General features: G+C 44.2%; 1 protein-coding gene across 2 annotated transcripts; it reads left to right on the forward strand.

Annotated features, from left to right (window-relative positions):
• The first annotated feature begins 18,292 nt into the window (after positions 1-18,292).
• On the forward strand, positions 18,293-456,209 carry CPNE3 (copine 3). 2 transcript variants are annotated; one of them, XM_069220439.1, is made up of 16 exons: positions 18,293-18,487; positions 164,791-164,933; positions 198,272-198,451; positions 202,608-202,682; positions 202,996-203,067; positions 252,175-252,258; positions 289,666-289,755; positions 313,695-313,793; positions 346,203-346,289; positions 353,981-354,040; positions 365,930-366,063; positions 376,515-376,569; positions 399,115-399,166; positions 401,483-401,616; positions 424,677-424,913; positions 455,731-456,209. In XM_069220439.1, exons 2-16 carry the CDS (start codon positions 164,799-164,801, stop codon positions 455,839-455,841), a joined length of 1,605 nt encoding a protein of 534 aa, XP_069076540.1. In that variant the 5' UTR covers positions 18,293-18,487; positions 164,791-164,798; the 3' UTR covers positions 455,842-456,209. The 2 variants fall into 2 exon arrangements, with proteins under 2 accessions (XP_069076540.1, XP_069076541.1); XM_069220440.1 differs by lacking the exon at positions 18,293-18,487 and adding an exon at positions 114,664-114,686.
• The last annotated feature ends 8,821 nt before the right edge of the window (positions 456,210-465,030 follow it).

Genomic DNA, 465,030 nt, shown 5'->3' on the forward strand with positions numbered 1-465,030 from the left:
GCCTCACCCCCAGGGCTGAACATGCAATAAAATAAATATATATAGCCTGAGAGAGTAGGCTCAAATGCCAGGAGAGCCGATCCCCCCCAGAAAAAATCATTGATATCTAGTGGTCGATGCTCGTGGATCCCGGTAAACCTACAACCCACAAGGAGGAAGAAGTTTGAGAAAGGTGTCACTAGAAAGGGGAGACTATCCAGCGATGTCTCCATCACACCTGGGTCCTAAAACCTCCACTGGAGCATAAGAGAGCACTCACCTACTTCTTCCGCGCTGCTACGGTGGGGATTTGTGATGTCTGTGTGCCTTGCGATACCATGACCTCACAGGTAGGTGTGTGGAGGGGTGGGATTCTGCTTCAGCTTCACCCTTGGGCCAGCTAAAGGAATCTTCAGGTGCAAAGAAGACTCCTTAACAACTCTGCCCAGCATCGGCACCGATGCCTGCACTAAAAGGGTTAACTGACATATAAGGCCCGAGTATGTGGCAGAAAAGGTACCCATGGCCTTTAATGTAAATGTTACTAGTGCCACTTCAGTGCCTGTTGTGTCATCTACCACAGTGAATGTGTGAAACATAGCATTAGGCCTACAAATGTAGCATGACTGTGGCAGTTTTAACACTGCAATTCGATCTGTTAAAATGAACCAACTTGGCAAATTAAAACCTCCTTTTTAAAATTGTTAGTCACCCCTATCTTGGGCTTGGAGTTAAAAAAGCAGAGTGCATGGTATTTAAAAGTAGGACATTAAAATATTTAGGCACTCATTATGAACTCTGCGGGAAAACCCGCCGAGTTTGGCGCTGGCGGTCTACAAAAGACCGCCAGCACTTTGAAAACCTCGTCGGCCACATTACTCACATTCCGCTGGGCCGGCGGGTGGAAACAGGGTTTCTACCAGCTGGTACAGTGGAATGCAGGGCCTGTTCATTGACACCGGCTCCACAGGGAGCCGGCGGCAATGTAGCATTGCGGCAGGTGCAGCAGCACCCGTCGGGCATATGACTGCCCGTAAATCGGGCAGTGACATGCACGACAGGGCTGTGCATGGGTGCCCCTGCACTACCCATGCCAAGTGCATAGGCAGTGCAGGGGCCCCCAGGGGGGCTCCGAGGCACGCATTCTGCTAGCCTGTCCCTGGCAGGGTAAACCGCCAGAGAAAGGCTGGGGGGAAAAAAGGTACATTAAACCGGCGAGTAGCGCTGCTTGTAGCGCTACCCTGTTGGATATGTAACTCCACCATCGCCAGGCTGCCTGGCGGCGGTAGCCTGGCAGTTGCGGAGTTACGCCTGTGGCTTTTCAGTCATGAACATAATATGGCGGTCCAAACTGCCATGTTCATAATGACCACCTTAATCTTATCGTGTCCATAAAGTGACTAGCACGTTACAAGTTTTTTTTACTGTGGCAGGCCTAGCTCAGGGATGTGGAATTCCAGTTGCCTGAAAAGCCTTCATTATTAGGATGCGCACTGTAAGTAAACTTTTTAGGGTCACATTGCACTACTGCCAGTGGTTCCAGTAAAACAAAAAAAGTGTATACACGTTTGAAACATTTACCAATAGGAGGCTAAGTATAATGCTCCCAGAATGCTCTCTGATTAGATGCAAATGATTGCAGAAGCTTGTAAGCAAGAGTTGCTTTCAAAATAAAATGTACAGAAAAAAATGCAAGTAGGAAAAAAAGGTTTTGATATTATGAAATTGTAGGTGCTATTTCTTTGAAGCGTCATTTAGTAAAATGTGTTGATGCATGCCAGTATTTCCAAAAAATATTCCTAATGGAAAATCAGTGTAACCATTTTTAACAAGATTATGGGAAGCATGAAAATAAACAAGCACTGGCACTGAGTCTTTTGGTTTCCTTGATGCGTCTCTTGATTTGACATGGCTTTTGTAACACTTTTTTGTTGTGGGAGCTGCAAGGCCCTTGCTAGTGTAAAACACACTGGCAAAAAGAAAACATGTTTTAGTCTTAAACAGCACACATTGCCACCAGTGATGTAACAAAGTCCTTGCAGCCCCCCTCTAGTGGACCCCCTCAGCACAGCACCTGCCCTGAGTGAGTCTGGAGGTGGGGGCTTCCATGTTCTGTGAATGGAGCCACCTCCAGTTTCGTTACGCCACTGATTGCCACAGTAGTTCCTGGCACTGCACATAACTACTTTGTGTGCCAATATGCTCCTTGTGGAAAAGCAGAATGTGATTACTCACAGTAAAGCCAGCCGATAGATAGAGAGAGAAATAGAAGTTTAATAAAAACAAACTGTCTTTGTAAACGCCAGACCTAATTAGGGACCCAATTCTTAAAGAAAGTCACAAAAGTGCACCCATGGTAAAAGTCTTTGAATTAGTGTCTTTGATGAATTCACAAGAGCTTACAACAGAAGCCCAGGAAATTGTATTCCTAGAAAATATTTTTGAACTGTATTTTAGCACAACAAGAAATGCATGTGTAGATTTGCTCATGTGAAAATCTATTGAACGTTTACAAGTTCACTTTCCTTCCAACCAGTTTTTTCCCAACCCTGGAAGAACTTCTACTACTGCCATTGTCAAGAGTAGATTTCTAACCCTTCTCATTATGGGAAAAGATTAGAGACGAGCTGGTGAAAATCCTTAGAGCATGTAAGTTAGTAGGTTTGCAGAGTAAAAGGCATTCAAGCCCTGGAACTACTGCTTACTGCTTCCTCCAGCTCCAGTATGTAAATCTGCGGAAAGATAGCAAAATAAGGAAATTGCTGTAGTAGGGATTGACATTGTAAGTATTCAAGCCCTACTATAGTAGTAGTCCTGGCATAATCAGAGAGGCTATTATCAGAGCTCTTACATAATGAGATTGCTGCAATAATTTGTTGCTGCACTACATGACACCAAATGAACAAGTAGATTTTTTTCACAGGACAAATAGATTTAAGTAGCAACCTGTTCCAGGGACAAGTGGATACTTTATTAAATTCCACACCCCTGCCTTGCTGTCCTATTTAGAAAACCAGGTTACAGAGTACAAATCCTAATACTGTGTCCTGGGAATGGGACTAGCTAAAAGAAATCAACATTTAATTTAATAGCTATTAAAGATACAGTGGCCAATGGCACGGTCGGATTTTTTATATATATTAAGGAAAGTAACTTTTAGAAAGTTCTAGTTCCTGGAGGCAAAATTTTCATTTGCTCTTCCACTTCTGCCAGACAATAATTACCATTTGAATAGATATGAAAAAGGTCTGAAATCAATCAATCAATTAATCAAGTATTTATAGAGCGCACTAATCACCCGTTAGGGTCTCAAGGCGCTGGGGGGGAGCTACTGGTCGTAGAACCATGTCTTGAGGTGTTTCCTGAATGTCAAGAGGTCTTGGGTCTGGCGAAGGTGGAGCGGTAGGGAGTTCCAGGTCTTGGTGGCTAGGTGAGAGAAGGATCTTCCTCCTGCGGTGGTGCGGCGGATGCGGGGGATGGAGGCGAGGCTGGCGGAGCAAAGATTGCGGTTGGGGGTGTGGAAGGTGAGTCTGTCTTTGAGGTAGGCTGGACCTGTGTCGTGGAGGGCCTTATGTGGATGGATGAGGAGTTTGAAGGTGATCCTCTTTGATACTGGTAGCCAGTGAAGGTCTCTGAGGTGGGGGGAAATGTGGTTGCGGCGTGGGATGTCCAGAATGAGGCAGGCGGATGTGTTCTGGATTCTTTGCAGCTTTATTAGGAGTTTGGTTGTTATTCCTGCATATAGGGCGTTTCCGTAGTCCAATCGGCTGCTGACCAGGGGGTGGGTGACAGTTTTCCTGGTTTCTACGGGAATCCACTTGAAGATTTTGTGGAGCATGCGGAGAATGTTGTAGCAGGAAGAGGAGATGGCATTGACATGCTGAGTCATGAGTGTGGAGTCCAAGATGAAGCCTAGGTTGCGTGCGTGGGTGGTGGGTGAGGGCGGGGTTCCTAGGGAGGTGGGCCACCAGGAGTCATTCCAAGTTGAGGGGTTGGTGCCAAAGATGAGGATTTCTGTCTTGTCTGTGTTTAACTTGAGGTGGCTTGATTCCATCCAGCTGGCGATGGCGTGAAGTCCGTTGTGGAGGTTGTTCTTTGCAGTTTTAGGGTCTTTCGTGAGGGAGAGGATAAGCTGAGTGTCGTCTGCGTAGGAAACTATGTTGATGTGGTGGGTTTGTGCGATGTTGGCGAGGGGGGCCATGTAAACGTTGAAGAGCATGGGGCTGAGCGAAGATCCTTGGGGAACGCCACAGATGATTCTGGAGGCTTCTGACAGGAACGGTGGGAGGCGGACTCTCTGGGTTGTGCCTGAGAGAAATTACGAGATCCAGTCGAGTGCCTTGTTGCGGATTCCAGCGTTGTGGAGGCGTGTGCGGAGAGTGTGATGACATACCGTGTCGAAAGCTGCGGAGAGGTCCAGGTGGATGAGTGCTGCTGTTCCTCCTTCGTCGAGCATGGTCCTAATGTCGTCTGTGGCAGCAATGAGTGCTGTCTTGGTGCTGTGGTTTCTGCGGAATCCGGATTGGGAGGTGTCGAGTACCTTGCTGTCTTCCAGGAACCGGGATAGTTGGCTGTTTACGATTTTTTCGATGACCTTGGCTGGGAAGGGGAGGAGGGAGATCGACCGGTAGTTCTTGGGGTCATCTGGGTCTGCCTTTGGTTTCTTCAGCAGGGCGTTGATTTCTGCGTGCTTCCATCTTTCTGGTAAGGTGACTGACTCGAAATGCACCTGACAGAATATGCAGGGTGGGCCGTGAGATTCCTTTTTGAGATTACAGTGGAACATCCTGCTTGAATGTCAAATCTTGCTTGACTGGTCTGCTAGGTTTTACATATAACATAAGGTAAGGTTACACTTGAATGGAAGGAAAACAGGATGCCAAAACAAATCTTATGCATTCACTGTGTGTTTTCTGGAAAATATTACTTTTGTTCTACCAGCCTTGTGTCTCTGGGTTTTACATATAACACTGGGAGTGCACTTGAAAAGAAGAAAAACATGATGCCAAATGATTCTTATGTATCCACGGTCTGGTTGCTAGAAAACCCTACTTTTCTTCTACAAGATTTCTGTCTCTGAGTTCATTGTAGATACAGTGACTGTCCCAAGCTGGATTTTACTGTTAGATGGGAGAGGACACTAGGATTATCGTAGTATTACCCCCCCCCCCACACACACACACACACACACACCCAGCCATAACAGCCCAGGTTTAGCATGGCGCAACATTTTTGCCATCTTTAAAATGCCCAAAGTGGGTAGGGTTGGCTCATGGAACTTTTACCCTGTTGGTTAGGCCGTGAACAGAAGTCATTCCCACCCCCTAGCTTGTAGCAGGCACAAATGTGGCATCTACAGGCACAAAACTTAAAACACTGCTGGACCTGTAGAAGATAAGATGAGGCCTAAGCTTGCTGTCTGAGACCTGAGAATAACCTGAAAGGACTAGACCTGCTCTCCTCCTTGTAACCAGGACAGTGACGTAGACGCCAAGGGTTATATGGCTGACCGTCTTTTCAAGCTACAAAGATACAATCTAAAGAGGCCTTTCCTGCAACTGCCCAGCTGAAGAAGGTCACTGGATTTAGACTGGACCCCACTTTTGACATCTGACTGACACCCTGCAAGTTTCTAAGTGCCTCCCCTGAGGTCCTGGGGTGCTTGTGGAAATGGAAGTGTACTCCTGTGGTGGATTGCGATTTAAAGGTCTAAAGTCAGAAGGTAAACTCTTTGACCAGGATGAACTTGATTGGTGTATCTGCCCCACACTCCATTGTGGTCATCATCAAATTGTGCTTTTGTCCTAGTCTACAGCGACCATGGTCTTTCATTGCCATTTTGTGCTTTCGGTACTGTTCCTACTGAAAAAAAAATTAAAATCATATCTTCAGTTACCCTTATTGGGTTTTTATCACTTTGGCATCATTTTGTTTATTACATTTTATTCTACTTCTCTAATTCCAATTTGGATTTTTATTGTGTTGCATTTTAACTTTATTATTGTTCTGGTACAGTACAAATACTTTACATATTGCCCTAAGTTAAGCCTGCCTGTTCTGTGCCATAGCTACCAGGGGTTGAACTCAGGTTAATTAAGTGACTTTGAGGGTTTGCCCTGACAAGGGTTGACAAGAGTTCTTTGAGGTGGATATTCACCCGTTCCAAACAATAATCCAATTCCTTACATATATTTTACATATATCAATGTAAATTAAGTAATATATGTTAAAATAATATAATATATAATTTAAAGTATAAGGAGTCAAAAGTAATACTTACCTGCGAAGTAAAGGACTGCAAAAGCATGCAATGTAAATATTCTCCTGATTCAATGACATGTGATGTAATGGCACACCCAATGTAAAAACCACAGTGTAATGACTCACAATGTAATGGTCTCCAATTTAACAATTGACATATGTGTTGGATTGTGGTGCCTCCAAAGGAGTATTTTGAAGGTGGTCAGTTGGTTTGTTGTGTAGAGTTCTTGACATAAAGTCCATAATGCCGGACTCCATTTTGAGGAGGCCAAGGCTCAATTTTCTCTATATTTGCAGAATTATTGACATGTCTGCTGTTGACGTAGATGCTATCTGTCATTATCTTTCCAAGAATCTGTGAAAGTGTCAAGTCACTCAGACAATGACATTGATAAGAACGCCTGATGCAACATCAGTCTGGGACAAGAGCCTTGTTATTTCTATTTCAAGATCAGGCAAGAACAATAACATAAACAGTGTAGTCTAATTGACATGTTTTTACCTTATTTGTTTATAAGAATGTGTCTGAGACTAGCATCTTGCTGCGCATAGGTTATGTCAGAGATTCCTAAGGTTATGTCAGAAATTCCCATCTCAGATAAGATACAATATAAAAGGGTTGCCACTGGCCCACTTGCCAGGAGAGGTCCTTCACATTAGATTATCGTGCAAGATACTGCCAATGAAGATCTTGACAGGCTAGAGATGCTGACCCATCGTGCTTTATGCTAATACCATGGCAAGTCTGTGAGGAGAGGACCTGGTGCATCAAGTGTTTTCCTTTCACAGGGAACACTGCTTCCCCCTAATTTCTAACTGCAGCATTTTGCTGTAAACAGATATTCTGTGTGTTGATTCTCCCTAAGAAGCTCTAGATGCAAGTTATGCTACTCCATGCTCTCCTTGTGTAGCGCATAAAAGTAGTTTAGGGTGTTAAGCTGTTAGCTGACACTTAACTATGGTAGAAATGTTCATTATATTCTCCCTCGCAACATGCATTTATGCTGTTTTAATGATATTCTGTGTGGTTATTTTAAATGTGCTAAGCAATAGGATGAGGCAGTTGAAATAAATGTTATTTAGTTAAAGAGTCTTTTTAGTGTAGTTTGTGTGTGTGATATTGTAAAGAACAAAATAGTTTTTTTTTCAAATTACCATGGTGTTTCTGGATCCCTGCTTAGGACTGTCAGTAACTCAAAAGCATTGACACCATTCAGCTATGTACTGGGTGGGGTTCTGCGGGGCTACAGTAACCTGGCTTTCACATTTAATTGTTGGTGCATTGAACTAATATCACTCATGTCATCTATAGGTGTGAAAACAAACCTTATAGAGGTAAGCCAGAGCCTTAGTTTACACAACAGTTTGGCAACTATGTGTGAACACTTTGCTGAGTGGATGTGATTTATCTTGAATATGTGGTCTGAAAAAGGGCTGAGTTGAGTAAGTGGGTGCAGACAGGAAGTGAAGGCATGTTACATGGTAGCAAGTGCACAGTGACACATTGTGTCTAGAGAACATTGTAACTGTAGCGTATTCTCAGTTGTGAAGCAATTGTGTGAGTTATTTATGCTGGTCATCTATTGTGTGAGGTGTATAACGGCTGAGAATATTAAGGTTGGTGGGATGGACCATGTTGTATATCATTGGCTTTCGAGGCTCTCGGCTGTTATGAGTAGTAGAAAGAGCTCATATCAAGAGCATAGCATAGTCAGTGATATTTGGTGTGAATGTCAAATTTCCCAACTAAAAACGCAGTGAGTCGCAGGGTGAATTGGTGAGATGACCAAGGTTTGAGATAGACTGTTCCCATGAGGAACAGCGTAGGTACTGATTTGCATTAGGTGGGTCTCTGGGGATAATTGAGAGTTTGAAGGAGAGCTACTCTGATGCAACAGCAACAGAGTACCTTGTTCGCTCCACTCAAGGCCTACCTGCCAGATTTTGAGTTAGGTGGACTGCAAGTTATATGCCAATAGAATACAATATACTCCATTGTGTAAAACGTCTTCGATGGACTAGCGGGCCATTAGAACGACTCCCCTATTTAGAGTGTACAGTCAGATGGCTTTTTTTTTACCATCCATCACCACCAGGTGTATCCTGGCAGTGAGGTACAGTAAAAACAGATCAAGCATTAGCAAAGCCAATCAGTTTTGGCAATGCGAGAGCTTTTGGCTTTGTCAATGTGTTTCATCATTGTATGGCCAGATGGTAAGTGTTCCCCAGGCAGATGCAGCACCCAAGCGCCCACAGCTGTTGCCCCGTTCCTCCTCTGTGTAACCACAGGCATACATGAGTAAGGCATCCCAAATTAAATTTACCATTTGATAGAGAACAAAACGCAATATCAAATGTGTCAAGTCCCTTTAATGAGTGCTGCCAAAATTAGCTAGTAAAAGCATGATAACTTATCGACTGGCTAGCACAGCAATTATCAAAATGCAGAGATCATTGCAATGGAGACCATGGAGGGGACTGCTGATGTACTGTTTATTGTAACAAAATGCTTACTGTACAGGTGCATTCCAGCACCTATGAGTTCACTTGGTGGCATGTGGTGCTTTACAATGACCATCCATTGAATTGAAACAAGCCCTTCCCACAAGCCTACTTTATTAGTAACCGGTGTGCCTGTTATGATGTGTTGCTGTTTTTGTAACTATCTCAGAGGTGGGGAGGGGGGTGAGAATGAGTGAGTGAAGTGCAGCTGAAACGACTCGGTCACGTGACTTGCAAGGCAATTGAGACCAGGAGAGGATTGCTGACTTTCTCGCTCTCTCCCGGGAATGCTCTTCTTCACGATTATAGAAACAAACACACTCCTTTTTATGCTGAAAAGCAAAGTGCCTGCAGGTTGCAAATATTCAGTATGCGTGCAGAGAATCCGATTCATAAAGTGCCAAGTTACATTCAGAAATCTAATTTGGTTTGGTTATTATTTATGTTTGGAGTAGCTCTCCCACTTTGGAGAAGGTGTGAATCAATTATTTTTGAAAAGTTTCATTTCTGCACACTTTTCAATGGGGTATAAAGTCAACAGCACACTAGAATAGTCTAAATAAGGCGCTTCTGTTCTTTTAAAAGGGGTTGGCTTCAAGGTGACTCAAAATACCTAACCTGTTTTTTGTTAAACCCGAAACAGACATTGGTGCAATATTTGTGGTTGTCCTGCACTTAAAATTTGGACTACTTGGCATAGACAAGGACACAGGTAGTTTAGCTACCACTTCAATCGACTTTAGCCACCAGTTCATTTGGATAAAAGGAAATGCGAGTGGCATATGGTCACACTTTCGGATGCAAGTTAAATCGTATATGGAAAGTCATGGGTTTTGATTTTCTGCTTCAAGGATTTCTATTTCTTCCTAGGTAAATAAAAAGGCCTGCTACCTAATTTCATTGATAAGATAATTAGCCTGCTCCAATTTCCATTTTGTAGCCTCTCTCTCGTGTTAGTTATATTGCCATGTGCATCAACAGAGATGTTTATGTCGCACAATCTGTCCATGCGTTGCTACTCCATCTTTCTTTATCTTGGCCTACTTGTGTAGAATACATTTCTGTTGGTAAAGTGACCTTGCAGCTTTTCTGGATCCAGCAAGTTCCACCCAGCTCTACATATTCCGTTGAAGCTGAGTTTAACGCTGTTAAGCAACAAGAGGCCACATTCATTAACTTCTCACAAGTTCACGTTTCCATCATTCTGTGGATCAGAGGAGTGGCAGGAACAGCTTGCGCCCCCGCCAAGGCTTCAGCAAGCTCTGACGCCTAGCCAGGCTCCTCTTTGCCCAGTTCACATTTGTTATATCTAGTCTGAGCACTTTCAGAAGCTCAGCACCGACCCTTCTCGCTCAGTTCCGCCGTCCCATGGTTCAATTACGATGCTGAAACTGATGCACCTCTGTTTGTTTGTTCTCTTAAGATGTACCTGCGCTGTAGATTTAAACTTATGTAGGGAGGGGCGCAACTCTTCTTACGAGGCACCAGGCTTATGATTCGGCCAGGAGCATGTCAAGTCACAAGACTTCACCAAAAAGTTACTTATTTTGCATAAACAGAAACAGCAAAAATAAACAGGATGAGGAGTGGGCTGACAATAACAAGAGAGCGGTGGAGAGCAAATGCATCCTGGGTCTGGCATCTGAGAGTTGGGGCAGGGCGCTGTTATACATTTGTTTTTAGCAGACTCTTGCAAAGAAAATAATAAAGTTATTTTTCTGGTTTTATCAAAAGATTCATGCTGCACCAATTATGGAAGTGAAATAACAAGGCTCACACAGTCAAAAGACCTTACATTTAAAAATAGTGTATATAATGAGGCACAGCCGGGTTCGCCCATTATACTTTGACCTTTGACCATGATATAAATGAGATACAATGTGTGAGCTACTCTTCACCCAAAAATAATAGTAACTAATCATGTCGCGAGGCCCATCACAAACACATTCTAAATCAAAAAGGCCATCATTCTTTTATTTTGACAGGGAGTGTAATCATCCTTAGCTATAACATTAGCGCTCAGTTCTGTTTTAACCATTGTTAAGCAAGCTGGCTGCACTGCCACCTTCTCTCTCAGCACCGAGTGGGTCCGTAGTCACGCAGCTGCAGGCTGGTTTCTAAACTGAGCACACAGTTCATGTACTGCAGGACTGGCAGTGTTGATGGCACATTCACAGACATGCCCAGACTCTGCTTTCTACCGCCCCCTGCAGCCGGAGTAAACCTACTTTTGGTATTTCATCTGGTAAAGTTCTCCGAACATGGACTCCGCTGATTTCACTCTAGTTTGAGCAAAGAAAGCCTGTACTCACAAACAAACAATGAGCAAAAGGGAGAGTGTGAGGGCTTGTAAACCAAGTAAAAAATACGACGCTTAGTGAATGAAAACACCAGCTCTCCTGAGGAGGGCTCATAAACCAAGAAAAAGTCCCTAAAATGGTCACGAAATGAGGGGTAGTGGAGCGATTGTGTACTTAGTCCCTGCTGTCTGGGAGGGGTAAACACAGAAGAGACATGACAAATTCATGCCATGGACAAATGAGGAGAAAGAATGGCAGACCAATGATGGAGCCAGCAAATGGGAAGCCTGTGGGCGGGCGAAGCCCACAAAGTATACATCATGTCTCTTCCAGACAGTGCGTGTGCTGTCTATAGCCGAGACCTAAAATTGACCTCAACAGGGAGACAAATCACTTAGTGCGGGGGTCATTAGTTATTATTCTTTTTTTTTTTAATGTCCCAATTTGGATGTCTGTTTTTGGAAAATTTTAATTAAAATTAGAAAAGTTTGACAGCCAGCCATCATGTTTAACAGAGCATATTTCCCATATTGAACTGTCACTATGACAGTCCCTACAAATGTATAAGAATGCCAGCAGGGCTGGTGGACATCTCTAAATAAGACAGGCAGAGTAAAGGAAGGGCGTGAACACAGAATCCTTTGCCACCTTTTCTGCATTTAATCTGTCTGCTAAAACCTAAATCTGTCCCTTCTTATAGATGGATGGAATACTTGAATTATTCTTAGCAACTGGCAATCGCACAGGTCGCATCCCATTCATTTGTTTTTTGCCCACTATGCCACCTCAGTTTAGACCTAGCAATATGCAAATCAGCCCTGCCGCAGCTCTGCATGTGAACAGTACAGCCCGAACTTCCAAGCCAAGTCCTCCCTGAGTGCAGGTAGGGTGACCACCCATCTATAATTTTTGATGGACTGCCCATAATTTCACCATAATATCCCTGATAAAAGGTTTAACGGATGACATTTATCCACAATTTTGCCTTTCAGCTAAAGGACAAAATAAATGAGAATTCCCCAGATGAAGTGGAAAGGAGGGAGTCTCCTTTTCTGTGCCACAGAGGAAAGGGCAGATACATAAACAAGAAACAAGCTTTCTTCGCAGGGGGCCTGCTTCCCAGAAAGAAATGCAAATGTGTGCATTTGGTTAAATCTTCATTTGTAAAACGTGCTCTGGAGCCAGGATAGGCCTTCACTGATGGAATCACATTAAGCTTCCTGTGACAAAGATATTTTCTTTTTGACAAGTACTGTAAGGGTGATACAAACTGAGCTGCGGAGTGCATACTTTTAACAGACAGCTATAAAAAAAAGTTTGCAGCAGGTATAATCTGTACATGACTGAAATTTATACTTTGGAAGCTCTTTTTATCTTAACAAATTTATATGCACATTTTGTGGCAGACGATATTATACTGTGTGTAATGCATGTTAAAAAATGATGACTTACACATTCAGAGTTCTTTCAGGGACCTCATAACTCTAAAAATACATGACACTTTTGCCTGCTGTGCCAAACAGGATTTAATTATATAGGCCTCGGTTACACACATAGGCATCTGTGGTGATTGCATTAACCAGTAGAGGTTTCATGAAATAAAATACTGCATTTCCACTAAATAGTTTAACTTTAATTTAATTATCATTTAAGGTGTGTGTTACTTTATATGTAGTTACTTTACAGTGAAAGATCAACAAAATATTTACAGAATTAACGCTTTTGGTTCAGCCTCTGCGTTCTTGATCCCGTCCCCATTGAAGTATTCATATTTTTAATGCAGTTTGACTGCTGCTTTGAATAGTTATGTAGGCCCAGATTTTTTTTTTCATGCAACACAGCAAAACAACTTGCTGCGCTGTGTGAAGGGAAAGGGCAGGAATATGCTGTATCAGCCTAGAGCCCAACACAGGTACCTTTGTGCAATGGTGCAAGAGTGCCTGTGTTACAAGCAGGATTATTTTGTGCAGGACAGGACAACTTCCTGCATGAAAACAATACTTAGAGGCATTTTCCTCTTTCTGAGTATGCAGCAGGATGCAACGCACTCAGAAGGAGGAAACAACAAGGAGAAATAGAGCTATTTCTCCTTGTTGCGCCTCCCATTGGAAGGTGGAAAACTCTAATGGATTCCCAGTTCGACCAGTATTGGTAAATCTGGGACTCCTTAGAGTACATGGATGGATGTGTGTAAACATCCAAGCTCCACCCATGTACCGTATTCCTGGCGTAATGTAACACACCGCAACGACTTGTGCTGCCTTGCGTTATAACAGATTTACCAAGCCAGGCATGGTGCCTCTGTGTGGCATGAGAAATCTCATTCTAGGTTTAACATTACCCTGGATGGCAAAAGGGAACTGCAAAACCTTGCTAAACCAAGAGAGCAAGACCTTGGTCCAACTTACGATAGTCGAAGGAAGTAGATCCTTCCAGTGTAGTTTAATATCGCCTTTTGCTAAAAGAGCCAGTTCAGGGAATTTTGTGGAGGGTTTCTTGAACTGAGGGTGGGGAATACGCCAATAGAACCATTCCCATTTGTTAGTACACACCCCATCATGGTTCAAAGCACCTCGAGAACTCTCTGACAGTATGAAAGAGTGTGGGGCAAGACCAAAGCATATGAAGCAAATTGTTGTCCAATTGCATACAGCAAGGACAAATGCAGCTGCGACTCCTTGGTATATTTTGGTAATTCAAGCAGTTGTAAGTGTTTTGCTTCTACTTCAGACTGAGAGGAAACACAAATAAAAGGAATTCCAACAGTACAGAGCTCTTAGTCTGAGTAATACATTTATTAAAGCACTTTTTAAGGTTTGAATAGGGGAAACATGCACAGCAGTAGAATAATAGTGATCATAGAAACAAACAATGAAAATGCACGACTTTAATCATGGATTATATATCTGCATATAGACTGATTATATATTCATTCACAAGGCAAAGCTAAAAATAAAAATAAAAAATGCATCACCATGGGACAAGGTATGGACATCATCTCTTTGCAAACTTTAAGCCGAGAACCCAGGCGACTGCAGAAAGAGAGAAAACGACCCTCAATGGGACGTGGGCAAAGGCGCCCCTCCTCTGGAATGAGTTCTGTCTCTAACCCCAGATTTCCCTCTTATACCTTAAACAAGCTAGAGAGGAGAATTCTAGAAACCCTCCCCTCCCATATTGTGAATTGTTGTTGAAATGCTGGCTGTACCAGTCTGTGTTGAAAGAGCACATTAGAGATTTGGCCACATCCCAAGGTGCACTCCCAAGACCAAACTGTTCCCTGCTGTACCACAAGCATTCTTCTGGTACATCCTTATCTTTCCCTCACTCCCCCATGTTATGTCCCTGCCTTGGTAAGGAGAGAGCACGAGGAGTGAAAACATAAGTGAAAAACATGTTGCATAAGTTGTGCGCAGAAAAAATACCTGCACCACCAAAGTGACAGTGTTTGAAGCTAAGTTAAGCACAAAATGGAGTCAGTAGTCAAGATGGAGCAGTGGTCAAATACAGATACCATTACACTAAGGTAGGCTCAGTTCAGAATATTAAATGTAATATGCTTAAAACAGAAGCTGTGGGATACTTTATGGAGATATGCCAATATTTTAGCCCAGTCCGCATTGTGCAGATATTTATCCAGGTTAATCTCCCAGTTATTAATGTTTCCCAAACTGTATGCCATAGGCTTTAAAATGTTTAGAAACATAATCAAAATGTTGCTCTTGCTTTCTCTCAAAGAAAGATGGGGGAAATTTCGATCAGGCGGATGCCCTGGACGCAATGGCATAACAAAGGCCTCTGCAGTGCGGTGGGACCCCAGAGCTCCAAGGGGGCCCTCAGCACAGTACCCTGGCCTAAGAGCTCCTGTGTGAGTTTGAAGGGGGGCCCTCCATGTATTTTGCAGGGGGCCCTCTCAAGTTGTGTTACACTATTGCTTTGACACCGAGCTCAATTAATTTACTATTGAACAAGGACATAATGTGCCCCTTGAATGTAGCATTCCTAGAGGCAATCACATAAATATCATAGTGAATAAATGGGGTTGTGTAGACAATAGTGAATAATGAACTGATAAAGTAGTCTCATGTGGCCTCTCTTTTGATATGTCGATACAATTGACTTTTCTCCTGAATTTGACCCTTTGTCCTAAATTTGTTTACTGAAGTTTGATCCTATTGGGAAACTGCCACTCTGTTGCAGTACCCTCCCACTTTTTGCCTGGTCTTTGGATGCAGCTTGGACTAGGGGGCCCTGGGATTCTGCTAACCAGGTCCCCAGTGCCAGTGTTCTTTCCCTAAAATTGCAAAAATATTGATATAATTGGCAACACCTTTACCTGCCACTATAAGTTCCTAATAAATGGTACTTAGGTACCCAGGGCATGCGGTACTAGGGGTCTGCCCCTGAGGGCAGCAGCACAGATTGTGCCACTCTCAGGGACCATGCATCCAAGTGTACCCAGCACTGCCATTGCAGGCTGTGTCCTGGTGCAATTCTAAAATGTAAAACTGACATGGCACACAGCCTGGGTGCCCTGACCACTACACACTGCATGCAATATAAGTAAGTTACCCCTTTGGCAAGACTTCCAGCCCTAAGGCAGGGTGCAATATATTGCATGTGTGGGCATAGATGGTTGACCAATAAGCACCCTCCTCTGTCCATGCCAAACCTGGGGCTTAGTAAGTGTACAGAGCAGCCATTTTACATGCATGTGCTGGACACTGGTCAGTACGGGTTTCACAGCTACATGAATGCCATTCTGCACCCTGGGTTGTTTGGTACCACACAACTCAGAATGATAAATCAAAACTGGTACCAATATTGGATTTATTGCAAAATGTACCCAGATCACCTTAGAGGTGTTCTCCCCCCCACCTGCAAAAGCTAACTACCCTGGCATGGCTCCTGGACAGTCACAACCAGCCTGCCACCACCAGACAAGATTCTGGAAACCTAGGGAGAGAGCCATTGCTCTCTGAATCCAAAAAACAAAGCCCTTCCTGGGCAGAGGTGTTACACCTTCACCCCCACGAATGTGCACAGCTCTGCCTATGAGCTTCAAAGGACTTACCACCCTTGAAATTCGACCCTCAGCCCTGCTGCTTGCAGTAGATGGTCACCCCAGTTGCAAACCCCCACTTTTAGCAGGAGCAACAACTGGAAAATGCACAAAGGACAGGAGGAGTGACCACCCCGAGCTTGTACCATCCCTAAGGAGTTGCATGCGAAGTGACCGCTCCATATCATTTTCCTCCATTTTGCATGGTAGGAAAATAGCCTACAGGGGTAGGGAAGTAACCTCTGCCCACAGGAAGTGGTCACATAGTTGGTGTAGCCACCCTAAGGTAGATATGCCATTGGTCACTACTAGGTACTCCCTTAAACGCCCGCTAAATGCATTATTTAGTAGGCACTCTTAGACCTGCAGATCAGATTCTAAGGACACAAGATGGCTGCAGCAAAGAGACCCTAGGCTTGAGAACTGCATTCCTGCTCCCCAAAGAAAAAGGAGCCAAACCCTGCCTGCTGCATCCAGCACTCTATAATCATTGCTGAGGGGTTGCACGGACATTGGACGGACTCTACAAAACTCCAGAGGACTTCCACTCTTCTGAAAATCACCAAAGATCTTCCTCCAGAGTGAAGACATCACTCCCTGCAACCAGGAAGCAAAAGACCAGGAAAGTCCAGTTTACTGATCTGCCGCTGACCAAGGAACCGGACAAACAGCCAGACCAAATTTCACCCAACGGACTCAGAGGACAAACACTCCAAGTGTGCCATGTTCGGTGGCACTGCGTACTCCTGTGGCTGACCTGTGCAATAGACTGGGTTACTGGAAATCCAATGTTTAACACCCAGAAGAAAAATCCACTCCGGACTCCAAAAGGAAAAGGAGCAAGCCCCAGTCGAGGGACCTCAGAATAAGTAAGAACCACCCCCCAGAGCGGCCCTACTGACCTGAAATCTACCCTTAAAGTGACCTGTGCCCTGCTTCCAAGGGCACCTTTGTGCACAGCTCTTGGCTTACCTATCTGCTCTGCACCCAGCCTCCCTGGGCCCTACACTGGAGAACCAGATGTGCTTTCCCACACCTTGCGATCTCTACACTCCAAGGGGTCCCAAATGAGTCACCTTGTAGTTTATCTGTGCATTGCTTTCCAAGTGGTTCTCTGCAGTTGTCCTGCACCAGCTCCAAGAACTCTTCAGCAGCTGCTGCCACCAAAACAGGGAACCGCCAGAACTTCCCTGGCTGATCCACAGGACCCCTGAGGACCTCGACCTAAAAACAAAAGGAGACACTGGTAAACACATTGACTGATTTTATATGCATTTTTAAAGTTTTCTTCCATTGATTTCTATGGTGCGTATTTACACACAGACATTTTCTAAACTTTGAAAAATCATAACTTAAAAAGTACCTACCCGATTGTGATGATCTTGGTCTTAAAACTTTTATAAAAAATCGGAAGTAGTTTTGTAAATTGATTTTGAGTTATTTATTTGAGTGTGTGTCTTCATTTATTGATACTGTGGGTACAACAAATACTTTGCACTTCTCCAAGATTGGCCTAACTGCGAAACCAAGCTACCATAAAACTTAGAGCATTAGTTGCTCTAGTTTTTGGCTCTGTAAAACAACGAGTAGTTGCCCCGATCCTCTGCACAGTGTACACTGGTTTTGCACACTACATAAGCAGCCAGCCTCCTACATCCTTTGTCCTGAATTGTTTACAGTCCTGTCCAAAATTTGCCTCCATACCAGGTGGTCACCCTAGGTACTGGCAGGATGTGTGAAGGAAGAAAGTTTATGGGAACGAAGACACAGCAAGAATTACTTTTCAATGTAGGATAGGTAGAATGTATGTCTAAAGAGGAAGAGGGCGGAGCAGGCCCCAACCCGGGCCATTGCATTTTTGACATAGAGCAGTCATTGCGTTTTCCGCATATTTAAGGATTTCCCGCATAATGAGGTCGTTTCCGCTTATGCCACATAATCCACCAGCTGCTGTATCATTCGCAGGCTTTTCCAACTGCTCCTCTGACAGCATGCTACTTGTGCCACTCCAAGTGCCACTATCTTCTGTTATTTGTCTAACTCAACATCTCGACTCCCACAGCTCCCAGATCCACAACAACACTGCACGGTAAAGTAGGCGCTCGCCAGATGCGCATAGGCAGACCGGAAAGAAGGCGGTGCTCCGCTCGCTGCTTCTTTAGGACGAACACGCCCGCTTTCCTCATCCGCGCCTGCTCAGATACTCCGGCCCTCCCCGCCAGGGTCCTTCTGGCCGAGCAACGGCTTCACAGCCCCAGGAGGAGCCAGCGACGCCTACACCGTGCCAGAGATTTGTGACTTCGAGCACTCTTTCACCCCAGGGAGAGGTGCTGTCCTGCAGCGCGTTGAAGAATTCCAACTTCACCAGCAGAGACTCGGAGCGGTGAGTACCTTACAGTGTCCCTGTTGTAGGGCCTGGAGGGGAGGCTCTGCTTGCCCTGAGACAGGGAGGGCAGGGCTGGGCGACGTCCACTGTGCTCGGTATACACCGGATTCTGCTCGTGCAACGGTTGTACTTAATCGTATAATGAGATCCCGTGACTCACTTGAACCTGGCTAGGACCCTAAGCTGAAGCCAGACGCTAGATATTTACGAGGCCACGGACTTTATTCAGATTTCATACTTCGCTATGCGAACGACAGTGTCGCAACCTTTGTTTTTGAGGAGAGGTGTCTAACCTTTTGACAAAAAATCACCGTGTCGTGCGATCAGAAAAGCTGGAAGTAAAACATGTCTCAGAATTGTGACAAAGTAGGTTTTGCGGGGCACATAAAGCGCTTCACAACGTGGATTAAAATTTTTTACAGTCTAACAACATTCCCCTTTAACTGCTGAGTGTTGGGATGTATTGAAATGTAACGTAATTATGTTTTTTTTTTTTGTATGGTTCTTCCAATACAGACTGTTAGACTAATCCATTTATATTTCATTTTTTTGTTTGCTGTTGCATTATTATTTGTAAACACATTGTATGTTGTGCTCTAGTTGGTAGCTATATGTTCACTTGCAAGAGATTTTGTATACAAGGGATTGCAGCCTGCCCATTGCTTAATATTTGTAGGCTTCGTTGTTAGTTTTATTTGCTGCCTTATTGGCCCACGTTTGCTGGCTTCACTTCCTCTTCTTTCGGCTGGAGCATGGACCAATTACTGATTGCTTCAGCTTGATTGCTGTCCTGCTGATTGTGATGTGTTTGAGGTACTGCTTTTATTTTTTTTTCTCTTCCCTGTCCTCCTTATTGAAACTCCTGCCATTTGTAGCTACTTTAAAGAAGCCATTTTCCCCTTTGAAATGGATTTTTATTGTGACAATAGAAGTTATCTGCTTCCAAAAGTATTTCCACTGAGATATGGAGGCAGTTGCTTTCTTTATATTATAGGATTGTTTGCAAAAAGTCGTATGATCTTTCATTTTCACGCATGGGGAGATGAACTGGTTTGCTCCAGAATTACAGGGGTGTTGTTCAGAGACCTAACAAGGCGTGGCAAAACCAATAGGGTTCGCCTTTGAGACTGTTTACTCTGCCATTGTTTTCTTAGCTCATGCTGTAGAGCTTATGTATTGCTGACTCTGCCAGTGATTTGTAGCCATGCTGTTTAGCAGCCTGTCTGCTGTGCAGCAATAAAGAACTGATGCATGGAGTTTACTCCTTCTAAAGAGTCCTCACCTTCTTGTTCTCTAAATCTTTTAGAACTCTCCATGGGTGAGGGGGCCCAGATCTCGACTTAGACCTAGAATCATTGCTTGAAGAAGACTATTCTTGATGCCTAGACTTCTTATGATACTTTCCCAAAACTTCATAGTTGCACAGCAATATAGGAAAATGTGGCACAGAATACTATCTTGGAATTTAAGTCTGTAAAAATTATCCATAAACCACCTACTTGCTTCCAGCATGCTCTTAAATTCACAAGATGCCATGCAGGAAAGTCAAAGCAGGAGCATGTGCTCCAATGACCCTTTATTTTGTGCATGGTCTGCTTACGGACACTGTTCCCAGTGTCTGTGGCCATGGCAGAGGTTTCATGGTCTGAATAACCAAAAAAAAAAGCTACTGGTCACACTTCCTTATCTTTGACTGGTACCCTTTGCCTGCAGACATTTGCCAACACTCCTGCCCTCGTTCTGCAGGTAGGAAGAGTTGTAATACCAAAAAATGTCTTTCCATCTCCACCAATCCCGGGGGAATATAAGATTTATTTGAACAAACAACCACAAGGAACCCAATTTACCTTCTGTGTGTGACAGACAAACTCAAGATTACATCATGTTCACTCCTAATTCTGGTCCTGTGGATGAGGTGGGATCACGCCACGGCCCCTCTTTGGTTCTGAAGGATTTTTTTGAAAGTTGTTTATTAGCTTGATCCTAACTCAGGGACATTAGAGCACTTTACAACAGAACCAGACTATGTTGCACATGTCTGTAGGCACCGGGAGAAGAAGTGGTTTGTCCAGAGTTGCAGGATGTTGAGCCAAGGCCAGGATTTGAACTTACTTCCTACTGTTCCGAAGCCAACACCTCCAGCCACTAGGCCACATCTTTCCTCAGGGCTCTTGATGTTTCTTCTGCAAGGCCTATTGAGCTTCACAAATCCCAATGCATTTTTGTGTGCTGTGAATTTGGACTTTATAGTTGCGTATGCAAAGTCTTTTTTGCATAAAGATGTATGGAATTGTATAGGCATACCCTAGGACTTCTGCCAGCACAGTGTGGTTACACCAATCCTGTGGTGTATAAGGGCACATAAAAGCCCAAGAAATACAATTGTGGACAAACTAAGGACACTGACGAATGGAAGCGTTTTGATATAAACGAAATGGTATTAATGGGAGACCAAAGTTTGGCAAGCATTTGCAATGCAATAGGTCTCGCATTTGTCTGAGTAGGAGCTATTAGCATAACTGGACTTTTCTTGCTAGATAAGTTGGTCAACCTTGCCGCATAATTTGGCCCTCTCTGCCACATAACTCCAGTGGCCCGGCATCATAACTAGCAATAAGGCGCATAACAGTGAAGCCTCTCGCTATAGCTCTTTGAAACTGGTATAAAACACCACATGAAAATATAAAAAATAATGGTAATTAATAGTAAAAATAATTATTGCCATTGTTGTTTTTAGTAAAGTGTTCGTTTTATGAACTTTTTTGTTGATGCTCTGTTGTCCATGTCGCATTTGAGAGAATAAGGTGACCTAACAATAAGTACACAATAAACTGAAGCCAAAACACACCCATTTCATGCGTAGGATTCTACACTCTGGACATGATGTCCATGCTGCCAGTCTTATTAAATAGGTTTCATCAGTTAGATAATCGGTGTCATGAAAGTCATTGAATTTGCACGGTTTTTACTCGTACATTTAGCAAATCTATCAAAAACGTTGTATTACTTGCTGTACTTATAACAATTTACACATGCGTTTTTACCTGTTGGCGAATTTTCAATTTAATGCATGAATTATGCATGTATCATGAAAAGCATACATTTCTAAATTAGAAGCTCACTTTCGTTTCACCCGCAGCTTCCTCTAGATTGGGTCATCAGGGGCGTAAGATAAGCAGCTAATACACTATTTCATGTGCCAGTGAATACAAGCCTGGGCCCTGGCTTCATTTACTCTGGTCACTTAATATGCCTCATTTGTGGAGAGCTCTGATGGAAGCTGTGAGTTTTGGCTGCCTGCACCAGCGACAGGCCGCAGTGTTCCTGAGCAAATCAGAACACATTTCAAGGTTAAGGTGCCTGTGCACACCTCATCTTTTAAATGAAAGGCACGGCGTCAAACAAATCAGAGATTCTATCAAGACATGCTTGTGCAATGCGGGACACCATTAGGAGTTAAGTGAAAAGCTTTTTATTGACTAGTGGGCATAAGGCGAATGTTTGATGGAAATAAATTCATATTTTTTTAAAAAAAAGAAAAAAAACAGGGACTTTCTTTCGACTCAAAACCCTTACATTCTCCAAAGCAGTGCTGCTCCGGCTACATCCCTGCTAATCAAAAGTGTTAGACATCACCTGTGTGAACCCTGTACATTTTCCTAATATGAATACCTACATGTTGACTTTGGATGGAGAACCGTGACGTTTGATCTTTTTGTATAATTCACCCACCCCCTTCTCGGAATTAGATAAATAAAACAAAGGAATCCAAACCAGTCAGTTTTTTGACACCTTGCTGTAGCAAAATAAAACTGTAAAAGAGGAAAAACCGTTAGTGAAGTCGATCTGTCTCACTTTGCCAATACTGTGCAGCAGTCGAAAAGCAAGGGTAAATAAGATATGCTTTATAGGCGGGGCCAACACAGAAATGGTTGGAAAGCCACCAAAAAAGAGCAGGAAAGTGAGGTAGACAAGAAAGTCATCCTATCATACGCAGGGGGCTGCGCAAAGCCCACTCTTCGTAGTATTGCATACAGTGGCTTCTGTTGCAGGCAGCTAAAGGTGTCTGTAGAGAGACTGCAAAAAAGAAGGCAGACTTTCTCCTGTCAAGTAGAATGAACTCAAGTTGTTTGTACCTCCTTTTTTGATTGGTTATATGTTTTTATAATGTACAAGAAGGTTTGAGGTCCCTGAGTGTAATTTACTTAAATAGAAAATGTTTGGTTTTATTTTTTGTACAAAATGGTATCTGAGACTTGCAATGATTCAATAGTCCACATGTGTGTACACGAGTTGACAAGCTCTGTTTATTTCTATGTTACTCTAGATAGCGCGCCTTGTCCTTAGTAGGTAAACTTACAAGGGTACATGTGTAGGTCGATGAATCTTTTGGATCGCATAGGGTATCCTAGTCAAGTATAGCAAATAAAAGAAAGCTTTAATAAATCAGTCCATTCAACTTAAAATACCATGAACTAATCTAATCAGAAAAACCACCATCACTCATATGAAAGTTAGTTCTGCTTATTCCCTATTAGGTACAACTCTAATCGTAAACCTTTTATTCAACAATATCATGATTTCCAATTTTTATTAGCAACATGAGCAATGAATTCTCAGCACTTTATTAATATACAACCAACGTTAAACAAAGCATAGCAATTCATGAGCAATCGAATAATTCAGCAATATGTCAGTCAGCCTAAGTCACCCTGAGTCACCCTTGTCAGCCTACCTATCTCCAAATTAGCATCAGCATGTGGGTCTTCATGCGAAAACAATTTAGTCAAAATCATTAATTTCGAAAAATCTATCCAGAAGAGAAAAACATTTTAAAACAGCACAGTTGGTACCTAGAAAGAAAAAGCATTCATTAGTCAGTCAGGTTATAGCTACCTATCCAAGATAGATCAGCAACGAGTCAGTCTTCATCTCCAGGCCATCAGTCATTAATAAGACTTGGGCTCACAGGAAGCAACCCAAGTTTCAGCACTTCGGACAGCTTCCCCTGACGTCATCAACTTTCGCCTCTCCGTTCTGATTTTCCCCCTTATGTCATGACTTTTTATGAGGGTCTCTCAGTCCGTCCCACAATTTGCCCATTGGTCAACCTTATCAGGGGTTATGACTCTAACCTACAATTTTAATTTACCACTTGTCTACGTTATTTTGAGAGTCAAGTTCCATTAACATGATTGATCCTCTTGTCGATGAGTACATCATCTGGTTCTTCGGGTAACAAAATTGTTTCTCCCAACTCTTAGTCTGTAGCTCTATTGTTCAAGTCCTGGGAAAGTACATTTAGCCTACTCTACACATAATTGTACCAGTTTGTTCTGATCGTCTCCTGTCCGCTGGTGAGTTTTCAGATTTGTCTAGCAGTGTTTCATGGTGAACTCTGTTCAGTTCAAGGTCTCTTTTCTTCAGTTCCAGTCTGCGGCAACTCATCGCGTCTCTACATTTAAGCAAGCAAGGACCAGTGCCGACTAGGGCACTGGTATAGCTAATTTAAGGATATGAAGCATCACAACATAAATTTATATCTCTCATTATAACACATTAGTACGATTATTAAACATTCACATTATTTAGTACTGTTATCACAGATGGTGACCACTCCCCGTGGGCACATTTTGCACACTGCACATTATTGTTAATCAAATGTCAAATTTTCTCATTAGTCATTATACGCAACTCATTAGCATATTCTCATATTAGCATATCTGCTGCAACACTCTGAACAATTTAACGTAAACCAGCTTGAAGTATATTGTAGCATCTGAGTCCTGGTTTCACCAGCAAATCCAGTCGAACTCTTAATACTGTGACAGTCGAACATACAGCTCTTTGCCACCCGATTGAAAAAGATCTGTCCACGGTGTCTGGTTGTGGGTGATTTTAATGCACTATGAAACGGAAAATGCCAACCTTATACTAGCAATATTTTCCACCATGTAAAGCACCAGTGGAGCAGATCAAAGAATGCCCCACAAATATTAGACTTGCATCTCAAGTGCTATGGGAGCTAATGTAGCAAGAAGCCTGTCTCCTAAGGATAGGCTCTTGTTTCTTTTAATTACTTCTACTATAACTTGTGCATTCTCTATGTACTACTTATATCCCTTTATATCAATTCATCTTGTAAAAGAATAGTATTTGCAATAGTGTTTATGACATGGCAAATCACATCTTTTGTCAGAACACAGTGCATCGTACAGTGGCGAGCCATAATTAACATCGTGAGAGAATACATTATGTTGAATACATTGTGTATGGGAGTGTGCGAGTTAAAATAATTTGAAGATGTTGTGGAAATTATAAAATAAAGGTACGTTTCCAATTTTACAGTTTTGTGTAGTGTGTTTGGTTAGTATTTATATGATAAATAAAGTCTTATTGTAAATGTTGCATGTATTAATGCTAGAGTTACCACAGATTTCCATTGTGTCATTTTGTGTGAAACAAGATCCTCATCTTCACTACCTTACATTGGCCCAACCTCCTGGCCATTGTTAGGTGTCACTTACAGACTGTCTTAGCTGTCTGTAGTCAAAACAAAAGACCAGTTGTGGACAATGTCTATATTTACAGTAGGCTTGGGATTAGTCTGTTGCTTTTATTTGGTTGGTTTTCTTGTAATTCTCATTTGCTTGTTTCTTATCTGATGGCTTTCCATCCTTTTTGTGGTTGTCCCTCCACTGAAGCGTAGCTTCTTTACCATCCTTTTGTTTTGAACTACTTTTATATTCTGATATTAGCAATCAGTGCACATGTTTTCTTGATCTTGCCCCCCTCCCCTTTATGCTGCTCCCCTTTTAAACCACTGCCCCCACTATCCCACCCAAGCTTCCTGTTACTTCCCAACCCCCCCCCCACTTTGCTTTTCTTTTAAATTACCCCTTTAACTCACTGATCACCTACACATTTACTTGATTCCTCCAGCCCTTCCCTGCCCCATTTTGTTGGTAATGTAATTTAAAGATAAAACTACAATTTGCTACTGGGTCGCTCTCTTCTGAAAATGCACATATTTATGTATTTTTTTAATTTACTCTTCGAATATGAGCGTCAGCAGTACATTAAAAAAAAGTCACAAAACAGCGGCTCTGTCATGATGTGTGCACATCCATGGTTATGAATGTGTACAAATACATCATCATGGGCTCATCAAAGTGGCATGACACATGCAGGCGTATACATTATTTGCAATAGCCGTTCTTTTTTATTTTGCTGATGATAAAGAGCATTGTCAAAAAGCATTGTCAAATCTGAATAGGTCTGCATTGGCAAAGCCAAAAGTGGCACCTATTTACTTTGCAGTGCTTGTTGATGAATGTTAGGTTTTTTAGAATGTGAATGACTCATATTTGTCTTAATGGAAATAAAGACCAACTTTATTTATTACTCAGGCACTCCAGGCTACTCTTGTTTAAAAAAATGGTAACTTCTTGCATTTATGTAAACGGAGTACGAGTAATGCGTATTTCCTAAAGCACATTGAGGCAAGAGATGTGCAGTTTGAAGCGTTGTTTTTTTAAAGTTATTATTTTTGTTATAATTAGTCATTAATACTTTAGATTGTACATGACTATTGATTTAAACAATGCATTCGGATATTTTATTAAATGTTCTCTGTAGCTAGGCCCATAGACATTTAAGTGATTTAGAAAATAAGCAGAAACAATAGAATAGGCACAACATAAAAACCAGGATCTTGTGCAGGAAGATATTACCAACTGCTAGCGCGCCTGGTCCTTAGCAACTAAACTTACGAAGGAACGCGTATAGGTCGATCAACCTTTTGGATCGCATGGAGTATCTTAATCATGTAGTGATCACTAGCATCAATATTTAACATAACCAATCATTAATTAATATCTAATCAGAAAAACTTATAAAACCATCAATTCATGGACACCCACAACTCGGTAAGAATTAAACAATTTTTATTTCTCTATTAGTTACAATACTAATCTTCATGTTAGACCAAACTTTATTCAGTCAGCTCAGTATCAGTTTATTAAGGAAACGTCAATAACGTAATTTAATCAAAACTTAAGAAAACATATACTTGAATACTCCTACCTAAGCCAATAAAAGATTTCACAACATTTATAAATAGGTTCAGCAGATAGTTTGTCAGTCATATGTCATCTGTCAACGTCCCCCCTAGGAAGCCTACCCAACCAAGATTAAGGTTAGCATGTGGGGCTTCATGCGAAACAATTTAGTAAAACATGCATTTGGAAAACATCTTTCTAAGTGAAAATCTATAAAACAGTGCAGTTGGTACTTAGGAGAAAAGGCACAAGTTAGTCAGTCAAATTTTCATAGCTGCTTATCCACAGAATGGATCAGCAACAAAATCAGTCTTCGTCTTCAGGTCATCAATAGATCAGCTACACATCAGGCTCTCAAGAGTATGAGCCCAACGACAGAATCTCGAACAGCATCTCCTGACGTCATCAATTCTCCCCCTGCATCTCCTAAATTCTGACTTCTTAGCCCCTTGGCATGACTTTTTATTAGAGTCTCCCGGTCCATCCCCCTAGTTCCCAATTGGTCGGTCAGTCAGCAGATATGACTTTACCCTATAATATTGGTGTACCAAATCTATAAATTTTAATGTTATTTCTTTCACATCACACAGATTGGTCCGCTATACGATGTCCTCATCATCCGGCTCTTCGGGTATCAAAAATGTTGCATGTCCCTCTTCAGTTAGTGCTTCCATTGTTCAAGTCCTGGAAAAGTACATTTAGCCTACTCTACACATAATTGTATCAAATTGTCTTCATCATCTCCTGTCCGTAGGTACACTGCAGAAAAATCTAGCTAAGCAACTTTGACATTGGGTAGTTCGGGGTCAAACAATGCATTTGCTTCTCTACAGCGCGTTAGTAATTGGGCCCTTCTTGTGAGGCCTGAAAAAAGGATAGGCCTTATTCACGGCTAAGTTAACTCTACAAATCAATATAAAACATAGGTTATACATTTCAATATGACATATTATTACATTATTCTTATATAGTCTAATTAATTCACACAATTTCAGTTATATTAGTACAATCTCGTATAAGTGGCTGTCATGCCCCGTGGGCACATTGTCAAACGTGCACATTATTTTCTCTACAATTAAATTCTTTATTAGCTTTTCATTGATTAAACACATAAACATCAATATGAGTGACTGCAGTTTGATCTTTTGCAAGGTGGACATTTGCTCACAATGTAGTTCCATTTAGTGCCAGTGGTAGTAGGAAACATTTGAAGTGATCACAGGGCACATTCTTGCTTTATCACTTCTGTCTCCTTCCAATGCTGTTGTAAATTGGTTTTGAAGTGGACTGCTGCTATTTCACAGTATGCCGTACTGTGCCCCTGAGCTCGGTTTCACCAATGGCCCTTTATTAAACTTTGCCCAGTATGAATACCAAACTTGATTGTGTTTAATTTGCAGCATGCTTGTAACAGTGGTAATGGTGTAATTTGGGTTTTAGTATCCAATATTTTATACTGTGAACCCTTATTCCTTCCTTCTTTCCATTTTCTTTCTTTCTGTTTTTCATATCTTCTTTACTTTTTACTTACTTACCTTCTTTCTTTTTTGCCTACCTTTTTCCTTTATTTTTTGCCGCCTTTGCTTTCGTTCTTTCTTCCTTGGCTTTTTTTTCTTTCCTATCCTTTCATCTTGTTCTTTTTTGCCGGGTTTCCTTATTTCTTTTTCCTCCTTTCTTTTTTGGCTTTCTTTTTTATTTCCTTTTTAGATCGAGCCTGGCAAGATGTGTTGTATTCAATATGGGCTTTTAGACACGCCCACTTTTGCCATTTGTTCTTTGTTGTGCTTGTCTTGAATGCTTTCTTTCCATTGGTCCATTTTCCTAAATGTCCCTCCCTTTGTTGGATTTGTTCCCTCCCAGGCAATGTCACTAAGAGGACATTTTTGTTGGCCATGAAACTACATCACGCTTCCTACTGTTACAGCATCCAATGGCCCTGCCTCCTTCCTCCCGCCTGGTTTCGGTTTTGCCTTTCATCCCAGCCGTGATCCTTTCTCCTCGCGGCAACACAAGTCAAGCAGATTGTGCGGAAACAGACTTCCCAGAAAGGAGTTACATTTTTTTTATTGCCTTTTCTGTGGAACATTTTTTTTTTCCCCCTTCACAACACAGAGCAGAATATCACCGCCCCTTTCAAATCCTACGTTTGCTGTTCCTCAGACTCCAGGAAATCTGCACGTTTTGATCCTTAAAATAGAGACTTTCTGTCTCTTGAAGTTTATTCTTGAAAAGTATTGCTCTTTAAGCGCTGGTCTGAGGTATATATGTAGAGAGAGAATGTTTCCTTCATCATGATAAACTTGTTTCACATTCAAGGCCCGCACTGTTTTTCCTGCCCTGGGGAGCAGCCTTCTGTCACTTTATTTACTTCTGGTCTCTGGTTTGCTGTCAGGTTGCCTAGGTTTGCCGGTGATGTAAATGCTTTGGGGCGAGAGAGATTGCTCCTTATTTGCTGCTACAAGGAACTACCGTGGGATGTGCATACAGTGCCTAACAATACTTAACGTGATTGTCCTCTTCTAGGGCAGTCAGAAGACAGGACTACGACATTTGTCACAACTAGCCTTTTTTTTATTTATGAAAGGGGTGGCAAGTTGGAAACCATAATTGCTGAGAAGCTACTGGTCACACATAGCCAGGCCTGGCCTGGCCTGTTTTTTTAAACCCTACAGCAGATTACATTATGTAAGCTGTTGTTCAGTTTTTTTTTTAGTTTTCTTTTTTTACATAAAGCAGAAAAACAATGGCTATTGGTATTTTTGCATTGAAGTATGCATGGGAGATATTATAAATAATTCCTACAGTTTAAATTATTTTAGTGGGTGAATGGCTCAGTGCTTTGGGTCTGAGATGAACAGGCCTTTTTAGTCACTAAATCTTCCATTCTGTCACCTGTAGTTTTTATTTTTTTCACATTGGTCCTTTGGGTTTATAATACCCAGCGTGAAAAACGCTGTTGACTAATTCCATAACTCGCTGAAATTATTACACCTGGCATGAGGCCACGTGGCAGCCAATAGAGTGATGGATATAGATGTTTCTGGTAACCTAAATGTAGACTTAAGGCTGGAGAAGAGACTAGGGACAGTCTGCTGAAACACGCGCTGTCCAGATGTTAGTGAAATGAGGAGATTTCCATTTATGCCTATAGTGTTGGTTGCTTTTACAATGCCTACTGTTGGGGAACGTCTCTGCCGTTGAGGGTTATTAACCTATCAACCCATCTGATAGAATTTTGAGCGAGGGTGCTGGCGGTGCAGAGTTCCCACTTCTGAAGAGGTAGTCTAGGATGAAAGGCACATCTCTGCTGGAATGTTTGTTTTGTGTGAAGGAAGCTGGTTGCATTCGCTGAGAGAGTATAATCACAATAACAAATTGAATAAATAGGCGAGTTTTATTACTGTGGGAGATGAGTTTCTTCCTAGGACCACTTGGTTGCCTTTTCAAACACGATGGAGAAAACGTTGCTTGCCTCAGCCCCTCCTGCATGTTAAACATAGGAGCCTGACATTTAAATGGACACATTTCTAGGACTACCTGATTAGGATGCCGTCTCCCGGCTTCTTTATCGGGCAGCAAGGCCCGCTCCCCTCTATAACACATCTGTGTGTGGCACTGACAGCATGTGGTTGCTAGCGCGCCTGGTCCTTAGTAAGTAAACTTACAAGGGGACTCGTATAGGTCGATGAACCTTTTGAATCGCATGGAGTATCCTAGTCATGCAGTCACTACTGGAACGGTAGCTAACGTCAATAATCAAGAAGCATTCTATGAAAAACAACTATAAACCGTATTAATCATGACTAATCACTACGCAGGAAAGCGTTACCAATTTTTATTTCCCTATTACTTACAATTCTAAATCAGCCGTTAGATCAAGCTTTATTCAAATCAACTCTTTTTTCATTAGTTAAACGACAATATTTCATAAAGAACTATGATACAACAATGCAATATCATAAGCTATAAATATCAGCATTAATAATGTAATTCAGCAATTAGCTTTGCCAGTCATTGTCAACGTAACCCCTAGCAGCCTACCTAACCAAGATTAGCATTAGCATTTGGGTCTTCATGCGAAAACAATTTAGAAAAACATTAATTTGGAAAAATCTCCCTAAGTGAGAACCTCTATAAACAGTGCAGTTGGTACCTAGAAGGAAAGGCATAAAATTGTCAGTCACATTTTCATAGCTACCTATCCAGGATGGATCAGCAACAAGTCAGTCGTCGTCTTCAGGTCATCAATCAGTCAGCTATGGATCAGGCTCACAGAATATGAACCCAATATCGGCACCTCAGACAGCTTCTCCTGACGTCCTCGATTTATCTCCCCGCAATTCTCCTAAATTCTGAATTCTTAGCCCCTTGTCATGACTTTTTATTAGGATCTCCCAGTCAATCCCCCTAATTTGTAATTGGTCAGTCAGTCAGCAGATATGACTTTAACCTATAGTTTTTGTTTACTGAATCTACTAATTTTCATAAAATTCAAGTTACACGAAACGGATTGGTTCTTCTTCGATGCCCTCATCATCCGGCCCTTCAGGTATCAAAATTGATGCATATGGCTCTCCAGTCAGTGCCTCTTTTGTTCAAGTCCTGGGAAAGTACATTTAGCCTGCTCTACACATAATTGTATCAAATTGTCTTCATCATCTCCTGTTGGCTGGTACATTGCAGAAAATTCTAGCTAAGTAACTTGAACATCGGGTGAGTCAAGGACGAGTCGTAGCAGCTTCTTGCAAACGCGGTTATTGTTTCTGCTCTCTGTGTGCGAGGCCTAGGAAGATTAGGCCTTAAATTCAGCTAAGTTAACACTACAAATTGAAGTAGACATAGGTTATACATTTCAATTTGACATATTACTACGTTTTTCTCATATATTTTCATTATTTTTCACGTTTTCAGTCCTTTTAGTACACATGGTGACCATACCCTGAGGGCACATTTTTCAAACCTACACATTATTTTTCTATGTTTAATTTCTCTATGCATTTCCTCATTAGTAACACACATACATCATCATTAATATTCTTAATTAGATATCTGCTTCAACATGGTCATAATCACATGATATTTGTGGAGCTGCAGGCCTTCGCCAGTAGCACGTGCCCTGTAGGCATTCCCTCTGTGAGAAAGAAGGGGCTGACTCCTACGACCTGAACTTAGGTTGGAGGTGCCAGTTGCGAACTGACGTGGTGGTAGTCATTCACTCCTCTTCAAACGTGGTTGCGGCAAAACAAGCAAATGAATCAGTCTGGGTTTTTAAATCAATCAGGAGAAATGTTCGCTGAGCTTTAAAGCAAAATACAGCATTAAATATATTCGCAGGCTTTTGAAAGACCAACCAAAAAGTACCATGTGTTTTCTTTTTTTCTAGTTCGACTGATTAATTTAGATGCTTGTAAGAAACAGTTTTCATTCAGTCGTTACTAGATGTGTTAAGAAGGTGAACCAGTGAAAGAGCCGACAAAGACCCACATAATGTACTGTTTTTAATTATCCGGGGTACTCCTGGTTCTCTGATTATCTAACAAAATGCTGACCCTGATTTCTTGAGAACAGAGGCCTCTGAGTGCATCAGTGTAGGAAAGTACCATCTTGCCTGGCATGTTACCCCCATTTTTCACTGTATATATGTTGTTTTAGTTGTATGTGTCACTGGGACCCTGTTTTCCAGGGCCCCAGTGCTCATAAGTGTGCCTGAATGTGTTACCTGTGTAGTGACTAACTGTCTCACTGAGGCTCTGCTAATCAGAACCTCAGTGGTTATGCTCTCTCATTTCTTTCAAATTGTCACTAACAGGCTAGTGACCAATTTTACCAATTTACATTGGCTTACTGGAACACCCTTATAATTCCCTAGTATATGGTACTAAGGTACCCAGGGTATTGGGGTTCCAGGAGATCCATATGGGCTGCAGCATTTCTTTTGCCACCCATAGGGAGCTCTGACAATTCTTATACAGGCCTGCCACTGCAGCCTGAGTGAAATAACGTCCACGTTATTTCACAGCCATTTTACACTGCACTTAAGTAACTTATAAGTCACCTATATGTCTAACCTTTACCTGGTAAAGGTTAGGTGCAAAGTTACTTAGTGTGAGGGCACCCTGGCACTAGCCAAGGTGCCCCCACATTGTTCAGGGCCAATTCCCCGGACTTTGTGAGTGCGGGGACACCATTACACGCGTGCACTACATATAGGTCACTACCTATATGTAGCTTCACAATGGTAACTCCGAATGTGGCCATGTAACATGTCTATGATCATGGAATTGCCCCCTCTATGCCATCCTGGCATTGTTGGCACAATTCCATGATCCCAGTGGTCTGTAGCACAGACCCTGGTACTGCCAAACTGCCTTTTCTGGGGTTTCACTGCAGCTGCTGCCAACCCCTCAGACAGGTTTCTGCCCCCCTGGGGTCAAGCCAGGCTTGTCCCAGGATGGCAGAACAAAGGACTTCCTCTGAGAGAGGGTGTTACACCCTCTCCCTTTGGAAAATGGTGTGAAGGCAGGGGAGGGGTAGCCTCCCCCAGCCTCTGGAAATGCTTTCTTGGGCACAGATGTGCCCAATTTTGCATAAGCCAGTCTACACCGGTTCAGGGGACCCCTTAGCCCTGCTCTGGCGCGAAACTGGACAAAGGAAAGGGGAGTGACCACTCCCCTGACCTGCACCTCCCCTGGGAGGTGTCCAGAGCTCCTCCAGTGTGCTCCAGACCTCTGCCATCTTGGAAACAGAGGTGCTGCTGGCACACTGGACTGCTCTGAGTGGCCAGTGCCACCAGGTGACGTCAGAGACTCCTTCTGATAGGCTCCTTCAGGTGTTAGTAGCCTATCCTCTCTCTTAGGTAGCCAAACCCTCTTTTCTGGCTATTTAGGGTCTCTGTCTCTGGGGAAACTTTAGATAACGAATGCAAGAGCTCATCAGAGTTCCTCTGCATCTCTCTCTTCACCTTCTGCCAAGGAATCGACTGCTGACCGCGCTGGAAGCCTGCAAAACTGCAACATAGTAGCAAAGACGACTACTGCAACTCTGTAACGCTGATCCTACCGCCTTCTCGACTGTTTTCCTGGTGGTGCATGCTGTGGGGGTAGTCTGCCTCCTCTCTGCACTAGAAGCTCCGAAGAAATCTCCTGTGGGTCGACGGAATCTTCCCCCTGCAACCGCAGGCACCAAAAAGCTGCATTACCGGTCCCTTGGGTCTCCTCTCAGCACGACGAGCGAGGTCCCTCGAATCCAGCAACTGTGTCCAAGTGACCCCCACAGTCCAGTGACTCTTCAGTCCAAGTTTGGTGGAGGTAAGTCCTTGCCTCCCCACGCCAGACTGCATTGCTGGGAACCGCGACTTTTGCAGCTACTCCGGCCCCTGTGCACTTCCGGCGGAAATCCTTTGTGCACAGCCAAGCCTGGGTCCACGGCACTCTAACCTGCATTGCACGACTTTCTAAGTTGGTCTCCGGCGACGTGGGACTCCTTTGTGTAACTTCGGGTGAGCACCGTTTCACGCATCCTCGTAGTGCCTGTTTCTGGCACTTCTCCGGGTGCTACCTGCTGCTAAGAGGGCTCATTGTCTTGCTCGACGTCCCCTCTACCTCCTGGTCCAATTTGCGACCTCCTGGTCCCTCCTGGGCCACAGCAGCGTCCAAAAACGCTAACCGCACGATTTGCAGCTAGCAAGGCTTGTTGGCGTTCTTTCGGCAGGGAAACACTTCTGCATGACTCTCCACGGCGAGAGGGATCCGTCCACCAAAGGGGAAGTCTCTAGCCCTTTTCGTTCCTGCAGAAACCTCAGCTTCTTCTGTCCAGTAGAAGCTTCTTTGCACCCACAGCTGGCATTTTCTGGGCATATGCCCATCTCCGACTTGCTTGTGACTTTTGGACTTGGTCCCCTTGTTCCACAGGCACCCTAGATTGGAAATCCATCGTTGTTGCATTGTTGGTTTGTGTCTTTCCTGCCTTATTCCTCTATCACAACTTCTTTGTCTTTTGGGGAACTTCAGTGCACTTTGCACTCACTTTTCAGGGTCTTGGGGAGGGCTATTTTTCTAACTCTCACTATTTTCTAATAGTCCCAGCGACCCTCTACAAGGTCACATAGGTTTGGGGTCCATTCGTGGTTCGCATTCCACTTATGGAGTATATGGTTTGTGTTGCCCCTATCCCTATGTGTCCCCATTGCATCCTATTGTAACTATACATTGTTTGCACTGTTTTCTAAGACTATACTGCATATTTTTGGTATTGTGTACATATATCTTGTGTATATTTCCTATCCTCTCACTGAGGGTACACTCTAAGATACTTTGGCATATTGTCATAAAAATAAAGTACCTTTATTTATAGTATAACTGTGTATGGTGTTTTCTTATGATATTGTGCAAGTGACACTTGTGGTACTGTAGTAGATTCACACGTCTCCTAGTTCAGCCTAAGCTGCTCTGCTAAGCTACCATTATCTATCAGCCTAAGCTGCTAGACACCCTATACACTAATACGGGATAACTGGGCCTGGTGCAAGGTGCAAGTACCCCTTGGTACTCACTACAAGCCAGTCCAGCCTCCTACATTGGTTGTGCAGCGGTGGGATAAGTGCTTTGAGACTACTTACCACTCTTGTCATTGTACTTTTCATAAGAGAAAAATATACAAAACAAGTTCAGTGTGTGTACACATAGCTAAAAAGTTTTGCATTTCCTCTTTTCACTCTTTTCTAAAGTGCTGAAAAGTACTTCTAAACTTTCAAAAAGTTCTTAAAAGTTTAAAAAGTTTTTTTTCTGTCTTTCTATCACTTTAACTCTCTCTAAAAATTTCTGGCACAGGCCAAAATGTTGATCTGTCCACAATTGCATATGATCACCTTAGCTGGAAAGGAGCAAGGAGTCTCTGCATAGAGAGAGGTTTGAGTGTAGGGAAGAATCCTTCCTTGGAATTCTTGCTTAATATGCTTAGAGAACAAGATAAGGCCAAAGGGGCCACATCTGTTGAAAAAGTAGCAAATGGTTCCCAATCTGATCCAGGGACTCCCCCAGGAAAAGATTCAGGAAAGAAAATTCCTAGCCTGCCCATTACTAGACAGTCTAGCATAGATGGTAATGATGAAGAGCCACACCATACAAATAGTGTTGTCTCACATCATAGCAAGAGCATTCATTCTCACCACAGTGGAAGTGATGTTTCTGTTAACCAAGCTGTTAGGGTGGCCTCTGTAAGGGACAGGTCTCCTTCTGTCCATTCACATCATTCTTCAGTGTCTAAGAATGTCCCTCCCACCAACCCTGATGACAGAATGTTAGAAAGGGAACTCAACAAGTTGAGAGTGGAACAAACCAGACTGAAGCTTAAAAAGCAACAGCTGGATTTGGATAGACAGTCTTTTGAACTAGAGAAGGAAAGACAGAAGTTGGGTTTAGAAACCCATGGTGGCAGCAGCAGTATTCCCCATAGTCATCCTGTAAAAGAGCATGATTCCAGGAATCTGCACAAGATAGTTCCCCTTATAAGGAGGGGGATGACCTTAACAAGTGGTTTGCTGCACTTGAGAGGGCCTGTGTTGTACAGGATGTCCCTCAAAGGCAGTGGGCTGCTATCCTATGGCTATCATTTAGTGGAAAAGGTAGGGATAGGCTCCTTACTGTGAAAGAAAGTGATGCCAATAATTTTACAGTTCTTAAGAATGCACTCCTGGATGGTTATGGCTTAACCACTGAACAATACAGGATAAAGTTCAGAGAGACCAAAAAGGAGTCTTCACAAGACTGGGTTGATATCATTGACCATTCAGTGAAGGCCTTGGAGGGGTGGTTACAAGGCAGTAAAGTTACTGATTTTGAAAGCCTGTATAACTTGATCCTGAGAGAGCATATTCTTAATAATTGTGTGTCTGATTTGTTGCACCAGTACTTGGTGGACTCTGATCTGACCTCTCCCCAAGAATTGGGAAAGAAGGCAGACAAATGGGTCAGAACAAGGGTGAACAGAAAAGTTCATACAGGGGGTGACAAAGATGGCAACAAAAAGAAGGATGGTAAGTCTTCTGACAAGGGTGGGGACAAATCTAAAAATGAGTCTTCATCAGGCCCACAAAAACACTCTGGTGGGGGTGGTGGGCCCAAATCCTCTTTTAATCAAAACAAAGAAAAGAAACCATGGTGCTATTTATGTAAAGTAAAAGGCCATTGGACAACAGATCCCAGTTGTCCAAAGAAAAGCACCAAGCCTCCTACCACTACAACCCCTACTGCTACCCCTAGTGTCCCTACTAATAGCAGTGGTGGTGGGAGCAAACCTACTAATAGCCAATCCAAGGGAGTAGCTGGGCTCACTTTTGGTAACTTAGTTGGGGTTGGTCTTGTTAGGGAGACCACAGAGGCTGTGTTAGTCTCTGAGGGGGCTATTGATTTAGCCACCTTAGTTGCTTGTCCCCTTAATATGGATAAGTACAAGCAGCTACCCCTAATAAATGGTTTTGAGGTTCAGGCCTACAGGGACACTGGTGCCAGTGTGACTATGGTCATAGAGAAACTGGTCCACCCTGAACAACACCTACTTGGTCACCAGTACCAAGTAACCGATGCTCACAACAACACTCTTAGCCACCCCATGGCTGTTGTAAATCTCAACTGGAGGGGGGTTACTGGTCCAAAGAAAGTTGTGGTAGCCACAGATTTACCTGTAGACTGTCTACTAGGAAATGATTTGGAGACATCAGCTTGGTCAGATGTGGAGTTGGAGGCCCATGCAGCAATGCTGGGCATCCCAGGGCATATTTTTGCTTTAACCAGGGCTCAGGCCAAAAAGCAAAAAGGACAGGGAAGCTTGGATCCTGGAACAATGGACCAAGTGCTCCCTAAAGCTAGGGCTAGTAGAAGCAAACCACTTCCTACTATCCCTCCCTCTACTGTGGATTCAACTTCTGAGGAAGAAGAATTCCCTCCCTGTACAGAACCTACACCAGAGTAGCTTGAAGCAGACACTGCTGAGCTTTTGGGTGAAGGGGGGCCTGCCAGGGAGGAGCTGAGTGTGGCACAGCAAACCTGTCCCACATTAGAGGGTCTAAGACAGCAAGCTGTCAAACAGGCTAATGGGGATGTCAGTGACTCTCACAGAGTTTACTGGGAGGACAATCTCTTGTATACTGAGGCAAGGGATCCTAAACCTGGAGCTGCCAGGAGATTAGTGATCCCTCAGGAGTACAGAAAGTTCCTCCTAACTCTTGCTCACGACATTCCCCTAGCAGGACATCTGGGACAAATGAAAACTTGGGACAGGCTTGTTCCCTTGTTTCATTGGCCTAGGATGTCTGAGGACACAAAAGAGTTTTGTAAGTCCTGTGAAACCTGTCAAGCCAGTGGCAAGACAGGTGGCACCCCAAAGGCACCCCTTATTCCACTACCTGTGGTTGGGCTTCCCTTTGAAAGGGTAGGGGTTGACATAGTTGGCCCCCTTGGCCCTCCTACTGCTTCAGGCAATAGATTCATCTTGGTGGTAGTGGACCATGCCACAAGATACCCTGAAGCTATTCCTTTAAGGACCACTACAGCTCCTGCAGTGGCAAAGGCCCTCCTGGGAATATTTTCCAGGGTGGGCTTCCCAAAGGAAGTAGTATCAGACAGGGGAAGCAATTTCATGTCTGCATACTTAAAGGCCATGTGGAAGGAGTGTGGTGTAACTTACAAATTCACCACACCCTATCATCCACAAACAAATGGACTGGTGGAGAGATTTAACAAAACTCTCTCAAAGGCATGATTATGGGTCTCCCTGAAAAACTCCGCAGGAGATGGGATATCCTGTTACCATGCCTCTTTTTTGCCTACAGGAGTTACCCCAGAAAGGAGTAGGCTTTAGCCCCTTTGAACTTCTTTTTGGACACCGTGTTAGGGGTCCACTCACACTTGTCAAGGAGGGTTGGGAACAACCTTTAAAAGCTCCAAAACAAGATATTGTGGATTATGTACTTGGCCTCAGATCAAGGATGGCTGAGTATATGAAAAAGGCCAGCAAAAACCTTCAGGCCAGCCAAGAGCTCCAGAAGCAATGGCATGATCAGAAGGCTGTTTTGGTTCAGTACAAACCAGGGCAGAAAGTGTGGGTCTTGGAGCCTGTGGCCCCAAGAGCACTCCAAGATAAATGGAGTGGACCCCACACAATTGTTGAGAAAAAGGGAGAAGTCACCTATTTAGTTGACTTAGGCACTGCCAGGAGTCCCCTTAGGGTGCTCCATGTCAGCCGCCTGAAACCCTACTATGACAGGGCTGATCTCACCCTGCTCATGGCAACTGATGAGGGACAGGAAGAAGACCGTGATCCTCTACCTGATCTCTTCTCTTCCACAGAACAAGATGCTCTGGTGGAAGGTGTAGTTTTGGCTGATTGTCTTACTGCTGAGCAGAAAGACCATTGCATAAATCTCCTAGATCAATTCTCTGAACTCTTCTCTACTGTGCCAGGTACCACTTCTTGGTGTGAGCACACTATAGATACTGGAGACAGCTTGCCTGTCAAAGTAAGATCTATAGGCAGCCTGACCATGTCGGGGGCTGCATAAAGCAAGAAGTGCAGAAAATGTTAGAACTAGGAGTAGTTGAGCACTCTGAAAGTCCATGGGCTTCTCCTGTGGTACTTGTACCAAAACCCCATTCCAAAGATGGAAAGAAGGAAATGCGGTTTGTGTAGACTATAGAGGTCTCAACCTGGTAACCAAAACTGATGCTCACCCTATACCCAGGGCAGATGAGCTCATAGATACACTGGCATCTGCCAAGTATCTAAGCACTTTTGATTTGATTGCAGGGTATTGGCAGATCAAATTATCAGAAGATGCTAAACCTAAAACTGCATTTTCAACCATTGGAGGCCATTACCAGTTCACAGTAATGCCTTTTGGATTGAAAAATGCACCTGCCACTTTTCAGAGGTTGGTGAACACAGTCCTGCAAGGGCTGGAAGCTTTCAGTGCAGCATATTTGGACGATATAGCTTTCTTTAGCTCCAGCTGGGATGATCACCTGGTCCACCTATGGAAAGTTTTGGAGGCCCTGCAAAAGGCAGGCCTCACTATCAAGGCTTCAAAGTGCCAGATAGGGCAGGGTAAGTTGGTTTATCTGGGACACCTTGTTGGTGGGGAACAGATTGCACCACTACAGGGGAAAATCCAAACAATTATTGATTGGGTTCCCCCTACTACACAGACTCAGGTGAGAGCCTTCCTAGGCCTCACTGGGTATTACAGGAGGTTCATTAAGAACTATGGCTCCATTGCAGCCCCTCTTAATGACCTCACTTCCAAGAAGATGCCTAAAAAGGTATTATGGACAGCAAACTGTCAGAAAGCTTTTGAGGAGCTGAAGCAGGCCATGTGCTCTGCACCTGTCCTGAAAAGCCCTTGTTACTCTAAAAAATTATATGTCCAGACTGATGCATCTGAATTAGGAGTAGGGGCAGTCCTATCACAACTTAATTCTGAGGGCCAGGATCAACCTATTGCTTTTATTAGTAGGAGGTTGACCCCTAGAGAAAAGCGTTGGTCTGCCATTTAGAGGGAGGCCTTTGCTGTGGCCTGGGCACTGACGAAGTTGAGGCCATACCTGTTTGGCACTCACTTCATTGTTCAGACAGACCACAAACCTCTACTTTGGCTAAAACAAATGAAAGGTGAAAATTCTAAATTGTTGAGGTGGTCCATATCCCTACAGGGAATGGACTATACAGTGGAACATAGACCTGGGAGTAGCCACTCCAATGCAGATGGACTCTCCAGATATTTCCACTTAGACAATGAAGACCCATCAGGGAATGACTAGTCTTATTGTCCTTCGTTTGGGGGGGGGTTGTGTAGGAAAGTACCATCTTGCCTGGCATGTTACCCCCATTTTTCACTGTATATATGTTGTTTTAGTTGTATGTGTCACTGGGACCCTGTTCTCCAGGGCCCAGTGCTCATAAGTGTGCCTGAATGTGTTACCTGTGTAGTGACTAACTGTCTCACTGAGGCTCTGCTAATCAGAACCTCAGTGGTTATGCTCTCTCATTTCTTTCAAATTGTCACTAACAGGCTAGTGACCAATTTTACCAATTTACATTGGCTTACTGGAACACCCTTATAATTCCCTAGTATATGGTACTAAGGTACCCAGGGTATTGGGGTTCCAGGAGATCCATATGGGCTGCAGCATTTCTTTTGCCACCCATAGGGAGCTCAGACAATTCTTAAACAGGCCTGCCACTGCAGCCTGAGTGAAATAACGTCCACGTTATTTCACAGCCATTTTACACTGCACTTAAGTAACTTATAAGTCACCTATATGTCTAACCTTTACCTGGTAAAGGTTAGGTGCAAAGTTACTTAGTGTGAGGGCACCCTGGCACTAGCCAAGGTGCCCCCACATTGTTCAGGGCCAATTCCCCGGACTTTGTGAGTGCGGGGACACCATTACACGCGTGCACTACATATAGGTCACTACCTATATGTAGCTTCACAATGGTAACTCCGAATATGGCCATGTAACATGTCTAAGATCATGGAATTGCCCCCTCTATGCCATCCTGGCATTGTTGGCACAATTCCATGATCCCAGTGGTCTGTAGCACAGACCCTGGTACTGCCAAACTGCCTTTTCTGGGGTTTCACTGCAGCTGCTGCTGCCGCCAACCCCTCAGACAGGTTTCTGCCCCCCTGGGGTCAAGCCAGGCTTGTCCCAGGATGGCAGAACAAAGGACTTCCTCTGAGAGAGGGTGTTACACCCTCTCCCTTTGGAAAATGGTGTGAAGGCAGGGGAGGGGTAGCCTCCCCCAGCCTCTGGAAATGCTTTCTTGGGCACAGATGTGCCCAATTCTGCATAAGCCAGTCTACACCGGTTCAGGGGACCCCTTAGCCCTGCTCTGGCGCGAAACTGGACAAAGGAAAGGGGAGTGACCACTCCCCTGACCTGCACCTCCCCTGGGAGGTGTCCAGAGCTCCTCCAGTGTGCTCCAGACCTCTGCCATCTTGGAAACAGAGGTGCTGCTGGCACACTGGACTGCTCTGAGTGGCCAGTGCCACCAGGTGACGTCAGAGACTCCTTCTGATAGGCTCCTTCAGGTGTTAGTAGCCTATCCTCTCTCCTAGGTAGCCAAACCCTCTTTTCTGGCTATTTTGGGTCTCTGTCTCTGGGGAAACTTTAGATAACGAATGCAAGAGCTCATCAGAGTTCCTCTGCATCTCTCTCTTCACCTTCTGCCAAGGAATCGACTGCTGACCGCGCTGGAAGCCTGCAAAACTGCAACATAGTAGCAAAGACGACTACTGCAACTCTGTAACGCTGATCCTACCGCCTTCTCGACTGTTTTCCTGGTGGTGCATGCTGTGGGGGTAGTCTGCCTCCTCTCTGCACTAGAAGCTCCGAAGAAATCTCCCGTGGGTCGACGGAATCTTCCCCCTGCAACCGCAGGCACCAAAAAGCTGCATTACCGGTCCCTTGGGTCTCCTCTCAGCACGACGAGCGAAGTCCCTCGAATCCAGCAACTGTGTCCAAGTGACCCCCACAGTCCAGTGACTCTTCAGTCCAAGTTTGGTGGAGGTAAGTCCTTGCCTCCCCACGCCAGACTGCATTGCTGGGAACCGCGACTTTTGCAGCTACTCCGGCCCCTGTGCACTTCCGGCGGAAATCCTTTGTGCACAGCCAAGCCTGGGTCCACGGCACTCTAACCTGCATTGCACGACTTTCTAAGTTGGTCTCCGGCGACGTGGGACTCCTTTGTGTAACTTCAGATGAGCACCGTTTCACGCATCCTCGTAGTGCCTGTTTCTGGCACTTCTCCGGGTGCTACCTGCTGCTAAGAGGGCTCCTTGTCTTGCTCGACGTCCCCTCTACCTCCTGGTCCAATTTGCGACCTCCTGGTCCCTCCTGGGCCACAGCAGCGTCCAAAAACGCTAACCGCACGATTTGCAGCTAGCAAGGCTTGTTGGCGTTCTTTCGGCGGGAAAACACTTCTGCACGACTCTCCACGGCGAGAGGGATCCGTCCACCAAAGGGGAAGTCTCTAGCCCTTTTCGTTCCTGCAGAAACCTCAGCTTCTTCTGTCCAGTAGAAGCTTCTTTGCACCCACAGCTGGCATTTCCTGGGCATATGCCCATCTCCGATTTGCTTGTGACTTTTGGACTTGGTCCCCTTGTTCCACAGGTACCCTAGATTGGAAATCCATCGTTGTTGCATTGTTGGTTTGTGTCTTTCCTGCCTTATTCCTCTATCACGACTTCTTTGTCTTTTGGGGAACTTCAGTGCACTTTGCACTCCCTTTTCAGGGTCTTGGGGAGGGCTATTTTTCTAACTCTCACTATTTTCTAATAGTCCCAGCGACCCTCTACAAGGTCACATAGGTTTGGGTTCCATTCGTGGTTCGCATTCCACTTTTGGAGTATATGGTTTGTGTTGCCCCTATCCCTATGTGTCCCCATTGCATCCTATTGTAACTATACATTGTTTGCACTGTTTTCTAAGGCTATACTGCATATTTTTGGTATTGTGTACATATATCTTGTGTATATTTCCTATCCTCTCACTTAGGGTACACTCTAAGATACTTTGGCATATTGTCATAAAAATAAAGTACCTTTATTTTTAGTATAACTGTGTATGGTGTTTTCTTATGATATTGTGCAAGTGACACTTGTGGTACTGTAGTAGCTTCACACGTCTCCTCGTTCAGCCTAAGCTGCTCTGCTAAGCTACCATTATCTATCAGCCTAAGCTGCTAGACACCCTATACACTAATAAGGGATAACTGGGCCTGGTGCAAGGTGCAAGTACCCCTTGGTACTCACTACAAGCCAGTCCAGCCTCCTACAATCCGGGATCTGGTCCTGCCACACTCTACAGACATCAAAACCAAAGGCTTCTATGGACTGTCACCATGCCACACCAGACGTGGCTAGCGGCTACTGTGTATTTCAGACGCAGTACCCACCGGTGGAAACCAAACTGGCAGCAGTGTGGAGTGTCTTATTAAAAGCCTTATCCAATGCAGATGGTCACTTAGCTGACCGTGTTGTTTTCTTTTGTAGTCTGTGTATTATGGTTATCTGGCCTGTCCGTATACAGTTGGCCATGAGGTACACCTGCCTTGACAGTGGTCAATCAATCAGGGGATCTGTATAGCGCAGCTAATCACCTGTGAGGGTCTCAAGGCGCTGGTCCGCCATGAGAGGATGCCAGCTGGTGTGGCTTAGCCAGCCTTGGGGTCACTCAGGGCAGAGAATGCAGCAATGGGTATTTCTGATCGTAACGATCCCTGGACATTGTCCACTCTCGGTCAGTGTTGTGCAGTGATCAGGACTGTTACTTGATGTTTCGATCAATGGTGGTTGTCTTGAGCCTTTATCAAGAGGCAAATGTAGGTGCGGCTAAAACCGGAATTCTGTTACCGGCATTTGTGTAGCACATTTCCGCCTTTCCCTTAGCTTCATATCACTCTGGCTTTGGAAAGAACCATTTCCAAACAGCCTCGGGGTGAGGAGCACAATGTGTGTTTGTGTGCGAGGTGTGCTGGACTTTGATATTGACCAGGTAGGAGGGGTGTGTATTGTGTCTGCAGTTGCATCCACATTCTGGCAGTTTCGGGGCTCTTTGAAAACAGTTTTACTGCAACACAGCTAAATCGTTTATATCAACCACATACGGATGAAACATTAGGTCATCTATGTAGGCATTGTAGCCACGTCACATACATCTTGTCTTTCGACTCCCTTGCCCTTCCACTCTCGTTCTCTCTCTCTCTCTCCATCTGCCTCCATATCGCTCCTCCTTTTCCCTTAAGGTACACGTTTTTTCCGCCTAAAGTTTCAGATAACTTTTCTCACTGTCTGCCGCTGCTTTTCTTCAACTGATCCCCCGAAACCCCCTGAATATACCTAGGCTCTCAAGTCCTCAGATCTTTGGACAGCTTGCTTTGACACTACCTACCAGCCGCCTGTGAATCCTGCATGTATGTCATGAGACCTTCCTGTTGCAAATTATGGGGGGGGGGGAGAACAAAACCAGTTGCATTCATCTGTTTTTACTTGACCAGTTATTCAAAGGCTCTTGGTTAACTTAACATTTTGTTTTGAGTTTAGGTTTGAGAGTTTGTGCTAAAACAAACAAACAGCATTTTGCCCATAACTTACCGAATGAAGTTCTCTTTCTGTCAAGGTAACCTCTGGGTCCCCACACTAGGTTAGGGGGGCGGCAAAATAATATTACATTATCTTGTTGCCTTCTTCCTTTCCATACTTCTTCATTTGTCTTTTCTTTACTTTCTTTTTACCATCTTTTCTTTCTTTTGTGCCTTTTTCCCTTCTTTCTTTGTTTCCTTCTTTCTGTTTTGCCTTTCTTCTTTCTTTCCTTAAATATTTCTTTGTTCCTTGTTTATTTTTTACCTTTTTTCTTTTCCTTCTTCCTTTCTTTTTGCCATCTTTCTTCCTTATGCCGTTCCTTCTTTTTTTGCCTTTTTTCTTTCATCCTTTGTTCTTTTTGCCTTCCTTTCCTTTTTGCTTTCCTTCCCCTTTTGCCTTCCTCCCTTTCTTCCTGATCTGTTCTTTCCCCTTTATCGCTACGCCTAACTCTCTTACAGTTCCCTTATTATTCTTCCCTCCTTTGTTTTTCCCCCCTACCTATTATACTTTCTTTCTATGTATGTCCACGGACGTTCCTCTTTCCATGTTACAGAAAAGACTACTTGATCCTTTTATCGTTGTTTACCTTTTTATTCTCAATCCTTCCTTTTTTTTTTTTTTTTTTATCAATGCACATTAGTTTCATTTTCCCAGAGCCAAAGCTTTGGCACATTTTGGGGATTTTTTTTCAATCCGTTTACTGGATTCCATGCAGATAGGTTATGATTTTTGTTTTTGTTTTTGGGGGTGAGGTGCAGCAGAAGGGCAGGTGGGAGGGCCATTTTTCTTACCTTTGGATAATAGGGAAATTGAACTGTTGACAGAGGCTCTAGGATCCCCGCTGTACCTGTCTGATGTGGCCAAGTATTCATAAACCAGCCTGGGGTTGAGTTTCTGTTTAGAGGGAAGTGACATAGCAGTTTGGACTACAATATTCCTATTGAGGCGCGACCAAGGCTGGTGTGTGTATGGTTGGTTCCTAACCTGTGAGTAAAAAAAAAAATAAAAAAAAAAAATTCAAACGGCCCAAGCTCATTTTTAATAATTGTTGAGATTGATTCGAACTTTCCACCCAGCACTTTTTTCTGTTTTCCTCTGCATTCACTACTTAACTCGTAATTATCAGAGTAGATTTAGGGTGATCACTGCTATGAACAGCCAGATGAAGCATTTCGCACAGTTTTATTAAAACACTTGGTTGCCAGTGCTGCGGTGAGACACTAAAGTTCATCTCGGTCACTTTGCAGAAAATAAAAAAAGACTTTCACCAGGGGTATTAGATCACTAAGTTATTGTTTTCATTTTAATGTCTGTGAGAAATCGGGCAACTCTCCCCTGCGACCTACTGTACTTAGACGCATATATGTGACATCTGCAGAAAATAGGCACCCCAAGCTCAGCATACCTCACGGCAGGGGCCGGACCCAGCATTCTTAGGGAGATGTAATTCTGTCCCTGTTAAGACAAAGGGACTGCTTTTTGCATTGACCGAAGATCTGTGATTCGTGCCATTGTGACATGCAGGTATGCTACCTGTGGGCTTTCTCAAGCCGCCCTTGTAAGCTTGAAGCTGATGCAAGAAAAAACATGTTTAAAACCCTTCACAGTGACTACAAGTTCCTGTTATTCTACATTCTGCTGTTTTCTGACTTGCCTTTTCTCGTGTTAATGTGTAAAGCGACCGATCACCCTGCGTTTTCTGTTTTATGAAGCAGGTTGGTTCAAGAGCTGAAGAAAAAAACTCCAAGCTTTAAGTTTCCAATATTAGACGTAAGGTATGCGCTTCTTGGAGTGTTGCCAAAGCATTAAATATATAGTAGTGTATAGTAGCTATAGTAAAAACAACTTATCTACAGCTTCACACTAGAAACTCGGCCACAAGCTCCCTAAGGACAGTAGTGGGAATATCTAGCAGAAGTGCCCGAAAAGCAGACCAGGATCAGCAATCAAAAGAATTCTGTCATTCATCAGGGTTAAACTATGATCCTCAGACCTGTGTAATGTAGCTAGCAAAAGTTGAACTTAGTTGAGTTCAGTTAAATTCTCCTCTCCCACTCCAACTGTGCCGATGACTGAAAAGATCCGAACCTATCATGCATAGTGTTACCATCCTGTGTGTGGTGTTTCCAGCCTGTGCCCAACCACAACACAGTGGGTACTGTAGTTCGTGATTTGGATAAAATCTTGGTTTGAATCCTGCATAGGGAATATGATCATATATCGGATAAATGCCAGACTTTGGAAGTTTCTAAGAATTCCTAAGTATTCTGTGCGGTCTACGAACACCTTTACTGGCACACCATAAACTACTACCGCTTTTTGAAAAGTTTACATTGTTTGTTACGCAAGTGACTCTAGTCAAGAAAAATCACAGAGCATATCATTATCATTAATACATGGATTGGAATGCTGTGAGCTGGCAGCCAATCGCATTCCTCTAAACAAAGCCAATAAGTAGTGTTTTGATATATTTCCGACCACACTGTTCATTAAAAACACTGGCTTGGCCAAATTAAGTACATTTCGAAAATACCCAAACGTCTATTACAGGTGTTAGGGAACGAGGCTGTAACTTTCCTATGTTTTGGTTGTGACAGCCAGTTTTGGAAACCAACGAATACCTCTTAGGGTAAGCTTTTTCTAACAGTAAAACACAGATGTTCCCAATCACCCACGGACGTCCGGTATCGGCATTGTGACCCTGCTCTGAGTACCAGTGAGATGCACTGGATGGTCCGAGGATCAAGATACAGTAATACATGAATTGCTATTTCCAAGGGGAGTGGTCATGGTCCATAAACTAAAGCTCGATTGTATGGCTTTGTAAAATAGCTCATTGCCTTAAAGTTGGCGACCTCTTTACTCTCCCCTTTTAATAGCTCAAGGAAGTGGAGGAGCTCAATCTTTCCTGACTTGGTTAAAACATGCATAGGCATAGACAAAAGGTCTGGCGTTGGCTGCCAGCCTTTTGGCTTTGTCAATGTTTATTTTGTGATGGTTTTTGGAAGATTTATTGCTGCGCCCTCGATAAAATTAAAAAATATTGGCTAAAAGCAAAAATGTTTTTTTGTTTTCAAAAAACTCTCATCGCCATAGGAATGCCTGGCTTTGAAAGGAACTACTTTGTGTAGATTTGCTTCTAGTGAAAAAGCAGGATGCCATCATCCATAGTGAAGTTAGCCAATGCTGAACTGAACCTTTGCTCCACGTTGTACCCTGTGGTGGTCGGGAAATAAAATGTGAATGACACAGTTACAGAACAATGAATGAAGAGGGCTGGCTAGCTGAAATATTCTATAAGTAAAGTATCCAGTGCTTTAAATGGGCCGGTACTCGCCGGTACTGAGTACCAGCACTTTCTTATTTTCTCCCCTTGGGTATCGGAACTTTTCCTCTGAGAAGGAGAGTACCGGTACTCCGGGGCGTCCTGGCTTTGGCGTAAGTGATGCTGCTCATGAATTCCTGCCTCAGTTTCAGATGCCTTTCAAAGGTTGGAAGTCTGGGTTGAGATGGTGTAAGAGCGCCAGAGCAGCTGCTCTTGTTTGTAGGACTCGGTGATATGCCTGAGCTACCGTGGAAGTTACCAGGAGAGGTAGGGGTGTGGCTGCTGGGCGCTATCTTTAGCTTACAAAGTGAGGGTAAAAAATGATTGTCAAACCTAATGGGCAGGGGTGTGTGAAGCATTGTTCAGTGCAGTGCAGCGTGTTTAGTAAACCTGTTGTTTAAAATGCCTGCACATTTTCAACCATCAGCGTTTTTAAGTGAAGGCATTTGCGTGAAAGAAGCTCCCTGCCCTCTCCACCATCTTTCCCGATTAACTTCAAAGAAAGACTACATAAAAGGCAAAATAAACTATTCTTTTAGTGTTCTACGTGTGGCAACCTCTTGCGTTAGAGGGAAAACCAGATCGAAACCAATTGTTACAGAATGCCCGAGGGAAGATGTGACATTTTCATACAGTTTTGAGTTTGAGGGCAAACCTTTGCATGCTGGGGTTTGTATTTTCCTTTTTTTCATTCTACGCAAGAGATTAAAAACATCTCAGTATATAGAGCATGTATTCTAAAAAATCAGGGATGGATTTAAAATGTTACATATCAAGCCAGTTGGGACTACCAGTCCCTGCTCACATATTTTGTGGGAGTCCACACACATTATGCATAGAACAAACATCGACAATGACCATTTTTTGGTATTTTTTTATGCTGAATACTGAATCCTTCAGGGCACTGCTTCTAGTGCAGGCTCTACAACATTTTTGAGAGATGCCACTGTCTGGCAGTGCAAGTGTAAGATAACATGTGAGCAGTGCTTAATTTGAGCCGGTGGTTTCTTCTCTGGTGCGGGGGTACCAGGATTTATTTTTGAGGGCTGCCACTTATTTTTCTGCCTCAAGCATTTACTGCGAGCAAAAGACACATTGGAAAGACAGAGGAAGAGAAAAACGAAAATGCTTCACAATGGGAGAAAGCAGAAAGCTGCAGGAGTGAGTTGAAGGGGTAGGGAGTGGCTGTAAATGGATTAAAGAGGCACAAGATGGCTTCAGAATTCTGCTGCCTCAGTATTCCGTGCACGCACATTTAACTGCAGCAGCCACATGTTTCAGAAATGAACTTTGGACACCGGCACGTTTTTATTTACAAATTAAGCACTGCATGTGAGAGATGGAAATTAAAAGCCAAAAGTGTGCGAGTTTGACAGCACAGTTATTCCTGTGAGAATGAAATGTGGAACTTGGGTTTGTGTGAAACTGAAGGTGATTCAGAGTATGAAATGGATGTTTAAGTCAGGGACATCTTATGGTTTTCGGGGCCCTGGGACAAATGTATTTAGGGGGCCCCTGTTTGGAACAGCTTTGAATTTATGATCCAGTTTCAGCTCTTTTGTGCCCTCTTTGGCAAGGTCACTGACAGTGCACAGACACACTAGGCCAAATTCTAGATGTGTTTACATCTAATATTCTGGGAAAGTGACTTGTTTTTAAGTCTGTAACACAGCATCAGCTCAACTATAAATTATCTCTGTGACACCCTCCCTTTTCTCATATGTGAGGTACTGTTTTGATGTACAAAACTTTTTTATGGAGGTTGCACTAAACATAAACACAACATTTGCCTGTAAAATGCCAAACATCACCCATGTAAAAAATATATTAAAAGAAAACACTATTTAAAACAATCTGGAAGGCTGGATCAACATGCCTGATCACAGATTTCTTTATGTAAGTAGCTCAGTTGGCTATTGTTTTTGCTGCAGAGATCCTTTGTGTTACCTGTGGTAAACATCCTTGGGATATAGCTTAATAAATCATGAACCTGCATCAAGGAAATATATGAAAACAGCAAGGCATACATTTGTAACATTGCTGTTTTTTAATCTCAATACGTTGTTATTCTAAGATTGCTAAAGAAGCATTATTTTGGTTAGTAATCAGCGCTTCTTATATGCGTACTTTATAAATGGCTATTAGTGTAACAACTCATAGATAGCTACATCATTCATTCTTAGAGTGCATGCAGATGTCTGGCATGCAAAAATTAGAATGTCCAAAAACTTAGCCCCACCCCTTAACCCCGCCCTTAACACCACCCTTCTTTCCGCCCCAAACTCCACCCCAGTCTACTACTCTTTTTGGTGATTACCTGCACTTATTGTTTTCCATTTTAAAGCACCGAAGTATACATATGCTTTTAATAAAATTAAAAGGTCTTGGCTAACGCCAGACCCAAATCTGTACTGGACTCTTTGGGATGGTCATTCCTGTCCAAAGAATTAGTAAACGTTTCTGCTATAATGGACTAGATTTCACACGATGATTCCACTGGCATGTCTGAGAGAGTAACACCTAGTTGAAGGTTGATGAGAAAAGACATATTTCTCTTAAGTTACAGCATTCCGATAACTTAATTCCCTTTTCTCCTCGAATTGCCCCAATTCTCCAACTTTCCTGAACACAATTGCGAAGTGGCCTCAAAGGTTACACTTATTTGGTAATTAAGAAAGGTAGAACACCCTTAACTCGTGCAGCATTTATTGGAGAGTGTACTGTAATTGCCTTGACATAGTGCTACATTCCCCTCACCATATGCCAAAGCACATTAGTGGATGAGTAGAGCGTAACATCACTAGGGAATGCTTGGTTGTAAGACTGTTGGGTTGCAGTGTGGCTGTTGGAAATGGCCCTTTTTTGTAGGGTCATCCCCAGTCTTTTAGCCTCCTTCCTCCTATGTTTTCTGACCTGTTTTTGTTGGCTTTAGGACTCTGGGCACTTTACCACTGCTAACCATTGCTAAAGTGCATATGCTGTCTGTGTAAAGTGTAATGTTGATTGGTTTATCCATGATTGGCATATTTGATTTACTGGTAAGTCCCTAGTAAAGTGCACTAGAGGTGCCCAGGGCCTGTAAATCAAACGTTACTAGTGGGCCTGCAGCACTGGTTGTGCCACCCACATTAGTAGCCCTGTAAACATGTCTCAGACCTGCCACTGCAGTGTCTGGGTGTGCAGCTTTAAACTGCCAATTCGACTTGGCAAGTGAACTCAGGATATTAATAAGTGGATGAGACAGAACTGGCTGAAGCTAAATACAAACAAGACTGAGATTGTTTTGTATGGTTGTAGTAAGGAGCTGTGGAGCTCGCGCTGGTGGCCTGGTGAATGTGGAAAGCCACCTGTCCCCTGCGTGGCTACCAGAAATTTGGGAGTGATCTTTGATGACTCATTAAGTTTTAAGCCACAGGTTAGTGCTATTGTCAAATCTAGTTACTGGACACTGAAACTCCTGAGAAAAATTCTACCGTTTCTGAAGCAGGAGGAAAGAGTCGCTGTTATTCTAGCGCTGATTATGTCCAGATTGGATTATTGTTACTCCATGTAGTTGGATATTGATGTGGGGTCCTTGAGGAAACTGCAGTTAATTCAGAACAATGCAGCTCGTATGATTTTGGACCTTCCACGTTTAGCCTCGGCTTCTCTTAGCCTGAAATATCTTCATTGGCTTCCGGTTGGCAAGAGGATTATTTTTAAAGCTCTTTGCCTAACCTTTAAAGCGCTCTATGGGGGCGGTGCTGAACACCTGGCTGGGAGACTCAGGTGGTGTCGCCCAGGGCGCGTCCTAAGATCGAACAATTCCTACTTGATTCAAGTCTGTCAAACTCGCAGAGTCAGGTGGGGAGATAAAGCATTTACAGTGGCGGCTGCCAGACATTGGAATGCTTTACCGTTGGGAATTAGGAAAGAACATAATTTCCTGACATTTAGGAAGCGAGTGAAAATGTGGCTGTTTCCACAGTAATGTTGCTTGGCCTTGGCCTCTCCATTTATGTCCTCGAGCGATTTGATGCTAAGGCCGGAACGCGCTATATAAATATCCATATACATACATACATACATAAATACCCACTTGCCAGGCCTAAACCTTCTCTTTTACTACATGTAAGGCTCCCCTAAGGTAGGCCCTAGGTAGCCCCACGGGCAGGGTGCAGTGTATGTTTAAGGTAGGACATATACTAGTGTGTTTTATATGTCCTAACAGTAAAATACTGCCAAATTCGGTTTTCACTGTGCAAGGCCTATCTCTCTCATAGGTTAACATAGGGGCTGCCTTTAAATAACCGTAAAGCGCAGATTCTCTTTGAGAGCAGATAAAAATATTAAGTTTAGGGTCTCTGAGCTCACAATTTAAACATACATCTTTTAGTGAAGTTGTTTTTTAGATTGTTAGTTTGAAAATGCCACTTTTAGAAAGTAGGCATTTTCTTGCTTAATCCATTTTGTGAGTCTGCCTGTTTGTGGATTCCCCGTCTGGGTCAGTTTGACAGTTGGGCTGTTCACACCTCTCCTCTAGACAGTGACACAAAGGGGGCTGGGGTGTAGCCTGCGTATCTTGATTAGCCATCTGTGCTAGAGGGAAGGGGAGGAGTGGTCACTCACACCTGAAAGGACTGTGCCTGACCTCACACAATGCCGTCTCCGACCCCCTGGTGAGTGAGCCTGGCTTGGACAAGGAAGGATCTTGCAAACACTAGAGACTTTGCTTTGAAGTTTGCCAACTTCAAAGGCAGAACTTGGGTATAAGAAGAAGACCCAAAACCCCAGACTTTTAGAATCTTTCTGGAATCAAGAGGAACCTCTGCAAGGAGAAGAGCTAAAGAGCTGGAGGAGGAGTACTGTCCCTTTGCTGTGTTGCTTTGCTGGACTGGCCTGCAGTTGCTGCTTCTGCCTGAAAAGAGTGCAGAGGGTGAACTTTGCTGTGTGTCCTGCTTGAGAAAATTCTCCAAGGGCTTGGAGTAGAGCTTGCCTCCTGTTGGAAGTCTCAGGGACACAAAAGACTTCAGTTTCCTCGACCTGCAGCACTGGGAACTGTGTTTTGTGCTGTTCAAGAGGAGAAACCACTGCGACGCCGCAAACAACGCCACTGGCCTGCACCATGTCCTGCTGACGCCACACGGAGTCGCATTGCCCGGCTTCGCACCGTGACCCTGGTCTCTCCGATGCCGTCATCGGACGACTTCACCGAGCCGTTGCTCGCACCGTGACCTGTGGGATCCGCACTCCGGCATCGCCTGCTCACACCGCAGCCTGGGCATCCCTGACGCCGCCGCTCATGCTGACACCGGCGGCGCTACCTGCACCATGGCCTGTGGGCACCACTCTTGAGGTACACAAAGCACCGTCCCGTCCTGCACTGCAGCCCCGGTCTACCGACTCCAGCACCATCGACTCCTGTGTCGTCACCAGGCATCCTGCCTGCACCGTGGCTTGTGGACACTGCTCGTGAGGGTCACGAAGCACTGTCCCGTCCTGCACAGCTGGCTTGGGCCTAACGACAATGCCACTGCCTGCACCGTGACCTGTGGATACCGTACGCCGCACCGCCCCGCTTCATACCCCAGCCCTGGTCTCACTGACGCTGCTGGACGCCATCACCAAGCCTCTGCCTGCACCGTGACCTGTGGGCACCGCACATCGCATCGTCCCGCTTCGCAACGCAGCTCCGATGCCATTGACACCGGCACACCCGACTTCATCAGCCTGGAGTTCGATCCGCAACGTGTGTGACCTAAAGGGCCCGATGACTCCTGCAACGACTTTGGAACCGACACTGCAACGTCAGCGACACCACTCTCCGGAGCTCATCATGAGGATCCCGATGCCCTGCAAATCCAAGGTACTGTTTGTGGGTCTTCCCGACACCGTAGCTGGCATGCAACTCCGCGGCCGGCCTGAACTGTTGGTTTTGTTGATCCCGACGCTGTAATAGCCCCAGATGGAGATATCGACTTCAAGGAACTGTATTTTTGAGTACATCTTGCAGAGTTCATATTTTTATCACTTTATGTTGGATGTTTATTGTATGTGGTCTTGTTTTATATAGATAAATATTGGCTATTTTTCTAAAACTGGTGTGGTGTCCATTGGTGGTGTTTTTACTTATTACTGTGTGTTATGTGCAGAATGCTTTACACATTGCTTCTGAGTTAGGCTAGCTGCTCGTGCCAAGCTACCAAGAGGGTGAGCATGGGTTATCTAGGACGTGTAGCTCCCTTATCCTGACTAGCGTGAGGGTCCCTACTTGGACAGGGTGCAAACCGACTGCCAACTAGAGACCCCATTTCTAACATTGGTTGTCAGCGGTGAGGATAGGACTTGCGTTTGCACTTGACCCACAGTGATTGGTGTACACTGCTACCATATTGCAGACCACCACGTACCACATGCTGTGTTTTCCTTTTCCTGGTTTTTCGTTGTGAGGCCTTTGCAGAATGGAAGTCAACTTCTGGCACCTGGAGTACTACACATTGAGGGAGCTAAAGGTTTCCTCAAGGAAAGGGGGCTGGCTGTGAAGAGAAGGTCCCCGAGGTGGGTCTTTGAGACAGCCCTGTTTCAGTATGAGATGAAATGCTGGAAAGCAGCCATACCAGATCGTTCCGAGGAGGAGGACTACTCTGATGAAGAAAGGGAACCAGAGAGAGAGGAATGGCTCCTAGCTCCGGAGCAGTGGATGAGAGAGCTGGACGAATAGCTCGAGAGAGCTGAGGCTAAGAGAGCCTTAGCCAAGAAAAAAGAAATGTCCGCAGCTCAAAGTGATGAGCTGTGAAGAGCTGAAGCTGGAAGCCATGAGGGCTGAGTCCCGTTCAGATGGTGGCAGCGAAAATCTTGTATCCAGTGCGGATGAAGAAGTGCACGTGCCCAGAGACTGGGTGCCCTTCTTGAAGGAGGGGGTTAACACACACCAAGAGGTTCAGGGGTATGAGGTAGCTCCAGTGATGCACAGGGTCCCTGAGGTGGATTGGGGAACTGGCATGGGGAGTCATATTCCTAGTGATGGGAGGGACACTGTACTGGCTCTAGGACAGAGTGACAGGGAGAGGGGTTCCTCCCAGGTAGAAGTCCTGGTTATGGAGCGAGGAGACATCCCAGAAGAGTGTGGGTTGAGTGTCAGGGACAGTCGGGTATTGTCTCACCAGTCTCAGAAGGGTGATATGGAGTACTTTTTTAAGGCTGAGTCACTGGATGGTTGGATGAAGGGTAGTTTGGTTAATTAATGCGAGGGGCTGAGTGATGCAATTGCTGGAAAGCATATGTCTAGTCCTTATTTTCTAGAGCTACGCCAACACCAGATGGAGTGTGAGTTCTCTGAACCCAGGGAACGTACACTGGAGGCAAACCTCTGGGGGAGTACCATGGAGTCTGAAGAGGCATTTGGGGGTGCTCCTGAGGGGAGTGGTCTAGGTATTTCCCAACCAGGTGAGGTGGGAAAGGATTATAGTGCCCCAGGTAGGACCCAGTGTAGTGGGATGGGTGAGGGATCCCATGTCCAGTCGCTGAGGAGAGGGAATGGGGTTGGGCTGAGGCCCAGGGTGCCTGAGATTGAGTCCCAGGTCCTGGAGGGTTCTATGAGGGGAGCATAGTCTGTTCCATAGGGCCATCTGCTGAGGGAGACCCCACAGTGTCAGGAGAATTTGGGGGGGGGTGGCGGCTGTAGCCAGCGTCCCACCAGTTCTGGTGTCTGGCAGTACCACTCCTAGTGAGGGGGTGCAGAAGTCCAGACAGAGGGTTGAAAGGGGGTGATGGACCCCAGTGGAGAACCTGGAGGGTCAGGGGTTAGCACTAAGGTCAGAGCACCCCAGGAATGACCTCAGTGAGACCATTTCTTGGTCAGGGGGGAATCCAGACTCTGCGAAATGGGCTACCAAGGGGGTGAGCAGGGGGTATCTTGGACGTGTAACTCCCTCGCACTGACTAGTGTGAGGGTCCCTACTTGGACAGGGTAAAAACCGACTACAAACTAGAGACGCCATTTCGAACAGTGCCCTATACGGGAAGTGTTTAGTTATATTCCATTAATAAACAAAGAATGCAGGGAAGTCCTAGGTCACACCACCTCTAGGTATGAAATGACAGAAAGAAACAGGACCTATGCAGTTTACCTGAATTTACTGCTGTGGTTTTTTGATGGGTCTCTGTGGTTAACCCTGGGGCAGTAAAAGAGCAGGCTTTGCCATGCCCTTAATAAAAGCACACGTGGCAGGTGTAGTTCTGCCGGAGCAACCAGTGAGTAACCCGACCAGGCGTGCACTGTACACCGTAGCCATCATGAGTGATTTCAGTATTAGACTTCCGCCGGAAGCTATAACCCACAGGCCTGCGTATGATACGAGAGACGCAGCTAAAGTATCTACCCTAGTCGCTTCCTGGGTGACCGAGGAGTGACACTCAGGAATAATAAGATATTGAAGATTTTTCTCAGCTAAACAAAGTGCTGCCGAATGTGATTACATTGAAGAACGAGCAGAATTTTGTGCTGTCATGTTATATTGAAGTGCTCGTGGGGATGTAAAACAGGCTCGTGGAGTTTCGGAGGGGTTTAATCACACAAGCTGCAGGAGAGACGTGTCTCCTTGTGCTGGGCACCATCTTGCCCTTGGGGTGTTGATTTCCCAGCGACCAGAGGTAATTTATAGTCGTGGAGACGTAGCCGCCAAGTTGATCACAGGATGGTGAACGGAAGTCACCAGGATGCGGAATTGGCGATGGAGAATCCGTCTCTGTCCCCTTGTGCTGAGTGTCAAGGCGGTGACCGGGGTCTGGCTGACGTAAAGGGAGCGCCCCGGTTGGAGTACGAGGTCTTTTGCATGCGTGTTCGAGCACTAGTAGGGGTGGGTACAGAGCAGCGGTACGGCCTTGAGAGATTCTTCACCTTAAGCAGCGATCGCTGGGTGAAGGGGCCCTAGTTGGGGGGACTTTCCACTTGAAGGCAGGCTACATTCTCTCTTTGCCTCCCTACAGTGACAGGCAGCTGGTTACTGCTGTGACTTTGGGGACCTCCCAAGGTCGGAGACGCAGAGGGTACTGGCCTTTAACCCTTGGAGGAGTCAGGAAGATGCCTCACAAGAGTGGCTTTTCGAATGAGGATTCGTTGACGAGGAGGCTGCACGCGATGGTTCCACTGAAGGACTATTTATTTGCACCGTGTGTCGCACGCAGATATGTACTTATTGGATACGGATGCTGGTATGTTCGTGTCATGTACAGGATGGATGGATGGGGAATGTTCAGTCCTATGTGTTTCGATGTGTTTGAGTGATGTCTTGTAGTGAGTGGCAAGTGCATTAAGTAGTGACGTGATATCATTCTACATGTCTTATCTTGGGTGAAATGGACTGTCTCTAATGCGCTGTCAAGCTTTTAGTGCGGCGATACTATGTTTGCATTTCTATGGCATAATGTGGTAATTTTGGGTATTGTGACGTGTGGCCGACCAACAGGAGTTATTGCTATGCTTTGTTGTATGTATGAGACGTTGGTGTGTTAGTGTGTGACTTGCTGTCGAGGGCTGATTGGGGCGCCATGATAGCCAATATTTTGCAATAGTGCTGTATTAAATGCGTGTGATATGCTCTGTCAAATGTTTTTTTTTTTTTTTTTGCAGGTTGTAAGATACGTAGCTGAAATGGCCATCATGTGCAAATGACAATCACGGATAAAAAGCACTGACTGATAAACAGTTATTACAATACCCATCTTTTCACAGAAAGAAAAAAGCATCAAGTAGATGTTTAGCTTTGCAATGCACTGTATGCAAAGTCCTACATTTGGTTTGCTTATTACACCATACATAACACGTTATATGTTGCTGTCTAACACGACTACACATTTTAAGTGACATGTTGCAATGTATTATTTGGAACTGTTGTACATTTACAGATAGTGACTTCATAATACATGAGGAACTGCAATGTATGAAATCCCGTCTCTTATTTCCTTAATACAGTCGCGATGTGACGTCTCTAGTCGCCATGGTAACATGCACATTTTTTGGGCCCTGTGATCACAGGAGAGCTCGAATCACTGATGACAAGTTGCTCTGTACAAGTTGAGTGATTGATTGATTGAATCCCTCTTTCTATCTCGCATGTCTCTAGTACATATTCTGAACCACAGCTTTTGTTTCAACCTGATTTACATTAAACTGATTATATCTTTTTTGCAACAAATTATGAACTGCTTTTTTGTGTGTTTTTGTTTTGCATTACAGATTCCACTTGTGTTTTTCATATCTGCAAACATCTGCTCTATTTCACATGAAAGAACAACCCATCAATGACTTAAGAGGTTTAAGGGAAGCATGATGGTGTGATCAAGTATTATGAGGAATAAATTAAACCCAACCATACATTATAATGATATTACAAGTCACCTCAGAGTTCCATGACCTATCACAGGGGTCGGGGTGAGGGACGAAGGGAATGCCATGGTTTGATGCTTTATGATTGCAGTATTCCAGTGCTGCAAAGTTATGTTTGTTGTCCAGTTCAGAGTGGCCAAAGAACAGCGGGCGCAGCGGGACAGCCACAGCCACCGGTGAAGGGGTGACTTTGACTGTTCTTGTTCCATCAATCACCAGGGGCATCTAAGGAACACCAAGCCAAGGCTGTAACCAGTTGTATGGCCAGTATATTGTAATTGTAATCGTATTTATATAGCGCTTACTACCCCTGACGAGGCGTCGAAGCGCTTTTCGATGAGTAGCACGCTACTCCGGTACCCAACAAGAATTAGTGATGGATTAGTATAATTTAATAAGGAGTACAGTTTTAGTATTATTATGAGTTAATTTGAGTTGCGGATATGAGAGTTTGTTAGTTAGATTGACTGGAGTAATGGAGGGGTGGAGGAGGAAAGAAATCCAGAAGTGTTAATTGGGAGTTTATCCTTCATTTACTCAATCCAAAGGCTTGAGATGAATAAAAGGGGGGCGGAGGGGAAAGAGGATGTGGAAGGGTTAGGGAGAGCATAGTAGCAGGGTGAGATGAATGCAGGAGAATTTAGTAGGGTTGTGTGGGAGGTCACAGAGGTAGAGTGAGGTTTGGTGAGTTAGATGTGGGGGTGGAGGGATGAGCTTAGGCAGAGATATTTAGGAGATGAAAGTGGTCGAAGGGATTTGGGATGAGTCCGAGTGAGAATGGAGGATAGTTTGATAGAGACATGACATAAGAGCGATGAGTAGATAAGTGTGATAAAAAGAGAGCAGAAATTCATAGAAACATGCCAGGCACAGAAACAACATATACACATACATACACATATATATATATATATTTATACACACACACACATGACTATACACACACATCTGCACATACAATACATAATTAGAATCATGGGTAAAAAATACTTAGTCGTCCATCCATCATCCTGGTAAAAAGGCGGGAACTCCGCCACCTACCTCGAGGGTGGACGGGTCGTGGCCCAGCGGGCGGAGCCCACAGGTGCTCCACAAAGGGAGAAACCCTCCACTCTGTGTCTCCAGCAGAGGAAGACAGAAACCGCGCGTCCCAGTCAGACACAGACCACGCTCCAGCACATCATCAGCTCACCTCCAGGAAGGATTCCAGATCCCCTCCGCCATGGGATCTCTGAGCGCACAGCCCCGCCCCGCCCCATCCCTGCTAAGCCCAAGAGCCAGGGTGGGCCGTCCTTTCCAGAAGGTGAGCTTCAACCGCGGCATCTGCCGCGTCCACATTGTACACTAGGGTACGTGATGGGCCACGGGGGCAAAACGTCTTCAGCAACCTTGTGTGCCCCCGGCAATGTCATTGCCACTAGTGCGTCCCCGCGGAGATGTCCTCGCGCCCCTGCGCATCAACAACGCACCACGCGAGTCGGCGGCAAACGCAGTGGGGTCGCCTTGGAAAGCTGTCCATCATCCTGGCAAGAGGCGGGAATTCCCCTACCTACTTCGAGGGTGGACGGGGCGTGGCTCAGTGGGCGGAGCTTACAGGTGCTTCATAAAGGGAGAACCTTCTACTCTGTGTCTCCAGGAGAGGAAGATAGAACCCGCGCGTCACAGTCAGATACAGATTACGCTCCAGTACATCATCAGTTCACCTCCAGGAAGGATTCTGGATCTTTTTCTGCTATGGGATCTCTGAGCGCACAGCCTTGCTTTATCTTTGCCAAGCCCGAGAGTTAGGGTGGCTTGTCCTTTCCAGAAGCTGAGCTTCGACTGCGGCACCTGCTACGTTTATATTGGTAAGTGCTTCCTTTGAGGTTTAGTTTCTGTAAAATGAGCATCGTGGCCTACACAACCGGAGTATTTTCTACGAGTATGTCCGTAAGCGTTACCTAGCATGTTTTATATACCCTGTTTATATTGTACACTAGGGGTACGTGATGGGCCACGGGGTAAACGTCTCCAGCAACCTTGTGTGCCTTTGGCAATGTTATTGTTACTAGTGCGTCTTTGTGGAGATGTCCTCGTGCTTCTGCGCATCAACAACACACCACCGGAATCGGCGGTAAACGCAGTGGGGTCGTTTTGGAAAGCTGTCCATCATCCTGGCAAGAGGCGGGAATTCCCCTACCTACTTCGAGGGTGGACGGGGCGTGGCTCAGCGGGCGGAGCTTACAGGTGCTTCATAAAGGGAGAACCTTCTACTCTGTGTCTCCAGGAGAGGAAGATAGAACCCGCACGTCACAGTCAGACACAGACCACGCTCCAGCACACCATCAGTTCACCTCCAGGAAGGACTCCAGATCTTCCTCTGCTATGGGATCTCTGAGCGCACAGCCGTGCTTCATCCTTGCCAAGCCCAAGAGCCAGGGTGGCTTGTCCTTTCCAGAAGCTGAGCTTCGACTGCGGCACCTGCTACGTTTATATTGGTAAGTGCTTCCTGTTGAGGTTTAGTTTCTGTAAAATGAGCATCGTGGCCTACACAACCGGAGTATTTTCTACGAGTATGTCAGTAAGCGTTACCTAGCATGTTTTATACACCCTGTTTATATTGTACACTAGGGGTACGTGATGGGCCACGGGGTAAACGTCTCCAGCAACCTTGTGTGCCTTTGGCAATGTTATTGTTACTAGTGCGTCTTTGTGGAGATGTCCTCGTGCTTCTGCGCATCAACAACGCACCACCGGAATCGGCGGTAAACGCAGTGGGGTCGTTTTGGAAAGCTGTCCATCATCCTGGTAAGAGGCGGGAATTCCTTTACCTACTTCGAGGGTGGACGGGCGTGGCTCAGCGGGCGGAGCTTACAGGTGCTTTATAAAGGGAGATCCTTCTACTCTGTGTCTCCAGGAGAGGAAGATAGAACCCGCGCGTCACAGTCAGACACAGACCACGCTCCAGCACACCATCAGTTCACCTCCAGGAAGGACTCCAGATCTTCCTCTGCTATGGGATCTCTGAGCGCACAGCCGTGCTTCATCCTTGCCAAGCCCAAGAGCCAGGGTGGCTTGTCCTTTCCAGAAGCTGAGCTTCGACTGCGGCACCTGCTACCTGCTATATAGCGTTCAGTGTCGGGAGCCTCCAGCCCCACCTCAGCGGGGTTTCTAATCAGAATAACTTTGCTATCTGCTGTAACATTTTGTTCCATATGACGTCCTAAAACCTTGTGTGCACCATTTTTAACACAGTTGGAGAGGGACCTTTAGTAGTAGGAATCCGAATAGGTAGAGGATGTTGGAAAGAAAGTTCATTTTGAAACAATTGATTATCAGACCCATGAAATTTCAAATCTCCCCCATAATTATAAGCCTTGCAGCATGTCAAAAAGAGGCAGGGGATTGCTGTTGTATACTTTGCTAGTGGTGGTGGAAAAGTTATTGCCAGATATTGTCATTTACATTTTTCTTATGCAACCCTATAGTATACAGCATGGGGTAATGGATCAGCCCACTTCAGTCCTTGGCTAACTTTTGCACATTACACAAAAATTAGTTTCCTACCATGCCACGGACTACTATGACAATGTGCGCTTTCAGAGTCTAAAAAACATGTTTTGCTTTTAGACACTTTTTTTTTTTAAAATTTAGATCGACGAGGGACCAGCAGCTTTCCCAACAATACAGTTTTGCAAAAACCATGGAAAAAAACAAAACATTGACACAGCCCAAAAGGATGGCTGCCCACTGTCGATCTGGCTTTTCCGTTGCTTGCTGTATCAGTGTTTGGCAATGTGCCTGTGGCAGTCAGAGTCACGGCCGTTTAAACAACATAAAATATAGAAATGGATTTTCTGATAATGGTGTTTACTATCCTTTATCTGTAGGTGCTCTTTTGACTGCTGTTTCCGTTAAGGTATCTGTCAACCTTTTAAACCACGTTGTTTTGAGGGCCCGTTTTTGACAAAAGCAGACTGGTTATTTTCAACTGTCCAACAGCATTTGTGCCTTGTCTATTACACATTATTTTCACCTTGTGCATTCCTTATAGTTGGATGCAGCTGACTCATAGATTGAAAGTTAATCCCTAACGTATAGAATAGATAGCATGATGGGTTGATAAGGTAAAAAAAAAAATCACCTCTGACACTTAGGTGATCTGAAGGTTACATGTTTGAAGCATGGCAAGATCATCCTTCTGAGGTTGTAAACTGAACAGCATTAAAGTTGGAAAATGTGACACTAGTTATTTCTCCTGTATTGCATTTTTCATACATTCACATCCTTGAATCTTTCCTTGCTGTCTAGGTGGGAGTCCCATGATAGTTATAACCAGCAGTAAAATCAACAATGCTAGACAGCAAAGTCCATCCCAATGAGATTATATAGCTATCTGCCTCATTTTAATTAGAACCAATAAACTAATCTTCAACCAATCATAGCATAGCTCTTACCTCATTCCTCTCCTCCAGAACGCCACACCTCAGATTTCTAAATGCGTGTGGGTAAAAGTGAGTCTTCCTGAGCTCTGCTCAGTGTTTTGCAGAAAAAATTAACTATCACATCTGTGTCCTTCAGTTGAACTTTTCCTACTTCCACATAGGAATATTAACCTGCGTGTGCCAAATCCTGACATAATTTCACCATGTCAGATAGATCCAAAAGGGTTTATTTAGACCCTATAAGGCCTATGTTGAGATGACACTATTTTCTGAGGATCCCCACGCGGAGTGTCTATATTGTTTATACCTTGGTCATAAGCCTAAAGACGGCTAATACTGCAGAACATGTTTTTCCAAGACATTGAAAGACAGAGAAGCAAGGCTTCTACTATGTCTTCAAAAGAAGAAAACAACAGAAGCTCCATTCTTTGAAGATGAAGATTCCACATCTCATCTAAGAATGACCATAAACAGAGAGAAACATGGTAAGGAGGGGAGTGGGGAACCATCTAAGAAAATACCTAGAGTGATAGAGAAAAAGAAGCCAGATCAGGAAAAATTTAGTCATTCAGCACTCAACTCATTTAGCAAGAAATCGAGGTTAGAACCTGTAGTGGCATTAGCCTATGCAGACATAAAAAAGTCTACCTCCGGTCCTTCTCTCAAAACATGTATGTCAATGACAAACTCGCTGACGCAATTGTTGACTGCTCCCTTGACGGTTAAGATGTCTACATCCACGATCACTACTTCTACAATGCCAACTGTGTTGTCTACAGCACGGCTAATCTCAATGATTACTTTGTAGTTGGCAAGACCGTCCATGACCACATCATCATCGACACTGAAGACAGACATTCAGTCGTCGGCAGATGACCCTTTGGCATCCTTGTCGATGGTGGTACCTGCAACTGCACTGTTGATGGTTACACGGATGACGACCAATGGTTCATCCTCAAAGACGGCTATATGGACGGGTCTGTTGACGGTTATCCCTGAACCATTATTAAAACCAGAGCTAACCTCACCAAGCAAAGTTTTACCTCTGCCACCAGTGCACCTTTTAGATGTAGGAGCTTCAAAAGATGGTGATGATGATGGACCTTTTGGTACTGCAAGTAGCCCATCACAACTGTGGGTAAAATGACAGGAAAGAGATGAGGAGTTTGATCAGGATGAGCCATGCTATTAACCAGGGGCTTTCTCCTCTAGGGAAAGGCAACATGACAGAACACAATCATACGAAGTGTTCCATGAGACTTACTCTTATGAGGAAACTTTTGAGGAATAGCCCCTTCAGTAAACATTGATGCAGGTTCCTATAGCTCTTGTTTCAGACCTCCATATGATGCTTCAAGGCTACTATAGGATATTTCCTGAAAAGGAATGTACACTGCAAAGACAGCTACAAACAACAATGTCTCAGCAGGGCTCGAAACATCCACTCACCTTTCATACTTACTTTTCCCTTCCAGCGATTTGACACTGATGTCAGTTTCCTAACTTCTCCAGCAGCTAGTTCTCCACCAGATGATATGATATTGGGTGATTCCATGCTCTCCTAGAAAGGGCTGCCAAGAGGTTCAATCTGCCAGTATCTGTTCAGCAGACTGTTTCTTGTATGACTTCAATGAGGAGGTCTGTAAGATCTATACCTATTGTAGAACATATTTGGATGGAAGGCCTTAAGGTCATGAAAAACCCTGCTACAGTGGCAGCAGTAACAACCAGACTTGGAAAAAATACAAGGCCCCAAAAAAAGTCCCCAGCTTGTCTGATAGGACACCTGAAACCAGATTAGAATGTGATGCAGGCAGCAAGGCGGTCAAAAAACCGAACACCACCATGTTCAGTGCCTCTTGATAAGGAAGGTAGGAGATAATATTGGAAAGCATTTTTCTTCTAAGACAGCCAGGGTGGTTAAAAGCGACATGGTTTAGACCTGAGGTACAATAAATATGCCATACAATAGAGAGGTTCTTTTTGGGGAGCACATAGATGATGCACTAGAATCCATAAAGGCTGATACGGACACAGCAGGATCGTTTGGAGCGTTTTAACATAGAAGGTTCCAGTCATTTTGTGGTGCTAGGGCTAGAAGCCACCACTCATTCAGAGGAAACTCTCATTCTACCAGGTATCGGCCTTCTATCCATCAACAACAGGGATATTGACAGCAATTTTCCTCAGCAATACCAACCTCCACCCGCAGCAGCCTTTTCTAGGTAACTGAATAGGAGAAAATCAGCTGGTACAGGAAGGGGACATGAGTCCTCTAGGAGGAGGACAAAGTTATGACACTGATCGCCTCTTTTCAGTTACTTTCCTTGAACATAAGTCACACTCTCCACAACATTTACAAAAATCGGAAGACTATCTCTTTGGACAGTTGGGTGTTGGGTATCATGCAGCACAGACACACTCTAGAATGTATTCAGAAATCTCCTCAAAATCCACCTCGCATCAATATCTTTGGCTGTTAAAAGAGGAAATAAAGTCACATATGCTGAATGAAGCAAAAGAAGAGGTCTCAAAGGCTTGCAGGAACACAAGTTTCTACTCCAATTTCTTCCTTTTAAGTGTGGAAAATGGTGACGGATGTGGGATCGGAGACAGCCCAACAAGTACCTCAAAAAGAAATTTAAAGTACTACCTTTTGGATTAAAATCTGGCTCAAGACTCTCCACCAAAATCATGGCCCCGGTAGCCGCGTACCTGAGGAGAAATCAATATTCCCATATCTAGATGATTGTCTCATAAAAGCAACTTCTTACCATGCTTCTATGAGTTCCATTAAAGCTTGCCTTCACATTTTCTAGAATCTAGGTCTCAAAGTAAACAGGGGAAAATCATGCCTGGTTCCACACACAAGCATCGTATTCCTTGGGGCGATTCTGGACACATCAGTTTGTAAGGCATTCCCTACAACAGAGAGACTTACCAAGTTAAGAAGATTATTGTCTACCCTTTCAAGCTAAAAGTCCAAATCAGTCAGACAGTACAAATTGTTCCCAGGAATTATTTAATTGTGCATTCTGCTGATTCCACTTTCGCTTGTTCATGAGACCACTGCAGGAACAAGTGAACAATAAGTGGACACAGGAGACGGGGGCATTCAATGACATCCTCAAGATAACGCCTGAAATGGTAAAAGCTATGAAATGGTGGGTGACATAGGACATCATTTCGATGGGTCTAACTTTTCTCAACAAACCACCAATCAGTGGCATGACAAAAGTGATGCGTCCATGGAGAGATGAGGAGCACATCCACAAGATTTGGAAGTGAGTGGCAAATGATCAGCCACAGAGAAAAAGAAGAACATAAATATCCTAGAGCGGAGAGCTGTGGCTCTAGGGCTTCTTGCTTTCTTGTCAAGAATAAAGAGATTGGAGGTATTGGTTCGAACATGCAACACAACAACATTGTTTTACTTAAACAAGCAAGGAAGAACAAAATCACTTCTACTGTCCAAAGAATCACAAGACATTTGGAACTGGTGTTTCCACCACAAAGTTTTCATGAGAGTGGAGCATGTACAAGGCATGGTCAGATGATCTAAGCAGATCGTTAAGAGAATACCATGAATGGTAAATGTCACAAACTTGGCTGTACGGGATATTCAGCAAATAGCGAAAACCGACGCTGGTAATGTTCAATACCCCTATAAACCGGCAATGCCAACATTATGCAAGGAGATTTCCACACAAGGGATCCTGCAGGAATGTGCTCCAGATCTCATGGATGGGTATTTTCGTGTATGCAGATCAGCCACATGGACAAACATGCATACATTTACCATGTATGCCTGGCTGAATGCAACTACCAGTCATAATGTGGCAGTGACTCAAGCAGTTTTTCATAACTTATTTCCATGAGGTGAGCTTGTGGTATAAATTGTAACATGGACTTGGCTATTATTGACTGAAATATATCGCCAGAGGGTAGTTATAGTTAGGACCTAGTTTCCATGGAAATATTTTTTTGACTAGGTTATATCTGTGGCACCATTTGATAAATCCTCATGAAATTTGCCAGACAATGTGTCTTCGTGGGTCTTAATGTGCATGAAACGTTTCAGGGTAATCCATCAAGCAGTGGCTGCCAAAAAGGGGGTCAAAAAGGTGCGTTTCCCCTGTTAATTCCCATAGAGATTTTAGACACCACTACAGCCCGAACAGCTGGATGGAATTACACCAGATTTGGCAGAAAGGTAGTTCTTGGTCCAGAAGGCAGCCTTTGTAGGTTGAGCATAGCACCTCGCAAGTGCTGCTTTTCCGACCTGTTGTAATGTATGTGTCGGGTTAAACCACGCCCATCACTTTCATTTGTTCCTGGGCTTGCCTTGCAAAACTCCCTTGATGCCATTGGTAAATGCTTTACATTTGTACTGCCTTGAAGTTGTTTTGTTTCGCATTGCAGTCTGACCCTTTTACATAGATAACTGAACTATAGCCAGTATGCTTTAGTGTGAGCGAACGTTTTTTTTTTGTCTTTCCCATTCACGCTCCATGGGGTTTTAAAGTTTGATACAGCACAAATTTGATTGGCGGTATTGGAGCGCATTGCATGAGCACCAGTTACGTCGTATTGTTCCTTTCGTCTCTCCTCTTCACGCTTCATGGTGGCGGAGAGCAGAAATGCTTCAGCTTGTTTTTAATGCACTTCTACCACTGGCTGTAGCCAATTTCTGATGTTTAATACCATTGGGCTGACAGCGTGTTTTTTTGCTGCACCAAGTTTGCTTGACTCCCTGCCACTGTGATTGCCGTCTTGTTTCTACAGCAGTAAATGTTCTTTAGTTATTCTGACTTTATTAACCGCATACTGCAAGTCCATGGCCCCACCGTACCTCCTTCCAGAGAGATTTATTTAGTTACATATTTCTACACGTTTGCCTGTGCTATCTGCTGTGCGATGTGAGGTTAAGTTTGATACAGTGTGAACTCGATCGACGATATTGGAACGTTTTGCATGAGCACCAGTTACGTCATATTGTTTCCTTTGTCTCGCCCCTTCATGCTCCATGGCGGCTTGAGAGCAGAAATACTTTGGCTTGTTTTTAATGCACTTCGACCACTGGCTGTAGCTCATTTCTGATCTTTACTATCATTGGGCTGGCAGTGTGTTGTTTGGTACGCTGAGTTTGCTTGATTCTCTGATCCTGTGATTGCCATCCTGTTTCTACAGTAGCTGTCTTTTAGTTATTTTGACTTCATTAACCGCATACTACAAGTCCACGGCCCCGCAGGGCTTCCTTCCGAAGAGATTTGTTTTGTTACATATTTCTACATGTTTGCATGTACAGGCCTCTAAAAATCATAAACATTTTACTAGACCTGCAGGTCTAGTGACGTAAATAATCTACCTGACCTAACTGTAATGCTCTTGACCCATAATCTGGTTTCAGATTATGTAATCTGGGCAAATATTTTAATTAAACGGAGCTGCTATTTTCTTCATTATTACATATGATAGCACTTTTAAATATGTTAGCGCAGCTTGTCTGCTGTACAAAACTCCTGTATAATAGGTTAAATGTTTGTTCCACATACAATACAAATGTAGCTGCATATAGGGTATACATGACCCTTGACTTGCCTCTTAGTCAGGGCCACTAAAATTATGCGATTGTGTGGCCACGGTGTTTTTTGCATAGTTATACATTTGCTGCATAATCCATTATCTGCTGCCTAATCTACAGATTTTATCAGAAATAAATGTTGTTTCTAGTTCAAACAGTTCAAACATTACTAATGATGTGACAGCACATTTTTCTGTGCAGTTAAAGGCCCTTTGAAAACTGGACTGTCATCCTTCTGTTGCTTATCGCTATATTTGGGTGTTAAATAGGTACAAATGAAGTGCACCCAATGCCCAGTTGTGTTACCAAGTTAAAAAAATGACACAATAGTGAAGTAATATTATTGCACAATGTGCTGCATTATGCCACATCATTTGCCTTTTCTTGCCACATAATTTACTTACCCCTGCCACATAATTTAGACCTCTACTACTGAATATTTCCAATTGTCCCGCTCTTAGTTCATTAACAGCATTGTCATTGGGGTGAGGCAAGACTGTTTCTCCAATCATGGTTCAAAACTACCACTTTTAATGAATATGTAAGCATGAAGTGGTAGAGTACTGTCATTTCCAGTCAGCACAATTTACATTGAAATAGCCACAAAATTTCAAAGTGACGTGGTTCTACTGATATTCATATATGTAGTGTCCAAACAGTATGTTTGAAAATCGACTTTTTGCAAATATTTGTCAATCGAACATCACCAAGTAAAGTGTTCTGATTTGTTTTGCTGCTGTTGAAATCTTTGTATCACACTGCTGAGTTACAAAAAGGACATTTGTCATTCCTGATGTACAGGGAGTGCAGAATTATTAGGCAAGTTGTATTTTTGAGGATTAATTTTATTATTGAACAACAACCATGTTCTCAATGAACCCAAAAAACTCATTAATATCAAAGCTGAATATTTTTGGAAGTAGTTTTCAGTTTGTTTTTAGTTTTAGCTATGTTAGGGGGATATCTGTGTGTGCAGGTGACTATTACTGTGCATAATTATTAGGCAACTTAACAAAAAAAAAAATATACCCATTTCAATTATTTATTATTACCAGTGAAACCAATATAACATCTCAACATTCACAAATATACATTTCTGACATTCAAAAACAAAACAAATCAGTGACCAATATAGCCACCTTTCTTTGCAAGGACACTCAAAAGCCTGCCATCCATGGATTCTGTCAGTGTTTTGATCTGTTCACCATCAACATTGCGTGCAGCAGCAACCACAGCCTCCCAGACACTGTTCAGAGAGGTGTACTGTTTTCCCTCCTTGTAAATCTCACATTTGATGATGGACCACAGGTTCTCAATGGGGTTCAGATCAGGTGAACAAGGAGGCCATGTCATTAGATTTCCTTCTTTTATACCCTTTCTTGCCAGCCACGCTGTGGAGTACTTGGACGCGTGTGATGGAGCATTGTCCTGCATGAAAATCATCTTTTTCTTGAAGGATGCAGACTTCTTCCTGTACCACTGCTTGAAGAAGGTGTCTTCCAGGAACTGGCAGTAGGACTGGGAGTTGAGCTTGACTCCATCCTCAACCCGAAAAGGCCCCACAAGCTCATCTTTGATGATACCAGCCCAAACCAGTACTCCACCTCCACCTTGCTGGCGTCTGAGTCGGACTGGAGCTCTCTGCCCTTTACCAATCCAGCCACGGGCCCATCCATCTGGCCCATCAAGACTCACTCTCATTTCATCAGTCCATAAAACCTTAGAAAAATCAGTCTTGAGATATTTCTTGGCCCAGTCTTGACGTTTCAGCTTGTGTGTCTTGTTCAGTGGTGGTCGTCTTTCAGCCTTTCTTACCTTGGCCATGTCTCTGAGTATTGCACACCTTGTGCTTTTGGGCACTCCAGTGATGTTGCAGCTCTGAAATATGGCCAAACTGGTGGCAAGTGGCATCGTGGCAGCTGCACGCTTGACTTTTCTCAGTTCATGGGCAGTTATTTTGCGCCTTGGTTTTTCCACACGCTTCTTGCGACCCTGTTGACTATTTTGAATGAAACGCTTGATTGTTCGATGATCACGCTTCAGAAGCTTTGCAATTTTAAGAGTGCTGCATCCCTCTGCAAGATATCTCGCTATTTTTGACTTTTCTGAGCCTGTCAAGACCTTCTTTTGACCCATTTTGCCAAAGGAAAGGAAGTTGCCTAATAATTATGCACACCTAATATGGGGTGTTGATGTCATTAGACCACACCCCTTCTCATTACAGAGATGCACATCACCTAATATGCTTAATTGGTAGTAGGCTTTTGAGCCTATACAGCTTGGAGTAAGACAACATGCATAAAGAGGATGATGTGGTCAAAATACTAATTTGCCTAATAATTCTGCACTCCCTGTATATTCTGAAATATGTGCACTATTTATTTACAAGCTATTTAAATATTGTGTGTTATAAAAAAACTGACACCATAAATCCTTTTGTTTTAGAATGATTGTCAGAAAGCTCACTTTACAAAATTATCTAACTGTAGTAAGAGAAAAAGTAAACACCATTACTCAGGATAAGACAAGCAGCACTTAGTAAAAAGACAAACTGACATTTGACCTCTTTCCTTGAACAGACAAGAAATGTGTCAGGATAAAACAAGATTTAAAGGCATATTTATTACTCATTCATTTCTGAATGGACAGAACACGTGTTCCTTTGCAGCTCAATTTCACTGCCAGAAAGGACCAGTAGCTCGACCTGATAAAATCTCATAGCGAGTGGTCTGATGTAGTATCTGCTGTATGATGTGAGGTTTGCCTCCTTTCAACTTTCCCTCTGCATTCAACTTTAAAACATATGCAGGAGTCAAAAACAATCTTAATTGCGTTTTGTGATATGGACTATTGCTTTTTTCCTCCTATACTCAATAAAACAGAATTAATAAAAAACAATTATATCGCATCACAGGCATTGACTGGCATGTATAGTTTGAGTCATGTGATCTCCTCAGACTTAGTATGAACATTCTAGCACATTCATATTGTCATGCATTTCCAAAGAAAAAAATGCATTTGAGGTACAGGCCAGCCGTTTTCGTAACCCAAAAAACATAACCCATAGCTAAATCTGACCATTGAGTTACAGTATTTCGTTGTGATAATTGTGGAAACCCTTTCCTTAGACCTAGAAGCTAAGTAGGCAAGGCAGATGAAGAAGTCATGTAGGACTTCAGATTAACTATGGCAAGGAGATGTTATGGGTCTTTTGGATTATATTGTGAGTTGTGTTCCTTGTAAGAAAAATGTAAAACATTGTAATCAATGTGACTCCCTTGTTATTAAGGATGATATATTTAAGGCATCCAGTTTTATATTGCTATTTATTTTGGACTTCCCTACAGACCGAAAACATTTGTTTTTCTGTATTTCTTTCTTTCCATATATGGAATAAAGAAGGAAATATGTCTTAATTTGAGTGATTCTCAGTGCATTCAGTCATGACTGACAGGCTAGTAGTTGAGCAGGTCGATAGGTGTGGTTATTTAAATCTCATCATCCTTATTACACAATGACTGTTTGAACACTCTTGATATGTTTAGGTGTCCCTCCTAGTTTATTTCTCTCGTTACTCCTCCGTAGCTCTCTTGTGTCTTTTTTTGTGAATTGTGTTTGCCAGCCAGCAACTCTCATAGTTGGGTGGTGAAAGTGGTATTCTATTGGAATTAGCATGGCAGATTTAAATTAGTCTGCTAAATAACAACATTTTCATTTTTTGCTGCAGATAGAGGAAGAAGGTAATTGGAAGTGGTCTAGTTACATGCAGAGCCACTGAAATTATATGGCAGCAAAAGACCAAATTATGAGGTGGGGTAGACCAATTTATAAGGCAAGGAAAATCACCTTGGAACACACCACAATTCCTAAAATTAGAATGGCACCATCATTAAATGATTTATATTGTAAGCAACATTTATTATTACGTCCTCCTTTTTGTGTCCCTCAAAACCTGCCATTCACTACAATGCATTTCAGTGGGGTGCTACCATGTATATTGGTCCCAAGATGGATGCCATAATTTTCTGGCTGAAGTGCTGACAGTCAATCAGATCTCACCATGAGTCTGTGCTTAGGCTCCGCCCAGATATACTAATTTATTTTTCCTTTAATTTCTCAAAAACTACTGAACAGATTTACACCAAATACACATTTGCAATGCAGCAGGTCTCACATTTGCTTTAGTTAGAGGTATTGGAGTTTTAAATTGATAACTGGATTTTATCCTACTGGGATTTCATGAATCATTTTTGTGAGAAAACTGTTTTCTCATGATTTCCCTATAGAGGTTATGGAATGTGCTTCAGAAGCTAAAATGAGAGCATGTTTTCTGTAAATTCACGCTATCTTTTCTCAGCTATATGAGAATGAAGTCTGAAAACTACTTCCAACAGGAGCAGCCTGTCAGTTGGTTCCCTTGTGTTCACTGCAGCCTCCCAGAGTGTCCTAAAGAACAACTAGAGCTCTAACAGTCTTATTTATGACAAAAGTGTGGCACACCTGAAGCCATCTTGATTGAATCAACTGATAAAACCTAAAATATTTAATTTAGAAAGGACCAAAATGAGGGGTTTCATTTTGTCATAGAAATTGTTAGTGCTGTTGAAAGAAAAAATAGGATACGTTTTAAGTGAGCTCTCAAATATCGTCCTCTTCTGTTTCATTAAAACATTCTGACATGTAGACGGAAGCATGCACTTTCACCACCAGCAGCAGACTGTTAGTTAACTCCCTGGTGATCAGCAGTTTACTACAGTGTTCTAATGAGTAACTAAAGTGCTAACATTCTCAATTTATGCCATACGTGTGACACGCCTGACCACCATCTTGATGGAATCGAAGCGGAAAACTGAAAGCATTTTCTACTGAGAATACTGCAGTAAATGAGGAGATTAGGGAGCTTCAAAGAAATGAGTCTCCCACGATGGCCACCAGAGAAGAAAGAGCCCAAATGTAGCCCAAGTATAGCCCAATGACAGAAGTGTGCAAACCACTTAATCTTTTTGTTTTTTTGCAGTTTCATATAGCACAGACTTGACCTGAAGGTATTGGAGAGCTTTACATGAGCATCAATTACATTATACAAGGGCACATTCCTTTTTGGCTTTAGGTATGGGGAGATTAAGTGATTTGACCAGAATCACTGGATGTCGAGTTGAAGCCGAAACTCAAACTAGGTTCCCCAGTTGAAAAGTCTGCCACTCTGGCCGTAACACCATGTCCTCTAAAAGAAACATAATCAAGTGATCAGCTGGGTAAAAAAAAATATAAAGATAGCAAAGAATTTAAAAGTGCTTTGTCACTATTTGAGAACATTATGTCCTCATTTTAGTTATTTAGGGAACTAACTATCATTTCTATGGAAATAAGACCCTCCTCATCTTTATAATTTTTAAAGGAAATGCTTTAAGTATTACAGTTTTGATTACATCAAAATGACATCGGGTGTCCCACACTTTTGTAATAAATATAGAAAGTTATCAATCTAGTTATTCATTAAAATACTGTGGGGAGACAGAGGTCAGGGTCATGGACTCGGATAATTGAGGGCATGCAAGAGGTTGCAGAGGCAACAAGCTGACTACTCTGGGCAGGCGTGAGGGGCAGTGGTGGCACAGTGGACCATGGAGAGCCGGGGTAAGAGGGGCAAGGGCAACAAATCAACCATGCATTATATGCAGGGGAGGCTGTGACAATATAACAGACCATCAAGGGCAGAAAGAAGAGGTAGTGGCTATACAACCATACATGCCAACAGACCTGATTCAGGCAGGATACTCCTGATGTTTTTAAGCCCCAAAAACTTTGTTTTACCTGTCTCCTGCCTAAAATCTCCTCTTTTTCATTGTAAGTCACTGGGCAAAAGCTGTTTTCCAAAGTCTCCCTCTTACGAAGTTCAAAATGTTTGCAGATATGGTAAATTGGATCATGTAGGGCACAATGAATGGGGTAGGGTCATGGACTAGGATAACTAAGGGCAGGAGGGACATGGGCAGGGGCACCAAACTGACCTTACAGGGCAGGCGTTGGGCATTGCAGCAGCACAATACACCACACAGTGCAAGCGGGACGGAGGACCATGGCAAGCAATAGGAAAGGGACAGGGCTATGCACTTAGACATCAGAGAACAAAGGGGAATGAAGTAAGGGCAGCAAGCTAATCATACTGGACAGACAGGAGGGACAGTTGCAGCATATCAGACCATGAAAGGCAGGAGGGAGGGGGCAGGGGCATTGCCAACGAACCAGCCAAAGTAGTAGGGAGGATATAGGGGCCTGCACATGGAAAACAGATGGCAGGGGGCGAAGGGACAGGAGCAGCAAGCTGACTGTGGAGAGCAGGCAGTTTTAGCACTGGAAGCACAACACACCTTGGAGAGCAACAGTGAGACTATAATGGCAAACACACAGGCAACCAGGGAAAGTGGGGGGCAGGAAGTTGACCACAGAAGGCAGGTGGGAGGGGCCGTGGCAGGCACAGAAGACCATGCATGGCAAGTGGGCGGGATAGTGGCAGCACAACAACCATGGTGGGCACAAGAGGGTGTGGGCAGGGGCATGCACAAAGTACTGTAGAGGACAGAAGGGAAGGGAAAGGATTGGGCTGGACCCAAATACGAGATGGCAGGGGAAGGGACTTCACAATAGACCATGCAGGGCAGGCTGGAGGAGCAGTTACGGCACAGCAGAGCATGGTGGCCAGAAGGGAGTGGTAGCAAAATGGACCATGGAGGACAGGAGGGAGGGGATAGGGGCATGGATCCTTGACAGGCAGGGTAGAGATGGCAGGGACAGGAGGCAGCCATCTGTTCATGCTAGGCAAGGGGCAGTGGCAGCTCAACAGACCCTCTGAGTAGATAGGATGGGCAGTGGCAGGTCCATGGAACATGGTAGGAAAAAAAGAGGGAGCAGGGCCATGTACACAGACATTGGAGGCCAAGGGCAGGATGGTAGAGGCTAAGCAGGAGGGCATTCGTGGAGCATACAGTTAGGCAACGAAGGGCAGGAGGAGTTGGCAGGTACATCAAGCTAAATGGAGGGCAGTGGCAGCACATCGGACCAGGCAGGGTAGGAGGGGGAGGGGGCTTGTGCATGGACTCACACAACCGAGAGTAGGGAGTTGGTGGATGGGCAGAAGTGACTGTACAAGGCAGGTGCAAAGGGCAGTGGCAGAACAACAGCCACACAGGGCTCTAATGAGGGAGCAGAGGCATAAACTTGGACAAATGATGGCAAGGAGGAGCGGGAGCAACAAGCTTGGGTGGGGGCAGCACAGTGCCCTCCTCCACCATATATTGCAATGGGCATCTTACTTAACGTTAAAACTAGAAATTCACTGAAAAAACAAAGGTTACAGGGATGTTATAGTATACATAATACAAAAAAAAACTTATTTGAAGTGACTATAACTTGTGCCTTAAGGTAACTATAATGACATTTTTTACGACAACATTGTTAATATCACTGTAACATTTGCAGTAAAATTATTGATGAGAAAACTGTGCATGGTGGGGGCGTTATTTGAAATAACTAACTATAACAGCTGAATTTCTATGGTTTTGTGTGTGTAAATGCAGAACATAACTGTAATGTTCCAGTAACCTTTGTGTTTTTTTCTTTGAATTTCTAAGATTTTTTTAAAGGTTTTTTAAATGCTAATTATTAGCTGTAACGTCCCTGTAACCTTTTTTGTTCAGTGACTGTCTTAATGATTATTGTTAACTATAACAACAGTGAGTGTCTCAGTGAGTCTGAGTGGGTGTGTAAGCCTCTGGGTGGGTCTGTGAATGAGTGCATGAGTGTCTGAGATGGCCTGTGAGTGGGTACCTGAGTCTGAGTGGACCTGTGAGTGAGGGCGTGAGTCTCTTGAGTGGGTGTGTGAGTGGCTGTAAGAGTGTGAGTGGGTATCTGAGTGGGTGCGCGAGTATCTGTGTGGGTCTCTGTGTGGGTGCATTAGTGTCTGAGTGAGTGGGTCTGTGAGTCTCTGAGTTGGTATGCAAGTGGATGCATGAGTACCTGAGTGTCTGAGAGTGGGTGTCTAAGAAGGTTTGTGAGTGGGTGCATGAGTGCCTGAGTGGGTCTGTGACTGCATGAGCCTGAAGGGGTCTGTGAGTAAGCATAATTGTGTGAATGCATCTGAGTGAGTGCATTAGTGTCTGAGTGAATGTGTAAAATATTTTTGTTGCTTTTTTCGCCAATATTCATGAATGGGTTGCAACATTACACGAGGGGTCTCGCAGAACTTCGCAAGGGATTCATGAATATCGCATGTGGAAAAAAAATACGTTTTGATGTGTTGTACACATAAGGTGTCCCACAAACTCCCCTATAGTCCACCCATTGGTTCAGGGTACTGCTACACTGACATCTTATACCACTTTTGATATTTAGTTTCAGCTCCGGGGACTGTCCCATTACTTAAAATGGTGGCTGCAGGTTTCTGCTGAGTTTGCGGCCAGCCAATCACAGTTTGGGCTGGACTGTTCTCATGGGAAGCACGGCCAAGTCTGATTTGAATTTGGATAGGTCAAAACTGGAATGGCGTGGTGTGCAAAAAAATGATGGCCAGGTCAGATCTCTGTACTGGGGGTGAATGTTTGACATTGTTCAGCATTCCGTCCATCAGTTGTTCTTTTTGCAGTTGTCGCCCTGAGTGGTACATGTATGCCCAGAAGTGGGTCCCATGCTCACCAGGCCACTGGAGTCAAGATAGCCTAAATGATGAGGGGTGATACCCCAAAACCCGACCCAGGATGCTTGTTTCTGGTCCAGGGAGGACTTGGCGTGGCAGTTAGGGCTGGACTGTTCTCATGAGGCGTTAGGGCCAATACTGATTTGCATATGCCTGAGTCCATTCTTGAATGGCATGGTGCAGAAAGAAATAATGGATTTAGGCCCAGATGTCTGTACTGGGGGTGAATGTTTGACATTGTTCAGGATTCCATCCACCAGTTGTTCTTTTTGCATCAGCCAATCATGACATTCCTGTTGGCACGTGCATTCGTAATTTACAACAAAGTACTCGTGAAGTATTTACGTACCTAGATATACAAATTTGTTTTTCATTTTATATCTCAAAAACTACTGATATGATTTACACCAAATAAAAAAAAACGCTCTCGAGACCAAGAGCTACCTTTCTGCCAGTTTGGTGTAATTCTGTCCAGCGATATGGGCTGTAGTCATGTCTAAAATCTCTATGAGAATTAAAATGGGAAATGCATTTTTTTACCTCCCCTTTTTCTTGTCCTCTGCTTGACGGATCACCCCGAAACATTCCATGCACAACAAGCTCTTACTTGACACTTCCTTTGGAACATTTCAGAAAGATTTGTCAAAGATATAGCCAAGTCAAAAACGGCTTTTCCGATCCGATGTAGGTCCTTACTTATAAGTACTTACTGGTGACTGCCACTAGGTAATATTAAAATGAGATATATATATATATATATATATATATATATATATATATAGAGAGAGAGAGAGAGTTAAATAGAGGCAGAAGATTATGCAGCATTGAGAATGAATACATGAGGATTGAGCAGGAAATGTGTGAGAGATTTGAACAGCGAGGATGACTGTCTGTAGGCAGCAAAGGAAAGAGCACGAAAAATAAAGAGGGAAGAGGCTTTGTTTACGGAGACCAGAAAGGCTCAGGCAGGATTACAGTATAGGTTTATTACAACATATAACACAAAAGTGTTACTAAGAAAAGCTATGACAAAACATTGGCATCTGATAAAAAGGGACCCTGTGATAGGTGATTTGACGCATAGGAGACCGAGAGTAAGTTTTAGAAGAGCGGTATCCATAAGGGACCATCTAGTCAGGAGTGAAGTGTGACAAACCAAACTGAAGGTGGATCGGCTAAAACGGAGGAAAGTTGTTTATGAAGTGTACAAAATGTAACGCCTGTACATATGGCTATAATAGAACAGAATATGACACAAAATTTGGGAAAGGGGTTGCCATCAGAGAAAACAAAACTTGTTAGACACCATTTGTTGTGTATATATATTAGAATGTTTTTGCCCGAAGGTTTATGTTGGTAGCACCACACTACCACTTCACAAAAGGATCTTACGGCATTTTAAGGCTATTAAGAATGAAGATGTATCTTATGCGTTGGACAGACATTTTCTCAAAGAATATCAGAAGGATCTGTTAAAGTTGTGGTATAGTGGTTCAATCCACGTACCTAAAAATTGGAGAGGGGGTAATAGAGCGTAACAGTTGAGGAGACAGGAGGCCACCCTTATATTGGAAACTAACACTAAAGAACCATTAGGTTTAAATGCAGATGAAGAGTTACATAGCTTTTTGTGAAGAAATGGATATATGGAGTGTGATGTGTGGAAATAGTATTTTGTTTCGTTTTTATTGGATATGTGAGAATATAAGACATACTATTCTGTAATTACTCCACTGAACAGGAATGTTATGAAGACATGGGAGGCCTCGAAAATTCTACTCACCTATTCGCTGTGGTGAGTCATATTTTATCAGGTCTAGCTACTTTTACATAGAACAGGTGTCCTGCTCAGTCATAAAGTGAAGGAGGCCTTTAAATCTTGTTATTGTCACATTTGCTGTGAGTTCAGAGACCAAGGTCAAAAGTCAGTTTAGCTTACAATTAATTTTCCTTCTGACTGATGAGTTCCAGGATTTTGTCAGTTTTTTCTTAACAGACAACATTTAAATAGCTAAGTCATCTGTACAAACATTTCAAAATATATTACAGTAGTTATGAAAACCTATTGTTTGTACTTCTGTGTGATGAAAAAAGTATTTTAATAGGATGAAAACAGATCAAGGCACTTTACTTAGTGATGTGCAAAGAATAAATATGTTTTCTGAAACCAGATTTTCACAGATGTGGTAATACATTATATAGTTTTATCAGTAAAGGTGGAAGTTAGTTGGAAGAATTTTGGAAATTTTTTGGAAATCTTCTGTCTGTAAATGACAGTGTGTGACCACATCATTCTTTAGTGATATATTTATTAAAAGTGAGTCTTTAAACACCTGCCCTGGTAGTGATGCTATAAGTAAACTAAGAGGCAAGTAATGGCTCATGTGTCCCTGTATGTGGGCTATAGTCTTTTTATACATTGTGCAAGCGTTAAGTCTATTTAATGAAACACAGATGTTTTTTGTAAAGCAGAAATGCTGCGCAAAAAGGCGACTCTGTAAACTAAAATATTTGCCTTGGATCACACAATTTGAGACCTGTTTACGTGTCATCTACATAAAAGTTATGGTCTAGTAGATTATTTAAATTATTCGACCAGCAGGTCTAGTAACATTTTTAATCAATCTTTGAGGCCTGCATGGTGAAGACTTAACCGGGTTCCTTTTGGGAAACAAAAATGTGCTTTAAAGTAAAAGGATAGTTATAATTTTTCATTCCCCTGGATTTTTGGTTAAAATGTTATTTTTTTTATTGTTTGTATTGTTTCTTTAGAGGTCAGTGGCCATCAGCAGGCAGACAGCCTTCCCACTTGGGGGATAGGAAGAGACTGGCAAATCTACCACAGGAACTATATTAGTGGGACATTTATGTATGATGTATTGATTTGCCCATTTGGGTAACCATTTGAGTGCTATATAATACTCATAATTTGCATGTAGACCAATGTTTTGTAAAATATATACAAATATTTGTATTTGTATATTAGTTATACTAACTGTATGATTTGCTGCCAAGGTTATGTATGCTAACAAGATGGCAACAGCTTTCAGAGTAAAGTGATATTGAATTGTTTGGGGAAATGACATGTTTAAAATGGCAGAAGAATGTACAGGTAGGTGTATTATGATACTGTGAACAAGGCTCTGTGGAGCCGAAACGTGTTTGAGTCTTTGATGCCTAAGTGCTGGATGTATAAATGATGGTGAAACGCTGCTGGGATGCCAATCTTCGTTCTTAAAAAGGAAGGAGGAGATGGGTTATATATATCTTACCTACTGGCAGTCGCTAGTAGGTAGTTATAGTTAGGACCTTTTTTCCATAGACGGAGCGTTTTTGTTTTGCCAATAACTTTGGCGCCGCATGACGAATCTTCATGAAATTTTCAAAACTTTTACTTTAGTCGGTTCAGCTGCTGTGTTGAAAGTTTCAGGGTGCAATATCAAGCGGGGGCCAAGAAAAAGGAGCGGTCCCTAAACACCTCTCCCCATTCTATTTCAATGGGATTTTTCTAATTTTTGTACACTACTACAGCCTGAGCCGCTGGACAGAATTACACCAAATTTGGAAAAAAGCTAGCTCTTGGTCCAGAAAGATTGCTTTTGTGATTTTTAAATACCTCTAGAAGGTTTGGAGATATTAAAGCTAAACAAATATATTGCTAGCTATGGAAGCGGATCCTCTGCAGGGCTAACTGTCCCAGTGCCGATATCTGATTAGCTGCCAACACTTCGACAAGGAATTGTTTGCAGCCATCTTGGGAGTCTGCTTCGGCTGAGTCCATGGAAAAAAGGGTCCATGGTAGAGTCAATACCTAACCTTGGTTGAGGAACCCCTAACTGACCCCACCAGGGCTAAAAAGCATTTTTTTTTTTTTTTTAAACTCAGCAAATTCTGCAGATTTTTCCAAGATTATTATTATTATTATTATTTTTTTAAAGGGCTGTTTCCCTCCCTTTTCTTTGACCCCTGGGAGGGCCAGGTCCTGAAGGCACTGAGAAAGGAAGGGGTGTATGGATGCCCTCCTCGGACTTATGTTATCCCCGGGGACCACCACCTTCACAGGGCTAATACACAGATGTATGCGGGGGCCACACATCCCCCCCCCTGCTCCCCAGGGACCACCACCTCCCTGGTGCAAAATGTTTATTCCTTATGGGGCAGGCAAGTACAGACTCTCCCAAGCCCTGGGGGCTGCCACCTCCATGAGGCTAAAAAAACAAGTTTGTGCACCCCTCCCTCCTCAGCAACCCAGGGGACGTTACGTCCTCTGGGCAAATTCAACGTTGGAAGGGTGACACGCGCCCCCCCCTCCTCATTGAGCCACAGATGGCCCTGGGGACTGCCGGCGCCTGCTATGTCCTGGGGTGCCCACCCCCAAGACATAGCTGTTTGCTCTGACTTGGCGGGAGCTGTCAAAGCTCCCGTTAAGTCAGAGCAAACACTCTGGTTCCAACATCTTGCTGGAAGCAGAGGCTTCCTCTGTTTCTCTGCCCACATACATGCAGACAGGGAACAGAGGAAACAATTGCTTTTGCAGACAGGGAGCTGCATCTTTAGTAGCTCCCTGTGTGCAAAAGCAATGCCGGCTCCCGCAGGAAGTGGGTAGCCTGCTGGGACCACAGGGGTTTTGAGGCCTTCTCCTGCTGTCCCTTTGCTCACTGGGTACCTGCGGGGCACCCAGGACAGATGGCCAGACCCTGGGGGCCCACCTCTCCCAAACATTTTTTTAATATAATCTTTTAGGCCATGCCCAGGGAATGGGGTCCTCTGGGCCGAAATCGGCCAGGTGGCCACGCAGTATATTAAGGCTGGGCCTCAGTGGATAGGATCCAAAGGGCTGAAATCGGCCAGGAGAGTGGACCACCCAAAATAAAACATACTAGGGTCGGGTCCCAGGGGATGAGGTGTCCGGGCTGCAATCAGCCGGGGGAGGGGGCCTGTGCGGCCCCCGTCCAATTCCCCAAAAATAAATATATTAAGGCCGGGGCCAGGAGATGGGATCCCTGGGGATGAAATTGGGCAGGGAAGAGGGACCACCCAGCACCCCCTCCGACATTTAGTGAAGGCTGGGACCCGGGGAATGGGGTCCCTAGGGCTGAGCTCAGCTGTGTGAGAGCCCCCCCCCCACACACACACAGGCCATTAACCCAATGAGGTAGCACGTATTAACAAATCATTACAAAGTGGTCAAATTAGATAGACATTGTGCGCATACTGTGGACTCTTGTTGAATAAATTAGCAGGTGAGCTTCCATTCTGGCCGTGATGCTCATTTCACAGAATTTAAACCTCAACAGGAAGCCCTTACCAATTTAAACGTAGCAGGCCTCCCAGTTGAATCTCCACTTCTGGAAAGGACATATAATCCTAACTCCTGGGCTTGGCAAAGCAAGTGTGTTTTCTCTGCAGTTCTATATTGAAAAACAATCTGAAATCCTTTGTGGAGGTGAATGGATCTTTCACCTATTGGAGCACTGTAGGAAGTTGGCTTTGTCTGTACTATTTCTAAGTAAGAAATAGCATGCACAGAGTCCAGGGGTTCCCCTTAGAGGTAAGATAGTGGCAAAAAGAGATAATTCTAATGCTCTATTTTGTGGTAGTGTGGTCGAGCAGTAGGCTTATCAGAGGGTAGTGTTAAGCATTTGTTGTACATACACAGGCAATAAATGAGGAACACACACTCAAAGACAATTCCAGGCCTATAGCTTTTTGTATAGAAAAATATATTTTCTTAGTTTATTTTAAGAACCACAGGTTCAATATTTACACACAATACTTTAAATGAAAGGTATTTCACTCAGGTATCTTAGGAACTTTGAATCAACAAAATAGCATGTACAGTTTTGGCAAAAATGGCAATAAGCTATTTTAAAACTAGACTGCAAAATTCAACAGTTCCTGGGGGACGTAAGTATTTGTTAGTTGTTCAGGTAAGTAAAGCACTTACAGGGTTCAAAGTTGGGTCCAAGGTAGCCCACTGTTGGGGGTTCAGGGCAACCCCAAAGTTACCACACAAGCAGCTCAGGGCCGGTCAGGTGTAGAGGTCAAAGTGGTGCCCAAAACGCATAGGCTTCAATGGAGAAGGGGGTGCCCCGGTTCCAGTCTGCCAGCAGGTAGGTACCCGTGACTTCTGAGGGCAGACCAGGAGGGCACCGGGGGGGGACACACAAGTCAGCACAAAAAGTACACCCTCAGCGGCACAGGGGCGGCCGGGTGCAGGGTGCAAACAGGCGTCAGGTTTGCAATTGGTTTCAATGGGAGACCCAGGGGTCTCTTCAGCGAAGCAGGCAGGCAAGGGGGAGGGGGCTCCTCGGGGTAGCCACCACCTGGGCAAGGGAGAGGGCCACCTGGGGGTCGCTCCTGCACTGGAGGTCGGATCCTTCAGGTCCTGGGGGATGTGGGTGCAGTGTCTTTCTCAGGCGTCGGGGTCTTTGAAGCAGGCAGTCGCGATCAGGGGGAGCCTCTGGATTCCCTCTGCAGGTGTCGCTGTGGGGGCTCAGGGGGGTCAACTCTGGCTACTCACGGGCTCGCAGTCGCCGGGGAGTCCTCCCTGTAGTGTTTTCTCCGCAGGTCGAGCCGGGGGCGTCGGGTGCAGAGTGGAAAGTCTCACGCTTCCGGCGGGAAACGTGCAGTCCTTTAAAAGTTGTTTCTTTGTTGCAAGTTTCAGTCTTTGTGGAACAGGGCTCGCTGTCCTCTGGAGTTCTTGGTCCTTTTAGATGCAGGGTAGTCCTCTGAGACTTCAGAGGTCGCTGGACCCTGGGGAATGCGTCGCTGTTGCAGTTTTTCTTGAAGTAGGGAGACAGGCCGGTAGGGCTGGGGCCAAAGCAGTTGGTGTCTCCGTCTTCTCTGCAGGGCTTCAGGTCAGCAGTCCTTCTTCGTCTTAGGTTGCAGGAATCTATCTTCCTAGGTTCTGGGGACCCCTAAATACTCAATTTAGGGGTGTGTTTAGGTCTGGGAGGTTAGTAGCCAATGGCTACTAGCCCTGAGGGTGGCTACACCCTCTTTGTGCCTCCTCCCTGATGGGAGGGGGGCACATCCCTAATCCTATTGGGGGAATCCTCCATCTGCAAGATGGAGGATTTCTAAAAGTCAGAGTCACCTCAGCTGAGGACACCTTAGGGGTTGTCCTGACTGGCCAGTGACTCCTCCTTGTTTTTCTCATTATCTCCTCCAGCCTTGCCGCCAAAAGTGGGGCCGTGGCCGGAGGGGGCGGGCATCTCCACTAGCTGGGATGCTCTGTGGCGCAGTAGCAAAGGGGGTGAGCTTTTGAGGCTCACCGCCAGGTGTTACAGTTCCTGCAGGGGGAGGTGAGAAGCACCTCCACCCAGTACAGGCTTTGTTACTAGCCACAGAGTGACAAAGGCACTCTCCCCATGTGGCCAGCGACATGTCTGGTGTGTGGCAGGCTGGCAAAACTAGTTAGCCCACACTGGAAGTCGGGTATGTTTTCAGGGGGCATCTCTAAGATGCCCTCTGGGTGTATTTTACAATAAAATGTACACTGGCATCAGTGTGCATTAATTGTGCTGAGAAGTTTTATACCAAACTTCCCAGTTTTCAGTGTAGCCATTATGGTGCTATGGAGTTCGTGTATGACAGACTCCCAGACCATATACTCTTATGGCTACCCTGCACTTACAATGTCTAAGGTTTTGCTTTGACACTGTAGGGGCATAGTGCTCCTGCACCTATGCCCTCCCCTATGGTATAGTGCACCCTGCCTTAGGGCTGTAAGGCCTGCTAGAGGGGTGACTTATCTATGCCATAGGCAGTGTGAGGTTGGCATGGCACCCTGAGGGGAGTGCCATGTCGACTTAGTCATTTTCTCCCCACCAGCACACACAAGCTGGCAAGCAGTGTGTCTGCTGAGTGAGGGGTCCCTAGGGTGGCATAAGACATGCTGCAGCCCTTAGAGACCTTCCCTGGCATCAGGGGCCTTTGTACCAGGGGTACCAGTTACAAGGGACTTTTCCTGGATGCCAGGCTGTGCCAATTGTGGAGACAAAGGTGCAGGTTAGGGAAAGAACACTGGTGCTGGGGCCTGGTTAGCAGGCCTCAGCAAACTTTCAAATCATAACTTGGCATCAGCAAAGGCAAAAAGTCAGGGGGTAACCATGCCAAGGAGGCATTTCCTTACAAGCACAATCAGACACTCTCACTCCCACTCTCACACAGACCCTCTCACACCCATTCCTCACACTCAGACATTCTCACACCCTCTCACACATACTCTCACATCTAGATAGACAGGCCCTGCGACCAACTCCGACTGCACATGGCCAAAGGCTATGCACAGCGTTTGAGTTGGATGGTTCGGGGGGATTGGCCGCAGGGACTGGCTGCACGCTAGGCTCCGCGACTTACCCCCATGGAGAACGGCCAAAGGCCGTACGCGGCGCTGGATTGTTATAGGGGGTTGGCCACAGGGCCCGGCACCAGGAACATTATAGTTAGGTTCTGAATTTACTCACACAAAACCAGAGGAATTCAGCAATTACAGTCAGTTATTTCAGGTAACTATAACTCGGGGCCTAAGGTAACAATAACTCTCGCAATGCACTGCTAATTACACCAGATAATACAGCACTCGTGACAACTTTTATAACGTCAATAAAAATATCAATGAAACATTAGAAGTTAATTTATTGAAGGAAAAACTGTGCATGGCGGGGCGCGAGTTATAGTTTCCTTAGGCTGCGTACACTATCTTGTTATTCCCATAGTAGGTCTGTGGTCAAAGAACTCGCATTCCTCGCACAACAATAGAGTGAAATATCATGCACAAACTACAACTGAGGCACTTGTCATCACCCTTGTTCTTTTCTTCACCACGGCTCACATCAACTTCTACCTAATTGGGATACCCCATTGAGACTGCTCACTGAAAGTTCTGACTGCTTACCTATTTTTATACCAGCGCCTGGACTCCATTTCTTTAACTGTATTGTTTTCTGGTTGGTTGGTAAACAACCCCTTCCTTACGCATCATATCTGAAATTGTACCTTGCCACTCGGGAAAAGCTGCCAAAGATCAGCCAACCATACCCTTGGAGGGAATGAGGACAATATAACCTTATATTTGTAGGTCTTTTCTATTTGGGCAGCTTTGGAGTTCAGTGGCAGTTCTCATCAGAGCTATGACCTCTCTGCCATAGCTTGCCTTTTGGATACCGTACAGCAACGAAGCAGGATCTCATGGTCCACAGTGTAAAAGTCCTTACTGTAATCTTGCATAATGGGAAGGCTGGCTTGGCTCCTGTACTGCTCTGGGTACATAGTCCCTAGTATGTAATCTTACTGTATTCGCTTGTTGATTCTTGGTTATCATGTTACTTGTGGGTATTGTGTTAAGCAACAGCTTTTTGTCTCCAGAATCTTGGATATGGTGCTAAAATTTGCCATTGACCGATAGTTGCTAAAGTTCTCTAGGCTAAAGCCTACTTTCTTTGAAAAGGGGTGTGCGGTAATTTAGATAGCTTTTTGATGCATATTAATCATGCTTTTGCATTGTTCTACTGCTGGTGGTATGCGGATCCGTGGTACTAGTCTGTAATCTTGCGATTTATTAATCTTACAGAGAATAGGTTTTTACTTGTTGCAAACCTAGGCATTAATACATAATGGTGGTTACTGCTTCCACTAACTACATGTATTTGAAACCGGGCAGCCTTTGCAAGCTGTGAATCAGTATGCTTAAGATGCTACTTATTTGAGTCGGATGGTCATATAAATTGGATTTTCATATTCAAAATTCTAACATCAGTGCTTAATTTTAGCTGGTGGTTTCCGGTGCTGGACACTGGCACTTAATTGTCAACACTGGTGCTTAAGACAGTCTGCTACATGGTTGCACTGTTTGCCTAATATAGAGATAAGCACATCAACAGTTGTTATTAATTCAATGTATATTACAAGTGACTAGAACTTGCCACCCAAGCCACTCTTATAGCTTTGACGGCTTGGAATAGTCTAAACGGTCTCACTTGTAGGAGTGTGATGCTTAGTAGTTGTATTGATACTGTCGTAGGCAGCACAGAGAGGGGCAATGGGTGGTGCAAGCTACAGTGGCCTCCTGACAAGGGCCCTGGCACTTTTTTCTTTTACAAATAAAGCACTAGTCCACTAGCTTTGACTAAGGACCATTTATCTTCCATAGTCGAGCCTTGACCAAGAGGAGAAGGTTGAGAATGAGTTTTATGCGTGATGCGGTGGTTTGTTAACTAAAAGCAAATTAAGATTATAGATATGAATTAGCTAATTATGGCTTAGTCAGTGTAGAAGTAATAAATATTTTGTGCTGTTACAGATGCCTTAGGCTGTTTTTCGGTTACTGTAACACACATAGGAATCAACATTGCAGGTTAAGCATGTTCTCTCTTGGGATGTGTCAACTGATGTCTAGTAAACAGTAAAGTGGTGCTAGCTTTTCGTGGATATTGTCAGCACATCTGCATCGTTCCGTTTATCCTTCCATTTATTCTGCTGAAGCAGCAAGAAGATGATCTTTAACAGTTTTTCATGTGTTCTTGTGACCATGGAGGCTTATTATCAACTACTTGGACATATGTACTTCAGAGAAGGTCAAACAATAAGGAGGAGTTTCCAGATTCGCATGCCCTCATATTTATGATTAATGCTTATGTACTGGTTAGGATGTTATTGTTCGAGACCAGTATGTTGTGCCTCTATATGTCAAAATATAAAGCAGTTGCTGTTCCTTTTCAAAGTGGAATGCAGTAAATCAAGCAAGTTAGCGGTACTGGTGCACACACTCATGAGTAAAAAGCCAGCCAGATGATCACATTTTTTTTTAATATCCATCATAGATATGCATTTCCCGTCTTTTCCCTTTATTCTGCCGTTCTGAAAAAAACCGAACATTGACTGATGTGATGTATGTTTGGAGTATGCTTCTCCGTGAAAAAAGGAAGAGAGTCAGTTTCTTAGTAGTGTGGCACCCCAGGTTCCAATGTAAAGCTCTGTGTTAATCGCTTTGTTTCCCGAATCCGCCAAAGCAGGAGCAGGTTGCAGAGTACATCTCTAGGCTGCCCAGACAAGCTTTCTTGGAAGTATTGGTCACCTGGTCCCATGATGTTCATTGGAATTCAGCTGAAAAAAAGCCTTGCATTTGCTGTGCTGGAGTGGTGTGTGAGCTGCGCCTGTGGTTCCCGGTATTTGGTGGCTGGTAGTTGCATGGTTCGTGGGTGTAGGTGACTTGCTCGTTTGGTTTTTGGCTTCTGATGTGCTACTGGTGTTACACACTCACCCCCATTACTGTGGGGTAGGTCATCTTATCCAACAGTTCTTACCTGTCTTGCAGGTGTTTCTTCTTCCCACCCACTTCACATGTTTACAGCTAGGCGCAAACATATCCACCAATTGCACCACTGACTCTGTTGCAGAATAGCAAGATGCCCCTTTCACAGCACACACTGTCCAGTACTGTTACCTTCATGTATTGTGCTACACAGGCACACACACATTCAGCACACACATTCATTCTGTGCACTGCTCAGTATTGCAGCCTTTCTGTATTGTGCTGTGGTGTTCCTCTTGCAAGCACATACGCTACTAGCACACACATTCTCTATGCTCGCCCTGCTCAACACTTCATCCTTCATGTATTGTACTGCTTGAAAGTACACATGCATTCACTGCGCACGCAGTGCACAGCACTACTTCTCTCATGTATTGTATTCTTCGCAGATACACATACACTCAGTGCATACATTCACCATGCATGGACTACACAGCAGTGCTCTAACTGTGTGCTGCACCCTTCCCAGGAACACATACGTCCAGCACACAGCAGCAGGACCTTTAAAAAGGTGAGTAAGCAGGTAGGCCTCACTCCAGTGATGCAGGTTAAAAAGTACCTGTTCTTTCCTACGGATCACTACATAGTAGACTGCCACCACCACACTTGTGCTGCTTAATTCCTGGTGAAGGTGGTAGCTTTCTACCACTACGAGGGTAGCTCTTTGGGCACCACTTCCTGTCCAGCAAGACCGCAATCAATGAGACAGGCCTATGTCATGGCACACACACATGATCTGTGTTTGCCTATGACAACAAAAATTAGCATTAGGGATCCAGACAACAGTGCAATTGGGAACTCCAGGCAGGAGTACACGTCCATCATAAATAATATTGTGGTGGGTATTTTATTTTCCATGGTAGAAGCCCATTTTGAAGCTGTAAATTAGAAAAACATAAAAATGCACCAAAGCATTTTTTAAAGGTGCAGCCCAACAGCTACATTTAAAGTAATGGCAGAGAAGTTGGAGTGGGAGGAGACGGGGTTCCGCTGAAGCAATAGCTTTCGGGGGAGGATGAGGGTTAAATAAAAAATAGTTGGGTGAGGGGAGCAATATACCATCAGGGGAGGTGGGGCAACATATAGAGCATAAGGGGTGATAGATGGAACAAAAAAACTGAAATAAAAAAGTGGTTCTATGAATTTAAATAGTAGAAGGATATAAGTCATTCATTCAAAAGGATAGCAAAGAGGAAGGGACAAACACAAAAAGGGAAAGTTATGACATTGAATAAGAAGCAGGCAAATGAAAATGACAAGAAAACCAACTAGCAGTAATCAATGGGCCGGCTCAAAGCCCACTTTAACTATTGATATTGTTCAAAATAGTTATTAGCCTACAGACCGCTATGGGCTGTCTGTAGGCAAGGCCTACAATTGATGATCCCTTCTGCAAGCAGTTCTGGACTGGTTGTTTACATATTCAATTCCCCATCATGATGACAGTCTAATTGTCCGAGTTCTGACCCTTCTTTCTGTTAATTTTTTTCTTAGTCTGTACACATCCAGCATCCTCTGGTGTTCGAAAAACGTTGTTTCTCAAGTTACAGTACAGTGTGTTTGGGGGTGCTACTTCATTGCCTTAGACACTCACCAGAGGCAAGTTAGTGAATCTTTGAAAATGTGTTCCTGAATACTACACTGAGACAAGAATACAGGAACAGGTGAACAGGGGCATGTGTACACTACAACGGGGAGTTACATGCATTGAGATGGGCAATACATGTATACTGAAACGGTGGCTATTCGGACACAGATGCAGAAGCACATGGAGATTTGGAGAGGTAATAAGATTACTGGCGGATAACACTGTCAGGGACTACATTGGCACAGGTACTGAATGAGATAACAATGGAATAAGGAGACATGGACTCTAGGTCAGTAATCATGTTTTCGCTCTTTGGGACAGACAAATGCACAGTGAAAAACTGCTCAGTGCTGTCACATTGACACAATGGAATATTAAAACACTGACTCAAGGGCAGGAAAACTTGGATACTAGACCAAAGATACACAAACGCATTCACCGGAGGAAGGAGGCACTAAATTACACACTGGTAAAAGCCAACATACTAAAACAGGACTTCTATAAGCTTGGTGGATTGTTACAAGACAAGGTACCAGCACCCCACGAAGCCACTGCCATTGGGAACATCCACAACCGGTAGTGCTAAAGGCACCAAGAACCCATGGAAATGGCATACACTTCTCAATACAAAAAAAGATGTTCTGAATGAAACATATTGAATTTCCATGGCTTGCCCCTCCCTCCTACTCTCTTTGGGTCTTAGCAGGAACATTTGGTCTGCTGCTGTGTACAGTGTGGATATTATTTTTAACTAGGTACGTAAGCATCATATGTGCAAATGAAAAATAGGTCCTCTTTTCTATGCCTTTCTTAGTTACAGGGATATGTCCTCTCGCCCTTCTTTACGATGGGGCAGTTGTTTTTGCCATTTGTTCCCTTTGGGGTCCCTGACTCACTAAGATGGATGATTGATGGACAGTCACTTGGCTGAACTAGAGTGCCTTTGTTGATAAACTGTTATGTGTATTGGAGCTCCTCATAGTAGTAAACCTGTTTTAGTGCAACTAAGTCAAGTTGCAGTGCCCATGTGGTTAAAGCATAGAACACAATAGGAAGCTATCTCTGGTTCGATCTCTGTGCAAGTTATTCACAACAGAGGGTGAGCTAGGCTTACAGTATATGAAGAGGAGACTACTGCCAATTTAAGGCCTAGCTTAAAAACTGTTGCCATGCTTTATGAGGTCAATAGAAAAAGAGATTTCTGTAGTGCTACTATAGACAGGCTTAGGCTTTACGCAGGTGTTGGTTGACTTGAAATACAGCACTTGATTAGGCAGAAGTTGTGTGCTTCCACTGAAGAAGACTGCTGGTATTGCACTTTTTGCCTTGTGGGAAAGTTTATGCTTAAAATAGCAGGACGGTATTGGTTGCAGTAGCAATCTCAAAATCAAGGCAATAGGACTGATCTGTTTTTTTTTACATAAAGTTACAATAAAAGCAGTAGGTCTCATACTTTTATTGTGAAAATCATATGTTAATGTCTGTAGGCATTTAAGGGTGGATTGTTATTTTGTTTACATTTGTAATTTTATGACTGTATGCCTGATGGTTCCTTTGTGGGAAAACATATGCTCAATACAGTAGACCTTAGTTGTTTACAGTGACAAGCCAGTGATGCACACTACAAGCCTGGTTGGTTCACTTATGTCCAGTGCCATATGTTTTGTTATGAGGATTTCTATAGCAGGCTTATCACCTTAGGAATATTCAGGCGCTGGAGTAGATGAGTAGCCTGATCGGGCTCCTAGTTTAATAGTCAGGTCTTCAGTTTCTTGCAGATCGAGTAGGGATGTGGAGGTACTGATGTGGTGTGAAAGGTTGTTCCAGGATTTGGTTCTGAGGATGCGGGTTATTTGTGGGAAGTGGAGCGTGGCTGAGTCAGTTGCCTGGCGTGTTGGTGGAAGTTGATGCCGGGGTTGAGGTAGGCAGGTCTAACGTTGTGGAGGGCTTTGTATATGTGGGTGAGCAGTTTGAATTGGCATCACTTCTGGGCTAGTAATCAGTGTAGCTATCTGAGGTGTTGCGGGGGTTTTTGAGAATGAGTCTGGTGGCGTCATTCTGGGTGGTCTGGAGTCTTAATGTGAGTTAAGTCGTAGTCCAGGCATAGAGTGTGTTAGCGTAGTCTAGTCTGCTGGTGATGAGGGCTTGGATGACCTTGCGTCAGTGGAGAGCCATTGGAATATTTTGCAGATCATACATAAGATGAAGAAGCAGGAGGAGATGACGGCGTTCACTTGTTTGGCCATTGTGAGTCTGTCGTCGATGAAAATGCTGAGGTTTTAGACCTGGTCAGTGGTGGTGGGCCCCAGGTCTGTTGGCCACCAGAGGGAGTCCCATGGAGAGGTCTTGTTCCCGAAGATTAGTACTTTAGTTTTGTCTGTGTTGGGTTTTAGGCAGTTCTTTTACATCTAGTTTGCTCTGTTCAACATATAGATGGGTAGGTTGGTCCTAGTGGTGTGGTTGTTGTATGGGAGGAAGAGGATGAGCTAGATGTTTTCTGCATAGGAGACAATGTTCATTCCATGGGATTTTATGGGCAGGTGGCGCCATGTAGACTTTGCAATGATCGGTAGATCTGATCTGTTTAGCATAGAATGTTATGACAAACACAGTAGGCCTGGGTATTTACTGCGAAAAGCATTTGTTACACGCAGAAGAGTAGGCCTTTAACAGGATACTGTTATGTCACTGGATTACAGATCGTATACCTTTATTTTGTTACATGAAATCTGACATATTAACATAGTAGGCAAGGGTGTTGGTGGTGTTCCACCCCTCTCACAAACCCTGGGGATAGAATATTGTACTCCGTGATAATCTTTGTTAGGCCTTTTGAGATGCTTTGTATATTGTCTTCCAACCTCTAAGTTTGTGCATATTTCGTATTTTATAACTGTATTCTTGGTTATTAGCTTAGGTAAACTTCAGTAAACTTCAGTAAACCCATGTTAGTTATAGTGTCAAGCTAATGGTAAAGGCAGGTTAATTGGGAGAAGTTATGTCGAATTCTATAGGTTTGATCTGTATAGTATGGAAATTTAGGACAGTCTATAGGCATGACACTGTGCTGAAAGACCAATAGGCAGATATTTTGTTATATGGACTCTCACAGATTACCGGAGTAGGCAAGGGTTTTGGTGTTGATTACTTACTTGTAGAAAACACAGGGGTAGGAGATGTGTGCTATAATATTCCTTGTTAGGGCCTCTGAGGGGGGATTTTGTATTGTTTTAACATCAGTAGTTTCGTACATATTTGCTGTATTATGGTATACCTGATGGGTGTCTTGTGTTAAACTCAATATTGCAGGTCTCAGTTGGTTATGGTGGCAAGCTGATGATGAAGGCTATACGTCTGATTGGCTAATTGGGAAAATGTATTTCAGACGGTATATGTCGGTTCGGTTTATTGTGAAAAGTTGTGACAAAGGCTAATATTTAATATGAAATGCTTATGTGAAAACCAGTAGGCCTGTAAGGGTTGGTGTGGAATGGGATTGGGTTGCTTATCTGACTGTTGTTGTCAGGACAACGTTGCATGGGAACAGCAGTCACGTAAAGACCCGAAAGAGAAAGCCAAAATAAGTTAGAGAAAACAGGAAGCAATGTAAATACCAGGCAAAGGAGAGAAGAGAGAGAGAATAAAGACAAAGGGCAGAAAGAGAAGAAGAAAGGCAAAGGAGAGAAAGACAGAGAAAAATGACTATGCTGCTGGTCTTAGCAGGGGAGGAATGTGGGGAGAGAGAGAGAGAGAGAGAGAGAAAAAAAAAAAGATATGACAATGCCAGGTGAAGAAAGATGCTGAGGGAGGAGGAGGAACAGGACTCAGAAACTGCTCAGATAACCTCGCCGGCCAAAGGCAGAGTCTGTGTACATGGCAGAGATCCCTAGACCCATCCTGGGAGGCAGACTGTCCCCTCCGAGACTTGGGTGAGAGATTTGGGAAAGGGAACAAGCCTGGAATTGTGTGCAGCCCAGAATTGAACACAGGTTCACTTACTTTAAAAATAAAAAAAACAAGGAAGCCATCCTCCATAAATGGCAGCACAAAGAAAAGTGTTTGGTGATGAAAAAACACATAATTACATAGAAAAGCGTAAGTGATTTACTGGAAGAAAGTCAAGTTGGGCACCATGGAGAACCCTATGCTCTCTGTCTCTGTGAACAGGGCACCATCCTATATTTGTTTTGTAAATCAAAATACTGAACTTTTGCTCAGCGAAAAGATAATTATAAAGGGTAAAGTAGCAGGATTAAGAAAAATGTCAGCGTAACATAAGAGAAACAGGAATTTAGAAGGCAAGCAAAGAAGTGACTAAAAGAAAAAAAGAGAGTATAGGAACAGAAAGAGGACAAACCTGAGGAAGTTCACTTATTTGAGATTTTGTCTTCTCTCCCAAGGGAGGTAGCTTGCCAGGATGGAGCCCAGGGTGAAGGCATGGGTGAATAGAATACCTGAAGAAGATAGGATAAATGAAGAGTATGTACGATTCATGGAGGATTGTATGCCACACACGGAGTCAGAGTGAAACTATTTCCTCATTACAAGACGTGTCCTTGATTTTGAAGGGAAAATCAAAGATTAACTATATCATGTGACCTTTGGAGATGGTGTATCAGCAAGACGAACTGGCAACATATGGTGTCAGATGTGGGGTCCTGAACAGATCCTGTGAGCTATGGATCCAGCTATGAAACCAGTGGAAAGGTAAAAGAAAATTGAATGAGCACTGTAACCGCATATCGTCACCCCACAACAAGATCATGACAGCCTTCAACAAACTGTCGGGAAACAAGGTGAACAATTACAACCATTCCAGTCCCAACAGCCTAATATGTTGAATCAACTAAGTGCTGTCCTTACCCAGAATAAAAGACGAGTGATTCAAAACCTCTCTGTAGTATTGCTGACATTTATTCTGTGAGAAGAGATCCTGATTAGTTTGTTTTTGTTAGTTTCGAAAGAATCGGTCAAGCTGCCAACTGTCTGCAGGAAAGGTGGGGACCATTATTTTGGCCCTTATTTAATTGAAGATAGGAGCATTTCAGTTGGCTAATTCAACAGATACCACACTTCACCTAGCAATTAAAATGGAACGACTAGGTATTGACAAAGAAACTTATGGCCAGATGTACGACCATTTCATTTTGTGAGTCTCTAATAGCAATTCATTGTGAATCGAAATTGGAGGCTCGCAAAATGAAATGTACAAATGTGTCTTAGACACATTTAGCGAGTCCCAATGGGGTCGCAAATGACTTGCCTCATTAATATTCATCAGGTAGGTTGCAATTTGTGACCCCATTGGAAATAGCTGTACTCACAGGGATGGGTGGCCTGCAATCCCTGGAAGCCTTGCCCTGCCATTAAAAGATGGCTGTGTTAACACAATGACTTAACTACACTTTAAACCATTGATGGTGGCAACTGCATGTTGAAGACCCCCTGGGCCTCGTTCAGTATTGGAAGAACAGAGAAAATATTGAGGTTCTCCAGTAGACGTTTAAAACCAAGTTGCTTCCCAAAAAGGGGAAGGTTTAGCTCAGCCTAATGTCAATAAAAATCCTGTGATTCCCCCAGAAACAGCAGTGCTTTGATTGTGGCAGCTGAAGACATATTGCACAATGCCGTCGTCAAAAGAAAGAAGAAGATATGGCGATTGGATGGGCTCGGAAACCCATATATTAGGCTCAGAGTCCTGAAACTTTCTGTTATCGCCTCACTATAGTGAATGGGTGAGAAGTAAATGCTTTGCTTCTGTGCAGAACTACAGCACATCCTTACAGGAAAAGGGTCAATATACAGTGTGTACACAGGGATCAAAATAGCAATTCAGTGGCCATAGTTAAACTTAAGACACCCTTACTAGTAGGGGTTCCGTTGGAGATAAGTGTGTTAGATTACCTACCTGAGGCTTTTATTGTAGTCAAAGATACAGAAGGCTTAACAATATTATTAGAGGGGGGTCTTGTACGAAAATACCAAATGGTTATAAAGGTACCTTTTCATGACATTGAGATACCCAGAGTAGAGACAAGGAAAATATATAAGTTTAGGAGGGAAAAATGGAGGATAAGAAAAGGGAAGGGTTTTACCAACTGCTTTCTCTCCCAGTATAGTTGGAAAGGAGACTGCAACTTTCATACAGCGCTATTTCTCCTTTGGTCCCCTTTCATTTATTTACTCCTCTTCCTTTTATTGTCATTTTAGGGCAAACTACAGCTATTCAGATGGTGCTAATGAGGTGTTTGCTTCCTGCTCCTATAATCTGCAGTGTGCCGCTAAACCATGTAGTCATCATAGAATGTCATTGTCTCTAGCATCGAATTTTACCATTCTCGGATGGACAACGTGTCGGCTAAATTTGGTGGCCATGCTGTTATTTAAAAACAATGATACACTAGTTCTCATAGCAATGCAACACCGCCACTCTCTGATGTGTTCAATTTGTTTTGTTATTGCCAGCAAATACCTGCCATGTTTAGGTGGCAGCATATATTCTTTTTCTACTTCTATTTTATTAATTCATCGTACAAATGTTTTCTTGAGTTTGTGTGTGTGTGGTTTTATTTTGGGACGTGTTCGACTCCGTATGTGCTGTTGATAGTGTGTTTTGTCCTTAATAACCATATTATTTTGCGATATGAGATAATAAAGAGTGCCAGATTTTCTAGTTTGTTTTAGGGTAATCTTAACTAACCTACTATCCCTAACCTACTACCATACCGATCCTAGAATATCCAACCTGTCATACCTACTTACCATACATACATACATGCATCCCAATTGCATCATTCCATGCCTTCCTACCATATCTAACCTACCGCCATTATCTAACCAACTCTCCATAACAGATCTACTTAATTTCCCTACCTATGTACCTAGCATATCTGCTTACTTACAGCATACTTACCTGACATACCTGTCATAACTACCGTACATATGCACCTGCCATGTATATTATAACTTACCTGTACTACCATAACTAAACCTTGCACCGCTACAGTGTGCGCATCTTCCATGATCCCTGGGGTGGGAGGGTTGTGAAAAGGGCAACTTAAGCCTTTTGGACTCTGGTCCCATAACTGTCTGAAGTACTGCAGCCTGCAGTGGAAAGTGCCTGCGCCTAAAGCGAGAGAACTCTAGTATGCAAGCTGTGCACCTTCTGTTCTAAGGTTAATAGTTGTGAATGCATGGAACTGTGGGTGCCATTGTTCTTTATTAACAGTGAAGAACCGGGAAAGGCAGGCTCACCTCTCCCAGCGGTGGAGGGGACACCCTAGGCCTTCAGGGTCTCTTACCAGCAAAGAACACAACAGGCGGAGTCACGACTGATGAGGAAGAGAAAAGTTTTATTAGTAAAACAGATAATAGCTCGAGCTGAGCACAGTGTCCCAGGACAGTCTGAATGACTTTCCTACGGAGGCTGGCTGCTTCATTCTGCAGCGTACAATCTTATATAGTTAAGCTGCCCCCCTTCAACCAGGAAGCCACCCCTCCATATCTGGCGAACACAAAAGCTTCAAACAGTTCTCCTTTTAACCCGAGAGCATCCTGCTGACGTACATACATTTGATTAGTCTTTCCTGCTTGTACTCCCACTGTCTCGGGAGTATCCTGCTAATACACGGCAAAGTGACAGTTCATTTGTCAAATGTCAGTCTTATCACAGTTGGTTTGATAATTTACGAGGATATCCCTTGCAGGAGGCCCCTGGAATGCGGTGGGAAGAGGTACAGTTCTGTTCGTGCACAATGATAAGAAGGATACAGCTGTGGCTCGGTATCCTGAAAGTCAGCTTGGTTAGATAAGTGGAGAAGCCCAGAGAAGGAAATGGTTTTACACAAAAACTGAGTTCACAGGGAAGTCAACTTACACAGTTTAAATGAAGAGTCAGCTTTGTCGAGCACACTGCAATATTAATGGAATACGCAGAAATAAAGTCTGAGGCAAACACATCTCGGATTATTATTTAACAATCCCTCCTTTTGCCATTGCGAGGCAAATTTCTGTTCAGTTCACTTCTATCTTTAGAAGCTCATCAATTTGTTGTTGAAGCATTAGTCGCTCAGTATTCTCTTTGATATTGGTGGGTTTGGGTGTTAACATCGAAGCACAGACCCCACACAATGCAGGACCACATTGTACGCATAGACAGCATGTGAAGAATGTGGCAGCTATGATAGCCAGGAATATCAAAACCTTCCAACCCCAGGAGACCAACACCTGCCACAGACCTGAAGTCCAAGACCAAGGCGTACCGTTGTCCTCATGTATAACCGATGCTATTTTATGTAATCTTGAAATGGCTGCAAATACTGAGGGTGAATTATCTGGTATGTAAACGCAGCAGCTGGCCCCTATGATGCGACAAGCTCCACCCCTATCTGCTAGTATGACGTCAAGCACCATTCTGTTCTGAAGAGCTACCATCCTGGTAACTTGGAGTTCTGCGGTGTTATTGGCAAGTGCTCCAGCTGTTTCATTTATCGTAGCCTCCAAGACTCGCGTTAGTCGTCGTATTTGCAGACTGTTCACCGAGGGCCCCCAAAAGGGTAGCAGTCCTTTTGTTATATCCATGAACAGCTGTGCGGAAGTGTCTGTTTGGTCTACAGTATCTCTTCTTTGTCGATGATACGTAGGTGGCTTGTTGAACGTTGGTGGGAGAAGGAAGGCAATATAGCAAATGCCGCTCCAACCAGGTGGCAGCCAGGTGTAGGCCTTACTCCCACATACAAAGTATAGTCCTGTAGGTGCATTGAGGTAAGGGGTGGAGGTGTTGTACGTGATGGTCGCATTACAGACACTGACTCCGACAGGTATGCGTCCTTGTCCGCAGATACAGAGTGGGGCCTGCCGAGGTCTGATAGATATTGTTTTTGGTTTCATGGAGACCGGACCAAATGTATATTCCATGAGTGGATAGCGGGGCAAGGTCATGATCCTACGCATTGTTGGAGAATCCGTACAATTGCACGCGATGTGTATCTTGGCTTGAAACTGAAGGATAAAGTCTTCAAAGAGTGTGTTGTTCGTTATGATACCAGGTCGTCTCACAGGCCTAGAACCGGGTAGGGGGGTCTGTATTGAAACATTGGACATTAAGGAACAAGTGTAGGCAGCCGTTACAGGAAAGACTGGAAACTGAAATGCATGAGCAGCCGTATGAGGAAAATGACCACAAACCCAACAGTCTGTCAAGTTTGTAACAAGTTGATGTTGATGTAGCATCTGGATGAACGTATTATTGTCATATTCTTGTCTCCTGGCATGTATCTCAGGTGGTAGAGATACATGTGTATGCATGGGCGCAGACGTTGGTGTAGGAGGCTGTCTTTTCTCTGTAGCAGTGTGGATGGTCCAGCCAATGCACGCTAATATGACAAGAAGCACTACAATTATCGCCAGACACGTTGTACGTGGACCAAACAATTTTTTTAAATGTTTAATTTTTCTCAGTTTCTGTCTCTGTACGTTCTTCTCGTAATCTGAATACATAGTCCTTTTCCTTTCTCAAGTCTGCTCTTCTCACTGGCAGTGATCAATATCAAATTTAGTTATTCAGTACCTGCGTGCCACCCAGCCTCCCCTAGGTGCTGCCCGTGACTGGTGGTTGCTCCACCGGTGGGTGATTCCAGCAGTCCTATTGACACTCTGGTCCGCCACACCGGACAAAATCACGGCCCTGCAGCGAATGTTTGGCTGGATGCAACAGGTAAACGATGAATCATCTATTCAATGTTGGTGACGTTTGCGGAGGTCATATCTCGCAGAACCAGGCTCAGTCTGATCCGGAAACAAGGGAACAACTGGAACACCTTCAGGTGTTGCTCCCCGAAGGACCGAATCACTCTCCTCCTGGGTGGCTGTCCACTCTATCTGCGCGTCACTGAAAGGAACAAAAGTGGGTACTTTCTCGCATTCGTCGTCACCTTGACCCTCTTTCACCCACTGATCGTATGGTAAGGGCAAAGGTACCCTTTTGCAGTGTGAAGCGTGGATCCAATTCTTTGCTCCCTCGACTTTCACAGCAGTCCTGGTAGCAAGGAGTACTTGGCGAGGGCCTTTCCACCGGGGCTCGGGACTCTTTTTGCGCTGGAAATTCTTGGTGAGGACCCAGTCACCAGGCTCGATACAGTGGCCTGGAGTAAGAGGTAATGGTGGCAGAAAATCCTTCACCTGCTGATGAATGAGACGTAAAGAGTTAGTGAGTTCATTGAGGTAATCCATCAATACAGGGTATGGTAAATCTGAGTATTTCTTTGGCCTTGGAACTCCCCACACATTAGCCGGTCTCCCCATGACCACTTCATATAGCGAGAGACCTGACTTGGAATGTGGTGTAGCCCGAAGTGACAACAGGGCCAGGGGGAGAGCATCAGGCCACGATATGCCTTTGTCAGCACATATTTTGGACAACTTCAATTTGAGTGAACCATTATATTTCTCAACTAGTCCTGCAGCTTGTGGATGGTTGGCAGCATGGAATTTCTGTCTAATTCCCAATCCTTCACACACCTTTTTCATCACCTGACCTGTAAAATGGCTGCCATTGTCTGACCATGCAATTCGAGGCATTCCAAACCGGGGAAAGAACTCTTTCAAGAGTACCTTAGCAGTTGTGAGGGCTGTGTTGTCCCTTGTAGGATAGGCTTCTACCCATTTGCTAAACATGCAGACGACCACCAATACATACTTCAAATTGTTACATCTTTCCATTTCGATGTAATCCATCTGTATAGCTTCAAATGGATAATCAGGGGGCGCGAAATGGCCGGGAGGTACTTTAATGCCCTTGCCAGGATTGTGTTGCATGCAAATCATACAGTGTTTAACCAACTTCTCAGCTGCCTTTGGAATATTTTTGTTGTACCAGACAGGGGCAAGAAGTTTGCATATCCCTGCTGGACTGATGTGTGCTGGACCATGAGCCATTGTCACTACAGGAAGGACATACCCATCAGGAAGCATCCATCTCTGGGCTTCTGACAAGTCTGTCCAACACCCTGTTTCTTCATTAAACCTCGCGTGTGTCTCCTTCCATGATGCCAATTCAACTTCCGTCGCTTCTGCCTGTATGCTTTTCACACTCTCTACCGTGTCCTCAAACATCCCGTTATCTGGGACCCATCTGGCCGGTCCCGCTACATACATCTGGTTTTTCGTCTGACGTGCTGTTTCCTTCGCTACCTGATCTGCAAAGGCGTTCCCTTTCCCTACGTGATCAGTGATCTTTCTGTGTGCGCTGCATTTCACAATGGCCATGGTCCGTGGCAGGGCTAGAACGGAGAGCAGTCTGTGTATTAACCCCCCATGTTGTATGTGGGTGCCATGTGATGTGAGAAAGCCTCTTTCCGCCCACAATCTGCCAAAATTGTGTGCCACTCCAAACGCCTATTGACTGTCAGTGTAGATATTGACATCTAAATCTGTGCTTATTTCACAGGCTCTAATCAGTGCCACTAACTCAGCCGCTTGTGCTGAATTATGTGGTATCCGACGTGCTTCAACTACTGCCGTTAGTGTTGTGATAGCATATGCAGCTGATGTGGTGCCATCAGGTAATTTGAGACATGAACCATCAATGTACAAGGTGCCTTGGGGGTTACTTAGAGGCGTGTCTTGCAGATCCACCCTTCCTTTCGTTTCCTCCTCTGTCCTGATAATGCAGTCATGTATATCAGTATGTGTATCTTCAGAGCTTTCAGTCAGGGGTAATAACGTTGCGGGATTCAAGGTAGTGCATCTTTTTATGGTGATGTGACTAGCAAGAAGTGTTAACTCATAACTGGTCAGGCGGGCATTTGTAAGGTGTTGTGTCTTAGTTTTGTTAAGTAGGGCATCAACGGCATGTGGGACCAACAATAATAATGAAGTATCCATAACTATTCCAGCTGATTGGCGCACTGCTACTGCGGCTGCAGCTACAGCCCGTAGGCAGCTTGGAAGAGCCCTGGCAACAGGATCCAGAAGGGCTGAAAAATAAGCACATGGTCGCTGTTTGCCACCATGTTCTTGTGTCAGGACTGAGAGAGAGCAACCGTTATGTTCACTTACAAACAATGTAAAGGGCTTATGATAGTCAGGCGTGCCTAACACAGGGGCTGAACAGAGAGCGTCCTTCAAATCTTCAAAGCTGGACTGGCATTCAGTATTCCAGACAACGGTGTCCGGGCAGTCTTTGTGGGTGAGTGCTAAGAAAGGCTTGATAAGGAGAGAAAAATTAGGTATCCATTGGCGGCAAAAAGATGTGATGCCAATGAATCCCCTGACCTCCCTCTGTGTTGTGGGGACAGGTATATTGCGTATGGCTTGTACCCGGGCCGGGGTAAGTGTACGTCCCTCCTTCGACAGCAGGTGACCAAGATAGGTAACCTGCTGTTGACAATACTGTAATTTAGTGAGGGATACTTTGTGATGGTGTTGGGATAGATAAGTGAGAAGTGCAACTGTGTCTTTTTTGCAATTTTCTTGGGAGTCAGAAGCAATAAGGAGATCATCAACATATTGTACCAGGGCGGAACCAGCGGGGAATTGAAAGGAATCCAGCTGTCCCTTGAGCACCTGGCTAAAAACACTGGGTGATTCCGTGTACCCCTGAGGTGCGCGACAGAACCGAAAACTGCGACCGCCCAGGGAGAATCCAAAAATGTGTCTGCTGTCCGGGTGAATGGGTATGCTAAAGAATGCATTCTTGAGATCAATTACAGAGAACCAGGTAGCAGTGGAGGGTATCATTGTTAGGAGGGTGGTAATGTCGGGAACAACAGGGAATTGAGGCTCCACTACTTTATTAACTGCTCGAAGGTCAAGCACAAAGCGTAGGCCGGGCTGATGGGAAGAATCAGCGGACTTTTTGAGTACTGGGAGTATGGGGCTGTTACATGTATTACCTCTGGTCTCTTCAACAACCCCTTTATCAATCAGCTGCAATATAATGTCCTTGAGGGCCTGTTCAGTGTGATGTGGTAACTTGTACTGTGGCAGACGGGGAAGTAGTGCATGCTCTTTTAACTTGATGGAGAACGGGGGAATATCAAGGCAGCCCACATCTTCATTGTTTGAAGCCCAAAGTGTAGCGGGGAGCATCTCTAGCTCAGGCGGGAGTGGTAACGCTATGAACTGGGTGAGTGTCACGTGAGGACCCATGGTGACGTACACGCCATCAGGGGAACAATATATAGTGGCGTGTAATCTTTTCAGTAAATCGAGACCTAGCAAATTTTCACTACAACCAGAGGTAAGTATTAGAGGAGAATCAACAGTGTAGGGACCAATTGTGAGTTCCAGTGGCTTGGATACGGGGTTAATCACTGGGACGCCTGAGAATCCTACAGACACGTTAGTATTGCTGGACAAAGGGACCCCAGGGACCGCATCCTTCATAACAGAACTCTTAGTGGCTCCAGTGTCAATTAAAAAATTCTTAGAAGTACCATCTAGTTGTACTTCTACATGTGGGCCATTCTGTTTAACTGGGATTGGGACGGGTCCTATCCTCCCTTGTCCTAAGCTGTCCTAGCAGGAATAGAAGCCCTGACCTTCTTCCGGATCATAATTATCATTATAATACTGGCGTTGGGCAGAACTATTGTCAAAGTAATTTTCAGCGGCTGCTATATTTTGCTGTTGATGGGCTCTATTAGGTCCCTGCTGTGGGGGACCTCCCCGTCCTCTACCTCGGGGTGCTCCACGGGGCGCTCCTCTACCTCTTGTCTGGGGCGCAAACCCGTTTTTATTTGGGCAATCATTTTTCCAATGACCTTCCTCTTTACAATAGGCACACTGATTGTAGCTCAGGGAATAGCGGGGCTGATAACTGTTGGGACCATTATTTTGGTACTGAGGTCCACGGGGAATTGACCTATTCTGGGGGTACGCCTGCTGTACTAGAATTTTAGTTTTTAACTCTTTTGTTTGTTTGTCTTTTCTGTCCTTCTCTTCATGAACCCTATTCTCGTAATATTGGGCCATATTAAGTATCTCAATGGGAGTGCTTGTCGACCAGGTACTCTCAGTCAACCGAATTTTTGAGGCCACCTCAGGTGATATGCAATTTACAAATTTATCTACAAACAGCCGCATACCACCTTCGGTAGAGGTGTCTTGTCCACTAAAGTCAGTGTATGCCCTTTCAAACCGAGAGAAAAAGTCAGCAATGTGTTCGTCTTTCTTTTGTTTACATGTATCTATTCTATCCCAGTCTACTAATCGCGGGGGCAAGGACTTCTGTATAAGCGTAAGAAGTCTGTCAGGGAGAGCTACTATTAGGGCTCCCGGCTTGTCACCAGGCTTCCTGTCTTTGTCCTCGTGGTCCAGTTGATCCCAGGTACCGCCTAGCTCAACAGGATAGTCTTTCTGTATGATAGTCTTCCAGATATCCTGTGGTACAAGGGTACCAAACAACATTTTAATGTCCATGAGAGTCAATATTTGTGGACTTATTATTTGGGAAAATTCTTTATAGAAGCCGGCAGGATTCTTGCGTGGGTCAGGCAAGTGGGCTTTTAGCGCTAGGACCTCTGTTCTATCCCATTGCTGGTACACAAATTGTTGTTTCCAGTGAGCGGGCACTACCGCGGCACCCTCTCCTGTGGCTGGAACGTAGCTGGGTGGGACTTCCCTTAAGGGGTGCTGTGTTGTGTGAGTGGAAGGAATACGTGAAGGACTGGGTGAACCTGTTTCTTTATCCCTCTTGTGGTGGTATTTCTTCCTATAACTTAACAGCTGACGGAGGTAGTCCTTAAGGTCCTTTCCCTGATGATAGCCTGTGGCTACCTCCTGTTTTATTCTGAGTACTTGCAAGGGGGGATTGCTATCTAAATTTTCGTCCCATTTTTCCATTAGTATCTCACACATACGTTGTATCATGTCTGCCTGTTGTACTGCTTGAAACTGAGCAAAATTCTGCCAAATAGTCTCCAGACTTGGCTGTGTTAAGATATATTTATGCAACATTGTGTTAATTTTCCTTTCTTCTGTCAGTTTATTGCGTCGTGGACGTCCTGGGGGAGGTGATATTGTGAGGCCATCATCGTCTGAGCTCTCGTCTTTTATTTGTAGCAAGGGGGCTGAAGCGCTTGGGGAGTCTGACCTGGGGGTCACTGGAGCTGATGCTGGGGGTCTCTGGTGTTCAGATTGTGGTGGTAGGGCAAATGTTACTGCATTCACTGGTGAACCTAATGGCTGGGGCATCTGAGCAATTGGGGGTAAAGCTGGATATATTGTTGGGGTATAAACAGGGGGGCAGTCAAGGACATCTTGCATGAGAGGATCCTTTTCGGGGTCTCTTTTCTTTTTTTCAGGTGTTTGTTGAACCACATATATCCTGTCTGTATCTAACTGGTGTCTTCTATCTATCTGGGCCCATCCCTGCTCTGCATTCTGCCGGTCATATTCTTGGGCTTTCTCAGCATCTGATTTTGCATTATGTCTCTTAGCATCCTTTGCTGCTTTAATTCGTTTTTGTCTACCCTCTTTCTGCCATAATCTGAGTGAATCAAACATACCAGGCCTACTTTTGGTTGCAAATAATCTTTCTTCTAAAAAATCAATTTTCAGTTCATCAAAAGTCCCATGCAGTGGCCACTGTAATTCAGCACTATGCCTAGTCTTTTTACGCCATATGTCAGTCCATATTATACTTCCCACCCCGTGTTTTACATACATTTCATGGCAAGGAGTTCCAATTGGAGGAGCCGGACAAGACTCCAAGCGGGAGTCCACTTGACAACAAAAACAGCACCATTTCCTTAATTTACTGAATGCCGGCATTATTTTAAACAGACAGTTGTAACTTAGTATCAGTGGATGGAAAACAGAAACAACGGAAGCAAATATGCAATCTATATATTATGACAGTTAATTATTTTACAAAACATCCACTGACTTCGGTCTTTGCAAAGATCGAATGACACCTACCAGACAGACACAGAAAAGACAGGGGTTAACCCTGTCCTTACCTTACTCTTGTCTTCCTCCTCAGTCAGGACTCCGAACTCAGGGCCAGCTATGTCAGGAACTCCAGTCAGGGCAGAGCCGCCGGCGCCCGTTGAGACAAAGAGGGGGGAGCACCGCTGGAGTACCGCAGGTCCACGAGGAAAAAGATACTTCCCAAATCAGTTGTGGGGCGCCCCCTTTGGTAGTCCTGCAGTGAACCTCCTCCTCCTTCCGAGCAGACGGCGGGTGCCACTGATGGAGTCCCTGTTCGGGCGCCAACTGAAGAACCGGGAAAGGCAGGCTCACCTCTCCCAGCGGTGGAGGGGACACCCTAGGCCTTCAGGGTCTCTTACCAGCAAAGAACACAACAGGCGGAGTCACGACTGATGAGGAAGAGAAAAGTTTTATTAGTAAAACAGATAATAGCTCGAGCTGAGCACAGTGTCCCAGGACAGTCTGAATGACTTTCCTACGGAGGCTGGCTGCTTCATTCTGCAGCGTACAATCTTATATAGTTAAGCTGCCCCCCTTCAACCAGGAAGCCACCCCTCCATATCTGGCGAACACAAAAGCTTCAAACAGTTCTCCTTTTAACCCGAGAGCATCCTGCTGACGTACATACATTTGATTAGTCTTTCCTGCTTGTACTCCCACTGTCTCGGGAGTATCCTGCTAATACACGGCAAAGTGACAGTTCATTTGTCAAATGTCAGTCTTATCACAGTTGGTTTGATAATTTACGAGGATATCCCTTGCAGGAGGCCCCTGGAATGCGGTGGGAAGAGGTACAGTTCTGTTCGTGCACAATGATAAGAAGGATACAGCTGTGGCTCGGTATCCTGAAAGTCAGCTTGGTTAGATAAGTGGAGAGGCCCAGAGAAGGAAATGGTTTTACACAAAAACTGAGTTCACAGGGAAGTCAACTTACACAGTTTAAATGAAGAGTCAGCTTTGTCGAGCACATGGCAATATTAATGGAATACGCAGAAATAAAGTCTGAGGCAAACACATCTCGGATTATTATTTAACAACAGCGAGACCTAGTGCCTTTCCCAGTGCTTGCTTCGAGTCAGACCTAGCACTGAACAGTCTGTCCAACTGTTATTGCAATATTGCAAAATCAGTTAAATTTTTTATTTTTTGTTCCATCAACAATTCAGCTGCTCTCCGTTAGTGAAGTAACACTGCCACCGACTGATTTCACACTGTTATTAAGCTAATACTAGCCTTGCGAGGCACTGTACTACTGTGTTCTGTTTAAAACCTGTGTACCGACTACAAACACAGTTTCGATTGCATACATTAATTAAATGCATTCACTTACCGTTTAGTGTTCACAAAGGTTAGGTGACTAGACGTGACATCAGTGACTGCTATAATGTCTGTAATTTTAAAACACCTTTGCTTCGTGGTGCGCTTTTTGATGACGATGAGTGTGCCCTGTCCTTCTTCAATGCTGATCAGTCTTTCTTTTTTTTTTTTTAAACAAAAACAAATGAAAAACTGTTTCTGGAGATACATCTCCGTATCATAGGTTATACAGAAGCCTGTGAGACTGGTTTTTGAGTTTGGCTAACAGGTTGCCCATGGCACCATGCAAGTCCTAGAAAAACTGGTGGGGAGACCAATTTACATGTGCAGTATCCAGTGATGTCACTGGCAATGACGACCCACCTGTTCTTAATCCTCACTTTAATTTGTATTTAGTAATCATTTGTGTAGAAATAACATATTCATAGGTGCTACGCATTTTATTATAAATTTAAGAAATATGCAGTCGTAAGCTGGTATAATCTGCTGCAAATTTACGGAGCTGATGTCAGGGTTCAAAGATGAAGTTAAATAATTGTGATACTTGCATGAGTTTTGTAAACATATGGTGCATAAGTTTTGTGAACATTTTATGTTTTTTTTGTTCAGTGGTGGAGTACATTTGTGCTGCTCTCTGCATATGTTGAGATCCATTTTATCAGGACTCCAAAGTGTCTCGTGTGACTACATGAGCCAAAATCCAGTAGTTCACATTTAATTCTTATTTGTAAATCACATTGAAGCATCCATTGTATACAGCATTGTAAACAGCAGAAGTGTGGTAGAAAACACTATTCTTCTGTATGTTTTCTGCATCCAAAGAAGATAACCGTGCTTAGAAATGGCCCCAACGTGACATAATGTTCAAAGAAAACTGTAGTACTTTTTGCAGACATGTGAAAACTGCCGTTTTCGCTGAGCAAATAAAGGTATTGCTAAACCGGGAGGCGCAGTCGACTCTTGAGGGACAACAGCTAACCTCGCCCCCCCCTCCCCCCCCCCCCCCAAATGGGCTACAGACAATGGGCCCAGCAGCCTCGGGCGTGAAAGCCCGCTAAGGACTAGTTTGGTTTAAATGCCCCAATCAAATGACCGTGGTGTGGCGGTTAGCATGGACAAAAGGCAACCGGAACAAGGGTCTCTAACATTATCGCCTCTGTAAAATCGCAGTCATGTACCGTAAGAGTTTGGAATGCTTCAGGAGGGCAACGGGGAGAATGCGACAACCTGCACCAGTGGTAAAGTTAAGGAATTCAGACTTGGAACACAGCAAGTCCAGAGCTTGGGTACAATCACCCATGAGTGTCCTAACATATCACCCTGAAGCTGTACAGTAGGGTGAACACACACATTTTACTGCTGTATAGCAATAAAAGGTTGGCTGTAGTACAACCAAAGACTCGCAACACCAGACTGCCAATTAATTTTGTGACGCTGAGTGTGTTCCTAAGCGCCCTACCGGTAATATGCAGGTCCGGAAAGGAGAGACCGTTGTTAAGAGCGGCATTGTCCATAGCATTCTGTGGCACCATTGCTAGCGCGCCTTGTCCTTAGTAAGTAAACTCACAAGGGAACGCGTATAGGTCGATGAATCTTTTGGATCGCATAGGGTATCCTAGTCTAAAAAACATGTTAATGGTTGATGCCATGGTGATATGCTATGAACCAGTCTAAAGAATGTGAATGAACTGCGACCGTTCAAATACCACAAGAGGCTTTGATGTCCTTAATTGATGGGAATAAGTTGAATGGTGGGAGGGCCCAGAGAATGTTTGTACAGCTGAAGGGGGGGGGGGGTAGTACTGAGTTAAAGAAAGCACAAAGTGCCTCTCTTGATCTATAAGACATGCACTACCTGTTAAGGCTGAAGTTGTAAAATGTGGGTATCTCTGTTCCCTCTACAGCTGGGAGCAGTAAAGCTGTCCCTCTGCTGGACCAATCTAAGCGCTAAAGAGGATGTTGCCTGCTGGATAAAAAAGAAATCCTGAGGCCACATTGTAGGTGTGTGCTCGACCATATACTGACTATGCTTGAACTGCCTTAGTTTAAGGAGAGGACGGACATCCTCTCTCTAGGAAAAATGAAGGAATGCCGTCTGCTTCCATTCACTTCTCTGTCCCCCTTATTAACCTCCACCCTTCCACCAGAATGTCATGTATGGCATATTGAGGTTGCCTTGGTTTTTAGCATGCAGCAGTTTTTAATACTGTTTTAGCATATATTTAAAATACTAAAAGTGAAACGCCAAGTCCATCATTTATTTGTTTTATTTATTTTACGATTTTCCATAGTGACGCACCACTGACTATTATCAGCTTGTTTTTCATAGACCATTGAGCACTATACAATAGGCAACACAAAGCTTCGTTAAGACACATGAAAAGCGTAAGACTCGTCCGAGATATGAATTAAAGTCAAAGATATGTTTTAAATGACTTTCTTAAAGGTGGAAGATGAATTTGAATTTGCCTTTGGGCAGGCAATGAGTTCCAGAGGTTTCCTGAACCTCTTGTGAAACTACTTTTGAGGTTTTTAAACTCATTGTTTGAAGGTGGAGAGTGTTCTTAGTTACAAGTTCTAGTTGTCCGTCTAAATTTGTTTGGAAGTTGATGAGGTGTGCTGATTTGATTAGGTTCATATTTGAGGAAGTAGATTTTGACCTTCATCCTCATTGCAATAGCAAACCAATTCATATCTCTCATTATTGGAGTGATATGACTGAATATTCTTTTGGAGAAAATGGGTTTTACCGTGCACAGGAGCACAGCTTTGAAAGAGGCAAGGGGAGCTTGAGGGACAACTACAAGAATGGTGCTGAAAAAATCCAAACAAGAAATTATTAGGATGTGGGTTGATGTTTTCATTTGGGCAGGAGTTCTTAGATGTTGATATTCTTAATCAAGTAAAGATGTAAATTTGCATATTGAGATAATCTGTTAATTTAAGGGCTGAAGGACGGACTAGTGTCAACTGTAAAGTCCTACTGTTGACGCTAATGAAGGAAAGCATCCTTCTTTCCCAATTTCATCAATGGACGATGGATGGAACTTTCTTTTGTGTTTCGGGTGATAAGGCTGAACTCAGTCTTTTTGGAATTCAGCATCGAGGTTGTGTGACATCCATTGTTGGAGTTTTGAGAGCCATGTGGGAAGATGGAGGATGTCATATTAGAAACCAAATGGTTAACAAATAAGTGCAAATTGTCTACATATTAATCTTTCTAACACAATATATGTGGCAGAGGACCGTTAAAGCATGTTTCACCACCATCGCAGAGGTAAAACATCTAGCGGACCAAAAAGAAGGAAAACAGGGAGGATACACTAAGAAGAACCGCTGTAAGGCCCAGCACAAATTTTGTTCATGAGATAGTGTTGAGGGATTTCTCTGTTTGCATGTATTGAGTGGAATTGTGGTCATATGACAACAGTGTATTGCATTTGTTAAAATAAATAATCATTGATAACTTTTATTTGCACTGCACATATTTGACCTCTAAAACACATAAGCGGATTATTGCTGTTAATGAATGTATTCAAAATATTCGCTAGATATAAGATTGAAGCTATTTGTAATAAGGAAGGAAATTTGGTTAAAGTTCCGGGCGATATTATACAAGTATTTCAGCGTTATTATCATGCTCCTTTTGAGGAGGACCTGCAGCCCATTCAGGATAACGTTAAGTGCTATTTGTCTGATCTTATTACCTTCGGCCACTCAAAGTGACTAAGAGATGCTGAAAAGACTGTCACAGAATTAAAAGATCAAGTGTTAGCCTCACGCATGCGAAGACTGTGGGCCTAGACAACATCCCTCTAGAATTTTACCATGTTCTCCACCCAACTGTTCTAAGTGTATTACTCGCTTTGATGAGGGATGGTCAAAAGGGCCTACATGCTCCACAATTATGGACACAAACAAATATTATACACTTATTAAAGAAAGATACAGACCCAACTGGTCGTAGGTCATATCAACCCACATAACTAATAAATAGCGACTCCAAAATATACACTACCAGTATGGCCTGCTGACTTAGCTGAATCATTGTTATGGTTGTGTCACTCTGGCATTAATGTTTTGTTTCAGGGCAAGTTACAACCGATCATAATAGGGCGATTGATGTAGTTGATGCAGCAAACTGCAACAGCTCCACCTTGGCAGTGATCTTTCTAGATGCAATAAAGGCCTTTTGTTTATGTCATATTTTTATATGGCGATGGAGATTAGAGCAACAATTTATCAAATCAATAAAAGTGTTAACTAAGGACCCAATAGCCAAATTACAGATTATGGGGGATCAATCAGAATACATACAAGTATCATAGGGGACCAAACAAAGCTGCTCCTGCCCACCACTATTATTAACTATATTTCTATATCATTTTCTTACAAACTATTAGATAATCAATGGATTCCAGCAGTGCTGAGTAATGAATGGACTTTCCACTAAAATCTTGACATATGTAGATGACATTGGTATAACAACAATTTCTTCAAGTAAGTCAGTTGAAACCACTGGAATTGAGGTAAACAAATATGGGTCTATATCAGGTTATCTTATGAATAAAAAAAAAATCAGATCATGGCCAATCACTACATCAAACTACAAGATTACCTCAAGGTTAATAATGCTGCATACCTGCGGGTCATCCTGATAATGAATGTTAATAAGATTATAACTGTAAATTGTGAACCATTGTTACACAAGATCATAACTGACTTAAACTGATGAAGTAATTTCTTTCATATGTTAATTGGTTGCTGTAACAGCGTTAAGGTGATAATTATAACTAAAGTACTATGTCTTTTTACTGCCCTGCCTCAGGACGTGCATACCATATGTACTAGTTTTACATGGGAGTACAGACGACCCTATAGAGCTACAAAATACCCATGACTTCCTTTTACTAGAAGGGATAAAGCACTCCCTAACTTCAGGTCTTATTTTTTTCAGCCATGATTTATCATGTAATTACTTTTAATTATGGGTTATACACTCGCTATGCAGAGGTCAGGTAATTTACCCTTAATGTATGAATTGAGTTTGGGAACTATTGCTAAGAGTTTAACCATTTTACAGAACAAAATTATTTCTAGAAAGTATTATTTGAAGGGGTTAGAAATGCTATCAAATTATGGAACCTATGGAGTAATGCATTGAATATCACATCATGTTATTATCGTACTCCGTTGTGGTGCACTTGGGCTGTATTCCTAATATTTCAAAATAGTCACACCAAATTTTGGCAAAATGCTTGAATCGAATGGTGGTGGGAAATCTGCCAGGAAACCATATTATATTAATTTTCTCAGCTACAAGAGAAATCTGAATAACAGAAAGATAGCTATATACCGTCAATTTGGAAATTTTATACAAAAATCATGGTAATAACTTTATTATATCTGAGTATTTACTACTCTCTAATGTGATTACTCCCTGAAAGCGCAAAATCCCAATTATTCTTGGAAATTAATAATTGAGGGTTTAAAAATCCAAGCAGTGTACTCTAGTAATGCACTGGGAACTAAAATATCTACCAGTCTGTGTGAGACTATAAAGATGAGAAATGTTCTATTGCTTTTTGCCAACTTGAAAATTCAATGCTATAAGACATTATTTGATCTTTATCATACTCCTGTCAAACTTTTTAACTGGGGTAGCTGAGTCTGTGACTGTTGTCCTAGGGGTTCAAGACCTGGCTCCGAAATAGCACATATGTTTGCTGGTTGTGCTAATCTGCAAATATTCTGGGACACACGTTTTTAGCTTTTGTGGGATATTAGTTAAAAAAAACAGATTCTTGATTTTCCAAAGTTCATATGCTTTGTGTAGATAATATTGGGAATAATATATCTGTGTGTTATGAAATGGTATTTGTGGCTATCGTAATTGCTCGCATTTGTATAGCTTCCAGATAGCTAAACCTAGAGCCAGCACATTCTTTCAACCAAGAGCCTGATTTCTTGTTCTTTTCATGTAGAAAATGCCCGGTCGTGGAGTAAGAGGCAAGTGTTGCGTAAGAGAGGTGAAAATGGATGGCGACCTTTAGCAAAGTATATTTGTTAAATAGTAACCTAATATTTGATTGTTATAGTCTATTTAATTGTATCTTTCATTGATCTTTGTATCTTTATCACAGCATATAATGTGAATGAAATTTTGATTTGATATTTCTTAAATAAACAGAGTAAATTCGAAAGGTTACCAGAGATGAATATACATACCTGTGAAAATGAATTAAACTGTATTCACTAACCTCCTCAAAGGTAGTGTTGGTACATTTCATCCAATGCATTCTGTTTTCAGTATGTGATAAGAGTAAGGAAATATTTAAGAACTAATTTACTGTAAGGCTTTTTTCCTTCATTGAGTTGTGGAGTGGGTGCCAGTGAGGACTATGGAAATGCAACGGAGTATAAGAGGAAGGGAGTCTGTCCCAATTCTCAAGCACGTATTTAAAGACAAATGTCACAACGAACTGTGCAGCTAGTTTCCCCACCAAACATTAGCAAAGTTCCTATTTTGGGGTTACCTGTAACAGATTGCGAACGTTTATTTAACTGTAAAATGTCGTTAAAAGTTGGAGCTCTGCACACGGGGCAGATACCCCCCCCCCCCCCCCCCCTCTTTCCCTACGACTTCCTGTTCTTTTTTCCCAGAGTCAGCCGGAAGGAATGCACTTAGAGATGTGGCTGGGGAGCACCTAGACGGTTACTCCGAGCTTCTGGACATCTAGCTGGTCCTGGTAGGACAGACTTCTCTCTGAGGGTGGTACACATGACCCAACTTTATTGTCTGAATCGTTGAAACTGCAGGGATACAAACAACTGGACTGTGATTGGTTGCGGGCATCCGGCTTTGGCAATATGAGTTGAAGCTGCAAGGCAGCCTGGTGAACATTGTTTAGATTCATGACGCTTGAGGCCCGTTTTGCAGAACTGCACTCCCGAGTGTGCGGCTAGTGTGCTGATCTCTTGTTGGGGGACTAAACCCATGGCACTGCTGAAGCTGTCTTTCTGGCCCTGCAGCTGCCATTGCCATGTGCTGAGTCCCCCCAGTCCCGAGCTGCTTCTCGGAGGGCAGAGGCGGACAGTTCACCGTCACTGACGTCAGGGGTCACAGACCTCCGCTGAGTCCCTCGTGCTCCTCACCGGTGACAGACAGGACGCTGGAGGGAGTGACTTCCGCAACAGGTGAGGCGGTGTTTACTACTTTACGAGCACACCCCTTCTGCCCCAGTGTGTTTTTTTTTGTTGCCCTGTATTTGCTTCCACTTGATGTGGCAGAGGGCAGCAGTCCAGCGTGCAGCCACCAGCCAGCTAGCTGCATCCACTGAACCGCTCCAAGGCTGCAGTTCTGGTGTCTCACCGCCCCATCCTAGGCCGATGTACCTCGGCAGTGTTCAGCCAACACCCGCAAACTCCGAGACACTCCCCTTCCTTTGCAGGTAATCTGGCCATTGTAGTTGCCATCGCGTTTTGCTATGTTTTGATTTGTTCTGGGTGTTTTTAAAACTCCAGGGCCAGGAACAATAACAGTTACAATATATATACTGAGCAGTCTGTTTTGAGAGATTATTGTAATCCTTTTTAAGTGTAGCCTTCTTGCAGGTTTTGCCAACAGAAGCTGCCTGTGGATCTTGTATTTGTGTCCATGCGCTGACTTGCACTGGTGCTTTATTTTTTATGTTCTAAGTGGGTTTCGTGCTTTGTAATTGTTGAAGGTTTGTGAACGAGAATAACCTGGTGTGGGTAGCCAGGAGCCTTGGTTTGAATACTGTGTTGTGCCCAGTATCTACTTTAACTGCTAGTCGTTACCGCACACAAGATTACCATTCTTACTTGGTGATTTCCTGCCTATCGCACCAGCATGTGTGATACATCGGTGTCCTGTTTTGTGGTTTCCATTGCTTTTGAGCTGTTTAGATTGTAACTATACTTAAGATGTGAGATATTATTAAAAGTATTATAAACACAGAATCCTGGCCGGGCATCTGTAAGTTGTTAGCTTGATGATCGTGTTGTGCAGACCCCAGATCCATGCTCTGGGAGAGTCCAGCCTGACACTCTCCCTATTCTTAGTTTTACTAAACCTCGTTGTGTGTCGCGTGCTAACACAGACCTCAAAACTCTGATAAAGAGCTGAACCGGGGGCTCGTTCTTCGGCTTTTTTTGTGGAGACTTGCTTTGAGGATAGATAAAGCAAGCCTGGTCGTTCCCCTTCAACATAAACAGCAGAGAGGTATTCTGTCTACTTCGTGTGCTGCTAAATCTGTTTGTTTTTAGGGCGTCAGACCAGTCCTCTTTCAACAGCTCGTTAACAAATAACTGATCTGTTTACCCTGGAGCCAGCCAGAAAATCCTCTATATTTCCTTGTGTACATTTTGCGATGTATACTATGTGCATGACTTCTGCCACGCCTCGAGTGCCACTTCCTCCGTTTTGTGAGCAGTTACTTCTCATGAGAGCAAGGGAGCAGAGCCCCATAAATAGTTGAAGGGCTGAATACCAGAACCACAATAGGCTTCTCGTGGTGAACCCACGTGTTCACAAAAACATACTCTACCAATACGGAAAGAGTAGAGGAGTGCCGAAGAAGATGTTCACTGAAAAAACAACCCAGCAGAGGAGTGTACCCTCCAGGGCCTCTTCTTGTCCTTACATGATGTTTGTGTTTCCTGTTTACAGTTGGCTACAGGCTCAGTGCTCCTCCTGCTTAACGATACGTCTTTACAGCCCGATGCTTCTCCAACTAATGTCACTTCTGCCATTCGCTTTGGTCCTCTGCGGAGTATATATTGACTCCTACTAGATGGAATCCCATCAGGATCCTCTTCCAACCAATACTCTGGCTCCCAACAGGACGTAAGGTACTGAATTGTCACTCTCAGGCCAGAAAAGAATGTTTAGTAGCTTTCATTTATGTAGGAGCCATGACAAAATGCTGTCGGTGCATACATTTGTCCGCAGGGCTCCCATACTTGCCCTGGTGCTAGAAGGAAGCTGAAGACACTTGCTTTATCTCCCCAAATCTGTATGCGTGCAGCATTCAAAGAGCTCCTTTTTTGGCCACCAATGGTGATGCCACTGAGGCAGGACTTAGTGTAATAAACTACATTTGTGCATGCAAAACATTTTAATAGCATTTGTCACATTAATGCGTGACCTATTGCCTTTTCAAAAGCCTGTTTGGCTATTTCACTTCTTCATCTCCATTCAAATGAAGGCATCATGATGAATAGCAGATACCGACTCTTCAAAGTTTGATCATAGTTTGCGTGACGAAATTAGAAGTGGGTGAGCCACTTAAGGCTCAAACCAGGCTGGAGTCAGAGGCTTGGCCCTGGCTCAGCTCGAGGCCCTCTTGGACCCTCGAGCCCAAAACAAGCCAAGCCTAAATGTGGTTTCTGCCTGCCACCCAGACTCAACCATCGCACGAGGAATTAAAAACAAAGCATACACTTTGGTATTAAAACACAGAGAAAGAGGTAGCCATCTAAGAAGCTCCATTGCATAATGGACCCGGAAACCCTTGCTCCCACATTGGCTCCCACATTGGCTTTTCCACTTTACCAAATTGTGTGTGATCCTGGCCAAATATTTTATAGCTCGTTTGTCTTCGTTAACCGATATGAGAGCAAGTTTTAATAGCTGAATTCAGAGAGTATTTATGAAAATAATTTGATGTACTAAGGTGGAATGCTTCTTCCTGTTAAAGAAAACCCTTTTTAATTTTAACCTCTTGGCTGCTAAGCCTTTTCCTTCTAGAATGCTAAGCCCTTTTTTATTTTTGGCTATTTGGGGTAGTTTGCCCTTAGGCCTCCATAACTTTTTTCCCCACTTATGGTATCCACGTCAAATTTGCATCTTTTTTTTCAACAGTCTGGGAATTCCAACTTATGTATGTCAAGTTTCAGAAAATGCCTGGGTTTTGTAGATTTTCCTGGACCAAAAACTGCAGCTACCCTTTTTGTTGATGTTTCCACATTGCGTCTTATACCCTGCCCTTTTGCTCTTGTCCAACACTGGAAGGTGAAGTACCCTTTTTTTCAGGAGACCTGTAGGAACTGTAGGTGGCAGGAAATTTGCAGCTCCCAAGAGATTCCAGTACTTTCAGTCACAGACATATGTAGAAAAGATGTGTTTTAGCTTATGATGGAGGATTGCAAGGGCTGTTGGGTAAGAAAACCTTGTGGGATCTGTGCAGAACACAACGCCCTGGAGTCCCCCAATGTCTAGTTTATGATAATATCTGGGGTTGGTAGATTTTTGATACAGACAATTTACATTTTTATTAACAAAAGATTTCCCAAAAATGAAAACATAGAAATTACTATTAATAAGATAATTACAATTTCAGAATACTTAAGCAGTGACTCACAACTTGTGAGCTGTAACGCCACAACAATGCAACAAACGCTTTATAGTCCATCCATGCACCTTTCTTGTGTTACACACACAAAAAACCATTTACACTTTCATCCTCAGGCCCAGCACTTTGCAACACTCGCATCAACAAATGGCTCAATTCAAGGCCTCATCACTTTCATACAGCCACAGGACCGACACAGCAATGCCACTGTCTGGCAGCTAGTGGAGTGTGTTGACTGGCAGTTGGCTTCAGGGTGCGTGTAGCGACCAGTAGCAACATATATACCGCCAGCCAAAAGCCAACACACTCACACCACCAGCCAGATGCCAGTTCAGACACAACAGTCACACCGCCTGGAGGCGGACGGAATGTGGGGTTTCGGTGATTGTGTGGTATGATGTGAGTTGCAGCTGGTTACAAGACACCCTCCGCCGCTACCACCACATTACACACACAAATTACAGACAAATAATAAAACATCCAACTAAAACAGCATTTTTTATTCAAATAGAATCAACCTAATGGTTGAAGATGAAATACCAACTGACTACATACACAACAGGGGTAACTAAGCATATCACGCTACTTCCAACCAGGTATCTAAACTGAAAATAATATAGCATTACATACCACAGTCTGTTCCTTTCACTCTCATGGTTACTTCTGATACATGAGTTGAGTATGGTACAATTTAAAACATGGGCACACACAGGCCAGGATTAGAAGGACACTCCTGGCAGTACATATGACTCTCCTTTTATACTTCTATACTTCTATTCGGACACAGACTCTACATACCTGACAAGGGAAGTCTTTTTTTTTTTGGGGGGGTGTTGGAGGAATGTATTCAGGAAAGTGACATTCTTTCAATCTAGTGATATCCTCCACCACTCTGACGCTAGGAACACGTGCCTGCTCAACTGCAACAAGGCTGCATATTGCAGACTGCTGAAACTGTACAAAACTCACCTTTGAATTTGGGGAACAGTCAACTACTTGCACCAGATGTGTGACTTTCAAGCAGCATTGTAAGGCTTCGCCCTGTGATCAGCTCTATCTACACCTCCCTTGTGCTTGTAGTCTAAAATGCACAAAGGTTTGCGCACTTCTGCTGCCTGACCCCAAACAGTCACAGGTGAAGGGCCTTCATCATGAATAATTGTGAGCATGGAGATATCTCTTCTGTCTGAAATTTTCAAAGCAAGACGTTCATTACTGTGCAAGGCACTACTCTGCCCCCTTTGAAGTGTTTTGGCGCACAAGCTCTTTTGGGTGGCCGTTACAATTAGAGTAGATTGTGCCAAATGCCACAGTGCCCACCTTAAATGATTCTTTAATCACTACCAATGCAGCTACCACTCAAAAATCTTCTTCCAGTCACTTCCCTGTTTCTTCATTCTTGAGTGGCAATCTGCACAGACTGCAATGACATTCCTCGCACAAGGAATATATTCCAAATGGTATTGAAATTGTAAAAGCCTATAGTGCCATTTAGCAATGCAAGGTGTAGCTTTGCTCGTCCCCATTGTGGTAAAAACACCAACCAAAGGCTTATGGTGTATCGGGATGACAAACTCTCTTCCCAATGGATAATTTCTGAAATGGTCCAAAGCCCACTGGCATGCCAGATCCTCAAGTTCAATTACAAAGTATCTGGATCCAGTACCACACAAGACCCAAGAAGCCAGTGCTATCATTTCTTCTCTACCAGCTCTTTTTTATGCAATAGAACCACCCCTTAACCATGCTAACATCTGCCACTACTGTAGATAAATCACGAGTGTCAAAAGGTTAAATGGGGATGGCATTCGCTGGCTCAATTTCTTAATAGCTTTAACTTCCTGATTCTGCTCTAGAGCCCCCACAAACTGTTGATTCTTCTTCATGAGAGATCTCACGTGATAGGTTTTCCATCTGCAGTTGGGAATAAAACATGCATAGAACTTCAACATTCGAAAACATTATAGTTGCTGATCCTTGATTTTGTGGTACTGGAAAATCCCCAATTGCTCTTACTAAACTCTCCTTCGGTCCCACCCCTTGGGCAGACAATTTGTAACCCAGGTAATACATTGAATCCACAGCAAACCTACATTTTCCTGCCTTCAGAGTAATGCCTCGCTCGGTCAAGATGGACAGAACTGTCCCTAGTGTGTTGCCATGACTTTCTATATCCTTTCCATGCACCAAGATGTCATCCTGGAAACACCTCATGTTGGTGAACCCTATAAACAAAGCTTCCACTAACCTTTGAAAAACTGCCAAGGCTGACACCAAGCCAAAAGACATCCTCTTAAATCTAAAGGCACCACATGGGATAGCAAACAGTGTCAAATGGTGGCTTTGCTTCTGCAAGGTGATTAATCTCTGGTAGGCTTTAAAGATCTATTCCCGTTGTGAATATCACAACCGGCAGAGCAGGCTGCAATCGGCAACTGTCTTTACCTTTTGAATCACAACTCTCTGCATTCTACCACACATAATAGAAGATATGATGGCACAATGCAGCAGGTTCTGATTTCAGATCGCAACACAAGTCATGTCACTGTTTTTCTTTCTTTAAGCCATATTGCGCAGTAGCCCATCAGCAGCCCATACTGTTGTGCAATATGGTTAAAAACAGCACAGTAACAATCAACAAGAGGGTGCAGGGACGGAGGGGATGGGAAATAATGCACAGACAGCTGGAGGAGGGCGGGGAAACAAATCATAGTCCGTGGGTGGGGTGGGAAATAAAACATGGCCAGGAGGGCGGGGAATGGAAAAGCAAGCACGGTCAGCTCTAGAAGGGAGGGCGTGGGAAAGCAATAATTTATTCATAATAAATAGGCAGGAAGTTATCAAAAGTCATAATGGCTCCTCTTGATGTCCCATATAAGTCTTAATTAATGTGCATTACAATAGTCACTAGAAATGATGCTAAATGAATGGGAAGTTTCCAGGACCTCTGATGATCCCCTGGATGAGTCCCTGATCCAGGTGTCCTGAATTCAAGGCATCTGACCTGGCATCAGCAAACAGGACACTTTTGCCACTGCCTCTGTGCGCTCATGCAGTTATTGTGATGGAACAAAGACACACATTACAATTCGCTAATGTGCAATAGTGACATGTTATCGATAATGCTTGACTTGGTATTTAGCACTATAGGACACAAGTTATTATTAATATAGTAATCTAATGAGGATGTCATGTTGCAACTTAAAAATTAGCATTTTCTTCTGAATTATCCTTGCGCAATTTGTCCCTATTCATCCCGTTCTAGCATTTTATACAGAGACTTGGAAATACAAACTGAAAACCAAAAGTTGTACTTTTTAGGTGACCTGTCATTTCCTAGACTGAAATCGAAAAGAAACCAGCTTTGCTATAAGCAGCGATGAGCAGCACCTACTTGAGACCGCAGCCGGCTTTTAAAACAAGGATACAAATTAAAATAAGGCATACAGGACGTCTGACAGCAGTTAATTATTAGTAAAATTAATTCTGATACAATGATACCCAGAAAACTATTTCATTACGAGTCGTGCATGGCAGCACTTTTGAATAATCAAAACGCAAGGTGCCGTAGGGCCTTTATTCAGTGCGATTCAACGTTAAAAGGTGAACAAAAGCTAATATTACATAAAACGCGGCCTGCTGTTAGCTGAACATCAGAGAAGATTAACCACAAAGTCCCGCATTCCTGTGGAATAGAATAGAAAAACCCACTACCATTAAAACCACACATAGGATGTTCTAATTTAATAATTTGTTCAGTTCGTTTTTACAAGCATTTTAGCGCTTTCCACAATATTGAATGCATGTTTTCATTACGCCTTTATTGTTTAATCATCAATGTACGTGGTTGACACTGAGTTAAGCCTAACTTCTCGCACCAGAATTTAAGGAGGTTTAGATTGGTTTCTCCTTCCTTTGTTGTATTTGCTGCTGTTTCTCCACCTACCACAAAAATTCATGCAAATGGTAGTCTGCTGATTCTAATTTAAATGCATGTTCCTTACATACGAACAAGTGGGCTTTGGTGGGAGGTGATGGCTTAGAGAGTGACACAGCTTAGAAACTGTAGAAGCATGGTACAAAGCACTAAATAAAGCAAGTTAGTCCCTTCCTCTCAGTTCTTGTATCGGAGCTCCATATTCTGGGCTTACTTCCATTACTTTATAGAGCCCAGGTGTAAGCTTGAAGCCAGGATCTGACTAACAAGCTCTACTTGCTGTAATTGATTTGAGGTCAACACAAAGTGGCTGGAGGAGGGAGGTTTAGGCAAGGCCACAGACGGCGGTAGGTGGGGGTGTGTGTGAAAAAGTACAGACCGCGGGGAGAGGCAGATAGGCTGCAGAGATGTACAATCTTAGAGAGTGCATGTCTAATAGTGGGAAAACAAAGTACCCCGGGAAGCAAGCGGGCTGTGAAAGGACACTGGCAGCAGACAAGAAACTATAGTTGGTCCATACTCCACTGCAGGGACAGAAACCCAAATTCCGGAAGGAAGCAGGAAACCACTGACTAATAAGAAGCAAGCAAACAAGAGTGACGTGCAAGCTGACCAATAGTAAGTAAGGGGTTTCTAAGCCCCTTTAAACCTTCATTTTTTTAATTTATTTTTTAACAAGAGTTTTTGCAAGGACAGTATAGAGGTGGAAGTGAATAAAGAAAGGTATGGGAATAGTGATCGAGTGTACCATGAGGCCCGGGCCACCGAGTGTGGGGCCAGCATCAGAGACATAGCTAAAAAGCACAGAATATTCTGCAGCATTTTTGTGGGTCTTTTACCCATAGGTAACTACATATAAAATATACAGCACACACCTTACCCGAAAAATAAATTCAACTTAAATGTATCTGTGGGAAATGCTTCATCTGGCAGGAAAGCTTGGGTGGTTAATGTGATCACTTCAGATGTTTGTGGGTGTAACCTGCCAGTCAGTGATTTGAATCCTGGTTGGTACACTGCAGAAATAGTAAAGTGTATTTATAGTGCTAAAAGATCCAAAACTGTGAGAAAACACTGAATATGTAAGCAATTTAAAAAAAACATTTATTACACACAATATATGTTGCACACAGTATAAATATGTTATCATAAAAAGTGCAAAATGATTGCGTGTAAATGTTAACAGTGCTTTCAAAAGTTATGTTTTTAGTAATACGGTGTTTTTACTGTGTGAAATTATTTTGTATAGGTTTCTATTAAAATTCCAAATTCTATCATTTGATGCCTATACTTGCCTTCCGATCAGCCTTAAGATTTGCCACATAACCAAAAGCACAGATTTACATTTATTTCAAGTTGCTGGCAACCTGGGGGAAACTTGTTTATATCTTAGCTGCTTCATTCCTCTCACTCTTCTCCCCTTTCATTCTGCAGCAACTCAACCATTCAGGAGCGGTTGTTTTTTTAATTCAAATTCATAAAGCTTGAGGGGAGAGGGGGGAAGTTTTATTTTATTTTAATACAACAATAAACAGGGTGTATGGTGTACACTGATATCGTCCGGTTCCTTACAGCCAAGCTTAAACATCATTATACAAAGGATCAGCAAGAGTCTTTGGCACATTTGAGTGAATGAGGTGTCATAAATAAACCTACAGCATTTAATAATGTGTTTTTCCACTGTGCGTGGCTGCAAGGTCTGTAGCATAGATAACTGTACGGCAGAAGAAAGTGTAACTGTGGAAAACAAACAAGGGAGGGAGGGGAGGCTGTGCAGCTGTGGAACACACTCATAGTATCGTGTGTTGTGGTGGACATCAGGTGGCACTGGCTATGATGTAATGGTGGGTAAGGGGCGAAAAGCAAGGAAGGGGGAGGGACCAACAGACCACTTGTCCTGTCGTGAAATGGGAATGTAAAATTTCCATCAGGGGCACCTATCGGCGCCCAGAGGCCAGTCCCGTGTCTGGAGGAGGGAGGAAAACGTGGAGGCAGCACTACCTCATGGTGACATGTTTTCATCGCTTGTGCTCTGCTGGAAGTGAATGAGTATTGTCGCCCAATGGGAAGCTATGGGGAGTCGGTTGAGCCCCCTTCTCCTCGCATAGGATAGCCTCTTCCGCCACCCACCATTTGCATACGGCCCCCCCTCCATGCCTCCACCGGAGGGGGACCTGAGGACCGTCATTGTTGGGTTATCGCACGGATCGCTAATAGGAGTGATGCATCGCGAAGCGAGATCTCAAATTTTTGTGTTTTGTTGCGTTTGAAAATGCCAGGAGCGCAGGCCTCCCACATGAAGAGGTCAGGGAGTTTTACCACATCCTTCAGGGTATCGTGGACCGTTAACCAATATTGGTGTAATGCTGGACAAGACCATAACATATATGAAAATATCACACATAGGCATCAGACTTGGCAGCAATGTATGACCTCTCCCAGTAAGTTCCTAGTCTTTGTGAGGAATTCTGCACAGCATAAAAGTAGGCACAACAGAAATGGAGCCTCCTGCGGCAATGCCCTACTCTCACAGTAAATCTGGGGGTCATCCGAGAAAGGGGAGTTACTGCAACTCTTGGCTGGAATATCTTTTTGACCATTTCCAAGGTGGGAAGAGGCCGTATTGGAATTTGGGAATCCTGTGCATGTTTGTGTGCGTTCCCAAACTTGGATTACAAGCCGCACCTGGGAACATCCACTGTCCATCCATTAAGGATTTACAGTTGAGGATTTTTCCACATTCGTTGCTAAAAAGCCATAATAGTAAATGCCTTTGTGCCTTGCTAGAAATCGAGTTGTGATTTTTTTGGCGGGCATTAATGGAGGCATATTTACTATACGTGTATGGAAGGGCGCTGGTTTAACACGAATACCTCTGGCGGTGAGTGAACTGGCGGAGAAGGCCCTGGACATTGCTTTAAACTCACACCTCATATCTTAGCCTTGATAGCGAAGGTAGGCCAATGACTTAAAAAATGCACCACTTGCTGTACTTGTAGCTTTACAAATGGGTTCTGATGTGAATATATAAATCCCACTTAAACTGTGCCCTGCATGACAGGCATCCGTTCCTTGGTTTATTTTGTCCGAAAAAAAGTACAATCTAAAACCGATTTTTACAGTAATAATCATAAAGGTAGAATCAAATTACAAGCCACAGATTGCAAAGTGCGATATGCTAAAAAGGCAAAGCTGCTTGAAAAGGGCTTTTAACTTCGGACTCTTGGCAACAACAAACACGTCTCGGTAATTGTGTATGAGTGGAGAATTGGGGCTTCACGTTGTCTATAATGTCTTGGATTCCAGTACTTGTGGTTTTTGCTTAGCCCATTTTCAGTCCTCCACTAAAGCACCAAGAGGTCAATTCAGTAACATGATTGCACAAGCTACTTCCACGTGGCACGAGACAACCGTCTTACTAATGAAGTAATACACTTGGGTAAGGGCACTGAATTTAATCTCGTGTGCCGCACTTGCAGCAAGAGGGCGGCACCTGTTTTATACGCACAACTTTAACTACTACAGTTATTCGACAAGGGCGGTTTGCATTAGAGACCCACATACCTGCTTTTGAAGCACAATGAAGTGGTTTCGCTGCCTGCGTTCGAGTCACCTACCCCGTAGGCATGAAATGAAAGGGTTCTCCAACCTCCTGCATTGTTCGTCTCAAGGAGGTGGTGGTAGGGAAGGTGCTCTGTGCACACCCCGTATTCATGACTATTTTCATTTATGTAAACCAGATACTTAGCTTACCCCGCTGACAAGCACAACCCCTGGAACTGTGAAGCTTCTCAATTCCAGTGGCTAATCAGTTCAGTTTTCATCTTTGCACTGAGAGACTTGTCGTCCTTTTTCTCTTTTTTTAGTTGTACTCGTGTTTCTCTTTGTGTACAATTAATACAGTACATTACGATACAATACACATCAGTTCCTCTCCTTTGTGAAAAGGAAAAGGCGTCGTTGAAAGGCAGACGTCTGGGCGGGCGCATGCTCTGAAAACCTCGTGTTCACAAAGAAAAGGTGCGTGAGCCACAGGCGCATTCCACTCTTGCTGCGTCAGACGCATCCCACTTCTGCTGCAGGTGTGGCCACCGGAAGAGTGGGGCTGCAAGGGCTCTTATCAGCGTGCCCAAGTTCAAGGGGACTCTCGTGTTGTGCAATAAGGACCGCTAGCAAGCGACATTGTTCCTGTTAAGAGTAAATGTTTGACCATTATCATTTCGAAGCGCACATCTGTGTTCGAAAGGCCTTTCCTGCATCCTCGTTCTACATCGAAGTTTCTGCACATAGTTGCACTTTACCTACTGCTCAAAATGAAAAGAAAAAGAGCTGTCCTGAATAAGCTGCTTTTTCATGGTTGTTTCGTAGCGCCTTTGGCTGGTGGAAAGGCCGGTGTTGTAACCATTTAAGCTGTCCTACACCTGCAGCCTTTCTGCTTTGTAAACTGTCCTTATCAGACTTTCAGCTTGCAGATAGGTTGTTGCCAGAGGTGAAACAGACACAGTGGTTCTACCCACTTACCAGATTTACTTGACTCATTCAGTGCCAGCAATAGGTGGTGAAGCGGCAAGTTGGGCAGCCCCTCATGGGGGGAGTGATCAAACCTGGCTTTCTTAAGCAGTGCAGTGCCTCAGGCCAGCCGTAGAAATGTCTCTTTCTTCAGGGTTATCCCCAACATTTTTGCCTTACTCCTCCTATTTTTCTGACCCACTTTTTGTTGGCTTTAGGACTCTGGACACTTTATCACTGCTAATCAGTCCTGAAGTGCATGTGCTGTCTCCCCTAAAACTTGGTATACTTGGCTTACACCTGTTTGGCATATTTAATTTACCTGTAAGTTCCTTGTAAAGTGGTATACCATGTAAATCGGCCTGTACATTAAATGCTACTAGTGGGCCTGCAGTGCTGGTTGCGCCACCCATAGAAGTAGCCTTTCAAACCTGTCTCAGGCCTGCATGCACAGTTTATTGCCACATTTACTTGGCAAGTCAAACTACTTGCCAAAGCCTAAACTCCCTTTCCACTACTCCTAGGTCACCCCTAAGATAGGCCCTCAATAGTCCTATAGGAAGGGTGCTGTGTATGTAAAAGGTAGGAAATATATTTGTATGTTTTACATGGCCTAGTAGTGACACACAGCCTATTTAGTTTTGTTTACTACTGTGAGTTCTGCTCCTCTCATAGGTTTGCATTGGAAATTCCCTTATATATTTTTAAGTGGTAATTTCTGATCTGTGATGAGTAATGTGGGCATGTTTGGTATGTTTGAATTGGTAGAAATCCTGCTTACTGGTATAGTTAGAGTTTACATTACTATTTTAGAAATTACACTCTTAGAAAGTGGGCATTTCTCCGTGCTTATAACTAGTGCTTTGCAGCCTGATTCCAGTCCACATCTGGGGCTAAATGACCATTTCACTTGGTTCATACTTTCCAGACAGCCATAACACAAGAAGGGCTTGGTGTGATTGGAAAGGCACCTGTGTACTGATAGTCATCCTGAGCTTGCACGAGGGAGGGGCGTTCACACCATACATGTGAGTATCCTGTGCCCTGCCCTCACACAATGGGCTAATTACCCCCTACCGATGTCTGGAGACAGGGCTGGGTTGAAAGGGTATTGTGCTTCACTTGAAAGGGTTCCTTCAAAGTTACTCCCTGAACAGATGCATTTTTGGAGGGTCTCTGACCCCATGATTTTAAGAGTGCTTTTGGACCTGGGACCGTATCTCTGCTAAAGGAACTGCTGTACTGAGGGACTCACCTGGACTGCTCTTCTGTTGTTGCCCTGCTGCCTGAAGTACTGGGTGGCCTAAAAGACTCACTGAAGTGCTTTTCTGTTTGTTACCCTTCTGCCAGCTGCTCCCTGATTCTGGTCTAATTGGACAAGGCTGTGGGACTGCCAGGAGGAACCGCAATTGTTTGCCCTGTTGTGCTGGCCTGCTTGTCCCTGTTGTGCTCCGCTTTAGTGCCCGCAAAGGAGTCCAGCACACAGAGAGTGCTGTTTTTCTACTCCTTGGTCTTTTCTCACAACTAGCACATGGTAAGCGTTGTATAGTGTAACTCTACTGGTGCCATTATAGCGCTTGGGGAGAGCTTTGCTTTGGGACAGTATCAGCGTGTAGGGAGCTCTGTTTATGGCGCCTTGCCTTCACTGCTAGCTGATGGTGAGCATTTTGTTTTTACCTCTTATGTGACACAAGCCCATGGTGAGCGTTCTATCAGTTCCCCTCATCCTTTCAAATCCAGTGCACGTGGAGTGTTCATTGCAGGAGTATGTGCAGATTCCTTGTGTGCCTTTGTTCTGAGGGAATCTGAAGCTGCATTGATGTGCACGCTGCTTCCGATGCCCACGGACACTTCGGCAGCAGGCTTCCACCCAACCCAGCGCTCACAGAGGACTAGGGACCAACACAGTGCCAGTGGAAGCCTCTGCTTCGCCGGAGGGTCGTCCGACAATAAGAGAGCGCCGCAGATGGCCACACGGCCTGACTCCGCCCCCAAAGTCTCCTGCAAGAGTCTCCTGCTCCATGTGGAGCTGCCATGCCGCGATGATAGCACTTTGGAAGGTTCCGGCTGCAGCGTGCCCTCGTTAATGCACCTGTTCCCACAGCCCCCCATGCTCCCTCGCCCACCAGTCAGTGGGAGAAGGACGCCGCTTGAGACCAAAGGAAGCTCCCCTCTGCTGCCGGACGAGTCCCGTGAGTACTGCAACTGCCTGGTGCACTCATGGGAAGCTGCACTTTATCAAACTCCTCATGCAGGGAGGACCCAGCAAGGTCTCCCCGCGGATGCTGGAGCTACCTTCTTTATTGGTGCACCAGACCTGGGGAGCCAAAGGTTCATTTCTTGCATTTGGGGTTGGTCCTTGATGGTTCCATGCTTCTCAGACCCCTGCATTCCAAAAGTTACGATATCTTATGTAGATGACATGCAGGTGCCTTTATAACAACCAGAGGTTGGGACATCATTATGACGATACAGTGGCTACTAGAATAACCGGTGTGCTGTGTCCTAGGATTTGCTGGTGAATGATGTATTTTTGACCACACTTGCATGAGTTGTGTTTTCCCGTCAGATAGAAGACTCTCTACAAAAACTATGTTCTCTGGGAAGGTATCTATGTGTCACCTGCCTATAAAGTAATCTGTATCTATTACTTACTCTCTATAACGACAGTGTTCGTCTAATCCTGCATAATTTGTGCAGTATTTGTGGGTGTATGTTAAACTCACCTGGCAGTGGCCTGGAAGACATGGGTTATTTCAGTGTTTGCATATTATACACAATAGTTCGCACCAATGTCACTTTGGCTTAAGTTTATACACAATACTTATGATGTATGTCATTGATGGTCTGTGATCTAATTACAATACATGAAACCTATTTTAATACAAACCTGTGTGGCATATCTTTTGTGGTGTATTTATTGTGTCACTGGTGTGAGTGGGTGTACAAGCCTGTCTGCTCTGTGCCAAGCTACCAGGGGGTGAGCACAGGTTATCCTTGGTGTGTAATTTGCTCTCCCTGACTAGAATGCTGGGTTCTGCCTGGCTGAGGTGCATACCCTATCCAACCAGAAACCTAATTTCTAACAAAGCCCCATTAGTTTTTTTGGAGTAGGAAAAACAGATTTCTGTGAGGCCTGCACGTGTAAGAGAAAACAACCTTATGCCTACACATCCTTAGTGTTCTACTTGTTTTCTTAGATGTCTGAAATAAGCTCCAGGACAAGAGTAGGCAGAGTCGACCCCTGAGCAGTGGTCACCAGAAAGGAGAAACTTGATTTTCTCTGTGTGTGTTAAACCATGTCTGGGCATTCTTTGCCCAGTCAACGATGACCAACTGGCCAGTTTCTTATAGTGATTTTCCCTGCTTACCGCTATGCTACGTATTGGGTTATTGCTTGCTTAAATATGACCAAGCACAGGGCAATAGTTTACAGGGAGAGAAGTCCTACAAGTATTAGTCAGACCTTTGAGGCTAATGAACCTAGTAGTGCCCCACAATCAGTATTACTTGGAGTGGTATTAAATATTCCTATTTCCACCACTTGTTTTACGTGTAACATAAAAGTGACAAATATTAGCATAACGGAGGCACTTGTTGCAGTATCTGTTAGTGACTAGGTATGTCATGATCTATGGTAACAAGGGTCTCTGATAGCACCCTATATCCTCTGCAAACAGAATGCTGTCCCTAGGCTTGAGAAGGCGTACCATATCTTTAACTTGTGGAGGAGAAAATCTCGATTGTGCAGGCACAGTCATTTATGTATGTCCAGATAGTCCTGGAGCTAGCAAACAACACTTATCTCCAGAATCTAGAATTGGAGTGGGGGAAGATACTATTAGACAGCTTCACTGAATCCTAAGGTTTGTTTTGTGGTGGTTAGAGTAGACCTTTTATTGAAACCCCTTCCTGTTGGGAACCAGAAATGGGGCTAATAGTGCAGCACAGGCCTGAATATCCTGAGCATGGATGCGAACAACACACAATGTTGTGCTTTTAATGACTGAGAAATTATGCTTTATTGGTTGTCCTTTAATAGGATTGAGAGAAGATAAAACCTCACAGGTGGTGGGTTACCCGTGGTTTCCTTCGTGTGGGGTGACCTACACCGTCAATGCATTAGAAATGGGCTTTTGTTAGGTGCTGCTTTAGCCAAGACATTTTGATTTTACTAAAATATATGTATAATATAATTACTTATCAGGACTTTTGCCAGCCCTGTTCATTGAATCGGTGGTATGTTTTTGTGTTACTAACATTTTTCTTCCAGCCACTACAACATAAAGCATACAACAGTGGGTCAAGCCATTGCAATCATTGGCTGACTTCACTCTGAGTGACTGTATTATTTTCTTTCACAAAGAGAATAGCCACACGCAAAGTAGTTAAAGTAGTTCCCTTCAGTGTCAGGACAGCTATGTGTGCTTTCTGAGACCAACATTTCTTCTTTTTTTTTTTTTTACATTTAGCCTTTTTATTTTTTAGATTAACAAGGGCTCGACTACTTCCCAAACAAAACTTTGCAAAAACATGATAAAGCAAGCATTGAGAAAGCCAAACGACTGGCAGCCAACGCAGGCCTATTGCCTTTGCCAATGCTTGTTTTAGTAATTGGTGTAGGTCCAGCTTGTAAAATATGTTTTTGGTGCATGGCCTAACTCTGTATTTGCATTTGTTGAGCAATGCAGAAACAAGTCGACTTAAAACTCCAAGTCCAGTGAAACACAAGACAGTAGCAGTATGGGTGGTTAGATAAAGACTAAGGCAATGTATACTGAATGTGCGGGGTGGCACAAAAAGTGCAGAACATATAAAAGGCAGATATTACTTTATTTTGTATTTTTACTTTAGATGTGGGCAGTTACATTATTACAGTATACTCAATAGTTACTTGCACTTGTTATAATTTGTTTATTGTGAAGTTGATTGAGGTGGGAGGCGGAGCATCTAGTATTACCTGCATTTTGGTGTTGGAAGAGGTGGGGTACGACTCATCATGGAAGGATGAAGACGCACACAGATCACAAGTGAGGTTATAGCAGGGGTGGGGGCTGAATAGGTAGACAGTGAGAGGGGGAATATGGAGTTTTACTGATATCTAGGAAGTGATGTTGGCTGAACTCAGTGCCTGAGGTGGAGAGTAGGGTATGGTAGAGTCAGTAAGGTGGGGTGGCAGACAAGGTAGGGGAGGAGAGAAAAACATAGGATAGCTGTAGAGAAGAGTATGTATTTCTAATGATTGCGTGGCTGATGGGAAAAGTGGACGAGAAGATGAGAAGGATGAGGATAGAACATAAGGGAATGAGGTGTAAAGAGGCGATGCCGTCCAGGCAGTGAGTACCCCCGAGTGTAGAGCACAAGATCAGAGGATCAGTAATGCTGTGTGAAAAAATGTAGAATGATTACAACAGGTCACCAAGAACTAGTGGTATAAAAGGGTAAGATCTACTTCAAAAGGTGGTGCACTGCGAACTGTGTAAGAGACAGTATACAGAAGGACAAACCAGTATGATAATGTAAATCAACAAAATTAACTATTTAATATTTTGTTAACAGTCCAAGATGTTAATTTTACACAACCCAGTGGGCAGTGTAAGTTTTGACCACAGATTGTACAGAACAAAAGCTTTTTATCCTTGTAATTGCTGTAATTCATGGGCAAGTGATATGTTCACAATGAATAGCGATGGATAGCCAATGCGTTTCGCCCGACATAGGGCTTCTTCAGGGCCTGAATGGTATCCAGTCAGTTATAATAACGACAAAAATAAGTATGTCAAATACCACTAGGAGATCATTCAAAGAAGTTACTCCCAAAAAGTGATCCAAAAGATCATAAAAAATCACATATGGCCAGCCCAGTGTAACATAGAAAATGTGAAAATACGGCTTTTTGACATTTTACGCGTCGCGGCCGGCTAGTTTACTCCAGGCTGGCCACACGTACTCTCTGGCGGTCGTGCTGACCGCGTTTTTGAACTCTATTCGGAGCTTTCTGACACTGCTCTTCTCGTAAGAACAGTGTATTTTCACATTTTCTGTGTTACACTGGGCTGGCCCTATGTGATTTTTTACGATCTTTTGGATCGCTTATTGGGAGTAACTTCTTTGAATGATCTCCTAGTGGTATTTGACATACTTATTTTTGTCGTTATTATAAGTGACTGGATACCATTCAGGCCCTGAAGAAGCCCTATGTCGGGCGAAACGCATTGGCTATCCATCGCTATTCATTGTGAACATATCACTTGCCCATGAATTACAGCAATTACAAGGATAAAAAGCTTTTGTTCTGTACAATCTGTGGTCACAACTTACACTGCCCACTGGGTTGTGTAAAATTAACATCTTGGACTGTTAACAAAATATTAAATAGTTAATTTTGTTGATTTACATTATCATACTGGTTTGTCCTTCTGTATACTGTCTCTTACACAGTTCGCAGTGCACCACCTTTTGAAGTATTTCTTAGTGGAGCTGTTCTCAGCCCCGTCGAGTTCTTTATTGCATTTGGAACTATGGTGTAGTTGCACGCTTTTTTGTAACTTAATAATAGCGTTCGTGTTCTCTACTTATATTCCTGTACTAGGGGGTATCAATAGGGATAGTGCGTTATTGATGAGCTTACTGCATATAAATGGGTAAGATCTATTGGGAACGAAGTTTTAATATCTTTTTTTTTAATTTTACACTAATAGTTCCCACACTTCTTGTTTCTTGGCATCCATATTCGCTGGCCCCACCCCACTGCACTCATAGTAGTTTCCATACCTTTTTTATGCACTTTAACCTCTTCCAAGAACTGATGGCTTGGAAACTCAGGTTCTGCAGGACGACCCCATGGGGCTAAATTTATTTCACTGGTACCTTCTCTGTAGTTCCGGTGCTCCCTTATCTTCCTCTCCATTAATGTTAAGTACACTGTAATTACACAGATGACTAAACAGTGACGTGTTTTCCTCGAGCAGATATATTTAGCTAGCTGGAATAGTAAACCCTTCCTGACCCCTTCCCACCCGTACCTCACCCGCCACAGGCGAGGACATCAAAGGGTATTTTGTGAGACTCTTGTTAACGCTGTTGTAAAGCATCTTACTCATGGTGGAGGGGTGACGGGAGATTGCAACACCAATAAACATCCAGGGAAGGTCACCTATTCAATTAAGTAGGGAAAACAAATTACTAGAGATGTTTGAAGAAAGTTTATTGTTGGAAAAAGGTCAAAGGTGCCCTAAACATTGATTAGTCACAACTGTTGAGTAACTTCCTCTTTTTCAATCAAAATGCAAACAGGCCCGTTTTAAGTAGCACAGATGCAAATACGGTGACTCTGGCGTACCGTACAGGGAGCAAGGACCTTATGTTCTCCCTCTGTATATGCCTTACGTAAATTACTATACGTACTTAAAACTTAAACATGCTTCTCACAAGGGAATGCGCATCAACATTTACCTTTGGAACGTAAGCTTTGAAATGCACCTTGTTACCAGGTCTGCATGTTGTAGGGCAAAATGTGCAGATCACCGATGGGGCTTATATTACATAATGCTTATTGATTTAGTATTGAAGGATTGTACTGAGAATACTTTTTTCTTCGGTGAATTTGTATGCAGTTTTGGAGTGGATTACTACGCTGTACTGCGCTTCCCAAGGGGACTGGCTGTAGCACAGTGTTGCCTCATGAGGCTTGTAGCACAGTATAGGTTGGCAAGGTGATAACAGAGTTTGCCTGACGGGCTGTGTACTGCACAGCACTGACTAATGGGACTGCTCACTAGGCAGATACTTTATATAGTCGTACTTTAGCCATTACTGATGGGATGTAGGCATCTAAAAATAGTAGTTTCTGTCTGCTGCAATGCCCTTAAAATTATTTTAGGAGACGTCTATTGTGTGTCCTTCTGTTCAAGTACTTTAAGCCCTTAAGAACCACATTACCCGTCAGCAGTGTTGCACAAGGGGTTCCGAGATAGAGGTGTAGAGGAGCTCGTCTGCCTCATAAGTGGGTCGTTTTTGGAATGGAAGTGCATTAAATTGGTCAGTTACAGCATCTTGCATTATTCCAAGACATATATCTAATTATCTGTGTTAGCTTTTGATATAACATAAATTTGCGGTCCAGTGTTACTGGCAGAGTAGGGTACCTAATACTATGAGATGTTTCCCCATTAGTTCTGTGTAGAATTTCCGAGCCAGAAAATATATTGTAGATAGTGAATGAGGAAGCTGAGGCAAACCAATGAGTTTGTCATATAGATTGTTCTTGCTTGCTTGTGCTTTATCTTAGCTCTAGGCCAGCTGCGCACAGTAGTTCAAACAATACAGTGTGATTTCAGCTGTGCCTTCTTAAGCCTGCAAGATGGAGATTAAAGGGCCTATGTTTACTGCATTAACAGCAGTGTGTCACGCCGCATGAAACGCAGTGCTGCCACCCTGAAACAGAATATGTTATCTTGATTTTCTTTTAAAGACCTATGGTGCGAAACATGAATTTCCCAATCATGCTGGTAATTGGCCTTGACAAACTGACTTGTCATATAGTGAAAGAAGCACACAGGTGAGACTGGTCCTCAACTCAAGAATCCAGTTCACACTTTCACCCGAATTACCGTGAAACTCAATTTTTAGAATGGAGTCTGCGAGTGCATGCGTCTCGCCTGCAAGACTCTGCTGTGTTCAGTAAAGGAGCCCACCTGTCGCTCACCATTTGTTGGTTTGCGTGGCACTGTTTACAGCCACGTCGTAATTCATCAAGTCCTGCCTGGCATAATTTCCGTTCCTCTGTGTGGAGCAGGGATCAAGCACTAATTGATTTCAACTTAATGCTCCCGCTGTGATCGAGATACTGTTTTGTTCTTTTTAACTTCCAGTGCCCCACAAAGAGAAGGCTTGTGACTGGCAAAAACGTGCCCAGCAGGACAAACAAAATAAAAAAGTTATATTTTTTAAAGCAAACTTTCTTTTATTTTGTTAAGTCGTCTTTTCTCAGTGTCCACTCATGTTTTCTTTTCTTTTGTTTTTGCTCAAGGGCACTGTTGTCAAAATATGACAGTTAACTTGTTCGAAATATGTAAGACCTATTGCATTGCAAAGGCTTGTTTTAAATGGCTGTACATATTTTATTTTTACTTGGTTTTATTGGACTACTGAGAAATGCATCAAATGCAGCAGTGTTGTTGTAAATCGTACTTAATACTAAGGGATGTATATCTACAAAAATGTGAGCAATAGTGTCTAAGGGTCTAGTTTAGAGGACAGTAGTATTGGGGAATCTATAAAAAGGTGAATTCTTCTGCATCTACACTAATATTACCATGCTATATAGAAAGCACTAGATGGCTGATATCTGTTCGGTGGAGACTTCGCTGCCTCTTCCATTGGATCTGTCATTTTTCAGGTGAAGTTTTGCATAAATAATGAAAGGTCAGCCTTCAGACGTGGAGCAGCAGATTGGCTCTGACATAGAAACCACTCCCATCTTCGCAGATTTTCCACCGTCAGGCGGTAAATCCACTAGTGTATCGGATGGGGGAGGATCTCCACCAAACCTGTAATAAATGTCCAAACTGCACTTTGTCAGTGTATGGAGTTATACCATCCAAGTATGCCCAGTTAAAATTCTTCTTGCATCTATTAGGCCTTAATTTATTAGAATTTAATCGCTCTCTATCCATGGGGATATTGGCCTGTCAACCAGTTCTCCAAAACTACTAAAGCACTTAGGGCCATATGTACGAACACATTTTCCCATAGACACAGAATGGGTAAAACCGTTTGCTACATCTGGCCCTTAATACTTAGCCACTTTTTCACATTGACCAAGTGCGACCAGTGGGGCTCTGTCTCTGTTCTTGAACTATAGGTTATCTTGAAAAAAACACTAGGATCCAGTGCTGTTTGCCGTAGACTGTATCGGATTGTGCTAGCCTCATCTGACAGCCTAACAAAGGCCTACATTAATTCGTGTAAGAATTCACTACAAAGTCCTTAGACCATTGGATAGTTCAGAGTGCCTCAGTCTGCCTTTTCAAGGCCCAGATCCTGTTGGAACTCAAACAACTAGAGATGTATGTAGGTCCTTGTCTCAGCTGTACTTACTCTGTATGCAGTCCTATCCTCCTTCGGACTCCATTGTAAAGCATAAAAGCAAAGCAGGCCAGTTGGTCAAGGCGCAAATAGGCTATGATCCGCAGCGCAGCTCTTTAGGTCGAGCATAGCAGTGCGCAAGCGCTGCTTTTCCAACGTGTTGGTATTTATCTGGGCTTTTAACCACGCTCACCTCACGGCCATCACTGTCACTTGTTCATGGGCTTGCCTGTCAACAATCCTTTGTTTTCGTTGGTAACTGCTTTACATTTGTCCCTCCTTAGGGCTTGTTACCGCCTTGTCCATCGACCCCGTTACATGGATAACTGCACTTTTGCCAATTACTTTGACTGCGAGTGAACTTTTTTTTCCTTTTGTCTCTCTCTTCGCGCTCACGGCAGCGCTTTGAATCATCTCTCTTATATCAACTGTTTTACTTTTTATTTCCAGTTTGTGTGGCAAGAAAAGTCCAGTTAAGAATTTACAACGCTAATAGCTCTACCTTGAGCAAACGCAAGACCCATTGCATAGCAAATGCTTGTTTCTTTTCCATAGACCAAACCCATAGTCAGTGGACGTTTAGCAGTCAAGTGAGTAGTGACTCAGCTTTGCTGTCGTCTTCATCCTTTACATAGCATTCCTCTTCTTGCCTTCAAAGAGAAACAGCCTGGCATCAGAAGTCTGCTTTTTCAGCATTTTAAAATCACTGCAAGGTACCAACACAATGTGATACCCTCACTAATCTGTCATTTCATTCCTCAAATTTAAGTGTTGTAGGACAGACAGCGCCTTTTCTTTTTCTCTCTGACACCACGTGGTCGGTTTTGGCAAGCTGCACATAGAGATACCACATTGCATTCTTCTGACACCTGCTGCTTCTCTTCACTTGAGGTTTGTGCGAGGTTCAAGACTGTCTTCCCCCATGGTTGGACTGGGAGAAAAAATGGACCTGGCCATCAAAGTAAAAGCATCCCTCAGAAGCGAGCCAGATAGCTAAAAAAAGGGGCCCACATTCCCAAATCAGGTCGGTTTTGAACACCCTGTATGGGAGACTGCATGCATTTATGCTTGCTACTGGCAAAGCATGTGGTAATATCCAAGAAATCAACGTTAAAGCTGGCCCACCAGACAATAAAACAGGCCCACGAAGAGCCAACAAAAAACAGGCCCACAACCTGACGTGTCAGAGCAGCCCATCGGGTACTGCCTGATTGCCCTATAGGTCAGTCCCACCCTGGTCTCCCCTACATCGTTTCTGCTAGCAACCCAGAATGCTGGTATACCATGGTGCCTTCTGTCTGTTGTATGTGGATAATTCAATCACTGGATGACATGCAGTCTGTTCCATCCATCGCATGATTGGATTAGACACTGCACCTGTGTTCCTTTTAGAAGTGGGCGAAATATTCGGTTCTGCCTGTAGAATTGGTGGTGGTTACTCTTATAATGCAGTGTTCCAGTCAAATTCCACCAATCGGCGGAAGGCAGATTTTTATTTTCCTTGCGTGCGCATGAAAACGATAAGTAAGCAAGCAAGAGCGAGATTTGGCATCCCTAGCACAATTTGTTCGGTCGCTAGGAGGACATATGATTTTTTTCCAACACAGTTGGTTGCAGGCGGTCAAAAAATCATCTGGAGTAGCTGCTCCTTCTGGCGTGGTCATATTGCACTGATTTTTCAATGCAGAAGGCTCTCCTGGTGGTAATTCACAGCACGAGCAGTGCAATGTGCCTATTTCTGCTGTTGGAACTGGGTCTTTTTCCTGGATCATCCCCAAACTTTTTGCCTTCCTCCTCCTGTTTTATGACCTCTTTTTGTTGGCTGTAGGACTCTGGGCACTTTTACTGCTGATCAGTGCTAAAGTGCATGTGCTCTCCCTTCTAAATCTGGTATGATTGGCTTACACCTGATTGGCTTATTTAATTTACCTGCAAGGCCCTTGTATAATAGTATACCATGTACCCAGGGCCTGTAAATTAAATGCTATTAGTGGGCCTGCAGCGCAGATTGCACTAACCACAGAAGTAGCCTTTCAAACATGTCTCAGGCCTGACAATGCAGTGCCTGCGTGCACAGTTCACTGCCACACTGACTTGGCAAGTCAAACTATTTGCCAAGGCCTGAACTCCCTTTTTACTACACCTAAGTCACCCCTAGGGTAGGCCCTAGATAGCTCAATGGGCAGGGTTCTGTGTATGTAAAAGGTAGGACATATATCTTTGTGTTACATATCCTAGTAGTGACAAACAGCCAATTTAGTTGCTCACTACTGTGAGTGCTGCTCCTCTCATAGGATCGCATTGGAAATGCCCTGACATATGTCTAAGTGGTATCTTCTGATCTATAAGTAGTAGCGTGGGCATGTTTAGTATGTTTGGAATAATAGTGAGAAATCCTGCTTATTGATGTAGGTGGATGTTTTATTACCATTGGAGAAATGCCACTTTTGAAAGTGAGCATCTCTCTGTGCTTAAGACTTTTGCTTTGCAGCCTGACTCCATTCCACTTCTGAGGCAGAGGGACAGCTCCACTTGATGTACACTTTCCAGGCAACCATCACACAGGAAGGGCTGGGTGTGACAGAAGAGACATCTGCATATTTATAGTCTTCCTGGGCTGGGGAGAGGGAGGGTCGTTCATACCTTACATGTGAATAGGCTGTGTCCTCCCCTCAGACAAAGGGCTGATTACCCCCTTCTCATATCTGAGACTGGGCTGGGTTGAAAGGGTGTTGTGCTTTACTTGAAAAGGCTTTTTTTGTAGTTACCTCCCAAACAAAGACATTTCTGGGTATAAGAAAAGGGGCGGTAGCCCCCTGATTGTTGGAGCACTTTTGGGACCGAAACTCTGCCAGAGGGACTGCTGGACTGCACAAAGTACTCATCTGGACTGCTCTTCTTTTTTTACCCTGCTGCCGGGTTTCTACTGCGTGGCCCAATGGACTCACCTGGATTGCTTTTATGATTGTTGCCCTGCTGCCAGTCTGTTCCCTGACTTGGTCCGATTTGAGGCATGAGGAGACACTGATGGACGCTGTAGGGACTGGACACTGGATGCTGCTGGAATTACTCGCCAGGAACCGCCCTGGGACTGCCCTGCTGTTGTGCTGACCTGTGACCTTCCTGTCACTGGAGGGATTGGCACTGCTTCCACTGGGACCTTTGTGCTGGCCTACTTGTCTGGGTCCTGCAGCCTTGTGCCCCTTTATCTGTCTGCAGGGGTTGGGTGGTGTGCCCCTTCCTCCCCTGCATTTATATGTCCCTAGTGCTTCACTTTTGGCCTAAAACAGCACGTGAAAAGGGCTCTATTTTTGATCTCAGACAGCGTGTGAAGACCGCTTCCTTGTCTGTCTGGGTGCAGGGAGTGCCCGATGGACACCATGGTTGTGGCCTCCGACCCTCTGGACACAGGAAAAGTGGAGAGGAAGCCGGCAGCCTCTCCTCAAGCACGAACAGAGCGCACATCAGTGGTGCCCCCGGAGCACAAGCAGGCACCTGCATTGGTGCTTTCACTTTCGAAGCCAAGGAGATTGAACTGCCTGGAGAGGGAAGAGCTGCTGCTGGAGCCCGCAGAGGCCAGGATAAAGTCTTGTTGGGTCACACAAGACTGCATGGCGTCCAGCCCCAAGGCACCATAGAGAGCATCTGCGTATTAAGTTGAGTACTTGAGCATGGGGACCAACCAAGGTCTCCTGCAAGAAGGGGGGCTTGTCTTTCCTGAGTTGGCAGCAGGTCGAGAGGGAGCCCTCGTCAGGGGTCCCTGCCCTGCCAGGATCTGGAGCAGAGAAGTCAGCCGCCGCACCGCAAGGATGCAGATGGCTGTTGGTTGCTTTCCCATCTGTGGGAAGGGAACCCGGCGAGGTCCCTCCACAGCGACAGGGGGAGTGTAGATTGTAGAGTGTAGAGTGTAGAGTGTGTTCCTCAGTGGTTTCTCTGAGGAGTCCTTGTTAGTGCAATATGTTAAGGCTCACATATATTCTTGTGTATGCTGGTCTTTTTACATTTTTCTAGAATGCGTGGGTTATCAGAACATACTTTTAATTGTATCAAACATAATTTTCATTGTATCGATCACAGGTGAGGTTATACCCATGTTCTTACCATTTTTGTATCCCTTTTTCTTACAGTGGTCTTTTCACTAATTCTTTTTCTTAATGAGGGTGTTCTTCCTCAGAGGTATTTTTTGAGTAAATAGTCCATTTCTCCAGTACTACATCAATTTTTTTTCTGGATAAAAGACTTTCACTGTGGTTAAGTTGCTTATGACACAAAATTGACATGCTAACGTGGATGAGCTTGTTTCTATGCTCTCCTGTTTTATGGTGTAAATTACCTGTGGTTTCTTCCATAGGTTGAGATGTCATACAATATATTATTATTCTCCCTCATGGTTTCTCTTCACTGGTCTTTTAACTCTTGTTCTCGACCAGTTTATCAAAACTTAGAGACTTTAAAGTGTCTGTTTGCAGTTCCTCCTCTGTAATTGTTATGCTTTGGTATCAAATTCTAAGTTAAGGAATCTGTGGCTAGATGTCTTTATCAGATGAATAAGTTACTTACCTTCGGTAACGATGTATCTGGTAGAGACAGGATCTAGCCGCAGATTCCTTAACGACCCCCCCCATCCTCCCCACTCTGTCAACTGAGTTTCTCTGTTATCTCAAAATATCTACAATCAAAGGTTATTATTGACACAAATATGCCTTTTGTTTGAGCACACTGTTTTCATTGTACTTTCTATATGTGGCTCCACATTTTGAGCGGGGAAAATAGTCACAGAAGAAACTGATGTCGGTGTGGGGGGGTGTTATATGGACTCTGTTGACGTCACATCCGGCGGACGACGTCATTATGGAGTCGTGCGATGCCCTCTACTAACATGTGGACTTACTATGGGAACAAGTTTCCAGATCTAGGCTGGCGCCAGTGGAAGATTCTAAGTTAAGGAATCTGCTGCTAGATCCTGTCTCTACTAGATGCATGATTACCGAAGGTAAGTAACTTGTTCTTTTGAAGGATTCAGATTTCCATATGAAGTGTAGCAGTGTGTTATTTTGACATGCCTCTTGGATCCTCACTCATCACAATGGGCAGTTTGTATTTTACTTGCATATATTACATTGCTGCATTACTGTGTCGCTGCATTTTTGAGCTCTCAAGGAATTATTAGACTCTTCCACAACCCTCTTGTCTCATCCTTCATTTTTAATGGGAAAGACTGGCAGTTATGCATGCTTTTTAAATACAGTATACTTCTTCATCACATCATCTCATGCACCTGATGTCCTGCTGATGACCCAGAAAGTCACATTGTCAGAACTCATGGACAATTACCAGCCACTGTTGTCCGTTTTTGGGCAGCATTATGACATAAGGGGATTGTGGCACGTTTAGAGTGTGGGACAGCTAGCACTGACACGTTAGATGTGGCATATATTGTACTTGTATGTTCATATCACTGTGAGGCACTCCTTTGGGGGGGGGGCTGTGTGTGTGTGTAGGTGATGACAACTGCCAGTCTTCCTTGTGTGGTGAGTGTTAACCTTTCTGGGTATTGCTTACAGTTCCCATAAACTCAGAAAATGTATTAGGTTCCATTGCTGTTATTCCAGCAGTCTGGAAGGTTTTCTCTGAAACAGGCAAGTTTTCAGTTACTTTCTGAACTGTAGGTGTTCTTATATATTTACAAGTTTTGCTGACAATCCGTTCTTGATTCTAGTTACCTGGACTGAGAAGGCAGATCTCCAAATCGACATCTTTTTGGATAAAGCAATCCTTGGTGCTAAACTTTAGAGCAGTGTCCTGTTTTGCGAGTGTAATTTCAATCACAGTTTGAGGCATTGTGGACATTTTCTAGGGTCACTCATGAACGATGCTGAGTGCATTTAATATTGATCATGGGGGCTATGGGCAATCAGTGCAGTACTTCCAAGACTAGCTTCACGAGCTCTCTTGGACGTAGACTTGCAGCGTTTCTCTGAGTTCGTTATAGCTTTATCGTGTTAGCACATTCACTTTTCCGATTGCATGTTGCGTAAAGATTGTTGCACAAACCAGTAAATTCCTTCAGTTTGATTTCATACATATTTCAGCATTGTGAATCAGCTTATTATGTGTTAGGGTTCACATTCCCACCATATAATTTACGCAAATGTTCTCCCCACAATTTACTCATGTATATACTTGTTGATGAAAATGCCATGTCGATGTGAGTAAAGCTTGGAGAGTATGCTCTAGACTTCTTGCTGTGCAACATTAAGCATCTTGCTTATGTAATGGCATGCAGAAGTAAAGTAAGGCTAGTTTTGCCTGCTTTATATGCACACCACTTCTACAAATTGATCAGCGTTAAGGACTAAGAAAAACTTGTAATTTGAGTAAAGTTAGGTGTTTACTTCTCTGTTGAATTGTGACTGGTCTGTTTCTTAGACCAGTCAGCCCTTGGCATAATTTTCCCCTGTCTTTTGGCTTCTGACCTCCTATTTTTGATCCTGGGCTCTATTTTGTTTTTGCTAGCTTTAGTACTCTGGGCACTCTACCACTGCTGACCAGTGCTAAAGTGCAAGTGCTCGCTGTATAAATGGTATTGGTGATTGGTTTATCCATGATTGGCATGTTTGATTTACCAGTAAGTCCCTAATATAGTGGAGCAAGTGTGCCCAGGGTCTGTAAATTAAATGATACAAGTGGGCATACAGCAGTGATTGTGCCACCCACATGAGTAGCCCTGCAAACATGCCTCAGTCTGTCATTGCTTTGTCTGTGTGTGCAGTTTTAAACTGCCTTTTTGGCCTGGCAAGTCAACCCACTTGCCAGGACTAAACTTTCCCTTTTACTACATGTAAGTCACCCCTAAGGTAGGCCCAAGGCAGCCTCATGGGCAGGGTGCAGTGCATTTAAAAAGAAGAGCGTGTACTGGTGTGTTTGACATGTCCTGGTAGTGAAATACTGCTAAATTTGGTTTTCGCTATTGCAAGGACTAGCTCTCCCAGAGGGAAACATGGTTATTGTCTTTGAATATCTTTTAAGTGTATCTTCCCATTGGGGGCAGATAGAGATATGGAGTTTGGGTTCTCTTAACTCACAATTTAAAAATACATCTTTTGGTGAAGTTTGTTTTTAAATTGTAAGTTTGAAAATGTCACTTTTAGAAAGTGGACATTTTCTTGTTTTACCATTCTGTGCCTCTGCCTGGCTGTGGACTACAGGTCTGGGTCAGGATGACAGTTGGGCTGTTTTTGAATTCACTCTAGACAGCCACAAAGGGAGCAGCGGTGTGCCCTGCATATCCTGGTGGGTCTTCCTGAGCTAGAGTGGTGGGAGAAGCTGACACTTTCACCTGAATAGGGCTGTACCTGTCCTTACACAAAGCATTCTTCAACCCCCCTGGAGTGTGTCTGGTGCCAGAGTGGGAAAGGCAGGGTTATGTTCACTAGAAAATAATTTTTGTTGAACTTTGCCTAATTCAGAGGTAGAAATGGGTATAAGTACCAGACCCCTGACCTCACAAAGTTAGAATCCTTCTGGGCTGAGGACATTTTGCCAGGACGAAGAGCTGGATGCTGTAGGGGGGACTGCCACTCTGCCAATTGCTTTTCTTGTACTGGCCTGCTGCTTGCTGCTTCTGTCCTGGGAGTGAAAGCACTGAACTTTGCTTTCTACATCCTGCTTCCAATGGTTCTCCAAGGGCTCGGACTGAGCTTGCCTCATGTTAAGAAGCCTCAGGGACATCAAAGACTTAATCTCCCAGCACCTTGGCTCTCTTGCTCAGAGTCCTAACTTGCCAAGTGGTGCCAAAACCAGTTCCTGGGCCCTTGGGAGTGAGCTCTGATGTAGCCAAGAAGAAACAAGTATATCAACGCAAGAGCGACTTTGGAACTGGCGCTGCTGTCTGATTCTGCATCACTGCCTGCACTGGAGCCATGGTCCCTGCTGAGTGCAAAGACCACAACCGATGCCACAAGCCCAATGCCACCACAGTGCTTCCGAAATACACATTGCCTCTGAGATAAGCCTAACTGCTCGTGCCAAGGTACCAAGGGGGTGAGCAGAGGTTACGTTAGCTGTGTGACTCCCTTACCCTGCCTAGAGTGAGGGTCCCTGTTTGGACAGGGTGCAAACCACCTCCAACTAGAGACCCCATTTCTAACACTGTTCCTTATTCTGTGAAGGCTGATGTTCCTTGGGAGTGTATTCCACCACTTGCATGTCAGTAATGAGAAGGCACCTGTGTCATATCCTTTTTTTTTTTTTTATAAGAGGGGATTGCATCATGTAGAAGCATGCAGATGAAAAAGGCAAACCAACACATAGAAGTATGCAGATGAAAAAGGCAATACTTTACAGAAGCATGCAGATGCAGAACGTGCACTGAAACAAATGTGTTCATGATGCAGAGAGATGTAACTTTGGGATTTGTATATATCACACAGGAAGGAACTACTGGAGGGCAACCTAGTTTGTGCAGTCTCTGCAATACGTGCACAGATGTCCTTTTGGCAGTCCCTGCCGCTGTCAGTGGCAGGATGTGTGGCCCTGACTAAAATCGTGGTTCTGCTTTGGCTACTCTACTACTTTGCCAATCTTCCCCTTTTTACACACTGGCCCTTTTCTCGATTCCTGGAATGCATGATAGGTAACCTTATCTGGCATAACATATGTCGTAGGATTGCACTGTTTAAACTTTACCTTCTGATGGTTAGTGGTGGACTTAACGTCCCCAATTTCGAACACTGTTATCTGGCCTTGCAAATCCAACGGGTATTCCAGGCATGAATCTTGCTAACACTGCCACACTCTTTCCATCTTGGGATCAGGGGTGTGTATTACATTTATTCCATCCACTCATTAAGGCTCCAACACCAACCATTCCCCTTCTCAACATTGCCCACAGACGCTATCGCAGAGCACTATTCCTTACCCAGTCAATCACGCCATATGCGCCAGCATTGCCTCTTCTTTCCGTGCGGCCAAACACATACTACCCTTCTGGAACTGACATCATGGCATGTGGTGGGCTTGCACAGCTTAGGCTATGTAGCGATGGCTCTCTTCTGTCTATAGACAACCTGGCGGCTAGTACCAAACTCCCGTCAGGCCAGTTTCTGCTACACGTCTCCATCATAGATATTCTGACCTGAACATGGGGCGACGCACAGCAGGAAGCCCAGCAAAACTAATCTTGCAACACTTGCATGTATTGGACACAGGCAGACACCAGACTCAGTGGATCGCTGTGACATTACCCCTTGCTACACTGCTCCGTCACTAAGAGACTGACTTTGGACATGCCTGTATAGGCAGCGACTGGCAGGTGATAACTGTCATATCCTTCCCTGGTCTCTCACAATGCACTCTTCTAATTGATCTAACTTTATATCCTACATTGCGCGTACTTGACCCCTAGCAAGAGCGATATTTTCACCATACTGACACCGCCTGCCCCGTTGTATGGCTCTAGATGTAGGTATACTACATATGCTCTTTCTTTGCCGAATATTGGCAGGCGAACAGGACGCCTAATCCATTGCACTGGCTCTGTCCTCACATACACCTGGGAGGTCTGTCCTCTAAGGCAGTGGTTCCCAACCTTTTGACTTCTGTGGACCCCCACTTTATCATTACTGGAACCCGCGGACCCCCACTGAATCATTATTGTAATGTGTGGACCACCCACTGTGTCATTACTGAAAGCTGGGGACCTAATCTGTTAATATTATTTAATTTTATGATATTTCGCGGACCCCCTGAGGAGGCTTCGTGGATCCCCGGGGTCCCCAGACCACAGGCTGGGAACCACTGCTCTAAGGCTTTACCGACGCAGTAAAAAGCGCAGGGCAGTGGCGCGATTTGCCGACCTGACCCCCCTCCTGGCATAAAGCATGATTACGCAGGAATGGAAGGCAGTGACTCCCCTGAAGCTTCTGCATGGGCCCTTTCCATCGCGTCTTCGGCAGAGAGCGCACTACTGCATAGGGAGAGGTACAGCGACTCTGCAGTACCCCATTATCAGAGACGTTTCTCTCTTTTGGAGAAAATCCGAGAGGACTCGGATCACAACGTCCACCTCTTATTATGGTCCCTTCTTCCTTCCGTTATGCTCCAGCCCTTTTCCTTCCTCCCCCCTCGGTCGGTTCCTCACGGATTTCAAGACACTTGTGTTGTACCACCTTCAATGCCTAACCAGAGTGTTCATTGTTTCTTGTTCAGAATTGTTCCCCCTCACTGGCGTTCGTCAATAGTGCTCTGACCTCTAGGTTTGCGATGTGCAATTATAAGAATGTACTGCTCCTCGATTACTGTATTCGCTACACGTACACGGGGCTTGCATGTTTGGAATGCAACATTACTTGTCGAACTTCCGATTTACAGTGAGGTCATAAGGAAACACGATCTATGTCCAGACTGTACCACATTGTATCCATTATTCTGCACTAATTGGATAGGTTTTTCATTTCTAAAAGAGGAATTGAAGTAAATGTCAATAAAAATGATTTAGAATAGGAAGTCGTTGACCACTGGAAAATATACATATAATCGTATATTGTTGGATTTATGAGTCAGCAAGAACCAGTGAATAGAGGCTCTGCGATGGGAAAAGGGAACCGGTCTAACGAGAGCGCTTCAATAGCGTTGAGCAAATATTGAGATGGCAAGGTTTCACATCTTGAGCCTTTGCTTCTCATGCCCTCCCACAAGGTGTGACGAGTGAGATGACGGCCCGGGACTAGCAGCTGCTCACTCCATCATGCGCAAGTAGTCATGTAATTGTAGGCACAAGGAGTGTGACAATACACACTGTAATAACGGTAGACATAAGTATGTTAGAACGGGTTATAGAAAGACGAATGTGTGACATTTATTATAAAAACAGAAGAATGATGTCTTTAGCCCCTCGTAAGCTGTTTAAAAAAAAAAAAAAAAAAAAAAGTAGACCATAAATGTTACGTAACGCTCCATACTCACTCACTTTTAGGCGGGGAATCCGGGTATCGAGATGCAAGATGTCTATGAGTTACACCCGGGCTACATCTGTATAGGGAGATTGATTTTTGTGCTGGTTAAAGAAAGAATAGCTGAAATACATCCTGTGACTCTGCGGTATCTGAACATTTCGGAACCTTCGGCCTTGTTGCAATGTAGCAGTCATGTGTGTATCGCCAAGTGGTGTATCAATGGACGGCTAAACGCATCTGTTAAATGCCGAACCTCGGACAAAGATCACAATCGAGAGTTAAGACTTTCACCTGAGACGGGGATACACAAGGCTTTGGAGAACATGACTGAAGATTATCTCACAAATAAAGGTTCTGAATGGTCCTGGCTAGAACTGTATGAACTGTTGAATTCTGTCAGTATCCTGAGTGTTCAGAGTTATAGGCGTGGGGAGCGGGAAGTCATGTCTAGAGCTATTGAGAGTATAGCTATAAAAATATCAAAGTTTGTGGCGCTTAGGGTTTGTAAAAGGACATGCTCTGAGTAACATGTGTAGTGGGTGTTGTACTATGTATACGATTGTAAAAAGACCACAGCGGTCCAGCGTTATGACATCTATAAGCTATGTAGCACAAAATGTTTTTCATGTTTAATAAAATGACCTTACACAAAACAGGTGTCTTTCATTTCGTGGTGTTGGTGGGAGACAACATGACGGATGCGGATTTAAGGAAGCTTTATTACGATAAACATGGGGTTGGAAGTTTCGGAGGCTCCGAAGCTCTATTTAGAAGGGCTCGCGCTGAAAATGAATCTGTAAAACGTGCCAGTGTGAAGACTCGGTTAGCTGGAGAAGAGGCTTATTCGCTGCACAAACCTGCCAGGAGACGCTTTAAGAGGAGGGCCACCGTTGTTAACGCACAGCTCGATTATCAGTGGCAGGCCGACATAATCAGTCTTCAAGATCTAGCAAAACATAACGATGGTGCCATGTATATATTAACAGTCAACGATAAAAGTGGTACCAGCGTTACATCTGCTTTTAAAAGACATCTTCGCTAGCGGGCGTGTGCCCCAGAAACTACAAACAGACGCCGGAAAGGAATTTTTAAACAAACATTTCCAAAAATTATTAGACCAGCACGCTGTTCAACATTTTGTAACGCACACAGAGGTAAAGGCTGCTGTTATAGAGCGTTTTAACCGTACTTTAAAGTCGAAGATGTGGCGATATTTCACCGCCAACAACACCTACAGATACGTGGATGTTCTAAAGGCTTTTATAGATGTTTATAACGCCACCTACCACAGGACAATCAAAATGGCCCCTGTTAAGGTAACAAGGGATAATTCGTTAACGGTGTGGAGAACGGTGTACGGTGGGCGTCTCACGCCGAAGGTCAAGAAACCGAATTTAAAAGAAGGGGATCATGTCAGGGTTTCAAAGTTGAAGGGGGTCTTCACCAAAGGCTACCAGCAAACATTCAGCGATGAGATATTCATAGTGGAAAGTGTGCAGCTTAAAGAAGGGATATATATTTACAGGTTAAAAGACTACGCTGGGGAAGAGGTATCGGGTGTCTTTTACACCGGAGAGTTGCAAAAGGTGCCCTACGATCCGAACAGGGTGTACAGGGTTGAAAGGGTTCTGAAAAGGAAAGGGAGCGGTGCCCGGAGACAGGCGCTGGTCAAATGGCGTGGGTGGCCCGAGAAATTTAACAGTTGGGTCCTGGCCAGCTCATTGCACGGTGTGTGAGGTCAAGCTGTAAGCGCCATGATGGAGAACTCCCCTTTTTATATCACGCTGCCATCCAATGCTTCGAAGGACCTGTTCCCAGACAATCAGATTTCGAGTTATACGGTGAAACTTGCAAAACCAGTAGATTTGAAAGGCCCGTGGGAGGTGGCACTAACGGAAATACAGTACCCTAGAACTTGAAATACCTTTACAAAGGCCGATGTTAAATTTCATATAAAGCTCCCTCAGTACCCTGACCTATCACCTGTCTTTCCCACACGGCTATTACCCCACCGTAGCGACGGTAGTCGAGGCCATCAACAAATCTATAGGCAGCATCGAGACTTATGCGAATATATATCTGGTATTGGATTACGTTAGAAGAAAAGTGTTTCTTAAAGCCCCAGAGCTCAGTACCGTGTTTAAATGTAGTGGTAAATTACAACGGGTTTTAGGGACCGTACAACATCAGCAAAGGCAGGTGGATCCAGACCCTACATGTCCCGATATTAACGGCGGATTTTATACACTCTACGTTTATAGCGATATTGTAGAGCCGCAGAGGGTCGGGGACAGTTATTCACCTTTGTTGAGGTGGGTCCCTGTGCAGGGCGAAAATAACACGATGGTTAATATACAACATCACAAACTCGACTATGTTGCAATTTCTAAAAACCATTTTGACACTATAACCATCATGGTGTACAACGATCAGTCGGAGCCGGTTGCCTTTAAATACGGGAAAGTTATTGTCAAGCTTCATTTAAGGCCACGGCGCGAAGGTGACTATTAGACAGCTGCAATGGTCATCATGAAAACCTACGGGGATCCCTCTATGTACAGGGACTATTATAGAGTTCAGGCGGGGTATGGAGGCCCCCAGCCCTACTTTCAAGGTGCTCCGGTTATGTATGGGGCGGGATTGGGTGGTTTCTTCCGGAGCATGTTTAGGAGAGCCATGCCCTTTTTGAGAAGAGGGTTCGAAATTGCAAAACCTCATGTTAAAGCGGCTGCTACAAACATCGCCCAGGATGTCGTGGGTAGTGTAACGTCTGCGGTAGCCGAACGCATGAATAGACAGCCCCAAGAAGGAGCGGGGTTGCAGTATAAAGCGCATGGTGGTGTTAAAAGGAAGCGCAGGGCTTCGAGGCGTAGGGGTCCACCAAGGCCCTATAAGAAGCGCCGGACTACTTCAAAAGGCCCTCACAAAAGGAGAGCCGTAAGACGGAAGAGATCGACCAGGAAGAAGAGAACTCGTTCTAGTGCGAATATTTTTTAAAACATCGATCATGGCCTTCGTACACTGTTCATCGGGTTTTCTCTCAAACCCACACAGACCAGCATTGAAAACAGTTTTTTCATGGAAGTGTCGCCGATGGCCGCTCTGACACCCCTTGCACCGATAGAGTTTTATGTGTCGGGGTCCACGGATATGTACCTTGATCTCAACAACACTCTCCTACACCTCGTCTGTAAAATAACCAAAGCGAACGGTGACAACATCGAGGATGATGCTAGAGTGGCCCCGATAGCCTACCCCATCGCAACAATGTTTAATCAAGTGGACATTAATCTAGGCGATCGCCTCGTCACACAGTGATAACATGTATGCCTACAGGGCCTACATAGAGAGTATTCTAAATTATAGTCACGATGCGCTGGACACACATCTTTCAGCGGGGCTCTTCTACCGAGATACCGAAGCACATTTGGAGAACACGGCTTTGGACGGGGACAATGAGGGATTTAAAAAAGAGCCCGCTTCGTCGCCGGCAGTAGACATTTTGACCTCCTAGGGCGCGTACATTAAGACCTTTTCTTCCGAGACAAACTGTTAGTCAACGGTATCGATCTTAAGATCAAACTCAATCGTAACAAAGACGCTTTCTGTCTCATCAGCGGTGATGCAGAGCAGTATAAACTGGTTATATTGTCAGCGAGCCTGTTTGTAAAGAGAGTGAAAGTGTCCCCAAGTGTCAGACTGGCCCATGCTGAAGCTTTACAATTATCGAACGCCAAGTATGCCATTGAAAGAGTTGCTCTGAAGATATTCAGCATCCCCGCCGGAACCCGATTAACGCAGCAGCAGAATCTATTTCTGGGGCAATTACCGAAACTCATCATCATAGGGTTTGTGGACAATACCGCTTTTAGTGGCGTCTACAACTCAAACCCTTTCAACTTCAAACACTATGATATCAACTATGCTGCTCTGGTTCACGAGGGCGCCGTGATCCCCGCAAAACCTTTCACGCCGAATTTTGGAACATCAAATTTTGTCCGGGAATATCTAGGACTGGTCTCGATAACGGGGAAACAGCTGAGGGACTCTGGAGTAGTTGTTTCAAGAGAGGGGAATGCTGCCGGCTACACTCTGTTTGCGTTCGACCTGACGCCGGACATGGAAGACGGCGACCATTACAACCTGATCAAAAACGGAAATCTAAAAGCGGAAATACGTTTTACACAGGCGCTGGCGGCCAATGTGAACATGGTTGTGTTCTCGGTATTCGATAGCGTTATCCAGGTCAACCACGCCCGTCAGCTTATGTTTGACTACCATTGAAAGAGTGTAAAATAAAAAAATTAAATTTTTAATTTTTAAAAAAAATATATAAAATGGACACTACGGAGATACGAGACTTCTTAAGTAGACATAAACATGCTAAGAAATACTTTCTAGGGGTATACCCTAGCGATGGACTACCTGAAAAGATAGGTCCAGAAAGGCCCGCACCCTCGTCTTTAACACCGATCCCCATTACAGGGGTGGTGCACATTGGGCGGCTCTGTTTCTGGATGTGGACAAGGTTATAGTGTTTGATAGTTTAGCCGAATTCCCTGAGCATAGTATTTATACAAAGCCGATATTCAAATATGTAAAAAAAGCATCACCCACTGTTGTGTATAATAAACTTCGGGTACAGGACCCTATGGCCATCACATGTGGGGAACATTGTATATACTTTATTAGTAAAATGTCTGAAGGTATAACGTTTAGAATTTTTTAAAATCTGTACTCAGACGATCTAGTAAACAACGACGGTGTTGTTATGAAATATGTGAATGAAAACTCCAGGACAATGTCGCACGTTGTTAAAGCAGAATATGGTCTTTGTCAAAAGTGTAAGGTACTGTAAAGCTGTTATTTGTACTTGTGTGCCTAAAATAAAAAACATCTTAAACATGCTTTCATCCTTGGCATTTTTTTTTAATTGACACTGCGCACATTTTCAAACCATTTATAAACAAAAAGATGGCAGACTACTGATGAAAATGTAAAAGTGTTTATTACAAGCATGTTTCAACACTAACATTTACAAGGTTAAACATATAAAATGAAGCACAATTTTTCGAACCGTAAAAACTTTTAACAAAAACTGTACAGGTGTGCAAAATTAGAGCGGTAGCCAGGTGTTCATTTTGAATAGTCTCTTTTTAGGCTCCATAGGAAGAGCAGCACTGTTCCGAACGGGTGTTAGTTGTGGAAAGAAAGGTGATGTCGATATAGCGGGGCTCCTTGTAAAAACAGCTGGGGCCGGATCTTTTAATCTTTCAAGCTTACGGCGATTCTCTGCATTACCGATAATCGTGGAGGGAATGTTGAGTTCCGCAGCTGCATTTAGGAACTGCTCCCAGCCTCTAGGAGCGTCTTGTGTCGATAGGGTTTTACTGTGTGGGAGACCCCGGACCAGATCATACATATGGGAACCAGCAACCAGCTGCCCTTTGTAAACGAATTCACCCCGGTCATTCCAGGTGGTCAAATCTTTAGTAGTAGTCATTTTACTGAGCAACATTTGAGCAGCCCCTCTATATTTCTGACTGATATTTTTTAAAAGGTCTAAGACAAAGGCATCCGTTGTGGGTGTGGGGCCTATGTCTTGAGATGCCGTAGAGGGTCCTGGCTGCTGTTCAGCATCTGGGGTATACAGCGTCAGTTTGTTTTTTTCAGAGGTTAGCTGCTTGTAGTATTGTAGAAAGTTTTGAAGGGCTCCTGAGTAAAGCCCTGCTTTGTCGTGGGGTTTTAAATCAGTTCGGTTCAAAATGGCTTTGATTTCAGCATCGAGACGCTGCGTTTCGTTTTTGCATATGTCCCAGACATCCGTGTTAGAAGGGCCAAGATGTTCCAGCTGTTGCCTTGGTACGAGGTACATTTTGTGGGCGTGCTCCATCAGGACCTCGACAGTAACCCTGTGATTAGGGGTATAGCTATACCTAACAGCGACCCTATAAAGCCTCCTGACTGTTTGAACAGTTTTCTTTTGGAAAGGAGCGATGCCCTCTTATTGCTGAGCTTCTTAATAATGTGGCGCTTCTTCAGAACACGGAACTGGCTCGTTGATATCGGGACATTACCTTTTAGGGTGTTTAGGGCTATTTCTGAAATGGCGGCCACTAAGTCGTCCGAGGCAGCGCAAAGGATTGCTTTTCTTTTAGAGGGGCTGGCTGTGATCAACATTTTTAGAAGGCCTAAATTACGCCGCAACCTCGCAGACATTGTGGGGTCCTTATATTACAAGGTTTAGAGTGTAAATGTTATAAACATCTTTTTACTTGTTCTTTTTATAGGTTTTGGGCATTGTTTTAGGCGTGTAGGCGACAGGGAAGTCAGGTAGTAGTATGCCGGCTCGTAGTCTGTAGTCTTCAAGAGTGTTGGGTTTCAAATCCACCAGTAAGTAACCATGGGGTTTTGCTGTAGCATCGTTAAAGGCCTCCATGAAAAACGGGGTGTTTCCGGGGTACATTTGTTTAGCTATAATTGAGATCTGAAGTTTGTCTCTGGGGTTTTTAAATAAGACCAGGTATGAGGCGTTGAGAGTTATGGACCGGCTGCTCTTGCCCTTGTAAAACAGGTTCTGCACTATATAGCATATGCTCAGATTACGGTGGTGTGAATATTGCGTAAAAGCCCGCTCAATCTCGGGGTGGTCCCCACCTTCACGCATGAGGTCATCCACCACGACCATGTTTACAAGTTGTTTTGGTAGCAAATCATCGTTGTTGAGATTATCGGGGATACCCTCTATAAACCGAATGTGGGGGAACTTTAGGGTGAGCTCCGTGTAAAGATCCTGCCAGCATGAATAAAGCCACACAATGTTGTTAGGGGTCTGAGATAAAACACCGGGAGCGTTTTCTAGCAGTTTCTTTATAAAAAAAACTTTTACCGCTATTGGAGGGACCTGCTAAAACGCAGGAGAATGGGTGTTGTAGTCTAGTGTCCATATCTGGGTGGAGTTCGAGCCTCTAATGTCTTTTAGTAACCATAAGGCAGTGTTTTGTAGTCCGATGTGAGGACCCGCTTGTCAAACACTACTCTTAAGGTTTTATACATAGGTTGGGTTGTAATTTCCCATTTTTTCTTGGACCTGACAATGCTCGGGTGGTTTACAACAATGGCTTTGCTATTTTTGTGATCGCTCGAGGCGGAGTATTCGTGCACCAGACCCTTCAGACTGTCAAAGTTTATTTTAATCGTATTGTTGACGTTTAAAGTGATACCTTTGACTTCATGCAAACCTTGTTGTTTGAGGTCTTATAACTGTACGTCTTAGGGCCTGATGAGGTAAATTCCTGTATATACTCCCCCTTTTCGAGCTCGCTGGTCAAATCCCCTAGATAATCACCCAGCGGAGGATCTTCATCACCCTCTTTACTCACAAAGATAACCGAGTCAGTGTCATGGTACAAACACCGTTCCTGAAGCTTGTCCAGCAACCTGTAAAGCTCTAGCCTGGCGTGAGCGGTTGTGAAGCAGGCTATAAAGATGTTTATATTGTTACACGTTGTGGGGTACTCTTTGGCGTATTTCCAGCATAGAACGGCCGTCTCGTCGTCAATAAATTCACAACTGGATATGTCATAAACCGGTGTGAATATATACTTAAAAAGCTCATCTGGATCTGTGACGATGGATGTGTTTGACAAATTGGTACGCTGTGCGAACTTTCCCCACAAGGAATTGAGACAGAGCTTAGCTAGCTGACGGCGGGCGGGGTTAACCTTAATGAACGCAGGTCTCAGTTTAATACCCTCGCGAGCTTTGTAATCAGCGATATACTTTTTCTTTGAGGGCTCATCAACACACCATTCTGGATACCCCGAGGCCTCCTGCTTGTCTCTGAGAAACAAGTTCATGTACTCAGAAAAGAGCTGGGTTGTTGTGTTTGGAAAGTGCCAGACTTCCAGGATTTTACCTAGGCGATACCCTTTCTCTAGGGCTGTCTGCACCTCGATGGTACACCATGTCCCTTCCAGCACCCTCTGCTCATCACTATGCAGACATTTGCTAAGCTGTTTACTTTCAGCGCAGGTACGGCATAGGGGGAACATTAGCTTACCCTCGACTCTCTAAGGGAGCACCGGAAAGTAAAGTTTCCGCGGTGGGTGAATCTGGCACTTAATGATTCCAAAGTACTCTTTGAGAGGTTTAAAGTTCCGGTATATGATTGTAGGATGGCCCATAGGGTACAACTTCACCTTGTTCACAAACGGATACAGACTTGTGAAGTCGTAATTATGTATTTTCTCACCAGGGCCAGCTACACGGTACAATTGAATGGCGTTTGTACGACCACCGAATAAGGCATCACGGGGTTCCAGCGGTGAAGGTAACTGCTGGCTCTTAATAAAAGTGCTCAGTTCACCATCTTTCGATAGCTCAGTTACCCAATCATGTTCCCAGAGAGTTCTCAAAACAAACCCACAACTCTCAATATACTGCGCCTTCGCCATAGTCCTGCGGTGCAGATGTTCAAACGTGGTTCCCTGCAGTCTATTAAACTCATGGGGCTTGTAACACTGAGGGCATCCATGGTAAAAACACCCGTTGAACTCAAAGGCCGTTGGTACACCGTTAATTAATGCATACCTGTCTAGATAGTAGCGACCCAGCCGGTATTCACCGCCCTGCAAAGCGTGCTGAATGAAGATGCTCTCATTCGCAGAGACGTACATGAGCCACTGAATAGAGGGGGTGGAGTAATGTTTCTGCTTGCCGTTATAGAGGTCAGGTGGTACTAAGGCGATAGTTCCAGGCAATAAAAACATGTGTTTATAAATAGACATGCACATTGAAGCCAGAGTAATGTTTTGAAATGGGTCCAGGTATACAGTTATTTTTTCTTTACTCTTGAGTGATTCGGTTTCAACAAACAGGGCCCGCTTTGTCATCGCCACCACAATATCTCTGAAAAGGTTGCATGCTTTTCGCAATATCATAACATCCGCTTGACAGTATGCTTTCAATTCAGTTTGAAAATGAAACAATTTTTCACGGTTTTCATCGTACCACTGTAGAAAACTCTCTTTTTCAGAGGGCATCATGTACTCGCAACCATAACTGTCGGGCTGAGGCATAGGTCCGCTGTAATTCTGATTAGCCCAGGTGTTAAAAAAGTGAGGGAAATAATCTTTACAGCCTTCAAACCCAAAGGCTTTTGGCAGTTTGCTCAACTTCATGGGCAGAAAATTCAAGGTGTCTATGAACCTAATGTCAAAAGGTACAACCTTAAGCAGCATTAGTTTGGAACCTTGGGTTATGAGACTAAATGGCAGCTTTTCATGTATCGGGTCACGGATAATGAAGAATGAGTCATATGCTTTGGAGTTGTGAGCCAGAAATGTATAATCCTGGTATCGAGGTTGCATGAACGTGATGAGGAAATCATTCACGCATGGCCGTCCTTCAAACTCCCAGCTCTCATCACCTGTTAGATGGTGGGCGTAAATATAGTTTGGCTGGTGCACACCCGTCTCTTGCGTACACTCTATATCAAATACGATATAGTCTTCTGTTTTTTTCTGGTAGTGACTTCTGAGCATGTAACACTCATGTGTTTTTCCGGCTATAAAAGCCTCGGTACACCTAGGGCATTCCATGCCTTTACATTTGTGGTCGACAGGTTTATAGCGACCGCATGTCCCACAGTCGGCTTTAAGAACACATTGTGCTAGGCCGATGTGCGTGATTAAGCAGTCTTGCGACCGACAAAACAGCTTACACTTTGTACAGTTCACTTTCTGAGCATTGTCATTGACACAACCGTCCCTCTGACACATTTTACAGTGAAATTCACACTGGTGTTTGGTCCGATTGTTGTATATATGATCGCAATGCTCGCACACATACTTGGCCCCTAGAAAACCCTTCAGGTTCAAGACACCGTAAAAGTGTTTTTCATGATGCAGCACATACACGGTCTTGTTTTTCACACCTTCATTGGTAGTGAAGTACTTCCAAGAACCGGCATGGTATAGAACTTTAACCGTCACGGCAAAGTGATTCTCAAAAAGGCCCAGATCCCCAAAACCTACCATTTTGTCAGACGGTATCTGAAGTGCCTCATGTGCCGCTACAGCCATCGACATAATGACGGCGTCTGGGGAAGAGCGGTCCATCAATAAGCCCGCAATGCTTGCGGCCAGACACATGTTGGTAGCTCCGGTATTAAAATCGAGCAACCACCGAGATTTCTTGCCAATGATTTTACTGTACATAACGCTCTTTAAGGCTCTGGAAGCACCACCCTCGCGACCCCTAACAACGAGGGTGATGATTCTAAAGGACCCGTACGGCAATAATTCAGCCTTGCTCTGTAAAAGTTTAGATAGGTTTTCTAAAAACGTTACAGCGTCAAACACATCCCGAGATGACCGTCTGGTGAACAGGGGACTATTGAGACCCTGTCCCTGAAAACGCATCTGAAAGAAATCATTAGGACCCACATCGTGTAACAATCGTTCGATTAGCGCTTGCACAGCCTGATGTATAGCTATAATGCCATGATCTGAGGAGTGTAGGCGATCTAGGTTAACAAACCTAAACTCCTCATAGTGCTCTGTAGCGTTAAACCGCTCTACAACTCGACTATACTGTCTCACACTTTCCATAAATACTGGTTCTGAAGCCTCAGTTTGAGAATTACTGGTTGTTGGAGAGCTCACAGGGGTATGGTTAGATGTAGATGTGTTTTTAGACCTTCTGGTAACGCGGAGTCTGGCTTTCTTTAACTTTTTTATTACAACCTTGCGTTTTCTAGAGCTACCAAGCCACTTTGGCATCTTATGGGCCCATCTGGTTTTTGGTAACTGTCCCCCGCCGATCTGAACTATATATGTGTTGTTTACAAATGGTGACACTGACCCTACACCTACTTCGGATGGGGCTCCTTCAGACTGCTTAAGGCTGAGACGGCTCGGACCGTCACCCCCAGAGGGTCTGTAAAGACCATCAGCACCTCCTAACACTATATTTTGAGGTCTTATGGGTGTTGGTTTTGGGGGTTGACATGACCTCTGACTATTGAGCGCTCGTAAAACTCTTAGAGCTCTACTAAGCAGGTGCTGTGGCTTCTTTTCATATTTAGACCTACGGCCCATTGTACTGGTAAATGTAGCTCTAACATTCCCCGTGTATGTACGCGCGCCTAGTCATGATGGTATGTTACCCATGGCTATAACTGTTGAAGCACAAGTTTGGGCCATTGTGTTTCTACACCGAGCCATCAGCTGTTTTAAAGCCTTTATGCTAGCTCTGGATGCCCCTATATTACCGTCGTTCTTACACAGTTTTAAAGTTTTTAGACGGAGCTGGTATTTTAATTGTCTGAACGACTGGTGGATTTCTTTAATGTAGCTGTCTAGAACTTTAGTACGGTTTGAAAGGTTGGTTTCAAGGCCCGTACTTATGACATTAGAGGTATGATTGCCAACTCCCTGAGCCACCCCGGTTATAGGACAATGGCTGGCGTTATCACCACCACTCACTGTTGATGGACCAGAGCGGGACGTAAAAACAGGGTTCCAGTGTGAACACCCAGGAGATTGAGAGTCCTGATCATCGCTCGAGGGTGTTCCAAAACTCTGATTTTGCGTTCCGCTACACCCTATACTGCTGTTTGGGTATATTGATGAGGAGGGTGAAGACCACTGCGCACAGGCACTTGGCGAAGGACTGGTGGGGTCGTATGCCCCCGGGGGTGTATCAGGGGACATCAGAAATGGGGAGGTTAAATGTTTATCGCCATAACGGGTGGCCGCTGATGTAGAGGCAGTGTTGTGGCTGGGTGCTACTGATTGAGACCCTACTGATTGTAACCCTGAGGGGATCATCTTAGAAGTATCACATGGGGATGCCGGGGCTTCAGAACTTTGGGTAGTACCAGCTAGAGCCTTAAGAAGTTCTGTACAGTGGGAGTAGGGATCCTCTGCAGGGTGATCATTTTCCAAGGAAGGGTCATATAACACGGAGGGGATAGTTGTACACCCTGTAGGGGTTAGGGTGTGGCCAGACACCCCGGTATTAGAACTCTGGGCCCTAGGTGGAGCCGGCTGTACCTTAACAGAATTTTTAAAAGACAGGTCTAAAGGCCCAGATTGCAGCTCAGGGGTCTGGAACTTCTTCCTACGACTCTTTAAGGACAACCGATTTATTTTAGGACTGCTGCACTGTTTTGGGGACCCTCCAGAGACCTCACACGGTACAAACAGTTGGGCGTTTGGTGTTGTACGATCGATAATGTCCGTTTGTCCATGCCCCATCCCCGGGATAGTTGTTGCAGAAGTGTTCGCCGTACTAGGTATTCCCTTTATGACGGATGGTGTGGTGCCGTTAAGAGTTGTACCTGGACCATGATCGGTGGCTGCAGGGCGGGTGTTGATGTTCGGGTTGGTTCACGTGTACCGATGACGCAGTGGGGTTTTGAGCAGTCCCAGTGCAGACCTTTAAAGACGACATCCGCTGCTTAGGCTGAGGGCCAGCGTCTCCGGAGCTCTGGGGTGATGATTCTAGGATGTAAAGATAGCAAAATACATATTAGGGTTGGTTATAGCTGCTATACCGGTGGGTGTGAAAGACGTTTAGACACACTAAGGACAGTATACATCAGACTCTACATTTTCTAAAAATCACCTTGGGTTTTTCGGCTTGAGGGGCCCTTCTTAATAGGCGGGCCGTCCTTAGAACCAGGGGACTTCCTTTTGCGGGGATGGCTTTTAAGCTTTGCATCCAAATTCCGGATCGCTTCATCCATAGGGACCCCTCGGGATAAAAAACATAAAAATAATGTTACACATACAAGATAATACATAGACTATACGAACTCACTAAGATGACCAAATATAGGTCTGATTGTAGGGCTTGTTAGGTTTTCAGAGGGGTTACAAAAAAGAACCCTAATATTTACCTGCAGAAACGTTATCCTGTGACAAGGTGTTTGACCCATCTTGAACATGAAGGATTTGTTGGAGAGAGGCAATCGCACACCTGAGTTCGGCATCATAACCTATGCAAACACATGGGTTCCCATTAGCAGTAAAATAAAAAATAACATTCCTGACAACGTAGTTCAGAACGACCTATGGCCTGTACCTCACCTTGCTGCACGGTCTCCATTTCCACATGGGATTCCCCAGACTCTTGACAGTCCTGTGTACAAGAGAGACAGATTTACCTTTAAGCACCCCACAATTCATCTTCTAGGTCAGAACCCTTCATAAAAGCACACCGAGTGTTGAATTTTTTTTTTTTTTTTGTTTAAAAAATTTGAGGAGAAAAAAAAAAAAAAGTAATTAAAAAAAAATATATATACATATATATATATATATATATCAAGATTCAAATTGTTGAATCCCTATGTTCTGTAAGTATAAATACATATTGACAACTGTAAAACTTTTCTCAAAAACTATACACGGTTTAATAAACAAATTCCACATGGTGTTTTTTTATTTTTTTTATTTATGTGATTTTTCTATTTTTAAAATGTTCTAGACTTCAGGGTCTCCTAAACCCCTGGTCACACTTGCCACATATATATATATATATATATATATATATATATTTTTTTTTTTTTAAAAGCATGCCCCATGGAGACCTGGGGTCTCTGAGCCTGGTGCTCAGGGCCCTCATGGCCACCCAAACTTTATTTGTATTTTTTTAAAAAATGCTGCCCTAAGGGGCCCTAGGGCCCTAGCGCTCGTGGTCAGGGCCCCACAGACCATGGCCACGAGCCATTACTCCTTCTTCCTTTTTTTAATTTTTTTTTAATTTTTTTTTTTTAAAACAAACAAACAAACAAATGCATTTAAAAATGCTTAGTAATGGAGCCCAAGGGCCATTACTAAACATTTTTAAACTATTGCCGCACTTTGGCGGCTAGCGATTGGCTCTCAGAGACCCCAAGGAACACCCCGAGGTCTCTGTGAGCCGGTCAGAAGGTTTAATTAGAGAGAATGCCGCGCTGAAACACGCACGGCATTCTCTCTAATTAAACTTTCACCGTGGCTCCCAGAAGCCGCTGGGGTGTTCCCCAGCGGCTTCTGAGAGCCGCGGTGTTAATACTGCCAATAGAGGTCTCCGAGGCTGTAAGCGCTCGGAGAGCTCGTTATCAAGTTAGCAGATCTCTTCTCGGAGGCAGCGCGACCTCCGAGAAGAGATCTCCTAACATGATAACGCTGTCTCCGGGCGTTTACAGCCTCTGGGGACCCGCGTTATTAACTTAACCAAAGCTGCTTTCAGAGACCTCGAGGTCTCTGGGAGCAGCTTTGCTAGGTTAATAACGCGTGTCCCCAGAGCCCAGGCGGCTTTGGGGACCTGTGTTATTAACTTAACAAAGCTGCTTTCAGAGACCTCGAGGTCTCTGTGAGCAGTTTTGCTAAGTTAATAACGCGTGTCCCCAGAGCCCAGGACGGCTTTAGGGACCCGCGTTATTAACTTAACAAAGCTGCTTTCAGAGACCTCGAGGTCTCTGGGAGCAGTTTTGCTAAGTTAATAACGCGGGTCCCCAGAGTGCAGTATGGCTCTGGAGCCCTCGTGATTAACTTAACAAAGCAGCTTTCAGAGACCTAGCGGCCTCTGAGAGCAGTTTTGCTAAGTTAATCACGAGGGCCCCAGAGCTCAGGCTGGCTCTGGGGACCCTTGCTATGAACATTTCGGCGCGGCTCTCAAGAGGCCTTGCGGTCTCTTGAGAGCCGCGCCGAAAAGTTCATAGCATGGGCCCCCCAGAGCTATGGTTGACTCCTTGGAGCATAGTTATTAATTTTAGAGCTCTGCACCCCGGAACTCATGGCGCTGAGCTCTAAAATTAATAACTATGCCACCCCCAAAAGCTCACCACTTAAACTCTCTACTGCGGCCATTAGTTGTGGGAGCATATAATACTGGCCCATACAATAAAATGCACATAAAAAAATACCTAAAGAGACCCATAACATTCCTGTACAAATTAAATACAGCCCCACCACTAATACCATTAGCTACACAACCCCTGAACCATGATGTACACAATAAGCCCACCATACAGCCATCAAAATAAGTGCAACCCCACAAAAATACCGGCCCAGACATAGCACAAGACCCCACAAGTACATTTTAAACCATGGCACCACCCCACAAAACAAGTGCAGCCCTTCAAAACTACATACAAATGCATAACCCCAGAACCCTTAAGTACAAAATAAGCATGCCCATCAGCCCCCAAAATAAGTGCATACCCTCAAAAATACATGTCCATACATAGCCCCAGAACTACCATGTACATATTAAGCAGTCCCAATACACCCCACATCGCAAGTGCGCTCGCGCTGAAATACATGCCTATACATAGCACATTACCCCCACAAGTACCAATTAAACAACCCCGACCCATAAAACAAGTGCAGACTTTAAAAAATACCTACAGATACACAACCCCAGAACCAGCATGTACAAATCAAGCAGTACCAACACAATCCCCAAAATAAGTGCGCCCCCGTAAAAATACCTACAAATACATAGCACAACCCCCTACAAGTACCAATTAAACAAAACCATCCCATAAAGTAATTTCAGTATCTCAAAAATACACTAATAGCTTTTAAATTATATTTGTTTTTATTTATTTTTTAAAAGCAGGCATTTTACATATCTATGTATAGTTAAACAGGTTGGGGCTAATGTCATTGTTAAACTTTAGTAAAACACATACACACACCACACTGTTACAGACCTTAAGTAGAAGATGTTCAGCATCACCAGTCTGAGCTCTGCCCTTCATGTTTCCAGCCATGATGTCCTGATACAGCCCTGCTTGCCACAAATGTCAGTATGTAGTTCAGAAAAAAGAGGTCTGTGAAGGTGGGGGTTCTTATACCATGCTCACCGTGGTAATTATGCCTGTGCTCTATGATTGGTGGGACCTGGAAATAGACATCTGTTATAGGTTAGCAATACTTGGCCTTTGTTGTGTTTCAACTTTTAATTACAGGGTCAGTTTCTAATTTAGCCCCCTCTGTGTCCCTGGAAAGAATGTAGGCCCACCTCTGTTTTAGGTTAGCCATGCCCCTCATCCTCTGTTGTGTTTCAACTTTTAATTACTGGGCCAGTTTCTAATTTAATCCCCTCTGTGTCCCCTGGAAAGAATGTAGGCACACATCTGTTTTAGATTAGCCATGCCACAACAACCTCTGTTGTGTTTCAAACTTTTAATTACTGGGCCAGTTTCTAATTTAGCCCCCTCTGTGTCCCTGGAAAGAATGTAGGCCCACCTCTGTTTTAGATTAGCCATGCCCCTCATCCTCTGTTGTGTTTCAAACTTTTAATTATTGGGCCAGTTTCTAATTTAGCCCCCTCTGTGTCCCTGGGAAAGGCTGTAGGCACACATCTGTTTTAGATTTGCTATGCCCCTCATCCTCTGTTGTGTTTCAAACGTTTAATTACTGGGCCAGTTTCTAATTTAGCCTCCACTGTGTCCCAGGGAAACCCTATAGGCACACAGCTGTTTTAGATTTACCCCTCTAAATTGATAGGCTGGCTCTAACAAAAGCAGCATTTGACCATTCCCACTTTTTTTTGGATTAGCCAACAGTGTGGAGGTTTGACCAGACCGCCCACTTTGCAGCCCTATGCAGAGGCACCCTAACAGCCACTTGGGCATGAATGTCTGACATGTCCAGACCTGTCCCTCTCAAGCTCTGAAACCACGTGCACATCACTAAGTCATACTTTTTACACATCTCATAGGCCAAAACCCAGGGGCTAGGACCCAGACACAGGGCTAACACGTGACACCATGAGGGCACATCCCACTTGACACCCCCATGCACACACGTCACTTCCGGGGAGGGCTTTCAGGGACACCGGAAGTCCCAGCCACCGGAAATGACGTCATTTCCGGGGGCGGGATAACTGTCACTTTTAATATGTTGATTAAAGGTATCCCTTCCTACTACTTCTATACACTGGCCCAGAGGTGTTTTTCTGGCTACATGAGCAAGTTTTTCTCAGAAGAAATAGGATGACTCCAGTTTAATTTCTATTTTTCCTTCGACTACAGGTTTTCTTTCTAGTGTCCTAAATTAAAGAAGCCAGCTTGGCAGAGGGAGACCCCCGTCCCCTTCTTTGAGTCCACTAGGAAAAAAAGTCACTTTATTACAATCTGCTATAGAAACTGGTCAAAAACATTTCTTTTTAGAAGGACAGCATTAATGTGCAGCATGTCATAGAGTATACACCTAGTAATTACTAGCCTCTAGTAAATCTTCTGCTAGCACTGATAAAGATATCAGTCTTAGATCGGCCACTAAACTCTTGTTTGAAGAACTGACATATACTTCTAATCTTTAAAACGTTGGTTGGATAGGCAAAGAGAGAAGCAGCAGAATGAACAGGACAGATGTTCTAAGTTCACTGTGCAGCCTCCTCTTGCAAAGGAACAGATATCTCACTGGTTGTGGGATTGTTGCTACGTGCATTCACTTTCTTGTAGTTAATTTTCCATCCTGGAGACTGCTTTTTATGCACTCGCTTGATACGAGATAATCAAACAAAATTTAAGTGACTTTCAATTTCTTAATCTTTGTGTATTCCACCCATACCAACCAGTGTTTTATGCATGTCTGGTAAACTATGTTTACTCTCTAATACAGCTGTACCGTGCTATGGTATTACAAAATCGATGACATTTGTTATTTTTCTTTATTGATTGCAGGGTAGAAGATGGCAGCACAGCAGTGTGTGACAAAGGTGGAGCTTAGTGTCTCCTGTACCAACCTCTTGGACCGCGATGTAAGCTCAAAATCAGATCCGCTGTGTGTGCTGCTCATGAATTCAACTGGACATAATTGGTTTGAGGTACTGTATCACCGCTATCTTGCTTATTGACAGTAACACCATTTAAATCTCCATAAGACATATAAGCATTATAGTGTAAACATTTTTTATTTCAAGATATCTTGTTAGAATTGGCAATGCTTAGTAGCATATTTTTCTTTTCATGTTTTTGTTGGAGAAATACATATGAGCCGGTTTACTCACGTTCTCTCATCATGGATGGCTGTATACTACCTATCCCTCCAAGTCCTAAACCTCTCTCTTTAGGGATTATATAGAATATTTGTCATGGCTGCTGTGTCTCGCACATACCGTGGGTTGTTCTGCTGTCACATTGAATGAGTCCAGTAGAAATAATTGACAGCACTCGATTTGATGTAAAGTGCGCTTACTGACTCTATCACTCATATTCCCCACTACTGCACAAATAAGAGCTGTGACGTAAAAGAGGATGGGAGCACCATTTTGGTCTCTCATGCATAACACACGTTCAGCACCCTTCCAACCATGCACTTCCTCATTGTGTACCCTGCAACCCATTCTCTAGTGAACTTAGCTGCCTGAAACAGGGTTAAACTGATATACCAATGCAATTGCAGATAGAATATTTTCAGGGAACCACAACCCAGTTATGTTTAACATCAATGAAAATTGAAACTTTTTGCTTCTGATATTTTTAGGTCTGACGTAAGCCAAAGCCTATTGCAGTTTATATACTTTTTGAGTGGGCTTTGGATCAGCCCTCTTCCACCCCTGGCATATTTTGGTCAGCTCCCTTTAGCCATTGCTTTCATAGGTTGTCCATAACGTTTTGGATCAGCTCATGACATTTTGTGAATGTTTACATTTGTACTTTGGTAAAAACACAGTTCATCATTTTATACTGTTGACGATTTGCCTCAACCACTTTGCCACTTGCACATGTCATCCCTGTTTGCTGCTAATAAACTCTCTAGTGCGATCCTGCTCTAAGGCACCTGTAAGATCCTAAGCTGACCATACAAATGCTGCCTTTCCATAATACAGAAAGTAGCAAATGCAAATAGGAAGTGGATGGTGGCATTTCCCTCTGACCAACCCTAACTATCCATATGTTTGATTGCACAGCACACAGATTGCAAGCGAGCGCTTTGGACATTACTACAAAGAGGATATTTCCCCCATGCACCGTGCAGCTCCCCCTTCGCTTCAGGTGCATCGTAGACATGTCTCCCTCTTTGACTTGTCCGCTTGGACATATGCAGTAGCAGTATAGCATGGAGCAGTCTAAAGGGTCAGAAGATGCTACACACTCGAGAGGAACACAGAGAAAGTGTAAAAACCCATTTAAGAGAGCCATGGAGCACACACGGGTTACTGAACCCAACCGTGGTAGTTAAGGCCTTTAACTCCTGATGTTGTTGAGCCCAAATACCCCTTCTGCACTTGACCCCTTGTGGTATCTGTGGTTGAGTGGTCAAAACTCAGTTGGAGGGGATACAGATAGAGATCAAAGAACATGACTCCCAACTCAAAGTACAAACAATAAAATAATGGCAAACCAAATACTTGCCTTTACAAGAAAAGTAGTATTTAATTTCTAACTCTATAATGCAGCAAAGTATGACATTCAGAAACAACAACACAATCCCTCTTGAGGTCTGAGCTCTAGTAGTTGTCAGACGAATCCCAGTCTGACCCTCCTTTGTGTAACATGTTTGTGGTTATTCCCCTTTCACTGGTGGCTGGTTTGGGGAAGGTGAAGTATTAGGCAGTACTTAGGAGTTGTCGCTTTGACTCATTAGGACTTTAGTCGATAGTCTCTGTGGTGCTGCAGCACCATTAACAGAAAGTCGCTTGGCCCCAATTGGCCAGTTCACTTCTTACCCGCTCTTGCAGCATGGAAGAGTTCAGTAATAGAGCGGGAGCCTTTGTGTCCTGCTCAGTTCAGAGAAGTAAGACTGCTTGTGGCCCGCACAACAGCACGCAGCAACACAGGCTCTCTATCCTGAGCGCCGCTGCTCTAGCTTTCTCAAATGTCAGAGCACCTCCCTGATTGCGAAGATGCAGTAGGTTGACTCTGCTCAACAGGGGGAAAGAGAATCCTTTCTCCAGCTCCTGACTGGCGTCAGCAAGAGTGCAATGTCATCCACAGCGTCTCATGCAACCCTCAGGAGTGAGCCGGAAGCAGTTCCCTCTCAGTGTGCGTCCAATCCACGGATCGTAGCTTCAGTGTCTCCTTCGGGCAGTGGCCCCAATCCTTTGGCAACAAAGGTACTGACAGCCCCTCCTGGCATATGAGGTTCCTGTGGTACACGTTTATATGGGTGCAGGCCTTCCCAGCACGAGCAGCACCCGAGCCCAGACGGTCACTAATTCTGGCACTCCTCAAAGTGGTAACATTATCCATGGCTGTTTGGGCATAGCAGACCTGCATGTCTCTCAGCACTTGACTAAGTCTGTGGCGGACCTCTTCTGGCATATAGGGGTCACCGAAAACAATCCTGCACACGAGTGACAGCCCGATTGGTGCACAGCCAAATCCTCACACTTCGCACAAGGAGTCCTCAGGGTATGGAACCCTTACTGGACCTTGGTCCCTCCAACACTCTCCTGTTCCTCACAGGGCACACTGGTGTTGGCAGGCACTGTTACTCCAGGGCAGGTGGTATTGGTTTCTTTGGGTGATGTCCCCTCTCTCAGCAGGGAGACTAGCACGCCTTCGCTCCAAGTCCTGGACACAGGCAGACGTTTTACACAGCTTCCCCTTCTCACACAGCCTGTCTGGCTACTTGGTAGATTACAAGTCTTTGGAGACTCAACATCTTCTCCTTATAGTCCTGTTCCAGACACCAAATGGGATTTAGGGTCTGGATCTTTCAAGTTTTATGTTGGGGTCCTGTTTCTTTTGAAGTGGGCACTTCTCCTTTTCTTTGTTCTTCATGAAAGATGCCTATCACAGTGTTGTGTAGCCATTTTAGCTATAGCTCCATGCACGTTATTTTAACACACTAGGCCAAGCCATTGTGCACTCTAACCTAGATATATTTTATTCGGCTTCATTATAATATTGTTAAAATAGCCACTTTTACGGTCTTGTTTTATTTTCTGTTTATCTAACTGTGTTTGCCTTGGCCAGCACTCTGTTCTCAAAAAAGACATTCTTGCTCACTCTGTGCTTCTTCCAAGGCTACAGCAAGGCACATTGCCGGTGAACGTGGTATAAGTTTAGTCTCCGACATTCGTAGAAAACACACATCCTTACATAGGGACATTTTCTCAGAATATCATCTGTGTTATTATAAAAACACTTCCATGTCCCTTACATGTTAGAGGGAGATTCTAGCCAGAGAACCACGTCTGTATGCTGATTGCTGAATGCTTCGCTGCAGCTGTTTTGCAGACCGCAGGCATCTGCTCCGATATGGGGGATGATGTCTTCCCAGGGGAACCTGAAGGGCAGAATTAGAGCTTAACAAGCTGTGCTCTATTATAGCCTAGGTAGGAGTTAGTCTACTGACTGTAGTGAAAATATGGTAGCGTTATTCTTATGCTTCGCTCTCCTTGTCACAATTTTAATACTGTCATGCTGTGTCATCCTGGTCGTTGCAGCTCACGTGTTGCTATCGAAGATGCAATTGCTTCATTAAAAATATTATTGAAACATATACAGCCTCTGGTTGTCATTGTATATATGAGACTAATGTAATTGAGAGAAACTGATGAGACCTGAGTGACCACGGCTTCCCTGAGAAACCAATTATGTCATGCGCTCGGCTGCCCAGTCATCCCTGCCCTCGGGTGGAGATGAGCCACTGCTAGTTGGCCAGAGCAAAACCCGGATTGGAGCGACAGGTGTCACCTGCAGTGGGTCAGGCTCAGTCTCCCCACACCGCGGGCGATTCTGCCGCTCAAAATCCAGTAGTCTCGTTAGAATAATGAGAGCCTACGCGACATGGCACTGCCAATGTTTGGTCAGGCTCTAATTTTCAGGTCCTCCTGAGTATCTCTATCGCATTATATACAACGATACCTCAATACTATAGGCGGAGACGTCCGTGGTACTGAGGATTTCCACCCTAGCTATGTAGGTTATCCCATCTGGTGCTGGAGGTTGTTCAAGCTTGAACTCTAAAAGGAAAACCCTATTTGGTGTGCCTTCTCTGAACATATTTTCTATCTAGCATGGCGAATCTGCAACAGGTAGCAATAGCAGTCAATATGAGACAACCTCTGACTACACATTTATTAGCAAATGGCCTAACGGTCCAGGGGGCTCCAGTCATATTTGTGATGGACGCCCATCCAGCTTATAGAACAGAACTTTTCTATTCTTGGGTCACATTTCCAGCAGTTGATGGGAACACTAAAACATTTCATCACTATACACTTGCAAACCTACCTGGACAATACAGGGCATATTTAGAAATACCTTTATCTTATCAAGAACATAATAATTGGCTTGATTGCGCCCTACCCCCCACAATATTACCAGTAAGGTTAGGTCCTCTAAGTAATGATTGTCCTACCTGGCCTTTATTGGCCACCTATACACCGCACCCTGCAGTAGCGACTTTAGCAGTAGCTGAGGTTCGTCGCTTATATACTGAACTAACAGCGACATATAGACGATTAGTACAGTTTGTGATGCAAACATTAAATACAAACCCAGTACGTGCTGCTCCAGCACAACCACATGCAGTCATGCCGGGTATAAACCCTACGACTGTACATTCGATCATGGGTAAAGTACCCGCCAAACGAGAGGAAACTCAGTTTTGGTTAGCACAAAAAAGAAATGCGCTGGAAGCAGTATTTCCCCATACGGGACCTCAGGATAAACATAGAATTCTAACAATGTGCTTGCCATTTGGGGTGGTCCCTACAGTGAATAACTGTAATACCTGGGGCACGGTATTTGCTGCGCTCTATACAGCAGCACACGGTACACTGACATTTGCCAATTTACCGGAAGTGTTGAAGCAAATTCAAGATGAATGCCCCGGCCCTGCACTTGGGGATGCAATTGATGGGTAATTTTGCCACGGTATCCTCAATTATTTTAACTAATCTTAAAGGGGAAGCAGTCGCACTGGCAGTGTGCATGCGGCTCCGTGATGTTCCTCAACAGGATCAGGAACGTGAGCTGCCTAAGATTATCACAGAGACCTATTCTAGCATTGATCGAGATAGTCTAGGGGCCAGACCAACTAAACCACAATTTCAGGGCAAATCTAATAAAGATTTTTCCAAGCAAGCACCTGAGGGTAATAAGAAACGCTGGGATAAAATAACAGACTCCTAAAAAAGAGAGGGGAGAATCTCCACGTACAGAGACCCCACAGAATAAATATAATCTCAGAAATAGAGATGATATAAAAACGCCTGATAGGTATCAATATACTGATACATGCCAATCTCGTTCCTTTCAAGACTCATTGGAAAAACGAAGTGAGAGAGGTGGGCGATCAGAGCGAAGAACAGAGTACGTGAAACCGAGACAGGAATCACAACGCTCATCTGAGGTTTCGATTAAAATGGAAGAGAAACCTCCCCAACAGAAACCCCAATTTAAAAAGAAAAAGGTGGCAGCAGTCGCAGTACGACATGCCACTCAAGAAGAGGGTCCTCTTGAAGAACAGGAAGTGGGTACTAGCACTGCTAGAAAGCGCAGCAGAGGTCACAATAGTTCGCCGAAGTCTTCTAGAGAATCTGGAGGTGAAAGCAACTGATGACTTTCTACAAGTAGAAACTGCTGACATGCAGGTCTCCACACCTGAAAGGGTATATGAAGTAACACTGCATTGAACGCATAATAGACGCAATCTTTTGGGATCGCGAGGTGAATATATATGATGCCTTGTTGGCCGAACAAGATTGGCCATCTGAATTTGTCCGTACCTGACCATATGGAGAAGATGTTATTAAACCTTCTTTCTCCCCCCTTGGTCCAGAGGAACTCGCTGAATCCTATGCCATTGATTGGGTTTTGGCACAGGCACCAGGGTTAAATCGCAATCACGTAGGATGTGATAAAGAATCCCCCTACCATGTAATTCCCATTAAAAATGAACCTCAACCCCAACCTCAGTACCCAATAAAACATGAAGCAAAAGCACCTGTGAGAGAAATACTCACACAACTAGTGTATCAGGGCGTAATTGTACCCTGTGTCTCCCCAATGAATAATCCTTTATTCCCAGTAGCCAAACCGGACCATTCATACAGTATAGTCTTAGACTACAGACACTTAAACAGTCATACACGCACATATGCTATAGAAAACTCAGATAGCACAGCACGGATGAACAACATAGTGCGTAAAAAATACAAAACAACACTGGATATTTCAAAAAAATTTTCTGCCAGAATAAAGCGCCTGAGAGTAGACACTTAACAATTTTCAGTGCACTAGGCTCCCAGAAAAAATTCTGTTGTTTACCTCAGGGGTATAAGAACAGCCCAGGGCTGTTCGCAGCTCGTGTCACTGCAATTCTGCACGAGATTGACCCTGAAGCATTGTCCTGTGTAGATGATATTCATCTTACGGATGATGAATTATTACAACATTGAAGACGGGTAGCCTGCATTGTTGTCGGATTTGCTGAATTTGGTTACAAATTCAACTTCAGAAAAAATAAAAATTGCCTTCCTTAGCGTCCTGTTCCTGGGATATGAGCTATCAAGTGAAGGAAAGAGCCTAGCGCCACAATTCTTGAAAAAATGTGCACAACTACAACCTTCAAACACGATTAAAAAAAAACTCCAACCTCGTATTGGGTTTTCTAAATTTTGGCAGAATTTACATTCCAGATTATGGTTCACACATAAAACCTTTATATGACTTAATACGTCCTGACTTTTTAAGTAAATTTTGGACAGTCGAACACACACGAATACTTAGGGAACTGCAGACAGACAAGCTTGCAGCACAACACCTACACAGGAGGAACAACAAAACACACTTGGTCATCAGAGTAATTGCTGGAGCCATTGGTTTCACTTATGTAACTTTTAATGAAGGTGAGACCGTCCCGATAGCTTACAAATCACATTTGTACTCTGTAGCAGAACAACGCTTTGCTCCCACTGAGAACATTCTCACTGCTGTTCAGATGGCTGTCATTAAAGAAAGACCTCTAGCCCAGGGCAAACACATTATTGTCGTTTCTCCAATTCCAGCCCTTGAGGCTGTCCCGAACGCTAAAGCATTACATCCACGTTGGATACAATGGGCCATGTCTTGACAGCCACTGCTGTCGACTACATCTTTGACGTAAAATTACAAACTCAAGAATTTGTGCAATACGAACTAGAATACCCAGTTCCAGCAGACACATTGCCTATCAAACAATATCACAGAGTCATGTACACCAGTGGGTCAGTGCAACCTGCAAAGCATCAATACTCTGCTGCTTGCACAGTCGTAAATGGCTATATGGAGGACAATACATTTTGTCCACTCCATGCATATATGCAAGCCCTAGGGGATTGGACAGCACAATTAGCAGAACTCAAAGCTCTGGTGATGGCACTGGAGCATATGGATCCAGCACAGTATACACTGATTGTTTGTGATTTGTACTATTGTGCCCAGTCCTTCAATGAATACCTGCATTACTGGCGCCAGAATGGGTTCAGAGATTCTAAAGGCAACACCATTAAACACAGACTTCTGTGGGGAAAAGTAGCGGATCTGAAGGAAATGCTACCAAATGTCCATGTTGTACACACACTTGGACACCAGCGCTTTGGAATACACGTTGCTGGGAATACATGGGCTGATGAAGCCGCAAAGTCAGCAGTGGCTGTGGCTGCTGTTGCTGCAGTAACTCGTTTGAGTTAGAAACCGGACGCTGACATGTGGACTGCCGTGAAAGCTACGGCTGATGGTACGCCCTATCCAACAGCATTTCCTGACAAATATTACTACTGAATGGGAGGCTCACTGAACGCTGAAGTTAAGATACCAGGTGTAGGGGTGCAAGATATTCCCAACAGATATCTAAAACCACAATTGATTAAAGCAGCACACTAAGGGGTAGCATCTGCCCATGCTGGTGTGGCGGCTACAATATCAATCTTACAAGCCCGCTATTGTTGGCCAGGCCTCTACAAGGAAACCAATCAGTATGTCCTTTGTTGTGACATCTGCCAACAAATTAAAGTTTCAACTGCCAAACGCCCACCGCAGACACCCCTATTGATTTCAAATAAACCTTTTCAATGTGTGTACTTGGACCATTGTGGTCCCCTAACACTGGACAGTGCATACAAGTATATTCTAGTCGCTGTTGATTCTTGCTTCAGATTTCTGTGGCTGTGGCCACAACGCTCGGCTGACGCTCGGACTGTTATTAAAGATTTGCAAGTCTTTATCAGTACATATGCAGTTGTGCCTTTCCACTCGGACCAGGGCCCTGCTTTCGCCTCAAGGGCATTCAGAGACGCCATGGCTTTGTTGGGGGTCTAACTCGTCTCCATTTCATCCCGAAGGAAATAGTGTTGTGGAGCAATTAAACTGTGATTTAAAGCAATCCTTAACAGCCAGAGTCCTAGGTACGGGTTGTAGTTGGCTTAATCACCTGTATGGAGTCCAGAGAGCACTTAACAATCTGCCTAAAAGGTCCCTGGGGGGTCGTACTTCATATGAGTGCCTTTTTTGGAACTCAAATATATGTTCCAGATCTTGATGGTCCTGGCATGGAGGCGGCAGAAACACCTTTTGACATAAATGAACTTGTCACTGTCTTACAGGATTTACAACGGTTCCGTGATGACAATTCTTCCCTCGGTGCTGCCTCCACAAGAATCAAGGATGTACCTGTAACATCTACCGGCTGGATTCCTAGAGTCAGGGATCTATTACGTGAAAAGGTTGCTGTGAAAAAGGAATTTGGTCCTGGTTATCGAGCACCAGTCCCAGTCTTGGGGATACACAGTACCAGAACTGTAATTTTACCGCCGTTGGCAGGTGCTAAAGAAAATCGTTTTGCCTCCATCGACAATGTCAAACTACACCATGTGGCCAATCCTGCACAGCAGACCAATGGGAACAACCAGTAGTTTCCGAATCCCTCTCACTACTGGTCAAGAAGTTCCTCTACAAGTTGTGAGCAACAACACCGACACCACTCTGAGCTTGGGGAGGGTGGAAAATGATCTTGCATTGGTTCCACTAACATCAAATAATACAGAAATAGTTGATCGATTCGATACAGCTTCAACACAACTGGATGGTGCGATTTATTCAGTGCCACCGCGAGAAACACCAACACCTCCAACTAACACAGCTCCAGTTTTTGCACTAACTGCTTCTGGATATTTTGCTGACCTCAACGACGACATCTCAGACTCATTCACCTCTTCAACACCTGAACTGTCAAAAGCACGTAAGCTAATGAACTGGCTTAAAATAACATACTTTGTTCTTCCATGGAACTATCTATGGCTTTCCTTGACTATAATAGCTTTCCTCCTTTGGATTGGTTTTGTCATAACCTTCTTGTTGTTAATACATGGCCATTTTCTTCCTGAAAAATCAACAGTTGAACTGGTGGATGAGGTCTTAAAACCACATTTTTCATCACACAAAGTCCGAAGAGACTTGTCTTTTGTGAACATTTCCGCAATATCAATTCCTGATGGGATTGTTTGGGATAAAGTAACTTTTGATATATACGGCCCTACGGAGGTCATTCAAATACCTTATGTGTTCAAACTTTCCATGAATGGTATAATAATATCAGGCATTGTTTCTGATGATTGGGATGTGAAAACAGTTGATTCTATGTTGTCTGAATTGCAGTATTATACTGTATTTGAAAACGAAGATGTTTATCAATCTAAAGAAAATTATGGTGACATGTTTTGCTATAATTATTATGGGCATCATTTCATACACAGAGCAAGCAGCCCCAAAACTGTTTTTAATTATACACAGTGGGAACATTGTCCGACTCCACCACAAGGGAGTTCCAAAATATATTCTGAAAAGTGTACATATTTTTCTGGGCATGATGTAAAAAATGCTGAGTCGTATTATTTTAAATAGCCACCTACTGAAAACATACGCGTATTATTGACAAATACGAAATTTATATATTCAGATTCCTTTGTTTCCCGGTTGACTATAGAAGGCTATGAATATTGGCTGAAGTCTATTAACTTAAAAAGTGTGTGGGGAACTAGACATTGGCAAATAAGGGGGAAGGAAGCTTTATTTTGGGCATGCCTGATACCTGTACAAATGATATTTTTAAATGAAACAGTACAACAAACAAGTTGTCTAGGCTTAGCAAAGATCAAAGAATTAAACACGTATACCTTCCCCTGCAAAATTTTTCAAATGGCAAAAATATACAAATGCAACTGAAGATCAGCTCGACGAATGGGTCCAGAATGATACATTTAATGTTTCACTGACACGTCCTGGAGGGTGGTTATTGTAACCAGTAGATACCAATGAGTGTCACCAACGTTTTATTAACTACTCAGGGGGTTTGAGAACGAATAGGCCGGACCCTCGCTATATATCATCCGAACATGTGGGTATAGTTCCAACATACAGTGTAGGGAAACTATGCCAGCAATGGTTAAGAACCTCCTCACTAGATGCGGTTAGAGAACACCTTAGTCTCCTGTCTAATAATACTGACTTACAGGATTTCCTGTTAGGCCCCAGAAAATACAGCAGAAAGCGTTTCTTATATGAAGTATATAATGAAATCTGGAAGCTTTCACAACAAGAAGCTGCTGCCCGGTCAAGGCAAATAGACCAGGAAAATCTAAGAAAGGCATTAGCTGTTGTGGATAATGGGATTAATACCCTGTCCGACCGGATATACACCTTAAATAACATCGTCTCTTCTGCTATAGACATTCTACAAACAGACATGTCTTCCTTACACCATGGGCAGAGTCAGCTTAGGTCCATTATGCAGTTGGGTTGGACACTTCAAACACTGAAGGCAGGTCGTGTTCCCTGGCAACATGTCAGCGCGAGGGAAATATTTTCTTCCTTTAATTTAACGCAACAACAACTACTAATGGATAAGAAAGAAGCGACTTATGTCATGCTAAACATCGAGAAATTATAAAAGTTGCCTTTTACTGTGGCTGAAATACCATCTGCTGAGTGGCTAATACATGGGGTCATTAATCTGCCTATTTCTACACTTAAATTCACCTCCGGTTTAAAACGCATTCCAGTAAGCAGATATGAAAGGCTGGGAAATAGTTACATCCATGAGGTGTGGGCGCTACCCTTCTCGTACAAATGTCTCAGTGGCATGAAAGAAGTCTTTCTTGGTGGTAGTGAATGTAAGACTTCAGTCAGCCATTCGATGGTTTGTAAACGGCTGTCCTTGCATGGGGCATGTAACGCGTCTGCAGCAAATCTAGCTTGGTATCTGAAGGAAGTTCCAGTCCCCTTGATTAGACCTACGTTCCAGGTGCCTTCAAACGGCAACTATGTTATCCTCAATGGTGAAGACTGTTGTGGGATGCGAGCCGGAATAGTTAGTTGTTTCGGTCTCTAAGATCGTTAGATGCTGCGGGAACGTACTTTTTCCCCCTACTAAGATAAGAGGTAGCTGACATTTGCCCTCACATTGCTACTTCTAATGTGAATTTTGACAAGTTGAGCAGACTCCAGGCTTCATTATTTCAAAAGCATGTGACCCTTACGTCTGCACGTGAGACCTACGCACCTCAGGTGGCAAGGTCGTCAGCAGAGATACAGTCCCTTTTAAGTACAAACTTTCCAAGACACTTTGGAGGACTCGTGGGATGGATGTTTAATGCGTCCAGTACAACTGGAATCACAAACTTTTTTAAGGCTGTTCGTTCTGGTTTCATTCACACCTTTTCCTCCATATTCGGTTTAATACCATCGGCCATCCACTCATTTTTTTCTAGTATTCTTTTTGGATTTCCAATAACTTTGGCTTTATTAGCTGCCATTTTGCTGTTGCTATCTTTTATGCGCAATGGCTGTCCCGCCCCAACAAGGAGGAATGAAAGCGTTCCCATCAGCGCAGCTGTGTCGTGAATGCATGATGCAGTATTTTGGAGCAACACTCCTGGAGCAATTGGAGTGTGAATGGTCTCTGTCATTCAGACCGGTTTTGCATTGTGTGCAGCCCATGTTTCGGTGCCTCTGGTGCTCTTTTGAACACGCACTGGAATTTTGTCTTTCTACGCAGTGCTTGCTTTCATTGGACGCTGATCTGTTGATGTTCTCGTTGAGGGCTCATTACCAGACATGCGCGTTGAGGTTGCGTTTGCTACGGGAAGCTACTTATGAGTTGCCCTTCCTGGAGGATGTGGCTCTTAACTCATCATTTGGCACACCACGGGATGCCACCTTGGCAGATGCTGAGGCGATGGAACATGACTGCTCCTTGATCCTACTTGGCAATGCCTTTCCAACGTTAATACCTGCAAAGTGGAAGATTTCTTGTCCTCTATGGTCCCAGAATCGATTGGAACTTTTCAAAAATAATTTTTGCCACATGTTCACATTTTAAATTGTCCTTTTATATGCTCACGTGTCCCTTCTACTTGACATAATTGACATTCATTTTTACGTGTATATGTTAGGTTGAGCTTTTTAGTAGCAATTTTATATGTAATTCGGCTTTGAACCACCTTCAACCGACAAGGGGAGGGTGTTGTGTAGCCATTTTAGCTATAGCTCCATGCATGTTATTTTAACACACTAGACCAAGCCGCTGTGCACTCTAACCTAGATATATTTTATTTGGCTTCATTTTATTATTGTTACAATAGCCACTTTTACGATCTTGTTTTATTTTCTGTTTATCTAACTGTTTTTGCCTAGCTTCTTCCAAGGCTACAGCAAGGCACATTGCCGGTGAACGTGGTATAAGTTTAGTCTCCGACATTCGTAGAGAACACACATCCTTACGTAGGGACATTTTCTCAGAATATCATCTTTGTTATTATAAAAACACTTCCCTGTCTCTTACACGTTAGAGGGGGATTCCAGCCAGAGATCCACGTCTGTATGCTGATTGCCGAATGCTTGGCTACAGCTGTTTTGCAGACTGCAGGCCTTTGCTCAGGTATGGGGGATTATGTCTTCCCAGGGGAACCTGAAGGGCAGAATTAGAGCTTAACACGCTGTGCTCTATTATAGCTTTGGTAGGAGTTAGTCTACTGACTGTAGCGAGAGTATGGTAGCGTTATTCTTATGCTTCACTCTCCTTGTCACAATTTTAATACTGTCATGCTGTGTCATCCTGGTTATTGCAGCTCACGCTTTGCTATCTAAGCTGCAGTTTCTTCATTAAAAACATTATTGAAACCTATACTGCCTCTGTTTGTCATTGTATATATGAGACTAATGTAACTGAGAGAAACGGATGAGTCCTGCGTGACCACGGCTTCCCTGAGAAACCAATTATGTCATGCGCTCGGCTGCCCAGTCATCCTTGCCCTCGGGTAGAGATGAAGCACTGCTAGTTGGCCAGAGCAAAACCGGGATTGGAGTGACAGGTGTCACCTGCAGTGAGTCAGGCTCAGTCTCCCCACACCGCGGGCGATTCTGCCGCTCAAAATCCAGTAGTCTCGTTAGAATAATGAGAGCCTACGCGACATGGCACTGCCAACGTTTGGTCAGGCTCTAATTTTCAGGTCCTCCTGAGTATCTCTATCTCATTATATACAACAATACCTCAATACTATAGGCGGAGACGTCCGTGGTAAAATCCAGTAGTCCCGTTAGAATAATGAGAGCATACGCGACAACAGAAGGGACGACTTCAAAGCTGATTTCCTCATCACAATTCATGGGAGTGACCAGAGTTCACACCTTAAAGTCAGCCACAGCGATATGTGAATTAAAAGGCTGATACCCAACCCTCAGCCCTAATCCTTATGATTCCCATATCAGCCCCATCCCCCTTCTTGAGATGTGTCCAGACCCCTTCTTTGTACTATCATTGAATCAAAGAGCATTCTTTTGAAGTGTAAAAGGAGTCTCTTTTTTTTTTTCCTCCAGTTTGTCCCAACCTAGCTTACAGGAACACAGTGATGCACAAATCTTTTAAGGGGATTGCTCCTCCCCAGGCCTGGGTTTCTCATAATGGAACCTAGGGTCCCCCATGTAATGCACCATTGTAGACACACTTAGTGCACATCTACAGCACACTCTGTTTAACACTGTTCCTCCATATACTGTACACTTAAATCTACACATGAATTGAGCACACATACTCTGCGCGCACTGTTCGGCACTGAAGCTTTTCCATATTTACCTATGTGTGCTCTTTACAGACACACACACACACACACAAACTGACTATGTGGATGCTGCACAAAACTTCACCCTTCATGAATTGTACTTCATGCAAGCACACATACACCCAACACATGCTTTCCCTGTGCTCGCACCGCACTACATTTTTCACGTAATGTATTCCTCTCCGTCATATACACACACAGCATATACACTAACCACACATGCACTGCATAATACTACTGCATCCTTATAGTGTACCCTTCCCAGGCGCACATACAACCAGTGCACAGTCACTACTCCTGCACTGAGCAACGCTTCACATCTGAACTGATGTAGGCCAGGGGTGAGTTAAGCCCACAGCAGTGGAATGTTTTTCAAATGTGAGTGGGTCTGTAGGCCTCACTCCAGTGACACAAGGTAAAAAGGTCTTGATCACTACTGCTGATCACTACACAATGTGCTGTCACCACCACACCTCTGCTGTTTAACTCCTGGTGAAGGCAGCCTTCCACCACTATGAGGATAGTGCTTTGGGTGCCCCTCCCTGTCCAGCAAGACCGCAATCCATGAGACAGGCCTATGTCATGGCACACGTGTGATCCATATTCACCTATGACAAAAAATTCAGCATTAGGGATCCAGACAACAGTACAGCTGGGCACTTGGGGCAGGGGTGCATGTTGTTACTAAGCAGAGGACTTTTGTGTCCAAGCAAAAAAGGGCTCATTTTAGCCATCTGGTCTTGCTTGCTATTTGTTCCCAAAGTGCAGGACTAGTTAGGGGTCCTGGCTATGGGAAGACTGTAGGGCCAGATGACTAAAGTGAGGTCTCGGGCAGACATTTCAGAGGCTGTAGGTTTTTCATTTGGCTGGAAGTCCCAGTGGCAATACTCAGATCTTACTACCTGTGCCATAAGTGCCAGTGAGGAGGTTATAGGCTGACAACTGCTGCAACAAAACTTCTGAGGAGTTTGCAACAGTGGCTGCTAGTGGTCTTTGAAAGTGGAGAGCATATTACTTGCCAGAAGTTCATCCTATTTTTTTCTCAAAATGCATTGCAAGTGTCCCCCTTATGTTAAGAATTACCTACAGTGTGGCAATGCCAGCATTTTGTCTTGGGGACTAAGATTATGCTAAAAACTACGTAAATATGTCAGTACCAGAATTCTGCTTACTTTCAAACCATACTCCAGCATTTTCTCATTGTGTACTTCACCCTTCCTCTCAGCCCCAATATGTCATGGTTGTGCCCCCTGGGGGCAAGATATACCTCAATTATACCAACACCAGCATTTTGCCATAGGTGTCCCCATATGCCCAGTATTAGTTCAAGTATTTTACGATCTTCGTTTGGCCATGGATGCCCTCCCTTATGACAGGGATTACCTCTAATATGATAGTGGGAACTTGGAGCCTGGGGAGCCCCCGTAAGCCCAGAATTATATCAAGTATGCCATGGCCTAACTCAGATTCACAAGCATAAAACCTAAAACTCACAAAAAGCACATTCCTATTCACTCACTCATACTCCCTTTCTGTCCAATTCAATCTTTCCCACACCCACTCTATACTAACACTTACTCTTTCTCACTTATACTCACTCCATTTCACTTTCAGTCACACAAAAAATGCTCACACCCAATGGTTTTCACTCTCACGTACAAACTCACACACTCACCCTTTCACACTTGCTCATTATGCATCAATAATTAGGTTTTAGTAGGCCCCTCAGACCTCTGGGCCCTGGTGCAAGTGCACCTGCTGCACCATTGATAGCCACGTCCCTGACACACTGCCGCTCCCTCTCACAAGCTCACCTCACTCACTCCCATCTCACTCACACTTCTTCACTCACTCCCTTGCACTCACTTTCACTTCTTCATGCCTGCACTCTCTCACTGATACTCCTTCTCATTGACACTCTCAAACACACTCTCACTCCCAATCACTCATGCATGCAAAGAGAAACAGCATTATGTATACCTACCCTGCTTCCTTTACTGATTTCTCTGCGTCCTCGTGACAGGAGCAAGCAGGAATCCAGTACTGGACATTGGAACCAGCAAGGTATGATTCCCAAGAAGGAGCCACACAGAGCGGCAGAGCCAGGTTGGCTAGGGGATGACTCACATCAACCCCTCTCCCAGCATCTTGATAGGACTGGAAGCACAGCGTATAGGAAGCAGGGACAGTACTGCTGATCCTGGCATTACTGCCCTCTGTGGGTTGTCATTAGCCTTACGGATGCATTGATTTTTGTCCTGACAACCCCATTTACAACATGTACTGTTATACCTGATGAATGTGCAGTTTCTGCTAAATAAAATGGATTGTTCCTATGTAGTGTATTTGATTACAGACTACAAACAGTGCCTCACTAAACATTAAGCAAACCGGGCGAAATTGCTCCTTCTCCCCTTAAACAAACCCTTAAACATTATCATGTACAGACGCCCAACTATCTTTGCTCAAAATCTGCATACATCAGTAAATAATCTACCAAGGTGTATTTAAAAAATTTCTTTTAATCTCCTAACTCTCAACTCTCCTCCCTCAGCCTTCCTACCGCCCGTGCTGATAGGCCGGAGGAGTAACATACTCAACCTTCCTTAAAGGCCTGCAAAACTCTCCAAAAGTACCACCAGAAAAATCCTCCAAGAGGAGTTTTTCTGCGGCACTAAAACGCTTCCACAGCCTCTCATCGAGCACATTTGCTAGAGCAGCCCTTACTTGCACCAAGGACAGCTTAGTGCCCCCCACCAACAAATGTATACCTGCATCCCAGTAGTATAGCTTTTCTTCAGAACGTATGTCCAGGTGTGCAATCCCACTCATGCCCTCATCTGTACTAAATGTTCTCAACTCCCTGTCACATTCCAGTGTGCTTTATCTATTGCTGTAGGCATCTTTGCACCCTCCCATTATCTGCTAGGGATATGTTCTGTCCAGAGCATTGTCGTCCCTGACCAGAACCTTCTTATTGCCAACATGTCACTTTTTATGATCTTTAAACTAGCCAGTCCCGTAAATTGTACAAGATTGTTTTCTCTGAGGTGAATTAACAGATCATTAGGATACATTATTCTGCAGGCTAAACTGTTTATTGTTGGCAACAGTTGATTCAACCACATTCCTCTTTACCCCAAACCATTTTACTTGCACGGTGGTACTTTCAAAACCTAGTTATCTTCCAAAGCGCCATCTCCGCACATGTCATGCTGCCTTTTTTTCTTTCTTTTTTTTTAGAAAAAATTGACCACAGATCAAAATTTCAGTGTACCCACTTGGTGGTCTCGAGACACAACCTGCAAAACAATCAGCAATAAAAACAATTGGAAAATATTACTCCAAAGACCAAATGGGCCTTATTTAGTACTTGTAGCTCTCTGATTTCCATCTCCCCATATCCTTTTCTCATCCCCAGAACAATCCTTCATCTCAGTTTCAATGGCTGCACGTATGCAAAAATAAATGCTTTCAAAATCTGCTGCCAGCAAACATAACAATTGCAGAACCTTACGCAAACCTACAAGCAATTGAAAAAGGTGAAAGCATTGAGACTGAGACCATTACTCTTGTAATTTCTCCACCAGGTTACCAGACAAGCCCTCAAGTCCTGGTAGAGTCTGAAATCTATGCACTTTCCAGTCCCCTTCTGGTCATTGTTTTCTACTATGACAACCAACCACGTCCTTTTGTTCTACTTAGTCTGATGAATGCAAACCATTCTTGTTCTCTGTCCCCAATATTTATGGTAAAAGAACAAGCAAACTGTTGTCAAAGAGAACCACTGTGCCTCTGTGTTGTCCCTGCACACATCCGGAACCACAGCCAAAACCTTACTCAAAATCTGTAGTGTCATAGGTATCTTCACCTTGTTACTAAACCCTTTCTTCTGTACCCAAATCTTCAATATTCTTCTCTCCTGCTGACATATCATACCCCCATAAAAGCTTTTCGTAAAAAGCCAGCCCAGCCAGCTTACCCTCAGTAGTCTCTGACGAAAGACCATTGTCATAATGAACATTATTACATCATGTTTGTCTCTCCATACTACCTTCCAAAGATCTCCTCTTTTCACCTGTTGCCAAACCCCATCCATTCCTTCCTGGTTGACTCAGTCAATGACCCTTCACCTAACTTGATCATTCTGAAACATTCGGTACTCCACAGCTTCTGGCATTGTTGTCTTCACTTCGTCTACCCCCAGCACTAGCCCTCAGAATCTCCTCCACAGTGAAAGAGACAACACATTCCCAGTTTCATTGTTCACACCCAGATTGTGTTTGGCTCTAAACACAATGTTGTAATGGAAATAACCCAAAACAAAGACTCTCTGCCACTGCAAAGCTCTTGCATCACATGCTGACAGCGTGTTCACCATAATGACAATGATCATGTTATCCACATTAAACAACTCTGTTACTGAGGGTTTTAATTTACAATGACAACAACCTTTACAAAGAAAAAAAATAACAGACCTCCATCCAGATTTGGAAGCTGTTATGCCAACCATGACAAATCAACAACTGCCACCCGACTGAGCAGGGTTTGTTCACAGGTGTTATAGAAAAGTCAAACCCCAAGACACCAAAGTAACAAAACTGAGGAGATGAGGAAGGTAGAACGGATAAGAAGGCAAAAGTAAAAAGAATATGAGCAGATGTAAAAACAATTCAAATAAAGTTTGAAGGAGAGCAAGGTATTCAGAAGAGTTAAAAACAAGAAATCACCTTAAATATCAGACTGCTAAATTTCATGCATGCCCGGAAGAAAGAAAAACAATGAAGTGGAGTATTGCAGTAGACACTGAAAAACCACAGGTAGGGAGGTTTCACATCCATGGATAATGGTAAATAATTCTATGGTTTAATGTCTGCATAAGACTACACCTCAGCAGGAACACATGGAGTGGCACATTAAACAGCTCACAGCACCAATGCCACCACCAATTGGAAAAACTCTAAAAAGGCAATCTTGCATCGTTTCCTCATCCAATCATCAGGCTATGTTTCAGCACACCACCTTCTTTGGCAAAATATGTCAAAACCTGCACCTTCTGCAGCATCAGAGAATGTCTCACCAAGGATATCCCATTAAAATCAGACCAGGTATGTTTTCCACATTTTCAAGTCAGTTTTCATACCTGCTGAAAACCGAACTCAGTGATGAGGCAGAGTATTCCCAGAAAGGGTCACATGCAATATCCAGCAGGAATTCTTCCCTGCCTTCACTGCTCTGCACACAAAGTTCAAATGACCTAGCAGCACCTATATGTCTCAAATTCCTGCTATTTGGTTCAATAATATAGCCTCCAACAATTCTAGCAACTTCACTTTCTTATCATGAGGCATCCTAACTTCAGTGGCAACTGAATCAAGTTCAACATCCAAATAAAGTCAGTACCACACGAGGTGCTGCAGTCTTGCCCGGTTCTAAAGGCGCACACCCATGCCCTGCATCAACCTTTGACATGTCAAGCATCTCTCCACAACCACTGGACGAGGTCAGACCCACAAAGAAAGTCATCCAAGTAGTGTGTAATTGAACGAACTCTAGTATTAAAAGTAAAGTAAAGCAAAGCCTTGTAAACAAAAAAAAACTTCCAAATGCATGCCCAGCAATTCATAATCTTCAGAGTGGACCGACAAAATGCAAATTACTGATTTAAAATCGTGTTTTGCAATTAAACACCCAATTCCTACCCTCTTCGTTAACTAAATGGCGTCATCCATTGTACCATCCTTTAAACAGCTCAACTCATCGGGTATAAAGTCACTACCTGACTGCTCCTCAGGCCAGAATAAATCTTGAATTGGGCTAAACTCCCCCCCCCCCCCCCCTTTCATTTCTTTAGAGCAATGCCTAGGAGGTAAATAATCCAAGTTTCCAGTGCGTCCAGCCACTGTCCCCTCCTACCTTTTCTTCATCAGTTTGTGCCAAACTACCTCTGGATGCTTCCTCACACAGCATACATTTTCTGACCACTCCCACATTCTCAGGCTTTCCTAACTGAACTTGAACACAAAATGAAAACCATTCAACAACACATAACATCCTAATCCTACTCCTTATCCTACAAATGCAGCGACTACTGCTAACGATTCAGTTTAACTAGTGTATGAGACTTCCTAATCAGTTTTAATTCCCCTCCCTTGCTCAGGCTCCACCATTGTCCTCCCTGCACTGCTCCCAGGTGCATGCCACACTGCATGGCTGGGTGTAATCCGTTACATTTAGCCAGTACTCCCTGTTGCAGACACCCTTGTTGAATGCCCAGCACTCCCACACCTGACCAGCCTGTCCCGTCTAAAACTGAGGACTCCCACTAAAACTCACATATAAAGTGTTGATGTATTTTGCAGACTCCTGTTGAAATGTGTAGTCTTTTCCATTTCTTCAACATATCACAAAACATATAAAAGATTTAAAAATTCTGTTAACGTCTCTAAATGTTCAAAAGCTGATTCCTAGACCATGGGCTTAAGTTGCACAACTCTAGTACAAGTCCCCAGCAAAACGTAAAGTTCAAACTGGAATTTATCTATTGTAGCAGCAACCTGCTTACTCCACGGGATCGTTGTGCTTTTCAGATATATAGGACACCAGTTCAACTGGGATGGGCAAATGAAATATCCAGTTGAAGCTAGTCTTTTGGTTGTCTATTATGCAGGTCACAGCTTCCTCTGTTACAATGACTTCTGCCTTTTCCAAACACAGAAGACAAATTCCATAGCATCAAAAAGGTTTTATTAGCAAATCATCGACCCATTTATCAGTGGAGGTCAGGGAGAAGCTTGAAGTGGTGCTATGTTCTGGCCCAAGGGGCCCATGACAGAGCTTGAAACAGCCTCACCACAGTACTCTATAAGGCAGGCTGTTCAGCTCAGATTTGGAAACCATAACAAAGTTGCTTGACAGATAACGAGTCAACTGGTTATATCTTATGTGACCGTAGGTAGTAATGCGGAGACTCTAGGATACATGTCTGTGACTAACTGGATCAGATGAGCTAAGGGGCATTAAAACATCCGCATGGATGAGCACAAGAAAGAGTTCATCTCAGATGCACGTTTGAGGTGATATGAAGACAAAAAAGGCAAGCAGTTCAGTTCAGAAACAAAGCATTCTTTTCTTCTTCTCTTACAGACAGCTCTCTTCTAAGAGTGTCACCAGTGTCTATTTCCCAGTAATGTTTTATTAATTTTCAACAAAGAAAAATACTCTCACATGAAACCACCTGGAGACTGAAGTCTAATCCAAAGTATAACCATAAACAAAATAATTACCATTTACTGGTCCATCTCCTGGAGGACCACTCCCAGTTCTTCACACCTCAATAATTAAAAGATTAACGCCATCACTACAGAATGCCTTAGGCTTGTGCCTCAGCGTTACATAAAGCAACAATTCATCCCTCTAGTAACGAATACTGCAAAATCTATCCTCGGATCAGACTTCCCAATAGATCCCAGTGTCTTTAAAGTTGTCATGCTATGCAGCTTGGTGGAATCATTTGCAAGAAAGTTAATTATTTTAGACTAAAATGAATTTGTCATACATCGCATTACAAATATGGGTCAGGAATTCCAGCATCAGAATGCCCCAATTTCTTTTCTTCACACAGGCACTCATAGTTGATAGTCTGTTAGCTTTCTGTGATACAGAATCTCCAGTTTCCTCCAGTTGCATATGCGGCTGCAAAATGCTGTCTGTATTAGATGCCCCCTTCTGCACCTCATCCTTGAGACCAAGAATCAAAAGATCTATTTTTCAGTAACAGGTGAGCTAGAACCTTCTTGATATAATCCAATATTTCCTTCTGGAAATGTTTCACTTTTGGCAAGACTACCACATGTGATATCCTCCCACCTCCTGTCTTTATTCTCCTCAGCATTTGACTCCAATATGCATACATAACATGCTTACTTTTCTTAGGGTAATATACAAATTGGTCATAAGCTTATGAAACCTGCACTTTGGTTAAAACGGGGTGATGCTCTGGATCAGTCTTTCCACAATTGTTGTTGTGTGGATTGATTCAACTTCATGGTCGAATAACACAATAGTCCAGTGTTTTATTTAGGAAAGAGATGTGGCCACTCAATGGAATTGCATATCTTAAAGAGATTTTCATGCTACACAATTGATTCAAACTTGCAGCTTTAATTTCTGCATTCATGACTAATTTTCTATTTATAGATAATTCGACCGTTGTCTTTCATTCAAGTAAAAACATTTAACAAGTTTCGAGGGACTTGTGGAGTCACCTGGATTAGAGGAAAATGAGTTTTGTCACAAATTTGTGCTGCTTCTGCTCCATCATGCTCAGGGTCTGCTAACCGCATCGAGGTGAGAAGAGAGTTACTAAGCATGTAAGCTTAAGGGTGTGAATATGCCTGCAGGTCATGCCAGTCTTGAATCGAGCACCTCACATCTGCTTTTAGCCCTTATGAGCAGATTTTAATGCATGGAATATCTTTGAGTGCAAACCCAACTTCTTCACGTGTAAGCCAAACTTAGCTTTGAGAATCAGGTCAATAACATTTTCACTCTATTAAGACCTTTCAGAGTTCATTGAACTGAAAAATGTAAACTAGTCCAGTAATTTACAGCTGCTAATACATTGAGATTCCTTATACATACCCTCCTATATAACCTTGTCCTTAAGATATCATAAAGGCAACTTCTAACAGACTGTTCCTCAAGCATTTCATAGATAACATGCTCTGTGTGCTCTGGCAATCCCTATAGGAACATGGCCCTCTTTCTTTAGAAAGCCTCTAAATAATTCAACAGCATATTTTAGAGGTCACCATCATCTAGATTTTCTTTTACATTATTCAGGTAAGTGTCCCACCTGGCATGGTCGTTCAGGTCATCATGCTTCTTGCTGTGTTCCTCGTGCACACATCACATTGCCTTTTTCCATTGCAGCGGTTTCCTCATGCCTTTCGAATCACCGGGAGGAAAATAAATGTTAACTTCATTGTTGCTCATTCTGTTCTGTATGTGTTGAATTTCTTTTGTCATCCGCAAACAATTTGTCATATCTTCCTTGACACCTTTGGTTTCAGATGTGTTAATCTGTAGGCTATTGATGCAGCCCCTGGTGTCTTCTTTAAATCTGTGGTATGGGTTAGTGCTTCTTCATTACCATTTTGTGTATCTCCACAAATTTTGGCACCTTCCTCTACCATTATTTTTTTCCAAATAGAACTTGGTGTCTGTTTAAGCCTTTCCTGTGACACACTTCATGAAAGATGGACTTGTCATAGTTCCATGTATCATATGAGAAAGCAAGAAATAATATAGCACCAAGGGCAACCGAAAGTTCTGCCTGCCAGTCTGGGGTACAGCAGGATCTAGGTTCATGGCCTTTGTCTCATGGAAACCTCAGTATCTCACACCAGTGATGTTGATAGCACCGAAGCACAGTCCAGGCCAGCCTAGCACGTCAGATGTTCTGTCACTCTATGTGCCTCCGTTGGCCACCCAGGATGCACTTGACACCCATTGCAGATCTAACCACATTCATGAATTATCAGATGGAGCCATGTTAATGGCTAACTTCAGAGATCCTCCACCACCATGAGGCTTCAATGGATGAAGAAGGCCCCAGAGGCAGGTTCGTTCCCCCATCCCTTCATGGCGTGCACTGCAGTTGCGTCACTGAAAAATGGGGGACGAGGTGGTGCAACCCCAACTGTGTTTATCTGCTCACTACATATGTCTCTGTCATCCTGCACAGCACTACAGACGTTCTGGTCTGTCTGTATCCCACCCTCTATATACAGGCATAAACCATTAGCACCTAACCCACTGTGATTTTCAACTCTTGCACGGACCCAGTTACAACTAGTATGAGAACTTAGGTGACACCAGTGGTCTGGACACCTCACCAGACATTGGCCTCCTCTCTCCTCCCACAATGTTTACAGAGAAAGGGGCTTCCTTTGCAAAGGTGGTTCGGAGGGTGGTTGAGGTCAGCTGGGGGTATCCTCATCAGAGTACTTACTGCCCTTTGACGAAGCCCTCTGTGATCTCCTGCCCAGGACCTGAGCACAGGATTGTACTCGCCGTCATCACTCTGCTCCCGGGGACCCAACCTTCCTCTTTCATCTCCCCCTGAGAGTCTGGTAGTCCAGGCCTCAACTTCCAGAATAAATCCTGCCACATTCAGTATCACACCACCAGATAGGGAATCCAAGAGGCTGTATACATTTGAAAAGGGTATTTCTGTTTTCCCGCCACACTGCGATTCGTGAACACTGTGTGCTTATTGGGCCGTTATTCCCGTACTGTGTGGAATACAGTTGCGCACTCACTGTCTGTGTTCCTGGATGAGGACCGGGCCATACTTTCCCAAGCTATTGCTAACTCGCGAGATGAAGCAAAGTTCACAATCCGATGCAAGTTGAATACAACTGACTCACTGGGCAGAGCCATTACTTCCTTGGTGGCGCTTCAACTTCACACCTGGTTGAGGAATGATGGCTTTTTGGGCAAAGGCCAAGCCTTGCTCATGGACATGCCCTTCCATTGGACCCGTCTTTTTGGATTCAAAGTAGATTTGCCTTGGAGAGAATCAAGAGCAGTAGGGTCACTGCCAGGTCTTCTGGGCTCTCTGTGGCCCCATGACAGCCGCATTGCGCCTTATGCCTCTTCTGTGGCAGTGGCAGGGGTTGTAATCCATGTCCTTTCCCCTGTAGCCACTGCAGGCAGCTCAGTCCTTTCATGGACGCAACTCCAAAGAGCCTCATGGGTCCCAAAGCCAGAGGTCTGGCCCAATATCACCAACCCCTCATCTCCCAATAGCCACAGAGTCAAAACCTTTTTAGATTGCCCTCAATCCAGCATGGGCATCCGATTGACAGCAGAATTCAACACCATCGCACCAATGGAGGGAGATTACAACAGACAAATGGGTGCTCTAGATTGGGTTACACCCTCCTTTTCCAACAAACCTAATCGCCACTCCCTCAGTCACCAGATCAGCTGACAAAGTACCACCTTGTGCTCTTGCGACAGTTGTATTGGCCCTTCTGTTCAAAGGAGCCATTGAGAGGGTGCAGCATCAGAAGTAGGTTGTGGTTGCAATTCCCACTACTTTCTGATGTCAAGGTTGAAGGCCTCTGTCCTATATTAGATATGCACCCTCTTGATTGCTTCTTGAAAAATTCAAGACGCTCATCCTGACTCAGATTTTATCTGCTCTCGACACTGGAGACTGAATGGTAGTGTTGGACTTGCAGGAAGCCTATTTCCACACTCCTGTCCTGCCTGCCAACAGATGCTACTTGTGGTTCACGGTGGGCAGGGAGCATTATCAGTTTACTGTGCTACCCTCTGGCCTTACCACTGCCCCTTGGGTGATGGTGCTGGTTGCAGGACATCTATGGAGGTCAGGGGTTCTAGTCGTCCCATACCTCGATGATTAGTTCTTGAAGGCAAGCTTGCCCCACACAGTCTCTCCCACCTCCCAACTTAGTGGACCTCCTGCAGTCGCTGGGGGTCACTATCAATGTGCTTCTCTCAGACTCTGCCATTCATTGGAGCTGTTCTGAATACAGTGCAGTTTCGACTTATCCTTCGAAACAGTGAGTCCAGGATATTCAGGCTATGTAACAATGTTTCAGCCTCTATCCTGGATTTCGGTGAGACTGACTGAGGCTGCTGGGTCTCTTCGCCTCTTGCATGCTTTTTGGAAAACATGCCTGTTGGCTTATGCGGTCTCTGCAGTGGGAATTGAAGGCCCAGCGAACACAGCATCATGGAAATCTCTCGGACCTGGTCCAGATATCAGAAGGAACTGCAAAAGACCTGCAGTGGTGGCTCATGGACCTAAATTGGGTCAATGGTAGACCTCTCTCTGTTCTCTGCCTAGAGGTCACAGTGCTGAAAGGTGCACCACTGCTGTGGTGGGGCGGCCATCTAGAAGTGGGGATCAGAGGACTCTGGTATCTGGTGGACTAAGGGCTTCACAACAACCTGATTGAGCTCCGGACGTTGCGGTTGGCATTGAAAGCCCTTCTTCCTTCAATCAAGGGAAGGCTAGTGTAGGTGTTCATGGCAACACCTCCGCCATGTGGTAGTGCAACAAACAAGACGAGGTGGGGTTGTGGACCCTATGTGAAGAGGCACTGTGCCTTTCATGGCATTTTCCTTGTCATTTAACATCTTACAGGTTCTATGAACGCCTCCGCAGAAGAACTCAGCTGTCGATGCCTACCGGCTCAAAAATGGCATCTTCATCCGTAAGTGATGCAGAGTCTTTTCCTAGATTGGGGAGAGCTTTGGTTAGATCTATTTGCCACTGCTGCGAACACACAATGTCATCACTTTTGCTCGCTGGAGTTTCCACTGTGGCTCTTGCTCTGAGAAGCTTTTTGTCTCGAGTGAAGCTCAGTACTCCTGTTAGCTTTTCTGCCAATACCACTCCTGTTCAGGTTTCTCGAGAAGATCAAGAGTGACTGGGCCTAAGTCATTTTAGCAGCTCTGGACCAAGTAAGGAAGGTGTGGCATCCCAAACTCCTGAGCATGAGCATCTGTCCTCCAGTCACATTTCTTGTTCAGGAGTATCTCCTGTCACAGCAACCCGAACCTGTCCGCTCTCCATCTTCATGCGTAAGGATTGAGCGGTGAAAGTTGAGGGTGTTTGGTCTCCTTCCTGAAGTATGTGATGTAATTCTGGCAGTCAGGAATTCTTCTACAAAAGCCATCTACGCCTTCCGATAGGTCAAGTTTGTGACTTGGTCGATCCTCTGTCTGCACCTTTGTTTGAAGTTCTCCTTTTTTCTTTCTCTGGCCTGCCAAGGCTTTGCTTTGGTGCACAGTAATAGTCTATCTGTCCAACATTTCAGCTTTCTGTCGCTTGCCAGATCAACCTTCCCCGTTTAGGTCATCTGTAGTGTCTAGATCCTTGAAAGATTTACAACAAGTTTCCTCCTACACCATTCATTATGCCCCAATGGCACCTAAATCTAGTACTCACCTTTTTTATATGTTTGCCTTTTGAGCCAATCCACAGTTCCCCTGTATGGCTCTTAATCAAAACTGTTTCATTGTGGCCATAACATCTGCCGGGGGTTCGTGAATTTCAGGCTCTTTCTGTTAACCCTTGTTCTTTGAACCAAGGCTTCCTTTTTGCCAAAGGTGGTCACAACCTTTCATATTGGGGAAAGCATCACTCTGCCTACCTTTTTTCCTCCACCTCATTCTTCTACAAAAGAGAAAAGACTCCACCGTCAGGATCGAAAAAGAGCTTTATTATTATTCTATATTGATTGTACCAAAGAATTCCAGGTGGAAGATCAATCTTTTTTGGATTTGTGGGGCTAAAGAAATGAAGGCAATCGATGGCTACTCTGTTGCACTAAGATCTACCACGCAATGGCCAAGAAACAGCCCCCTGAGGGCTTAAGAGCTCACTCCACCAGAGCTACTGCTGCAAACAATACGTTAGCTTGAGGAGTCCCAGTCCTGGACATCTGCCAAGCAGCTACGTGGGTATCACTGCACTTGTTTGTTCAACACTATTGACTCGATAAACGAGTTCAGCGAGATGGGATCCTTGCCTGTTCGGTCCTCCAGGGCTCATTAGTCTAAGATGGGTCTTCAGACCCACCTCGGGGGAGAGATTGCTTTGGTATCTTAAAGTAAGAACTCTGCGGCTATAAGTCTCTGTCAGATGAAGAAGTTAATTAACTTACGTAATGCTTTATCTGGTAGTAACTCTGTCTAGCCGAAAATTGCTTACTGGTGCCCCACCTCCAATCCTCCCCATTCTGAGATCTATCTTCTCTTCATTAAGAGATCCTTTCGGCCCTCACAGACACACTAGTCACTATTCCTTAGCCTGGCTCTGTGTTTTTGGTGTGGAGAAAAAACAGTCAAGAACTGAGGTCCGCGCACTTTGGTGACGTCTATATAGGCACTGTGCATGTAATTTCGGGTATGGACACCACCAGCAATGCCACAAAGGGCCGAATTACACCACCTACTGGCACACCTGGAGGATTTCTCAAACATTTCTGGATCCATTCTGACACCCGGATGTATTGTAAGGTAAGGTATCTGCAGCTAGATAGTCCCTACCAGATAAAGCATTACTTTAAGGTAAAAAGCTTGTTCATATAAGCAAAGCTGGTATGTAGAAACTTTCTCCACAATCCTGTTTCTTTGAATCTTTTCAGATAAACGACATGCCCACAATGTTGAATGCGGCTTTTCCAATGACCTATGCCCTTTCACCACTGTCTATACTCTTACCCTACAGCCTCTCCCTCTACCTATGCCCATGTACCGCAACAATTTCCTTTAGTACATTCACCCCTACTTGTGTACCTCTGCTCCCATCCTAGCGTATCTGACCCTGCCTTTACCCTAGCACTTCTACCTATGCCCTAGATTTTCTATGCCTGCTTATTTATACCCTAGTACTTTGACGCTGACCAGTGCTCTTGTCTGCACTCTTTTACCACTACCTTTAATCAATACCCAAAACCTCTACCCATACCTTACTTTTAGCATACTATTTTACCACTGCTCAGTTTGCCTGCCCTGATTATGCCCCTGGATGTCTCGCCTCCCGTAAATCAGTCTCCCTCCAATCCTTTCTAGACCTTTACAACTGCCTTATACCTTCACCCCTTCTTATAACTGTGTTCTCTTAGTCCTGCCAAACCCTTTGTGAATCAGAACCTAAATCCTAATTTCATTTTACTGCCTGTCCTCTTGTTCGTCTACACATATCTGTACTACAGTCCCTGTGCATCTATCTAGAGCCTAGTAGATATACTCCTACCTACGTACATAGTACTTTGAAGCCTACCTGGCCCTAGTATCTCTCTCCGTTTTACATTCATTTAATCCTGGCGATTTTTTTTTCATTTCCTTATTTCTTGTGCTATTTTCTCTTTTGCCTCTTTGGTGAGTTATTTGTTGGGTTTCTTCATTTTTATGAAGGAAAAGTGTTTCCTCGTTGTTGAAATCACATGGGGTTATCAAGTTGGTACTCTTCATTTTTTGTTTTTTTTTCTAAAATAAGCTATATCAGGTTTGGATAGCATTTTCCCCAGAAGTTACCAAGTAACAATTAAATTAATTTGATCTACATTTTGTTCATTTATTCATTTTCACTTAAACCAATTTTAGATATCAAGGCTCGCATGGAAAAGCTTTTTGTCTTCCCCTGTAAGCCACCTAGCTTCTCTGTGTAGAACTATGCAAAATCGTCGTGTACAGTGTGTTGATGTACCAAAGTGACCGGTATATATCCCTAAATTTGGGAACTTCCCAGAGTTCTCCTTTGTTTTTTGCATAATTTGTGTCACTCTAACCCTGAAAGGGCTTTGGTTTGATTGAGATATAACTGCAGGAAAATCCTCACTGCCTGGGACACATCCTGTTCCTATGATGATACATGTTTTACGATTCTGTGGTTAAGATTAAATGTTCGCCCCTGCAAGGGAGGTGGGAAAAATTAAGAATGAGGGTAGTAAATTATCATTTTGTTGAGATTTGGCCTAAAAAAACTAGACTCTCAAAGGATATGATGATATGAAGAATCAATTGAGGGACAAAGATCTTACCTAAGAAGCTATTGATAAGGCAGCCTCGGATTGGGTCGAGAAACAAACCCTTTGGTATGAAGTACGATATAAGGCGATTGTGAGGATGGTGATGAAGCTGGATACATACTGATCACCTAATGGCTTTTTGCGACCATTTATCAGTTAGTATTTTGTAGTTAGTTGAGCAATACTAAGTAGCTGGGAGCAGCAATAGAGTGCCATGTAATTCATTGTTTTGGTGGTTTGTATTGAAAGTATATTTCAGGTGGAGACGTGTGTTGTTTTTTTTTATATCTTAGATTACATGCTCAGAAGCAGCTTGAGAGGCTGAGTGGGACACTTAGACACCATGCAGTCTGCCGCTCCCTAAGTGAGCTGTGAACTGCAGGTGGATGTGACAAAGTAGCTGGTGTATAGGTATTATTTTTTATTTCTTTCTGTATTATTAGGAATGATCATTTCAGATTTTGTGTTTTTGAATCGTTGAGGGTGTCTGAGATTGTGAGTACTATCTTTGGGAGATAATGAGATTTGTTGAAAACCGTATGCTACAGGGAGCCGTTCAGGAGTATTGAAGCAATGTATTACAAACAAGTATTGTGTCCTAATTATTGCTTGCATAGATATCCTCAGATTATGTAGCTTTTCTATTAGTAACTCGAGTGGTACAATATTTTGGTAAACAATATTTAGGACACGGTAAGCCTTTGTGAGTAAACGGTGGGATGGTGCAAATCCTTCTGCCTAATGCCTCCTTGGGCTTCCGCCTCCCACAACCAGTCCGTGCTGCCTTCCATGCACAGCCTTCATTTTAAGGCCTGACAGGTAAGTGACTTAGTGAATGTTTGGGTGTGTTCGAGAGATTATGTGTAAATGCACGTGTGAGTATTACCCCGAATTTGCTTGTGAAGGGAAGATAGAGAGCCTGTGCATGTTTGTGAATTGGTGGGTGTGAGTACGTGTGTGTGCTTGTGAGAATGGGCACGTCTCTGCTTGTGGATGAGTTGGCATGAGTGTGTGTATGCTTGTGAATGGGTGGGTGCGAGTATGTGAGTATGCTTCTGTGCGTGGTGTTGTAGGAACCAAGGCCCACACTTGAAGATATCCAGCTACTACTAGCCCACACAGTAGTCCTATTTCAGATGTTATATTACAGTTTGTTCAGTGCACATAAAATTCACCTATTGCAGCCACGAGGTACTGTTCCATACGCAGCGGGGTACCTGGGGTGGCCCTCGCAGGGATTATGATACAGGATTTATGTATATATCAAGATTGTACATTTCAAATTAGGAAATCATGTTTCAGTGGCATAATGTGGTGATGATCGCCGTCATCACACCCAAGCTTGACAGACTAGGTAAAATGTCATGCATCATTATCAATGGGGCATGCAACTTTGATTAAAACAGTAGTGTTGGCCAAGCTCGTGTTTTACCTTAACAAATAACCCATATTATGTGGGGAAAACCTATTTCTTGAATTTGTGACATTGTAGTTTACAAAGGCAGGTGTAGGATAAAATGGGAAGTCTTGTAGAGGAGTTTTGTTAGACGAGGCCTTTCTGTCCCCAACATGATGCATTACTATTAGGCTTGTTTTATCTGCAACCTATGCACAGTTGGTTGAAAAATGAAGCAGGAACTATGAGCACAGGCTCCAAATATGGATTTCCAAATGCTCGTTCGCCTTGTACCCATAAATTCTGCACCATGCTAGAACAATATTTCTAGAAGCACGGTGGATCCCAGTCACAGATGTCCCCTTCTCAGGCATATGTGAATGCAAAAATGGTATATGCCTTGCTTAGCTGTGGGCTGAAGTCTGTATCTGACTTCTTTGCTCATCAGCAGTTGATGGCATGGAGGAGTTTATGAAGTGTTGGGCATCAAATAGGTATCTTAGCATACAAACGCAGAAATGTTGTGGTCGCTACCCTACCTGAATTCAGGAATCACTGGAAAGCATGAAACCAGTGGTGAATATGTGGCAGCACAGGAAGCCCTTAACCAAGTGCTATGGTGAAACAGTCGCATATGCCTCAGATATGAGATAAGATTAAGCTTCAGTGAAATAAATATGGGTTGTGACCCGATGACGCTGTAGTTTGAGTTAAAAATTAACCAAACGGGTCAAGATCAACACAGAACACAAACTAATAAAATGTCAGAGTCTTTTATCATGCGCCAGCAGCCCTCATGAAGTTCAGTAGTGATTATACCGGATACTGTATCAGATGCAATGCACCGCAGGTTTATGCGGAAAGGCCTATGGCAAGAATAACATTTTTACAGAAGAGGACCTGGTGTCGCCAATAAGTAATTTCATACCTGCACTGATGCATCAAGAGTAAAGGATCCCAATTTTGGATCTTTATCCTGTAATACTGTGCCAGAGAGAAATGGGAGTAATCTGGTCGTGGTAGAAGGCAGTCTTATATTTATAAGCTAACGCCACCCTTTTCTCCAAGTCGTACTGGCTATTTAGATGTTGTTAACGCCTAAATCTTTTTAATGATTCTCTACCAGTGCAAACATGATGGTATGTTTCATGCTCCAGGGCTGTATTTTGTGAGTTGTGGTATTGTCCTGCTACTGATACAGGGCTTCATTTTGACATTTAGCCCACTTCTAAGGACACCTATAATATCCGAGGCATAGAGAATTTCGAAGTAATTTGGCCAGGATGATGCAGTGTAATACAGACCTAAAGAAGGGATTATAGCTCAGTCCAAAGAGTCCACCATGGTGTGGAAAGGATGGGTCAAAACTCACGCTTTAAATACCCTTTTAACGAAGTGATAGAAGTTACAGTAGCTGTAAAATAGGAAATTAATTTATCAATGATTGCTTGAAACACAAATCAAAAACCACCACCTTCCACCGCAGCTTCAGTGTAAATTGTATTTAATAATGTGACAATGTAAGGTATGGCCTCTTCAACAGTTGGAGCACAATCTTCAGAAAGACAAGTTTCTGTTGAGCACAATATGTTGATATTAAAGCCATCTGCAATGTCCTTTATTTTTCGAGTGTGTTTTACTGTTGATGCTATGTTTTCCTTCTATGTTTTTCTGGCGTGCTCGTAATCAAAATATTGTTTTGTAATCATGTTATGTGAGTCTGAGCTAGAATTTGACTTCCGTAACACCAGGTTATACAGTATACTTCTGTATAAACTGAGGAATGGGTAAATTAATTTCACTCGTATGTTTTTCTTTAAAAGGACCAGTAATTGTATTCCAGACACTGGTCAATTTATATGCTACTTTGTAGCCTTCCGGCATGCAAGCTTTACTTTAAATACAGAATTGTTTTAACAAACATTAATCTAAATTAATTAGGAAACTACACTGCTTACTTGCAATGGGGATCATAAATCAGTAAGTAAGAAATGGACATGTTTTTTCCTCCTTACATAATTTGCTAACATATGCTTCATCGCACCATCGGAATACGTGATCAAAATGTAATTTTCTTATTTGAAAAGCAAAGCAATTGATCCAGGAGTGTTTTGTCCTCTATATTTTGTTTCTTATAGGTTGATCGCACTGAAAGAATTAAGAATTGCCTGGCCCCCAAATTCTGTAAGCGATTTAAGGTTGATTACCATTTCGAGATGGTGCAGAAGCTGAAGTTTGGTATATATGACATCGACAACCAAACCGTCGGCCTGGATGATGATGATTTCTTGGGGCAATTTGAATGCACTCTCGGACAAGTAAGTTCAAGTGTAATACGGAAGTGACTTTTATTTATCCTTTATTATGGTCATCAAATTTCAAAATGATTTACATAGAATGCTTTTAGAGAATTAAGTGGATGTTTGCAAATCCCAGCATTTTTATTTGGACGTGATATTGTGTTGGAACAAGCATGTGAAAGGGTTGGCTTCTCACTGCATACATTGTCACAGGCAACCCTGATGCTAAACTCATTTTAGGAGTTAGGGTTTCTGTTTTATTCCTAACTTTTTTTCTGGATTTTATTACATCAAATGGAAAATGCAGCATTGTCATTACTGCTCTTTGGATTTAGCTGGTATTCTTTTCACGTTTCCTTGTACATTAGGTCAAAATTTAAGCTCTCTTCAATTTGTAACCCAATTATTATTAACATTAAGTAAAATCCAAAAAATGTTAAAGGCAGTGGTTGAAGTCTTCACCACTGACCACACCAAAAGCGAGATCATCAGTGATTTCTTAGAGAGAGTTCACCAAAGCTTAAATTGTAAGTGGCTATTGTGATCTATGATAACATTATCACATGTCATTGTGAATAATATTATCTCTTGTATTCTAGTTAACCATCCTGAGTAATACATTCTGTAAAGTTCCATAAACACCTGTCTCTCCTATGAGTTCAATGGGTAATTACTGGGGCACATATAGGTCATGGAAGTGAGGCCAAAAGTCACAACTGTGTTGACTTCCATCACTTGTGCACCCCACTCCATGTAGGTAACCGTGCAGAGATCATTTATGATTTTTTTTAGCTTCTGAGTAAACCTGTTGTCCCTCCAAGCACTAACATTTTACACATTTTTCTCAAGTATTGAATCGTGTCGGTAGGGTCGTACAGTTGCATTGGAATTAAAAGAAAAAGAGCCCCCTAGGTAGTGTGGGAATTCACAGCTCTGCCTTCAGGAAAAGAGATCTGTGCAGAACTCATTTCTGCAAATACGGTTCCCTGATCGTTCATGCCGATTGATGTTTGAGAATTAGCAATTGCAGCCCCAGTATGTTTGGCTCCAAAGCATTTCTCCCTTTGTAACAATTTTCACCAGTGTCCAGTAAAAAGGGGTGGTTGCTGCCAGCCTCTACAGCTGCTCACGTCATATTGTTAAAGCCAGACCAAGAGCATTCGTGTGGCTGTTGTTTTCCTGGTCTCCCCCATGCCCTTACAACGAATGATACTTACCTTCTCCTCTGTCTGTCCTCATCTGTTCAGTGCTATTCATCTTTACCCTTGCTCTTGTCTCTTTGTTCTTGTATGCTGGTGCTTTAGTTTCTTCTAGTTCTCTGCAGCTATACTGCTATCTCTTGTCACACTGCTCCCATGGCCCTCCCTGGTGCTACTTACTCCTCTCCCTGGGTTGCAGCTTCCTTCTCCCGTTTTCCTACAGTGAGACTGGAAGTGCTGGTCCCCTTCTCAGCTTTTAAAACCCCTCTAAAGCACACTGCTCCCAGCACCTTCCTTTATGCACCCCCTCCCCCGTGCTATTGCCTGTGCTCTAATTTTGCTCCTTCACATTCCCCACCATTGCTTCCTTGGAACTCCCATCCACTACAGAGTGCAGCTGCTTCAGCTCTGGCCTCCTGTTCAGGGAGCTGCACTTGCTGGTTCACCTGTTTAGATCGGTTACGATCTGCTTGCCTCGCTACTGATCCATCCAGGCGTGGGGAGCACGCTGTGTGTTGTAGACTTGACTTGTTTCACTCACTGCCTTTGAGACTAATTTAGCCAATTTTAAGAATTCTGTAATTTTTGTTTGCTTGTTTTTTGTGTAATTAAAAATTCGTATTTCTAGGGTTAAAATAGCCCCTCGTTTATTTCTACATTGGTCTTTATTTTGGGTCAGAGTCTGAACAAGTAGGGCAGTGAGAGGCACTAATAAGGTACCCACACAATATTACAAAATCAAAATACATAAACTTTATACCATAATATTGAACAAAGAAAAATCCACAAAACATCAAGTTGTTTCAATTGTCCATTGGTATCAAGCTATTAAAAAACGTAACTGATTAACCCAGAAATTCTAATGTGATTGACTTAGAAACTTAGAAGATATATAAAAAAGATAATCAATTGATCAAAACACATCATTAAAATGAACATATTAATCAAGTAATCAAAAATAACATCACAAACAAAATCTACCAATACTCCATTTGTTAAAACAAGGTCCTGATGGCAGAACAAAGATCTTTAACAAACAGGAGAAAATATATCCAAGCATTCCTTCGGGGAGCCAAGCCACCATGGATAATAAAAACGCTGATGCACTTTTTGGTGGAAAACCTCCAATTATGCGTACACCTTCACGATGACCCAAAGTAGCTAAACATCATAGACAATCATTCCCTTAATTAGGAATCACTGGGGTGAGTACGAGAGGTCTAACACAGCAAGGCCTGAGGAAGTACTCTTAAACGAGGTGCGAGGTGGCAAGGAAACACGATTCTAGATGATTCTGCGAGACACAGTTTAAGTGACAAAAAAAAAACCGCATGGATATGTAGATTCAAGTTGCAAAAATAATCTGACTAGTTTTGCTTGTAAAGTGTACTGACACCTTGCTTTGGTTGAGTCGCTCTACATAGAAATGTGAAATAAAGTTCTCACACAACTGCTGCTCAGATCCTTGAGTGCTTCGGACAGAGTGGTTTGAGGGTGTAGTGGTAAGACGCAGGGCAAAGTGGCAGTTGATGTTAGTTTTGCTTGCATGTTGGTGGGGCACACTGAGTAGGTAAAGTGTTTAGTCCGCGTCCTGCGGGGCACTTCTGCAGGCATTGTGGTTTGCTTTCAGGAACATGTTTGGGTGACCTAGGGCAGGGTAGTGTGGTTCAGGACAAGGACAAAGAACAGGGTTCGAGGATAATAATTGAAAAGACCAAAATCAGTGGAAGTTACGGTTCTTTACTCAGATGAGAAAAACACTTTGTGACAAAAAAGAATACAAATGACCCTCAAGATTGTTTTACTGTAAGGAGTGTTGTGATTACGATCCAAAACCCAACAACCACTGAAATTCGCAATTTATAATGAGCGAAGCAACCAGAAATCCCTCCCAGTGCGGTGCTCATGATGTTACGGGTAATGTGGGGAGAGGTGTGTGCCTGGCGCCCCAATCTTTTTCTGGGCTGAGCAATTAAGCAGAGTAATCATTCTTCTTCATTGTATTTTTCCCAGATCTTTTCAGGTATTTCCACACGTCATGGAAAAAGACTGACAATGACTTTAAAAAATGAATTTAATAAGTGCTGATATCAGGATTCAATCACGGATACGACCTGTGAAGTTAGAGTCTTGCATCCTGCATGCCGGTGTTGGAAGGCACACTCCCGTTAAAAACATTTCACTATTCCTAGGAAGGATTTTGCCTTCTATAAATAGTGCTACATATGGCAGTGATGCTGGGTCCGCATGCCTGGTCCACCTGTGTTGCGCTTACTCAGGCATGTCTCATAGTCACCTTGCCTCACTCCTCACTCGCGACTGCTGATTCTACAGAAACATATCTGCTGACGGAGAATGAAACCTCAGGCTTAATACTTCCGCAAATGGCTATCGATTTCACAGTATGCTATCCAGGGAGAGAAACGATCTAAATTGCTTTTTAAAAATTATTTCTGAACTAAAAATAGCATAGTGAATTATTCATAATCTCGTTAGACAAAATGTACAAGATACGCACGTCGGTCCCGATTGACCATTTTTTTAAAAGAGTTAGTGTGTTACATAGAGAAATTAAGGAGTAAGCTGGGTTTATGCTGCGAATAAAACAACTACTGCAGGTAACTACTTTGTAAATCGATCCTGTAAGTTGTCTAGTAATAACGCAAAGTATTGTCCTATATTTTTAAAAATTTGTTCCGTCAGGTCGATCAAAAAAGAGAGTGGCAGGTCATCCTCAGTGCCAACAAACCCGCCTATTGCATCATACTTGGCGGCAAGCAAATGAGCAGTATACTAGAGTGGTCTACCAAAATCAGTCTTTGCCAAATATTGATCTGTCATTTAATGAAAACGTGAATGCATGAGGTCTTCCATTTTGGGACTTCTGAAGGATAGAAGTCTTTAATAATAAGTAAAGCATGAGCATCGTTTTTTAGTATTCATGTTTTTTAATGCATTCAGTTTTATTCCAACAGATCGTGTCCAGTAGGACGATAACAAGACCTTTGGTGCTGAAGAATGGCAAGCCAGCTGGGAAAGGAACCATCACGGTATGAGGTTTACTCCATGGTGTTATTTTGTTTATTTTCTCTCTTTTTGACAGTGCAGATTGTTATTGTTTCATTCACGAATGCACTCCTCCAGAAACTCAGTGCTTTCTTACATAGAATTTGATTGGATTGTTTGAGAAGTGTGCCACTTTTCCAGGGTCTACAATTCTAAGTTCTGCTGTTTCAAAACTAATAACCTTAAAGTCCATTCAATCTATTATTTTCGCCCTTTGCTAATCTAGCTTTTATACGACATTGGATGCTAAGAGGATATTCTGATCAATAATTTTACTGTCAATTTTTAATTCTGTAGATTGAAGCAGAAGAAATAAAAGATAACAGAGCTGTCCTTTTCGAGGTAGAAGCAAGAAAACTAGACAACAAGGTATGTATCTGTTTGCTCCATGAGAAAGCAACAGTAATTTCACTGTAGCTTCAACAATTAGGGCCTTATGTACAAAGCCACTCTGCGACTACACAGTCTGCGTTTTGCTAAATCACAGAGTTTGCGACCAAGGAATTGCTTTTTTTTATGTACTAAAGCTATGTTCGATATAATGCATCTCAAAATTGGTTTGGAAGCGGATAACAAATCGCTCTTTGGAAGAAGCATGTTTAAGAGTGTCTCTTCCAAATAACAATTTGTAATGGTAAGTTGTCAATGTTTTGCGACCGATATCCTGTTGTAAACATTGACATTTTACTAACACCTCAAAGGAGGTGTTAGCTCATTCGAAAATGGGAAGGGGTCCTTTAGGACCCCTTGTCCTTTCTTGAAAGTTCAAAAAAAGTTTACTGGAGAGTAGGAAGTAGTCCACAGGACCACTGCCAATTCTGAAACAAGGAAGTAAAAAACCCTTGTCTTTTTAAATGCAGCCCCATTTCCTTTAAGGAAAACATGCTGCAGTTTAAAAAAAGAAATTTTGACTGTATATGACATGCTGTCACAGACATGGTGGTCTGCTTCCCACCATACAGGTGACGGCATCTAATCATAATGAGTTTCAATTTACGACTTACCTCATAAATATTGATGAGGTAGGTGAGATTGCGACTAAGTACAATTTAGGGTTTTTTGAACCGACCTTTAGTGCATAGGTCGTTTGCAAAATTCCTTTCCATTCTCAGAAAGTTGGTGTGCAATTTGTGACCACTGTTTGTGACTGAAATTTTGTATACCGGTCCCTAAATTGTCTGTTCTCTTAACCTTGGTTAAATAAAAAACACACAGTGTTATGAAGTGTTTTAGAAGATTTGCCTTAGACTCCAGTCTTAATTGCATGTTTTTAGTTTTGATCGTTAGCCGGTTTACTGGCAATTATGTGAGTAATATCTTCTTGATTGCCCATTCATGTACTGTATTTATGTAGTGCTATATTGTCATCCTTATCCCCATATATAACTTTTGAGGTGTTTTTAACTGGAAGGATTTAGTTCTGCAAAGACTGTAAATTTGTATTTGTAAATTTGTATTTCAGATTGTGCTCAAAACTCAATATGATTATATAACAATATAAATAATATTTTGCTTACACAATAATACACCACAGTCTTAGTGTACTATTAGCAGATTTTATTTTCATACTAAATCATATTATGTTTATTAAATCTATCTCAGTATTTGCAGTTTTCTAAATTAATGTTCAGGCCAGTGTTTTTGGTCACTTCTTTTATATTACATGTTTACATACTAAAACGATGTCCCTATTTCAAAGGTAGTTGCCTACATTTGTAAAACAAATATGTAAGTATGTAATATTTTCTTGCAAATCTCCCTTTGTTTTACCCAATACCCTGCCCTCTTGACAAAAGTTTAATGTTTCAGCCAATTAAATGCACCTCGATTTTTTTGTAAATCTGAAAGCTCTCATAAAATGTGATACTTCTTCTGAATCTATGTGTTCCTCAACCACAACACCTACACAACTCTTTAGAGTTGTTTACAGGCTTCACTCCAACATTAAAAAGTGCTTGCCCAGAGTATGCAGTACCTTCTTCACTGGTGTTTTCCCAGAGGGCCTGGCAGGCGCAGCGAAGGGCTTTTGTTATGTAAAACACCAACTCCAAAAATACAGGCACCACCTGTTAAAAGTAGTTTACCTTAATTTAACTTAAATTTATTTAGTGCACACCACATAATTGATTGTTCCTAGCTACCATTGCAGTTAAAAAATAAGTTCAGTATTCTTATAGCGCCATTTTCAGTGTATCCTCAAGACCCAAACTCACAGACAGGATGAAGGTTTTCAATTATTTTCTGAAGCTCACCATGGTAGGTGTTATCTGATGAGGAATTTCATGTCTTTTGCCAGTCGCTGCAAATCAGTGGTCAGCCTCAGGCACCATCCTTGGGATCGTTAAGAGTGGTTGACTGCTTGACATCAGCGAATGTATGCCTGATGCCAGGATAGTGTTTTCACATAGATGTACTGCAGAAGGATCTTTCAAACAACACAGTGCCATGTATATGGTTTTAAACGAGACTTTTTAGGTACTGGTAACAACTGAAGAGAAATAACAGCATTCTTAATTCTGTCAAATTTACTCAGTCACAGAATCAGCCAGGCTGCTATGTTTTGAACAAATTCCAGTGAGGCAACCTGCTTTTAAGTAATCCCTCAATTATGGCGTTAACAAAATTACGTTTGGAATTAGAATTAAAAAGCATATCTACAATGCCTTTATGATGTTTTGCATCCGGACAACCTAGGGTTAATTTCAATTGCCACAGCCAAAAAGGGTTGAGTTGACAAAGGTACCTATGTGGGGTATCAAAGTTTAGGCTGGCATCCCTAACTACACTTACCTTTTGTGGTTTTGGCAGAGCAGGAAGGTATTGAAGAGTATTGAATGGTTGGGAAGAATACTTGTTTTCTTCCACTAATGTTCTGAACCCATAGGAAGGACCTCGGGTGTGTCTGTTTAGTTTTATCACTGTTGGGCATCCAATTCTTTACATTGTCTAACCCATTTAGTAATATGCCAAAACTATCATTGGGTTCATCGATACATCGGTAGAGTTGTACATCATCTTCAAAAGAGTGGTGATGCCGAACCTTGGCCCTGATAATAAGACAGAGGTCCTCTGCTTCACTTTCTTTCTGACCTGCTGCATATTTTCCTCCATTGAACTTGGCTGTCTCCTATCTTGGTGGGTATGTCCCCTCTTTAATAAGAGGTACACACAGCTGAACCCACCTCTGCTGAAACAAGATACTCAAAGTGTACCTCTGTCCATTATAAATGGTTAAAGCTAGCACTATATAATGGGTCAGGGACACATACCCTTTCACATGTGGCTACTGTGGGTAATGTGGCCTGTTGGGACACCCCTGTAAAGGTTTGATAAGTCCCTTCTCAATGAGGTTCTTACCTTTCTTTCAATGTGAAATGTCTGTGTGTGTGTGCATGTATACTACATGCAGATCATATGTAGTAAAAGGGGGTGTCGAGAGAAAAGACCATAGGTTGTGTTAAGGCTGCCATGTTTTTAGAGCTACCCAACCCACTCTGATACTGTAGTTACCCAGTTAAGAATCGCCATTCCTTCAGTTTACCATAATAGGTTTCCCTTAAGCAAAATGAGACCTGCACATCCCCACATCCTGTGTTGCTAGCTGTTGACTGACATTTATTGCTCTGTAGCTTGATCCCTCTGGTTCCAATATTCAGAATCGTCTTGACCATTTCTCACTGGATTGGCCTGTGACTAACTGCCTCTAAGAAGGCTGCACTTCTACAAAGCTGGAAAAAGAATTTGAACTTTTATTGAAACATTACTTTGGTCTACTCAGCCTTCCCACCTGTACTCCCATAGTACGATAATTCCTGGCCCCTCAAGTCTGTATCCTGTATTTGTTGTACCTTGAGGAGACATTTCACTCCAGTGCTAATACATTTGCTATTGGTAGAATTTTTCTGGATGCTGCTCTACTTAATGCAGGGATTAAGCCTTGGACTTGATCATATTCCTGTTACCTGAACAGAAATGGAAGAGCTGGCCTTCCAAGTGAGAAAGAACTGAACCCCAATTGCTTGAAGATGTGCACAAGCTCAGTCTCGATGAAGATGTGCATGGAAGCCACCTTAACAGCAAAGCTACCTACTACCAAGTTGATCAGGAACTGCGCAGGCCCTGTGGCCAAACTAAGCAGTGGAGAATACTGAAGGGAAAGCATCGCCTGAAGTTGAGTAGTGGCATCTACGCTTCCCACATTGACCTCTATAGTGAGCTATCCCCAAAGTGAGTCACCTGTTTTTCCTCTCCAGCCCTGTGATTGGGATTGTTGTTATGGTGTTTATGGTTGATCATCAATAATTTATACCTCAGAGTTCTAGAGATATCCTCTTTTATAGCAGCTGCGGTTGTATCTTAACCCTAAATCCCAGCTAACCTTGGGAACTGGTCAAGCCTTTTGGCTCCCTGGCTGACCAATCAGTTTCATATTCAGTCTGCAGAGGTTAGTACCCAAGGGGTCCTCCAAAGTATATGTAGACACACTACTGCTTTTGTAACATTTAAAATGTCTCAATAGTTGTGAAGCCAGTTGGGATTTTAACTGGTCTAATTTTGAACTAGAATATCAAACCCTTTGTAGCTCCAGTTATCTGACAGAGACATCCAACTGCTAATGCCTTACCTTAGAATATTCCTCAGGCGTCAGACGGGATCCTGAAACTTTTGATGAGCAGTACCCCTGCACACTGGTAAGTAGCTTGGTTTGGCTTCGCGTGGTAACGTCTGTGCCAGAAATTATGTGCGGGGTGCCTATAAAGATGCCACCCCTGTGAGCTGACTTCACTTCTTTTCTTACTGTGTCATTTAGTGCAGATCCAGAGAAAGCTACCTCAAGTCACTTTGTGACTGACCTTTCGTCAGATAGTCTTTTGAGACTTTGTATCCTGGTATGCAGATGTTGGCCAAAAAGGCAGGTTTTAAACCATGCTGTGTCTGTCACCACCATATGTCGGTGACGGACCCGCATTTGTTTTGCCTTTGGTGTTTGGAGCATGGTCACAATGTTAAGATGTGCGTGGATTGACATGCCATGCATCCAAAGGCGCTGAGGGAGTGATCCCTCAAGCTCCTTGCTGCCTGATTCCGACCCGCGAGGGTACAGATCTCTATTGTGAGGAAAGTTCTGAGATTGTTCACAGAGCCCCACTCAATGATTGTCGTCCCGCTCCAAGTCATCTGGAAATTCAAAGTCCCACAAGGAAAATAAGAAGCTGAAGAGGTCCTTGACTACCCCACTCAAGTCTTCAGATTACTCGTGGGGCCATAGGCACTTGAGTGCTAGCTCTATAGTGGAGCCTTCTCCTTGGCTGCCTTCGCGCTTCCCTGAGTTCTGAGAGCCGGAGCAAACCTCACCCAGCTAAAATAATTTTATGAGGCCATACAACTCATCTTTGGGTAGCCTGACCACTTTGGTGCACCCTTGGACCCCATGGGTTCCGTAGGGGCCCCTGCTAGTTTTATGCCAGCGGGCTTTCCCTTGGAGCCACTCAGGACTGAGGGATCCAGTGACAGATTCGGAGTGGCACCAGTCGAGTGACCCCCGGCGCCTGCTAAAGTGCAGACGTTCCTGGCATCATCGATGCCCAGTGGTGGCGCTGCCCCTATCTTCATTCCAGACACCGACACAGAGCCAGATAGGTGTCATCTGGGGGCAAACTACCCCTGTTTGAGCCAGTGCCTTATTCTTATGATAGGCCTGGATTGGGTTGACGATTGGGAGGGGTCTGTGGACCTTACGGTTACCAGAGCTGAGGACACCTGGTAAGAGGATCTGGTGGATGCCAGTGGCCTGGACAGCTCTCCAGACACTTGCTTGCTCTCTCCTTCTACTGTTGCTATGAAGGAGGGTAGCTAAGGTCTTTGACCTTCAGTTGCCATTGGTGGCAGTCAAGACGAATGTCTTGAGGGAGGTGCTTCATCTGGGAGTTACCCCATCTGAACCACTTCTGCCTTTCAGTGAAGCTCTCACTGACGTCCTGCTAGGGGCCTGGTCCAAGCCCTGCACATGGGCTCCTACGCACAGGGCAATTGCTTGCCTCTATTGCCCCCAACCCCAACCTTGGATAGCTTGGTGGTCCAGGCTCTCCCTCCAAAATCCACTACGTGCATTCGCTAACACGCCACAAGATAAGCAATCCAAGAGGCTGGATGTCTTTGGGAAGAGGATGTTCTCTTCTGCCAATCTATTGCAGCAGTTGGTGAACACTGCATGCATTGTGGGCTGATACTCCCATATGATCTGGGGCTCAGTTGAGTAAATGCTGCCTATGGTTTCGGAGGAGGCTGGTGCCATACTCCTTTAATCAATTACTGACGGGAGAAATACAGCCAAGTTTGCCATACAATGTGTGTTGGACACCACAGACTCCCTGCAGAGTGATTTCTTCATTGGTGGTCCTTAGGCATTGCGCCTGGTTGAGAACCATTGGCTTTTCAGGGGATGTCGAGGCCTTGTTTATGGACATTCCCTGTGATGGCTCTCGCCTGTTTGGAGAGAAGGCGGACACAGCACTGGAGCACTTTAAGCAGGGCTATGGGCCAGGTCCTTGGGCCTTTTCATGGCCCCATGCCAACTCCAGTCCACCTCCCGCCCCCTTTGTGGCTGCAGAAGGGGCTTTCAACCACATCTCTACCCTCCCAGCCACCATGTCCAGCAAATTTCCCAATCTTTTTGTGGCCAAAGATGCGTTTCCCACAGACCACATAAAACAGGTAGACAGAAGGCGAGCCTGTCCACACTTAGCCCCTCTCTGTTGGCCCCCTCACTTACGACAGGCTGAGTGAGGACCGCTTCCCCTTGCTCCATCAGGAAGTGCTGGCTGTCTTGGCCAAGGGAGTCGTAAATAGGGTGCCGGTATAAGAAGTAGGTCATGGTTGCTATTCCCGCTACTTTCTGGTGCCCAAGAAGGACAGAGGTTCACATCCTATCCTAGACCTGCGCTTTGTTAGCCTCTTTGCTGTAAAAGAAGAAATTCAGAATGCTCACCCTCGTGCAGGTCCTGTCTGCCCTGGACCCAGAAGACTGGATGGTAGTGTTGGACTTGCAGGACACATCACCATCCTGTGTACCCACAGACGTTACCTGTAGTTGACAGTGGGCAAAGAGCACTTTTTGTTGCTGTGCTATCCTGCGGCTTTACCAGCACCCCTCGGATGTTCACGAAAGTGATGATCGTGGTTGCAGCTCATCTGCAGAGGTCAGGGGTTCCAGTCTTGCCCTATCTGGACAATTGGGTTTTGAAGACTGGCTTGCCCCAGGCAGTCTTTTCCCATCTCCAGACTATGGCAAATCTCCTGCACTTGCTGGGTTTCACTATCAATGTGCCAAAATCACACCTGGCTCCCTCTCGGACGCTCCCCTTTATTGGAGCTGTTCTGGCCTCAGTGCAGTTTTGAGCCTATCCCCCCCCCGAGCGGCGAGTCCATGATAGTCCGGTCTCCTGCTTGTTACTCATGCCCATTGGCACATACGGGCTGTGCAGTGGGAACTGAAGGCCCTGTGGGCACAGCTTCAGGGGAATCTGTTCAACGTAGTCCATATCTCTGAGGGCACTGAAAACGATTGGCAGTGGTGGCTGGCAGACAGTGACTGGATGAGAGGCAGACCCCTCTCCCTTCCCAATCTGGAGCTAACAGTAGTGGCAAATGGGTCACTCCTAAGCTGGAGCGGCCACCTGGGAGAGGTGGAGATCTGAGGACTCTGCCCTCTAGCAGAATCCGGGCTCCACATCAACCTGTTGTAGTTTCGGGCGATCCGTTTGCCATTGAAAGCCTTTCTTCTTATAATCAGGGGAAGGCTGGTACAAAGTTTACACAGACAACACCACCTCTGTGTTTGCAACAAACAGGGCAGGTGGGGTTGTGGACTCTTTGTCAAGAGGCACTGCACCTCTGGAAGTGGCTCGAACACCAGAGCATATTCCTTATTGTTCAACACCTGGCGTGCTCTCTGAACATCAGGGCGGACAAACTCAGCTGTCGACACCTAGCAGATTACAAATCGCATCTCCATCTGGATGTGGCGCAAAGCCTCTTTCTAGAGTGGGAGAGCCTTGGTTAGATCTGTTTGCCACTGCTGGGAATGCTCAATGTCATCAATTTTGTGCATTGAGGTTTATAAGGCAGTTCTCGCTCTGAGACACTTTACCACTCCTGCCCAAAGTTCTCAAAAAGATCAGGAATGTGCCCAAGTCATTCTTGTGGCTCCGGATCAGGCACAGAGAGTCTGGTATCCCGACGGACCACCTCTTTGGGAGAATCTTCTGTCACAGCAACAGGGCAGCGTTGTGCACCCAAAAGCACTTCTTCATGCATAGAGATTGAGCAGCAACAGTTGACAGCTTTTAACCTTCCGCCTGAAGACTGCAATGTTATTTTGACATTTAGGCGTCCCTGCACTAGGATGGTATAAACTTGTTGTTTGGGCAAGTTTTTTTGCATGGTGTACAGACCAACACGTTGATCCTCTCTCTGCACCCCTTTCCCAAGTTCTCCTGTTCATTCTTTCCTTAGCCCAGCATGGCTCTCCTTTGGGCAAGTTGAAAGGTTATCTTTCTGCCATGTCAGCATTTGTGCGGTTGGCAGACCAGCCGTCCTTTTTTAAATTCCCTATTGTATATAGGTTTTTGAAAGGTCTCCAATGTGTGTTTCCACCAGCACCTTTTATTATGCCCCAGTGAAACTTGAATTTAGCTCTTATGTTTCTGATATGAACTACCTTTGAGCCACTCTACAACTATGCACTCAGACCGCTACCCATCAAAACAGCCTTTCTAGTGGCAATAACATTTGCCTGGAGGGTCAGTGAGTTACAGGCACTTTCTGCAAATTCTCCATACCTTACCATCCATCCAGACAAGCTGGTCCTTCGGACTCGAGCATCCCTTTTATCGAAGGTGGTAACTCCTTTCCACATAGCCCAGTCTATCACTCTGCCTACCTTCTACACTCCGCATCATCCCTCTAAAAAGAAGAGAGGCTTCACTTGCTGGACCCAAACGTTCTCACTTGACCGAACAAAAGTTCCGGGTGGACAATCAACTCTTCAAGAGAAATGCCTGAGCCAAGAAAGGGAAGGCGGTGCAGAAACAGATAGTCTTGCAATGGATAGTGCTGTGCATAAAAATCATTGTCCAAAAAGCAACCTCATGAGGAATTAAATGCTCACTCTACCAGAGTCAAGGATGTGTGACCTGTGTGCTAGCTTGCAGAGTTGCTGTTCTGGATATTGGTCAGGCAGCAATGTGGGCTTCTTTGCATAGGTTTATGAGGCCCTAATGCATAGACTGTCAGGTCTGGCGTGACAGTCACTCTTCCCATCCGGTCCTTCAGGATTTTTCAGTCTAATCCATATCGCAGCCCAACCTCGTAGGACGTATTGCTTGGGTATCTATTTCAAGGTAAGGAATCCGCAGCTAGAAGTCTCTGTCAGATGAACAAGTTACTTACCTTTGGTACTGCCTTAAATGGTAGATACTCTGTCTAGTTGCAGATCCCTTACTGACCCTCTCATCTTCCCCACTCTGTGAATGGATTATAGTGTAAAGCGTTCACCCCTTCTAAGGGTCCTAGCTTTGCACACCAGTGGTCAGTGTTTCTTGTGGCTTCATCCTTCTGGCGTGAAAAATTCTGAAAAGAAACTAATGTCAGCTTACTGGTGCGGCACCTATATAGGTTCTGTGCATGTCCTTTCTGGCCTGAACTCTGCTGCTAGTGCCACACGGAACCAAATGATGCTACCAGTGGCACATAGGGGTACTGCTCACCAAAGGTTTTCGAATCCAGTCTGACGCCTCAGCAGCAGTGACTCATATGAACTAAGGTCTCCAGCCTTTATCCCAGATCCACAAGAGGAGAGAACAGATGGGTCACATTCAAACTGGATATGTAGTATCTTTTTTTTCTGGTACCGTCACCCATACACTGGGAACAACTAAAGATTTAAAAGATCATTTAAATACTCCTCTCTAGATATCAAAAGCCATATGTCTTAAGCTTGTTTGAAAATCTAGCCTGACATTGTAAGTTATATGACTATTATTTGGGTCATATTATAATCCCCTGATCATATTACAGATGTCCATATCTTATTTCTTAAGCATGCCCCTTTTTTAATTTTAAGAAGGAGCAATGCATGAATTATAACACTCATAATGTGCATGCCATCTGACGGTCGCTTGTCAACTCTCTTAAGTCACATCGCTCAATAGACACAGTTAATATTTTTTTTAATTACAGTGTCGTGCCGTATCAGGGTTTATAACTCATACCAACTTTAAGAGTAAACTTTAAGTGCTCAACTTTACTAGCCCTATAGGGTGAAGTGCCAAAAGGTGATTATTTAGTTATCCATTTGTTTTATGGTTAGCCATAGGACTTCATTAGTAAACAGTAGTACCCATTTAGGAAGCTGCCCTGTAACCACTGATAATCCAGGACCTCAAGAAAATACCTCATACTGTTTCTGAATATGACAAGCACAGCATAAAATATCTGCCTTTGGCAGTCATAATGTCTTAAATTATAGTGACCAGATAGAACAAATTCTGGATTCTTGAATGTTTCCATGCAAAAAGTCATCAATTAAAAGAGGGATGCCTCCATACCATATGGGGATGGCCTTTGGTATCTTCTAGCCCCAAATCAGAAAGTAAACCTTACTGTATAAATGTTGTTCTCATCTCAAAAATTACCTAAAGGTCTCCAGTTCAGGAGGCCCACCATACCGCTGTCAGGCGTTCGTTTCGCCAACTCATCAATTTAACCCTCAGGCATCCATCCTCCCCAGGTTTTCCCTAATTTTTTCCCACCCCATTGCAAGACGGCGGGTATGGTCTGACAATAGTAATGCTAGGTATTAGCTAGTTTCAGTTCTGCCCCAGTTTTAGCTGTCCTCAAAACAGGAGTACGTGGAGACTCCTTGGATCGAGGTGTGGTAACAGCAGGCTAATATTCTTAGTATTGATTTCTCAATCCCTTTTGTCCTTTGGCCACAATTATGGTTTCACTGGTTAAGTGGTTAATTGTGTGTTACATTAATTGTACCATGGCAATATCACAAAATAAAATGATGGACGGAGTGTTGAAACTTTTCAAACACTCACCCCCAGTCACAGATCTGGGTTTAATCCATCATTATTTTGCTTGCCACTTCAGCCCAGTTCGGACCCCTCTATATGCAAATCAGTCTTGACCCTCCCAATGGGAGCAGTCCAGCTCAAACACCTTGACTCACAACATTGCCAATTTTCACTTTGCTGCGACAGGCATCTTCTACACCGTGATATGATTTTGTCAACAAATTATTTTTTGGTTTGACTGTCTTGTGTTACTAATATGACTAGCTTTTAACATATGAATTATGGGGAGCTTAAGTGCATGTTATTGTATTTGGATATGAAATTTACACACTGGAACCAGCCATGCTTACATCACAATATTTAGAGGTTTGGATTGTAATAATGGAAGTATGTATATCACGGTTGTGATGTCACATTGCTCTTAATTAGATCAACATACACTTCAGTGCTGTGAGGTTACGAGGGATATGAGGCAATATGAATCAGGTGTCATAGGTGGACTACACCTAGCACTTTAAGATGCGTGTACCTTTTTTAATAGTATGCACAATGGGTGAGGTATTGAACACTTAATGGTTGGTGGTTACTAGCGGGGCGCACAAGTTTGTGCAGTGGTTACTATAAAAAAAATTGCTTTATTGGTGATTTGCACGTACTGTGCTTTTCGTATTGTAGACCTAGATAATCATTGGAACTGTCTTACATATAAATATAAAAATATATATAAATGACGATTTGGGATACTTTGATTATTATTTCTTACTTTTCTAAGGTGTGTTTAATTTATCTTTACGAGACATGTATCATTATAGAAATAGAACATACACTTACCCTGGTGACCTACTGCCAAATATAGTGCCTCATGATAATCTCTTTAACATGCACCATGGACCTACGTGAATATCAGTATGCAAAGATAACTACATTGCATGAGTGTTGTAGAGCTTTTGTGAACAGAAGATAAATATCAATACACTCAAAACATTTAATTTGTATTATAATAACACTTTATTAGATTTTGGTTAACTATGCAAAAGGAGAACACACATTGCTGGGCCTCAAGGGTGGCCATTAAAATTTGTCCAGCGAAATCCCTAAACAGTGTCATTTCCTTCTGCCCCACCTGAAATCATGCTTCTCTCCAATCCATACTACAACCACCCGTTCCACCATATCTTGGAGTGTTTTTTAGGGCAACGACATGCTATGTAGATAGGTTCCTGCAGCTTTGCAGATCGGTTCATGCCAGCTGTCCAGTCTCTATTTGAGGAGTCATTCGGCTTTTTTCCAGTATTTGGCTAGGTCTCTCTTCGAGAATAGTGTACCATATCCACCAAGGCTCTCTCTTGTTGGGCCTCCCAAGTCATCCAGAATCCAGAGCAAGGCAATGTAGGGGGAGGCCACGATTTGGTATCTAAGTATGCCTAAGAGTGTTTTGCAGGTAAGAAACCAGTATTCTTTAATAATGGTGGTGATGATTATCAGAATTTGTATAGCGTGCAAGTACTCCAAGGAGTGTCCCGGTGCTGAGTTATGGGTAGAAGGAATTAGCTTTGAGAAAAGAGCCAGGTTTTCCACCTATTTGTGAACCTCTGTTTGGATTCAATTAGACGAACATCAAGGGGAAAATTGTTCCAGGCCAAAGGTCCTAGGTAAGAGAGAGATCGTCTGCCTGGCTTGGAATGGTGGATCCTGGTTAGTATTGCAAGAGCACCGTTAGAGGAACACAACTTCCTATTTGGGAGAAATATATGTAGCATGGCCAAAAGTTAAGTAGGGCCGGTAAGGTGCAAAACTCTTTAGGTAAGTACCAGAGTTTTAAACTCTGTGTTTTCCATTGTAAGGAGTTGAGATGAGAAGAAATCTGAGCTTTGAGCGGAAGCTTGAGAAGCATCTAAGCAGCTGCATTTTGTACAACCTTGAACATGTTTACTCAATCCTGAGGGAGGCCATGATATAGTGCATTTGTATAGTCTAGTCTGGACGTAATGAGTGCTAGAATGACTATTTTCCTGACTGAAGAGGAGGTTCAGGAAATGTTTTATAGTGCGTAGCAGGCCAAAGGAGCTCCCAGTCACAGCATTAACTTGATGTTTAATTGACAACTGGTTGTCAAACTTCAGTATTAGGTTTTTGGCCACCTCAGATTGCAGGCCTAGTGTGGGTGGGTGCGGAGGGGTGGCCTGATGGTCTGCCAGTTCACTGAAGAACTGTGGACGAAGCAGAGAACCTCAGTCTTATATGCATTGTTCTTCAGTTGATTAATGCCCGTCCAGTGGAAGACAGCAGCTAGACATGTTTTTATTGAATCTGATGTAATATCTTCTCCTTTTATAAAGGAGAAGAAGAGCTGTGTGTCATCCTTACAAGAAAATATTTTGTAAACCAAAGGATTCCACTAGAAATACCAACAGGGTAAGGTACATGTTAAACAGTGTGGGAGTCGGAGCCGAGCCTTGAGGGACAAACCTGTAAGATCTTTGGCGCCAGAAGAGAAAGAGGGGGGCACACCTCTTGCCCTCTATCCTCCAAGAAAGACTTCAACCATTCCAGTGCAAGACCATCAATTCCAGTACTCTGAAGGTGTGGGAGGAACCTAGAATGAGGAACTGTATCAAAGTCGGCTGATAGGTCTAATAATATCCGAACAGCCTTACCTCTTGCATCTAGATCATGGGTACTCGCAAACATTTTCCCAGGGGCCAAAAAGTTTGGTCTGTGATGTACCTGGGGGCCGCACTGATGCCAGGGCGGTGGCGGTCAGGTGGGGTGACTAGGGGGATTGGTGGCAAAGTAGGTGTAGGGGAAACAAAGGATATACATCTAGTGGCTGAAATAAACAATGGGAAACCAGAAAACCTGGAATTAATCCCAGCTTACCCACTTTTCCAAATTGTGTGATCCTAGGCAATTGTTTAGTGTCACTTTCCCTCCTTTTTCTGCATTATCACATTTAAGATGACCTCGAAATACATGGTTCGGTGGCATGTGTAGCTGCAGATACACATGCTGTGCATAGTCCGCCGTCTGGTGTTGGGTCAGAGTGTTACAAGTTGTTTTTCTTCGAAGAAGTCTTTTCGAGTCACGAGACCGAGGGACTCCTCCTACTTTGGTTCCATTGCGCATGGGCGTCGACTCCATGTTAGATTGTTTTTTTTCCGCCATCGGGTTCGGACGTGTTCCTTTTTGCTCTTTGTTTCGGGTCGGAAAGTTAGTCAGAATCAACGGAAAATTCATCAGTATTGTTTCGTTCGGTATCGGGTTAGATTAGAATCGACACAGAATCTTGAAGAGCTCCGGTAGCCCTTCGGGGTAATTTCGATCCCCCGTCAGGGCCTGGTCGGCCCGACCGCGTGCAAGATTGAGACTGATGGAACGGACCCCGTTCCGATTCTGTCCTAAATGCCACGGTAAATATCCCTATACAGACCAACATTTGGTCTGTAACTTGTGCCTGTCACCCGAGCACAAAGAAGAAACGTGTGAGGCCTGTCGAGCGTTTCGGTCCAGAAAAACGCTCCGAGACCGAAGAGCCAGAAGGTTGCAGATGGCGTCCACGCCGACAGGACAACGACGGTTCGAGGAAGAGGGAGATGAAGAAACATTCTCCATCCACGAATCGGATTCCGAAGAATTCGACGTCGAAGAAACCGTGAGTAAGACGTCTAAACAAGCATCACACAGAAAAACAGACAAGGCCCAGGGGACGCCACTGCGGACAGGCCATGGCTCAACCCATAAAGTAGGTGACCGTCCATCGGCACCGAAAAAAGGCAAGCTGGTGCCGAGATCGTCCGACTCAGATCGAGACACAGGCACGCAGCAATCTCGGGACCGAGAAACTGCCGCAGAAAAGGGTCGACACCGAGGCAGCGGCGCCGAGGCTGCTCGGCACAGAGATAGCGGCACCGAAGATGGTCGACGCCAAGAAGGTTCGACACCGAAAAAGAGGAAAATCTCTTCGGAGCCGAAAACAACAAAAGACACGGTTTCGGTGCCAAAACGCCCTGCAACCGAACCGAAAGCCAGTTCCTACTCAGAGGAACACTCACTGTCCTCCCAACTTCAAAAACACAGATTTGAGGAGGAATTACAAACAACAGCTGTAGATCACACGCAAAAGCGGATCTTTATACAAAGTGGTACAGGGAAGATCAGCACCCTTCCCCCAATCAGAAGAAAAAGGAAACTAGATTTCCAACAACAAGAAAAAACACCACAAGCAAAAGTGGTGAAGAAGGTAACTCCACCACCCTCTCCACCACCGGCAACTCATATATCACCGGCACAGACTCCGTCACAATCACCAGCTCATACCACCATGAGCCAAGATGACCAGGACGCATGGGGTCTTTATGACGCCTCAGTATCGGACAATAGCCCTGAGTCGTACCCCACTAAGCCCTCACCACCTGAGGACAGTACAGCGTATGCTCAGGTGGTAGCTAGGGCAGCAGAGTTTCATAACGTATCGCTACATTCAGAGCCTATCGAGGATGACTTCCTTTTTAACACCCTGTCCTCCACCCATAGCAATTATCAAAGCCTTCCTATGCTCCCGGGAATGCTAAGGCACGCTAAACAAATCTTTAAGGAGCCAGTTAAAAGCAGAGCGATAACCCCAAGGGTGGAGAAGAAATACCAGGCACCACCCACAGACCCTGCTTTTATTACATCGCAACTGACACCAGATTCAGTTGTCGTAGGAGCAGCTCGTAAAAGAGCCAACTCGCACACATCAGGCGACGCACCACCTCCTGACAAGGAGAGCCGAAAGTTTGATGCAGCCGGGAAAAGATTTGCAGTGCAAGCTGCAAATCAGTGGCGCATCGCCAACTCGCAGGCACTCCTAGCGCGATATGACAGAGCCCATTGGGACGAGATGCAGCATCTCATCGAGCACCTCCCCAAAGAATTCCAACAACGGGCAAAACAAGTGGTTGAAGAGGGACAAAACATATCCAACAACCAAATCCGTTCTTCCATGGATGCAGCAGATACAGCTGCAAGAACTATAACTACTGCTGTAACGATAAGAAGGCACGCATGGCTGCGCACATCCGGCTTCAAACCTGAGATACAACAGGCAGTGCTCAATATGCCGTTCAATGAACAACAATTGTTTGGACCAGAAGTGGACACTGCAATTGAAAAATTTAAGAAAGACACTGACACAGCTAAAGCCATGGGCGCACTCTATTCCCCGCAGGGCAGAGGCACATTTGGCACATTTCGCAAAACTACTTTCAGAGGAGGGTTTCGAGGTCAAGCCACACAAGCCAGCACCTCACAAACAACACCGTCTACCTACCAGGGACAGTATCAAAGGGGAGGCTTTCGGGGCCAATACAGAGGGGGCCAATTCCCACGAAACCGGGGAAAATTTCAAGGGCCCAAAACCCCTCAAAACAAGCAGTGACTCACAAGTCACTCAACCCCTTCACACAACACCAGTGGGGGGAAGACTAAGCCATTTCTACAATTCTTGGGAGGAGATAACAACAGACACTTGGGTCTTAGCAATTATCCAACATGGTTATTGCATAGAATTTCTCCAACTCCCTCCAAACGTCCCACCGAAATCACACAAAATGTCCAAACAGCATATAGACCTTCTAGGACTAGAAGTTCAAGCATTACTGCAAAAAGACGCAATAGAATTAGTACCAAAAACACAAAAGAACACAGGAGTTTACTCACTGTACTTTCTAATACCGAAAAAGGACAAAAGTCTGAGACCAATATTGGATCTCAGAACACTAAACACCTACATCAAATCAGACCACTTTCACATGGTCACGTTACAAGACGTAATACCACTACTGAAACAGCAAGACTACATGACAACGTTAGATCTAAAAGACGCGTATTTCCATATACCAATACATCCCTCGCACAGGAAATACCTAAGGTTCGTATTCGAAGGAATACATTACCAATTCAAAGTGTTGCCATTCGGAATAACAACAGCACCAAGAGTCTTTACAAAATGTCTAGCAGTAGTAGCTGCACATATCAGGAGGCAGCAAATACACGTGTTCCCGTACCTAGACGATTGGTTAATCAAAACCGACTCGCTAACAAAGTGTTTACACCACACAGATTATGTTATACAAACCCTTTACAAACTGGGTTTCTCCATCAACTATGCAAAATCACACCTTTTGCCGTGTCAAACACAGCAATACTTAGGAGCGACAATCAACACAACAAAAGAGATAGCCACTCCAAGTCCACAAAGGGTTCAACATTTTCACAAGGTGATACAAGCTATGTATCCAACACAAAAGATACACGCAAAGATGGTCTTAAAACTCCTAGGCATGATGGCCTCATGCATAGCCATTGTCCCAAACGCAAGATTGCACATGCGGCCCTTACAACAGTGCCTAGCATCACAATGGTCACATGCACAGGGTCACCTTCTAGATCTGGTGTTGATAGACCGCCAAACATACATCTCGCTTCTATGGTGGAACAGTACAAATTTAAACAAAGGGCGGCCTTTCCAAGACCCAGTGCCACAATACGTGATAACAACAGATGCTTCCATGACAGGGTGGGGAGCACACCTCAATCAACACAGCCGAGTCGAGCAAACAGCTGCCCAGTGCTCCTATTGCCCCAGCGGCCGCATGAGGCCCGCGGGCCGTACTTTGAGTATCCCTGATCTAGAGTGTCTCTAATAAGCTAGGTAGCATTAAGCAGGGCAGTTTCAGTGCTAAAATTGGGCTTGAAGAGTGATTGTTAGGGGATGTAGGAGGTCGTTGATCTCTAAATAGCGTGAACTTAGAGAGTTGATAGATTCCTCTAGAACATCGGTTCCCAACCTGTCGACTCCTGAAGACTCCCACTCAATCACTACTGGAAGTCAGGGACCCCTCATCAATTTTTACGATTTTAAATTTCAAACATTAAAACAGTAATTAACAAAAAATACACAAACAACTACACACCAAACAAATACTTGAATAACTAAAGATATAATTATTTTATATTAAAAAAATATGCAAACATTGAAAAATGCTAATGGGAAGGTTGGCTCAGCATCTCAGCAACTAACTTTTCAATGTTTGGTTTTATTTAGGAAAGCTGAATCCTCGAGTTAGCTTCTACATTTCCCGAGCGATTTCTGTTTTTATTTTCTAGGTGCATAAGATCTGAGAAAATGTTTTCATAGAAATATGTGGCGGGAAAAGGAAGTAAAACCATAAGGACCTCATCTCTCCATAGCCTTTCTGTCACATATGTTTAATTGGTTTTTATATCACCTTTTATACCAGTTTACATCAGACTACAAGATGTAGTAATCACATGCCATCCACACTTGTAAGCATTTTCTAAGTGTGCTTGGTCTGGAGAAGCACAAACTCAGGATTCAGAACATAACACAGTGGTGAGCATTGACTTTAATAATAAGGAGGTATTTCTACCCAAGCAAATCTTTTTTTAGCAGCATAAGAATAATGAAAGACTAGGAAAAACATAACTTTCTAATTTGTGCCATGCTTTTTGCATGCAGCTCTTTGACAGTTCATAGCTCACTGTGCTAGATTACGTAAATTGTAATTTATACACTGTGCAGTAACAAAAGAATCTCTGTGACAAAAGCAGTAACCCACTGTTCTATGCACATGCAATACTGTTCTTTGCATGACACATGTTCTTTGCAGACAGGCATACCAACCATCTGTGCTACCTTAGATGAGTCAAAACTACCACAAGACAAAACTCCTGTCGCTCTCCAGCAGGTACATCAATCACCAGAGTTATCTTGACGTTTTTATTTTTATCTGAAAGCAGCTGAATGTAGAGTAACTTTTCATTACTTTAAGGCTCCTGCAGAAATGAAGTAATAAATGTGAAAACACGCATATTTCTGGTCAAGAGGCAGTAGCAGCTCTAGTGCCTTCCTGCAAGCCCAGGCCAGAGGACCCCCTGGGATTGTGTCACAGACCCCTGGGGGTCTTCGGACCACAGGTTGGGAACTACTGCTCTAGAAGCTTAGACAGCTCAGGCAGCAGAGAGATAGGCTTATAGTTAGCCGGTGAGTTGGGATCTGCAGACGGCATTTTTCATAAAGGGAGGATTTTTGCCTGCTTCCACTGATCGAACCACTGCGGTGGAAAGAGAGTCATTCATCACTTTAACCGTAGGGTTGATCTTTGTCCACCACCCCCTTCTCCCCCAAGGTTGGGGGGACATGGGTCTGAAAGTAATCCGTACTGAAGCCTAAGAATTGCCAATATAGTGTCCTCCATGGAAGTGAGGTTGAAGGAAAATAGGGAGCCTTCTTTAGCTGCTCCTGTAGAGCTATTAAGGGTTGGGTTATGGAACAGTGTTAGGTTCAGGCTGGCTTAAATCCTGAATTTTGCACTGGGCAACCCCAAACTACAGGGATGCAGAATTATTAGGCAAATTAGTATTTTGACCACATCATCCTCTTTATGCATGTTGTCTTACTCCAAGCTGTATAGGCTCGAAAGCCTACTACCAATTAAGCATATTAGGTGATGTGCATCTCTGTAATGAGAAGGGGTGTGGTCTAATGACATCAACACCCTATATCAGGTGTGCATAATTATTAGGCAACTTCCTTTCCTTTGGCAAAATGGGTCAAAAGAAGGACTTGACAGGCTCCGAAAAGTCAAAAATAGTGAGATATCTTGCAGAGGGATGCAGCACTCTTAAAATTGCAAAGCTTCTGAAGCGTGATCATCGAACAATCAAGCGTTTCATTCAAAATAGTCAACAGGGTCGCAAGAAGCGTGTGGAAAAACCAAGGCGCAAAATAACTGCCCATGAACTGAGAAAAGTCAAGCGTGCAGCTGCCACGATGCCACTTGCCACCAGTTTGGCCATATTTCAGAGCTGCAACATCACTGGAGTGCCCAAAAGCACAAGGTGTGCAATACTCAGAGACATGGCCAAAGTAAGAAAGGCTGAAAGACGACCACCACTGAACAAGACACATGAGCTGAAACGTCAAGACTGGGCCAAGAAATATCTCAAGACTGATTTTTCTAAGGTTTTATGGACTGATGAAATGAGAGTGAGTCTTGATGGGCCAGATGGATGGGCCCGTGGCTGGATTGGTAAAGGGCAGAGAGCTCCAGTCCGACTCAGACGCCAGCAAGGTGGAGGTGGAGTACTGGTTTGGGCTGGTATCATCAAAGATGAGCTTGTGAGGCCTTTTCGGGTTGAGGATGGAGTCAAGCTCAACTCCCAGTCCTACTGCCAGTTCCTGGAAGACACCTTCTTCAAGCAGTGGTACAGGAAGAAGTCTGCATCCTTCAAGAAAAACATGATTTTCATGCAGGACAATGCTCCATCACACGCGTCCAAGTACTCCACAGCGTGGCTGGCAAGAAAGGGTATAAAAGAAGGAAATCTAATGACATGGCCTCCTTGTTCACCTGATCTGAACCCCATTGAGAACCTGTGGTCCATCATCAAATGTGAGATTTACAAGGAGGGAAAACAGTACACCTCTCTGAACAGTGTCTGGGAGGCTGTGGTTGCTGCTGCACGCAATGTTGATGGTGAACAGATCAAAACACTGACAGAATCCATGGATGGCAGGCTTTTGAGTGTCCTTGCAAAGAAAGGTGGCTATATTGGTCACTGATTTGTTTTTGTTTTGTTTTTGAATGTCAGAAATGTATATTTGTGAATGTTGAGATGTTATATTGGTTTCACTGGTAATAATAAATAATTGAAATGGGTATATATATTTTTTTGTTAAGTTGCCTAATAATTATGCACAGTAATAGTCACCTGCACACACAGATATCCCCCTAACATAGCTAAAACTAAAAACAAACTAAAAACTACTTCCAAAAATATTCAGCTTTGATATTAATGAGTTTTTTGGGTTAATTGAGAACATGGTTGTTGTTCAATAATAAAATTAATCCTCAAAAATACAACTTGCCTAATAATTCTGCACTCCCTGTATGTGTAAAAAAGCTCCCATGTTGTCCTGACATCTAGTGCAATTGGGCTCTAAGCTAACCATCCTGAGTGCAATGTGTATAATATTGCAATGTAGGTATGGCAAATTGAATAAGGCGCGGCCGGGATTATATTGCTAAGGTAGGTGACGCCATGCATGCCTTCCCCTATTCCTCTTCCTCCGGAGGGCCCGGCTATCCCTCCCATCATGTCTTTAGGTTCAAGAGGTTGCAGGGTGAATTTATTACCAGCGACCTGGATACTTGTGATATACATCCTTTAAATAGCAGGCCCTGTCATGCCTCTAGGGGGTTACAGTCTGGTGATTCAGAAAGTGCCTACTGATAGCTTGATAGGGCATGTTTGAGCTGGAGGTAACAATAGAATGGGGACCTGTGTAAGGGAAAATTCTGCCTGGAGAGTGAGAAAGGATTTTATGTGGTTGCCCTCCCACACATCCCCTGACCTCATTACACATATTCTATCCCATCCATAAAGCCCGGTGCAGGCACCCTCCAGAGAGATGTCTCTAAAGTCAATCGGTGATCCCTTCCTGTCCATCTGAACACCACCCTCCAGGTATGAACAACTATCCTGGTCTGTTCCGTGAGAGACTTGGGTATCAGCATCCCATAGAGCATGCCAATAAGGTTGTCCATCCCAACCTGTGCCATTTTCTGTATAAAGACAGGGTTTGCCTATTCACCATGCCCCCCTTCATTCACTACCAGGGTATGAGCAGCCCAGTAATAAAGACAGATATCCACCATTGCCATTCCTCCATCAAATGTCAAATGTACGCATTTATCAGAGGAGATTTTGAAGGGTTTATTGGCTCAAATTAATTTATGGGCTTCTGCAGTAATGGCATCGTACCAGTGATTCGGAATGGTGAATGGGAAGTTTTGCAGGGCATACAGTTAGTGTGGTAGAATCATCATTTTATATTACGCCACTCTCCCCAACAGATTGAGCATCATTTTGGTCTGGTCTATCTATTTCGATCCCCCTTCACCACACAGGAAAGAGGCCCGAGATTGAGAGTCCATGCCAGGTACAGGTCCCATGTCATATGGATCACTATATATTGAAAACTAAGGCATTGTATGAGGAGATCAGGGTACTAGGTTTCATCACCTTCATCCCCTCGCATGGGCCCAGGGGTGACTTGGACCAGTTCACTAAGGTGTCTAAAATGGAGAGTAGGATTGGTCCAAGTTTCTGTTGGGCAGGCCATAAACAGGAGTATGTCATCAGCATACAAGATTATCCTGTCGTCCAAGGCTATTCCCCAGTCAAACCCCAAAACCTGGGTACTGCACCATATCCAGGTCTACAAGATGAAAAGAAGTGGGGACAGAATACAGCCCTGCCTCGTACCTTGTCTAACCAGGAACCTTGGTGAGACTGCTCCATTTACCTGTGTCTGTGTATGTGTCTGAGGTCTGGCATGTAAGACTTGGGTGAGTGATTGGACCAGGACTTCGTGTAGGAAGGCCCAGTCCAGGGCCTTTTTGGAATCAAGAAACATATGTGCTGAAGCATTTGAAAGCAGGCCAGTGCCATGTCAACTCTCTGGATACAGTGCCTGGTACTATTATGAGGGAATGAATCTGCACTGGTCTGGATGGACCGGGTTAAGCCACCTTGCTCGGGTTTTCATGAACAATTTTACTTCAGCGTTTAGACGGGAGATGGCACAATAAGTAGTTCACCTGTTGGGCGGTCTACCAAGTTTAAGCAAGACGACGATGGTGGCCAGGCCAATTTTCGTAGGGAAGTAACCCCCGTCAGTGGCTTCAAGGTACATGTTCAGGGGGGCGGAGCTAGCCTGCCAGCAAGATGGCCGGCACCTAGTGAGGCTCTGCTTGGCCTGGGGCCCTGATTCTGCATTTCTCCTGACAGGGTGGTGATATTTTAGTTTTTTGGGCCGGGCGGCACTGCGGAGACGCAGGTGCTGCCGGCCGTGGCGGTGAAGATTTGGCCTCGGCCTCCGTCGTGAAGAACCGGCGGCGGGGTGAAGGGCCTGGCCGGGTGGGATCGAGTGACACGCGGCTCTCGGCGGCGGACCGGGGCGGTGGGAGGCGCTGCCTTCGGTGGCGATACGCCGGCTGGCGGCTAATTGCGGGGTCCAGATCGGCGGTAAAATCGTACTGCGGCCCCCACGATCCTTTGTGGCCTGCAGCCGAGTGGCTCCTGGGGCCGTGGCTGGCCGTCTGCAGCGTTGGGGGGGGCTGGAGGGCCCTGCCCTGGTAGCGGACCTTATGCGGCCTTCTGGACTTGGCTGCCCTTCGCGGGCGTTGTCCGATTGGACCCCTGCGGTGCGCTGGTGCAGCAGCACTTCTGAGGCAGCTGCGGGGGGGAGGGGCCCGTTGTGCACTGCGGGGCTGGTGAACCCTGCGGGGGGCTGCTGGTCGTTTTACTGCTCATTTGGCCAATGCTGGAGGAGACCCTGGCGGACTTGTTGCGCTGGACTGCGCCAGCTGGGTCGGGCCTGGAGGCCCCCTGGTGGCGATCTCTGGGAGCCGGCTGTGGAGGTTGCTGGCCTGGCTGGGCTGGTCTGGGGAGATCTGTGTCATCGCTGGGCCCGGCCTTTCCCGCCTCTGGGACTGGCGTCTTGGCCCGGATCGGTGCTGGGCTGGAGGCGGGTTAGTGTCGGGCCTGGGGTGGAGGAGCCCCGCTGGCTGGAGGAGGCCGGCACCTGAGTAGACATTACTGGCCGACCTTGGAGTTTTGATTGCGGCCTTGATCGCATCAAGACCAGGGTAGACGACCATGACTCCATACTGGATCGGTTGGAGGCGCGTACTTCTGATATGGAGGATCAACGTCCGGGCAAGCGAGCACAATTGCTGCAAATGGAGAAGGTGTTAGAGGTAATACGTAATAAAAATTAAGATTTGGAAGCTTGCTCGCACCGCAACAATGTTAGACTGCTTGGCCTTCCTTAATCCACTGACATGGGCAGAATGGAAGATTTTATTGAAAGCATGCACTCTGAGCTCTTTCCTGGTCAGCTTTCCTGTTTGCTGGGGGTGGAGAGGGCGCACCGGTCTCTGGGCCCTCGGCCTCCGCCTGGTACCCCCCCCTCGCTCCATCATTATCCGGCTATTGAATTATCGTGATAGGGATTCGGTCCTCCGGCTGGCTTGGGAGCGGCGCCCGGTTCTCTACAAAAATATTGAGCTGCACTTCTTTCCGGACTATACCCCGGGAATACAGGCCGCGCGCAGGGCCTTTCTGCCGATCAAACGCTTCCTCGGACAGACGGACGCCAGGTTTTCCCTTACCTACCCGGCAAAATTGAAAGTGCAGCATGGAGGGAAACTACCCTTTTTTACTGATCCGAAGCTGGCGGCAACTTTTGTTAAGGCTCTCCCTCGATGATCTGAAGCTGTGGACTCGGGTGGCCCGGATGCGGAGCGAGAGACTCTCAGCGATGATGACTGAATGGTCCTGTTGCTGGTGCATAAACTGACCGTATGGTTACAGCGATATAGAACTGTTTGCCGTCCTAAAGCTCATTCACTTTTTGGCCCTACGCCTCCCCTTCCCGGTCCATTGTTGGGTTTGGGTTGGGTGGTTAGCTGTTCGCCCCTTGGATGAGTCTCGTTAAAATGCTATGGTGTACTGCTTTTGTTTTTTGGGTTAAGGGGAGGGGGGTTATTTGCTTCAACCTGATTTGGGGGTCTGTGTGGTAGGAGGGCAAGTTTATGTACTTCTCTGTTGGTTCTTGTATATCTGATGTTTTCTTCTTCCTCTTTATGTCTGTGTTTGCTCGGCTGGCTGGTGGGGGTGGCGGCGTGTTCTGGTAGGAGTGTTCTGATGAACCAGGACAGGGTGACATTGGTTCGTTGCCTTACTTGGAATGTGCGTGGACTGAATGGTGGACGCAAGGTGCGGCTCATGTCTGCGTATGTTAGGCGGCAGAATGTAGATATCTGTATGTTGCAAGAAACTCACTTGGTGGTGGACACGATGCATCGCTTGAAGGCTGGATGGATTGGGGAATGTCATGGGGTGGTATATTCGAGGTATGCCAGAGGAGTGGCAATTCTGCTGCGCAAGGGACTGCAATAGCGCACTCAGCGAACTATAGTTGATCCTAACGGACGCTATGTGCTGATGAGCGGTGTGTTGCTGGACAGGCCCTGAAGACTTGTGGCAGTCTATGGTCCTTACACGGACGACCCGGATTTCTTTGGTGAGGTCTGGCGGCTGGTTGAGTCATTGGGAGGAGGTGCTGTGATTTGGGGGGCTAACGTAATCCTAGATCAGGCACCGGACAGGGAGAGTTTGACCAGAATGCAGCATGTGGAAGTGGCTGCATTCTGGTTAATGGATTACAGTTTCCCACATCACGTCAAGGTAATGTTAGTAGATTTTTGTATATTTTCTAGCCCTGGGGAGATCTAGGTGATGAGGCAGAAATAAACACATGTTGGCTAAAAGTCATAGGACTCATGAGTCCAGGGTCCAATTATTCCACAATGCCAGGCTTCAGATGACTCACAGCTTCACTTGGTGAAGCACAGGTTCTATCCTCTTCTAAAGTCAGTGATGACTGATCTGCCACATTAGTCTGAAATGGACAATCTTCAGATTAAAGTTCTGGCTTTGATTCAAAGTTCTTCAGATGAACAAAATATCAGTCAGTGAAAATTTCATATCAGTTAATAAAACTGATTACAATATTTACAAAAGATCAGTATTGAATAAAGTCAGAAACACTTTTTACAGGAATTGCTGGCCCCCAGCTTAAAACAATACTTATTAATCGCAACTAGTTTATCCAGTACACATACATTATTCCTAAAATAAACACACAATACTCACTTAGGGCCTGATTTAGAGTTTGGCAGATGGGTACACCATCACAAACATGGTACATTTCCCCTCCAACTTATAACAAATGCATTATATAAAATGGCAATATAATATGGTGGACTGTGTATCATTCACCATACATGCCACTAGAACCTGTTCTGGCATGAGACTCCTATTTTTGAAGCAAAAGAATGATTTATTCAGGCTTTCTCCCACTTCAAATTGCCTCTCCTAAAATAGAAGTCAGTGGAGAAATACATTTTCCCGATACTTTTTTTTTTGTGCAAATCTCCCACTACACTCTTCTAAAATTTTGGCAAATGTGCAGGCACGTTGTGACAAAGTATTCCATCCGCCAAGCTCTAAATCAGACCCTAGGTGTTAAATATAAAAAAATCATCCCAAAAGTGAAAACTTGAACTATTGTTTATAACTCATTCATTGTAAATACACTAAGGCCCTCATTACAACCTGGCGGTCGGTGTTAAAGCGGTGGTAATACCGCCAACAGGCCGGCAGTAAAAAAAATGGGATCATGACCACGGCAGAAACCGCCAACAAAGACAGCCACTTTAACACTCCGACCGACACGGCGATAGCAACAAACACCGCGGCGGTCACCGCCAACAGACAGGCGGAAGACAATGTACCGCCCACCACATCACAACCCGCCTATCCGCTAGCTTTTCTGGGGCAGTACCAACGCCATCAAACACACGGCGGAAACAGGACTTGGAAGGGAAACCACTCACCTCTCAACACTCAACGAAGAACCAGGACGCCATGGAGCCCGAGCTACAGGTCCTGCCCATGCTGGTCAACCTCCTCATCTACCAGGAATACGAAAGGCGGCGACAATGACCACGGTGAGTGCTGCACCTAGCACATAGGGGAGGGGGGAGGAAAAAGAGAGTGACACACACATGCAACACCCCCACCCCCAACACCATACACACAAACACATGCATCAACATTACATTTGCACCCCGTAACCCCCTGGAAGTACGCAAGGACAAAAGAAATTGAGTTAAATCATTGATATTTTAGAAATAGGCAGATATACGTAAGAATTTGTTAAACAGTATTTACCAAAATATATACAAGGGCGTACATTGTCAATGCAAAATGTCTGTGGGCTACTGAACCAAAAATCATGGGCCAAGCCCACACTTGAATCCTGCCTCGATACGGAGAGAACACTGCGGGGCATCACGTCGTAAACACACAGCCACCTCAGGGGGACGGGGAAGGGGGTGGGGCGACCTCAGCCAGAAGATGGAATTACGCCACTGCTCCTCGAGGGGGCTCCATGCCCACAGCAATGTCCTGGGGAGTGCAAAGCCTCAGTCTCTCAAGTAGGTGGTTTGCCCACTGCTTGGTCCTGGGGAGTGCAAAGTCACAGTCTCTCAAGTGGGTGGTTTTCCCACTTCTTGGTCCTGGGGAGTGCAAAGCCACAGTCTCCTAAGTGGGTGGTTTGCCCACTGCTTGGTCCTGGGGAGTGCAAGGCCACAGTCTCTCTAGTGTGGGTTTGCCCACTGCTTGGTCCTGGGGAGTGCAAAGCCACAGTCTCACAAGTCTCTCTAGTGGGTGCTCTGCCCACTGCTTGGTCCTGGGCAGTGCAAGGCCACAGTCTCTCTAGTGGATGCCTTCTCCACTGGTTCTGGAGGGGGCCTTGTGCCCAGTGTGCTTCATCCTGCCAAGGATAGGGTGAGTGGATGCCTTTCTCCACCGGTTCTAGAGGGGGGCTTGTGCCCAGGGTGCTTCATCCTGCCAAGGACAGGGTAAGTGGATGTCTTTCTCCACTGATTCTAGTTGGGGTCTTGTGCCCAGTGTGCTTTATCCTGCCAAGGATAGGGTGAGTGGATGCCTTTCTCCACTGGTTCTGGAGGGGGCCTTGTGACCAGTGTGCTTCATCCTGCCAAGGATAGGGTGAGTGGATGCATATCTCCACTAGTTCTGGAGGGGGCCTTGTGCCCAGTGAAGCAACACTTGGGGTGTGGCAGTTCACATTCCGTCAGAGGCACGAGATTTGCAGGGAACAGGTTGCATGATAGTTCATGGAGGCAGGGCTAAACTCCATCCTGCGGCAGCTAAGGCTGCAAACTGGTGGTAGTGCCGGTGCTGGTGGGGGCTCTGCCAGTGGTGGTGGAGGCTCCAGCACTTCTCCTGCAGCCTCGGATGGCGCTAGCGGCGGAACTGCTGGCGATGCTGACTGCGTTGCAGGTGGCAGGGCTTGCGGTTGGGCTGGTAGCCACCAGACCTTCACCTGCGGCCTCCTACGGCTGAAGTGCCTTGACTGGTGTTTTCTGCCCCTTTCTCACCTTGGCCGATGATGGTTTGACCTTGGGTCTGGCAGCTGGAGTTTTTGAGGAGGCCTTGCGTTGTGGTTCGTGCTCCTTGCCCTTTCTGCTTGCTGTCCCCTTCTTCACCTTGGCAGGTGGCGGAATGGTTTTATCCTTTGCAGGGGTTAGTGGCACACTCGCTGGGCTGACGGGTGCCCCCTTTGAGCCTCTGTGAGTTGCAGGTACCACAGCAGATGGCAACTTGGTGGCTGAGGTGTTTGCCTGGGTTCTGGTTACCCTGGCCTGAGGGGAAGGACTGGGGGGGAGGGGGAGGGAAGAGGTCAGTGTTTTGCCAGGAAAAGCTTCTTCAAGACACTGGGGCAGGAAGAGGGAGAGGGTTTGGGAGTGGAGGAAGGGGGAGTGGTTGTAGTAGGTGTCTGTCTGGTGAGTTTGGGTGCAGGTGCATGGGCTCGATTCTGTTGTGAGTTGGATGGCTGTTGGGTTGGTGGGTGGGTGCTTGTTTGTGTACTTTGGGAGGAGGGGTCATAGACACACTGGGAGAGGACACAGGGGACGTGTGCATGGACGTGTGCATGGATGTGGGGGTGGTGACTGCTCGTGAGGGGTGTGTTATGATGGGCGTGCTGGTGATGGAGGTAGTGGATGAGGATGTAGTGCATGCAGGTGTGAGTGGAGATGCTACTGGGAGGGAGGTGGACGAAGAGGAGGAGGGGGACACAGTGGAGTCAGTGGATGTTGGTGTGTCTGCATGGGGATGGTGCTTGAGTGAATGCCTGTGAGATGAAGTGTGGTTCTTGTGTTTGCCTGAGCCACTTCTGGGTGTTGATGTGGGTGAATGCTGGTCTGAAGGTGTGCTTTGGATAGGTCGGTTTTGAGGGGATTGGGTCTGGGTAGAGGAAGTTGGAGGGGGGAGGCTAGAGAGAGGGACAAGGGCTGCCATCAGTGTTGAGGCCAGAGCCTGAAATGCTCTCTGTTGGGCCACCACGCCAGAGTGAATGCCCTCCAGGTATGCATTTGCTTGTTGCAAATGCCTCTTGACACCCTGGATGGCATTCAGTATGGTTGACTGCTCAACATTGAGGGATTTCAGGAGGTCAATAGCCTCCTCACTGAGGGCAGCAGGGCTGACAGGGGTAGGGCCTGAGGTGCCTTGGATGAAGGAGATGCCCACCCTCCTGGGTGAGCGGGCACAGGAAACATGCTGAGGGGCTGCTGGGAGGGTGGTGCTGGTAGGGGGCTGTACCTGGTGTTAAGGTGGGCAAAGAGGTGTCCGCAACCGCCAGGGAGCTTCCATCGGAGGAGGAGTCGCTGTCTGTGGTCTCCCCTCCTGTCCCTGTCATGGTGCTTCCCTCGTCCTCCGTCCCACTGGTGCCCTCACCCTCGGTGGATTCGGCCTCCAGGCCCATGTGGGATGCAGCTCCCTATGTTGCCGGTGCCTCTGCTCCTCTGCCAGATGATGCTAATGCACACAAGGACAGTGTGACAAAGCAAAAAGGGGGGGAGAGATAGAGGTTACACTTGGTCAATGCCAGCAACACCACCACCGTTGGCGTACACAACACACAATGAGCAGCCCTATAAACTAGGCCATGCACTACCAGTTACTAAGATAGGCACCAGCCCATGGGGTACAATGCCTCCCGCCATTAGCTGGACACCTGAAACCCACAGGACCCTGCCCAATAGTAGATGCCCACTAACACTATTAGGGTAAGAGTGCTTCCGAGCCTGCCCAATAAGGGACCTACCCTGCCATCTTCGCCCTGGCCTATGGGCACCCATAGCCCACATCCCTCAGCCAGGTAACTCTTAAGGCACGCAAAGTCTGGATTCAGAATCAGTACTCACCCCCTTGTGGCTGCTGTGATGCCTTCAAGCGCCCATCCAACTCCGGATAGGCTACCGCCAGGATGCGGAAACATCAGGGGGGTCATGTTGTGACGGGCACACCTTCCTCGTTGGGAGGCTACCCACAGCTGGGCCTCCGCCATCTTCTTTGCACAGCGGCGCAGGTCCTCCCACCTTTTGCGGCAGTGGGTGCTCTGACTGTCAAAGACCCCCAGGGTCTGCAACTCCATGGCGATGGGACGCCAAACACCCTTTTTCTGGTGGGCACTGACCTGCATGGAAAAGACAGTAGAAAAGTGAATTAGTCAACCGTCCGAACCGTCACACTCATGGCCCACCAGATCTCTCCCATCCCCTGACACACATACATTGACCACCTTACATGCAGCACTCTGGCCAGGACGCCTCTACCCCCCCCCCCCCCCACACACACACACATGTGGCTTACACACACACAGCACTCCATACATTCCTGGCCCAAGCATCATGCTCATTGTCTACTCACCTGTTTGTATGGAGGACTGTACAGTAATGTGTACTGGGGTAGGACCCCATCCACCAGTTTCTCCAACTCCTCCGCAGTGAAGGCATGGGTCCTTTCCCCAGACAAATGAGCCATTGTCGCTTCCAGACACAGGTCACAGCAGCACTTGCAGTGTAGGTCCTCTCCTGTTGAAGGTCAGGTAGCAAGTGAGTGAACAGATAGAAAATGGCGGTCACGTCCGCGGCCGTGCATACCGTCACCGGCGGCCTACAATGCATTGGCTCCCAGAACCCATAGGGCCCAATGATAACCAGTGCGAAGTTGCGCTGCAGTCTTTGACCGCTTACCGCAACGGCACACAACGCCAGCGGAATTACCTCATTTCCACTTGTACCTCCTCACAGGTCAGGCATCTGCTATTTCAGGAGGGCACAGGCCATGGCACCTAACTGCATCACAGCAGCCATTGGCACAGCAACTGATTGTCGGATTCACATACTGGTTCTGTAAAGGAAAAAATTCATCATTAGTGCAATAAATGTGTGAATAGGACCCTGTGCTCACCGTTTTCTTCCGTAGGCTTGAACCGCTGATGCTGAATTTGAGATGGTGACATCCTCCGATGTACAAACCCCTGGTTGGACCTTGCGATAATGGAGGACAGACACATTATCATAACCTATAGACTTGATCGTGCTACAATCCAAGAACTGTGTGCCCAATTGGAGCCAGACCTGATATCAGCTATCCGGCAGCCCACAGGCATCCCCCCTCTAGTGCAGGTCCTGTCATTTCTCCATTTCCTGGCAAGTGGTTCCTTCCAAAAAACAGTGGCCATGGCATCAGGGATGTTTTAGCCAATGTTCTCAAACCTGTTGACCAGAGTGTTGTCAACACATGCGCAGCTACATCGTATTCCCCCAGGTGGAGGATTTGGCCACATTGAAAGCTGACTTTTATGCCCTGGGACATATCCCCAAAATCATTGGTGCCATTGATGGTACACATGTGGGATTGTTTCCCCCCTGAAGAAACTAACAAGTGTTCAGGAATAGAAAAAGCTATCACTCTATGAATGTGCAGACGGTGTGTTTGACGGACCAGTACATCTCCCATGTGAATGCCAAATACCCTGGCTCTGTGCATGACGCCTTTACCTTGAGGAATAGCAGCATCCCATATGTGATGGAACAACTCCAGAGGCACCAGGTGTGGCTAATAGGTGAGCCCAAGGTCCCCACACAGTATAAGTTGGTGTGTGGTATGGGGTTCTCCCTAAGAGTTAGTGTGTGTCTAACAGTTGTCCCTCAATATTTGCAGGTGACTCTTGTTACCCCAACCTCGCGAGGACAGAACCTGGGTGACAGTGAGCACATACTAGATGAGTGGTTGTCCAGATGAATGGGTGAGCCAGAAGTCTGAGTGAATTAAATTGTTCTCTGAGAGTGGGACAGATGTTGTGGGGAGGCTAGCGCAGCAATGAAGCTGCCTTGTAGTTAGTTGCCTTGCACTTCAGGTTGCTTTGGGGATTGGCCTTATAAACAGGCCTGGATCCTAGACATGAGAGAAATTATCGACCTATCTTTCTCCTACCAGCCATAGATATGTTATAGAAAAATATCTTGCACAAAAGGCCTCTCTATCCATTTAGAAAAATACAAGTTGCTGGATTAAATTGAAATGGGGCTCAACACAGGCATGAGCACAATGCCTTAGCTACAGTTCTAGATGACTTCAGGATGAGGCAGACCTCTGGTTATTAGACTGGCCTCATTGTGCTGGATTTCTTTGCTACTTTTGATACAGTTAAACATTGTATTTTACTTGACAGATTAATATTGCTTGGGCTTCTCAGTGCCACACACGCCTGTTTTTCTTATTTTCCATTGGGATGCAAAAAGTCGCTCATTCTCTTCACTTTCGATCCAGCCTCATTTTAATGTCACTAGGTCCCTTAGGTGTTCTCCCTGTCTGCTAATTGATTTAATATTTAGGTGAGATCCATGATTAGAATCATCAGATCATTCGGTTGTGACTGTGTATCTTATGCCGCTGATGTCCAGCTCCTTTTCTGATTTGGCTGTGCTCCAGATAATTTGCAATACAATCTTCAATCCTGGCTCCTACATATGCAAACCTACCTAAGCACTAATATGCTGAAATTGAATGCAGACAAAAGAAACATTTTGATTTGTGTCAGTGACTGCTTATGGAGTGCTCATATTGGCATCTCGTCCTGTTGTCATGGTTGAGAATCTTGGCTTTTGATTTGACAAGGACTCCACCCTGGATAGCCAAGTAAATCAGTTGCCTTGTCTTTCTTCTTTCAACTGCAACAGAAATGTCTCCCCCCCCAACCCCCCCTTCACCCCATAGCAGGCTAAAGCCCTGGTGGTTAGTGCTGTAGTTTTGTCTAGATGTGACTGCACTAACACATGTTATCTAGGACTCCCCTTCAGGACTTCAGCCAAATTACTTCTGATTCCAGAATATGACTGTCGGATTGTGTTGGGACGGAAATGTCCCCTGAATGGTGTACAGTTGTGTTCCCTTGTCCTGATTGCCCAACAGAGTTTACCTGGGATCCTGGTTTTTGATTCAGACAACAGCCTCACACTAATCTACCAGATGTGTGCAGTCCTTGGCCTAGTCATTGACATAAGGCAGGACCTGGACCTATCCTGCTCTTGGAGGGGCATAGAGACCATTCTGTCATTTGCTAGACACTGCTAATGTCCCTGACACAGGTTTAACATATAGAGTGATGGAGGTAGACTGCAGTGATTTGGGAATTAGTATTTGTGACCAGGCATTTTTATTGGTGTTGCTGGAGTGGAAATCTACTGGTCCACTTGTGTAAAATTCCACTTCTGCGCACAAAGTTGGATCTTAATGCTAACATCCCAGTGAATGTTATGCATGTTTTGATCTATGTAGGCTGTGTGGTGCATGTATGTTGTGTACGGGTGAACCAGAGTAATGGCGGCTTTTGGGTTCTATTTTAAAAGCTCCAGGTCTGCGTGTGCACAAGAAGGAGGTGAGGGTGTTCTCTTAGACAGTGAAGTGTATTACTGACATTCCTGGAACTACAGGAAGGAGACCTAGACACTGAGGTACAGAAAGACGAGGCAGGGCTTCTTTAGAAATGTAATTACATCTTTTTGCTGAGTGGGGCTTATGATTAGTCTCCTTAGTACTGCTATTTGGTAGATGGGGTGGGGTGAGGGGTGGGACTCTAATTTCCATTGTTCTGACTGTGAAGGATCCTTTAGGTGAGGCCAGTCTTGTTTTTCCGTACTTCATCACTGTTAAGTATTTCTGTTGCGAGCCAGGTGCAGAATGCTCACACCTCTTAGTACCTTTCATGTGGGTGTTCTAACCTAAGATGACCATGCTGTTAGGAGCATCACTTCACACAAATGAGGGGTCTAGAAGATAGCCTAAGAGTGAAGACAGAGAATAAGTTTCCCCTGTCTGCTTTCATTGTATTAAAGTGTGAACAGCCCAAACCTTTTGTGGTTCCATTTCCAAGTTCCCTTTGACCAGGAACAGGGTGCTCTGCAGAGTGCCCAGGGGTCTTCTGTGCATTCAGAGCTAGTGTCTGCTGAGAGGCAGATTCACAGAAATAAGGAGACATCACCAGTAGTGTTGCATGCAGAGCTTGATGCTCCTTCTTATTATCTCCCTGAGAAGCCTATGTCTAGTCGCCATCGCTACCACTGTGAGTCAAAAGCGGTAGGGATGGTACTTGTCCCAGCTTGCAGATCCATATTAGGACGGACCCTAGGGCATCAGTCCCCGTAAGCCATTGTTTTCCCCTTTCCCTCCTGAATGGGGTTTGGCAGACATGCTTTTGGATCTGAGGCATGTTGCAGACTGCACTGACTTCCATTGGAATGGGGAATTGAATGTAAAGCCTTGTTCCTAGTCCATCAAGCCATACATTGGACTAGTGTCCCCGCCATCCAACCTCTTATCTTACGATATACTCCCTCAGGTTCTCTATAGATATCTTGCCTTCTGGTGCTCATTTCAGACTGGCTTGTATGAGAGGCAGAGCTTTTTCTGTGGCCCCAAAGTTGTGGAACCAGTTGCTGTTACCATTGTGTCACATTCAGAGTTATTTCTTCTTGCAAATCACTAAAAATCCATCTCCTTTATTAGTCTTATGGACATGTGTCTAAATCTTTTTTACCGATTCTGGTATTACCAGTCCTTGTCTCACGATTCTTAGTGTCAAGATGCCTCTGGGTGAACGTAAGCTGCCAAGCTCAAATTTAATTTATTATATTTAATTCATGCTCGTATGACAACCTGAATAATCTAGGCTGTGCTCTATTGCACTGAGTCAACTCCCTTGAGTATATGTAGAGCCAGTACGGATGATATAAATGTTATTCTTTGTCTGTTTGTATGATTGGTTTATTAGATGGTGGCCCGTATCACCCATTAAAAATCTTGTGTCATTGTGCCTGCTCTCCAGTAGCTTAAGAGCAGTTCAGTCTCTACCCTTTTCACGTAATATCCCTGTAAATGAGTTTGACACAGAGTCCTTATGTCTGTGCTTTTTTTGGGAGAGTGTAGGGTAGTTCCTGAACTGTCGCAAAACCAAAGTGAGGCACTGTTGTAGGGTATGGTTTATTGTAGTAGATGCTTGATATAGGGTTCCCTGAATTACAATGACCCATACTTAAGTCCGATAGGACCTTTCATGCATTCCCCACATTATTTGGCCTGTCTTAAAGGAAACTATTCTTTGCCCTGCCATGTGTTTATACCTCCAGACAGTGGGGGTAAATGTTAAATGAGGCACGATTCCTGGAACAATCATTTTAGACAAAACACAGATTAGTTCCTTGTACATTTAGCGTTGCCAAATAACTGCTGGTGCAACCCTAAAGAAGGGAGGAGTTTGAAAGTCTTGATTCTTAAAATGGAAATTATTATCTGAATCTAAAGCATGACTAGGTTTGGCTACAAGCTATGATATTCTGTTCTCAAATGAATTGACATATTTTCTCATTCCACATTTAGCCACATTCCAAGATATATGAATGATTTTCCCTTTACTTGTTTAAAAAGGCCTGGTTTCTTGTTTTAGTGAAAGAAACTACGGCATTTACCGCACAGCAGTCTTTCCCACAGCTCCCCCTCGTGACATATGGAGTTGCGATCAGCTATCCCACAAGGCTTTGGCCCTTACTGCACAGCAGTGTTTCCAACGGCAGCCCCTGGTGTCATATGGGGTCACATCCTCACTGCTGTGTACAGCTGCGACCCGATCAGTGCAGCATGACACACAGCTAATTTCTCTCTTGGAAACGAGGGTCTCCTACTCTGTCCTACACACAGGCAACAACCAGATCGGTGTAGCAGCCGTTTACTCACATCTCGCACAGGGAGTATACTCACTGGACCTTGCTCCCTCCAGCGCTCTCCTCTTCCTCATAGGGAACAATGGTGTTGGCAAGCATGCAGGTGCTTGTGCTCCTTAGAAGGTGGTCATGGATTCGATGTGTGTAGTCCCCTCACTAAGCAGGGAGAATAGCAAGCCTGGACTCCCAGTCCTGGTCACAAACAGAAGTCTTTCAGAGATTCCCCTCTTCTGGCTGCTTGGCAGCTGACAACTTTTGGGGTTTCTAACTCCCCTTTTTATATTCCATTTCAAGACACCAAATGTGTTTTAGGGTCTGAGTATTTGAAGTTGTATGTTGGGATTCTGCTTCTTTTGAAGTGTTCACTCTTCTTCCCCTTCTTCCTCTTGAATAGCAGTCTGTCACAGCTAGAATATCTCCAAAGTCTCACAACACAGGCCCTGTGAGTGACTAGCACTCACACCTGGATATCAGCCATGGTGATATTGCATTAAGAGGTTAGCACAGGGCCCCCAGCCCTAATCATTTTGATTCACTTATCAGCCCATTCTCTTTCGTGATATGTGCCTTTTCATGTGACCTCTCACTGCATCAAAGGGCACCCTTTGAAGTGTACAGAAATAGCCTGATCTTCCCCTTTCAGTGTGTGTTCCACCCAGCTTACAGGAATGCAGCAGTTCACTAATATGTCTGTGTGAATCTCTCTACTTCTTCTCCATGTTTCACCATGCAGGTCAGGGTCTCCCAGAATGGAACCTAGGGCCCTCAATGAATTGTACCATTCACAGACACATTCATCTAGTGCATGTGTACAACACAATACCACACTGCATACTACGGTTTCCTCCATGTACTGCACCACCCAGAGGCACTTGTACATCCAGCATATGCATTTAACATGCACACACTGCCCAGCACTGTATCTTTTATGTACTGTGCCACTCACAGGCAAACATACATCAAGCACATACATTTACCATGAATGCATGCACTGCACCTTTTGTGTATTGCACACGTACACTCAGCACATGCATTTAATCTGCACACACTGCACAGCACCATATCCTGCATGTTGGGTACAAATAAACACTAAACCTTCATTTAACCTGCACAGCACTGCATCATCCCTGTATTGTATCCTTCCCGGGCACACGTACACCCAGTGCAGACAAACCATCTCTGCACTGCCCAACACTTCATACCAAACCAAAGTACACCAAGGGAGAGTTAAGCACACAGCAGCGGAATTTTGAAAGTGACTGAGCCTGTATGCCTCACACCAGTGATACAGGTTAAAAAGGACCTGTTCGCTGTTTACTACATGGTATACTGCCACCACTGAACTCATGCTGATTAACTTCTTATGCAGGCAATAACCTTCTTCCACTATGAGGATAGCTCTTTGGGCCCTCCCTTCTGGTCCAGGAAGACCTCAACCTTTGAGACAGGTCTATGTCATGGCACACACGCACAGCGCCTATGACAGCAAAAATCTGCATTGGTGATCCAGACATCAGTACAGTTGGGCACTCAGGGCAGGGGTGCACGTCTTTTACAATGCAGAGAGCCTTTCTGTCCCAACATGGATTTCATTCACCTTCTGGATGTCTGCCAATTCAGTTTCATGTCAGAGTGTTTAAATAAATCTTAGCAAACTATCTGTGACTTTTTTCTCTGAAACTATTTATGCTTACCTTGTCATTTGTTTGCGAGCATCTCTAATCGATTGCACACTGGAGTCTGAGACTAGGGATCGGTTTTATACTTTCTTGAAGATTTGGGGAACAGTGTGTATCAGAGTGTTTTTCTGTGAGTAAATATTTTGGGCCTGATTTAGATCTTGGTGGTAACGATCCCGCTGATGACTTTTCGACTGAAAACCCGTCTGCCACGGCAATGGTCTGCCACCCGTATTTAGGTGTTGGCGCTCCCACAGACGAAAGCCTACATTAGAACCACCATCCCCGCCAAGAAACACCACCCACGTCAACGGCGGGAGAGGGAAAAGTGGCTGACAGCGGGACCCAAGATCTTCCCACCATGCAGATTTGAATGTGACTTACCGTGAAGAAACAAATAGTGGTCCGACCTTCACTTCTGAGTTGGCAGATTGGAGGAAAAGTGGGGAAAACGCATCTTTTTCCAAAATTCCACCTCCGGCTTTGACTGGACACAACTGAACAACACCTGCCGTCACTGCTGCCATTGACCTACGAAGAGTACATGACCCCCGCAAAGCACCCCTAAACCTCCACCCCAGTCGCCTGACTCGAAGGTAGGGACACCGCATTGCCAGGGTATGTTGGGTGGGCACTGCATGGGAGGTTGGTATCAGTGCAGGCATATACAAGTCACAGTAAGTTTTTAAACTGTGACATGCATATGTTGGGTTCACAATAGTGTCACACATGGCTGGGGACACACTGGCACAACACTTATATCGCACCCATACACAACTGTCATTGTGGTGTCATCATTCATTGCAAATTTAATGCTAGCACCACAATGATGGTACACTCACCCTGGATAACAGTGTCTGTGTGTTCACATTGTAGGGGGACCTGTACAGGTAGGTTTGTGCTATCTGTTGTGTGTGTGTGTGTATCAGGAGTGGCTGTTTGAGGTGGAGGGTGCTGGAGTGGGTGGTGTGGTTGTGTCTGTATGTGTGTCACTGGCACGTGAGACCTATGTTTTATTGCTGTGTGACACATTCAGGTGAATGTTGTGTGACGGACGTTGTCATGATATGTGTGTTTGTGTAGCTGAGTATGTAGTTGTTTCGTATGTGGGTGCAGTGTCAATAGTGTGTGTATGTTGTGGCATGGTTGTATGTCAGTGTGTGTTTTCATCATGTACTGACAGTGTTGTGTTGAAATGGCAATTGCTTATTGTGTGAATGTGGTGTGTTGTGTATTTCAGGGGGACACATATGGCTAAGGGATAGTGTGCGTTTGCCACTTACCTCTCTTCCAGAACCCCTGCCAGTGTACGAAGTCCATTGGGTCCGGTCCCTATCTCCCTCCATCAGCAATCCTTCACCAGTCAATCCGCTTGGAGAACTGTAACATCTAAATGCAGCGGGTGGACCACTGTTGACTTAATGGCCTTTTCGGGTCTGCCATCAACGTGGCTTGGCGGTAATACCGCCAAGATCTAAATCAGGCCCTTTGTGTTTGTGTCAGCCTCATAGGATCCATCTACATCACCCATTCATGTAATATCGGTATACCACAACTCCTGAATGTGATTAGTTTTCTGTATCGAGCCTATCACAGTACTTTTACTTGAATGTTATTGGCCAATTAAATCTAGTATGTTTCATTATCCAACTGTAACATCCAGTCATGGATTCAGTTCTGCTGGCCTCACTTCTGTGGTGAAGAGGACTAGATACTTGAGCATTTTCTCCCTTTACCACTCCTGTCACCAGTTTCAGCATGACATTCTAAGACTGGGTCGATGTCTTATAATTGCACCAATCAAAATAAACCTTTCATTGATGTCCGTCACTAGAAGGCAACTAGTGTTTGGGCTTGTTGTCACTTATAGAGTGGACTGTTAATAGTCCTCCTCAATGCTGCCAAAAAAAGTTCTTAGACACTTACAGATATGCCAGAATAAGTTGTCAAATTTAATCCTTGGTCTATAAAAAAAAAACTATTTTCACTCACTTAATTTTTTAGCAATTCCCTTTTCCGGAGTATTTTCACTGGTTAATTTTACATTTTTTTAAATTTATTTTTGGCCGATTTTTAAATAGTTCTTTGGATTTTTCCATGCAAATTGCTTATTGTGCTGCCATCACTACAGTTGCTAATGAATCTGATAAATTCTAAGTTCAGAGACAGTTGTGGCAGGGTAAGTTTGGGAGGGAGGGGTGGCTAGCTGTACTGTGCAGATTTTGGAGGTCCCCGTTAGCTGCGCCAGACTAGTGTTAGGAATAGCACAGTCATTGCCCCTCTACTGTGAGCCTAATGTCTGTGAAGTGGCCGAGAAGTGAATTTGTGCACCTTGTATGTATACAGCTAACAGAGGCACCCTACAACAAAACACTTTTTCACCAAGACCCCCAAGATAGTGTACAAGTGGTGGCCCTGCCTGAGCTGCTCTGCTCCTGTTCATTCAGTCCCTCAGGGCACTTGTGCTGTGGCTCTGGTCTAAAGAGAATCCTTTAGTAAATTAGCAATGCACAGGGTGCAATTGAGAACTGGTGCACATGCAGAAAAAAGAGTGGTTCTGACCTAGATTTCTGCCACATTTTGGTATTTTCAGTACCTACTGGAAACCTACTGAGGGTCTGAGGCTGTGGAGCACTTGGGGTCACTGGAGAACAATGTGAGCCAGGTGAGAGGCAGCAAAAAAAGAGGTCTTTTATTGAGGTACAGAACACAGCACAGGAACAACACTCTCTTTCTCCGCTTCCCCCAAGCCTCCACCCAATGTTCAAACACTGCATAAAATGCAGACAACAAGATCGGACACCACAGGCTTATACTGACAATGAAAAGGAGATTAAAACAGACAAGTATCGATATTGAATGATTGTGATCCTTGAAGTATAGGGTGTATAGGGCGGAGGACTCTGAAGGCCACTCTAGACATTCTTATGTGTGGGTTGTGGGCCTACCAAAGGGTCTAAAGAGACTGCCATGGCACGATACTTAGAACATTGAATATCACATATTGTGGTGCCAAAAGGGTAATCCATGTCTTACACCACTAAGTAAGGTCTGGACTGCCTGCACAGAGACCACTATCTGGCTCTTTCTCAAAACCAATGGTGGCAAGAATATTCACCTGCCGAGAACAGGAATTGATTCTGTAGAAGATAAGAAGACTCAGATACTACATAGTGATAAAAGGTTAATGAACATCCTGGACTGCCGATCATCTAGGTAGCATCATTGTTCCTCCTTTTTGACTGTAAAAAACAAATGTTGTATCCCAGCAAAATTAAAAGTTATAATGGAGACCAGGACCTTAATCAATGAGTCTGGGTAAGCCTTGGACTGGACAGAAAACAAGCAGTGAGGGGAAGTATGGGGCTACGATGACTTTGTGACATGCAAAACGCCACAACAACTGCCATCCCCATTCTTGAAACCTAAAGAAAAAACACCCAACATCAGGCTTTCACAGAGAGAATGATTATAGGGGATAGATGGCTGAATTCCTTATTGATCATTGCACCCAGAAGACGTCTGCACTGATCACACCAGCACCTTAATAGTCCTTGAAGGGAGAAAATGAAGAACAGCCAACAATTACATTACAAACTGCTTTATGAGTTGATGTGAGGGAACTGTACTTGTGTTCCTGGAGTGCCCATCTCGATAGGAATACTATGTGACACAATGTTGATCTAGGCCACTAATCTTGTGAGTACTGGGTTGTCGTTATACATTATTTACTCTGGCTGTCGTAAATTGGTGTGGCCAGTGGGGAGGCTGCAAAGGAGCAATCTTGTCTCACTTCCAATCCTATCCTCTAAATTTACTTAATTTCTCTAGGAAGGAACTAGGGGTGCTGTAATGTTCTATGGACAGTTTATTGGACCAATTGCCATTTCTTCTCTGTCCTTCAGTGGGGGTGCTAGGTACTGCTTTTTGTGGGTCAAAGGTTGTCCACTAGGTTGTCCACATTAACTATAGAGATAATACTGACAGGTTTCGTCCCTTGAGGCATGATGGAGGGAGGTGTTATATGGCCTTTTGGTGTTGCACAAATCACATAATTGTTTTGCATTTCCCTATGTTTATATGAAATCGATACACATTCCTCATAGGGAATTTTCAGTGCATGAGCACAGTTATTAATTGACTTAAGATACACTTATATCTCAAGAGAAGAGGGACTCCTATAATTTGATCTCATGATGACTAAGGATGCTAAACTGAAAGAAATTAAGACACTAGAGTTTTGTATCAAGTTTTTCATTTTATGCCAGGATGGGGTTCCCTTTACTGCCAACCATGTTTATCCTGACAAAGATCTTTATTGTAGTGGCAGTGGGTAAACTGAACAGCATTAACTTGCACCTAATATGGATAACGCATATTTTTATTGTTCTCTGTTGCATTGGTTTTCACAGTGGGCACACCTTGTGATTTTGGTTGGGGGATTTTATTACATCGTAGACGTAGACCGCTCCTGTCACTGCTGGGCTCCCAAGTGGAGGGAATTGCCTGAATGTTAACCAGTTGGGTGGTAAATCGGGGACTTGTGGATTCTTAGTGTCAGAGGCACCCTAAGGCTAAAGATAATTCATTTTATTACCAGCTACATGGCCAGACTCTCCAACTAGATTACATATTATCTTCAACCTCGCTGCAGAGTTCAGGCATGTACTCAAAATAAGTAGGACAATATCTGATCACAATCCTTGCTAGGCATAAAATGAGGGAGGCCACTCATAACACTGCTTACTCAAAGGCTACAGATTGCCATTTTGGAAGGCTCCACTTTCAGAACCACAATCTTCCAAGAAAATAAAAGTACTGTTTCCAATTCACTCTTGGAATGGGAGGCCATTAGAGTAGTCATTAGAAAGAATTGCATCACAAATGGTAGTGGCTCTATGCAAAACATTAAAACAAAAACTAAATGCACTGGATAAACTCGTATGGAATCTGGAGCGTGAAGTGACGTAAGACCCCACACACTAAACTCCACAAAAGAAAGGCCCTCATGCCACAGTGAAAGATTATGGTGTCTGCATCACAATGAATACATAGCAGGTGCTACGCCAAGAAGATTGTTGGTATGGTTGGCCACGGCTGAGTTAATGGGCTCACCCATACTGAACATTTCAAATGGGCAAGGTGCAGACAGAAGACATCACTGGTGTGCTCCAGGACTGTTAGGATGCTTTATATGTGCAGCACAGTATTCCCCCTTTTGAGATAAAGCCCGGCTTGTATTGCATGAGCCATGGCTGGATAGATTGGTGATAATACTAGACATTATGGGAACATTGGAGCAGATGGCATTGGGAAAGACAAAGGATTTTGAGAGGCTTCCTGCAGAATTTTTAATCTCGCTTTTGTTGGCCATGTGGTGCCACAACTGACTGCAGTGTACATGGCTGCTCCAGAACAAGAATACCTTCCAAAAACGACCATGGAAGCTTTGATAACTCCCCTCCCTAAGCCCCCTTGAGATACTATGGATGGATACTCCTGTACCTCTCCTACCATGTTCACTAAGGATCATAGAATGATGAAAACGATCTTGGTGAAAGTGTTACTCCTCCTTGTGCCACTAACAGTTGATCCTGCCCAAAATGAATTAATTCCTAAATGTAGTAAAACCAGGTATATCGGTCATCTTTTCCAAGCGCACAAACAATTGCAAAGTGCACTCTTCCAGCATGCAGTTATGGTAATTGACTAAGGAAAAGATTTCAATATGCTTAGTTGGAAGTACCTGCTTACAGAGCTCCAGATCTCTGTATTGGTGGGACTGTGTTCCAGAGAATATCCCTTTTATACTGTAAGCCTACAGAAAAAGGTCTGAAAGGGCAATATAATCTTTGCTTCTTATGAGATAAGCCAGGGGACGTGGGAGGGATCGTGTTTGCTCAGTTGATGGAATTCCTTGCTAGTGTGTTGAGGACTGAGGGAAGAGGTTAGGGCATTTTGTGTCCATGCTGTTTCCATGCAGCCTCATTATATGCAGAAGACATGCAGCTGTTCATGTGTGATGCCCACTCTGAGATTACAGATGCAGTTTGGAACCTGTAGAACTTAGCCATGTGTGTTCCCAATTAGATTTTTGGAGGATGGTAACGTACCCACGACACCTGGCCTCACCGTCTCTTGGAAACTGTGAATCTTTCGATATTTAGGGATGTGAACATGTCATTGGTTGACATGACAGCTGGAAATCTGTGGTCTGTACTTGCTGTTGTTAGAGGCAAAATGGTCATGGTACTGTTATTGGTCATGGGCTGGAAAACAATGGCTAAACTGATCATGCTCCTGCTTTTATTATACTAATTCACTAACCTGGCTCTACTGGTACCACCAGTAGTCCTTTAAGGTCTAAATTCACTATTATCAGACCTATTTTGAGACTCTGAGACTGAGTTACACCAACATTCATTGGTTGAGAGCGTTTGACATACATTTGACTTGAACCTTATTTGCTCAGTTTCCCACCTGCTGTGGGCTGTGTGATAGTTAAGCGAGGAACACTAGGAGCAGTTAGGAAAGAATAAAAATTAATATGATGTGGTAAATTATAAAATAACGATAAAATCACTTTGTGGCTTTATTGTGTGGTACAGGTTTTGTTTGGAGGCCAGCTCACCCTTGAGGCCCTATAGCTTCTAGTTCCCCACTGTGGATACTTTCCATGGTTTCTGTGATATGTTGTTCGGTGAAGCAGGTGTGCTATGGGAATGTATCTAGGGCAAATAGTAATCAGTTACAAGTGTGTTGGGGTAGTTCCCAAATGGGGATATAGCCCTTTTTGCAATCATACTAGAATCCATAGTGGGATTAACAACCCCATTGTGGTCATAATGGGAGGAGGAAATTAATTGTCCTTTGACGATTCTGCAGTGGTAGAGATTTAAACAACTCTGTCACTCTTTCCAGAGACTGAGATTACATAGTCACTGTCCCACAAGGGCAACTGGGAATCACTCATAAACATAAAAAAGGAACAAATAAAAATGGCCTTACATGGGGCATTTATGATGGAATACCTAAGGAAGAATGCGCCTCCCAAGAGTTTGATTGTCAACGACTAACCCCCTACTTTTCTGAACAGCAAAGAGTTCTGGAAAAATTGGTCATTCATAGCATGGAAGTGCACAAGGGACTGACTGGGACAGAATATTGCTACAGCAAAGAAGATGGCAGATCGTCTGCTGATTGAGATACAGACCAGCTAAAACAAACTCAAGTCATTTGTGTACATTTCAATATATAAGAAAAAAGTGGAAGATTTTAATTCAGATCAGCCACAAAACAAAGATTTCCTTACCCAGTCAAAATTAACAAAATTGAGGAAAGATTTACAAAAATTTAGCCATGAAAGAGAAAGTATTCACATACATAACTGACAAACACTATGAAAAACCACACAACACTACCCAGGTCCACAAATGCCAACCAAAATGTAGGGCCACACCTCCGTTTTGGACCGTCAGGAGATGAGAGGAGCAGTATTACTAGTGATAAAGACAACGTTAGTGGTAACCCTAGACCTGCTTTCCATCAAACTGGGTCTTTGGAGAGTGTGAGGATGTCCCATCCTGAAAAGCAGCCCATCTTAGATTCAAATTAGAATAAAAATGGCTCCTTCTGCCAAATATATCAAGGATGACTGCTAATGGAACTGCCAGGCAGTATGGGTGGTGTGATCTCCACTGTGCATCTGAGGGCTGAACCTATTCTACTTTCCAGCCTGATGTAGCTTTGCCTCTTGAATATTTAACCCCTTTTTGTTGATGGTGTCCTTCTCAGTGTTCTCTATCTTTACAAAAGGCTATTCAGGAGCCTTGCGTAAAAATCTTGCTTTTATTGTTAAGATTAGTATCTAAGTACTATTAACTAGTTCATTTAAAATCTGTTTCCAAGAGAAAATATTTTATACATTTGAACTAAGGCACAAATATTTTGTATGTATTACAAGGCTGTAATTCTATTGGTCAACATAATAGAAGCAGCTTTCATTGTAAACATAAGTGTTAATATAGCTCTGTTTCCTTTGTCTGTCAAACAAGAAACAGTTTATAATAATAATAGCATAATAGAACTAATAAGTAAGCAATGGCTTGCACTGTGAAAACAAAATATATAATTAACAAGCAAGTATTGCTTTTCTGATGGATGCTACTAACCGCACATTCCTCACCAGGCACCATATTGGATCTGGAAAGCTCCCAATAATGATGCTTACATGAGCCACTAGGTTGTACGGTGCAGCTCCACGCTGACTGCGTACCACCCTGAAAGTGACAGAATGGAGTCACATAGAAGCATCTGTGGGAGAATGTCAGTTCCTTTCTTTCTGCACCTTCTGCCATGAATTCAGAGCTCCACTCACAATTTCGTTGTCCTTCAGAGAACTCCTAAAACAAGGAAAAATCCAATGTGCTAGGGAACGTCACCCACTCTTAAGACTACAGTTTTGAAACCATGCTGCATCTGTAGAAATCAAATGTTGTTCATAGGCAGATCAAGGTGTCTGTCTCGTGTTTGCACTGGAGGCACAACTCAGTCATGTGACAAGCATGCTGTCATGCACACAAAAGCAATCCGGCACTGTGAAGCTGTATGTTGCCAAACACAACAAGAAGTTGTGGGCTGCACGTACTTCCTGTTCTGAGTCAAGAGATTGGGCTCCTGTGAGGTCAACTTCAAAGCCTTTACATAAGTCCAAGTTCAAATGTAAACACATGAAATAAAAGTGGAACTCAACCCCATCCCTCCACTCTATTTAAGAGAAGACATGAGGGCCTCACAAAGTCTGTCTACCTCCAGATCTCCAGCTGTGGTGATTATACCTCATTTGGTCCCGGTACCTCCTGAATTTCATGGGCCATCATTGACACTGCAGCTCCTCGAAGCCTGTATGAGAGGCCATGTTGCAGATATTGTGCATTCATCTGGCTGCCCTTTGGCATACCCTTGGGTCTTAAAGATCAGCATGGGACCTCAGTTGGGTTACCACCTGTAGATTTGTCCTCACTGCCATCTCACCCCCTTGAACCTGGTACAGGTTCCATACAGGCTCTGGTACAGACTTCCACCTGGTTCCACAGCCTGTGTTGGTCCTTTTTTGGTCGACGTTGGGGCAGCCCCGCTGGAGGAGGATCCGCGCTGGGTCCGATGTCTGACCCGAACTGACTTTGCATGATCCTGACCAATGTCACTCTAGGAAGTTACTTAAGGCCAGTCATCATACAGCCTGGTTCTTATCCTAAGCCCCTGCTAGGGCGGATGTGCCATCGGAGGTTTCATTGTCTTTTTGGCTCTGATTACTGAGAGGATGTTGTTAGGTATGGGGAATAGTTTACACTCTCAGCATGATAACAATTTTTACAAGGACTTACAAGACTCCAGTGGACTTGATTCTTCCCCTGATACCGGGTTGAACTCTCCATTTGGACCGCCAAAGGGCCTATGAGAGAGTAATCATTTCCAGCAGTACTTTGACAAGCAGCTGAGATTTAAGCCATCCAACAGTACACTATTTACATATGTCCTTATATAATTCTTACAGCCTGGGCCAGCTACATCAAAGCCCCTGCTCCCTTTCAATGAAACCCTCATTGACATATTTAAAGGCACTTGGTTAAAGCCCTGTTCATGACCATTGGTGAATAGGCAGGTGGCCAGACGGACCAGGCACCTTGCGACCCTGACTTCCTCACTAAACATTCTACTCCAGAGTCTGGTTGCTCAACTTTCAACCAGCACCCAAATTCGTTATCTATAACTCCCCTGGATAGGGAGTAAAGATTGAGGAATTCAGAATTTGAATGTTCTCTTCAGTTAGCCTAACAATGAGGTTAATAAATGCAGTTTGTTTATTGCTTACCCTCTGGGGCTTGGCCAGCGAGATCTTGCTAGTGGTCCCAGAAGACCATAGGTCCTCAGTAGCTCATACCATTCAGAATGGTCAAGATGTGGCCAAATACTTCATTCTTGCAGGCCTTAAAACTACTGATTGCCTGGGAAGGGCACTTGGCACAGTTGTGCTCTGCCGCCATCTTTGTATGCGCACCACAGGATTCTCTGTAGACGTATAGGCCTCTGTCATGGATATCACTTTAGATGGCTCACGCTTGTTTGGGGGAAAAGATGATTTTTGCCTTGGAACATTTCAGAGTGAGTAGGGTCAAGGTATCCTCCTTGGGTGTTTGACCCCTGCCAAATAGTTTTCTCCCCAGTTTAGGAAATTCTGAGGCTACTCTAGGGGGCTGGGTATAGGCAACTTCCATCTCCCCAGGCTCTGCTATAATCATCCCAGTACTTTTGAGCCCAGTAATTTGGATCTGGCAGGCAGTGTGCAAGCAACGAAGAGCACCACTCATCCCAGTCCTCTTCCTCAGTGGCAACGGTCACTAAGCCGCTTTAGCTTGCCATTAGTGTCTAACAGCCACTGTGTGGGAGGCAAGATCCAGCACATACTCTACCGGGTGGCGATCCATGACGTCCGACAGATAGGTCCTTCAAATCGTTCAGCATGCCCTACCCTTTCTTTCTACTCCACTGAATCTCCCCCTCCCCACATCAGAGCAAAACTCAGGAGCACCTGTCCATTCTGTTTCCAAAAGAACCTTCCAGAGGGTTTGAACTCAGAAACTGGGAAGGTTGCTGTTCTTGCTTTTCCCTTGTGCCAAAGACAGATAGGGGCCCTTGGCCCATCTTAGATCTTTTCCCTTGGAACGCCTTAATCCAGAAAGGCATATTCATAATGATCAGACTGGCTCAGATTCTATCTGTCCTGGACTTGAGCAACTGTGTAGTGTACTTGGACATGCAGGATGCACATTTTGATATACCTATCCTTCAGTCCCACAGACGTTGACCTGTGGTTCAAGGTAGGCTTTGAGCATTTTCAGTTCGCCATGCTCTGCTTTGCCCTCACCAGCCTAACATGCTGGAGAGCACTTTCTGTGTGCATGTTAACTACCAAAACAACAATCTGTATTATCTTCACATTATAGCATTTCCAGAAACCTGCTGGACCTGAATTTTCACGAGTGGGCAGAGTTCAGAAACATGCCCAGGGCCATGACACGATGTCCCTTTTTTTTATAATAGGTGCCAGGATAGTGAACCTTTGTCATCTCTGCAGTTACCATAAAATAATGCTCACACATATGAAACCTCAGTTAGTTGCAGAGATTCTACAAACCTAAGGAGTTGTGTGCAATTTCATGACAGTTTGCCTCATTGTTGTATCTGCATATAGTTAGGATTTTCAGGGAACCCCAAAGTTTAGAGCATGTGCCTTAGATTCAAATGTGTTATGGCCATTAACAGGTCCCTTTCCTGAATTCAGAAAAGCTGATCTGATATGATACAATGGTGAAAGATTACAAATGTATTGGAAATTTACGTTCTCACTTCATCTAGAGTGGTAGTAAAGAAATGCCTCTGTGCTCCACCAGCTGATGTCTTGAATTCAATACATGAATGCAAATGTGCTTCTAGAGCTTGTTCTAGCAGTTTCCAAGGGTAAAAGGTGTTAGAACCTATCTGCTAATTTCCTAGACCACGTCACTGTAAATGTTATTCCTAATCCATAAATATTCTCTAATTGCTCTTAACAATGTGAAACATTTCACTTTTACCATTTGAATCAACCAACCATTTAATATAATTTAGAATTCAGTAGAACCATTATTCAGTCACTTATTCTTAATGCTTCTTGATCCCTTTTGCCTCTGCGTGTATCTGCAACAGAGAGACAATGTGGTTAGAGCTCCCATCTGCACAGTTGTTTTTCAACAAATGTAGCTCAATTGTAAATGTACATCTCTTATGTGAATCATCCCTGAAAATGACCAATCCATACGCATGGTAACGGGAAAATATATGTTACTTGTAAGCTATTTTGAAATCTCTCATTATTATTTGCAGGATTTATTCTCAAAGTCAGACCCCTACTTGGAGTTTTACAGGCAGACACCGGATGGAAGGTGGCAGCTCGCTCACCGAACAGAGGTAAGACTGTTTTTGTTTCAGAATAAGCTCTGTTCATCGTTGAACAGTCCCTCCTACTGGGGTAAATGTTGCACCATATCTGCAATAGATTGCTTGTCCACTGTGTCAAACAAAGCGATTTGTTACCAGATGTGTAAAGTTCTTCTTAGATATGGAGCAGTGTATTTATTTTGGCAATAGCTGTTTTTTTAATCTCTTAATGCATATCATGAAGATTGGAGGAATTTACAATCTTGCGAAGTACCAGTATTAAAGCCTAGAAACAGTAGGGTCACAGTTAATTACATAATATTCAAAGTCAGGGGGAAAAGGCAATATCTTTTAGTTTTATCAGACTTCACCTTTGAGGCAAAATGTAATTGTTGGCTAAATGCGAGAACATTGCTATAGTGTGTACATTTATATGTAGTAACGTTCGAAGCAAGAGTAGTATATTATGAGAAACCATGTATGTTAATTGGCTCCTTGAAGCAGAATAGGAAGAAACAGTAGTGAGATCCTAGATTCTCAGTGTAGTTCAAAATAGTAGGTTTACGGGCTGCCACATGTTTCACAGTATAAATTACTAAGCTTTATCAATGAGTTGCTAAAATAAGGCACAAAGCAGTTGGAAACTGTCATGTCTCAAAAAATGATACGCATGGTTGGAGGTTCATATTAACAAAACGGATGGTCATTGTATGTGACCCAAAATAATAAAGGACAATATTACTCTTAAAGGGCATGAGGGCGGAGGCCATGTTCATGGGCAGTAGGGGGAAACTAAACAAAGCAGTATGTTCCCTTAGTGTTGGATTCAGTTTCCTACTTGTAACCGTACTTCTTAACCTAAGTCCTAGAATTGCTGCAAACAGCCACGCGAAGAAATGCTTCTGGTATACCTGTGTATGCTGGAAATAAAAAAACACACCATATTAATCGAAAGATGTCAAGTGGGCGACTACAATAGGTGTAATATTGCATGTGCAGGTATACTAGCATGTATGACATAAGTGTTGGAAATATGATTCTAAAATGTCAGCTTAAAACAAACACCATGTTATGTAAGACACCAGTAAATATAAAACATATTGTATTTTGGGCCATAACTAGAATGTTCAATTATCATCCCATTTTGGGAGGAAAAAAAAACAAATAGGAGATGCAGAATAGTAGAATGAAAAGAATAAATAACCCTATGAAATATATTTTTTCAGGGGTGTGACTGGTTTGTACATTAAAAAGCTGGCTGTCACGGGAGAATATATACAGAAATTCATAGTAAGACCAGATCATGAGTATGATATTATTGGAATTAAATGTGGTGTAAAAATAGTTTGGTAGAGGTAAGTATAGAAAATGAAATCTGTTATTTAGAATACCGTGCGTCGTCATCATTCAGATTGTACTATAGCAGTAATGTGTATACAGCATAATGAACTGGACATATGGTGAAATACTATGTAATAAATGTATTTCGATATAGCTGACGAGAATTTATACCACTAATAGGCCGAATATTAAGGAGAAATTAAGCACCCTATGTAATTTAACACAGGCATGTGGTTTAAAATAAAATAGGCAGCATCAACCAGTTACAGGCAGTGCACATTACTCTGAATACCATTAAAAAAATAATATGTAATTAGTGCCCCATATCCTGTTTCTAACGTTTTTCTTTAGTGCTTTAGAACTACCCATATAGATCAGTTTGAATTGGCAAATTGTAACATAAACAGCATATTAATATTCCCATTTATCAAATCACAAATTGCATAAATTATGATGATATCGTACATAAAATATTTGCATTTGTGTATTGCAAACTAGCATATATTGTGGTTGCCCAACTTGTGAAAACCCTTGGGTGGAGAAGATTACCATATTTTATTTGTTAACTCTTGTTTTAAGTAGCTTGTACACAGTATGTATGTAATGGTCTTACCATATTTATATTTAAACAGGGGATTCATGATATTATTCTTTTTAAGTGTTTTGGAAAATTTTGTAAATTTCTTCCCTGGCAGTACCTAAAAGCGCAGCCATTGCCATCTTGTAATGGAATTTCCATTTCTGTTTGCTTTTAGTGTATAGTGACTGTATATTGTTTAGTTGGCTTTATCCCTTCTTTATCTGACAACATGCTGTGGATAGCCTCATCTCTTCCATCTAGGTTTTGTAACCTTGTTTGGAGGTCCTTGTTCATAGTATAGTTACATTTGAGTTGTGGCATCTCATTTCAAGGGATGCCATGGACCCGAGTTTTAGTATGTGCACTATTAGCACATGGGAGAGAACTGCAAGCTGTAGGTGTACGATACCTTGAAAAATGTAATGCTGTGTTCAGTTTAGGAATTTGACATTATATTGAGTCTAATCATCATCATCCGAAGTTTTATTTCGGACACAGAAGTGACCATAAAAGTACACATTAAAAAGAGCTAAAATAAACAACAAAACATTCTCCGTAGTTACAAAAACATGCATAGAATTAAAAAGCACAGTTAAAAAGTGTCAAACTATTTATTACAATGCATGACCAGTTGAATCATGCGAAGTGCAGAACATTTTTCCAAAGATGCAATTAAAAATTCAGTATAAAACTTGTAGTAGGTTAATCTATCAATTAAAACATTAAATGATTTTTCTGGCAATTGCACATTTGAGGAAAGAACATATACTGACACAGTTAGATGGGGAATCAAGCTTTTGCAAATACATTAGGGCTAATCTCGAAGATATAAGCCCCTGCTTCTGTAGAATGAGGATTAAAAACCTCTTGCTAAGGTCATTTTAGAACTTACAGAAAAGAACAAAATGCAGCAAACTTTGCGGTGAAGACTCATCACAGGGGCATATCAGGACTTTTGAGGACTCAAATTGGCCAAGAGGAATATCAAGATGCCATCTTACAAAGCCTAAATTGAACCTGGTGAGTAATAACCTGTCACAGGATCCATCAATCAACTCCAGATATGGTTCCAAAAATGGGGAAGTTTGACTCTCCACATACTCTTTTTTGGACATTATTTTTAAGTTCTATATCCTCTCTAAGGGCTTGTCAACCTTTCCTTAAATGCAGATTTTATCCAGAGTATATCTGCTTTACAAATTGACAAGGGATTAGTGAAAAGTGCCTGCCTACCCAACTTTGTAAGTACTGGATTAATATAATCAGGCCACAGGATATTCATGCCTTTCTCAAACTTAAGGCAATTGAGGATGATCTCTCTATTTAGCGAGGCACGAGGATTCGCCAAGATGGAGCACCACAAAGTCAATGGGTCAAGTTTAATGATGTCTTTGGTGAAATCCATCCCTAGCTCCTGATGAAAAATATAAGTGGAGCTTGAAGGAGGGACATCCAGAAGTCACCTAAACACCCTTTTTTGTTTCACCTGAAGTGAGCTTATGTTGGAATAGCCCCAGATCCCTGCACCATAAGTAACAGACAGGAGACATTTTCTCTTATAAATTTCCCAAAGGGGCGCAACCACTTTTTCTCCCGATACGCTTAGCCTGGTTAAAAATAAAACTCAACGTCCCTCGAAATTTCTGCCTCACTTTGGCTAAACAGGAGCCCCAATTTCCCGTAGCATCCATAACAGCGCCCAGATATGAAAAGTCCTCAGTCTGGGCAACCGTCTGACCATACAAACAGATTCTCTGCATCTTACAATTTGTAGGCTAACATACTGTAAGGGACGTCTTAGCTTGATTTGTGACCAGCCCCAGGGTCCCCACAAAAGACACAAGTTCTTGGAACAGCACGTTGAGGCCGTTACTGTATCACCTGCGTAAAGCTTTTTCTTACTAATGAGCGGAGCATCAAGAAGGGCTGCGCTAAGGCCATTAATGCACAGAAGGAAAAAAATAGGGGCCAAAACACAGCCTTGCCATAATCCTCCTCCCATGCTTAAAACTCGCTGTGCGTTCACCAGACGGACCAAATCTCACAGATGCTGACAAATTATAATGGAGGGCCTTCAAAAACTGCACTAGGTCAGCCTCAACTCCAAGGTCAGTTAAGATCTCCCATAATTGTGACCTGACAAGATTGTGGAAGGCGTAAGAGAGGTTCGAGATGGCCAGGCAGACAGTGCCCTGCCTTGTAACTGTACATTCACTGATCAACAGATGAGGATTTAGGCATTGTTCCATTGTGCCAAGGACCTCACGGAACCCATATTGCACCTCCGACAGCTTGTCCAACTCCTTAATCCAGGTGAGGAGGCGCACAAGTACAGCTCTGCCCACCACCTGAAGATGTAGCTATTGTTCTATCATGCCAAGGCCCTCGTGGAACCCATATTGCACCTCCGAAAGCTCGTCAGACTCCTTAATCCAGGTGAAGAGCCTCATTAAGCACTTTCATTTAGCTTGTCTTCATCTCCGAGCTTGTCCAACGTATTAGTAAGACATTAATCTTACTTCCCCAATACAGTATGCTATTAGTATATGGTTTGTGCAATGGCCCTAGACATACGTTCTCTCAAAACACCTTTTGACAGCGTTTGCATAAGAGGGAGCAAACCTGGAGCACATGGAAACCAGAACGATTTGTGTAAAAATATTGTTGTTCAAATTGTGAACTGTCCAGTCCCTGTCCATTTGAGTATGCCTAAAGAAAGTAAGCTTTTGTAGTTTACGTAATGTTTTATGTCCCTAAGATCACATTCTGTGGGAATTGATTTGCAATAGAGAAGAAATGTTAAGAGTGACTAACAAGCTTTGTTCCCAACTTACATACAAAATGCAATGTTCTGTTCAAATCCATTCAAAATCTTTCACATCTTTAGAGTGGAACACATATTCTCTGGTAACAGACAATGAGATGCAGATTGTCATTTTCATATAAATTGTAGTGTAGACAGCAACCACAAATAGACCATTCAAACACTAAGGGCCTCATTGCGAGTTCGGTGGACGGTTTAGACCTCCCGCCGAACTTCCAACAGGGAGGTTGCCGCCATAGTGGATACCTCCATGCTGGCCCCATCACGAGTATCCCACTAGGTCAGTGGGTGGAAACCTTGGTTTCCACCCGCTGACATAGCAGGAAACAGCCTACAGCATTGTCGTCCGCTCGTAATTGAACTGGCAGCAATGCTGTAGGATGCAGGGTGCTGGCCGGGGAGGCCCTGCACTGCCCATGCCAAGTGCAGTGCCCATGACAAGTGCATGGGCAGTGCAGGGCCCGCCTGGGGCCCCCTGCACCTGTTCTCTGCTAGCCTTTTCATGGCGTGGCTACTGCCATGAAATAGCTGGCAGAAAACAAGGTCCTAATTCCATCCTGATGAATTAGGACTGCCACCTACCTGCCAGACCACCGGAATCCCTGATCCTGACGGTCCCACCGCAGCCCAACCGCCATGGTTAACAAATGGCACTTGGACCGCAGCATCTGCAAGTCTGGCGGTCTAGTGACCGTCAGACTCTTAATGGGGCCCTAAGTGTTCCTCGTGCACAAACAGTTACATACAGTTAGCATTGACCACAATAGCGCGTATAAATTGGTATCCAGATATGTCAGTTCAGGATCATAAGGAGTCCACCTTCAAATGAATAACCAAGGCTAAACAAATGTTAACGTTTTGATCCCCTAAATGCTTCAGATTGTGCCTTCATCAAGGCAGAGGATAGGTAGCAACCTGACTGATTAATTTAAAGCAAAAGGATTGTGCATCATCACGGTCACTGAATGTATTTGAACCTTGATACTGATGTAACAATTATGCAGGGCTCTCCAGCACGTCTTCAGTTCCATCAGAGCACTTCTGCAGCTCAACTTGAAGCTGTGTGGTTTTTAACAGTTCTTTAACATTGTATTGCTGTTGAAGGTTTTTAAGCAGCAGATTTAAGAACATCCCTACATATTCTGCGTATCTCTATGTATTCTGAGAGCTTTTCCGTGGGTAAACAAATACTTGAAATGAGAATGTGTATGGCTCTTTGGGAGAGCATAAACATGGTTTCTTATGGAATTGCATCCATAAATATCTCTATTCTAAAATTGATATCAGTCAGTCCATCTTCATTTCTTCAAGCCAGGGCAGTAACTATGTCTCATTTAATCCGTTTATACTTGGGATGGCTTCATTTCTAGTAGTGTCAAATAATTGATATCTGTGTTCTTCGTAATCATACTAATCTGCTTGACAGCTCTTTTGCCACTGACCTGTTTTGAATTCCCTCTTTTCTTGGAGCCTGCTGTTGTCTTCTATACCAGTCTGACCTTTTTATGTTGTTGTGTTTTATTTGTATTGTTTTTTATGTCAATATAAAAATGTTGTACCACTTCTTAAAAAATTGAGCTTTGTGCTTTTCTATTTGTTGAGACATCCTATTTATCTCAGTACGTGTACAGATCTGGTCCACTACTGAAGTGAGACAATACTGGAACCTTAGTTGTATTGTTTTTTTTTTTTTTTTAAATAAACAATTTTATTGAGTTTTTAAGGAGCAGGAGGAGAGTTGTAACCATGTTGACACACAACACACAAGCATATGATACTATTCCTGCAACTCAGTGCGGTGCACGTGGTCAAAGTGATTTCACCCATCATAATTATGACATATGAAAACGATCCCATTAGGGACCCCATATTTTCCTGTGCTTCCTCAGGCCTCCTCTTGCCTAATATATTGATTACTCTACTCAAGAATATTTGTTCATTCCTCTATACCACTGTTTGATTGGGGGTTACAATTTGATCCCTGTTGCCTAACAGGAACTTCACCCCACTTAATCTTCGAAATCTCCCCTTTAGGAGTCAGATCTACAGGCTGCCACAGTATTACTGAGTGTGTGCGCTATGTATTGCCAGTATCTTTGCATCACTTTGCAGGTCAAGATAACTTATAAGATGTCTCCTGCCCTTGATTGGTATACCTAAGAGACATAGGAGAGGAGGATTTACCCATCTTTTGCTGGTTGTCTGGTGTATATTATATTTCATGGAAGTATTTGAATTGAATTACTTGGGGTTACATTGATATGGTTAGGTCTTCTAGTGCCATCTTCTACTCTCTACATTCATAGTCTCCCAGGGTCTGTTCCCATCAAAATTGCAATTCAGCAAGGCAATTATGAGTGTCAGCCACTAGGACACAGTAGGTGTAATATTTAAAAAAAAACAACTGGGAGGTATGAAGTTTAATCCTAGGCTCAATTGTGTTAACAACTTAATGTGGCCCTTTGTCTTGTAGATATGCAGGTTTTGAAATCCATATTTGGTCACAGGTAGTGAAGCCAGCTAGGCCAGTTAAGTGTTTTAACCATGTTTTGTACCATAATGGTGATTGAAGAATCAATCTACCTGTCCACCTTAGCAGGGCAAAGCATTATGTTATCAGCCTGTTAATGGCAGGAAGCCATTCATTAATAGTGAAATAAAGAAGTTAATGCAGGTTGTAATTATTAAGTAAGTCAGGCTCTAACTGAATACCAAGGTCCTCTGCACCCAAATAAATATTCTTTTACTCCCTCCACCAAGTAGTAAACGTGCATGTCTGCCATGCTACTCCACTACTGTTGACTGTTTGAATGCGTTTATCAGAGGTTACATGCAGCACTTTAATCCCACACAGGATTCTATGGGATATGTTGCGAATGGAGTTGATGAATTTTACAGGAATATCGTATGGGTAATTTTAGAAGGCCTAGAGTAATGGTTCTTAACCTTTTGACTTCTGTGGATCCCAAAATGATCATTACTGGAATCCGAGGACCCCCCTGAATCAACATTGGAATCTTGGCACCCCGACTCAGTAACTACTGGAATCCGGTGCCCCAGCCTAAGCACTATCAATAATTTGTACTATAAAACAAAACATAAAAATACAGAAATAAACATTAGTGAAACAAATATACAAATGATAAAATACGTTTTTTAAGTCACAAATATAAACAATATAAATTTGAATGGGAAGCTTGGAGCTTTTCTAAATTCAAGTTAGGGCATTATTCGTCCATAATATTAATATTTAGTTGCAGATTAAAATTTCTTCACATTTACATACTGTTTTACAGTTTTCAGTTGCACATTTTGCTTCTTTATTTATGTACACTTTATTTTTTTGTTAATATTATTTAATTTTTAAGCAGTTTAGGATCCCCTGTTTAGGCTTTGATGACATCCAGCGATGTCAGGACAACCGGTTAAGAACCACTGGGGTAGATAATTTGTTGGACTGCACCCATTTTAAATAGAGCTACTCTGCAGAAGATATTGATGGACAGGGCATTCCATCTCTGTAGGTATCTAAATAACCTCTTTAACAGATGTACCCTGGTGAGTCTACAACACAGAGCAGAATCAACAGAGGCTTGTACATGCAAATAGTTAAAGCTGTTTGATTGAACGCATAACCTAAATTGCCATACATTCGTGGAATTCTCGTCCCAGACTGGAACACTGTTGGATTTGTTCAAGTTGGCTAGCAAGCCTGCTGATTCTCCAAAGATCTCAACTACGTCCTCAGTCTTTGTCCCATCCATCTAAGATGGTGAACAGATAGAAAGATGTTGTTTTCATAAAGAGATACCCAGCCTTTGATGTCATTTTCTACTGAAATCCTTGCACTAAATCATTGTGTTTGATGCACACTGATACTGCTATGCGAGTCGTCCATCTTCAGTATAGCAGTCTTTAATTCTGCAGCTAGGTAGCTCTCTTTTAGGGATTTGTTAAACTTATGTATCCTGTGTGAGATCATGGTAGACAAGCCTCTTAAACATTTCTACAGTGAGGTTATTAGGACCAGGTATCTCCCTCAACTGCATGTCAGAAATAGCCTTTGAGAGCACATTCAGGACCATTGGGAGCTCTAGCATATTAGACTAGTGATAGTTGGTATTGGTAGGTATTAAATCTTTAGGGTTGCAACCTCACCGTTTGCTATTAGGTGGCATAAATATCTTTGTAAAAACTACTCTGGATGCCATATCTTAGTATGTTTACCAATGAACGGTCCATGGATTGGCTCCTGTATTGTAGACATGCTGCTGTTGTGGCAGCCAAGCCTAATGAGCCATGTCCAATGTTTGTTGTCTCAAAGCCAGTCTGAATGAATCTAGTTGGCGCAGTATGGAGGGGTATTTAGTACTGAGGTACATCTTTAGCACAGCTTGCAGATCCAGTGTCTTAGACTTCCTCTTCATTCTTTTATCAAGGCATGCCGTTGCCCTACATTTGAAGGATTTCCACACCATCCTGGCAGAGAAAATTGATCCTATGTTTAGAATGCTTCTCACAGGTAGGCAGAAAAGTCATCATCAGCCAAGCATTCTAGCTATCCTAAAGTCAGTGGAACATCAGCTTGACTGGTGAGTCATGGGACATCCCCTCTAGGGGGGATAGTTGAGCCAGACACCGGGACAGATCTGTGGCAGGAGGAAGTCCACACTGGAAGGCAATTGATGCAATTCTGAGAAATGTGTGCTCCCTCTCTCCCATACGCCAACAACTCCATATGTCACCCAGCCCAGGGAACTCATCCTTTCATACAGAGAAGTGTGTCTGTGTGGAGTTGTTGCATGTATGTCATAGGTGTCAGATCCCTGTCTATAATAGTGTTGAGATCTCCCCCTCTGACTGATGCCCCAAAGATGCCTTAGCCAACAGTTTGCTTACATCATATAAGATGCCCGAGCCAAAAAGGAAGGTCCTCAAACACTAATGTCCAAGGGTGTCCCTCCAGCATTACTTAAACATACTTCCCCTGTTTCAGTTTTAGTCTGGGTGACATCAGCTTGATTGACTTTTGTAGTGGAATAGCTAGTCCCTTACAGCCTCTGGTCAAATCAGAATAGTTAACTCTATATCCATGCCGCTCAAGAAAGCCAGTTTGTGCCCAACAGGTAGGTCTCTTGAAGCAGATGTGGTGAGTAACTAGTTGTCAACTGTTGTTCTGCCCCCTCTTTTGATCCTATTATGCAGATCAATTGTGTTCCAAGATAAGGTGCTGTATCTGTCTTATCTTTTTGGGTGTAGCGTGTTGGCCATATGTATGTTTGCCTATCTTTATAAGCAGTCCTTGATTAATTAAAGGCAGTTCTAGTTTAGTTGCACCCATCCAAGACCACTTGTGATGGCCAGAAGACTGAAAATGTGGTTTTCATTGAACTGTGGTGTGCTACGTAGAATTAGCAACTTGGTAACCATGATATTTGTAATTGGGTGTCTTCAGCAAAGCTTCCGGTTGAGGTTTCTGGGTCAGGGTGCAGTGGCCTTTTTCAGTGATAAACATGAGGAGAGTTTTTTTTGGCTATTACTAGAGCATGCAACCAATCCTTTAGGGAGTTTTTGGGATGGATACACTACCCTCTCAGGGAATCCAATGAAGTGGGTGGTTTTGCTCTTGGTTCATCTATTAGTGTATTCCACTTTCTCCTCCAATACCTTGCCAGCTGCTGAGAAGCATATAGCTGGATACTGAAGGTCCTTCATGGAATCTTCCTGTTCTGATATTCAACCCTCTGGCGGCTTTATACACTGTGCTGTCCCTGAATACATTCCTTTCCTGGAAGAATTTACAGAAGATTCCCAAATTCTTCTTCTTATGTTACTGGTGTGCACTAGATCCTGTCTAACTTTGATGGGCTGTTTAGTACCAAGTTCTTTTCGCTGCTTCTTAAATTGTTTTCTTTTGAGTTTTTTTCCCTTGGCTTTTCCTCTGAAAGTGACCATTTATAGGAGACATTGTTCTGTCAAATGTTTTAATCTGTCGAAAGACAAAATATATTTCCACTTATTCTGACGGCTGTAGTGAGTTGTACAATCTTTAGGGAAGCAACTTGTCGACATTTGGCACATACCTGTCATGCAGTACTTGGCAATGTCTGTTAGTAGCTTGGTACATCTCTTGTCAACATGTCTAATAAGCATATCAATTTCACCTTAAGAGGCATTATGATGATGGGTTTCCCATTCTAGTAAGAGATCTTTGACAAGATATTTAAACAATGGAAAGGTCAAATTATGATGTCCTTTGAATACTTTTTTTTTTCTTTCTTTTTTTGTTGGATGGTAATAGACTCCCACCAATCTCAATGCTCTAGTTTTTTTTAGATTTGTTTGTCCAATGCCTTCATTTTTAATACATGGTGCATTTCAGTTTTTGCCTTTACTGTTTCAGCTGTTACCAAACATTTGTCTGCAAATTTGTCACCATCATTCTTGTATGTGTCCATAGTTTCTTTGGGGGATAATTGTAGTTTTTATTTTCCAAATGTCTTGCTTCTGTTGGATTTTATTGAGAAACTCAGTTTAGAAACGACCAATCTGTCCCCCATGCTAATACAAATGTGTGGTACCCTGTGGCATAATGGGGGGTCATGAGGTAGGTCATCAGTGGGACATACAAGGTAACCTTAACCTACTTATAATATCTGAATTCTTTCCTCAACTACCCTTCATGTGTGCACCTCCTGCTTGTTATTCTGTGGGAGGTAAGTGTGATTGCCCACCCATGTTTTCAAGGTTAACAGTTGGTTATGAGTCTAATTGTTTTGCTGCGATTTATACCACATGTCTACACAGCAGCAACTGAATCATGGTAGCACAGCAGTAGTAATTAAGCATGTAATCTATCAAACAACTCAATTACGATCAGTTTACATAGAAATTAAATTGCTTGTAACAATCACCAGGGAAGGGTAGAATTCTCTTATTACAGAAACTTAATGCCAAGTGGATTGTTCTGGATTGTTATGTCTGTGCAAAAAGAAAAAGTGATGGACGGAATGCTGAACTATGTCAAACATTCACCCCGTACAGAGATCTGGGCCTAAATCCATTGTTTTTTGCCACCCATGCCATTCCAATTTGGACCCAGCCATATGCAAATCAGTCTTGATATGGGGATGTGGGGGCGACTCCCCTATAAGAGGGTGCCCAGGAGATAGAGACGGGCACTAGAACCCACAAAACATGTTCCTCCATGTGGAATCGCGAGCTGAGAGACAAAAACTACCACGTGTGCATATGCAATGTCTGCTGACCCCTTGAGAGCCAAGCCTTGTCTACGGAATGTCGAAGACCTACCTGTTGCTGTGGTCAATTCCACAGCTGCTGTGATTAGATGTGGAGACCGCTCCCTGGAGCACTGTGCACTAGTGATGGGGAAATTTAAGACAAAACAGACAGTGCCACAGTGGGGGTACTGGTGCGGGAACGGACCAAGCAGGGAGACACTGGAGGCCCTGGGGACTCAACCCTATCCTTGCAGCTACTGTTCGATCAGATATTAGCTGTAGTTGCTGATACAAAGGCCACCCTACCGCTGGACATCAAAGCTGTCTCATGTGGCTGGGCCTCCTACGGACAGAACACCATAAACTGGCGGACAGAGTAAAAGCGGTGGAGAGAGGGGAATGGGTGAGGTGCATCAGGTGCAGTCGGAGCTGACCAAACAAGTAACAGCTCTAAGGGACAGAGTGCGAACTTTAGAATACAGGGCTGAGTATGCAGACGGACGCTATCAGTGCAGTAATATCTGCGTGGTAGGTTTACCGGAGGTTACGTAAGGCACTGATATGGTGGCCTATCTCGAGCATTGGTTACAGACAGATGTGGCCCGACCCTTCTGACCCGGTTTGTTGCACTAGAGCGGACTCACAGGGTCCCTGCTCAACTGCCGCCCCTGGTCGTCCGCCCCGCCCACTGGTAGCAAAACTCTTCCATTTTCAGGATAGCGACACTCTTCTTCGGAAGGCGCATGAGGATGGTCCCTACAAAATTGGCAACACCACTGTCACACTGTACACAAACTACACAGACATGGTCCAGCCCAGCGAAGCTTAATATTCAGAAGTCAAAAGAGAGCTCAGGGAAGAGGAAATCTAGTATTCTCTGATGTTTCCTGCAGAATTGAGGATCATTCTTGATGACACAACCCACTTTTACGATGACCCTAAAGAAGCTTGGGAATGCTCATTCAATACGGAAGAGGACCTGTACCCAGGGGGCCGGTAGAGCTACTAAGAAACCACCCAGATCAGAGGCAAAAAAAGAACAAGCAGCTGCTCTGCAGGCAGTAGTGGAACTTGCGGCACAGGCTGGAATGGAATCGAATTGAAGCTTACACTCTTACAGAAGATCCACGGCGTCTGAGTCCAAAGAGTCTACCCTGGCACAAAGACATGCCGACAGTGACCCCACAAATCGGTGGAGGACCTGATATAACAGCTGATGGACTAAATGCTTGGGAGCTGTGCAACTGACCAACATAACTATTTAATGAATCTCTGTACCCTCAATTATATGGGGGTTCTGCCACCCCTCTGGTGCTGGGGCTCGGGGTGGGAAGGATGTTTAAAGAGAGTAGGGGGAGAGCGGACTCTGCGGTGCAGCTTACATTGCAACTCAGCTGGAAGGGGGGTATGGATTAGCCCCTGATAACCTGTATATCCGTAGGCTGACCAGAGCTCACAGATTTTCATTTATCCCCCCTCACTATACCGCCACTTGCCCCCCTTTGAGGGTTAAGTTGAAGCCGATCTCTGCTTTATTACCTTGCTTGCTACAGTATAGTTTGGGTGGCTGGCCATTGCTAAGTGGCTCTGGGAAAGGCGAGTTTATGGTTGGGATTTGTTTTCTTTTTGGTCTCTGGGGTACTGCTATGAGCAAGGTATGTCCTGGTCAGCTGGAGGGTGGGGGACACAGTTACAGTATATTATCCCATGACCACAGCAGTTACAGGCTTGAAGTGTTTGTCTTGGAACGTGAGAGGTATGGGGTCTGCAGCTAAGGGGCATAATATTAACACATATTTGAGATGTAGGGGGTACAGATTGCTATGCTCCAAGAGACTCAGTTAGCAGGGGTTGAGGTGGATCGCCTGCGCTGTAGATGGTGGGGGCAATTGTTTGGTACTTCATACTCCACCTTTGCATAAGGAGCGTTAATTTGGGTAAGAGCTGGAACACCCTTTGAGCCTCTGTGGACCCTTGTGGATGCGGAAGGGAGGTATGAGCAATTACCTTTCCTCCTTACACTATCTGCCTTATTGGGTCAATTGATGACTGGTGACGTGATTGCTAGTTGTGACTAGAATTGTGTCTTCGACGTGACACTGGATCGATCCAGGGACTCAGGCCTGCAAGACAGCAGATGGCTTTCGGGTTTGGCTCCACCACTGGGAACTTACAGATGTTTGGAGCACACAACATGCTAGGTAACCAGACTACTCATTTTACTCTCATATCTCTGCCCTGCACACTAGACTGGATATGTTTCTGTGCTCCGAGAAACTCTGTCAATAAGTTATCACTACGGAATATCTGGGCCGAACTTTCTCGGACCACAGTCCATTGCTGATGGGATTTCGGCTGGTAGAGAGCAGGCCGGCGATCCCAGTGTGGCACCTCCAGCCGGCGAAACTTGGGGACCCGAGTTATGGAGATACTTTGCAGATGGCCATTGTAGAATCTTTTTAATAAAAACCAGGGCACAGCTTCATCCACCCTCCTGGAGTGGGAGGCCTTTAAAGTAGTCACGACGGGCTTTTGCATGGGGCAGTCTGCAGGAGTTCATGAAACTGGGGTAAATAGAGGCCACATTACATAGACTAGATAATGCCCAGGGAATAGATCGTACTACTCACCAGCTATTGCTGGGCACCAAAGAGCGGTGCTGTAGTGTGCTGGAGAAATTGTGGTGTCACGACTATAAAACATACATAGAAAAAGCCCATGATGAAGAAGGCAAATCAAGAAGACTGCTGGCTTGGCTAATCTGAACTAAGGCAAGGGGGGCGCCCATAATGCATTTGACATGAGACGTGGGATCACACCTCTATTCCCCTGGGGACATAAACGAGAAATTCCGGCGGTACTGAGAGTCTTTATATGATGACCCAGCACCTATCCCAGATGGCTTACTTGATGAGTTTTTGGAGCGCCTCCCACTCCCGACACTGACCTGTGAGGCCCAGGATAGGCTGGGGGACCAAGTGACTGTGCAAGAGATTAAACAAGCAATCTGAGAAAGGCCACAGACCAGACTCCCAGCCCTGATGGCCTACCAGTTTAATTCTACACGACATATGGGGATATATTGCCTCCCAGCTGGAAATGGTGTATGCTGAGGCACTGAGGGTAGGCGACCTCCCGGAGACAACACGGAGTGCGACTGTGATCCCACTCCCCAAGACTGACTTCTCTGGAGCACCCTTCATGGATTCCGTCCATTATCAATGCTCAGCCTGGACTTGAGGATCCTGAGTAAGATACTTGCTACCAGGTTGCTCCCCCATGTTGTGGAACTGGTCCAGAAGATCAAAATGGCTTTGTCCCCCACAGCAGCGCAGCACATCACCTCCCTTAATTTGAGGCAATTGTATCACCTCCTGTACCACCGTTGGGTCGGGAACCTCCTGGGGGCTTTACTTATCTCAGTGGACTTTGCAAAGGTCTTTAACCTCAGTGCAATGGGGCTACTTGATCGAGGTGATGCACCGGCTGGGCATGGACGAGTCAAGACTGGCACAACCATTTCTGCCTCATGCTGGTTGCCGAGGTACCAGACAGGGCTGCCTGTTGTCGCACCTACTCTTTGCGTTAGCCATTGAAACCGTACCTGAATGCTTTTGACCGGGGGGGGGGTAAAGTGATAGACGGGCTTGTTATATACCTTTACACGGATGATCTTCTATTGTATTTGTCAGGGGCTCAGTGGGTGTGGATGCCGAGATTCGGCGCTTGGATAGCTTTGTGGAGATTTTGGGACTGCGGGTTAATAGACTGAAAGCTTTTATGTTCCCTTGCAACCCACACTTCCCACAGCCCACTAACTTCCCAACTGGGCTCACCTGGTCTCTGGTAACATTTAGATACCTGGGTATCCAAGTGTACCATCAATTGGATGACATGAGAGAGGGGAACTTGGATAAAGCAGTTTGATCATTGGGATCCAGTGTGGCTTTCTGCAAGTCTCTGCGTCTGTCGTTGATGGCCCGAGTGTCTGTCTCTAGATGGTAATGCTCCTGTGCTTACTCTTCTTCTTTGTTAACCTTCCCTGGCTCCCTCGGACATGGTTTAGACAGCTGGAAGGACTATTTAGGGAGCTGATATGGGACAGGGGTAGACGCAGAGTCTCCCTTGGGGTGCTGAAGTGCCCATCAGATCAGGGGTCCTAGGTTCCCCAGACTTTGAATTATACTATATAGCAGCGCAGCTGCAGTGGGTGGCTAGATGACTCCCACGGGTGTCCACTGGCCACATTTGGACTGGCCCCACATGGGAGTCTCCTGCTTGCCAAATTGCTGAAATCCGACATCCGCATAGTCAACCAGATGTGCTCTTACAGATGGCGTTGCATTCTTGGAGCCAAAGTTTAGTGAAGACAGGAAGGGCCCCACTGTATGCGCCAGCCCATACCGCTGGTCAGAATATCTCAAGGGACGCCGATTGGATACTTTACAGCAGACCGGCTCCAAGCCTGGACCTCGGCTGGTGTCACCAGAGTTGGGGACTGTTATGAAACGAATACCCTTCTGTCAAGGGTGGAGATGTAGGGGTGATTTGATTTGCCCAGTGGTCAATTTCTCGATTACGAGGAGCAGCTGTGCACGTATGAGGAGCTCTGGGGTGGGAGTGATGAAGAGCCACCTCACCACTCAGTTCTGCAGATTATGCCAGCTCTTGGCTTTGCTGGGCAGCAAGTGACATGGGTATACAAGACTCCACAGGGTATGGCACAGGGTCAGCTGGGGACCCTCAGAGACAGATGGTCAGCTATCTTAAACTGTGAAATAACAGTCCAGGAATGGGACAGGATGTTGGCCTACCCCAAAGTAGTTTCACGCAACTCCTGGTTAAAATACATACGGTTCATTCTCCTCCACATGACATATTTCACCCTGCTTAGATTGCGACTTGTATTCGGAAGGGAGGACTGGAGGTGCCTGAAGTGCCGACTCCTGGACGTGGATTTTTGCCACATGCTGGGGGGCTGCCTAGTGTTGCAGAGCTTCTGGACTGCAGTCCTTGCGAGGCTTGGCGTAACCATTGTCCGAACCCTCTCGAACAAGGTGGGTGTCTGCTTACTGGGGGGCTTCTCCAGATCTGGGGCCCATAAAGTGGGAACCAGATTTTTAGATTTGGCCCTGGCTTTGGCCTGGTGTAGAATCGCACTGATGTGGAAATCACAGACAGGCCCAACTATTGAGGTATGGGAGCGGGATGTTAATACCTGGGCTACAGCAGGGGAAACCATACTAAGTGGGGAAGATGCCAGGGGCATCCAGAGGTGCCCCGTGGCTCAACTGTGGATGGAGGTGCTGGAGCGCTGGGAGTACCCGGACTGAGACTCGGACTGGGATTTGACAGAAGTGGACAAAGGGGATGGAGATGGGGATGGGATGACTTGAGAACCGTAGACGTGGTTGAAGGGACCCCTGTGCACTGATGACTACCTACGGAGACAGACGCTTACACATGTACACTGAGCACGGCACACCAGCCCCAGCTGAAGGGTGCCTTGACACTGGGATTTGACTCCTTCCCCCACCATAGATACCTGTTATGTATGGAAGCCTGCTGACACTGAAGTAGCTAGACCTCCCTTCAGGAGACGAGACAACCTATATGGACCTTACCCCAGAGACCCTTATGTTGCTTGAATTTTCTTTTGTTTATTATTCATATCTTATGGTACCTTTTCTGGGGATGGACTCGATGATTGATACGCAACCTGTATAATCTGCATATGCCATACATTCTAACTCAGCCGCGATCTTTTGATACTTTAGTCACACACATATATGCCCACCCATTCCATAGGCCCCTCTCACCTTAGACCATGCATCCTAGGTAACTGCAATTGTAGTAAGGGAGTACCTTGTGGATAGGGCTATTATGTATAACTAAGTACATTATACAGAGAATTGGCATAGAATTAATACAAGACATGCATGCAGTATGTAAATGAGGTGTGATCCTTCAACAATGTTTACTACCTGTTATGAAAAAAACCAATAAAGATGTGTTTTAAAAAAACAATTAACTTTAATCTGATTAATAAAATCTTGTCATTGATTACTCTTTTTCCTGCATTTATGGTACAGCACTTGCCAAATGACCTACAAGATAGTTATTTTAAAAATATGGGGTCTTTCTGGAAAAGATATTGGTCCAATTAAAGGAGTTGAACCAGTCAAAGTTACAGTTAAACCTAATGCAGTTTCCCCGCAAACACCCCAATATCACCTGGCACCAGATGTAATTGAAGGTGTTACTCCTGTAATTGCAGATTTTGATGAGCAAGGGGGTTTGAGCGAAGTGCTGAGCATCCCAGGCATTTCACCTATTATATTTTGCAAAAACCTAGTGGGAAATTCTGCGTAGTTCAGGATTTGAGAAAAATCAATGATATAGTGGTCAAATTTTATCCAGTAGTACCTAATCCAGCATCGATTCTGTTCCAAATTCCATGTGAAGCAGAATGGTTCACAGTAGTGGACTTGTCACAAGCATTTTTCTCAGTGCCTCTACTTGAGGAGAGACAATTTCTCCTCTGTTTTAAATTCTGCAATCATGTGTATTCCTGGTGTAGGATTCCTCAGGGCTTTTCATAATCCCCATCAATATTCAATCAAGTGTTGAAAAATAATTTAGAATCATTGGAAATGCCTTTCCAATCTACATTAGTTCAGTATATTGATGATTTGATGGTTCCTGCAAAGACACAAGAAGCATGCAGGCAAGATATACGATTGCCTTATTCAATCATCTGGGTGAAAAAGGGATATAACATGTCTCCAGCAAAATTACAGTATTGTCAGAAAGAGATGAAGGACTTGGGACATCAAATAGAGAAAGGTGCAAGGAAAGTGTCCAGAGAAAGGGTTACAACTGTATTGCAAGTGAACCCTCCTGTTACTCAAAGAGATGTCAGAATGTTGTTGAGAATGGTGAGTTACTGTTGTCAGTGGATTCCCAATTTTTCTGTAATTTCAAAGCCTTTACAGAGGTAGACCGACAAAGGCGTTACTGACCAATTCCCTTTTGATGAAGCTTGTATGAAAGCTTTTACTGGGGTGAGAGAGTTTGTGCAGGGCACCAGCTCTGGGAATGCCTGACTACACGAAACCATTTGAACTGTTTTGTCATGAAAGAGATTGTTGTGCTCTTTCTGTCCTAACAGGTACATGGAGGCATGAATCGTCCTGAAACATATTTGTCAGCTACATTGGATCTGGTTGCTGCCACCTTACCAGGTTGTCTGAAGCAGGTAGCCACGGTTGGTGCAAGCCTTGCCCAAAGTGAGAGCATCGTGATGGTACATACTTTAACTGTTCTCGTCCCTCACTCAGTTGAGGTCATGCTTACCAAGGCCAAAACTCCATACCTGATAAATGCTTGGTTGACTTGCAATGAGTTACTGAGTTTAGGTTTCCCGAATGTTACCCTCAAAAGATGTGGGGTACTTAACCCAGCTAGTTTACCTATAGACATTTCTGAATATGAAAATGTAAATGAAGTGGAACTTGACTGCCTGGGTGTTACTGAACTGTGCACCAAACCCAGAGCTGATATACCATTAGAGTAAAATGATCAAATAATTTTTGTTAATAGTTCTTGTTACAGATACAATGCGTTAACATTGAGATCTGGTTATGCCTCTGTGCAACATTTCTGGTATACTCGAAACTTCATGGCTTCAAGGAGTATCTTCTGCACAAGTAGCTGAACTGGTGGCTCTTACTAGAGCATGCTGCATTTCATCACAGCTTAAAATACGATTTTTACAGACAGCCAATATGGATTTGGTGTTGCGCACAACTTCGGGCAGTCGTGGTTCCAATGAGGTTTCATGACCTCTTCTAGCTCTCCTATAAGAAACAGTGGCAGAATTCATGATTTGCTAGAAGCTTTACAATTGCCTGAAAAAGTTGCAGTTGTGAAGTGTGCTGCACATTGAAAAACAAATGATTTTATCTCTGAGTAATGCATATTGTGATTAGATTGCTAGATTTTGTGCACTTAATTGTACCACCTTCAATGAAGAATTGAAAAATGTAACAAACACTGATAAGAGAAGTCAAAGCTTTTTGTTGCCAATGGTTTACACTTGGGAAGAGATTAAAGGCCAGATGTATCGAACATTTTTGCATTTGCAAACGGTGCATATCGCAAAATTCGTCTGTTTGCGAATGCAAAAATGCCTTTCAAGATGTATGAAAGGCGTTCGCAATGCAATTTCAGGTAATCGCTAAAATAGCGATTCCCTTAAATTGCGATTCCATTTAGAGAATCGCAAATTGTGATTCTCTAAATAGGAAATCGCAAATAGGGAATTCCTATTTGCAATTTCCAAAGCACATGTATCATGCATTTCCTAAATGCGAATTGGGCATTTAGCAAATGCAATTACCACCAAATCCAAGTTGGTGGTAAGCATGTGCAATTTAAAAAAATGCATTATAAATGCATTTTAAAAAATGACATGTTGCGCACACATGCCCCTAGGGATGAATGGAGTCACATTCCCTAAATGCCATTCGGTAATAGCGATTGCGAATTTTAAGAAATCGCTATTACCGACTCGCTATTGTTATACATCCCATTTTGCATCTCTTAAATAGCGATTTCTTAAAATTCCCTATTTAAGAAATGCAAACGAGGAGCTTGGTACATCTGGCCCTTAAAGATTACAAGATAAGGTTCGAGAAGATGAAAAAAAGAAGCTGGATATAATTGGGTTGTAACCAAAGAGAAATTGATGAACATTGGGTTTCAAATGAAGGGCAGGTAGTCTTGCCAAATTGTCTACTGAAGCAAATGGCTAGATACTGTCATGGTCAAAATCACATTGGGGGAGTTGCAAGGATTTGATCATTTACGTAATCTTGGTTCAATCCAACATTCAGACAGCTTGCAGAAGCAATTTGTCACAGGTGCATTACATGCCAGCAAATGCATGTGGGAAAGAGAACTGTTGTCAATTTGAGTCACATTGTAAGATCAGGTGGTCCATAACAGAATGCAAGTGCATTTCATTGAGATTCCTGTGTGTGATGGTTTGAGATACATGTTAATGATTTTCTGTATATTTAGTCATTGGATTGAAGCCTACCCTTCACGTAGAAATGATAGCCTCGCAGTAACAAAGGGAGTTGATACCAAGATTTGGTTTTCCAGTCTCTTTAGAATCAGATAGACAAAATCACTTCAATAACAAGGTGATAAAAATGCTATGTTCAGCCTTAAGCATTGAGCAGAATCTGCATTGTAGTTACCATCCTGAAGTTTCTGGATTAGTGGAACAAATGAATGGCACTTTGAAAGCTCGACTGGCAAAAGTGTGTGCATCTACAAATCTGAAATGGCCTGATGCTTTACCTTTGGTTCTGATGAGCATGCAAAGTACACCTGACAGAAAAACTGGTCTCTCGCCACATGACGTATTGATGAGCAAAGCAGTGAGATTGCCAACTATTCTTGCAAATGTGATTGTAAGCAGAACAGATGACTTGGTGCTGCATTACTGTAAGGGTCAAGCTGATGTGGTTCGCTCTTTGTCTCACCAGGTGGAAGCTACAGCCGTGCCACCATCCCAAGACCAGTGTCACAGTCTTCGGGCTGGTGATTGGGTGGTGATCAAGAAGCACGTGCGGAAGACTTGCTTGGAACCTAAGTGGAAGGGACCTTTCCAAATCATTCTGTTAACACCAACTGCTGTGAATTGTGCAGGAACTCCAAACTGTATTCATGCGATCCACACTCATAATGTGCCATATCCATTGGATGATGAAGATCCAGTGTTTCTGAGAGCACCAGCAAAAACTGTACGGTCTCAAGAGGATCAAGTGACAAAGACCGCAAACTGGCGAAGATCCTGATCTAGGTACTCCTATGAGTGATGAAACTGAAGACAGTCCTGATATTCCCTTATCAGCAGAAGTAGAAGTGGACATAGCAGGAGAGTCAGGTCTAAAAAGGACTCTTTCAGAAGCAGATGATTGGGAAAAAGAGATAAAGCAAATCTTGTTTCCTGAAGTAGCCAAAAGTGGGATTGAGTTGAATCAAAGTCATGCATATTTGATTCCTCTTGATGGTGAAACAAGTCAAAGTCAAAGAAGAGCTTGTCCAATTCCTGCTAAATCAAGAAGAATCGTAAGTCCAGTTGTGTCATCACTGTTTAGAGAACTGTGAAAGGAGATGAATGGCTTTCTTTGCATGCAACTGAAAAAGTTCCTTATGTGTTGTCAAGCATAAATGAGGAAGCAGAAACATCAGAAGGAACAGATCTGAGTGAAGAAGAAATAAGTATGAGTTGAAACTTAAACAGAATTGCAGGTCCTGAATGGGCACACCTTGCAGATGATGAGCGGGAACACGGGTTTATGTCCTTTGGTTTTGACCATGAGAATCCATTTCTACATTTTGGAAATGTAAGTCTTAATCAAGCTGAGTTTTGAAATTACATTTTCAACTGACCAAGAAATACATTATACACTAGAAGTAATAGTTAGTGATCAGCAGACTCTGATCTACTAAAGAGACATTTGAAACTGATTTTGACAAAGCTGCTAAACTGATTTTTGACGAGTTTTGGAGAGCCTGAAAGCTGCTATGTATAATCGCAAAGAAAGCTGAAGATTATTTTTTATTTTGTTGTGTCTGCATAGTTAAGTTTATAATTTTCTTCCTTCCACTTTTTGATTCTTTACAGGCCATGAATACCAATTGCAATAGAAACACTGGATGAAAGTATATCTAAGTTGGATTGGCAGCTGTATGTGTGTTGATAAGTTTGTTATTGATCATAAGCATGAATGTTTTTGATAAAGCTGTAACTGTTTATACATTTTCTTCAGTACAACAGACTAGTACACTTTCTGCGTTAGATAAGTTCTGTAAAGATGAATTACTTACACTTAGACAGTTCACAAGGAGATCTTTCTACTAATGTTTTCTATTTGTTGCTGAATGAATACGTTGAGACTATGGATGTGAAAGGATATTGTGTGTGTGCACAAACTCCTTCCTAAGTACAAGGGATTACATATCATAGCTTACCATTAACATATGGGGTTAGTTGTTGTCTTTTATTAACAAGGCTTTATGATCAAGAATACATACAGTATTTTATTCAACTTTTGATTTAGTATTTTCTTTTGTTCCAGTTATCGAACACTTGAGTAGTATTGTTAAAGCTAAAAATATAGGCTTTGTAAGAGGTTTCTTTGAGCCTACAGTGACATTTGGTACGGCCTGTGCACATCGAAATAACTTAACATGTATACTTTCACCAATTGAGAGGTTTTCTGAATCAGGCTGATAATAGAAAGGCAATGAAGGAGAAAATAGAGAAGCATTTAGTAAACGAAGTTACAGGAATTACCATGCATATAGTGTGACTAACATACAAGGAAAGCTTGCTTTAGATTTCCAACTTGTGGTAAAGCTTTGTATATACAGGCATCAATCCAGAACTGATACTAAGTTTGTGGGAACAAGTGAATGCAGAGATGTATTTCTATTTAAGAATACATGGGACTTTATGCTAAATTGACAAGATCCTGCGGTTTCAGGTGTATACTATATTTGTGGTAAAAAATAGTCTCCCACTATTAACAGGGATCAGCTGTGAAGGGTGAAGATTTTACTTCTATCTATTCGTAACCCTTCACAATTGATCCCAGTTGATCACTATCAACTAGGAACAATTTTGAAGATTAGATAGTAAAACTAAAACATCAGCTGTTCATGCCTGATCAAGATTGAGAGTCACTTGTAACATACTATGAGAACTGGTAGAGGAAACTGAAATGGAGACTCAAAAAAGGTTTCTGCAAAAGGAGACATGAGAGTGCAATTAATGGAATATTTAAAAATGACAGCTACACTATCTCTTCTTTTGTAATCAATCAATGCGATGGATCCCATTGTGGTCTGGAAACATAGCATCGAGTGTAGGTTCTTGAAAGCGAATACACCACATGCTGTGGTAAGAAGAATGTATAAAACAATACATCTTAGAGATCAGTAACCTTATTGCTGAATGAGTACTGCACAACATACTAAAAAAATTGAAGACCTGGTTGGGGATATGTGAACCAATGAAGATAGAAATAGTGGGTAGCGCTTTTAGTTTTGTCTGTGTTATGAAGACATTTTCCCTTTTACACAGGAACAGGGATTTCAGCACGCTCTGGTTTGCTGGTAAAAGTGTCGAAATTCAACAACTGAAAACAATTTATGTACCCTGAAAATGTGTTTATTTTTATATGTAACAGTCCTGAGTTTTTCATACAAAAAGTATTGCATATTACGTCTTTTTATATGATATTGTTAATTTTTTGATACATTCATTTTACTATATGTCATGAAACATCCATGTATTTCATCGAAACATTACTTTTCCGAAGATCCAAGCTAAAATTGCTCTCTTGATAGATGCCGGGTTTTGACATACTCCACACGTGGTGCAACCATACATCACATATAACTGACAACTTTGACCTTTTGTTTCTGCGTCATGTGCGATTATATGCAACATAGTTATCCCATATTGGAGACCAGTGCTGTCATACACTGCCTATCCATTTCAAACAAACTACTGGCCGCTGTCACAGTAACTTACAAAGATCTTACGATGGTCTGCTGCAAATAGTATACCCCATACCTGAAATCAGCTTTCCAACAATCTGTCTCACTTTATATTTCCTTACAAATCGCAATTTTGGTTTGGTCCTTTAGAATATGATTTATTAAAGACACGCCTGTCAGCTGTTTCATAATAAGGTGTGTATATATAGTTAGATATATCAATAACTGTCATCTATAAGTCTGTTTTATGAGCGTAACACTTTCTTGTATGAAAAACTCGGGACTGCTATGTAAAAACAAATTAATATCCAAGAGCATAAATTGTTTCCAATTGTTGAATGTTGACAGATGTACTAATAAATTCGGGAGTGCTGCCATGAAATCCCCGTTAGGTATTCGATCAGTTCGGTTCTCCCACACAGGTAGCTGCCCAACAGGTAGCTCCCACCGCACAATATGTAAGTGTCTGGCACCTATCACGTTCCACAGTCCCTAAAGGGTGAAATGCCTTGACAGATATAAATGAGAGTGCATCATGGCCAGCAGACCCACAATATGGTTATGGGTGCCGGGATTAGACTTTGATTGATTACATAGTGGAATCTGCGCTACAACATTTCTTCCTTATTCCTAATCCAATAAATAAATAAATAAATACCATTGTCCATGTGGCCTCTTGAAGTCTTTGAGTATGTCAGAAACCACAAAAACACTATAGGCAGTGACCATAAAATAATCAAATGGGGTGGGACAGTAGGTGAGGGCAAAAGTGGTGCTTTTTTGCAACCTTATTGCATTGTTCCTAGCCCATTACACTGTCTTTAAAGTAGTGTTAAGACAAAACACAATTTAATCGGACAATGGTACAGATGTTTTCATATGGTGAGTTTATTAGGAGTAAATAAGTTGTGTCCATGCTCTTGTCGCTCTTGGGCACTGGTAGGGTTGTAAAAAATATTTATTTCCTCAGCCACCTCTGTGCAGACATTATCAAACCCTCTGGCAGACCCAAAACTAGTGCCACTGGTCAGATGTTGGTGGTGGCCTTCTGTTAGTTAGAATTGGGTAGGCATAGAGCAGAGGTCCATCAATGGGAAGCACATTGGTAAACCGACAAGGGGCGTATTCCAAACACAGTATCACACTATTTTGGGATGACCAACTGGGTTTTAATTTTTCAACATGGCACTCCGAATGCCCCGTGTGTTTGTTCCCTCTGCAGCTATAAAGTGTTAGGACTACTTTTTGCAAAGGCCTTTAACTGTTTTAAGCACAATGTAAACATTTTGTTCATCAACCTGTTAATAGCAATTAGAGTTAATTCATTTCTTTGCCATTGAATCGATCATAATTGTTTTCTTAATAAAAAATGTCCACTTGCTTTCCAAACTCCGATCCCTAGAGAGGACAAAGGTTAAATGCAATTTCTGATTTGTAATTTCTATGTGACTCTGGATAGCGCTTGCACATGTGATAATTGCTCAATTATTTACAAGATGTCAGATGTGGGAAATTGCATAAGGCTTCTTGCAAAGTGCATATAACACACAGCAGTTACAGCTGAAATTGCCTCCGTAACAGAAGACTTTACTACTTGCAACATACTTGCCTTGCAAGTTTGAGGTCGGTAAAGTGTGTGTCTGTAAAGGTTTTGCTTTCTGCTGTTGGAGCTCATTCAAGGGGCCTGTGCTTCTTGTAGGTACAACAGCCAGACATATTGGAGGGACAAATATTCCTGCCATGTTTGAAAAGGCTTGATTCTACGTGGCATGCGTTAGCACAGCTAGGAGAGTCTCACATGTTATTGTGTAGAGTTTGATGGACATTAAACACCTGGGCAAGCTCATCGGATTTTTCTGCGTGGACCGCAGGGCAGGAGTCACTCATTCTACTCAGTTTCCCAAATAAGAAATAAGGTGATTACAAGCATTTTGTCCTCTGAAACCGGTACTATTGCATGGACCCACGAATATGGGGTCCAATTCTTGGTGGTTTACCCCATTCTGGGGAAAATAATATGTCAAAATCTGCATCTATTTACCATCTGCTTGAACATGTGGTAAATGACTGTTCGGGCTTTGCTTCAGGTTGTGGTACGAGCAGAGCTGGTGTGGGGAGTGACAAAGAGCATTTGCAACTCCCATCATTATATAGGACTGGAGGGAGCTGGCACACCAGCTGCTCTTAACCCCTGCGGTACCTTACTCATGCAGGACTGGGCTCTGTGTTTCCAAGCCTGGAAATATCAAAGTCCTCTGTTTTCCAATCCGGTCATCTCAGGACCGCAACTGCTGGTGACTCAGTATGGTCTGGAGCAGTATCCCCTTGGGGTTACTGCTCCAGGCAACTGGAGATAAGGGCCCAGGAATTTCCAGCTGACCCAAAATCACACACTCTTGAGACCAGCACTGAGGCTGGAATTCGAACCTGGGTCCCCAGGTTCCAAATTTAGCAGCTCTGGCCACTAAGCAACATCTCCGCCTAAAGTACTTATATAAATGAGGGTGAAACTTCCAAAAGACAGACAACCTCGTTCCTTTTTTTTTTTAGTGGGAGATTTCTGCCTTTTCGCCTCACATGGGCATAAGATAGCCCAACTTTCATCCTCAAATTCTACCTTTGCCAGCATTGGACGGTAGCCCTATAAAGACTGGTCACAAAATTGAGATTATTGTATGCTTTAGGTGGGGTATGGCTGCAGGATTCCGATTATTCTTGCTGTATCAGACTTATATAGGGAGTACAACATGTCTCAAGTATACGGATTCTTCCTCAAAACGCCTCACATCCCAGCAACCATCCCATCAATTCAAAGCCAAAGTGAAACATGGGGAGCAGCCCTTGCACTGTTTTATAGCAGCTTTCCTCTTGGGTCTGGGACCTTAAAGCTGGACATCCAAAAACAGTCAGCTGCCTATTAATGCAGAAATGGTGTCATGTTCGAAGGACAGGAGTATCTTGGTCATCCTGGCATGTAATGCCACCTCATTGTCTCTGTAGTGAGGTGTGGTGGATCCAGGCTCAGTGCATCAGGTGATTCCTAACGGCATGCACTAACTACAGAATCACTCTTTGGATTCCAAACTCCCAGTTGGCAATCTGACTGAACTCCCTCCAAAAAGGAAATGATAGAAAGTGTTGTACATCCCCTCTATGGTTTTTTGAAGCTGGATCCAGGGGACAGATCTTGGCTTCTGCTTTGCTCACCAAGTTCACCCATGTCTGGTAGATGATGAGACGAATATGGGAGAAGAAGGTATAGGTAGCTAGCATTGGAAATTATATTCTGTGACAGACCATAGTGACTGGAGCATTCATGGCTACTCCAGGTCACTGAGGGCTTATCAAATATAACTAGACCCCCTATAGGTTTCTCCCTTTAGATGGGACTTAAAGGGACTTTTTCTTGGTGATTGTTTTGATGCAAATGTAGCATTTCCAAAATACATAGAAATAGTAAGACTTTATCGCTTGGAGGGGTTTGTTGTGTATCCTAGTGTGGTCAATGTGGACTCCAAATTGGCCAATATGTCAGCTCACTCTTCTGTGCCTGTAGAGTTTGCCACACCTAATGACACCGATAAAGGAATTGCATTAAAAAAGTAGCATTTTGCAGCAAACTCCATTGTGCAATCTGGCCTTTGTGAAGTCTTCTCTCTGAAGTCTCTTTTGACAGATCTGCTGAAGTTATATTCTTCTTTCCTCACTATAAAAGATTGCTTTTCTATTTTAGCAGCTGCTAAGGAATTGAATGACCAGTTCTTATTGGGTATTTAATTTGATACTCTAAGAGCAACAGTTTCAATATCTAGGGTTGATGTACTTGCCTCAGATATGGATGGCGCCAGGGAAACTGTTTAACACGCAGGAATTTCTCCAGTTGCGCATGTGTGATTTTGGAGGTTCTAGGGGACTGCTTTGGCTCCTAATTTAACAACTTGGTAATAAAGCTATAGGAGAATTAAAAAGAACTTGGTCCTGTTTTAAAGCATTGATACTCATAATTTCTATCATTGTCTTCATTCAGTGATACGAAAATCTTAATTAAACATCAAGGAGTTTAGGGTGTACTAGTTCTGATCCTTTTCAGTGTCTTAGTGGCTGCTCCTCATCCCACGGTTTCTCCCTGCAGAATTGTAAGTTTTGCCAGGCAGACTGTAAAGGTGGTCACCATTCCCACTTACTGCCTTCATGGGAAATTCATTTTGTAGCCACTAGGTGGAGGAACTATTGAGAAAAGGGTTTGATCTGGAATGATATCCTTTGTCCACCCAGAAAAGGATAATTCCAAGGCCATTGTAATGAATCACTGTAATAAGGACAGTAATTCACTTACGAATCCAATATTTAACTCACAAAGGAACTATCAAGAGGATCAATGAGCAGAAGAAATTAGCTCCATTGCTTCATATTCCTTATACTAAAAAACCTAAATGGCACATTTTACATTTTTCTGGACTGTTGCACCGGCGTAATTTATAGTTTTCCTGGATGTACAAGATACAATTTTTTTATATTACAGTGAAGCTGATGTATCAACAAATGCCTAGATTTATTATAGTTTATCTAAATTACTAGTTTCAGGTGCTCACATTTTGGACAAAATCCACCTCAAGAGTTTACACACATATCCTGGCTCCACTGCTGGTAAGTGTTCTTATTTAAAAGACTCACACCCTAAGTCGATGGCCGGCTACTGTGCGCATGGGCAGTTCATCAAACAGAAACATACTGTCAGTGAAACTTCCAGGTCCTGCAAGACCATGAACTTCCAACCTCCAGAATTTCTCATCCCATTAAAAAAGGCTGTAGTTCATCTCTGTGTTATTCTGGCTGGATCTTCTGCCAAGTGAGTGAGGCATGGAGCTGTGTATACAAATGTCAGCCCTTCTTCAGAAATAACAGGTGCCACTCATAGATGCCTGCAGGCTTAGATGGGTATAGGCTCTTTCACAGTAGTGGTACCATTGTGCAACCTTCATCTGAAATCATTTGTAATAAATCAGTTGTATCATTACTTTGAATTTGTAGTAGTAATCTCTACGAAGATCCATGGGAATATGACGTGCTGGTTTGGACTGAAAGTTTTTCGTTTGATAGGTTTCTCTTGCTCAGGTGATACCTCTGGTAGTAACAGTTGCTAACTTGAAGCTCAGAAGACGTGGTTCCCACAGATGCTGATCACGCTCTCAGTTGGAGGTAGTGGCAAGCAGTATGGAAGACTCTACTGGTATTCTTCCATCTTTTGAAGAAGAGTGCAGTCACCATTTAGACACAACGTGTAGCACATAACTTGACAGAAAGACACAAGGGTGCTGCAAATTTGAGGCTTAGCGCAGGTGATTTGTTTGTGTGCAGAATAATATGTCCTCTCTGATAGCAGTGTAGTGATAGTGAATAAACTGACAGTAAATTGCCCAAGCACCTTTGCACCAATCTAATTAATTAAGCTAATATCATGATTGACCCTGACTGTATTTTCTGCTTTATTTGTAGTCCAGACCGGATAGCTCCTACCCATGCATGCATCATTGATAGTTCATCCAAATGTGATTCAAGAGGAAGCTCATCCCTCATCTCTAAGCCCCAAGGCTAGGCTTTCAATGTCAGGGTTGCTTTTCAAAAGCAGCTCAGGAATTACAGAAATCATTGCATGCTTTTAGAAAGTTTTCCAGAATGGACAGTTCATACAGCATTGCATCATAGATCCTTTGACCCACTTCTTTCACCCACCTTTTAAGAGCTAGAGTGTTCACACTTGAATGCCCCCTGCATCTTAGATGGATGTGCATCCCTACCCTGAGTGACCCAACTGCCAGTGAATCTGGTTTCCTGACTTGCGTTTGCCCAACTTCCATGAAATCCTCTGTGTCCTCCTGATTAGGCCAAAACCTGACCATGAGACCCATAACTTTGCTCTGAATGTAAATGGGGAACACCAGAAGTTAACCCCTTAACTTACACAAGAGTACAATCTGTGTTTCTGGGACATGTACAGTCAGCAGCGGTGGCTGCTAACTGTTTTTGAATCCACAGTAGTTGGACACACCTTTTACACTGTTCCAAGAAATAGCACCATTCCTACCAGCCTGCTGTGTAACGTTCTGATTTGGTGTCATACCCAGACGTTTCAAAGGCATCCCTGTGTGTATGTTAAGTGTGTTGTGTCTACAGTACCTGTTTGCAGAACTTCATGTTCTTGACCAGCATGTGTATGTTGTAGCCAGTGGGATCCATTCTAGATTGCCCCTTTTTTTGACCTTTTAAAAGACGGAGGAATCAATTAAATACAATTTTCTAGAGCACGGCAAATCACAGGTGACTGTCTTGAGGCTCTGAAGTTGTATGCTGCTGCGTGGAGGAATATTCATTTGAACATCCAGGTCTTTAGTTCTTTTCTGAATTGCTGGGGTGATGGTGGTGTCCTGAGGTGCAGGGGAGTTTGTTCCAGGCCTTGGCTTCCAGGTGCGAAAAGGAGCGTCCTCTGCTGTTGGCTCAACGGATCTGTGGGGTGTCTGCGAGGGAGAGGGAAGCTAATCGGAGGTGTCTGTTCGGTTGGTGGAAGCTCAGACGTTTGTTGATGTATGCTGGTCCTTTGTTGTGCAGGACCTGGTAGGTGTGGGTCAGCATCTTGAACTGGCATCTCTTCTGAATCGGGAGCCAGTGTAGTTTTTTGAGATGGGGTGTGATGTGGGTACTTCTGGGGCGGTCGAGTACGAGTCTTGCCACTGAGTTCTGTATTGTATGGAGTCTCTTCAAGAGTCGTGCTGTGATTCCTACGTAGAGTGTATTTCCGTAGTCTAGTCTGCTGGTGATGAGGGCCTAGGTGATGGTCCTTTTGTAGTCTCCTGGGAGCCACCTGAAGTTCTTACAGAGCATGCAAAGGGTGTCGAAGCAGACGGATGAGACTGCGTTGACTTGTTTCTTCATGGATAGCTTGCTATCCAGGATGATGCCAAGGTTTCAGGTGTGCTCTGTTGGGAGGTTGACGAGCTCTACGGCCACACCATGTGGCGGTCCATGGTGCGTTGTTGTTCCCAAGGATGAGTATGTCCTTTTTTTCGGTGTTGAGTTTGAGACAATTGTCCTTCATCCAGTCCGCTATGTTCATCATGCATCTTTGGAAGTGGTGGAGGGATCTTTGGACAGTGAGAGGATGAGCTGTGTGTTGTCAGCTTAAGAGATGATGTTGAGTCCGTGTGATCAGACTGTGATGGTCAGAGGGGTCATGAAGGTGTTGAAGTGGGCCGGGCTAAGCCTTGGGGGACTCCACAGAAGATCTTCTTGGGCTCTGAGGTGAACGGTGGGAGACTGATCCTTGGGTTCTACCCGTGAGGTATAAGGAGATTCATTTGAGAGTGTTTCCTTGAATCCCGATGTGGTGGAGTCTGAGGATCAGGATGTGGTCGGAGACGGTGTCAGATGCGGCGGACAGGTCCAGGAAGATGAGGGCTGCTGTCCCCATGGCATAAAAGGGCGCTGATGTCATCTGTGGCTGCAATCATGGTTGTCTCAGTGCTGTGATGTGCCCGAAATCCAGATTGTGTGGGTCTAGGAGGCTGTGGTTTTCTAGGTGTTGGGTGAGTTTTTGGTTGATCGCTTTCTCTAGGACTTTTTTTGAATACGGGAGCAGAGAGATAGTCCAGTAGTTCTTCAATTCAGCTGTGTCGGCAAATGTTTTTTTCAGGAGGGGCCAGCGTGTTTCGAGACCTCTGCCGTGGTGATGCAGTTATTCAGGACCTTCCTGAGCACATTGCAGATTGTGTTGCTTCCGCGGTTAAAGATGTGGTGGCGGGGCAAGAGTCCATGGGTGCTCCAAAGTGAACGGAGTTCATGATGGCGATAGTGTCTTGCGTGGTGAGGAGTTACCACTGGGTGAGAAGGTGTTTGGGGTTTGTGCTTGTGCATGTGAGCTAGTTGATGCGGTCTGCAGCAGAGGGTTGGTGTTCGAAGTTTTCGTGGAAATCCGAGATCTTGTTGTAGAAGAAGTTCAAGGTTGTCGCACAGTTCCTGGGAGAGAGTGGTATAGTTATCGGTGGCTACGGGATTGGTGAACTCCTTCACTATGGCAAAGAGTTCCTTGCTGTGGTTTATACTGGCTTTGATGCAGTCTGCTAGTGTTTTCTTGGTTTCTTTCAGGAGGCTGGTGGTCCTGAAGGTGGTGGTGTCTTCTGTTTTTTGCTGATGCACCACTTCCTTTCATGCTGTTGACAGTTGCATTTGGAGGAGTGCAGTTCTTCGGTGAACGAATCTGCTCTTTTACTTTGTTCCTTGGTGCATTCTGTGATCCACTGGGTGAATCTCAATGCTGCTTGTTCAGGGTTGTGTGTTGAGTGTGGTAGGTTGGTGTGGAGAATGTCCTTCCACTGGTCTTCTGATACCTTTTTCCAGTTTCTTTGCGTGGATCAGGGTGGGCACGGTGTCTGGGTGTGTTGGTCCGGAGAAGGTGAAGTGTATGCTATAGTGGTCGGACTAGGTGAGTGATGTGGTGTGTATGTACCTGACTCTATCGGAGGAGGAGGAAAAGATGAGCTAGAGTGTGTGCCTTGCGATGTGGTTAGATTCAGTGGTGAGCTGCTTGAGGCCGATGTTGCTCAAGCTTTCCAGGAGGATGGTGGAGTTGGCGTTGTTGGGGTCATTGACTTTGTAGCTGAGGTCCCCTAGTAAAATGTAGTGCTCAGAATCAATTGCTTGCAGGGCAGTAAGTTCTGGGATCAGTTGCAGAAGCTGGGGCTTGGTCCTTGTAGTCTGTAGGCAAGGGTGCCTTTGATGGTGCTTTTTCCATCTGTGTGGAGTTGGAAGTTGAGTTGTTCTGTTACCCGTGTCGGGTCATCAGGGGATGTTGTGCAGCGGATGCAGTGCTGTAGATGATGGCGATTCAGCCTCTGGGCTTGTTGGTTCTTTCACAGTGTGTTATCTTGTACCCTTTGGGGATGGCGGTCGCGATGTCTGGTGCAGATGTGGGGTTGAGCCAGGTTTCTGTGAGATGACATCCATGGGGAGGGAGGAGATCATGTCCCAGACCTCAGTGGTGTGTAACAAGTGATCATGCGTTGAGTAGGATGTGCTGGAGTTGTGACGCAGTGGTCTTGGTGGATGTGTTGAGTGCGTTGGTTGCTTCGTGCTGAAGGTAAGGGGGTACTATCTGCAGGAAAACAGTCCTCTAGTGATATTTGAGGATGAGCAGCACCAGTGGTTGTTGGTGTGTCCAGGGTTTGGAGGTCAGAGGCGGTGGATCTTTGTGGGGTGGAAGAGGCAGGGATCCTGGTGCTAGGCACGGACGAGCGCAGATGGGCTTGCCGTTAATGCACCTTTGGCGCACCAGTGTTTGCCGCTGTGCGCATCCATTGCGTGGCTGCACCATGGAGAAGTGTGGCTCAATGGTTAGAGCGGCAGACCCTGAAGCAGAGATCTGGCTCAAGACCAGGGTTCAAGTCCCGCTTCGGCAGGTCTTGGGCTCAATTCCCCTTGACCAGATAATTCTCGCCTCGGTGCCTAATCTAATTCATGGGTCCCACTCTGCAACTCTGGGCAATAGCTTGCTTAATCTCCACAACGGCCCCAACAGCGCTTGGATGCCTGGTTTCACCCTGGGGGTGCTCAGGAGTGGGTGCGTCACAGGGAAAAGCCAGGAGGGGTTCCATAGCGGTATGAGTACAGCGCCTTGAGACCCTAACGGGTGAGTAGTGCGCTATACAAGTGCTAATTTACATTTACATGGTCTCCATAAAAAATTCCTGGGAGGAGCAAAGACGCTGGGAGGCGGTTGGGGGGGCTAGGCAGGAGGCGGGAATGGGTAAAAAATAAACATTGAAAGGAGGCAAAAAAGCAGGAAAGTACTGAGAAAAACAGGGTATAAAGCCAGGAGAAAACAGTGAAAACGAGGCAGCAGACAGGAGAAAGCACTCAGAAAAACAGCAGGAAAAGAGGGAGAAAGTAGTGAAAACAAGGCAGAAAGCAGGAGAAAGCACTCAAAAAAATGGGGGTAACTGAGGGAGAAAGCAGTGAAAATACCGAAAGTAGGGGAAAGCACTCAGAAAAAGAGGAGGAGAGGAGGAGAAGGTAGTGAGAACGAGGCAGCAGACAGGAGAGAGCGCTGCAGCAGCACTGGAGAGCTGGTCTGGGACCTGCTCCTGCTGTGATACAGCCTCCTCAGACCATTGAAGTGTATGTTTTTTGCATTTCTGAGCTATAGTAAGGGAAAGGGAAAGGAGACAGGGCTGCCTATAGAAACTTCATGTGACATATTTAATAGGGAATTGCTTATAAGTTCTTTCTGAACATCTCCATTTGTGTGATGTTAGTGGAATGGCAGTGATTAAGCACATTTAGGTTTTAGAGGGAGGGACAATTCTAGGCAGGGCATGGAATTTTTGTCTTACTTTGAGTGGCCCATCCAGAAAGGCTGATGCCAGGTGCAGAGCTTCACACATATTGTGCTTATGTTATGGGTACCTCTCCTTTGAGCCAGCATAATTTCTGTCTGCTATGGAAGCCATCACCTTACACAAAAATTGTTTACCTTGCAGAGTGAGATAACGTTATGAAATGGAACCACCCCATGCTGGTTCCGCAGCTGGATCAACATCCCCTATCTGGAAACCCTATTTAAAGGTGGCCCCCAAACCTTCCAAGTTTGTTCTAGTTCTAAGCTGGTTCACGGACCAAGGATTGGGGCTACTCCACAGAGTATTGGAACAGCAACTGTGGTCCGGGGGTTATCACTGAAAGTCAGTCTCTCAGATGCGAGGAAACATTACTTGAAATCTGCACATTTTGCTGGAGAAGCTATAGGTCTGCCTGAGACCTCAGAACATGCCTTTCTGCTGCGAGGGGAGAAGAGAGCACCTTGGCCTGCAGGAGCTGTCTGTCTGAGGAGAAGCCCAGCTGCCGAGTCCAGTGGGAGAGGCTGCTCAGATGAAGCAGTCGCCCAAGTGAGAGTGTCCCGAGCTGAGGGTCACCATACCTCCCAGCCCAACCAAGAAACCAAGTTTGTAAGTAGCGATCCACCAGAGTCTGCCACAGCAACCACCAAGAGGAAGAGAGAGCATTTGTGATGACTGCTGTTGCCAAACCTTCGGACTTCACTTCAGCACCATGGATTGAAGGGAAAGCTTTCACATCGCATTTGTTTGAATCACTCTCTGATGTGTATTCAAGCAGCTGCTACAGTCTTTACTTGCTCATGTGGAACGGTGACGGCTGCTCAAACAAGCGCAGGTGACCGCACCATGACTGTCCGCTTTGTGCAAAATGCATCTGAGCTTCTGCACTTGGAAGTTAAGAGTGTACACCACAATCCGATAAATAAACACGTGACAGGCATTGACTTTTAATTGCCTAAAAAGACTTTGAAAGATGACTGTAACCTGCATACACAAACTGCCTAGCCCTTTCCAGATTGTTATGGAGTGATTTCAGTTTTTCTCTTTTGTTAGAAGAAAAGCACAGGGCTGCTTATTTCACCTGTTGCTTGATTACTTGAGCTCTAAGTCTCTCCCCACACTTCCTCTCTGAGATGCCAGGGACTGCTCGCGCTCGCTTCCCTAAGAGTGAAGTGTGGTAGGGGATGAATGAATTTTGGTCATATTTGCAGCACCATAGCAGGAAGGCCCCAGGACACTAGTGATAAACTGCTTCAACCACCAGTGTTGAAGCCTGGTAACCCCTGCGTTGCCCAGCCCCCCCAATAGCTTTTGATTAAATTGGATCTGTCAAATGTGCAAGGTTCAAGTGCTGCCATTTGAACATTCAGAGGGGTATGGCAAGGTATATGGAACATTGAGCCCACAGTCTTTAGTAATGTTTGTGAGCCACTGCTCTCACATGATTGAACTACCAGTATTCCATCATTGAATGTCTGCAGAGGTGTGTTTATTTATGTGGTGAGAGTGGTGTGTTTTAGGACAGTGGTTCCCAACCTGTGGTCCGGTGCCTCCTAGGGGTTTGTGAAGCCTCTTCAGAAAATTAAATAATTTTAACAGATTAATAAAGTGTAAATAAATAAAGTGGCTAAATGTACAATTGAAAATCTTTAAACATAGTGCAAATGTAAAGAAATTTGGAATTGGATGCTAAAAATTAAATTAGTATCCTCATTTTGATTCATGGGAGTAGTGCAGGTGCATTAAACAGAAAATAGTGTGGACAATGTGTAATTTCAAATACATTTAAATAAGCTCCAACCTTCTTATTAAAATTACATTTTTTTATTTATATTTGTTTGCAAATGAGATAAAACGTGTTATCAATTGTGTATGTGTTTGATGAATGCTTGTTATGATACAGTGGTGGTCCCCGGGTTAAAGTAAGGATAAAGTGGGTGTCCACATAAGTCAAAAGGTTGGGAACCACTATTTTAGGGTATGAGTTCTAAATTTTGTTAAGTTGTGTAAGGGGATGAAACATGCATTTCCCACTGAGAAGAGGCAGATGTGTGATAATCACTGCTCATATGAGTTAAGTTGCATCCTTGCTAATCATTTGTCTTCCTTCATTAAAGAAGTATATGAAATGCAATAGAAGGGCATCTTCAGTAGATATTTGGACAACTGATGCACATTCATTCAAGAGAAATAGACTGCATGGCATATGATTTTTGCTTTTCTCCTGCGATGGAACCTTCTGCAGTCAGTAAAAGACAGCATTTGATGCCTCCTGTTAAGAACAACAGTTTGTTATAAACTTTAAAGAGTACTTCATTATCTCCTGATTCCAGGGAAACTTCATAAAATGAATGAATGCCTTTCATGTCACTGCTCAAATATGCAAAATGATAGAATTGTGATAGCACTCATGGTAGCAAGGGCTAAGAATAAAGAAAATAGTCATTCGTCCATTTGTTAATTTAATGTGTGTTTATTTTGCAGGTTATTAAAAACAATTTGAACCCAGTTTGGAGGCCCTTTAAAATACCCCTTCAGTCACTGTGTGGTGGAGACTTTGACAAACCAATCAAGGTAAATTCTAGTACACATATATTTATATTCATGAAGAATTGCCCTCTGGAGTGTGTGACAGTTAACAGAGAAGGTCTAAAAATTGTTTTAATAAAACGTATTTCTGTTTTTTCTTCAACAACATAATGTGAAATTCAAACATCTTGTTTATTTTCTTAAAATAATATAGTCCAATGTTGTTATCTATTGAATATTTTAAATTTTAGAATTAAAAATAAATGGCTGGGCTCAATGAGGGGGGCTAGCAATACTTGCAAGAGGGAGCTGCAGGCAAATTTACCTTTGTTGTATAATCCTATAAATGTTACTTGAAACTATTGCTATTGAAGGTATGTGTGGTTGTAGATACACATGCTGTGCATACTCCTGCCATTTAGAGTTGGGCACGGATGTGTGCAAGTTGTTTTTCTTAGAAGCCTTTCGAGTCACAAGGTAGAGTGGCATTTTCTCTAAGTGATAATGTGCATGGACTTCTACTCCATTGTTAGATTGTTTTCTTTCCGCTGTTGGGTTCGGACGTGTGCTCCTGTGCTCCGGTTTGACACCACCGCAATGTTCTTTTCGGCTCACAGGGTACCTTCCCTCGTCGGTATTGTACTTTGATCGGCAGGAGCCTCTGAGCTATAAAACACTCCAAGAAAGCAAGCAAATGGTTCTGAGATTTCCGCTGGATGCAGTCTGAATTTCCCCTGTCTCCACTCGGATAGTCGAAATGGCACTAATAGCCTCCTGTAGGAGCTGCTGCGCAGCCAGTCTGCCTTATACCTACATTTATAGTGCAGCGCATCAGACGCACTAGGACGTATTCTGTCTGGGAGGTGAAATGGGTATTCAACTCACATTTGGCGTGCTGTAGTCGACGCAGGAGATCCAGAGAGGAGCTCTCTGTGTAAGCATCCGATAGGGACCAAATGGTGCCTTCCAACCTGGCCTCCTCTTCCCGAACTACCCACTTGGGAAGTGCCGGATCTCTCATCAAAGCCTCTCTCACAGTGGCCTTGCCAGGGGCGATAAATGTCTTGTGTAGGAGGGCAATGTCAGGAGAGCATGTCACTACAGAAGTTAGTTTTTTTTGTGCTCAATGAAGAGGGTAAGGTCATTCCCATTAAGAGATGAAATATTCAGACACTTGGGTCTCAAAGGCGTGGTCGTGAGAGGCACCTGTGATGGTGCGGACATGTGCAACCAAACATGGAGCGTAGATACAACCAAAGGAAAACCACCAGCAGGAAGGAAGGTGGAAGCAGCCCAAGACGGGGGTATGGATGTAATCAGTGATGCAGCACCCACCAGTAAGGCATCAATCCCCAGAGGCCCAGAAAGAGTATGTACAGAGCCAGTAAACAGACACAAAGGTGAGAACAAATAACAAAACAAAAACTTTAAACAGGCGAGCCTACCTCTCAGTCCCTTGCCCACCAGATAGTTCCAATTAACAGAAAGAACAAAGAGCAGGTTCAGGCTTACGGAAGTGAACTGCTGCCACATAGACTCCGCATCACACACTGACATCCAGCCCGATAACTGCATCTTAGCACAGCACTGCCAAAGAAGAACGAAGGAGGGCAAACAAGTGCTCATACACGACAAGTCTTCCAAAATGCAGGGGTCCCAGGATGCCCAAAGCAGAATTCCCCTGACATTGCCCTAGAAACGACCCGTAGGAGGGCAGCAAGGAGAATGTCTGATCTCTCCAATGAAACTGGTGTGTTTTAACGGGGGTCTTAACTCCCCACAGTCTGCCAAAGAGGCTAAATGATCACGGATTAATCGGTGAGCGCAACTTGTCCATGCCCATGCCAGATTCTTCCTCACCGACCTTAGGTGCCCTGCTTTCCCATTGTTAGAGTACAAAGGCCAATCTCATTCTATAAGAGGAGATGAGGTCAAATCCCTCTGGAGGGTAGCAGACAAAGGTGGGTTGCTCCCGGAAGGCTGTCTGGGTCCCCCAGGTGTGGCATCCATGTCCATATCTGAGAATTGAGCAAGCCATCTCTAATGTTCATTTTACGCAGCAGTGGCCAATGAACCAAGAACTTTATGTGGTGCACCCCTATGTCATGCAGGAAGTCTGCATCACAAAGATCTTGGCATCGTCATGAATAAAAGGGCCATTCTGCTGCTTGGCTGCAGCAATGATCTGTTGTGCCTACTGGTGGTGGAGGAAGCACGCAGTAATTGTCTGGGGGCCATGCAGCATGTGTCACCCTGGAGATGTATCTAGTACGCCCTTTGGAATTCCACTGGTGGAGTGAGGTCTGAAACAAAAGATCATAGTGACCTTGAGGCCTGTGAGCTACTTCATGATGGTCTCCACAGTGATGTCTGCCATGGCCTCCGAAGGATGGTGCAGCTTGCCTGCCACCATGTCAGTGAATAAGACCTGCTGGGTGGTCTTCCCTCTGGGCATCAGGGCATAGCAGCTCGGAACGTGCACTGATGGCAGAGGTCCAACATGCAGAAAACAGTCAAAGACACGTCCAGTAGAAGTTGGGCCGGGGGCCCCAGCAGACCCCAATGACCCAAGTACAAATCCAGTCTGGGCCAGGCTGAGTGGATGCTTGGAGAATCAGAGGTCAGGTCAGCAGTCAAGTGGTAGCGCATCCCCTTCACTGTACTGGCTCCCACACCACAGAAAAAGAGCCAGAGCAGGCTGAGATCCATCTTGGAGTGGCAGAGTGTCAGGTGGCTGGGGAGCTCTAATGAAGCCATCCCTCTTCCTTCGCAGACAGGCTCTGCTTACCGATATTGATCCCTCCATGTAGTGAAGATGTTACTTATTATTTTTAGACACATTATACAGTTTTATATATATATATATATATGTTCGATGGCATGTGTAGCTGCAGATACACATGCTATGCACAGGTCCTGCCATCTAGTGTTGGGCTCGGAGTGTTATAAGTTGTTTTTCTTCGAAGAAGTCTTTTTGAGTCATGGGACCGAGTGACTCCTCCTTTTCGGCTCCATTGCGCATGGGCATCGACTCCATCTTAGATTGTTTTCTTTCCGCCATCGGGTTCGGACGTGTTCCTCTTCACTCCGGTTGTTCGAGTCGTAAAATCTTATAAACCATCTAAAATCGTCAGTATTGTTTTCGATCGCGTCTCATCCAGCATCGACACCTCGGTACCGGCGGATACACATCTTTCATTGCCCTTTGGGGCACCCGCGCCCAACTTGGGCCTGGTCGGCCCAACCAAAAGTACAGGGAGTGCAGAATTATTAGGCAAATGAGTATTTTGACCACATCATCCTCTTTATGCATGTTGTCTTACTCCAAGCTGTATAGGCTCGAAAGCCTACTACCAATTAAGCATATTAGGTGATGTGCATCTCTGTAATGAGAAGGGGTGTGGTCTAATGACATCAACACCCTATATCAGGTGTGCATAATTATTAGGCAACTTCCTTTCCTTTGGCAAAATGGGTCAAAAGAAGGACTTGACAGGCTCAGAAAAGTCAAAAATAGTGAGATATCTTGCAGAGGGATGCAGCACTCTTAAAATTGCAAAGCTTCTGAAGCGTGATCATCGAACAATCAAGCGTTTCATTCAAAATAGTCAACAGGGTCGCAAGAAGCGTGTGGAAAAACCAAGGCGCAAAATAACTGCCCATGAACTGAGAAAAGTCAAGCGTGCAGCTGCCACGATGCCACTTGCCACCAGTTTGGCCATATTTCAGAGCTGCAACATCACTGGAGTGCCCAAAAGCACAAGGTGTGCAATACTCAGAGACATGGCCAAGGTAAGAAAGGCTGAAAGACGACCACCACTGAACAAGACACACAAGCTGAAACGTCAAGACTGGGCCAAGAAATATCTCAAGACTGATTTTTCTAAGGTTTTATGGGCTGATGAAATGAGAGTGAGTCTTGATGGGCCAGATGGATGGGCCCGTGGCTGGATTGGTAAAGGGCAGAGAGCTCCAGTCCGACTCAGACGCCAGCAAGGTGGAGGTGGAGTACTGGTTTGGGCTGGTATCATCAAAGATGAGCTTGTGGGGCCTTTTCGGGTTGAGGATGGAGTCAAGCTCAACTCCCAGTCCTACTGCCAGTTCCTGGAAGACACCTTCTTCAAGCAGTGGTACAGGAAGAAGCCTGCATCCTTCAAGAAAAACATGATTTTCATGCAGGGCAATGCTCCATCACACGCGTCCAAGTACTCCACAGCGTGGCTGGCAAGAAAGGGTATAAAAGAAGGAAATCTAATGACATGGCCTCCTTGTTCACCTGATCTGAACCCCATTGAGAACCTGTGGTCCATCATCAAATGTGAGATTTACAAGGAGGGAAAACAGTACACCTCTCTGAACAGTGTCTGGGAGGCTGTGGTTGCTGCTGCACGCAATGTTGATGGTGAACAGATCAAAACACTGACAGAATCCATGGATGGCAGGCTTTTGAGTGTCCTTGCAAAGAAAGGTGGCTATATTGGTCACTGATTTGTTTTTGTTTTGTTTTTGAATGTCAGAAATGTATATTTGTGAATGTTGAGATGTTATATTGGTTTCACTGGTAATAATAAATAATTGAAATGGGTATATATTTGTTTTTTGTTAAGTTGCCTAATAATTATGCACAGTAATAGTCACCTGCACACACAGATATCCCCCTAAGATAGCTAAAACTAAAAACAAACTAAAAACTACTTCCAAAAATATTCAGCTTTGATATTAATGAGTTTTTTGGGTTCATTGAGAACATGGTTGTTGTTCAATAATAAAATTAATCCTCAAAAATACAACTTGCCTAATAATTCTGCACTCCCTGTATTGTCGAAGCCTCATGGACCGGACCCCGTTTAGATTCTGCCCTCGGTGCCACGCCAAGTATCCCTACACAGATCAACATCTGGTTTGTAACCTGTGTTTATCTCCGGATCATCGAGAGGATACTTGTGAAGCCTGTAAATCCTTCCGTTTGAAAAATACTTTAAGACTCAGGAGCGCGAATGTTAGAGATGGCGTCCAGAAGCACCGAACGCCTCGACGCAGAAGAGGAGATGATTCACACCGCCGTCTCAGTTCGGGGATCCGATTCCGAACAAGAGTCGGACGTCGACCCACCACTAACAGCAGGCCAGCATGTGAGTACGCTTGCCCCGACCCAAACCAAGCCCAAACACAAGGCCTCGGGGACGCCACTGCCGGAAGGCCATGGCTCTACCCGTAAAAAAGCGACCGGTGACCAAATAACATCTTCGGCACCGAAAAAGGCCATGTCCGTAACGAAGCCTTCGGACTCGAGCTGAGGCACAGGCTCCGAAATAATATGACACCGACCCATCGAGTTGAGCCCCCGAAAGTCACTTTCGGAACCGAGGCCAACAACTACTCCAGGCCCTTTGGTGGCGAAAAAAATGGCTTCGGAGCCGAAAAAACATTCCTATACAGAGGAGCATGGACTTTCGAAACAATTAAAAGAAAGCATAGATTTGAGGAGGAATTACAACAAATGTAGGATTTCGATGAACAACAGGCCAGGATACAGATCCACAAGGACACTGGCAAGATCCTCACAGCACCTCCTCTCAAAACAAAAAGAAAACTGGCCTTCCACGGACGTTTGGACACTGATCAGCCAACTGCTAAAGTGCCAAGAGAGAAATCTCCGCCTCCCCAGTTTTCTCCTCACCAGTCTCCTCCTAACTCCCCTCAACTGACTGTTTCCCCGCCTGCTACACCCACTGCACAGTCTCCATCACACACTATGCAGTCACAACAGGACACTGATCCATGGGATCTCTATGACGACCCAGTCCCAGTCAATAGTCCAGAGTGCTACCCATCTAAGCCATCGCCACCTGAGGATAGAATCACATATACACAGGTTCTAGCTAGGGCAGTAGCTTTTCACAACGTGACCATGCACACAGAACCTCTAGAGGACGACTTCTTGTTCAATACATTGTCCTCAACTCATGCCACATACCAAAGCCTACCCGTGCTTCCCGGTATGCCCAAACATGCGCAGCAAATATTCCAAGAACCGGTTAAAGGAAGGGCTATAACCCCAAGGGTAGAGAAAAAGTACAAGCCACCACCCTCAGATCTCATTTTTATCACACAACAGCTGCCCCCAGATTCAGTAGTGGTCAGCGCAGCGAGGAAAAGGGCTAACTCACAGTCCTCTGGAGATGCACCCCCTCCAGATAAAGAAAGCAAAAAATGTGATTATGCAGGGAAAAGGGTGGCGTCACAGGCAGCTAATCAGTGGCGCATAGCTAATTCGCTGGCCCTTCTAGCTAGATATGATAGGGCTCATTGGGATGAGATGAAGGACATTATTCAGCATCTCCCCAAGGACCAACAGAAGAGAGCCCAGCAGGTAGTAGAGGAGGGACAGGCAATTACGACCAATCAAATAAGATCGGTGCTGGACTCGGCAGATACAGCAGCAAGGACTATAAATACGTCTGTCACCATTAGGCGACATGCATGGCTCAGGTCATCAGGTTTTAAACCTGAAATCCAACAGGCCATCCTCAACATGCTTTTTAATCAGCAACAATTATTCGGCACATAGGTGGACACAGCAATAGACAAGATTTTTTTTTTAAAAGACGCCGACACTGCCAAAGCGATGGGAGCGCTTTATTCTTCCCAATACAGAGGCTCATTTCGGAAGCCTCAATATAGGGGAGGCTTCAGGCCACAACCTTCCGAGCCATCTACCTCACAAGCCAAGCCCTCCTACCAGACACTATACCAAAGAGGGGGATTTCGGGGATCCTACAGAGGACAATTCCCCAAATCTAGAGGAAAATACCAATCCTCAAAACAAGCCACTAAATAACAAACAGTGACTTTACCATCACCTTCCCTCAACACACTTCCCCTGTGGGAGGAAGACTGAAAATGTTCCACGACCAATGGTTAAACATCACAACAGACACATGGGTACTATCCATTATCCAACATGGTTACTGCATAGAGTTCACACAATTTCCTCCAGACATTCCCACAAAAGCGCACAAACTTTCATCGCATCATCTTGCAATGTTGCAAACAGAAGTACAGGCACTATAACTCAAACAAGCCATAGAACTTGTGCCGCATAATCAAAAAGGAACAGGGGTTTACTCCCTGTACCTTCTTATTCCCAAGAAGGACAAAACATTAAGACCAGTATTAGATCTCAGGACTCTCAACCTCTACATCCGATCGGAACACTTTCACATGGTAACGCTACAAGATGTAGTCCCACTGCTACAACAGGAAGAATTTAGGACAACACTGGATCTAAAAGATGAGAATTTTCACATTCCCATCCATCCAGCTCACAGAAAATACCTCAGGTTTGTTATACATAGAAAACATTACCAATTCAAAGTATTACCCTTCGGGATAACAACAGCCCCCAGAGTCTTTACAAAATGCCTTGCCGTAGTCCCAGCATACATAAGGAGACAACATATGCATGTATTCCCATATCTCGACGATTGGCTAATAAAAGGCAACACTCAAAAACAGTGTCAACATCACACAAGTAATGTAATAAACACCCTACACACAATAGGGTTATGAATAAATTACCAAAAATCACACCTGCAACCATCACAAATTCAGCAGTACTTAGGGGCTACACTAAACACTCAAAAGGCGCTTGCAAGTCCAAGCCCACAAAGAGTGCAATCGTTCCACACCATGTTGCCAAAAATTCAGCCAAACCAACACTACACTGTCCGTTTTGTCATGAAACTGCTAGGTATGATGGCATCATGCATCGCCATTGTCCCAAAGGCAAGGTTACACATGCCGTCCTTACAACAGTGCCTCGCAAAACAATGGTCGCAGGCACATGGTCATCTCCAAGATCTAGTGTTGATAGACCGCCAAACACACATTTCGCTTCAGTGGTGGAATCCCCCAAATTTAAACAAAGGGGGCAATTTCAAGACCCTGTGCCTCACGCCATTCTCACAACAGATGCATCAATGATTGGATGGGGAGCACACCTCAACAATCACATCACAATATTCAGGGACAATGGGACAACAAACAGAAACAGTTTCACATAAATCACTTCGAACTGCTAGCAGTGTCCCTAGCACTAAGAGCCTTTTTAACCTCTTCTTGCTCACAAACACATTCTTGTCAGAACAGACAATATGACAAAAATGTACTACTTAAACAAACAGGGAGGAACCCACTCATCACAACTTTGCCTTCTAGCACAATAAATTTGGCATTGGACAATTCACAACAACATACACCTGGTAGCTCAATACATTCCAGGGATTCACAATCAGTTAGCAGACGACCTCAGTCGAGATCACCAACAAACTCACGAGTGGGAAATTCACCCCCAAGTACTTCACAAATTCTTTAGTCAGTGGGGGACACCAGACATAGATCTGTTTGCCACCAACCACAACGCAAAATGCCTAAACTTCGCGTCCAGGTACCCACACACTCTATCCAAGGGGAATGCTCTATGGATCAACTGGTCAGGGATATTTGCTTACGCTTTTCCCCCTCTCCCGCTCATTCCATTTTTGGCCAACAAACTGCGTCAAAACAAACTCAAACTCACACTTATAGCACCAATGTGGGCACGCCAACCATGGTACACCACACTGCTAGACCTGTCAATAGTACCACACGTCAAACTCCCAAACAGACCAGAACTGCTGACACAAAACAAACAGCGGATCAGACACCCCAATCCAGCGATGCCCAATCTGGCTCCTGAAATCTTGAGTTTGGGTATCTAAATCTTCCACCAGAATGTATGGAAGTCATTAAACCGGCAAGAAAACCTACTACCAGGCAGTGTTATGTTAACAAATGGAAAAGATTTGTTTTCTACTGTCAAGCAAAACACATAACACCCTTAGACGTGACCATACAAGACATCGTAAGTTATTTACTCCACCTACACAAATCAAATTTAGCTTTTTCATCCATCAAAATACATGTCACAGCAATTTCTGCTTATTTGCTAAATAAACAGACCAAATCTCTATTTAGAGTGCCAGTCATCAAAGCTTCCATGGAGGGTCTAAAACTAATCATACCTCCAAGAACGCCACCAGTACCCTCATGGAATCTTAACATTGTACTTACACGACTCATGGGTCCACCCTTTGAACCCATGCACTCCTATCAGATTCAATTCCTAACTTGGAAAGTAGCATTTCTAGTGGCAATCACTTCATTACGAAGAGTTAGTGAAATACAAGCATTCACTATTGAACCACCATTTATACACAGCATAAGGTTGTACTTCGCACAAACCCTAAATTTCTACCTAAAGTCATCTGACCGTTTCATTTAAACCAAACAGTGGAACTTCCAGTCTTCTTCCCACAGCCAGACTCAGTGGCAGAAAGAGCACTACATACATTAGATATTAAGAGAGCTTTAATGTATTACATCGACAGAACAAAATCATTTCGAAAAACTAAACAATTGTTTGTCGCATTCCAAAAACCCCATACTGGTAATCCTATATCAAAACAAGGCATAGCCAGGTGGATAGTGAAATGTATCTAAACTTGTTACCTAAAGGCTAAAAGACAACTGCTAATTACGCCAAAGGCACATTCCACTAGGAAAAAAGGAGCAACAATGGCATTTCTAGGAAACATACCAATGACAGAAATTTGTAAAGCAGCCACTTGGTCGACACCTCATACATTTACCAAGCATTACTGTGTAGATGTGTTAGCAACACAACAGGCCACAGTAGGACAGGCTGTACTAAGAACATTATTTCAAACAACTTCAACTCCTACAGGCTGACCACCGCTTAGGGGAGGAATACTGCTTTGTAGTCTATGCAAAGCATGTGTATCTGCAGCTACACATGCCATTGAACGGAAAATGTCACTTACCCACTGTACATCTGTTTGTGGCATGTTCCCCTGCAGATTCACATGCGCCCTCCCCGGGAGCCTGTAGCCGTTTGTTACATTTAAAATTTGTACATATGTATATACATCTCTGTTCCATTGCATGGACATCTCTTTCTTTACACTCTATCACTCCTACTTTACCCTCTGCGGGAAAACAATCTAAGATGGAGTCGATGCCCATGCGTAATGGAGCCGAAAAGGAGGAGTCACTCGGTCCAGTGACTCGAAAAGACTACTTAGAAGAAAAACAACTTGTGACACTCCGAGCCCAACACTAGATGGCAGGACCTGTACATAGCATGTGAATATGAAGCGGAACATGCCACAAACAGATGTACACTGGGTAAGTGACCATATATATATATATATATATATATATATATATATAGAGAGAGAGAGAGAGAGAGAGAGAGAGAGAGAGAGAGAGAGAGAGAGAGAGAGAGAGAGAGAGAGAGAGAGAGAGAGAGAGAGAGAGAGAGAGAGAGAGAGAGAGAGAGAGAGAGAGAGAGAGAGAGAGAGAGAGAGAGAGAGAGAGAGAGAGAGAGAGAGATTTCTTTCCTAGCCTTTTCTCTCTATAGTTGTTGGATGTCACGTTAGGTATAGAGCTCTCTGGAGCTGCATATAGTGAGCATTGAGCATTCTTTCAATTTGGAAGCTCACACACCAATCATTTGTTGTATACAGTTCATACCACCACCGCCCCTACTGGCTTGCCCACATCCTAATCCATTCTCAACACTGCTGGAGACTGGGTATTTTTGCACAACATATGCACGCCTCTGCTTGCATGTCTGTTTTCTGTGTACTTCCTCAGTTGCTCAAAGTCACCTTATTGTGCAGTATTGGGTAGATTCACTAAGATCTTTCAGTTATAGATGTAGCTTACTGATTTTACTTGAGTAAATCAAACCTACTCATGGTAAACATTTTTCAAATCTGCTGCTGGTCTTGAAGAGCTGAAGGAATGTAGTTCCTGTTGCCCTTAATTCTTTGAAACTGCCCTTCATGTGTTGATAGAGCCAGGGCCTCTCATTGGTTGTGCTTTAACAGGCCGTTAGAGATGAGACTGATACCACTAGATAAAAGAGGAAATATAATTGACCCCCAAGAACTCTTGAATCCAGCAGCTCATACTGAGCAAAACAAGCAGGATTTATTTCAGTTGTTCCGAGATCAATATTCATCTGTGGTGAACCTTTATATTTATGAGCAGGCATAGAGAAACATGATTCAGGAGCCCTGGGCTCTGTCATAGGTAGGTCTGATTTGGCTTCAACTCTACTATAGTACATGTCTATCATTTTTCTTCTTTATATGTGGTCTCTGTATTCAAAGAACACCTTATGAAAATTAAGAAACTCTGTTATGTGGTGTGCCGTAGAATTCTATTAATTTTTCATCCTAGACCTGAATGATTCCTACATTCAAGTTACAATTTGGCAGTCTTAGTGGAAATGTTCCATGATTGGCTCAAGTGAGTGCACTACCAGTGCAAGTAGCCCCATTTTGACCCCTTCTGTCAGAACTCTTAAGTATATACATCTACCTGGGCAACTGCTTGTTCATCATTACTTCCCCTTGGGTGCCTTGAGTTCTTTCTAATGGATTATTGATGTTCAAGCCTTAAAAGTCAGGCCTGTGTGACAACAAAGCAAAGCTCACCCAGATTGGAGCTCAACACTTGACCTTCTAGTCTCAACTAGATGATAGCTTTCCTGTCCTGTGTTTTATTAAAGACCTTTCTACACTTCAGGCCACCTTCTCCGTCCATAACTTAATTACAACAATCAAAATCAGGTATTCCTAGCCCAAACAATCAAAGTGTACCTGGTGTTAATCAAAATCTTACCCAGGTTTGTTTCCCCGAAGAAAATAATTTATTTTCTTTTTAATGACCCTCATCCACTCTAGTAGTGGCATGATTCATCATTGGATCCACCACAGCCCTAAAAGCCAAGCTGGGGGCCAGCAGGTGCCAATAGGTGCATTGACAGCGATTCTCCATGACAAATGTGTGACTACAGGGGCACGCTGCCTGACTCCCCCTTAAGAAGTGCAGTGGTTACCCAAAAAGGATGCCACAACAGTGCTTATTTATTTCAGGTGAATAATTTTGCTTCCTGCATGTATTTGATTCTCACTGCATGATCATACACTCATGGAGTGACGATTAGGTTAGAGACAGGGGCTGATATTTAATCTATGTCCTGATGAAAGCCTGGGACATTATAGGCCAGTAATGGGTTGAAACATGTTCACGGTTTGAAGTGAGGGTCATAGGATCATAAAATCTTAGTGTACCCCCTTCCCCATTATTATTATTGCTAATCATATCCACTATCACTATCAATAAAGGGACACCTTTGTGAATAGTGAGGTATTTTTATCTTTCAATCCCCAGCAGGTTATTTTTAAGTGCTTCTGAAGTTACGGTAGAGCCCACTCTGGCTCTTATGGGCTGGGTTGGACCCTATGATGAAGCAGGCACTACTAGAGTGGATGAGGGTCATTAAAAAAAAATATATATATATATTTTCTTTAGGGTAACAGCTCTCGGTTGTTCTTTGATTGTGGCCAGTCACCATTTGATTGTTTTGGCTAGGAATACCTGAATGTGATTGACATTACTTAAGGGAGAGTGTATTCCTTGGAATCCCCTGGATTAATTTAACAGATTAGCCTTAACCCAAAAGTTCTTCCTTGTCCTCCTGAGTGAGGAGTGCCGTTTTCCAGACTCATCTTACTCTAATTGTAATATTGCATAACTTAGTTGCTACGGAGAGAAGACTCTTGGACTGTTAATCAAGAATCCAAAAGTCCCTTCAAAGTGCTTGTCATTCAGCTGTACCTCACATGTCATTAGCAATAGGAATCAGCCCCTCTCTATCCATGTTTGGTGGTCATCTGTATACCTCTGAAAATCACGTCCTACTCTTAGGTAAGTCTTCCATAACTTCAAATGGGTTCAAGTTCAGATAAAGTGCCATTGGAGCACTTGGTCTGATTTACTGTCTTTTGTTCCATATGAACAGTGGCTCCCTACAAACGCATCTTGGAGTTAAAATCCACATTCATAGCTAAAAGGCATTGTTTTTTTCAGTGCAAAAACAGAAATCTTTTGATCTGCAACGCCCACATAACTGCAGTGTTAATTAAAAAATGTGTGTATTCTCCTCAGTTGTTTGAGTTTGGATTTATTATGGGTTGTGGATTCTCTCTAAATTGTTCTGCAATCAGCCACCCATCAGACAGAGCTGCATAATGTTCAAGAGGAGCATCTACTCAAATTAATGCACTTTACAAACACATGGGAGTTGCATAACAACGAGACATCTTTGTCGTACTCGGGGTTTAGAAATTTAGTAGTAAATATCTTAATTTTGAATGTTGTATGGTTTTATGCCAAGTCTCTCTTATGGAGATGTTTAATATTTAATGGGATCGGCACTTTTCTACCTTTATCACTGCATTTTTTAAAATCACAATTAGATTGACAAATCAAAAAATCATGTTTCAGATAACACATGTATTTCACGGTATGTCCAAAATCTAAGCTGACCAGGTATTGAATAGAGCTCTTGTATTCTTTCTACTCTAGTAAGGTAGCATTCCATCCCAGGCTCAAGAATTAGTGCTTCACTCCTTCCACTAGCTACTGTGTGCCTCAGAAAATAGCCTTAAATCCCTAGGGATCACTACACAGTATCGCATTTCATCTTGCTTCTCAGGACCAGAAGAACTTTACTAGGTAACAGTATGAGAGTGAATAATCACATTCGGTCATTGGGGTAGTCGAAGAATAAATATGTTTATTCACCCATATACTGTTATCTGGTGATGTCATTACAATATCCAAAGAGTGGTAAGCTGTCTTTCTCCTGTTCTTCCTCCAGAATTCTGATGTTTATGATCTTTTTGACAGACTACACTATTTAAATTTACTTTACAGAAGACTCCTTTCAACTTGGGAAATTTTGGACAGTAAACTCCAAGTGACATTACATTGTTATTATGGAAAATTACTTTCTTTATGTGGGTACAGCCACATGTATTAATGAAATGTCGTAACTTTATTTGGAAGAAGCACAGACTTGCATAGTGATAAGATTTCTCTTCTGACTGATCTCTTTCTCTTGCCAACATTTTCTTCAACTTCCATAATTAGAAAAAAAGAAAATTAGGAGGACCATCAGAATTTAATTTAACCTTATGAAAGCCTTTCTGTCCTGCTCTATGCTTTTCATGCAGATTCTGGCAGGACCAATGGAACATCAGTAACTTTCCAGTGACTTGTTCCCTCGACTTGCTCTGCATTCTCTAAGCTTTTTGTAGTCAGAATACTGTAGTTTGCGTTTCACCATTAAACTCCATGTTTTATTGAACCACAGTTCATCTCTGTGAATTCTGGAAGTTTATGTGACAGTAATTCAAGGAAGATGTGTAATTTCAGGTGCAGTTTGAAGTTTGCAGGGCATTGTGGGTTAGAAAACATTGTGGGATCCTCACAAGGTATATCACTTTGTACTCCCCTCCCTCGATGTCTAATTTTCAGAAATGTTTGGGCTAGGTAGGGTTTCTTAGTTGGTGGCCAGCCCAAGCCCGAAATGCGCATCCATTCAACATGGGAGGTGGGACGATATTGTGATTTAGCCCCACTCTGCTGGCCCATAAGTAAAAAACAGCACTCAAAAGAATCACACTTTCCTCTTACTTGCCATAGTGATGGGGATGCTTTACTTCCCAGGGGAGCTGAAAGTCTGTTGAGCTTTAGGGGTGGTGCCCAACCCCATTATTTTATAAAAACATATTTGTGTCATTCAGTGGGCTTTCGGACACTCAGAGGAAATTGGGGCAAACCCCTTCACATGGTGAACTGGAGGCAAACCCCGCTTCCACACTCCTGTGGCAGAGAGGCTGGGTTGTCCCTCTTATGGTGAGGGTATAGGCCAATGCCAGGGTGGGACTGGTTGGGGGTAATCACCTTCATCTGCCCCTTGGGGTGAGGGCAGGAATACTACTACTCTTGGCAGGGTGTGGGGAGCACAGGCCCTTGCTCAAGGGCCGCTCTCCCTGCAACAAATCCCTGGAATTTTTGGTGAGGGCGAGGTGAACATAACCCACTCTGATTGCCTCGCGCTCTGCAAGGGAAAGGAGGTATAATTGGGAAGCTGATTTTCTCAGCTTTTCAGTAACAACTCCCTTTCAGCAGAGTTGACTTGGAGCGCAGAGTACGGGGTAGTTTTCAGCCCCCTCACACTTCCAAGGAAACCAATACGTTCCTAGGTGTCAACACTGCCAATGTCGTGACATGTCACTGATGCAGCTGCATAATTGACAGGAGAGTTGCACCCTCCTGGCCTGTAGCGGTAGAGTTTCTCGATTTGAGCCAATGGGGTGTAATAAGAGGGGTCAGCTGGTGCTTTGTGGGGGAATGGAACTATTGTTAAAAAGCTGATTTTGTCAACTTTCCAACAACATCTCTCTTTGAGCACAATTCCCTTGGAGCTTGAAGAACAAGGCTGTTTTCTGCCTTCTCTGCGCTTACAGGGAAACCAGGAATTGGTATACTTAGTGTCAGCCCTGTCAATGACATGATAGTGTCACTGGCAAGAGAGACACCCTCCTGTGCTTCAGCCGGAGAGTCTCCCACTCTGACCCAGGGGAGTGTGACAAGAGGGGCAGGCACTGGAACTGTACACAACAGCTGCCCCTTCGGTTCCCAGTGCTTGAACATGGAGGCTTTGGTGCCCAGTGCTTGGACATGGGGGTGGGGTTCGGTGCCTGGTGCTTGGCTATGACTTCCATGTCCATAGCGCTGGTTGGGCGTCCAGTGCTTGACGCAATTAGTAGTGACCTTTTTTAAATGGGCAGGTGGTTCTAGACAAGTTCCCATATCAGAAGGTGTCCTTGACTGAAAATTGTAAAACCGTTGTCACCAGCTGCTACACACATGGTTTGTCTTGGTACGTTTAAGAATTGATGCACTAGGAAGCTCAAGCTGCCCCGCTCCCTCAAGCCGGGTGTAGTCCGGAGAAGTGGAGTACATAGGTAAATGAGATACCATGGACAAAACTTGCATAGTAGACGCTTATGTTATATCTGATTTCTGGAGACATTGAAAAGGTTAGAAATAAAGGAGGGTTAGATGCTTTGAAACAAAGTTTGTGAAGTGAAACTGTAACCGGAAGAGAGTTCTGAAAGTTTATGATGTGACTGAGAGATTACAGTTGTGCCATTTGCTCCCAGATCTCATTGCTGCAAGCATTTTACTACTACAGTTTCATTGTATTCTGTTCGATACCCCAAACTCCTTCCAGGTGTGAAAATTGCATATTTGAGTTTCCAGCTTTTTCTGTAACGCACATTCATGAACATGGCGCCCATGCCAACCACAAAAAACCTTATTCTCCAGTGAAGGTGATACCTAGGAGAAGGATTGCATACTTTACTGTTTGAGTTAAGAAAGAAGGAAGAGATGTAGGATCTTCTTTAGCTACATGTGGTAAATCACCACCTGTTGGAATCCAGGGTGGGGAGAATCCTGTGTTTTTTCTGCTTCCGTTGTTTACACGTTTCCATTGTGTTTCTGATTCCAAATGTAATTAATATATTGACACAATATTGCCATGGTGATCATAACCGAAATGTAACTAATCAATGTCTGACCAATTTTATGTATTTGGGCTGCTTACCTACCTACTATGCCATTGTAACAATGTAAGTACAAGAAGTTTTATGTTTTCATTGGTGATCTCTTGTAGCAACACATCTTGTGCATTATTTGCTAATGCACAAAACATTGAGTCGCCAGTGTGCTATTTGTGTGTTGTGGTATAAGCAGCAAGCGCTTTTGTAGTGTCACATGCAGGTGAGCCAGTAAGCCTCTAGTCAATTTTTGTGCAAGTCCCTGAAGTAAGATTAGTATGATGAAAATCATGTAATTTTAATTCGCTTCCAAAGAGAGAACATGAGTGCTGCTTTAATGAACAGTTGGGAGTAATGCCCTCTATCATTCAAGAATAAGCCTAAGTTGAATGCATTAACCAGGTGGACATCTTCTGGTCATTGTTCTCATTCACTGTGTCTTGGAGGCGAGTGGTGCCCTTGCTCTTGCAGCAGTCATGCAATCCATTATCATGAACATAAACATTAAACCTGAGTTTGGAATTGAAGGGTGAAAGGGACCTAAAATACTTACAGGTACTGATAGAAATTCCCTACAAATTCCTGGACATTATTTTCTAACCTTTTGGCCTTCCAGGTAATTGTGTCTTTAAGTTGGACAAGATTTCCTGGACTGTCAAATCGTGTTAAAAACGAATTCTAAATTACTATTTGAATAAGCAGTCCCAAATCGTAGTTGTAACCTCTAATGTTTATGTTTTATGTAATTTGCTTTCAGAACCATTAGGCAGTCTAACAGTGTATGTCTCTAACTATGTCTCTTTTCACAGGCATAAAGGTAATGCATATTGTTGGATTTGTGGCACAGCGTTACATAGGTCCCACATCATCTCATTACATTAAAAAATGTCAGTTGATGCTTTTGATATGCAATGCACGAATTAAATCTGATGTGGTTATCCACGCATGTGCATGTGGGCTTTTCTGTGAAGTATTTCTGACAAGTTGCGAAAATCTAACAAATGTCTGATTTTTTTCTTTAAAAAAAAACTTTGTTCCTATTTCTCCTGGCCATGACTCTTTACCAAGTGGCAAAAGTCTGTTGTGAGCATCCGTTGAGACAATTTTATCAAAGAATAAAAAGAAAAAAATCTACTATTCATGTTTTCGTTAGAGGAATGTGCTTATATGTGTGGCATGTTAATATGGATAATGTCATAATTTACCTCACAACCCCAAGAGCTGCAGCTATACAGAAGCTTTGAGTTCCCAACCTTTCTTGCAGCTGCCTCCAAGGTGCTTTAGTTTACCCTTAGCGACACATGACCATCCAGTGTAAGGCAGGATCTGGCATTTTTCTCAAGGGTGGCACATGATTACATCTGGTAGGTGGCTCCTGAAAATAGTCCAGCAAGGCTGTTCCCAAGCATTCTTTTCTGTTTATCTGTATCTCACACCCTTATCAGAGCAGCTTATACTGTCATTTTGATGCAGGAAATACAGGCTTTGGGCATATGAGCCATATAGAGGGTGCCAGCATCATACATCGGAACTGGGTGTTACTACCAATATTTCCTTCTGAGTAAGAATACTTGAGGCCTTTTTCCTATTCTAGACCTTCGACTCCTCAACTTCTTCTTGCGGTAGAACAAATTCAAGATGCTCTCACTGGCTTATGTTCTTTCAGTCCTAGATCTTGGAGACTTGATGGTCGTGGTCAACTTTTGAAATGCCTATTTCCATATACCAATCCTGCAGGCCCACAGGTACGACCTGTGGTTCAAGATGGGCCACAAGTATTTTCAGTTTGTTGTGCTCCTTTTTGGACTCACCATTCTCAGATGTCCACCAAGGTGATGGTTGCTGCCCATCTTTGGAGTTTGGGGGTACCAGTCATCCCTTACCCCGATGACAGGCTGTTGAAGTGAGACATGCCATCATGGTCCACGTTCAGAAGTCAGGAAACCTCCTTACATTGCTGGGATTCCTATCAGCCTACTGAAGCAACGCCAGACTCCTTTACAGTAACGCTTTTTCATTGGAGCCATCCTGAATACAGTGCATTTTCAGACCTGCCATCCAAATCATCGAGTCCAGGATATTTGGCCTTTAATCGGCCTATATCCTTGGGCCTAAGTGAAGATGGCTCCTTGGCCTCCTGGCCTCTTACATCTAACTCATCAATCATCCAAGATGGCACATGTGGGATCTGAAGTCTCAGAGGGCCTAGTACCAGGGGAACGTGTCAGATTCCATCCAGATTATGGAGGAGACTGCAAAAAATCAGCAGTGGTGGTTGTTTGAACGCAGTTAAACCAGCGTAGATCCCTCTAACTGCCCCACCCAGAGCTCACAGTGGTGATGGATGTGTCGCTACCGGGCTGGGGGAGTCATCGGGGAGAGGTGGAGATCAGAAGACTCTGGTCTCCAGCAGAGACCTGCCACTAATTCTACTTGCTGGAGTTGTGACCCATACACCTGGCATTGAAAACCATCTTACCATCCTTCAAGGGGAGACTAGATCAGATCTTCACAGAAAATTCCATCGCCATGTAGTATTGCAACTAGTAGGGTGGTGTGGGGTGCTGGGCCGTTTGCCAGGAGGCCCTACAGCTCTGGAACTGGCTGAATTGTGAGGGCATCTCCCTGATTGTGCACCACTTGGTAGGCTCTTTAAATAGTAGGGCGAGGAAACTCAGTTGGTGACACCAAGTGAATCAGGAATGGCAGCCATACCCAGAAGTGCCGTGGACAGCATCCAGCAAAGGGGAGAATTCTGGCTCTATCTCTTTACCACTGCAGAGAATTTGCAGTGTCAACTCTTCTGCACATTGGAGTTACCAAGAAGACTGTCTCTCTCTGCGACGCATCCTTTTCCATATAGAATGGAGCTGGGTACTCCTGCATGCCTTCCTGCGCTATCTCTTTTGCCCCTAGTTCTGAAAAAGATCAATCACAACCAGGCCCGTCAACCTAGTGGATCCTGGTTGGGCCAGGAGATTGTGATACCTGAAACTTTTGGGCATGAGCATATTTTCTCTGATTAAGCTGCTACTTAGGGAGAATCTTCTGTCAGAGCAGCAGGGCAGGGACTTGCACATAAACCTGCTCAGCGTACACCCCCATGCATGAACATTGAGCAGTGGCAGATAACTGTATTCTGTCTCCCTCCTGATGTTGTGCAGGACACACGCTCTGCTCGATCCTCATGGCCAGCCTCAGAGTCAAGTATTGTCATGTCACCAAGCTTGCATGAACTGACCATGCCTTTCAATCAGGAATTTGTAAAGCGCACTACTCATCTGTGAGGGTCTCAAGGAGTTTGTCCACTTCATCATCAAAGGACCCCCATGCACAACAGCCTGGCCCTCCAGCTCCTCCCACTGCAACTGGAACCAAGTAACCAACACCCTGTGGATGGACGCCCCCTCCGCCTGGATCAACTGCTGCGCTGATGGTCGCTCCCATTAAACCAGCCAGGACCAGTAGATCCACCAAGCAAGCCGTCTGCTATACACCACAACTCAGGATAATAAAGCTCAGCTGCAAAAGGCTAGAAAGAAGATGGCACACCAGCAGAAATCCCACAGATCGAGCCACCTTCAAATCAGCCCTCAACAAATAACCAGTGCCTAAAAGACACAAAAAGAAGCACCCTGGCAGACAGCATCAAATCAAGCTCCAACCACCGCAAGGAACTCTTCTGCATCGTCAAAGAGTTTGAATGCTCGTCGGCCACCAAGAACACTTTCTCCCTTTCCAAGGAACTCTACAACTCCCTGGCAACTCCCATAGCAAGAACTCCACCATCTATAGTAACTTCATACCCCATCCCACCAATCTCTACAAACTTCCTCACACCAACAAATGACACCACAACCACCTGCTCACCGCATGGGAGCAGCTCCCACCCAGGACACCACAGTCACAGTGAATTCCGTCCACTCTGGAGCCCAACGGATTCCTGCCCCCACCACTTCTTCAGCCTCGAGAGCCAGGAAATCAGCAGCAAATGCACCATCATTATCAATGCATCCATCACCGCGGCCACCTTCCCCAATGGATGGAAGCAGACCGAGGGCAGATAACTTCTCAAGAGACCATCCGCCGACCCAGCAAACTCAAAAACGTGCACCCCATCTCTCTTTTCCCCTGCCCCGCCAAAGTCCTCACGAAGACCATTAACTTCCAACTCACCAAACACTTGGAGAGAAACAACGTGCTGGACACCTCTCAATTCAGCTTCTGCGCCAACTACAGCACTGAGACAACCCTGATTGCTACTACTGACAACATCAGAACCCTCCTTGATTGAGGAGAAACAGACGCCCTGACCCTCCTCATCTCTCAGCATCGTTTTACACTGCATCACATTAGACACTTATCAAGCAACTCCACCACATTGGGATCCAAAGAGACTCCCTCAAATGGATTGCATCATTGCTCACAGGATAAACCCAGAGAATCCGCCTACCACCCTTCTCCTCGAAACCCAAGAGCACCATTTGTGGTGTCCCTCTAGGATTATCACTCATCCTCTCCCTGTTCAACACTTACAGGATGCCTCTAGCCAATATCACTAGAACCCATGGTCTCAACATCATATCCTACACAGATGAAACTCAGCTCATCCTCTCGCACTCAGAAGGGCCCTCCACCACTAGGACCAACTTCCGCAACTGCATGACGAGTGTCGCAGATTGTATGAAGACCAACTGCCTGAAGTGCAGCACCGACAAGACTGAACTGCAGATCTTTGGGAGCAACACTTGGTGGCTCTCTGAACTCTGACCCGCAACCCTGGCATCATCCTGGACAGCAAACTCACCATTAAATGTCAGATCAACGCTGTCTCCTCTCCTCTGCCTACCTCCACACACTCCGTATGCTTTGAAAAATCTTCAGCTCCTCGTCAACACCAGGAAAACCGTCACTCAGGCAACATGCTCTACGCAGTAATCACCACCCAACTCCTGAAGACACAACAGGCCATTCAGAATGCAGACGCTAGACTCGCCCTCGACCTCCCCAAACAGCATCCACCGGCTCCCTATCCAGAAGAGATGCCACTTCAAGATGATGACACAAACTTACAATACCCTCTGTGACCCAGGTCCATCATACATCAATTAAAACCTGAACTTCCACCAACCCTCGAGACACCTGCATTCTGCATCCCTCACACACACTCCCTGCGTTTGCTGGAGCTACAATGGGGGACGCTCATTCTCTTACTTCACCGCCAGGTCCTAGAACAACCTGCCTCTCCACCTCCAAACAGCATCCTCCTTACAGGAACTCAGAACTCAAGACATGGCTTTTCAACAGAGCCTAGCAAGAACCCACCGCCTGGATACCTTCTCGGGTGATTAGCCGTGCTATATAAATCAGAGCTGATTGATTGATATCATCTTGATGGCTAGGTAGTCTTCTACAAAATCTGTTTATGCCACCCGACAGAGCATGTTTGTGGCTCGGTGTTGCACCCATTACATGGATCTGTTAAAAGCTAATCTATTGGATATGTTGCTGTTTGTTTTGTCCATAGCACAATAAAGACTTGCTGTGGGCACCGTTAAAGGTTACTTGTCAGCCCTTTTTGGCATCTCTGTGGTTACTGAACCAGCCGTCCTTGTTCATATCACGATTTGATGCGTTTCATCAAGGGTTTGGTCCACCTGTATCCTCAAAAACTTTTGTGATGCCTCAGAATGACATTAATCAGGTCCTCACTGTCCTTATGTCTACCCCATTTGAACCATTGCACAGTTGTCACCTGCTTGTGAACCTGAGAAGAGTTTTCCTCATGCTGATTAAGTCAGCTCATCGAGTGAGTGAACTTTTACATTTTTCAGTATAGTGGTCCTACACCACATACTTTTAGGACAAATTGATATTACAGACTAAAGCGGCCATTCTACAAATGCTTATGACTTTTTTTTTAATGTCAGCTAGCCTGTCATGCTTACGCTGTTCACCTCTCCCCTCAACAAAGGAGAGACTCCTTTGTTAGTATCCCAGAAGAGTGATGAGCTTTTCTATTGATTGCACCAAAAGCCATCAGTTAGATAATCAACTCTTTCTGCTGTTCTCTGTGGAAAAGAAATGCGGAGAGCAGTGCAGAAGAAGATACTATGCAGGTGGATAGACCTCTGCATCAAAATTTACTATGCTTAGGCCAAGAAGCAGCTCTTTGAATGATTGAGGACTCATTCCAGCAGAGGAAGGGCTGCTGCTACTACTACTCTAGCATGTGGAGTGACTGTCTGGGATATTTGTAAGGCTGCTATGTGGGCATCAGTGCACATATTCTCAAAGCACTCCTGTTTAGACGGGCAGTTCAGATGGTTAGGGCATTTTGGCCATTTGGCCCTGCAGAATTTTTGGGTCCGAGTCCTTCCACAGACCCACCTCTGAGGGAGGTACTGCTTTGGTATCTACTCAAGAGGTGAGGAATCTGCGGTTAGAAGTATCCATTAAAATAAAGTTATCTACCTTCAGTAATGCTCTTTTTGGTTGATGCTGTATCTAACTGCAGATTCCTCACCACTTCCACTGTTTTGTGGAATGAATTCCTTTCCGTCTAAAAAAAAATCCCCAGTTTCGAGATCTATACACCAATAGGAATAATTGGTCTCCGTGTCAGAGGGCGCAGACCGTGTCCATAAAGAAACTAGTGTCAGTGTGCTAAGATGCCACCTATATGTGCCATCACTTCCAGGGTATAGCAGAGTTGATATGGAACCACACAATGCCACCTACTAGAGCACAGGGGCTATGCTGAAAAATCTTCTGGATCGAGTCTAGTTCTTAGGGATATTCTAAATGTGAGGAATATGTGGTTAGATCGACTGTCGAACAGAAAGAGTGTTTCTGAAGGTGATGGTAAGTACCAATACATATCCTGTCATTGTTAAATTATGACCATGTGAACACGTTTTTTTTGTTTGTGCTCATTAAGAAAGTGAGAAGTGCTGCAACATGACTTCAATCCAGGTTTCGTATTTGACTTTAAGTTATTTAAAAATAAGTTCATGTTGCAATTATGAATTGAACATACTAAGTGCAAGGAACAGATGATTAATCTTTGATCAATAATGCTGAAGCAGCACTCTGCAAGACATCCTATTAAACGGTCTTGCCATATGGTATGTCCAGTCAGAATTTTCCGTTTCACCTTAACATTTTGTGGATTTCAGTAAGGTGTCTTACATAGCTAAACCGATTATCTGTTATAATGAAAACCATTGCTATCTGGTAAAGCATTTCCTTATAGCCCTGTGTACTGAGGATGTATATTTAAATTGAGGACTTCTAAGTTAGAGCCTTCTTTCACAGTTTCACACAGTGAGCTTTACGGAATAACATTACCTTCCGCTTTCTCATTGCAAACCGTGAGTTCTTTATTGACATTAAATGCTGCTTAGATTTATTAATACTAAATATTTGTTCCAGGTGGAATGCTATGATTATGACAGTGACGGGTCGCATGACCTAATAGGAATTTTTGAGGCCACAATGACCAAATTCAAGGAAGCAAAACGCTCAATGCCGGTAAGACCCTCCCTAAACTGTTTAAGAGCTTGCTTTTCTGTTTTTTTTTTAAATGAAAAAAGCCTAAGAACTGAAATGATCCTGGTAGGACCGATGTTTAGCGCTTCACATATTCTCTAGTTTGCCATCAGGAAAGAGACCCTCATGCTTCAAAACACTGGCAAGTTTCCTTTGGCACAAGGGAGTCTCTGGGTGAGATTAATGTCGTGCACAATGGAAGTTGTTGAAAACGATTGGGAGCCTAAGCCCTTAGACAGCATGCAACTCTTAAACAACCATCCTAAGTCTAAAATAGACTATTATGGAAGGAGCAGGTAAGGCAAAAGAAATTTGAAGAGTAAGTTTTTAGAGAGATCATGAATTAGTTTCAGACTATGAAGAATGTATTTCTGAAATGGCTGAGTACATTCAAAGAAGTATTTGGGTTGTCTTAATAATTATATGCTAAAGATCGCAGCCTTTTCTTCAAAAGAAGAAATACGTAAAAATTTGTGGATAGTACAGTAGGCCGTCCTTGCAAAGGACATGCCATGTTTTTTTGAGACGATTATGTACAGTACAACCGATTAGAAGAAGAAAACAATTAACTGTTGGATACTATCACCTTATCTGACTACCAGATAATAAAATCAGACAAGAAACGTAACAAGCATTTGCAATGCAATCAGTCTCGCGTTTGCTAGCTTTAGAGCTATTAGCGTTCTAAATGACAATGGTGGTCATTACGACCCTGGCGGTCAGAGACCGCCAGGGGTAATGTGGCATCCGTACCGCCAACAGGCTGGCGGTACGGAGGCCCTTATTACGACCGCAGCGGTAGCGCCGCGGTCGCACCCCCGGGGCTGGCGGTTTACCGCCGTTTTAGCCCCGGCGGTGAGCAGCGCTGCCCTGGGGATTATGACCCCCCCCCCTACCGCCAGCCTGTTTCTGGCGGTTTGCACCGCCAGGAAGAGGCTGGCGGTAAGGGGTGTCCTGGGGCCCCTGGGGACCCCGGCCAGCTTTTCACTGTCTGCATAGCAGACAGTGAAAAGCGCGACGGGTGCAACTGCACCCGTCGCATGGCTGCAACACCGCCGGCTCCATTAGGAGCCGGCTCCTATGTTGCGGCCTCATTCCCGTTGGGCCGGCAGGCGCAAACTTGGTTTGTGCCCGCCGGCCCAGCGGGAATGTCATAATTGGGGCCGCGTGAGTGCGGCTGCATCGGCGGTTACCGCCCGCCAAGGTCGTAATGACCCCCAATGTTTTTTACCCATTTGTTTTGGTTTGGTATGGCGTGGAATTATGTGGGTTATGTTGTGTTATATTGTGCTATGTTATGTTGTGTTATGTTACGCTATGTTGTATTATGTTATGCTATGTTGTATTATGTTATGCTATGTTATGCCATGTTGTGTTATGCTGTGTTGTGTTGTGTTATGCTATGTTGTGTTGTTATGCTATTTTGTGGTATGCTAGGCTATTTTGTGTTATGCTATGCTCTGTTATATTATGCTATGTTGTGTTATGCTATGCTATGTTGGGATATGTTATGCTATGTTGTGTTGTATTATGATATGCTATGTTGCCTTATGTTGTGTTCTGCTTCAGATGTTGTCTTATGTTGTGTTATGTTATGCTATGTTGTGTTATGTTGTGTTACGTTATGCTATGCAGTGTTATGTTATATTATGCTGTTAGGTTATGCTATGTTGTGTTATGTTTTGCTGTGTTGTGTTATATTCTGTTATGTTATGTTGTGTTATGTAATATTGTGTTATGTTGGATTATGTTTTTGCTATGCTATGTTGGGTTATATTATGATATGTTGTGTTATTGTATATTATGCTATGTTGGGTTATGCTATGTTGGGTTATGTTATACTGTGTTGTTATGCCATGCTATGTTGTGTTATGACTTGTTGGATTATGTTACGCTGTGCTGTGTTATGTTATGCTATGTTGTGTTATACTATGCTATGTTGTGTTATGTTTAGGTGTGAGCGGAGTCCGCAAAGTGACCAAAAAAATCTGCCACGCTACATGGAGTTCTGCAAGTGGCGAAGTGCGTTAGGTCACGCTGTTCCCGCTGATTTTAAGCAATGGGTGTTCGTCCTGCGCTGAAAAATCAGCACAAACATCACCACGCGCAGCGCAAGAGGGTGTTGCTTCTTTTCGGCCACTTAGTAAACTTTCTACTCGAGCAGCAACTTCCTGGAAGCAAACAAAAGTTTTCGCAACACGGGTGGTAGCGACCATCCGTGACTGTCTGTGTTGAGAAATCTCGTTGGGAGGTGGTGATTTTCCATGCTCGCGCTCTCCAACTAAACGTTGGCGAGCTCGAGCGAGGAAAAAACTCCGCTATGTGGAGTTTTTCGGAACTCCACGCTCTAAGTGGAGTGCGGACTGGGAAAAACTCTGCAAATTCCACGAGTGAAGTGGGGTTCACCGCCCGCCCCTAGTTATGTTGTGTTATGTTATGCTATGATGTGTTATGCTATGTTATGCTGTGCTATGTGTTTTGCTATACTGTTATGCTGTGCTATGTTGTGTTATACTGTGTTATGCTTTATGTTGTGCCGTGTTATGTTATGCTATATTGTGTTCTATTACGCTATATTGTGTTCTGTTACTCTATATTGTGTTGTTATGCTATGTTGTATTATGCTATGTTATATTATGTTATGCAATGCTATATTGTATTATGCTATGTTATGTTATGCTGTGTTGTGCTATGCTATGTTGTCTTATGCTCTGTTGTGTTGTTATGATGTGCTGTGTTGTGTTATCTTATACTGTGTTGTGTTATGTTATGCTATGTTTTATGTTATGCTGTGTGGTGTTATATTGTATTATGTTATGCTATGCTTCATGCTGTGTTGTTATGTTATGCTACATTATGGTATGTTGTGTCATTTTATTGTATGTTGTGTTATGCTATGTTGTATAATGTTATGCCATGTTATGCTGTGTTTTGTTGTGCTATGTTATGCTATATTGTCTTATTTTGTATTATGTTCTGCTATGCTATGCTGTGTTATGCTATGTTGTGCAATGTTGTGGTGCTGTGCTATGTAGTGTTATGCTATGTTGTTATATTATGCTATGTTGTGTTATAGCAAAAATTAACACAACATAACATAATATAACACAACATAGCATAACACAACATAGCATAACACAACATAGCATAACACAACACAGCACAACACAGCACAACACAACATAACACAGCATAACATAATACAACATAACACAACATAGCATAACACAACACAGCAAAGCATAACATAACACAATATAACTCCATAACAACACAATATAACATAACATAGCATAAATTAACACAACATAACATAATATGTTATGTTATATTGTGTTGTTATGGTGTTATATTGTGTTATGTTATGCTTTGCTGTGTTGTGTTATGCTATGTTGTTATGCTGTGTTGTGTTGTGTTGTGCTATGTTATGCTATGTTGTGTTATGCTATGTTGTTATGTTGTGTTATATTATGCTATGTTGTGTTATATTATGCTATGTTGTGTTATATTATGATATGTAGTGTTATGTTATGCTATACCATGTTATATTGTGTTGTTGGTTTGTTATATTGTGTTATGTTATGCTTTGCTGTGTTGTTTTATGCTATGTTGTGTTTGTTATACTATGTTATGTTGTGTTTGTTATACTGTGTTATGTTGTGTTATGCTATGGAATGTTGTGTTATGCTATGTTTTGTGTCAGCTGAAGGGACAGGAAACTCAAACCACCAAGCTAGGATGGAATAAACACCAGGCAGCATAGCCGCAGGCACTCTATTTTTTGTTTATTTTGTGAACCTCTATAATGGGCTCGAGGCTCCCCAACAGCGGTATGCAAAGAGCGCGACAGCATAAAAAAATACACCTGAATAAAGAGACTTATGCTATTTTCACGAGGGTGGAAGGAAAACTAAAAGTGCATTGTATCCGTACAAAATAGTCTGAATAAACGTGTAGCATATATACAACGAGTTCATGCTGTTGTGCCTGTTCGCTCTGTGACGCCATGCAGCGAGACAAAAGAAAAAAAGAATAGTTCGCCCACGCTGAAATATATCGGCAATCGTGCAATTATCCATGTAATTGGGGCAGTCTGCAAGGCGTGACAAAAACAGTCTCAAGGTGGGACACAGGTAAAGTATTTACATCAAGTGAGTTCTGAAAGGGAAGCCCACGAATGAGTGAAAGTGATGGATGTGACATGGGCATGGTTGAAAGCCCACAATACTAACAACAGGTCAAAGTGCTTGCAACTTGACCTAAAAAATGCCAGAGCAAGTCACCTTCTCCTCTGCAGCAGGCCACCAGTCACATTAAGGCTACCAATGCTGACCTTTTAGACAACATAACTACTATATAAGTTACCAGATATTTATTTCCACATGGTACCCCAGACGTAGGGGGTCATTACGACAAGCAGCAGGCCACCAGTCACATGAAGGCTACCGATGCTGACCTTTTAGACAACATAACTACTATATAAGTTACCAGATATTTCCGCATGGCACCCAGACGTAGGGGGTCATTACGACATTACCAAGCAGTAACCATCAATGCGGCCGCACTCCCGCTGCCCCCATTACGACATTCCCGCTGGGCCGGCGGGGATGAGGCCGCAACATAGGAGCCGGCGGTGTTGCGGCCGTGCGACGGGTGCTGTTGCACCCGTCGCGCTTTTCACTGTCTGCTATGCAGACAGTGAAAAGTTGGCCGGGGCCCTGTTAGGGGGCCCCTGCACTGCCCATGCCAATGGCATGGGCAGTGCAGAGCCCCCCAGGGGCCCCAGGACACCCCTTACCGCCAGCCCCTTCCTGGCGGTGCAAACCGACAAACAGGCTGGCGGTAGGGGTGTCATAATCCCCAGGGCAGCGCTGCCCTGGTGGATTATCACTGCCGGGGCTAAAACTGCGGGAAACCGCCGGCCCCGGCGGTGCGACCGCAGCGCTACCGCCGCGGTCGTAATAAGGGCCTCCGTACCGCCAGCCTGTTGGCGGTACGGACGCTACATTACCCCTGGCGGTCTCCGAACGCCAGGGACGTAATGACCCCCATAGTGTTATACTCCTGGTGTCCTAGATCACTTCATTTGATCCAATGTCAGCTGTGGTATGTTCCATCTGCCAATGCAATTTATTGCATGACTATATACTTATAAGGTCCCAAAGGTGAGACCCATTAGCAATGCCAGTGCTTCTATGGGTTGCAAAAGGTTCGGAGCCATGATGGAAAAGCCCACCTTATGGTCTTTTCCTTGCATTTCGTCATGTCTAGTATGGTGCTGCCCTCACTCTTGATTTGGTGCTAACTGCCTGAATGTGGTATTTTCTCTGGCAGGTTTTGAGGGGAGCCATTTCTGATGGGCTTGTATGTGATATAGTAGGTCATGGCGGTGATGGGGACTTGTGGCTGGAGCCAGTGTATTTCCTTCAGGGTAGGTACCTTCACTTCAAAAGGGCGACCTTTTCTTCCCCATAGCTAGTAAAGGTACAGAGGAAATGGATGCAGTAACCTTCAGCTATTCCGAAGAAATAGGACATGCAGCCTAGCCTTAAAACTGACTGAATTGCCTAAGGTTAACTGCTGACACCGTGGCATAGGAATATACAACTGACATACCGAGCAGTGCCCAGATGTCATTGGCATTACTTTGGCCTATTAACTGCCACCTTGGCTTTTTGAGCTTCTCCCCTTTCTTATTTGGATGTACTCCTCACATTGAGCATCTTTCCTGGTTGTGTTTGGCATAATGTGCATGGCCCTGGCATACTGGTATCACTTAGGCACATGAAGTGGTACCCAGCGTATTTAGCAACATGCTTGCAACATTGAGAAGCACCTTTTATATATGAGCACCAGCATAGCTGGCACCCTGGCACGTTAAACAGCTCCCCTGGCGCATTGAGCAGTTCCATGGCTTGCCATGCAACACCCTGCCACCAGCAACCCTCTAGCTTTTCTAGCTCTACTGTGCTTTTATGATCAGGAACCGGTATTATTTGCACCTGCTGTACACAAGAGTTTTCAACAGTGTGGCATATTGATTTGCGCCAGGATTATTACTGGCAGTGCCCTGGCATAAGCATAGAGAAATTCTGTTACGTAACGAAAGAAGCGGTTTCGCCCCGTTTAAATGGTGATTTGGAGATGGACCATATATACCTGATAGATACGCATTTACTTGTAGTTTTCATAGCACATACCAGATGGGGCTGTCACAGCATTTCATCACTCATCAAATTATACAGCCTTTTTTTTCTAAGGTTTTAAGGGCTCTTTAGTCCCCAGTTCTGGCCAGTTTGTGAAAGCAGAGCCTCTCCAATAGTATGTAGGAAGTTGGCTCTGTATGCACTATTTCAAAGTAAGGAATAGTATGCAGAGTCCAAGGGTTCCCCTTAGAGGTAAGATAGTGGCAAAAAGAGATAATTCTAATGCTCTATTTTGTGGTAGTGTGGTCGAGCAGTAGGCTTATCAGAGGAGTAGTGTTAAGCATTTGTTGTACACACACAGGCAATAAATGAGGAACACACACTCCGAGACAATTCCAGGCCAATAGGTTTTTGTATAGAAAAATATCTTTTCTTAGTTTATTTTAAGAACCACAGGTTCAAGATTTACATGTAATACTTCAAATGAAAGGTATTGCAGGTAGGTACTTTAGGAACTTTGAATTAGCAAAATAGCATATACAGTTTTCACATAAATGACATATAGCTATTTTAAAACTAGACACAGTGCAATTTCAACAGTTCCTGGGGGAGGTAAGTGTTTGTTAGTTTTTGCAGGTAAGTAAACCACCTACGGGGTTCAAGTTTGGGTCCAAGGTAGCCCACCGTTGGGGGTTCAGAGCAACCCCAAAGTTACCACACCAGCAGCTCAGGGCCGGTCAGGTGCAGAGGTCAAAGTGGTGCCCAAAACGCATAGGCTTCAATGGAGAAGGGGGTGCCCCAGTTCCAGTCTGCCAGCAGGTAAGTACCTGCGTCTTCGGAGGGCAGACCAGGGGGCTTTTGTAGGGCACCGGGGGGACACAAGTCCAGACAGAAAGTACACCCTCAGCGGCACGGGGAGGCCGGGTGCAGTGTGCAAACAAGCGTCAGGTTTGTAATAGGAATCAATGGGAGACCAAGGGGTCTCTTCAGCGATGCAGGCAAGGGGGGGGCTCCTCGGGGTAGCCACCACCTGGGCAAGGGAGAGGGCCACCTTGGGGTCGCTCCTGCACTGGAGGTCAGATCCTTCAGGTCCTGGGGGCTGCGGGTGCAGAGTCTTTACCAAGCGCCGGGTCTTTGAAGTAGGCCGTCGCGGTCAGGGGGAGCCTCTGGATTCCCTCTGCAGGCGTCGCTGTGGGGGCTCAGGGAGGTCAACTCTGGCTACTCACGGTCTCGTAGTCGCCGGGGAGTCCTCCCTGTGGTGTTTGTTCTCCACAAGTCGAGCCGGGGGCGTCGGGTGCAGAGTGCAAAGTCTCACGCTTCCGGCGGGAAAGGTGTTTTGTTTCAAAGTTGCTTCTTTGTTGCAAAGTTGCAGTCTTTGGGGAACAGAGCCGCTTTTCCTCTGGAGTTCTTGGTCCTTCTAGCTGCAGGGTAGTCCTCTGAGGCTTCAGAGGTTGCTGGACCCTGGGAACGCGTCGCTGGAGCAGTGTCTTTAGAAGGGGGGAGACAGGCCGGTAGAGCTGGGGCCAAAGCAGTTGGTGTCTCCGTCTTCTCTGCAGGTTTTCAGGTCAGCAGTCCTCTTCTTCTTAGGTTGCAGGAATCTAGTTTCCTAGGTTCTGGGGAGCCCCTAAATACTCAATTTAGGGGTGTGTTTAAGTCTGGGGGGTTAGTAGCCAATGGCTACTAGCCCTGAGGGTGGCTACACCCTCTTTGTGCCTCCTCCCTGAGGGGAGGGGGCACATCCCTAATCCTATTGGGGGAATCGGATTTCTAAAAGTCAGTCACCTCAGCTCAGGACACCTTAGGGGCTGTCCTGACTGGCCAGTGACTCCTCCTTGTTTTTCTCATTATCTCTCCTGGACTTGCCGCCAAAAGTGGGGGCTGTGTCCAGGGGGCGGGCATCTCCACTAGCGCCCTGGGGCATTTTAACACGAAGCCTGAGCCTTTGAGGCTCACTGCTAGGTGTTACAGTTCCTGCAGGGGGAGGTGTTAAGCACCTCCACCCAGAGCAGGCTTTTGTTTCTGTCCTCAGAGAGCACAAAGGCTCTCACCACATGGGGTCAGAAACTCGTCTCTCAGCAGCAGGCTGGCACAGACCAGTCAGTCCTGCACTGAACAATTGGGTAAAATACAGGGGGCATCTCTAAGATGCCCTCTGTGTGCATTTTTTAATAAATCCAACACTGGCATCAGTGTGGGTTTATTATTCTGAGAAGTTTGATACCAAACTTCCCAGTTTTCAGAGTAGCCATTATGGAGCTGTGGAGTTCGTTTTTGACAGACTCCCAGACCATATACTCTTATGGCTACCCTGCACTTACAATGTCTAAGGTTTTGCTTAGACACTGTAGGGGCATAGTGCTCATGCACCTATGCCCTCACCTGTGGTATAGTGCACCCTGCATTAGGGCTGTAAGGCCTGCTAGAGGGGTGACTTACCTATGCCATAGGCAGTATGAGGTTGGCATGGCACACTGAGGGGAGTGCCATTTTGACTTAGGAATTTTCTCCCCACCAGCACACACAAGCTGGCAAGCAGTGTCTGTGCTGAGTGAGCGGTCCCTAGGGTGGCATAAGACATGCTGCAGCCCTTAGAGACCTTCCCTGGCATCAGGGCCCTTGGTACCAGGGGTACCAGTTACAAGGGACTTACCTGGGTGCCAGGGTTGTGCCAATTGTGGAGACAATGGTACATTTTAGGTGAAAGAACACTGGTGCTAGGGCCTGGTTAGCAGGGTCCCAGCACACTTCTCAGTCAAGTCAGCATCAGTATCAGGCAAAAAGTGGGGGGTAATTGCAACAGGGAGCCATTTCCTTACAGTGGATGTCTAGTGTAATCTGTCCCAGTGAGAAGTTTGGTGGTTCTGGTTACACCTGTGATGCCCCCTCCGATGAAGGCCTCCGAAACAGCCGACCCCACCGCTGCTTGCGGCATTAGATCATAGGGCACCTATGGAGCTGGTAAGTGTCCCCACTCCATTTGGCCTCCAGACAGCATACCTGCCCTGTGCAACGCTGAGCCGCCGCCCAGCACACTGCAACTGCACATGCTCCGCACAAGACTACTAGCGAAGTAATCAACAAAGCATTACACAGCTAAACTTTATGATGCAACATTGGTGCCAGTTAGTGCCTCAGGGTCAATAACTTTGCTGTGCATCACTAAATAATAATCCAAACCTTGAATTAATGGGCACAGTTTACGATTTTCATAGGGGTGCAGTCTAGGCAGGGCCACTGGAATTAAGCGTTCAGGTGGCCTTAGTTTTCTGCACGATTGTGGGCTTGCTTTATTTGCAGATTATTTATCATCTGCTGCATGAACTGTAGATATCAACCAAAAATGTGACGGGTTGCTGCACAGAGGAAGGCCCTCTGCAAAGGTTGACACCCATAGAAATCAACAGAAAGGTGACCAGTCACAGTGGTACTAATGAGGTTAAACCTTTGCCCAGATAGTATTAACTTGTATAAAAATCCCCCGACTGGGTCAGCGATGCAATCACTTGTAACATATGGCCTGAAATATATTCAACCCCAGTGCTGAGGATATATGGGGTCCTCTCTGGGCATATTTTGCAAGAGCAGGGTGAGTTGACTAATGGACCGTAGGGGCAAGTGCTGTCTCTTTGGTCGGAAGTCAGATGTTTAGATACTTAATAGGTAAATGAGGTATGGCCTAGGGGTCAAGCGGAAGCCAAAAAGTAGAAATAGTCCCGCTGCTCCTCTAGGCGATTCTGTGCTTAAAAGCAGGCCAGTGGTCTACTTAATGTGGCTTTGTTGGATAGAGTCTTGCGTAGTTTTATGACCAGGAACTGGTGTATTAGTCCGGTGCAATTAAATAGGTTTCGCAGATTTCGAACAAGTCAATTTTCATCATTTGGCAACAGCGCCCATGAGCAAAAAAAAAAAAAAAACTCCTAATGAAGTTGGCAGAGCAGCCTGAGAAGATTTATGGTCTCCTAAAGGAAATAAGCAATGCCCTGTGTGCAATGTCATGAGTACTGGCAGGAGAGACTCTCTGCGATTTGAGGGCATATGGTTTGAAAAGTAAAATAAGCTTATTTTATGAGCTGTTTGTTTAGTTAAATAAGCTTATTTTAGAAGCAGGATAGAGGACAGCACTGGAATAAAGCCAAAACAAATGTCAGCAACACAGGAGGAGGTGGAAGGAATGGAATGCTGCAAAAAAAAAAAAACTCCGGCATTACCAGCCTAAAATATCCACGGTCAAAGGGAAGCACCAAAGAAATGTCAAAAATAGTCTGTCACAGCTACAGTTAAAGAAACCAAAGTGGAACAATACAGTAATAGATCGCTGCTCTGAAACAGAAAAAGGAGGCAGGAAAAGGCAGAACTGAACAGAGCAAGATTTTATAAAGGACACGGCAACCGACAAATGAAATTGCTTTAACCCACAGTATAAGTATACACCAGGTTGAACGCTAACGTTTGACCTACAAACCAATTACTGAATACTGGAAAAGCAACCTAAACTGGTAAAATGTTTTTGAGGTTAGTAAAGTTTCTGGTTTAGAGGGTCACATTATTTTAGGCCACATTTGTTTTAAAGAAAGAAATCTTGTTAATTCACATTGCTTTCTTATTTCCTATCAAGAGGCCAATGTGTGATGCAACTATATCTTGGTAACAACACATGGTGAAATCATTTGGGAAGTACATCTCTGAGACAAATTGTAGTTTTTTTTAACTTAACACAAAGTTTTTTTGAAACATGTCAGTGCTGTGCATGAGGAAACACATGGCAAATTAATAGATTATTATTAAATAATTTCATGGATTATTGGTTCTTAATTAAACACTTTAAAATTAAAGGAGAAATAGAGTGAAAGGTATTCATTTGTTCCCTCTAGGTAAAAATGCAGACACCAAGTTTACTTTAGTTTCAGGTGTTTCAAAACTATTAATTCATGGGTTAAACTGTTATAAAATTATTTCTTGCTGGTATTAACACGACAAAGACATTTCACCCAATGATTTAAACAATTGTTTAAGCAACAATTTCTCTGAATTTAACCAGACACAGTCATCTGTATGTTCTGTTTACTGACAGCGTACACAGTAGCTTCTTTACAATGGCTTTAACAGTTTTCTACTTTCTGAAATTAGAGAGAAATTATGAGTATTATATATTTTTCTTAGAAGATCTATGTAATTGAGGAAAACTATCTGATGAGGTTTATTAAGATCAGAATGCAGCTATTGGTAGCACCACAAAACTCAATTTGATGACCTTATTTCTTGTGACACTGGATAGTGGATGAGTTAGACATTGTAAGAGATTGCTAGCAGCCAGGCTTCCCTCTATGCGTGTTGCCAGTTTCTTACCCCTATGCTCATCTAGATCCCACTTACGATAATAGCTTCTACCTGAGTGTTGACCATTGTTTGTTAGCTAGACAGGTGATTCCGGGGATTCTCAGGCTTCTTTAAGCCTCAATTTGAGTAAAGAATATGCTATGAAGGTTCTCAGGTGTTCCCATTTGCTACTGCATTTTTCCCTAATTCAGACCAAATCAGAGCTTTAATTGATTCTGGACATGCATGCCAAAGCTTGTAAGAGGGATAAATTGTGCTCTAACAGTTAGGGTTTGACTCGCCACACTAAACGCCAGTCTGATTTGTTTATATGAGCAGAACTGTGCAAGAGAAAAAAAATTGGATTGAGTGTCGGTGATGTATAGTAATATGTCAACATCTTTAACCATAAGCCACACTTTACAACTTTGTCTTTAAAATTGCTTTATGGATTTTAGGTCCCTCATGCTTATCCATTCATCTACCCAGGTAATAGTACTTTGCATCTCTTTCAGTGAGTAAATCCACAGTGTTTGATTTTGAGGTGTTGCCAGTTCAACCCATCTTTTTATCAAATGTATTAAAAAAGATTGAATAATTATATGAACTTGGATAAGCTGAGGGCACTAGAGGGGTTGCCCAAGTTAGGGCTGTGCCAAGAAGTGGTCCAGTTAATTAAAGATTTCACTGGTTGGAAGGCAAAATGTTTATCCAGGGCATCCAGAAAACCCTCTAATTTTGAAAGTTCTCCAGACAAACAGGAAGAGCCTTGGGTTACCACTGGAACATCCTTCTGTGTGATCACCAAGGTTTAAGTGGTGCATTTTCTAGCATAAATGTTGAAACTCCTGATCTTGCTGTTGAACTACAGCTGCCATATCAACATTTTGGTTGGGTTGCTGTAAGGCTGCATCGACATCCATTCCTTAGACCATGATAGGATTCTGACATTGAACACGTTGGCATCACAACCTGCCTAGTGCTGGGTGCACAGATATCTCAGACAACTGAGTGACCGAGGTATGGCCTACACCCCTTAGCAGCAACCCTGCTCCTTTAATTATAGTGGCATCAGAAGGATCTATTGAGATAGGTCACAGATCTTGAATGGAGGAAGAAGCGACCAAACATAAAAAACTTCCTTTGTGGTTCATGATATGAAGAGCAGAAGTTGAAACAACAGGCTCAAGAATGACTGGCCCAGCAGGCGTGAATCACATCGGCTAATGTATTCGAACGAACAAAGCAAGAGATGGGGTGGAAAAGAAGAAGAAACTTAATTCTCATAGTTTCCAACCACATTTTTCTTTGAATAGGAATATTTATGGGAATCTCTGCTTTTCACTTTCTTGAGTTATAATGCCTTTCAGCAGGAATATAACACCTTAACCCGTTACCAGAACTGTCTGGACAGTAGATGCTCTGAAATGTACCCAGTCGCCACCCCATTGCCCATGACAGGAAGCTGACTCTCCAAGGAACTTTAAACTGCTGTCAGCTGGCTTGGCACATCGAGCAAAGCAAATAAGTGTGAGCTCCGTCTCTGCATATCTGTCGCCCCGAGAAGCAGAAGACTGCATCTAGAAAGCAGGGAATCAGAGACGTCTTTTGGGACCCATGGAGCAACTAGTGATACGAGGAAAGAAAGCCTGTGATCAGCTCTGGACTCCAGATAAGTCCATGACATCCTCAGTTGAGAACACACCACTGTCACAAACAAGCTGTCAACTCTTTTTAAAAGTTAGCTGATAGAGACTTCTAGTTGTAGATTCCTTTGCTATGAATTTTCCCCCAGGCATCAGACAGGATCCAGAGATTTTTTCTTTGAGCAATACCCTTGCACGTCGGTAGGTGGTGTTGGTCGACTCCACGGGCGTCGTTGGCCTCGTAGTCGCCGTGATGATGTCGGGAGTAGTGCATAGATGCCACCTCAGCACAGTGACGTCAGTGCTTTTCTTTCCGCGCCACGCACTGATTCAGAGAGAGCGCTACCCTGGTCTCTTTTTGACCGACTTCGACTCTTTTGTTGTGTTTCTGGTGAGTTTTTTCTGTGCATCGAGGATGTCCCCAAAGACCGGTTTCAAACCATGCGAGGATTGTCACCGCATGATGTCAGTGACGGATCTGCATCGGGCCGGTTTGTGGTGCTTGGAGCGCGACCCGAAGTCGTGCTCCGAGTGCCGGGCCATGCACCTGAAGGCCTTGAGGGACGCCCGGGGCTCAACTCCCCGTAGGTCCCGGTCTTGCTCTAGAGGTCTTTAGGCACAGGTTAGAAGAAAAAGTCGTCGCAGCTGTCCCATTGCCCTTCAACTTCGCCCCGTCGCTCAGCTGATGCGGTGCGAGAGGAGCGTGAAAGCTCGGGCCTTTGTCTTCAGAGCCATCTTCTGGGTCTGCTCCGCGGTTCCCCAGATTCCCGGGAGCTGGAGCGACCCCACCCAATTTAAGGAGTTCTATGAAGCCACGCGCCTCATTTTTGGGGCTGACTGACCCCGGTACGGTGCCTTCGGGCCCAAGGGGTTCAGACGAGAGGCCTTCAGGTTCCGCATCAGGGGCTTCGGCTCCGGCCACCGAAGTCTACTCCAGATCTGTTGGCGGATCAGCACTGACACCGGTCGTACCACTGAGACCTTCCCCGATGCCGGTTCAATTGTGGAGGCTCCTGACGTCAGTAGTGGCCACTATCGACCCGATCCTTATCCCCGACGACTCGGAGTCAGATTGTGTCGGTGGACACCGCCTCTGTCGTCGATGGGGCCTACTCACCCCAGGTTGGATTTGGACTCTTTTTCTTATGGGTACGAATTTGGGAAACGATTTGAGGGGTCCCTAGACCCTTATGAATACCAGGATGACCCATCTTTGGACTGGGCACAGGAATTGGGCGAGGCCAGTGGATTGGACACTTCTCCAGTTGCTGGCATGCTGTCTCCTCCTACCGTGGCTCAGATGGATGGAGCGACTTATGCCATGGTGGTCAGTAGGGCAGCTGAGGTCCTTGGCCTTGAGCTACCTACTGTAGAGGTCAGGTCCAATCTCCTGACAGAGGTGCTTCAGCCAGGGGCTTCCATATCCTAGACCCTTTTGCCATTCAGTGAAGCCCTCACCTTGTCCTTTTGGGTACTTGGTCCAAACCCAACACTGGGGATCCTGTGAACAGGACTATCGCACGCTGCCATTGACCTGCCATTGACCTGCCTTGAATGACCTTAAATTCCTGTCCAAACATCCCACACCTGAGCGCCTTGTCATCCAGGCTTCCTCTTCCTTGGGCGCATTCCCTTCTGCACCCCCAGATAGGGAATCAAAAAGGCTGGAACTATTTGGGAAGAATATGTTTTCTTTCTCCAGTCTCGTGCTTCAGCTGCAGATGCCGGAGGAGGCCCGTGCTATCGTCTCCCAAGCTGTAAACGATGGGAGAGATGCGGCAAAGTTCACAATACGATGTGGGCTAGACATGACCGACTCTCTGGGCAGATCGGTTGCTCTGACGGTGGCCTTGAGACGCCACGCCTGGTTGCGTACTTCTGTTTGTTCGAGGGATGTCCAACAGTCTCGCTTGGACATGCCCTTTGTTGGCTCCCATCTCTTCGGAGACAAGGCGGACTTGGCCTTGGAGAGATTCAAGGACTCCCGGGCTACGACTCGGTCCCTTGGCATTTCCGCTGCACCTCACCCCCAACAGTCCGCATTACCCCCCTTTTGTGGCCACAGAAGGGGCTCCCTGTCGCGTCCCTCACCCAACCACCGTGGTCGGGGACTCGGAATCCCATGTGGAGATGGGACAGGTCTGCCCAGTCCACCAGCCTCCAAACCCTCCTAGTCCGTCTCCTCACTCTGATCCAGTTGGCGGCAGGATTCGCCATCATCTGCCCCAATAAGAGTCCATCACTACGGACAGGTGGGCTTTGCAGATAGTTCAGAAGGGCTATCCCCCCCCCTTTCGAATCTGCCCCACCAGCCATGCCTCCATCAATCAGCCAACTCCCAGAGGATCATCTGGCACTTCTCTGCCAGGAAGTCGCAGCCCTCTTGGCCAAGGGAGCCATATAGAAGGTCCCTGTGCCAGAAGTAGGTTGTGGTTGTTATTCCTGCTACTTTCTGGTGCCGAAAAAGGACAAGGGCTTACGTCCTATCCTAGACCTTCAGGACTCAACTACTTCCTCAAGAAGGAGAAATTAAAAATGCTCACCCTGGCTTAAGTCCTGTCTGCCTTAGACCCAGGAGACCGGATGGTAGCGTTGGACTTGCAGGATGCTCATTTCCACATTTCCATCCTCCCTGCCCACAGACGTTACCTACGATTCGTGGTAGGTCACGCGCACTATCAGTTTACTGTGCTCCCCTTCGGCCTTTCCAGCGGCCCTCGGGTGTTCACAAAAGTGATGGTGGTGGTTGCAGCTCATCTGCGCAGGTTAGGGGTCTCAGTCTTTTCCTACCTCGACGACTGGCTGTTGAAGGCGGACTCGCCCCAGAAAGTCGTCTCCCACCTTCAGACCATGGCGAGCCTCCTGCACACGCTGAGGCTCACTATCAATGTGCCAAAGTCACACCTGACTCCCTCTCGGTCGCTCCCTTTCATTGGAGCTGTTCTGGGCACTGCAGTTTCGGACTTATCCTCCCAAAAAGTGAGTCTAAGATATTCAGGCTATGATTCCGATCTTTTAGCCTCTGTCTTGGGTTTCGGTGAGACTGATTTTGAGGCTGGTGGGCCTCATGGCCTCCTGCATCCTGCTAGTGACACATGCCAGATGGCATATGTGGGCTCAGCAGTGGGACTTGAGGTTCCAGTGGGCACAGCATCAGGGGAATCTCTCCACATGGTCCAGATCTCAGAGGGGACTGCGAAAGACCTGCAGTGGCAGCTGTTGAATCCACAGTGGGTCCACCGCAGATCCCTCTCCCTTCTCCAGCCAGATCTGTCCATAGTGACAGATGCGTTGCTTCCGGGTTTGGGCGGCCACATGGGAGAGGCGGAGATCCGAGGCCTCTGGTCTCCGGTGCAGTCTGGGCTCCATATCAATCTTCTGGAGCGCCGGTCGATCAGACTTGCATTGAAAGCATTTCTTCCCTCTCGCAAAGGGAAAATAGTACAGGTGTTCACGGACAATACTACCGCCATGTGGTACTGCAACAAACAGGGGGGAGTAGTAGGGTCCTGGACCCTTTGTCAGGAGGCACTACGCCTCCAGGCATGGCTGGAACATCAGGGCATTACTCTGGTGGTTCGACATCTGGTGGGTTCTCTCAACGCCAGAACGTACGTACTCAGCCGTCGATGCACAGCCGTTCACAAATGGCGTCTCCATCCAGAGGTGGCGCAAGGTCTCTTTCAGCAGTGGGGAGAGACTTGGTTAGATCTGTTCACCTCCACAGAGAACGCGCAATGTCAGGTGTTTTGCACGTTTGAGTTTTCAAGGTGACACTCGCTTGGAGATGCTTTTTGTCTCAAGTGGCACTCGGGCCTCCTTTCTGCCTTTCCGCCTATACAACTTCTGCCCAGAGTTTTCAAGAAGATCAGGAACAACCGGGCCCAAATCATCTTCGTGGCTCCGGACTGGGCACGGAGAGTTTGGTATCCATAGCTATTGAGCATGGCCACTGATCCTCCACTCAGACTGCCTCTTCGAAAGGATCTTCTGTCGCAGCAACAGGGGACGGTTCTCCACCCAAACCTGTCTAATCTCCACCTTCATGCGTGGAGATTGAGCGGCAGCAGTTGACGACTTTTGATCTTCCACCCACAGTCTGCGATGGTATCTTGGCCCTCCACCATAATGGCATATGCCTGTCGTTGGCATACATTTGTGGCCTGGTGTACCAACAAATCTGTTGATCCCCTCTCTGTCCCTCTATCTATTCTTTGGCCCAGCAGGGCTCTGCTTTTGGGCACCCTAAAGGGTATTTATCTGCCATTTCGGCTTTTCTTATGCTACCTGATCAGCCCTTACTCTTTAAATCTCCTACTGTCAATAGATTATTTAAAGGTCTCACCCATTTATTTCCTCCCACTGCATATATTATGCCTCAGTGGAACCTCAATCTTGTCCTTACTTACTTAATGTGTACTCCCTTTGAGCTGATGCACAATTGCCCTTTACGGCTCCTCACTTTCAAGACTGTCTTTCTTGTTGCCATCATTTCTGCTCGCAGAGTAAGTGAGCTTCAGGCCCTTTCTTCCAAGCCTCCATTCTTGTCTGGGCACCCTGACAAAGTGGTGTTGTGCACTAAGGCTTTCTTCCTTCCCAAGGTTGTTATGCCTTTTCATTTAGTACAGTCCATCACCTTGCCTACTTTTTACGCACACCCCACATCCTTCTCATGAAGAGGAGATACTCCACCGTCTGGATCCAAAAAGAGCTTTGGCGTTCTATCTAAATCATACTAAACATTTCCAGGTGGACGATCAACTCTTTGTTGGGTATGTGGGTGCAAAGAAAGGGAAGGTGGTGCAAAAACATACCATCTCTCGATGAGTACTTCTTTGCATCAAGATGTGCTAAACTTTGGCCAAGAAGCAACCCCCTGAGGGCTTGCATGCTCATTCCACCACAGCGACTGCTGCTTCCACTGCGTTAGCACACGAAGTTCCTGTTCTAGATATCTGCCAGGTAGCTACGTGGGCATCCCTGCACATGTTTGCTAAACACTACTGCCTGGACAGTCCGGCCCATCGGGACGGCTACTTTGATTGTTCTGGTCATGCAGGACTTCCTAGTATGATCTTGGTTCGCAGCCCACCTCCGAGGATGGCATTGCTTGGGTATCTATTCTAAGGTAAGGAATCTGCAACTAGAAGTCTCTATCAGATGTACAAGTTACTTACCTTCGGTAATGAAATATCTGGTAGTGATATATTCTAGTTGCAGATTCCTTACCGACCCACCCACCCTCCCTGCTTGCGAACTGAATTCTAGGGACAGGGACAGGTCCTTAGCTCTGGCACACCAGTCTCAGTGTTCTTAGCGGCTCTGCGCTTTGGCATGGAAAGTCGTTAAAAGAAACTGACGTCACTGCGCTGAGGCGGCATCTATGTACTATTATCGACGTCATCACAGCAACTACGACGCCAGAGACGTCCACGGAGTTGACCGATGCCACCTAGTGACACGCAAGAGTATTACGTGGAAAAAAAAATCTCCGGATCCAGTCTGACGCCTGGGGGAAAATTCTAAGTTAAGGAATCTGCAACTAGAATATGTCTCTACCAGATATTTTGTTACCGAAGGTAAGTAACTTGTACTTCCTGCTCTCCACTTTGAGTAAATATTAGCCTCCTACCCTGTTTACAACAAATGGAAATGTAATGGTCCTACTTACAGGGGATAAATAATTGTGCAGGGAGCTAATTACTATTGCGAAGTATTACATCTTTACAACACTAGTTCCTGGTACCCTCTGTAGCATTAGAACTCCATCATTTTAGCATGTGCCCTCCATTTTAAACTTTGTTCAGTGAAATCAGCTGCTTCCTTGATGCATTTTAATTTTTCAGTCCGTGAGTCCACTCCTATTTTGCTATTGGGAGTTACTTTTGACAAAGGCGCTTGTTTTTAAATTCCTTGGGCTTCATAGTCACTTTCAACCCTTTGTAAAATCTGAAATAAAAAAAAATAAGAAAATTAGGAGGGATACAATGGTATAGTTAAGCACTGCCCTGCACAAGGAATATAAGTGAGTGAGTAAGAATGTTAGGCATTACCTTTTAGCTCAGAGTCTTTACATTGAAGCAGTGTAAATACTTAAATAAACTAGTGCAACTGGAATAAAGATTCAACTGCTAGGAACACCCGAAACCTATCACAACGTTCAGCGATATCTTCCATAAAGGGGATGTCAATAATTGGTATTTCCCTGAAAAATTATATGTAATATCCCATCCAAAAACTGCTTCCTCCAGGCCCTTCAATATTCACCCTCCAGTCTTCCGAATTCCAGCAGAACAGTTTCAAGTTGGTTCACTCTTTCTCCTTGGCAGTAACTGACCGCAGTTAAGGGCACTGGGATGCGAGGATGCCATTTGAATCATGGGTTGATTGTATGCTGCTAAAATAATTATTCTATTTTTTTTACCCATCTCCAACTGGTGAAATATGGGCATGTGTTCCTCTTATGCTGATCTCGAAAATTCACAAGTTCCTAGGAGATTTAAAACAGGTTGTATTCACCACCTAGATGTTATTTACGCTAGGGAGCTTCTTGGGCACTTGGACCCCTGTTGAACCCTTGATGGTCAGAAAACTATTTAAAGCATCCATTGCTAGCATGCATGCAGCATTTCAGTTTCCCTGAGGTCACAAACAAGCTGGCATTAACCTGACTTTTCATTGTATTCACTGGAGTAGTTTTTCCCCAGCAAAAGAAGATGAGTGCTCACTGCCCAGTTAAGAATTCTGTACTTAGGAGTTCAGTGCCAAGTTAGATGAGTCAATCTCAGACTCTTCAAATTTGAAGGACATAATGACAAACTCAATTAGCGCAATCAAAACCAAACATCTTGTACCAATATTAATTAATATTAATTTGTGAATACATACCATTACGTTTGTCAACTTTGTATTGTGAAAATGAAAGGGCTTTCACTGAAGGCGGCCCTTCAGTGTTCAGTTCCTTATTGACCACGCCCACTCCTTACTACCTACTAGCAGGTGTGCAGTGTCTGAAGATTGTGGCGGTGTTATGCTGCTTGTAGGGGCTATCCTTTTAAGAAATTTTCGTTATTATTTTTTATATAAACCAGTTTCCCCAAAGACTTGACATAGTAAACTGCCTTTTGACCCGAATTTAGTATTGTTTTACTTTTTTTTTACTTTTCAATGAGAGTATTGTAAAAATAAAAAAAAGAACTATTATCACCTTAAAATGGAGGAGCATTGATCTTATCATGCATTACCTTCATGACCTGTGGTATGTTCATCGCTTTAACATTTAGTTCAAACCAAGTGGAGATTAATTCATCATTGCATACAAGCTTTTTTCTGACTTCTCCAGTTATTTTTCCCTAACTAGATTATTTGTTGCAGTCCTATAAGTACATTGTTTTCATGTAGGACAAAATTGCTTTAAAATCATTCACCATGGATTGAGCTCGGCATGCAAAGTGCCTAACTAGAAGGGAGCAGTTGCATGTTGAGGTACCTTGTTGGACTCCTGCCTGATAGAGTACAGTGTTGAACTCAAGTTGACCAGCCTGCCATTTGCCAAAACAACAAGAGTTGACAAAGTCTGGAGTCCAAATGGATATCCAGCGTATCCTTCTAACAGGTTTCCTGGTAGAGTAGCTTCCAGCTAATGACAGAGGGATCATTGTGTTTCCAGAAGTCAGCAACAATTGATTTGTTTCTCATTCAGTCTTGATAGAAACTTCTAAGCACAGATTCCTTAACTTTTGAATATTCCCCAAACGTGAGACAGGATCAGGAAACTTTTGAGCAGTACCTCTTGCATTTGTACACAGTTTGGATCTGGAAAGAACGTGTGGGACCCATATAGGCATCACTCCAGCACGCGGACAAAGCAAATGTCACTACCCAAGATGACCGGTTTCAAGCGCTGTAAGTACTGTTGCAAGAAAATGTCTGTGATGGATCCTATCAAGTTTGCCTGTGGAGCCACACTCCAACACCTGCAGTCACTGTGCATTGATAAAAGGCCATGCAGGACCGCAAAGTGAAGCTCTACGTCGCCAAGTATCAGAAGACCTCACATTGTGACTTTTCCAAGTCCAGGGGGTTGGTCTTGGCCTCTTTCCCGATCCAGGAACCCCAGGAGTCAATCACATGGTCGATCATCTTTGCACTCCAAATCTTCGGGTAAGTTGAAGAAGAAGCACAAAAAATCCATACGGGAATAAGACCCTTCCCACCACTTCTGAACTCCTGATAGGGCAAGCAGACAGCCCCTGCATTTCATTCTTGCTCCTGAGATCAGTCAGGCAGATTCTAACAATGATTATTACGGAGGTGATGAAATTGGCCAAGCTGCATAACTGGTATGATGACCTACAAGATGCCAGTGGTCTCAACACTTCTCCTGACTCTGGCCTCCTGACACCCTCAGGTCCTACCATTTAATAGAGTGCTGCTTTTGTGGTGGTCATGTGGAACACGGCTGAAGTTCTTGACTTCCAGCTCCTACCTTAAAGGTCAAAACAAATATCTTTACTGAAGTTCTCCTGCCAGGTCAAACCACCACCAAGCCTTAACAAGGTGATCTTTGATATCCTCTTAGGGGCCTTGGCCAAACCTTGCTCTGGCCCCTCAGTAAACCACGCGGTTGCATGATGTCACCGATTTGCCGGAGCGACCCTGCATTTTATGCTCAGCACCCCTCTTCCAACAGTTTAGTGTTGCAAGCATTGACAAGTCAGCCTAATCTGAACACTTTTCCGACTACTTCTTCTGATAGGGATTACAAAAGAGGAGACATCTTTGGGAAGAGGGTATTTTCTTTCAACAGTTTCTCCCGCAGATCCGTCAATACCAGTTGCCACCTGGACCATTATCACCAGGCTCTGTGGTATTCAATGTCTCAAGTCCTCCCAGATGACTTCTGACTTGTCCTATCACCCAAACTGTACAGGGCATTGATGAGGCAGTCGAATTCACAATTTATTGTGGCCTAGACACCACCAATCTCTTTGGGCGATCCATTGGCACAAGTGTCACTATTTCCACCCTTCTTGGCTTCGGTTAGCAGGTTTTTCTGGCGATGGCCAGTCATTCATTATAGGCATGCCTTTTGACTGGATGCACCTTTATGGGGACAAAACAGATTCCACATTGGAGCAGTTTAAAGAGATTAGGGCAACAGCACACTCCCTGGTTTATCTGTCCGCCTCCGCAGCCATGTCAACCCTATTGTTTCTTTTGTCCTGTTGGCAGAGGGAATCCATTTTAGCTGTGTGGAGAAATGAGGTGTATTATGTGGTATGGTTGTTTGACCTCACTGTGTAATACATTTACCAGCCCCTTTAGGACCAGTAGCATTCGTTTGGTAAACCTTATAGCGCAACTCTGGGTAGCTATGGCAGATCTTCCCCAAACTAACAAGTGTAAAGCATTTAAACAGCAGCAAAACAATTGAAGAAGAAATACATGAGACAATTAAGAAACCCATCACCAATGTATAAAAAAAGACTATATTCTTAGAAAGATATAGATTTTACAAGGTGTAGTAAATGTGCACCTTTTCACTTACTTTCGAACAAGCATTGGCAAACTCAACGAATTGGAAACTCTTTCAAGAAAACTTTGGGTAAGTATCAGTGTGGTCACTTGGAGTTACTTGGGGCAGCCAATTACTGCTTTGAGCCAGTCGGGAAGACCAGCAAGATCCACAGAAACAGTTACCTCAAGGGTAGAAACAATCTCCAAGAAGTTCCAGGCACGTTTATGTCTCTGCATTAGTTCTTATGAAAGTGGTCCTGATGCGAGGGATACAGGATGCTGAAGATTGAATGTAATGCAGTCAATGGGAACTTCCTGGGGCTACTCGAAGGTGATGAGACGGTCCTGGTTACAAGGTAGAAGTCCCTTGAAGTCTTCTCAATCCTGTTAGATGACTAGTTACTACTGGACTACAAGTTGCCTGGTATCCCAGTCACAGTCAAATCCTTTGTGAGGTGATAACTTGTCTTCTGGATGACTAAGCTGCACTCCGATGACTCTCCCAGGTCCAGCGGATGCAACTTTGAGCATTGAGCTCTAGTCTCTCATACTGCACGGTGGCGGTTGGCATTGGTCTATTGATTCTGGGCTACCAACTTGCCCCAGCAGGTTTCGTCAGCTGGTGTGGCCATGTGCTGCAAACAGGAAGTCAGCCAACTGGCCCTTGGAGGCTCTTGCTTTAGCTGGCCTCTGGAGAAGACTTTTCCATGAGCAGGACACACACAGCAGGCAAGGTCCTCACTCCTTTGATAGCCACCAGGGTCAGTGAGTGCTGTGTGTGGTGGTGCAGCCTCTGTTGGATCTGCGGTGCAGTCCTTCAGTCCTTTCAGTCCAGATGAGATTTAAGTTCTGGATGCCAGGGGTGCCCATTTTATGCTTAGAAAGTGCCCTCAGGGTATCCTTGTTCAATAGCCAATGCACTGCTTTGAAGGCCACATTTAGGGCCAACACCTGTGTGGCTTCATGCAGGAGTGAGGTAACAACACTGTCTATCGCAGGCCCCTGTTGCCTTCTTTCCTAGGTGGCGTTAGCACATCTCCATAGGAGGGAAAGAAAGCTCTCTCAGGTTCAACCTCCTTGTATAGCTGTTAAGGGCACAGGAGATTGAAGGCAACTTTGTAAAAATTGCACACCACACCTGCTACATTAATTTCGACTAAGGAATCTAGTTGAGCTTAATGTAATGAGCTGTTTGATACCTTGGAATATCACATTTGGTTGCACCGTTCAGGAGTTAGCACACCTGAAGGTTCAGCTGTAATCCTATACTTGCCAATAGGACTACCATGTGTTCCCACAGTAAAAACAACAGTTCCACGTTTTCACTGCCAGAACTTGTAAAATACTTTTTCTGCCCTTGAAATATGCTACGCCCTCCCTGAGGGCTTGATAGGCCTGCCATAAGGGTGGCTTACACATATTTCAAGGAGAGATTTGACTTTCCTATTGCTTTAAATGGTAAAGTTGGGTTAGCAGGTCGAAACTGCTCTTCCAGCATGCAATTGCAAACTGGGAGACTCGTTTCCCAAAGGTCACTTCCAGAGTGGCACAGCCACTAGTGCAGTCTCTTGGGTGACCCTCTAACTTACATGGCCTGGATATTTTGTGTGCCATAAGCTAGGGAATTAAAGGTAAGTTAGCTTATGTCTATTGTGTATAGGCCAATGTAACGCGCCAATTTTTAGGATCAGGGCACTGGCGCTGAGATCTGGTTAGCAGGCCCCAGTGCACTGTCCGAGTTGAAAAACCAAAAGCATCTATACAAAAACTTGGAGGTGACAATACAAAAAGAAGCATTTCCTCACAGGCAGCCAGCCTCTACAACCTTAGCAAGCTTCCCAGCCATTTTGTGGCTGTGGCACCCTCCAACCTCGTGGTCAAAGTCAACAAGCCAGTCAGACTACTGATCCCCTCTCTACACCCCCAGCGATCCCACCTGTCAAACCGCTTTTGTGTATGCTTAGTGGAGCATAGCCACCTGATTAGCAACAGGATCCAGCGATTCTTGACAGACTGGCTGGCCATCACACTGGACAAGTGGGTCGTGTAGATTATCCAGAAAGGGGTATGCCCTACCTTTCCTGACTATTCTGCTGCACCTTCCCCCATCCACAGAATGACTGACGGAGGACCATCTGTCTGTTATACTGCAGGAAGTACAAGTTCTTTTGGCCTAGGGAGCTATCGAGAGGGTGCCTGCATTGGAAGTGGGTTGTGACTCCTACTCCTACTTCTTCCCAGTGCCACTGAAGGATACAGGCCTTTGTCCTATTTTAGACATGCATCCTTCCTACGCCTTCATCAGAAAGGACAAATTTAAGATGTTCACTCAGGCCCAGTTCTTATCTGCCCTCGACCTTGGAGACTGTATAGTGCCGTTTGACCTGCAGGATGCCTATTTCTATATACCTGTCCTGCAGGCCCACCAGCGCTATCTGCGGTTCCTGGAGAACAGGAGCATTATAATTTTGTTGTGCTCCCTTTTGGTTTCTCCAGTGCCCCTCAGGTGGTCACAAACTGTGGTGGCATCTTATCATTAGAGGTCCAGGGGTCCATTCTTCGCCTACCTCTATAACTGGTAGTTGAAGACCGGGTCACCCCAGGCAACCGTCAACTATCGCTAGTCTATGACGACCCTTGTCTTATCTTTGGGGTTCACTTTCAACTGCGAAGCCACACCAGACTTCTTTTCAGACATGCTTTCATTGGATCCATTATGGACATGGTTCGGTTTTGTGCCTTTAACCCAGAAAGAGGAGTTCAGGATATTCAGGCTGTGATCCCAATCTTGTGACAGCTAAGGGCTACTCATCAACACTATCCAGTAAGTTCTCCTTGTCCAAGTAGCAAGTTGCCCACCTCTCTGGGTCAGCAATCTAATACCCCAGATACTGAAGCAAAACAAAGATAGGGAGGCAATGTCCCAAAGTTAATCCATTGATGCCAGAATTAACGCCACAGACGAATTCCGACAAATTTGTAGTAAAGTTAATTCCTTTATTATTCTTCAATTTTGTTGTTATAAAATAAAGCCATGCAGCCAACGTGTTTCGCTCATACACTACAACCTTACTCAGGGCTTATATTCTAAACATGTCCAAAAAGCGTGTTTGATTAATCATGCATCGGTGAAAATGTCTCTGTTGGTGCAAAAAAGTTCTAATAGAATGTCTCTAACTTCTGTACATAATTGTGCCCTGTTCAAAGTACAAGCATCAAATCACTATTGTATCAGCCAATCACCCATGAGCTTTTAGAATATAAGCCCTGGGGAAACTTGTGTATGAGTGAAACTCATTGCTTGCATGGCTGTGTTTTATGACGAAAATTATGAATAATAATAAAGGGATACAATTTACTTTAAATTTGTTGCAAGATATCTGAAGCCTTAATTCTGGGCTCAATTGATTAATTGTAATTGTGGGAAGTTGCCTCATTAGCTTCTTAATGGTTCCGATTCTTTATCCTGTGTCCAGGATTTCAGTGAGATTGATGCCGAGGCTGCTAGAACTGATGGCCTCCAGCATCCCGGTCATCAAGCATGCCAGGTGGCATACGCAAGCTCTCCCATCGGGTCGGATGCAACCGTGGTCCCAACATTAAGGAGACATTTCTGACCACGTATAGGTTTCAGAGGAGACTGCAAAAGATCTGCAGTGGTGGCTACTGGATCAAAATTGTGTCACTGTCAAACTGCTCTCCTTACCCCGCATGGAGCTGACAGGGGTGGCCCATGGACTTGCGTTGGAGCTGTCATGTGGGAGATGTGGAGACCAAAGGTCTCTGGTTTCTGGCAGAGGCCCAGCTCCATATCAATCTCCTGTTGCTGCGGGCCATCTTCTTGGCATTGAAAGCCTTCATTCCTTCCATCATGGGGAGACTAAGGCGGGTACTCATGAACAACACAACTGCCATGTGGTACTGCAACAAGCAGAGCTGAGTGCGGTCCAGGGCCCTGTGCCAACAGGTGCTACGCCTCTGGAATTGGCTAGATCATCTAGGAATTTTCCTAGTGATAATCCTCCTGCCAGGACCGTTAAATGCCAGGGCTGATGAGCTCAGGCGGTGATGCCATGAGTGGCAGTTGCATCCAGAGGTAGCAAGAAGTCTCTTCCTCGAATGTAGAGACTCTTGGAGTGATTGGTTTGCCACCACAGAGAACGTGCAATGTCAGCAATTCTGCGTTTTGAAGTTTGCAGGACATCTCTCACTGGGAGACACATTCAGGTTAGAGTGGAACTCCAGACTCTCTTATGTGCCTTCCTGCCAACGAGTTTGCTGTCCCAAGTTCCGAAGAAGTCATCCATTTTGCCCTGGATTTGGCAGAGTATGGTATGCAGAGCTCCTGAGCTTGAGCATCTATCCTCTACACAGGCTGCCTTGTTGGACGGACCTACTGTCACAACAACGGGGTTCTGCTCCCAGGGACTTTACAAACCCCACCTTCATGCATCGAGATTGAGCTGTGACAATTGGACACCTTTGACGTTCCTCCATGGTTAATGTCAAATTTCCAACCAAGTGTCCCTCAACAAAAACTGTGTATGCCTATTGGGACCAATTTGTGGTTTGGTGCAGCACACAACAGAATGACCGCTATCTGACGTTCTATTGTTTGATTTGTCGCTTGTCCACTAAGACTTTGCTTTCGGCGCAGTTAAAGGGTACCTTCCTGCTCTTCTGGCCTTTTTAAGGTTGCCGGACCAGCCCTCATCATTTAAATCATTGGTTGTGATGGATTTTCTGAAAGGCCTACAAAACTTGTTTCCTCCCTCTACTTTTGTAATGTCACAGTGGAACCTTAACTTGTACCTCACTTATTTGATGTGCACCACCTTTGAGTCGCTCCACAGCTGCCCCTTTTAGCTTCTTACCCTCAAGACAGTGTTCCTTGTTGGCATATCATTGGCTGAGTGAGTGAGCTACAGGCTCTCTGCATCAGTCCTCCATACACCACCTTCTTCCCAGACAGATTGAATCTGTGATGATGAGCATCCTTCTCGCCTAAAGTTGTGATGCCATTCTACATTGGTCAGTCCATCACCCTGTTGGCGTTCTATGCTGCATCTCATCACTCTATGGAGGAGGATACTTCATCACTTGGACCCCAGAAGAGCACTGAACCTTACATCAGTAGTACCAAAAAACACTGTCTGGACAATCAGCTGTTTTCCGGGTTCTCTGAAGTGGAAAAAGGTAAGTCAGTACAAAAAGGACCCTCTCCTCTGGATCGTGTTCTGCATCAGGATCTGCTATGTGTTGGCCAAAAAGCAGGCTCTACAAGAACTGTGAGCTCATTCCACCAGGGCAAAAGCTGCTTCCGCTGCTTTGGAACATGGATTTCCTATTCTGGACATCTGCCAGGAGACTACATGGGCGTCCCTTCATACGTTCACAAAGTACTTTTGTCTGGACAGCCAGGTTCTCAAAGAGGGGCATTTCACCTGCTGGGTCCTACTGGGTTTTTTGGTTTTTGGTTTTTGCTAGTTCCCAGACCAACATCCAATTTGCTGTTGGGGCTCTTGGTCTGGGGATGCGGACAGCCTCAAAAGCAACTGACCTCAACATCCAGGAGTGAAGTCTATATTTTTCCTGTCATGATTTCCAAGGTGTAATGGTATCTGAGCGGAGCAGCATAGCGCCACATAACGGCACAGAGGTACTGCTCAAACTTTTCCATACCCTGTCTGATGCCCAGGGAGTATTTGAAAGGTGAGGAATCTGCTGTAATATAGTCTCTAACAGAAAGAGGGTTAGCGAAGGAGAGTAGCCACTTTTCCCTTGGTTCTCCCAAACCTCCCATCTCCAAACCTGGAGCACCATGCACCTTTATACACAGCATGCTAAAAGTAGAAACTGATGTAACATTTGAGACATTCCAATGGGTAGCCTGTACCGAAGATACGTCTGCCTCCATTGGTGAGTCTAACATTCCACATTATGTTCCCTAACCTGAAGCATGTTCCTCGATTATAGCTACATTTGTGTTCACCAGCTGATTTGTGGTTGTTCCATCAGCGAGAGTGGCTGATTGCAGGCCTTCTGCAAGTGCAGAGCCTGACCCAGCATAAGGAAGTTGTATGAGTAGTATTAACCCTTGGCAATAGCCAGATCGTTTCTCTGTTGTTAGCTTTCTAATTTGCTTGCCCGATTTTATATAATCTGTAAAAACAAAAATGCTTGCTGATGGCCCTGTTACATTCTCTTGTCATGCCCCCATCATGCTTGTTAATGGATTTACTCAGACAGCCGTTCCATGCAGAGGAAAAGTTCTCTGCATGGCAATTAACGTGTACCCTTGCCCTGAATGCCCAACTGTATTGTTGTCTGGATCCCTAATATTGATTTTTGTTGTTATAAGCAAACACGGATCATGCCTGTTCATTATTACATAGGCATCTCTCAAGGATTGAGGTCTTGTTGGATTGGGAGATGCGACCTAATCGCTACCCTCCTAGGGGTGGAATATTACTGCCTTCTCCAGGAGTTAAACAGCACGAGTGCAGTGGTGGCAGCATATCCTGTCGTGAACAGTAGAAGTGAACATGTCCTTTTTAATCTCGGTCGCTGGAGTGAGGCCTCCCGGCTCACTTTTTTGGAGTTCTGCTGCAGTGTGGTTAACTCGCCATAGGCCTACATCAGCTAGATGTGTAGTGCTGCACAGCGCAGAAGTGATCACTATGTATGTATGTGTGTCTGGGAAAGGTACAGTAAAGGGATAGAGCACTGCTTTGCAATTCATGCATGGTAAGTGTATGTATTGGGTGTATGTATACCTGCAAGGAATACATTACTTGAGAGATGTAGTGCTGTGCAATGTGTGCATAGTAAATGCATGTATCGACTGTATGTGTACTTTATAAAAGTATAATGCATGTAGAGTGAACTGTTATGCAGTGCGTGCATTGCGAAAGTGTGTCCTAGCAGTGTGTGTGTGTGTGTTTGCTAGTAGCAAACCATGGCAGAATACATAAAGACTATAGTACTGAGTAGTGCACGCATATTGAATGTGTGTGCTGGCTGTGTGCCTGGGGTGGCACAGCATATGGAGGTTACAGTACTGCACAGGATGTCTGCTGTGTATATACGCTGAGTACAAGTATGCATGCAATCGTAGATTACATGGAGGACACTGGGTTCCATTTTAAGAAGCCCAGGTCTGCCTGGTGAAGACAAGATGAGTATAGGAATCCCCTCAGATAGATTTATGTATTGCTACATTCCTGTGAGCTGGGTGGGACACACTAGAGAATGGAGAGGGAGACACTACCCCTGTACACTTCAAAGCATGCTCTTTGATTCAGTGGGAGATCGCAAGGAAGGGGCCTGGACAGAGCTCAGGAATGAGTTGGTTGTGATAAGGGAATCATAAAGAGTAGGGCTAAAAGCCCAGGATTAACCTTGTGATGTTTGTATCACTGTGGCTGACATCCAGGCGTAAACCCAAGTCACTACCATTGCCTATTTTGAAGGACACTCAGCTTCAGAGTCTCTCCTGCTGTGACAGACGGCCTTTCAAGAAAAAGAGGGAGAACCCTGACCTGACACAAAACTTCAAAGACCTTGACCATAAATCACATTTGGTGTCTGGAAATAGACTATAAGGCTAGGTTGACACCCCATACTTTTGTCATCTTCCCAGGCTCTGTGAAGAGGGGATGCTCTGCAAGACGTCTGCCTGTGACCAGGACTGGAGGCCAAGAGCTGCTCGTCTCCCTTGGAAAACCAAGACTATCTTCTCTGAGGCCTGGAGCACCTGTACCTGCCTGCTTTCCAAGACCAATGTACCCTGTGATGAAGAAGAGAGTGTTGAAGGCTGGGAGGTCCAGTGCTTAGAAGACTTCCCATGCGTGGTGTGAGATGACTGTGCACCAAATGGGTTGTTGCCCGTGTGCAGGATCAGGTTGGAAATCCTCCAATGCCAGAAGAGGGCCACTGTGAACTGAGTGTCATGCAGGAGTGTGAAGCCTGTACCGCCTCGTTGCAGTGACCTTTTATGCCAGGAAGTAATTGCTGCCTAAAAAGCACCAAGACCTGTGCAGGCCTTAGCAGCGACCCTGTATGCAAGAAGGGCCTGCTGTGCTTATAGGTTGCTGTGCAGTGAAGACTGACACCATGCCAGTGGGTACCACAGCAACCCCATAGAACATGAAGGACTGACGGTACCAGGTACTGAGAAGTTCGGGCTGCTGCCCAGAGATCTGAAAGTTGCGACCCACGGGTCAAAACCTTTATCAAGGCCTGCCCTTGACCTGTCCCTTGAACTCAGGAAGGCATCGCTACATTGCTGGGACCAGAATGGGAGCATCAGGATCAAACCACCAACCTCCACCATCTTCCCCCTCAGTTGGAGGGCAGTGAACGTACCATGCAGACGGAAGCCCAGGAGCACCTGTGATCGCTGCTGGAGCCGGCCACCGAGCTGAGGGAGAGCCTGCACCAGCCGGGTGCTGCTGCACGTCCTGCGTGAAGATTGACGCAACTGAGCAGGGCTGGGGCATTGCAGGTGTCCACGGTTGGAGCACCTTCAGAGTCGCTGAACACTTCCTAGCTTCTGGTGCTGGTAAGACTTGTTACCGGCATTCCGGGTCCCAGGGGGCTTTCTGCTAAAGGTGGCGACGTAACATAGACACTTTTGACAGGTTTTTAAGTGCTGGAGTGAACTCTTGGGTAAGGCCTGTTAGTGAGAATTCCCTGAATGCTACCTCCGCAGCCCCGACATGAAGGGATTTTGTTACATTTTATGAATGTAGTAAAACTAATTTGAATGCGTAGAGCTAGAAAGTAAAATACCTCTTTTCAATAGAAAAATAAGTATTTGACTGGACATTATTAATTTATTCACATAGTTGTGCGCACTTATATACACTGTTGGGCCCAGTAGGCAAACGCATACCCCGTGGCCCTCTTCAGGGGTTCTGACAACTGTTGTTTACCTCTTAAGGGTAATTCGGCATGGGCAACATCCTCGCCGTCAGAGCCATGTATTAACATGTATTGCTGTTCCTGTCGTGTAACCTAATACTGCCAACCTGTTCTTATTTGAATCTGTGTCATCTCATTTGAGCTGCACAAAACTGCTACTGTAGCACGTCCTTTTGTGTGTCCTTCTCAGTGGCATTGGAAACGGAGGTTATTTTCAGACCAAAAGATAATGTTTTAAATTTGAACTTTTCAGCTAAGGTGATTTTTATATTTATTTGTAAAACTTTGTTGTACATTGTTTATTAAGACTTGAGTGCAACAGCTGAGCAGCGGTTTCCTACAAACCTCCAGGACTTAACCATTGGGCTAATTAAACTGCAACTACAGCAGAGAAGGGAATGGCACTAATGCACGAAGAAAATCCGTGCGGTTTTGGATTGAGGATGAATATGCAAATATACTAACTTTCCAGAATAGTTTTCTTCTTTCTTTATAATTTGCAAATTAATTATTGGGCCTCATCTGGCGATAGTGCAATGACATCATGTTTCCCATGTGATTAGCTGAATAAGAGCACAAATAACCTGCAATACATTCCTGTCAGCTCGAACGTATTGACTCAGAGGGTTATCTTAAAGATGCCAACTGCTGAGGGGTTGCCAGTGTCCCTCGCCCTCCCTGGCACATCACGGTTTCTGCAGGGCTTTGTCTGCAAACACGAAAGGCACGTGCTCTGCTTTCACCTCTAAAAGAGCACATTCTGCTTTCGCTGTAAAATTGTTGGGACAACTAACTTCTCCTTGTCATTGACGCCATGTCTCCTTTATCCCTTTTTGTAGGTTGAATTCGATTGCATAAATCAGAAAAAGAAACAGAAGAAAAAAGGCTACAAGAATTCTGGAGTAGTGAGTGTGAAACAATGCGAGGTCAGTGTGGAAATGGCTCGAATTACTAAACATTAAAGTAATCAAACGTTAAAGAACACGTGAATAATGTGATGCGTGCAGCCTCTGTGCTGCGGAATCAAAGGCATATGTTTCATGATGTTTATATGCAGGGCCTAAACATCTAGTGTTCAGTAGTACAGTTTAGGATATGAGACGAATGCATGTTAATTACATATATTAATATTGAAAGGTATTCCTTATTAATATGCTTTTCGGTTTGTTACACGATTATACAGATTTAAATATTCACTCATTATGCAAGATACACAAGCTATCCAACTCTCATTAAAACAGGTGAAGTATACGTTTAGTTACAATTTCAGACTTATCTTTGAGATGCTGCAAACTCAATAAGCATCCCATTAGTTCCCTGGAAGTTTGATTCAACTTTACTTCCCCTTTGCCAGCTTATTGAGTTTGCAGAATCTCACTGACAAGTCTTATTAGAACATATCGATTATATTCGTAAGGAAATAGATCAGCTTAACTGTCCTGAAAATACCCAAAAGAATTATGTTTTTCTAGGGGAAATAATGGATAAATTCTAGGAGGAGTTATAGGAAAGAAAGAAAACAAAAATTTTGAGGGATGAGGCTGTGTCTGTTACACGTTGTTTGTTCTGTTTCACTATACAAAAAAATGATCATTCCTGATGGGGGGAGGGGAATAAAATATTCTGGACAATTCTACTCATCTAGTTGTGGTGTTCTCAGATCACACTGAGCAGAATATATATAGATTTGGCAAGGCAGGAATTCCGACGTACTGAGTCGTTACAACAGCAGGAGTTGGTCTCGGGGGGATCTAGCTCGGACAATATTTCAGATGTGGACGAAAAGTCAGGTTTGGGTGGAAATTTAGGTGCACCATTAACAACAGCAAAGGAATATCGTTTTTTACAATTGAACCAACGACCTCGGAGAAAACCTCCAGGAGAAAGAGGAAACAGCAACGGAAAAGGAGGAGGAGAGGGAGGTCTTCGGGAAGGAGAATTTGGTCAACAGGGGAAATTTCTGCGACAGACTCGAAAGAAGAAGTAGTAAGTGTGAATAAACTTACAGTGGTAAATATTTCTTCCCATGTTTTAACTGAGGATGAGCGTTCTGTATTGGAACTGGGTCTTTCATTTTGTCCTATGGGGGGATTTGATTATGTGAAAGCACGAGTGGATATCTTTCAGTTTGTAAGGAAGTTGAAATTGTTAAAGATATTTACGCAACAAAAAGAGAAGGTGAAAGGGCAGGTGCTACAGAAGGGAAATGGGGGGGAGGTTTTGAGATCAGAGGAACTTTGTATAGGAGACCTAGAGGGTTTAGCTGTCTTGAGGGAGTTGGAAGTAGGAGAAAGAATGTTGGAGACTGAGAAGGATATGTTGAATGAACTAGGATTGGACTGCGATAGCCCAAGTGGAAGTGGCTTTAAACCCAAGTCAAAATGCAATCCGATTACTCCACATGATAATATAGATGCCTTTCATGAGGCAGTAGGATTTGATTTATTGCAACTATGGAAGAATAGTGTGAAATGTTGGGCGAGTAACTTGACAATGGGGCAAAAATGAGCACTTGAGACTTTGAGAAAGGCAACATCTTTTGTCGTCAAGCCTGCTGATAAAGGGGGAAATGTGGTATTGTGGGATGTGAGTAAATATAAGCAGGAGGCAAAGAAACAACTGGAATTTTCAGGATGTTATGAAGCATCAACGGGGTTGGCATACAAGGCCTCAGTGAAGATTTATCATTCTATGCTTGTAGATTGGCATGATCGAGGCTTATTGAATAGAGATGAATATGAATTTCTGATGGTGAAAAAACCAACAGCACCGTGTTTCTATATGCTGCCCAAGATCCATAAAGATAGAGATAATCCGCCAGGAAGGCCAATAGTATCAGCAAGAGGCAGTCTTTTAGAAAACACATCTATTTACTTAGATCATTTCTTATGTCCATATGTTCTTAGCTTGGCCTCGTATTGTAGGGATAGTATGGACTTTATTACTAAAATACAGGACATCCCTTGGAAGCAGAGCTATATTATGGTGACTATAGATGTGGTATCCCTTTATACCAGTATTAATCATGATTTAGGGATTAAGGCATGTGATTACTTTTTCAGCGATAAACCCTTGAAGTTGTATGAACACACAAAAATGTTATCAGAAATGTTGACATTTTGTTTGGGAAATAACTTTTTTTCATACGGAGATAATTGGTTCAGGCAAATTACAGGGTCTGCGATGGGGAGCTGTTTTGCTCCAAGTTTTGCATGCCTTTTTATGGGCTGGTGGGAGACCCAACATGTGATGACAGAAGAGAATGATAGGTGGATGAAGCATTTGGTCTTTTGGACAAGATTTATTGATGATATTTTTATGATATGGGATGGACCGGAGGATGTCCTACTTGATTTTGTGGAGGGCCTACAGAGGAATACTTTTAATTTGAGATTCACGTATAAGATGGACAGACAAATGATGGAGTTTTTGGATGTATTAGTTGGAATAGAGGGGGATAAGGTCCAGACAAGCTTATTTAGGAAGAGCACAGCAGGTAACAGCATCTTGCATTCTAGGAGTGCCCATCCCGTGAGACTTAAATGGAGTATACCCTATGGAGAACTGTTGAGAGCAAGAAGGAACTGTAGTACGAAGATTGGATTTGAGAAAGAACAGAGTAACATGATTGCTAGGTTCAGAGCCAGGAGCTATCCTGACAGTGTGATTAGGTTTGCTTGTAGGAAGGTGGCAAGCACTAATCGGGAGAGCACTCTATTTCCAAAGAAGCGAGATAGTGCTGAGAAGGTGATAAGATGTATTACGACTTACAATGCCGGCTCCAAAGCAATGGTGAATATTTTAAAGCAATATTGGCATTTAATTAGAACGGACAGGGTGATAGGTGCATTAGTGGGTCCCTATCCGAGGATAACATATAGGAAGAATAGATCTCTGCAGGATATATTGGTACATAGTTATGAGAACAAAAGTAAGAGTGAAGGTATGGGATTTTTGAAAGAGAAAGGTTTTTATAAATGTATGAGGTGTAAGGCATGTAAATATAGCAAAAATTGCAAAACGTATATACTACCCACAGGGGAGGAGAAGAAAATTAATAGATTTATAAATTGCAATTCAGATTATACGGTATATGTTATCAAATGTCCGTGCAACCTTTGTTATTTGGGCAGTACAATCTTTCCTGTGAAGAAACGGATATTGGAGCACTGGCGGGCAATTAAAAATAATGATGCCAATTACCCCATAGCTCGACATTGTAGACAATTCCATGAGGGGAAAGTTGATGACATGTTGTTTTTTGGAATTGACAGGGCCCTGTTATCCCCGCGAGGAGGAGACAGGGAACGGATTTTGAGGAAAATGGAGTCTGAATATATCATCAGGCTTAATAGTAGAGCCCCGTGGGGGTTGAACCAGGATGAAGAACTGTATGTACATGTGGGTTAATGGGAAATATATGATAACTAGGCGCTGTTTGTGTTAACTGGCACCAATACCTTCGTTAAATAATTGAATTGCAATGTTTTGTGTCATTACGAATATGCACTATATATGTTCTTGTAGCTCCGGTAGATATAGGCATTGCAGTGAGTAAAACGTTTTGTAAATAAGTAAAAAAAAGTTTTGTGGATATTACTAGGATGTAGATAGAAAATCAGGATAAGAACTTAATTGGTATGATGGTATGTAAAATGATACTGTTATTTTTGTGTTATTTTTGTGTTTTTTGTTTCTTTGATATTTGGTGGTAAATTATGTAAAAATGACTTTATTGAAAATTAATCATGGCTATAAAATTGAGACAATGAATTAATGATGGAGAAAGCACTTTAATAAGTATAGTTGATTTAATAGAAATTTTTGATGTCTAGGATTGGGTAATTGTAAGCTTTTTTCTATGCCTACTGGGGAACAGGATAAAATGGAGGGGGGGGAGGGGCGGTGCGGTTTTCATTTGTATTGAATTGGAACAAGGTGGGCTTTGAAAAAGACCGTTTTGGTTGAAACGCGTTGCCCAGAACCTTTGGATTGATTTCAGTTTCGTATTTTCGGTATGAAATAAATTTACTATTGTGCAGCAGTACAGAGTGCCGGCGTTCTCTTTCAAGATTCTGAACTGGAAGGAAACTTTTGTATAAACACGGAGCCTGCATCCGGAGCCGTGCACCGGCCCCATCAAGGTGGTTGAAGTCCGCTGTTGCAGGATATTATTTCAATATATATATATATATACATACACACACACACTATTTGTTTCATATTCTAAACTGCCAATAACGTTATGATAACAAGGGTAAAAAGTTGACATCAATTACAATTTAGTTCTTACTACTAATTTAGACTATAAATATTATAAACTATAAAGGCTTTAGCAAAGGTCCTAAATGTTATTTGTACTACAGCCAGAATATTTACAGCACATGCAGAGTAAAAAACAAAGTCCATTATAGTATGTATATCTTCAAGGTATGTAGGCATGGAGTTAAGAATAGAAAATCTATATTCACTTAAATATATTTAACTTCTCAACATTGTAGTAGTCGATATTCTGATTTAATAATTTGTTGTGATGATATCTGGTACCTAATAGCTTGGTTGTATGTCTCAGTTTCAAAATCAGCTTGGACCTGCACATCTATTGACAACACATTGACTACTGCCAACATATTATAAAGATATGTATATTTAGGGAATCATTGATTTACTGTTGACAACTCTACACCAGTGTAACTTGAGGATATGCTGGTAGTCTATAATGGGGAGTTGGTGTGAGCCTAGGTTGATACTAATACTTAGATGTAATGATGGGGCACCTCACAGTTGTAGTCAATGTAGAAAAATTATAATTATTTTGTTATTGTTATGGAACTAAGGCCCAAAAGGCAACATGCACGTATTTCTCTCCTCAGCATCACCAACAGTCCAAAGCAAAACATCCATAACCTCAACTGCACTGACCCCCACACCATCCCTATCTCCCTTCGTAACATCCTACCAACAAAATAAGGTCAACCCAAATGAGAAAGAAAACCAGACCTTCAGATCCATCAAAGACTTCTTCATTGACATCCTAATGCTTGACCTCGTCTTTCTCCCTACCAACTCCACGTCCAACTCTTAATATCCTTCTAAATGACCTCACCACCTGAACTATGTGAACATCTGTGCTTTAACCAAAATACTGAAGTGCAAACCAAAACCTTCAGCAACCTGGTGTTCTCAAGACCTTGCTGACTATAAATGCTCTTTCCGCAGACCAGAAAGAAGAATGGAAGAAAAACAGAACTCCTGACAACCTAATCATTTTGAACTCCCTCCGTACAACATGCAGAGAGCTCACCATATCAGCCAAAGCAAAGTACTATACCAACACCATTGATGAAACCACCAACAGAAGCTTAATGTCCATCTAAACAATCAAGCCCTGCATATCATGCTGGAGCTTAGGAACATCTGTCCTACTTATCTTAGATGGTCCCCTTCTGAACTATGCATGCATATGACCCCTTCCTGCTGATATTACTGGACCTCTTAGCTGCCTTCAGTACTGTTGTAGACCATCCCACACTCCTATATGCCTGGAGTATTGAATGGGTTTTACTGGCAATGGCCTTCACTGACTCTCCTCCTGCCTTTTTTACAGATACCAGTTTGTTCACAGAGACACCGCCAGGTCCCCCACGGTCCCATACTATCCTGTCATCTTCAACCTCTACGTGGAGCACCTTCTTCTTGGTGCTCTACTCGCAGATGACCACATCAGAATTCCTGAACATGTTGACATTACATAACTGTACTTGAAAGTTTCCTCCACTTTGCCTCAAGCAGTGCCTGCACTGTATCCTTCCATGCATGCCCAGTGTCGATCTGAAGTTCGGACCCGGGAATTCAGAATTCCTGTTGTTTGCAAGAACAACAAACTTTATACAGTACACTTCTGGTTCAGCAACCTGATCCTTGATGGCTTTGAATCGCAACTTTCACTAAATGCCAGGATTTGGTTTCACCTGGGACATCAACTTCACCACCCTCAAGAAACACATTGCCAGGAAAATGAAGATGGTCTAAAACCAGCTGTCTCTATTGAAGAAAGTGAAACAAGAAACTGACTTCAGAACCATTGTTCAAGTCCTCATATTCTCACATCTGTATGGTGCAAACAGACTTCTCAATGCCCTCCCAGACTTTACTTTGGTACCTATTGAGGGCATCCTGTCTGCTGCAGTCAGTCACCTCCATTATCTGTCAGAGTCTGTCTCCTCCAGGGGCTGAAGAAATATGATCACATCACTCCAATCCTGATGGAACTCCATTGTCTCCTTCTGCCAACCTGCATTATCTTCAAAGCCAGCTGTATCATTTACATAGTCAGCATGACTGACATGCCTGCTTATGCAGAATACAAGCACACCTTCTCTGGTGGTTCTCGGCACACCCTCCATGAACCTGGAGACCAACAAGTGTAAAAAAGAATAAAAACAGAGCAGTATACATTTTTTTATCTGTGGACCAAGGATCTGGAGCAACACCTTCACATCCATCAGGATTGCCTTAGAGCTGCTTCGGTTTAGGAATGAATGGAAAACTCATCTCTGCAGTACAGCACAAAACAGTAACAGTACACTTCTGCTCCCAGAACCAGCTACATTTCCTATGGATCTTTAAATACGCTCTTGCCTTTGACCCTGTACTGCACTCTGCTGTCTTTCAGCTGGGGTTGTGCCATACAAATGCCAAATGTATTTACTTACCGCTAAAGGGCAAGACAAGACACTCAGGAAATACTCTGAGTCATGGAAAGCATCAAGAGTGGGACCTACACATAAGTGGTTAGGTGCATTTTCTGTACATATTGTAATGATAACACCTACTGTTGGAGTGATTGCAAAAAGAAATGTCCCAATTCACTAGATTTCATCTCTAATGCCCTAAAATGGCAACTGGAGCATAATGCCCATGTCTCGATTAACAGCTTGCAGAATAAACTAATGTCATAGAAAATCTGCCAGTGTTGTAGCCTTTCCACAATAGTAAGTTGATGGTTTTGTTGGAAATGTGTGTTTAGAGGAGTGGAGTAATATGGTGACTTCTGCGAAGCTGGTGAGCCCTCTGAAATTCTTAACAATGCAGGTGTTCCTAAATATCCCCGGAATATTTTTCCCTTTTGCACACACAAACATGCACCTGACAAAGTTGGAGTAAATGTTGTAATGGGCTAAGATATTCTAACACCCTCATAAATTTCACTTTTCGACGTACTGTAGATCTTGTGAACCCCCAAGAAGTACTCCAGTTGCAGTAAAAGAGCTACCCTGAGTAGGCTGTTAAATTCTTCTTAAAATAGATTTGTGAACCGTTACTGTAGTAAGTACAGATTACAGCAGCATGTTAAACTATTTTTTTCTGGGCAGAAGTCATTGCTGGTGAATATTTCAATAAACCTGCATAAACATTTTGTCAGCATTTGAAAGTTCTCTGTATATTTGTAACTGTTAACAGCTGAAGAACAGAAAGTTGTGTTGCTTCATTCTTTCCTGCTTTTGATGTTTATCTAAGGATTATCAGAAGCTGATAATATGTTTTTTATCCTGTGTGGGTTTTACAGATCATGCTCTTGAGTACCAAATTTACTAAAGTTGTAATTTCTTCCTAGATTACGATTGAATACACATTCCTTGACTATATAATGGGAGGATGCCAGATGAATTTTATAGTAAGTAAAGCATATACAAAATAATTGCAATAACTTTGTTTACTTAAGTAAATCATGTTGCATATAGATTCAAAGAAATGTCAATTTTCCCACAGCATTTGTTTTTTAAAGCAGTAGACATAGCTGCTTGAAAGAAGGTAGGTAGGGAGCTGTGCGCTGTCTCTGCCGGTTTGCTCTTTTATTAACAAATGGCTAACCGCCTAAATGTTTCTGGCACGTTGCCACAGCGATCATAAGACCTTTGGGTGTTTTAGGGTTTACTGATGTCATCGAACACTGCACTGTCGTGGAAGTGTACTTTTGTTTTCTGCCGCAAGCAAAGGGCGCGCAGTTTTACCGAGTTGTTTGTTCTGGTGATGCACGCTGCACGACCCTAGTCAAACAAAACGCTACGTGCACACACCTGTCCACATATTTCTTTTTACCAAATTACAGACGTTGTCACAACGAAAACTACCTGTAAAAAAAAACTTGTGCTGGGTTGCGTATTTGACACTTTTTAACTTCCTCCTATTTTTCAAAAAGTATGTCGCACTTTTAGGTGTAATAAATAAAAGCATGGCTTTTCAACATCAGAATGCGGCCCTACGGGTAAAGTCTTTTATACCTGATGAATGCCATTCAAAATCATAACGCAGCCAATGCGATGTGGCACGTCTTTATGCATGCTACCCTTTAACATTCGGTCTCATTAGCAAACTACTGTTATCTTTCATATGATTTTGCAGTAGCTAAACATATTTTACGTTCCCTCTTTTGGGTGAGACGTAAAGAATAGTTTTTGATTTCTCAAGTTGACTAATGTGCGCAAAGGGCCAGTTCGCCTCTAAAAAACTATAGGCTGTTTGGCAGTATTCAAAATAACATTCCAATGTGGCTGTCCGCCGTTATTGGCTTTGCCAGTGTCTGCAATCCAGTTCGGCAAGGACTGGCAAAACCAATAACGGAAGCAAATATCGACATAGCGAGTCAGATTGACTTTGCCAATGCCTGTTAGACTGACGTGAACCCCAGATCAGTATGTTGGAGAGCACTCCAGGCGTTGCGGCTAGTGGTCTTATCCATTCGCAATAAATTCACTGTGATAAATTTCAAGTTGGGGCTGTCTTTCCTTGGAAAAAATGCATGTTGCTTAGAATTGTCACACAGCACACCTTCTCTCTTAAAAGAGGCCCTGTCCTCATCTGAATACTTGAAGTTGAAGAATTGTGGCTACCTAAATAATTAACAAATGGAAAACAGAAACAGCAATGTTTGGTTATTGTGAATTCCATCAGATTTGATTAAAGCATAGACATTAATCAAAGACTCATATTACTCAAATACAGCCCTTATCAGGTAAAGCAGACTTGGGTTGTTAAAGAGCACACCACATCAGGATGCCAACCCAAGCATCTATGTTAAAAATATGACTTCCTGTCTCTTCAGATTCATCCTAAGTGCCCGACTTCCAGAGTATGAGACTGGAGGCCACGAGAGCTTAGACTGGCTTCAGCCAACTACCAGTGTTTAAAGTGAGTTTTGAAGTCTGTAAAGAACAAGAACAATATTATGCCTTTAGCAGTGTCAGAAATGAACGATGTTCCTTGGAGTTACCTAACTATTGTTGAATTTTGGTTTAAGATTCATTTATTTTGAGGATGTTATGACATCTCATTGAAGTTTTTCCTTTCATTCTCCCCTTATCATTTACCCTCCTACTTCCTTGTCTAGTCCATGTCTTTGCAAGTCTCCTTTTTTGCTCACATTTCCGATGGCCTCCTCAATAGTTTTGTGTTTCTTGACTTACACGCCCCTTTCTTCTGCCCCTCCTTGTTTGCCACTTGTAGTAAAATGCCACTGTTGGCATGGTTACCCCCTCACTTTTTGCCTAGTGTTTGTGCCAGCTTTGATTGGAAGTGTCATGGGACCCTGCTAACCATGCCCCAGCACCAGTGTTCTTTCCCCAAAACGGTACCTTTGTTACCCAATTGGCACAACCCTGGCACACTGTTAAGTCCCTTGTAAAAGGTACCCCTGGTACCAAGGGCCCTGTGGCCTGGGAAGGTCCCTAAGGGCTGCAGCATGTATAATGGCACCCTAAGGGACCCCTCACTCAGTACATTCAACTGACTTGCAGCTTGTGTGTGCTGGTGGGGAGAAAAGACAAAGTCGACATGGCACTCCCCTCAGAGTGCCATGCCCACAAATCACTGCCTGTGGCATAGGTAAGTCACCTCTCTAGCAGGCCTTACAGCCCTAAGGCAGGGTGCACTATAACACAGGTGAGGGCATAGCTGCATGAGCAATATGCATCTACATTGTCTAAGTCAATTCTTTGACATTGAAAGTGCGGGGTAGCCATACTGAGTATATGGTCCAGGGAGTTCGTCAGCACCATAATGGCTACACTGAATACTGGGAAGTTTGGTATCAAACCTCTCAGCACAATAAACCCACACTGATGCCAGTGTGGGATTTATTGAAAAATGCACACAGAGGGCATTTTAGAGATGCCCCCTGTATTCTAGCCAGTTTGGTAGTGTAGGACTGATCAATCTACCCAGCCTGCCACTTCCAAACGAGTTTCTGACCACATGGGGTGAGTGCCTTTGTGCACTCTTTGGTCAGAAACAAAGCTTGTCCTTGGTGGAGGTGCTTCACACCTCCCCCTGAAAAACTGTGACACCTGGCGGTGAGCCTCAAAGGCTCAGGCCTCGTGTTACAGTGCCCCAGGGCACTCCAGCTAGTGGAGATGCCCGCCACCCCGGACAAGCCCCCACTTTTGGTGGCAAGTCCAGAGGGATAATGAGGAAAAACAAGGAGTCACCCCCCTCAGCCAGGACAAACCGCTAAGGTGTCCAGAGCTGAGTAGACCCCCCCCCCCTCCTGGAGAAATCCTCCATCTTGCTTTGGAGGATTAAGTCCAATAGGGATAGGAATGTACCCCCCTCCCATAAGGGAGTGGGCACAAGGAGGGTGTAGCCACCCTCAGGACCAGTAGCCATTGGCTACTGCTCTCTAACCCTAAAAACACACCTAAATCTTGTAAGCTCCCTGAACCAAGAGATTTAGATTCCTGACGACCTCAAGAAAAGGACTGCTGAGCTGCAAACCCCGCAGAGAAGGGAAGGAGACAACAACTGACTTGGCCCTAGCCCTACTGGCCCGTCTCCTGCTTTTAAAAAGCTGCAAAAGAAGAAGCAACGCATTCTACAGGACCAGCGACCCCTGAAAAGCCTTCAGGGGACTGCCTGCATCACAGAGGACCAAGAAACTCCCGTGGACAGTGGGCCTGTACAACAAGAAGAAAAAGCAACTATCTTTAAAGGGACTCCCGCCTCACTCCAGAAGCACGAGTCCAAAACTACTCTGCACCCGATGCCCCTGCCCGTGTCCAGAGGAACCAACCAGCTAGAGAGGACCCCCAGGCGATTCCGACCAAGTGTCCACCCTGGGCCGACCTCTCCACCACTCCACGACGAAGTCTGCAGAGGGAATTCCGAGGACCCCCCTGACCGTGACTGCCCGGGGCAAAGACTTCCGACGCCCGGAGAACCACTGCACCCGCAGCCCCCAGACTCGAGAGAAACCGACCACCGGTGCAGCAGTGACCAACAGGCGGCCACCCTCCTCCCTGTCCCAGTCTGTGGCTTGCCCAAGAATCCAACCTGTGCCCTGCCTGCAGAGCCTAAGTGACCTGTGGGTACGTCCATTGAATTCCATTGGCAACCCGACACCCTGTTTGCACCCTTATACCCGGCCACCCTGTGCCGCTGAGGGTGCATGTTTGGTGCCTACTTCCCCCCTCCTCCCCTTGACTTTCTCTTTCTGTGATCCTTTTACCTTCAGTTTCCTATCTTTAATGTGTGTTACCCCCACATGGCATCTTCCTCTTTATCTCGGCTACCCTTCTTCCTGTCTTCTTGTCTGTTCTCTCGCACACTCTCATCACACCCTTCATTTGACCCTCTTCTGTCTACCCTGGAGAGATGGGTACGGGATACAGGGCTTGGCCAACGACTACAGCCTTTGTCCACTATCTGCTGTAGTTGCCCAAAAGATGGGACTAGCCACATGGCATCAACAAAGGCCTTGCACAGCAGCCATTGAGAATAGCTAGAAACACTATGTCCCATATCCACTGTAAATTACTAGATTGTTTTATGAACGGGTATATTGACGAGTATAACATACCAAAAAATTAATTTACTAACAAAACCGTGTTAAAGGAAAGTTATTGTTTTCTCGCATGAGAAGACAATGTTTATTAATTAAAAAAGTGACAATTTAAGTTGAAGCGGATTTCGATTACAATGTTAACCCCAAAGTTCTAAAATTCACAAGGTTTTGTGAGCAATACAACCATTACTTTTCCCTCTGAACCTTGCAAAGTAATAACTGCCTGTATTCTGTTGTGCACTTAGGTGCTGAGGTTGCCTCAGTTGTCTTAAAAATTCTACCAGACAGTATTTGACGAAGATCCGCACTGCAGAAGCATATGTTACGTACCTGTAACACACATTCTTGCATCTTGGTACCTTCCATTGCTTCTTTACATGCAACCCTTTCAGTCTCTTTAAGAAGAAAATGGTATTGGTTGCTCAAGGTATGACAGAGCACTAAATATCTGATAAAACAGTGTTGTTAACAAGAGGATTCTAGTGTTCCTATGGATGCCACCGGGGTGTCCTTGCAGTCGACCTTATGACTCACCAAAGCTATTTCTTTAAAATGTTTTTTGCCTCTAGCCACGGAGTAGGTGAAGAATGCAAGCATGACTTATAGTAAAGACTACACCATGCTGGAGAACCAGTTTGACAATCGTAAAGCGCTGAGAGCAGATGTGCCTGCTTGACCTTAGTTGTTTCTGTCTGCTACTGTGGTAAGAATGGCTTAGGTGCTATGTAGTTATTTCTCAGCGGGCTCAAGGTCCAGTACGTCATGCTGTACTTCTTCACAAGCCTAGTTAGGGAAACAAATTCATGCGCCTACTTCAACATCTCCATCCTTAAGGCTATTAGAGAATGCAAAGTAACACATGAAGGGCCAGATGAACCTAGGGGTTTTACCTATTCTGTGTCTATGGAAAAATGCCTTAGTACACATGGCCCATAATCTCAGTGTGCAAAATAAACCTGGTAAGGAATCAGGAAAGAGTGCTGGATTTACTATATTTAAATGTGGATGAATAATGTGCTATGTCCTCCATCTCAGGAAACAAATTCATGCCTCTTCTCTAACATCTTTACCCTTAGAGAATATTAGAGATTGTAGATTACGAATTAAACCAGATTTGAAATCCAGTAAAAGGTGCAGTATATATTATAATAATTACAGGTGACATGTAAATAATGAGTTGAACATTAAATATGGTAGGGGGCGGAGCTTGCTGACCTCAAAGATGGCTGCAGCCTAGGCTAGCTCCCCAGGCTGTTTATCGATCCTTCATAATCCTCGTGCAGAAATCGCGCTGCAACTGTCGACCTGTAGAAAAACCGGGTCTTGGAAAATAAATTGCGTCTGAACACCAGCTGGGACCTGCCTCGTGACCGGCCTCCGCCGCAAGCAGAGATTCATGCGGGAGCCGTGGCGGAGTATACAGGAGGTGGTCCTGTCAGATTGGCCTCACGGCCCCTGGACTGTGTACTGGAGAGCTTAGGCAGGTCCTGTCTGCATATAGCCTACCTGACAGGGTGAACTGCGGGCCTGAGAGACTGCTGAGAAGCGGCGCCCATTCCCCCGCTATCCTTAGACGTACATTGCACGTTTGGGACCCGGCACTGAAGGAGCTGTCGAGTGGCGTACACGAAGAGCCTTGCTGGGGTCCGCGGCGTGGCAGGGTGGGCAGTGGAATTGAAGGGCCCTATCTCATCATTGGATCCCCATTCCACTGTGGAACTGGATACCGGCCTCACCATTGTTGGAGTGATGCTGAAGGAAAAAAGTGAGCGAACACCCTGGGCAAACAACACGCTCCAAGCTCATATGGTGGAGGGGTCTGCAAAACTCATATTTGGACTCTCTCGGCTGGCACTTCCTTCTGCGAGTGGTCCCAGTGGCAGATTGTAGCGGGGCTCTTGTGAGAGACAGGCTCACAGCACATTGATACCCCTAGGTGGCAGCTACTGACTGTTAGTTCCTGAGAGGGAAGGCACCACCATCATTAAGGGGGAAATATTGTGATCATAGTTAGAAGGCTCTCACTCAACCCCCTGCGGGCAGTGAAAGGTTAGTACAGCAGGTCATGTACAAAACTACTTGGGCACAATGAAGGCAGTGGATGTGTGACCCTCCCTTATGCAAGCCAGGGAGTGTCCTGCTCCTGTGAACTTTGTCACCCTGAGACATGGACCCACACAGAACTGGGGTCAGTGTGGCTGACCTGCAAACACCCAATGGAGCGAAGATTCCCATCCCCACAGGTGGCGGACCTTTTGACCAGCAGACAGCACAGTGGTACAGCTTGGAACCTGTGGAGGTGCCTACCTCTGCATTTGTCCTGTCAATCACACCTGTCTTGGCCCCTAGTGGGGTCCCCCTGTGCTTTGCCCCAGAGTGATCAGTGAGTGGGAGTGGGGCCTAGTGTATGGAAACAGACAGGGCCTTTGGCACTATGGCCAAGACGAACAAGCCACAGCCCAAGCTACAGTTTGAGCTCAAGAAAAGCCTTCAAACTTTGAGAGAAGGGTGCAGAGCCAACGGGGTCCACGCAGTGGGAACCTGACACAGGCATTGTGACAAGACCATGTCCACTCACCTGAATTCTAGGCTCCGTGGGAGACTAAAACCCTCACCCCTAAACACCATTCTCTCGTATCTGAAATGAACAGGGAACGAGTGAATAGCCTCTGGGGGAAAGGTATAGGAAACCGGGATTTGGGAAGAGAAGAGAAAAAAAAAACTGGTTCACGAAGGAGCGTCTCTGTTGTTCTAAGAAAGTTGCCTCAGAGCGGGTTGCAGGAATTCTAAAACCAAAAACAAAAGACATATAGATATCACTGAGTCTTTCAGTAAAATAACAATAATTATAATCAGTTGATTGGGCAATCACCTAGTCTTTCAGCAAAGTCACAATAATTATTAGTGCTCGATTGTTCAACTATTAAGCATGCTTTTGTAACTCACAACGAAATCGTTCTAAAATCAAACTTATGAATTTGTCTTTTGTTATTCGTTTTCACACATAGACTTGCTCCAAAGCAATCAGAATAAACATTTAAGTTTGCATAGATATCGAGCGATGCTTTCAGGAGTTCACAACACTTATCTTCAGTGCTGCTGTTAAAAATACTTCTCAAACTGTCTTTGGCAAATAGTCTTGTATCACGGGTTTCTCAGCATCAACGAATGTCTTTTATAATGCACCAAAAGGTCAATAACCTAAAGAAGGCTAAAAACAGGGAGAAGAGAGGGGAATTACTCACGAACCGACTTCTCCTGGAATGTTTTGATTATTTGTGAAAGCTGGTATACTGCTCGAAAACTCTCCAGCTGCTGCAAAGGTAATCTGCTCCAGAGAGGGAAGATCCAATGAAGCCTCGTACTGAAAAGATGGCTCCTGAAAGAAACACGGAACTGCAGCTGAACCGGGAACACATGTGAGCGAAGGAAGACTCAAAGCCAACCACAGGAAACATCTTGGCAGTTCTTTTTATAGACTGGTGATGAGTCATCAGACACATGCTGGTGACAGTCACGATTACTTCTGAGGATTCAAATGAAGGAATTCTGGTAATGCCATCAGACACATGCTGGTGATGAGTCATCAAACACTTCTGATGATTCATATGAAGGAATTCGATGTCTTCATAAACCACCTGGCATACAGTTCACAAATGGAACAACACTTGCTTTTATCAATATAAACAAACATGTATTGTAGTGTCCCTCACAAGTTACAGGGAAGTGCTGTGCTGTAAACACATTCATGACATGTTTCATTGTTCTTCATACATTCTGATTTATTTTGTGAGGGTGCAATAAGAAGCATGCATGTGTGAGTGTGAGTCTTAACACATGGACACTGACCTGAAACAGATCTTAGGGGCCATGCAACAAAGCCTCACCAAGACAGATGGCAAAATAGACACCCTGACCTTCAGAATGGATCGCATTTCTGAAAGGCTGGTCAAGCAAGCAGAGCACATAGACCTGGTGGAGGGGCGAGTTTCAAAAGAAGATGACAAACAAATTACTATGTCCGTGTTGCAAAAACAAATGGTCAAGCTACTGCACATGCTGCAAGCAAAGGCGGAGGATCTTGAGGCCCGCTCGCGGAGGAATAACCCCAGAATAGTGGGTGTTGCAGAATCTACCAATATAAACAAAATGGAGCAATATGTTGAATGCCTCTTAACAAACCTGCTGGGGCGGGAGACCTTCTGAGATCTTCATAGTAGAGCGAGCTCACTGCTCTCTTGCCCCGCATCCGAGGAATGGAGTTTCATGATGGCAGTTTTCTGGCGCATTTGTTATATTCCCTAGTGACTGAGCCTCTGGCATGCGCCATCTAGGAATATCACGCACATTGTGGTTTACAATTCCTGAATTACAAGCTAATAATATCAGCATATGCAGATGGCACACTACTTTGCATACCTGACCGGGAGTGCAACCCGGCGCTAGTACTCGAAGAGGTTGTACTGCTTGGCAGGCACTTAGGGCGCCACATAAATTGGGACAAATCTATCATATTTCTGCCTACATTTGCCACAACACGGTACAGTCAGCAAGTCCATTGCACTGGACTACAGACTCTGTCAGCTATCTAGGGATACAGTTGTACATGGACTCGACAGTAGTGATGCAAGACAACTGTGGTAGGGCTGTGCAGAATGTTGGAAGCGATAGACTATTGGGTCAGGCTGCCACTAGCCTTAGCATAGCCATCATGAAAATGGTCTTGTTACTTAGATTCTTATTTTATTTACAAATATTATAATCTTGCTTTCCCAAGCGATTTTTGATGGTCTTCGTGCTTTAATAATTTGATTAGCCAGGGCAGGCAAACAGCCGTGGCTGTGTTGGAGGACCTTAACCTTACCATATGATAGGAGGGCACAATATTTCTTAACACATTACTGGATACATGGCCCACGGGAACTGCCACATCTGTCATTAGAGCAGGATGCTTCTGCACTGTTCAGTCTGCCTCTGGCTCTATTCGGGAGACCGGTGAGATGCTTCCTTGCATTAGAGTAATTGAATACTGCGATTTGCTCATGGTAGCGTCTCCTAGAATAACAAGCTGGGTCACGACTATTCTTTGCCCTTGTGTCATTAACCTGTCATTAACCTAGTTTCTTTGGTTCCCTGTAGGTCAGGAACGAGGTACGGTGAGCCCGATACAAGAGCTGTGTATACAGACCATGGGAGACTTATTTAGTGAGGATTCCATGTGCACCTGAGATGTGGTCTCTGAACGATTTGATATACCCACTTCCCTAACTCAGTTCTGTTACTACAGAGCACGTCACACGTTATAGGGATCATGGGAGGAGGACATTCATGAACAACTTTAGCAAAACAAAAGGATGATGGACGGAGTGCTGAACAAGCAAACACTCACCCGCAGTCACAGATCTGGGTTTAATCCATCGTTCTTTTGCTCACCATGCCACCCCAGTTTAGGCCCAGCCATATGCAAATCAGTCTTGACCCTGTTCCTCATGGGAACAGTCCAGCCCGAACTGCCAGGCCAGGTCCTCCCTGGAACGGAAACAAGCATCCTGGGACCAGTTTCAGGGTATCACCCTTCATCAGCCAGGCTAGCTTAAATCCAGTAGCACAGTGAGCGAGTGACCAACGTTTGGGCATACCCTTCCCACTTGGGGCAACTTTAGCAGCACAAAAGGATGATGGACGGAGTGCTGGAATAGCCTGAGATGTCAGCTTTATCCTGTCTTTTACAGACCATATAGCCCTGTTAGCTGGTGTCCAGATTTTATACGTATGCGCATGAGGCACACAAGTCTGAAATTTCGCAGGTTAGGAGTGAATGGCAGAGATCAACAATGGAAGTATTGTTGCACAGTAGTAAAAACGGTTTCACTAAACAATAGGTTTAGACTCGTACACTTTAACTATATCAGTAGGGTATATTATACACCGGGCCGCCTAGTCCAGTATGGCTTGATAATGCAAACTGTCAGTGCTCCTGGAGTGGGGAGGCTTGATTTGCACGTCTTGCCTGGTACTGTCCTGGAGTGCAGAGTTTTTGGCAAGCAGTGTTCAAGGAACTTGAGGCTATTACCGGGGAGATGTTGGAAACCAAACTATTGCCTGCCCTCCTGGGCTATGACCAGTAAGTGCAGATAACTGTCCAGCGTCTGGGGAGATAGGCCTGCTCCTGATATCACTTTGCTTGGGTTCCTTGTCTGCTCCCAACGCTGTGTGAATGGCAGAGAGACATGTCATATTGTAACACACAGTCGGTCACATATCGTGAGCTATTGCCACTGAGTAGCCGCCCGTAAGATGTCTGGGGCTCATATCTAGCTTATTTAGCTGCATCAGCGGTGGTAGATGATGGAGTGATTGTGATATGGAGTGATAATATCCAAATATGGTGACTTACATATATGGTGGCTCCGGCAAGTCAATGCGTAACCCAAATGTGTGATCTGTAGTCTCTCATGACCTTTGTACTACATGATTATGTTGCAGTCTCAACCTGTACCATTCATGTATTTAACTGTATTCATGTGATTGCCGATGATGCCCCCTAAGCATTCCCCTTAATAGTGAACCAGCCCCGAAAAGAAACGACTAGCGGCATATTAGAGCCTGTATAGACTGTATATAGCCCTTTATACATTGTGCATCTGTATACACAGCTAGGCCAACGAACAATAAGAACACTTTATTTATTTGTTATGAACTTAAAGCTTGAAAAAAACATTAAGGGGGTCATTTTGACCCCCGTCCGCCAAGGTACCGCCGCTGAATGACCGCACCGCGGTCAAAAGACCGCGGCGGCCATTCAGACATTTCCTCTGGGCCGGCGGGCGCTCTCCAAAAGAGCGCCCGCCGGCCCAGAGGAAATGCCCCTGCAACGAGGACGCCGGCTCAGAATTGAGCCGGCGTAGTTGCAGGGGTGCGACGGGTGCAGTTGCACCCGTCGCGTATTTCAGTGTCTGCTTAGCAGACACTGAAATACTTTGCGGGGCCCTCTTACGGGGCCCCCTGCAGTGCCCATGCCATGGGCATGGGCACTGCAGGGGCCCCCAGGGGCCCCGCAGCACCCCCTACCGCCATCCTGTTCCTGGCGGGAGACCCGCCAGGAACAGGATGGCGGTAGGGGGTGTCAGAATCCCCATGGCTGCGGAGCGCGCTCCGCAGCCATGGAGGATTCACAAGGGCAGTGGTAAACCGGCGGGAGACCGCCGGTTTACCCTTTCTGGCCGCGGCTGAACCGCCGCGGTCAGAATGCCCTCGGGAGCACCGCCAGCCTGTTGGCGGTGCTCCCGTGGTCGGTGACCCTGGCGGTCACCGGCCGCCAGGGTCAGAATGACCCCCTAAATGTCTTGCTGGATGTGCACTGTAGCGCTGCCATTTACATCTGTCCTTCTTTTGGCACCCTCTTTACTGCTGACTAAAATACTCAGCAAATTTGCTACTTAGGTGAATAGGAATTAGTGTCTGATCCAATTCTGTATAAGGGTCTCCTAGTATTGTGGCAAACAAATATTCCCCTGCAGTGGACATGAGCTTGTTTAATCAAGGTTCACCTGGCACCTTATGGTCACCTTTTTTTTTTTTTAAAGTATTATTATTTTTTAAAAATATTTTGCTGTTAGCTAACCCATTTTCAGATCATGCCATTACCAGATAATCAGTGTGGAGTTATTGAATTTAAACTGTATGTCTTCTGTATTTTATTGGTGAATCTTTTGTTCCTTCTAACAGGTTGGGATAGATTTTACTGGCTCAAATGGGGACCCACGTTCACCAGATTCTCTGCATTACATCAGCCCTAATGGAGTGAATCAGTACCTAACGGCGATCTGGTCTGTCGGGATGGTCATTCAAGATTACGATACGTATGTCTAATTCTCTTCTTCATTTGGGTTAAAATGATGTATTTTTAAAAGACACTGCTGACCAACCACATTAAAAGAATCAGATGTGTATGTTTTCATACAAAAAAAAACAATGGCTGTGGGTAGGTCTGCAAAAAGTGGCATACAATTACAGATAAAAGATCAAAAGTAGGAAAGGAAAATGCTGCCAGTATTTGGTCTAAACATTCTCATTGTTAAAAGGAGCACATGATTGGCAAAGTGAAGGCAGAGTGCATGTACTTTCCTATCTGCTTTGCAAAACAAAAGCCGGACAAATTCTGCTGTGGTCCTCGGGATAAATATAGTTACTTGAAGGTGAAGTGGTTTAAGGTAGAGGTAGGGTCATAGTATCTGAGGAACTGGTATATGTTTAACAGCCATATTCAGCAGTAATTGCAAGTGGTGTAGACAGTAATTAGTAAGGCCCGAATAAAAAGCAATCCATTAGCCCTGATTAGAACGAACAGTTGTTAACTTTAATTGTCTAAATGTAAGCTGGCATAATACCATGATTTCAACTTAACTCGAATGAAAAAGCTGGCTGTCAGACACATCCATACTTAGCTAGGGAGTTAGCATGAGCTTGGGATCAAACCTTAACCTAAGATGGAATCTGGTTTCCAAGTGATGTGGATCAGAGGTGAGAGATGTGCAATCCAAACCGAAAAAGTCTCCAAAACCCATTGTTTTGCTTGAGTTTAGTTTCCAAGAGTTGGAGTTCATACATTAACCAATAGAAGATTTACATTGGTGAAAGTGGAGTTTGGGTTCTTTTCATTGTGTCTTCTGATAATACTTCTGATAGTTTGAATTCAGTGTCTTGCTTTCAGCACCTCTCTCACTTGTGGCCCACTGATTTCACCCACTTATTTTGTCTAAGATGTGGACTAATCTCCGGAAACTAAGACAATGCTGTCAGCGTTGTAGGCTGAAATCTCGCATAGAGAGGAATGAACCTGTAACACAAGAGAAAATGAAGTGTGAAGGTAGCTCAGAAGTAGCAGAACTATCAAAAAGTAGTATTTGAGTTGATTGGCAGCTAACGGTCTCAATACCTATATCCCACAAAGGCAGTTAAGGTTGAGATGATCGATGAAAGACAGCAAAGCCCTGCATAAGTTAAAAAAGAAATGGTATAGCGAAATTGGGAAGAAAGGCAATAAATAAAGCTCTGCCCTCCTGTTAAAAAAAATAGTATAATTGATAATTTTTTAATGCAATGTACATCACTGCAATTTTGCCATTCCATAGCTCAGAAAATAATGTGTTTGCATTACCATTCTTAACGGTGCTCATTTTATCTACCTTGGAAGGGCATGGTGTTGAATTTGCCTCGTATACCATATCATCTGTGTTACCATTGTATATCGAACCTCTTGTCAATATGCCTGTCTTCTGCTATCAGGGTGTTGCTTCTTCCAGTTCTCCTTCTGTCGCCCCTCTATGCAACGTAGGGAACTGTTAAAGTTGTTATTTTTTCAAATTCTGAATCCCTCCGACATTCTTCATCCAACATTATGCTAGGAATGCTTCTCCAACTTTTTAGAACAACAACCCAACTTTTATAACAGTAAACTTTCACAAACCACGTAGCTTTACCGACCATGAGGTGGGGGAGGATTTTTTTATGTAATAGTAAACATGCTTTTCAAAATGATGTGAATTACCACAATAACATACTCTACAATCTTTTGCGTTCCTCTCTATCAACAGTTATTAGTAAATGTCAGAACCTTAACCACGCCCTTCGATATGTCTTTATCTGACTGTGGCCAGGATAATGTGCTGCCCCTAAAAAGGGCAGTTGGTGAACTGCACTGCATCTGAAACACGTTTTAGAGGAGGGTACTGGCTTGTGGCATTGTTTACTAAACGTGCAAGGCCTCTGAATAATATTGGTATTGATACCAGTGATTTTTCCAAATTTGAAAATCCCCTTAGCAGCAGAGTATGGGGTAAGGCCTCATGTCCATGTTTGTGCTAAAATGAGGCCCTGTGGTGATATATTGCAGTTTTGTATAGCACAAACATTGTCCAAATGCATCGTAGCGCTTTACATGAGCACTCAATTACATTATATAAGGTCATATTAATTTTATTTTAAGCACAGGAGATTAAGTGATTTGCCTAGAGCCACCTCTGGTGTTCTAACCTTGTTCATCCAAAATCTGCAGCTCTGGCTTTTAGACTACATCCACAATTCTCAAATTATGTGTGAAAGTTATTTACAAGAGGAATAATCGTGTATGATCATGTATAATGAGCACGTTCTCTGTTGAAATGGCTTCATAAAGTAAAAACAGCACAGAAAATACTGGAAAGTTCAGCTGGAAACTTGCTTTGGAATACAAGCAAGAGTTTGTTTTAAAACTGGGCTTAGAGTCCTAGTATTGCTTTGAGCATTGTGCAGTAGTGCACTGTCATTTACAGGCAGCATGTTTTCAATTGACATATCCACTAAATTTGCAAGACAGAAAGTTTTACCGATAAAACTATATAGCACATCAATGATCATCAAGTTCCAGTAAAGTTATCATTTGCACATCACCAAGTAAAAGTATCTTGATTTGTTTTTATTCTAATAAAATCTCTTTCCATCACACTTCAGAGTTACAAAAAGAGCTTAATATTTGCTTTTGTAATTACTGGTATATTCTGAAATATATGTTCTGTTCATTTACATTTATCTAAATTTTGTTGTTTTTTACTTAAAATGACACCCTACAGCCTTTCCTTTTTATACCCCAGCAGGAGTGTCATATAGTTCCCTTTAAAAGCTCCCCTGACTTTGGAGTCATAGAAAGGAAAGTAAACACCCCATGTTGAGCAGCAATTTGTCAGGAGACTTAGCCTAACATTTGATCTCTGTCCTTGGCGCACTGGAAATGTGACAAGATAAATACAAACTGTAATGTCATCTTTATTTATTGCTTTTTCATGACCCACCAGAAATATGCTGGCGATCCACACTCTGGGAAACGCTGTTCTATGATTAACTTATCGTTTCATTTGGGGGCGTGGCCAAGATGGAGACCAGGGCAGACGTGCTCTACTGAGCTCTGTCCCGGGCCCGTCAGGAATCCTGTAGTCATCGGCCAGATCTGACCTGCCTGTACCCCAATCAATCAGTAATTTGTGAAGTGCACTACTCACCCGTGAGGGTCTCAAGACGCTGGGGAAGGGGTGGTATGGGGTGGAGGGGGGGAGGTGCTGCTACTGCTCGAACAGCCAGGTCTTGACAAGTCTCCTGAAGGTAAGGAGGTCTTTGGTCTGAGGCTGGTGGGTGGGAAGAGTGTTCCACGTCTTGGCGGTGAGGTGCGAGAATGATCTGCTGCCGGTTGTAGTTCTGTGGATGCGTGGGACAGTTGTGAGGGTGAAGTAGGCAGAGCAGAGATGCCGGATCGAGGTGTAGAAGGAGAGCCGTCTGTTGTGGTATTCTGGTCCGGTGTTGTGCAGTGCTTTGTGAGCGTGGGTGAGGAGTTTGAAGGTGATTCTCTTGTTACCCCAAAGATGGTGCGGGGTGTGTGCCTTGACTCTACGTGTGCTCTCCTGCAGCACTGAATATCCCAGTGGCCCAGGCACTGCCGTTCAGACAGAGGTTGCTTGGTCTCGGCTTTGCCTCAAGGCTGTGCTGACTGTGAGCGGTTAAAGGAGGGTGGGGTACACTGGTAGAAGGAGACGTCAGTGCTACGACTTTCGAGGTGGACGACATGCTGGGAGCCAGGGCAGGACCCCAACAGAGAGCGAGGCCATGGAGCATGAAGTTTCTGTCAACGCGACCCTGCGAGTGACCAGTTTGGAGCAGCAACAATGGGGGCCTCTGAGTGGTGTTGGCCTCTGAGTTGTGGGGGCACTAAGATCGTGCCGATAGCTGGGGCTGCTCCTAATAGTGCCCCCAGAGGGCAGGAGGGATGAAAGTAAGAGAGAACAAACTAAGGCAGCACACCAGGGCCTCCTGAGACTGTCAGTGTTTACGGTTCAGTCTAATATGGGTGCTAGTGGTTGCTGATGCCCACCAGTGCAAGGGTGAAAGGGATACCTATCATAGAGATGGCCCTTTGGTTAGCGGGGTTACCTACGCTGCAGCAGGCCTGAGACTGAGCATCAATCCGACTGACCCTAGTGGACATCCATGGATACTGTGGACCCGGCCCTCTAGTAGTGGCACCTTCTTAACATGGCTGTACATTTGATTGGGCCCTCTATGCTGGCTATGTCTTAATAACTTAGATTGGGCCTAGGCGCATGAGCTGCTGGGACTCAGAGACATGGCCCCTGTGAGTCTGGCCACTGAGTGCTTCTTATTGCACGGGGAGGCCTGACCTTGTCGGGGTACCTGGTGCTCCACTACACAATGGTTATTTGGGGGCCATTCAAAGAATTGGTGGCACTGGGCTCCACCTCAAGACTCACTGTATTGCGGATTGTACATTTCATTTTTTTAGTGCAGGCTGGTGCTCTCCCACTCGGATGAGGGTGGGCTGGAGGCGGCTCTGTCCTGCTCTGGTGGTTCATGGCGCAGTGAGTCGGTCATTGGGCCCATTGGAGATTCGCTGAACCGTGAGCTCCCAATGCCAATCTATTTGGCTGTAACATTGGTCAGACGTCGTGATGGTGTGACCTAAGGCCCCAAAAATACAAGGCGAAGAATCCCTGGAGGTTGCACTACAGGCACCTTCACCAAACCTGACCATGGACACAATTGCAAGGCTGGATGCCACTCTCTGCAGTCATTCTGCGCAATTCAACAAGGTATTGCAGGCCATTTTGGACTTGAAAACCTCCCTGGAGACCACGATTGATACAATCTCGTTGGAGGGTAACCTGCTTAGTATTCATCATCGTTAACTAGTGGAGAGGGTGGACGGGTCTGAATCAGCAACCACCTTGATTAGACCCACCTTTCAAGCCCTCCAATCACAGGTTTAGGACCTAGAGTCAGAGGTCAGTGCTCTACATTGTTGGGCAGAAGTTGCGGAGGGCCGCTCCAGCCGTAATAATGTTCCATGGTTTTCCAGAATGATCAGAGGGCACCAATATGAAACTGTTTTTGGAGGACTTGCTGATGTCAACTGAGCTGGGGGTAATGTACCAAAGTTCTTTTCTGTGAAACGGGCGCATTGTACACTGGTAGGCCTTTGACTACTTGGGATAGACCGTGCCTGGTGATTGCCCGTTTCCTTAATTATAGGGACTGTGACCTGATCCCACACATGTTTTCTCTAAAGGCCTCGGAGATACGAAAACGTCAGCAGCACAAAAGGATGGTGGACTGAGTGATAAAACGTTTCAAACACTCACCCCCAGTCACAGATCTGGATTTAGTCCATCGTTCTTTTGCTCACCATGCCACACCAGTTTGAACCCAGCCATATACAAATCAGTCTTGACCCTCTTCCCTATGGGAACAGTCCTGCTTCAACTGCCAGACCAGGTCCTCCCAGGACCGTAAACAAGCATCCTGTGACCAGTTTCAGGGTATCACCCTTCATCAGCCAGGCTAGCTTGAATCCAGTGGCACAGTGAGCATGGGACCCACGTCTGGGCATACCCCTCCCACTTTGGGCAACTTTTGCAACACAAAAGGATGATGGTCTGAGTGCCGTAAACATCACCATCACAGCATATCCAGACTTCACTGTAGAAGTACAACAAAGTTGCAGTTCCTATAATGCAGATAAGCAGAAACTAAGTGAACTGTCATTGAAGTATGCCTTGTTGTTTCCAGTCAAATTAAATGTGATGCATGGCAATGTCGCTCAGTTCTTCTCTACACCTGAGGACACTTGGACTTGGTTACATTCCAAGGGACTGGTGGGCGTAGCTGATACAGACAGACCAGCGAGGGAGTGGATGATCCCTAATCATGCATCAGGAGATGCAAGAAAAGGACCCATCAGCCCACCTTGGAGCAGGTAAAGAGAGAGTAAGCAGTGTAGGAGGCCTTGATTCCTGGTGCAAATTTGTTTGCAGTATTATGCCAACGGCCCCCTTTAGACACCAGCTCATAGTGAGCAATTCAGAGACTTCATCTGATGCTACAACTCATGGATCAGAAGTGACGCCTAGGTTGGTTGATGACTTGATCTGATACCTCAGGAATTCTTTCCGTATCTGACAGTCCCTGTGCTAACTTTGACCTTGCGACCTGTCTGCTCAGCTGCCCAGTGCTCAGAGTCTCATCACTCGGATCCGGTCTCATCATGAACATATTAGCAGGCTACTAGACTGGAACTGCGCTCCTCAGGGTGTGCCAAGCCCTGGAGGGTTACCAAAATGAAAGAGAACTATGCATGGGAGAATCTAGTTCTGTTTGTATATTGTTGGTGTTTGCATGTGAGTTCTGGACTCTAGACACATAGTCTTACTTGTAAGGGTGGGTTTGACTTTCGGATTCTTCCCTTTCCTTTGTTTTTTCTCATTTCTTTACCTTTTTACTATATTGTGACTGATGCAGTTGGAGGAGTGACTTGAGTGTATATTTGGGGGTGCAGGCTATATATGCTGGCAATCAATGGACTTTGGCTCCCTGGAATAAGGTACACATGCTAGATCCTTGTCACATGGGTGTCTGACATAAGGGACTAGCACATTTGCATAACAAAACGTATAGGCAACCACCACTACACCATTGCACCCCATTATAAATTGTTAACATGGAATGTGTGTGGTATGGCTACCCTTTCTAAGCGATGCTGGATATATGCATACCTTAAAAGCAGCCACATATAGGTTGTGATTTTACAGGAAAAACACCTCACTCCGAGTGAGGTAGGCAATGTGCAGGCGCAAAAGAGAGGTCAGGTATATGGCACCACATCATCTTCATATGCAAAAATAGTATTGGGGTGGATTGCCGCTGATTTCTTGTATGTGCTTTGTTTTCACAGGATTGATACGGAGGGCAGATTTGTGATACTAGAGGGTAACCTGGAATGCCACCCACTTGCAGTGGTGGATGTATATGACTGATCGGCCTTCTTTGATGCCCTTACTCCGGCACTACTCAAAGACCCCCAGGCACCAGGAATACAGGGCAGAGACTTTAAATTTGTACCTGATGTGAACAGAGACAAGTTGGTGCCACTGCTTTAGGGAGCTGAAAGCACTCGGGTGGCGCAAATCTTCCAGGATTGGATGACTCCATCATCTATGCGGCGCCTGCTCAAACCCTCGCTGGATGAATATTCCTACTATTCCCCAGTACATGGTGTCCACATGAGATTGGATCTTTTCCTATGTAGTGAGTGCCTGGGAGGACGTATTAAGTGGGCAGAATATCTGGCACGTACGCTGTCAGACCACTGCCCATAATTGCTCCTGGTCACTTGGGGAAGAATACGGTCCCAAATCCCCACTTGGAGGCTCCACATGGAAGACGTTTTAGTCCACAGTTTAGAGAGGCCTTATCTACCCAGATCCTTGCTTACTTAAAGTTGAACGCTGAGACAATGACATCTAGGGCAGTGGAATGGGAAGCCCACAATGTTGTCGTGAGAGGCCATTGCTTGGGAGCGACATGCGGTGTCTGCAAGATCTTAGGTGCAGAACTCCTCCCCCTGTAAAAGGAGATGAGGGACTTAGAGACAGTAGTGGTGCACTGGCCTAACCGGATGGACCGCCTGCGCACCCTACGCAGAGAATTAACAGATACAGAGACATGCTTAGGGAGCCATGACTATAGGTGCTCTCTATCTACGATGCACGCAGAGGGGGCAGATCTGGCAGGCTGTTGGCCTGGCTGAGGAAGGAGGTCCTGCAGAGACAACCAATGGGTGCCATGCGCCTTCCAGATGGTACAGTAGCTAATACACAAGTAGATATTAATATTACCTTTATGGAATACTACTGATCACTGTATTCGGTAGTGCATGCAGCCTGAAATGAGATTGTGCGAGACTACCTATATGGCCTATCACTGCCCAGACTATCGCTGATCCACAGGGAGGAGTTGGAAACGCCTCTGCAATTAGCTGTGACTAAGCTTGCTATTAAGCAGATTGCTAAGAATAATACCCAGGTACTGATGGGCTCCCCGTAGAATATTATGTGATGTATCTATCCACACTGGCACCAAAGCTTCTGGAGGTCTTTAATGAGGCCTGACAGCAGGGGCAATTGCCACAATCCCTGAAGAACCTTATACGGGAACCCAACTGCTAGAGTGTGCAAGAGAGTCACCATATCTGAGTTGATATTCAAAGAGGCGTGAGGCAGGTTTGCCCACTATCTCCTTTGCTATTCACCCTTACAGTGAAGCCTTTCGGATGTGAACTACGATTACGGGAGTGGAGAATGTCACATTGGCTCTTTATAAGCCGACAATGTATTGGTATACTGCATGACACATCCTCCACACTTCCTCCCATTATGAACCTGCTTGTTGACTTTGGCGAGATATCAGGTCTGAAGGTGAACTGGGTCAAATCATGTATATACCTGTTGGCACCAGTACCAGAACCAGTGCGAGTGCACATGCCAGAATGTCGTCTGCAGTGGTGTTAAACTACATTCAAATATTTGTGGGGTGTAGATATATCACAACCCCAGTGATTTTAGAGATGGCAATGTAGGTAAGGCCCTGAGGGGGATATGTAGGTCCATTCCCTTCTGGACCTCCCTGTCGCCAACAGGGTGAGTAGTGATAGCAAAGATGGTGGTACTGCCTAGTCTCCTTTATTATTTCGCTGCCCTCTCCCTGTACCTCTCCAAGACGTTTTTCAAGGAATTACATGGTGTGTTATCCAAGCCAATATGCAGTACTGGTAGACGGAGAGTGGCTCTATCGGTCCTTCAGAGACCGCAGCTCGAGGGGGGCCTAGGCGCACCCAACTGCGAGTGGTACTATGCAGTGGCATAATTACAATGGCCGATGCGGTAACTGGGCACTGGCATTTGTTCTGAGAGAGAGGCAATCGCGGGGACCCTCAACGGGGTTCCGATATGTACATGGCTGTCATTGCCATGATCTTGGATGATATAGGAGTGTCAGCATACAAGAGTGGCCCGCCTGAGCTGGACCCATTATGTGATGGGACGAGGAGCCGATCTGCCTTATTCTCCCCTGGTCCCGATTTGGCAGACGCCAGCCTTATGAGATATAACTAATTATTTTGATGTGGCACCCTGGATGGCCGCAGATGTCAGCACTAGGAGACCTCTATCAGGAAGAGTTCCTCATGTCCTTTCAGGAAATTATGTACCTGTACATGATACCAGTAGGGCAGTTCCTGGCATATCATGTGATCCAACATATATTACGTCCCACCTGGGGCGGGAGCTGGGTCAATCCCAGATACTACTTGTTATGTTGACACATGGGAGCATGTGACAGGCTATCAGGAACATATACAATGCCTTACAGACATCTGAAGGGTCAGTGCTGGCACGAAGGGATGGGACTCAGCATTACCTACACAACTGACAGATAACCAGTGGGAACAAGCAATGAGACATGTTAAGGAGGTGCTGCGGAACCCACTCTTTGAGTTCACCCAATTCAATTACATACATCAGTCATATCTCACTCCTCAGCAGATGCAATGCATGTACTCAGGAGCTTCTTCCGACTGCCCTTGATGTAGAAACCCAAATGCAGACTTTTACCATATGACATGGGAATGCTCGCCACTTACCCTGGTTTGGGAAGAGGTTACAGAAATTACGAGTGAGATAGTGGAGCGTACACTGCCACTTACCCCAGAATCTTGTGTCTTGGGAGATTTTGGGCGACAGGGGATAAATACCTGCATGAATTGGTAGCCCTGGTGTTTATCCTTCTTCACCGCCAAAAAGCAATGCAATGGGAGGCCCTGGTTGCCCCAGATATTAAGGGTTGGCTGGGATCACTTCTGACGTGAACTCGAGCTGAAGCTGACTATTAAACAGGAATAAACCTTCAGGGCATGGACATGGGAGGGAGGAATTGTTGGAATGGATATGTTGTAAAGCTGGCGGTGAAAAGTGTTTATCGTCCTCCTTGAAGCATGTGTTTTGGACAGTGTGTACTTGCATGGTATTATAAAAAAGCTACCCCTTATTATTGCTATATAAATATATGGAGCCTATGTGCTTACAGAATTTAGGAAGACTGTGTCATTTTGTGTCCATGTCTCGGATGGTAACTTGTCATGCTCCCCGGTTCCACTCATCTTGTCAGTTTATGCTGTAATATATAGACAACTGAACTGCTGATCTCCGTAGTTGCACCTATGTCTTTATGTTATCTTTGTGCAGTTAACTCTTTTGAAACCACTCCTTTACATTTTTCTTTTCTCTTTTTTTATGGTTCTTCAGTACATTGATATCCTATGCATTGTCAGGGGGGAACTATATTTTATGTCATTTTCACTTGTACTGTGTTCTGCCTTTATTATAATCCAATAAAAAACAAATGTTAAAAAAAATACTTATTGTTTCATTTATTTCAGGGACAAGATGTTCCCAGCATTTGGATTTGGTGCTCAAGTACCACCGACATGGCAGGTAAATAATCGCCCAACTCCCCATTTCTGCTCATTTTGGCACCCAGTCCTCTCATAGATCCCTGTTGATGACTTATACCACCTCTGATTAATTTCTACTTACTAGAACTACTCATACCCCATTACAGTAGCTCTCACATATTCCTATTCCAATGTTTAGAGCTATCCCAGTTCCATTGTAACTTAGTGTTACCCCATTTTATGAAATGTACTCGTGAGAACTCCGTTTGTTGATTAGCTGTTTTCCCATTTACTCATTCCTAGACATTTCTTGCACCCTTTGTTTTACACCTCATCATAAATATATTTTCCGCTTAGGGCATTTGCTTGGCCAGAGGAAAGTAGCAGCTGAAGAGGCCACCTTGTAGTCTTTCAAAAGTTTCAAGAAAGGCCCAGGACGTTGCCGCTTTCCAGTCCATGAAGAAAGTTCTAGGAATGAAAATTCAGCCACACCGTTTCTGTGTCTTATAAGGCCCTCTCTTCTGTGATCTCCCTCTGCTTTACTCCTACACCAATCAGTTCTTTACCTTCTACCCTATTACGTACTCAGTTCTATTTATATTACATACTAATTCAGCTCATGCTTCGGAGTTCAAGTAACCTCTCACATCGCTTTGACTTGTAACGGGAGAGAATGTGGTGTTACAGCCAGAGCCGAGGTCTTGGGCACTGGTGAACCAGGTTTGTGCCCTTGGATCAGCTCAACATCCTGTGAGTCTGAGCAAATTACTTAATCTCTCTTTTCAGGAAAAAAGAAAATAAATATTCTTGTGTAATTTTGCTGGTACTCATTTAAAGCGTACCAGTGTCCTAGGGCCGAGATCACGCTCTACCAATCTGCACAAAAATGCCCACCATTCTATATATTTCGTTCTAACCCTATCTCACCCATTAAGTTACACTGCTTTCTTCCCATTCAGTCATTTATAGAGCTTTCTACATTCAAAGGTTCTCGGATTGCTCAATCATCATTTCCCTCTTAACTCATTCATAATCACCCACTTATGATTTGTGTCCCTCCATAAAGACGTTTCCACATCAAGCCAGCACCAGAACCGAAATCCACTTGCTTCATTTTGTTCTGTCACTTGTCTCCTCTCTTCCCACAACAACCCTGAGATATTTGCTTCTGCCATTTAGCTCTTTAAACATGGATATTGATTAATGCCAGAGTTCGCAGAGGTAACATCACACACCTTTTAACCCACTGATGACATTACCAGGTTGGCCACATGACCACCACTAGCCCCTCCGAAGCAATATGTTCGATGCCATGTGTAGCTGTAGATACACATGCTTTGCATAAGTCTGCCATCTAGTGTTGGGCTCGGAGTGTTACAAGTTGTTTTTCTTCAAAGAATCTTTTCGAGTCACAAGATCGAGTGACTCCTCCTGTCAGTGATAGTGCGCATGGGCATTGAGTCATTTGTAAGATTGTTTTCTTTCCACCTTTGGGTACGAACGTGTTTCCTCCCGCTCCAGTAGCTCTCCGTTTGGTATCTTCTGAACACTATTCTAACTTTCTATAAATATCAGTATAGTTTTGATCACATTTTCCACTCTTTATATGTCACTTAGTTCGTTGAGGTTGATTTCACGCCCTTAGGGTCGATCTCACCCTTCTGGGGCCTACTTCGACACATTGTAGTCGAACGATGTTAAGCTGATGGAACAGACTTAGTTTCGGGTCTGTCCTTTGTGTCAAGCCAAATATCCCTAAACCAATCAGCTTTTAGTGTGTAATCTGTGTCTGTCTCTGGGACACAGAAGAGACCTGCAGCGCTCGTAGATCATTTCGATCCAAAAAGACTCTCCTGGACCGAAGAACGCATTGACTGGAGATGGCATCCAATTCGTCAAAGTCGGATTGCGATTCTGATTTTGACAATCATTCCATCCCACCGGCACAGTATTGTGAGTACATCAGCCCCATCACACCAAGCAAAGACAATTAAAAAGGCTCCAGTTTTCAGTCCTCCACTGCCTTCGGGCCATGGTAGGACCCGAGAAATACATTCGGATGACCAACCTTCTGGTTAAACACCGAAACAAAAGACCATGGTGCCTTCAGCATCTACCAAACAGACGGCGACATCAGTTTTGGTACCGAGCCGAAAATTTCACTTTTTCACCTCTGAGTCGAAACAATGAACAGCACTGTCGGAGCCAACATTTTCCGTCTTGAGTCATGCATTCTGTATTGAAACCTTAAGAATTGAAAACTGCCAGTAGTAAACTTTCTGCACCTAGTGAGGAGTCATCTGCAGCACAACGTATATTAGAGGTTATGGGCGCTAAACAGCGCAAACTTCACATACAAAAGGAAAGAGGAAGGATCATACCCTCTCCTCCTCCTCCAATTAAAAGAAAACTTACATTTCAAGAGACTTTGGACGCTGGGCCTCCACCTATCAAAGTCTTGAAACAAAAGGAAAAGCAAAAGGCTTCACAACAACCTCAGCCTTCACCACCACATTCTCCTTGCCTTCCTTCTACCCCACCACCACCACCTTCACTTACACATTTAACACAGTACTCTCCACAGGCATCGTCTGCATAACCATATAGGGATGATTTAAGTGATGCTCAAGAAGAGATAGACCCATGGATCTATACGACCCCAACCCCTTCTCCCTAATGACGCAGATCTATACCCAGCGAGACCATTTCCCCCTGAAGATACCACTGCTTACAATCAAGTAATAGCCAGGGCAGCTGCGTATCATAAGGTACAATTACATACAGATCCCATGTAGGATGAATTTTCTATTTAATACTACCTGTGCTTCCTGGCATGCTTAGACATGCTGAAGAAATTTTTAAAGGTCCGTAAAAGCAAGGGTCATTACACCCAGGGTTGATTTTGAAAAAAACAAACAACCTGCACCCACTGATCTAGTTTTTATTAGGGCACAATTACCACCTGATTCAATAGTGGTAAGTGCAGCAGGAAAAAGCTCCTCCTCCAAACAAAGAAAGTAAACGATTTGACGCAGCAGGTAAAAGAGTGGCTACTCAAGCTGCGCACCACTGGAGGATTGCAAATTCTCAGGCTCTCCTAGCAAGGTATGATAGGGCCCATTGGGATGAGATGGATGACATGCTGCCGTATCTTCTACTGGAACATCAGTAAAGGGGGCAACAAATAGTAGCAGAGGGACAGGCTATTTCTAACAACTCATTTAAATGCAATACTGATGCAGCTGATATAGCAGCAAGGGGGCTCAACACCAGCATAATCATCAGGAGACATGCATGGCTAAGATCTTCAGGATTTTGGCCTGAGATACAGCAAGCTGTATTAAATATACCCTTCGATAAGGAGCATTTATTCGGACCTGAGGTAGATACCATCATAGACAAGCTTAAAAAAGATTCTGAGACAGCTAAGGCTGTGGGTGCACCATACACCACATCCAGTAGGGGCACTTTTCGAAGGCCACAAATTAGAGGTTGTTTTAAACCATCAACCACTGAGCCATCCACCTGACAATAAAAAAAGGACCACACTTCTATAACAGAGGTTCACTCAGAGGCTCTTCCAGAGGATCTAGTTATAGAGAAAAGGGTAAATCATCTGCTCCCAGTGGTTCCTCTACCACAACAAAACAGTGACTTCTTACAAATCCTCACAGAGCATCCATCTCCTGTGGAAACAATACTGGTACATTTTTACCCACAATGGTACTATAACATCACCACAGACCAGTGGGTTCTATCAATTAGTTAACATGGCTATTGCCTAGAACTCATCTCCACTCCACCAAACATGCCTCCTCGTTCCCACAAACTCTCTCAAGACTATATCATCATGCTAAAGGAGGAAGTACAGTCCCTTCTTCTCAAAGGGTCTATAGAACTAGTACCTACATCCCAACAAGGCTCAGGAGTATATTCACTTTACTTCTTCATACCAAAAAGGCCGGTTCATTAGCACCAATTTTAGATCTCAGATCTCTCAATCTATACATACTCTCAGAGCATTTCCATATGGTCACTCTCCGAGATGTTATTTCCCTATTACAACAAGGGGATTACATGACAGCATTAGATCTCAAAGATGCATATTTCCACATTCCCATACATCCAGAACATCGCAAATATCTAAGATTTGTCATTACAGGAAAACATTACCAATTCAAGGTATTACCTTTCAGGATAACATTAGGTCCAAGTGTATTCACAAAATGCTTGGCAGTGGTCGCAGCATTTCTCAGAAGACAACGCATACATGTTTTCCTATAGCTAGACAATTGCCTCATAAAAGCCAATACAATTCAAACTTGTCAGGAACGCATTCAGTACACTGTCAATCTTCTGCAATATTTGGGATTCACAATAAATTACCTCAAATCTCATCTCCACCCATCACAAATACAGCCTTATGTGGGAGCAGTTCTGAACTCAGTCAGCATTAGCATATCCAAACCCAGTAAGGATTCAGGCTTTTCAAAATCTCATCTCTCAATTACAAGAGAATCATACCTACACAGTGAAACAAGTGATTAAATTGTTGGGAATGCTGCCGCCTTGTATAGCCATGGTTCCCCATGCAAGACTGCATATGCAACCACTACAGCAGTGCCCTTCCCAACAGTACTCTCAGTCACAGGGTCAACTTCAGGATCTAGTGTTGTTGGACCGCCAGACTCACTGCTGTCTGCAGTGGTGGAACCTATCAAAGTAGCGGCTAGCACTCTAAGCTTTCCTGACACAAATCACACACAAGGTAGTGCTAATACAGACCACATTTTATTATCTGCAAAACAAAATGGGGGGGGGGAGGGACTCATCTCAATTGTCCCTTTTAACACAGACATTTTGGACATGGGTAATTCACAGTCGCATTCAGTTAGTGGCACAATATCACCCAGGGATCGACAATCAGCTAGCAGACCTCTTAAGCAGGGTGCAACAACAAGTCCACAAATGGGAAATTCACCTACAAGTAATTCAACAATACTTTCAAATGTGGTGAACTCCAGACATACACCTTTTCCCCATAAGAGAAAACTCAAAATGCCAAAGCTTTGCATCCAGGTACCCATACCCCTAGTCCAAGGGCAATGCTCTTTGGATGAACTGGTCAGGGACATCTCCTTATGTTTTTCCACCTCTCCCACTCAATCCATCTCTGATAATAAAAATCAAACAAACCTCACTCACTATGATATTCATAGCTCCCACATGGGCACATCAACATTGGTACACAACACTGTTGGATCTGTCTGTAGTACCACATCACAAGTTCCCAAACAGACCAGATCTGTTAACTCAAAACAGAGGCCAAATCAGACGCCCAAATCCAAGCACACTCAACCTGGCGATTTGGCTCCTGAAGTCATAGAGTTTAGATACCTACAACTTCCATCTGAATGTATGGATATTCTAATGGAAGCACATAAACCCACAACTAGACAGTGTTATTCTGCTAAATGGAAATGTTTTGTCTACTGTTGTCAACCCAAACATATTGATCCACTTAAGGCTTCAGTACAAGATTTGTCTGCTATTTGTTATGTTTACAAAAAGCAAAACTGACATACTCCTCAATCAGGCTTTATTTAACAGCGATAGCTGCTTACCTGCAAAACAGACAACATATATCCCTATTTAGGATTCCTGCTACAAAAGCCTTTATGGAGGGTCTTAAGAGTTATTCCACCTAGAATTCCTCCAGCTCCTGCATGGAATCTTAACATCGTACTCACAAGACTTATGGAGCCACCAGTTGAACCCATGCATTCTTGTACTCTACAGTTCTTATCAAGGAAGGTGGTTTTCTTAAAAACAATCACTTCAAGAAGAGTTAGCAAAATTCAAGCGTTCACCTTAGAAGAACCTTTCTTTCAAATTCATAAAGGCAAAGTAGTTCTTAGAACAAATCTAAAATTCCCACCAAAGGTAGTTTCTCCTTTTCAGATTAATCAGTTGGTGGAATTGTCAGTGTTCGTTCCACAGCAAGACTCAGTTGCAGAAAGCTCTTCAAACCCTTGATGTTAAAAGGGCTCTCATGTACTATAAAACAGAGAAAAAAGATTTTAGAAAATCAAAACTCCTCTTTGTGGCATTTTCAAAACCAAAGGCAATCCCATCTCAGAAAATGGGTTAGCCAGGTGGATAGTGAAGTGTATTCAAACTTGCTATCTTAAGGCTAAAAGACAGTTACCAGTAACTTCCAAAGCACATTCCACTAGGAAAAAAGGAGCTTCAGTGCCATTCTTAGGCAACATACCAATGGCAGACATATGTAGAGCTGCTACGTGGTCTACACCACACACATTTAGAAAACATTACTGTGTAGATGTTCTAGCTCGTCAACAAGCAAATGTTGACCAGGCAGTCCTAGTGACATTATTTCAAGCTACTCCAACTCCTATAGCTAGCCACCGCTTATTTGGGAGGGGACTGTATTACAGTCTATGCAAAGCATGAGTATCTACAGCTACACATGCCATTGAACGTAAAATGTTACCCAGTAGACATCTGTTTGTGTTATGTAGTGCTGTAGATTCACATGCGTACTCCCCGGAGGCATTTGGTCGTTGCAGTACAACATATTGTAAATATGTATATACATTGCATGGACATCTCTTTTATTATATATATGTATATACTCTTTACTTCACCCTCCAGCGGGAAAACAAGCTAACAAAGGGACTCCATTCGCCTGTCTCTGGGCATTTCTCCGAGAGGAGGAGTAACTCCGTGTCGTGACTCAAAACGATTCTTCGAAGAAAAACAAATTGTAACACACCGAGCCCAACACTAGATGGCAGACCTTTGCATAGCATGTGAATCTACAGCACTACATGCCACAAACAGATGTCCACTGGGTCATTAATATGTTCCATTTGCTGCTAAATGGATTGAGGTAGGACTGAGTGAAAACTACAGAAAGTAGAAAAGTTTTTTGATTCTAGTTTACTTTTTGTTCCTGCTACTACCTTCATTACCATTAAGATCAAGCTAGCAAAGGCAATAAAAAGGTTAGCAAAAGGAATTATGTACTTCCACCTCACACTACCCATTCCTGACTTAGTCCTTTGCTTTTCTTTCCTTTTATTACTCCTACCCTTAACAACCAATCATATCACCTTCAGACTCACCTTTTTGTAATTTTCGCGTTTCCTTTTACCTCAGTTTTATGGCACTTACTAAGAATCATTTTTTTCCTACTGAATCATATTCCTTTTCTCAGTACCGTTATCTATTCAGATATACTTCTAGCTGCAGATTCCACACCAGAAACTTTTAAACTGTTCCTCTGCGGGCTGGTAGGTGGCGATGTGCGGCTCTACCCTGACGCAGTTCCGCTCCAGAAATGACATGTGGAACCTCTATAGGCAGCACTTCTGCACTCTGCCATCAGTTTATTTCTTTCAGGGGCACCAAATACAGATCTGGAACTCCTGTTCATCTCTTAGAGACATCCTTTTCTTCTTCAATATTATAAAATAGTATGCAAGGAAATTTCACCTCCTATACCAATAAAGGATCTAAACCTTGTATGGACAGTCGCAAGGCGATGTCTGTGACGGACCTTCATCAGGATTGCTTGTGGTGCCTGGGGTCAAGTCACCACTTTAAAGCCTGCAGCGAATGCACCTTGATTCCAAAAGCCATCCAAGACAGTGAGGAGAAAATCTAGATCTCCAAGCACTGAAAAACTCCATGACTGGACCACTCCAGGTTGAAAGTTTCATCTTAGCCCCATTCCCTCAGGAACCTCCACTGGCTTCCCATCCAGAAAATATATAAATTCAAGATACTTATACAGTTATACAGGCCTACAAATCCCTACACTACCAAGAACCAGCATACATCAACCACCGCCTGAAATTTCACTGACCTTCAAGATACCTACTCTCTGCCTCCCATTGCACAAAACCCTTCAGAAGCCACAGTGGAGGCCATTCCTTCTCTCACCTCGCCATCAAAGCTTGGAACGACCCTCCCCTCCACCTTCGAACATTTCCATCTTTCATGGAGTTTAGAAAGGGACTCAAGACCTGGCTTTTCGACTGATCAGTGCCTGGATAGCCTCACGGGTGAGTAACTGCACTCTATAAATACATAATGAATGATGATTGATTGATTACAGATCAAGAGGTCCCAGGTGACATTCTATGGGACGGTCTTCGCCTTTGTCAAAGTTATTGTTAAGTAAAAAAAAAAAGGCACAAAATATCTAAGCAGGACTAGGCCCCTTCCTGCTACACTCTCCTGAGACAGCACAGAGGTGGCGCCATAGTTATCGGTCTGACTCCTGAAGTCTGTCGTTGTTAGAGCCTATTCTGCAATTTGTTCTAGAACAACCTGAGATTCCAGAGCTGTCTGCTGCACCAAAGCAGTGCAAGGAGTTGTGCAAGGCCATGCCCCAAATCTTTGGATCTTTGCCGGTTCCCTCTGGCCACCTTCAGGTGCCATGTAGCCAAAAAGCCCCATAGAGCCAAAAAGCCGTTCATCCGGAATGTCACTTGAAGATCCGCCCTTTGTACCAGTTGGACCCTCCGACCCTACCACAGGGCTGCCTACAGCTCTAGTTCAAACTCCATTCAGACACTGAGATGCATGCCGGTTCCTAGAACTTCAACCCGAATTCCATCAAAGCTAGAAGAAGAGATACGTATTGTATTCTTCGACTGAGGCTATGCCTGGCCACTGTTGAGGCGCCACTTCCCCACCCGGGCCTTCACAAGAGAGAATACATAGGGTCTGATTTAGAACTCAGCGGATGGTTTGCTATGTCACAACGCTGACGGATATTCCATCCACCGGAATCTAAATCCTATTCTGTCCTATGGGATTTAGATTTTGGTGGACAGGATATCTGTCACTGTTGTGATGGAGTAACCCGTCTGCCGGGATCTAAATCTGGCCCATAGTCAGTATTCCCTGTTTGGCACAAATTCAAATAATGGTTATGAAACTGGTAGTGTGACTGGTCAGCTATACCATGAGGAGAATTGGTAGAACATGTTAGAAGATGCCAGTGGCCTTGACGCTTCCCATGAGATGGGACATGGGACTCCTGTCACCCTCTGGCCCTGCCACTGAGTAGAGTGTTTTTTACACCATGATCCTGTGCAGGGCAGCCAAATTCTATGACTTCCAAATACCCACCTTGGAAGTCAAGACAAATGTCCTTACAGAGGTCCTTCAGCTGGGGCCAACATTTACTGGCCCCCTCTTAACGAGGTCCTTACAGACACTTTGTTGGGGGTATGGGCCAAACCTTGAGTTGGCCTTTGCAGTCAACTGCCAGATTGCAGGATTCCACTGTCATGCTGCCGGCGAACCGACATTTCTTTCTCAGTACTCCTCCCTTGAAGACTTCATGGTGCAGGTATTTGCTAGTGAAACTAACCCTAATACGTTCCTTCCTACATCCTCCCATCCCTGATAGGTAGTCTAAGTAGGTGGAGACTTTTGGAAAGTGTCTTCTCGTCCACCAGCTTGGCGCTGCAATCAGTAAATGCCAACTATCTGTTCAGGCACTATTACAGTGTCTCAAGTCCTCCAAAGTCTTCCTGAAGATCTCTGCCTGCCATCACCTAGGCTATGCAGGACGGTTGTCACGTGGCCAATTTTACAATTTGTTGTGACTTGGACTCTACTGATTCCATCGGGTGGGCCATTGCCACCAGTATCTCCATTCAACACCACTGTAGGAAGAATGTTCTCTTTTTTATAGGGCACTAAAATGAAGTACACTGTGCAGAGAGTCCAGTGGATCTCAAATTGGCATTGCAAAGGCAAAATTAGATAGAACTAATGCTCTTTTTTGTGGAAGTGTGGGCGAGCAGTTAGGCTTATCAGGGGGTAGTGCTAGGCATTTGTTGCACTCACAGAGGCAACAAATGAGACACACCCAGAGAATAAATCTAAGACCAATTTAGAAAATTATTATTTCTTTTTATATATGTTTCAAACCCAAGAACTTTGTAATCAGGGTAGTGGATTTTCAAGCATAAATACTTTGTAGTTTCAAAAATCGACACTTAGTGCAATTTTTCAGTTCAGTAAGGTTAACCTATGGGAGGAAAACAAGAATGCAGTTTTGTAGGTAAGTACACAACATACAAATTCAGTCTTCGGGGGTTTTAGGTAAACACCAGACAAGGTTCAAATCAGTACCAAGAGTACACCCACAGTTGCACAGGGGCAGCGGGGAGCAGAGGTCGAATTCGGAGTTGACTGCCCAATGTTACCCAGTGGAGAATGGAGGGTGAACGAAGATGCACTGCTCACTTGTGAGTAAAGCGTGTCAGGGGCTATCTCCAGGGGTTGAGGTAAACACAGGGGGGCACAAGGCAGCACCAAACTTACACCCTCAGTGACCAGGGGTGGCCGGGTGCAGAGTGCCAACACAGCATCGGGCATCCAATGTTAAACCAGTGGAGACTGGGGGCAATCGAAAATGTGCTGCTCACAGGTGAGTAAAGTGGTGTCAGGGGTCGAGCTCCTCGGGTTGAGGTAAGCACAGGGCATAAGGCAGCACCAAACTTACACCCTCCGCATCACAGGGGCGGCTGGGTGCAGAGTGCCAACGCATCGTCGGGTGCCCAGTGTTAACTGGTGGAGACTGGGGGGATGAACGAAGATGCACTGCTCACGAGTGAGTAAAGTAGTGTCAGGGGTCGATCCCCTAGGGGTTGAGATAAGCACAAGGAGGGGCCACAAGGCAGCACCAAACTTACACCCTCAGCGACACGGAGTGGCCGGGTGCAGAGTGCCAACACAGAATCGGGCATCCAATGTTAATCAAGTGGAGACTGGGGGTATCCGAAAATGTGCTGCTCACAGGTGAGTAAAGTGGTGTCAGGGGTTGTTCTTTTAGGGTTGAGGTAAGCATGGGGGAACCAGGCAGCACCAAACATACATCCTCTGCAGCACAGACGCAGCCCGGTGCAGAGTGCCAACGCAGCGTTGGGCACCCCAGTGCAAGTCAATGGGGGAGATCAGTTTTGGAACAAGCCTGCAGGCTTAAGCCATGAGGCTGAATGAAGAAACCTTACAGCTGCCCAGGTAAGTTCTGATGCTAGGGGACGTAGGAACACTGACGGTCCAGCTCTCCAGGACCCAGAGGCTCCAGTTGCGAGGGTGTCCTTTGACATTGGGAACAGCTTACCGGTCAAGTCGCTGTCAGGGGGAGTCTTCAATTTGATGCTGCAGGCTTTGAGGCAGAGTCCAGATTGGGTCATCCCATGGTGGACTCGGACTCAGAATCACTGGGGAACCTTTGCGGGACCAGTGGGCCACTTGGACTTGGGTGTCAGGTGTAAAGGTGGGTCCGGAGACAGTTTCATGGTTCCTCAGGACAGAGTTTTTTTTTGTTGGTTTCTTCTTGAGCACGTCCCTCGTTCTCGAGAGATCTTTGTCAAAGGCCGACAGTCCTCCTGAAGCTTTGGAGGTCGCTGGACTACAGGACAGGTTGTCTTTTTGGCACAGGATCTTTGAGGGTTGCGGACAGGCCAGTAGGGCTGCGACCTAGTCCGTTGGTGTCTGTAGTCTTCTCTGCTTGTGCAACTCTGTAGAGTCCGGCTTTTCTTAGATCATCAGAAATCTGAGTTCTAGTGTTCAGGGGTGCCACCTAAATACTAAAATGAGGGGTGTTACAGGGAGTGCCAGGTGGTAGCCAATGGGCTACTCACTTTTAGGGTGACTACACCCTTTTTATGACTACTTCTGTTGGTAAGTGGGCATAACCCAAATCCTAGTGGCTGAATTCCTCCCAAACAATATGGAGGAATTTAAAATGTAGTGTCCTCTTCTGCTCGTTCACCTTGGGGGTTTGACTGGCATGAAGTGGGCACGCCTCCTAATTGAGCTAATTTGCCCGCCTGTGCTGCCACCAAAACTGGGGTCAAGACAGGAGGGTTGGTCATCTCCACTATCTGGAAAGAACTTGGGTCGCGTTACAAAGGCGACAAGACCTTTGAAGCTCCCCACCTTGGAATGTTCATCCGGCCTGGGTGAGAGGTAACACCTCTGCCCAGTGCAGGCTTTTGTCTCTGGGCCTCGAGAGCACTGGCCGTCACCATGGGGATCCCACAGCTGCATCTGTGGTGGCTGAACAGGTCAGGACCAGTCAGTCAACACGCTAGTAGCTGGTAGATTTCTGTAAGGTGCCCTTTGAGTGCAAATATTAATAAATCTATCATTGGAATCAGTGAGGGTTTATTCTTCTGAGGTGTTTGCTACCAAACATCCTAGGGTTCAGAGAAGCCATCATGTAGCTGGGGAACTCGCAGTGACCAGTCCCCCGCACATGCATTTAAAATGGCTTCTCTGTGCAGTTACTATGTCTCAGAATTGACAGAGCCATAGCAGGGGCATGATTACCCAGGCAGATATGCCCTCACATGTAATATAATGCAAATCACACAGAGGGTGGTTTTCATGGGACAATTGGCGCTCAACATCACACAATCCTTAGTAACAATAATTATAATTGTGATCCGAATCTCTTATGAGGCGGTGCTTTTGAGGAGGAACACACCCACAACCCACAAATATTAACAATCAAGGACTGTCAACAACAGCAAAATTACGTTAAGGCACACGCTTAGACATAAATTTGAGACATTATTTTTCTTTTATGAATAGTTCATATGTAGAATGATGTTTATTTCACGTTAAATGTCCAATTCCATTGTCTTGTACCATTAAGATTCCTGATTCTAATTCCAGTTCTTCAATTCAATTCAGCCTAGTGATTGTGATAACTTATACATTTAGGACCGGTTTCACACACTATAGGACAGTACATAAATACCTGTTTAAATCCTGAATAATATCTATTTAGAAGAAAGTGTAATTACTTGTTAACCCTATGCCAAGATTATCCAAAAACATACACTTAAGAACCCTTACTACTTTCATGCCTTATAAGGTCCCCATATTTTAAATTAACCATAGCCACCCCAATTCCACAATATGCCACAAATAAGATACTAACATAGTCGATACAGCTACAAACTCAACTATCCTCCTCAAGATAACCTAATGTTGCCTTTTAATCCCAACCGTTTGATGAGGAAAAATGAAAATAAATTAATAACTACCTCCATGATTGCCTAAATTCATCAATACCTTTATAAGCCAACCTCCCTCTCTATGTGCCATTGGGCATAGAGTGTGTTATCTGTTAAAATTATATATTTTGTTATAAACTTCCATACTCAATTAACTCCAAGTGTGTGACTATAGGTCATGAATATAAGTTCAGATTCATAGTTCATGGGTCAGCGTTTCAAACTGAGAGGCTACCAAGTACAAGATATTGAGGAAGCGCAACAGAGAGCTATCAAAACCTCTAGACAGGATACATTGAGGTCCCTTCTGGTTACAGTTAGTAATGATAAAAAGGATAGGGTCAGGATGGTGGCTGATTACACAGGGACCTCTGCTGTTTTGAGGAAGGTGATGAGTAATCATTGAAATTTTTTATCACAGGATGTAACCTTGAAGTGTTTGATTTCAAATAGACCTGAGATTACGTATCGGAGGGGTACATCCTTAAGGTGCCTTTTCAACCCCCTATATTGGTCGCAGGATCATTGATTGTCCGAATACAAAAAAGGTTTTTCAAATTTGGCCAATGTGGGGTCTGCAGGTGGGCATGTCATGGTAAGAAAGACTTTGGAAATATTGGCAATCGGATGTTTAACCCCCAGGGTGCCCGGTGCCAAGGACGAGACCAGCTCGTCCTGCTATGGGCCATCTGGGGGGAGCGCTAGCACTCCCCCAGATGGCCGAGCACCCCTCTCCCCTGGGCAGAGATGGAAGGGGAATCGCTTCCCCTTCGACCCCCACCCGACCCCCATGGGGTGCAGAAACCACTAAACACCAGGGATTACGTTGTGTTTTGGGGAATTTGCTGTCACGGGCACTAGGCCTACCCACACAAATGAGGTACCGTTTTTATCGGGAGACTTGGGGGAACATAGAATAGCAAAACAAGTGTTATTGCCCCTAGTCCTTCTCTACATTTTTTCCTTTCAAATATAAGACAGTGTGTAAAAAATACGTTTATTTGAGAAATGCCCTGTAATTCACATGCTTGTATGGGCACCCCAGAATTCAGAGCTGTGCAAATAACCACTGCTCCTCAACACCTTATCTTGTGCCCATTTTGGAAATGCAAAGGTTTTCTTGATACCTATTTTTCACTCAAATTAATTGCTGTATACCCGGTATAGAATGAAAACCCACTGCAGGGCGCAGCTCATTTATTGGCTCTGGGTACCTAGGGCTCTTGATGAACCTACAAGCCCTATATATCCCCGCAACCAGAAGAGTTCAGCAGACATAACGGTATATTGCTTTAAAAAAAATCTGACATTGCAGGAAAACGTTACAGAGTAAAACGTAGAGAAAAATAGCTGGGTTTTTTTCACCTCAATTTCAATATTTTTTTATTTCAGTTATTTTCTGTAGGAAAACCCTTGTAGGATCTACACAAATTACCCATTGCTGAATTCAGAATTTCGCCTAATTTTCAGAAATGTTTAGGTTTCTGGGATCTGTCACTCACTGGAAGGTGGCTGAAAGCACAAAAAATCGTAAAAATGGGTTATGTCCCAGTAAAATGCCAGAATTGTGTTGAAAAATTGGGTTTTCTGATTCAAGTCTGCCTGTTCCTGAAAGCTGGTGATTTTAGCAATGCAAACCCTTTGTTGATGCCAATTTCAGGGGAAAACCACAAACCTTCTTCTGCATCCCTTTTTTCACATTTTCTTTGGAAAAAAAAAGAGATTTTCAATGTATTTTGGCAAATTTCTTGGTCTCCTTCAGGGGAACCCACAAAGTTTGGGTACCTCTAGAATCCCTAGGATGTTGGAAAAGCAGGAAGCAGATTTGGCATGGGGGCCTAAGCGCGCCCTGCCCCAAATAGGCAAAAAACGGCCTGACACCTGAGGGAAGAAAAGGCCTGGCAGGGAAGGGGTTAAAATTGAATCGAACATCAATTGTAGTACAACCTTTGTGGTGTATATCTTATTATGTAATTGTGAATGAATGTACGTTGGGAGCAGGATTCCCCCCACCCCTTTCAGAGTAAGGATTAGTGAACATTTGAGGGCACTGAAACAGGATGATGAACAGTAACCAATTCTACAACATATAAGGATATGTGAGACACAAGGAGCAAATAAGGTTTTCATATTTTTGGGGATTGAGCATGTACCCAAAAAACCTCAGGGTTGTAACAAAGCATTGCATCTTAGGAGGAGGGAATTGCTAGGGATCATGCGCCTCAAGGCAGTTGAGGATGGATTAGATATGGACCAGGAACTGTGGTACTTTTTGGGAAAATAGGATTGTTTATTTTAATTGTTTTTGACTATATAGTAGGGTTGCACAGCAGTCTAAATATCAGCAATAAGATGAATTCAATGTGAAGTATGTATTACTATGAACTATGAATTTGAACCTATGTAATATACTGTAATGCACCCTGCCCTAGGGCTGTAAGCCCTGCTAGAGGAGTTACTTACATATATTGCTTGCAGTGTTAGTGGACATGGCACACAGGCTGTGTGCCATGTGGTGTTTTCAGTTTTTGGAGCTCTTATCACACAACCTGCAATGGCAATCTGTACAAGATTGGCGCTGAGTCTCTCAGAGTGACACAAGTTGTGCTGCACCTCTGAAGGCCCTCTTCAGTAACCATGCCCTAGGTACCCGGGTTACAGTTTACTAGGGGCTTATAGGCGGCTAAATGGCATGGTCACTTGGTATCAAGTGACCAGGTGTCTTTGTTTTAGGGAAGGAACACTGGCACTGGGGACATGGCTAGCAGGAACCCATTGCATCTAAAAAAAACAGACAAAAGGGGGGTGGTATTGCGACCAGAACCTGGCTCCCTACAACCATGCTTCGCTGTGGTCCATTGGTTTTTCAGGAGATATCCATTCATCATGGACATGCCATGTGACAAGACTCATCTGTATTGGGACCAGGCAGATTTTGTTCTTGCATGGAAGAAGTGCGGGGTCAAGGCACACTTCCTGGGCTTATTCCCCCTACCTCGCCAGCCACAGGGGGTGGGGGTCATGCGACTGGAACCCAACTCCCTACAGCGACACTTCACTGTGGTCCACTGGTTTTTCAGGAGACGTCCATTCATCATGGACATGCCATGTGACGGGACTCACCTGTATAGAGATGAGGTAGACTTGTGGGGCTAAGGCACACTTCCTGGGCTTATTGCCCCTACCTTGCCAGCTACATCAGCTCTACTGCTCGTTTGCAGCGTTGACAGAGGTACCCTGTACTGCCCGCTATTCCAGGCTCTACAAGGTGCCCAGCAGTTTTGCGTTGAGGACATGGTGTGCACCTGGACTGTGGTCAAGGTCATCGGGCTGCCCATTCCACCACCCGGCATGTAGCCCCACCTGTCAAACTCCTTTAATGTGCCCTTAGTGGATTACAGCCACCCAGTGGGAAGTAGGATCTGATGACTATTGCTGGGTTGGCAGCCCATAACATCAGAGAAGTGGGTCCTGCCAACTGTTTGGTGGGGATATGCCGTATTTTTCATTCTCTCACCACCCCACCTTCTGCCATCCCTCCAGTGAATGAAAGAAGACCATCTCTCCATTTTGCAGCAGGATGTGCAGCCCGTTTGGCCAAAGGGGTTTTCGAGGGGGTGTCTGCACCGGAAGTAAGATGTGGTTGTTATTCCCGCCACTTTCTGGTGCCCAAAAATATTAGATGCCTACATCATATTTTTGACCTGGCCCTCTCGGCGCCTTCATCTGCAAGACGAAATTCAAAATGCTGACACTCACTGAGGTCTTTTCTGTCCTCATTCCTTTAGAAAGGATGGTGGTTTTGGGCCTGCAGGGTGCCACTTTCCAAATACCCACCCTGCAAGCCCATCAGCGCTACCTACAGTTCGTGGTGCGCCAGGAGTATTTTCAGTTGGCTATACTACCCTTTGGTCTCATCAGCGCCCCTGGAATGTTCCCGAACGTGATGGTGGTGGTAGCAGTACACCGTCTTCAAACACCTCTGCACTATGGTATGCCTCCTGTTATCCTTGGGGTTCACTATCAACGTGCAGAGTCATACCTTACTCAAATGGTCCCCTTCATCAGAGCCATTCTGGACGTGGTTCAGTTTTGTGCCTTTCCTTCAGAGAAGAGAATGGTCCCTATCTTTTAGCCTCAGTCCTGGATTTCATTGAGGTCAACACTGAGGCTGCAGAGACTGATAGACTCCTACATTCTGCTAGTCAAGCACGCCAGGTAGCATATGCAGGCCTTGCAGTGAATCTCGCATCTCAGTGGGCCCTATATCATGGGAACCTCTACGACCATGTTCCAGGCGGACAAGCTCCGCCATCGATGCCTAGCAGATCCTGAGAGGCAGTTACATCCATAGGTAGTGCAAGTACTCTTCCGCAAATGGGTAGAACCTTGGTTCAGTCTGTTCCCCACCGCCAAGACACACACAGAGCAGCACTTCTGAGCATTGCTGTTTCCAAGGCATCTCTCACTCTGAGATGCGTTCGGCTTGAGTGGAACTCAAGGCCTGTCTATGCCTTTCTGCCTGTACCACTCCTGTTTCGAGTTCTCAAGAGGATAGGTAGAGCATCTGTCCTCCAATCAGGCTGCCACTCTGGGAGGATCTGTTGTCAGAGGAGACTGGCAGGGTTCTGCACCTGGGCTTTCACAATCTCCACCTTCATGCTTCGCATTTGAACGAAGACAGCTGAACACCTTCGACCTTCCTCCGGAGGTGGTGAATGTCATCTTGGCAGTCAAACACCCCTCGACAAAAATTATATATAGCAGTCGTTGGGACAAATTTGTAGCTTGGTGTGGTATTTCGCAGATAGACTCCCTTCAGACAAGTTATCAGTTTTTTTATTTTGTTTTGTTCCTGGTCCAGCAAGGCTGTGCTCTAGGCACCGTTATATGGTACCCTTTTGGCTTCTTTGCTGTTGTCAGATCAGTTCTCATTGCTTAAGTCCCCTGTCGTTATTTGCTTTTTGAAAGATTTGTAATAGTGTTTCCTCCTTCTCCCTTTGCCATTCCACAGTGAGACCTTAACCAAGAGAACACTGAGCTTTTCTATAGATCATATCAAAGGACACAGGGTGGATGATCAGTTCTTTGTGGGATTCACTGGAGCGTAACAAACAGGCAAGACTGTGCAGAAGAGAACCATTTCCTGCTGGGTTGTGCTCTGCACTAAGATCAGCTACACATTTTGCTAAAAAAACAGCCCTTGTAATAACTGCTCATTCTACAGTTGCCAAAGCTGCTGCCACTGTGTTAGCATGCAGAATCCCTGCATGTTCATTTTACCTTCGGTAATGCTCTTTCTGCTAGCTGCTGATTCCTTTTCAACACTCTGACTCCCTCTTTCTGTGATTGAACTCTATCCATTAGTGAAAACCCAAGTATAGGAATCCTCACACTGGTCACATCAATGTCTGATGTGCACTCCCTTCGAACCACTTCATAGCTGCTCCTTGCAGCTTCTTGTCCTCAAGATAGAGTTCCTCATCATCATAACATTGGTGTGGCATGTGAGTAAGCATCAAGCTCTTTGTATCAACCCACCCTACACCACCTTCTTCCCAGATAAGCTGTTTTTGTAAACAGGGACTTCTTCTTTGCCTAAAGTTGGGACTCCATTCCTTATCCGTCAGAGCATCACCTGGCCTGCCTTCCGTGCTTCGCCGCACTCCTCTATGGAGGAGATAATCCATTGCCTGGACCCGGAGAGAGCACTGAGCTTTTACATAGATCATACCAAACAACACAAGGTGGACTATCAGCTCGAGTTGTCGCTGGGGTGAAAAAAGGTGAGGCTGTGCAGGAGAGAACCATCTCCCACTGGATCATGCCCTGCATTAGGAGCTGCTATGCATTGGCTAAAAAGCAGCATCTGGAAGGACAAAATCCTCCTTCTACAAGTGCCAAACCTTCTACCACTGTTTCGGCATGCAGAATCCCTGTCCTGGACTTTTTTCAGGTGGCTGCAAGGACTAATCCATTAATCACTTTTGTCTGGACAATCAGGTCTGTCAAGAGAGCATTTTGTCCCCTCAGTTCTGAAGGACTTTCTGGTTTGAGTCTAGCCCTAGACCCACCTTATAAATACCTATTGCATTGGTATTGATTCAAAAGGTAAGGAATCTTTTGCTAAAAGTTCCTGTCAGGAGAACAAGTTTGTTACCTTCAGTAATGCTCATTTTGATAGACTATCTCGCCGCAGATTCCTTTCTTCAAGTGCACTGTTCCTTACTTATTACCTTCATCCTTTCTCGAAGAACACCTCTAACTCTGACTGCTAATAATCGACCCTTTTTACCTCTCTAGCCTACTCATTCCTACAATCAAAACCCTTTTCTAATCCATGCCTATCCCTTTCTCTCTCTAGTGAGAATGAATGCCATCTTCTCATGACCCCCACTCCGATTCCCTTCCCTATTTTGCTCCATCCTTTTCTTTTACATGTTCTTACTTTACATTTTGGAACAGTACTATTACTGTAACAAATAATTAAATAATATCATTGGTGTTGAGTACAATAAAAAAAATGAATGTTCAGAAGCGGTGTGCTCTAATTTATATGCTGCTTGCATGGTCTTTTTGTAAATGTTGCTGCTGTTGATATATATTACATTAGAATAAAGGCATAGGCAAGGTTGAACAAGAGCATCTGGAAGCTAAAACCGAATGGAATGGCAGCAGTTTACATCATCCTATGGAAACAGGATTCCATATGTTAGAAAGAGGAGGGTTATGTTTCCATGTTTTGTGGACCTTTTACCTTGAAATGCAATGAGTCTGGCGAATTCCAGAAATATAGCAGGGTGCTAAATTATTAGTATAAGCACAATCACTTAGAGTATCATTTGCAAGAGTCTCATACTATGACCACACATTAATAAAAAGATATCAATCAAATAAGTGCAAGCCATACTTAGCGTTCATTGCACTGCTGAATTGGAAGTCCTGCGTAGGAAGCTAGATGTCCAGGCCATCATAACCTCTTTCTGTTTTTCAAATATTGGCGATAATAATGCCATAGTATTTTTGGGGACTTGAATTTAATATATATGTGTTTAATTTTTTTATGTGGCCATTGGATTTTAATGTCACTCCCAGATCACAATCTGGATAGATTCTTTCAAGCAAACCAAAACATAATCTCTTCCTGTATGTTGTCAGATAGTACTCTTTAAGTGTTTGCCTCAGATCTAATTCAGTGAAAATCATTGACATGGCAATTCATCACAGTACCACCCTTAAGGCAGGGATTTCATTGATGATGCATTAACATTTAAAGAAGTCTCCTTCTAAAGTTATGTTTTTTCTGCTAGGTGTCGAACATGACTAGCAACTTTAAAATTATGTAAATTTGAACTCTATATCAGAAATCAAGTCACGATGTTCACATTACTTTTAGCTGCAGAATTAAAATCCCAAAGCCAGTAGTTTGTATTTCTTGTTTTAATCAACACATAAAGCCTTTAAATAGGGATTGTAAACTTAGGTCCCACCAGTGAACTGGGCATAAGCACTTAGCTGATATGCCTGTTCTAGATCTGTTTCTTCATGCAAGAAGGAGATTGACTGTTTTCTATGCATCTACAGGAGGCTTAATTTCAGAGGCCAGTTTCAGAAAGACTCCTGATTGATTCTTCTGATGTGACGAATACTGATCTTGAATTGTTCACTAAGTAAATATTTGGGGTTATGGCACACGTGATGCCAGGATGTGCACGTCCACCAGTGTGTGTAGCTAACAGGATTGTAGGGTCCTGTGCTTAGCCTGTATACCAAGAGCAGTTCCTTACCTTTGACCTTCACATTGGCAGGAAAAATAGTGTCTGAAGTTGACTCAGAAGCTATGTTTTATAGGTTGGGGTTGTATTTAGCACATGTAAGGAATAGTGATCTAAGCCCTTTAGAGCAGCAGTGCACATATTCTATGAATGTATAATGGAATACATCTGCACTCAACTTTATTGCCTCCTACATCTCAGTGTTTGGAATGACAGGGGTGCAGCTCCATTTCAAAAGCATCAATAGATGTGTACACTCGATAAAGGAGGCATGCCTTTATTTGTGTTGGTGCAGGTTTGGGATCTAACCTGCTTGATTGTGGGTTTTTTCGGGTCCCATAGTGCCCCGGTTTTAGCATCACTAACGTATAGGAGTTTGCATGAAACCTCTGTTGCACTCTTTGCTGACTCTGTAATCAAAAGAAGAATATTTGCCTAAGAATTAGCATCATGTAGCCAACTGTTATTATTGCTTTTAAAGTCATTATCCTTCTTCTCCAACAGAATGTGTTCCTGTCTTTGTCATAATTTTACGTCAGTATTGACTTTTTAACAATGTACAGGTTCTCATAGAAAGTTAGATATATTTGTGCTGATTTTTCTGACAATAAAAATGTTCCCTGAAGGAAGTGGACGATTGGAGAGGCGGATAGTTAGTGCTTCTGTTATTTCATGCGTCATTATTATTTTGGGTGAGAGCCTGATGTAAAGGGTAACAATTGGAGAAACTGAGAAGCTCTGTGGTATTTTGAAATATTAGAGGAAAAAGCACCATTCCTCAACAAAGCTAAACCTACAGAACCATCTTGCTATATACATGAAATGTATGAAAATAAAACGTGTTAGTTGCAATATCTTGTTTCAGAGTTGGGTCTGGAACGTTAGAAGATGTGCACAGTAAAACGCAGTAAATTAATAGAAAGTGAGGCACACTTAACCACTATTGTGATTGAATTGCAGACTGACAGAAACAAAGTGAAAATTAAAGTTTGCAAAGTAAGTTAACAGTATCTTTTTTGATATGGGTGTAGACCTGGATTCTACTGCACTTTTGGATGTGACTGGCCGGTCCATTCTCATTTACTCACGTAAACCTTAAAAACAATATTTCTGCCTTTTTCTGCAGTGCAAATACAAGTAAAGTGTTGCAACCAATGATGATTCAAAGCTTACACTTGACAGCTGCAGGAGTATATTTGTCCTAGCATACGTATTAAAATACTCTTGGGAATCTCTGCTTCAGGTCCAGAATTATACTTTTGCATGGAACAAAAAGTGTGACCATGGCCAATAATTTGTTCTGTTTTTGACACGGCAAACAAGGAAGGATTCAGCCCTCTTGTATGTATTTCTTTAAAATGCTAAACGAGTCATGTAAAGAGACAGATGCCCTTTAACCTACATAGAGTGGTATAGCTGAATGAGGGAGCCTGGCCAATGCCCACCATATTACATTGTAAAATAATTTGGAGTAGAATCAAAATTGTTCATGCCTGTCAGTCATAAAATGTACTTTACAATTAGCTTATCATGTCTGTAATATCTGTGCTGTGTTCAAACTATGTACTTGACAATAGAGATGGGTATTGTGTACAAACAAAGAGAAGCAAATAAGTTGTGAACACAAATATACTGATGAAGGAGAACTACAACTTATCAAAAGTAACCATGTTTATGCAAATGACACTTAGATATTTTATCTCAAATTGTTCATTTTATTTATGTTGTCAGGTATCACACGAATTTCCACTGAACTTTAATCCTGCAAACCCTTTCTGTGCAGGTAAGTTTACGTTTAACTATTTGCTAATAACAATCATCTATTGCATGTTTCTTTTATTAATTTTTGGATCTGTGGGTTGCCATGACTCCTAACAGCAGACTAATAAAATGGCAATCCCTGTCTAGTAGAATACATCTATTTAGTTATTATTTAGAGACAGCTTATACATTTTATCTATTAGTGCACTCTCTCCATGTGACAGAGTCACCATCAGTTACGGCTCAATTAAATGGAGTCTTAGAACCGCACTCCTTATCGTTCTGTCCCTTTTTTTCCTCTTTACTAATCATAAACTGTAATTCACTGCTATAGTAGTAGAACAAAATCCCGATGAAGCCTAGCAGTAGCATGAGACAGGCAGCACACATCTCTGTGATGACTACTGGCATCACATAAAGGCACCTACACCAGTGAATTCTTATCCCAGCCTCAGAAGCTTGGCACGTCTCAGTGACTCCTCATCTGTGTTGCAACACGAAGTCCCTGCTCAAGGTAGCCCTGGGATTTTTACACTTTTGCCTGGTGCTGTCTGTCAGTGTGTCACCCCACCCTTTCCAACTTGTCACAGTAAATGAGAAAGCAAGACGCTGAAAGCTAAAGCTGTGTAGTGCATCAGAGCCATACTGTTGCTCTTTGCAGCCTCAATTTCCTGCTTGAGGCAGGAACTTCAAATGGAGCACCGGCAACAGATGAGCTGAAGTAGTACCTGTGCAAGCAGCTAAGAGCAAGTAAAAACTGCTCCTAAGTTAAATGTGTGTATGGGAGGGAGTGAGAGTGTGTCATTGAGCGAGAGAATAAGTACGAAAGACACAGTGAGTCGATGGGAGCTTCCATTGACTCACTGTGTCACTCGTATGTACTTTATGTGTTTTTTTTCTGGTGACCATAACCTGAGGGCATAGGCTAGGAGATCTGTTATTTTATCATGTGGACCCACTTATTTTCCGGATCTTTTCAAAGAGCTTAGTATTCCGTTTGGGACTTTGTTTTCATCCCAAGGTAATGTATTCTTTCCATCATGAAAAGGAAATTATCTTTTTTCATTATTTCCATCTTGCATAGATGGGATGTGGTCAGTTGTCCAGGTGTATCTCACTATATCTCAGGACTACAAAGAACTGTGAAACCTACATTTTTGTAAATTTTGGTGTCTGCAGGCGTGGGCATCAACCCTCTTTTCTTTCTAGGTTTCATGAATTAAAATGTGTTTTCACTGGCATCCTCTTCCCAGAATCTCTCCTCTCACCATTAATTGAGGGTTGGTGTTCATGAGTTATGGCTGCATTCTGAGGACTGTCGTACTTCTATCCAAACATCTGTAAGGCGGCAAAGTGGACCACTTCACCTTTGTCTCCCAACATAGACTGGATTTTGGGAATCACCAGTCCTTGGAATTTACACCAAGTGGCTGCTAAATCTTTCTTTCCAGTTTGTATCTGCGGACTTTCTGGTAAAAACTAGATGTGGGGCATCAGCCAAGAGTCTTTTTAGCTGAGGAATCTGGTCAATCCTCAAGTAGTAAGCACTGGTGCGAGTTCTGGAGATAATGCCTGATTACGAATAAGTAATTTTCATTAATTTGATTATCCTTTTCTTTTATCAGTACTGAAGACTGTCCATCCTCTCCCACTCATAATCTCAATTTCTTCAGGATTGAGGATGACAGGACGTGTTTAGGGCCTTTCCTCAATTTATTCCCCAGGTACTGTTAGGAGTCAGGGGACGTTAAGGAGGGTGATGAACAGCCATTTTATTGGTTTTATTGCTGGGTCATGTGGTGTCTGGATGGTCGTGTAGAACCGTATACAGTAAGTTCTGATAAGAGAAAAGGTGATGGGATTAATGACGTTTACTGGTTGGTAATCAATGTATCATGTAATATTACAGCCCACACGGCTACTTCAGTTGTCCATTCATACAAATGGTGCTATAGTATCATGAAAATTAAAAAATACACTATTTCACATAATGTCTATCACCACTTTTTTATCAAGTAAAAACAAAACTTCACTCCATTGTATATGTGCAATTGAATATAAAATGTGAATGGTGAAGTAGAGTTACACATGGAGAACTTGCTTTTTTTGTCTACATGTGTAATGGTTTAGTTGTCAGATATCAAACATACCTTATACAAAAGTTCATAACTTTATTTTTAAAGATGGAGTTGTTGTGCACTACTGGCGTCAGTAGATTGTACTCTAAAAGCAACATCTGTAATTAGAAGCTACCATATTTTTGCCAGACTAAAGTACTGCAATGAATACATCACTGAGTTTTATCTGCAGTTACAAGGCTTGATCGTTGTTTTCCCAGGTATTCAAGGCATTGTAGATGCATATCGAATTTGCCTTCCCCAGGTGAAGTTATATGGGCCCACCAACTTTTCTCCAATTATCAACCACGTGGCTAAGTTTGCTGCAGCAGCAACCCAACAGCAAACAGCTTCTGTAAGTATTTTCCTTAGTGTGTTTTTTTTGTCTTACAGGGAACACCTTTACAGTAGCATATCATGTTTTTTCATGTTGCAGTTCATTAAGTAACACCACTTTCATCTAAAAGACCCTTCTTTATGAGTTTTGAAGTATTTCCAATATAGATAGAAACACGAGTTTCCTCCCAGATAAACAATGAGTTGTGCAGGCCAACTGTACTCAACAATGTTCTTGCTTCTGTAGATGTTTTAATAATTTTTCATTTACTCCCAATTTCTGGTTGCAAACCTTTCAGTAGTGTGGTAATGCCATATCCTAAAGCATTCCAGGTGCAATATTACCAGTACAGTTTACCAACCCATCACATAATGAGGGTCATACTTTTTGAAGGAAATTACCTATATAAGATACGTGTAGACAGTCTTTGCTTAATGTTCCCTGCACTATACAAAAAGCTTGAACAAAGTTCCTTTCTGGGGCGGCAGCTAGGATCTGTGTTTAAAAATCCTGAAATAAAGAGTCTTAGAACTCCAGACAAAATGCAGGATGTTTCAGCTGATACTTGAAGAGAGAGAATTAAAGGAATGTTTTGATCGCAATTGAAATGCATTGTTAATTTTTGTCCCCGATATCCCATGATCATAGCAAGATTTGATATGCTGAGGCTGCGGAGGAAGCGAATGATGATCATAATGCTGGAATTGCCACTCTTGAATCCTATAAAACAATCCAGGACTACAAACATAAAACACAAAATATCAATGGAAAAAGAGAATCTTAAAAGAACCATCAAACTTAATCCCTAAACTCTTGCCACATTCAGTCATTGGTAATCTGTAAAATGATTATAGATAAAACATAAAATGCAAACAGATATAAGGCCTCTGAGTAGACCGTAGACAATGAAAAGTCTTGAGAAAGTCATTGGGTGCTTTCACTAACAGAGCTGATAAGTACTAGTGTGCTTATATGCATCTCTCAGGAGTAAACGGTTAGCAGTTGAGGGATCTGAATGAGAGGAAGAATTTGATGACCTACCTCTGCAGTAGTTTGTTAAAGTTGTTTAACCCCTTCGCTGCAAGGCCTTTTCCCCTCCTGTGCCGAGCCTTTTTTTGGCTATTTGGGGCAGTTTGCGCTTAAGCCCTCATAACATTTTGTTCACATAAGCTACCCACGCCAAATTTTCATCCTTTTTTTCCAACATCCTAGGTATTCTAGAGGTACCCAGACTTTGTGGGTTCCCCTGAAGGAGACCAAGAAATCAGCCAAAATACAGTGAAAATTTTGTTTTTTTCAAAACAATGTGAAAAAAGGGCTGCAGAAGGCGGCTCGTGTTTTTTTTTTTCCATGAAAATGGCATCAACAAAGGGTTTGCGGTGGCAAGATCACCACCTTCCCAGCTTTAAGGTACAGGCAGACTTGAATTTGAAAACCCAATTTTTCAATACAATTGTGACATTTTGCTGGGACATACCCCATTTTTACTATTTTTTGTGCTTTCAGCCTCCATCCAGTTAGTGACCGAAATGGGTGAGAAACCAATGCTGGATCCCAGAAAGCTTAACGTTTCTGAAAAGTAGACAAAATTCTGAATTCAGCAAGGGGTAATTTGTGTAGATCCTACTAGTGTTTCCTACAGAAAATAACAGCTGAAATAGAAAACAATATTGAAATTGAGGTGAAAAAAACAGCCATTTTTCTCCACGTTTTACGTAACTTTTTCTTGTGATGTCAGATGTTTGAAAGCAATATTACGTCAGCTGGACTCTTCTGGTCGCGGGGATATATAGGGCTTGTAGGTTCATCAAGAACCCTAGTTACCCAGAGCCAATAACTGAGCTGCACCTTGCAATGGGTTTTTATTCTATATCGAGTATACAGCAATTCATTTGCTGAAATATAAAAAGTGAAAAGTAAGTATCAAGAACACCTTTGTATTTCCAAAATGGCCACACGATATGGTGTTGAGAAGCAGTGGTTATTTGCACATCTCTGAATTCCGGGGTGCCCATACTAGCATGTGAATTACAGGGCATTTCTCAAATAGACATCTTTTTTACACACTGTCTTACATTTGGAAGGAAAAAATGTAGAGAAAGACAAGGGGCAATAACACTTGTTTTGTTATTCTGCGTTCCCCCACGTCTCCCGATAAAAATGGTACCTCACTTGCGTGGATAGGCATAGCACCCGCGACAGGAAATGCCCCAAAACACAACGTGGACACATCTCATTTTCATAAAGAAAACTGAGCTGTTTTTTGCAAAGTGCCTAGCTGTGGATTTTGGCCTCTAGCTCAGCCGGCACCTGGGGAAACCTAGCAAACCAGCGCATTTTTGAAAACTAGACACCTGGGCGAATCCAAGATGGGGTGACTTGTGGGGCTCTGACCAGGTTCTGTTACCCAGAACCCTTTGCAAACCTCACAATTTGGCCAAAAAAACACTTTTCCCCCTCATTTCGGTGCCGGAAAGTTCTGGAATCTGAGAGGAGCCACAAATTTCCTTCCACCCAGCGTTCCCCTAAGTCTGCCGATACCAGTGGTACCTCACTTGTGTGGGTAGGCCTAGCGCCTACGTAAGGAAATGGCCCAAAACACAACGTGGACACGTCACATTTTTTCACAGAAAACAGAGGTGCTTTTTACAAAGTGCCTACCTGTGAATTTTTCCTCTAGCTCAGCCGGCACCTGATAAAACCTAGCAAACCAGCGCATTTTTGAAAACTAGACACCTAGGGAAATCCAAGATGGGGTGACTTGTGGGTCTCTGACCAGGTTCTGTTACCCAGAATCCTTTGCAAACCTCAAACTTTGGCCAAAAAAACACTTTTTCCTCATTTGGGTGAGTTCTGGAATCTGAGAGGAACCACAAATTTCCTTCAACCCAGCGTTCCCCCAAGTCTCCCGATAAAAATGGTACCTCACTTGTGGGGGTAGGCCCAGCACCCGGGACAGGTAAAGCCCCAAAACACAACATGGACACATCACATTTTCACAAAGAAAACAGAGCTGTTTTTTGCAAAGTGCCTAGCTGTGGATTTTGGCCTCTAGCTCAGCCGGCACCTAGGGAAACCTAGCAAACCTGTGCAGTTTTGAAAGCTAGACACCCAGGGGAATCCAAGATGGGGTGACTTGTGGGGTTCTGACCAGGTTCTGTTACCCAGAATCCTTTGCAAACCTCAAAATTTGGCCAAAAAACCACTTTTTCCTATCATTTCAGTGACAGAAAGTTCTGGAATCAGAGAAGAGCCACAAATTTCCTTCCACCCAGCGTTCCCCCGTGTCTCCCAATAAAAATGGTACCTCACTTTTGTGGGTGGGCCTACTGCCCGCGAAAGGAAATGCCCCGAAACACTATCTGGACACGTCAAAATTAACAAATACAAAACTACCTGTTTTGCAGGGGGCACCTGCGTTTTTGGTCCTGGGCTCAGCAGCCTTCTAGGGAAACCTACCAAACCCAGACATTCCTGAAAACTAGACACCCGAGGGAGTCCAGTGAGGTGTTACTTGCGTGGATCCCCCAGTGTTTTTTACCCAGAATCCTCAGCAAACCTCAAATTTTGCTAAAAAATCAATTTTTCCCAAATTTCTGTGTGGGATTGCCTCACTGGGACACATTTCATACCACCCAATGTTTCCCTCAGTCTCCCGGTAAAAATGATACCTCATTTGTGTAGGTGGGCCAAGTGCTTGTGAAAGGGAAGAGCAAAACATGTTGATATTGAGGGGGAACCAAAGAGGGTCCAAAAGGGCAGTTTGCAAAAAAACATTTTTAGGCTGATAAGTGCAGCAGACTTTTTGTCGGTATAGATGAGACAATGCTGGGTGGTAGGAATTTTGTGGACTCCTGCAGATTCCGGAAGGTTCCATCACAAAAACGTGGGGAAAATGTGTGATTTCCGGCAAAGTTGGAGGTTTGAAGGGGATTGTGTTTACAAAAATGGTGTGGGGTGCATGTGAAACACACCACCCTGGAATCACCCAGATGTTTAGTTTTCAGATGTGTCTAGGTCTTGTGGATTTTTCTACATGGCAGCATCCCAAAGTCTATAAAGTGCAGCCCTCACCATTCCAAGTGGGACTATTTTGAGAGTAAGCCAAGTTCTCATGGCCCCAATGTAAAACATAAACCCAAAATAATCAAATGTCTTCTTGCTTGCTGTGGGATAAGATGTTTTAGAGTGCGGGGGAGAGCTGAAAGACTGTTACCCCCGTCAGTTGAGGTGGGGCATAACCAGGCCCATACTGGTTGGTAGCAACCACCCCAATATTTTTCGTTTTTTTTTTTTTTTAATTCCCTGGCATCTAGTAGACTTTCTGCCCCCCTGGGGTGTGGATCAGGGGTAATTGCCCCATCTGGCCACTGGTGGGCAGAACAACTTTGGCCCCATTTATTTGGGGTGGGGGTATAGCCATACCCCCACCCTCTTATTTTTGAGAAAAAAAACTTCCCTGGCCTCTGGTGGGCTTTCTGCCTCCCCTTGGGCTGAAAGGCTTCAAAGGGAAGGAAACGAATTTCCTTCCCTTTGAAGTCTCTCAGAGCATTTCAAAAGCCGGATTGTAAAGCAATCTGGCTTTTGAAATGCCCACTAGACACCAGGGATTTCTTACAAAATTGAAACTGGCATGAGGGGAGCGACCCCTTGGGGGCAATATTTTTCAAGGCCTTTTCTGCCCCCCCGTGGGGCAGAATCCACTAGGCGCCAGGGGAAAGTAGCCTCTGATGAGGTCAGCGCGCATTTGCGTGCTGACATCATTAGACGTCACTGGGGGTTCAGAGGGGTTGGGGGTGGAAGGGGAAGGGCTTCCCCTTCCATCCCTGCCTGGGGGGGTTGGGAGGGAACTCTATGGAGGGAGCGCTAGCGCTCCATTCGGGCTCCAGGTCGAGGACGTAATGGTTACGTCCTCGGCACAGGAGCACTGTGCCACATGATGTAACCATTACGTCCGCGGCACAGAAGCGGTTAAACTATTAGGGTAACTCAGGGGTATCAACGCCAAACAAGGCAACAGTAATGCATTGTATACCCATGATAATTTCTTTGTTGGAAACACCAGAGAGACCAGAGATTCACAAAAATCTTTGTAAATAAAATTTACACTGTTGAATCGTGTCTAACATGGATAATTTTTCAGATATAAGAAATCATTTACACATAAGACTCTCTAAAGGCTTTTCCCACCATTTATAATGAAGAGCGTGAGAAATATATCCATTAAAAATCGTTTCTTTGCTACAATTGCTATACTATCTGCTGAGTGCAGTTTCCTAAATACTATTGATTGGCCATCAGCTTTATAAATGAATGTATATTGTAATCAGCAACATTCCATGATGGTAGCTGGTTAATATATTTTTTAAAGTACATTTCTATTAACATTTTCAGACATAAGAAAAAAGGAAAATGTTGCAATGTCATACAATAGCTCTTATGACCTGTATACAGTGATGTTTGCACATAACACATCATTTTTGGGTGTTTAATCACAGAATGATGTAGGAGGGGGGACAGGAGTAACCGTATTTCATGGTGTTCAAACAGGAGAAACCTGGACAGCATATGAGGAGTGGGGTCAAAATGATAAAGACAAGGGGTGGGGGAGAGAGGGGTGGTAAAACTTCTATGTCCCACAATGTTTGACCAAGGTGTGGATCTGTCTACTCACTCTGTCTATTTGCCCACAGACACAACACAAATGTGTACTTCTAACGACTTGTGTGCCTCTGAGGGGTGCAGCCCGCTTGTTGATCTAGTCAGTCTCCAGTTCATGTATGCGAGGGGGAAATCTGTGCATGCTCGGGGATCCCCAGGTGAGGTCTTATAAAAACTGTCCAGGGTCCACTCCAAACAGCTTGCCTGCTTTGGCAAGAGTTATAAATGTGTGCTTAGGTAGAGGTTGTCTGCATTCTGACAGTTTCCCTCTATACATGGCGTCATGTTAATGGTTTCTCTCAGACACAAAAAGGGTGTGAACCACCAGAGTGAGAGCAGTCTTGCATACAGTGCACATTTTAGCACTTGTTGTCGGCTTCTTCCAGGCCTGTGCAGCCGGGAATACTATGAGTTGTGTACCCATTGGAGTTCTGCATCTTCCCATTAGGAGCCTTGGGAGATCGGTCGAAGGCACCAGACCCACTAGTAGTTTTTCTTTCTCCTAATTAGGTCTTCCTAACACCATAAAGATGCATATTGAAGTAACCCCACAAGGTAGAAAAGTTGGAGACCTGGGAGGCCTAGACTTCCATCCTCAAGGTCCAATTTCAAGGTCTCAGGTTTGACCCTGCTGCATGTGCCAGCCCAAATCAGGGAGACCAGCAGTTCATCATATCGCCCAAACAGTGCTGTTAGTACAAAGTACAAAAGGAATTCTGCATGACTTATGGGCATCTTGGTAACAGAACCATTTTGCTAAGAGCCACCCTCCCGTGTCTGTCAACGGCCGGGTCTTCCAGAACACCATGGATCGAGTGAAATCCAGCATAGTACAGCCCATATTCAGATCATATTGCAGGTGTTTGTCATGTGTCACTTGAATCCCTACGTATCAGAAATGATTTTTTTCCCAGGGGAGACCCACAACTCGGAGATCTGTTGTTGGGCGAGAGGCCAATGCTACCACGGAAAACAACACCGTCTTGTGGCAGTTAACTCGGAGGCCTGATACCGCCCCGAAATTTTTCATGAGTTGTAATAGTTGCGGAGCAGAGTGGACGGGATCAGTCACATAAAGGAGAGTATCTTTTGCATACATGAACACTACGTGGGTGATATCTCTCACTCTTATTCATTTGTCACCAGGTTTATCCCACAGATAGAGCACCAAAGGCTCCATGGACAGGGGAGATCCCTGTTGTGTGACCCTTCCAGTGTTGAAGGTCTCCGACACCATCTGGCCCATATGAATTTGTGCCCTTGGTGCCGTATATAACAGGCGGATCCAAGCCATGTATTGTGGGCCGAAATCAATTATGCAGAGTACCTCCTAGAGGTACATCCAGGAAAGGGTGTCAAATGTTTTTGTGTCTAAAGGTACCAACGCAGCGTCCTCCTTTGCAGTTCTGATGGTGTGTAGGATGTGGGAGAGTCTCCTTCAAATCATATGTGTGCCCTCACCTGGCATAAACCCACACTGATCGGTGTGGACGAGCCAGGAGACCACTTAACACAGCTGCACCACCAGGACCTTTGTCAGCAGCTTGACATCTACATTGAGCATGGACAGTGGTCAAAAAAATCTTGGATCATTAGGTTCCCTGCTGGGTTTCGTCTGCATGATTGAGTGCCTCTCGAATATGATAGGGCAAAACACCTGCCGCTTTAGCCTCTTGGAATGTGTCCAGAAGCTTGGGAAGGAGTTCAGCTGAGTATACCTGATAAAACCTTACTGGGAGGCCGTCTAGACCTGGGCACCTCCCTCTAGCCATATCATGGAGGGCCGCCCTCAATTCTTCTCGTTGAATTTCTCCCTCCAAGTCTTCCCTATTCTCCGCCATCAAGCAGTGTATCACAATCGCATCTAGAAACGCTTCTGCTTTGTGCAACCGTCCCTCCCGGATCTCCATGTGTGCCTCTGCAGGATGTTCCTGCAGTCTGAGGTCCATTGCAGCTTGAGCAACAACCACCTGTCCATCTGCCCTCCTCAAGGACAGGATCATGGGGGGGATAGGGTGTCTCACGTGGCAGTCCAGCTTGTCCCATACCTCAACAACTCGCCTATGTGCATCTGTGAGATCCCCCAGGTCCTCCTCCCCGCCCCTCACCTGTTGCTGGAGCTGGGTCAGCCTGGCTTCACCCTGCAACAGCTCCCTTTCAAATTTTCAACAGGTGTCATATACTTTCCCTAGGCATTCCCTTTGGATCATCACCTTACATGCCCCCCCGCTCGACACCTCGCGTCTCCGTGGAAGTCGAGTTATTTATGAAATAACCCTTAAGTGCCAATTGTATATCAACTTTAAGCTCAGCAGCCACCAGTGCCTTCGTTCTGAGTCTCCACAGTAGAATCTGAGGGTTATATCTGGCCGTATCGCATTCTAAAAGGATAGGGGCATGGTATGAGAGGAACTGGACCTGGTAGCCCAGTAATGTTTATCGCACCGCCTGTGGTAGTAAGGAACCGATCCAGTCTCCTGTGGGTGCAATGCGTGGGGGAGTAATAGGAAAACTCCGCTACCATTGGGTGATGTTACCGCCATAAAGCCATACACTGCATCCCAGGAATAGTCTCAGTCAGGCTGTCAGTCATGTTCGGTTTCGTACCCAACCTGGGCAGGTGTCTGTCCAGTGCGCATTAATCACACAGTTAAAATCTCCTCCCCAAATTAGGGGCATGTCCACATAATTTAAGAGTTTGTTCTTTGAGGGCGACTCCCTCGTCTGTATTGCAAGCGTAGACATTTAGTAGGCACAATTTGACACTGTCCAGTTGGTCGTATAATAAAATGTATCTCCCCTCAATGTCCGCTGTGTGACCAAGCTGCTGCAAAGGGCACCCGGGCATAGGAAAAATAGGTTGATGAATACCATTGGCCCCTCCATTTTTTTTTTTTTATTTCTGAGCTCCACCCTCCGTAAGGTGTGTCTCCTGTAACATGACTATATGGGTCCCTGTGCGTCTCAAGTAGGCGTGTGTCCTATAGTGTTTTATGAAACCTCTCCGGCTTAATCCCGCTGTCACCACGAATCTCCAGCCAGTCCCAGACATCTTCTAGTGATGTGAAAAAATTTGAATGGACATGCAAAATCTTAAGCTTAGCTGGGTACAAAAGCATATATTGGAAGTCCCATCACCCTCAGCATCTGCTTGATGCCACCAAAGGACTATCATGATTGCTGAACTGTCCATGTGTAGTCTGGGAACATCCTGACCACATGATTATCAAAGGTTGGATCTTCCTTTTTATGCACCACCTGTAGAACTGTAGACTAGCATTGCTCTCTCTGTGGTTTGCGATGATGGTTCTTGAAGTACCTCCCAGCAGTGACGGGGGGTTGCCAAAGTATCTATGTCTGGGAGCTGTGCTTTAATCCATTCCTCCAGAATGAATTCTGGTGTGGAACCCTCTGCACTTTCCGGGAACCCCACGAAACACAGGTTGCATCTATGGGCCCTCCCTTTCGCATCTTCTGCCCTTAATTCTAGCTTGTGCTCTGGGTCTCCAGAACTGTCACCGTGGCCTTGAGGGTCTGCATCTCCATTTGGAGTAAGCTAACTTGCCTCTCGGTTGCAACCATCCTTTCCGTCATTTTCCAGACATCGGCGCGCAAGAAGTTCATGTCTAGATCTGTTGTCTCAATTTCACCTTGCACCGCTGTGCTGGATGCTTCAATGGCTGCTAGGAATTACTGTCCTCTTGGACCCTTTAGTATCTGTAGGCTGCCAGCATCCGCCCCATGTTGGCCTCCCATCGAGTTTTGGGCCGCTAACCAGTCCATGGTGGTTTGTTGCGCAAACTATCACGACCCACAGGCCTAATGTTGCTGGCCAGAGTCATCAGCAATGACTACGTTGGCAGCAAGCAGCTAGCACAACTTCAAGCTGGTGGGAGGAGGCGTGTCTTCATCTCCAGGCAGAGGCTGGGCAGAGGCTGGGCAGAGGCAGAGGTATTTGTGTCACAAATGGCGAGGGTCACAGTGCACACTTCTTATTTGGCTCCCCAGTAATAGGGAAAATGCGGTGACCCCCAGGTTGTGAACAGCTGTGCATGAGCATCTTTCCGATCAGGTTATCCCTTTAGGTGGATCTTCTGTTGTAGCAACAGGACAGGGATCTGCAGCAAACCTGCACGATCTGCACCTCCATGTGTGGATAGTGAGCAATGGCAGTTAGATCCTTTTTATATACCTTAGGAGGCTGTGGATATCATCCTCGCAGCAGCCGTCCCCGTACAAAATGTATTTATGCAGGGAACTGGGAAAAATTTGGCCTCATGTGGTGTCGGAAACACAGACTTCTACAAACAAACTGTTGACTGTTCTGTTTTGTTTTTTTTATCTTTGGCCCAGCAAGGTCTTACAGTGGGCACCAGTAAAGGTTGTCTGTCCTGTCAGCCTTTTTGTGATTGCTGGACCAGCCATCCTTGTTTGAATCTGCTATTGTGATGCGGTTTATTAAAGGTTTGACACACTTGTTCCCTCCCAAACCATTTGTGAATCCCAGTGGGACATTCATTTGACCCTTACATTCATCTTGTGTACACCCTGCAAGCTGATGCACGGCTGCTGATTGTCTTTTGACTTTCAAACCTATCTACCATTGTAGTCACTTCAGCTTGTCCTGTGAGTGAGTTCCAAGCTCTCTCGGTGCAACTGCCCTACACCTTCTTTTTCCCCTGTAAACTGCTGTTGTGAACTAGGTCAGCCCTTTTGTGTAAAGTCGTCATGCCGTTCCACTTTGGGCAATCCATTACATTCCTAACATTCTTTGCCACTCTTCACCCCTCAAATAAGGAAGCACCCTATTAACTGGTCCCCAGAAGCTTTTATATCGATCCCAGCACAGGCCATCAGGTGGATGGTCAGCTTTCTGTGAGGTTCTTTAAGCTAAGCAAAGTAATGCTGCACAGAAAAGGACTCTGAGTTGAGTAGCCCTCAGCATCAAGACTGAATAACCATTAACCGAGAAGCAGCCTCTAGAAGGCCTGAGTGCACATTATACCAGGTCCATTGCACCTACTATTGTGTTGACAGAGTGCCAGTTCTTCACATCTGCCAGGCTGCGATGTGGGCATCAGTGTGCATGCTCATGAAGCACTATTGCCTTGATATTTAGGGCCAGATGTAGTAAAGGTTTTTACCCATTCTGTGTCTATGGGAAAAAGTGTTTGTACATATGGCCCTTAGTTCTGAGGGGAAGGGCCTTTTGCATGTTCGGTCCTGCACAACATTTTGGTCTGTATCCTCTCCACAGACCTTCCCTTTCATGGAGATACTCCTTAGATTTCTGGTATAAGGGTGTGAACCTGAGGTTAGAATGACCCCTCAGAGCAAGTTAATTACCGTTGCTGACACTCTTTCTGGTGGATATTATCTATCACACTGCAGATTTCTCACTGCCATCCCACCTCCCAGTTATGTAAAGTGGCCTCTTTTTACCATCGAAAAATGTCTGACATTACAGATCTGCGAACTGGTACTAACAATTATTTTGGGCTCTGTGTCCGAGGGCATGGAAAGGGTCTATGCTAAAATAGTTAGACATTTAAGCTTTATTAAGTGGATTTCCATTTGGAATCCTGATTTTGCGTTTCAAAATGTCTGATTTGTATTTACCATTTTCCTGGCACGTGACACATTTTTGCATGGGAAACTTTGTGACTTTAACCCTAATGCGGTGAAGTGATAATCCTAAATGTTCTCCAGACAGTTATGCATAGGAGGGTATAACTACGCTAAAGTCCCAAAATGGACATAGTTGGGGGATTATTGTGGTAAGTCCTTTGCAAGGCTTTCAGAGGCTGTGCTGCCCTGCACTTGTTTCTCGACTCCCTGTTTCTTTATCCTAGTGAGCTTGACAATCATGCTAACCTGCTGGAGGTGCGCCCTGTTTTGTAAGACATCAGATCGGAACTCTCTTGTCAGGAGAACACCGAGGGGCTACTTCCTCTCTTCCAAGGCTATATGGAAACTGATGGTGGTGATGTGGTGTTTCTTGTCATGGGCTGAGGATTTTTACCTGTGCCCGTGTGTGGGGGCTGCCTGCTGTCTGCCCACCTTCCAAGGTCCTTTCATTACCCCATATTTTGGGTTCCAGCCCTTGATCATATTTGGAACATGTGTGAAAGTCTGGTTTTGCGTATCATTTGCTATATGTTTTGTGTGTACAAGTGTATCTGAACATGTGTGTGTTGGAGTACACTGATTTTTGTGTGTGTTGGACAAGATAGTGGTCTCGTATAGCTAGCCTGTGCCTAGAGGCTGCGGATGGAGCCATCCCAGATTTTATGCTGTGATTGCACTTTACAAACATTTGTTGATAAGTAACTAGATTTCACTTGGCCTAGGTTTTCGCTCATACAGTGAAACCCACCCTTCTAGTTTCTTGTGTTGTGGCCATCTTCGCTAGCAACCTAACCTTCTAGATAAGTGAATAAATATCCCCATCAGAGCCAGCACAGACCAGTCCCCTTGAGGCCTCTATTTCAGGAAACACGCAGATTTGGCTAGCAACTGCCGAACTTGCTCTTGCAAGAATGGTGGGGGCACTGAACTTCAAACTCCTGGAGTTGTTGTGGCATTTCAAATTACCACAAGAGGTATAGAAGTAATGCCCCCTCAAAAAGTTCTCTATTCATTGTTTTGAGTATCAGTCACTGAAAAGACCAGCCCAGGAGAAATTACAAGCGTCAGGAGTGTACCTTCTTTGCAGTTACCATTTTGTTTCTGAACTGGAACGCAGTGTGGAAGTGCCTGTATTTGACCAATAGAGAGTTGAAGGGCCTTCCTACCTGCATGAGGTGCTGGGATATGCCTGCCAGAGGAAGGAAGAAGAATCCTCGGCTAAGTGTCTAGAATGCCTCTCGTGAGGACAGCACTAGGAAACAAGACTGGACAGCGCCTAGCAACCCAAATGAAGCAAGATTCATCTGCTGGTGGAGGAGCTGCTCTGCTGCCTTCGTCACTTTCAGACATTGAGAAGAGGTGAGTCTGCTTGGTTCTGAATCAACTGTGCCAAGTAGTGACTGTACATACCTCCCCTCGACTGCTGCCATACCAGGAGACAGTGGGTCTTCTTCCCCATGTGGGTTGTAGTTCTGTTAGCTGGAGCTGTCTACCCTGAATCTTGAGCGTTAGGATTAATCTATTTTACTGCTACATTAAGCAAGTGTAGGAAAGTACCATCTTGCCTGGCATGTTACCCCCATATTTCACTGTATATATGTTGTTTTAGTTGTATGTGTCACTGGGACCCTGCCAGGCAGGGCCCCAGTGCTCATAAGTGTGCCCTGTATGTGTTACCTGTGTTATGACTAACTGTCTCACTGAGGCTCTGCTATCCAGAACCTCAGTGGTTATGCTCTCTCATTTCTTTCCAAATTGTCACTAACAGGCTAGTGACCAATTTCACCAATTTACATTGGCATACTGGAACACCCTTATAATTCCCTAGTATATGGTACTGAGGTACCCAGGGTATTGGGGTTCCAGGAGATCCCTATAGGCTGCAGCATTTCTTTTGCCACCCATAGGGAGCTCCGACAATTCTTACACAGGCCTGCCACTGCAGCCTGAGTGAAATAACGTCCACGTTATTTCACAGCCATTTACCACTGCACTTAAGTAACTTATAGGTCACCTATATGTCTAACCTTTACCTGGTAAAGGTTAGGTGCAAAGTTACTTAGTGTGTGGGCACCCTGGCACTAGCCAAGGTGCCCCCACATGGTTCAGGGCAAATTCCCCAGACTTTGTGAGTGCGGGGACACCATTACACGCGTGCACTACACATAGGTCACTACCTATGTGTAGCTTCACAATGGTAACTCCGAATATGGCCATGTAACATGTCTAAGATCATGGAATTGCCCCCTCTATGCCATCCTGGCATTGTTGGCACAATCCCATGATCCCACGGGTCTCTAGCACAGACCCGGGTACTGCCAAACTGCCTTTTCAGGGGTTTCACTGCAGCTGCTGCCAACCCCTCAGACAGGTTTCTGCCCTCCTGGGGTCCAGCCAGGCTTGGCCCAGGAAGGCAGAACAAAGGACTTCCTCAGAGAGAGGGTGTTACACCCTCTCCCTTTGGAAAAAGGTGTTAAGGCAGGGGAGGAGTAGCCTCCCCCAGCCTCTGGAAATGCTTTCATGGGCACAGATGGTGCCCATTTCTGCATAAGCCAGTCTACACGCCCTGCTCTGGCGCGAAACTGGACAAAGGAAAGGGGAGTGACCACTCCCCTGACCTGCACCTCCCCTGGGAGGTGCCCAGAGCTCCTCCAGTGTGCTCCAGACCTCTGCCATCTTGGAAACAGAGGTGCTGCTGGCACACTGGACTGCTCTGAGTGGCCAGGGCCAGCAGGTGACGTCAGAGACTCCTTCTGATAGGCTCCTTCAGGTGTTGCTAGCCTATCCTCTCTCCTAAGTAGCCAAACCCTCTTTTCTGGCTATTTAGGGTCTCTGCTTTGGGGAATTCCTTAGATAACGAATGCAAGAGCTCATCAGAGTTCCTCTGCATCTCTCTCTTCACCTTCTGCCAAGGAATCGACTGCTGACCGCGCTGAAAGCCTGCAAAACTGCAACAAAGTAGCAAAGACGACTACTGCGACACTGTAACGCTGATCCTGCCGCCTTCTCGACTGTTTTCCTGGTGGTGCATGCTGTGGGGGTAGTCTGCCTCCTCTCTGCACTAGAAGCTCCGAAGAAATCTCCCGTGGGTCGACGGAATCGTCCCCCTGCAACCGCAGGCACCAAAGAACTGCATCACCGGTCCTCTGGGTCTCCTGTCAGCACGACGAGCGAGGTCCCTTGAATCCAGCAACTCTGTCCAAGTGACTCCCACAGTCCAGTGACTCTTCAGTCCAAGTTTGGTGGAGGTAAGTCCTTGCCTCCCCACGCCAGACTGCATTGCTGGGAACCGCGTCTTTTGCAGCTACTCCGGCTCCTGTGCACTTTTCCAGGATTTCCTTTGTGCACAGCCAAGCCTGGGTCCACGGCACTCTAACCTGCATTGCACGACCTCCTGAGTTGTCCTCTGGCGGCGTGGGACTCTCTTGTGCAACTTCGGGTGAGCACCGTTTCACTCCACTTCGTAGTGCCTGTTCCGGCACTTCTCCGGGTGCTGCTTGCTTCTGAGAGGGCTCCTTGTCCTGCTGGGCGCCCCCTCTGTCCCCTGACCCAATTGGCGACATCCTGGTCCCTCCTGGGCCACAGCAGCATCCAAAAACCCTAAACCGCGAGCTTGCAGCTAGCATGGCTTGTTTACGGTCTTTCCGCAGGAAAACACTTCTGCACGACTCTTCACGACGTGGGACATCCATCCTCCAAAGGGGAAGTTTCTAGCCCTTGTCGTTCTTGCAGAATCCTCAGCTTCTACTGTCCAGTAGCAGCTTCTTTGCACTCACAGCTGGCATTTTCTGGGCATCTGCCCACTCTCGACTTGATCGTGACTTTTGGACTTGGTCCCCTTGTTCCACAGGTACTCTAGTCTGGAAATCCATTGTTGTTGCATTGCTGGTGTTGGTCTTTCCTGCAGAATTCCCCTATCACAACTTCTGTGCTCTTTGGGGAACTTTAGTGCACTTTGCACTCACTTTTCAGGGTCTTGGGGTGGGCTATTTTTCTAACCCTCACTGTTTTCTTACAGTCCCAGCGACCCTCTACAAGGTCACATAGGTTTGGGGTCCATTCGTGGTTCGCATTCCACTTTTGGAGTATATGGTTTGTGTTGCCCCTATCCCTATGTGTCCCCATTGCATCCTATTCTAACTTTACATTGTTTGCACTGTTTTCTATTGCTATACTGCATATTTTTGGTATTGTGTACATATATCTTGTGTATATTTGCTATCCTCATACTGAGGGTACTCACTGAGATACTTTGGCATATTGTCATAAAAATAAAGTACCTTTATTTTTAGTATATCTGTGTATTGTGTTTTCTTATGATATTGTGCAAGTGACACTAGTGGTACTGTAGGAGCTTCGCTCGTCTCCTAGTTCAGTCTAAGCTGCTCTGCTAAGCTACCATTATCTATCAGCCCAAGCTGCTAGACACCCCTCTACACTAATAAGGGATACCTGGGCCTGGTGCAAGGTGTAAGTACCCCTTGGTACTCACTACAAGCCAGTCCAGCCTCCTACAGCAAGTGACAGTTGATTCTTCAGAGATGTTCTTACTGTACTTGCCCTTGTTGTGACTATAGCCCTGTAGGAGTCACGTATTTCTTCACTCAGGCATCCAGATCATCATCATCCTGTCTTCAGTGCATGCAAATTCAGTTATGCTCCAAGCAGTGAGAAGGCGTCACCTCTCGTTGTGCCTACGTCACCTTGCACTCAGTTACAGCATGAGTCAACCCTCACTCACTTTTTCACTTCACTTGACTTCTGATTCCTTCTAGATTCGCTTTGTAGTTTTGTCATGGTAAGTAATAGCTTGGTGGAGGCCTGGTAGGTGGATTATTATGGGATATCCACACGTTCGATGGCATCTGTCGCTGTAGATACGCATGTTCTGCAATAGCTCGCCATCTGGTGTTGGGCCGGAGTGTTACAAGTTGTTTTTCTTCGAAGAAGTCTTTCGAGTCACGGGACCGAGTGACTCCTCCTTTTGTCTCCATTGCGCATGGGCGTCGACTCCATCTTCGATTGTTTTTTTTCCGCCATCGGGTTCGGACGTGTTCCTGTCGCTCCGAGTTTCGGAACGGAAAATTAGCTAATTTCGGAAGATTTTCGTCGGTATTGTTGCGTTCGGGATCGGCGTACTTAGATTCCACACCGCATCGAAGATCGAAGAGCTCCGGTGCCCTTCGGGGTAGTTTTTCGATCCTCCGTCGGGGCCTGGTCGGCCCGACCGCGTGCTGAAGAACGCCGATGGAACGGACCCCGTTCCGTTTCTGCCCCAAATGCCACAATAAATACCCCTACACAGACCAACACTTGGTCTGCAACCTGTGCCTGTCACCTGAGCACAGCGAAGACACCTGCGAGGCCTGTCGTGCGTTCCGGTCCCGAAAAACACTCCGAGACCGTCGAGCCAGAAGACTTCAAATGGCGTCCGCACCGACAGCCCAACGGGAGTTCGAGGAACAGGAAGAAGAAGGTACCTTCTCGATCCAAGACTCAGACTCCGAAGGATTCGACGACACACAAACCGTGAGTAAGACGTCGAAAACCACACAAAGAAACATTTACAAGGCCCAGGGGACGCCACTGCCACCAGGCCATGGCTCCACCCATAAATTCGGTGACCGACCGTCGGCACCGAAAAAGGCCAAAACAGTGCCGAGATCGTCCGACTCCGGTCGAGACACCGGCACGCAGCCTTCTCGGGACCGAGAAAGTGCTGGAGACAAGCCTCGACACCGAGATGCCGGTGTGGACACGGCTCGACGCCGAGACAGCGGCACCGAAACAGATCGACGCCGAGAGGTTTCGGCCCCGAAAAGGAAAAAAGTCACCTCGGAGCCGAAAAAACACGCAGACAAAGTTTCGACGCCGAAACAAACTGCAAGCGACCCAGCTTCAGGCTCTTATACAGAAGAGCACTCGCTGACCTCCCAAATGCAAAAGCATAGGTTTGAGGAAGAGCTACAAGCAACTGATGTGGACCATACGCAAAAGCGTATCTTCATTCAGCAGGGGACAGGAAAAATAAGCACCCTTCCCCCCATTAGGAGAAAGAGGAGGTTGGAGTTCCAGACGGAACAAGCACCACAACCAAAAGTGGTTAAAAGAATTACACCACCACCCTCTCCTCCGCCCGTGATTAACGTTTCACCAGCACAAACTCCATCTCACTCCCCAGCTCACACCACCATGAGCCAGGGTGACCAAGATCAGGACGCATGGGACCTATACGACGCCCCAGTGTCAGATAACAGCCCGGAGGCCTACCCTACAAAGCCATCTCCACCAGAAGACAGCACCGCGTACTCTCAGGTGGTGGCTAGAGCAGCACAATTTCATAACGTAAGCCTCCACTCAGAACAAGTCGAGGATGATTTCTTGTTCAACACACTCTCCTCCACCCACAGCTCCTACCAAAGCCTGCCTATGCTCCCTGGTATGCTCCGGCACGCAAAAGACATATTTAAGGAGCCGGTCAAAAGTAGGGCAATCACACCAAGGGTGGAAAAGAAGTATAAGCCGCCTCCTACGGACCCGGCTTTCATCACTACACAGCTGCCACCAGACTCTGTTGTTGTAGGAGCAGCTAGGAAAAGGGCCAACTCTCACACATCTGGAGATGCACCACCCCCAGATAAAGAAAGCCGCAAGTTCGATGCAGCTGGTAAAAGAGTCGCAGCACAAGCTGCAAACCAGTGGCGCATCGCGAACTCCCAGGCACTACTTGCGCGCTATGACAGAGCCCACTGGGACGAGATGCAACATCTCATTGAACATCTGCCCAAGGACTTCCAAAATAGGGCGAAACAAGTGGTTCAGGAGGGACAGACCATCTCCAACAACCAGATACGTTCCTCCATGGACGCTGCAGATACAGCTGCACGGACAATTAATACATCTGTAACTATCAGACGGCATGCATGGCTCCGAACGTCTGGATTTAAACCAGAGATTCAACAAGCAGTTCTCAATATGCCTTTTAATGAAAAAGAACTGTTCGGTCCAGAAGTGGACACAGCGATTGAGAAACTCAAAAAAGATACGGACACTGCCAAAGCCATGGGCGCACTCTACTCCCCGCAGAGCAGAGGGAATTACAGCACATTCCGTAAAACGCCCTTTCGAGGGGGGTTTCGGGGTCAAAGCACACAAGCCAGCACCTCACAAGCAACACCGTCCACTTACCAGGGACAGTATAGAGGAGGTTTTCGGGGACAATATAGAGGAGGGCAATTCCCTAGAAATAGAGGGAGATTTCAAAGCCCCAAAACCCCTACTACTAAACAATGACTCACATGTCACTCACCCCCTCCACACAACACCAGTGGGGGGAAGAATAGGTCATTATTACAAAGCATGGGAGGAAATCACTACAGACACTTGGGTTCTAGCAATTATCCAACATGGTTATTGCATAGAATTTCTACAATTCCCTCCAAACATACCACCAAAAGCACAAAATTTAACAACACACCATTCCAATCTCCTGGAGATAGAAGTGCAGGCACTATTGCAAAAGAATGCAATCGAATTAGTGCCAAACACACAAATAAACACAGGAGTTTACTCACTGTACTTTCTGATACCAAAGAAGGACAAAACGCTGAGACCAATCCTAGACCTCAGAGTAGTAAACACTTTCATCAAATCAGACCACTTCCACATGGTCACACTACAAGAAGTATTGCCATTGCTAAAACTACACGACTACATGGCAACTTTAGACCTCAAGGATGCTTATTTCCATATACCAATACACCCATCGCACAGGAAATACCTAAGGTTTGTATTCAAAGGAATACATTACCAATTCAAGGTACTGCCTTTCGGATTAACAACCGCACCAAGAGTCTTTACCAAATGTCTAGCGGTAGTCGCTGCACACTTAAGAAGGCAGCAAATACATGTGTTCCCATATTTGGACGACTGGCTAATCAAGGCCCATTCGTTCATACAGTGCTCAAATCACACAAATCAGATCATACAAACCCTCTTCAAACTCGGGTTCACCGTCAATTTCACAAAATCCAAAATTCTGCCACGCAAGGTACAACAATACCTGGGAGCCATAATAGACACATCAAAGGGAGTAGCCACTCCAAGTCTACAAAGAATTCAAAATTTCAACACCATCATACAACGCATGTATCCAACACAAAAAATACAAGCAAAGATGGTATTACAACTCCTAGGCATGATGTCATCATGCATAGCCATTGTCCCAAACGCAAGACTGCACATGAGGCCCTTACAACAGTGCCTAGCATCACAGTGGTCTCAAGCACAGGGTCACCTTCTAGATCTGGTGTTAATAGACCGCCAAACTTACCTCTCGCTTCTGTGGTGGAACAACATAAATTTAAACAAGGGGCGGCCTTTCCAAGACCCAGTGCCACAATACGTAATAACAACAGATGCTTCCATGACAGGGTGGGGAGCACACCTCGATCAACACAGCATACAAGGACAATGGAATGTACATCAAACAAAACTGCATATCAATCACCTAGAACTTCTAGCAGTTTTTCAAGCACTAAAAGCTTTCCAACCAATAATAGTTCACAAATACATTCTCGTCAAAACAGACAACATGACAACAATGTATTATCTAAACAAGCAGGGAGGGACGCACTCCACGCAGTTAAGCCTGCTAGCACAAAAAATTTGGCATTGGGCAATTCACAACCAAATTCGCCTAATTGCACAGTTTATACCAGGGATACAAAATCAACTCGCAGACAATCTCTCTCGAGATCACCAACAGGTCCACGAATGGGAAATTCACCCCCAAATTCTGAACACTTATTTCAAACTCTGGGGAACACCTCAGATAGACTTGTTTGCGACAAGGGAGAACGCAAAATGCCAAAACTTCGCATCCAGGTACCCACACAAACAATCCCAAGGCAATGCCCTATGGATGAACTGGTCAGGGATATTTGCTTACGCTTTTCCTCCTCTACCTCTCCTTCCTTACCTGGTAAACAAACTCAGTCAAAGCAAACTCAAACTCATATTGATAGCACCAACTTGGGCAAGGCAACCCTGGTACACAACGCTGCTAGACCTATCAGTGGTACCCTGCATCAAATTGCCCAACAGGCCAGATCTGTTGACACAGCACAACCAAAAGATCAGACACCCAGATCCAGCATCGCTGAATCTAGCAATCTGGCTCCTGAAATCCTAGAATTCGGGCACTTACAACTTACCCAAGAATGTATGGAAGTCATAAAACAAGCAAGAAGGCCATCCACCAGGCACTGCTATGCAAGTAAATGGAAGAGGTTTGTTTGCTACTGCCATATTAATCAAATACAACCATTACACACAACTCCAGAACACGTAGTGGGTTACTTGCTTCACTTACAAAAATCTAACCTAGCTTTCTCTTCCATTAAGATTCACCTTGCAGCAATATCTGCATACCTGCAGACTACCTATTCAACTTCCCTATATAAAATACCAGTCATTAAAGCATTCATGGAGGGCCTTAGGAGAATTATACCACCAAGAACACCACCTGTTCCTTCATGGAACCTAAATGTTGTCCTAACTAGACTTATGGGTCCACCTTTTGAACCCATGCACTCCTGCGACATACAGTTCCTAACCTGGAAGGTGGCATTTCTCATCGCCATTACTTCCCTGAGAAGAGTAAGCGAGATTCAGGCGTTTACTATACAGGAACCTTTTATACAACTACACAAAAATAAAGTCGTCCTAAGGACCAATCCTAAATTTTTGCCAAAGGTTATTTCACTGTTCCATCTAAATCAAACAGTGGAACTTCCAGTGTTCTTTCCACAGCCAGATACCGTAGCTGAAAGGGCACTACATACATTAGATGTCAAAAGAGCATTGATGTATTACATTGACAGAACAAAGAACATTAGAAAGACTAAACAACTCTTTATTGCATTTCAAAAACCTCATGCAGGAAACCCAATTTCAAAACAAGGTATAGCCAGATGGATAGTTAAATGCATCCAAATCTGCTACCTTAAAGCTAAACGACAGCTGCCCATTACACCAAGGGCACACTCAACCAGAAAGAAAGGTGCTACCATGGCCTTTCTAGGAAACATCCCAATGCAAGAAATATGTAAGGCAGCCACATGGTCTACGCCTCACACATTCACCAAGCACTACTGTGTAGACGTGTTATCCGCACAACAAGCCACAGTAGGTCAAGCTGTATTAAGGACGTTATTTCAGACTACTTCCACTCCTACAGGCTGATCCACCGCTTTTGGGGAAATAACTGCTTACTAGTCTATGCAGAACATGCGTATCTACAGCGACAGATGCCATCGAACTGAAAATGTCACTTACCCAGTGTACATCTGTTCGTGGCATCAGTCGCAGTAGATTCGCATGTGCCCACCCGCCTCCCCGGGAGCCTGTAGCAGTTTGGAAGTTACCTTCAATTATTTATATATGTATCATCTCAACCTTAAATAGGTGTATACTTAGTCACTCCATTGCATGGGCACTATTACTACAATTCAACTCCTTCCTCACCCTCTGCGGGGAAAAACAATCGAAGATGGAGTCGACGCCCATGCGCAATGGAGACAAAAGGAGGAGTCACTCGGTCCCGTGACTCGAAAGACTTCTTCGAAGAAAAACAACTTGTAACACTCCGGCCCAACACCAGATGGCGAGCTATTGCAGAACATGCGAATCTACTGCGACTGATGCCACGAACAGATGTACACTGGGTAAGTGACATTTTCATTACTTTCTCCAGACTCTGCAGCATACTATGCTTTTTAACCATTGATAGTGTATTTTTAAATTATTGTATCGGTCCTGTCTGCATTTCTTTGATGCCCAGAGAGAACAGTAGGATATCTCTCAGATTTGTGTTTGTTTTATTCTCGACCAAAGATGGTGGAGGGCGGTCTGTGTGGAGGATGGAGATTAGAAGAGGCTGTCCCAGAGATGTTTGTCCCATGATTACTAGTATCCTTGAAGTAGGTTCTTTTAAGCCCTTCTGGAATATGTAAATGCTGGGTAGAGTGGTTAGGCACGACTGCACATTCTCCATGTGACATACCCCTCTTTTAAAGCATACTGTGCTTTTGATTTCCAGAGTTGCCTGTTTTTTGGGCTGGTGCAACTTTGATGACTAATGCTTAATTTGGGGCTCAAGTTAAGCTCGGACAGAATTGTATTGTCATTTTGGTTTATCTCTATCAGTTCCTTGGCAGCCTTCCAATGCTTTTCACAATATGATATACATATCTGTAGCATCATTATGCTGGATGGTTCCCTCATGGTAATATTTTAGGGCTCTGGATGGTTCCCTCATGGTAATATTTTAGGGCTCTGGTATTATCTCTGAATCCAAATGGTAGATAATACTAACGGTCAAGGAAAATGAGAAATATTTCTGAAAACCCACGTTGGACTGCAATCGGTACCCTTTACCAAGTCTACCAATCAAGTTTTCCTTAAGAGTGTTCTCAGTACATTAGCTGTCTTACTGATTTTTGTTTTTGTTTTGTTGTTTAGCTTTTTCTAGTCTTGTTTTGAATCTGCAAGGCGTGGCCTGAACCAACTACCCAATTGCCAGTGCCCAAGCGGTATAGTTAATGAACATTCAGAATGGTTATTTGATATTGGACTTTGTCAGATGTAGCTAAAAATTCAAAATATATTAAACACTGCTTGACCTGTTTTTATATTTTTGTAGCTATACGTTATCCTTGCCTATGTTTTTAAATTGTAAATGTTAGGAGTTAACGTTTCATGGTTTAAAAGTGTGTTCTTTTTTGCAGCAATACTTTGTGCTACTTATAATCACGGATGGCGTAATTACGGATCTCGATCAAACGAGGCAGTCCATCGTGAACGCTGCGAAGCTTCCCATGTCAATCATCATAGTTGGTGTGGGAGGGGCGGATTTCGGTGCGATGGAGTTCCTGGACAGTGACGGAGGAGCACTTAAGGCCATTACAGGAGAGATGGCGGTTCGAGATATTGTGCAGTTTGTTCCTTTCAGGAACTTTCAAAATGTGAGTTGTAGTTGTGTTTAAACTCAGTGGATTAATGGACCTTTCATGCTTTCTTTCCTGTTTTTTATACAGCTGCTTTGCCACTTTGTGCTGCTGTAGTACGAAGCTAGTTACATAATTACGAGCATGCATTAGTGTGCACCTGTGATTTACCGTTGTTTTTTGCGTTCATCAGTGATACGGAAACCTTTGTCTTGCACAGTCCAGTGTTTATATTCTTTAATCCAGTGTTCAGTGGGCATGTTGCTGCCTGGTGTTAGCCGTTCTCAAATCAACTAAAACTTCACAGTGACGACCAAGAATCGACGTGTGGCTGAGCTGAACTTCGATCCAAAATGCCCTTCCACGCCCTGCCGCCCAACCAGCAGCTGTCACGCCCTGCCGCCCAACCAGCAGCTGCCACGCCCTGCCGCCCAACCAGCAGCTGCCACGCCTGCCGCCCAACCAGCAGCTGCCACGCCCTGGCGCCCCACCAGCAGCTGCCACGCTCTGCCACCCCACCAATAGCTGCACACCCTTCCACCTTACCAACAGTTGCCACACCCTGACGCCCCACCAGCAGCTGCCATGCCCTGCAGCTGTGATTTACCGCTGTTTTTTGCGTGTATCAGTGATACGGAAACCTTTGCCTTGCACAGTCCAGTGCTTATAATCTTTATTCCAGTGTCCAGTGGGCATGTTGCTGCCTATTGTTAGCCGTTCTCAAATCAACTAAAACTTCACAGTGACGACCAAGAATCGCCGTGCGGCTGAGCGTACTTCAGTCCAAAATGCCCTGCCGCCCTACCAGCAGCTGCCACGCCCTGCCACCTTACCAGCAGCTGCCACGCCCTGCCACCTTACCGACAGCTGCCATGCCACCCACCAGCAATAAAGTAACTCACCCAGGACGTCAGCGTATCTGTATAAATAGAGATGGCACACACGTTCTCTCCATACAGCCCCCAACTCCACGAGCTCGATTTATTTGAAAAGTGATTTAATTTCCATTATTTTAACTATGTAAATGTCATTATGCAACGCAGGATTTGGATGACTGTATTACAAGGCTTCCCTTGTTGAGAAATACAGTGCCCTCAATGTGAGGGATTCCACACATCACTGGTCCAGAAAGGTTAATCCTCCTAAAATTAAGGAGAAGAATCGTGTTGAATACATTGAGAAACGTTGGGTTCTGATGTCCTCCATTGTTCCCCCACATGACCCTGATGGTGAAGAGTCAGAGAAGGCGACGTCCCCACAGTTGAAGCCCCACGCAGTGTGACTCGGGAGTCGTGCCGGCCTCCACGGGCTCGCTGGGTCAGGGTCGTTATTATTTCAGCTGTACAAAGCTAAACCCATGCATGAATCAGCCACAACACAAGCACAAGCAGAGACATAAATACAATGAGTACAAAAAGTACTTGAGACTGGATTACAGATACGTTTCTCCTTTATAGACCTTCTTCCTAAGGGTTACGAGTTAATAAACTGCCTCCCTCCTGAGCATCGCCGGTTATAGATTGCAGCATAAGCCAGTGAATGTCGAATCTCGGGGATGGACAATCGGTCTGGGTGACTTTTCTAACTGCGATACATAAAGGAGAGTGCAAGCAGTTGTTGTTGCTATCCTCAAGCTCACTGGGAACTGTTACACTACAGTATTTGTAGATATGAGAAGGTAATGCAACGACTAAAGACACGGTTACAATCTAGTGAGTAGTATGCCTCCTACTTTAGGGATGAAAGCAGATAAATGCAGCCCGGTTACAAAATTACATCAAAGCTGGTCATTTTGGCGCATTACAGACAGTGCAAACGATTCTAAAAGGATCAAATGCAAATAGTTAATACTGGCCTCACCTGTACAAATACACTATTATGTGCTAAGTAAGCTATTAAAGTACTTCATACCATGATCATATAAAATCATCATTGCAAGCATGCGCCATTGCAGGCTGGTTTAAAATAAATCTGTAGACTTGTCATTCACTTTAGATAACCATAAGTAAGCGGAAATAAGGTGCAAACACGTTCATATTACTGCCCATCACCAATCAGGCGAGCTAGTTAAAAACAGTCCTCTGGTGTTAATCAAGTGTTTCACATGTTTGGTATTACCAAGTGTCTGATGTAACCATAATCATAGCAGTCGCCGCCAGTACAGGGAGTTGCCCACTGTTGGAAACTAGAGATATAATAATGAGCTACAGGTGGGTCCCACTATCACATGTCTATTGGTGCATTAGCCACAAGTGTTTTCTAATACAGATCTCCGGGTGCATAAATGTAAATGAAGCCACTGGTAAACAAAAGGACTAGGAGTCCGTGTTATTGCAGCCTTACAATGTCTAATATTGTGTTTAATAAAAAGAGGATGCAGAAAGCGCCACCTAGCTTGCAAAGAAGTAGTGGACAGTAGCCTAAAATGTACAAGTTTTCTTTCCTCCTTGTTTACAGTTTCAAGTGGCTAAGCTTCTAGTTTTGTTTATCCAACCGCTAGTGTAATACAAAATGGAAAGTGTGCCTAGTCTGAAACTTACATAGAGCGATTTTTTTTATTCCAGAAATAACTGGTCCAGATATCGTTTGAATAGGCAGTAGAGCTTGATTTCATGAAGATGCTCTATTGGTTTGCCTCTCTGCTGTGATATAAATTCACTATTTCTCTCTAATCCACTGCACGCTGGAGGGCTACTTTAACCCAGTTTGTCCAACATTCTTGACAACCTATATCTGTCAAAGCGCTCTCAATATATTTGTACCAGGGTAGTTTGTTAGTATGATTCAGTAGTTGCCGTGCTTTGTCCATTGTAGGAGCAGCCATCGGGGTCCCAGGGCCGAGACATAATAAGTACTGTAGAAATTGGTTCTCAATTTTCATCAAGCCTGCAACTTTTTTATGACCCCCTCAAATCTGCCCCACAAGGCCCTGTGGCCACTGCCTTCATTCGGTATGCTTGTAGAGTGAAGGCAGTTAGCCTGCGGTTACATTTATGGGTGAGTCTCAGGACAGCATTAGTATTGACTCAGGGTAGTCTTACTTTTTACAGACTATTTCGTCCAGGACAATTTCTCGTCAAATCTGATGCCCAAATAGTCATAATAGCCCACACGATCCAAGGGTTTACCATACATTTTGAGAGTATTCTTCAGATTTTGTCTGCAGTTTACGACCATAAACTTTGTCGTTATCCAGTCTCGTGGCTTGGTCGACCGTACCTTCAGTTTTCCTGAAGTCTGCTTGTAATGGTGAAAGGATTTTGTTAGCTTCTACATAGTCTTCTAGGTGACTGAGCAGCAATTTGCCCTAGATCTTTACGGCTCCATCCAGTAGTGAAACTGGGCAATAATTGGCAGGATTGTTGTGGGGCATTTTTTGTGTGTAGAGGTATGTTAACTGCTGATCTTCAGGACTCAGACTACATTGTAAACTGCCGTCAGATTAGGAACTCAGGCTGGCAGATGGGCACAAAATATACCAGCTGAAATTCGGTCTGGGCCAGAACAGCCACCCGTATCTCCCCCTAAGAGAACTCTACACAAGGCTCCTTGTGGGTTACATTAATAGCTGTTTGCTTCGTTATGCAATCTTGGAGCTCATTTGTGCTGATAATTCTCAGTGCTTGGATTACATTCAAAGGGTCAAAAAGTATTGAGTTCTACAGCTTTGAAAAGTGTTTAACCCAAGCACTAGGGGTAATGCAGGTTTCAAGTTTTTTTGCAGGACATTCACATCCCTATCGAACCAAGTCTCACAAACTCTTTGTAATTTTTTATTTCTTAATGATTGAGGGGTTGCCATGCTTTTACTTGAAGTTGACTTTGCTTACCTTTAATAAGACACTTGTACTCCTTCCTTAGTGTTTTTAGACGTAATTTCCCTTCTTGTATGAAACACTTGTTTTTAAGCTATTTGCTAAGGATTGCTTTAGTTTTAGACATTCGTTATTAAACCATTCAACCCTAAGCGCTCCAGGTTCTACCATAGTGTCATTGGTGAATCTAGGGCTCATATTACCTAACCTACAGGGTGTATTTACAATACTTCTAGTTCCAAATTACAGTGGTATTTTGAAATAGCTATTCAGTTTGGCAATTCTACATGTTCGAGGCTCCATTGTTCAAGGGCTCTTTGGTGTCAGTTTTGTTAATACTGGTACTATGCTAGGCAACTTTACTGCTAATTGATTTTACAGTCAGATTTTTTACAAATGAAATGACGGAAGACCCTAAGGTCTCTAGGGGCTCCATGAAGGATCCCTAAGGATTGCAGAAAGAGGATTGTACTCAAAGTCTCCAAATTAATAAAAATATAATCAATGTGATTCTCACGGGGCCCAGGTCAAAGGGTGAATTGCTCTGGTGTATCTGAAGCATTGCGCCGCCCATTAAGTGGCCCTAAATCATTGTTCATCATAAACTAATTTAGAATGGGATCGCATTTTGATTTCCCAGGAAATTTCACAACAAGATATGGTAACACTTAGGTTGTCCCTTGTACACCTCTGGATACCTCCATGACAAGTCAGGCTTAGTATACAAGCCCCCGCACACTAGTAAATGTGGATTTCAGGACATGCATTCGGGCAGATAGTTCATGAGGAATAACGCTAATGCGTTTCTCTAGCTGTTGTATGTTGTCCCGGAAGTCTGCAGAATTTCCAGGAGGCGTATACCTATTGGTTATATTGATGCTCTAACATTCGAAGCTGTTAGTGATTACTCTTAATTCTTTAGTGTTTTTTTTTTTTTTTTTACTTTGCGGAGGCCTGTAGAAACCCAGATTGTTAAACCACCTTCCCATTTATGTTTCGATTATTTTAATGCTTTGATACAATGCCAAGTGTAACCATCCATCTCGATCTCGCCCAGTTCCCAGGCTTGTTGAAAGCAGCAGATGTTCTTCGATGTGACGAAAGAAACCCGGTCTTTGTTTTCGGGTTTTGCTTTCAGGACAGCTATATTCCAGTTTAAGATTTTTCCTTGGCTGCAGGGCAAATAGACGGAGAGTGATTCCTATGCAAGGTGATTCGGGGGTGTTGAAGTACCCCCTTGCCATGTAACCAGTGAACATGGCCCATTAGTTGAAAGATTGCAACTGTGAGCACGATGATTGAGTACAATTATAGGCGAGTATCTGCTTTGCAGGCACTTGCAACATGAATGAATGAGTCTATTATTCAATTTGTAAGCTCTTTTCTAGCACCGACATAGAACGGTTCTTCTCTCTGTGTTGAAGTCTGTTTGACTCATTACGGACCTGAAAGATGGTTGGATATGGTTCTGGTCTTTCTTCTGACGTAAGTGTTCCCCAGTTTGCTAGTTAGTCGCCGTCAGATAAAATTGCCTGTCTGACGTTTTTGCTTGACCACCGCATTATGGTGGTGTCTTGCTGCAGAAGTAAAGTCAACATGAAGTAAATCGTCTCAGGACACATTTGACAGGCACGGTAAGGAGTTTATTGCCCAAGGAGGTTAGTTCTGTTCAATGTCACGCTGCTATCTAGAAACATAGGTTGCAGTAAATAAGATAATATATTTGCTTAGATCAGGAGATAAGTGGTTATGGATCTGCAGCAGCTTTTTGCTAGAGAGAGACCTTTAATCGCCTAGAGACTTTCTCAGCTCTAGTTCTTGATGTGTCAACAGCTGTAACAGGTTTAATAGTGCGCTTTGAGTACTGCTCAGTCGAGGCAAAGCTGTATTTCTCGCTCTGGCTGCAGGGAGACATTTCTTGGTTCAAGACTAGATTCAGCGGTTGTTGTTGCTTTCCTCATAGTGTTCAAAAACCTCAGTGCTGGATTATGAAGCACAAGTTTGGAAAATTCGCCTGCGTAGCCACTCGCTTTTAGAGTAGGGGCAAAATATCTGATTAATTTTGATTTTTATCAGCAGCAGTGGCACAAAAAATCTTCTAAGTTGAAGGCCTACTGATGAATCCTTTGTTCTAGATGACTAATCAATGATTGTAATAGAATAAGGATCAGAAACTTCCTTCAGTTGCACTATCGCAACCATCCCACGCGTCCGCAGAACTACAACCAGCGGTAGATCATTCTCGCACCTCGCTGCCAAAACGTGGAACACTCTTCCCACCCACCTGCTCCAGACCAAAGTCCTCCTTACCTTCAGGAAACTTCTGAAGACCTGGCTGTTCGAGTAGTAGCAGCACTCCTCCACCTCCCCCCCCCCCCCCAGATCAGAACCTTGAGACCCTCACAGGTGAGTAGTGCGCTTTACAGATTCCTGATTGATTGATTATTGCAGAGTCGTGAAAATTTCAGGTTCTTAGTATAGGCATTGCTGGAGAAGAAATTGGTAAAGCTGCGGCTGTTTGAAAGATGAGCTTGGAAGACATGTAAGAATTCAGTGGGCTGTGCATGTGCTCCCAGCACAGAGGTAGCCCTTCGAGTTAGGGATTGCATCTGTTGTATTTGTATTGCAGGGGAAATAGTCATTTGGGGATTTTCAAGATGAATTAGCGCCTCTGCTTCCCCTTGCAAAGGCACCAATGGTACCTCAATGACCACGTCACAATTTTTTCTTTTAACACCGACCTTCTTTTGTTTCCTTTTTTGTGTTTTTTTCTTTCTTTCTAAGATTTCATACCAACGTTGTGTTAGGAAATTGATTTATTTTTGAGGATCTGCTGTGCTCAAAATATGGGTGGTTGATTTGCCTCGATGTATGGCATCAGAATAAGCGCATTGGTAAAGCTGAAGTTGGATCAAACTGGTTGGTGGCAGGAAATGTGTACATTAGATTAATCTGAGACGTGCCACACCTTGTGTTCCAGGGGCATTGGGTGCATGGTTCATGTTTTATTTCATAATCGGTCACAGTGGAATTAATTACTTTGGGCACCTCTCCAAATTTGTTTAGAATGTTGGCGCAGTTTCAGAACTTGCCTGATGGAGTGTTTTTTAATGAGTCTCTTACTGCTTCCTCCATTGCCCGCATTCTCTTGTTAATTGGTGCAGTGTTTGCAAATATATCACGCATCACCAACATTTGCTCATTACATTTGGATGATTGGGACTCTAAGACAGTGGCCACTATATCTAGAGTCCTACACATAGTTCGCATAATAGCGAGGACCGTTTGCAAAGGAGGAGTTTCATGTGGAGCATATTTTGGCTTGCTCTCTGCCGGAAGTGGGAAAGCCATGTTTAAGAAGTACTAGACCTCCGAGGACTATTTAAACATGTGCAGAGAGGGGCACAAAACAGCGAGTGTTAAGTATCCACTGGACTTTGTCATCCAGTTCTAGTGAGTCTCATTCTGCCTTCTTACTTGCAGTGCTAGTGGTTGTAGGAAAATACCATCTTGCCTGGCATGTTACCCCAATTTTTACTTGTTTGTCAGTTTGTTTTCACCTGTGTCACTGGGATCCTGCTAGCCAGGACCCCAGTGCTCATGGTTTGTGGCCTATATGTGTTCCCTGTGTGGTGCCTAACTGTATCACTGAGGCTCTGCTAACCAGAACCTCAGTGTTTATGCTCTCTCTGCTTTTAGAATTGTCACTGCAGGCTAGTGACCATTTTCACCAATTCTGATTGGCACACTGGAACACCTTTATAATTCCCTAGTATATGGTACATAGGTACCCAGGGTATTGGTGTTCCAGGAGATCCCTATGGGCTGCAGCATTTCTTTTGCCACCCGTAGGGAGCTCAGACAATTCTTACACAGGACTGCCACTGCAGCCTGAGTGAAATAACGTCCACGTTATTTCACATCCATTTTACACTGCACTTAAGTAACTTATAAGTCACCTATATGTCTAACCCTCACTTGGTGAAGGTTAGTTGCAAAGTTACTAACTGTGAGGGCACCCTGGCACTAGCCAAGTTGCCCCCACATTGTTCAGGGCAATTTCCCCAGACTTTGTGAGTGCGGGGGCACCATTACACGTGTGAACTACATATAGGTCAATACCTATATGTAGCTTCACAATGGTAACTCCGAACATGGCCATGTAACATGTCTAAGATCATGGAATTGTCCCCCAAGCCAAATCTGGTATTGGGGTGCCAGTCCCATGCATCCCCAACCCTCAGACAGGTTTCTGCCCTCCTGAGGTCTGGGCAGCCCAGTCCCAGGAAGGCAGAACAAAGGATTTACTCTGAGAGAGGGTGTTACACCCTCTCCCTTTCGAAAAAGGTGTTAACGGCTGGGGAGGAGTAGCCTCCACCAGCCTCTGGAAATGCTTTGAAGGGCACAGATGGTGCCCTCCTTGCATAAGCCAGTCTACACCGGTTCAGGGATCCCCCAACCCTTCCTCTGGTGCGAAACTGGACAAAGGAAAGGGGAGTGACCATTCCCCTGTCCATCACCACCCCAGGGGTGGTGCCCACTGCTCCTCCAGTGTGTCCCAGATCTCTGCCATCTTGAATGCAGAGGTGTGAGGGCACAATGGAGACCTCTGAGTGGCCAGTGCCAGCTGGTGATGTCAGAGACCCCTCCTGATAGGCTCTTACCTGCTTAGGTAGCCAATCCTCTTCTGAGGGCTATTTATGGTCTCTCCTGTGGGTTTCTCTTCAGATAACGAATGCAAGAGCTCACCAGAGTTTCTCTGCATCTCCCTCTTCGACTTCTCTCAAGGATCAACCGCTGACTGCTCCAGGACGCCTGCAAAACCGCAACAAAGTAGCAAGACGACTACCAGCAACATTGTAGCACCTAATCCTGACTGCTTTCTCAACTGTTTCCTGGTGGTGCATGCTCTGAGGGCTGTCTGCCTTCGCCCTGCACTGGACGCCAAGAAGAAATCTCCTGTTGGTCAACAGAATCTTCCCCCTGCTAACGCAGGCACCAAACTTCTGCATTACCAGTCCTCTGGGTCCCCTCTCATCTTGATGAGCGTGGTCCCTGGAACACAGGAGCTGGATCCAAGTGACCCCGACAGTCCAGTGGTCCTTCTGTCCAAATTTGGTGGAGGTAAGTCCTTGCCGCCCCATGCCAGACAGTAATCCTGTGTACTGCGTGATCTGCAGCTGCTAGGGCTTTTGTGCACTTTTGCAAGGATTCCTTCATGCACAGCACAGCCCAGGTCTCCAGCACTCCGTCCTGCATTGCTCAACTGGCTGAGTTGACCACCGGCTTCGTGGGACCCTCTTTTGTTGTGTTGAGACAACCGCTGTGCTCAGATTTCTTGAACGCCTGTTCAAGTGCTTCTGCTGGTACTACCTTCTTCTGCATGGGCTCTCTCTGTTGCTGAGCGCCCCCTCTGTCTGCTCCTCCAAGGGGCGACCTCATGGTCCTTCCTGGGCCTGGGCAGCACCCATTATCTTCAATCGCGACTCTTGCAGCTAGCAAGGCTTGTTTGCGGTCTGACCAAAGGAGAAGTTCCTGGCACCTTCCGTTGTTGCAAAATCTTCGGCTTCTTCCACCCGGAGGCAGCCCTTTTTCACCTTCATCCGGGGTTTAGTGGGCTCCTGCCTCCCAGGACACTTGCGTGACTCTTGGACTTGGTCCCCTTCCTTTGCAGGTCCTCAGGTCCAGGAATCCGTCGTCAGTGCTTTGCAGTCAGTTGTTGCCTTTGCAGAATCCCTTATCTCGACTTTACTGTCTTTCTGGGGTAGTAGGGTAACTTTTCTCCTACTTTTCAGGGTCTTGGGGTGGGGTATCTTGGACACCCTTAGTGTTTTCTTACACTCCCAGCAGCGACCCTCTACACACTACACTAGGCCTGGGGTCCATTCGTGGTACGCTTTCCACTTTTGGAGTATATGGTTTGTGTTGCCCCTAGGCCTGTTGTCTCCTATTGCATTCTATTGTGTTCTACAGTGTTTGCACTACTTTTCTAACTGTTTACTTACCTGATTTTGGTTTGTGTGTATATTTTGTGTATTTTACTTACCTCCTAAGGGAGTATATGCTCTGAGATACTTTTGGGATATTGTCACTAAAATAAAGTACCTTTATTTTTAGTAACTCTGAGTATTGTGTTTCTTATGATATAGTGCTATATGATATAAGTGGTATAGTAGGTGCTTTGCATGTCTCCTAGTTCAGCCTAAGCTTTTAGAACACTAGTCATCTACTAATAAGGAATAACTGGACCTGGCACAAGGTGTAAGTACCATAAGGTATTCGCTATAAGCCAGACCAGCCTCCTACAGTGGTCCCTGATGAAGATAAATTGTGGGAATGTGAAGGCAAAGTTTTCCCTATCAAGTACATGCTGTGAGCTCCGGTTTATTAATGTACTTGGCAAAAAAACAATCATTGTACTATTGGGCTTCCGTAGCAGTTCGGAGGTGGGTGTTCCCCCCTGCTTGGTGAGAGGATTTTGGACGCTCATGTAAAATCCTGTTATTGGCTACCGGCTTGTGATAGGCTCCTACGGTGCAAGAGATAGCTATTGGCGAGTATGCCCAGGGAGGTGTCTGTCACCTCTGATGCCATCAGTTTTTGAGGAGGACTGCAATTTCACCTGACTTGCTAGATGAATAATTTTCTTTTCAGGTGGGAGCATCAGAAGAGGATCGAGGTAGAGGTGGCTGCAACTAAGCATTGTAGTGTCCGACTTTTGGCATAATAGTTCTTAGTTTAACTTAGTGACTGTGGGGATGGAATTGACCTAGTTCTAAGTTAAGGATGGGGTCTGCTTGTAAGCAGAAGCTTCAGGCGTGCATAGCAAGTGATCTTTGTCTTTAATGGGAGCAGAATCGTTTTGGATAAATTCGGATAATTGAGGACTGGACAATGCATTTTTTACTTTTTTCTTCACAACTGTTTTTTCATTCTTTTCCCTTTTAACTGCCCTCCTCTCCTTAGTTTCATTAATTGCATGGTCGATCATGGTGGATTTTAGCTTGGCTTCTGGCTTGGATCAGGTCCCACTTGGGATTATTCATTGCTGCAGGTGACTCTCTGACTCACTTATGGGCACCGAGGGGGCTACTTGTACTCTTGGTTTAGAGCTCTGTCGTGAGTCTCATTGTTTTAGGGAAAGCTGCAAGGATATTTTATACTATTGCATTCTTCTCCTGGAGGGGAAAATAGAGCGGAGGAAATGTGAATGGGGAGGGACGAATCGCAAGTTGCAAAGGTCCTCTGCCTTAATTGAATTTCAACCTAATGGCTCTGTACCTTCATGTGGCATTACACCTGGTTATTTAGGCTGTGTGGGGCCAGTAACCCAACTGCTAAGTAAGACGGACTATTGAAAGTAGCCAAGGCAACTTAGGAGCCAAGTTACTTTAAATGGTCAGGTCTGCTGGCTCGAAACACTTCTCTGCTAGCCACACTGGGGTCACCTTCTCGAGGCACTTACCTCCATCTGAACTAACTGAACAACCATGCACCCACTAATACCAAACACTGTTCGAGACTGGCTTCTCAGAATCGAAAAATGGAGGTCAATTGGCAGAATGTAGCAAGCAGCTCGGGACGGGGACTGCCTCCTGAGGGCATGAGCCACTTCTCTAAACACCTTTATCCAAAATAGAGGCAATACTGGATCAGACCTTGAAGCCTGGGAGTTCTTTTTAAGTATAAGTCCCTTTTAGGTTGCTCAATCTTTTCATTTAAATTCTTGTCCCCCATTGTTTTCATATATTTTCCTTCCCTCGCCACAGGGTACCCTCTGGCTCCTTCTTCCATGTGCTGGCCCAGTGGCCTTAGATGGCAAGTCTTGGCTTGATGTTGCTTTTCCTCCTGTCTACTCCACACCACTCCTCTGCTTCTCCTTGTTCTCTCGCCCTCTCACGCACTCCTGTCTCCCCTCTGCTGCACTCACATGCACCCAGGCAACTGACCAGGTCATCTCAATTATGGCGTTATCTGGAATCCATAATCAAGTGGTCCAGTCAGGGTGCAATGCAACGGGGCAAGGGCCCGAGGCACGGAAAGCCAAGGACCAGGGCCACAGAGGCCACACATCAGTCAGAAGGAAGTAAAATGAAGCAGAGAAGTGGTTGAAGGTGGGACCAATACTCAGCGCACTCCTTGACCGTAAATTCTGCCAAAGCCTAAATTGCCACCTTCCATTTTCTGGCAACATTAGAACATTTAATAATGACAAAACATTCCTATGGAACAAGTATTTTATTTCCTTATTATTGCCGCCATAACCCATGGAATATTTTTTGTGATTTTTTTTTTTTTTTTTTGCTAATCAGGAATGTCCATAGTCAATTTTCAGTTCTTGCATGCATCAGTATAGTACGTTCTAACTGATTAGAGCCTGCTAAATATTGGCCATTTTAAGGTACCCCTTTCAACTGGAAATATAGACGGTGTTGGAATACTAAAAGAAACAAGACAGAAATATAACACGGGTAGTGCATATATGAGCTTGATTTTCAGAGGAAAGAAATATTCAGACTTTAGGTTTATTTAAGGTTGATTGCTTTATCTTATGTCATTTTTTTCCTGTTATGTATGAACCTTCACTAGTTTGTTCTTCTAGATATATGTGACTCCATTTGTTTTTTTTATTTAAACTCTTCTTGTCAAGCCACCAAACAGTGCAGTTCATTTGAATGTTTAGAATAATCAACACAAATGCAAATAATCAACATAGAATACCATTCATTTTTGGAAACTATGAATACCTGGCGTTACTTTCTGTTCTCTTACCCTCCTGGCTGTGTTCTATTCTAAAGATGTTGGGTATCTCTGTTTCATAGAAGTGGAGATGGAAACTATAAATTTTTTAATACAGATCTTTGCTTTCGGATATTAAATATGGATGTGTGCATCGTATGTTGTATGTCTCCTGTGTGTATGCTCTCCCAAACCAGTTTCTCTTTTTCTGAAAAACGGTGGATTGGAACCTGCTTATCAAATTCTGAGGGATTTCATCACATCACTAGAGTCTTTTTGTTAATATATGGCTCTGATTTATAGTTTGGCGACTGGGATACTCCATCACAAATGTGATGAATATCCCATATGTTGTATGACAAGTGCCATGGGATATAATGCACTTGTAATTTGGCAGATGGGATATTTGACATGTTTGTGACATAGTACCAATCCGCCAAGCTCTACATCGGGCCCTAAGTATCCTGTGTTTTCTGTTCACCTTTTGTAAGATTTTTATGCCACTATATATATGCATGTTTTGCTATCGGCCGTTTACAGTTTGTGACTTGTGCAACTTCTGCATCTCTTGCTTATCTGACCCTGGTGTGCCATCAGTCCCCATATTGCTTGGCTGCCTGGATTGCATAGAGGGTAGGACCTGCCATTTTGAATGTGACCGATTTTGTCAATGGAAGGAACAGTCAGGAAGGAAGACCCTAGACTTGGTCACTGGGTGCAGTACCAAGTACCATTTCTCCTGTTTCTCCTCCGGGCTCTCTCCCTTTCCGTGTGATGGTTAATGACCCCACAGAAGGTGAATGTTCTTAGACTATTTTCTACTGGTACCACACAGTTTGTTTCTGTGTATACCTAGTTATCGCGGTCCAGAGCCATTTGGAATCTAAATTTTTGCATGCTCTGTATACTCCATTGTTAGATCGAGCCCAGCTCCTAGTCTGAGTATCAAGGGCCCAGCCGCCATTATTCCAGTGGGTTGCTCTGGGTGCAGTATTGCAGATGAACTGCACCAAGAGGTCCACCCATTCTCCCTCTCTAGGTGTTGGTGACGGGAATAAGCTTCCATCCACTCAAGGTAGTCTGAAGGCATGCACAGACTAGTGAGTGGTCTCTATTAAGGTTTCTGTCTAATCAGATGGGCCCATCTCATGATGGAACCTCTGTCCCTATGGTTGAACCCATTGCCTAAGCTGTGCAGATAGTTGTTGGGAAGTGTAATACCACTGAGTGAGTGACCCAGCAACAGAAAAACAGGGTTGTAGTCTAATGTAGAACCTGAACACAAACCACAATATTCTCCAAACAAAAAAGGCACCAAAACTACTGAAAAGCAGAGGTTTCGCTGAAAACATCCCGCTGGATGTTCAGCCAATCTAATCCGAATGGGTGTCCCCCTCCCCCCCAACAACATTGGAATTGCCCAACACTAAGGATTGTGCGACCTTGTGTGCGACCTTGCCAACGTGTCATCATTACACTTTCTAGAGAAACAAGAGTTGGCAAAGGTCTTTGACACAACTTCAGGGGTCTCAGTAAGACACTCTGGTGTGAGGGGGTCCAGCTTCTAAGGACTCCATCCTGTGTGGTTTCTCCACAGACCGTTCTTTCTTCATGAGTTGTGAACTCAGTGGTGCACAGAATGGATTTGACTGACCCTTGGGGCCAAGAGAAGTTGGATTAAAAGTTTCCAAACCACTACTAGTTTGCCTCAGATACAGTCATTCATTTTGCCTCCTTGCTCTCATTGGATGAAGTTAAAAGGCAAGAAAGACCCCCATTAACTCCCCAGTCTCAAGTTTCATGCTGCTCTGCTATTACTGGTGCAGCTGACGCAGTCTCAAGTACAACTCCTAATGATAAAGCACCATTTTGTGGAACTAGTCCTCCTAACCCAAGAGATGCTGCCAATTACGGTTCAGTTACTGGCTCTGACTTAGGTTGCAAGTGCACGTCAAATATATGATTTCCCTTGAAGCATTTTACCAAAACCGGGGTTGACAAGAGGTACTCATCTTGAAAAACCAGAAGATGACGTGGAGCTGGATACTATGACAGCAGATGTTTGTATCCTTTTAGGAATTACCCTGAGGTCATGCCTGAGAAGGAGTACATTTATGCTTTGGTGGCTCCCCACCAAGGTTATATCTGGCTATAACAACTCTGGTTGACAGGCATGCTGAAGAGACATGGAAGACGCATTTCTCTTTGCCTGCTATGTAAAGGTAATTGGACAGTAAGTACTGGGTCCCAAGGGCAGTTAAGTCTGAGTACCTTGGAATCTTTCAGCACAAAATGTGGTGGTGATGGAGTCATATAGCAGGCATGTATGGAGAGCATCAAAACACTTGGGTTTAGCAATTAGGATCTTTCCATTTTTTTGGGTTAGATTAATAAAGGAGACAGGCCCATCACTGTATCAAAGGGACTCAACAATGAATGGAATAAGCTCTTGAACCTAAATAAAGCCAAAAGAACGAAGTCACATGCAGACTTCATGCGAGAATATCTAAACTCCGGCATCATTCTGATTGGGCTGAGAGTCAGACACATTCCAGGATTATATGTAGAAATCACAATATTCCTGAAAAAGTGGTCCTTGAGCTCCAATCACTGTTCTTGCGAATTGATGATCAAAGCTACTTGAGAAGTAGTTATCATCTTGACTAAGGAAATTGAAGAACTGGAGGAGAAATTGAAGAAATCGAATGCGCTAGACAGAGCAAAGAAAAGGATTGAAGAAATTAACTCATATATAGATTCCTTTAATGCATACCTTTGCAAAAAGAAAACTGACAAACTCAAAAAAAAACTTAAGGTTCTTTTTTTTCCAGGATTGATTATACCTTTTTCTCTCAGAAAACTATTACAAGAACCTGAGAGAAGGCACATACCCAGCAGATCAGCAGGGGCGGACCATCAAGAAGGTCATCATCTTCTCTGACACATGAAAGTCGGAAAGAGAGGGCAATTTAAATCAGTTTGATTCCTTCTGCAATAGGCATGGTCAATACGAGGGGTCCAATCCTAATAACTGTTTTTTAGGATCCAGAAGGGGCAATTACAGACCCAGATTTTGTAAAGCAATTAACGGGGAAATCTAAACTCAAACCCCTCACAACACTACCTACAAACCAGATGACAACAGTATTAGAGGAACTGAATGCTATCCCAGTCTTCAATCTCACTGGGACAGCTATCGACCAAACTACTTAAGAACTTCTCACTGAAAGACTCTTGTTTCCCCCCCAGTGTATCTGTGGACAAATTTGATTATATTAAACACCTTTTTGCCTTCTTCAGATGCATTGGCTTAAAAAATGCTTCATGACCAGAGGGCCTGCGACAGAGGGCAACTGTTCAGGTTTCAAACATCTCTCCACTTTTGTTCTGAGCTTGGATCAGCTAGGCCCGAGGTGGAACTCTTTGACAAAAGCTGTCCTTTCAAAGATCCATAACATAATGAAATGCATGCCAAAGTCCCTCTACAATTTGTCAAAACGGGAAAACATGGCCCTAAAGAAACGTGGAGATAATGAGGATATAACTGTGAAGCTATGTGGCAAGGAGTAGGCATTGTTCTGTTGTATACACAACAATATAAAGAAAAAATGATGACTATGTTGCAAGTACCCAAACACTACAAAAGAGTACGAGGGGACCCTGAAACAAGTCATTAGACACATTTTGATCAATAGTGAAGCTGCCCACAAAGGCATTATTTGCAAAAAGGCGCAAGAATTTATCATTCACACCCATACACGCATATGTGTAATTTATGGTGTGACCAAGACACACAAGAATGAGTTAGATCCATGTTTACGTCCCATAGTCTCTTCGACTGGTGCAGCCACAGACCTACTCTCTAAATATGTGGACACATTCCTCAAACCTTTAGTTGGCGAACTGCCTGCATACATTAAAGACACGAGGCATATGATATCTGTTAGAAATGGGGTCTTTGGTTGGCAGTCAGGTTACTCCTGTCCAAGCAAGGACCCTCACTCTAGTCAGGGCAAAGGAGAAGCACACCTGGGTAACTTGGCACAAGCAGGCAGGCAGGCTTTACTCAGAAGCAATGTGTAAAGTATTTGTACCAACACACACAGTAATACAGTGAAAACACTACAAAATGGATACCACACCAGTTTAGAACAATAGGTAATATTTATCTAAATCCAACAATACCAAAACAACAAAAATCCAACATACACAAGTTAAAATATGAATTTTCAAAAGAATGAGTCTTAATCTTTGGAAAACAGTGAGAATGCTGTTGTTACACAAAGTACCTGGTTAGGGTGAAAAATAAAGCCACGCTGACAGTGTGCATTGGAAAAGGCAGCAATGCGTCGATTTCTTCCTCGCAAGGGAGGCTGTGCATCGTTTTCTTATCCGGTCGGGTCAGCAATGCGTAGTTTCTTCTCCCTCGCAAGACAGCGGTGTGTCAATTTCCAGACGGGGCACCTGGAATCCGCGCAGAGTTGGGTTGACTTTGACGCCCAGGGACACTGCGTGGAAATTCCAGTTGCACAGTGTTAGAAAACCACGCTGCGTGGGGTTTGCGTCCTTATCAGCAGCTGCAAGTGGGTGTTGCACGTCGTTTCTCCAGCCGCGATGCGTCGATCTCCCCAGCTGCGATGCAGATGGACCATTGATTTTAGCCGCAAGGCTGGCGGTGTGTCGTTTATCAGCCGCGTTGCAGATGGTGCATCATAAATTTCCCATGCGGCGTTCTGTGCATGGACTTTCAGCTCTTGACTACCAACTTCACCTTTCAAGTGCCCAGAGACTGGATAGGACACCACTTTGTAGGGCAGGAGTCTCAGCAGAGAGTCCAGTTGTTAGCAGATTCTTCACAAGCAGGAATGCACAAAAAAATCCTGTCTTTGTCCCCTTTCAGAGGCAGAAGCAGCAACTGCAGGATAGCCCACCAAAGTACAGGCAGGGGCAGCACTTCTCCTCAGCTCTTCTCCTTGGCAGAGGTTTCTCTTGGTTCCAGAAGTGATCTAATTTTCAGGGGTTTTCAGGGGTTTGGGGTCCAGTACTTATAACCCTTTCTGCCTTTAAAGTAGGCCTACTTCAAAAGAAAGTGTCAGTTGTTCACTAGATCCTGCCTTGCCCAGGCCAGGCCCCAGACACACACCAGGGGGTTAGAGACTGCATTGTGACGGCAGGCACAATCCTTTCAGGTGTAAGTGACCACTCCTCCCTCCCTTCCTAGCACAGATGGCTCATCAGGATATGGAGGCTACTCCCCAGCTCCCTTTGTGTCACTGTTTAGAGGAAAGGTACAAACAGCCCAACTGTCAAACTGAACCAGACAGGGAATCCACAAACACGCAGTCACAGAATGGTTTAAGCAAGAAAATGCCTACTTTCTAAAAGTGGCATTTTCCAACTAACAATCTAAAAACCAACTTCAATAAAAGATGTATTTTTAAATTGTGAGTTCAGAGACCCTAAACTCCAATTTCCATCTGCTCTCAAAGGGAATCTGCACTTTAGCAGTATTTCAGTGTTAGGACATGTAACACACATCAGTACATGTCCCACCTTTAACATACACTGCACCCTGCCCATGGGGCTACCTAGGGCCTACCTTAGGGGTGCCTTACATGTATAGAAAGGGAAGGTTAGGCAAGTGGGTAGACTTACCAAGTCGAATTGGCAGTTTAGAACTGCACACACAGACAATGCAGTGGTAGGCCTGAGACATGTTTACAACACTATTTATGTGGGTGACACAACCAGTACTGCAGGCCCTTAGTAGCATTTGATTTACAGGCACTATAGTGCACTTTACTAGGGACTTAGTAGTAAATCAAATATGCCAATCATGGATAAGCCAGTTTTACACATACATTTTACATAGGAGCACTTGCACTTCAGCACTGGTTAGCGGTACCCAGAGTATTAAAAAAAAAAAAAAAAAAAAGAGTCCAGCACACATCAAGATCCTGGGAAGCAGAAGCAAAAAGTTAGGGGAGACCACGTCAAGGATGCCAAGTCCAACAATATCTAAATTAGAGGGCACTAATTTTGACCTCCCTAAAAAGAGATCTTGGTCACGATGGATATCAAGGCCCTACATATCAGTATCCAATAACAGGCCCTGAAGGGGGTGGAAGAGTATCCTGAAAAGTAGAGAAAGTGCTCACTGTGACGTCATACTACAATGCCTTAAAATTGTATTGAATAAGAGTTCTTTTGAATTCAATGTGAAACTGTACCAACAAAAGAAAGGAGTCAGCATAGGAGCAGCCTGTGCCCCAAGTGTGGCTAACTAGTGTGTGGGTATTTTTGAGGAGAAAAATATATACATTGAGGTGGCCCCTTTCTATGAAAATATACTACACTGATCCAGATACATAGATTACATCTTTTTTAAATTTGGAACGGAGTGGAAGAAGAGCTGGTAGAATGTTTGCCTTTGGCCTAACCTCTGCAACCAAAATTTGAGGTTCACCCCCAAGTCACGCAGGGAAGGGGTGGAATTTCTTGATCTATGAATCCAACATCAAGACCAGCAACTTCAGGTGTCACTTTATATGAAACCTACTGTAGGAAATACTCTCCTACACTTTTTTAGTTTCCACCCCCGCTGTCAGAAGCAAGGGATCCCTCGATCCAGTTTCTTCGACTATGTAGGAACTTCATGGAGATTTAAAAGTTTATGAAGAATGCTGAGGTCCTTAAAGAGAAACTTTTGAATCTGGGTTACCCCAGACACCTGGTCCAGGACTCCCTGAAATAGAGCAAGATATTATAATGGAGAACGCATGTTTCAGAACAGAGAAAAGGGAGCATGAAGACAAATTGGTGTGCGTAGTACGCCACTCAAATCTTGATCAAAAAGTGAGACAAATATTAAATTCCCAATGGTACATACTCAACTTCGACACAGAAGGGGCCAGGTTACCGAAACCCATCTTTGCGTTTAGAAGGAACTGCAGTTTCAGTGAAAGGCAACTTTCACTAGAAATTTATCACAGGACAGCACCTGATAAGTGAGACCCACAAAGGCGGATCATGCCACGCATGCAAAGGAGCTTTGTTTCCAGTTAAATTAGAGTAGGACAAAGGAAAATTACTTTAGCTGGTATGACTAACTGCACGTCCTCTAATGTGGTTTACCTCATTTTATGCCCCTGCGGCCTGTGGTATGTAGGAGAGACTAGTCATGAATTCAGAATAAGGTACAGTGAGCACAAATCGGCCATCCTTAAATGTAGGAGCTCTGCTCTGTTGGTCCAACATTGGATTCAACGTGGGCACACCGAAAGGGACCTTACTTGGACCATCATTGAGAAGACACAACCCTTGAAAGGCAAGGATGTCAACGAACAACTCAAGAAAAGAGAAGTATATTGCATCAATACATTGGACAGGCACTTAAAGGGCCTGAATGAGGTAATCCCATGGGAGAATGTCATATGTTATTCCAATATCATTTCCTTTGATGTCTCGTGTAGATGCTTGCTCTGACCTCTCTGACATCCCTTGCTTTTATTGTTGATCTAGTGAATCTTTTTACTAGACATTTTCTGCCTTTTTTTTTTCTTTTTCTTTTTTTGAGTATTTGTCCTATTCATTCTTGTTGGTGAACGTTATCCTTATTATTCTCCTTACTTTTGATCCACTTTCTGTGTTTAGCAACTTCCAGTAAGTTTACCGCCAGTAACCTAATTGGGTGGATGACTGGTTTTAGTCTTTTTTTGGATAGTCGGAAGATGAACTCTTTCAGGCCTGTGACCCTGTATGTTTACTGCAACATATGGCTCCCCTCTGTGCCTTTGACTGAGTACATTTAGTAGTTTTTCAAAATATATTTTTCTCTTCGTCATTCTTATCTTTGGGACAGTAGGTATAGATCCTGTTGTTGTTCTAGTCGGCTCAATTTGGCTAATATCCGCTACCTTTCAAGAATCAGTTGATATTTTAAGTGGTGGTTTGACCTTAATTCACTTGTCGCCTTTCAGTCCTGCCAGCTCCTACAGTATTAGGTATATTCTCCCTGTGCCAATATGGCGGTCGCTGTAACAAGCAGAGGTTAGGCGAATGCAGTCCTTCTCTCATTATCCAGCCATCTGGCCTGCCTAGGACTGCGATGCCGTTTAATTTCTTCCTTTCTGTCCTTTACATCAGCATTTGGCATGTTATACCTGTTCCAACAAGGCGGATGCTGATGCTTTCCCAACGTGAGGTATTTTAATTCTTGGTCCATCTCGAGGTCCCCCGGCCCTTTTGCGAGGATGTTAGTTCTTTTTTTTATGTTTTTGACTCCCCAGGTGAGTTTCATAGACCGACTCTCAGTACTTGAAGCAGTGGTGTTGGCGTGCACAATTCAGAGTTATCCATTGAGATGAGACCGCTGGTTCTTGCAGTCTTTTTGCTGACTGGGAATCATCAAGTAAGACTTAGGGCCTTTTTCATGTTTTCACACATATTGGTGTTCTATCTTGTCGACCCCTTGGACCATTTGCAATACTTGCAGAGATAGGGATAGGGTCCTTTTCTGCCGGGTGACGCTGGTAAGGTACGCCTGACATACCAGTTGTGCGCTTCATGGGCATGTTGTGCCGATGTCACCCTCGGCCTGAGATCTTAACATACTTTTTTTTTACCCACATGCCTCTCAGTGGGCCTGCTAAGAAGGGGCATGTAATCCAGTTTTTCCCCTCCACTCCCTCCAGCATTAGATGATATTTAGATATCATGGGCATCGTGGGAGCATGCTGTACAGGAAGTCTTTACTTCTAGGTATTCATTTTGCCCTCCTTACCAGCCTCTATTAGTATTTCTGAACCTAGATCACGTTTGTCTTTCATAGAGGAGGACATGTGGTTTTGAGTGCTCTCCCAATCTATAGCACCGACTAGTAGCTAGCAAAAATCCTTGGTTACGGTATAGGTATCATACATGACCTCTTAGGGCCCTTACCACACTGCCCATCCAGGGGCTTTGAAGCCTTTCCAGTTATTTACACATGGTTCTCTTGGTTTGCCTTTTTATAAGACTTTCTGTATTATGATTGTGCTCAGAAATTTGATTCATGGATGTTTATTTATACTTCAGAGACAGGCACTCATTGTGGCTGGCTGACATAAGGTCACCTGATGGTATTAATCTTAGGAATCGTGGCTTTATAGTCCATACCCCTGTTTTCAGTTCTATTAATAGACTTTCACTGGGCCTCTCTTTTATAGCAGCCTGCTGAATTACCCACTTGAGGTAGAAGACATGCCTTTCTTGTTCCCTGGAAGATTCTCTACATCGTTGAAGCTGGTTGGATAGCCATCTGAAGTATGTATTTCATGCCCACCTCGGGTTCTCTGTTGGACTTCACCTTATATATTCTGCTCGCTCCTTGATTTTGGATCTATTTCCAAGGTTCCTAACCAGACCCAGGGGACTTGGTGGTCCACCTGTGCATTGTTATCTGGGCTTACACTCCCTTAAGTAAGTATTTGAGCTTGATTCCTACACAATCCTTGAGATCTGACACACTCTACCTGAGCTCTATGCAGATCATTTTCCCACTCTTGTATTATCACACGGTACATGCTCTGGTGTTCACACACTTTACAGGTGGTTGGTTTACTTGGCACTTATATAAGCTTTCAGCACGGATTTGGTGTCTCATTGGTCTACTCCATTCTGTCTTGGTGCCTGGTACACCTGTTCTGTTGTATATCGGTTTATGTTCTTGTTTATGCTATTGGAGCCTATAGCATATATTTCCATTTTTTGATCCTTTATCTCTGGTTGGTACTCCCTGCTTTCGGTTTTGTGTTCATTCATAGTGCGCCCTGAAGAAGGTGGTAGACCGCATTTTGGGTTTGTTCACTGAAATGCACATCATCGCCATCTGAATGGGTGCCCAAAGATTGTTATTGTGTAAGAAGAAGTAAAGAAAATTAAAGAAATTTCCTCTGCACGGTACATCAGTAGCTGGAAGTTTGTTTTTGTGTACATTCCAAATAAGGAGACATTCAGGCATTCTGGTACAATACAGAAAACAATTACATCAAAGTACAAAGGATGTTGCTGTGTTTCAGTTTGTACATGTGAACCATTTAATGAATGTGTTCTCTTGAATATGTAAAATATCTTTGGTCTTCAGGCCCATAATTGGTTTAATTGGTATGCATAGTATGTTGCATGACTAGTATGGATGTGGAATGGCTGTGAGATGACTGAGTGCGAGATCTGATTTTAGTATGTGTGGGGTTTGGTTTTGACTGCTTAGTGAGACCTATTTTTGTTACATGTATCTTTGGTTGTGACTCGTCCTGTATTTAAAAATTTGGACTCAAAATATAACTATGTGAAATTCAACATATATATTTAAAAACAAATGAGGGAACAAACAATATATTACACAAATAAATACTTTTTCGAAAAAAGTTATTCAGTTGGATGGGTTATTTAATGTGGTGGCTCCAATGAGATCACTAAAGTATGGATATTTATGAGTCATACCATTGTTATATAAGAGAGTTAGCAGGTCACTTTTTTTTGTTCTTGGTGTCTTTCCCCTGCTTCTAACTCTCTGCAATTCCATTGTCAGGGGCTCTCTTATGTTTCTCAGACCTATGGGAAGAACAGGTTTGTTACATAATCATCTGATTAGTGAATGTCAACACCATCTTGGTCAGCTACAAGCTCATGCTTTAGCACAGGTTCAGAAGGTATGACTATATGCCTTTGGACTGTGCCGAGGATGAGAACAAGTTCATGCTGCAGGTTTGAAGCTGCTTATTTCCAAGGACCTCATTGAAAGCCTAGAGGGATGAAATCCTACTCGAAGACTAGCATCACTTTTGAAGGGGTGAACTAGTTTGAGCCTTCAACAGATGTGTGGGAATTTACAGGATAGATCCCTGAAAGGATTTCCAAGAAACATGAAGGTCGATCTTTTTTAGAAGAAAAGAAGATCCCAACCACTTGATATCTGTTCTTCCCAGCAACTGATGATATTCAGAACATAACATTCTACTTTCCTAGTGATGACATGGGAAGTGTTCTATATCTTGCTCTCAGAATCTAACAAATGCAAGATTCTACTGTTGCTGAGCCAGATACCACAAGATGATGTCCTCCAGCAGTGTAAAACAGGTATTGTGAAAGTTAACAACCTCCTCTTTTCCAGCCAGCAAAGGCATCTTTCAAGGCTAGGTAGCCTTTTCACTTCAAGACTCCGACAGGAGCTTTTCTTAAGGGAGTAGGCAAACACAAAGACACTTTGACAAAAGAGCAGGCCCCCAGACCTAGTCACAAGATTCCTCCATGAACCAAGTGGCCTCCTTTGTACCATCTGAGAGAAGTGGTCACCATCAAGAGGTTGCAGAATTTTATATTCAAGACTCATGCATTGTAAGTGTACTACACTGTATCCTACTTACTTCTGACTAAGGTTTCAGCTCAGAGGAGTGATTTTTTACTCCAGTCTGCAAAAGAGTTCCCCACCTCTACAGAACTTACACTGAGAGCACACTGCATGGAACTTATTGAACAGTGTCTTGTTGCAAAGATCAGATTAATAATTTTTGATAAGTCTATTGGAGCTGACGAAAACCACCTTTTTGCTCAAGTCTTTCCTATCAGTAATGAGATCCAGGGTGCCGATGTCCCACACATGCAATACCATAGCCCTCTATTACACGAGAAAGGAAGGTGCTGCTCACTCCCCACTGCTGTTCTTGTGGCAGTGGCCTAATGGAGTGGGCATTGGAACAGGGCATTTTCCAGCCCTAGTTCAGTAAACTGAAGGCGTGGTGTAGCCCTAGCAGCAAACCGACTGAGCAAGCATGTCTGCTCTATCCTAGGATGTCGTTGACATATTGGGGACTGCCAAAAACTTGAGTTTTGTGGTCCATTTTTAGATGCTTCCTTCTAACTATACTGGTAAGTCTAGCATGGTTTTGCCAATTTTGATATTTAGACCCACTTCAACTTCTGCAGCGGGACCTTCTCCTCCTCTCCTAGAGAAGGAACGTCCTGTTCATGTAATAAGGGAGCAGTTCTATATTCCTCTCTCCATTTGTTCTGCTTTAGCACATGGACCTTTAGGAGATTAACTTTTAAAACCTTAACCTCTCCTCTGAGTGCTAGTGGATGCCGTAAAGTCCTTTGTTGCAAAGGTGTATAAGAGCAAATGGCAGAGTTTCTACCATGGGAGTTTGCAGTGAACACGAACCTTCTTGCTTGCTCAGTGGACCGTGTGATGTCTTTTTTTTACATCACATGGCGGGTGCAGGTTGATTCTTGCAAGACCTACCTTGTGACTGTTAGGTCAAAAGTCCCAGGGAATAGTTCTCATTGACTAATGAGGCAATCAGATACCAATGTGCCTGGTGTATTTGTTCCTTTCAGTATGGCGTCTTGCATCCCCACTTGAACTTGAAAATGGACATGACAAAGTTAATACACAGTCTCTTGAACTCATTGTCTCCTGCAACATAAAATTGATTTTATTGAAGACGATTACGCAGTGGCGAAAAAAATCAGACCGATGCATAATAACCTTGATTTTTTTTTTTTTTAGCCTTTTATAGTGTTTGAATGGAACAGGGTGGTTTTCTGAAATTGCACTTTCTTCATTCCAGTGATTCTGTCTCCTTTCTATCTTTATAAAAGGGATTGCTCTCCGAAACTTCTTCATACACCTATGCTCTCCCCGCTTAGGAAATTTTGCACAGTTTTGAAGTCAAGATTCTATCCAGGCTAGATCAGGGTCTTGCATTTAATACTAACTTTTGTTACCTAAAGATGCCATCTGCCCAAATTACTGTTGCAAGATGGCTACTGTCCTGCATCACCCATTAGTACACTCTGCATGGAGCTGCAACCTTCCTCTGGTGTAAGGACACGCTGAGCCATGGCTAAGGCTGCATCATGGCATTCTGCAGGCAGGTCTTTTATGGGCAGGTCTATCATAGACACACGCTGGGTGACTAGTTGGGCTACACCACGCGTTTAGTTTACACTGGGCTCAACACTTTCTCCTTGAACTATGATAAGTTTGAACAGGAAATTCTGCTCAGCCCCTTTGCCTAGAACCAAGCTACTTAACGCTGCCTTTCTCCTTATCCCTTTCCTGTTGTCAGTTCCTGTGGTATTTACCCACAACCTGATAACAGAAGAGTCAGGACAACGTTACTTGTTTTCTCTTAACCCACAGGTGTTTTCCACTGTTAACCTCCATCCCCAATCCCTCTGACTTTGAGCCTTCACTGTACATGAATTGCCACATTATTAATAAATAGAACTGGTGAAATTTCACAGGCATGAGGGTATGTAGTGTCTGGAACTCTTATCTGAGCATTAGCTGCAATTTAGAAATAATTTGTACATTACATTACATATTCTGCATACAACATATATGTTAAGGTGTATGTAAGATGTCAAGTACCTGCTTGCAAGGCTGTGTGTGATCTCCTACTCTTTGCAACATGTTGATGTTGATGGGCAGCGACACCACATCATCAAACCTCATGCACCAGGTGAACATGTGCCCAGTAGGCCAAACTACAAGCACCTTTTTGACTAGGAATCTGATGCAAATCAGAGTGCTTGATGACCTAGCTAGGGGTATGAAGCTAGGAAAGTGCTCTAAGACTTGCAGTGGGTATGGAAAGCACTGTGTAAATACAGGTACCAATGCAATGCAACTTAGCTTAACATCACATCTAGTCTAGTTTAACGCACCTCATTGAAACTAACCCAGGCTTACCTAATCTAATTTCATCATTTTCTTTTGTACCCTCAAAACACTGGCTAACATACAACATGACAGTTGCAGGTGTTGTATGCATGATGAAGTCAATAATGGTGTACATTGTCGATAAATAAAATACACAGCAATATATAATTTGCTGATATAAGAAATTGTATAATATATTTTGATAACTAATAGTATGGGTGCTTCATGACAGGCAGCATGACAAACTGTAACTATTATGACTACCGCCATATGGTCTAAGGAACTTTAAGCCTCTCCGAAAATAGAAATCTAGGAGTAACTAGGGATTCAGACCTTTCCTTGATATCTCATGCTAACAGCGTCACAAAGCGTGCCTTCTTCACAATGAAAACACTAAATCACATCTTCCCATACTTTGCATACCAACATAAACTGCAAGTCGTTCTCATGCTTGTAAACTCCAAATTTGACTATGCCAACCACCAGTGATCTGGCGCACCCGCCCTCAGCTGCTGCAAGGCTTCTTCACGCAACAGAGTGCGCGACACCAGTCCTGCAATTGCTCCCAGGATTCCCATAGCAAGAAGAGGAATGTTCGTGGCAATGTGCATTGCTCACAGAGCCTCCCAAGGAAAATGAAGTTAAATTCAACTAATATAAACAAAACAGAACACTGTGCTCCAGGTTTGCACCATTTATCATCCTACCACCTTGCAGTAAGACATTTGTAGGAGGCACAGCTTTTTCAGTACAAGCCACCATGCTCTGGAACTCCCTACCAGACAGTATTAGAAGCACCTAGGAGCTTATGCTTCCAGTCAACATTAGAAGCACCTAGGAGCATATACACTTCCAAAGGCAATTGAAAACTTTAATGTTTCCTAGATAACTGCACCACTTGCATTATGGTAATAGAGCCCAGAGAACCGTTGCATCCTCAAGTGCAATCCTTAGCCTACAACTCCCCGAATTGCAAACAACTCAACCAGCAAACTGCTTTCACTATGCAGGTAAGCAAAAAAAGGGTTTACTTATGGTTTGCCGTGCCATTATATTGTTAACTACTTCCATAGATAACCGGTATGAGCCTCAATATTACTAAAATTATAGTACGCAGTGGTCAGCAACAAATTGTAACTTATTCCTATTAAACTCAGATAACACATATCTGCTATGAGGATTGTCCATAACCAACATTGTAAAGCCAAAACCCAAACATCACCATTCAAACAGGCATGGAATAACAGAAGAGATCTAGCACATTAATGGTCAGTTTTGGAGATCTTTAACCTAGTTCATTCCCTGCAAGTGCCAAATATCTGTGCAATCTGACCGGTTCTTTATATCTCAGATAGGGATTCCGCTATGGGATGATAATAAAAATGTCCATCCCAACGGATCTGTCCACTTCTCTCTCCCTGCAATCATGCCTGCTCAGAACCACAACTATACACTAAATCTCAGGCTGGACAGCCCAGTGCAATAACCAGCAAGCAGGCTATATCAGATGTAATACCATGAAGGGACCTGCATGGCTGTTCAAAGGTACCAGCATGCTGAAAACTTTAAAAACCTGTGCATCTGTCCCTTACATTATATCATCCAACACACTGCTATATGCTGCGTCCCACACCAAGATGATTGCAGCTCTGTGGTCCTCATGCACAACGTGGAAACACTTCCCACAAAGGAACTTCCTTCCAGCCACACACCCTACATGGTGTAGTGTGCTCCCCATGCATATAAACTGCTTCAGTGCCCCACATAAGGGTAGTAAATGCTATATAAATGCTTCAATACAATACAGTGCCTCATTGCATTAGTAAGTGCTGTTTAATACCTATACAATAGCATTCCATGTATGCGCCAAAATGTTCTTTAATATAACAGCTATGGAAACCGTTGCTGGTCCTGCCCTAGGCGACAGGTATAACTCCACATGTTGCTAATGGAGCCTACAGACTTAAGAGTAACAAGGTAATCTTAAAAGTAACTTTATACTTTGGTTGCCTAACGCGGCCGAGTCTGGGTTCTGTCTTGTTGAGTTCTGCCTGACCTGTAGGATTACTGGTGCATAGATAGCTTTATAGACATCTGACTAAGGGATATCATATGATTGAGTTTCCCTCCCCATATTCAGTTACGGAAGGCCTTAATGGTTCTGTATCCATAATGAGGCATTTGTGGTCCTTGGTGGAAATAAAGTAAAATCCTGTTGAAAAGAACTTGCTTTACTTATACTAAGGAACATATCTTGAGCTAATTGCACAAGATACACAGATAATCATAACTGAAAGGATGTAACTCAGAGTCTATAGTCCTTTTACAGTAAGAAAAGAGCCGACATCTTTGACCAGCATAAATACTATAACCCCCTTCCTCCCAAATAAAAGCTTTCCTCACAATTTCAGTGATTTCTGTCTCCTTACAACGCCCACCCCCATCCCATCCACGTTTTTACTGCATGGTTTGTTTGAAACGAGACCTTTCTTTGAAAACTGGTACAGCAGTTTGAGCAAGTCTTCAACACAATTAGTGCTGTGCCCCTTTCCTCTGTTATTCATGGCATGTGAAAGGCTCTCTTGGCTAGGCACTAAAGCTTTAAAATCTGTGCTTGGCTTTCTGCTATACCTCTACTAAGGCTTTCATCTAAATGTTGTTTCACATGCTGGGTTATGGCACATGTGGCAATGGAATGGCACTTATTTTTCCGAGTGTTTGATCTGTGCCTTTGCTTAGTAGACAGATATTAGTGTGCGAAGTGATAAGCACTATTTAAAATGGCTCTAATCTCTTGCTGTTAAGGTATTGCTAGTTTTTACCAGTAAAGTAGAAATATAGACAAGGTGCCAACTTGGAGATGTTTTGCATCAGTACTCTTACCTTCTAAATTATCTACAATGCAGACTAATTCTAGTTCTTTCTGCTTCAGGACTGCCACACAAAATTGTTTTGTCCTGGCCCTCAGCACCCACAGGTTAAACAAGCATTGGCAATGCCAGTAGGTCTGGCATTGTATGCCAGCATTTTGGCAATTATTATTTTTTTGTCATGATTTTTTCAAAACTGTTTGAGAAGCTGTCAGACCCTCATCAACCTAATACAAAAACATTGGGGACAAGCAACAATTATTTTTTGGTCTCAAAAAGCGCACATTACCATAGCACTCTTTGGCACTGAAGGAAACTACTTTGTGTGTAGATATGTTCCTCATGAATGAGCAGCATGCCATGACTCATAGTGAAATCAGCCAGTGGCTGAAATGGGCTGACACATTGCTCCTTAATGCATGCTGGAGTGAGTGGAAAAAAGTGAATGACACAACCACAGACTAATGGATGAAGTCTGGTATGCTGTGAAATGGCAGCAGTGCTATAAAATGGCAGCAGTCACATAAATATAGGGCACTCTGAAAGACTTACAACCGCATTAGTAGGAAACAGTAACATATGGAATCTGCCCTGTGCTCACATCAAAAACATTGTGCTATCAAACAAGGCTCTAAACATAAAGGCAACACTAAAGTAATTACAAACTAAAAACAACCACCGTTGGCAAAGCCAGTAGGTCTTACCTATTTGAGAGCTGTTGGCTTTACAAATGTCTTTTATTCATGTTGTACAGCAGCATGGCTGCTGTTCAGCTAAAGGTTAGTGGCATGGCTTAGAATAGAGTAGAGGGGCGTAGAGTAGATTTGTGTGGAGTGGCGTAGGGTTGAGGGGTGTGTAGTGGTGTAGGGTAGAGTGAATTAGAGTGGTATACAGTGGGGTGGCATACAGTAGCATGTGGAGTGGCACAATGTGGCTTAGAGTAGAAAGGCGTGGAGTGCAGTAGAGTGGCTTAGAGTTGAGTGGTGAGGAGTGGCATAAAGTAGAATGCTGTAGAGTGGGTAGAGTAGAGTGGAGTGGCATAGTATGGAATTTTGTAGACTAGTGCAGTTCGGTGTATGGCTAACTAAAGAGACAATAAAGACAGCAAATATGGTGAAAACAACATTAATTAGAAGCTGAATGCCTGTGTTAAAAGTAGGAAAGCACATTGCACGTCTGGGAATATTACTGAAACGCTTCTAATTTAAAAAAAATAATAATATGGTGCATTGCAAAAAATACGAGGAAGAACACATACTTGGTTCATGCTTCAGAGAGGAGCTAAGAAAGGAAGGAAAGCCTGTGGGAGCTAAACACTCAAGAGTACTAGTGGCTAAAATAGACTGACACATTGCGCAGTCTGCCTGGTGTTCTGGGTGGAAGCAAAATGTGAATGACATCAACAGACCAATGAATGCAGAGAGGTGGCTGAAAGGCTCTTAAAGTAAGTATATGATACATATAATTTCAGTAACATGAAAAGGTCTAGGCTTACACCTGACCTAAAATGTGAAACTAAGGTGTGTCCTGAAAACCAGTGTGAATGAGTGAATGTGACTTGCTATACCAGTTAATTTAGTTGGCATTTACCTTTTGCTGAGAAAAGTCATTTATTTAAAATGCCTTTCAGTGCGGTAACGTGCTCACCTGTGTGGCCATCATGTTATATTTCACGATTACTAAATAAATGCATATGTTTTCTTCAGGCTCCAAAAGAAGCCCTGGCTCAGAGCGTCTTGGCTGAGGTGCCTAATCAAGTCGTATCCTACTTCAATATGTACAAGCTCCGCCCTCCCAAGGATGTTGCTGCCAAATAGGGAAACTCTCGATACTACGCACAAGAATGGCCCTATGCAAGTCACGTGATGGACGAGTCCAAGATGTGCCCTGCGGTCTTCGGGAGATCTAACGTTTAATCTCAAGCCGATGTCGCCATATAACTACTTATGACATAATATACTAAAAATAAACACTCACATTCATATGCCTTTCCACAGTGTAGGATCAGGCATAACTACTTTAGAGTCTATTATTTTTGTAAATACTAGTAAAAGGTTGACTTCCCTTCAGCGGTATAGAATAATATTAAATCAAAGTTAAAACTGTTGTAAAGGTAAATATAGCTGACTCAATTGTAGCACTATACATTTTAATAAAGATGAAACATGCTTCTTTTTATTGTAAATGCATAGGAGTTTTTAAATGTCATTCTACAGTGTTTATTAAATGTTTATAAACATACATGCAAGTTTTATTAAAAACTATTTTCGATAATTTGAGCTAGTATAGTTTCTCAAATGTGATGTATTTATTTATTTTATAGAACATATTGATAATGGTTACAAGAAAGAATGGTTTGCTAACATTTTCCAGTAAGTTATATCATCATTTTCATTCCACTCTCAGGCCACTGTATTATTGAGATTTCAGTAGTCCATACTTGCAGTAACCTAAAACGTGCAAGTCGTTCAAGTACAGGGGGCCACGATACCTTTTATTGACTCGACATAAACACATTGTACGTCGTATAGTGCCTTCCAATGATGGTATGCAGCCATGGGAGACTTCAGTTCATCAGATAAAGTGTTCCAGATTTCTTTTTAAAATCTTAACAGGGCAGCTAAAACCACAGAATTCGGTAAACGTCATTCCCAGGGTTCTGTGTAATGTTTAGATTCTGGGACGATTTCACCTCGTTCCAAAACCCACTAGCTTTGGAGGGGACACTGAAATGCTGCTTAAGGCTCCTCATCTTAACATTAACAGCATCCTTAGAGCAGCATTCACTGCCCCTTTTTTAAAAACAAAATCACACACATCAAGTCATTAAAAGGCAAGGGGTGTGACTTGAAAAGAGATTGGAGGAAAAGCTTTAATCATATCCAAAGACTGTCAAGAAACCAGTAATGGCGGGCACCACATGGTTCGCTACTGTAAAGGCAAAAAAGGCTCACTCTGTTTATTGTATTTCTTTGATACCAGCAGCCTGCTAACAAGACCAGTGAAAGTTTCACAAATATTCTGTAAGGTGACAGACAACCTGAAGTAATCCAGAAATTTCAAAAGGCCCTATGAAAATCTGCTCACCTTATTCAGTGACAAGATCGAGAAAATTTGGGCTGGCGTACAATAAAGTAGGATTATAACATCCTTTGGCTTCATAGCACTTCCCAGTAACCAGCCCAAATCTTCTCCTCAGTGCTTACTCTCAAACAGGTCTTCAGAAGCATAAGAAAATTCAAAGACTGAAACCTCCTGGGTGAACCATGTCGACCATGAGAGGACACGTCAACACACTGGCACCGCCACCACCTGATATTTGTATGCTTGAATCAATCCTCGTAATCAAATTGGAAAATGTTGGTATATTAACATAGCAGTAAGTAGAACTAACATTCCCTCAGGCAAAAAAAGAATGTTTATTTACAACCACATTCACCTCATTGCAAACAACCCGAACCTCAGCCAGGTAGGTCAATCTACCTGACATCACAGGAGTAATCAACTCTTCCTTCATGCAGCCTCTTGTCCTTTCCTTTCATCTAACCTATCCTTTCACCAGGGTGTGTTCCTGGATCTGTAAAGATGTAAAGATTGGCAAATCATAGTAACTCTACCAATAAAAAAAGGTGGAAGCAGACCCCATGTATTGACTTGCTAGCAATACATTACTAGAACCACCTTTCCGGCAAAAGATTATGGAGGGCTTGATCATTTGTAAAGGACTAGAACCTAGGAAGACAAACTACATTGGATGTTGTCCACCATTTGCGCTTCCAACCAAGTTGGGGCACCAAATCTGCTTTGTTCAACCTAAGGGTGTGTCTGCTCACTAGATGTACTGTTGGTGGGAATCGTCCCCTTCATTGTTTTTTCTGTCCCTTGCAATAACAATAGACCGCAACGTTTTACTGGAGTGCTTGGATGGTGTGCCCGGAATTGCAGGGGCCAGATTTGTTCATTGGATGTATTAGTATTGTAAATAGTCAACATTTATCAGCAATACAGAAACGAGCAACAGTGAGTGGGATGGTGCATTGGTAAAGAGTTAAAAATCAGTGGTGGCTGCTGCAAATCTCAAGGGGAGGAGCAGGTGGGTGGGAGGGACTGGGAGTAAAAAAAAAAAAAATCTTTAAAAAGACCTTACCTGTTCCCGAAGCAGCCATTGCGCTCCTCTCCTCTTCGTCTGGTGTCCCAGCCATCACTGGGACACCAGCAAGGCTCCCCAGCAATCCTGGCACTGCTTTAATGCTAAACTTAGCATGAACGCAGTGTCAGGATTGGTCTGATCAGCTTGGACTGTCGCTCAGACACGACCCAGGGGTCTGTGCAGTTTTTCCAGCCTTGCTGTTCAACACAGCCAGGATGGAGAAACCTGAGACGGCTGGCCAAACACACATGCGCACTTAAGTGCACTTTCTTCTCATCCCACCACCCATGGCCTAGCCCTGCCCCTCCTTGAACACACTGATGCCGAGCCAGCAGCTGAAAGATAAAATTATAATTAAATATCGTTTTATCTTTAAGCTCCGGGCTTAGCCAGAGGTGCGACGCTCCTTCGCCAGTGCAAAGGAGCTGCCCCTGTTTAAAATGTCAATGAAACTTGCGAGATAATCCAACAGTGGCCCATTTAAACTATAGATAAGTTTAACAGTATTATACGGTTATCACAAGTATGCTCCTGTATAGTGAGAGGCAGTTGGTCATCAATAGTGGAAGTGGAAGTTATTCAGTCGACTCACAAAGGAAATGTACGGATTCATCTATGGTCAGAATGATCCGGGGCTCGAGAACATGGCAGGAAAGTGTTTCTTATTTCAGTCAATGCAGGTTTAGTTTGCGAGAAAGTCAGAATGTACATCACGTGAGTCTGTACAGTGGGGAGTAAGGAGCAAGGGTATAGGCCCCTTAAAAAAAGTGGAAAGCTGGCTCGCTTACCAGTAGGATATCGGTTGAGGCTAAAGGCTCACCAAAAAGAGATTAAAATGTTAGCCAGTGTAAATCCGGACCTTCTCGTAAAATGGTAGCTTTGCATAAATGATCAAAAACGTATCTCTAGGTAGCAAAAAGGACACTTTTACACAGTAAGTGACATCAATGTTGGCAAGGTTAGGAAGGCCTGATAGAAGCAACATTTATGAGTTATGTCTGCAGCAGAAAAGACCAATCACCCGTATTGTCCAGGAAAAAAGCAAAGACCAGTTACTCATTCATTCATGGGTAACCATGTAATGCGTTTCCCACAGTGTTGTTGCTTAGATGAAGCACGCATTATGAGCAGTAGTATAGAAGAATATGCTAATGGGGATGCAAGATGTCTGCCTTTGTGTGGCAGTCAACCAAAAACTTCCCACTTTGCCCGTTTTTGAAAATACTACGAGACTGCAGTGTGGAATAGAGTAAACAGATTCAATCAGAATGTAAGTTAAGCATGGGGCTATACAAAACGGGCTGCTCTATGTTTTCGAAACCTCGAAGACAGATTTTCTAGTGCAGAAAAGGGAGATCAACCATCTGTTTTCTCTTCTGTCTATTTGAAACAGATTTTATTTATTGTGCAATTGCATTCCATATATCTAGCCACTACTGCCAACAAGTGACTCAATGAAATGAAATGTGTTAACTTCACGCTACAGAAGCTTACCACATAGCGGCATCCACAGCTTTAAAAGTTCCTGTTTCACTCTAGACCAAAAGTGCCATGCAGCAACTCTTTCTGCTGCACAAAATAAAGTCCTTCATCCAGGAACAAACATTTTGAATGATTAGCCAGGGACTGCTTATGTCTTAACTCGATGTAGGCAATAGTGTACTGGCCAGCAAACCTAAAATCCGCCTGACCTATGACGAGCTTCTTACATGTGGCAGTAAGACTAGACAAAGGGTTTTGGAAATTCAGCACACTATCTCCACTGCTTAAAGAGCTCCCCGGGCTGCGCCGGCTGCATGCATCACCTTCTTGCTGCCTAATCAACAAAGCTATCAACAACAGGACCCTGCTACAACTAGCCTAATGATCAAGACACTAGTAGCCCTATGAAAGACCTACTGCAGGAACATCTCCAGATAGAAATCCAGAATCAGGACACAAAGGACTGGACACCTGGCCTTCCACTGTCATGGGCCAAGGACATCCAACACGATGTACTAAGCACTAACTTTTCTAGTCTTGAAGAAACAATCCACTTTGCACAATATTTGAGATCTGTCAGGTAGTTCTAGACACTAGAGACAGGGAGAATCTGGTAATAGTCACTTTGTGTGTGTTTTCTCAGCATTCTAAGAAAGAAAATATCATAATGAAGGAACACCTTGGGCTTAAACAATAACGACGATGGAAGTAGAGATCCTTTGCTGAACAGAGTGCTGTAGCAGAGTTTAGCTGCATTCTCAAATGAGAGTGTTATAAAAAGGAATTAGAAGATGAAAATATTACTTAGCAAATACTTTTAAATAAGTGCCAGTTTTTTCGTTTCGTCTTTAAAAAAGCTTATGTGCCCACGTATTTACTTTGTGATCTAAAAATATCTAAATCCAACAATATGTCATTATCAGTAAAACAAATAAACATGCAGGTTTTATTTGTTACCAGCACTTTTTTATAGCACACTAAGACATCCAAACAGCAAGCAAACCATAAACATAACAAGCATTTGCAATGCAATGGGTCCCGAGTTTGCTAGAGTTAGAGCTATTAGCGTTGTACATTTCCTAACTGGACTTTTCTTGCCACATAAATTCAAAATGAAAAGTAAAATAGTTGACATAAGCAAGCCGATTCATAGTGTCACTGCCGCCATGAGCATGAGTGCGAAGGAAAGACACACACGGAAAAAGAAGTTTGCTCACAGTCAAACGTATTGGCAAACGTGCAATTATTCATGTAACAGGGTCGATGGCCACAGCAGAAACAAAACTGCCCCATGGAGGGTCAAACGTAAAAGCATCTACCAATGATGATAAAGGATTTTTTAAGGGCATGCCCACGAATGAGTGAAAGTGATGGGCGTGCGGTGGGCGTGGTTAAAAGCTACAGATACATTACTACACGTCAGAGCGTGTGTGCGCTCGACCTAAAAAAACCAATACAACAGCCATCAAAATGTTGTTTCAGCCAAGAGCGCAGTAGCTTTTATCTAACAAAAGGACTACTTTAGCCCATTCATCAAAACCTAATGGATACTCAAGTGTGAAAATGTAACAATTTGCAAATTTTCATGAACTAAACAGACAACTCATACAAGCAATGGCAACCCTTGAAAAATGCATGAAATCCTACACCTGACCCAAAGCCCTTTCTCTGTAGTAGTACTGTTTTTTGGGGTGGGGCACTGTTGACAAGACCACTAAAGCTTTCTTTGGCCAGATCTAAAAAGGAGAATCAGAGGCCTTGGTTGAAAAAAACACACCGAAAACAACAAGGGTATTTACACAGATAATCTAGTAAAACATTTTGAAGACAATTTTAGAATCAGATGAAGAGATTAGAGGGAATGAAAATAGCTAATACTAAATTCGACAGTAACATGAAATCTAGAGTAGCCAATAATCAATAACAACGTTTTTTTCCTGACAGCCTTTGGTGTGGTCTTCCTCCAAACATTATGCCTTCTCCCCTACTGTTTGCTAAAATTTGTTTTTGTTGACTTTACTTTACTACTGCTACCAAGTGCTAAAATGCTTGTGCTCACTCCTTAAAACATGGTAAAATTGCCTTATACCTAACTGGCACATTTAATGTACTTATATGTTCCTAGTAAATTGGTACTGCATGTACTAGGGGCCTGTATATTAAGAGTCACTAGTGGGCCTGAAGCACTTAGGGCCAGATGTAGGAAAGGATTTGCGACTCGCAAACGGCAAAAAACGCCGTTTGCGAGGCGCAAAAGCCTCTCCGCGATGCAGTAATGCATTTTGCGAGTCGGATCCGACTCGCAAAATGCATTTCCGACTCGCAAATAGGAAGGGGTGTTCCCTTCCTATTTGCGACTCGCAACGCTATGCAAGTTCATTTGCGACAGCGAAAGCGGTTGCAAATGAACTCGCAGTTACCATCCACTTGAAGTGGATGGTAACCCATTCGCAAACAGGAAGGGGTCCCCATGGGACCCCTTCCCCTTTGTGAATGACCACAAAAAAAACAATTTTTCAGAGCAGGCAGTGGTCCTATGGACCACTGCCTGCTCTGAAAAATACCGAAACAAAAGGTTTCGTTTTTTTTTCTAAGTGCAGCTCGTTTTCCTTTAAGGAAAATGGGCTGCAGATAGAAAAAAAAAACTGCTTTATTGAAAAGCAGTCACGGACATGGTGGTCTGCTGTCTCCAGCAGGCTACCATCCCCGAGTGCCCATACTCGCAATGGGGTCACAAACTGCGACCCACCTCATTAATATTAATGAGGTGGGTCTTTGCGACCCCATTGCGAGTTGCAGAAGGTGTCTGAGACACCTTTCTGCATAGCAAATTGCGACTTGCAGTTTGCGAGTCGCACGGACTCGCAAATTGCAAGTCGCAATTTTCAACCGACCTACATCTGGCCCTTATTGTGCTACCCATTATGCAACCCTTTCAAACATGTCTCAGGCCTACCGTTGCAGCCTGTGTGCGGTTTTGAACTGGAAAAATAAGCCTTTTGCTAGATCTAAACCTCCTTTTTTTAATGCTTGTACATTACCCCTAAGTTAGACCATTAGCAGCCCATAGGGCAGGTTGCATTGTATTTAAACTGTAAGACTTTTTTTTTATTTTATAAGTCCCGGTAGTGAAAAACTCCCTAATTCCTTTTTTCCCCACTGTGAGGTCTAACTCTTCCATAGGATAACATTGGGTTAATTTATTGCATTTAATAAGTGCTAACCTTAGATCGGGAAAAGGTATAAATATTGTGTGGTCTCAAACTAATCGTAATTTCAAATCCTTTTTAATGGTAAGGTTGAATTTTAAGTCACAGTTCTGAAATCACTTTTAGAAAGCTGGCATTTTTTTGTCCTAACCATTTGGTGCCTGCAGCCTGTGTCTTGGGTCACTTGACTGTGAATAGTGAGCAGTATTGTGTATTCCTCCCAGATAGTGAGGAAAAGGGGGACCAGGTGTTAGCAGGGTGGATCACCCTGCCAGGATGGAAGGGGCAGAGTTGTTCCCTGCCCCACTTACATTTCAAAAGGCTGCCTCCAGTACACTTACGAAGACCTTGACACCAGTCTATTGTCGCCCTAAACCACTTGAAGACTGGGCAGGAGAAGGAAAGAAATTTCCAGAACTAGATGTAGGGTTAATCTAGAAGTTTCTCCCACTTCAAAGGCTGGCTCCATGTATACTTATTGGACCCTCTGACCAAGTCTTCAATTCACTTTTTGATCTGCAGAGGTTCCTAGAAGGACGGGCTTGTACCTTCAGAGGACTGCCCTGCTGCTTGAGGCTTGCTTTGTGCCTCAGAGGACTGTCCTGCCACTAACAGAGGACTGCTCTGCTACCTGAATGCTGCCTTGTACTCTCAGAGGACTGCCCTCCTGCTTGAGGCCTGCTTAGATGCTTGATACCAGGACTACCAGTATGCCCCAAGGGCTAGTTGGCTGGCCTCTTTTGTGAGCAACATGGACATAACAAGCTTCAGAGACCTTGAACCCTGCACCTGGCCTCTGCCTGGAGTGAGTCCTGCCCTCCCTTCCACCCGAAGTGGTTCCCACCCAGTCCTGGATCCTTGGAAGTGGTGCTAGATTTGGGAAACTGGCCTCTTATTGCAGTACCCTCTGACTTTTGCCTGGTTTCTGAAGGCAACTTGGACTGGAGTGCACTGGGTACCTGCTAACCAGGACCCCAGTGCCAGTTTTCTTCCCCTAAAATGGACAAAATTCTTGTCACAATTGGCAACACCTTTAGATGCCACTATAAATCCCTAGTAAATGGTACTTGTGTACCCAGGGCATGGGGTACTAATGGAAGGCCTCCGAGGGCAGCAGCCAGATTGTGCCACCCTCAAGGACCATGCATCCACGTGCATCCAGCACTGCCATTACAGGCTAAGTGTCCTGGTGCAATCCTAAAATGCAAAACTGACATGGCACACAGCCTGTGTGACCTGTCCACTACATACTGCATGCAATATAGGTAAGCCACCCCTTTGGTAGGCCTTGCAGTCTAAGGCAGGGTGCACTACAATGGATGTGTGGGCATAGATGCATGAGCAATATGCCCCTACTGTGCCCTTGCCAAACATGGGGCATAGTAAGTGAACAGAGCAGCCATTTTTAATGCATGTACTCGACACTGGTCAGTACAAGTTTCACAGCTACATGATGGCCACTCCGAACTCTGGGTTGTTTGGAATCAAACAGTTCAGAACAATAAATCCAAACTGGTACCAGTATTGGATTTATTGCAAAAAGTAACCAGAGGTGCCCCCTGCAAAAGCTAACTAACCCTGACATGGTTGCTGGCCGGTCACAACCAGCCTGCCACCACCAGACAAGATTCTGGTACCCTGGGGTGAGATCCTTTGCTCTCTGGGTTCAGAAGACAAACCCTCCCTTCCAGGAATGTGCACTGTCCTGCCAGCAAGCTTAAAAGGGCTTAGTGCTTTTGAAACTCAACCCCAGCCCTGCTGCTAATTGCAAGCCCCCATTTTTGGAGGGAGCAACGTCAGGAAAATGCACAAGGGACAGGAGGAGTGAAACCCCCCCCCACCCCCAGCTTGCACCTCCCCTAAGGATGTTGCATGCAAGGTGACCTCTCCATTTCATTTTACTCCATGTTGCATGGTAGGAAAATAGCCTATGAGGGATAGGGACCTGACCTCTGTCCACAGGAAGTGGTCACATAGTGGTTGTGGCCACCCTAAGATAGATTATCCATTGGTCTCTACTGGGGACTTCCCTAAACACCCAATAAATGCAGTATTTAGTGGGCACCCCTAGACTTGCAGATCAGGTTCCAAAGACACAAGGCCTGCAACAAAGGAGACTCAAAGCTCAAGAACTGCATTCCTGCTGCACAAAGAAAAAGGTGCCA

Source organism: Pleurodeles waltl, chromosome 2_2, assembly GCF_031143425.1.
Source record: "Pleurodeles waltl isolate 20211129_DDA chromosome 2_2, aPleWal1.hap1.20221129, whole genome shotgun sequence".
Lineage (NCBI taxonomy): Eukaryota > Metazoa > Chordata > Amphibia > Caudata > Salamandridae > Pleurodeles > Pleurodeles waltl.

Bases quoted from the DNA above. Each gene is read 5' to 3' on its own strand.
- CPNE3 (XM_069220439.1), top strand. From the start codon at position 164,799: ATGGCAGCACAGCAGTGTGTGACAAAGGTGGAGCTTAGTGTCTCCTGT. The intron at 202,683-202,995 runs GTATGAGGTTTA...TTAATTCTGTAG, and splicing joins CTGGGAAAGGAACCATCACG to ATTGAAGCAGAAGAAATAAA. The intron at 289,756-313,694 runs GTAAATTCTAGT...TATTTGTTCCAG, and splicing joins ACTTTGACAAACCAATCAAG to GTGGAATGCTATGATTATGA.